At 43.3% G+C, this 576716-nt stretch overlaps 15 protein-coding genes across 25 annotated transcripts in view; 9 read left to right on the forward strand and 6 right to left on the reverse strand.

Moving 5' to 3' along the window:
• Positions 1-709: 709 nt before the first annotated feature.
• Positions 710-79783, forward strand: rimbp2b (RIMS binding protein 2b). Of its 4 annotated transcripts, XM_030103890.1 has the most exons (29): positions 710-793; positions 907-1038; positions 15303-15425; positions 44972-45055; positions 51095-51184; positions 53545-53667; positions 55043-55147; positions 57858-57908; positions 58414-58434; positions 60953-61157; positions 61893-62041; positions 62736-62815; positions 63483-63592; positions 63679-64551; positions 67300-67451; positions 67916-68599; positions 68688-68837; positions 69122-69283; positions 70728-71504; positions 72602-72710; positions 73175-73300; positions 74663-74844; positions 74948-75116; positions 75267-75329; positions 75517-75620; positions 76148-76174; positions 76622-76693; positions 76879-77013; positions 79572-79783. In XM_030103890.1, exons 1-29 carry the CDS (start codon positions 728-730, stop codon positions 79734-79736), a joined length of 5289 nt encoding a protein of 1762 aa, XP_029959750.1. In that variant the 5' UTR covers positions 710-727; the 3' UTR covers positions 79737-79783. The 4 variants fall into 4 exon arrangements, with proteins under 4 accessions (XP_029959750.1, XP_029959753.1, XP_029959751.1 ...); XM_030103893.1 differs by lacking the exons at positions 710-793; positions 907-1038 and adding an exon at positions 5682-5714; XM_030103891.1 differs by lacking the exons at positions 710-793; positions 907-1038; positions 15303-15425; ... (1 more) ...; positions 51095-51184; positions 53545-53667 and adding an exon at positions 53992-54010.
• Positions 79784-81927: 2144 nt separating this feature from the next.
• On the reverse strand, positions 81928-96346 carry piwil1 (piwi-like RNA-mediated gene silencing 1). Its single transcript, XM_030103894.1, has 20 exons — positions 96281-96346; positions 93785-93896; positions 93482-93607; positions 93159-93373; positions 92162-92283; positions 91994-92074; positions 91714-91911; positions 91461-91569; positions 89264-89390; positions 86807-86924; positions 86427-86541; positions 86158-86345; positions 85567-85639; positions 85151-85351; positions 84813-84916; positions 82990-83060; positions 82760-82913; positions 82408-82533; positions 82185-82332; positions 81928-82057 (listed from the first exon to the last, which is right to left on the reverse strand). The coding sequence occupies exons 1-20, from the start codon at positions 96341-96343 to the stop codon at positions 81941-81943; spliced, it is 2568 nt and encodes an 855-aa protein (XP_029959754.1). The 5' UTR covers positions 96344-96346; the 3' UTR covers positions 81928-81940.
• A 20511-nt stretch (positions 96347-116857) lies between these two features.
• fzd10 (frizzled class receptor 10) lies at positions 116858-120080 on the reverse strand. Its single transcript, XM_030105007.1, has one exon. The coding sequence runs from the start codon at positions 119323-119325 to the stop codon at positions 117574-117576; it is 1752 nt and encodes a 583-aa protein (XP_029960867.1). The 5' UTR covers positions 119326-120080; the 3' UTR covers positions 116858-117573.
• A 36001-nt stretch (positions 120081-156081) lies between these two features.
• Positions 156082-185890, forward strand: LOC115398001 (transmembrane protein 132D). 2 transcript variants are annotated; one of them, XM_030104605.1, is made up of 9 exons: positions 156082-156608; positions 161794-162709; positions 171879-172016; positions 177939-178131; positions 180114-180257; positions 183152-183357; positions 183619-183886; positions 183984-184175; positions 184263-185890. In XM_030104605.1, exons 1-9 carry the CDS (start codon positions 156536-156538, stop codon positions 185574-185576), a joined length of 3444 nt encoding a protein of 1147 aa, XP_029960465.1. In that variant the 5' UTR covers positions 156082-156535; the 3' UTR covers positions 185577-185890. The 2 variants fall into 2 exon arrangements, with proteins under 2 accessions (XP_029960465.1, XP_029960469.1); XM_030104609.1 differs by having other exon boundaries at positions 183622-183886.
• A 645-nt stretch (positions 185891-186535) lies between these two features.
• On the reverse strand, positions 186536-203095 carry glt1d1 (glycosyltransferase 1 domain containing 1). Its single transcript, XM_030104610.1, has 12 exons — positions 202858-203095; positions 202491-202642; positions 202269-202374; positions 200238-200289; positions 198735-198771; positions 198248-198304; positions 192692-192790; positions 191985-192034; positions 189776-189819; positions 189230-189350; positions 188620-188718; positions 186536-186966 (listed from the first exon to the last, which is right to left on the reverse strand). The coding sequence occupies exons 1-12, from the start codon at positions 202923-202925 to the stop codon at positions 186814-186816; spliced, it is 1038 nt and encodes a 345-aa protein (XP_029960470.1). The 5' UTR covers positions 202926-203095; the 3' UTR covers positions 186536-186813.
• A 339-nt stretch (positions 203096-203434) lies between these two features.
• slc15a4 (solute carrier family 15 member 4) lies at positions 203435-230787 on the forward strand. Of its 3 annotated transcripts, none has more exons than XM_030105132.1 (9): positions 203435-203617; positions 204054-204660; positions 207060-207352; positions 208105-208246; positions 208506-208583; positions 210349-210529; positions 215002-215166; positions 219654-219809; positions 229078-229229. In XM_030105132.1, the coding sequence occupies exons 2-9, from the start codon at positions 204091-204093 to the stop codon at positions 229227-229229; spliced, it is 1737 nt and encodes a 578-aa protein (XP_029960992.1). In that variant the 5' UTR covers positions 203435-203617; positions 204054-204090. The 3 variants fall into 3 exon arrangements, with proteins under 3 accessions (XP_029960992.1, XP_029960993.1, XP_029960994.1); XM_030105133.1 differs by having other exon boundaries at positions 204057-204660; XM_030105134.1 differs by lacking the exon at positions 203435-203617 and having other exon boundaries at positions 204091-204660; positions 229078-230787.
• A 6989-nt stretch (positions 230788-237776) lies between these two features.
• On the reverse strand, positions 237777-377206 carry si:dkeyp-14d3.1 (transmembrane protein 132C). 2 transcript variants are annotated; one of them, XM_030105065.1, is made up of 9 exons: positions 376930-377206; positions 349208-350096; positions 303803-303949; positions 277767-277953; positions 263201-263344; positions 250373-250581; positions 243490-243763; positions 240583-240774; positions 237777-239720 (listed from the first exon to the last, which is right to left on the reverse strand). In XM_030105065.1, exons 1-9 carry the CDS (start codon positions 377099-377101, stop codon positions 238545-238547), a joined length of 3390 nt encoding a protein of 1129 aa, XP_029960925.1. In that variant the 5' UTR covers positions 377102-377206; the 3' UTR covers positions 237777-238544. The 2 variants fall into 2 exon arrangements, with proteins under 2 accessions (XP_029960925.1, XP_029960924.1); XM_030105064.1 differs by lacking the exon at positions 376930-377206 and adding an exon at positions 376400-376721.
• Positions 377207-391360: 14154 nt separating this feature from the next.
• asb6 (ankyrin repeat and SOCS box containing 6) lies at positions 391361-398870 on the forward strand. 3 transcript variants are annotated; one of them, XM_030104837.1, is made up of 7 exons: positions 391361-391402; positions 392590-392703; positions 394086-394261; positions 396532-396638; positions 396718-396826; positions 396926-397012; positions 397927-398870. In XM_030104837.1, the coding sequence occupies exons 2-7, from the start codon at positions 392603-392605 to the stop codon at positions 398643-398645; spliced, it is 1299 nt and encodes a 432-aa protein (XP_029960697.1). In that variant the 5' UTR covers positions 391361-391402; positions 392590-392602; the 3' UTR covers positions 398646-398870. The 3 variants fall into 3 exon arrangements, with proteins under 3 accessions (XP_029960697.1, XP_029960698.1, XP_029960696.1); XM_030104838.1 differs by lacking the exon at positions 391361-391402 and adding an exon at positions 391414-391474; XM_030104836.1 differs by lacking the exon at positions 391361-391402 and adding an exon at positions 391496-391738.
• Positions 398871-415334: 16464 nt separating this feature from the next.
• LOC115398114 (immediate early response gene 5-like protein) lies at positions 415335-416459 on the forward strand. Its single transcript, XM_030104761.1, has one exon. The coding sequence runs from the start codon at positions 415382-415384 to the stop codon at positions 416258-416260; it is 879 nt and encodes a 292-aa protein (XP_029960621.1). The 5' UTR covers positions 415335-415381; the 3' UTR covers positions 416261-416459.
• Positions 416460-417126: 667 nt separating this feature from the next.
• LOC115398113 (carnitine O-acetyltransferase-like) lies at positions 417127-423303 on the forward strand. The gene is made up of 14 exons (XM_030104760.1): positions 417127-417271; positions 418388-418657; positions 418812-418930; positions 420167-420220; positions 420323-420488; positions 420567-420741; positions 420822-421000; positions 421091-421191; positions 421263-421382; positions 421470-421592; positions 422079-422214; positions 422299-422361; positions 422474-422611; positions 422701-423303. Exons 1-14 carry the CDS (start codon positions 417245-417247, stop codon positions 422914-422916), a joined length of 1887 nt encoding a protein of 628 aa, XP_029960620.1. The 5' UTR covers positions 417127-417244; the 3' UTR covers positions 422917-423303.
• A 59-nt stretch (positions 423304-423362) lies between these two features.
• On the reverse strand, positions 423363-433342 carry adamts13 (ADAM metallopeptidase with thrombospondin type 1 motif, 13). Its single transcript, XM_030104144.1, has 29 exons — positions 433262-433342; positions 432922-432988; positions 432622-432755; positions 432278-432361; positions 431931-432055; positions 431683-431829; positions 430532-430666; positions 430108-430258; positions 429891-429995; positions 429638-429789; positions 429496-429559; positions 428970-429096; positions 428743-428891; positions 428523-428643; positions 428226-428306; positions 427967-428148; positions 427710-427866; positions 427252-427381; positions 426972-427151; positions 426627-426825; positions 426449-426551; positions 426235-426364; positions 425915-426091; positions 425488-425692; positions 425051-425405; positions 424830-424973; positions 424579-424755; positions 423716-423891; positions 423363-423606 (listed from the first exon to the last, which is right to left on the reverse strand). Exons 1-29 carry the CDS (start codon positions 433340-433342, stop codon positions 423457-423459), a joined length of 4188 nt encoding a protein of 1395 aa, XP_029960004.1. The 3' UTR covers positions 423363-423456.
• A 10906-nt stretch (positions 433343-444248) lies between these two features.
• LOC115397706 (neuronal calcium sensor 1) lies at positions 444249-458494 on the forward strand. The gene is made up of 9 exons (XM_030104148.1): positions 444249-444379; positions 445405-445547; positions 448412-448436; positions 453236-453374; positions 455503-455581; positions 455903-455991; positions 456069-456146; positions 456694-456801; positions 457262-458494. Exons 2-8 carry the CDS (start codon positions 445484-445486, stop codon positions 456790-456792), a joined length of 573 nt encoding a protein of 190 aa, XP_029960008.1. The 5' UTR covers positions 444249-444379; positions 445405-445483; the 3' UTR covers positions 456793-456801; positions 457262-458494.
• Positions 458495-460051: 1557 nt separating this feature from the next.
• Positions 460052-503293, forward strand: hmcn2 (hemicentin 2). Its single transcript, XM_030104149.1, has 81 exons — positions 460052-460316; positions 461896-461966; positions 462685-462843; positions 463287-463409; positions 467352-467523; positions 467613-467719; positions 467808-467928; positions 468020-468283; positions 468417-468561; positions 469019-469140; positions 469371-469643; positions 470079-470220; positions 470523-470650; positions 471265-471378; positions 471453-471611; positions 471707-471901; positions 472822-472917; positions 473020-473147; positions 473237-473381; positions 473802-473914; positions 475624-475783; positions 475947-476106; positions 478216-478343; positions 478576-478827; positions 479565-479648; positions 481300-481491; positions 481576-481706; positions 481874-482018; positions 482145-482271; positions 482375-482532; positions 482718-482996; positions 483093-483235; positions 483456-483606; positions 483700-483912; positions 484012-484125; positions 484227-484414; positions 484487-484583; positions 485147-485308; positions 485432-485545; positions 485753-485949; positions 486588-486669; positions 486809-486940; positions 487031-487174; positions 487264-487423; positions 487970-488094; positions 488186-488369; positions 488448-488545; positions 488632-488910; positions 488994-489184; positions 489328-489409; positions 489706-489842; positions 489931-490072; positions 491776-491920; positions 492625-492752; positions 492879-493035; positions 493123-493244; positions 493334-493498; positions 493614-493721; positions 493810-493944; positions 494070-494204; positions 494467-494736; positions 494818-495008; positions 495094-495307; positions 495382-495516; positions 495600-495790; positions 496455-496536; positions 496693-496863; positions 497066-497218; positions 498648-498785; positions 499096-499217; positions 499322-499562; positions 499634-499693; positions 499771-499890; positions 500026-500160; positions 500308-500427; positions 500555-500680; positions 500943-501071; positions 501148-501441; positions 501746-501865; positions 502001-502127; positions 502241-503293. Exons 1-81 carry the CDS (start codon positions 460052-460054, stop codon positions 502617-502619), a joined length of 12606 nt encoding a protein of 4201 aa, XP_029960009.1. The 3' UTR covers positions 502620-503293.
• A 40225-nt stretch (positions 503294-543518) lies between these two features.
• angptl2b (angiopoietin-like 2b) lies at positions 543519-553756 on the forward strand. The gene is made up of 5 exons (XM_030105251.1): positions 543519-544060; positions 548324-549234; positions 551209-551402; positions 552308-552578; positions 552656-553756. The coding sequence occupies exons 2-5, from the start codon at positions 548349-548351 to the stop codon at positions 552853-552855; spliced, it is 1551 nt and encodes a 516-aa protein (XP_029961111.1). The 5' UTR covers positions 543519-544060; positions 548324-548348; the 3' UTR covers positions 552856-553756.
• Positions 553757-567433: 13677 nt separating this feature from the next.
• zbtb34 (zinc finger and BTB domain containing 34) overlaps positions 567434-576716 on the reverse strand; it is a 14074-nt gene continuing 4791 nt past the window's right edge. For both annotated transcript variants that reach the window (XM_030104709.1, XM_030104708.1), the window contains exon 2: positions 567434-573564. In XM_030104709.1, the coding sequence (XP_029960569.1) occupies positions 572014-573531 (1518 nt within the window). In that variant the 5' untranslated portion in view covers positions 573532-573564 and the 3' untranslated portion in view covers positions 567434-572013. The remainder of the gene's footprint in view (positions 573565-576716) is intronic.

A 576716-nucleotide genomic window follows, 5' to 3' on the forward strand; every position in this document is an offset into this window, starting at 1 on the left:
CAGCTGTATGGCTAAAAGTGATTAAATCTTACTACAGATATTCCCAGTGTGCTGTAAAATAGGAAATGACAGTTCCTTTCTGGAATCTGCTTTTCATTTAGATTTCAATCCTCAGAGACTTTTGTAGTCCACCAGTGATTGTACTTTGGGTTGATAATCCTGAGTAAGTTTTTTTTTTTAAAATTTCTTTTAACAGTGTGCATTAAATGTTTGTATGTTTTTTTCAAATTGTGGAGATGGATTGGTGATCAGAAAAGGTGCAAAAACTTTACTCTGGTTTTTTTGTGGTTGGGCTCAAAAAAAAAATTTATCAACAAATCTGAGAGTTGTTTAAAAAAGTCTTCACTTCACTTTATAGATTTACTCCAATTTGGCAAATAAATGCTCCATTTGTTCAAACCCTGCAGTTGTAAAATGTATGGCTTTAAAAATCCAAAATTAAACCTTGTTTTAAGCTTCACCTTTGCCTACTGTATTCCTGTGATGCCACTAACAGAATATAATTCAGGAAACACAAATTTAACCTGTGAAGATGAATCGGAAGCAGTGTTCTCCAGTTTTTAATTCACTTAAATGCAGTTATACAGGCTTTTGTATTTTAATGTTTTTTTTTCCTGTGGCAGCTGTGCTGTTTTTCTCTTTTCTGTGTGCACTGACAATAATCCAACATCCATTATTATGTAACTCTGCTGAATACAGATATTCATAATCTGAACATGCTGGAGTTATGACATCACCCGGCACTGCTGACCATGACTGGCATTTGGGGAAGCATGCAAACTGTTCTGTCATGGTAGGTTACTGCTTGTAGCTAACATCACATCTATCACTGAGATGGGATGTGACTGGTGCATGACTTAACTTGATATCTGTTTTTTTTTTTTTTTTTTTTTTTTTCTGTGCCAGGGGACAATGGGTTGTCAGAAGACTTGCAAAGTGGAGAAACTCCTGAGACAGTCTCAAAGGGAAGTAGTGTGGAACCAGAGACAAAGACTAGCCACAGCAAAGAAGAACAACCGGACAAGAAGCCAAGATAAGGTGAGCTTGTTATAATGTTTTTTTCACATTTTGATTAAAAAAAAAATTGTGGGATTTAACAGAGTGTGAGCACTGGCAGGCTCAGCACTCATGCATGCCTGCAGCCATAATCTGACCTCTGCCTGCAAACTTCAGCCAGGACCCTTCACTGCCACCCAGGCTCACTATTAATACATTCAACCATATGCACTGCTCGATGAGTGTGTTTTCCTTTGATATTTGTATATATACAAAACAAAAAATATGCTAAAATACTGTAGCTACTGTAAGTGGCATTTGCTCATTTATAAAAAAAAGATTACCCAACACACTATTATGTAATGTGCATTTCAGTAAATAAAGCTCAAAATAAACAACATTTTCAACAACACTTTCACCATCCTGCAAAGTAGAGCTCATCTGGCTATACATCTCCAGAAACTATTTATTTTTGTATCTTTGGACTTTCCATCTTATTTATTGAACAATTTTAAAAGTGGCAACGAACATTGTTCATGTAATATGAGCTCAGATTGAAACAGCGATGCTCAAATGAAATTGAAGCTGAAAGGTCAAGTAGCATTGATACTTTTTCCAAATCTAAAGATTGTGGTATTGAGCGACTGGAAGTATTTCTACTACTACTAGAGGTACTTTGATATGCAACACGCTTGCTAATTATCTTTTTCAAACTCAGATGGAGTTACACAAGTGAACGATGCAGAAGTGAGACGATGCAAAGTTGATTTCTGCATTGAACAGGTGAAGGATGCAAAATGAAATAATCCCAGAAGAGCAATGCGGTAAGACGTGAGTTACATCACTAAACTGACCTGCTTGGCTGATCAAATGTTCGCTGTGGGGGCAGTCACTTCCAGGTATTGATAATAAGAAACGAGAATGAAAAACTCTTTGTGCCACCTGCAGAGGAAATCTCATTGCCTGTCAAAAACCTCTTACGATACAGTCCACTGAGAGCTAAATGTGTAAAATTCCACAAGATTTGCCTTGATCACAAATAGCTGTTATTTGGATAATGATAAGTCGTAGGTGAAGGAGGTGCAGAAGTGCTCAGTGGAGGCTTGTAGACAGCAGAGTGTGCAGGCAAACAGCAGGAGGCAGAGCAAAACCTGCTGGCCAAGCAATTTCAGCACAATTGAAGTCAATGCTACTGGTCTTTAACAACCCGGACTGTAAATTACGGCGCCCTTTGAAACGTGGAGGGAAACACACCTGCCCTCTACTCTGTCCTCTAACTCACCAGTTATCCTAATTAAATGTTTTCCTCTGTAAATATCGTCTGACTGCATCAATAATCAAGGGTCTAGTCCCTTGTTGTTGTTGTTTTTTTTTTTTTAATTATTATTATTTCTTTGTACAGCACAGTTTTTTGTTGCTGTTAATATCCGAAAGCCTTCACTAAAGGGGATGTCAAAACAGTTGTTCACACCTCCAACCCCGTCTCAGTCAGCTTGGTTGAGGCAGGCCTGGAGCTCCTGTTCTGCCTTCTGACGTCCTTTGACAGCTGTCTGCACAGGTTTGGTTCCCGTTAACGTTCAGAGGTAGGCAGACGTCCCGCTGACTCATTATTTAGAGAATGAAATAAACTAACACAAGACGTGCAGCAGCGTTGGTGCTCTGTCCGCACGACTGAAGTCGACCCCTGATCCCAGATATTTTAATTTGCAGTTTGTCACCGATGGCTAATAATTTCATGGTGTTTCTTTTCTTTTCTTTTCTCATTTGAGATTGATTTTTACACCTGAAGTATTGGCTCTTTTCAAAGTGTGGGGTGGCTGGAAAATCTTCAGGGTAGACACAGGAACATGAAACATAAACCAGAAAGTCAGCATAATCAGGTGTTCTTGAGGCAGAATGCATTCGTCTTTAGAACAGGAGAGTCAAACATAAGGCCTGTGGGCCAAATCAAGATACTCCAATCTGGCACACCAAACCACCGAGCAGGAAAACAATGTTTTTTGTTTTTTTTTTCAAGCAAACTTTGTAAGAGTAATGGACATAACAAAACACTGAGATATGACCTGAGACGTTGGTGATGTTGCCATGAAAGTGAGCCGCCTCGTCAATAACAAACTAGATCAGCTACGTTGTCAGGGTGAGGTTAAAAAATATGCATAATGCAGCTATAGGGGAAGTCTTTTGGACATTTCACTGTTTTTTTTACCAGACGTTTTCATTAAAATTGACAACCCTGCTCTGAGAACACAGACGGCATTATTATGGCTTAAAATGAGGATTATAATCGACTAGTTCCAATCAAGATGAGTATAGTTGGTGAATGCTAATGAAAAAACTAAAAATAGAACTGAAAGAACATTTGTCAGCTAGAATAAAAATATCATTGAGAGTGGATTGTGTCACAAATGATTTTGTTCTCAGAGCTCTTTTCTCTGCATTGTTTCATTTGGTTTTTATTTGATTATTTATCTGTTATTTATCAGTATTCTTCTGGTGACTTCATGTCTTCCATACATTTTTCAGACAATTTGGAATGTTGAATCTGAATTTATGGAAAATACCAAGAAATTTTTTTTTTTGAAAAGTAACTTATTTTGAGCATTAAAAAAGAAACTAATAAAAATGAGCAGAGCTTACAGTAAAAATTAAATAAAGCTATGAAAATACAAATAGAAAGTTACAGTAAATGCTACATCTAATACACATTTCAAGATTAGTATAACTTTGATTTTGATGAAAAAATAATTGGCTGGTACTTCTTCACAAATGATTGTGTAGAAGTACCAGCTAATTGTCTTTTACTTTTATTTTAAAGAATATTAATCAAGCTTTTGCCACAGAAAATAACTTCTTTAAGCTGATTAGGATCAACGTTTCAAAGGGAGCTGAGGTATTGTTCAACTGATAATAGAAAACATACTAATAGATCACTGGATGTAGTTCTTGAGAACACTGTCAATGTATTAAAACTGTTCTCTCTGTTGGGGAGAGGTTCTTCTTAACCAAAAATAAGAAATGATCTTAAAAAAAAAACATGATTTCTTCTTTGGTGTATAGTTTGGCAATGATGGTAAAAACGGTTTTCCCTTGAACACTCCTAACCTGTGTTCATATGAAACACTTGTTACAGTTGCACAATCAATTGTTTACTGTTATTATCGAGGTGCATTTGTTATTATAATTTTTTTTTTAACAAAGAGCTATCAGGGAATAAACTGAAATCATAACACAGTGAAGTATATTGCAGCCAAAGTGCAATCCTAACCTGAACAAATCAGGCCCAGGAGATGAGAGGATGAATGCTTTAGCGATGCTGCCCGGAGCCAGTGATCGTGAAAACATCACCTTCTGCCCGCTGTCAGAGTTCAGCACCTCCGCAATTAGTGTTTACACAGCAGGTAGAGGACATGGACGGGAGCGTTTGACAGCAGTCATGTGTGAATTCCCTTTGCCTTGAGTCTTTAACAGCTGCTGTGCACTGTAAGCTCTCAGTTGGGATTGCAGAAAGGGTCCCGCTGGAGGGAAGGGGGGAGGGAAGGCTTGAAACAGAGGTAAAGAGCTGCTGTGGTTGCTAGGCATCCAGGCTGAGGAAAGCATATCTGTTTTGGGCCCTGCTCCTCCTCTTTTTCCTTTTCCCACAGCTGAGCGGCACCGCCGCTGTCGGCCACAGAGGGCAGCCACATTGCACACGCTGTGCAGCTCTCTTCCACATTTCCCTGTAGTGGGGAAAAAAAAAAAAAAAAAACCCAGGATGGCCCAAATAATCCCCTTTAATACCCTTCTGCACTTGATTTCCTGATCTGTGATTGGATAGTAACGGAGTTTCTGCTGTTTGTGATAGCTGATTGGTCTGCTCCACTGTTCAGTGAGTGAGGGCTTGTCAAGCTGAGCCTCTGTGGCATAATGACCCGTGACGAGGCACGGCAGAGTCCCTGTGTCAGCTTGCCGAAGAAAGTAAAAGCCAGTCAGAAAAAAACAAAAATAGCTGAGAGGTACTGCAACAAAACAAGGAGCATAATCTGAGGGGGATAACGTAGCACCTCGCATGACCTTGCCAGTCTCAATCATGGCTGCTCATCAGTGGTGGTGAGGTGAGCCGGCAGAAGGATGGAGTGCGTTGCTGGGAGTGCAGACTGACAGGATTGTGTGTGACTGCTGCGAATAGAACAGAGACTGACCAGTTCTGATTAAAGAGGACCAAAGACATCCTGGAGAGGGAGCGCTGCTCGGTGCTGCTGCGCACTGCACTGCCTCTGCACTCCTGCGTGCTTGTGTCTGTGTGACTAAGCGTGTGTGTGTGTTTGTGTGTGTGTGTGTGTGTGTGTGTGTGTGAGAAAGAGAGAGTGAGAGAGAGAGAGAGAGAGAGAGAGAGCGAGCGAGAGGGAAAGGGGGCGTGTTGATGTGTGTGCTCTGCTGCACAGCCACGATAGTGTGAGCTGAATGATGCTCGCTAGCCATCCCTCTCTCCCTCTCTCTCTTTCTGTCGCTCTCTCTCCTCCTCTCTCTCTCTGTCCCTCTCTCTCTCTCTCTCTCTCTCTCTCTCTCTCTCTCTTTGCGCTGCCTAGCTGTGCCTCTTTCTGCCGAGCACTGATGAACCATTTTATGCTACATAGCTGCCATAACCATCGTCCAGGTCCTGCCTGCCTGCTGCCGGTTGCTTTTCTCTTAAACTGAAACAACAGGAAACACCTGCCATTCCATCGCTCCTTTCTGCTAAGGTAGTGTACCGTCTGCCGTCTGCTGTCAAGGCGTGTGTGTTTTTCTGAGCTGGGGATTGTTGAACCGACTCTGCTGCAGGTCCTCTCCGGTGCTGCTGCTGCTGCTGCTGCTGCTGCTGCTGCTGCTAGAGGGATAAGGATGATCACAACATGTCTTAGTGTCTTCCCAGTCGTAGCGGCAAAGGAAATTGAAATGCACTCAGCTGCCTGCCTCACTCTCGCAGCCCTTTACCCTTGCAAGCATTTCTTCACAGATGCATCTTCATGTTTTGACACAGGAGTGCAGCTCTGACAGCGAGAGAAGAGCTAGAGGACATTAGACATCATTTGCATGCAGTAAGGATTCTGTGACATATTTTTATGTTGTTTCAGTCTCTTGTCATGATGTAAAAAAATAAAGAAGAAGGAAACATCCTATCGGGTGTTTGAAGAACACTTCAGCTAAAATGTAGTGGCAAGACCTTGTTCATAGTGTGTGCGTGATTTAACATGATTTTGGGGATTGACGTTGGTTCCGGCTGTCACTGTCATGACTGTCAGATCATATGTTCTGTACATTGTACATGCTGGGGAGGAGCATTAGTTTTAGGTTGAGGAAAGGCGTACGCTGCACCGTCAGTCAGCTGGAGACACAGAGGCTAATTGATGAGGACCGATGTTGTGAATCTGATGAATTTGCTCGAAGTGGATTTTAATCAAACAGATTATCCACTGGTGGTGTTTAACATGATAGACTGTGATCACAGTTGACATGCTAACAGCTGACATGCTATGATTGTTGTGTTTTTTTCCCCACTAACTGAAAGGTGACCTTTTGTGGGTGTGTGCATGACACCATGTGTTGGATTTAAGTGTTTTTTTTTTAGATATTGTGCCAAAGGCTTCAGAGCTCAGTTTCCATTGACACACAGTCCTATAGGTGGCAGTCGTGAGAGCAGGTAGCAGCAGGATTAATGGACAGCGATTTTTTTATTTATTTATTTTTTACTATGGGGAAAAAAATATGTTGTGTGTGCATCTATGCGTGTGTGTATACGCCCAGGTAAGGCTGTCTCTGCTGACTCCCAAGGTCAATCATTTGAAGAGCTTCCATAATTAGGACTGTCAGTCTGGGCTCACACATGAGAGAACACTCTGACGCCAAACTCCCATTCATACTTTAGCTCCTCCTGCCCACCTTGACAAGCAGGCACGGCCATTCATCATTTCGCTGGTTATCCCTGAGTTGCCAGCGGGCGACTTTTATCTTCACTATGCACAGGAGACACGCATTCATATTTCTAACCCAAATTTGTTTGCTCCACAGAGAGTTGATTGCAAAAGAGGAGGTGGCAGGGCGATGCTAGATAGCAGAGGAAGGATCCGGGGGGGGGGGGGGGGGGGGATGCAGGGGTGTCATTGAGAGAGTAGCAATACTGATAAACATTTTTAAAACCCAGCCCTGGATCAGTGCCAAAATAGATGGCAGTGTGAGTTTAGTCATTTAGATTCTTGGCTGCATTGAAATAGAAAATGAGAACTACTTGACATTCACTCCTGCAGCCTGAGGAGACGCGAGCAAACCAGAACTTTAAAAAATGGTGTGAAAAAAAAAGAAGCTTTTTTAGGGGGGGGGGCGGGGTTCCTTATGATTTTAAAACATGGGCTGTGTTGAAGTGGTTAGCACTATCAACTCACAGAGAAGAGTCAGGTTTGCTGCCAGATTCGAGCCTTTCTGTGGGGAGTGTGTGTCTGACGGTTTCTCATAATCCAAAAACAAGCCTCTGTTGTTAACTGAAGAGTTTGAATTGTATATATGTGTGTGTGAGACTGTTGGAGTGTCTCCCCATGCCAGCCCTGTGACAGACTTACACGCTGCTCAGGTAGCATCCAGTCGCTTTCCCCTTGTTGGCTGGAATTAGCTCCAGCTCCCCTTCACAGTAATCTGTTTAATGCTGATATAAAAGATGATGGATGGACGGAATAAATTTGCTATGACACAGTTCTGTCCAATATTTACCGAGCATGTCAGTCAAACTGGGCCACACTGTGTTGTGGTGGTTTGCGCTCTCATCCCATAACAAGAAGGCTATAGTCTGAGTCCGCATCGGGCTTCAGGGCCGAGGGTTGGGGTTAGGGTTAGGGTTTGCATGTTCTCGCTGGGGACTCCGGTTTCCTTCAGCTGTCCAAAAAGATGAGTTTTGGATTGATTGCGGTAGGTTTGAGTGTGTGTGAGTGAGAGAGCGAGAGACTGGCTGTCTCTCTGTGTTTGCCCTGTGATAGACAGGTGACATGTCTAAAGTGTCCCCTGCCTTTGCCCTCAGCCAGCTGGGATCGGCTCCCGCGACCCTGAGGTGGATGACGCAATATCAAGGAATGAATTAATGGATGGATAGATAACATTCAGACTGCTTCACTGATTTTTTTTTCAGTTAACAAATGTCATCCATCAGGATAAGTTGATTTGACTAAGTAATTATTGTCAAATGCCAAATACCAAAACCACTCCCACTGCTGCCTCTTTATAGAAATATGTTTCATTTCCTGCTGAATGCTGCTTGATTGTGCAAAAACTTTGACTTGGTATATAAATGTAAAGGTTGGTGAAGAACAGAAAGTTGCTGAAGCAGTGAGTAGAAGGTCTTGTTGTTTGTTTAATAGCAGTGTGGTATGTTGTGTAATTCACTTTTGAACGGTGTTATTTGTACAACCAAACCACGGAGCGAAAGCATGCTGAAATGGTCGATTGTGGGATTGTGGGTGATAATGCACTGTTGTCTGATCGCCACAAGATATTTAATTTGCTTGTAAGTGTGACTGAGTGCTTGCTGTCAAGTATATCTGCACAATCTTGAACCAAAATTCTTTCTGTGTTGATCTTTCTTGGACTTTGTGCCGCGATGCTGGTATCATGACCAGCACCTCGGATGTAGACAGAATAGGCAGCATTTTAAGGGCAAACAATGTATTTGTACTTTTCTTGAGAGTCCTGTTTGTTGTGTGAAAAGCTACCCAGTTAAAATCCTGCTAGATATATCTGTTGTGCCTACACTGTGGGTATTATTCACATGATGAAATATGTTTTACGATGCTGGATTTATTATTTTTTTTTAACCATAGCATTGCTATTTTTCATTTTCAGTGACTGAGGTTTGATTATTTATTTATTTTTTTTTAATAACAAAATAAAATGTTTTTGCAAACCTGGTTAAATAAGAAACTGTAAGAAGTGAATGACTTAGAAAGAGCTGTGGAGTAAAATTAAACAACTACTCCTACTGGTCATTGGTTGTGGTTTTTTTTTTTTTTGTTTGTTTGTTTTGCCACAATTGTCGATGCCAATCCCTCCCAAATCTTTTGGCAAATGCTGGTAATGATATCTGCACATATTTGTTTCCTCTAATTACTGAGTAAATCAACTCTCTTTGGTGGTGGAATCATTTATTATGCCGGGCTTTACGATGACGGCTCACCGACAGAACAAAATACAATTCCTTTTAATGCGAACACGGTGCAAATGAAAATTTGAAAAAAAAAATCTGCCAACCGCCAGGCAGTTAGACATAATAAAAGCTTTCTTTTTTGTTGTTCAGTAATACTGGCTGAAGTATCGAATTTGGCAGATAGCTGAAATCAATCCTGGTTGACGGCGCTGTTGTGCTCCCCGTGCTGACATGGGAGAAACGGTGGAGAGGAGCGGGGCGAGGTGCTGAGCGGTGGAGGACGGAGCCGTACGGGAGGAGCATGGCTCAGCGTGGTCCTGAGTGACTGAAGCTAGACTGTAGTAACAGCTGGAACACTGCTGCTGCTGGCGCCTGGATGTGGCCTGGATAAGGCACGTGACCCTGCCACAGTGTGAGGCATTAGTGATATGAACAGCAGGGTCCACGGCTGCTGTTACATAACACCATCTTCACTGGGAAATCTCTGTAAAGATGGCTCCCGGAGACTCTGTGACAGCAGAGTGAAAGTGCATTATCATTGTCGGTGACCACACCACTCGCTCTGATCGTTGGACGGCTGCTTGCATGACAAAGCAGGCATGTGTTTCTCGTGCGTCCTGAGGGTATTTCCTCATGATGCTGGATTTATGCAGCTGTTTTGTGCTTTATTATAATCTTCCTGAGCATATCTGCCCCAGACACATGTTCGTTTTATTTGTGTCGTGTCACTTGCATATGTTTTTACATCTGTGTAAAATGAGTTGTATCTGAGTGTTGTGTCCCTCTACATCTGTGTGTGTGTGTGTGTGTGTGTGTGTGTGTGTGTGTGTGTGTGTGTGTGTGTGTGTGTGTGTTTACATGCAGCACGTGATTGTGTTACTCCATCGCTCACGGAGCTTAAGTGCATTGTAAGTCGGTATGTTGTGCCAGCTGTCATCGTGTCGGCAGTTTCAGCGACTGCTGTCGTGGCGGCTGACATCGCCGGAGGTCACAGAGAGTCGCCTGTTATCGCCTCAGGAATCTGGATACATTCATAATTGATTATTCCCGGAGTTGATCAGGGCCGTCCACTCAGACAGGAACCACTTCTTGGGTGTAACGCCGTAAGATATCATCTCGTTGTATTTGTTTTTGTTTTGTTTTTTTTTTTTTGTAAGGGTGATGCTATATTTGTAATTCGACTTTATGTGACAGAATAGTTTTTAAAAAAAAAACATGCCAAAGGCCACACCATTGTATCACAAAGCTGATCTTGTTTGTCTTCATATTTTCATTAATCTGACCACGGTTTTTCTCCTTTGCTGCAGCAGGAGTCCCTGAAAGATTAATTTCTCTTTTGCAAGGGAGATCATTCTACACTATCGCAAATACAATACAAACAAATATGACTTATTTTTCGCTCTGCACAACTTTGATGTGCCTTTGAGGACAGAACATGAATTGTGTCCACAGGCTTTGTCTATTTCTTGGAGTGTTGCTACAGTTTTGAGTTGTTCTGCTGTAATTGCTGAGCTGCCTGAAGGCTTGAAAATGCAAAACATTTCACTGAAGTTTGTCCTTGTTCCTTTTTCAGTGAAACTTCTCCAGATTTTTTTTGAATAATTTGATTAGAAGTACTTCAGATAATTGTATATTCAAATTTTTTTGCAATTCGTCTGAAGTTGTTCCACAACTATTGGACATAGATTTTTGCAATTTGGTGAAACTATGCTGAATTTTACATCTCAGAGAATCTCGAGCTATGAAATGCAATCTTTATATGACTACAGGGAAATTTAGGAAAAATAATTATGATTTTTCTCACAGATCTGAAGTAGATCTCAAACACATTGCAGTAAGCCCTTCGCCAGGAAATTAAAAAAGAAATCCATAAAATACTAAGAGCATAAAAGTTGGTTTTAAATTCGCGAAACTGTGAATGCAAACAGATGAAAGACCTTCAAGTCTCCTGACTTTGAAATAAGTTGGATTTAACAAGTAAAAAGCACCCTTTTGAATGGTGCATTAAATATTCTACACATTAAATAACGCCGAGAGCAACAATAACCTTCGTGTGAAAACATTCCACAGCACGCTCTATCAAAACTCTTCATTCCTTTTTTTTCGGATGCTTTCACCCTGACTTTTCTCTCGAGACTGAACGCAGCCTCAACAGGGTGGATGGTCGTGTTTCCATGACTACAAGGAGCACTGCGGTCACACACTTACAGAGCAAACGTTTTGCCTTGTGCGGAACGATAAAAGTCAATCTCCGTGAGGCGTTTACTGAGAAAGCGATCTTTGTCACTCGCCTCCTGCGCTGTGGCATTCTGTGCATTTATAAAGGCATCTGCTTTTTATCAACAAACTACAAGAAAAACTTCCCAACTCAAAAATTGTCTTTTTTTTTTGTCTTTTTTAATCTTTAGTTAAGAGCCCAGTCCTACTTTGTGCCCGCTTTGGTTACGGACCCATTACCAGCTGCCTAAGTTGTTTGAAAATATTGGGCTGTTTTTACTAGAATCATCTGCTTTTCGAGCATTTTGTTGCCTCTAATCCAACTAGTTTAAATCATGTTGCTGTTAAAATTGTGATAATATTTAAACAAAATGGTAAAATGTCAAGCGTTCAACTTCTGACATGCATGATTATGTTGAAATTATGTTTTTGAAGGAAATGCAAATGACTTTATCCTGCTTTAACGAAAGCTTGAGGCAATGCCCCAAACTGGAATTAGGTTTGTGTATTAAACACGTTTATTCAAGTGCTTGTGGTGAGCTCAGCGAGGTGAAGGGCTGTTTGGATTTGTTGTGAAAGGTAGACTGTTTCGAGGGCAGGAGCTGGGGATGATTATGTGGATCTTTCCAAAATCCACGGGCAGTGATGATTATTTGTCGGGATTTGCTTTGTAATAAAAAAGCTTATCTCTCCAGGTTCAATCTCAGTCTCCATCTCTGCCTCTGTCGTGCTGCTTCCAGGTTTTGCTTACTTTGTCTTTTTTTTTGTCTATTCAGCTTTCAGATCATCTTTGAGAAGCACAATATTGAGTTTAATGTTATGGACTTATGTGAACGTGACCTTTCGATTTTATTTGTTTTATTTGAAGTCATGCAAACACTGATCTGATTTATAGTGCACGTGAACATTCTGTCCAATTTGCAGGTTTTTATGCAGTTTTTCTACTCCATGCATTGTTCGCCATGTTGAAAGTTAATTACGCATTCTTTCATTACATATTATTGGCAGGCAATGATACAGACGCATCGTGCCAATCAGTTCAAGGCCTGCTTGCTGTTTCCACCACTTTAAATGTTCAGAATGACTAATGGGATGCTAATGTACTCCAGTCTTAATGCTTTGTGTTTATGTGGGGATGTAATTGATTCTAATGTCCCGATCAAGTAGAATTTCACAGCAGATTACAAGAAAAGCTCAACTGCGTAGTAGGTTTGACATCACAGTATTTTTTTTTTTTTTTTTTTTTTTTTTTTTTTGAGGTTGTGGTGATTTATCTTGGCTAAATTTAAGGAAGAGTATTCCTCATGTTTGTCCGTTATGTCTCCCTGGGGGATTAGTAAACTTGCTGTCCAATCCGCTGCCTCCACGCTGGCCCATCATTGAACGGGGGCATGAAGATAATTGCATGAAGACGTCGTAATAAGGCGGATTGAATTAGCTTTGCCTCGACTAAAATGAATTAAAGAGGTCGTCATGACATGCAGACTCCTGAACTGGCTCATTATACCTGCGCAGCCAAATGTATCATCATATACTGTACGACACAGCGACGGTCCTCGGTCACGGTGCAGCATGACTTTGTGCACAGTGCTTGACGTTAGCTTAATAATCAGAGATGGATTATCCCTAATTAAAAATGTCTTAATGTAGAGATGAAAACATGAAGCGTCTAAAAATTATCACGTGTAAAGAAACGCTGATTGATGCTTCGCCTGTGGTGAAAGAGACTAATAATTTAGTCCATTTTTCAGCTGTACGGCTCAAAAGCTGTAGTCAAAAACATCTAAAAATGATGCTTTTAGCTGTCAAAAAGTGAATTTAAACTGTTTTATTAATTACTGGAGCCTTTCAAAAGAAGCACGAGCTTTGTACTTATAAAATTTCCATGGCATGGTAAGCGTTTTTTGCTCTTGGACTGAACAAGATGGGTAGGCTGCAAAAATTGTAGAGCGTTGAAAATAATTGCAGCTCTATAAATAGCCCCATTAGGTATTCTCGTAAACAATATCAAGTTGAATACAGCTAATGGCTGCTTTGATGAGCAAGCTTTTTGTCTGCACTTATCAGAGGGTCTGCAGCTCAGAGTTTACCAGCATATTATTTCTCCTTTGTTCAAGCCGGCATGTGAACGGCAGCAGATTAAAGAGAGGAGCTACCGAGCACCTACAGAAGTTGAAGTGGACGAAGGGACTGCACGGCCGGCACGAGCTGTGCCTCGAGGTGGGGGTGCGGGGCAGGACAGAGAGTGCCCATGTCCAGATGTCTGTTTGCGTTACGGAGGTTCCAGCAGTGCCTTCTGCCACGAGAAACAAACACTAATTGCCCATTGGCCCCGGGTTGGATGATGTGCAGCTGGGGACATGTGGCTAAAAATAGCCCCGCTCGTTCCCATGAGTGGCGGGCACACGACACCGAGGCATTAGTATTCAGCACTAAAGCATGGCGTGGACCAAAAAGGTCATCTCCTGGCCATGGCCACGAAATGTCAGGGTGGGGCACAAAGCCACACCAACACAGGGAGATGAGCTGCGAGCCCCGCCTCGGGCTTCATCCCCATGTGGACCGGCCGACTGAACCATTGTCCCCTTTCTGGACAGTTTGCAGGAAAAAGTCACGTGGACGGGGTCCGGGCGGGGGACATCCTGTGTTTTGTTTTACATTTCATTTGCGACCGTGCTCGTTCCATGAAGTCTTCACCTGCGTGCAGCGACGGCCCCTCCACGCCTGAGTCGAGTTACAGCTCTCCCTCTATGGCACAATGGCAGCATCTGGTTCCACCTGACTGGACCCATGAATAATTTAATAGGGGGAATTATTATTTCCAGCCAGCTCCACGAGCTTGGCAATAACAAGCAGTTTAGGTAGTGCTATCAGCGTCGCTGGCTAAGTGGTTGAACATGGAGGGAGGATGTTATTTTACCTTGTTGGCATCTTATACTTTTGTGGGTTTGTAAGTATTTGGTTGAATGAGAGCTCAAGTATTGCTTTTCCTTAATTAATTTGATTTAGAGGCTGCTTGACTGTTTGCGGAATTTATAAATTGAAATAAACAGATGTGTGAAACAACTGGTCAACTAGTAATCTATTCAGTTACCAGTACACCATACTTTGAGACGTGCACCGATCACCAAACACAACTCACGAGGAACTTGCCACTATATCATGGATTTATTTGTATTTTTTGGGGTATTTTTGATCAGAATACAGTTTGACCACTGCAGTCACCTTTCTGAAATGCGATGAAAGTTGAGGTAAAACAATCATTCAAAGTATGTTGCAGAGCAGAGGGTGCAGAAGTGACTTCATAACCGACGCACTATGGACAATCTTCAGCCTCATAAACATCACTGTAAATACGTTTGACGTTTGTAATCTGGAATTTTTGTAAATTATGTTAATTCTGTACATCCCCGCCATATTTATTGTTATAGTTGTTGTTGTTGTGTTGTTTGTCTCTTAATTCCTTCTATTAATATTTTATGCTTGTGCCTTTTTTTCTGTTTATATTTGCACCTCCACCAAAACAAATTCTTCATATAGGCTACTGTACTTGGCAATAAACCTGTTTCTGTTTCTGATTCCTTCTATTGTCGAGGAGCTGAGTCTGTGAAGATCAATGGAGGAGAACACTTTGTGTTTTGCACTGCGTGAGCGTAGCTGTTAGCTGTTTTCCCACTCAGACCTCCTGCAGGCTCTGAGTGGCCACTCACCTACACGTATGGATGGAGTGCTAGCAGATTTTTATCACCAGTGGGATGGAGCCGTGATGGAAGGTTATTTGCAAACAATTGGCAAACCAGAACTGTCAAACTTGAAAAAAAAATTGCTGTTTTGATCAGTAATTCTACTGTAACACTGTCCTTTAACATAAAACTGTGTATATATTCATGTTTTATTAAATAAAAAAAAGTGTCTCTAAAATGCTTTGTGTTCTTCTTCTGCCCCACAGCTGAGAAATGAAGTTTTGCCCCTCCACCGTTTGGACAGTTTTTGTCTTGTAGAGGACAACAGCAGAGCTCTCCGCCTCAGCGCAGACACCCTGAACCACCAAAGGCTGAAGCAGAAGTTACTGGTGAGTTCTCCGCGCGAAAGGGAGATAATGGCTTGTTGATGCTGGATTTGGCATGGGCCATTAAGGGCATTTGAAGAGCGCTGTCCAGGCATTTGCTGTCAGCATTTTCTGGCTTTCACGTTTGGATTATGAACTTGTGAACCATGAGTTATTTTTCCTCCAGTTGTTGGTTCAGTTCTGAAACGAGCCGCGCTCACTTCAGCCCGTGCTCATTTAGACTCATCACTGGGGCTAATTGAGGTCAACCGGGGCAGTTTTCTTGGTGTTTCATGACCGCTGATGCCAGGGAAGAGGCAGGCCCGCTCACTGTCACCATCCCTGTCCCACAAGTTGACCAGCGATACAGGAATTTAATGGACAACTTGGAATTTAACTTGAGGGGTTGAGTCTGTCTTCTCATTGTAAGATTCATCATTTGAACTGCCGAATGCCGTCTGCGCTAAAAATCAAGTAAATTCAGTAACAACAGAATATATACTTAAAATAACTTGAATTAGAATTGAAGGAGAGAGTTTAGTTTAAAGTGTTTGTATGAAAAGCAGAACAGCAGTGAGACTGAGAGGATGTTTGTACAGAACAGGGACTTCCCAGAGTCTAGACTCCGATTGTGGTGGAGCGGAGCACAGAGATGATGAAACAAAACAAAATGTGATTTTGACAGGAAGTAAAATTGGAAGTGCTGAAGAAAAAAACTGCGAAGCTGAAACGGACACATGCTCCTGTGGAGAAATATTGACAATTTAACAAGGAAGACTCATGCAATATGCTTCCTGATGTGGATCATGATCACAATCCACACTCATGTGAGGATGAAGAAAAAGATAGTCTATGTAAGTCTATACACAGTATATAGCTCATTGTTGCAGATTTGTGTATCACGTGTCTGCTGGAGGCCTTTCTTCTGTCACCACAGTGTATTGAGACTAATCTACTGAGGCCACCTTGTTATTTAATCACATTTAACATGTAAATGCTGTATTATTATTCAACAGTCTGTTGTACCTCGGTGTGATGTCTCATGGAGCGATGAGACCCGGTATCCATGTTGCTTAAAAAAGCTGTGGACGGTAAACAGCAGGCTTCGTCTTCCTCGGGCTTTCTTCAGGCTGAGATCTCACAGTGGAGGCTGTTTGTAATTCCCCCGGCTTCCCCTGACGTCTGTGGTTCAATATGAATGAGCCCCATCGATTAGACCTCAGTGTGGCGCTTGCGCAAAGAGAATAGGCCTGTGTGTGTGTGTGTGTGTGTGTGTGTGTGTGTGTGTGTGTGTGTGTGTGTGTGTGTGTGTGTGCGTGCGTGTACATGCACATGCACATGGGGCTGCTGGCTTCTCTCCTGTGTATCCTCAGCACTTACCAGACTGTTGTTTTCACAGAGGGCGATGTTATGGGTGACATCTTTTAGCTGAGCCATAAACTGCAGCTTTGTTATTAACAGCTTTTTGCCTGCGTGCTGGTGAACAATGTGACTGATATTTCCTTGTGATATGACTAGGTTTAAAAAAAAAAAACAAAAAACAAAAAAAATCATTGGCAGTAGCGGCATCATGAGAAACAAAACTGCTGTCAGAATTTTTTTGCGGTCGTGTTTCTTGGTTTTGGTTTGGACACACTGAGCAGAGACGGGATCTGAAACCCTCGCATGCCTTTCACAGCCCTCAAACCCTGTTGTGTTTGAGTCCGCCAGCTGTGGTCTATAGGGGCGCGAGGTTAGCGCTGCTGACTGCGATACTTTACATAATGAGTGTGGTGTGAACTTTATTTTTAAACTCCCCGCCTGCTTGTGACAGGGCTACTTGATAATTAGCTTGTCAACATTTCTTGAGGGCTCGCATGCCATTTGGGTCACGTGCGGCAGAATTATTGAGCAACCAGACGTGAACAATCCCATCTTTTTTTCTTTTTTTTTAATTGTACATTTGAATACATTTCTTGATATATTAAACTGAAAACGCACGGTTTACACTAGACATCCATGGTGGGCTGACTCATCATCCGATAATTATAACATCCTTGAGAGAGGTTCGGCCACATGAAAGCTCTTACCTCTCTCTACCTGTGGTGGTTGCTGGGAAACAAGTGCCTCTCAAGTTAACATGCATCCCGTCCTGTCATTAGTTGGCGCTTCGCACGGCTCTGTCAACTAAGAAATGGATTGGGAGGAACAGGGGGTATCGTTGGAGGTTGTGGGTGGATTGAAGGCGGTGTTGCGAGTTCCCTGGAGTGGAAAAGGAGCCGATTATGAATCCTGAAAGATTGCCATAGCATCGGTAATTACCATTGTTGCATGGTCCCATGTAAGACTAAGTGAAGTGATAATGAAAAACTGACAGAGCATGAGGCACTTCTTCAGCAGGCTCCATTAGCCGGCAGCTCTGTTATCTTATGATGGAGATGCAATCAACAAACCGCAGATGCACCCTGGTGAAGCTACCTTTCCGGGATACTCAGCCGTCTAAGGCCATTACTTTATCCCATCTTCCACTGTCAGTGAGTCTCTTTGTGAACAAGTCTCATAAAAAGGACTTTTTATTTAACTTTCCCCCAGAGAGTTGCCTAAAAAGGCAACCCTTTTCAGCTGTGTTGCTTGTCCTCTTTTAAGTTTGCAGATTTATGCTGAAGAGGGGATTTCACAGACGCTGCCTTACAGTTGCGATTCTGCAGAAGTTGACATTAACAAAATGTTTTCTTTTGTTTTAAGTCTTCATAGTCTTTGACTGGGGAGGATCTGAGGATGAATTTTGCTTCAGAAGCAAGAAACACTTCCTCAGTCACTCTCCCGCCTATAAATAATGCATCTACACTTTTGGCAGAGACATTCCTCGAAACGTTATGCAACAAAATGACTTTTGTTATTGGCTGAATACAGTTAGATATGACCTGCAGTACAATACTTTAAACTTTAATATATTTCGAACCAGGCACCTGGATCTGTTTGGAAAATGTGAGAGATTTTACATTTTTTCGCAGCTGTTTTCAAGAGATTAAAAGCATAACAAAAAACTGTTTTCTTGCTTTCATTTTTTTTCAGTGTAACTGTAGCCTCTGGTTATCTAATATTAATAATTTTTGTAATGGAAAACATGTGCCTGTTAACTCAGTTTTCGACTAAACTGTGAACTTGTCGCTGACACGTCCCACCAGACGATGGAAAGCTGCATCTGAAAACATCACAGAAAAGAGAATGTGTTCAACTAAACTAAAAACTCAGGGTTTTTTTTATCTTTTAACTCTTCTAAATCAAAGTAGTAAAAAAAAAAAAAAGTTCCAGGTTTGCTTCAAATTGCTTTGAAAAGGCTTCTGAAACGTCCCAAGAGGTGGGATGTCTGTCTGCTCTGTCGGCCTCGTCCCGGCCTCGCTCCTGCTCTGTTGCCGGGGTAAACTTTTGAGGTAATTGGCAGGCTTTCCTGGGTGTCAAAAAATAAAACCTGCGCATCCATCAAAGCCCGGTCTGGGCGAGCATTTCTCAGTCCTGAACATTTGATAGATGTGAGTTGCATGAACAGATGTGCTGTTTAAAATAGAGAAAATTTACTGACTTACTGCCTGATGCTGTAATGTGTCAGCGAGGAGTTCGAGCAATGCAATTCTTTCAGTACCTTGGCCAAAAAGAAAAAAAAAGTGTTTCTGCCTCTATATCAGTCCATTTTATTACTGTGCTTTAAATGCAGCTCTTGCATACCAAGCAGCGATCCGCCTCTGAGACTGTCTTCTAGTCACAGCTGAGATGAAAAGGGCCACGGCTTATTGGGATGTGAACAGTTTCCTCCTGGTTAACTCCTGCCCTCATAACTATTCATGACTGCGAGCCGGTCCGCCGTCAGGCATACGGGTTTACTCGAGCCATGCAAAGCTTGATGGTCAAGGAATTTATCAGGCTTACGCAAATTGGGATGGCGATCGGAAAAAGGCATCGCGTAGATGTGACCTTGCTGGAATAAATAGAACGGATGCTCATGGAATTCCAACTGTGGCTCAGGTGGTGCAGGTTGGTAATTCGATACCGATCTCTGTGTGTCTGTGCAGGCCGGCAGACGTCAATGATGTGTATGTATGTCTACATGAAAATCAATTTATCATTTAAACAAGCAAAATTAAAAGTATTTATTGAAGTCAGTTGATCTTGCACTTCTCCATCAACATCCTCACCTTCCATTCTGACATCTCAGAAATCCTCAAGGTATCAGCTAATTGTGCTTATCGCAGCAAGAACAAAAATGTTGTTCTGGAAGAGACCGGAATCAGCAAGAACGCCAACTGAAACCCCGACTCTATCGTAGAACAGGATGTTACATGTTAAGTACAACTGGGCTTTAATTATTTACCTGTGTTCATCAGCATTTTGTATGTTTGTGCATGTATTGATGTGGGAGGCCCCTGTGCTGGGGGCCAACCTTGTGTTTACATCACTTGTAATGAAATTAGATCCGTGTGGCGCCCACACTACAGGCCTCCACTGATCCTCTAATTCAATTACTCCCCTTATTAACGCTCAGATGCTGCTGGCTGACCCAGGACTGCATGCTGCTTTGGCTGCACACTCTCTTCACTCAGCAGCCTGCTTTTTTCTTCTCCAGTGGACTGGCTAGTTGTCACAGGTTTACTGATGCGCAAGGGTCATCCAGGTTTCTCCTTGATGCCGCTGTGTTCACTACTGAAATATCAGCCCACGTTTTAACAAAAGATAACCGGCTGGACATCACTAGCACCCGATATCAACTTTCACTTATGTGATAGATCAATAAATATGCGGCTGTCAGAATGAAATGGGTCAAAATTGCCCTGATTTTACCTGCCGTCAGTGTTTCTCACAAAGAGCCACCCATCCAAGTTTAACTGCAATAAATCTTGCCGTTTTGCTTGATAAAGAGCGGTTGTGGCATGAACATGGCATGCATGTGTTACATAAGTTGAAGTAGATTTCATATTTCACTAAGTGTGCCAACTCAAGTTATGTCAGCATCTGCCAGTGGGCCAACATGATAAGAGAAGGCACATTAGCATGTTAATTCCACTACAGGACACACTTAATGCGCAGTAAATATATGTGCATGCTCTGGCTCTGGCTGCAGCAACTGGCCCGGATATCTGGAGACATATTGAGCATTAATAAAAAAACACCAAGGAACATTTCAAGCCCAGTAAAGGAGAATATTTTGCACGTTCGGGGATTAGACCATTTAAACACGAGAACGACTTGCAATTGTCACGTCGCCATCACAGTCGTTTAAGATAAAAGCAACAGTTCAATATGCATTAATCATTCACAATGCAAACTCATTTTGAGATGTATTTTTGATGAAGAGAAATATAAAACACATTTTTTTTTCTTTTTTGCCTTTTTTGTTGAGCATTGTAGAATAAAGCCAGACAAGTGTACAAATGATTGCTTCTTGATTTAATACTGTGGCTAACAACAACTTCCTATTTTCAACTCAGCGATTGAAGATTAATCCACTTTCTGTCTTTGTAGGGTAACACATTTTTATTTTTGAAGTAGCTTTAAATTCAGTCATTAGAAATGATTGAAAGCTGATCAATTTTTTTTTATTTTGTCCATATATTATTGAGTACTGTTATACCACAACAATGCATGATTTGCAAAAAAATAACAACCTAAATGTGACTTCATCAGATGCATTATGTTAGAAAATTGTAGTAAATTCATGTTTTGTTACCCGTGAAGCAGCTGCAGTGACTGCAGGAAAAATATTCCTCCTAACAACAGTGGCACTGTTGTTAGGAGGAATATAAAACAGAATTGCAGTAGAAAATCCCAGAGACACACGCTGCACCAATTATATCTGAGCACAAATATTTAACCATGCATTTTGATGATCATCAATATCATTATTTGTTTGAAAGAAACACGGATGTTACCGCATATGGTCACTTGCCTGATAAAAGCTGGTTGCTTCCTTATGAAATGCCAACATATTAAACCGAATAGCCAAGAAGAAATCTGACTTCCCACGTTCAGTCTTGTGTTTCTATTTTTTTTTGCCTCCCAAACTGAGGCTGAGACTGTGTGTTGAGATATTTCAGTGTCAAATGTGGCTCGCAGGCATTTGGATTTTTTTTTTTTGTGCGCTCTGTCTCTCCAATTATACAAACATCTGCTTATTATCTCTTTTTCATTCTTGTTGATATGATATCTCCTGACACCATCAAAGAATTACCCATCGATTCTAATACGTGACCTTTTTCACTCAATAATCACTTCATCAGACTTTGCTCCTGATGGTTTTGTAAAAGTAGCAGTCATCATACCTTAAATGTGATTCAGCCAGTTGTGCTAATTATACAGCAAAAAGCATTTTTGAATTATAGTTTGTAGTCCGAATAATTGCTGCTATTTTTTTGATTTTGGAAAACTAATTAATACAATAGAAAATATTCTCGTCATTCATGATGATTAGATGTGTCTCTTTTCCTCTGAAAGAGGCCTTGAATATAAACTGCGTGATGGCATTGCTGTTGAAAAGCGCCGCTCTCTGCTGGAACAGGCTTGCGTGGAGCTGGCAGGACGTACGGCACCAGTGAACTCACGACGCTCTGAGACAGTCGCAAACCCGCTCTCACAAGCCTCCCTCTGCAGCAGTGTACGTAGTCAGTGGTTAGGTTTTTACCTGACTGGATAAAGAGTACACTTATGATGCTGAGATAGCGTGTATCGCAGTCTTATCGCGGACGGCAGAGGAAGAGAGTCCTTTCCAGTCTCCTCCAGGGTCGGGTGTTCGTGAGTCCGTTGACACCAGCCACCTTCATCCACTGCCTGGTTGTCATGAGAGCCACAGGTCTTAGCGCCACACTGCCCTCTGTTTTTCCCTCCGTAACCCGTGGGTTCAACGAAAGGAAGGAAACGTCACTATTGTTGCAAAGAATAGACAGATCTGATATAAACTGTATTGTAATATTGAATAAAGCCGACACAATGAAAATATACTGAGATCTGATAATGTGTTACGATGGTGAACTAATAGAGGCCACAATCAAAATAGCTGCAGAAACACTGCTTCATATTACAGATTAAAAGCCGGAGGAAGTGTGTGAAGTTAAGCTGGTTAATGGTTTTATCACAGGTTTGCAGAATCCCCTGTCTTTTGACCCGCTTGAGTGCATGCATGATACAATGAGGCTAAATCATCTCATGCCCATATTCAGGATTTCAAAGCTAAATCTCTGCCAAGTTTTCTCAATCTCCGGCCACTGCATTGAGCTTATTAAATTTTCAATCTGGTACAGGCTCTCTTTCTCGCCTCGCAGGATGAATGTGCCCTTTTAATAATGTAACCGGTTTTAACAAGATCGTAAAATGTTCATCTAACTTTCATAAGCTCTGTTAGCAAAGCGACAAATTCATATGATGACAGGAATAACTTTGGCAGCCCCTCAGTTTAAGTAATGAGAGCACAGTCATTTTTTTGTGTCACTCGGGGTGTTGCTCCTCTGTCTGAGTGTTGTGCCAGAGTTTACAGCCGCCTGCAGTCAAGCCTGAGGTTGTTACCGCGTCGGCCCCATGGCTCCGAGGTGGAGGTTCATTCTGATGAAGGAGATTCAGATTGGCCTTCTGGTAACTGATAGTGCTCTACGGAACACTCCCCTTCTCCTCTGCCTCATCTATAATGTACACCAGTTACACAAGGCTAAATCCTCAAAACGTGGCTTTTTTCTGATGCTGCGACTGTCGCACAGCGGCCTGCTGCATGTTTTTACACTCCTTGATACAATGTGTGTCTCGGTGAACTGTGAGCGGCTGGGAAACCAGAGCAGGAGCTGAGCGTTTTGCCCTCTCAGGCGTTGTCAAAGTAATGTGACCTTCATAGGGAGATTAAAATATGTAGCAGGCGTGCATTGATTTTTGGATTGGCCGCTGGTATTTATGGGCTCTGGCAGTGCATAAATATTGATACTGGCTCTCCTAAAGAAAGATCTGACTTTGTGTATCTGTGTGTTTGTATGCTCATGTGCCAGCTGAGATAAAGGAAAAAAATCCAAGATAAAGTAAAAAAGGAAGAGCGTTTGATTTATAGGAGTAATTGGTAGCACATGTGTTTTGGTAACCTAAATCTGCCTGTGACCCAGCAGCTGCTTAATAAGGTCATTTCTATTATGTGGTGGCTAATTACAATGCCTGTTATTGAAATCCCCAAGCTGCTCCGTCAAGTTACTGAGCAGTTTAAAAGGACAGTTCAGACCCAAACACAGAGACAGCTTGTCTCTTCGTTTAACCTACAGTCCTCTTTGTGTGTTTACTAAATCATTTACATTTTTTCCTTAGCCAGGATAATCATTTCCCTCCATTGGGTACGTCCAAACACATTTGAAGTCTTTCATCAGCTGCTGCTCTGACGATATTCATCGTTTGTGATGTTGACGCTGGTAAATGAACTTCACTTATATCGGGCATATTCCAGAAGACGAGATGAACTGAGCATGAATATATAAGACAAGGCTTTCAGTGCTGTTTTGGTGTTTTGGTGTTTTCCTTGTTTAAATGCTGTAACTCTTTATCCAACTCACGGTCTCAGGATGTGAACGTAATTTTGCCACGAGAGCTCCTTGACTTTGGAACAACCCTCACACAGTCTCTTATCAATCACTTGTAAAATGCTTTTTTCCTCATGCAAGTGTCCTTCCTTCACTTTCTCATTATTCATTTATTTCTTTATTTTTTTACATTTTTTTATGCGTGGTTTATGTGTCCATCCATCTCCTGCACAGCTTTTATGCGAGTCGGGGTCACTGGGTGCGGGAGCCGAGCCCAGCTGAAGACAGGTTACATCCTGGACAGGCTTCCACTCCATCACAAGACAAACACAGAGACAGTCACAAGCACTCACGATCACACTTACAGGCCCTCTATGTGCTGACAGGTCAATCTCAAATGCATGTTTTTGGACTGAGGGAAAGAGCCAGAGAAAGATCCTGCACCAGGACTCGAACAAGGGGTTTTCTTATCGTGACATGAGAGATATTTATTGAAATCACATTAAATATTTTACAATAATTGATGAATATTATAGTTATTATAATGTTGCTTTGTTTGCTGTGCTTTTCGATGGGGATAATGGTGGACGACTTGACATGTACATTATATATAATAGTAGTAGAAGAACTCTGTAGAGTGAATCAAACCATATAATATGTGCTGCTATCAGTCGACCAGCATTAATATCCAGTCATTTGGTTTTGGTAGAATACACTGACATTTAAATATGTCCAGCCTACAAATACTGTAAATGTTACTGGTCCTGTTTGGAAATATTTGTGTAATTGTAAATCATCAGGAAGTGTGTGACTGTGCTCAGTCGAGTGCCCTTTAATTAAATTGGTGCTGGGGTGATACTAAAGGCCAAGAATGGCCACCAGCGTTTCTGGTTATTGACGGAGGAGCTGACTGATAAGGCGGCCGCTCTCCATGTCAGACGAGTCTCAGTGAGCCGTGTCTGGAGTGTTGTTATTATATCCCACTATAACCCCCTCTTGCTCCTGTGAATTGCTCCTTTGTCTCTGTCTTGAATCCTCATTCATCAGAGCATTTTGTTTAGCGCGTCAACTCTTTTCTTCTCTTCTCTCTGATCTCGCTGTTGAGATTTTGGCCTCTTGCTGTCCTCTCGGAGGGTTTGCTCTCACTGTAGTAGGCTGTTTGGGAAAAGTGTGATGGCCAAGTGATCCTGACAAGCCGACTCAACTGAGTCACACTACTGACATAACTTTGTGGCCAATAAATTCACATAGAAAAGGTTGCTTTCTGGGTCATTTGCGCCGCTATCCTTGCTTGTTCATGTTCTCTTTTTCTTTTTTTTTTTTTTCTTATTTGTTTTTTCATCAGCTGGCATCATAGGTAACAAATAACTTGGCTGTGGAATGACAACCTTCTCGCAAACGTTCTGTGACTTTGGAGATTTCAGCAGAAATGAACGTGAATATAAACATCCACAAGATTTTACATTGTATCGCCAACCAAAAATAGGTTGCAGAAAGTCACTTTTATGCTCCCAGGGCTTCGTCTAACAGTATTTTGCAAACATCAAGGCATTTCAGAGCAAAATATGGCATTGAGCCCATTGCAAAGACTAAATATTTAACTAGTATTCTCAGAGAGAGGAGGAGGAGCAGAAAAGCCAAGTTTCCAGGAGATTAAAGGATCCTTTATTAGCAGGAGATTGTTATTTTTATCTCTGCTATATAAACATTGTTTTCTCCCCCATGTGTATTTGTTAGCTGGCCTTTAGTTGATATAATATTACTGTGTCAAACACTCTGCTTATCGGTCTGTGATGGTGCGTTATTGGGCAGCTGCAGCTCGGCCTGCGCGCAGTAATTTAATCAGCAGGGTTGGATAGCAGCATGGACTTGGGCTGAACTTCAGGATCGGGTTGCGGAGTTTTGCTGTTGTTTCAGAACGCTGTGAAGAGAAGTCCGTCTCACTCGCCATCATCTCGACAGCCCGAACCGATCTCAGAAAGACCGAAGTCACTGATTCCCTGTAAGCGGTTTGGATATGAGGGAGCTTGTTTTTAAGGCTTGTACCGTCTCTGTGTGGGAGAAGGTAAGACCGCCGGCATCAGACACTTCTGTGCACCTCTGCAGTTATTGAAGAGTTTCAGTCATAATTATGGAATTTCCTTAAATCATTTTAGCATTAGAGTAAGCTATGAATAGCAGGCTTTTTTTTGAAAATGAGAAATGTTTTTTATAATCTCAAGGCGGCCACACACTGTGTGATTTTGTCCATCTCAGATGAAAGATAAGTGATTGTCACAGTAACTTTAATTAAAGCTCACAGTCTTACGCGGTCTTACGTTGGAAAGTGACACAGGTTCTCAGAAGGCCATTGTCCAGACTGTGTATCCACAGACAGTCTGAGATAATCTTCTGACAGTCTCACAAACTCCCTGATTGCAACCTCACATTACCTCACAGTCTGACTGCTGCTGTGAGCTACAGCCGGTGACAAGTGACACAAGAGAAAATGACACGGCAGTCTAAACGACCTCAATATGTACAAAAATAAAAAATAAAAAATTAGTTTGCAGATTCTCATCAAGGTAAAATGGACCGTGAACATCAATTTCCACACCAAAGGTTTTCTTGCAAATGTGTAGTCAAATTTAGTTTCAGCATCTCAGGCCTAGTGAACTACACTGGTACTTTCTGGACCTTCTTGATTACAGTAACCTGATCACGATGGAAAGTCACTCTTTATTATTCAGACGTTTAGGCTTTGGCTCCACCCGGCAGTGTAAGATACTCTCATCATTCAATAGGTTTCACTGTTGATGCGTCCCAGGTTAGCCTGTCCTCCCTCGTGTGTCCACGAATAAACTGTCTCGGGAGCCTTTTACCTGTGGCTGTTTGGTATTTGTGGATTTTAACCCCAGCAGAGGGCAGGGCGTGTGGTGTTTCCTTGCTGCATTGCTGCCATAAGCACTGTCTTCGACTTAAAGAATGCCTCTCCCCTCTTTTTCTCTCTGCAATGATGATGACTCACACTCCAACACGCCCTGCAGAAATCTCCTCTCATGCACCCAACACAGAGAGAGAGAGAGAGGGGAGAGAGAGAGAGAGAGAGAGAGAGAGAGAGAGAGAGAGAGAGAGAGAGAGAGATGTGTTCTTTTAAGACGCTCTAACGCACAAAAAAACCCGCTCATCTGTTCATCTGCCGGGTCTGTCTGTTTACAAAAATACCTATACTGTACTCATCAGTATTCCCCAGTGTTTTCCAGCAGAGTGAAAATGCAGCTGGTTTTGTGCGCTGCTAAACCCTTGAGTGCATTTATTTTGCCAACTTATTTTTGTCTGCAACCACCCGGCTTGAGGAGTAGATCCGCATCAGTCAAATGCTTTCATTTTATGGCATTCAAAAAACAAAAAAAGAAAAGAAAAGAAAAAAGAAGAGTAATTTTTCGACAAATCAGATTAATTTTTCGAACCAAAAATCTGCAAACTTTGCATCAGGAGCTGGGCGAAGGGGTCCCATTTATAGGTTGTCCTCGTGCTCCTCTCACCGTAGGCTGGCCTCCAGTGTGCGCGCTAACATTGTGTGACATTTGCAGTGATGCTGAAGTCCAGCGTGCACGTGCCGCGGCGCCGTGGGTCAGCCGCCCTCGGGCTCCTTCTTCCCTGGAAATAGAAAGAGAGCAAAGAGACTGAGCGTGATTAATGGGCATATATGTGTAGCAGGAAAACACAACAGGCCTGTCTGCCGCCATTTCCGAACGCACGGCCCCCACGGGCTGAGAATTACGCAACGCAACTGCAAAAGTTGCTCATGCTGATTTTTAATTGATTCAGTTCGTTTGCTGGACGGGAACGTGGCCTTGTGCAACGCTCAAGTGTCAGGTGGGATCACAGATCCAGAGAAGATGCAAGCAGATTCGGAGCAGTTTATCCTGAAACAGGTCACTCTTGTCCTGTTTACCATGCCCTCTAGTTCAGCTCTCAGGACTGTCTCTGAAAGAAATGTTTTATCTCTCTCCCTCTTGTGCCAGTCTGGATTTGCATGCCGCTGTTTTTTCTTTTTCTTTTTTTTTTTTATTAAGAACGTGCTATTTTTAGCGTGCTGTGTCAAAACATGGCTGTCTCATCCTGTTGTATGTATGTGTTCACTGAAATAACTCCCCTTCCCCAGAAGGCTTGAGTGGTCTCTTTAGCTACATGTGCTGAAGTCCTGTTTACTGTGCTTCACATCGCATGCAGAACCATTACGCAACCGTGTGCATGAGCCTGCGGGGCCACCGGGCCAGAATGGCGGCCAGCTACCAATCACTCTCCCTCTCATCCTTCCTTTCTCTGTTTTTACCTCTCTGTTTCCATGAAGCTTTGTGATTTTTTTTTTTTTTTTTTCAAGGTAAAGGAGAGCGTGTGGTGCTCTGATTTGCTTGCGTAAAAATATCATGCACTGGGTGTCTAAGGGATTCAGTTGAAGTGGCGAATTGGGACTTTTATGCAGCATTTTTCCCTCTGTCGGTGCAGGGAAGTGTGAAGGCAGGTCAGCAGGGGTCAGCGGAAGAAGAGAGGATGATCTGTCCTTTGTTGTCAGTGGGCTTCCTCTGTGCTATGCCTCATCTTAATGCGAAATAAAGGGTTGTGGTTTTTTTTTTTTTTTCCCCTTCCAGAAAAATCAGACTTCTTCGTAGACACAGAGAGCGAGGCTGCATGAACTTTTTGCCTGCCACGTGCCGTCATTAGGGTTGCCAACTCCCAGAGATTGAAATAAGGAACACCTCTTGCGGGCAGCTGAAAGAAACTGGGTTTTTGGGGGGTCAATATATCTAACATATCTAACAGCATTTTGCCACAGTTATACCTATTACAGACTATAAAAACACATTAGGCTACTGCATCACACCTACAGTAGCAAGACTGCAATAACTCATGATCAGTTTGATCTGTTTGTATTTGAGGCCTACAGTGAGACAGTTATCATTCAAGTATCATCATCATGGACAGCAGCTCTCAGCCGCTGCACCGGACGGTAGAGCAGCTCAGCAGCTCCTTCAGCGGCGACTGAGACCCTCAGAGCAGGAAGGAGCTACCACAGGTCTCTCATCCCCACCGCTGTCAGACTGTACAGTTCTACTGTGTAGAATATGAGCAATAATCCTGGACATTATAATATCCTGCACCCCCCCTTTAAGAAATTCAGCGACACTTTATCATCCATTCACTCTGCTAAAGCATATTGTACATATTATATCATACTGTATAGGTATATACTGCATCATATATTGCATATTGTATTGTATATATTGTATATATATACATATATATATACATATATACGTATATATCCTGTTACATTTTTAAGATTCAGGTTGTACATACAGTTAAATCTTCATTGTCTTTAGCTTCTATTATCAATCCTAGTGTGATTTTCACTGTAACTTGTTAATTATTGCACCATTCATTACTTTTGCACCCTGCTGTGGGTTCTATGAGCCGATACACCTGCAAATGTCTCCACTGTGAGATTAATGAAGTCTTCTATTCCTATTCTATTCTATATTTATTGCTAAATGTGCAAAATAACATCAAACAGCTGCTGTCTCTTCTGGATTTTAACAAGTTATTTTTATTTTATTTTCAATTTAAAAAGTGCAAAATCAAAACTGAAAAACCTTCTGAACAGAAAAACCAACAAGGTTCCGTTTCTAAACTGAAAACACTCCACAGTCTGCAGCAGCAGACACACATCAATGAACTAAACATGATATATCCGATATGTAAACGGCACAAACTTACATGTCTCTGGAAGCCATGCTGCGCTGCTTTAATGTTTTGATTTACTTCTTCCCGTGCGCTCTGTGACCAAACTGACTATTGGCCAATGAGCTGCCGTAGCCTCCGAGGAACGGTCTTTTTTTGACCAATGAGATGTGTTGTCAAGCCATGTTTGTCAGCTTATTGGCCACAGAACGTCAGAGAGCCGGTGAACAATTTACCGTAAGTTTTCAAAGAAAAGCGCATGTTCCATTGCTCACGTTTTGACTCTCACAAAAATACGGAACAAAGTGCGTTCCTTTTCATCTCAATACGGAACGCCCACTTTTACACCCAAATACGGAACGATTCCGTTTTTCAAGGAACGGTTGGCAACTCTAGCCGTCATGCATAATTTATAACAATTCCTCTACCAAATTTTTTTCGTACAGGTTGAAACGGTAATAAGGTGATTTGCAGATGATCCAGAAGACGACTAAATATTTGATATTTTCTTTAGACCTGCTCAGTTAAAGCTTCCGATTTAATACGATATGTGATAAGTAGTGAGCTTTGGAGCTGCATAGAGGCAGTTTGTGACATTTTCACACCGTTCTAGGCTTACTGTCTTCTGGTTTTCACTTTCAAGCTGTGAATTCAACCAAGCAGGTTCTCACGGTTTTCATGTGACTTGTCTGCTGGTTGTAGCTCGGCTGCACGGCGGCGTAGTGGCAAGTTCTTGTCTCACACTGGTCATATCCCCTTTTCAAGTCCAGGTGGGGGCCTTTCTGTGGCGAAATTGCATGTTTTCCTTGTGTTTGCGTGTGAAGGTTTCCTCCCACCATTTAACAAAAAAGGTGTAGATGGACGGATGGATGGATGTTGTAGTGAATACAGTAATAAATAGCATGTAAAATGGAACAAAAGGCTGCCAGTTTAAAATATATGTATAAAAGAAATCTCTGCAAAAATGTTTCTTCAATAGTGAGAGTTGAACTAGAATAGAAAGTCCCTACTAAGTCACCTCTTCTGTAATTTATTGCAAATAAGAGAACCCACATCATAGGATTTGATGAGAGAAGACTACATTCGCAGCTTAAAATCAAGTTTGTTTCGTTGAAATCCATCCGGTGTATAGAAAGCATCTTATCTCTCATCTGAACTTCTTTTAAATGTGTAGAATGAGCCCAGTAAAGATAGGGAATGTGATGTAGACTATTAATTGAACCACTGAAGATAGCATAGGATTTATATTGACCTTCTTCTGCTCTCTATTACATATAAACTCTCACACACACACAGTCCGCTTTATTCCTTCTTTTGCTTCATTTTCAAGTGTTCATTGAACTCTACACATGTGTGTACCCTGAAGACCTTCAGCAGAGCTGCACCAAGTCAAAAGTTTTGCCTTGCCAGCACAAATGCCATGGTAACTACTGAAAGCAGTGCAGCATTTGCTTAAGTGTTCTCAGTGGAAAGACCATGATTGGGTAACCCAAAGCGTACTATATAGCTTTTTCTGTCTCTGCACACTGAATGCATCTAATGAGTTTTGAGGAGCCTATCAAACCAAAGGAGATGTAAACCTTAAAAACTGGTGGAAAATACCTTCCTGAAGCTCTCATTTTTCTGCGTGAGGGAACGTGGAAGGTGTTTAAAGTAAACTGATCCAGGCTAATGATTCCTTTAAACCAGCATCGCCCAGCACCTGCTGATAAGAGGCAGAAATTAATGGCTTTAACAGTCATGCAGTTTCCTAGAATCGTGTGCACACACACACACACACACACACACGCACACACACACACAAAGATGCAACATTTTGTTGGAGGAATCATGAAAATACGGTCTCCAGCCTGACCAGAGGTGAATCCAGTTGAGTTCTTTAGCTATTTGTTGAATACAGAAAGGAACAATAACGCCTGTAATTAACTTCACTCGCAATAAAAGCGCAGTGCAGCGGAGTGAATTAGGCTTGGGAAAACACGGTGGTTATTATGGCAGTAAAACATTTGACTACTCTCTGTCTGTTTTCTGCCCACTTGTCTGTTGTGGGCATTTCTGAGTCCAGTTTTGCCAACACACACACACACACACACACACACACGCACAAAAATAAATAAATAAATAAATAATTGGAGCTCCTTTTTAGTCCTGCCAAATACTGGAATTGGAGTTTATGGTGATAGAAATGGAGAGTCCAGTGATTGACAGAGTGAAGTGTTGTTTTTCTGCTGTTTATAGTCTCCCCTGTGTGAAGAAATCAAAGTCCTGACAGCCCCTCTCTGATCCCTGGATGAGGACCAGCCAACATATTGACAATTGAGCCTTGTACAGCAGCCGCCGCCATCTACTCCAGGTTCTTGTTTATATGCTAATGCCGGGCTCTGTCACTCCTGCTCCACTGACTGGCTTGTTTTCTGTGATGTTGTTGGTCCAGCCTTTATATTAGTCCTGAAGCCAATTCAGTCTGACAAAAAGAAAAAAAAAAAAAAACACCTGTCTTTCTTTCTTCTTGTTCTTTGTTGAGATCCCAGCTCCTACTAAAGTTAGTTGGCCTGCAAAGTTGTGTGATCACAGAATCTCCTTTTTGTGGAGCCACAGGGCAAAAAATAAAATTGATTCAGATTTGCAGGCCTCTTTTACCTCAAAGCTACATAGCTCTCTCTGATGAAAGAATAAGTAATTTGTCTTCAATTGAGCCTCAGCAGGGATGCCTTCTCATCAGTTCTCATCTAGTGTATGTGTGTGTGTGTGTGTGTGTGTGTGTGTGTGTGTGTGTGTGTGTGTGTGTGTGTGTGTGTGTGTGTGTGAACACGGTGTCAGTGAGTGTAGGTGGACATTTGCGTGTGCTTTCTCTCTTGCATTTCCATTCATATTTTCTTGGCTCTTCCCGGAGAGCTAAAACTCGACATATTTTGATTGGATACCTGCTGAAGCACAACTGATTTAATTCAATGGGTCATCAGGAAGCTCCGCCGAGTTCTGTTAACAGCCCATGAAATAGCTCAATAGGGCTAAATGACATTAAAAAAACACTGGTGTAAGCATTCGCGTCACCACAAGATGAACTGCAAAAAAAAAAAAAAAAAAAAACATGTTTATGTCTGGTGTGGGAATCCGCTTGTGCGAGGTGTAAATGACGTCCATGTGTTGAGCTCGCAACTAAATTAAAGCCCATTTCTTCCTCCGCGTGCATAACAGAAGCTATGTTGGCTGCAAAATCCATGAGAAATGCAAAATGGACCAAGTGTTTGGTTTGTGGGTACAGGATTATCTTGCTTTTGAGAGAAACTTATTTCCAGTCTTTCACAGCTCGAGGCGCTTTCACCCTGAGAAACCTTCAGTCTAGTCATGACAGAGCAGTGAGGAAGCTCCTCCTTATTTCAGAGAAATTCAGCTTCATTATGAAGTTGTCTCTCTCACTTTCTCTTTCAATATTTTGTAAGTATAAGCAGTGAAAACTGACATCTGAGAAGCAAATGGTCCACATCCTCTTAACACAATGGAACCGTCTGAATGGAAAAAACTATTATCTTTTCCTACAAAGTAGTTTTCATCAATCATTTCTCTCAGTGTGATTTGTTTGGATGTTCGATCAATAAATACTGCAGGATCCTTAATATTTCCACTTCTTTTTCCCCCTTTTGATGTGGTGTAATCAATACTGTAGAAAGTTTTTGGTATAAATAAAAACAACACACGCCTTGTCTGAGACTGCAGTTACAGTCCTAACATAACTGCACTTGGTTCATTATTTACACCATCATTACACAATCATTTTGAATGCTATTATCAAGAAATATTTTATATATGATATTCAAAGAAATAAAGTATTTATTTAAAAGCTATTTTAATAAGATTTTTCAGTTTATCTTTTTTTTTTGTCATATATTGCACCATTATTGCAGTTGATTGAAGCGTCCTCTATTTCTACTAAAGTGTTTGTATCCTGACAGACTTTTCAAAGTGCTGAGTCACAGAGTGCTAATGTGGGAAACACACGTGCACTAATCCGATTAGGCTAAAGTTTATAGTTACTGAAAAGTGGATCAACGTTAGCACGCTGCTGTTAGTTCTTGGTCCAGCTTCACACAGCGGCGTGACGACGGACTCTTTTAGAAAATATGAAGTGCATGATCGTGTGATGCTCAGTTAATCAGCTTGTTCTTCAGAATGTCCTTGATGGCCTTGTTACTCTGTGAGCCTGATCTCCAGTCTGTTTATTAACCTCTTTCTCCACCTCCATCTGCTTTGTGTCGCGACACTATAATTTACAAATTGTGCCACAAACACAATGACAATATTAAAGCTGGAGAGATCTGTTGTGGATTGAAGGCTGGCCTTTATTTTCTTTATCAGACCACTTGTTTGATCTGGCGTTTGAATGCTGCACGCAGCAGGACCTCTGTTCGTCGCTCAGGTTTGACCAGTAATTGCGTGTCCCCTGAATTGGCGGCAATGGTGAGAGATCGTCCCCCAGATGGGAGGCAAAAGCGTCTGTTTCCGATGCGATTGTGCCAGACTCCTGCGGGGTGAGAACCTCACTCTTTATCTCCTCCTGGGCACCACCTGTCTCCCATTACTGGACACGGCGTCGCCTCATTCAGAACCTAATGTGAAAACTCCTCACATCTCAGTCTGTCTGGTTTTGCTGAGGCCAAGACGGAAAGTCTGACACCTCGCTATAATCAATTCACAGACAGGCAGTCTCTCTAATTCGTGTGTCTACAAGCAAATGATCCTCTCCACCTTGCCACGTACTGCTTTATTCCTCTCCATTTTCCCCTTTCTTCAGCATTAAAGAGCCATTAATGGACACGGCCGTGGGTCCAGACTGACAGCAGCTATTGGCAAACACTGATGACTGGGCTGAGGGAGGGATGTTTAAAGCTCGGTGCTGTTAGAAAAAGCTTCGGATCTGCAGATCCCACTGATTTAAACGGAAACCAGTCACGGAGCGGGCGTGCCAGCTCTTCACTGCTTAATGGCAGCATTGTAAAAACTGTGTTTTGCCAACACTAAGTTTGTTTTCTTTTGACAAAGGATATAAAAGTTAAGCTGCACTCATTGTATTGGTTTTGTGATTTTGGAGAACAAACTAATTGGTCGCCAGCTGTTGAAACGTGGTTAATGAATGAAAAGGCATTGGAGAGCTGTTCTCGGCATCCAGCGTCGCTCCTCCCTGCAGGATGGAGCAGCATATGTCTGTGACTCTGGCACCGGATCAAAGTGGGAGATGAGTCTCCTCAGCTGGTGACAGCCCCTTTGCCCATGGCAGCCCGAGCCTTTGCCGTGTGGGGCGGGAAGATGGGTAAATTAGCGGAAGCATGCGTCGAATTAGCATTTAAGAATTTACGCTTAAATTCAGTTGATTCTAGCACTGAGACCAGTTGAAGACAGTGGACGTGCTGTCCACGCCTGTGCGGAGTGTAATTCACTGTCTGAAGCACTAAAGCTTTGAATCGCAATGCCTCAACACTGAACACCGAACTGTTATTGCATTCTAATACTTCAGAGCTCCCGGTGGTAATCCAGAGGGTTAAAGAGCTGCGATTCCTCCGTCATTTCAATATCATTCAGGTGGACTGCCGTGATAAGCTGGCCTATTGGTCTTTGTCTTGTTTGCCACACTGCTATACATATATATAAATATATAGAGACTTAGACTACCTTGACATTTCATAGGTCAGTGATTGTGTATTACCAGGGACATCAGGATAACACTGGATCAGAACAAATAGGACAGCATGTAATATTTTGTGTTATAATCAGCTTATCTGGTTGGGGCCCAAGTGTGCAGACAAACAGGCAGCCTGGTTCGATGTGAATTAATTTGATCATGGCAGGTTTGTGAGATTCTCTTTCTGTGTTGGCTCCTGACTGAGAGGGACGCAGATGTGAGGGCACATCTCCCCCTGGAAAAAGGACTGAGTGGTTCTGACAAAGTCATGGCAGCATGAAGGAAAAGATAATTGCCTCTTTTTTTTTTTTTTTCCTTTTTAATTATTTTGAGCTTGTCTTGTGCTCCACGCTAAACTGTTGGGTTAAATTACAGTTTTATGGATGAGAAATGGTACAAGTAATACGACATGTCCAAGGCAATTACATGCAGGGCAACATTACAGAACACATCAGGTCTGCTTTGTTTCTGATCAAATTTCTTTCTTCTGTCGTTTGAATTCATAAATACTTTTTAATAAGAATGCAGTCTAAATCAGTAATAATTCATAATATTACAGCTACACACTTTGAAAGCATTCAACATGGTCTGTTTGACTGAAAGATGGAGAATTTTTTTTTCCCTGTACACAGAGAATATAAAGTGGTTTGATGTGAAGTGAAGCAAAATACTATTTTGTGATTTAATCCTCAATCTAATTGTGCTCTCAGTTTTCCATCTGTGTTTGCCTCGCAGTCAAGAGAGTAAATCGAAGCCTCTGCTGTAGTTAATGTGAGAAGCTAAGTCCTGCAAATACCTTGATTTCCTGCGTTTGCAGTTGCATAGCATTAGTGTGGGTTGATTCATGGTTCATTTGTAGCGCTGTGTTTGCTCCCCTGCTCAGTTTCATGTTGACACTGCCTCCTGAGGGTTGAACACTCTGTCTGGACCACTCAGAGAACAGTCCATCATCTCAGCAGCTAATCTGCCTGCACGTCTACTGGCTACTCGAATGTGACGGAGCAAGTCGTGACACCGTTGTTCAGGTCTTAGAGTTAGTTACCTTTTTGCACACACGCTTATCAAGGAAATGGATGAAACTGCTCCAATGAAACTATGTCTTTCAGTGTTATTTGATAAAACATGGTTACTCGTTCTTGTTTTATTGCTGCTCTGTTTTCAAAGCAGCATCTGTACGAGGGAAAAATGGGAGTGAACACATGCGGAGCTGAGGCTTTTGCACAAGTTATAGTAATGTAGTGCATCTTCTGCTATTGCGAGTTGTAGGCTTGGAGTCACTCTGATGTGCCGTTTACAAGACAAGAGGAACAGTGAGGTTTAGATGTCTTTACAGTGGGTTTGAGATGCTGCTGGTCTCTAAGGCAGGATATCTAAAACTAAAAGAAAAACACAGAAATACCTCTGCACAGTTTGTTTCACAATCTCTGGAGCTGTAATTAACTCACAGGATGAAGCGGACCGCCGAACTCTGCACTCAGACACTTCCCGTCTTTGTGCAGCGAGCATTCACTCCTGTGTTTTCAGTTCTGAGCAGATCTGACACTCAGCAATACGCACTTCAAACACAATGAGGTTAATTCATCCATCCAATCATCCCACCATTCATTCATCCACTCATCCATCCCCCGGTCAGCTTTGTCCAGCAGTGGGAGGTGAGACATTGTTAATTCCAGTTGATTCTGGTTGAGGGCCATTACAGGGTAAAAACACAGAGACGGCTACACATATTTACACCTCAGAGCATTTTAGAGTCACCAGTTACCCTCAAGCGCATGATTTTTTTGTCTTGTTTTGTACAGTATTGTATTGTTTAACCCAGATAAAGTGATCAGTCTATGGAGTTTGATTGAAAATATAAAAACTGTTCCCAACATACTATAAAATGGAGACGTTTGGCTTCTGACAGGCTTGTTTACGTTTGTGGATTGAGTAGGCGTAATGAGTGCAAGCAAACTGTACTCTCTCAACAGTTTGCTACGAATCAACTCTTTTTTTTTTCTTTTTTGATGAAATTCTTGCTGTGCTGTTTTTACTTTGATGTACAAATCCCTACAGGAAGCCACAGCATGCGCTGTCCATCCTACTAAAATGAATCAGAAGAAATAGTCCGTTACCAGCAGGTTTTAGTTCGGGAAGAAACCAAGAAGGAAAAATATGTTTGGTTTAGTTGGAGATGTTTATATCCGCGAGTCTGCTTTGTCTGAAAAGAAAAATACTTAAAAAGAAAGACAAGTTTCTGAAGAATTACAATAACAATAAATCTTTCTGAAGACTACAGATTTGTCTTATTTGAGATCTTTAAATTCAATTTATGAGTCATTGTAGAGGATGAGTGAAACATAAAAACCTCAAGCAATGTTTGGATGTTTGCGTCCAATGGGATTAGGACATGAGTCCCTGCATCTCGTCCAGCCTTTGTAACTCTGTGCAATGTACAACATTTAAAAAATACCGAGTAAAACTGATTAAGATATCAGCGAGGTAATGAGGATAACTCCTTGCACGCACGTATTACTGAGTGGGTTGTGCTGTGCGGTGGATGTGTCAGCCCATTGTCTCTCTAGACAAGTCACAATAAAAGATGCCTGTTTACAAGAACTGTCTGTTGTTAAAAGGCGTTGACTGCAAGAGATGAAGGTTACCATGTGAACTAAATGGCACCCTGTAGAAATCCGGCCAGCAAATCCAGCTGGGGATGAGTAAGCTTTAGTGTCTGAGTGGGCAACAGCTCTGGGCTCCCTAGCAATTGCTCGTTTGCAGCAGTAATCATCAGATGTTCTCAGTGGCCTTTTAGTCAGCAAAATGTTTTCAGCTGCCAAAACGTGAAAATAAAACCTGTTTACTCTTTGGTAATACACTATTTTCTCTCCATATATCGGTGAATTGTTGAGTCCAGCATTGTCACGGAGAAATGAAAAGATATCACAGCGCCGCAGAGCACCTTCCTTTATCTACGTAGGAGTCTGTTGTGGCTGCATGAGTCATTGTTTAGTTTCCATTAAGGTAAAAGTCTCGTCTGACATCTTTGTGTTCATGCAGTGAGATTATCAGATTTACAGACCTCTCTCTGGGGCCTCTCATACACACTGAGCTTGCTAGTTCAAATTAGCCCTGCATTTTATTAGAGCTCTTGGTTTATCCTTTTTGTTCCACTCATATCACCAATCCTTTCATTGTATTGCTGTGTGATAGAAGTAGAATGCTCCCTTTTCTTCCGTTTTTCATTATTTAGTCATCTCTCCTCTGTTCAGAAATGTAATTTCTCTTTTGTTTTGCCTTTCTGATGTCAAACACCAGCAGGCGGGTCGCGTGGTGGTTGGTGGCCCAGCGAGGTCGGACACTTGTGACCGTCTTAGCCGGGTTTTGGATTGTGCTGCACATAGAAGCTTATGTCCCACGCTGGAAAACAGAGCATATGAGGAAACATACAAATGTGGAATACACACTGGGGTATTCTGTTCACCCCTGCTGCACGGTGTTAAATGCGCCTATGATAGTTGATGCCTTGCTGAGGTGTTATACCGGGGACAGAATGCCGCAGAGCTGAGGAGCTTAGACGATAAATCCTGTCTCCATCCCATTTTTCATCTTACCCACATTTCCTTTTTTTTTTTTCCATTTGCATTCCCATCCAGGTTCACTGCCTTTATGTATCTCTCCCATCATCATACGTTAAGTAATTGTCACTGTTTTTGTCACCTCACTCCCCCCCTTCCTCTCTTGTCTGCTTGTGATTTCTTTTGTCTCTTGTGTGTGTGTGTGTGTGTGTGTGTGTGTGTGTGTGTGTGTGTGTGTGTGTGTTTCAGCTGTACTTGTTGACCTTTGGGAGTTACACTTGTTTTTCTTGTAAATCTGTGATTCAGCAGTCAGTCTGCATTTTCCTGTGTACATGCACACATACACACACACACACACACACACACACACGCACACACGCATAAACACAAACATACACAATTGCAAGCGGCAGACGAGTACTGTATTAGTGGAGTCCAAGCATCTGTGCCTGCGCACACAGACTTAAGCTGTGGGGGTTATGTAACTTACTCTGCCATTTCAAATGATTTGAAATCACAAGGGCTCGCTGTGTGGCCGTGTGGGGCTGCATTGTTGTGTGTCTGGGCTAGCAGCATGTGCAGTGTCGTCATATAGCACATGATGTTTAGCGGAGCTGATGCTTGGGTGCAGGCTAACAGGGGGGAATCCTCTCTTAAAGACCCTGACGCTCTGCTCTGCTATTATTCACACTGTCTCTTTAATGTGTGTCTCCTTTGGCTGCAGCCCTGCTAGATAAGACAAACAAACCTCCAACCAGAACTGTGTCGCTGGACTATATATATAGTGTGTGTGTGTGTGGTGTTTTCCCTGCAGTTTTGTTTCCATTTTTTTCCTGAGTAGGAGCCTGATCGGTAGAGTTGTAGCTGGTTTAACGAGCTTCAGCTTCTTCCTTTTTCTTTTTTTTTTCCTGATACGGAGAGCTGGATGCATCTGTTGTTCCTTCTTTTTTCCCCCTCGCTAGCTGCGTTTTGCGTTGGTGTATCTTGACTTTGTCTTAATGTGATATTTGTTTTCACCACATTTCCTATGCACAAAATAAATATCCTGATCCTGTGTGGTCAAATTTGTCTTAAAGCTTTCAATCCAAAGTCAATCATCTTCTGTTTGCCGTGGCCATCATTTTTTTTTTTCATCCCGTGGTTTAGCCGAGTCGTAAACTGCTGTATGCTTGTGATCTTCAGAGGATTATAATTTCACCCTCAGTTATAATTAGAGAGGTGAAGCTAACCTAAAATAGTCTGTTTTAAATCCATCCCCAAGCAAGCCTGCATGGCTGAGTATTTCCAATATCTCCATAAGATATCTGCTGTTTGCATACTGTTGCCCTCTGGTAACGAAATTCAGCAGCTTTTTTGCACTGCCATCAGCTGGATTATTACAACATCCATCATTATCCATCATGCATATTTAACACAACAAAGAGAGGAAGAAGAAGAAGGGAGCAAGTAATGAGGTTACCCCTGCTCACTAGAGATTATTCACAGAGCTCTCCCTCCTAAAGATCAGAGGAACACTGAGAGTAGGATAGGGAAAGCCTCCTGTGCTAATTAGTCATTGCAGCAGTAATGCTGTAGCATGCGAGTCTGATTTCATCTGGATGTTTCTGTGCGGTGAGCTCAGAGCGAGCGCTAACAGAAATATCAGAGGTGGAAAGTGCTGTAAGTCTGAGGAGAACTCTCCATGGTGCTGAAACACTGTGCCCTGGGGCTTCCGGGCTCTTTGCAGCTCTCTCAGCTAAACGCTAGCAGCAGCATGCTAACATACTCGCGATACACCATGCAAATGGAACATCAAGGTGTTTCCCATCGTAATTTAACATTTGCTAGCCAAAACTCCAACTTCAACAGAGATTACCATCCCTTCAGAGGTTTAACGAAAAATGTTTAAAGCTCACAATTACTAGTATACTTCATAGAAATTGTTTTCAGCTGAACATAAATGCGATTGTAAAATTTTATTGCAATCATTAAAAATGGCATAGAGACGTTGATGGAGGCACAATACTGAAAAGTGAGAGGTTTGATCCAACCATTTATCTTCTATACTGCATTATCCATCTTAAGGCCTCAAAAGGCTTTAGCCAGTGCTGGCTTACTATGCTTGAAGGTAGTGTTCACCCTGGACAGGTCACCAATTTTGCCAGCTGTCATGTAGCCTCCTGCCACTATGGGGTCTGTCAGACAACAATCCCCCTCTCCACGGGAGTGCTCGAGGGGACTGCAGTCTTACAGTAGATGTTCCTTGCAAAACCACAGCAGCAGGTCAGCACAATCAAGCAAATTGAAACAAGGCATCGTGTTGTGTCAGAGAAAAAAAAAAGGCATACAATCACTCCATTAGAGCAATGTGTTACCACATTTAATTCAAGTGTTTGGATATTAACCTGCAGAAAATGAAGGCTGCTGCTGCTGGCGATGCAGCCGAGCTCAGGCGAGTTTATCCGGTCTGGGTGGGAAAGTAATTCAGCGACATTGACCTTCAAGATATGCTTTCATTTAACTGTGTTGAAGGTAAAGGCTTCAGAAAGTTAATGGAATACGTGGAGCCTGAAGAAGCCATGCAGCATTCTGAATGTTTTCTGGGTGTCTTCCTTTTCCCTTTGACTTGTCTGAATGAAAATTTGTCAGAAAAGTTAGTCACATGAAACATCTGTCATCAGTATTGTTTCACTGTAGCCATCCAGTTAGCGCTGCTATAAAAATGTACACAGGAAAGGTTTGGAAACGGTGGAAACCATATGTGTTAGATGTTAATTGAGCATTTTAATTTGTAGAATTGTATGCTATTGATTAGTTTTATCTGATGCAATGGTGAAAAGAACGGTCTTCAAGATAATGCCACAACAGAAAGTCCTTTAAGGATTTTTTTTTTCAAACATGTTGAGTGAAAAAAGCTTATAAAAGAAGGAAATATGTTTAAGAAATCAGAAATGAAGATGGATGATTAGTATCATGATTTCCTAATCGTCCGTCAACTGGCTTGTTTTTCCAGAAACCGTTAAAGAGTTCACTTCAAAGTTCAGAGTTCCATGCCAGCACATCATTTCTGCATCTTATCTTCATTTCAAACAAAGTTTAAACGGTTCCCGTGATCCCAATTTGTTGAAAATAATCTCTCCTGTTTGCAGCAGGGGGGAGACACTGGGACACAGGGGGATAGATAGCTGTGGAGGCCCCTCTCTACCTCTCTCATGCGTGTATTTGCATTAGTGCCACAGAGGCACAAATGCTAGACACAGCCTAAGGGTACGGTCCTTCTCATCTATCTTCATCTGCTGAGCAGTAAACGCCTCTTCACTTATACAGGAGCTCATTACTCACAATGGCAGCCATTTGAATCTTTTATCAGAGGGATTTTTAATTGAACATTGGCAAATGTGCTCCAAACAAATGGGCCTCAGCAAGCCCGAAAGCTGTGTGTGTGTCTGTGTGTGTTTGTGTGTGTGCGCATGGATGTGTCTGTAAGTGCGTGTGAAATATTCATCGTGCAAGTTAGCGCAGCGTCGTAGCCGTCTGGTTCTGAAAACTGTACACATTAGATACCAGCCCACATGGGAGATGGCAAGCTGTCTGCGGAGGCTCTGTGTGAATCACACCAGGAAATCGTTTAAGAGTCTACGTGGTCATACATATCATGAATGTGTGTCTACTTTTTTTTGAACATACAAAATCTATTCTCTGCTGTTTTATGTTTTAATCTCGCTACTTTTTTTTTTATGAAGGCCACTGAAGTGACTGTGGCGTTTAGATGTTTGAAATTCTAAGAAACTTCAGCAACAAACACCGGCGGTGGCTAATAAGTCCCAGCTGAACATGCAAATGAAGTGCTTTCTGTTCCTTTCAGCGGTAAATCACCAGTGTTTTCCCAATTTGAAGCAGAGAGTGAAAACAAAAAAAAATCTCTCTTCGAATGATTGAATGAAAGTACAAATATTTGCACAGCCCAGCTTTTTGTATTTTAGCAGTTCTATCTTTAGTAAAGATGTAATCTCAGCTTGAACTTTCTTTTCCTTTCCTTGCAATTTTAACTGCGTGTTCATCTTTAACTTGTAGAATTTTATAGAACAATCACCATAGAAGTCATTGATTGATTGATTGATTCATTCATTCATCAACCGAAGTTTATAAACTTGGGACATCAAACTGATTTCATACATCAGATTTAATTTCAAATCATAACCTCATTTTTATCTGAAATCTTTGTCCTCGTTTCTAATCTAATCATGACGTTTTCATATTCCTGCTTCACATCTTTCGGTTTGTGTGAGAGTCCTTATTAGATGTAGAGATGTTGGAGCAAATGCACACAGTCCACAGAGTCGCAGTGAATCACCAGCGATAGGGAGCTAAAGATTTAATCAAACCAACTGTCACTCGCCCAGAGTGAAATGCCACGAGGTTAAAGATCACAATCAGGGCAAAACTTGTTCCCTCTCCTTCCGCTTATCCCGCTCACTGACCTTATTGGTCACTGTCTTATTAAATACTTTCAACACTTGCTGCAGGTCAAGAGACAAGCCAGCACATGTAACAACAGTAGCGTCTTCTGTTTGAATGCACGGCGGCGTGTATACGTTCAAAGTCGAGCCCCGGCAGCGAGCGCGGCTGTGATGAAGTGCACATTCATGCTTTCTAACACGCGACGCGCGCACGGTGTACTGCGGGTTTCTAGTGGCTCCGCCGACGATGCTTATTTTAGTCCTGCTCTGGGACATGTGGTGCGATGCTGCCAACGATTGTGTGTGCACGTGCACGCACTGGGAGCACACACTGACACAGATAAAATCCTGTTTAATTCTATACGCTAATCTTAGAATATCCAGCTGCACTTTCACTCCGGTCCATTGCAAGGATGTTCCTTGCACACTGATAGTAAGGAAGATCCAGTTGGCAATCCAACACCGTTGTAATTTTCCTACTGCGATACAAATACAATATATAAATAAATGAATACCTCTGTTGTGTTCCCTGTTTATGTGCACTCCTTTCTCCGTGCAATGCGCCCAGGCTAATGTGACACCCACATTAGAGAGGAGTCACAGAAAAATGAGACGTCGCCACAGCAGGACTGGACACAGAGGCAGCTTTGATGGGTAGCTCCCATTTCTCTCTGTCTGGCCTCGCTGAGGAGACAGTTCTCTGAGCAGCAGTGATAGACCGAGCGAGTCACCCTCCATAACGACTGTGGTAGACTTTTAGTCATGCTTTGGCTCTTGCTGCTCAATAGGAAGGACAGTGAACTTGTTGTATCCGGCTCATTCTGCTTCATGTTCCGAATTGATATTTGTTTTTTTTTCTCCAAAATATGGTTTAAAATAAGATTAGAAAAAAGCTAAATAAACATGTAGACACCTGTAAATAACACAGAAGTAATCAAACATTTTTTAGACTGGTCAGTTTGTCAATAAGTAATATTTTTATCTCAAACTGCCTGTTTGAAATCAACAAATTCACTGGAAAAGTAGAAGGTTTGACTCTCTGTGATTAACAGATTCAAATAAATTTTAAAATGTGTTTTTTATAGATTAGCTTCTTAACATTATTGGAAGTTGCAAATTATGGTCAAATCACCTTGTGATCGTCCATTTAAACTCAAAAATGTTACTTGGTGTGTCCTTAAGACTTTACAAAATTGTTAAATGCATTTATTCCATCTTCAACCACACATAAAGCTCATGTTTTAAGTCAGATTTTTAAGCTGGTTTGGTTCCGTGTGTACTCGCTGGCCATTTTGAATTCCCTGGCGTTGCTGTGCCTTGGCATTGCATGTCTGCAGATGCGCCCTTGTTCGCTCACCAAATGTGGACACGCAAACAGATTTTTGTTTGATCTGTTTGGTCGTGTTATTTGTAAAAGACTCCACCATCCGCCCTTTGCATTTGCACCTTTCAATTTAAAGCACTCCTGGCTCCTGTGTGTTTCCCCAGAAAAAGAAAGACTCAGTAATATCTGGTAGAAAACCCAGAAATTGCTCTGTTGCACACATGCTTACACATACACATAAACGGCTACTCCTTGTTTCACTGGCTCCTCTCAGGAAGCTTCTGTTCCTGGCAAATCATAGCAGTCGTCCTTTTGCTTTTTTCCCCCTCTCCCCAGGAGACCGAGCTCAGCACCAGAAGGAAGGAGTGTGAAGCACTCGAGGCAGAGGTGAAGAAAAAGAATCAAACATGTCAGACTTTGGTAAGTGCTCCAAAAATACACCCCGGTCTCCGAATAAAAGGACGGAGGCTAAAATTGATTTGTACCCGAGAGCCTCGCCAGCGATCATCACACACACACACACACAAGCGTCCCCTGAGTAGAGGCAGTGATAGCTTTGGTTCTCAGGCTGCGAATGAAAATTAACTAAATTAGAGCAATTAATCGCAGGCTTCAATATCTTGGGGTTGAGTTTTATTTGCATTTAGGTTTTTTTCTTTTTTTTAGAATCAGGGAGAGTCCGTTGTACTAATGATTTTTTTAAAAAGTCGTCTTGCACTAATAGAGCTACTACTGTGTACAGTGCTGTTCGTAAACATATTGCATACTGTAAGTGCTTTCCTCAGGCTGTGCCAGTATTGGTTTCCTTTGTGCACACAACAGTCCATGAAGCTCCACACAACATTTCTGTGATTCTAAGTACTCAGCGCTGTGTGTGTCTGCTCACCATGGTTAAAGGTCAGAGATCTGTTACACAACTCTCCTGCATTTTCACTCAGTATTTGGTGTTTCTTGAAGGACAGTTTCTCACAATGGCCCAGAAATGTCATTCTGCCCGCTGGAGTAGCTCTCACTCAGGACAAAAGGTAAAGAAAAGGAAAAGAAGAAATTATCAGGGTCCTGCTGGGAAGAAAAACGCTTCACATGTCACGTTTTGGCATTTTCGCTGCAGGTTATTTGAATAAAGGCTTTATATTAGTCCCATGTTAGCTCTGCTTGCTTATGATGAGTGGTTATTATCCAGTTTGTGTTTGGGAAGGATCAGCGGTATGCAGTGTGTTTATGTTGATGCGGTGCTGATGATCGAAGCGGTGCAGACCAAATGTCTGAATGTGTATGGCTGACAGGCTGCTGCTGTGTTTACAGGTGTAGGAGAGTGGAGGGTTTAGTGATGAAGCCAGGTTTACTGCAAAATACATCACAACTCATACTCAGAAATGTAATTCCATCATTGTGTTTTTGGGTGCTCATTGACTTTTTGGCACAGGGTTGTTAGATCTGATTTATCAGACACAAATGTTTGTGTTTTGATTGAACCCACAACATTTTGAAATGGCTGCAGGCTCACTGACATCTCCCCATTCACTTGAGAGTTTAGTGTCTGTCTTAAAGAAAAGTTGACACATGGATGCGGAAAGGTCGAATTGATCTGCTGATCCTGTTGAAGTTAAGGATGCTGCAGGGCCACGACAAACACAAGGCTAACCAACGTAAAGCACGGTGGCGATGTTGTAATCCCCACCGTTTAAAAATAAAAGAAAAGGAACTCAGTTTAATTGAACTTGCACTGCAGACTTGGACAGTTTCAAGTTCAAGATAAGGCCCTTTTAAAAGTTCTGCAGAAACCCCTCGGTCCTGCCTTAGTGGACCGTGATGAACTACTTTCCCTCCGCTGTGTGGGAACTTGTGTATTGTTTGTACTTCAGTGGAATAAGCGCTGTCTGTAAGACAAGAGGAGCGATCCGGATCGACCTCTCTCGCAGAGAGGGGGCGCGTTCATGGCTGTGGTCTGAGAGCTTCACTCTGACAGTTGTACTCGTCCCATCAAGCACAGTGACTAATCACTTCATACCTCAGCGCCCCGGGATGGAGAGCTCCGTACGACTTCAGTTAAAGTTCACTCCGAGAGCAAAGGAGGAATCTGGCTGCTCCGTCGGTGAAGTGGCATCCTAACGATGGGATATGGAGCAGCGTGTTTTCATATTAGTTAAGCTCACTTGAATTTCAAAGAATGCATAAATGCATATTTTTATATGAGGCTTACAGTCTGTGGGCTTGGCAGCTGGAGAAACAATATGGGATTGACATAAAATCATCTTCATTAAAACTAAGCTTTAGCACTCCATAAAAATTATACATGTTTAACACAGACGTATGTGCAGAGCAGTGCAGATGGCCTGAAATGAGATTTTGCCTATGAAAGGTAGGAGCAGTAGGGATTCAGCAGTAATTTAAATGGAAATGTTTGGTCCCAGACTATTTGAATTCATTCCCTCGTGCCCCTGAGCCCTTCTCCTCAGATGAGCTGCTTTTTGTGTGTGGATACCTCCCCAAAATAAACACTCCATTAGGACTGTTTTCCTTCCCGCTCTGCTCTTTCGTCCCCTGCCCTAGCACCACTTCCCTCCTCGACCATTGTCGGCCCGCCGAGTCCGAGGGAAGCTCGCCCAGAGGACAAACTGTCCCCACATGGCGGGCAGAAATGGCAGGCTGGTCTCCACAGACCGCAGCACAGCTCTTATCTCCTCCTGCACCGAGCCTCAAGAACAGGGGCGCAAACACAGACAGGACCGACCAAGGCCGCCGTGAGGAGACGGCGAGTTGGCAGCAGTGTCACTCCCTGTTTGGTCTAAACTGACTTACCTCTCTCTCTGTCATTTGTTTTTCCCGTCTCAGTCCTGTCCTCCTCTGCTTAAAATACAGACTTCACATGCAGAATGAGGTGTAGCTGTTTATATCCCCGCACCTGTTTTTGTTTATTAGTGTTGATTTCCATCTAAACTGACAGCTCATGTACGTCGATTTTTCTCGTCCAGCATTAAGATTCCAGATTTTATCAATGCCTCATCGTGAGTTCAGCTCTCGTGTATGTGAACACGTCATCCCACTGAGTGCGTGACTGACAGTAAATACTGTCACCGCCATCTGGCACCTCCACCTTCCTGTGTGTCGGGTGTGCAACTACAGACCTCTGCTAGCATCCAAAAGCTGTTACCATGGCGATGAGCAGTGGCTGTGCCAGCGTTGCTCAAATATGTATCCGTGCTAATCGAGGATCAATACCGAGGCAGACAGAAGGCAAACGCAACAAGTCCAAAGCAACGGTCTGTGCGGCTGAGCGCTGAAATGTATCTGAGTATCCGGGGCGAGACGCTGTGGCCTCTGTGGTCAGCTTGCTTTTCATTGTGAGCTGTTTGTAAACACACAACACCCTCCGCTGAAGGTGTGATTGGCATCGCTCACTGCTTTGACACATGGCATGCATTGTAATTACTCCCAATATGGAATGCAGTGTGTGTGTCTGTGTGTGTTTTTTGAACAACAGTTTACACTTAGATACGCACCAATCCTTGGAATCGTTCTGTCATTGTGTTTCATCTTTATAGTGTGTTATTATACATCCAATGCGGAATTCAGGTGTGTGGTGCAGTCCAAACTCGGCTTGGATTGAGGCCACAATCTCAGCTTAAATATGGGTGATTGTTGTTTTTCACTGTGTGTTACATTATATTTTTATGGATTGTTGGCTAGCTACGTATAAACACAAATGTCTACTTATGCTTTTTACTGAAATGTCACAAAGTCCTGACTAAATGCAAAAGAGCAAACTGCCTGGCGGAGGAGGTCATCTTCCGGTCCCAAGGCTCGTGATTCGATCTTCCATCCCGCCCTGTTTATATTTTGAAATGTCCTTGGGCAAGAAAAGAAAATCTCATATTCCTGTCAATTGAGATGGAACACCTTGCATAGCAGCTGCCACCATTGGTGTGTGAGTAAACGGGTGAGCGTGATTAACGGTTTGAGGTGATTTGAGACCGCTGAAGCTGTAAAAGTGTAAAGTGTATAAAAGTTCTAATCACCATCCTCGGTTTTAGATGAAATGCTCTGTCACAGCTGTGCTTTTAAAGTGTCATACTTGATCTGACAATTATACAGATTCAGACCGGCGTTATATGCTGAACTGTTTTGCAGCAGACAAAACTGTTTAAGAGGTAACAGAATTCATCTATGGCTTGTTTCCATCCTCATCTCCGTTTGTCAATTTCTCATAGTGTCTTAGTGCAAAGACACTGAACGTCACGGTGTGTGAGCAGTGTGGATGATCGCGGCTGCTGTTCGTTCGGTTACAGTCGGGATTTCGACACCCGGGTCACAGTCTTTAGCATCTTTCTGATGACAGCAGTTTCCTAAATTAGGTGTCCAGTACATGACGCACGTTTTGATTTTAGCTATGAAAAAAAAAAAAATGGAAGTTGGCGGGCGGCCGGCTGTCATGTGCACTGACAGAAAATCAGTCAACAGACTCTCCTGAACAGAGACTAAGTGGGTGCAACGTTTGCGTTGCTTGTGAGTTAAATGGCAGAGTTGATTCATCTGTCAGGCCTGTCAGAATTAAACATGCCGCTGTGATACACAAGGCTGAGTCAGACTGTGTCTGGACAAAACGCAGCGTTTGAAGTAGGAGTCGCCAGTTACCCATGTCCTCTGCCCCGGGCCCAATTAGTTATATAGTGTACCATTCATAAAACCAACTCTCTCGGTTGCCACTGGCATGTGTAATAATAATTTTCTGTGTCATTTAGTCTGTTTGTTCATTTGAGCCTGGTCTCCAGCTGAATAACGCTGCCTGCAGCTCAGTGCAGGCCACACGGTTTTTCTGCACGGATTTCTTTTCCAACTCTGGCTCGCAGGCTTTCCATAAAAAATGTGTCTTGCCAGGGGATTATGACGTATACTGATCTGTTTAAAGCGTTAACACGTCAACGGCACAGAACAAAGACACAGCTGATTCTCTACGTTTCAGACCATTTGGATCGCACATTTGTGTGTGCGCAAATCACGTTGGTGTTGCAGAAAGGATTTCGGATGAGGATGGCAGTCGTGTTGAAATGCTTAAATCAACAACAAGCTTGTTTCTTCTAAATGACTTCATTGTGCTGTTCTTCCAGTATATGCTGAGCAAAATACGGGCCTTTTTGCTTTTTTAACTGGGTGTTTGTCCTTCATCGTGAACACCTGGAGGCTGAGTCAGTCCATGTTAGCACTGAATTGAAGGATCGATGGATATGAATAGGAATGCCGATGCACTCTATTGCTTGTACGGGAAGCATTAAAATTGACTAGGCACAATTGATGCAGTATGAAACGCCAATATTTTTGTGACACAAGTGAAATGAATGGAGAAACTTCAGATGTGGCTTCTTTCTCTTCAGGCCAGTGTTTTCTTAGCGCTGCTTGTCCTTGACAGCTCTGTATTCATTCAGTCGGCGTTCATTTTAGAGTGTTCTCCTGCCGTTAGTCTGCGTAGTTATAGTGACAACTAACGTTTAGGCAACAGTGACGAGTGTGAGACGTAATAGGTGCTGTCAGGACATATAGTCCAAGTGTGTAATATAATATTTATGCTGTTTTTTTGTGTATTTTTAAGATTGCAAATGTGAAAATCCGATATTTTTTGTAATCTTCCTTCATTCTCGATGAGCGTTTAGCAGGAAAATATCGTTGCTTTCATAACATGCCTATTTCACAAATTGCTCCTGTTTTCCCGTTAACATATGTATTCCATGTTGTTTTTGTGTTTCCTCCTTCATCCTCCAATTGTCCTCTGGAACATCCTTCATAAGTAAAACATAAGGGAGCAGAGGCAGGCGCACTATCACAGGCCATTAAGAAGCTCTGTATTTACTGTGTATGTATCATGCATGAGCCAGTAGCTTTCTGCTCTCCTGACATGAACAACCCTTGGCCTACATGCTGCTGGAGACGCAATAAATTGCACATCTCAGAGAACTCTCCAGTTGACACTGCAAATTGCATCTGCAGTACGCCTCACGACTGTTGATTGAATGTAATTACGTTTTCCTCCTCTGCAATGAGGGTTTTTTTTTTTCTTCTCTCTCTCGCTCCCAGCTTGACACACTTGGTTAGGAAAAAGCACTTTGTGTGTGTATGCGTCTACATGTGTGTATGATCGTGTGGTATATGTATAGATGTTACAGTCTCATCAATACACAGGAATGTGGAGCATTTTCACAGTTTCCTCGCATATCTGTGTTTAGCATAGTGACATAAAAGCCGCCGTCATGACATTATTATTGTTCCAGCGTGGTGGATGAAATGGCAGCTTCTTGTAGTTGTGCTTTCTAGAGCATACTGGAGACCCTTTAGCAGGCTTCACAGATGAATAATGCATCAGCTATTGCTAACAACACGCTGGTAGGAGTGCTGGGCTCTCGTCTAATAACGGCGACTCCTCTGGTTCTGAACACTGTTTTCTCTCTGCCTTCTTTCTGCCTATAGGAGAATGAGCTTCAAGATTTCCTGCAGGACAACAAGCACTTGAATCTGCAGTTGTTCAACAACAGCCACAAGGCATCCGAGTATGAGAAGGTAAGAGAGGAGAAAGAAACAGCCGGTGCGAAGCTCCGCTCGGCATCAGTACAGCTTAACACCTGCTAACTTTCCAGTTGACTCTCGGTATCTGGCCTCCCTGCACATGAACGCTGCTTGGAGATTGGCCCGTTAGACCAGATAGATTCACCTATTTTTCAGCAAAATCGATAACGGGAATGAAGCTCCTCTTCTGCTTAAAGCACCCCCACTCCACTTTTAGCCTTTTGACCTCAAAGCTGATAGCATAAATTCAAAGCAGATCAACAAAGATAGACGAACAGCAAGCCAATTTCCTGGAGCGGCTGACTGGCAGGTATTTGCTGCCGGAGTTGAAGTGGGTTGGGATGCTGGTTATTGATGTGTTATCAGGTCATTGGCGGGCTCTCGGCCTAATAACAGTTCAACATCGCCGCTCCGAGGGAAATGAGGGCGGTGTGGATATTAGCCTCCGGCTTGCGGCTCCTTGTGTTCGGACGTTTGCTGTTTGAATGAACTTAGGAGGGGCCGCAAAGGGCAACGCCTCCCCCCCCCCGCCGTAACAGACTATTGACCTGCTGATGCTGAATTCAATATAGTTTTGTTCGATCTGTCTGCATTAGCTTTGACAGTCGCTGGCAGCCATGCGGATAGTTTTTACCGTGCAGAGGCGGGCCGCTCGGAGACACACTCGCGGGTTTGTGTTTGTGTTTTGCTTTGCTGGTGTTTGTTGAAACACCCTCCTTGAGGAATCATTAGTCATTCATGGCTGCTCTGAGGAAGGGGTTTTTACCACATTACTGTGGCAGGATCCAGGCATCTCACTGCCGATTAGTGGCCTTTAAGAAGCTGTTTAGGAACAGTGGAAGTGGTTTGGGAGGAACACTGCTATTTCTAAGGGTTGCAGAAACCTTTCTGATGCAGAACATGGATATCATTCAATCAACTTCCGGTAGTTTGGTTTAAATTCAGTAATTTCTTCAAGTTTTGGTCAAAAACAACACGAGTGACTATTTAAAAAAATCCCCCTGTCATTATTTTGAAATGATTTTAATCACTGCTCCCATGCTGAGACTCTTACAGATTATACCGTTTTTTTAATGGTTGGAATATGTTTTCGATTAATGCTGAAAATTATCAGTTATGACAAGAAATATTATTGCAAATTGCAGTTCAATGCAGAGCTGCAGCTCTACCATCATGTTGTCAGTGAAGAGGCACCGTTTCATCTTAATAATCAACCAGACTTCAGTACGGCCCTCGGCCCTTTTCCCCCTCAATCAAGAGACGCAAAATTAGTTAAACACAGGAAGTATTTCACACTTTGGACAAATCAACAGTTCTTCGCTGAGCTAACACACACAAACAGACATCCACACTCATACCAGCTGCAACTCCAGTCACCTGAAGTTGGTTAGAGCAGTATGGGAGGACGGAGTGGATGAATAAAAATATTTTGATAGTTAAAGGAAGTTGGATTACCCAGAAAATGTTCACGCACAGAGTGAGAACATAAAAACCCCAATAGAAAAGTAGTGTTCAGGTTCACACCGGCGGAGGAACGCTGATTAGTACTGCTGACATTCTAATGCGCGTTGAAAGGAAAAAGTCACAGGTACGTCGTGAAAGACGTAGGTCACACCAATATAATAGATAAAACAGATCTACAGGAGCACTGACACCTTATAATATGAAGGTTTTTTTGACACACCTAGTGCTAAAAGTAGCAGAGGTGGAAAGTAGCACAGTATGATTTTTACATGTACAAATACATCTATTTTTATGAAGATAATTTATTATTATTATTCTTGTTGTTGTTTGGGTTTGGGTTAGGGTTAGGGGTAGTGCCATCCTCTCTGCCATCTTCACTTCTCCAGTGTGAATCAGTGTTTAATTTTGCTACATTGGCTTTTTCCACTAAACACCCGTCTGAGATTACTGCATTTACCGTTTAACAGCCGGCTCTGGAAATGGGTTTATTATCGCCAGTTAATGGATTTGAAACCACACGGCCGCTGAGGTATTTGTTCTGGGGCATTTGTTTGACGTCTGCAGCAGTGGCTTGATTCATGGGTCGAGTGTTTGTTTCTTTTGCAAGCATTAATGGACAAGTTACACATTCTGGCTGATAGTGTCTTTTTCATTAGATGGTTCACATCTACTGTGAATTTAACACCTTCTGTTTTTTTTTTTTTCAAAGAACACACTACGTTGTGTCAAAAAAAACAAAAAGAGTGAATTTGTAGAATGTCCAACTGAGGTTGTTTGAAAATGTAAAACATTTAAAATTCTAATTCCACTATGAAAAGGAGAGGAAACAAGTACGTTTACCCTTGTAACCCTTGAGTTGTTCTGCTCCCTGCTTCTCTGTGTCGACACAGGTGAAATCTGAGTATGCCCAGCTCAAAGAGACCCTTGGTGCTGTGACGCAGGAGAGAGATTTAGCCCTGTGGGAGAGGAACCAGCTCCAAGGCAAACTGGAGAACCTAGAGCAGGTGCTCAAGGTAAGAACGCTCGCTCCCTGTCTCTTCAGGCTGTTTGGTGGTAGTTCATCCTTCAGGTGTTTTAACGGAGCCCAGCCCTTTACCAGTACCCACCCCTCTACCTGTGTTTCTCTGCCTCCATCTGGACGTGTTCCGCTGCTCTGTCTAACGTCCTCGACGTGTCTGTTGCCTTCCAGTGTCGTGTTGGGAGGGCTCACCAGGATCTGTGAAACAGTAGAAGCTTGGAGCAGTCTGCCCTCTTTCCTTACCTGTTTCACGCTGCCTCCCCCCCCCCTTCCTGATCTGCCCCCCTTTCCTTCCTTATTCCCACCCCCACCCCCTCTTCCCCTGCTAGATTTATAAGGTATCACTGCCATGTCTATCCGTGGGGGAGCAGCCCTGTTCAGTGCCTTTCTGAATGCTTTGTGTCCACCTCAGCGGCTGTGCTTATCCCCCCCCCCCCCCCCCCCCCCCCTCGATCTGTGAGCTGCTTACCAGACGTACGAATGGTCACGTGGCCAAAAGGCCACCGCACTGTGGAATGTAATTTATGCATGAGGCAGGACAAAGAGTTTGGCTTGCTGGTGACGGGCGGGGGCAGAAGAAGACACAGAGACCAGGCCACCCTTCATGATGATAATGTCACACACAAGTTTGATGACATTACCGAGCCCAGACATTAACTGTAACTGGCATGGAAATGTCATTTGCTTTGATTCACCTGAGAGTGTCGCTTATTATTCACACGTTATGGTGGGAGCAGTGCTGTGACTGGATGACACAGGCGCACCGTGTTATGAAGAGCCTAACATTCAGTCCCTTGTACTGTACGGCTTCCTTCGTTGTTATGGATGACCACAGACACATGAGCACGCTGCGGAGTTTGCTCACCCTTTTCATGTAACGTAAAACCCATTATTGATCACGCAAAGTCAACATCGCTGAGGACAGCTCTTTAAACAATCCCCTTGAACCCAGATTTGCAACAGGTGTTGCGTTACCTAAAGGGGGCAGCAAACCCGACTGCTCTGAACATTGTTTTGGTTCACACAGCAAGGCATCTCTAGTCCTCATCCATAAGCAGCCCTGTGCACAATCAGATCTGATCTCCTCTGCGGATCACTCGACATAAACGTGTCCTCGCGCAGCAGAGTTTATGTCCTTCTTGTTTTTAAGGATTTGAAGGTCAGCGTGCCGCTAAGCCTCTGTATGTCTGCACATGAAGCACCTTTGATGTCTTTGTGGAGTCGAAGGCTGGAGATGTGTTTTGTGTCGGCTCAGCGCCGTTGATTTTTAGTTCCACTAACAGCAGCCCTCTCTGTGCTCCCCCCCCCGCTCCACCCGACTCCGCAATCTACCCCTCCGGCTCGCCGTCCCTACACCCCCTTGTGGACAGCATATGCGCGAGGCTGCGGAGAGGAGGCAGCAGCTAGAGTTGGAGCATGAGCAGGCCTTGGCTGTACTCAATGCAAAGCAGCAGGAGATTGACCTTCTTCAGAAGGTAAGAGACCTCTGGTCGCACAACACTCACAGCACCGGAGGGCTGGGCTTTCTTGTTCGGCCGGACTCTGGCAGGTGTCAAAGAGGCGTTTGTCGAACACAAGCGCAGTGCAGCAAAGGTCAAAGCCTCGTGAAAGGCGAGAAGATGCCATATTGCTCTCCGTTGTTGATCTGTTCTTTCCCTGAGTGCGTCCTCTGAAACCTTCCCCCTTCGGCTGTCTATCACTCTCCAAACCCCCGAGTGTTCAACATTTTTTGGAGCACTCCTCCTGTTTGTTACAAGTGAGCAAATCGCACACTTAACAGCCAGAGTAGACATGGCACTTTTTTGGTGCCCTACTTTGAAAAAATAAAAATAAATAAATAAAAATGCTGGTCGCAGCTATTTGATGCTGGGGCTTCCTCTTCTGTGCACTGGAGCTGACTTTAATGTCAAAGCAAACCCAGAAATGGCTGAGATTGCTGATAGCGTGAACGTGATAGGAATTGTCACCAGTGCCGTCTCCGAGCAGTGTGCGCTCGAGCCCCGGCATCGCTGCTGCCGCTGCTGCAGCCTTCCAGCTTCACAGTCAGCCATTCACAGGCAGGAGCTCTCAGCTTCCTTCTCTCATTAGCAGAAGCTCATTACTGTCTTATCGTCCTTCAGACAGTGGCTGCGCTCTTTATTCTCCTAAATTAATTGCTCGCAAAGTAGATTTATGTAATTGTAAAGTCCACATATGCTCTCGCATTCTTCTGGAGCTTGTTGTTTTTTTTTTTTTCTCAACAGATGTTTTTGGTTTTCTGTAAGGAAAATGATGTATATTGTACTACATGTCAGTGCAGTTTCATTCTTCTCTCCTCTTGAACATAGTGACTTCCACAAATTGCGATTTAAACATTAATTTAAAGGAATACTCCACCCAAAAAACGATTTGGCCTCATTTTCTACTCACCCTCATGCTGAGAAACACTCTGGAGCACTTTTTTGACGTTTCAAATGCAGTTGGAGATGTTTGGGGATTTTCGTTGTCAACAAACAGGGACCGACAGAGCCTGACAGAAAAAATGGTCCATAAAATCCACAAAACGTTCCCATTTTCCTTCATACTGCTCGTCCACTGTAATCCAAGTGTCCTGAGCGCGTAACGTCCATAATTAATTCTTAACGAGGTCATTTAGTACATTTTAAGAGCCCAAACAGGGCGCTCTCACACAGCTCCATTGCATGTCTGCGCGCGCACCCTGAACTACGGAAGCCGCGGCAGACCAAGCCAGACGCTTGCGCGCTTTCAGCGACTACTTTTCTAAATTGCAAGCGTAGAAGAAGAAGTTCCGCTGTATATATTCTGCTGTGAGTAACCGAGCTGTGGACAATCACAAAAGTGATTGGCTACTGTTTTAAAGCTTTGAATTCGGTGTCCTGCTGAAAGGGCACAAGCGTGTTGCTTGGTCTGCCGCGGCTTCCGTAGTTCAGGGTGCGCGTGCAGACATGCAATGGAGCTGTACAGAGCGCACTGTTTGGGCTCTTAAAATGTACTAAATGACCTCGTTAAGAATTAATTATGGACGTTACGCACTCAGGACACTTGGATTACAGCTGACGAGCAGTATGAAGGAAAATGGGAACGTTTTGTGGATTTTATGGACCATTTTTTCTGTCGGGCTCTGTCGGTCCCTGTTTGTTGACAACGAAAATCCCCAAACATCTCCAACTGCATTTGAAACGTCAAAAAAGTGCTCCAGAGTGTTTCTCAGCATGAGGGTGAGTAGAAAATGAGGCCAAATCGTTTTTTGGGTGGAGTATTCCTTTAAATTGCTTTAAAGTAGTGTTTTTAAGCATGGAGCCTTTGTCTGCCGCTTTTCTTGTTTTAAACAACCATTCCTGTGAAAAAAACAAAGAGAAAAAAGTTTAATTTAACCCTAAATGAATCTGGTTTCTGTGAAACAGTTTGAAACCAGGAGTGATTTTGACATCTCTGATTCAAACAGATGGGTGATGGGTTCTCATACCAACGTTAAGGCCAGTGGCCACGTTGTTCAAAACCCTCCTGATGTTGCAGAAAGCCATTGCATGAAACTCTGTCTGAAGCCCTCTTGAAACCCTCTGCACACCAGTTCAGCTCGCCTGTTAAGTGTGCAGAGACCTGTGTGGGTGTCGGCAGCGCGAAGAGGGTCGGCGCTCGTGAATCTTATACAGCAGACCATGTCAAATGTCACTACAGAGACAATTTCTGCTCTTCAGCTGGTGGTAGAGCGGTCAGAAGAGTTATCAGTGTGTAAACAGGATTTAAAAAAAAAAACAGTAAAAAGATATAAAATTTTCTTGAGCTCGATGCTTTTTTTTTTTCTTTTTTAAATGCTTTGCTGATTTTATGAAGTTTCGTGCATGTCTGTAACTGTTGCATGTTGCACAAGTCACGACTATGATAAATAAAAATCATCTAAACCGGTGAAAATGGTGTAAGAAAAGCCATATCTTCAGTAGATTTTGTTTCGGTGTAAATTGTTTCTGATGATCGAAGAAGTCAGATGAGAGTTTTAAAAAGTGTGCGTTGCAGCCCGTTCTGGGCAGAACATGGCGCTTTCTTTTTCAACCATTTTCACCCTCAGCACCAATGAATGATTCTTAAGGTGTCTCTTTATTTCTATACTTACACACTTGGTGTTTTAAACTGAAACTAAACTGCACTATAAACTGTAATGTGAGTGAACTGCACTGTGTTTCCCAGGCTCAGGTTGAGGCTAAAAAGGAACATGAAGGCGCTGTCCATCTGTTAGAGGTGAGCGTCTGGATCGCGGGGCGGGGGAACGGGACGGACTGAATGTGTGTTTTTGTGGTTGCTGCTTGATTGTCAGGGATAAGTTAACCTGTGTGTGCTCAGCGCCATGGAGTGGCCCTCATGACCTAATTCCTGAGAAGTCCTGGCGCTTGGTCCCTTTTGCTTCAAAATCATAAACCTTAGGAGAATCTCATGGATTTTTTTTTATTTTTTTTTTTAATTTTTAAATAACCACAACATTGAATTAACTTTTAAAATGCACAATGAGGCATTAGTGATAGAAACAACCCACATTAACCTGGATAAACCTTTAAACAAGTTGACCTTAATGTCGTAGTGAAAATATGTGTGCGTGTGTGCGCGCGTGTGTGTGTGTGTCTAAAAGATTGTGATCGATTTCATGAGTGTTTTCCAGCTGTGGATGAGTGATCACATGTGTAATTGTGCTTTATTTCTTTCCTACGTCTCTTTTCATCTGTATGGGTGTGTGTTTATGCTTATACAGAACCACTTGGACAGCATGCAGGTATTTCAGATCTGCTTTTATTTGTTTACTTGATATATTTTACACCTTTTGCCAGTATAGTTAGCAGAATATGCAGCACCGGCATGTTTACTTTGGCTTAGGAGGTGATATAACGTCACATTGCAGAAGCAGTTATTCATCGCGGTCTCAGTATTGAGTTAATGCTAAACATGATGATTATGTTGCCTGGCTAGTCTCAAGATAACATAAAGCATACGTCAATTATGAGCCCATTTAATATGTGGTCATTGCTTTTTGGTTTTCAGAACAGTTCTGAGCTGCGTCAGATCTTTCTCAGCTCTGTTTCACAATTCCCGTCAAAGCAGACTCACGAGTGGAGGACTTTTTGAAAGGCTGGAACATGACTGACAGCATAAACTGGAGGTCGTTCTGACTTGATCATAAAGAAAAATTCAGCTGCACTCACTTAAGAATTGATGAAAAGACTCTGCTCGTAAAATCAAGTTACAGAATATGGATCGACGTCAGTTAAATATGAATGCCCGGGGTCTCACTCGCCGACGTCAGGTTCCCACAATCAAAGCCCATCAACACATTGAGGTGTGCTAATTTACCTTCATCAGACCAAATATGTGTGAACATATGTTTAGATATAGACGTACATAGTTACCAGACGATTAAGATAAACACAGCAAATAATTCATCAGTAAACGTTTTTGAAGGTTTAAAGTATTCATGTGTTGCACATTTTTTTTATTTCTTTTACTTTTTCAGAACATTAAAAAAGAAATAGCCTTTACATTAGATGTTAACTTCTTGAATGTAAAGTACTGTGTTTTTGTGAAAGGATGCATTTCCAGACAGGGATGAATGTGATCCTTTTTTAGCATTGCATGTATGTTATCCAGCATGTTTTATTCTCTTGTATGGTTTTTTTTTTTTTTTACACTTGTCACTTGCCATACAGCTGACAACTGTATGATGCTATTGAATTGAATAACACTTAAATTTACGAATTCCACTTCACAAAAAGCAGGAGTTCCTTTGTCGTCCGTCCGCTAACAGCATGTTGTACCCAGGAGCGCCCTGCCTGCATGAAACGAGCTCAGTGTCGTTACAGAACGGCGTAGATAGCGGCGGAGCGGTGGCGGGCGTCGCCGAGCGTTGGACAATGCTCAGAAATTTTCAGGCTGGCCTCAGTGTATTTCACAGACTCTCTGCTCCGTGATTGCTGATGAATTGCATCAGTCAACTTGTGAAATTCAACTGTAACACCTGGAATTTCTGCTACATCTGCCCAAACTCCTCTGTTCTGTTTGTGAGTGCAAGTTTGTGCAACGGCGTGTCCTGTTCTCAGAGCATAGCGGTGGTGCTATTCCACATTTTTGTTATCTCCTGAAAAGACCAAATTCAACATTAACTACCAACTTATACAGCTTATGTGGGGAAATCGGTCCTAAGTTCAGTCTTTTCAATTGATTTGACATTTTTTTTAAGACTGATGTAAACTTGGATCCTCATGACAGACTGAACGGCTCGAATGACATGAAATCTGATGTTTTCAGAGGTAATAGTCAATACGACACAGAGGGTCATAATAAAGAATACTGCCTACTCCTCTTCTTCACATTTCTGTGTTCAGAACTTTGTTATTGTCGGTAAATTTCTCCGTTTTACTTTTTTATCTGAAGCTGCTTTATATTCTTGGTCAGTTCAGGGCCGTAGTCAGTTTGCATTTGAGCAAAAAAGGAAGAATTAAGTACTAAAACCCGCAGTCTGGATGTTGCCCACTACACAAAGATATCAACAGAAATAAACATTGCATTTGCCGGGGAAAATTCTCTGCTACAGATTAGTGCACATTTGGTGCTCCACTGACTATTTACATCAGCATGATGGTGTGCAATAAGAGGGATCGACTTACGATAAATAACGCCCATGTTTATCATAATTAGGAAACATGTTTCGCTCTACAGCAGTGTGCTTTTATTTGTTTGTGGCTTATAAGCTCGCTGGAACAGGCTGCATCAGGCTTTGACAGGGATTAAATTACTGTTGTTTTTGGTCTTTTCTTCTCTTGACAATAACAAAAATATAGAATACCATCAGCTTCATCCTCTAAGACACTTTTGGTATGCACAAAGCCTTGAAACTGGATTTTTCTTTTCAGTATGATTAGCTGTAGTCGTGCATGTGATTTGTCTGATGTACTTGTGAGTAGAATTTTAAAAAAGTCATTTCGTCTGCAATGACTGACCCATGTTATAAGTCTTAAAGTAAATGTCACTCCATTTTCTATCTGTGTGTTTAGACAGTATATGTATAACACTGTATACGTAAATACTGAATATATGTGTCGTTGCAATGTGTCTGTCAGGCTCATACTGTGGTGTCCTTATTTGTTTTTCTCTTCTGTTGCTTCTCTCTTTCTTTCCCCATCTCATCTCTGCCTTTCCCATTCTGCCCATCTGTGTTCCAACTGCTTTCCTCTTTTCTCTGTCTCTCACTCCTCTCCTGATGACCCCCCCCCCCCCCCCACCGCCCCCGCCATTATCAGGCCAAAGTCCGTGAGCTGGAGGAAAAATGTCGGAGTCAGAGTGAGCAATTCAACCTCCTCTCAAAAGAGCTGGAGAAGTTCCGGCTCCAGGCTGGGAAGTTTGATATCCTCAGCACTGAACCCTTAACTGTATGTGAATCTCCGGGCTCTCCCAACAAATCCCTCTCACAGCTCCTCAATGGACTGGCTGCCCCCATAGGGAAAGGTATGTGTGTGAGCCTGTTCTGAAATTAGATTTACTGAAACTTTATGAAGGTCAAACAGGTCTTATATAACCAGCAAAGCAAAGTACTTCTGAAGCGTTTGATTGCCAGAGCTCTAAACCATGGACAGATCACCAGTCCATCACAGAACAGATACTCGTGCACAGGTAGAACATGCAGATTTGCCACAAACACGCGGAAGTGCTGAGTGAAAGTGTTTACTGCTGCTCCACCGTTCCACCAATATATTAAAGAAAGAAAAAAAAGATTTGTATTGTTTTTATCAACCGAATAAAGTAGAAGTCATTCAGGCATAATGTGATTAATCACATCTGAAATATAAAGTCTGAGAGGCTCAGCGGTAAAACAAACAGCAAATGAGAAAATCAATCAGATTGAAAAATGGCCTGAAGCTTGTTAAACATGAGCTGTTTGTTTTTCTACCTGTTTTGATGTATGCACATCGGCTTTGCTAATCAGGGATTGTTCGACGTTTGCAATGTAACGTGGATTAAATTTATATTAATTAGAAGTGTTTTGAAAAAGACGAATGCAGCACAGATAGATATTTGCTTTCCACATCCTGACTGACAAAGAAGCATGAATTAGCTTTTTGGTAATTGTTCAGTTGTGATGAATATCGCCATATTTCCAAGAAAGCATGAGCGCAATTTGATATAAGTTCTTTAATACGGCGATGTGACAAACTGATGAGAGACATTTTATTTACTCCACAGGCAATGAGGCTCCGACAAGCAGGTCTTTGATATCCGAGTTCATTCGACCTCTGCAGATCAGTGGAGACAAGCCGGAGCTCCTCTCTGTGAAGCCGACATTCCTCACTCGCGGCCGAGCCAGCAGCCCAGCGCGGGCTTTCCTCCCAGAGGTATCTCAGTGTTTGTTTGTGTTCCTTCAAAAAAAAAAAAAAAAAAAAAAATGCAACCCCTTCCAATTATCTCAACAAGAGGAGTCTTACATTACATCTTGTAATTCGATTATCGACAGGCAACAAAGAGGAACACTTTGAATATTATATTTTTTTTCCACCATATTAATCCAATTTATGTTGTCAGATTTGCAGATTGTCACCTACAAGTAGCAGAGCCAAGTTTAAGAGCATTAAGCGAGGTGAAATCACCTCCATTTCAGCCACTGACTCACTCTTACAGCGGTTATCCTTCGGCACAGGCATCCATCTGGAACGATTTTGTGAAAATGCTGATTCATTTTAATCTGGGTAATGTGTTTGGGTTGAACAAGAGTAAATCCACACATCCAATAGGATTCCCAGTTTTCCTCATGCAGCAGGACCAGTTTGGGATTAAGTAGAATAAATATTGTACACCTCATTATGCATGCCTCTTGATAAATACGGCAGATGAGAAACTTTAAAGAGAGATAAACCGTTTAAAGAAAGAGGGCAGACAGACCCCTGAACGCAAAGATCAGCCTTCTTTTGCATTTAAATTTTTCCTCTAAAAAAATCCATGTATGTATGTCCTTTAGACATTTTTGATGATTATTTTCTAGGATTGAATTTCATTTTCATTTTGATGTTTGTGCACATTTTCCCTGCCTAGATGGACAAAGAGCTCAGATCAACTACCAGGTCCAAACCACGGTTCACAGGGAAGGTTCGTCTCTGTATCGCTCGATACAGGTACATTTGGATGGGTTTTTTATTATTATTATTATTATTATTATTATTATTATTATTATTATTATTATTATTATTATTATTCTGTGCCATGTTTCAGTGCAATTTGAATGTCACTGTTTTCAAACTGATTGCAGAACCTCAAGTTTAGAAATGTAGATGGTTGAATCACTATATTATTTTTGATTTAGAGAAATGCCAAACAACAAAGTCACACAGTGCAGGAAATTGTGTGACAATTCAAAGGAAAGGGGGTCAAAAATACCGGACAGTCTGCTCTATGTAGACGAGTCATGAACAAAATCTTGTGGGGATTATTTGCTTTCTCTCAGAGCTTTAGGCCGCGGTCCTAAAGATGATTCAGTGTTTCTGTCTCTATAGAAAATTACCTGTCAGCACAAAAAATAATTGGAATCCTCAGCACACAGATATATGAAATGGGGCCAGAGCTTTCAACCCACACTGCCCTAAGCTGGCTCGTATTTGTGAAAAGTTGAATTAAAGAAAACACCAGAGAAACAAAACCTTTGTGTTTTTAAAACTGCACTCAGCAGATCAGCTTTCTTTGATCGACGGATCAAACATGCAGGAATTGAGTCAACGCTAATCCACCTGCAGGCTGATTGTAAAACGATTGTTCCTTTGAACTCATTCATGTTTTTCACTGTAGTTACAACCCTTATGATGGACCTAATGAGCATCCAGAAGCAGAGCTCCCTCTGGTGGCAGGGAAGTACCTGTATGTTTACGGAACGATGGATGAGGATGGTTTTTACGAAGGTCTGTCCTTTTCTTTTCACCCTTTAATCCCGTTTTTTAACTTCACAGCATCTCCGTCGTACCAATGATCCTTCTGTCTTCCTCAGGGGAGCTGCTTGACGGACAGCGGGGTCTCGTCCCGTCCAACTTTGTGGATTTTGTCCAAGATGAGGAAACGTCTTCTGCCCACCACAGGGACACGGTGGCCAAAGACCCGAGCTACCTCAACCACAGCAGCTTGGGGTCTCAGAGGCTGGGCGTCAGCACAGGAACGGGCACGGGCATCAGCAGCCTGCTGTCTGACGGTAAACTAGACTGTCTACGCACCAGCAGCTTCGGCATGGACCTCCTGGGCTCCTCCAGCAACGGGACGGGAACCCTGGACGTCAACATCGATGAAGTTGGTGAAGACATTGTGCCTTATCCCCGCCGCATCAACCTGATCAAACAGCTGGCCAAGAGTGTGATTATCGGCTGGGATCCCCCCGTGGTCCCGCCTGGCTGGGGCTCCATCAGTGGCTACAATGTCTTGGTGGATAAGGAGGTCCGCATGAGCGTCCCCTACGGGGGCAGGACAAAGTCTCTCATTGAAAAGCTCAATTTGGCCACGAACACGTACCGCATCTCGGTGCAGAGCATCACGGACCGGGGCCCGTCGGACGAGCTGCGCTGCACCCTGCTGGTGGGGAAAGACGTGGTGGTGGCACCGTACTACCTGCGGGTGGACAGCATCACGCAGGCTTCCGCCGAGCTCTCCTGGATGCCCAGCAACAGCAACTACAGCCACACCATCTTCCTCAACGGGGCCGAGTACGACATGGTCAAGGCTGGAGGTTACAAGTACAAGTTCTTCAACTTGAAGTCCATGACAGTTTACAAGGTGAAGGTAATCGCGCAGCCCCATCAGGTGCCTTGGCAGCTTCCAATGGATCAGAGAGAGAAGAGGGAAATCTCCGTGGAGTTCTGCACACAGCCTGCAGGTCAGCCTTCAAAATTTTACACCGTTGGCTCAATCATTTTTATTTTTCTATTTTTTTTTAAAAACCACAAAAACACAGAGGCTTGTTTCACGGCTATAGCGAAACACGGTGGTACATTTCTTGACGATGGCTCCAGGGATAACAGCATCACTCCGGTTGGTTTATCCCAGCGTGTCTGACCGAAGTACAGCATCATGAAGTTCTCTGCTGTATTTAAGCCCCAAAATCCAGTAGCTTATAGTGGGGCCATCAGTAAATGTTATTTTTCAGCAGAGCTGTGTGATGTTTTGGATGACCTGAGAGCAGCAGAGTGGTTGAGTTGAATCTGAGGCAGAAACAGAACCACTGCTGTTCAGTCGCAATCTTATTTCACCACTGAGCAAGGTTAGGTGTGATATATACTTCTCTTTAGGTCTTTTTTTTTTAACTTTTTTTCTTGTTTTTTGTTTTGCATTGGGCATTTGTCAGAACTGCACCAGGGCTGCAGGGCAGCATGACGTGTTTCATTGTGCATGCGTGGGTTTTATCCATTTACTCACACGGTCCAAAAACATGAGTTTGAGTTTACCTGTTTGTTCACGCAATCTGTCCAGAGTGTCCTCTGCCTTTATCCAACATTAGTGGTGATCAGCTCCACCTCGTATCATGAATTAAATGGATGGATTGACGGACAGTTGCCTGTTGTGGCAGAAGCAGCCAAACTCAATCTTGGATTTGTTAATGTTTCTAAAATGGTTATCTCGTAAGCTTTAAGTAAAAAAGTGGAAACATTCGCTGTTTCCTCTGGTGTGATCTCTCTTCAAAACCATTTATTTCTCAATGAAAGCTTATAATTTGCATCCAACACACCACTCTATTTACTCAGCCGCACGCTTCTCGCCCTTCACATTTACAGACATGACGAACATCTTGGTCCTTTTCATTTCTCCACAGCCGGTCTTCGACTGCCCCTCAGGATCTGTGCACGAGCTGCTGCCGTAACAAACATACATGCTAAGAAAAGAAGATTGCTGTAAGAAAATATTCGAGAAGAATCTGCTGTAAAGCACAGAGAAAAGAGAAAGAATCTCTTGCAGCCAAATTAGTGTAAATAGTAAGCATAGATCTGTGGGATTTCTGTCTCCCTGAAGGCTCGTTGTTGCTCCACTGTTGCCAGAGCGAGCTGGGATCTCGGAGGGTGGGTGTCTTGCCACAAGAATTTTTTTAGTGAGAATGCGATTGGAGTGATTTTTCATCCAGATATTTCATGTTAGAGCAATAGTTTTAAATGTGTAAATGTATGTAACTGGGTCAGGCTGGGTCCAGATATGGCAACATGTGATTTTTGCATGATTTTTGTGATTAAGTCGTCTCTATTTCCACATCGTTAAGCTGTGGAATAGAAGAAAACTTTTATAATGAAGCTAGTATATTGGGGAAATTAGAAGCAAACACGACATGAAACAGCAGTGAAAGAGGAAAGAGATAAGATGGGAGGGGGGAAAAAAAAAAGCGCTGACGTTTGAACTGACATTTTCTGCTGGCAGCTGATGTGGCCACATGCTGAGAGTTCATTAAATGATCTATCTATTGAACATGTTAATTAGAGACATCTGAAATAGTCTCAGTATTGGCGGCAGACGACTGTTGTCAATAAGAATGACAGTGTCTGGAAGTGCTATATCGGGCCTTCGCACCCAGCATGTGCTCCTCAAACAAGTTACTTCATTAGTCCCCAGCGAATCGTTTTTATTACTTTTAGTCACGCAGCGCAGCCGTCACATCACCGAGGTATCAACAACCCCTGTTTGAGTGCAATATTAATGAAAGTAGCTCCTCCAAAATATTCATTTATACACTTGTTTTATTTCTCAGCAGGGCTCTTTGTAACGGAGGCAGTTTAGAAATGAAAAGAGGAAATTAAATCCCCCAAACAGCTATTGCTGCTTTTTTTTTTTTTTTTTTTTTTTTCCTGGCCAAACGTTGTTGTCTTCTGACAGTCCGTGAAGAAACGTGATTAAGATTTCACTGATTCTCGGACGCTCGGACGACTGCGCGGTTGTGGCGTGCAGATACTGCTGACTGCATCTGCTCTGCTCGGGCCTGCTCGCTGTGACTTGCAGGTGAGCAGCAGCCCTGCACAGATGGGTATGTTGTTTAGTATGCAGGAAGCGATGACAGATTGTGAAAATCGCATACGGCGAGGTTTTTTTTTTTTTTTTTTCCTTATTTTTTTCTGATGCTCCATAGAAAATTGTCAGCAGGGATCTGGCAACAGGATATTGCTGTACATACACTCGTAGCTGAATGTTAGCAAACTGAGCTTTTGCAGCCAATGGAACACCTGCGCCCGATTCGCATATGAATGAGCCTTCAGATGCAAAACATGAACCTGCACAGAGACGGGTGTAAATAAAACAAGAACACTGACAAGCAGAATGCAAATGAATGTATTTGAATTGCTGCGTAATACCAGATATAATTTACTTTTAGCAAATAAAAAGTACACTAAGAGCCACTTAGAATTTAGTACCATTAATGTATATTAGATTATTTAATGCTGATACGATGAAGTGATATTACAGTCTTAAATCTACAAAAAAGTAGTAAAATATCATACTCCCATCATGTTGTATGTTGTCAACTTCTCTGAATTGAGGTATTAAGGCCCAAAATACCAAGGTAGAACACCCAGTTTGATTAAATAATAGGAAATGTGGTGTGAAATCGTCTTCTCTCTCCTTACCCAGTGTGTGTTGTCTCCCCCAGGACCCCCGCTCCCTCCCCAGGAAGTGCAGGTCCAGTGTGGTCAGACGCCGGGTGTCCTCCAGGTCAGGTGGAAGCCGCCGCCCCTGACGCCTTCAGGGACCTCCAATGGGGCCAGCGTGATCGGCTACGCCGTCTGCACAAAGGGGCAAAAGGTGTCAAAGTCTGAACAGGTTTTGTGATTTGTTGAGGGTGCAGCTGTGTGGAGGGGCGGCAGCCTCCTCCGTCCTCCGTGGTTTCTACTGTGAACAGTGCTCTGTTGCCATCTTCTGGAGGAATGATTAAATACTGATATCCAGCCTGGGGATGAGCAGTGGAACACAGATTGGCAAGGATATGGTTAAATCAATGTATTTGTAGGTTCAGACAAAGGTTTGATCATTCTCTAACAGATTTCATTTAAGTATTCAGTGTTTTACAGCTGCAAGACTTCATATCTGTGTGTCACAAAAGCTTAGAGGTGATTTTCAGTGTTTAGAAAAACAGGTGTTTCTTTAAAATCTCAGATTATCACCTCAGAATGCTCCATATTATTGCTCTGTATGCATGCATACAGGCAGAGATGATGTTCTATGTTGCCCTCTTGGTGAGACCCTCTTGCTTTGTTTTGTGACTGCAGATAGCAGAGGTCTTGTACCCCACAGCGGACTATGTGACGGTGGAGCTGAACAGGATTCAGTGTCTGGAGGCCAGGGAAGTCATAGTAAGGACGTTGTCGACACAAGGAGAGTCCCAGGACTCGCCCGTGGCCGTCATCCCGCACAACCTTCTGGGCTCTCCACACCTCTCCCGCAGAACTACAGCGCCCCCGCTCGCAATGCAGCACCCCCCGCCCCACGCGGTGCACTCCCAAACCCACCCACCGTACCCGTCCACGTACCCGCCCAACCATCCGCAGCCCCACATGCAGCCTCTGCCCCGAGCCCAGCCCCACACGCTGCCCCACGCACAGCCGCACTCGCAGCCCGTCCGCCACCCGCCCCCTGCCCCCCCTCCCCCCGCCCACCCCCAGCCTCATTTCCAGCGCCACCCCATGCCCAAGTCCAAACCATTAGTAAGTGCCAGAGAGCCAGATACCAAAGAGCATGAGGTGGGTCTGCGGCCGGCCCAGCCCTGGGAGCGATCGCCCTCTCCGCTGCCCCCCATGCGCGGGTCCACCCTGGAGCCGCCGCACTTCCCGCCACGGCGATCGCCCTCTCCTCAGAGGATCCTGCCGCAGCCTCAGGGAGTCCCCATCCCCAACACCATCGCCAAGGCCATGGCCAGGGAAGCTGCCCAGAGAGTGTTTGCCGAGGGCAATCGGGTACGTGACGATGCTGGGTTCAATTCAATTTTGAGTTATTTTTATATTTGTCTTTTAAAAAAAAACCAACTTTTTATCTCTTTACCAGGTTGAGAAAAGGAACATCTTTAGTGAGCGAGGTAACGCCTTGCATCCACTCAACTCTGACGAAGAGGAGGACGGATACGATTCGCCTCACGCGAGGAGGAAAGGAGCCTCGGTGGATGAATTTCTCAGAGGCTCAGAACTGGGCAGACAGGTACTTGAGAGAAAGCAGGACCGGCTCTCAGCCTGCCAGCGCATGAACATGTCTCTTTGCTGGATGTGAAATCAGTCACCTGCTGTTGTACAAGACTCAGACTAAATGATTTAGATCACGTTGATGTGGACTTCTGTAGGTATGAATTTTACAAAATGAGAAAGTGTTAAACAATATCTTGACAACGCGCCTGGATCAACAACCGTCCAGTTGTATTTGCTTTAAAGCTACTGGTTACTGGTTGTTGAGCTTCCGTGCACCTCGCTGTCCGCTGTCTCTCCCAGCACCATCACCACCACTACAGCCACAGCGAGGAGTACCACACCGAGAGCAGCCGGGGCTCCGACCTGTCCGACATCATGGAGGAGGACGAGGAGGACCTTTACTCAGAGATGCAGCTGGAGGAGGGCCGCAGGCGCAGCATCAACTCTCACAACACTCTGAAGGTACACACCCGGCACCCCTCCGGTCGGTGGGAAGGGTGGATGGAGGGCGGGGAGAGCGAGGGGGGGGACATCAACCTGCTGAACACTCACAAACGCAACACCCAGACACTCCCAAGCAGCCTCTCCACCCCGGCCTGCTCCTCCACCACTGCTTGAACATCCCAGGCTGAGCTCACGACATGGCTGCGAACGCACAGCCTCACAAGTTTGCATGTGAGAAGTTAAAGGCGTAGACTGAGAGCAGAATGTTGGTTTGCATTGCATTTTGATGCCGTGTTACATTTCCCTCGAGTAGCGTTAAAATGCCACGGTCAAATGTTAGCCAGAAGATGACGTGCAAATAACAATGATGATAACATACTGTACTGTATCAAAGGGTCATGGCATATCAAGTGCATATGGGAATCTCATTTAAGTGAGTACTTAAATGGAAATATTCACGTTTTGGTTGTGTCTGTCATGTCCCGGCGTTTGATTTTATCTTTAATGTCGACATTGTTGCTACATGATTCTGTCCTCATTTGGTTTGTCACTGAGGATGTGTGAATGTAGAGACACTCTGACAAATCAAAGGAAACCAAGTCTGAAAAGAGAATCTTTGGTTGCTGATTGGGTCTCTGTGTTGTTGCAGTGTTGCTGTCAGGCATAAATACTGCAGTTTGGTTAGTCTGGTTAAACCCGCTCCTGTCCTGCTGAATGTGTACTTAATGTGATGTTTGTCAGGGGTATATATTGGTGTATTCTGGTTTTACATACACCAATACACTATCTCTTTTTTGTCATTGACATCTATTTGTAAGTCAGTGTTGCACATTTTACGTCCTTCATCAATGTTTGGGAAAAATAAAGTTCACTGAATTCATAAATTAATGCTGTGAAAGAAAGAATCTGGGGTAAATTGTTAGATTTGTTTTATTGTTTGCTGTGATTTGTGTGAACACAGGAAGAAGTTGGTGTGTGTGTGTCGTGTGTTTCAGTGTGTCCATCATGGCTGATTCTTTCACTCGCTCAGCTTCACTTTGTTCGTGTTTTGCTTTTTTTAAAAAAAATTCATCTACAGTTTTGAGTTCACCCCCACGCGTGGCACTAACTCAGCGTCTCTCGTGTGTCTTCGGAATATTTCCACGCTCCACCTCTGTGCCCACTTTTTTTTTTATCGCTCCATCCTAGAGCCTTGACAGATTCCTGTTCAGAGCATGCCATTTCCTCCTCACGGAATGAGACTGCATGTCTTACTACATTGCCACAAATAACTAATTCTGTCTTTATTTTGTCTTTCCCCCCCATTTGTTCTATTCACATACTGTGTTGTTTCCTGCCTGTGCTAAAACCTTCGAAAAAAACTATTCAAACCCCCTCCCGTCACAAAACTCTAAACTGAACATTTTGCCTTGAACTGACTTTCAATGAACTGTGAAATTGTGCCTCCTGCTCGTGACTGAAGGCGTATTACAAGCGTCAGGACTTAGCCGAGGAGAGGGACTGCTGGGATCTGCAGAGGGAGGTGGTGAAGCAGAAGTCGCTGCGCAGCAAGCGTCTCCACAGCATCCCCGAGGTGGCCGAGGAAGAGTCGGACGGCGTGGACGGCATGGGCCAGCGCCTGAGCTTCGGAGACGGCGGCCGACCGGGGACGCCTCACACCCAGCGCAGGATGTACGCCCAGGACGCTCACGCCCGCAACCATCTGGCCCCCGGGAAGAGCTCCCGCCTGCAGCGCCAGCGGTCCTCCCCCCGCTTCACCGACAGCCGCTACTGCTACGGCGCCGACGACCGCAGCCTGGGGCGCCCCAACCGCCAGAACACCAAGAGTCCCGACAGCGGCCTGGACTGCGGCAGCGAGGAAGAAGGCTCCCTGGGAAGAGGCCACCGAGGGTACTACGCACACGGGAGCCCCATGCGGGGGCCCGTGCGCATCATCCACTGCGAGGGCCCGGTGGAGAGGCGGGCGCTGGCCATGGGCCGCAAAAGAACTCTGACCCGGCAGTGCAGCGTGGAGGAGGAGTTCTCTGACGCCCCATTGACCTCTGCCAAGTCGGTTCATACGGGTGACTTTAGGAACAGGGAGCACTTCGGGCCCGGCCGGGACTCCGGCTCACGAAACTACTCCAGGGAAGGGGCCCTGAGCGAGGGCAGGCTGAACGAGCTGGACAGGGTCTATTACAGCCCCCACAGGGAGGCTAGGGCGCAGTCTTTGTCCAGGCTCAACCGGGACCAGCCGCTGGTGTGTGATTCAGACTTTCTGCTGTACTTTCCATCAGCAAGCTGAAGCCATTCCGTTTTCTTAATGTTGTCCTTTTTGTTTGTACGTTGATGAAGAACTCCCTTTCCTTTCATTTGGCATTTCCTTTCCTCATTATTTGCAATTTATCACCTGTTCATTCAGTCTGATTTGGTGTTTTATTTTGTGTGAATTACGTTGCTTGTATTCTGACTGTTAGGTGGATTTTTTAAATCTTTCAATTACCTAAAGGCCATTTTACTCAAGTTTTGACTTCTCATGTCTCGGAGGGGAAAGGCTGTGTCTGCAGGACAGTGTCTGCTCCCGTCTCCTCCTCCCTCGCCCGTGCCTTCTCTCGACCAGATGCCAGCTTCATATGTTGCTCCCCATGCCTCGCCATCCAGAAACTGCAGCTGTGACGCGCAGCCTCGTACTGGGACTCCGTTTCAGCATCTCTTACTTTTCACTGCTTCACAGATATTCGCTTTCAATCCATTCACATCATCTTCAGCTTCTCTCTTTGAAAGTTTGGCTTCTTCATTGAAAGTTTTTTTTTTTTTGCAGATCACCTTGATTGTTCTAATGGAGCTGAAGCTTTTAGGAGCTTCGCTCTTCATTATTACATCTTTCACCATTTTTGATCACACTCGCTCGCCGCCTCTGTTCTTCATCCAGTCATTCGCTCTTCCTTTGCATCTTTTCTCTGTCACTTCCATCACTTCCGCCTTCATGTGCTGCATTTTCTCATCACGGAGCTGACATGCACAGAACAAAACCGACCCAACAAATGGTCTTTAGCTAAACATCTGACCCGTCCTGAACCCCCGTCCATGTTGTTGTGTGAGGGATTGATTTGATTTGTTGGGGTTTATTGTTTCTTTTCTTTCTTTCTTTTTTTTTTTAACTATTATTTTTGCTTTCCTAAGGACAAATGGAAGCTACATCATTTGCTCTTATGGATTTTCAGTTGTTTTAACAAGATTGTTGGATTTTTTTTTTCTCTTTTCCTTTTTTAAACATGGTTTTAAATGTTTACATGTTTTCGCTCTTGGTGTGGTTTGTCGCTCTAACCTCTTCTCTGGTGTGTTTCTACTCTAAAGATCATTGGGAACTCACCGTCACACGGCAGCGCGGACCGCCTGGACCACTCGGGGAGGAGGCCGGTTCACATCGGCACCCCTCCTCAGCGACGACCCATCCCGTCCATTGGTTAGTGAGGTCTCCACACCAGGATCTCCACCCGCAGGGCCACTGATGTTTGTGCTGTTTATACCATGTCTCCTCCTTCCCCACATGAGCCGAGCTGTACATTTCTCCCCATAGAGCTTAGCAACCACGTAGATCCTTTTCTTCTAGCTGCCCATTCTCATGAGCTGGATTCACCAAATACTCACATGCAGGAACGTTAACTCAGACACTCTCCCTACGTCTGCGTTCACTGCGGGCTAACATGTTTATCCCCGGATCTGACCATACCGCAAACAGTTGCAACCATTGCTGTTTTACACCCAGCGGCTCCAGAGTGAAGCTGGTTGCCTTGTAACACCCCCTCCCACCTCAGGGCAACCTCACCATCCTACTGTCTCAGCATGAGGGAATGGGCCATGGGGTGGAGCAGACTGTGTGAATGCGGGGATCTCTGACCGTAACGTTGTGATTGGTGTCTTCTGTAGAGATCACCATGGACAGTAACAGTGAGGGGAGTGAGGGGAACCTCTCACCCGTCAAGGAGGATGTTTACTATGGCAGTGTAGCTCGGCGCAGGATATGGCGATCTATGTCGTCAGAGGATCAATATGGTATGTGGTGCAGCTTCTCTCCAAGATGACAATTCACCTTTAAAATGCAGGAATGAGGCTAAGAGTTGCTCCTGAACACATGCAGCTGGAAAGTTAGCTGCTTTTCTTTAGTTTAGCGCAGCTTAGCTGAAAAAAAAAAAAAGCTGACGGGGAACGTCAACGCTGGCCACTTCTTTTTTGTCCCTGAGAATGAAAACCCCTCCCTTCCCCTGTACTCCCACACCCTCAGTCCCAAGACTCCCCAACCCCACCCACTCTTCCCGCTCACCCTCCATCCCCGGGCCACTCTCCACCCCACTGCAGCATAGACCACCCTCCCCCCTAACTGCCTCCTCTTTTCCTTCTCCTCCCACCTTTATCCGACGGGGCCAGTTTCCTTTGAGTTTGCATGACCTGTTTACAGAGCAGTGAGAAGGAAAGACACATTACTGGATGAATTTGTGCATTCTTGCCTTGTTGGTGTCACTCGGTTGCATATCCATTGACCCTACCATCAAAATCAAACACGTTTCTACACTGTTGACGTACATTTTGCATCCTCAAAAGAAAAAAAAAAGGGCATATTAGAGATGCTCATTGAGTAGTTGTTGCAGTATCCTTGAGCCATTATTCAGACTTACAATCTGCCATTGAAACATTCAACATGGTGATCCATGAGAAGCATGGGGAGCTGATATCAGGTTCATCCCTTCCCCCCTCACTGTCCCTGATATCTGCCTTGCCAGGAACTCCTGGGGCGTTTGATGTGTTTTCTCCTCCTTTGCCCGTCTGTCCGCTGCACATTGTTCCCAGATGTGGCCTGAACGCATGACATGTAGGAATGCTCTTCTCGTCGTGTGTTCCCCCCCCCCCCCCCCCCCCCCCCGGGAAAAGCATGCATGTTGATCAGCCTCTGCGAGATCAGGCCGTGAAACAGCAATGAACAATAGTGCAGTGTTACGTGTGTCCTCCTGGTGTGCACAGTCATTCGATCCCCCCCCCCCCCCCCCTTGCACCTCAAAAGCTGCTTGACATGTGTTCCCTGTCTGTGCCGTGCTGTACTGTGCTCTGTGATATTTGGTAACACGCCAGCAAGCGGAGATGTGTGAACAAAGAGCCCCACTGTGTTACGACCAGCAGCGCTGTGAAAGCGCCGCTCGCTTTTTAGCCGGCGGACCCGGCGGAGGCGGCGCTTTTCCGAGCGACGCGAATTAAAAGAGCAATGACGGCAATCGATTCCCGGCTCTTTTTTCACACGTGCATCTCATCGCCCGATCCCCTGTCAGCTCTAACAAAGAGACGTCTTCTGCTCTCGTTGCCTCTTGCAGCCAGCGTGGCTGTATAAGGCTGGTAGTAGCAGCAGAGGCCTCCTCTCTGTTTCAGACGGCTACGGCGGGCGCAGGCACGGGCGCGGACGGCGGTCCCCGGATTACTACGAGGAGTCGGAGCCGGAGGAGCTGACCCGGGTGTTCGTGGCTCTGTTCGACTACGACCCGCTGTCCATGTCTCCAAACCCGGACGCCGCCGATGAGGAGCTGCCCTTCAAGGAGGGACAGATCATCAAGGTGTGGCGTCTCGCTTGACTCTAAATGGAAAATAACCACGTGAATAACTGTGTCTTCTTTTTGTCGTTGAGCATCTTCTTCTGATCTTTCCTCGTTGTTTCAGGTGTTTGGGAATAAAGACACGGATGGCTTCTACAGGGCGGAGATCCGGGACCGAGTGGGTCTCATCCCCTGCAACATGGTCTCTGAGATCCAGACGGAGGACGATGAGATGATGGACCAGCTGCTGAAGCAGGGCTTTCTCCCGCTCAACACTCCTGTGGAGAAGCTCGGTGAGGGAGGCCAGATTTTCTTCCTCGCTTCACTTTCCTCTCTTTTTTTATCTCCTTGTGTGTCCGGCCGGCTAGTTTAATGCTCTCCTCTCACTGACTCACGTCTCTCTTCTTCTGCTTTTCCCACTTAACTACGCTTCTTCTGTGTAGTGAACTGTGACCGTTTCAAAGATGGCCGCTCAATAAATCGCAGATCCAGAAAGTCTAAGAGAGGTCCGTGTCCAGTCCACTCTCTGCTTCAGCTTTACTACTTTCCTCTTTCCTTACCTGTTTTCTTTAAACTGCGAGCTTGTTGCTATTTCTGGTGACATTTTCTACCTCTAAAGTTCCCTCATTTTACTAAAGTACAGTTCATATTCTAATAATTTCTATAATCTATTATGTTTTTTTCTCTCTGCAGAGCGAAACAGGCGGAGTGGACGTCAGCATCCCATGTCGACGCGGAGGATGGTGGCGCTGTACGACTACGACCCGAGGGAGAGCTCTCCCAACGTTGATGTCGAGGTACTCTCCTCCCGTCCTCCACTCAGTCCTGTCATCCTCTCACAGGAGTCTAGCCTCTAAGCACATATTAGAAGGACAGGTTGGGCTGTGCGAACACTGATGCAAAAATATCCTGTTGGTTTATGTTTTTAGTCCATCTTGAGATTTGTTAGCGTTGTCGTCGGTACGTGTTTGTCTGTTGAAGCTGAAGTGACGGGAAGCAGAGGAAAACCACGTGACCCGGTATTTGAAATATTTTAAGGACGTTTCAGTGATGATGTTCACGGAGAGAGGTCACAGGTCGCGCTTTTCCTCTGCTCTCCGCCGCCCGGCCTCATGCTGCTGAACCATCTCCTGGCTTTAGCTCCATGTTGAACCGACACAGCGGCTTTATTATCGCTGAACAGAGGGGAGTTTAGACTAGAGAGAGGATTGAAGTACTTTCCCTGCTGTTTTTTTTCTTTTTTTTTTTCTTTTTTTTGGGCCCTTCCCCCCCCCCCCTGGTTTCACTTACTCTCACCTTTCTATTGGCACTGCCACCGACACAGTATGAAGGCCACAGGCTGAATGAGGAGGTGAGTGAGGGCGAGGAGGGTGTGCTACCGTCTGGTCTGTGTGTGTTTCCTCCCCCCCCGTCTGTTGGAGTGCAAGGGAGGAGGCGGGCTCCGGACGGCGGCCCATGAGAACGGCGCCCCCCCCCCGAGCCGGCGTCTCCCCTCCGCGGTCTGGTCTCTCTGTGTCACCCTCTCTCCTCCGTAATGTTTGCTTGGTGTGTCCTCCGGACTCCCACGGCAGAGACGCGTGTTGAAATCCTGTCTTCATCTTGATGCATCGACAGTTGCAACAGTCCGCCTGCCGAGACTGAGTTGACACTCACGTTCGAGATGCATCACGTTGATTTGGAGCAGGAGGAACAACATTTCAAAAGTCATTAAAACCGCTCTAGACTTGATGTTCTGGAAGCTTTAACCGCCTTTTAAGTGAGTGAAATCACGGCTGAAGGTTTTCTTCTCCTCTGGCAGGCCGAACTGACTTTCTGTGCCGGTGATGTGATCACGGTTTTTGGTGAAATCGACGAAGATGGATTTTACTATGTGAGTATTGGACTCTGAAACAGCAAGAGAGGCACTCTGTGAAAATCTTTAACTCCACACATCCTGCATCTTTACAGTACTACCGCAGAATATTCACCCCATGTCTTTAAAATCATCCCAGCTCCATATTGGAACGCTGAAGCTAAAGTTTCTGTGGAACGATCACTCTGTTTCGTCCTCCGCAGGGCGAGCTCAACGGACACAAGGGACTCGTTCCTTCCAACTTTCTAGAAGAAGTGCCTGACGACGTAGAGGTTTTTCTCACTGACTCACCATCTCGATACCCCCAGGACACTCCAGCACGGATAAAGACCAAAAGGGTACATGCTCCTTCGCAGTACTAGCCCTCTGTCATCCATTTACTCTTTTCAGTTCCCTCTATCTCCTTCAGTTCTTGTGTCTGTGCGTGTGTGTCTCATTGAACAATGGGATGTTTCTGATTCTAGAGGATTACCCTGTAAATAAATAGATGTCTAAGATTTATGAAAAGAAAAAAAAAAGAACTTTAAGACTAATACTTGACAGAGGTACTTTTATTTTTCATGTTTACTGCTGTGAAGGGGGGGGGGTTGCATTGTATAATAATACATGGATATATTGTATTCATAAAGCATTCTCAATGAGAGTAAAACGGAGAAGCTCCTGTGACTTTTTAACTTCTGTCATGTCCCGAAAAACAGCAGTTAACACTTTTTTGCACATGCATATTCAGCATTGGAACAGATGCTTTATGAATATATTCTGTGTTTGATCTGGATTCATTTCTAATAGAGTAAATAGTTTTGTTGTACTGAAAGAAGATGAACTCTGTAGTCTGTAGCTCAGCATGGTATAATAGTCCAGATGCATGAATTCTTGAACATTTTATATAAAGAATAAGTCTAGTGTAGTACAACTTTTGTATCCGCTCCCGAACGCCTTGTTTTGTAAATTTGCTTTCTTGTAAAGTAGCACGCAAAAAGGTCGACCTAGCCTATGTTGCAGAGAATAATTTCAGAAATAATTCTTTCCTAAATGTAAATATGTGATGTTATTTTTGTGTTTAAACAAATAATGCAACTGTTGAAATATTTCTAGGTGTCACCAGATGTTTCCTTTCCTCCTGTTTATAATTTGCCATTGTCAAACTGTTGAAATGCCATCACCATATATATATTTTTTTGTTTTTTTGTTTTTTATTTCTTTTCCTCACCCGCTTGGCAAAACAGAAGAAGAGTGTTCATTTCACACCTTAAAGGCTCTGTTTCCGTCACGTAAGTGAGCAACTGAGGATACCAAGATTACGCCCCCCTCGTCTAATGCAGATGACATGGGTCCCCTTAGTTTCTGGTATGCAACTCCGATGCTCTGTATGACGTTCCTCTCTGTTTTCACCCAAATCTCTCTCTGCTGTTGTCGGTAGGACGTAGTGGCCCCTAGCCAATGCATTAGACAAGAAGTATGGTATCTTCAGTTGTTTCTCTGAGTGTTGTACATGATACTGTGCGTCTCCTGCAATAAGTCTCCTGCTGTAACTCATGACAAGCTAAAAGGCCGTTGTTGCACAATTGCTTTTGATTACTGACCGAGAAAAGTGAAGAGGAAACACAACTTCTATGCAAAAAAAAAAAAAGAAAAAAAATTCAAATTACAGCTTTTGAAGATTTTATAAGTTCCAGTTTGAGTAGTTTTTTTTTTAGGAATCTATTCAGCACACATTTTGGAAAAATAATTTTGCAGATTTTGATTTTCTTTTTGCTGTTTGAGAATAAAAGCAACATTTTCTTCCTATCTTATTCTTGATGCCCCCTTTTAAGTCAACCACTCTAGTCATTTGAAATGTAATTAAAAATTGTTTAAACTGAAAGAAAATCCAAATTTTAGGTTTTAATCATTTCTCAATTAAAAGTTTAACTCATTTTTCTAATTTCAATCTCACTTTTTTAACCTATTCATGTTTTCATTGACTAAATTACCTTTTCATATAACCGATATTCACTATATTGTCGAGAAAAAAATTATTCTGACTTCAGTCTTCAAATTTGGTCTTCCTCATCCACATTCAGGTTTTACTCTCAAACGGTAAAATGAAAACATTCTCCCTGTTTTTTTTTTCAGGCCCCTAATTAGCTTTTTCTAATATGTAAAGGAGCTACAACACAACACAGCGAAGCAGTCAGAGCTCAATCAGAGAATCTGTTTGAATGAAAACTGTCCTGAATTATTAATAGTCACCGATTTGAAGCAGCTACGATTATCGTCTGTCACTCAGCAATATTTGGTTACCGACACCAGCCAGCGTGAGGCAACAAATCCCCACACAGAACATTTTTTTTTTTTTCCCTTTGATTTCAAAGAGGATAAAAAGTAAGTCTTGCTTTGCGCCTCTCCCGCGTGAATTATATTAAAACATCCTGTTTACATTAAAAAAAAAAAAAAAAAAAAAAAAAAAGGAATCACACCCAAATTCAATCTGTCTTCCCAAAGTGCAATTTACAGGAGCCTTTTAGCTCATGATTACAGAAAAGGAATTGTGACTAGTAGTTTCTCTGTAACCCAGTTGTATCAGTAAATATCTATTTCTATATTAAAAGAGGAAGCCGAGTGAATGTGACATGAATCCGTCCCGCAAACTGTATCTGTTTCTGTGAGAGGCTCTGCTTGGCCTTTGGTAGTGATTGTTGGGAAATGCCGTCACCTCACACCGATGTGGAAGTTTAGTCAGTGTCATGCTTAAACCTGTGTGTTGTGGTAGTTTATTGGTAGCAGTGAAGCAAACGCAGAGAGGGGGGAGGGGGGAGGGCAGCCATGGTGGCCCTGCAGAGACAGAGAGAGGGAGCGGTAGGGGACGGCAGGCTTTTTAACACCCTCAAACTGTCCCTTACGGGTCTCCCATTAGGTTCCCCTGGACAAATCGGGTCCGCCCAGAAGAGCCGCCTCTCCCACAGCGCGTCCACTCGTCCCCGTCCCCGGCTCCCCCACGGACATGTACTCCTCCAAACAGACAAAGGGACTGCTCTCCAAAGGGAAGAAACTATTTCAGAGACTTGGCGCTGTAAAATAATCTGTTGGCAAACTCGGAGAGTGTCGTCCACTTCAAGTGTTTGTTTTTTTTTTGTTTTTATTTTAATTTAAAGAAATTTAAAATGATCCAGTGGACAGGCGGCATTTGTGACACGAGCAAATGCTTTATTCTTGTACATCTGTTGTATACTAGAATATTTGTATTTTGTCAACTTGATCAACTCCTTATTTTCAAGAACACATTTCACACGGTTCCGAGGCCTCATGGCGCCCGGCGAGCTTCGACCTCACCTCGGAGCGTCCGGCCGGCCGGCCGGCGGGGTTAACTCGCAGATGGAGACGGGGCCCGGGGCTGCCTCCACTTGGCCGACCACACGAGTCTGACGAGTGTCTCTGTGTACCGAAACGCTGAGGGCCCCCCCCCCCCCCCACACACACACACACACACACACACACAAACAAGCACATACTGTATCTACTACAGGGTCTCTTGCAGTGAAATCAGCCTCCATGGAAACGCCTGCTAGACCCAACCTTCATGTATTTGCCTTATTATTGCACAATGGTCCGTACGTCGTCCGGTGGCGCGTGCCGCCCTCATGCCTGCTCTTCAGTTCTGTCAGATCGCGGAGCAAAACGGTGCGCGGAAGCTCATCCCGACTCCCGACACGTGCAGGGTATTATCGCCTGACTGTTGTTCTCCATTCAGCCGCAGCGCGACACGTCCGAGGGCCCCGTCGTCCCACCTCACGTCGCTAAACCCTCAAATCAAGTTAAAGATTAAAAAAAAAAAAAAGATTCCATTAAAACCAAATTGTGGGAAAACAGAGAAAGAGAAAGGCACTTTATTTTTTTTTTTTTAGTTTGATGCCACACAGTTGATTTTAACATGACTACTCTACAAAGGGAACCATAGTTATAGATTATATAGATATATTTAGATGTTCTGCGTCTGATTCATAACATGCACTACTTCTGAGCTTCACTAAGAGAGTACAGGTATAACATCTTCACAGTAGTTTAACAGTGAGACACAAGGCTACCTCTATGCTGCCCCCCCCCCCTACTCGATCTGAAATCTGTCTATTCAAGCCAATCTGTCGTCGATGCCTGTTCAGTGTCCCACGTTACGTTGGTGCAGGATTCAAGTACTGTATATCAATATATAAATATACATATATAGGAATATATATCTACACCTTAAATGTAGAGTAGTGAATGTACAATGAATTGAAAGCCAATGTATTTTCAAAGATGCCCAAAAGGATTGTGCAGATGTCCATGTTTTGTGCGTGAAATGGAACAGTCCACCACCACCACAACCACCTCGCTCCGTTCCGTTCTCCATCCCATCCTCTCATCTTTTCAGCTGTTCTTTTTGTTTGTTTTTTTTCTACATTCACACAGAGTTGAACTGAAACTGCCAAAAAGGAATGTATGCAAAACATTCTCTAATACTTTGTGTACAATTCTGGGCCCAGCAGCCATGGTGAACCTACAGTAACCAGAACAGACGTCCTCTTTTCCTAACTCTGGACTGTGTCCTCGAAACATCGCGTCTCTTTTATTTTGAGTGACTGTTGCTCTTTTTGTACTTTGTCCATTTGTAAAATTGTTTTTAAATGTTTATACTTGATTTTCAAACTGCCTTTTTTGTACATTTAAATTTATAATCAAACTGTGCAAGCTTTCCCCATGGTGTCTTGAAGACCATATTGTTTTCAAAGTCTGCAATTGTGTGCTAGCTTTATGATAAGAGTTATAAGCCTATATTGATGGTTACAAATTATTGTGTGGGTGTGCATGTGCAATCTTTTATAGAAAAAAAAATCTAAATAAATTTGATATTTTGTAAGGCTTGTGTGTCCAATTCAACTTCAAGACATCAACACAAATAATGTTTATTGGCAGAAATCTCCAACACTTGACAGATGTAAAAACCAAAAATATGCTTTTAAAGACCTGAACTAAAACATCCATTAGCACCAGGGCTACTCTCTATAAAACAAGAACTTTTTATAAAACATGAACTCACTTTTTCTTCTTCTTCTTTTTTTTTTTACCTGGGAATAACTCACTTTTGCCAGCAAAGCAGAAATCAATATGTGGGTCTGGAACTCCCACCACTTATGATTCAACTTAATTGTTTCTCACTGGTAACGCAGGGCACGTCTCTCTCCGTAGAAACAGAAATCTTTCCGACGGCAATCAATCTGTCGGCATAAGGGAAGTGAACACGCCTCTTTACAGGTAGAACAGGTAGTCGTCCAGCTTCACGTTGGGTTCCCTGTGGATGCTCTGGCCCACCAGGAAGGCCAGCTTGTGGGCGTACTGGCAGGGAGCGGGCACTCGGATGATCCCCTGAACAGACGGAGGCAGAGTCAGGCATCCATCACCAAGACCGGCGACTTCTGACACGGCAACATCGTCCCCTCATGAGTTTCAGCTCAGGGAGGGTTGATCTGCTCTTGCGGCCGGTCAAACCCACCTGCCAGTTGTAGTACATGTGGCACAGCTTGTAGGTGAGCCGCTGCATGTAGTCGGGCTTCAGCCCGTTGGTGTCGTACACCACGTTGTAGTGTGTGGGAGACACGCTGCCGAGGCGGGTGGCCTGGCTCACGATGTAGAAGTCGTACCTACAACCAGAGGGCAGCGGGGGGGGTCAGGACGGGTGAAGCCCCGAGACGAGGCTGAGGGGAACGCCGACGTACCACTCTCTGCGGGTGACCTCGGTGTCCACCACGGTGCCCGGAGGAGGGTTGGTCACTTTGCCGTCCAGGTAGGCGAAGAACCTGCAGTTGATGCGTTTCTTCACCACGATCACGCTCAGCCTCGGCCTGACGAAATTGAAATGTTTGTTCACTTTATGCCTTTGTGCTTCATATAAATGCTGCTCGTGCGTGGTTAATATTTTAGAGTTGCACCGATGCGTTTTCATCACTGATGACCGTTACCGTCTACCCCCATAAGGGTTTTCAATGAAGACGACAGGAGAAGAAGCCGCCTCCTCCTCATAACGTTCAATAGAAAAACAACCGACATCCTTTCCACATCTGAACTCACTCGTAGTCGGGGCCAATGGACTTGATGGAGTCGATGATCTGCGTGATCTCGTAGTTGACCACACTGTGCAGCTGCCCGTCTCCAACGCCGTCCCGGAACACGAAGATCCGTGCCGGCAGCTGTTTGTTGACCTTCAGGTAGTGCTTCAGCGCAGCTAAAAAACAAGAGTTGTTTAATGTGGATAATACAAAAAAAACAACAACAACCCACCTCTAATACGATGAACTTACCGCACAAAGCCATTTTCAGCCCGTCCATGAGTTCTTGACCTTTGCGCTGCAGCACAGTCCTCGAGAACCAGCTGAAAGCGCCATAATTTTATTAAATTAGTATCGTCACTTTTCTCACCCTCCAATTACGACAAGATTGAAATTCTGACCAGTGTCAGTTAATCTGACCACACGAGCAATTCACAGTAATGCAGAGACGGAAAGAAATAAAGGAAAGTGACTTTCCTCATGTTTTGGCCATTTGTTTAAAGATGTTATGAGTCACCGAATTCTGAAGGACACCATTTCCACTCCTACTTTGCAAATACCTACATAAATAAAATTCTGACTTCGCAAGTAAAATGTTAATTTTTTTTTTTTAAACACGACTTCTCTTAAATACAATCACATAAAAGATGGGAAATAAAGTTCAATTTCATAGATTTTTTTCTGAAAATGGGAGATATTTGAAAACAATTTAACCTTTTTTGCCCTCCATTTGTTCTCTTAAACCACAAATATTAAAATTAACCAACAAACTGCAACACAGGCTGCAAACAACAGACAATACATTTAGGGCTTTGTGTGTGAGGAGGAGGAGCCTGAGTGTTCTACGTTTGACAGGGAGACGGCAGACATGTCGAAGGACGGGGGTGATGCGGTCACATGAGAAGGTAAGGGTGAGGAGCTGGGCTGAGGCGCTTTTTTCCTTTTCTGGTATTTTATTATTTAAGCGTCACGGCACAAAGTTACAGAGTTCCGGCGTCTCTACAAGAGTTAACAGTATACAACTGCTCCGCACGCACACCCACATCAACATATGAAGAATGTCTTCAGTTGTTTCTTCGAGGGGGCAGTCAGCTTCCTTTTGTTTTTCCAGTAGTTTGTAAAGTAATTTGGCATGGATCCCCTGAATAATACCAGAAAAATGACCCGCCCCCATCCGAGAAAATCCTAGAGTCACGCCAGGCTCACACTGGCTGCGGTGCGGCATCGGTCCCCGCTACTAATCTGTAGTCATTAAGATCAATGTGGCGGCTCACACCAGCCACGGCGCAGTGTGGTCCGGCTCCGGAGGATCCTATTTTTCTGCGCGCCACAGCCCTGCCACGTCAATCTCTACAGAAGCAAGTCGGGTGCTGGAAGGAAAGTTGAAGCGTCTTCCAAAATAAAACTGATTTCAAAGTAAAATCTGCTTTGTGTTTTAGCCTTAACAGTTTATTTTCTTCCTTGTTCTAGAAGGATACATAGCAATAAACGGGATCTAATTGTACTTTGTCTCTGAAGGAAAGTGAAACGACACCAAAATCGCGCAGAAAATAGCTCTAATGACCCAGAGCGGCTCCGAGTTGCCAGATTGGGTGGTGTTTATAAGCCTACTGGACCCTACAAAAGGATCATAAGGAAGGAACACAAGAACTTTGAGAGACTGCTCATGTGGGTCATTTCAGTAAGAGATTCTGCTCCGAAAACAAAGCTGAAATTTTACCTAAGATTGTGCATGGCACGACAGAAAGTTAATGTTCCCCGGCCTTTTTTTTCTGTGAAGATCGCGGAGAGGGTTATTGTTTATTTCATAAAATAGCGTTATCTATTTAATTAGTGTTATTTATGTCCTGGCTTTTTTTCTGTTAAGATCCCGGAAAGGGTTATCAATATTTGGTTGTGTGTGGATTTCTGGAAGACAATAAATGCTCACGTTTAGGCAGCCCTGCAATCGTCACACTTTCTCTCTTACAAACTGACCCCGGCCCCCCCATCACAGAAGGGAAAAGTTATGTGGCCCTCACAGGAAAAAATGTTTGGGGACCCCTGCTCTATAGCATCTGTATGAACACACTGACCGAGTCATGCCCTGGTTGAGGCTTGCAACCAGAGCTCCAATGGATCTTCCCCCAGAAGTGTTGTCATGGTAGCAGTCGATGCCCACAATCATGATTTGTTTGATCTGCAGGATGACGAGACACAAGATGAGGGTTACATTCATGTTTCCAGAACTCCATGACTGCAGTATTTTCACCAGGTTTTCATGTCAACGAGACGACAGTAACAGATTTATTCAGGTCTGTTATAGGAGACCCTGCATCAATGTCAAAGTCTACTGAACTTCCGTTTCTCTACGTTCTTTCATTTGCACGTTGCGACAGTGGATATCACAGTAAGTAGTTCTCACAGGACTTACCGGGACTTCCACAGCCCAGAGCTCTCCTCCCATCTTGCAAATCATCTGCAGAGCAAGCTTGGTGGCCACAGTCATGAGAGCCTGAGGTCTGCTGATGGTACGGGACACCACACACTGGCTGGGAACGGGACAGTCCACGCACAGGTACTTCTTCACGCCGTCATATTTGTCCTTCCTGTTGCTGGACAGCACCACCACCACCTGATGAGGAAGAAGAAAAAAAAAGAAGTGCAGGAAGCAGGACATTCGAAGTTTGTCGGGCACCACCTGGATGAATTCTCACTGCATTATTACTTGGATGGACGTGGGTATATGATTGTTGCACCCTGTTTTTGTTGTAGCTTTGCGTGTGCCACATTCCAGTGGAGTAGGAATGTCACAGAACTGAATGCTTCGCAGTGTTTTCAGTCACGAACCATTTGGGTTTGTGGTCCAACGTTGACGTGCAGCGCTTTGAGTAGAGACTCCTGGTGATCGTCGTAAGGAACCCTGACGAACAAGGCCATGAAAATTAGGTGTAAAACTTTTGAGACTGGAAAAACAACCGATACGGATATCAATTCCCTTTTTTGAAATTATTCTTTTTACTCATGTATTTTTCACTATCTTAGGACACCAGAGAGCCAGTCTGTACCTGATTTCTGTTGTATTATATTCTAGGTTTACCTGCTGACTCATTCAGGTGTCACACTCATCAGGCTTACAGAATTAATCACATTATATGTGACGGTAGATATTGTTACTGAACCGCATGGGTAAATTATTGTAGTAATATTTTTTGGCCTTGTTGCCCAGAGCATGATGCACAGTGCTTGGTGGAAAAACATTGCCGTTCAGTTAGTGTTTAGGTCGCAATATATTGAGCAGCCCATATGATAAAAATAGATTGAAGACGAGCCACGATAATGCATCACTACCCTAATTCTATGACAAACCAATGTTTGAGGTCTTCGCAATTCAGTTTGGACAAAAACACCCTCTCCGTTTCAAATCCAGAGTTAACTTACACTTTAGGCGGCCTAATGTTGAGACCCAGCGGACCCGCCACTTTCTTCAGGGTCTGCATGAGGGACTGCGCTTCACTGCTGTTCCGAGGAGTGTGCAGCAGGAGCCAGTTTTCGAGTGGTGGAGCGCTGATCACAGGGAGCCCACGCATCTGTCTGCTCCAGTCAGCTTCCCGTGGGTTGTAGTCATACTTGGTAACACAAATATAACAGTTAAGGCCCATAAAGATAAATACATGACAGTATTTTGAATGAAGTGGGAAGTGTTTTACAGTTCTCGGTCCCTGCACGATGTTCTCGGTTGGGAGCACCCTGCCGGTCAGCTTCAGAAGCTGCTGATCAAAGCTGAGTCCCCACTTCTGCATCTCTGCCCGTGCATCAGAATTCCTACAAAATCATTTTCAGGTTTCAGACCCCCAGCAGACAACTCTCAAAACCACAGATATTTGACAGAATAATGTGCTTTGAAACTCGTGAGCATATGATCAAACACAAGAAGCGTTTTTAATTCGAAATGAATTTATAAATGTTGTCAGCATAGGCCTCAGTTTTAGAGAGTGTGTGAGATACTCCCCAACGTATTCACAGCTCTCTGAAAGGATCGTCAACTCAAGACCACGCAGACAAAACATGTTTAACGATTAAAACTCACCTCTGGATGTTGTCAACAAATCTCATGAGACGCTGCTCCCTCTGCTCTGGATTCAGCTTTGTTTGGTCGCTCAAGTCCTTCATGATCATTCTGTCATTTCGCATCTTATCAGTCAAGCCTGAAAAATAAGGAACATTTTATGTCAAAAAATTTAAAGTAATACAATAAGAAATGCAACAAATAACTACTTCTCCAGATTAATCAATGACTATAAAACAATTCCAAAGTCCTCTTCCCAACAAAGGATGATCTGCAGAATAGGTTCAGTTTTAATCCCAGACTTCGTACGAGGCGTCTGCAGACCACTTCACAGGAAGGATTAACACCATCAGATCCACTAATTTATTCTTTCGAAATAATGCAGTTTTTAGTGCATCTGCGGTTTTTTTTTTTTTAACCTGGTGAAACAAACAGTTGTGCCCTGGTTAATGGTGAGATGCTTGATTAAGTTTCCTCCTCCCCACATCGTTTTCATCCAATTCCCACCTTATCTTTATTTTCTATGGATCTTTTAAACACTATATGAACTGTTATGTTCAGACAGAGATCTTTCCTGCTGCCTTTCAAGGGACGATGCTGCAGCCCCTGCCTGCTGAAGGAGAGCAATTTAGATTCTAAGAATTTCAGACCAATATCCAACTTCCCAAAGTTTCAGAAAAGCTTGTTTTTATTCAGCTCTATGATCTTTATACACATAATGTCCTTGAGAAATTTCAATCTAGTTTCAGTACAAACCACAGTGAATTATGTATGACGCACACAAACTTGACAGTTTTGGATCTGCTGGATCTTAGTGCTGCATTTGTGGACCACACTGTTCTTTTGACTCGTTTAAAACACCTCTCCCTCTGGTGCAGTTCACTGATGACTTGCGTCCTACGTCACAGACAAGAAATTCACAGTAAGTTTGAGTACCTGCTCCAATAGGGTTAATAAAATCTCCTGACGAGTGTGTTCCAGGGTTTGGTCTTGGGCCCAGTTCTTCATAACCTTTCTATAGTCCCTCTTGATGGTGTCATCAGGAGACCACGGGTTAGCTTTCACAGCTATACCAATGATAAAGAGTTATGCATCCCCGTGTCTCCAAATGACACAAGGCCAAAGGATGCACCTTTTAACTGTATTTTAAGCATCAAATCCTGGATGCCAGAAAACTTTCTCCACCTTAGCCAAGACAAAACTTAAGTTTTAGTAATCGGTCCTGAGAGAAAAGATATTACCCAAACTACAGCAACTGTCCGGGAATCCTTCACTGTCCTTGCACTGTCAGTTTAAGTTGTAAATTTTAAGTTTTCATTTGGTTCTTTCATTTGTTTAATGACAAACATTTAACAGATGTTTTTTTCTGATACACATTACATTGCGGCTGACCTTGCACGTCGTCCCCAGAAAAGAGCTTCAAAATGCTGCTACATGTCCTTTAACTGAGCATTTTATGCTGTGTGTGCGCATGCGTGCGAGTGTTCCATTACTACAACCTTTATAAAGCCGTCAATACGGTGTTTCAAATTAACTGGTTTCCTTGCTAACTGGTGACTGACTTCCTTTAGCACTTCCTGCTGCTGCTGCTAGTAGCCGCAGATGTTGAAATCAGACTCATAAAAGGTCGGACACGGCTTTTTGTCTGGTTTTTAACATCTATCAGCAACAAGGGACGTGAAAGAAACCCAGTCGCCAGTTAATAGGGAATCAGTTCTTCCAAAACACCGGCTCCTCTCCGGTTTCGCGACACTCCACCTCCGCTAGTTAGCTGCTGCATTCAGGTGACTGGAGCAAGCGGCGGAAAACTGAAACTCCGTCATTCACATGAAGGCAGCGGAGACAGCTGGACTCAGGAGACACTCAGGAGACATGTGAAGGAAGCGTGGACAGTTTGCACAAAGGAACGGCTCTCAGCCAGCTGAGAACCGGCTCTCGTCGTTCACTTGAAAGAGTCGTTCAAACGAACGACTCGTTCATTGAACGTCGCAGCACTACGAGGGTAGCACATGTGTTTCCTCCCCGTTCCATAGCTGTGGCGCACCAGACTAATTACCGGTATTTTTTAACGTGACAAATACAATGTGTGCCGTGACTGCGTGACAACACACCGAAATGCGTGACACTTCAGAGCCCTGCTGCTGCATCGTGTTGTCAGACATGAGAACGTCCACGGTCCGCATTTATAACAGCGCTCACAGACGTCTGCAGCTTTTTGCGTACTTTAATGAGGCGGAGCGTACCAGCGTATTTTAATGTCAAATTGCGTACCTGCTACGCAAAATGCGTACAGGTTGGCAGGTCTGATAATTTCTTTAAAACTACCAAATATAATTTCAACACTTTACTAATGCCACTCAGCTGAGGTCAAATGGGGTTAGATTTTGCTGCTGCACCAACATTAGCTTCATACTCCTGCAATAGAACATGAAAATATAGACATGGCAAATTTGAATGACAATCAGTGTCAAGGTGAACCTGTCAGATAGCAAAACTCTGGGAGGAGCAGAGCCGGGCCGGGAGCTGGGGCTCCAGTTCGACTCCATTTCTTCACTTTTGAGACCAGCAGCGGCTGCCGCTCGTCTGTGATGGTCAGGTTATATTGCTAAAGACAGAAAGGACAAATTTTAATGTAGTCTCAAAACAATTTCATAAGAAGTTACATTTGAAATGCATTTCTCCAAATGCTCTGGCTTCCCCCTACAGTCCAAAACCATGCATATGAGGTTTACTGGGGACTCTACATTGCCTGCACCCTGGCCTTCACCTGTTAATGGGAGACTAAGGGCCAATCCCAATTCTACCCCTTACCCCTACCCCTATGATATGCGCGTTCACGAGGCTTAAGGGCTATCCCAATTCTACTTTTTGAATAGGGGTAGGGGAAAGAGGAAGGGCTATTTCACCCCTTTCAGCGAAGCCTGCATCAATGCTCCCTATTCTCAATAGGGGTAGGCGGAGTTTCACATTGGCCAGAAAAAAACAACATGGCGCCCACCACAGAGTCGCACAAATATAAGATTGCTTTCTGTATACTATTTAAAAAGCTATAAAAGGTGTATTTGCTTCACTGAATTTATAGATATACTAGTGTGACAGTGTCCCAGTCATGGATTAACGTTTAAGCGCTGCGTAGCACCGTTTCCAATCGTAAATTTGTAACTTCTGAAGAGCACTAATTACCGTATTAACGTCATCTTTTATCACGTTTTTAATGTAATATGTTTGACACAGGGTCCCCCGATGAAACCCGACTTCTGATTCAGTTTAGAGGTGAAAATGAAGAAAAGTTTTTGAAATCAAAATACAGCGCCAAAACACATTGGGAGTAAATTATATTATTTGTCTAAACTATGTTAGTAATAAAATGTGTTTATATAAACATATATGTATTACTTTATGAAATTCATAAAAGAAAATGGCTTGGAAGGCAAAGTTACAGCCCAGCAAGCTTCAAAAAAGTGGGAGAACCTCAAAAATAAATATAAGGTAAATAATAATACCATTATTAAAAAATAAAAGTAATTTCTAATGTAATTTCTATCATTTCTAATATCCATAATTTTTTGTTGTTATAGCAGCACGGCGGGGCTTAAAGCGATGCTTCAACATTCTGGCAAATTGGCCCATTTAGCGCAATTATTTAGTCATTTCGAACAGTATACTTACTTTTTTTGTGAGGGCGAGCTGTTGTTTATTCAGAGTTGAGTCGGGGAAGGTTTTCGGGACGGACACAATGGAAGTGGATGGTATTTTGGTTCCCCCTCGTCAAACTCATCAAATACACAATCCAACAACCCCAAAACACTTTGGTGGGCAAATTATAATCCGCACATTCACTACGCTGTGGAACACCAAGAAATAATATTGTAGCGTTACGACACTGAAGCAAATACTGGGAAGTACTTTTTCTTTTGAAATCACTACGCCCAGACAAGTAGTTCCGTCTTAGCAATCTTCGCATAAACAACTCAATCTCGTAATTTTGCATTAATATTTCACAGCGTAGTGAATGTGCGGATTATAATTTGCCCACCAAAGTGTTTTGGGGTTGTTGGATTGTGTATTTGATGAGTTTGACGAGGGGGAACCAAAATACCATCCACTTCCATTGTGTCCGTCCTGAAAACCTTCCCCGACTCAACTCTGAACTCTCGCCCTCACAAAAAAAGTAAGTATACTGTTCGAAATGACTAATGAATTGCGCTAAACGGGCCAATTTGCCAAAATGTTGAAGTATCGCTTTAAAGGGCCAAGGGGTATCCCAATTCATAGTGCTGCAAAGAGCCCTAGCCCTCAGCCCTACTGTAAAAGGGGTAGGAGAGTGATAGGGGCAGGGGAAAGGGGGAGAATTGGGATTGGCCCTAACTTTTAAACTGAAAGGTGCATACAGAAAGTGTGTGCGCGCGCGCGCGCGTGTGTGTGTGTGTGTGTGTGTGTGTGTGTGGGGGGGGGGGGGGGGGGGGGGGGGGGGGAAATACAGCTGATCCCCAATTATCTCCCTCATTAATACTAACCCAAACTGCTTCCAGGGTTTAAATATTTGCAAGTCTAGTTCTCTAGTTCAGTTCAACATCTTTGTAACTCCACAGTGCATGGCAAGGATTTAAATAATGAGTCCGACAGTTCCTAGTATCATCATCACTTGTGCCGAGACTGAATTTGCAACACCTACGCCGTGGTAGTAGTCCTTGAAGGAGATTGGAGTGTCTCCCCTTGTGAATGTGTTGCTGGGAGATTGATCCCATGCAATGTCGTCAACCCTGTAGGTTTTGTTGTTGTACCTTAAATGTGAAAGAGAGAAGTTAACCACAATTTCACACGGATTACGATCACACAGCAGCAGTCTCAAACCGATGAGTTCCTGTAATAGCGAAGCATCGTTTCCAAGCATTTAAGACACAGAGCTCGCTTGTGAATGTTCTTACTTGGTGAGGACGATGAGTCCAACAAGCTCCTTTGTGCAAATGTCATAGTAGCGCTCGTTTCCACAACGCTGCCTCAGGCTGACCATTAAGTCAAGGACCGTCTCACTGCGCAGCACCTTGTGGCTCACATCAGTACATAGCATGATGGACGTCTCGTACTCAAGGATGGCAGTGCAGTATCCTGGCCAGATGGTGAGCCTGAAATTGAGACACCATGCTAAAACCACAGCAGTGACAGAACCAGTCATCTTAAAAATAAGAGAGTATTTGTCTGTTCTACTTGTGCTGGGAGATGGTCAGAGCATCCTGTGAGTTGTAGTAGTTGCGTCCAACCTGCTGCAGGTTGAGAATTCTCAGGACCCTGCAAGAGTAAAAAAATCAAGACAATGAGAAGAACAAGGACTCCATTTATGGACATTCACTTCTTGATTTCTTCCTCAACACTGACCTCCTGAATATGATGTTGTAAAACTGCAGGCACATTGGCGATGAAGGCGGCAGTTCATTAGTCAGAGTGACTGTGATCTGGATCTTCTCTCCGTTCTTGGTCTCACTGCAAAGCACAGTTTCCTGTAGACCAAGTTGGACATTTTATTGGAAGGTTAGTGTGAAGGGGATGATACATTTACCTTCCAAAGTTAAATGCTAATTACCAAATAATACAAGTGAAATGTTTGCAAATGAGAAAGCCAGAACAGACATGGTAGAGTCTCAAAATGTTTTAACTTCACAACTGCAGCTCCATGAAACTAAATTGGAGTTTTGTGATTTCAAGCTTTTACTATAAAAATCCCTCTTAAATCCAGATAGCGTGATCCAGATGGATATTTTGAGTGGCCTTTTGAACTTTAGGATATGCTTAAAAGCATCCTATTAGATATAGATGTAATTAGGAGAAATTACACTGAACAGAATAATAACACTTCTAAGTGCAGAGTGAGTGATTTCACAAGAGGAACTGCATGCACAACAATAAAAATAGCTATCAGAGCTTTAAAGAATTAAAACGGAAAAGAGAATATCTGGTCTGAAAGCCTCACTCAACAGAAACTAGGTCTGCATAAAAGGCTTAGTGCGCCCTCTGCTGGACCACAAGGAGAACTACAAATTAAATTAACCACCTATTGAAACTTTCACACCAGCAATTACAGTCCAGTTATTAATTTTTACTCCTTTTACTGTGTTATGTTGGACCAATGATTCAAGCCGTAATCAAAAGCATCATTACACTTTCTATTGACAAGAACCAATGTGATGAAAACAATAATGGGCTATAAACAAAATAATCCCAAAACCGATCACTGCAATAAGTGCTGAGTGAAACTTTGCAGAATTGTTGAAGCTAAGAAGTAAAAACGCTGTTTGCAATATACTGGTTTACTTCAACGTTTTAACAATAACAGCTTTTTTCATTTATACAATGTTTCCTAAACACATGAATGTACCTTGTCATGTAATCGCTTAGGCAAAAACAGCAGGGAGCCATCAAAACTCCGCGTTGTGCCCAGTGTTTGCTCATGCTGAAACAGGAGGGCTGTCCTGAGACGCCGTGCTTCCACTGGTGGATTGAAGTCCACGTGGTACTGATACAGAACCCACTGAGGGCAGGACATGATGCGAAAGAAGTTTGCAGTCAACTGAATGGGTTTTCCAGTTGTTCCTGTTGAAGCAGACACACAAACAAGAAAGCCACATCTCAAATACACCCACTAGTTACAAATTACATTTCCTGGGAGAGGCGACGAGTAGATAAAAGTAAACAACAAACCAGTCTTTGACTCCTTAACATGCTCCATCGCCTGCCTGGTGTTGATTCCTTCATCGTGATAATCCTGTCGGCGTCCACCTCTCTCTCCCAACTTCACCAGATGAAATCCCGCCGAAATCTGAAGAACTAATAAACAAGCAACACTTTATATTGCAGCAATGAAAGACACCGGAACAAATATGCATGAAAACCGGGCATACTTAACAGCTTAACACCCAACATGCATACAACTCGTTTACAATGTCACAAGTGACACTGTGTAAAGATTACATGCATTGTCATGGACTAATCTTTGTGATCTACCTTCCGAAGGAGCAGGTCCAGGAACACCTTTCTGCCTCCCTCTGCCTCCAAGATCCGCCCCCTCTGAAATAGGAGGGGCCGCTGCTGCTGCTGGCTCTTGACTGGCTTGGCTCTTCAAAACAGAAAAAAGCAGAACCTGATGCAGACTGCACAATGTTGTTTCTGGCTAAGACAATATGTAATACAAATGTAGGTAATGTTCATCAATAAATCGGTTCTGATGAAGACGATGAAAAGGTAAAATAAGGGATTTCATTAAAACTGATTTTGCATTCACAAGTTGTTCTTCCTGTTCAATTGTGCGCCACTAATCAGATGTACTTCTCAAAGTAACATAACACCACCCTAGTATCAACAGTACCCAAACTAATCCTGAAAACGCAGCAGTGATTTCACTCAAACAGCATAAATAATCTTTAGTAAATAAAAACTGCAATGGGGTAGGGCTGGAATCCATTTGAAGCAAAGCCGGTTCAAGACACCTTACATGTGTTGTGAAACTCTCATATATAACAAAACAGAGAAAGTCAGCTTCTCTTCTGTGGTTTGTCCAAAAGATTTCTCTCCAGATAGAGGAGAAAAACAAACTTCACCCAAGCCAAGGCAAACGTGTTCCTAAAAAAAACCCCTTCCCAATAAATTAGAAATATTACACTAAAAAAAGTCAAACCAATCATTTTTGGCACAGGTTAGGACTGTCAATCTTCCTTTATGCCCTTAGTCAAATTTCCATTATTTTTGTCTGACTATCAAATATGAATTAAAATTAATGGAAAATAGACACATATAATGTAGTTAGTTATACAATCAAGTAGGTTTTGCATGTTGACTCCACTAGAGGGCAGAGACACACAGGACAACCAGTGCATTTTAAAACAGTGACAAGTGAGGAGCTGTTTTAGCCAGATAATGAGCTTTGGGCACACACAACAGGAGCTTATCAAATGTCAGTTTCAACGGATATCTGGTGCTGTTCGTTTCCTCCAGTATCCCTCTTAAATTGATTATTGTCATCACATAAACCACACCTAGTCAGGGTGTAATGCAAGTAGTTTTGCTTTCTGGTTACATTTGGCGATGATCATTTTGGAACTTTTATATTGTTTGTGAGAATATAAGGCCAAGAGGAGGAACGCCTTTAAACAAAGGTGTCTAACCTCATTAGGAGTGTGCCACAGTTTACAAGAATAGTGAACGTTCAACATTCCCAAAATGAGAAATCTTAGGATTTTTGCAAATCATCCTCAGGACCCTGCCACAAAACTATCACCAGGGGCAAGTGTATCAAAAGGTGATTTGCAGAATTATCTTTTAAATTTTGTCACTTAACAGTCTTTAAAATAACTGATCTTACACTAAAAGGTTAAAAAAATATTGTAAGATTTTACTGAATGAAAATGTGCACATTCAAGTTACCTGGAAAGCATCTTTAACAGTTTCTCAGAGTTAACCATCAAAAGTAAAAGAAAAATCTTCTAATTCTTTGGTCTTCATACAAGTTCTTTCTACCAGTCTTTACATTTTATGTAGCTTCAGTCCATGTGGCTTAACTATACGAAAAAGTTTAGTCTGTGCAGTTTACCTCTTGGCTCTCAGATATTTTGCCGCTTCAGATCAATCTATTTTACTTAAGCATTAAATTCTTGTCTATACAGCTTGCAGACACCTTTCCTGGGAAAGCAAGATAAAGCTCACACACAATAAACTCAGGCAATTCTAAATATATAAACTTGTGTTTTGGCAAAATTGCCAGAAGTTCACATCGAAGTTGAGTCCAGTTAAACAGAAACTTTTTTTTTTTTAGAACTGGCTTAAGACTGCTTAACATTTTACTGTGAAAACCCTACGTGTGAATACTGCATTTACTAATTTTGTCTGTCAACTTCCAATGTTTGTGGAGTAAGGCTGTCATGAATTCCCTCCAGGGATGAATAAATGATTTCTATTCTGTTCATATACAAATGTGAAAAGCTGTAATTATATTTTGGATATGATAAGATGAAAATCATTTCAATACTGTTCAATAGATTCTCCGGTGTGTTTATGCGATGAACAGAGTTTGTCATTTCTGGTTAGTTTCTTTCCAACTAACTCAATATAAATTGTAGTTTTTAAAGCCCCAGGGACGATACGACCATTGCCTTTTCCCCAAAAAAACTTTTTATTAACTTTTTGCATTTTGCCCAGTGAACCTTGTTACTTTTAAGGGCCAGTTTTTAATCAAATCTTTTTGCCTTCTCCCATCTGCAAGTGCAGTAGAAAATGAGTCTTTCACATGAATCAAAAGAAAAAAGACAATTGAAATGAGTTTTGAAAATACTAAAACACGAAATCTTAAAAATATGTATAATATGACTCCATCACATATGCCAATGTTATAAATGTATTACTGTACTCGTGTAATCCCAAATCACCAATGTTTGAAACACACGTCTTGACAGTATTATTTGAGATTACAATCAGGGTTTGAGTAAACTGGTCGTCAAAGACTCTTACCGCTCCAGGTGCACTGATCTCCTGACCACGTGCTCTGCCGCGTGCTCTTGCTCGGCCGGTCATTTTCACTTCGCCCTTAATAAAGTGTGACACTTAAGTTAAAACAGGAGTTATTTAACATTTTCAAATATTATCGAGCAAAAAATACAATTTTTTTAAAACTAGATTTATACTTGGCAACAAGAAAAGCAAAAGTAGCTAGCTAGATAATTAACATTAGCTGACGTCCCACCCGCCTTGAACGTCGAAAAAGTTGCTGATAAAAGCGACTGACGCAAAAGATTTGATAATCAAATATTCGTCTGCCAGATACATTAAAAAAAAAATACTCACGTTTATCCAGATTAATTTTTTTCCTTATGAGTAGCAAGGCATGTGATGCTTCCCCTCGACCAACTACCAATCTAAAGTGCTTCGGCTCAAGCGCGCAAACCTGCTCACATTCTAAATTAATGCGCGCTTACGCATATTTTTCTAAAACCTTCTTCAGATTTTTCTACTGTGTCATGTGTAAATTTTCACTTGAAAAGTGTATTTTTCCAAATTGGATCCAATGAAGACGCCATTTATTGGTTTTTAGATAAAATCCATATTTAAGGCGTTTAAGGACTATATTTTGGCGCAAGTATAATCTTAACCAAGTGCTGCTGTGCGGACATTTTCAAATAGTGTAGTATCAAGTATGGCCGCTAGATGGAAGCAAAGACGTGTAGTAAATATACAGGCTCTCGCTGTTCACTTTATTTATTTATTTATTTATTTATTCATTTATTTATTTATTTATTTATTTATTTATTTATTTATTTATTTATTGTTAAAAAATAGGCTTTCACTCTGATGTCCAAAGCTAGAAAAAAAAATTGTGATTCTAGCAACTCCCACTTTGTTGTGATAGGCATAAATTATTATTTACTTTAAAATTGATATCAGCCTGTGATGTTGAGTAGCAAGCTTTTCACATAAGAAGAAAAACGTTTTAGTTCATAATTGCTCAATATTTAGCATAAGTTGCTTTTCTTTCTTTTCTTGTTGAAAATTTACTTGATCAAATTTGAAAAACCAATTATGATAGTATAGTTTATGGATCTTGTTTCAAGACTCAGAAGACCACTCCTCCATCCTCAATTCTGTGATTCAAACTGTTATAATATTTCCTCTTATGGGCTCCTTTTAATATGTGATTGTGAGCTATTATTTCTTCCAAAACTTTTCCTTTCTTCTCTAAATCCCACCATTTAAAACAGAACTTTTCACCTTAGAGGGCATTTTCAGGAAGATGTATGCAACTCTTTCATGTGTGAGATCTGAGAGTGATTACATATTCAGACCTGGGGGACAAGTCTGGGAGGACCTGCTTTAGTCACTGTTTACCTGTTGGAAGAACACTGAGGGGAGTTGAAGGAAGAGGCAGGGACATCAGTGTCATCAAACCTGATTGAAAACAGAAAGAAAGATGGCCTAATAGGTAGAAGACTTGAAAATCACTATGAAGCATGCATCTGTGAGCTTGTAAACTATTTAAAATGCAATCCAATGCTACAAAGAAACTCAGATGTAGAATAATAATATGTTGTCAAAATGTTCAACGTCATGTGCAGAGAAAGGCTGGATTTTTGAATAAGAGAAGAAAAATAAAAAGTTGTGTTCAAAAACCTTGCTATCTCTTAAAAAACAACAAAGGCCAATGAAAAAAGAGCAAAAATGAAAGAAAAAGAAGAAAGTGGGGCCAGGCATTGGACTGCAAGCTGAGTGGTGTGTGAGGCTGAGAAAGGTGCACCCTGCCAGGGACGTTGATGAATGCGCTTCAGGCTTCAAGCTCACCCTGCAGCCCCCAACAGTGTGGATTCCACGCTTACGCTAATCATGCTCTGTGAGATACTACGGCCCAAAGCTGATGAAAGGAAACAGGGAACACAGCCCATATATCAAACTGGCTGCACTTTCACTAAACACACCGTCTTCCATCTTTAGACTAAACCAAGAATATCTTCATCGCCATCACTGTCCTCATCATGTTTTCACATCTTCACACAGTCTTGTAGGTTATTCATAGTTTTCAACCTCATTTCCTGGTTCAGTCATTAAAAACAAAACAAGATCAAAGCTTTTCCTCCACATAAATCACAGTGGCTCCATTAAGCTTGAACCCCTGATTGCAAAAACAGAACAAGAAGGGATTGTGAATAATAAGGATCGACCGTGCCATGATATCAGTAAGCCGGTTAGGAAAATTAGATTATTCTCTTGCCTGCTATGGAACCTAATCTGCTCTGCATCGGTGCATTTCCCTCTTAAAAAGGCGCAGCGGTTGCATCACAGAAACAAGCACACCCTCACACCAAGGGTTTGTGAAGCTCCTGCTGAATATGCAGTCAAAGCAAGCAAAATCTAAAACAAACCGTGACATGCTATTTTTAGAAAAGACAGAAAAAAAGGAGCAGTTTCTGGTGTTATTAGTGACAACGCACAGTTGAACTCACGAGGAGGAGTGAGGTTCACTTCCAGGACCAACCCTCCTCCAGCTCATTTGCAAACAAATTTGTGAATGAAGGATATCAGAGGAAAAAGTTTTCATTTCCAAAACATTTCACTATATTCACAAGTCAATACACATTGCTCTAAATGCTTAACAAGGCAAAAAGGTTTCTTGATCAACCCTAAATGGAAAAAGAACGGCAACAATCAGAATGTTCCAGATCTTAGTTCTCAGTGTCAAGTACAGAAGGATTGGGAAGCTCAATGGAAAATCAAGAAGCAACACCACAACAAAAAAAGAAAAAAAAAAAAGAAAAAAAAATGCAAGAGATTTTTCAAAATGAAATACATTGAAAAATATAAACCAGACTGATTTAGCTATCAGTCAAATTTAAACATCTCTTACATTAATACCAGATTTGACAGACTTACTTTACTTTGTGGAAACTTTGTAGAATGTTTTCATTTGGACTTTAAGAGAGGACAACAGTCCTCAGAGCTTGCATTAATTGTTTTATTATTCCATCCAGCAGAAAGAATATAATCTAGATATATGATGTTGTAATCAAATGGCATGCTGACTCCAAATATGTTGTTGATGTGTTTGTGGATTTCCTGCCTGCCAATAAGGAATTTCATGAGGATAGTTCCAGAAAGTGTCATCAGATCCCCAGCCCCCCCCGCCCCCCCCCCCCCCACTCCCACAGCCTCAAGCAGCAGCTTCTTCCTACCCGCACATCTTTAGATTTAGATGCTGATAGAATCATTTTCAGGATTAGTTTTTTGACTGTTTCTCAAACTGCATTTCTGTTCTGGTTGAAGTGTCAGACTTGAAGAAATCAGTTTGTTCAAGATGATACTTTCTTTTTTTCAGTGATACAAAGCTTTGGGATGTCCCCTTTGAGTGACAGAGTGAGGCCCTTTGAGATCCGTGTTTTAAATTTATTGGTTTGGCAGAAATTCTGTATCACAAAACATCATCTCAGTATTTAAAGTCAGTTATGTATATATTGCATATTTTCACCTGTTTCTGCCAATTTATCAATAATGATCAATGGATTATTTACATTGGACATCTTCTTGATCCACACTGGGAACAGGTCAGTTCACTTCCTGTTTAAGTCACTGCACGTCAACATGTTAATTCACTGCACAATTTTTATCATCACATAATCAAGATATAACAAAAGCAAATAAATAAATGCGTATTTTGAGTTGCTGTAAATTGACATGATTGTCTATAGGTATCTCTCCTAGCATTTCTTTCCGGTGTGGGGTTGTAAGATGGGGAATTTATGCAGATCAGTGGTCTCAGCTGTGCTGTGTAGCCTCCAATAACTCTATCTGAAAAAAATTAAACGTAAACGTGCATCCTCAAAACACAATCATCAGTTCATCTCTTCTTTCTGAAATCCAATCATTTTCTTTTGAGGCAACTTGCACAAAAATGTCAGTAATAGTTTGTCTTCTTCTTATTGATTGATAAGCTACAAACAGCCGAGTTACGCTCAATATAACAACAGCAGAGGAGGAACCGCAGCTTTGCCTTGGTTTTAGTGAGCCTGCTGAGAAAAAGACGTGTGATGGGCTTCAAACATGAGAGTACAGACATCCTGAATTGAGCTCAGATCTATATCTATGTGTCTGCTGTAAGCCATACTTTGTATGCTTCTTTATGTTTTTTTTTTCTTTTTTAATTGCAGGCTGAAGCTGGATTGCATGTTTGATAGTTACAGAAATGACAGTGGTGATTTAAATCCAGGTGTAGAAACTGGATTAGCTGATCGATGTGGATAGTTTTCCTTCAAGTTTTTGAAGTTTGTGGATAGGTTGCGATGGTTTGTGCTGGGTTGCTGGTTGGCAGAGGGATTATTGTTGTCTGTGGGCACAAAATCGATGTTTTCCTCAGAGCGATTAATGCTGCTTCACCATTAGATATTGCAAAAGACATTTACTCCAACCCAGCTGCCCAATCTGCTGCTCCCTGGCAGAAAGTAAAGGAGCATCCACCGCAGAACCAGTACAATGAAGAGCTCCTTCAGACCCTGAGCATCTTAAAAGGTCTGTTAATATACTCATACAATGGCATGAGAGTAACTACTGTGCGATTGCCTGAAGAGATGAAGTCTTTCACACACTCCACCAGTTTTGATTTGTTCCTTTGAATTTTTATCAACTTTACGTGTTGGTATATTGTTTCCATGATGAATGTAGGGAAACTGTTGGCTTGGGTTTTGGGTGGTGGTTAGAAAAAATAGTCATTTGCAAAAGAGAGATTGGACGAAATGTTTTGTACAAATAACAAAGAACAGTTTGTATTTTGAATGTGATGCTTTAAAACGTAATCTCTACTTTCTGTTTATGCGTAGGACTCTTCAAAACATCCTTACAAATGGCTGAAATGGTTTTCAGAGCACAAGCTTTCTTTTTTTTCTAAAGTCTTTCAGCCCCTTATCAACATTTCCTGCAAACATGAACACCAAGGACATCCCATTCAAGCTTCATTTTTTTTTCTTACTGTACTTGGCAAATATAACATTTCCTGTTTGTTTGATAACAAAAACCGGCTTGCAGTTGGCCTCTACTTGATAGAGATTTCTTTATTTAAACAGACACAGGATATCTGTGCAGAAACAGATTTGATTCATTAGGCATGGATTTATTTTGTTAAGTAACGCGCAGCTGAAAAGCAAGCGAAGTCGATCATTTACGCTTTTTCAAGTGGAGAGTAATGGACAAGTTTTGCTCGAGAAAGAAAGAAGTTTTTGTGAATATTCTTGGAGCGTTCAAAGATAAATTAGACTTTTTTAAGAGGGAGAAGCAGCGAAGAGACAGCGTGAGATGAAGGAGGAGGTCCGTGCTGACCACAGCAGAGTCCTGCGGCGGCGGGACCCCCTCGGAGCCGGCCTCAGTTAGGATGCCATGTGATCTCTAAAAAATCAACAAGGGTTGGTCCACAGCTGGGCCGCGGGAGAACAGAGAGTGGACACACAGCAGCACCCACCTACTGGGAGCAGCCGAGGAAGCGAAGGACGAACAGCCTGCGAGGGAATCTACTGTCTCCACCCCTGGTGAGACGTGGCCGGACGGCGGGGAGGACTCTGTTCCAGCCATCACAGAAGCAGTTGCTATTTTTGTCACCCTCCTTTAGACACTTGCGTTTTCATTCTGCGTCAGTAAATATAACACTCTTCCACAAAAAAAAAACAAAAAAAAAAACACCTTGATGCCAAAATGCCACGACACAATAGGAACGCTGCTGATTTAATTTCCTGAAGAGATTAAGTTGCCTCCTACACCACTGAAACTTTCTAGGGGTTTGAAGTTGGAATCGCAGTGGCTATGCCTTTCTTTGTCCAGAGCGTTGGTTTGAACAAAGGTGCAGTGAAGCATCAGCAGCAAAGAATCTAATAAGCACAATGTGGGAATAAAGCAGAGGGGAGTGAGCATCAAAGGCAGTCAGGCACAGCATGACTGGCATCAGTCTGAACTCCCAACCTAGGACACTCAGCATGCTCTTCAGCAATCACCCCCTTTAGACCAGTCCTGGGCAGTAATTAAAACCATCATTCCCACTGCTTCGGTGTCTCATTAGCCACGGGACCCGAGGCTTTCATCCCCACTTGTCCAAAAATATCACAACTCCTCACCTAGCGAAGACGAGTCCCACAAACCAAAACATGTGTTGAGATCTCCCAGCTGAACAGAGCATTATCCAACTCTCTTCCAACTCCAAAAGAACTGTGGGAGACCACACAAGCCTGTCTATTCATGTCCATTGTAATTGTTATTGCACCTACAGGAGATCATTTGGCGGGAAACTGTCTCCCCGCTGTTGCCTGATTGAATCTACCTGTGCAGCTAACAAAGATAAATCCAAATATGAAAGAATGCACAAATGTAACTGTGACATGTTTGCTCTGCAGGGAACATCCTCTTTCGCTCTTATACGGTTTTGTTTTGAGCCACAAACATCAACCAGTGTTTGCCACTGCTACGCTAAAAAAAAATGAGGACGAAGTGATACATTTGAAGCTCCTACGCTTTCACTATCAAAGGGAGGATTTGAAGTGGGCGAGTATCGGTTGCAGTGGTCAGATTTAGCACTTTGGCTGTAGATAAAAAGAAACTCTTCTTCCCATGTTTAATTCAGTATGAGCCATGACTAACTCATGTAATGTACTGGGCCTCTGAAGTCAAATGAAGGCTGCTTCACTTGCTTTGTGTACTGGAGACAGAAATGAATGTGTCACTGCGGCTTGACGCTGATGTACCTCCGCACGGCAGTGCAAGTCAGAAAAAAATATGTTGCAATAGGTTTATTTTATTTCCCGGTAAATCACTTCTTTGGTATACCAGCTTTGAAGAGCTATACTAAAACCTTAATCCATTGCATGCTATTAACCTACTTGGCATCACTGCCAGGCTGTTTTAGCGCTTTCAATTGACTACAAGAGAGCTAATGGGAAGAAACAGGATGTCAGCGAGAGCATTGTGTTCGTTTCAAGTAAACAGTGGCCTGGCCGTCTTTCTTTGGCCAATGCTAAGGACACGTACAGTAGATGTGGTGCTAAGTTTCTGTTTAAGGAATTTAAATATGTTGTACATAATTTTTCTAAACTTATTCCCTGATTCGTTATTGAAGAGGTAAAGTATTTGTACCGCAGCCTGGTCCAAAAACATAAAGCTCACATACATGGCTACTGTGTGTGAAATCGAGTCTTCCCCCATCCATTCTTTACCCGTGAGAAGCCTCTGATCTTTCTGTGGCACAAAGACTCGAGCAAGACGAGGATGAGCTCTCAACCTTTGTCAACATCCAGCCGGAATCTGCTGCTCTTTCAACAACAGCACTTTGTTTACGGGTGTGTTTGTGCAGGAAAAAAAAAAAAAGGCCCCGATATCACAAAAACCATTAAAGACTCGGTCCCTGTTTCCTCTCCAGTGCCATTATGAGTCAGTCGAAATTAAAACCTAACCAGAAGCTGGTTCTCAGCCAAATTCAGCTAACTGACTCTCTCCCGCTCCGTTTCTTTGAGAAGCCTTTGATGTTAGCAGGGGGCTTTTGCACTCGCAGTGATGGTAACGAATGATACTTTAAGCGATTCTTTTTTATCCGGCAAGCTTAATGAAAGATTAATGGGTTTGATATTTTCCCTTGTTTATATTTTATTTAAAAAGTAAGCCATGGTCCTTGGAACCTGTTAAAAGCTTCTCGGTAATGATTTTGTGGATCAGTGAAAGTCATATTCTGGTCTTTGGCTCCAAACACAATGACAAGTGTTGATTGTCTTCTCAGCAACGCTATCTTCAGATGAAACGCACTGACCTTGAGTGCTGTGTCTACATCTTCCTCTGATATGGATAGTGCAGTTGCTCCGAAGATATGTTCATTTCCATATGTCCTCATTCAGCTGGCTGCAGACTCCCCGCTTCACTCCATTTCACAGTTCAAAGGATGAAATCATTCAGACTTGGTGCATTTTGTACTGACTGTCTATAGATTTTCCCGCATAACACCCTTGTGGTTGAACGTGGAGTTGATGTATGATTTGATTATACAGAGGAAATGTGCCAATTAGAGGAGGTTCTCTTATTTCCGTTCGCACATTTGGAGTTGACTGCAAATATTCAGAAAGATTTAGCAGCAACTTTTGCGGAATGTGACAGACGGATACCTTTTTCTTGTCTTCAGTCATCGCTTTGATGTTTCAGTACTTGTTACCTCTGTTATCCTTCTGCAGCACAACCACGCTACCAGCTTAGAAGAAAATGTCTTGTTTGTCCGCTTATTTTCTTCAAGCCCGTCCCCTGTGGAGAGCTATAAAGAAATCAACATTATTCACAATTCACATTATTCGACATTACTCTTAATGCTCTGTATTTAACTGATGAAGCATTTTTCACGCTTTTGTGCGCTATATAATTAGAGAGATCCCCCTTTCCCTTGTGGATATGAAGATCAGAAGACAGTTATTTTTATTATATACACATTAATTATGATGTATCTTTATTTATTTGAAAGCATTTTAAACATTTTTTCTAGGTTTTTCTTGTTCCTTATGTAAATCATCAAAATAGACGTATTTTTTAAAAGTTAATTGGTGGCCCTCGAAGTTAGTCTCTTATTTTCTAAAACAAAATGCCAGTTGTTTCAGAAAAGCACCAAAACAACGTGTTAAAGCCTGTCTCCTGCATAAAAGTTGTGATTTCTGCCCTATAGGAAGACACATTCTAACACTACTTTCTCCAAACGACCGAATCATTTTTTAACCTCTGCTTCAGGATCGGACAGTGATATAGTGGTGAAACACTCTTTTGTGTCTGATAAGCCCAGTTTGATTAAGAGCTTGGGGTCTCTGTTCCTCCCATACATGTGGGTTTTAGAATGCTTATTTTTTTATAGAAACCGGTCCAGCACCCACCTGGTCTTTCTCCAGGATGTAGAAAATGAATGGATGCTCGCTCCACAATCTTCCAACTCATCCTTAGTTTGATGTAAAAGCCCTTTTTGTTTTTGACTGTGTTGTGTTGCTTTGTACTGTGCCGGAGAACTCGGACTGACGTATTTTTTACTGTCAATTTGGAGCGTTCGTTACATAACCACACGGCGTGGAAGAGGCGGCTCTGTGGTTCAGGAGAGAGCTCACAAAACCGTGACGATGTTCATGCACAATCAAAGATGCTGTCGAGTCGGGAAGCTCACAGTTCGGCATCATGTGTTTCAGCTCTGAATCAAACATCGTTTATCACATCAACAAAGAAACAACTGTGAAGAATAGGAAACTTTTTTAATTTCATAATTGTCTGTCGCTCCTTGCAGTGGCTTCGTTTTCGATGACTTGCACTCTTTCATTATTCATGGCTGTCACAGTCAGCTAATTTTGAGCATGGAGTCGTTGCATAACTGCACCGACTGCTTTATTTTATTAAAACTCTACATCAAGACCGAACAAATGTTACTTGGAAAGTGACAAGAACAGAGCTGACTTTCGAGGCTTCAAACTCATACATACCAAATGAAAAAAGTATTTGGATGTTATAACCACGAGGTTTATGTAGATTTTAGCCCCATTATAATGTGGAGCATTAGCATTTGTTCATCACATTTCAAAGTGCTTTGCAACAAAAACATGACAAGAAAACAAAAAAAATTAACATTAACTTGAAATTAGTACAAAAACAATCAAAGAAAAATTATTATCGGACACATAAGGAATTTTTAAACTTAAATGAATCAATAAAACTGTAAATGTGATACAAGAGTTAAAGGCAGCAGCAAACCATCCCATTTCTCAATGTTTGAAACTGTATTTCAACGCTGTCATTGAATTATTTGTTGCGGCTCACTCCATAGACCACAGGAGATTAGCTATTCAGCTCACACTATCAACTGAAATCTGTTATAATGCTGCTATCAAGGGACACGACAGATGTAAGATCCAGGCAGGATTTTGATTTGTGGGAGACAGCGAGGTTATGTTTATACTTGTCAGGTCGTTCCGTTTCTGTGGTGAAGTTTGAACGCTGCCATCTGAACCCTGGTACATATGAAACAAGCAGAATAAAGCCATCAGAAAAAAAAACTGTGCGTTGGTCTGTTTCCAAACACATTTCAGTGAAATTATGACTGCAGCTTGTGCCAAAGAGACCTCTAAACGGATCAAACTCGCGACGTGAGAGGCATCTGATCCTCTGTTTACGCCGAGCAGATCTTCTTGGTTGGCGTGTTGAACGGGGGAAACTCCTGCCGCTGTTTTAACATCTTCATGGATTTTATTAGGTGTTGTTGAATTCTCAGCTGGTTAAAATACAGGTTCATTATTCCCTTGGGCGCATTTATAGGAGGACACACTTGGGAAGTGTTCAGACTCCACAGATCACAACAGCTGTCCAGGATTTCCTCTTTAATATCTTGAGCAAAGCTCTAGATGCTGCTGGGCTCTGCTGCTTTGATTACAGCCATTCTTTTTAATCTGCCTGTCACAAATCTGCCAAATTTGGACCCTATTGCAAAACCACACTGTTATATGTGGAACTATGTATCATTGCGTTTTGTACTGTATCTAAAATTTCCTTTCAGGTGGAGATGGAAACAAGGAGAGCGACATTGTTCCACATCAGCAGTCCCAGCCATTATTTCCTGAGGTCGGGTGTTTACGGCTTTGAAGTGCACCCACGGGACCCGTAAAGCACCCAGTAGAGTCCAATTGCCTCGACCACAGGAAGGAGGGAAACCTTGAGAGACAGACTGTACAAGTGTGTTTGTGTTTGACTGTGTGGCAGCGCTCACACTGGAAGGGGGGGTGGGGGGGGGTTGGAATGAGAGAATGAAAAAGAAGGGACTGAGGGGAGCATTTAGGAGGGAACAGTATGTTTCTGACTGTCAGGGCCTCCACTGGCCCTGAGGCTAGTAGTCGCTCTCTCTACTTTCTCTGCCCCCCTCTACCGCCGCCGCCCGGCCTCTCTCTCCCGCCTCTTTCTCTGTGATTTATGTCTAACCTCTGTAATTACAGTGCCAACCGCAGCAGACGTCAGGTTCAGATAGGGTGAGGTACAGACATGCCCCGTCACCTGAGAGCGGCGGCTCGCCAGCTCCGCTGTTAAATACAGCTGCAATTTTCCCTTCAGCCTAATCTTCTTGACACTGGCTTTAGGAACATATTTGTGTGACAAGAAGACACTGCGAAGGCACGCTGCCAGAAACAGGTCGATTGTTTTCCCCTAGAAGGTACTGTAAAGTTATGGCGAGATCATATTCCAAATTAGTTTCTGTTGATTGATTTTTTTTGGTTTTTATCAATGAACCGAGATCTATTAAACAGAATCGGTGTTGCATTACAATAGTAACTCAAAGCACATGACACAGGCTCTCTTGTCATGCGGCTGGTGAAATGGTCCTCCCCTCCAGGCTGGGAGGAAATATGACTGACAGTTATTTGGACCTCCAGTGAGCGTTTACCACCTGACCTGACACATCCTTGGATATCAAACTCCCAGTCAGATCCCACAGCGGAAGGCGGAAATATATCTGTTGCCATGTGCTTTGGGAGGAGAAGCCTTTGGATTCTCGGTATCTGCTCTTGGTATATGTATGTGGATGTCCATGACACACCAGGCATTGTCAGGGTACAGAAAGCCCTCTTTGGCGGCCCGCTCAGCGAAACAGCATGAGAGAAAGTCACAGAAAGAAAAGACGGAGAGCAAGAAAGAGAGAGACTGTGCCCACATGAGTGTGACATTGTGCTGCTGGACTGATTTGCTCACCATGACAACCGTGCAGAGGGGGGGGTGGCGGAGGGCCGGGGGACCCCCTGGCTTTTCGTCCCGTACAATACAGAGAGGCACGGCTGTCTTAACCTCACTGACACCCCTGTTGTCGGCGGGTCAAATGCTTGAATATCAATGAACTGACTCGGTGCCCCTTGCAGTGGTCCTCACAACTGTCCCGGCTCACATGAGAGGCTCTCGCTGTCCTCTCCGACCTCTGCTGACCCGCTTCCAGCCTGTTGTTGCATTCAGTTCAGAAAAGGCCGATTCCTCGGGGTTAAACAACTCTCGAGCTGTGCGATGCATCCCCGCTTCCTGCTTCCAGCTCATTTTGGTTAAAGCTGCCTCCAATAACCAGTGCATCTTCCAGCAGTTCAGTGGGAAGACCTGATAGATGTTATGGTTTAGTAGAAATCAAACGTTTTTGTGTAAAGAAAAAATAACAATAACGTACTGTTCAGAGTTATGATGGACCGTCACTCCGTCTTCACCTGTAGTCAGGTGGGATTGGAAAATGACCATTCAAAATCAAGCAATGTGTTAATTCATATTCAACACAACTTTCAAGCTACTTTTCATCGCTTAGAAAATAAAATATCATCTGCGGCCCATTAACAGAGAGCCATTAGACCCACAGTCGGATGAAGCAGAACAGAAAACCTGCCGATGGACGCATGATTCTTAGAGCCAGTGTGGTGCTGATCTATTCATAGTCACAACAAAACTACAACAGGTTGATGATAAGCGGCATCTCCTTCTCTCCGGATGTTCTTTAAACACATTAAAGCCATGTTGAGTGTGTAAGCGAGCAGGTAAAGCTTAAGGAGTTGTGTGATTTATTTCATTTTCTGATTAAACTCATTGACAAAGAACGATATCAAATGAATTAAAAGTGTTAAAACAACTGTGAGATGATTATTGAATGATTAAGATGCCCTAAATATAGTGTAAATAGCCCAGTTTTTGTGCCTGTTAATCTTTTTTAGTACTTTTAAGACTATAGGTTTCGCTGTTTTATGGGAAATGCTTTTTTTTTGGAGGGGTCAGACACTAATAATTCTCTTAACTGGAGAAGAAGATAGACAAAAGAAGGATCAAATGCACATGAGGAAAAGGTGAGATGAAAAAGGTTTTATTTATCAATAACACTAAGATCAGTCGTAAGAAGGGAACGCTGCAACTTCTAATCAGTTTGTATATTTGTGCTCTATTTTCCATTGTCCATTTTCTTTTTTCTTCTCTTTTACAGTCTGGCTGTTCTGGTTAAGCTTGATCCAGATCAAGATGGCACACAGATGTTAATGTGACCTCGTGAAAATGTATACTGAGAAAATTAATACCCAGCTTATACTGTATGTTGGGATTTTCAATAAATCTCAGAAACCATCAGTTAAAGGGTCAGACGGTCCATCTGTGGGATTGCTCTCTATAGCATTAGGTAAATGATTTAAATTCCAGAGCAATAGAACAAATCACTGAAATGCAATAAAATAAACCATTACTATTTATTATTAAATCCTTCACCTAGCTAAATTTAATGTCACATTAGAGATAAGATTAAGAATGAATTAATAAAAATAATGCAAAGTAGAAGAGCTACTCGAAGTGGTACAAAACACAAAAACATGACATTAAATAGTTATTTTTCCTAACAAAAACTATTTTTAAAAATTAACCATCAAAAATCAGATCCTCCAAACCAATCATGGTTGATTTCACTCTAGAAAGAAAACAATGTGCAGTGTGCAAGTTTATCTCATGCCATTTTTTTTAAATTATTAATATGGCAATTAGGCCGTGATACTTGAAGCATAATGAAAGAATCCTTTGAACATCATCTAACAGTTAGGAATACGTGAGATGGACATTAATATATGCGCACTGTAGTATTGGAGGAAATCGTTTAAGCAGCAGACAGTAAAACCTGTTATTCAAAAAAAAAACCCCAAAAAAAGCAAAACACATTTTCTAAATCTGAAAGAAAACTGGTCGAGGCAGCATTTCTGCAGAAACACCATCCATCATTTCAGTGGCAATCTACATGAAGTCAGTGCTTTCCTGCCTAATAGAACATTTTGTTATCTGCAGCACTGCTCCTTTCCCTCCTTTGAAGAGCAGAAGAACAGAGGCTTGTCTCTCTCTCTCTCTCTCTCTTTTTTTTTTTTTTGTTTTGTGAATCTAGCCATGTTGGTTCAAAGTCATGTCCGTGACCCGAGGCGGTGATCAAACAGGGAGCTAAATTTAGTTCTCCAGTCCCATGTCTGGAATTGTTTCTTATGCTACACTGTAATGTGAATGTTCATGAACACGCCATACAGGTGCTGCGCAGTGAACGTTTAGGCCCACGTTGAACTCCTGTTCACTGCAGCATGGGATCGGATTTGACTTCAGCCTTATGGAAACTATTTTAAGGACCCCGATCTTTTTAATTTAAGTCACAATAAAAACAAAGACATCAGTTGAGGCAACAGTGTTGCAACTTAGTTGTCATACAGCATCTCACAGATTGGCTCTATAAGTAGGCCGTTATTTTCCACTCAGGCCAGACAAGTGGGTTCTGACCCCTTCTCTGTGTAGATTAGCTGCTGCTGCCATCACTCCCATTAACATTATCAGGACCAGACAATCTGGCTCGCCACCAGTGTCCAGGAAACCAAGAATCTTTCGCCATGCCCTCGGCTGATTACTCAAAGGAACACATGCATGGGCATCAGATACAGCCGCAATCCCCAACACTGCAGTCATTTATCATCTCCTCAGCTGGTCCTCCGCACTTATCCCAAATTGCTTCCAGTCCTGTCAGTGTGTAAAGAAAGCTGGGAGCTAAATGGGACATTGTTTTGGACTGCTGTAGACCAACACATGTTATGTGTTGTGTGTGACCATTTCTATTAACTTGATGCCCCCTGGAGCGGGAAAAAAAAAGTCTTGTAAAGATTATGACTGAAGGTTAGGAAAACATGCCCCAAACTTAAACAGGAAATACTAAAAATAACTCAAAAACATGAGACTCTGAATTGGGATCACTGGAATTACTGATAAACTAAACAGATAATATAAATAATACAATATAAAATGTTGTGCATGTGTTCAGATATCTTGTGAATGAAGAGATCATGTCAGTATAGGGCAGTGAAATGTTTAGTGAATCTGCAGCAGGATAAAAACTCGAGTCCTGAACGAGACGATTCAGTTTCTGCCGGTGTGCGGTCTGGTTTCTTGCTTTGTCACTGTCCACTGTGTAGACTGCATGTAGAAAGTCGTCAAAAGTGTTCCTACAGAATATTCCGCCAGCAGGGCCGGGATATTTTTCTCCCGGTTTATGTGACAGTTGATTGTGTAGTTTCCTTTCATGTTCTCCCCCTCTGTGCCATCTTTCTTTGTTAAGTTTGCTGAGAGTGTCTTTGAACCACAGGCATTTTCTCTCAGCGGTGCTCATGAGCCCTGCCAGATCCATCATCATCCCTCTCCCTCTATCCCTCTATAGCTCCTATACTGTCTGTAAACTCACACACGCACACACACACACAAATATATACACGTGTAGACAGCCTCCCGTTGCGCTTGCTCCCTCCGTTTCTCCATCAATCCTGTCGTTGCCTTCACGACGTCTCCCCTCCCCAAAAACAACAACACTTTAAATGTGACAAATGCACGCCTGGCTGTTCGCGCTCATGCACTCACGGCGCCACGGAGCGACAAAGAATTCTGAGACCGTCCTGGCACAAAGGAAAGGCCGTCTCCCCTTTGATGTTTTGCTGTATTTTAAAATTATCAGACCTCTTAGCGGCTTGGATTAGGATGGTGGCAGATTAGAGTCTGCTGCTAAGTCACCATGGCGAAAACCTCGCTTCTCGCTGACACCAGACTATTCACATCCCTCTAACCACACAATCTCCTGCCTTCTGTCACGTTGCAGCCCAGGGGTGTCAGCCCTGCTCCCAATACCGCTCCCTTACATCTGACAGCTTTCTATTGAATGTTGCACATCCTTCATTTCTATTGTAGAGACTATGTTTTATCCGATATCAGTGTTAGATTGTTGAAGCATTTACTTGTCAGTTTACTGGATTTCATTTCATTTTGTGGACGTACAATTGTCAAAAAATGTACAATGTGGACATTTTGCATTAAATCGTGTAAAAAGTTAGATTGATGAGGCTCGTCCTGTGATTCCACCATCGTCAGCTCCAGCTCCCTGCAACCCTGAGTTGCATGAAGCAGTGCAGAACTGCTGGGTGAGAAGCTCAGGTTGCAAATGTGTGGCATGCTCGCAGATCTTTTCAGTGATTAGATGGTCTTACTGCACAAAGTCCCGTTGGCCCCAGTTATGACTCCTGCATCAGCGCAAATCCCTTTTGGCTTTAGTGGCAATTTTTGAATTTTCAACCCATCAGTGATGATCGAGAAGCATTGAAGAGAAAAATGAGAATGAAATCCTGTCAACGGTGACAGACGTCCAAAGAATTGAATACATTTTTTTTGTTTGACTCATTACTGAATAAAATTGTTTTACAGACAAATGCAGAAGTTACTCCCCCGCTCCATGTTTCACAGCTTGAACTGCTTTTACCTTAATTTCAGATCAAAGTATTATTATTTTAAAACAAAGTGAATATAGTCATGCAAGTTGCTCAAAGGGATTAAAAAAAAAAAAATCAAAGTAACTTTTGATGAATTTCTGCAAGTTACTGCATTTCTCATCTGTTGTTTGCCAGGTTTCTGCATGCATGTGTTCACATGCAACAAGCAAACAAGCCAAAATCTGTCTGTAGAAAAGAGTCAGGCTTCAGGGAGGCGGCTGGCATACATCTGAAAAAGAAGAGTTGCCACATTATGGTCCTGGGAGGAAGTACGCAGCCGCTTGTATGCAGGGGGAGTGTCTGTTTGCACAGGTCTCTGTCAGTTAACACTAATCTGCCTGATCTCCACCTCAAAGTCACTCACTTCTCCACATGCAAATAAACATATTCAGTCCTTTCTCAAACCAAAGCCACTATCAAACACTTGTTTGATCAGCAGAGGGCCCGTGAGGCAGTTCATTATGCATTTGAAAAAAAGGCGCCCTGCCCCCGCCTTGCAAGGAGAGTAGTCATTGTTGCCAGGTTTTTTATGTAATTACTCTCACCTTCAGTGGTGGCTGGGAACAACTGCCTCCAGAGCCGACTGTGTGTGTGTTTGTGTGTGCGCGTGCTTGTGTGTGTGTGTGTGTGTGTGTGTGTGTGTGTGTTTTATTAGCTTGTTGCTGCAGACTGGGCATATGTACTGTACTCACACTTTGCCCTAGTTTCTCTGCTGTATAGATCAATTCCGAACATGAAGCCCACCCACTCTTTCTCAGCCATAATCCTCAGAAGTCTGGATTTATGTACCAGAAAAACTTGAGGGATGAGAGAGCGCTTTTATTGCATTCTATGATAACACTTTTTTCTATGGAACTTGCAGCTCTCTGTAAAGTTTCCTTTTCGTCTTCAGTAGCTCTCTTACTCTGAGTTACTTCTTCAAGAGGAAAACAAAGCTGTTTCTTCTGGTGTGATGTAGCAAGTATTTCTCCTTCTGTGGAGCCGCCACTGAAGTCTCTCCAAAAAGGTGACAGATTTACACTAAGAGCAGCTGTCTAATCGGAAAAAACAAGTGCAAAGAATCGTCTTGGGTCTAACACATTCGGAGCATACATGTTGGAGGAAACCCACCCGCCCCTGAGCACAAGCCGAATTCCTTTGTGTATATGTTGTGTGTGTGTGTGCGTCATGTATGCGTCTGACACCGAGAGGCTAAGCACTGCTTTCCCAACAGACAGGCCCGAACTAGTAAACAGGTGCTGCTCAAGCAGCCGAGGATGAGGACACGGGGCGTCTCCACAAAGGCTGATCAAAGAGGAGCTGCCTCAGCCGCCAGTCATCCCGGCAACTTGATTTATGCCACTGTGTCAAAGAACTTTATGACTGCTCGCAAACGCAGACAAAGTAAAGATACACAAGCACACCTTTGCATACAAGAAATACCGAATGCAGAGTTGGATTGAGCTGTTTATTTACTGTACAAATATAGTTTAAAGGTTTATATATATGTGCCTTTCAACGCTTCCCTTATAAACCTGAATCTGACTTTGACACGCAGAGGCGGCTTAATTGTTCTGACATTTAATCGTTACAGTGGTAATACCGCTATGTGCTGCGAAGACACGTAACATCAGCTCAATTTGCTACACAGCGCAAAACGCTGAAAATCCTGGCTTGCGAGCAAACCAGTCACATTAAATTATATCAAGTAATTATCAAAGGTTTGATGCTGTTTCAACGGCGCTGATCACAAGCAAGAGCTCTTTATTGTCAACACATCACAAGCAAACTGGGACTGATAAACCCTGCGCCGTGCAGCTGACAGAGCGAGCGGCAGGAAGTGGATGAGTGTGCGGGTGACGGCATCCATCCCGGCGGGGTTTGAAGACGTGCGGGTCTCGGACTCATCAGCGTTAGTCACATGGCTGCGGTGGGAATCCCCGCTCGGTCAAATAAAACGTGCCTTTGCAAAAAAAATTATATTTAATAGAAAGCAGCAGGACACATTGTTTCACTGTGCTGAGACACAATCCCGGCTTGATAACCGGAGATCAGATGGAATAAGATCTATACCTTTAGCAGGCTTAAATATAGTTCAGTGTGATTTCTAAAAATTCTTGCCAGCAACACTTTGCCCTTGCTCTGAGCAGGATTTTTTCCCTTTGAAGAGAGGAGAAGAAGAGAAGTGAAGTCTGCTTGGCTGGAGAAGCCCTGGAGGGGGGTGGTAACTGTCATTTATATTTACAGCCTTCCCAGACACCTCGGGGGCTGTTATCCAGGTGGCCTCTGTTGAAGCTCTCAGAAGCACTCGCACCTTTTTTGCAACTCGCAGTATCAATAGACAGTGGCTGACTTTGATTCAGCCACATAGAGGTTGTGAGTCATGTGCTTTTGACTGTTAAAACGGGTTCGGTTGACGCTGGAACTTGAATGCCCTCGGGGATAAAGCATTACTACACTTCTGAAACTTTATTAGACCGGAGAGGCCTCTCTACCACAGGTCTCAAACCCAATTTTCTCTCCTCTGCGACAGCCAGAAGAGGCAAAACCTTCAAATCTCTTAAAAAGATTTAAAATTTAAGCAGATAAAGGTGAAAGGGTCCTGTGTGGAAATTACCTCTTTTTCAAGCTCTCAAAAGAATAATGTCATGCTCACTTTCACATTTTCACTCAACTCTTGACAACTTGTCATATATTTATACACACACCTGTTTGAGTCTTGAAAAAGCTGACATCAGTGATTTAAACATCCGTGTTTTCAGGCCCGTTTGACAGCAAGATGAAAATAAAACTCAATTGCCGTAACTTGAATTCAAGAACGGACCTGTGGCCCTTTGGTGTGTACACCTTAACATTTTGACATTTAGACATCATTAAACATCAAACATCTCAAGATGCCAAGCCATGTATTTGGTTTGCTCATGCTTAAAAATAAAACCGCTTCAGTCAATATATGACTACTTCAAATCCAGACCAGATGTGTCTTTAGAAATGTCACTATGCCCCACCGATAGGAAAAGAAGAGATGACAGATATTCTGTATTTTGGTTTGCAGCGATCCTCTTTTCAAAGTCAAACCCTTCAAACAGTCTTAATCCTGTCCTGAATGGAAGCTGGATTATTGTATAACTCCTTCATTGATACGCACCGACACATGCAGAACAGCAAGAGAGAGAGAGACAGAAAGAGAGAGGCCGATATGGTCGAAGAAAAAGAAGAGAGAGAGAGAGAGAGAGAGAGAGAGAGAGAGAGAGAGAGAGAGAGGACGAAGACGAAGTTCTATATTCAATTGAGGCTTACATAAGCAATCAGCAAAAAGACCAGGAGGTATGTACAAAAAAAACCCTAAACAAATCATAAACGCACTATTATTTAGTTCACTCAGCAAGAATGTTTAAACCTAGATGATCATATCACTTTTAATTTTCATTTGAGCACAAACTAAATACACTGGCAGCAGATATTAACCTTAAAAAAATCCCAATCACTTAGTATGTATAATAACAACAGAGGGATATTATTAAATTAAAGAAAAAAGAAACTAATGGTGTGTCTGCTTCTCAGTATCCACACAATATTGATCATTTAGCTTGATTGAACCTTATTTGAAGAGCTAAATAATTAAAATCAGACAAAAAGATTCATGCTCAAGTATGCTGAATGCATGTAATTGTCAGTGGAATGAATGTGTGTGGGAGTTTTTTTCCCCCCTCTGTGACCAACTGGCTGCTTGTCCGGGGTGAATCTTGCTTTTCAGCGAGGACACGCTCCAGCTCCTCGAAAGTGTCCCAGAATAACGCATGTCTAGAATACAGATAAACTTAAATACCCACACATGCATGTAAGTGACCATGTTAACTTCATGTCCCAAACGCAAAATAGAGGACCTTAAAGTGTTTTCATGACTCTTAATTTCTAACAGTTTGTTTTCTGTAAAGCATAGGAAAGCTTTGTATTTCTTTTAGAGCTACACATTTTCTTTGGAGTTAATTAATTACCACAATTTTGAAGCAAAAGTGCTGAATAGTTCAGTTATTCCTGAACATTTTTGGAAGCTTATCACTTTGTAAACAGTCATCCCTTGACATTGCATTTTACAGTAACTGGCCGTGATTTAAGATGTATTAATATAACCGCTATACATGAGGTCGCATGAGAAACCCAAGTCCAAAAATCACAAAAAAATAACCTTTGTGAGTCTATTATGATGATGAAAATGATGATACAAAATTCCAGCATCACAAATATTTAAAACTAGAACGTTTTATTAATTTTTTTTTCTATAAAATCTCAACTTTTTTTCTTTTTTTTTTTTAAAGAAATATATACAAATGTTCCCTTGTGCTACAAAACAGCAAAGAAAGAGACACAAACTGTTTACAAATAACTTTTCAATATTGAGTGCTTGATTAATTTATGGCATGGATTTGCCTCACAAAGGGCAGTTTGTAAGGTCTTCAGTGCCTTTCAACAGCTGCTCTCAGTCCAGTTCAAACATATATGACACTGCCTCCATTTCCATGAAAAAAGCCTCCAAACACAGCACTCATCTCTCTGGCCATTTGCCTCCATTGTTTATGGGGTTCTGTCATTGTCTGTAATCTGTCACTAACAGTACAAGTGTCTTTTTGCCTGTGAAGAAAAACATCTATTGCACATAATTCAAGTAACCCCATGGCACATTCAAATGGTTTATTCCACTCTTTTTGTTTTGGGAACAATGCGATTTTTTTTTTCTTTCTTCTACCAAGTTCCTGAATAGAATAAGTGAATCCAGGAGTACCAGATTTTTCTCTCAGACAAAGGCAGCTCTTGTTGTGTGACATGGCTCAAGATACGAGAAAAAAAAAAAAAAAAACCTATGCTGTATTATTGGCAATGCATAAATAAAACATGAACCTTGTTTCTTTTGATGACGCTCTGAATATTATCAGTCTTGTTTAGGGCTTTTAAAGTATTTTTTGGGTTCACTCAAGGGGAGCCGGTCTACACACATGTTGGAGGAGGTCGTGTTGGCTCGTACTTGGTGCTGTGCCCTTTGAGAGATGGATGTGGTTTGATGTAAGGCCTGCTGCTGGTGAACACACTGGCAGCCTTCCTCCTCGTCCTCTTCTTCAGCTTCCTGCTGAAGACATTCTGCCACGACTGCAGCGTCTTTGAGGTCCAGATCCACATGCCGCTGGTGATGCCCACCACCAGCAGCATAAAGATCTTCACCATGAAGATCTCAACGGCGGGTATGGACGCTTTCATGACGCACTCGTCCGACCCCGGCCCGCTGCCGTCCACGCACTTCTGCTCCCCTGCCAGGATGCGCCAGTAGTCCATGTTGAGCCGCTCGTAGAAATAGCAGGCGATGACGCAGGTAGCCGGGACGGTGTAGAGGACGGAGAACACCCCGATGCGGACCATCAGCTTCTCCAGCTTGTCTGTGTTCTCCCCCTCCGTCTTCATAATCTTGCGGATGTGGAACAGCGCTACAAAGCCAGACAGCAGGAAAGAGGTGCCAATAATCAGATAGCAGGAGAGGGGGATGAGCACGAAGCCCGTGAGAGCCTTGACGTCCATGCTGCCCACGTAGCAGACCCCCGTCAGCTCGTCGCCCGCCACCTTCCTCATCACCAGGATCATGATGGTTTTCACGGCCGGGATGGCCCACGCTGCCAGGTGGAAGTAGCTGCTGTTAGCCTCAATGGCTTCGTGACCCCACTTCTTCCCAGCAGCCAGGAACCATGTGAGGGTCAGGATAACCCACCAGAGGGAGCTGGCCATGCCAAAATAATACAGGATGAGGAACACAATAGTGCAGCCGGTGCTCTCCAGACCCTCCTGGATGATATACTGGACCCCATTGTCTCTGTCACAGGCTATTTTGTCAGCTCCCACAAAAAGCCGAATGAGGTAGCCCACAGAGTAAACACAGTAGGACATGGAGAGGAAGATGATGGGTCTCTCTGGGTATTTGAATCGCTGCGGGTCGATGAGAAAAGTGAGCACGGTGAAGGCGCTGGAGACAAAGCAGAGGATGGACCAGATGGCCATCCACACCAGAGAGAACTGCTTGTCCCCCTGACTCCAGTATACATCCACTTTGGGGTAGCATTTGGGGGCACAGGACTCACTCTTCTCCACAAAGTGGAACTTGCCGGGGTTGCTGCACGTCTGCCTGCTGCCGCTGTCCTTGAGGTGCAGGTCCTGCCCGCCCAGAGGCCGCTGGGGTCTGAAGTCCGGAGGCTGAGTGTGGGAGACTTTGGGCGGCTCGTCGGAGCCGTTATTGGGCGCCTCCATGCAGAGGTTGTTGGGGTCGTTTTTGGTGGGCAGGCGGGAGCAGTCCAGAGAATCCGGCCAGGGGAAGTTGAACTGCTCCAGGATAGGGGAGCATTTCACCTTGACCTGCTCGCACATGACCCTGCACGCCGGGATGGGGTTCGACACCTGCTCCGTGCACATGGGCGCATACAGGGAGCAGAGGAAAAATTTGAGGTGACTGTGGCATCCAAACTGTATCAGCGTGGCGAACTCCTGCAGCTTGATCGCTGCCTCTTTTTGGTCGTCGTGGCCCATTAGATTGGGCATGCGGGTCATGTTGTAGCCAATGTCTTTACACAGGGGGATGCTGATGTGCTGACATCTCCCCTCTCCTGACCAGTCAGGGTCTATCGAGCTTATGGCTGAGCCCCTGCAGCTCCACAGCACCAGCAGCAAGTAGAAGAGGCTCAGTTTCACTGCTGGACACATTCTCCCCTCTTAATTTAAAGAAAAAAAAAATCCCACAAGTTCATTAAAAAGTCTGTGATCAACCCAGGCTTGAGTTGATGATCAGGATCAATGTAGGGGGGGAAAAAAAAGAACTTACTCAACTATCTTGTGGAGGACCATCGATTTCTCAAACGAGAGATACAGACTTTAATAATAAAGACATAAATCCCGCGGAGGTCCGACAGCGTTCAGTCTCTGGAGCAGTGAACTCAGGTCCATGCTTTCAGGAGCGACTTCAGTCTCCTTGCGCGTAAATATCTGTCCTCAGTAAGTGGATGAAAGCTGCTATATGTCCACATCTGTTAACATCCGACGCACAAAAACACTCTCCGGTCCGCTTTCACGTCTCATGTCACTTTTTGAGGGAGTATCTGTCCCTGCGATTTCAACTCCCGGCGCGACAACTTGAGAAGAACGGCAACAAAATAATAAGAACAATAACGAAAAAAATATATTCCCCTCCGGCGCTTTTTTGCGCGGCTCCGAAACAGTCAATCTCTCAAAAGAAATAAGCGGAATAAATATCCTCAGTAGTCGCAGTAAATGTGCCTGAGAGAGGCTGGATTACGCTCCTCCCGTCTGCAGGCAGCGGATGGTTTGGTGGCAGTGCTCGTCTGAGCTGGTCGGAGCCTCCGTCCCGGTCTAACCTGCCAAGAGATCCGCCTTCAAAGACAGCTACTTTGCATAAGAAAGATGACACTGACACGCGGATTATTTTCAAATCGTGCGGAACAGCTTGTTCATTACTGCACTTTCAAAGGGCTCACAGCAAACTTCCTCCTCTCTGTTTGTTTGTGCTCAGCCACAAACTTCGGAAACAGCAGGACAGAGACGCATTTTATGAGATTCCCAAAATGTTGCGCAATTTGGCTCACGGGCGCGCGAGTCCAGAGGCGCACCACAGACCAGGGCTTTGATCACAACTGATTCCTTTAACTGTCTGCGTGCATGTGAAAGAAAACCCCATCTCCGCCTTCCCCTCTCCTTGTTTTGTTTTCTCCATACAGAATAACTTTCACAAAACATTTCTTCATTGAAGAAAACACGGCAAGTATTTTCAGTCAGCAGACTTTTTCCTGCGCTTCCACTGCTTTGTTTGGTGCTCACATAAAGCTCCACCACATTTATGAATATCCCTTTTAAAGAACGAGGGTGTAGCCCACATAAAATTACTGCTTTTATTATTGTCCTTGGACAGTGACTCACGACTGAACACGCAAGTCTTTAAACACGAATGATGGTGTTTTCTAAAAAGGACCATTGATAAGTGAAGGAAGTGCTGGGATCCTTTTGTTAACCATCATAATACATCAGAGGAAAAACACGGCGTCACGAATGAAAACACTGCATGTGTACATGGTATGGCGACCATAAAATGTGTTGTAAGTATCAAAAACAACTTGGTCATTATTATTACAGCTTGAGATGTATTATATGCGTAAGCCTCCTTTTTAATGTTGCACCTGGCTGTAACAGCATCAGATTGGCTGTTTAGTGTTCACACAAAATCTATATACTATGGCTTGTAAATGTATGTTTGTTTGTTAAGTTTGAAGCTGCAGCTACTAGATAAAAGTAGTTTAGTAAAGTGTACAATATCTGTGAATATTGTGCACTATATGCATAAATGTTCCCGTCTGGATTTTTCCCTTCAGGACATTATATATAAATCTCAATGCATTATACACATATGGTACATTTACATGTGAATAAGAAAGTTATTACCATTTGTCACATGTTTTACTTCATTTTTTCTCTCGAGATTATAATTACAAAATCCCATTCATCTCAAAACAAACAAAAATACCTGTTCGTTATGAGAGATCACACACAGACGTACCAAAAGATTGTTAGTTTTCCTCCTTGACCTATAAAGGAAAGTCGTATCAATCCAGACTGCATTCTGTTATATTTGGATGAAAAACAGATGGAAGTAGATGTATTAATCTTTATACAATCTTAGAGTTGCTGGAGAAATTCTTGAACTTATCAGAAGAAACTGTTCAGGGAAATTATATATGAATGTTGATAAAAGTCTATCCGATGTCAGGCTGTGAGTTCCAGCTCTGACACTTTAATTCAAATTCCAAAAACACCTGGCAAACATTTCCTGCCTTTTTTTTCTCCAATGAAAGAAATAATCCTACAAACAAATCAAAAGGTCGTTTGGCATAACGTCAAAATGAAATGTTGACATTGTTCCATTGTCAAGCTTTTCTTACAGTGACATCTGTATTCCCAGCAGGCCTGGAGACACGTCTCCCTTTCGCTTGGATATCCACCTCTTCAGCGGATCCCTCAAACTGCTTTAACAGTTAGAACTGATAATGCCATGAAAAATGTTAATGCCAAAAAAAAATACCCATAATTCAAGTAGAATAATAAATAACTGTTAACTTTCATAAATCTTTCATTTCAATGATACTCCTCCCATCTACATCTACACTAACAAACGTCCACTGTTGGTGGAATAAGGCCGACTTTGTTCAGCTTCCTCAAAGGAAAATGCTTTTCTTCTGAAACAATTCACTACGGTTTGCTAATGTAATCAGTAACGTCTGATGAAGTGATTTTCTTGTGCAGTTTGCAAGCACTTCCTGTGTCTGTGTCGGCTTCCTGTAAGCGATCAGAATTTCTCTCTCTTTCCAGGAACATGTAAGTTTGCCTAGATGATCATAATCTTTTAAGTATGTGTTGCATGGTCTTGTGATGAACTGTCCATCATGGATTCTGGTTCTCACATGGTTTCAGGCTCCTTTGATTCTGAGCAGGATAAGTGAGCTGGAAGATGAATGAATCCTCCGGCTTTTATTAGCCTGTTTAAAGCAAAGCATATGCAGCCCAGACTAGACAAAATCGTACCAAAGCCACAAAATGAAATAGGAATGAAAAAGAAAACACGACATATTGATAAAGGGTAATGAATAACACAGGTGACTCCTGATGATATGTTTCATAGACACTCCAAAAACTCCTTCTTGGTTGTGATCCTGTTCCTGTTGGTGCAGGATGGCATGGACTCAAAAGAAACACAGTTTATGAGCCATTCAACCTTTTTATGTGTGTGTGTGTGTGTGTGTGTGTGTGTGTGTGAGATCCTCCAGACCCCACTCGTGTTACCTTGTAAAAGTTTTGCAGTGGTGTGATTTATACCCGGGCCTGGCTATGCTGGTCTTCATCATGAGTGAAATACTGATCACAAGTAAACAGTAGTGCTCTTAGTACATTTTTACAAGAGTCGCTAAAGTGCTTTCAGAAGTATTTCAGAAATGTGTCCGGACAAGATGAGAAACCTGGCACCAGCATGCCTAAATGGTTTAAGCACGGCATATCTTAGTGGTGGCACTTCAGCTGTTAGCGCTCAGTGTGTGCAGCAGGAGCATAAATATAGGGTATGAATACTCTTATGAACACAATACCCTCCTCCTATGCGGCACATGTGCTGCTCAGATTTCACACATCCAGCTGCTAACGTTTGAGGAGTTTTGGTGAGGACTCAAACACGAGGGGGGAAAAAAAGTAGTAGATGTCGGGCGTTTATTTGAGAAATATTGCTGTTCTCATGTTTATCTGCATCTGCGCTTGTACAGTGACTATCACGAATTTTCAACAGGGACTCCGTCCTTGAAATCATCAATAACAATACACAAAGCCTTTTCTTTTTTTTTCTGAAACACCCAGCATGTCTTCTTTTTTGTTTTTTAATATTCTGACCCCTCACTCGCAGATAAGGACAACAGCTGACATGCCTGCTCCGTCCCTCCCGCCCCACTAGACTTTTATTGTGTGGCTGAAGTACAACAAAAGGGAAAGATGACAGCTTTAATGTGAAGAATAATAATAATGAACTATCGTTCCACTCCCAGAGCTGAGGCCAGCTCTGCATCACATTTGCTGCTCATCTGGCTTTCAGGAAACCTTTGTCTGTCATATTCTCAAGCAAATATCTGGCCTTATTATCGCTGCTTTTATAGTAATGAAGGCGACAAGATAAAATTGTCACGCGGTCTAATAAGAAGACACAGTCTTGTGGTTTGCTGTAATTCATCGCCTTTGTTCTGTTCTCGTTCCTCCCTTTCCTCTTGCCTCCCTCTCTTTCATGATTGTTTTGCTGGTCATGATGATATCTCTTTGAAAGTGAGAAGAAACGGGGAAGAACCAGGCCCGTTCAGTCTTTAGCATCTGTAGCCGCCGCCGCCGCAGCTACCACTGTCTCTTTTATGATTTTCCCTTCTTTATAGCATCCCCTTTTTCATACCCCCCCCCCCACATAGCTCATTCCTATTCACACATGTGAAAAAAAAAACACACACACGCACACATACACACTTGCTCTCACACACACAGCAACTTTATCTCATCTTTGCAACCACAACAGCGCAGCAAAGAAAAGCAGCCCTGCTTCATCTCTGAGAAATCAGCAACTGTGAGATAATTCTGTAACTAATAAAGTGAAAGGGAGGGCCCTTTGATGGCTGAAGCTGAAAAGATATTTTATTTTTTTTTTGTGTGTGGGATTTGAGATGTGTGATTCTATGGAGCGAGCTGGCTCCCCTGCTGCTAGGCTCTGGCTGGAAGCTGGCCCCCCTCTGGCTAATGTTATGGAGAATCGGAGGAATTTTATGGCTGTCTTTTCCCTCAGCCCCCTTTTTTCTTTTGTTCCCCTTTGAAGAATGACTTTAGACATTTTATTTACATATTTAACCATGGATGAAAGAAATGAAGGGTGAGGAAGCAAAGCTCCTTGGATTCTTAAGGGAATTTTGATCAGTAAAATTGAGTTTAAGCTCACACATTTTGTTTGCGTAGGCTGAAATTAGATCAAACACGCCACTCTGATGGTGACATTTCTGAAATTGACTCGATCAGCTCTTTGATGGGAAACCTGATCTGCCTATACTCACTCGGTATCAGTAAGAGTAATCATGGTATTTCTGTTAATTGCTGTGGTTAGATGGCTTCCTCGCTGTTCCAACATGTGAGGTATGCTATGGGAGAGATGGGGGACGTTTTAGACATGTTCGGCATTGTTGTCGGCGTTGAAAGGGCATGTTGATTAAACGTACGGGTGGGGTAGGCCTATAATCTTCTTAACCAAGGCCCTCCTCTACTCTTTCAGGGGGCACAATGAGAAGAAACAACACACTCAGTTGGAGGTGAGACTATTTGTCCACATGCCCCGCACATTGTCCGAGGATCCTGTTCTCCCTCCCGATCGCACGCATTCAGCGTTTAGCTCAGGATGATCCTATTTATCGACATAATCTGTTATTTTCTCTCTTATTGCCACTCAACATCGTGTGAAGAGGTTGGTGCCAAAAACCAAAACAAATTACAAAAAAACAATTGTTAGTAGATATTATCAATGAAGAAGGAAAATTCCAGCAAGATTTCTAATGAAAGCATGTTTTTCTCCAATAAAAGGACTTTCCTATCTCAGTTTGCAAGATCTCCCTCTGCTTGCAAACACAGCCCCGTTTAATAGTATGCATGGCGTTTTTCTGTCCTGTTTGAAATCCTGGAGCTCCATTTGGCGCACCACTTTTTGTGAGGGGTCAGACTTTCTGTGGAAATGCATATGAATCAAACAGTTAATTATTGAAGAGCTCCGTCAACATCAAAGCCCGCAGTATTCTTTGCTCATATGGTTTAAATGCTTCAATAAAGTGAGTTATTAATGAGGACTAATTTGTTTTGCCAGTTTGCTGCTCTATTAAAATCTGCTTTGTTTCTCTGGTCTTATTACAAGTAGAGTCCCATCAGCTGAAGTTTAACCCTCTGACCTCCTTCATTGTATATGCCGCCTGATAAGGGGCCGTCAGTGCATTATCGTGACCTTTCAAGTGTTTACAGAGAAGATTAGTATAATAATTAGGTCGGTAGATATTCAGGACGGGGAGGTTTGTCGGCCAGTCTGTCACGAACAGTCTTGTAATGAATTGTGCTTGTTGTGATGCTCAGAAACATCTGCGTTGTGGCGGCTCGGAAACAGCAGTATTAGTTTAGCGGGGTGTTCTTTACATCGCGCTCTTTCATGTGGTGGTCGTTTAGCCGCTGTACGAGAAGAGGGAAGAGGGAAGCGGCGCTGGATGAGGAGGCGGGGGCTGCTGGAGTTCAGCAGCTCGAGACGAGGCAGCGGACCAAAGAGGTTTTCTGTCAACTGCTTGCAAAACACATTTTTCTTCGGGAAAGTCACATCAGACCCAGAGGAGACATCTGCAAGAGTCGGTTGACTTTCTGCAAAGTTCTTAGAAACATGAGAGTGATTAACAGACATTAAAGAAGAAGGGGGGGGGGGGGCAAAATGAGGGTAAACATTTTATTGCTTGTGCCGGTGAAGGACACTGATGGCAATATTATTACGCGGGGTCCTTGTGGGGGCACTTGAGTGTGAATTGCTAATCAGGAAGGCCTTCTCTGGTCTAATCCCTCTTTGAGTGGCCGGCCTGGAATCAGCGCGTCTGGGGAGACTCCCCACTGCTTCTGGCTCTGGAGGCTCCATTCAATAGCACAGCCCTCCTGTCCCATTCCCACAGTCCCCTCATACTGTGCGGCGCGGCCATGCATGTGCGCGTGCGCACATGTGCACGCCCCCACACAACACACGTCCTCCTCTAACCAAATTAGATTAGACCCTTCCCTTTCTCCCCAGCAAGGCGCTGGTCTTTTCTCTGCCTGGTCATTTATCCTACCCCTTTGTCTCTGCTTTAGAAAAGAGAAACAAATTCCCAAACAACTCCTCTCCTAAGAATGCACTGGTTTGGAAAAGTATGAGGGAAGGGCAGGCATCTTTAGTGGACTTTAGGTGATGCTATAATATCGCCGTCCCTTTGGTGTGTCAGCTCTAATGATGTGTGGGGGAGAAGAGAGGCCCGGCCGTGTGGTTGGCAGAGCAGTGAGAACAGCGCCAGCTGTGCGTCATGTCAACCTGTTACCCCACAACACCACCGAGCCGTTTTTGACAGCAACACTAAAGACCTCTTTATTGTGGCCCCTCGCTAACATTGTCCAGCTTTTTCGCTCTGCGTTGGTCGCAGAAAACCCCTCACTAACTAGAACAGATAAAGCTCAGTTTGCGAACTGTCCGCGTGAGACGTGCACCACTGTGTCCAAGTCCTCTAATTTTAGTTGTTTTGATTACTTGTGTCTTTTTTCTTCCCTGTAAACCAGCGACGGACGCTGACGCATATAGGCAAAATAAAGGCCTCAGTTGAAAGGGTCTTTTGTAAGAAAGCCCTGGTGGAAGCTTATTCCTCCTGGTTCAATGTGCAGCCAAGCTATCCCAAAAGCAGCAAATTGAGATCAAAGCAAAATTAAAGCTGACTCGTTCAAAGCAAGATAAAAATGTGTGAGCCTGCAGCGATATTTTCTCTATTGATTTCCTCCTTTGCTTGCACTCCGTGGGACTGTGCTGGCTGTGCTGTGCTCAGCGCCAACATTGGAGACTCTAAGGCTGCTGCAGGGAGAAAGGAAATGACTATCGATACAGACAGAAAAACACCGTCATAATGATCGGGGATAAATGGATTTCACAGAGTGGCTCGAGATCTAAGTGATTGGGTAACTTTTCATTGCTGTCCAAATCTGCTTTCACTCTGCATTAAGACGCAGGGAAGAATAACGAGAACATCTGATGGCAGGCATGAGAGTGGCATGAGGAGCGGGCTTGGGAGCGGCATTGTCTCGAGCTGTTATTAGCTGTGATTCTCTGACTCGATGAAGGCGTGGAGAGCAAAGTCGTGGCATTCCCTTTTCATCTGAATCCTTTTTGTTGTTGTTGAGGAACCATATGTGGAGTGGCTTTCTGTAAAGTTTATTTAGATCTGCATAAACACTGAAGAGCGTCCTTCACAGACATTTCCTTTTATCGTTCGTTCACATGTTCGCTGCTGGCAGAGAAAAGAAAATCATGCACAGATAAAGTTTTCTCCGTGTTGCCCAGCAGATAACTGCATGTTGGAAAGTTGTCAGCTTTAATTAGAGAGAGAGGCATCTTGAGTCTGATGTTCCAGTAATAACACAACAGCTAACAAAACGTCTTTGTCAGTTTGAGCTGGAATCAAAGCAATTATGGGTAATTTACCATCTCTGTGTACTCGTGCTGCAGGTTGTAGGCAGGGTGTGAAGGGATGAGTGAAGGTGCAGGTGAAGGATTCAGAGCCGTGTTTGAAGTCCTGGGAGGGACTGACAAGCCTCGCAGTGAAACCTGAACAGGTATGAAGACAAGCTGGAACAATCAGTGTCTGCAGACGCCACGAGACGCACTGTTTCTCTTCTTCTGCTCTGATTCTTCTCATGTACAATCTTCACACAGTCCAGCACGTCGCCCTGAACCTGTAGGAAAACATTAAAACACAGAAGTTGGAAAACTCTGAATTACTCACTGTATTTGTTGCACACCAGTGCATTGGTGGAAATGGAATAATGCTGAACTATTCAGGTTTTGCGAAAAGATAAGATCATCATTCATGAATGAATGTTATGAGGATGTAATTCAACATCTATTCACTGAACATTGGGAAACATTTAGAGTCGTCTAAAGATTTTAGTTGGACGTTTACAATTTAACTGTCCTGGCCCATTCAGAATCGAGCTGAGCTGTGTGTCGACTAAATGTTTTTAACACCCCTGCACTGGAAGATTCGATGTTTCACGGAAAAGCACGACTCCGTGTTTTTCCAAGCTACCATGCTGGAGAGTATGCACATATCTTCCCTGCTCTTTTCACCTTTCTGTTTTGATGTGTAACACCTGGATGAGCTGAAAGAAACATGAATCAAGCTGAGGAAAATGTCTTTTAATCTGTTTCATATTTTGTTTCATAGCTGTAAGCACTCTTACCTCATCTACGAAGCTTCCTTCTCAGACAGAGGGATCACTGTATCTGTAGGCATTCCTCGGGCTCAAATATCAAAACAGCACTAAATAACCTGTCATTCTTCTTTCCTAGAACATAGACGTTGCTGCGTGATCAAGCTTGTGGTTTATTTTTTAGGTGAAAGAAAGATTACCCTCACATGGTTTAAACACGACATTAAAGGTTATACTATTGCACGTGCAATTACAGACAAAGGAAAAGTGGAGCATGGAGTCTGTAACCCGAGCATCACCTGGAAATAAGAAATCACAAATGAAACGCTGTACTTGTACATGATTCAGAATTATAATGTCAGTGAAAAAAAGTCTTGTTTTCACAAATTTAAACTCTTGTCAAAGAGACAGCTGCTGGTAACCCAGTTATGGAATGTGCCTGTGGGCTTTTTTTTCCCCCCCCTCACACTCTGAACAAGTGCAATGGCTGTTTAACTTTTACGTGTGCGGCGTTCTGGAGGTGTCCCAGACACCAATATCAAGTGATTTCCGTCTCACATCACCGCCTCGGTGCCTCCCGAGTGATCGAACAGGGAACCTGTGACATTTTCAACACTGTCAAAAGAAGACGACGCTGCGGCAGTCAGTTAAAAGACGTCCTGTTCGAAGCTATTTGACATGCAAGTTTCATACACCCTGTTTGATATGCTTGAGTTTTATCTCTAAAGTATGCCAGATGATATCGAAGGGGAATGTTTTGTTTTGCACTGTGATTAAACAAGGTGCAAAAACAATATGCATTCATCTCTGTCTATCACACCCGCATAAAAACACATTCTTCCATTTGCTTTTTAGTTCCCACTGTTGTATTCTGCTTTGGAAGAGGATGTCAATGTCAAGGCTTGGAAAGAGGATTAGAAAGGACTTTCATAGGTGGTGCCTCTGATAAGAAAGCAAATAAAGCACTGTGCTCTTCAAAGACAGCTGCTGTGAACACACACTGTCTGAGTAGAAGTTGTGTGGCAGAACCAGGCAAAGTTTGACCAAAGAGAGTCTCTTTTTTCATTTAAAGTCAACATTATTTCATGCTTCTTGACAAACATTTTATACTTTTGGACTGATTGTAAAAAGTTTGCCTCATTTTTGTAAGAATTTGACTGGAATTCAAATTCTTTCAATTCCTTCATTGCCTCTGAAGGACAGAACCAACACACCATGGTTCTTCACTGATGCAATCCAAACCTTTTACACTGATCCATTACTAATGGCCTTATCAGTCACTGAAATATAGTTTGTATTTTTTTTCATAATTATTGATAAAGGCTTTTTTTGCATACCATATGATATACTGTAAATGTTATAACAGCATCTACTGTATTTATCCAGAGTCAAACATTTAAAATTAACTTCCTGTCCATGACAAATAACCCAGCTGGTGCCTTACCATGCTCTGTTTTTCATTTATTGAATGGTGTGGAAATAGGAAATATCCATGATCAGGGGTGTCAGAAAAAAATGCTGGCACAATAACTTGTTATATATTTTTTGGGGAGTTCTTCAAAAAAAATTCTTCATTTAATTGGAAAAAGAGACAAATACATTATGAAAAAGTTTTACATTCAATAAATTGAAAAAAGATTCAGTTTTTTTTAGATAGATAGATAGATAGATAGATAGATAGATAGATAGATAGATAGATAGATAGATAGATAGATAGATAGATAGATAGATAGATAGATTGATTGATTGATTGATTGATTGACAATTTTTTCATTCCACAAAATGTTAAGACGTTACAAGATTGTGGAGATCTTAGTTCTAGAGTCATTGTTTTTTTAAAATGTCACTGAGATCATGAACTATATTGTCTTTAAATGGAAACAGAATCAGTTACTTCATAGTCACCTTATAAGACAACGTACATCTTCAGAAAACACACGATTTGTTCTTAACTGATAAGAATAACACAGCATAGCACAAACAAGAGAAAGCAGATAGGCTGTCTCAGTCCAGAGGCAAATAATCCACCTAGAGCCAACAAAACTTATGTTTACTTGATAAGAGAAGTTACAGGCATCAGTGTTTTTCTTGTGTCGTTGTTTAGACATGGTGTCCCTGACCTAAAGTGAGGGGGCCGAAGCTGTAGGTGTTGAGGTTGTCCTCCCTGGGAGTGAGCAGAAAGGACAGGATGAAGACGGAGTACATCAGAGGGACGTCTCATGTGGGACAGTCTGGCTGGAAAGTGGGAAGGACGAGGTTGAGATTGTCCACTATGTAGGAGTGACGGCCGCTGTGCAGGGAAAAGGATGCTGAAGATGGAGCTGACAGGAAATAATGAAAATGAAGAGAATTGAGCAGGTTTGTGGTGCAGTGAGGGAGGGCATGCATGTGATTGAAGTGTGTTTATGGTCCTTCTGTGTGTATTTAAGGTTAACTATAGATTTAATTTGTCAAATACAGATCAGTAATGGAAAAAAAAAAGATATGCAGGTGAGTCCCAGTTCATAAATTCAAAGGAAGATAAGTCATAAGCAATAGAAGCAAAGGCATTAACTCAAAAGCACTAAACAAAACAATGTGCAAACAGTGTGAAAGAAAACCTTTTTTTTTTACAAAGATGGACCTGCTGATGTTACATTTGGAATTGAAAAAAAAAATACATCGGCCTATTTCATGGTTGTAAGTAATTATCATTTAGTTTCATCTTCACAGGTGTTGGTAAAGACAATGCATACCTTCACTCACTTCAAAGGCAACCAAAAGGAGGGCAAACAAGACTTTTGTGCCTTAGGTGTCCTCTTAAGTGTCGTCTTAAGTGTCAGGCGTTGTTGACAGTCTGGTTTCGGAGTAATCAGCCTGTTAGCTGTCTAAACAGGACGATGGTGGACTGCCCACTGTAGTTCAAACAGGTCAAGAGGAATGAAAGACAACACCGGCTCAGCTGGCCTCCTGCTCTGTGTGTGCTGACACAAACTTGACGGTGCTTCCCCTCCAGTCCTCCAGCTAACTTGTGATGACTGACGCCCCTGTCCCCTTTCCTCTGGCAGTTGCTGTAAAGCGTAGGACACGCTGTCACCAACCCGAGCCTCCCCGTCTGGACAAACAACTGCGGCCTCGCTGGATTTCAGTGTGTGTTTTGTCCCTCCTTCCTCTCTGCAGTTGTGACAGAGAGGCTGTGGTTTCAGGTTCAGGACGTTTCCATTAGCACCTTTTGGTGAAGCCCTTTCATCCGGCCGTTACGGCTCTTGTGATCTGGCCACGGCCGGGTTGTTAACCTGCCGCTGAGACGACGTCAAACAGGCAGACCAAACAACGCGAGGAGGAAGTCTTCAGTTCGGCAGAGACTCTCCGTGATAACTGTTTGCTCTGGCGTCTGGAGGTGTTAGTTTACGCCTGTTGACACTGGGCTCAGTGTCGATGTCTGATACGCGTTAATGATATTTGTTTGGTGCAAATGTCTCTTCCTGGAGTCCTCTATAGTGAGGTGTGATGTTTGAACCCGTTGTGTGCTTCAGAAATGTGATGATCACTTTTAACAGTCGGCATCCGTTTCATAGTCAATAAGTTGCTGACAGAACAAGACTTCTTATGACAATGAAAATCATAAATCCTTTTTATTTTTCAGTCATTTGTAACTGAATTAGCATACTTACTGATAACAGTAAAGTGCAATTTTGACAAAAATGAATGATGACAGAGAGCAACAATGCTACATATACCATTTGACAACAGTCTCAGAAAATCAGCAAATGTCCAAAAAAACTGGAAAAAGTAAAGCTTTTTGCTTGATGTATTGGGAAATACATCATCACAGCTTTTAAAAGTTCCACTCAGAGCATCCATAACTGGCTTTTAAATGATCGGCATCGTTACTGAAAAAAAGGACAATCGGCAGGAATCGTGACAAATAAAAGGTACTGTGTCGAGTTTTGGTCATTTTAACGGAGTCACAGCGGCGACCGAGGTTGTTTTGAATCATGGGTCTCTGCCGAATGTCTAGTTTTTCGGATACTGTAATCTCCCTTCACGAGATCTGTGCCATCTGGAAATTGCAGCACTGTCACGTTGATGGATTGTGTGGACGGCCAAAACGACACCGAAACGCACTGCGTGAAAGCAGCTATGATATCACTTTTGTCCACGCACGGCCGTGCACAAGGGCAGCAACAATGAGCAGAAAATAAGCCTTAGAACTAAAAATAGCTGCAGACAAAAACATCAGAGCTCAGTGGCCCTGTAAGGGGACCAACATTTTCTTGGATAAATACTTGCCACATTAAGATCCCATTTTCCACAATGTTTTGTACTTCTCTTCCATTTTCTGGAGATTTGCACTGTATTTGCATCATAATATTGCCCTCCACTTTCCTGCGGTGCCATCTTTGTCTCTCTAGCTGTGCTGAATGCTGCGAGGGTCATTTTAGGTTTTCCACATCTGTTTGTGCCAACCGATTCGGTCTTTGAACAAGGACAATGCATGCAGTTCTCACAACAATTGTACGAAATACACATGCGTGCAGCTGTTGCAGGTTGAAGCGAGGTTTTCATAACTGAGCGCACTGGTGCATATAAAAATGAAGCTGTTTGGAGTTCAGATGCATCTAAAGGTCCGTGCACTCTTTTATGGAGATGTGACTGTCATCGCAGTCTCCCCACATCATTATATTTGGAGTGTGTGCCGTTTACAGTGTATGTGGTCACAACCTTTGGGGTCGGACATACTCGGATATTCCTGTGGAGAAGATGACAGGATTTATGTCACACTGACACATGTGAACCCTGTAGAGACAGCGAAGTCCAGACTGGCCTCTGAGCGTGTCTGGACTCGTCTCAGTCCCTCCGACTGGCTCAGAGACTTTGTTTTAACAGGTTGGTGACATTTTGACTACAATAGTTCATGAAATCAAAGGTGTTGTAAATAAGATTGCCAATATCAACTGTTGAGCAGTTTTAAAGGTCTAAATTTGTTTGATTTTGAACTTTTTTTTTTAAAGGCAGACTTTTGTTACTTTAGCTAATTTTAGCTGACTACAGTTATGGTATAGCTGTGGTCTATATGGCTCTATCGTAATTATGAATAAGCTTGGCCTCTGTAGAGTAACGCGGGCTTTCACTGGTGATTTTTTCCCTGCCAGATAATTCATCTCCGCTCACTGGCATCCAATAAGTCGGAGCATCAAAACCATTAATCAGGTTCTCATTGAATACCAAGGGACGCACTTCAATTGATGGGACAAACAATTAATGGCATCCTGTTTATTTGAAGTGATTATACTGGGTTTGTTCCCATCTGCCTCGTGGGAGGAAGTGGCGTCCCTGGTGCAGATGCTGTTTGTCAGAAGTCAGAGCGGTGAAGCAGCGAGCCAGCATGCAACAGAGGAGATTCAAGCAAACTGAAACAGAACAATGGCTTTTCCAAGCCTGTATCCTATTTCATAGGAAACAATGCTTAGTTTGTGGCACTTTTCCATGTACATGAAAGACAAGCCGCGCTTCTATAGCTATACACTGTGCACATTTTTGTGATATTTTGGTTTCATTTGCTTTGAAGTGTGTTAAGGAAAGACAAGCCTCTGCATAGCATCAAATGTTTTGCACTTTCTAAAGGATTTGCGAAGCAGATAGGATCATTTAATTCCAGGCTCTGTTTTATCAGGTCTTACGTACAGTATGTTTATAATTAGCTGCTGCATCACAAGCCTGCAAAAAGGAAAAAAAAAAGAAAAAAAAAGAAAAAAGTTTGGCCAGCCGCTGCAGTAAATACTGTGAATGTGAACTCTTATTACCACATCGATTTTCAGCTTAAACTTTCAACATCTTCTTTTTCTGTAACAAATTGATTTCCAGATATAAAAAGAGATCCACCACTAGAGCAAAGCGTTTAGTGACTGCTCTCCTCTTTTTGTTAAGACCCCCCCAAAGCCAAACTGTGTCTGAGGACGACTCTGCCCCCACTCATTGTCCAATGGCACTGCTGTTTGTTGTCACTGCGGTATTGTTTTCACTGTCACTTTTTGATCTCAGTTTACGGCCCCAGATGTTGGCAGAGGGGTGCAAACCCACAGAAGAGACAGTTCGGGGCTTTGTCTGATGTTCTCTGTGGTGCGGTGCTGCTAAAACAGCAAACACAGACTCTTCCTCCGACGGCCACCTAAAACAGCAAGCAGCCATCGGAAAGAAACGCGACCTCAGACCGTGCAAACCAAATCTTTACCTAAATAAACACAATATGTCTGCTGCAGTGTTGAGGCTGCAGATACAGTAATACTGACAGCTGCATTGACAGAATCCCTTTTATTCCCCCCACTGGCAGCATGTCTGTCCCATTTCCTCTGCAGGTGACTCCCACCTACGTCTTTGGTCGATGTCCGATTGGGGTGACGAGGCCACCCTCTTTTTTTCTGTAAAGGTTAGGAGATGTGAATGAATCAGCTCTGTGTGTGCCCAGGGAGGAGGCTGCACAAAAGCCTGTTGTGGGGGGTGAGATGGCCCCAGTATAGCTTCTTACCACCAATCAACAGTGATAAAAAAAGGAAAAAAAAAAAAAAAAGTGGAAAGAGAGAGGGAAAAAAGAGAAGGAGAAAGAAAGAAAAAGAGAGACAGAGGAGGCAAGGGGAGCCGAGCTCCTCTGTAATTACAACATGGTCTTAAAAAGCAAATACCAAGCCCTAGCAACCTCAGCCGGGAGACAGAGAAAAAAAAGTGTCGGGGGGGGAATAGTGGAGGGGAGGGGTAAAAAAAAAAAAATAGGCGAGGGGAGTTAAGAAACGCCACAGAGAGCGACCCAGCAATGACCTCGGCTCTCCAACAATCGTCCCCTGCCAGCTGGAGCCAGGGTTAGGGGCGAGAGCGAGGGGCCGGGCAGGATCCCCTCCGATTTATGACTGACTATAAGGCCCCTGAAAGAAACCCAATCACCCAGGATTCCTGCGCAGCATGACTCTGGCTGGAGAGAATAGATAGCCCAGGAGAGTGTGGGACAGCGGCGGAGCCAACAGCTAATACACAGAGGGCCACTTTACCAAGGGGAGGGCCGGTGGGCACTGGCGCTATTATCTGCAGCTCTCCGCATTGAGCATGATATCATTACACTGGGCCGACACTAACCTCAGCTGCGTTCAGCGACTGCCCAAACTCATCCTCTGAACTCTCTTTGTCCAACATATTTCACAACCTGGATTTACATGCACCCGGCTAATTGCTCTATCTGTCTAATTAGTAGAAATTTAATGGTTATTAAATTTCAACCTGCTATCAATGTAGAGTGGGAAAGAGAGAGGCAGGCTGAGAGTAGGGCATGAAAAGAAAGGGAGAAGGCAGCTGTCTTTTAAAGCGGGGTAAGCCGTGCTTGGAGCTACCCCGCTGATCCATTAGCATATCTGAATGATCCTGTTCCTGCACAGCCACCACCACGCTGCAAGGTGGCACATCTGAAGAACGCGCCCTTTGAATGCGCTTGCAAGCTGGGGAAACTCTTATTTTTCAACCCGTTTGAAAATCCGGAGACAACTTGATGTTTGAGAAGCCGACAAAAATAAAAGAAAGCGAGAAAAAGGGAGAAGGGAAGAAAAAAAGTTTCAGATTTTGAGGAGGACAGAGTTTTACAAGCTTTTTGAAGCCGGATACTTAATAATTCACTTGATGCTACAAGAAGCAGCAAGGCAGTATAGAAACACACTCATGCATGACAACAGTTTTCGTTGCCTATCTGTTGTCAAAAGAAAGTGTGTCACAACCTCTGGTTCAGGAAACAAGAATGTAGTATTTTGTCGAGAAGTCGCATTTTAGCAACTCTAAAAACCCAAATGAAATTCCATTCACTGTCTGAGGAAAACTGGGACAACTCTTGAAAAATTACTTTTCACATTTAGCTTGGTTTTTTTTGTTTCAAAAAGCTGTTGAGTGGCACTCTTTCTTCCGTTTTTAATCCAGTGCACATTTTCAGCAAACTAAAACTACTACAGAACTGAACGCCGTGGACGCAGAGGGAAGCCTGCAGTAGTTTTTATTGAATCAAACAAATTGTGGAACAGGTGAACAGGTTTAACTGGATAAAATGCTTCTAACAAGGCTCGTCTATTAACTGTTGCACAAGTAATTACATTTTTTTTTTCCAAACCTACAACATATTGGTGAGTTCTCATCTTGATCTTATTCGGTAAATGTGTTGGAGCTTAGGGATTTTTTTCTCTAACCCCCTCCTCTTTTTTTTTTTTTTTTGATCAGCCTTGAAGTTGGTCTCCCCTTGGCCACAAAGCGGGTTTCTATTGACTGGTTCCAGGGAGCGTATTGATGGTTCCATAATTTGGGCACAGGAACACAAAAAGGCTGACCCCCGCTGGGCTCAGCACGACAGCCCAGTCAGCAGGGAGGCTTGCATTTATTAGCCTGGGAGAGGAGCTCCTGCAGAATTAAAGCACATTCACCCACCCATTGATCTCTGTCATGAAAACAATACTCGCCTCCCTCTCTGGCAGCGAGCTCGGCACTGCGCGCTCTGAGGTAATTCGGCAGCCATAGAAAACAGGATGGCTCACACCCTCGGGCTCTAAGTAAACTATTTGAAAAGTGAGAGGAATAGAGGGGGGGGAAAACTAAGACATATTAGATTATCAATCCACCTGTCCAGCTGTATTATGCAATGAATTGGGATGAATGATGGCTGAATATGAATGCAGCTGTTGTGTGTGTGTGTGTGTGTGTGTGTGTTTTTTTTCTTTCAGGGAGCAGAAACCACTCATTTTTCTGGCTGTGTTGTGACATGTTGAATGCAACTTGATGATGTCCCGCTGGAGAATTCAGAGCTGACATTTTCTCAGTTTTTAGGAGAAAGCGATGTGTTTTCTAGCTTAGTGTGCTTCTTCTTTTTTTTTTTTTTTTTTGGCTCTTTGTGGTCACATGAGAGATGCAGTGCATGCTTGCATACCCCCTGTCTCTCCAAGGTATCTTATCTGATGTCAAGTGGACATGGGTAAACATATAAAGAGGGGAATTAGAGCACTATGTTCCAACACAATGTGCACGCCCCGACTGTCCTAATTTCTGTAATCCACAGATAAAGGCTTTCGCCACCTCCAAAAATCCCAGAGTCGGTCACAAGACAGGAGCGTGCCTCCCTGTATTCCTTATCTTACTGGATGCATGTGTGCACGAAACACAGCCCTGAAACTGCTTTATAGTTCACAACTACCAGCTCATGCAAAGGTTTCATAAAAAGTGAGTTATCGCTCGGTGTTTTCATCTGCCCACCTTCCTCTGGACACACATAAAACAATCTTGTATCTTGAGGAAGCTTGTGGTGGGGAGGAACAAGCAGAAAAATCCTCTTCCTTTGTCAGTGTGTGTGTGTGTGTGTGTGTGTGTGTGTGTGTGTGTGTGTGTGTGTACATAGCCCCTGACTGTTGACCTAAGGAACTTGCAGAGCTTTGATGCTGCCCTCAGCGGCTAGTGTCCAAGGAGAAGAAGGCCGTCTGGACTGTCCGGTCAACTCCCCTCTCACAGGCTGCAGTGTCAACACATGACACCAGAAGACAGAGAATGTCACACTTCACACATAGTTGAAAGGAGCAGTGCGTCTCATTATGCCACCTAGAGCTGCTTTTGTCAGCTGGGGTTTGATGTGCGGAGGGGAAGGGCTCGGGGAGACGCCATGGCCTGGTATGGGGCCTGCTGCTGCCACGTTTGAAGTCACTGTCGGGACAAGGTCTTTCATATTTACAGAAAAGAGGAAAACTCAAGGGATAGCTGTGATTGGCAAACTGTTTTGTTAGCGCAATAAATGGCTTGAGCTAATCACCATTTGCACCCGCCCTGTTCATCAACCCTCTCGCAGTCCCATGAGTTTTAAAAACACTGCTTTGCCGGCACTTTTTTTTTTTTGGCTCCTCAAACAGGAAGCTTCCTTTAATCTATTCGCACTCAAAAAGCCATTCAAACATCTTACATAAATTATGCTCTTAGCATTAGAATCAAAGGCAGGCACCACCTCTCCTCACGCTGTCAGTGAACTTTTTGATGGACGGATATATTGAAGCTTGCGTTATGGGGAGCATATGTATTGTAATTCTAAAAGTGGCTTTGAAAACTCCACCATATCCCGCAGTCAGAGCGAGAATGAGCTCCCAAACCGTCATGGTCTTTGTTCATTCATTTCACATCTGAAAAATTAAATAAACGCAAAAAAATTGGAGTGATTTCTCTTTACATTGATGAAAATTTGTATTTATTTGATTCATATCTAATCATGTCTGTTGCAGGAACGCTAACTGTACAAGACATTTTCTGGTGTTATTATATGTAATAGTCGGGTTTGTGGATTGTGCTCTGTTCTTACAAGTTTGCGTGTTCTCCCTGTGTGTGTGTGTGTGTGTTCCCTGTTCAGGCAGTCTGGTTTCTTTCCACAGTCCAAAAAGATGCATTTGAGACTAACTGGTGATTTTAAATCGGTTTGAACATGTGTTTCTATGTGTTTAATAACCAGTGGTCACATGTCCAGGGTGTATCCTGTTCGTGTTTCCAATTTGTCCAGACCAAGGTGTTCATATCAGGATATTTCTTAACTACTCTACATTTCTAGTATCATGATATAGATCATCTCATTGAAAGAAATACATTAAATGATCCATCAAAGACATATGCTGACCCTGAGGTTGCCGCTTTTTTATTAGATTGTCGATACTGCTCTCATTTCTGCCCCTTTAAATTGGAGCTACAGGCAGGAGCCACGAGGCTCAGGCTGAAAACCAACAATCATATATTTTCCTAATCTGAATAGTTAAAAGAGTAAAAATAAAGACATTTGATTGTCCAAAAATATAAACTGTAGAAAAAGTTTTCCAGTTTGTTATGCTGAAAGTATAATATTAAACTATTACACAAATTTTACAGTGAAGCTTGCGTGACAACAAATCCAATCCATTCACGTCACTGGCATCCCTCAACATGATTTGAACTTCAAATGATAACAACTTTTATTCAGGCTTTTTCTTTCACATAATTGGTGAGATTAATGCCCTAAAGGTTCATCCTCTTCCTGTCTTTCTTTAAAAGCCAGGTTGGTTCTTTGTATGAAGTCCGTGCATAACATTTAGGAGGAAGTGCCTCCATATACAACACAAAATATGCTTTGTACTTCGGATAAAAAGTTTGATCCTGTGTCCTTCCTCTGCACTGCAAATGAGAGAGAAAAAAAGACTTAGTGGTGTTGATGAGTACACCTCAAACGGCCACAGAAGGTCATGGTCAGGGCCTCCTCTCTTTCTGAAAAACAGGGCTTTTTTTCATAAACAAAGAAGAGAGAAGAAGAGGAGAGTGTGTATGTGTGTGTGTTTGTATGGGGTGGTGACAGGGGCTGGGGTGAGGGGTGGAGGTGATGGTGGGAGGGTAGCAAATAGACTCTGCTCTTATCTTTGTTCAAATAGCGTAGAAAAGGAAAGTCAAGAAGCGCACAAAAAGGGAGAAAGCAGAGTGGAAACAAAGCGAGCTACAAGATAATGACAAGGTCAAGTGTTCGCTCAATGGCTGAGTTCAGTCAGGGAGAGATAAGGCCCAACCTGCTGACAAGGTGTGTGCAGCAGAGGGGAATGGGAGGTCAGCTGAAACTCTGGGGAAAGGTCTCCAACTCCATCTGCGAGCATCAGCTCTCCAGCCCCACCTGCTGGACATGATGTGAGTGACAACTGATGAGTTGGAGGGAGGCACAATCAAGGTTATGACTTCCTCGCATGCATCATGTGGTGATGTTTGGTGTCCAGCGCTGACAGCAGTGTGGGAAGCTTTCACAAACTTCCCAAATAAAAAACAATGCAGGCCGAAAAGGCACGCTGCCAACGCATCAATCAGGCGTTTCCTGGAGCAGCTCCAACAATAACCAACAGTTTGACTGGAAGAATTTGTGTCCCTGCTTTGATGTTTGAGTTCCTTCTGTTTCCGAGCAGTGCGTTCATGGACTGAGAGAAATTTAAAAAGGCGCAGAGCTCCCGTCTGACGCTGAGCATGACATTAAGAATGATTTCAAACGACAACAAATAAAGTGTGAAAGGGCTACAGGCTCGCGACTTACTTTCACAGAGCATAAAGGATGGGATTAGTTGAAGGCTATCTCTGATGTGTCACTCATCTCCAGGAGAGAGAAGAAGGAGAACACAAGATAAAACATCTTTTGGTTGCCCGGCAAAGCCAGAGAGGAGAAGGAAAGATGGAGAGATATGCCTCAATAGATGACTGATACAACTGATCCTGATACTGACCCTAATCCTGATCAGGAATTCTGATCTCACGCCTGGATAAAGGGGATAAAAAGCCTTTGGGGAGGTTCACACAAAAAAGGCAGGCCTTGGACACATACTCAGAGGTGGGCTCGGTCAGTGGGACATCAGGCAGCACTTTGACCAGTCTGAGCCTTGAAGTTGTGAGGAGCGGAGGGTCTGTTAAGTCTCATCCAACACATCCAGGCTCTGGGTGTGCTCAGAGAGAAGGCGCTGGGAGAGCAGGATTGAAGCAAACTACAGGGAGCAGGCTGGATACGCTGTTGTGACTGATAAAGGAGCGAGTCGGCGGCGGCCCCACGCTCTCCTTCATTTCCCTCCTTTTGAGACGAGCCTGGCGGAGGAGGACGGGGAATCAGTTTGTTTTATTGATTGCATGTATGAATACCACAGTGCAGCTGACATTTAGAGTACTGATTTCCATTCCAGACACGTGCAGACCGAGAGGTGTGGTTCACACAATCAGAACTAGATTGAGAATGAAATCCATTTTCGAAGTTTGCTGCTCCGTCCTTAAATTGAGCAGCTAACCCAAGAAACCAACAAAATGACTTGAAAAGGAGGCTGCAAAGCTTCATAATGAATTATGATGACGGTGTGCTTACCTTCTCCACAGGCTGAGTGTGACTTGGACCGTAGATTTTGGTAGTGCTGTGAAATGAACCCGACTCACCAAACTCAAGGTCAAGACTCCAGTCTGAATAACTGGTGGGATGCAAGCCTAAGCAGTGAATAAAACACAGGAGTTTTCCATGCTTAATGTGTCTAATTCAGTGACTGACAATGCAGAGCAACATTTTGTGTCTGAAACAGTTTGATTTGATGTAGATAAAACTTAAACGTTTTGGAGCCACTATGTTTAAAGATGCAAAACTCAAACTGTGCATATGTTACAGGATACAAAAACAAAACTGACATAATCATTTTGTCTGATATTGCCATCTGGTGGTGACTCTGGTATTTGAATAATTTTAATCACTGAAGGACCATAAAACTGTTGTCAGTCTGAACCAGAGAATCTTTGAAGGGCGGATGCCACTGAAAGTTATTAAAATATTGGCCCTACACTGACATGTCCCTGTCATTCAGTGGAAAATAACTAATAGTTGGTTGTAAATGTTTATTTTGTTGGAAAAATTATGTAGAAAATGTGTAAAATATGACGTTTGGCATGCTTCTTTATGACTGATGATTTCAATTTCTGGTTTTGAAGGCAACGAGTAAAAAGTTCAAAGCATCAAAGTACAGTGAAGGACATAACTGTGGAGAGGTGAGTCAGTGTGGGACGGAGGCAAACTTTCCCTGTTTGAAGCTTCACTCCTGATAGAAGAAACCAGTCATCAGCTCCACTGCAGGCACACCGAGAGCAGGGACACATTTAAATAACATCTGGATTTTTCACCAATAGCCTAAACCAAATAACTATTATTTCCATTTTGAGCACATTAAAGCATTTTGTAATGTCTGGTGATGGAATATTTGACGATTTGAGCTGTTTAAAAACACACACACACACGGTTGTTGGATGGATTCACGTTGCGTTACAAGACTGCTGTGCTAAGAAGTGTGAGGAAAGGGAGGATTAGTGTTAAAAACAGGAAAATGTGTGACCTCCGGAGATGTAAACAAGACGGAGGGCATGTCTTGAGCCAAGTCGTTTTCTTGATAGTCTTCAGGTCATCCTGTCCTCGTCTCCGGACATCAGCTCCCTGATAAGAGCATAATGAGTACACACTGAAATGATTGCAGTCCAAACTCTGGAGATGATGCACTCACGGGGAAAACGAAGCATAGAGCAGCTTTGACTTAAAGAGGGAGGCGGCGTTCGGTCAGAGAGGGAGGTTCACCCAGGACGTCCATTCTGTGTACGTTGGATTAATCGGCCATAGCAGGGGCCCTGATGGAGGGGGAGCTGAGCGTGGAGAACATAGCCGGCCCCCCTCTCTATCAATCAGGGAACTCTTCTTCCACCCAAACGAAATTGACCTGCCGATGCACCGGCCGCGTCCGAGCTCTCCGCAGAAATAAATCACAGTGAATCAGAAGCGCGTTCCTGTCAGCTCCAGTGAAAGCAGCATCCCTCCCTCTGTCCTCACTGGAGGGAGCGCTGTATCCGTCTGCATGGCTCGCCGGCTCACAAACAGCCGGCCGAGCTGCACGTGTGGACCGTTAAAGAACGTGCTTTGTTTACCGTGGCCTTCGGCCTGGTCCATTTATCCTGTTTTACTTTGTTGTGGATGCAAGACAACGTTATTTATCCACCTGTGATTGTCATCTATTGATTAAATTGCAGCAACAGAAGCAAAGAGGGTCAGAATTGGACTGATAGGAATGTTTTTGATCAATCTAAGCCTCTCTCCCCTAGAATAAATGTTCTGACATTAGCGAAGCTGGCACTGGTGCATAGCTGTCGATACGCCCTTGCATCAGTGCTGACGAGACAGATATGCTGATGCCCATTTAGCTTGAAGTACACAGAGAATATGGGTCCCACTTTCACTGGAAACACAGCCGTAGCCGTATTTACTTGATGGAGTTACAACCTCCCTTCATCCTTCAGCTGCCCCCTTTATCCCCTTGTTGTAAAGTCGGTGGCTTCAGGAAGTTTCACAACATGAGCAATGGTGTAAGGGAAGATAATGCAAGGAGGCCTGGCTCTAAATCTCAGTTCTGCTCATCTCCTCTCATCCCGCGGTTCACCTACGCAGCTGGCTGACAGATGACACAGCGTGCGGTCCGGGCTGCGTCTCTGTTCCTGGGTCATCCATTCCTCCTGGAGTGATAAGTGGCTATGTCCTGGTGTGGCTCATCCTGCTGCACACACAGTCAATCACAGGGCAGAGCCATGGTACAGCTCCTGCCTGTGGAGGACAGCAAAGCAATAACCAAACTCCAGGTGACATCTGTATCACCTGCAGTGACAACAGAATTTCCTGCTGTAGGTTCCACAAAGCACTTCCTCTACTTTGCTCCACTTTTACCTCTATCTAGGTAATCACCTACACTTTGTGCGTGAATCTCAGCATACACACCGATGATGGAAACCTGTGTTATTTTAGGCAAACTATTGAGCAAATGATGATTTCTGTCATTTACAGTCTCCTGCTGCCCTGTTGATGGTCAACAGCTGCAGACAATGCAGCATGTTGTGTCTTCAAAACAACTGTTAAACATCCTTCCTGCATTTGAATCAGTGCTTGTGGCTAAATGTGATACAGTGATGTGTAGAATATGGATTAACTGAGTAATTCAGTCTACAACTCAGTACTGAATTATTTCCTGATTAAGCGCCATAATGCATGATGCAAAATCTGTGAAATGACAGCGTTGCTCCGTTAAATGTAGTTTTCTTCTAGTGTCTGATGGGAATTCCTTGTAACAAAGAGAACAGTGGTTGATAAAGTGCAGCACAGTGAGAATATGGACCAGACTGAGTCCATGATTGACCTCCTGTGTGGAGTTTGCATGAACTTCCCAGATTGTCGGTTGGTTTCCTTTGTACAAAAAACACATTTGAAGCTCATTTTGTGTGAATGTGAGTGTGTGCGGTTGTCTCGTTGTTGGACTGGTGACCTGTACTGTGCCTTCACCCACAAGCAGCCCTGTGATCCTGAGTCTGATATTATCTAAATCTTTCAGTTACTTTGGTAAATCCAAAATCTAATTATTTTTGTTTGCCACACAGAGGAACAGCTTGTCTACCTTAGTCAGGATATTAGGATGTTGTTCGACTCCCATCAGGCTTCCAAACAGTTAAATTCAGATTTGTCTGGGAATAGACTGTATTCTAATTTGGATTATACAAACCTGTCTTGTTTCAAAACCAACAAGAACACTCCAATATATAATCCTTTCTAAAACTGCAGCTAGTTTTGCCCCTCTTTCTATGTGTCTGGATTGAATTTGACAAATAAAATCTGCAGGATTAATTATTGACTATTAAACATGTCAGAGAAAGCCTTTGGTACCTTTAGAAAAAGCCAGATTAGCCAGCCTCTCATGTTTTAAAACATGACAGTGGCATTTATTGACTTATTCAACAGCTTCTTCTGTTTTGTTTTGAGGAATTTCCTTTCCAGCAGAATTTCTCCTCTGACTGTTTCATTGTCAGTGTCCTTGTGGCTAACCACTCAGAGAATGCATGCAAGCAGTTTTTGCAGTTTTTCAGAGGAAAAAAAAAAACAACTTCTGAAGTGGATTTTCCCCTTTATTTGTTAAATTATCATGACTCCAGGAAATAAATAAATAAAATATTCAAAGAGTAACACAGATACACTGTGTGAAGCTAAACGGATGGAGCGTGGCAACAGCACTGCCAGGACTGCAGCTTTGATTCCCTCTGGGATTACCCTTACTGGAGACATGAGCACTCCCAGACACACACACACACACACACACACACACACACACACACACACACACACACACACACACACGCACGCTTCACAGAAGATAAATGAAAGGAAAATGAATGCAGCCCAGAAGATGAATTCATTTTACATCTCACTGCAAGATCAACAAGCAGTGAGGTGCAGTGAGGAGACACTAGATGGCAGCACAGCTACACACTGCTGCATCTCCCTCTGATTGAATATTTAGACACACTTTTCACCTCACAGTTTGTATGACATAACGAGATAACATACAATATCACACCTGTCAATTTACCTGCTGTTGGGCTGACATGTTGTCTGCCCTAAAACTCCTCGTGCTCGTGCCATCATACTCAGTGAGAGGGAAAAAAAAATCTAATAACATGGCTGACTAACTGCTCAGCCTGCATGTCATGCTGTTGTGAGCTTGCATGAAAAGAAATATACATAAATTAAAGTTGAGCTCTGACATCCACTTATTGGCCTTTTCCTAAATCACCCTCAGGAGATAAAAAAAAAAAGTTGTCTGACTTTTGGAAGGGAATATTCCTCTTAATCCTCTGGACCTGATCGGAGTCTGCCAGGTAATTCCTGGAACTTGGCACTCTATCATTGAAAGGAAATTGGGCTTAAAAGGTGCAGCCCCTCTGGTCGTGCAGAGTGTTTTTAAGAAAGCTGAGAGGGGATGACATCGAAGTTTGACGTTTGCAAACGGAACTGCTCATTAAATTTCTGATGCTGCTCTTGTTCCCGTGACTGAGTTAAACAGAAACACCTAGAAGTCTCAGATTTAATCAGTGACAAACTTATTGTGCCCATATAATCCACAGTCATGCATAAATAATCACAGCTGAAGGGTTTCCAGCAAAAACCTGGATTCCAAGTCTCTAATGAGAATGTCCAAATGGAAAGCGTGTGCTGTCCATACTGTGGCGGCGGATGCATCATGTGGTGTTGGAGTAAACATACTTTTCTGACTCTGAGATTCCTGCCTGTCATGATTCATCCCATCATGTCTGACTGTGTTCCCCAGAGCGTGAGGGAGAAGCTTATCATCTGTCTCCTCATTTCATGCCCTGTAGCAGCCAGTCTTCGGCGTTGGAGGAACCTCCGGATGGAGCCATCGCCGACACACCTTAATTACCACACAGGATACATGTAGGAGATGCAGCCAGCACGTATCTCATCGCCGTAATAAAAAGGAGTTTCACGTGGGATATTCTCGCAAAAACCGTAACCTTTCCGCCGCAGTATTTTTCAGGATAAGGTGAGCCGGCGACAACCTTAAAATGTGCTGTAAGCTGAGATAACCTATCCAATATCAGCAACTAATGAGGCAGAAAGAGGAGCTGGAGCAGACAGACGGTATCATTCCGGCTCCATACGTTTTCATGTGTAAGATAAGCTTTGTCAGAGGTCAGATTCTGTGTGATAGTCTGACCAATTTCCAGCACTATTTCTGGCAACGGCTGTCGATTTGATGGCAGCTTGGATCGCCAGCCGTGGTGAATGAGCAGCCGCGGTTCTTTTGGCTCACAGGGGAAATCTGTTTGGGCTGCCAGGAGTTGAACTGCTGAGCACTTTTACTCCTGGTGAGAAGATTGCTCTCATGTTTTATTGAACGTTGCCCCCGGCACCTCTCATCCTTGACAATCTGATTCTACCAAGGTCCACCTCGTGACCTTAATGTTCAGCCAATGGGGTGTTGCAATTCACTCACACTGACCCCTCCATCAACCTCATCATCCCCACAAGTCCTTTGGGCAACATTTATGGTCCACTCTCAAACCAGATTAATATCTTTGTTGCCTGCCTGCACTGTACTTAACTGTCCTTGCACTTAAATAACCTGTCAACTTTGCCCTTTAGTTCACTGGCCCGATAACTGACAAGGCCCGGCATCGCTTTATCATCCATTCATGCTTCTCTTTTGCTGTTCAGGTGCACGGCCAAAAGCCACTCCATACTGAGTATGTACATGTCCTCTTGGCAAACGTATTAAATTTGGGTCAAGCTTAGCGACAACAGGGAAAAAAGAGTCTGTCCAGTCTCCTTGTCTGACCTCTGCAGCTGTCACCCAAACTGGATTGCAGTGGAGATTTAATCCACTATCGCTGTCATGGAGCCAGTGATGCTGCCATAAAAAAACAAGCTCAGCCCCACATTCATATCTGCGACCTTCAGAGGGAGAATTTCACTTGTTTTGTATCACTGAAGTATTCACTTAGCCTCCACACATTTCTTTAATCGGGAAGGTTATTTACAGAGTGAAAGATGGACTGAACAACTGGCACAAGCAACTCTGGATGGATGTCTTTGTTTTTCTAAACTTTATTTTACATTATTTCAAGAAGGTTTTACAGAATATAGACGGGAACCTACTTTCCCAAGAGGAGTCATAAGCAACATAAGCTGGAGGTCAGAGAAACAGACCTGTGGGTCTTTGACCCCTGACCCTGCTTCTAATGTGTGTCATTGAGATTAATATGAATGATACTGAATGATACTGGTCAGAGAAGTGATTTCCCCAGGGGGCTTAATGGAAGTATGCTGAAAACAATAAGTATGTTAACAAAACAAGATGTAAAGATAAAGATTTATGTATGAAAATAAGATTGGCCTATTTCACCAGCGACATGCACAATCTTCCACCCATCACTGTTCTGTTTGGTCTTTTTGGGGTTGTGTAGTCACTTTCTCCAGAACAAGACCTTAATTTAATTATTTCATTTAGGTATGACTGTTTGATGGGTTACATTCTTTCAGCGCTCACAAAAAACCCCGCTAAAATGTTTTAAAAATCTAAAGAAATCAGGTTTTTCAAACATACACATAAGTAACTGATTATTTTTTTTTAACAATCATGCATCTGGATGTAATACCCCAGTCAGTCCATTTCCTATGTAGTTATTCTTGATATGAACAAGAGATCAAAAGCTAGAAGAACATTTTAACCTCATTTAGATGCTTAAAGCCTTCAGACATTTCTTCTCATGCACTCAGACAAAGATTTATCCATTGACTCATTGTCTGTGATGTTTTTTTCCCCCACACAGCCAAAGCAATGATTGTATTGACGTGTTGGTCAAGGATAACTCTTAGTCTTCCATTTATCTGGATATGACGGATTAGAGCAGTAAACTGGAAGTCTTACTTGTGCCGATACGTAATTCTTTGAGGAGGGTTGGACCATGCAACCCGTCCCATACAGCAGCAGGATTACGGTGAGCTTGACTCTTGGTCTCTTTTTTATCTCAAATTTGTGTAATGTGTTTGTTCTATTCTCTTAATTGTCTCAGTAGTGCTGAAAAAAAAAGAAAGGATATTAGAACAGGAAGGATATTACTTCAGCATTTCATCTTTTTCCGCTGCTCAACCAGAGGCAGAGTGTGGGTCTCAGTACAGAGGGGGCGGAGCATTCTCGACGGGCTCTTACGATAGTAATTTTATCATTCAAACAACACCTCATGCTACCATCAGACAACACACTAATGCTCACTTTTATTGAGCCAAGCAAACCTATATGCTTTAGAAAGCAGAATAAGTCACAAACCAGTTCACAAACTTCACACACACACAAATGCAGCCTCACAGCTGTCAATCTCCGAGCGTTCGCTGTCCATGGTGCTGAAAATTCAGATTAAAAACTCACAGGCTAAATCTGTACCATCTTTGATACTTCTTAAATATAAAATGAACACAGCTGGTCTAAAATTACACAATCTATTCAGAAAGATATAGACACAGCTATCTATATCTTTTGGAATTCACGTATATTAGAAAAAAATAGACTCAGCGGTCTGTTGTAGTTGAAAGCAACACAAGGCACATTCAAATAGGCAGGTGTTTAAGACCACAGCATTCTGATAAAGATAATATTTTTGAAGGTTTCACTGACTCACCAGTGGCTCCGATGTTAGGTTTTGGGTAGTACCGCTAGCGGCTAGCATAGTGTTTAGCATACTGTTTAACTTCCCTCCAAAGAGTTCAGATCAAGCGCAAAAGAAAAACCTCGTTAATGCCGCACAGCCAATCAGCGCTGGCTTACAGCTCTGATGCATTCATGGACAGTCGTAATGTAAGAATTCTCAAATTGGAGCCCACAATCATATGCATATACCTTCTCGCACACACTGCACAATTTATTATAATAATTTATTTACGAGTAAATGTGAACACATCACATGAAACGGGGCCCTATGACCTTGTGGGCCCTGGGGCGACCGCCCCCTTGCCCCCACTCTGGCTCCGCTACAGTGCTCAAGTCATTAGTGAGCAGCTCTGCCCGCTAAAACCACCATATGCTTAAATTATGGGTGTTGATTTAAAGCAACACTAAGGAACTTTCAGTTTTCGTTGATTTTGGCGGCGCCAGTGGACAAAAGCGGTAGTGTTTTGCCTGAAGGAATACTACAGTTCCCATGAGGCCTAGCGCGTGGCGTGGTAAAATGCTGCTCCCGGTGGCGTGCTGTCGGACTGAACTCACCTTCATTTGTTTCCAGTGGCTGTGTGAAGGATGGATAACGTCGAGGTCATGAATCTAATGGTGGCTAAACAATGTTATATCATGATGTGACGCATGCCGTAAAGCAGTCCGCACATGTGGAGTGTTTCAGTGAGCAGGGTTCCTACCACCCTCCTCACAGCTGCTCAGTCCAAGTGAAGCAATACTGACGCCCTCAGCCCGTGACAGAGGGGTCATTCAACTAGCTGTAAGTCGATGTATCATCACAAAAGATATTAAAATGTTTTATTAAGGTTGAAAAGTTCCTTAGTGTAGGTTTAAATGAATTTAGATGAGTTCCTCAGCTTCCCCCCAAAACCTGAAGACATGCCTGAAGGTTGAATGGTGAGCCTGATGCACTGAGGTCGGGCAATTTGGTGACTTCATAGTGATCAATGCTACTTTGCCCACATAGCAGACAAAATGCATAAAATAAATGTATTTCTAAATGTACTTAAAGAACGTCCCCAGGAACATTTATGCATTGATGATGGTGGAATGCCTGCCATCAACCCTGCACTCAAAGTCACATTGCACTTGATTTACGTCTGGCCGTCCATCCGTCCATTTATGTTCTGTGTTGCGGGGCGGTGGATGCTAAAGCCAATCCCAGCTGACGGTGGGTGAAGGCAGGGTGCATCCGGGACAGCTTCCTGAGTCTGCACAGGAATCTGCACAGAATAACATATTTTCTTATGAATTATGATGAAATGCTGGACTTCCTGCATATTCACATCAATTTGTGAACATCTTCCAGGTTTCAATATAATATATTTCATTGTCACTGCTTGGGTGTTTGGTGATCAAAGTAGACAGACAAAGCACAGTTGGAGTGAACCAAAGTATCTCTCTTTTGCTGCACCAATAAACTGAAGTCATTCAGATTTATACAGAACAGCAAAGGAAGGCCAGAGTTATTTTGAGGCAACTCAATTTTGAGATCCCCCAACAGTTGTTGATCATTATTTTCCCACAGACACAAATAAGCCACCTGATTGTAGTGATGGAGCAAACATCAGCGTGTCTCTAAACTCATCATAACTCATCTCCTCGAAAACACAAATGCCTGAAAAAATTTCCAGCCAATTCATCAGATAGTTGTTGAGTCACTTCAGGCCAGCCTCACTGCGCAGGCCAATCAGCTGACATATCCACAGAGCCATACTCCAAAAATTAAATACACGACAGATGAATGAGGCAGATAAGGGGATCATAATGAGTCTTTTATGAGATATCGCAGCTTAATTGTGGCCTGAATTCTTCATAACTGATTTCTTTCTCTTGACGACCTCCTTAAGATAACTGAACTGGGAATTAATGACGTGATTACTAAAACATGAGGATTCTGTTTGTAACAAATGATCTTTGTAGGAGGCACACTAACCGTCTGATAATTACTCAAAACAAATGGAGCCTATTCTTCATCTTCTTTAAAGAGCAACACATCTTCAGATGTCAAGACGTTGTTGCCATTTTATGGCGTTTTAGTTCGAACATTTCTTGGAGAATTGTCAAGATGGCCTCCAGTAAGAATTATTTTTCTCGGAGAGACATCAAAGCCGTCTTATCAGACAAAACATTCAAATACGAAAATAAAGAAATGTTTGCATCATGGGGTGAAAAATTATTTTAACAGAGATCCCTGCAAACATCCCAACATCTGGTTTTCACTCTGTAATTTTTTCCGTCTGATTTGAGTTTGTTCAGACATCTGTGAGACAGCAGAGGTGACATCTGACGTTTGTTTTTGTTGTTGTTGTTTTTCGCCTCGGTTCAGTAATCGTCACGATCCTCTGCTTCTGCATGAGAAGTGGCCAGCAAAACAAAAACGGATGCAGAAAGTTTAATAACTCCTCTTTGCAAGTGGCTCCGTATGATACACTGAACCAAATATAAAGTGTAATTTTCTTTCATGTGATTGGCATCAGACAAGACAAGATAAAAAAAAAAAGTGCAGCAGATTTCAAGCTGGATTTGTGATTGTTTTCTCCACCTTAGATGTGCTTCCATTTCATTCAAGGCACAAGCCACAGTTGCTTCCTACCTTTCTGCTATTTGTAGAGATGTGTAAACATCCATCATCAATCAAGCGTGAGAGTCAATTTTCATGTAAAGTGGCTGCTGTCACTCTGTTAACAGTGTTTGCACGTGCTTGTGTGTGTGTGTGTGTGTGTGTGTATACGCCGCAGTCAGGGCTGGCTGTGCGGAGCAGTGCTGAGCCCCGTCCTGCCTGCTTGGTGTGTCTGATTTCTCTGTTGTGGTGGTGGGATTACTCTGGGGGATTAGCAGGATACTGGCAGCACCCATCGATGGGACAGAGATGACAGTTCCCATCATGCCGTCTCCCGCTTCAACCCCTTGCTACTCCCCCGGACTTAAAGCAGCACAAGCAGCAGATTACACGAGCACGACAGCAGGGGAAGAAGTCACACATCACACAGTGGAGATTAGGCTGAACGAACTCGTCTTCGGCTGCTGGAGGGTATTCAACCCAAACATGGAGAGCTGTCTCTTATGGCCCAGTTTGGGCGAGATTAGGAAGCCACAGACAGAGTTTTCACTGTACAGGAGTTTGGAAAGCACAACTAATGGCGCAGCATTCCTATAAAGCAAACAGACGCTTGCAGATGTGTGCTCTGCTGTTTCACCTGAAGGGGAACAACACACACATCTATTGATCAGGATCAGATGCAGTCAGGTTGGATGGCTGAATGCTTCCCCTCTGAGCCACTGGTGCAGAGCTAATGTGTCGGCTTTTAGGACCCTGAGGAATGAGGAGCGCCGAGGGCTCTTGGGTATATTTGAGGCATCTGAGCTCATGTTTGCTCGGGTCTCTACTTTGTACGTTTTTAGTTTTACACATACGATTGCAAAGCCCGTACAGCTTCAAGTGCATGTGTGGGGGTGCGCTTGAAGCTGTACAGGCGTGTCATATGAGAAAACCTTCAGTAGCTTCTTTTCTGTCATGGACAAGGAAGCCTTTTCTCTGTCATCTAATGGGACAGAGCCTACAGCGTGTTAAAGATGTTTCTGTCATTCTTTTATCCGATGTGGAATTTAATTGGAAAGTGCGTTACAACCAGAAGGCTTGTTATTCATTGCAGGTTGTGAAATGTACAGTATTTGAAAGAAATAAAGTGTAGACAGATTCTCTCGGTGTGGGTGAATCACTAACGGTAATTGCATATAGTGGCTGCTGTAGTTTTAACAAGGGTCTGTTTGATCCGGAGCATAGGTGGGCGTAGTTTGACTCCTCACATTGTATTCTTCTTCCTATCTGTGCCGGGCTTTCATCTTGAAGAGGGTTTCATTCATGCGCACAGCCATGGCCACCATCACCTGCAAAACAGCCCAAAGCCTTTGCTAAATAGGCTTTACTTGGTTTCAGACTTTGTTTGTGTGCTGCAGCGTTGTTAATATCGGCTTTGTTACGGACAATTACCTGCTGGCATCAGATGGGTCGTCTGCATCAACAATATATGAGTGTTACAAATCGACATGGTGCCAGATTTGTCTTGGGTTAATTAAACACCTTCAGGTAGTTGGATTTTTTTAAAGCTATCAAAGGTGTTGATTTATCTGATGGGAAGTTTGATTTGGTGTCTAAAAATAACTGTCAATTTGTCAAAAATGATCAACACTAAAAATTCATAGCCAAGAACTGTCAGGAAAAAAAACAGGCTTATTCTTCGTCTGGTCAGAAATCGTCCTCATGATTTAGCAATAATTGGCATTTTGCAGCTCTGTCAAAATGTCTTAATTGCAGACGTATTTTGATCCGTGATTTTGAAATGATCATTGAGCATTTCTTGTGCACAACCAATTAGTGTGTTTTTACGTTAAGAAACTACCATCATTAGTAATACATCTTAGCTCAAAGACCAGCAACGAAAAAAACAATAAATGAAACTCAAGAATTATTGGATAAAGTGACAAGCTGGTCTTTTTAGACAACAGCTTTTGCAGAGACACAAGCTTCTCCTGCACTTGGAGTTTACCTGCTGGATCCACCTATTATGTGTTTCTCTTGAGATTAAATGGATCTTGCTCATAGACAGGTGTAGAAGTGGGATGAATCTTAACAGTTAGCAAGAAGCCAAACAAAAGTTTTCCCTACTGAGCAGCATCTTTAAGCAGAACGAAACCCGGGGCTTATTAAGAAGTCTGAAACATGTGAATGTTTGTTGCAGGTTCGTAGCCTTTATTATTAGTAAGAAATGGCAGCTCAAGCAACTCAACAAGAACAACAAGTGCATATCACTGTAAAGGCCGATTGAACATACAGCATACAGGAGAATCTGCACTCATCCACACATTCACAGATAAATACTTTGTCTAAGGCTCTGCATTTTCTACTCACAATAGGCAGTAACAGTGTTATTGTAAAGATATGCAAATTTTAGAGCACTCTCTTCCTGAGTTCCCTACAAAACCGAGAATGGGACCATTACAAGTGTGCTGTGCAGCTAAATGCACCTCCGATGGAGTTACCTCTATCTGTCAAACAGAAGGATGATGTACATTGAAAACACATTCCCTTCCCCGTGGCGCTCACATCTATCACCGGTTTATGGCCACTCTCCCTCTCCCGCACATTTCTGTTGTGACATCCATCTACGTCAGTGTCCTAACTTGCATATCCAGAGGCCTGTGTTGTTTCTCTGTCCTTTAAGTGTCCATAACATATATTTGACAGCTTCCGCCATATGTTTGTCTTCATCTGCAAATCACTGTGAATGCATCACATATACAGTCGCCGCACGGGTCATTTTTCTTCCTTTTCAGATGTTATTTTAAATGATGGGTGAATATAGGGCTGTGTGATAAGGGATGGCCTTTTTGTGCAACACTGGGTGATAAAAAAAAAGGTTGTTTTCGTACATGAGTATGGTTCTGCGATGCTAATGTCGATGTGGCTGGGGGATCACTCAGACAAGCCGGGAAAATGTTCAAACCAGGAAAATTGCAGTTCTGTTTACTTTCAGTGATTAAGGCCTGTTGCTTCTTCTAGAAAAAAAAATTCTATCTGTATTATGATGACAATTCATTTGATTTCCATTGAGTGTCTATTCCTGGCGACTGTGAGTGCGGATGCAATGAAGAGACATCTCCTGCATCCATTTTTGGTTGGTCTTCTCAGCCTTATAGTTGCTGTTTCTCTGTCTGTGTTTATGCGTGTGTGTGTGTGTGTGTGTGTGTGAGAAGCAGGTAAATAGGAAAAGGATCTAAATTATCCTACGGCAGCACCACAGCACACTGGAGCTGCCCCAACACGGAGATGCAGCTGCTGCTTATCAGGGCGCTGCAGAGCCGGGGAGGAGCTCAACGACGCTCAGAGCACTGTGGCTCGTGGCGACTTCTTCCTGTCTCCAGATACTGTGATGCCTGGGTCACACTCTGTGTAGATATGTTGGTTAATCCTCTTTATTAGTCAATAAAGCCCCATTACATTTGACAGGTCTGCAAGCTATCTCAACAAGACTAGGAACAAGTAACTTTTGTTGGAGTCAAATAAGTCGACATGCGCACCAAGCTGCATGACTGAGGTGCACTCATTAGTATTTATGGCTGGTTCCAGACAGATGAGGAAAAGGAATATTATATCACAGTGAGATATGCCTTATGTCACTACAATAAGCAGGTTGCATGCAAAATGCTAGGCGCCACATTTCTGCTGCTCATAAAACCACATGCATGAATTTAAATGCTGCTCTTTTACCCACCGGCTTCCCTGTTAACAAAATAAGCTCAAATAAGTAAGAAACATAATTTCTGATGTAACTGAGCTGCAAGCAACAGTCAGTAACTCACCTTTGCTTCACTTAGCAAGAAACCCCTCTCTGCCATCAGAGGGCACTAAAAACCCACCTGAAGCTTTTAAATTACATTCTAGACCAATAGAATTTAGACATCACTGAAACCGCAACTAACGAGGTTTGGATGAGCAATTTGCAAGAGGCAGTAAAAGTTTTCACTTTTGATCACATCTGAGAATGAGATGAGCAAATTCCTCCTTAAAATTTAAATAAATCATAATGAGTTGAATAATCATGACTTGATTAGTTCCCTCTTTCTTGGCTGAATTAAAATTGTGATAAGCACCTACAGGCAACCAGTCAAGGTCTGACAAGGTCACGGTGTCTTTATTCTGCTGCAGATAATCATCCATGAATTAAAGGGGGTGGGGGCGGTGGGGACACACGGATCAACTATGTGAGCGTTAATCAAGATTTAACAGCAGCAGAAAATTGAGGGAAATTGCGCAGCGGATTATAAAATCTCCGCGAAAACCAAAGTTACTTTACGTCATGATTCAGGGGCGCCGTGCTCTCACGTTTTATGATGAGAAATGATTTCTGTGATGATAAAACTGCCTGTGATTTTACTATAAATCCCGTTGAATACCTCCATTATATTAGACTCAATGTAATTAGAAAAAAAAAATGTTTTTTGTCAAACCAATTTTAGTTTTTAATTTTCTAGAATAAAGAAAACTCGTTAAAACGTTTTAAATTAGTGTATTGCTGTGTTAACCATACAGTTCTGGTCATCCATCCTTCATAAAAACATTTTCTCTGTTTACACTGCAATGAAGCAAATTAAGTGAACAAACATTACCAGATATTAAACACGCAATGTTTGATAATTTCTTGTGACATTACATCGAAACGCGGCACAGGGTTAATCCTACCAGCTGCGCACTGGACGTGGCTTTCTGAGCGGATGAACAGTGACAGATGATGAGTTTAGTGCCCTGAGGATTGCGCACAAGACAGTCAGTGATCTGCTAACAACCGTTTAACACCGCAGAGTCCCAGCCGCGGCGGCAGAGAGGGACACCGACTCATTCTCAGCGACTTGTTGAGATAATTCGCCACCGAAGGGGGAATACTGATCCAGAGGAAGCTCTCTCCGTCTCGCAGTTTCAGCTCAACATTCCCACGGCTTCAAAGCGGAGTCTTCTTCAAGAGGGACTTCGCCCGGGTCGTTACGCACAACTTTTACGCACAGCGCGGAGAACCGGTGGAGGCACGGATCTCGATGCGCCGTCCGTGCGACCTGCCACACATACGGACTACAGAACAACTTATACTCTCACAGGTGTGATTAATTATGTTAAGTGTGCGAACTGCAGGAATGGATGAAACGATCCGCTCAGTAGTCTGCTGAAACAAGATCCGAACGCGGGGACACTGGGAACTTGCCTGGAACAGCGAGCAGCGCCGGATGCCAAAATGAGCCTTTACTGGCAGAGCTGGAGGGTCTTACATGTGCTGTTTGCAACAATTACAACGATTCTCACACAAGGTAAGTGACCCCCCTCAGTATTTTATTTTAAATATATGATATATTCTGAAGAGTGTTTACAGGATCGGTGCATGCGATATTGGGATGAATTAACCTAAAGCCTGTTGGGACTTTAAGCGCTGAAGCATGTATTGTATCCACTGTTCTCATTGAAAATCGAAAACAACAACAAGCTGTTACACTGAACTCTCCATCCTGTGTGCATGGAGAGTGTGGGCCTTTTTCCCCAGCAGTGCCATGCCACCAGCAAAGCAGTCCTCACTAAAGTCTAAATAATGCATAAATGTCCTCATTTGTGCCACAAACTTGCATCTTACTCCACAATGATACAGTGTTTGAGCGAACCTAACAGGCGCATATGTCATTATTGCGACAAAGGAGTGTCACAGCAGTGAGTGGGGTATTAAACATTTAAGATGAAATCAGTGAGGAGTAAAACCACTTGATGGGTTTATATTACAACCATGTCTGAATGTTCAGTACTTTGCCTCTCACGGAGACATACTACTCTACCTTGAGGACGTCAGGAAATGAGGGAATCCCATTATCCCACTCAGTCAGGCAAACAAGAATTAAACATTCCTAATTTCCCTCCTAAAAAAATGAAAAATGGAGAGAAAAGTGCATCACAAGGGCTTTTTCATGTCTTCTAATGGACTCTTCAATAGCTATTTGTGGGAAATGCAAGCTGGCAGATTTGTGTGGATAATGAGGTGACAAAAAAAATGAGAATTTGTGACAAAACAGATTTTTAAAGCAGCTGTAAAAATCTCATTAAACACAGCAGTCTCTTCCCATTGCCACACAAGCTCCCACATCTCTGCATCTCTTCAGCTTTCTTTCCCCATATTCCCCACCGTGTCCCCCTGCATTTCAGAGAATTGCAAGCTGTACAATCAGGACTGCATCATCTTTGTATGTCTGTACATTATGAAACACTTTGTGAAGCATAGGAGAAAATAACACTGTGGAAACTGCTTTAACAAGACGAGTGTTGTGGGCAAACTTTCAGCCTGGTGAGAGTTTCTGACTGAGCTTGTTTTTGCAGCTTTACTGTGGCGAGCTCGTCCATCACTTTGATGCCTTACAGTATAGTGAAAAGCAAAGCAAATCTGCAACAGAGTTTTGGACGAGCAAGAAAATTTGATGCATTCTGCATATCATGATAGCGGGGACAGTCGAAAGAAGCAGGCGATGTTGCTCGGTGGCATTGGCGGTGTCATTGACTTGTGTTGCTGGCATGTGTTTCTCAGATCTTCTTGATGGAGCTTCGATAATTAACCAAAATGCAACAGCAACTTTTTTTTTTTTCCATGAGAAATTCATGAGGCTACTAACAGCTTTCCTTTTCTCTGATGCGTGCTACTGTTTATCTCCCGAGTGGACTCCTTAAGTGTCCTGCTAACAACACTGTCAGATCCTGGCGAGAACATTATGCTGAAATAAAGACCGACATGCTGGAAAGGTCAACAAAATAAAAACATACCCTGCTAGAATTAGATCAGCAAAATGCTTTTTGCCACAGGTGCATTATTAAAGTTGTTAGCGTCTGGCCCCTTGCCAATGCTTCTGCACTCAAATCGTTTCTGATTTGCTTTATGCGACCAACGTCTGATCACATCTATCGTGATCCGGAACGCAAAACTTTGAGACACAAATACATCTTTTCATCTCTAATGCTATAACACAGTGGCCTGTCTTCTGCAATGCTATTGGGAATCGGCTCACTTCTGCAAGCTGTTTTGCACATATGGTAAAAGCCATTAGTGCACATTAGAATTCACAATGGTCGCTCAGGCTTGCTGCATTTTAATGGAATAATACAAAGATTGATTACAATTGAAGAAATAATGCTCAAAGACAAGCACAGAAAAGCAGTTTGATGACATGCCAGTGAGAAGCATTTAATGTGCAGCCATAAGACAAACTACGGGGCAAACTGTAGTTCATTAAAAACAACAGTGTTTTTATTAAAACTGGTGAAGGAGAACGTTATTTTTGAAAAAACAAAAACACTCCTTTATTAATGAATGAAGTCTCACACCAGTAAATAAGTAAACTTTGTAGTTTACTTGGACCATGAAGCAAATCTCACTTATTTTTCAGAACTTTTAAAAGTTATTTATCATAAGTAAGAACTTTTTACATTCTTTTGAAAGCGGTTTAGTAAATCACTTATTGGTTTGGTCTCACTCTAAACGAATGTATGGACTAAGAAGTGCTATCATACACATAAAAAGCTGCATTTAAATAAGTAGCACATCCGTTTCCCTCCCTAAAGTTAATTTTCTGCTGCCAGTCAAAGCCAGTGTTGCTTTTAAATGAAATATGAAAAACAACATGTAAATATAAATTCGTACAAGTATTTTTTTTTTTTAAATTGGATCACCTGAGAGGAGAACAAAGATTCTGATTTAGAATAAAATGCTAGCATGAATGCAGCCCTCCCTCATAGGAAACATTAACCTACATACTGTGAAGAAAGAATCTAATCAAGCATTGGTGCAAGATGCTGAACATGTTTCTGTCTGCAGGAGAGCAGTCTCGGTGAGGTGGCTTTTAGAGGCAGTTGGAGCATCTGCATGGCAACATTGATGCTTTCTGACTCAGCCAAGGAGGAAGAGAAGCTCAGGGTCTGAGTGATTTGAGAGGATGGAACAGCTGGTGCAGCGGATTTGCTTTTATGTTCATCAGTTGAAGGGGAAGACTCTCATCATTACAAAAGTTTTGCTTACATGCTTGTTAAATTTCCAAAAATGTTACCTCGCCGTGATGGAAGAGAGCCTGCAAGGTTTGCCGTGTGCGCGGACGGACTGCGCGCTAGGTGTGCTTCACTTAATTGGCCTCCTTTGGGTTTTTATGAAATGAAAAGCATGTGAGATAACAAGGATGACCCATCAAAACCAACCGTCGAGCGCCAAGCCTGCATGTGAAGTACTTTGTTGCTGCACTAGCTTTGCACTCTCCCTCCTGGAGACAGTGAGCCCGTTTATATTCACTCCAACCAGGGCCGCTGCCAGCTCTGGTATTAAACAGCACATCTGTCACTGTGGCCACTGGTAGGCTAAGCCAGGACAGCCCAGATACCCAACTCCAGTCTCTGCCTCATGCGGCGTGTCGCCCACTCACTGAACATGAATGACACTCGTCTTCATGCAAAGAAATGGAGGGGGGAAAAAAAAATCGCGCCGTTGTCTTCTACCCAGGGCTGCCGGCCTGACATAATCGTGACACCTACAGTATACTGATTGCTGTGTGAACTGTCAGGCCACACTGACAGGTTCTTTTGCCTGAGTGGATGAGTTGGGATGAAAAGCAAAAGAGAATCTGATAGACAGACTCATCAAATGCCAGCAGCCATGAGGGACACGACGGATCCGTTTGAAAAGCTCAAACCTTCCTCGCTGGATAAATAACAGTTAATAATTCAATGACAAACAACACTGTGTAAGTCATCTTTTGTCAGCATTTCATCAATTTATCCTCCACAAGGGCACAATTCTGGGTAGTGGCAATTTTATGCTCCATTTTTAAGTTTTAATAAAGTCACTGGATGATCGTTTACTCTGGTTTTGATTTTGCTGCTAAGTCTAGTTTTACTGTGCAATGCCATGCTTAGTGCAGCTTCATCCATTTTGTCATAATCTCCAGCGTAAACATCAGTGTTTTTTGTCCTTAATTCAACAAGTAGGGCAATTAGCCACCAGATAAACAGTGCACTCTCAGGTCAGCTGCTATAATCTTTATAAGTCTATCAAAATGGATGTTTAATGAGGACACATGATGACCAGATGACCCCTGCCTTTCACTTGTTTCTCATTACACTGTAGTTGCTATCAAGCTTTTAAAGCAGATCAGAGAATATACATGTAGCTGGTTTATTCTTACTCACAGATATAAACCAATCTTTATCTGCATTTATGTCACTCAGTTACTAATCCCTGTAAGGATTCTAAAAATACATTGTTAATGCATCAATATGTATTGTACTGATTAACTCTACTTTCAGCAGCATTTATATGTCTTAATGGAATATTTTAATCAAAATCCAGTCTCTTGGGCTTTCATTTCATTTAATTATGCTCTGCTGTTCTTGCTGTTATTATATCCTATAGAGGATCTGGCTGCAGACAAGCTGAAAAGCCATATTAATCCAAGTTGTCAAAGGCTGATTTCAATCTGGTGCCAGATGTATCAGATCCCACCTTTCCGATCCATAAAGCGAAAGAAAATTGTCTGTGGGAGAAACTAGGACACATGGAGAGCAAATAGAACGATTACTGTAATGTTACACTAGAATAGGCAATACCTTCCAACGCTGCTTTATCGTTTGAATCATTTGTGTATTTTGTGAGGCAAACAGATTGTAAAAAGTTACTTGAGCACCACTTTGTCATAGATTAACGTGACATGCATATTATTTAAGGACTCTACAGAAAGTATTCGAGATGGAAAGCGCGTTCTTTTTTTTTAAGTAGGGTGACCTGAACTTTCCTTCTCATCCGTCATTTTCTGTGACATCCCCTTTTTTTTTTTTTTTTTTTTTGCAAATGTTGCTAAAAGGCAGTGAAACAGTTTTGAATTTGGGCCATGCATAAAAAACAGCACAGCACTTAGCCTCACGGAGGACAGCGGTTTTATTAATGTGCATGAGCACAGTTGGAGCAACGCGTGCACAGATTGGCGTTTACATTGTTTTTGTATATCCTGCTGTTTTTCCAGTGGAAAGCAACACAAATATTCGTAGGGACGACCTTTAAACGTGAGGGTCGACCTTCGTTTACCCCTCAGAGATTCCAAAATCAAGCAACAAAGTTGCAGCTGTGGCTTCATATAAGCAGAAACTGCCTAAAAAAAGCAACAAAAGAAACACTTCTAAGCCTCTCTTTTTGTAATTTACATTATTTTACCTATGTACTTTGATGCAGGAATTTCAACGTTAAGCTCATAGACCTTTTAGGGTAATACTTTGATGCCCCACTCAGCTGATAAGTTGGCCTTGACTGACTCTTGCCCTCAAGTCTGAATTCCACTGCCTTTGCTTGCCCACTGAATTTTGTTTTGAAATGAGGAGGATTAAATTCTTTATCTTTGTTTTTGTTTAAAGTTCTAAAGTTTTAAATTTGGATATCAGATATTTCCAAGGCAGCAAGTTGACAGTAATTTTCTGTTTCTCGCTTTCCAGATTTGAGCAGCAAAGAGCTGACGGACGGCAAGATTCCAGTGCCTTTCCCCGTCTTCCTGCCCGTCAACTACGAGGTGCGGGATGCCGACTACCTCTTCCTGAAAGAGGCAGGCCAGGACTTCATGAGGAACTTCAGCATGCAGAGCCACACGCAGCCCTTTGTTATTTTAAGAGCCAGCCGCCAGCCTGCTGTCAACGCCAGCTACGGCACCATGTCCACCGAGAAGCCGGTGCCTCTGGACCTGGTGCAGTCCGTGCAGCTCTTCAACGCTCCAGAGGTCTTTACCTTCAACTGGAAGATCCAGGCCTTCGTGCTGACGCCCCGGGTTTTCTCCTCCAAGCCCAAAGTGCGAGTTCTCTTCTATGTTGCGGGGAGGGACTGGAGCAGGCGGGCAACAGCTGTGGACGAGCTACCGTGTGTGACAGTGTATGGTTTCTGGCAAACCCAGGAAGTGCGAGGTTCCTGCTCCATGGGAGGCGAGAGGGGGACCTGCATGGCCGAACTGGCTCCGGCGCCGAGTTGGTTCGCTCCGGGGTCAGAGGGCACCAGCAGGGAGAGACAGGATCCGTCTGCAGGGAACCCCGTGGAGCTGTACTACCAGGCTCAGCCCAAAGTCAATGGGAAGTGTAATTCTGTGGATGGAAGTCGTTGGGGGGGCTCACAGCCGCAGCAGCAACAGCAGCAGCAGCAGCAGCAGCAGCAGCAGCAGGCCGAATACGTCCCTGTCACTCCCATGCAAAGGATTGGCAGCGTGCGTCTTCTGCAGGTGCCTAAAGGAATGGCAACGCTCTCTCGGCTCAAACTGGGCAATACAATCGTGATCAGGACGTCCTCCAAACCTCTGAAAAAGACCGACATCGCCACCTTCTACATACTCATGGCCAGCTCTGCTCAGCTGACTAACTTCACTCTCAGGTAAAATAATCGTTTCCCGTCGCTGCGCGATTTAAAATGCCATTAATGTGGGAGAAACACAAGCAGTCCTTCATAGATCCATACAGTTTTAGCGCAGCCTAAACCATCTGATCATTGAAATTTCAAAACAGTTTATTGTTCATTCACAGCATTAGTCATCTTTCCTGTTTCTTGCATAAATCCTGTGCTCTGGAAAAAAAAAAAAATAAGGGAATATTTGAGGAAATGAGATTTCACATGGATTAGGGCATTGCTCTGAAAATATCACCATGGTTAGCTGTCTTTCTGTGAAATGGAGTAGATTATTTGAGTGAGCACAGCCTGATGACATTAAGGGCTGTTTCAAGTGCGGCAGTCATCAAGGTTGACATGGATCAAATGAAATCACATATAGCTTGTGACTCATTATTTCTCTGCTTTAAAGGCTATGCTTGGGATACTGCTGAATGTATGAAGATCACAGGGATTACTACCATAGCTCAATTTATTATAAGGCTGTTCCCATTTTGCTGTGCAGAATGGCTGGGACGAGAACATTTGGAGTACAATCTTTAAAAAAATAGATATTTAACTGGAGGTCCCTGTGACATCCAAGATAATAGAGGCTTATTTTACACTGATTTTTATTTTCAAGAAATGCACCCATTTATGTCTCCAAAATTAAAGTCCTAACCACATGATCTCAGGACTTTCTGGAGGCGAAGAGAAAAAACCCAAGACGAGCTAGTTCTCGCTGTTCTCTTTCCAAATGTGAGTTTCTCCATTTTTCTAAGTGAAATGATGCAACTTGTTCGACTGACACCTGACGACTGGATTTAAATAAAGCCTGCAACTTCCTCGCACCATTTCATTGATGAGTTTCCTGGTCATCAGCAGCCTTTTGTTATCATCATCCAGACGGAGATCAAACAGAGCCACATGGCAGCAAAAGCCAGATTTGTTGAGGTTAGCTGTCAAAGCAGACAAGCAGAGATTTACACTCACCTGATTAGAGACTGGTTTATATTATTATTCAAGACACTATCTTTCTCATTCCGAGTCAGTGAATAATGGTCTGTCAGTCGGCGTGAAACGTGTTTTCTTTACAAGCCTCGGTTATTCATTCGATTTGTTTGAGCACGCCATAAATCTGTCTTTCATGCGCGCTTTGGATTCCCATCATCGAATAAATGAACGTCTGCGTTAATCTTCTCATTCAGTGCAGCTGAGTGACGTCCAGGAAGGCTTCCTGCTCTGAAACAAAGATGGCAGTTAAAAAGTGTGTCGGTTCCTGGACAGTGGTGGCGGTACGTCCCTGCAGATTAACAAACGCTGCAATTCACAATCGATACCTTCGGAAAAAAATAAATAGCTTCTGAGTCACTTTCCACCTTGACTTGCTCGTTCTCGCACGCTTCGGCGGAGATGAGCAGGTGAGGAAACGATTAATTATTAATCCGCTCTTTGTGAGTGCCGGAAAAGGTGGCCTGTGGACGGAGAGGACAGCTGTGTGTAGGTGTCACCTGTCGTCATAATCAGCTGTTCGGCTCCTTTCCGCTTCATCAAACGGGCAAAAGGAAACACGAAACTGAAGGTCTTCTATCCAGTATTTCATAAGTTGCCTCAAATTCCAAGAGAATCATTAAATCGTGTCATATACTTTAAAAGGTTAGCCCATGCATTTGAATTAATTACCTGGTTTCCTCACTTTTTATTCTCGCCAAGGCACTGCAGCCAAAAAAGAAACCCCCTCTTCAACTTGTCGCTTTTAATCATTGCGGCTTTAATTCATTTATAGTCACATTTAAGCACATGAACAAAAAGTTAGATAGCATTAATGCCTCACCTCTTTCATCTTTCCTTCCTCCTGAATGTTCTTTTCTTTAGCGTTTCCACCCTCTTCGTCTCTTTCATTGTTCTCTGCTCACAGCTGTTCCTTGGCTGGAAGATTGGCAATCTCATTAGGAAGCTTTGTAGTAATTCTACTTGCGATGAGCAATTATGTCCATACAGTATGTATTGGTTTACCTAAAGTGTGAGAATCCAGCATAAACATAACACACTTTCTGTCCCTTTAACTTAGATAGTCGTGGGTAATGCTGTGGTTTCCTCCGTCGTCTTATCAGCAAATTAACAAGCGCCGTGCATCCGGTCCTCAACAGCTGTCTGTGTGCTTTATCACTGTCTGAATGTCCCATTAAGCTCTGCTTAATACTCTCTCATCAGCATGATAAACCTGTTATTGATGTCTTTAGCTTGAGTCAAGGGACGTACAAATTTTGAGGTCGATTGAGAAAAAGACAAGCCACACCTGTCCGTTCCAGCGAAATGAACCTGTCATTCTCCGCGAGGCTCCGATAAAGGTCACAGATAAAGTATTGTAATGCTGTCATTACATTACCCACAGGAAGGGCGATTACATTATCCCTTTGCTCAGGGAGTTGGGTGCCATGAAGTATGAGCGGACATTTTTTTTCTTTTTGTTTTCTTCTGAACAGCTATTAAAAGTCAGTGATGAGGCAAAGTAGTTTGTCGTTTTGTCAGACTTCCATTTCATTGGGGCCATAAATTAACATTGAACGTCTGTATCTACAGGACACTGTGTCAGTGAGCTTTTCAACCAGGGAGTCTAATCATTCATCTGTGTGACAAATAGGGCTTTTACATCCATTTTTAGTGCTGTGGTGCCTGCCATCTGGCAGGAGCGTTGGCATGAGCGTTTCCCCAACTCCCTAAACTGCTCCATAAGTACGATAAGCACGTTGCCGATGGCTGGCCATCAGACTGGCTAAACGGTGGACATTTGCCTGCATAATTAACGATTGCATCTGTTTCCGATTGCACTGGGGTTCACGGGTGCCACCGTGGCCCCGCAGTGCCGCAGTCAGAAAGCTGGAGACAGGAACACAAATTATACCAGGGCAGTAATTACGAATCCTATGTAGAATTTTGATAGCAGCCCCGGTGATGGAATGCGCCTGGGCCGGGCTGTCTCGCTCACATGGAGGAAACAATCTGTCTTATAGGCTGTTTGATCATGCTCAGACTGTGTGTTGATGCATTATGTGTTCGCCATTTTGAGTTGCTTCATTTCTTTTACATTCATTGTTGGCTGTGTCTCTCCGATGAGTCGATATAAGAAGACGATCCACTTTTTTTTTTTTTTTGGGTGTACGTCGTTTGCCTGTATTTTTTACGAGTTTGCGCACACGTGTGAGTGAATGAAGAGTATGTAGAAAGTGCAGCGGCAGTGCCACTCACGGCTCGCCCGGTCAGAAGTGAGATGGATGGCAGGTGCAGCACCTGAGAGCTGCTTTTCTCACACACTGTCGGCTTCAGTCTCCACAGCCATCCATCTTCCCTGCCCCGGCGCCTCCCCCTGCTCGCCGCCTCCTCAGGGTCCGCTAACTAAAGCCATGGACACTGGTTCCTGCTCCCAAACACTCAAAAGAAAAACGCCTCATCCAGCCACAGGGGATTTTTTTTTTCTAACACAAGGGGAGCCGAGAGACAGAAAAAAGGGGCTTTAGATAAGTCTTCTTGTTACTGTCACTATTTATTAGTTAAACCCCGCTCCACTCAGCTCAATACACAGAGGTGTTTCATCACAGCATGGCACGTTATTCAGAAGCCATTACTAGATTAACAGTCCTCTTAGGTTTTCTCATTAATACACGGAACATGCAATCCTGCTTACTTCATTGATTATGGTGGATTAAAGCTGTTTCCCCATTGAAAGTAAACTGCACAGCAGCAAAGCACTTGGATATTTCGATATTCAAGAGTATTGTCGCTAAATGAAAATGGACATGTGATGCCAAGCAGAGAAGGACTATTTTGTAGTTCAGGTTTGACAAAAACTGCAAGTAGTCTATTAGTTTTTAATGCCTTAACAACACAGAGTATCTCAAACCTGACACATAACTGTAACACTATCACTTTTTATCACTTGGTAAATGATTACCATAATAAAATTAGTAGAGCAGTTACAAGTACTGGGTTTGCTCTTTGAAGTCTGCTGCAGACCTGCTGTCTGCTCGCTGGACCAACTGTTAGCTTTATTATCGGGATTATCCCAAGCTTTTGTCTTAAAGCTTACAAATTCACAATGCCCAGTGTTTACTGGAGGAGCAGCGCCTGCATCAGCGGCACCTGTGACTAAGGCAAAGATTTTCATTTACTGCTAAAAATGGCCAGCAACTGGTCAAGTAACGTCCAATTTTGTGAAGAAGTTCTTTTTTTTCATGCTGGTATTATGTGAATAACTTCAATGGGGCGTTACCGAAAACTGGAATCTGATTAAAAACTGAGGCAATGCTATTTTTGCATCTTTGCTTTTTATGTGAAAAATGGTTACATATCACATTTAATGACAATTTGGAAGTGAGCTATATGAAAAATGAAAAGAAAATGTCATTATTAAGGCAAATTTATGCACCTGGTTTCCTTGGGCACGATGCCACTAATGTGGCAAACAGAGCGTTGTTGCCTTTCTTTTCATTACCTCCATCCTAATCAGAAATCTGCTGCTCCTCACATCAAAACCTCTTGTATTCCTCTTTTCTCATTTGGACCACACTGCTTCCCCCTCAGTCGTCGGCTCTGCTGCCTCCTGGGAACCCACTGGCTGATAACAATGAACTGGTTATCCCTTTTTGTTCTCTTTCTGTCATACGCTCTAATGCACAGTGAAACTAGTTTCATTTACGAAACTAACAGGGAGGCCTTACACCACTCTTGGCTTTGTCATTCCTTCTTCTTCTATATTTGAAAAGTGCTGCTCACAGCTCAAGGTAGATTAATGAGTCCCGGTGCTCAATGTGAAACTTCAGTACACAACCCGAATCCTCCACAGAATAGGAAAATACTGTCTTGAATGTAAATGTAAACAGAAAAGTCGCATGAACTCCAATAGAACATGAACAAAAAGTGTGACAATAAACCTGAAATATTTGCTCATTTTGAATTTGATCTCAAAAATACGTCTCAACAAAGCTGAAACAGGCAACAAGAGGCAAGAAAAGTAACTGGCACAAATCCTAAATGAAGAATTTTCACAAATGTGTTTAGAAATGTGCTTATTTGACACATAATTTCAGAGACATGAGACCATACAGGTGTAAAGAAGGACAGGGGTTCATCAGTATCCAACAGACTGGGACTAAAATGGACAAAAAATCAGAAAGATGTTCAGTGTTTTAAGAATTCAGTGCATGAAAAAAAAAATAAAATCAAAGGGTTTAGTTAATCAGGACAAATCTCTGTGTGCACGAAACAAGGGCTGCTGATCTTCCTTTCCTCAGACGGACGGCTCTGGCTCCAAGCAGGATTCTCTGCTGGCCGTCACTGCGTGGGCACAGGGACACTTCCAGATTCCACTTTCTGTTCACCGCAATCCACAAATTCAGGTTAAAGCTTTATCATGCGAACACTGATCCACAAACTGGATAAAAGCTCAACTGAAATGGCCCGAACTTAAATCTATGTTCTTGTGAATCAACATTTTTTTTCAAACCCTGAAATGGTGTATTCGTCTCGACTGTTCAGAAGTCCCCATCTTTGATGGCTTGGTCTTACATTAGCTTCCACATGTGGAAACACGGCACACCATCGATTCTGAGTACATAGAGGTTTCCAGGCAGTATTTTCTTTCAAGGAAAACCTGCAAATTCTAGCTATACAATGCTAAAGCACTTATAGGCTCATTACCACGTGTGGCTTCACAGTAGAAGGGCCGAGCTGCTAAACTGGGCTGATGGAGGTCAGACCCTCCGCCAGGAGAGAACATTTAGTCCATCATGGTGCAGAAAATCTGGTAACAAAGGCTGCGAACTGTTGAGCAGATAGAATTGTGCGTCAGATAAGGTCAGAACAATATGCCTCTCCAAAAACTCCAGCAAATGGTTTCCTCATTTTCAGTTCAGTTTCACACCATGGCCCTGTTACAGCGTTTTCCTGATGTGTTGCTGTCATCAAATTCAACATGTATTAATATTGTCCATGCAGTCGTAAAATAACTTGGAATAGGATATTTGAGCCATACTATTTTGCCAACTGGATTGCATTTCTTTGAAACAAAAGCCTTTTCTTTTGCAGGTTTTCAGCACTTTGCTGATCAAAAATAAGTGTAGTGGATGGTGGAGGAGGTGTTATTCATTGAGAATACATATTACATACTCCCTTGCAATAATTGTTGTCAAAAAATCTCTGTAACACTTTATTTGAAGTCCCCTTGTATAACACATTATAAGTACATTTATAAAGCATTATAATACTAATAGCACGTGCAGCTATAGTTATAAACATTCATAGATGATCACAATGCCAGGACCTAACCCTAACCCTAATCCTATGCTGTATAGTGAGTTAAAAAGCATTGTGATCATTTTGAGTGTTTATAACTACTTATAATGTGTTATACTGGGTGCTTCAAGTAAAGTGTTACCAAAATCTCTTACTATTTTCATGCATTATTGGAAAATTACCTTTACTACATTGAAAATGGCCAAAATTATAATATTATTGACTGCTACTGCACATTTGCTGTAGCTAATATTTGTAAAACTGACACAGATCCATGTGTTCAACTGTTTAGTTTAGTTAGTTTAAGATAAATAAACAGTCGGTATTGTATCATCAAAGTGTCCACTGACTTTAAAACTGTGCCTGCAATCATCACCGAGGATGATTTCACCTTTTCGTCCCCTGCTCCCTGGGTGAACCTGCGTTAATTGAATAAATCAGCTTCTGCAGAGAACAGCTGGAATGGAAAAAGTCATTCTGGAGAGCTGTGATGGCACGAGAGCAAGCCCGCTATTGAACAAGATACAGTTCATCCCTCTGCGGCTGTGACCTTCAACCTGTGAGCTGTCTGCTTAAACTCTCAACAGCGTCACAAATGCCACAAGATGAGTGGCAGTCGTTCTTTCCTTTAAAGGAAAAAAGGAGCAGAGGCACAAAGGAAAAAAGGGAGACCTTTTTAGTTTTGCATTCCCGCTGTCGTACCAGACAATGTGGCTCCACAGCGAAAAACTTCTGCGCCTACAAACAGGAGCCACTCGAGACCTTCTTTCCAGATTACTTGTTGGACGGGCAGATGTTGGCACAAATAAGGGATTAAACATATTGTGTATACACACACATACACACTAACTCACCCCTCACACACACACATACAAATGTGCAACATGCACTGAACTGGGGAGCAATGTCTTGTCTGCAGCTTGGGTTCTGGATGTAAAACCAAAGCCAAAAGCAGGAAAACTGCTCAGATTGCTGTTGCATCCATCACAGATTACACCTCCTCGGAGACTCATAATGCGCTCAAACCTTGTGTTTATCTCAAAGATTCAGAGATAAACCAGGCAGCTTCGCATGCAGATGAAAGCCAAAAAAATTACACAAGGATGCTTATCACGTTATTTGAGACAACTAGTCCACACTGCTGACATGTATTCACAAAATCTGTTTAAGTCTTTCAATATATATTTGTATATATTAAAGAGCAATATAGAAACATTTCTAATATTGTTTCCGAAACTGCTGGCACGCTTCTCCTGGCTTCTGTAATTCTTTCAGGCGAGTATCTCATAAACATTCGACTTCCTGCAAGCTGCTCATGTTGGGAAGGTCCACTGTTAAAATCTGTGCAGCTGCATAATGCAGAGCATTTAACACAGTAGAAGTCAAGAAAACTAACACTCCAGTTGTATTTCTTAAATAAGAGCAGGCGGAATAGAAACACAATGTTTTCGCGGCCTCTTTAATTGCATGGGGCGAGGGACATTAAAATGGTGCAGTCTGTTCCTTATCGCTGACCTTTGACATTTATTGAGAATACATACTAAATATTTCCTTGCAATAATGTTTCTAAAAAAAACTCATTCTATTTTATTGTATTATTGGCAAAAATATCTTTCTTACATTCAAAATCACCACGCTTTTAACATTATTGAGTATTATTACTTTATCAGTTACTGCAGGGGCTGTAACGTCTGAAACACATTTGCTGTAGCTGACAGTTGTAAAACTGACCCAGATCCATGTGTTCAACTGTTTAGTTAGTTTATGATAAATAAACAGTCAGTATTTCATCATCAAAGTGTCCACTGACTTTAAAACTGTGCCTGCAATCATCACCGAGGATGATTTCACCTTTTCGTCCCCTGCTCCCTGGGTGAACCTGCGTTAATTGAATAAATCAGCTTCTGCAGAGAACAGCTGGAATGGAAAAAGTCATTCTGGAGAGCTGTGATGGCACGAGAGCAAGCCCGCTATTGAACAAGATACAGTTCATCCCTCTGCGACTGTGACCTTCAACCTGTGAGCTGTCTGCTTAAACTCTCAACAGCGTCACAAATGCCACAAGATGAGTGGCAGTCGTTCTTCCCTTTAAAGGAAAAAAGGAGCAGAGGCACAGGGGACCTTTATGGTTGTGCATTGTATATGTATTAAAAAGCAATATAGAAACATTTCTAATATTGTTTCCGAAACTGCTGGCACGCAGTTCTCCTGGCTTCTCTAATTCTTACAGGCGAGTATCTCATTAACATTTGACCTCCTGCAAGCTGCTTACGCTGAGGAAGTCCACCGGGAGAAGCCGTACAGCTGCATAATGCAGAGCATTTACAAATTAGAAGTCAAGAAAGCCAACACTCCATTTGTATGTTTTATATAATGAGAGCAGGCTGAATGGAAAGGACAATGTTTTCTCTGCCCCTTCAATTGCGTGGGGCTGAGAGTGTTAAAAAGGTGCAGGCTGCTGATTATCACTGACTGTTGACATTCTCACTTGATTAGGTGGTGCACCGAGTCTGATAAACATGCACTCTTCAAACTGTTATGTGCAATACCAGACAAGTGAGGTCGCCTTCCTGTGACTGAATCCCTGGATTTAATTTAATAGTTTTTGCTAAAAGCCATTGTTTGATTTGTAATTAGATTTTTTGTGTGTATGTTTCCGCGGGAACTCAGACCTATCCGTAATATAATGAGCATAAAGAAGGAAGCTCAGACAAATGGGGAAAATAGGTTTGATTAATTGTGCATATTATGAGGCAATTGAACTTGAATAAGCTACAATTGCGATAATAATAACGCCGAGACATTACTGTGGAATTCTCTGGTTGTTAAAATGGAAAATTTTCATATTTATCACAGTCTTGACCTTTTGGTTTCTGACTTTTCACAGAGCAACGGTAAAGAAAGGTGTGACCTTTCGAACAGCGACGCCCAGTAACTCTTTACTGTGGGACATCACTCTGGATATGGGAGCGGACGGAGCCATCGCCGTGATCTGTCAGAGGAAAGCTCCCATACCGGGGAAAAGGCGAGTTTGTTTTCTTCACACTGCTCCACATGCCACTGGAAGCCATGATTGTGTCTGCTTTATTTTTTTTTTAAAACATATTTCACGGTGATCAGATCTCTGGTTGAAGCTTCAAATGTTGCTTTTATATCTGTGTTTTTTGTAAAGCATGTCAGTATTTTCTAATGCACCTGAGGAAGACAAGATAAACCATTTGTACTGTACGAGTGTGGCAGCATTTAGTGCAAACATCGCTCTGTCCTGCAAGGACGTCTCTCATGTGTTCTCTGAGCACGCATTGGCTGCAGGGGCTCCTATAAAGCCGCCTCTTGTAAACAGGTAATGCTTTCCCCCCCCATTTATGACCCACTCCTCTGCACTTCAGTCATTTCCAGACATTTAACAGCTGTGCACATCCATGCATTCTCAGCATTTAAAACAAACATTGCAGCCTGTGACTTAAAGGGTGCACGACAGAATATTTCTGGGTATTTACAAGACATCTGCAGTTTGGTCCGATCAAACCCAGCTCTTGGGTCTCTAAGCAGTACTTCTTCCTTAATCTCATTAAACAGGACTACAACCTTTCCCTGACAACCAGCCTATCGTCGATGTCCTTTCAAGTTCAGCTCAGTGCAGCTTTATTTCATTGAAAGGGGATGAGATGGGTTCAATTAAGAGTTAAGTCCCATAAGCGTGGCCCTGCCTCTCCAGATTACAAGACACCTGTCTTAAAAAGGGCACAGACAACACGGGGTAAAAAAGTTGAGTCCGTGTTCTTTCAGCCTTTCCCTGGCTTCCAACGGCAGCTTTAGATTTACAGGCTTATTAACTACTTGTTGTTATGCGCGGTTGTCGGCCGCATGGCGTTGCCGAACAGATTTCTGAAACCTCTGGCTCTGCACTCGTGTGTCACGTGGAATTTCTCATGAATACCTGGAAAATATAATACAGGCAAAACCTAATGCAGCTACGCCAGTGGATTTGTGAGGCAGTACTTTGATAAAAAAAAAAAAAAAAAAAAAGGTGCTTAAAGATAAATACTGCCATCAACATGGCAACAAGGTCACAACGACTCTGCGGCCCGCTGACGTCCAGCAGGTTCGCCATGCTGACCGTTTTAAGTTGGCGTGTGGGTCCGCCAATGTTTACCAATAAACTGTAAACACAAAGTAGGTCAGGACAGGCTGATAAAGACATTAGCTGTGTGAGTACGTATACTGGACAAATTGGAATTTTGCCTTGATGAGTGCACTAGACTAAAGTCAGAGGATCACCGTTTTTTTTTTTTTAAATTAAATTTCATCCTGAGGGAAATATAAATGTCTGCCCCAAATTTCATCTGGTGACTGTGGAGGCATTTTACTCACGAGCAGCACAGATGCCAACCTCCCAGTGGCATCTGAGGACAAGTCAGGAGGTTTCGGTGAGATTTACGCTTTGAAAAACCGTCAAACATTTTTGCTTTAATTTATTTAAAATCCACACTGCAGATGTTGAGACACATAAAAAACTCACATACAGCGCTCGAGTAAATTGGTCCATCTGACTGCGATCCCGCTGCTTCGTGTGCCACACGACCGCGGATCAGGTGGTGGAGCGGGTTGCTCTGCAATCTCATTATCGGTAGTTCGATTCCCAGCTCTGCCTGTCCATGTGTCGGAGTATCGGTGGGAAAGCCACTGATGTGTGAGTCCGCTGCATGGCAGCTGTCGCTATTGGTCCCCATCGGTGTGTGTGTGGACGGGTGAAAGTGACCATGTAAAGCGCTTTGGGAATATTAAAGAGGAGTGAAAATGTGGTGTAAAAGTGAAATCCAACCATTCATCCATAATCTATACGGCTTTATCCAGTTCAGAGACGCGGCAGCTGATCCCAGCAGGCGGATGCTGTGGACAGTTTATAACACGGAGACGGAGAATCACCACACCGAGAGGCGGCTCAGAGTGATCAGTTCACCGCAAACCAAAGAGCGGCTTCAAGATGTGCTTATAAAACTAAGAGCATATGAGAACAAGAATAAAAGCATGCCAAAACCTTCCGTCACAGCAGTCACAAGCAGTTTGTTTAACCAAGGCTGGATCGCATGCTGACCTAATCTATGTTGTCCTTATTGTGTTGACCTCGTTTAGCTGTTTCCCCGTTCGACATGGATTATGACATTGTTTATTACAACATTTTTATGGGCTAACATATTTTTTTACACCATCATTTTTGGTTAATCCTCTCTAAAATGTCATGAAACTCACGGAACCCCTGCGGAGAGCGTCTACTGTCACACCACTGAGGGGATTTCTCTGACTTTTTGCCTCCCTGGCTTTAGTGAGCACTAAAAGTATTTGCTGGATCTGTACATTAAAGCTTTTTTTTTTTTCCTCCCCCTTTATCCCCAACCCCCCCTCACAGGGGCTCGCTTCGGATCTTAATATTAAACCACTGCAACTCACAGACACTGCCGGCCATAAACAAGTAGCGGTTCAAGTATCGTTGCCTGCAAGCACTGTGAGAAGAACGTGGGTGTAAAATGGCATGATAACAAAGCATTTCTTATAGATATCTGTGTTAATGCAGACTTAAGAGAACACAGACATATCTTGTTTTGATACTTGATCAGAGCACATTTATTATCTTTTAATCTCAGGTCTCTGAGCAATATGTCCATATTATTGAATTACACTAAGTCTCCGTCTTGCTTTTAACAAGCGTTGATACAATGGAGCATTACTGTGTGCATTGTTGTTGGGTTTTGAAATTTAATGGAGGATTAACAAAATATGATTTGCACTTTTCTCCCATTGTTGTTGCCTGGGTGCAGGAGGCTGCTGGCGTGCAGCCTCTCCGAGGTCATTTTCATGCAGTAAAAAGGACTTACTGTGTCTCTGCGGTACGCTGGCACCGATTTATAACGCGTGCACACAAGCGCAGGGAGTCCGATAATGTCCATGTGGTTATGCGCATGCTTATTGTATTTTCGTCCAACGATATATCTTCTCTTGTTGTTCAATACAGAAATAAAACCCAGCGCACAAACTTGGGCCATGGGAGAAAATTGAATCCATAGCTAGACACTTTGTTCTAGGTGGCATCACCGAAAAGCCATTATAAGTTACAAAGGCTTATATTTTGTTATTTGGAGGACGCCGCTGTCCTCGGATCACCTTTTATTCCGCTCACATTTAACACTACGGGCAACTCCAGGCGAAGGCCAGCAAGAAGAAATTCAGATCTGCGCTTTTTTTTTCAGTTTGGTTGGTGAGAATGCCTCGAGACGCAAAGTCCTGTTCAAAGCTAGAAAAGAAGGGGGCTGCGTCTTGTCACAACTACTGCAATCATATCGCTGTCCTAAAAATGTGTGTCCTTAATATCCATGGGGGCCAAATTCAGAACATGTCACGATGAATGCTGAGCTGAATATCTCCAAATCTCCACTCTTCATCTCAACAATTTTCTACTTTTCTTTCAAATGCAGATTTAATGTTTGATGATCGGATTCATAAAATAAATCCTTCCTGCTTAGTGTTCATTGTAGTTCAGCTCATTGTGCATTATGTAGTAATGTAAGTGTTCTTTATGCAATGTGATCCATCAATAATTTAACAGCACCACGCTATATTTGTGTTTAATCTGTTCATAACGCGCTACATTAGAGTAACCATGCTGAATTTGAATGGGTAAAATGGATATTCAGGCATTTTGTCAGTCTTAAAACCATAGAAACACGGTGGCTTTAGCGTTGAATCAGTCAGTTTGTCAAACTCTAAAGTTGGACATTGAAAACAACAACAATTACGACCAATTAAAATATGTGCGTAAAGTAAAAAGGAAGGCAGCTTTCCTACGGCAGGGAACGTTTGTCCTTAAATGTTAGGTTTTGTCTATGGCACAAACGAAATCAATAATTTCAACTTGCAGTCTCCATTTCACTCCTCCTGACAGTGTGACTGTGATGCTAGTTGCTACGTTTGCACTGTGTTTACCAAATGCATCCCTTACTGTCTAAGTATCATAACACATTCAGCCCAAACAGAACATAAAATTCACTTTTTTTTTTCCAGACTAAAAAATGTAATCAAACAATCAAAAAAAATGCTCAAAAGTACCAGTGTCTTGCTTACTCTTTGAATAAGATACATTAACAAATAAGGAAAAACAAAATGACATAAACAAATAAACACATTACGAAATGACAACAGCAGAGAACATACCACCCCCCCCCCCCCCCCCCCCGCCCCACCTCCCCAGTGAAACACACACACTTCATCAAGTCTTTTCAGAATGTGTTGCAGAGAAAGCAAAAATTAAAAGGTCCACACAAAAATAAAAGAATGTAAAAAATAAATAAATAAAGAGTTGAATAAATCCATCAAGTTTAATAAGTGAATAAAATGCATTTTCAACTGAGAGGATTAATTGAAGGGAGAGACACCCCCCTCCAAAAAAAAAAAAAAATACAAAAAAAAAAAGAGTCCCATATGCAGGTTTTCTCTTAATATTGTACAGAATTTTCTCTGGAGTGTAATATGATGAAAGTCCATTCAGCCTGTGCTTTTGTGATGTCTTTTTTGTCTTTATGACTTTCTGTTTTAAATAGCTTTTTTTTTTTCAAGCAGTGCTGGCTAATAACACAAAATACTCCTTGCAGTGAGTTATGGTAATCTAAATGATTAGATATCTCCCACAAGTCAAATCCCGGAGGGCAGATGCAATTTCAGCCGCTACAATATCTGAAACAGTGAACTCCAGATGTCTTCCTGGTGAGATTAATGTCCCTCTGGCATTTGGCAGAGACATCAACAAGTTTTGATAAAAAAGAAAGAAAGGCGTGATGAGGAAATTTAACATGAAATAAATCTGGCTCTCGTTGAACAAGGTGTGGACACTCCTACAATAGAGTGTCAAAAATAAAATAAAACAAAAACATTTGAGTGTTTATTTAAAAGGTTTGTATCTTGATTCTAAGTATTTGAAGGAAATAACAATGAATACTTCTTTGTGGGTGAATCTTTGTATTTTTGTTCACGTTTTGATGGTACACTATAATGAAGTTGAGTGGTTGGCACCTTTGTCTCATAAGAATGTCACCAGTTCGAGTCCAGGGTTTGACCTTTAAGGGACTCCGTTTTCCTCTTGGGTCTGAAAAAACATGAACTTGAGGTTTCATGGTGATTTACTGGCGTGAATGGGTGATAATGTGTGTGACTGTCTATCAGTGTTTAGAGTGTTGGTCTGTCCGCGATGCACCCTGCATTTTACCTGTCAGTTTTGACTCTGAGTGGGATAAAGTTCAGTGGAAGACGGATGAATAGATGAATAAATAAATAAAATCTCACAACAATCCAACCTGCCACCAAAGATCAGGATTCAGGATTGAAATGTCACTATACCAAACACCTCAGAAACTAACACTTACTGCTGGTGTTGCAGACTCTTTATATTTTCAACATGAAACGTCAAATACCACAATGCAATTGCACTGAAATTAATCACACTCTTAGTTTCCAGAAACCAGGATCTCGGATCTGTCTTGACTTGCAATGGGCTGAGATCACCGAGTGCGATGCAGAATATGCAGCCATCTGAACGCTGAACCTCAGATATACTTGCCTCTTTAGGAACATAAAATCATAGAATAGATGTAGAGCCTCCATATTGAAACATTAGAGGCTGTGGTGGAAAGATTTACCTCTTGCTTTTGCCTATGAATGTACTAAATAGGGAAGAAATATTAGATTCCCCAAAAGCAAAAATGTTTAAATACAAAAACTTGAAAGGTCAGAATATTAGAATTAACACTGTAGTTTCTATTTGCCGTGTGATTTTGCCATTTAACTCAATTTTTTTTTTCTTATTTAACTATAACCATTACAGGTTTGTTGCTTGCATGAAAATAGACCATATGTATTTCATCTGCCTCATTAACCCAGATCTTTGCTTCCAATGCAGGCTTGAAAGCAGCCTGCTGGAGGTACTTCAGATGGATTTTGAGGTGGAGGAGCTCAGCAGTCCTCTCGACAGTCAGGTGATCGTATGGAAACTGGAGCTGCCTGCCGCCCCCAAAGCCGTAGCCAAAACCGAGGGCGCCATGAGGATCTACACCACTCAGAGAGACTTTGTGGGCCTGGCTCCTCTCGTAATGGTGAGTTCGCTGTCGTCGGCTTCTCGGACCATACCTAATACTTATCAGAACCGTCAATAATGCTGCTGACAGCCCGGTTTCCGATAACCGCCAAAAAAACTTAAGACAGCATCCTTCTGAGCGTCGGTGCATGAAAATAACCATAAAATGCACTTTGGTGGGATCCATTCCTGTCTGGTTTGCATACACAGAACGCTGGATATGCCTTGGATTGCTCAGTAAATGGCTTCTATTTTGAGCGCAGAGTGACCTTGTGTTGTTGACTGTCAGCTCGCTGATGTTCCTCCTCTCTGTTGCTCTGCTCTGTTCTGGCGTGCAATTTGTGGTCATCCATTCTGCTTTACAGCTGCTTCATGCGCTGCTATTTCGGTGCTGTGAGACTCTTTATCATGCTACCTCTTTAACTGATCCATACTCTAATCTTCACATCTAAATATGGAACATTGCATCGCTTTGCACTGCGCCGAGTTATTTGACTCTCACTAATCAGTTTTTTGAAGGAATAACTTTATTACAGCATTTGATTGAATTTATTATTGGTAATTCCTCCATAAAAAGTGAATCATTGTTCATTTTTTATGTATTTAAAGTGGCATGTTACCGGTGCTTCACAGGCTATTTGCTGCACTCCCGTCATTACGGTCCTGCGGTGCCTGAAGTTATGAGGACATGCTCAGTATCCCGATTTTTGAATTTGACATCGTTCATCTCTCTTGTGGATTAGAAGCTGACCTCAGGCCGACGGCCAAACATGAAGAGATTTGATGGTTGGCTCCAGGGGACATTAGCGCTGACTGATCACTCTTATCCTTGCTCCATGAACTCCAGCTCGTACCGTTGCTCAATACTTCTGTACGATGGCAAAATCCTCGCTGACACAAACCTCTGATCGGTGGTTTTAGTCGGGGGGGGGGGGGGGGGGGGGGGGGGGAAGTCAAGTTATTTCAGCTTCATTTAAACCAGTTTTCCAGTCAAGGGACACATATCCATCTGCTTCATTTTCATACAGAGATTGGCCAAGTGTCTCTTTAAATTTGATTTAACTGATCGTTCACAGAACTCGACCAAGCTGCTCTCACACTAATTCACACATATGATATCCCATTATTTCAACTTCATTTAAAACATTTTTTTTTGAAGCAGAATAAGGCAGTGAATATCCATCTGCTTTATTTTTCTTGCTTTGATTATCCAAGCATGAACACATAGAGTATCCATGCCTGTCTCAGCACGCATACCCAGAGCCACCCCTGCTGTATCCTGAGGAATTCATTTCTCTCTTTGTGTTGGCACAAAAAAAGCCATTCGTGTAGCAATTTAATACAAAGTTCATTATAATTTCGCTACTCTCACCTGCCTCAGCATGTATGAACATGCAGATAACAGCTGCTGAACTTACAGTGGATAGATTGAGCCATCTAAACGGCAGGAAACAACGAGTATTCTTGGAGAAAGAGCCAGGGATTTAACCACCAACCCTGTCATTTAGAGACCATTGTCTGCTCTACCTGCTGCCGCTGCCCTATTTTTTTTAATAATACAGTGAGCGTTACACAACCAGTTGCACTGTGTACGTGTGGAGAATGTTTCTAGTCTGTCTCCAGTAATTCGGCCCCGTCTGAACCGATACTGCATCCCTCTGAGGGACGGGCCGACGCAGAGAAATCCAAGATTAGCTCTCCAGTCCGTGAGGTGACCTGGCCATCGCCCAGCTTTAACTTTGCTCCCGTCCTGACTTCCCAAAGGGCGAGCGGCCTTCTTGGCGACACTGCTGAGTCAGAGAGTCACACATCATCAATCAAGTCTCCGAGCGTCCTCCTTTACCTGCAGCCTTTTATTATCGCTAAGAACAGTTTGCTTTCTGGCTGTTGCATCTCACAAAATGCAACAAAGATGTTTTGCGACTGAGTTGGGTATCGAAATGAATTATTATTTAATGAGAGTCGTTTCTTTATTTCGTCTTTCCTTAAATGCATCTGCAGGACACAGAGATCCTGAACACAGCCGTGCTAACTGGGAAGAAAGTGGTGATGCCGGTGAGGACCGTGGCCGTGGAGGAGGACGGCGTCGTCACAGACGTGTCCGACTACACCGACTGTAGCTCCACCGATGAAGACGTTCTCAAGGTAGAATTTCTTCCTCTACATTCATCAGTACAAAGAACAATATGCTTCTGATTCATTATTCCGAGCTTTTTTTGGTTTCACATCTTTATAATAGAATGTGCCAACTTTCAGAAATGGGAGTGACAAGCAAGGTGATAATTGGTTTGAATATAGATCAGATTTTTTCTAACACCAATTTTTGACTTTAATTACTTTATACTGCAGTGCCCTTGTGGAAAAATGTTCAATCAGGTCATAAATGATAGCAGGGAACAATAAGAGCTGTTTGCGTCTTCCCCAGCCTCTCTGATGCTGAGGGAAGGAGGGCAATTTGGAGAGGTTGTTAAAAGAAATGCTCCACAGGGGAAAAGGTTGGTTTGTGTGCCACGGGAAGGACAGCCACGGACAAATAAGTTGCTCGAAAGTCACTCCTGCTCTCTGTCTCTCTCTTCCACATGGTAAAACAAACTATTAGCGGGACCCAGACAACATCGCCCATCAATCTTCCCGACAATGAGCAGCTACTGTGCTAAATTGCTCACCGCAAACGGCCTCGCAGCCGACCACTGTGCTCCGATCCCACGCCTTGTCCCTCTTATCCCGTGAACCTGTGCACGGCCGACTGCCAAAAGCCAGCTTTGTTTACTGATGAAAATTGAAAGTCGCGCCCCCAGCCCTTCAGGTCAGAGGCTGTGAATATATTTACTAGGGATAAATAAAGAATGAAGACGTGTAGTGGACTGCAGCCTCGCTTTCTGCATGGTCAAATATCACCCAGAATGGGCTTGACAAACAACTGATGTCCCAGCTGGTAAACAAATCTACTGTGAAATATGTGTTTGCGCAAGGCAAGAGAACATCCTTTTATTGTAGAATATACAGTAAATGTACATGCATTAGCAGCAGATGGGTGTCAGTTTTAAGAAAAGCAGGATTAGTGGAGGATGTCAAGGGGACGGATGTAGACTAAATAATTCTTTTTGACCCTGTAATGTAGCCGTCTTTGCTGTTTTTCTAAGCTTATTGTAGCTCATAGTGTATTTGCTGACCAAATACAAGCTTGAGTCGCAAATATTCCCTTTAATCTTCTTAGTCTAACAGCTCAATTCAGATATCTTTTCTCCTCTGGTGTGCCTGAAGAGTATCAAATCTGCTGGTGATAGACAGGGAAGGATTTATCTAGAATGGACAGCTCATGTGGCAAACAATAGAAAAAAAAAAAAAACTAAATATAATCTGCAGTAGTGAAAAGGTTTTGGAAATGTGCAGGAATAAACCAGAGACTTGACAAATCTGAAGACACTGCCTTCGCCACCACTGGGGTTGAAGGATTGACGTGTGAAGCAGAAACATGTCAGACTTAAACGTGTCCTTTTTTTTGATGAAATGGGACGTTTTCTGATGTGATATAACAAAACAAGTCAGCCTGAACTCGGTGTAATACTTGAACTGAGTTTACCCCCTTAACAACAGATGTATTCACTCTGCATAATTAATAAATTCCTCTCTGACTCGTTTTCATTTGTACAAGAAAAAACTACAGCCGCAGTCGTGTCAAGTGTGGATTTCAGCCTTTTTAATTCATGGCTGCCTTTTAATACTGTACCCAGTGATGAAAGTCAAATCCCATTTTAAATGAATATCTTTTTTGACACCCAAAACACGGAGTGCTAGATATTCTTGGACACAGAATAGGAGTGTGACCGGGATGAGTGGGCGGATGGCACATTGAAATGGCGTTCCGTTTTAGCTGATGCTTCAGAATATTCTTTGAAAGCGGCTCGTGTTGAGTTCAGCAGAGCTCTTGGAAGGTGATTCTCACAAACACAAAAAAAAAAGAGAGAAAAATAGCCTCAGATCAAGGACAGCTGGTTGACTGCATCCACACTGAATAAAAGCATGAGAGTCAGACACAACTTTACTTAAAATAAATAACCCCACGTCCACAAAATTTTCCTCGACAACTATTCAAGGGATTCTGCAAGACAGTTTCTGCCGAAATGTTTCTGTCCGTATGTAAAGTAGAGCATGGGGTTATTTGTAGAGAAACGTTTTTTTTTTTTTTGTACCTCGCTTGGCAGCGGGGATGACACATGGTGATGTGGTCATTTCGGAGCGCTGGTTATGGTTGAGTGACACTCAGATGCAAGGATGACACAAGACGGGCTCAAAAATAGCATGCTCCTCTGACAGCACATCCCCTCGCTGACTGTTAGATTCACGCAAATGAGAGTGGGACTCGATTGGCTATTTGTATTCCTCCTTAGGCGATCTGTCAAAGTCGCTGTTTGTTCCTGTCCATTCCCCTGCGCAGCTCCACCAGCGAGCGACTGAATCTCAATGCTGTGTTAATTATCCAATTTGTTTAAAGCAGCTGAGAGGCTGTTAAGAGGACCAAGGAAAACCTCCTGACACATGTCTGAAAACGTTCACCCCATCTTTTGAGCAGTTGCCCAAACTTACAAAGGTCACCTTTGAAATTATGCAGTAATGAATGCACTTGGCTGTGAAGGACTGATGTTCAGCACGGCTCTGCATGATATTTTGATTAACATAAAATTGCAATGCTGTCTTCTCCTCCCGCTTCGGACCGGTGATCATCGCTGTAGTTTATTGCAGCCAGCTGACATTACTGTGGTAACACATGCAATGCCAAACTCCTGCAAGGCCATTTGTTGTTGTAAGAATGGGCTATTTGTTAAAATAATGACTTTTATGCGAATATTTGATTATTTTTTTGTTGTGGGTTATATGACTAAAATCTCCTTCACCCACAGGAATGTCACTCTGGGTTTGATGTAGATTGTTTACACGAGCGCTCTTACACAACTGCTTTGATATTATCTTGGGAATTAAAATGAGATACGCATCTTGTGATGGATTGCTTACTTTTGGTGTCGCCTCCTTTCACCCAGGTGTCAGACAGGTGCGACTACGTTTTTGTAAGCGGCAAGGAGACGAAGGGCAAGGTGAAGATGATGGTGAACTTCACCTACAGCTACCTGAGCGCGCAGCTGGAACTCAACGTGTGGATGCCCCAACTCCCCCTCCAGATCGAAGCGTCGGACACAGAGCTGAGCCAGATTAAAAGCTGGAGGGTGCCTATCCTGACCTCAAAAAGGTGAAAGACCGAGGCTGCTTATCCGTAAAAACTCCCTTTATCTGTTTTCTAGCTGTGAATTCAAAAAGCACCCATCAGACCAACAAATCCAAATCATATCTCTCCACGGATTTAGGTGTTTGATTCCATTACATAATGTATTGCAGTACCTCAACGTGATCCAATCAAGCAAAGAGAGGGTGCTGAGTGATTGGAGTCTGGCAGGTGAAAGCATTTACTGTGTGACAGGTGTGACCATCGCGGCTGTTTCTGCACTGATTGCAGATCTGGCTGGAACAGCGAAGAAGACGACCGGAAGGGGAAGGGCTGCATGCTGCAGTTTCAGCACGCCCTGGTTCGCGTGCTGACCAGTTTTGTGGCGGAGCAGGGAGACCCTCGCGATCCAAAAGCCTACTTCCTGGGCTCAGACTGGCAGGTGGATGTTACAAGGTTGGTTCGTTACTTCATGAAGGTGGAGGACCCTCGTGTGGCGAGGCTGCAGGCCGGAAGAGTGCTATCGGGCAGAGACCTTGGGACTACAACCATTCAGGTACTAAAGTGAAATTAAACAACTAACCTCAATTGGTCTTGTTGAAGAGAGACAGTCTAATGCACCCATAAAAATGACTTTGCGTTTGGTGTTGCAGGTGTTTTCCCCACTGTCTGATGCCATATTGGGCAAAACGACAATCAAAGTTGTGGATGACAAAGTGACCATCACAGAGTTGGGGGTTCAGCTGGTCACCGGCCTCTCGATGACCTTACAGCTCAGTCCTGGAAGCAACAGAGCCATCTTGGCTACAACGACCACACAAGAGGTGCTGCAGAGCCCCAAACAGGTAATTATTATTATTTTTTAATCATTTCTTGAAGAGTCACAGTTTTCGAGAACAATAACAATTTCTGCATATTTTGGTTAATCTCAGGAGGCGTTGGTCAGTGCATGGATACAGTTCAGTGATGGCAACCAAACGCCTCTGGATATTTATGATCCAGCCTACCACCGTGTGACCGTGACGTCCCTCGACCAGGGGGTGGTGTCCGTTCAGGGCACGCCTCCAGCTGTGGTGGCAGAGGGGGAGGGCGAAGGCGTCCTGGTCAGAGTGGAGATGTCCATCTGTGAGGCCTGCCAGAAATCCAAGCGCAAAAGCACAGTGGCGGTGGGCAACGGCAGCCTCAAGGTCAAATTCCAGGTGAATCTTCGGCGCCCAGATGGTAACGCCGGCGGCTTGGACAGCAGCACCGTCAGCAACAAAGACGGCGGCAGCGACTACGGGAACGACGGGGAGGAGCTGGACGGCGAACGGAGGCCGAGGAAGCCGCAGCGGACCTCTAACTCGGACAGAGAGGAGAGTGCCATGCAGAAAATCACCACCACCATCAAATCCACGGAAAGAACACTGATAACCAGCGGCAGTCTCGGAGGAGTGGGCAAGACCGGCAATCCGGGAAACCCTGGAGGTCCTACCAGAGGAGTTAACGTCAGTCTGATGAACAGCCCCAGCGACAGCAGCAAAGGATACGGCGCAGACAACATGATTGTGGAGGACATGAGCAGCGTTAGCTTCACCAGCACTGTGAAAGCGCCTGGGAATCTTGTAAATTACAATAACTTTCCTTCCAAGGTGGAGACACCTGGGCAGGACGCGGAGGAGGTGGAGATCGGCGGCGAAGACATGTTGGCCGGCCGGCCTCTCACGGACTTGGAGATTGGCATGTACGCCCTGCTGGGCGTCTTCTGCCTCGCCATTCTGGTGTTCCTGGTGAACTGCATCTCGTATGTCGTGAAATTCAGACACAAGAAGCCCCCCTCTCACGGACAGGAGCCCACGGGGCACAGGCACGACTGGGTGTGGCTCGGCACCGACGCCGAGCTGGTGATGAGCGTCCCGGGCAGCCCGGTCCAGCAGGACTCCCAGACGACCACCACCGTGATAGACATCGGGCCCGACAAGACCGCCTCTCTCTCCAGGAGGCCCAGCTGCCTGACCTCCGTCACAGACTCTCCCCTGAGCTGCGTGGGTTCCCTCAGGAGCAAACCGCTGCACACCGAGTCCCTCCATTCGCCCACCAGCAAGAGAAAGAGGGTGCAGTTCACCACCTTCTCCTCTCTGGAGCGCCAACATTCGCCACACATCCCGCCCAGAGAGAACGGCCACGGCATCCACTGGGTGGGGAAAGAGGACAGCTGTGGGGAACAGCCTCAAGTGCCCATCACAGAGCCCGGGGACCACTTATAATACAGAACATGACCAGACCTTACATGTACAGTAGATGTGGCTTTGATCACCTCAATGCCTTTGTCGACTTTGACAACTGTAAAGAATACGTGGTTTGGGAATTTCTCTCCTCGACATTTCATGACCTATTAAGGCCTTTTACGTGTACATGTACTGTATATTATTGTTAATATTGGAAAGAGGATCAGTACGGAGATATTTTAGATGGCTGAGAGGATGGGACTCTTATTTACACGGTATTTAAAGCCACCAAATGTCGATGCTGCATGTGGATATCTACTTCCCTGAATTTGTGCACTCACATGCTAGTAGAAACCTTTCAAAGACACACACACACACACACACACACACACACACACACACACACACACACACACACACAAAGCCAGATATTTTGAAAAAAGATACAAGTTGTAAAACAAATCTCACAGTTGTGGATTTCACCAGAAATGTGGCTTTGATTAAAAAATACTATTAATATTAAAAATTGTTTTTTTTTAATCATTCAATATACAAGACGACTTTATTTGTATATTTAAAAAGAAATTAACTCTTTTTCATTAAAGTATGTGATCTTGATGGTTGTTTTTCACAGTTTATGTCTAAACCACTGATTTATTTAATGTTTTATTTGACCTTTATAATTGCTGAAAATAGAAAATGGGTGAAAAATGATATTCTCCTGAAGTTTGTGTTGGTTTAGCAGCATTGTAATGAGTTCAACTTAAATTGATTTTTAACAGGGTCCTTTAGAAAATGCAACCCAGTTTGAGGCCTTCATGAAACATTTATGTGACGGCGTGAAAAGATCCTGCAATGCACTCCACAGTAAACAAAAGGAATTTGTTGTTTGTCAGACTTGAAGAGATTTCCAGTTTTAGTGTCAAACACAGTGAATGATTATGAAAAACCAAACGCTATTTTATCAGACAAGCAGACAAAAAAATGGGAGTCGTTCGTTAAATTGAATGAATAAGCAGAGATCCCTTTATTTTGTTATATTTACAATAAACTATAAATAACAGTACATCGTTGAATTAATGTGCATTATATATGTAAACAGGAAAATAATTTTTACTCTTTCGTCTTTGGTGCAAAGTGCTGTATAGCAGAGTTCTGCAGACAAAGGCACAGGGATAAGAATCTCGTTGTGAAGTGAACACACCACTGCATCGCCATCTTCTCTGCCGCGTTGCTTCCTGAGAAAGTGTCAAGTGTGGCGTTGGCTGCGGTGACCTTATGCTGGGTGTAGCGTGCCCACCAGTCGCTGGTAGGTTTCCCGTTCCTGTTTTAGGCTGTGATGCTTCTCCACGTAGAGCTTTCCGTTCCTCACGACTCTCTCCCTCAGCACATGATCTGACAACAGCCTCTGAGATTGATGCACAAATTCCTGGCAAGGAGATGGAAAAATGAGTCTCATTTACTGCCAAATGCCACTTAAAGCTTGCCAGGGAAGGTGCCTAGAGATATGTTTTTTAGCATAAAAGATAATCCAAGGCACAAGAACAGAACTCAGAAGCCTGTGCACCGATTAGTAAATATTTTAAAAGTGTCTGTGCGTTGCCAAAGGAAGGAGATATTTGTGGCTCCAGATCCAAACATGGATGTCCAATACACCTTTTCAGGCTATCATAATAGCTGCCACCTCTCATTTGCTTATGAATCATAGGGGGGAAAAAAAAACCCAAAAACCAAAAGAGATTCTGCCGTTAAACAAAACCTGCCAAACCAGCTGTCCCAGGGACGCTGGGAGAAAAAGATGAGGATGAAATTTTGACAATTAAAAAGGGAAGTAAACTGCCACTGCGGAGCATTGACTGAGATGCGATGCATTCATGCGGCATCCGAAATCCTCGTGGCTCATCTGTTGGCCCAGCAGGCCGAGAAAAAGCCTCCAATAAAATGAAGTCAGAGTGCCTTGAAGTGTTCTTGCAATATGGCAGCCAAGGCGGACTGCGGAGAGCCAATAGGCACACAAAGTTTTAGCCACTGCCAGTCAGCAGGCCACTTCACTTTACTTCACTTCAAGTGATGTGATTATGTCTGGAGAGGCTCTTGGTGGGAAATGGCTCTTCTGTATAGCCATATAAGAACTATAAATCCTCCGCAACAGGATTAAAGCTCAACTTATGAGCAGAGTGCTTATAATCACTTGACTGTTGGTGCAAATTATAGGACCAGACAACAGAGGCAAATTTTCTATTCTAAGCTTACATGTATTTCTTTGAGTATTTCCGAACTCTACATAATTCCTTCGGCGACTTAAGAAAATCGAAACAATCTGCCCACCAGTATGACAGCATTAAAGAAAAAAATAATATTTATATATGTGTCAGTGTGATATGTTGCAAGGACGGCTGAAAGACTTGCACTTGCTGCTCATTAGTCCTGGCTGAGGTCGTAGTTGATCCGGCCCAAGTTGATACAACCATCTGTGAGGGCTTCCTACGAGCAGCTCATCTGAGCACACGTGCAGGGAGGACTTATCTGTGCGATCACAACAACATCACGCTACAGCATGGTGTCTTGACGGCCCCGCGCTTAAGCCCTCTGTCAACTGGCATTAGCCCGCGCTCCGCTCCCGCTGCATCAAACCTCATTAAATATCAGACTGGATGGCTCTCGTGGGGACTCCCCATTTGGCTCTCTCCAGTTTGCTGCTCTGTTGCATCAGTGCACGATAACGTTTTAACTTTGCTCTGTTTCTAAACGTTGTGCCTTTTGAACTTGACTTAAGCACCTGAGATGACACATTAAAGGTGCTTTTTCTTTTAAATGTTACATTTTTGCATTCCATTCCATGGATGTTTCATAAAAGTTTGATCATTTCAATGAAATTGTAAAAAAAAGAAAAGAAAAAAAATAGAGACATGAGAGACAGTTTCCCCGAGTCGGTGTCCTGGAATCACCTAATAATTGTACAGGTGGTCAGTCGAGGAGGGAGCTGCTCTGCAGTCCATCCCAACTCACGGTTTGTGTGCGGACTAAAGGGCTTAACAGGAATTAACCTGCGCGGTGACCGGGTCAGTATCTCGCTCCATACCTGCGGAGAGGAGAACAGCAGGCCGGTGACCTCGTGCTCTACCACAGCTGCATTTCCTGGAATATCCCTGGCCAGCACAGGAACCCCGAGATCCATGGCCTGACGGAGAGCAGAGAGCAACGAATGCAAGTTGCCTGTTCAGTTTATCATTATTAGGAAGAAAGCACCCGAAAACCTTGTAAACGGTACTGGCTGCCAGGCTATTGTGCTGCTCAATGCACTTACAGAATTAACAATCTGTGTCGACTAAGACCTTCAGCAGGTTGTTGAGTGAGACATGCTAACATACTTATAAGACTTTAAGCCTACTGTGGCTTGTCTTAATTGACAGTGTTTAAGAGAGATTAAGTGGATTTGGAGGTTTTGCTTTCTCGGTAAGGGGAAGATTTTCGTTGAGCAATTAATTTGGGTAATTGTCCCTGAAGTGGCCTGATAACATTGTGGTGAGGCAACAATCTGAGATAGTCAGAAATAGTCGGGGTTGTTCTAAAAAGGCTTTAGATAGCAGAATCTCTTTGTAATAAAACCAATCCCAGTGACCAAACTGTTATTCTCGCTCAAGTATGAACACGCTGTTGTCCAATTACCCATGAACCCCAAAGATATTTACCTCCAAGATGGCCGCTGACATGCCCTCTGAGACGGAGCTGTTGACCACAGCCGAGCACCTTCTCATGACAGCATGAAGCTCCTGTTGGCTCCTCTCCTGGGCCAAGAAGACCCCTGCTGTTCTGCAAAAAAAAAGCATTGGCAAGTGCACAGTTCTGCGTGACTCAGAGCTCACAGAGGCGTGAATGATGCTCAACGGCAGTGACAAGCTAAGGGTAGGAAACATGGCTGCACAATGTGTAACGCGCACGGAGTGTCCAGGTAAAATCCTAACCAGACAGGGCAGTTTCCTGCCCGCACAGATCTTTGTTGTGGTGAGGGCCTTCGGCAAAAAGCTGAAAGATCGACCAAGACTTGAGAGTGGGAGGACAGAGAGGGGAAGGGAGGAATGCAACTCAGGTTTACTGTCTGTTCGCAGCAGGTTAAGATAAAAGGAAGCTGCATGAGCAGTGGATGTATTTCTGTACCTCTTCAAAGACGCATCAGCTTAAGCAGTCTTCGAAAGGAACATGATAATGGCAATTAGGGCACAAAACAGACGGCTTACCTACTGACAACAGCTTCCACTTCATCAGTAAACACCGGATCAATCTGGAGAGAAAAAAAAAAAAGACAAGAGAAGAGGAGCCCTTTCGCTGGCTGTCAAAAGCTCTGTTTTCACCAAAGATGCCAGCAATGACTTAATATGAAGGGGGAAAAAAATAAGCAATGACGCAATTAATAATTTTTATCATGAGACTCATTCTCTGAAAATCCTGTATTTTCAGAGATTGGGGTCAGGGTGGGGTGGCTGGCCAATCTGATTAATTGCAATGTGGGATTTGCCTGAATCAGCCAGAATGCAGAAAAGTCAAAAGCATAACAGTTTGGGTCAAAGATGCCTCCAAGCAAGCTGCTACTTTTTTTTTTCTTCCATTTTATAGCTCCTGAAATTGTTGTTGTATCACAAATTATTTGGAACAAGACACCATGTGCTGTCTGGAACAATCTAGCAAACACTTTGGTGTAAACACCAATCGAGAAAAACATTTCACATCTATCAAGCAATAGATTATTAAAAGCGATACTGACAGTGATTTAAACTCACACGCTGCAGAGCCACGGAGAGATTCAACCTCGATTCAACCGATCGCAAAAGGAAGGAAGGTTAATACATTTGTCCAAGTAAATCAATTATTTACTGCCTGATTACAGTTTTTATAGAAGCTGAAAGCACACATTTTTACGTTCATGTGACGTTCATTTGGCTCAATGATTTAAAAAAATAAAAAAGAAATGGATATAACTGTGTTTGCTGAAACCCAGCTGCACGGGAGTGAGATGTGTTATCACTGACAAACTGACCTGAATCTTCTTCTTAATGACAGATGTTGTGCAGCCAGAGCGCTTATTACTTGGCTGAAGTAGCTGTGGATTTATCGTCTGTCATGGTGGTCTGAGCGAGGCACATCTCGTTCTACCTCCTGACTGCGTTTTTTTTTTTTTTACTTTCACTTCATTTATTTCATACCGTCCGTCTTTTAACAAAAAGTAAAACCCTATAATTAATACGGAAAAATCTGGCAGCCATATGCATGAGAAACAATAATACTTACAGTGCCTTTTCATGTTTCAGACAAATAGCCGTGCTTCCGCTTTAATTCTGGGGTGTTGAGATGAATCACATGTCTTCGATTCCACTGAACCATTTCATCAAACAACAACAAAGCACCACCGAGCAAGAAGTGGAAGTGAGACAGTGTCTAAGCCCCCGGCCATGCCTAATTGAGTTGTTTTTGAGCAAAACTAAAGCTGAGCGTACCTTTTGCCTGACACCGCTGTTTGGAAGAGAGAACAGACGCTAAAGTACTGTACATTGATGTCAAATCAAAGCAAGTCAGGTGGAAGAGAAGATGAAGACGTGCATGCAGAGAAATCAATGGGGGAGAGATTGGAAATTACATGAGGATTGTGGGGGGGGGGGACAGGAGTCTGTAGTGGCTGCTGCTGCTGCTGCTGCTGCTGGCCAGGATATGACTTCTATTTGCAGGACTAAAAAGACAAATTAAAAGATATAAGCGCAATCACAGTAAAAAGGGGGGGGGGGAAAAAAAAAAAAAAAAAAAAACCTCTGTGAATGTTTAAAAACTCATGTCTCTGATTTGATTGCGTGGCTGACTGGCTGATTTATGAATCTCATAAATCACGGCAGGCTAGAAACGCTCAGTCGCTTTTCCCTCCCTCTATCTCTCTCTCTCTTTTTTCTTTAACATGCTTTCAAATGAAACTTGCACAGCCTCTATATGTGCAATCAATGTCTTCCAGAGCGACACACAGGTCTCAAGTATGTGTGGCACCCACTGTATGCTTTGCCTTTAATTCAAAAGCGCATATCTTCATCTCCTGAATAGACCTGTTTGTGTGGATTAAAAAGAGTTGGCTCTATGCAGGTCATTAGTGAAAGGCAAGTGTTTATCTGCTTTACTATATGAAGTACACAGAAGGCGAGACACAAACACAAACAGCCCCGCTGGTGGTGCCGACCCTCCCTCAGCTCGCAGTAGACTTTTCACTCCGGCGCAGGCCGTTAATTCCGGCTAAACAGCTAAAGCCTGTATCTGTGCTGCATCCAATTAGAGGCTGCCTGAGTTCCCAGGGGGAGGTTTCAAGGTAATTTCGACAGAGCAGATCGAGAGTCACGGCGCAGAGGGAGACACATGACAGGTGGGGAGAAGAAAATAATAAAACTGATTTGTGTAGAGTCGGTGCGTACTTACTCTTGGCCCGATAATGACCAGCACATTGAGCAGATTCTCGCAGTGCCACGCTGAAAGACACAAAATGAAACTGGCAGTGACAATGAAAACACAACAGTATGGAGGGCTGCGAGAACAACAGCAGATCTCTCATTTCAGTCAGGCTGTCTGGCATATAGTATTCCAGCAGCTATGTTTGTTTAGAGGACCATATGGCGCGATTTTTAACTGAGGAGACAGCATTATTTAATCCCAAGGAGATTTATGTGAAAATTCAAACATTTAAACATGAGTACATAATTTGATGGCTTCTCGTGCTGCCTCGTTGCCGTAACTGCATGATATAAAAGTCACATAAAAACAACCATTTGTGTGTTTCCGAGGAAGTCCTCAGGAATATCACAAAACTTATAAGATCATCATCCAAAAAAAGAAGCTACAAAGGCAGGACACAACCGGAAAAGCTGCTCGAACAATCTCACAGCAGTTTCACATAAATTTTAAATTAGGTGCAACCTAGCCGTAGAGATCTGCCGTCATATTTAATTAATGAAGACACTGCCTCCACCACAGGCAAGAATATATTCAGAAAGCCGTCGTGAATTGAGAGTTTACCTGAAAATCCAGTTACACGGGCTGAAAAAGGGCCCTCGTTGTATTTTGTGAGTTTTTCAACTGCAGCTACACGTGTAAAATAAACGGTAAACATAATGGACTACACAATATACCTGAAAAGACCTCCGCCAAATAGAGGGGGTCTTTGACTCTTCTCAGGCCGCAGACCAATAGGAAGACGTGCAGCTCGTCCACACCCTCGCTGCTCACACCTGGAGAGAAGCCAGACACACAGAGAGACAGGGCCACAATATCAAAACACTGCATAATGAACATCCCGAGTACATCAGCAGATAATGAAAGCAATACATCACCCAAGGTCATGAGGAAAATAAGACAGCGGTGACTAATGTCCTCGCACAATTCTCTGATCAGCAGGGAAAAAGTCTGCTGAAAACATTGGAAGGTTGCAGCCTAATCACTGTGTAATGCAGCATCATAACCACAGAGGAAGGCTGCTCGGGTGTCGATCAGCACACTGAACAGCGCCGGATGGGAAGTAACTCGCTATTTAAGCGTCATGTTCACTAAATGAAACATGTAAACAATTATTGCTTCCCCCAGATTATTCGAGCCTCGCATGCGATCTGAAGAGGTCAGAAACCGATGTGTGCAACTGACAGTGACTTCTACACTGGACCTGGTTGAATAAATGCAGCCAATAGACCCATCATGAAGGGAATACACATCAAGCTGTCACATTCCTTATCAGGCCGAGGACCTTGAAATTTAATTGAGTGGTTACAATGCATTAACCGTTGTTTTCACTGAAATACCTGCGGCTGATCAGATCTGTGGAGTCGACCAGACTTGCCTCCACAACTATTTGATGCGCAACAGTCGGCATACCGAGCATGGAACGGGCTGGAACGGCGCTGAGCTGCAGGGCAACAGTTATCATGGTCACTTCCTGAGATTACTGAACAAAACACGCTAGAACTTAATGCAGGCTGTAAAATACAGTCAAAAACTTCAGCGGATATATTTTGTTTTCCAGGCATTTGGCCACAAAATAAAGTATTGGGCAAAAGGAAGGATCTGGGTTTTTAGATTAAAGGCTCACAAAAACTCCCACAATCAAAAATCCTGAAAGGAATGTGAACATCTGCACCAAAATTGACATATTTTCCTGGTTAAGTGCAAATTTTGCCTTGCATGACACAAAGAGAAATCAGAGATTAACAGTCAGTAGGTTTGATCCTTTGGGAACTCCAGTAGCTGTTCAAAAACAACATTTAAGGTAATCTCACATGAAAACAAGATTTAGAACGGAAATAAATTTTCAAGCCATTAAGTTCCCGACTGCTCCTGAGAAGCCAGTTCCGGTTTTATTATAAACTTCAAGCAAAGTTTATACAAAGGCAAATCTCTAAATCCAAGTCTTATTAATCAAAAAGAGAAATTACATTATGCCAAAACTCATAGATGTACAAGGATATTTTAAGATTAGAGGGTTGCCATAAGTGTCAGAAGATTAATTCTTAATCCCTGACCTTCTATGCAAGACAATGACCCAAAAGGAAAATTCATCATTGTTGAGATAGCTGCGTCTGCGATGGTGCAAGTAATTTAGATTAAACGCTAAAAAATTCAGTTTGTCAATGTCTAACAAAGGGATACAAACATTTGTTTTTTAATAATAGGGCAGACAGACATCAGCACGTGCGTTGAGCGCAGTGACATTCGAGTGAAATCCCCTGCTGCCGGATAAGTCCAGATCAGAAGGCTGAAGCATCTCTTTTAATGCTATTAAAGAGCATCTTAAAATGACAGCGTGGAGTCTGGGCATTGACCCTGATCCTTGGAGCCGATTGCCAAACGGGCTCCGGCATCTGTGGGATGTATGAAAGTTCTTTGCATTGACTTGCAATATGCAGAAAAAGAACACGGTTTTCACTAAATGGAATCCCAAAAATAAAGAAGAAAACTGGGCAGGAACATGATTTGGATCGTCTGAAATCATAGTAAAGAATAAACCTGTCGAAACAAGCAAGGAACTCACAAAAGGAGCAGTTCATCTTCCCTTAGGGAAGAAAAACAAATTGTACAAATGATCTGTTGTGCCAGCAGCAAATTTGCGCTTTTCTCTGCAGTTCAGCGAGTTCTATGCAAAACATATTTTTGTTCGGCTGCCTTTGATTTCAGGAGGGCACTTTCAACAACCCCCTAATGCTTTAATCAGCGCGTGTGCACATGTGTTTGTGCGTGGATGTGGGAGCACATATCTAAGTGAACAAGTTCCTATTAATCTGGTGAGTGGCACCGGGTGACTCGCGGAACAGAGCCGGCGGGGCGTCGACGGACGACCAGAACATCATCTAACGAGGACGTTGCATCGATGAACATGTGTCGCTGTGAGAGGGGTTTGAATGTCAACACTTGACAGCAGAGGAGGAATACGTTTGTGGCCCACCGGCGGTGAAAATGCGAGACCTTAAGAAGCCGTTTTGTCTAATCATTAAATGGTAAATGGACTGAACCTTTATGGCACATTTTACATGGGGTTTGGTGTCTTGCCCAAGGACACTTCCACACAAGCGCGGGGTAATATGGGGTGTCGAATCCCTGACCGTGGGACAGGATGAGGACCCACTCTTCCCTATCACACGGAAGTTTTCGGTGACTCAAAACAAATGCATTATGCATTACCTGCAGAATGCAACATGCTTGAGGCAGAACCCAACTGTACGTAGCTACCGCTGCAAATGATGCACGTCATGAATGCATGGACTCTGGCCGTGCGGCAGCACTTGCAATCAAGACAATAAGCAGTGACCCAAGCAAAGAGGAGTAGCAGCGTTTGTGCTGCAGCTGCTCCCAGTTCTACAAAACATTTTCACCGTGGGCTGCTGATTTGTTGAATTATGTATTGTGTTGAAAACAATAAGGCTATTTCAAGAAACGGCTTTCTTTAAATAGATAAAAAAACAACCTATAAATTACGAGCACCAAAATTTTTATAGTATGAATAATTACATCTCTATTTGAAGAAAGACTTGAAATTGGACATATGTTTAATAAAAAATGTATGAATGTCTTAATCTGCTCTGCTTTTTATCATTTTTTCTAACTTCTTTTCCCCCAATGGTAAAACACACAAGTTTTTACTCTTTTATTAAACTTTGCTTTTCCTTTTATGTTCAGACTGCTCACACGGACCTCACTGAAACCTTCCTGTACAATTATTTAAAAATCTGATTCATCTCTCGCTGTGCACGAAGTAGCTGGAGCAAATAATGACAAACTCCTGGCCTGTTTCACATCTCCCAGGACAAAATGGGACGATCGGCTGCTCAATTCATCTGTCCCCTCAACCCCCACCTCTCCAAGCACACCGCTGGGACCAAAGCACACAGATACACAGACACACACTGAAGTTTGTGCCTTTGGAGGCTACATGACATCTGAAGGATAACACTGAGATGAGTGTGGTGTAGTCGTATCTTCAGTCAGGTTGGAGCATTGCTGTGCCTCTTTTATGTTCACCAGTGGAGGGATTTTCGCAGACTGCCACTGCAGCACTGGGCCATGAGGCATACATTTATTCCTATACCTTTCCCAACTTAGCCTATATACAATAAAGTCAAGATTTTGTGCTTTAGGAATGATTAATTTATATCACACCAGATGGAGGGAAGAAAGAATAAATCAATATGCAGCAAGATCTGCGAGGAGAGAGTGCACACATGGGATAGTGCCCTCTGCTGTGCTGGGACTGTGAGTGAGAGCCGCTGGGAGGGAATACAGGATGCTGCAGGAGCGACTTCAGTCAGACTGCGCTGCTTTGTTTGAGGATAAGTAAAACATGAGCAAAGTCGTTGACATTGATTATTGAAGATGGTAAAACAGGTCCTTACGGTTCACAAAAAGGACGGGGAGCGTCTGATCTCTGAGACAGCAGAGAGCTAAACCCACCCAATGAGAAAAGACAAAACAGAAAAGAGCCTAAATGTTTTAGGAGAGTGTAACCGAAGTTAACCTCACAAAGACAGGATCATAAGTCTGAAGCAAAACATTTCAACAGTTCATTTAAATGAGAGGCATTGTGGCAATATAACCTAACTGGATGTAAAATTTCAACATTCACAATAAATAAAACTGAGCAATAAGGGTGGTGCTTAACTGCTAGTGGTTAGGTGACTGGTTTGAGTTTGCATGTTCTCCCTGTGTGTGGATTTTCTCCCTGCCTTGCAGTTTCCCCTCACAGTACAAAATCATGTGCTTGAGGTCGACTGCTGCTCCAAATCGCCGTGGATCCGAGTGCACGTGTGTGTTTGTCCGTCGCTCTGTGACACAGCGGCGCCCTGTCCTGGCTGCATTCTGCCTTCATTCATCGTCAGCTGCATGGAGTCGGCTCCACACCGAAGATGGATGGATGAGAAATCAGGACAGTCCCACAGCATGCAGGCAACAACAGGAACAAAGCTCCCAGTCAGGGCTTTAATCGTGTCTACGCTAACTCACAACAATGCTGGTTCCAATTTCAGGCCAAACAAAGGAGAGATGGGGACTGAGGAATATTGGTATTACTTGCACCGGTTGTGAAACACGGTGATAAATGGCCATGGGCTTGAGAGCTATTAATCAAATGTAGCTCTCGGTCGTCATCGGTGCTTTCTATGAGCACTAATGCACTCAGGATGGACATCATCTTACAAAGTCCCTTTTTAAAGTCCAGCCTGTTTGCAGAGAGGCTCAGAGTAGCAGTGCGTATTTACAGGAGTATTGAGATGGGAGTGAATAAAGAAAAAAAAAAAAAAAAGGAAAATGTTGATTAAGTGAAATTTTATTACTGCACAAACTCTGGAATCGACCACTGTGATGCTTATACTGTGGCACAGAGAAAATGTATGCTCTCTCAATAGCAATTTTCAGGTTGAATGTCGGAATGTTTTCCCATTTTGCTTGCAGAGGCGGCTTCGCTGCACTGCGCTACACAATCAGAGATGAGGTGGGGAGGTTGCTTTCTGTTATGTGACAGAAGTAAAAAGCTTGTGTGTAGTGCTGCAAATGGCTACAAAAAAAATGTGTGTGTAACGGCCATGAATGACACCGGTAAACCTGCTTTACAAGGGAGTAAAAATTCATTGTGCAGTTACTTCTCTATTATTGAAATGGACAATGTTTTGGAAGTACACACACAGCTGCCTCTGCTATAGTTTAAGATGCAATCTCATATTTCAATCAGATTTTACCGTCATGTTTTTGATGATGACAACAGACCAACTCATCCATTCATACGTCCATTTTTTTTTTTTTTTTGTACCACTTAATAGGATAGCAGGACAGTAGGGCCAATCCCAGCGGACTATGGGTGAAGGCCGGGTTCATACACTCTGGGAGGGTCAAAAGTTCATCCCATGACGAACACAGACAGACAGATAATCACATTCACATGCAGTACCTACTGGCAATTTCAAAATTAACCTCAAATACACGTCATCTGTTTTTCTTTTCCAGACGGTGGGAGGATTGCGAACGTATTACACAACTGTACAGCCCAAGTCAACCTCCCCCCACCCCACCCAAGAAAAAGCTTGAAAACTAAGTAAAGTACTAAACATACAGATGACTGATTTATAACATCTCTCTCTCTTTTTTTTTTTTTTTTTTTTTTTAAAAAAGAGTTATTTTGGAGTCTGAATAGGTTCAATAAATTAACCACATACCTGAACTCCTCAAGAATTCAGCCCAGCAGAGTTTCTCAGTCACTTCTGTCTGGATCCCTTTCAAACAAACAAAAATACAGACAATTAAACAGCGCATTTACATCGTGCACACTCACAAATTATTACGTATTCATCCCAAAATATCATTTCTGTGCGGCTCCAGTGTGATCGCTATCTGGTGACGGGCCTAAAAAAATAAGCCTCCCCTGGTCGGGGCTCAGCCACGCAGCTGGCCCGGGGGCTCTCGTCTAATCTATGAAGGGATACTATTTGCCAAACAAGGCTACTGGTGGGAAACAACATGGAAGAGTGATTTGGCCTGTCCTACATGGAACGGTGGCCAGTGGCAAGAGCAAATGCAACTCGGTACCGCACACGGTATGATAATGGAGGGAAAAATGTCAAAGCTGATTAATGTAACACTTCAATGGTGAGTCGGGGATGCACGGCGCAGGACAGCGCTGGGTATTCATCCTGCAGAGCTTACCTTGGGGCTGGACACAGATTTTGCAGTTCTGGGACACCTTCAGAAAGAGAGAGAAGCCTGTAATTTAAACAGGTACCAAAATACAAGAGCAGTTCCAATCAGTCATGAAGTAATTGTACTATTATCTTTCCAAATGATCTTTGATTGTAATGAATATAACATTTATGTTGTGGGTCTCACAATAGAAGCTGCCGGTGCTCAATACCAATTTTGACAAAAAGCAAAGTTTAAAAGAGAGCCAGGAAAAACGGCCTCAAAGATAATGGAAATGCAGCAAAAATAAATCAGAGGGAATGGAAAAGAAATTGACTGGATGTTATCACATCAGATCCATCCCCTATGTGTGTTTTCTGTCACAATAAAATGCGTGGCGATGCCTCTCGGTGCCTGTCCTGTCTGGCTGTTGTCACCACTAAATGGCAGAGATAAAGCATGCCACTTGCCTCAATTTGCAGCCTACGGCTGGAATCTAATCTGAGAATAAAACACGGTAATATTGTTTTAATGCCTGACTATTATGGGACAGGGCAGGATATTGTGTTTGTATAGTAAAAGCCCTTCTGCTGTATTTATTGATGCTGTCAGGCGCCTGCTGTCTGCTGATGTGCCATAAAATGCAAACAAAAAGTTTAATTTTTCTCAGCAGGACTGTGGAAAAGAAAATGAGCTGATTAGGCAAATGAGTCAAAAGCCTGTTAATGTTAAACTGTGTCCTACACAGAACTGTTTCTAAGTGGAGGTGGAGTAGAGCGCAATATTCATGATGATGAATCAGCGGATGAAAAAATACAAGGTTTCTTTTATCAGTTAGTTTCTGAAAGTAAAAGGTGACATTCAACCTTTAAGAGACCATGAAACATTGGATATTATTTGTGTTAAGTGTAGAATCATGTTTTAAAGATTCATCTTTTCATTGAGTAACAACCTGATATTGTTCACAATAAAGGCAGATTATGGTAACGTCACCTGGCTTTCAGTATCTCGAGCTTCATAACCTCAGCTTTCACGCCTTCGTGGTCGCTCAATGTTTTGTCCTTGCTGAGCTGCAGATATTTCAGTTTTGTCTTTCTCTTCAGTGTCAGGGTACAGGAACGACGGGGCATCCACAGTTTCATATTGGGACTTTTTAGGTTAATTAATGTGGTTTAGGGTATGGCAGAACATTTTATTTTGTTTTTCTGGAAGCAGTGTGAAATATTGTCAAGGCAGTATGAGTGCTTGCCCTCTGACTGCAACGTGAATGTACCTACAGGCGCCAATAAAGGCACAAGAACACGATGGACCAGCTGGGTAGAGAAAACAGAAAAGAAAATGTATCCTCTTCCTCTTTTCCTCCTCGCTTCCTCACTTTGTCACTTACCTCTTGGTGGCACTTTTCATGATTACAACCCTGAGCTTCATATCAATGTGTCCCTGGAGAGGCTGACTGAAAACATGCACTATTTAGATAGAGCATAAACTATAGCAGGTAGTGTATCAAAAATCAAAAGAGTGTAATCATACCAAAAATAACCCAGCTTCTTCTTTCAGTTTGTCAGTAAATGCGACAGCGAACCTAATTTGGAAGCAGAATACAGTTCATTATTTCCTCTATAACAGGCACTTTTCTATTTTTTTGTAAACGAAAAGTGTTAAATTTAATCTTTTTACAAGCAATGGCAATCATTTCTGATAACAATGGAGATTTAAAAAAAAAGCAGCAACAACACTAACACAGAAACGACTCCAGGCTCAGAGTGAATATATGAGATCAGAAAACTATGTGTAGCTTGAAGGCAAACGATCTCAGGATGAATGCTCCAAGAATGCAATGAAGGAAATATAGAGCAGAAAACAGTGGGAAGACATTGGTTTGCGTGTGAGTGTGCATTATTAAATGGGCCGATAGGCACTGGGTGCTGATTGAATTCCATGATCAAGGTTAGTATATTAGAAGGTTCTAGCAGCAGGAGGTATACGAAATGGGACGTTTGAAGTCACACGACTTGAATTTTTCATGAAGGCAATTATCTCCTTAGACATACTATATGGATATGTCATTGTTAATTATGATTAAAAAACGCTTGAGAGACACAACTGTTTGACATCAGGTCACAGGACTCAATATTGATAAGTTATCAAGGTTAAAAAGAAAACAAGGAGGGAAAAGAAAACTGCCAGAGTTACCCTGCATGCGCTCGGCTTCATTCTTTCAGGCCAGTACTCCAGGCATGGGAATACCATGAAAAAGATCCAGACTTTTATATCCCTGCAGATAACTGTTAACCTAGTTAATGTGATTCACATGCTTCTCCACAAAATGAAGTCATAAAATTCTTTTTTAGATTTGTATGTCAAGGTCACAATTGCTGAATTGCACTACGTTTTTATGGTATTTAACATTTCACTTTTGCTTTCTATTTGCACTTAACAACAATATTAAGGAGTTTTTAAAGTATATAATGACATATTGATCATTCAATTTCAATTCAATTCAATTTTATTTCTGTAACACCAAATAAAACAGTAATTACTAGGCACTTTTACAAAGATACACAACTCCACATGAGCAAGCATAGGCGATGGTGGAAAAGATAAACTTCCTTTTTAACAGGAAGAAACCTGCAGAACCAGACTCAGAGATTTTCTGCTGTTCTGGTTGGGGTGAGAGATTAGATGAGAGGACAGGATATTGGACAGCCCAACAGAAGGATCCAAACCCAAGTTTTGGTAACGATTCTCTATATTCAATTCAATATTTATATTCATTCAAATGAAAGCAAGTCTCCCATCCATCCATCTCTCTTTTACACAGCTTTGTCCAATTCAGGGTTATGAAATATTAGAGCCAATCTCAGGTGACTATGGGTGAAAGCCGGGTGCATTCATATCCACCCCTATGGGCAATTTAGAGTCACAAGTTACTGTAACCTAAAGCACATGATTTTGGACTGTTGGAGAAAACTGGAGTAAAAGGAAAAGGAAAATAAAAAACTCAAGGACATGCACAAGGACAATCTGTAAACATCACACAAACACTTCACAAACCAAACTCTTCTACACTTAGGTAAGAGCACTAACAACTATACCACTGCATTGTATTGTGCTATGTCACAATCACAGCACAAAAAGAGAGACAGCCTATAGGGGAGGTGTATTATTTCATCATGCACAGATATCACTGACAACAGATATTACTGTTTTCTTCCATTCAAAAATAACAATGTCAACTCTGTCAATGAAATAAAGATGGACATTCCACTCTTAACAGAGAAGGAATCTCTAAATCGGACCTATTTGTGCATTGCAGTGTTACTCTCACCATGTGCAGTACAAACAGTCTGCTTGATATTTTAAAGTCATACAGTATGTCTAATTAACTCATGTATATAAAAGAGCAGATGAGGAGGAAACATTCTCTTAATTACAACTATTTCTATGTATAATCTCATTTTTTAAAAACACTTTTTTCAAATGTACTGCTTAATGTGTTGAATAAGTTAAAAAAAATATTACCTGAAAGTGTTTTAAAATAGTAGTTTGTGGCAACATCACCTGGCTTTGAGTAACACCTGTTCCATAACCACACGCTTCTGCTCCACTTTCACATCTTCATTTATGTCTGTTCCGCCAAAGATTACGCCAAAGGGTATTTGGACATCTGTGGTGAAGAGCAGACATAAAACAGAACAGAACACTGTCACATGTAAGACAGGTAGTGGTTCACTACCCAGGCAAGTGAACAGAAAGAGTAATATGGCAGCAAGCATTGTTTACCAAGAAGGAGTCTGCCTGCTTTGAACAGATGAATGGCCAGGGCACCCCCAATCGAGGGATTGTGAGACAGTAGATCTGCCACATCAGCAGGAGACTGAAATTCTTTTGCATCTCTGAGCTCGCAAATGTGTCCTGCTGCTTCGATGTGGGATCTAAAATAGACACGTTTGCATACATGTTGGTGAGGAAAGAGTTACAATAGATTCAGCAAGGCAGGCAGTAGTAACATAGTGTTACAACTGGTTTGTTACACTTTGGTAGTGGGACAGGTCAACGCTCACCAGCGTCAATGCAAGAAAGATCTCTTTCAAAATTATTTCACTAAACGCCATAACGTCAAACCACACTCTGCATGGACGTTTGTTACCTTATTCTCTTAGCTGTGGTATGATTTCCAGTTTTGGGGCTGAGACAAGCAAGAAAGAGTAATTTCATATTTCCACTAACTCTGTCGAGAAATTTAACAGCAGAGACTGAATACGACGGAAAGCCAGGTGGAGTGTCATAGCGAGGAGGAGCTCTGTGACTTAACACCGCTCACATTTCCTGAACTCCTGTCATGAAGCTAGCCGCTAGCCGCCGCTCCCAGCGGCTTGATCCACGCTTCAAATGTTTACATGTCCGTCTCCTTTAGATGTCCCCGGAAACACGTGCTCATTACGGAACTTTGCCAATACTCCAATTTTATTTTATTTGTATCTAATAATGATCGTTGAACTGAGTCAACTCATTGAAACATTATATTTATTTAATACTTCAAGCTATATATGGAATAAGAAGATCAGTAACGACAAAATAATGACGAATAATGAAGCCGCAATTTCACTTCCTTATCCTGGTGGTACGTCCTCTGCGTATTTACAGCTGATTGTTAAACAGTATGGAACGCCTACTACAGGCTCTTTACACTGTTGGTTGCTTTTATAGATCTTGTCTCAGGCAACGCAAGAGTGACAGTTTCCAGACTGAGCTAAGTGTCACGCGATAGTACTGTGACACTGTTTTGTTGACTTCCAGTTCCCTTTCGGTAAAGTTTACAAGAAACTGACTTTACGTTTCAGTCGGCGATTTTATTCATGTTGATTGGGATATCTGGTGGCCACTGCTACGCCTGTCAGTTACTAAAGGTAATGTGAAACCAACATTTTACCAAGGTGTTGTTGTGCTAAACCTAGCTAACTTCGGACTCGAGTTACTTGATATCGAAAGCCTGGTGGAGATTCCCATCAGTGCTTTGAAAAGTGACAAAATCAAACCCGCATGCTCCATTTCAGGACAGGGGCTTTAGCATATCTTTCGCAGCGCTTGAAGGATACAAGGAAACACAGGAAGATCAAAAAGTCTGTTTTACAACTTTATAAACACATTCATTTGTATTTTTCTCATGCTATTTTTTTCACTGAAATTATTTATGCAAGTGATGTTCATTATAGTTGTTGTTCTTGTTTCTTGATGTTAAATGAAAATGCGCACATGCTCTCTCTTTCCCCCTCTCTCTTTAAATATATATACATATAGTTGTGGTGACCTCTATAGCTGATCAGATCTGTATTTTCTTTACAGCAGGTTTGGACTCCAGAGTAAACATTGATCCAGGAGTATGGCGTCTGATAGGGATGCCAGTGAGAGCACCCCTCTTTTGGACTCTGGAAGTGGACCCTCACCTCCCTCAGTCTTTAAAGGAAGAAGACTGGCCTGTGCGGCCATCCTGCTGGCTGAGTCTTTAGAACGGATCGCTTTCTATGGCATCACATCCAATCTGGTTCTTTTTCTCAATAGTAGTCCTTTTTTTTGGGAGGGCACACAGGCGAGTCAGGCATCCCTTGTGTTTATGGGGGTTACCTACCTGATTTCACCATTTGCAGGCTGGCTGGCAGATGCATACCTTGGAAAATTCTTGACCATTTTATTAAGTTTATTCCTGTATATTATTGGCATGGTTTTTTTCCCCTTCCTTTCAAATGAGAAAACAATGAATGGCTTATGCGGAGCTTTGCCATCCTTTAGTGTGCTGCCTGCAGAATGTCTGCAAAATGAAGCCCCTCCAAAAAACGTAACCTGCTTGCCTCGAGAGCCATTTTGTGGTCCAGTGGTCTACAGTGGACTTTTTTTAATTGCGTTAGGTGTTGGTACTGTGAAGTCCAACATCACCCCATTTGGAGCGGATCAGGTACAGTATGAACATTGTACATTTCACGTTTCAAAATCCATATTGCATAAAAAGAGTTTCATCATATTGCAGGACTTGTTAAAATTGAAAGATTTCCCTTTTAACTGGCCCATGTAAGATTAGGTATGCAGTGCGACATCATGGGAGTCAGACATGTGAGGATTTTCCTGCTTTACCATGACATTTCACTGAGACATGCATGCGCTTCATCACATACGGCATTTAAAGTGTAAAGTAGAAGTCTTGGTGCATGTAGTAGAACTAGCGTTACACTTGAGGAATTCTGCTATGTACACTAAAGACATAACAAGAAGTGAAACAAAACTCTGTAACTCTGGTATCAAAATGTGATCAGACTAACCAGGAGGCCTGCTACAGGAGCCAGAAGAAAAAGTGGAGAAGTTCATCAATGGGGTCATTGTTTCTCAAATTACACTAATCAGAAGCGGATAAAACCTTACAAACCGTTCTTGCAGGGAAAATATGATTAGTTCATGAGCTCAATGCTACTCACAAGAAGACTTTTGGGTTTCTGACAAAAACCTATCTCGATCATGTTCAAACTTAGGCATTGGCATAAAAGAGAATGAATACAGAAATATAGCAAATGCTTGATAGGATGCTCTTGTCAGTGTCAGATTCAGAGTTATACTTGACAGAGACACATCTTCTCATTTTTGTCATATGAAAGTTGACACTTATTCTATTAATAACACTCATTCTTGATACTGATGATACTTAAGTGAAACTAAAGATTGAAATATATTGACAGGAATTAAATTTTGTGTTTTGAAATTCTGTCTACATCACCACCTAGCAGCATCAAACACATGTTTTCAAACTGTGGGAGGTAATTTCAATACAGGAAGGTGCCCAGCCGGAGTGGAACCAGGGATCTTCATGCTGTAAGATTAGTACTTACCACTATCAGTCACATGAGAAATAATAATCACATTAATAATAATAACTACATTTTATAATGGTTCCTTTAAAGTGACTTCGAGATATTTTAAAACAAAAGCGTTAACATGGCGAGCAGAGGCCCCGTTGGCCTGGTTGAAGAGGTAGGCGTTCAGTAGTGTTTGTGTGTCCAGACTAAGAGCATTGCAGAGCTTTACTGAGATGTATGATTTGTGTAATATGTAGTTGTTGTATTCTGAATTTGATGGGGGATACACTCTAAAGTGTGATAGTATATCAGAAGCTTGTCTCATGCAGACATCACGAAGGGTCGCAGTGAGTGCAGCCACTTAACACTGATTTATCTCTTGTCAGAACTAAATGCTTAAGCAACATAAACAAATGTACGCTTAGTGTATTATTTTAAAACACGTTACAATGTAGTTGCTGGTTACTAGTGATTAATACAGTAGATGACATTGCACAACTGCAGAGCAGAACCCCAGAAAGATTTATGCGGCGTGCCGTGACATTATCTCTCCAGCAGTTAATTGTGGCTGTACCGGTGCATGTTTTGTGCTAATATATAAAGCGCATTCCCACTTCATCACACAGTGATAAAATCTCCCCCTCACCTAGGATAAGGACCAGAGCCATTATGAGAATATTATTTTATGCTTGCATTGATATTGATGTAAATTTATAGTTTTTGCTAAACTAATGTTATAAGCTGTCGTTGCAAATTCTGTATGAAACAAAACATATTGCTGTTCACTGTCATGAGTTCTCTCTTCAGTATAATGTAGTTGTTTACTTATTCCAAGTTAATATGGCTGTATATATTCAGAAGAGGAAAGGGGGTACAAATATTTCTATGCTAACCTTTTCTACTGCGCTCACTGAAATACATGGAAGCTGAAAGTTTCTGTCCTGTGGGTGCTGTTGGATATTTCAAGACCTAAAATGACACAATAACAACTTTTAGCTCGAAAAGTCTGTAAACAGGGTACATTTCTTCCTGGGTTTTGATAATAAGTTACACAATTAATTTGAAAATCTACACTACTGAGGACTACTATACTATAATATCTTGGATCTTTTCAAAGCATTCTCTCACAATATGACTCGCCGCTTGCTTCAGCTGTGTGTTTCAACATGGCCATATTATGGTTAGTGCCAGCTTTTGTTTCTTATCTTGCACTGTACTTTGTTTTACGTATTTCCACTTTCAGGCATCAGTCAGACGTGCTCACTGAAAGTAAGAAACTCTTTAAACAGAACGAAAGTAAAAATTGAAAGCAAACGTATTCTCTGAAAGTCATGAACTTCTTTGTGGACGCTATAAAATGTCGACACTTGACCTATAAAAGGTTCTAGGTTACCACTTTTATTATAGTGACTTTTACTATCTAAATGTCGTGTGATTAAGTTTTTGTTTGTGTGTTTTGTTAGTTTTCTGTCATTTTTTTGTCAATTATGTTGGGACTTTGTGATCACAGGTCAAAGACAGAGGACCGGAGGCCACACGCAGGTTCTTCAACTGGTTCTACTGGTGCATCAATTTGGGGGCCATCCTGTCTCTGGGAGTCGTGGCCTACATTCAGCAGAACGTCAAGTTTGAAGTCGGCTACATCATTCCCACCGTGTGCCTCGGGGTCTCCCTCATCATCTTCTTTCTGGGACGTACAGTCTTCATCAACAAGCCGGCTGACGGCAGCGCCTTCACAGACATGTTTAAGATCCTGGGCTTCGCCTGCTGTTCGCCGAAGCCGAAGGAGCCGAGCCTGCTCCGGTGAGCGCAGCACGTCACCTCCGTGCATGAGTCATTTCAGGCGTTTTTATGGCGCGATAAGAAATGAAATCACCTAAAGTGCTTTGTCAGCTGTTAAAAAAGTGAAGGAAGAAAAAAAAAAAAAAAAAACAACACCCCCTCAGTCACAAACAAGACATTCACATTACCTGCAGTGTAGTAAAGCAGACATCCGTCTTATTGGGACGCCTCTGTCTGGCTGTGTAGTGAGTATTTCGCTGGCGGTGGAGACGAGTGGGATGCCGACTCTGATCCGGTGAAATAACGGAGCCAGGTGTTGTTGATAGACCTTTATCGTAAAACCTCCTTTGATCCCCTTGGATAATTCTTTTTTCCTACTGGCCTGTGCATTCATCTCCATTCCCTGCGGGTGAAAAGTTATTCTGAAGTGCTGATACTTGACTTTGAACCAAAGTAGCACAATCGGCTCAAAAACTTGACATTGAATATTTTAAGTTGGACAATCCCGTAGCCTTTCAAGAATTCCCCATTAATGCATTTTCTCCAGAGATGGGGATTATAGGCTTTAGAATGAAGTTTCCTTCCTATCTCTAGAAGAGCTGTTATTTAAGTTTAAGATGTTCATAAAAAGACTGATTAAGTCTCCCTTCAATAGTTTCTGCTAATTCTAGTTTACTCCTTATATACTGATTTTTTTTTTTTTCATGTTGATAATCGCACTGTAGTTTTAACACATTTCAAGTGTGTTTGTTTTTTCCTTTTTGTCCTTAAAGCAACAAACCAACACTGCTTGACAGTGCCAAAGTGACCTATGGAGGTAAATTCCCAGAAGAAAAAGTAGAGGAAGTGAAATCACTGGTCAAAGTACTTCCAGTTTTCTTCGCCCTAATTCCTTACTGGACTGTGTACTTTCAGGTAAGGTGAAAATTTCTTCAATAACATTCTGAGTCATGTTGCACAAGATGAAAAAATATTAAGAAATTTCATGTGAATAAAAGCTGGCTGGATTACACACACGCACACACACACACACACAGAGACAGGTGTACTGAGTGAGGAGAGATTATTTCCCGTTCTAAACCTGGAGAATAATGGCTTTGCCCCCGACACCCTGGTGATCATAAAGGGGAGAATTACTCCATGCTGAGACTGTAATCTCCTTATTTTGTTGCAGATGCAGACTACGTACGTCCTGCAGAGCCTCCATCTGAGGATTCCTAACCTTCCAAACAACATTTCGGACTCCAATAAGGTGAGCCAAGGTGGAGACTCTCTCAGTCCAAATGCTTAAGTGGACAAATAGCATTAGTGCGGCGTGACATTGCAATTCGCTGCTGTAACTGTGTTATATAATTATATTGAATTAAACATCAGCGTGGAGATCCAATCTGCATCTCCGCCGGTAGTTTTGAAATAGATTTTTTTTTTTTTCACCACTGTTGAAACTGAAGCAGTCAGTAGGTCAGTGACACACAATGGGAGGCAACAGCTGGAGGCACAGGCAAAGGCGGGTAATGCCTTGGGGATTAAATGGGAACTTCACAGACTAATACCTCACAGATTAGCAACCTGGCTGCCCGCGTGTGTGTATCTCTCCGCAGCAGCGCCTCCACCTGATTCAGTGTGGCTGCTGTACCTGTGTCTCGCTCTGAAGGACTGTGTGTGGCTTCCTCAAGCCGAGCCACATGATGCACAACTCCTGAAAAATCAAAGTTGTAAAAGCAATTCACATTTTTTTAAAGCTGCGCATATACAGATTCTTCATTAAAGAACAGTTCTAATAGTGAAACACTCGTGTTTCTTTCGTTCTGACCCTCTCTGGGACCTGCATTTGCCATTCATTGTTTAGTTTTTTTCCACATACCATTCATCTGGTATCAGAAACGGAACTAAGTCTTTTTGTGAGACCAGCTTCTCAGTATCTAAAGAGAAGTGAGATTAGATGCCTTTGCGATTTTCTCCCTCTTCTCACCAGACAGATTTCAATGGTAAACTAAAAAAAAAAAAAAAAAAAGATACTGTCTTTTGAAGGAAACACAACTCATTCCAGTAATAATAACCTAAAATGGGGCGTAGGAGGAATTGCCAGAGCTTTCTGATTGCATATGTTTAAATTATCTGTTATAATTGATCCCTCTGAAGCACCTTAGTCATTTAAAGGAGACTTCCCACAGAAAAGAAGGAGTCCCACGCAGCTGACCCCATCATTTTGAATATGATCATGCACAAACAGGTCAGGAAAACGCTCTAAGGAGCTGCTTATAGATTGCCAGTGGTTACTCCAAGAAATGGAAATTCAATTTGAGAATAAATGATGCCATCAGAAGTGTTCAACCAGAGACACATCAGGAGCTCAGATGGCACTTAGGAATTGAATGGTGAAAAAAAAATGCTCCGGCGTTTTGCACCATTTCATTGCTCATTCAGTGGAATGCCGCCTGTTCGTGTGCACAGTTTGCATACTTAGAATGGAGATCTGTCTGTTTGATATGTAATCCATTCTGTTTGCAAAGAGTAATTATTTCTTTCAAAGGTTACACTTAATGGTAATGGGTTCAGTTACGGGCTGAAAATTTAACTTTGTTTGATTACCTTGCCTGTTATGGCAGTTTTAATGAATCTGAAATGAAACAGACAAAAAAAAAAAAAAAAAAAAAAAGACAAGAATGCTAACAATATCATCACGGCTGATACTGCATCTATGAATATTTATCCTCTCATTTATTTAATAGTAGAACAGTTATTTCACTGTGTACTTTGTTTTTATTGTGATTTGAATTAATATTTGTCATTACCCTGTGTTTGCTTTTGACCACCTGGGGGTGCCAAAGCAGTATCAAGACTGAAGCTCATGCACATCCTCACACATGCATAGCCACTTTTGCATGTGTGTGGATGAACACAAACAGTTGGTGAACTGTGCTGGAACGCACTGACATTCTCTGGAGTTCTCACGCTTTGTTGCTTTTTTTTTTTTGCACATTTTCCTTTCATCTTTCTCTTGTGGGTCCCCTCAGCTGACATTCCGCTTCCCGGCTGCCTGGCTCACCATGTTTGACGCAGTGCTCATCCTCATGCTGATTCCACTTAAAGACAAAGTGGTGGACCCCATCTTGAAGCGCCGCGGCCTGCTGCCCTCCTCTCTGAAGAGGATCGCAGTGGGGATGTTCTTTGTTATGTGGTCGGCCGTGGCAGCGGGTGAGTGTCGGGAACAGATGTGCACTCTTTGTATTGTGACGTAAGCAGGCCGGACTAAATCATGATGAAACATGTTGAAGTTAACACTTTTCTAATGGAGAGTGCTTCATGGAGCATCAGCTCCAACAGTCTTTCACTAACAGCGATACAAATCTAACATGTTACTGCTGAGATAACTCTTGATGTCTTCTGAGTGGAAATTAGAGTTTTATAAATATATTTGTATATGTATTTTTGTAAACCTAAAGGGACACATAAAACTAGGAAGACTCGCTATCATTCGTGTTAAATTCTGCTATTCCTTATAAACTCATCTCTCGGCTTTAGCTTTGACTTTTATAAGTAAGTATTTAGATGTCAGTGCCTTGCAAAAGTTTCGGCTTCTGCATCAATCTTGTTTCTTTCTTCTTCTTTTTTTTTTTTTGGTGGGCACTAAGAGCCAACATTTCTGCAGAGTAACAAATGCTCTGACAACCAACAAAGTCAGGACAAGTAAAGATACGCCCACAAGCACAAACTCCATCCATCCATCTTCTATACTGCTTTATCTAACTCAGGGTCCCACGGCTGCAAAGCCAGTCCCAGCTGACTGTGTGTGCAGGCAGGGACAGCTCAAGCACAGAGAGACTGTCGCATGTTTCCTAAATGGTGAGAGAAAACCAGAGCACTCTTTAAAAAAAACAAAAAAACAAACCAAACTCACCCAGACTTGAACTGGGGTCTTTCTCACTGTGAGGTCAGAGTGCTAACCACTACCACACAGTGTGGCTCGAGCACAATCAATGTACATTAAAAACAATAGAGCAGTCGTATTGCATTCGTCTCGTATATTAATTGTCATTTCGTCCCCTGGGCCATTCGGGGACAGTGGAGAAACACGGCCTGCAGTCTGCACAAAGCCCAGGTGTGCTTTTCTCTGTTGTTTACTGGAGTACTCAGCAGATGATCTGTCAGATGTTTCAGCCCCTGAATGAAAACATCACTTTTCTCTCTGCAAAGATAGAGCGGCAAAGCTGGGCTTTATTTTTTTTTCCCCCCCCCAACTCACCCGGTAGATCATGATGGGAGCTTTGGTTTCAAAGTTTGGTTTGAATGTGCCTGCATGCATCAGTACTCTTCAATCCCATTCACACCCAGTCTGTCGATTGTTTTGAAAATAAAGTCAAAGCCTCCACTGTCAGTGTGAGTCGCTGCACTGATACATCCAGGCTAAAATGTTTTGTGAGAGACACAAACCCGGAGGCGAGAAGAAAGCAAATCAGTAACACTCCTGAGAATCAATGTACATCATATTCTCCACGTCCTCTGCCTTTTTCTCCCTGACGCAGGTGCACATTACACCTGCCACATACTAATACGAACATATTTTGTCATTACTGACCTTTATGTATTGACTTATGCGCTTTTGTCGATTCCCAATTCATTTGTAAACACGCACTTCATCAAGTTTGACAGCAGTAGTTAGAGGTAATTAAGAAAGAATGTATTTCCTCACAAATGAGAACAGATAGAGCAAACAGCGCGGTGTAATATAATGACTACAGGAAGGGTTGGAAACTGATTTCTTTATTCATTATTAATTGTGACCCCAGAGTACCCATTAGAGATCTGAGCAATCCTTTTTATTCTCTCTTATGATGAATCTGGGTCAATTTTATTTTATGTTTCTCAATTTGATGCTATCATAAAATACAATAATGTTTCTATTAATTCTCTTGACTCCAACAATAAAGTACGACCTAATTCTTGCATCCTATCATCTATTAGTCTGTCCATCCTTATCCAACAGTCTGGATCCAGTCACAGCTGAATGTGGGTGAAGAATTCAAAAACAGAATATCAGTCCCAAAACATGTCTCTTTATTTTCTACAAGTTTTCAAAATGAAGATTTTTATTACTTCACCAAAATTTAAGCTCATGTATTAAAAACAGTTCCTAAATACAGTTTTATTTGGAGGAAGTACAACATTTGCGCTGTTTGTGTGCGTGGATGTATCTTCTTGGATAAGAGAAATAAAATATTGCCATTTTGTTCATCGCTTAATGCGTGCATGTTGGAGATGACAAAGTTTGTGGAAAGGACAGTCCTCCGATGTACTTTGCTGAGTTATTCAAGCCTGACTTAGTCGATCAAAAACATCATTTTCAATCATGGTGATGTGGTAAAAGGCCTATTAACCCAATCTAATGTGTCTACTTTTCGATTCAAAGTAACATTTTCTTTTCAGACGACATGAGCTTTCCCCCGGGAAAGGTGCTCTAACATGTTCATTACAGTGTTCAGAAAGCTTTTCAGGTATTTACATTTCCATTTGGTTCCTTGAAAGAAATTGCAATCCTTGCATTTGAATTGAAGCAAAATAAATTCGGAATATTGCAGAAAGCAATTTTGAGTTCTGGGAGTGGGGAGAAAGGGTTTATGATGTTGCAGTGGCCATTGGTCACATAACAGGAGGTGAATACACAACTAGTGTGCAAAGCAGCCCTGACCTGGATTTTTTGGAGCCACATCGGGAGACTAAATCAAATCTGTGCAATAATATGATTTGTGAGAATGGGTTTCTTAAAATATAGCACAAAGACATTGTGTCTACTTCTCATTTTAATAATTATTCAGCTTTTTTTTTCTTTCAGTGCGGAAACTGTCTGCTGTTTATTCCCAGCTTTGCCTTGCTTCATATTCATTCAGTTACGCACAGTTCCTCCTGGGAGCTGCCTTCCACTATTATTATATTTTTAACTGTACTCTCAGTTGGCTTCGTGTGTGTGTGTGTGTGTACTCAGCGCTTATCTGCATCTGCCCACAAGCTGGAATCGTGTTGTTTAGAGACCGACCGATGGACAATTGCGAGGAAAGCGGATGTCCGAGTGTGGCGTGTTTCACTGGCGAGCTGGCTCCATTGTGAGGCCGCCGCTCTGTCCGCAGCCTCGGTCACACCTCTGCCGCTCGGCAGTTGGAATCACTTTCATCACCTTGTGCATGAAATGTGCAGGAATTTGTCATGATTGCTGCAGCAATATTTCACAGGGTTTCATCGTGGCCGCCGACTCACGTGGCACGGGGACAGCTGGCCCTCACACGCCACGGCGCAGGGACCGCTCGCTGCGAAAGTGCACCGTTTATCACTCCTGTGCAGCGTTCACGCACGTCTTTTTTTCCAACGCGTATTTAGACTCCTTAATCACTGATTATGTTTGTTAGTGCTTTGTGACTTTTCCACGTGCAGAGGCCACTCTTTTCATTCTAACGCTGTTTCTGAGAGCTGCGGCCGGGCTGTCAGGGATCAGTCAGGGTTGTCCAATGTGTGATGTTAAGTTCGAGGGGGAAGTTAAAAATAGATCCGTGTTTATAGTGTGAGACTTGCTCTGGGCAGCCCAGTGGCCACGCTGCTCGAGATGGACGTCTGGTATTATTGGATATCCGGATTACAAGGCTACAACTCCACTCAAATATAGCATTAAGTGTAGTTATGATAGGGAGCTGTCTCTGGGAGTTATCTAGAAATACCCGCTGGTTACATGATAATAGCTATCGAATAAAGCTTTTAGGAGGCGGCGGCGGTTGTTGACAACCACTTCGTTTTTATTATTGAACTGCCCGCTATGTCCCATTACTAACAGCCAGAATACAGAAGCGTGCAGATGTGATCTTAATGAAATGGTGCGGCAGACTTAAAGCTAACTAAATCCTTAATGCCTTGTCACCGAATCCTCCGACTCTGGCAGTGTTTGCTGGTGTCATGCACTTTGGAGTACGGAGTGTGAGTTTCCTCCTCCCGAAATATATGCAAGCTTTAAGATTTATCCAGTGCTGTGTTTGAATTTGAGTCAAGGATGTGCGTCGTGAAGTCACAGCTGCGTGCGTGTGTGTGTGTGTGTGGCCTTGTTTCACCCTTTGTATAAAGCGTGAAATCTGAGAGCCCACTGTGCTTATGGCATCCAGCCTACCTTGTCGGGATCAAAATACATGCTTTACATTTTAATAAGAGTTCAGATGTGAAGTCAGGGCTGCACAGTGGTTTTGTAGTTAGTGTGTTTTTTTTTTTCTCCTTCCCTGCGTGGTTTGATTGAGGTTGAGAGCCTTACCGAGTGGAGTTTAAATGTCCTTCCTGTACTTGATTTTTCTCCAGGTGCTTCACTTTTCTCCCACATTGCAAAACACATCTTTATATTTTATTTTTACTTGAGGACTCTAAATTAAAGTGAGTGTGTGCGATGTACTGATGACCTGAATTGACTCAAGCCAATGTAGAAGATGGGAGGATGTACTTTTAGACCTCGGGTAACAAATGGATGAGGGTCGTGCTAAGGTTAAAGTAAGGGCCTAAGAAATGGATTTGGACCTCACAAGTACTGCCCTACACCGTGTGCATGTGTTTGTGTGTTTTTTTTTCACCGTATGTTTTTTTTGTAAGCCTCAGCGAACTGTGTTTATGTTTATGTGCTCTCTTTTCTCTGTTGATCCCGTCAGGTATTTTGGAGACCAAACGGCTGGAGATTGTCAATTCAGGCCCAAACGGTACTGTTGACCAGGCGCTTGGCAACGTCATCTACCACGCTGCAGATTTACCCATATGGTGGCAAGTGCCTCAGTACGTGCTGATAGGGATCAGCGAAATCTTTGCCAGCATTGCAGGTACAGTTGTTCATCATCCCCTGCGGTATTTTTCAGCCGCGCGAGTGCTGATTTGAGTCTGTGGTCAGGTAAACACTGTGATTGAGACCCACACTGAGATACAGTATGTTTCAGCGATGAGCCTTGTGCCGTGAGTCCGTCTTGTTTTCCTCCTCACTGAACCACTCTGAATGGATCGTGGGCTAAAACCCATAATGCCTGTCCTTGTAAGCAGAATGCAATGAAGACTAATGTGTGAACCCCTTTTGAACACTTTGTTTGATTCATTGCCAGACTGCGCCAGCTTAATGTGTTTGTGGGTTGTAGTCCAGAGTAAATAGCCCAAGACATCAATTGATAATTGATTATCCAAATTTTTCCCACACGACGGCAGGACATTGTTCAGTAATGGGACTCTTCCTTTTTTTTTTCCAAAGTCCAGATAAAATAATCTTTTTACAGTGGAAATGATGAAAGCATGGCCCTCTCTTCTTCACTTAAAAGCCTCACATTAATCCAGTTTTTTCTGCTTGTTTTCCCAAAAAATACAGTAGAGAGTAGTACTGAATAAACACGTAGACACGCTGCCCTGTGTATCCCAGAGGCTGCAGTCACAGTCAACACAATCAACACCGTCGCATAAACTTTTCACCTCAACATTCAGACAATTGCTTCTTCGGCATTTACTTCAATGGACTCAAATTTGTAACGGCATCTGAAACAGTTATCACAGTGCTGCTCCCTCCACTACACACACGGGGCTGCATACTCCACAGATAAAACCAGCAAAACGTACTGACACACTCTGCATCGCAAGTTCAACTCTTAATTATCCAATTAGGAAGCTTCCCAAGCTGACACAGTGTTAATAAGGACATATTACACTATGCACAGAAAATGATGGTATGTTTAATTATCAGTCCGACAGACTGAATGAGCTGACAGCTGCATTTGCATGAAAACCAAAGAGGCAGAGAATGAGTCTCAACCGCCGTTATGAGAATGTATCATATATCAACCCCGGCTTTTAGAAGCAGCTTTATACTGTAGACAGTCACGATTGCAGGACCAAAGACCTAATCCTTGATTTACTGTAAAGCTGACAGTATTTTATTCAACATTTCAATAGTTGCTTTGATGCTTTTATGGTCTCACAAATAAAAAGCTGAAGGCTTTAGGGAGACATTTCTGGTCATCTCCTCATACTTAGAAAAGTCTTCATGTTAACTTTGTTTAAAAAAAAAAACTTGCAGCAGAGTTTTGTTTGAGGCTGTTCACTTCTTTAAAAAAAAAAAAAAAAAAAAACGCGACCTTGTGTCTGATTCTGGTTTGAGCTCTCTGTGACCCCGAGGTGACGCAGAAGCTTAAAGGAGTGAAAACAAGACAACCGCTTCGTATCAGGAACTAAAGCACGACTGCTGGTTGTCGGTGGATTTTCAAATTGGTGTGCTGTGGCGGCCAACAGCGTCATGAACAGATTAGACTAATCAGGTGGATGAAGAGAAAGAAAGCAGCGTTTCCAACTGTGGCTTTTTGTCAAGTAAAAGCTGCTCCCTCTGTGCTTGTTTGGCTCATTGATTGAAACAACTCCCGCTCCTGCCAGCGCATAATTGTGATAATTGTTGTAAAAGTTGGATGATTTCAAACACGGCTGTTTAAACCGTGGTGGCACTACAACACGTCCGAGAGACACACGTCTGTGAAGAGTCTCGATCACAAAACTTTAATCTTTTAGGGTGTAACACAAGAAAACTGAAGAGAAAGATTTTCTCCTTTTTGTGAAATCACAGCACTTCAGCAAACTTTTCGGCGGGAGATTGTAAACATGCCCTCGGGTCTGATTTGATCTTGAAGCTGTATTTCTGTTGCCGCTCAGATTGTTCATTCCAGCACACATCATTATGAGACACATGCTTATCAATATGTGGCTTCCCATAATCCCTCACTGGAACATTAGCACAGCTCTCTTTCTTGCGAGGAAATGGATTTCCTCTTTCTTTTTTTTCTTTTTTTTTTTTTTTGTGTGTGGAGAAAATAAATCATTCCTTCGACACAGGTCAGAATAGTTCACACAGGAACTGTCAGCTGCAAACTTGTTTTTGATGCTTTGTAGATATCAAGTGAAAACAGATCCGTAAAAGCTGCCTCACATTTCTTCTGAGCTCTTTCTTAAAGAGAAAGGCCATTTCATTAACAGCTGTGATGAGTAAGGACATATTGCGCCAGGAATACAATCGTGTGACAAAGTGAGGAATTGCTGCCGTAACGCTGTATGAAATTGTGTCCGCGCAGCCTGAGACATGAAAGGAAACAACAGCGGCAACGCTCCTCTTTATTAAAACAGGGGGGTTGTGAGAAAATCATTAAATGTGAAAATCTGTAGAGCGATGTCATGTAGCAGCTGTGTGCCATCCTGTAGCATACACACACACATTACTGTTTTCTGTATATTAACGTGTTCAGACTATGTATTCAATGGTTTATATTTTTCCTGTCTTTAGTTCTCCCCTTCCATAGCCATGGCCTCAGGCCTCGATTATCTTTGTAATTGAAGTTTCTTAAGGCCTCCAGCCGTGATTGAGCCATTCTGCTGTTACTATGGGTCGTGTTGTTGTGAGGTCTTCCATAGGGCACTTGCTTTATCTCAAGAATGAAGATTGAACCATTAATATTTCAGACTTTCTCGCCAACACTTGAAGGAGTATCCAGTCACTTCAGGGTTTCTGTGGAAATGAACAGTTGTCATATTTGAGCAGAAAAACTAAGAATGCTGAAATTTGTTTAATAAGCTTGCGTATTATATAGCCCCTGAGCAGAAATCCATAAGGCTTCTATAAAACAGTGGAATTTACACAGATCTAACAGGGTCCCCATGAAAGTCAAATTTAGACTTAACAAAGCTATAGGGATCCTTAAAAATAAACTTGCTCTCTTCTCTCCCTCCGTAGCGTCCCACAGGGCTTACTTCAAGGAAAATTGGCTGACAGAATTGTGACATATGTCTGGTAAAGAGGAATATTTCCCCTTGGTCGTCTTCTGTTTGAATAAATCTGTTTAAAACCTCCAGTGCTTTCAAACTTCCTCGCTGCAGTCCTCCGTCTTGTAAGACGATAGGTAATTCTTTTCACTTTCATCGCTTAAGTTTGGCAGCTGTCGGGGCAAAAAAAAAAAAAAAGACTTTTTTTTACAAAATGGGTCCCAATAGTATATTTAAAAACAAAACAAAAAAAAAAATCATTTCTGTGTTATAAATGTTCTCATTACATAGGTACACATGTAGACGGTGGAAAGGTCGGCAAAGGGAATTAAATTTTTTCTATGTTTTGTTTTTTAATCAGTTTCACTGGGAAAGAAAGAGATAAAAGGTCAAACTGTAGCCATGGTTTCTGTATCTTCCAGTGTTTGCGCAGTTTGACAAGAGCAGGATTCAGCGCAGTGTTCCAGCTCCAGTCTGGACTCTTCCCTTTTACATGCAGAGCTGCGTCGAGTTATGTTTTTTTTCACACATGAACTGCAAGACTGAAACCACGACCTCAAACAAACTGTGTTCTGACGGCTTCATCTTTAGCTGGTTCAAAGTTCCATTGAGTCCATGCGTGAGTCGATCAGGATTGATTGTCTGGAGAATTAACGACGAGTGTTGATAATGTTGAAACCCTGTCCAACCTTTGCTCCGCTGTGATTCTCACAGCTATTGACCAACTTTTGTTGCGATGCAAAAGGTTAGCTTTGGATATAAACAAATGAAATTTTGTGGACTTGTGAAAAGGTCAGCTGTGTTTTCCCCTGAATAACAACCCTATTTTAGCCATGCTCTTATCTCCTTTCTCTTCTCATGGAGCTGTTCCCTTCCGCCAACTAGTTCAGGTATCTGTAAGGAGATTGTTCGTCACATTAATTTGTGTGATGTCTCCCTCCAAGCGAGGTGTTACAAGGCTTTAACTGCAGCTCCCTAATCTTTCCTGGCAGATGTAGCCATAGGGCCTCATTTGAAAAATCATATGTGTGAGGTGCCATGAAATTATCAATGTCAGCTTCCAGCAGGAAAAATATTTAGGCAAAACAGACATGTATTAATTTTTTTTTTTTTTTTATCTCTCTGAGATTAGACTCACATTCCATCAGTAAATAGATGTTTTTTTTTTCTCTGGAAAAACTCAACAATGGCACTCCTGACTTGTGCCACCACGGAAGATTAGCTGCCAGGTAGATGCTGAGAAGGTGTTTTGCTTTCTGACAGAACAGATTTGAAAGAGAGCTGTTGTTATCAAACTTATTATGTGACATAATTGGAAAAAGAAACTCTCATTATTTACCTCAGTGTGTGTTGTTGCTTCACGATCACATCGAATTTCCCATTGTGTGTTCGGGCATAGTGCAGACATTAATCGCGTGACTCTACAGTACACTGTCTAAAGCTGCTCTGTTCCTCACCACAGGTTATAACTTACAAGTTTTTACTCCTTTTATAGCTTGTACGTCCCCTGACAGATATATCTCGTTTGCAGGTCTGGAGTTTGCCTATTCTGCTGCCCCAAAATCCATGCAGAGCGCCATCATGGGGCTCTTCTTCTTCTTCTCTGGTATTGGCTCCTTTGTGGGCTACGGTTTGCTGGCGATCGTCTCCCTCAATGATGGATGGATGTCATGCCATAAGGACTTTGGTAAGTATGTCTGTGTGAGAGCCCGATAAACGTACGTAGCTATAGATTGTTTTTATATGAACAGGTTTTGTATAATGATGAATTCAGGGAATTATCGTCAGATGCTGCTGTTATCGGTATGACGGCTTAGCTTCTTTCATCTTTTCGGTTTTGTTTTGATGTTTGCATCTCTATGTGTTGGGGTGCTCACATCTCTCCCGTTGCATCATCCTTGGCCTCTGCGGGCATCTCTAAGATGTTAAAACCTTTGTACACTGAACACCAGCTCGGTACAGCCAAATCAGCCTCGGTGAGTTAGCGATGATCACAGTGATGTACTCCTGCAGCTTAAGCGTGAGAAGGCCCGAGAGAGCTGAAGTGGAATTTAATCATGATTTAATCATGAACTTGTAGTGACAAACACAACTCCAAATGACTAACAGTGTTGCTTAGTAGATCCTGTAAGATGAAAAAAAAAAAAAATCCTGCACTATCATAAAGATAATGAAAAAACGCAGTTGTTCATCAGTCGTTGAGCATTCTGAGTTCAATTGAACGAGCAATTGAACCGTTTGGAGTGACATTTTAACTAATTTCATTGATCTGCAGTGAATGTACACGAATGCAGGCTTAAGGGAGCAATTTATGAGTTCATGTTGTCTTTAAATGAACTTGAAAAGAAAAGATTATTCCCTCTACTGTTCATCCCAATTCGATCATTCTTATTGAAGTAACACGGAGGTGATTGATCTGTGAGTTTTCTGCAGGGCTGCAGTTCAGGTGGGTTAGAGTGATTTTTTTTTTTTAAATCAATTCGGGATACAGAAATCTGTTTTCCAGACACCCAACCTGCGAATGTCGATGGTTACTTTTACGTGTCGGGGGTCCAACGCCATGTGCTCGTCTCTTGTTTGACGAGTGTTTCACATCATATAGGCATGTCAGACTAACGACAAAAGGTTTGTGTAAATCTGTCCGAGCGGTGGGATGGATCTCGTGGTGGTGGCGGCAGATGGATGGGCTCCCCAGCAAGTGGAGGCTCCCAACCCAGATGCATTTTTTCCCCGAGCCTGCAGTAAATAAGCCAGCACTGTAAATTCTTTATCTGCAAACACCTAATAGCTCATTAATACAGCGGGCCGACAGGTAGGGAGGTACTTTTGATGATGTTAGCACTGGAAGATGCTCGGCCTGCCCCATAAATCCGTCCTTTGCTTAGTCTTGCATCACTTAGGGGGAAGTTAAACTAAAGCCGGATTGCCTGGAAGACCCCTTATGCTTTCCAAAACAAGTCATTTAAAAGGTGAGCTGCAAAAATGGAACAAAACATCCTCCTGGCCACTGATAAAGGCACATGGCACAAAGCTGAGGCATTAAATACAGTCAGGAATCATGCAGCTTGTTTTCTTGGCTGTTTTTCACAGTTTGTTGGATGTTAGCGTCTTCCATATTTCGAGGCTCTCGAGGTGGAATTGATTCAGCTTATTTCCATGGCTGCGGGCGCGATGGTGTGCAGTAAACAGCATCTTGGGTGAGCTGTGCCGAGCTGTACCGAGCTCGGCTGGCCTGAAGACAGACAGCAACATTAATCACAGGTTGGGGGTCCGATTACGTAGCCCCGCTCCTCTTAAGTAAAGCTGTCCCCCGAGCAATACATGGAGACGGCACTGCTAGTTTGGCATCACACTGGTGGATGCTCAGCTATCCCGCTGTGCTGCAGCTCCCTCATTCTCCTTTCCGGCACAGATAAATGTCACACGGCAACTTTATCAAGTTTGTCCTTCATTACTGAATTTCCCAAGTAGAAGGTCCAGTTCCGAGGTGATGCTGTCAGTTTGCTGAAGTCAGTAGGGGAGATAATGGGGTGCCAACACCCTATAGCACTGTGAAAATATGCAGAATAAATAACTTTTTCTGCAGACCATCTCTCTTCAAATGTGATGAACTGTGATGAATTGACTGTGTGAATACAATAAAAGTCGATTGTGCATGGTCAAATTGGAGGCAAAAAAAAAAAGTACTTTCTTTAAACGGTCCCTCTTTGAGTTAAATGTATTAGGAGACTGATAAATGGGTAGAAAAGAAGTGATATATGCCCGATTGCTGATATGTAGCGTGCTTTTTTTGTATGAATATGAAGATAACTTTTTCATTCAGTGTTTGTGTCAAAAATCTGCATCTTGGCATGCGTGTTAGTGTAATTATATGTTTTACAGTGTAATGATTTGCGTTTTGCAGTGTAATTACATGCATGTTACAGTATAACGACATGCGTGTTAGTGTAATTATATGTGTTTTACAGCGTAACAACATGCGTGTTAGTGTAATTATATGGGTTTTACAGGGTAATGACATGCGTGTTAGTGTAATTGCATGCATTTTGCAGTGGAATGACATGCGTGTTAGTGTAATTATATGCGTTTTACAGCGTAATGACATGCGTGTTAGTGTAATTATATGCGTTTTACAGCGTAATGACATGCGTGTTGGTGTAATTATATGCGTTTTACAGCGTAATGACATGCGTGTTAGTGTAATTATATGCGTTTTACAGCGTAATGACATACGTATTAGTCTAATTATATGCATTTTACAGTGTAATGGCATGCGTGTTACTGTTATTGTATGCATTTTACAGTGTAATTATTTGCTTTTTACAATGTAATGATGTGTGTTAGTGTAATGCCATGCGTTTTACAGCGTAATGACATACGTATTAGTGTAATTATATGCATTTTACGGTGTAATGGATGCGTGTTAGTGTAATCATATGCGTTTTACAGTGTAATTACATGCTCCTCACAGTGTAATTAAATGCGTGTTACAGTGTAATTACATGTGTTAGTGTAATTACATGCACTTTACAGCGTAATGACATGCATTTTAAAGCATAATAACATGCGTGTTACGGCATAATTGCATGCGTGTGACGGCATAATTGCATGCGTTCTAAAGTGTGTGTGCGCGTATCGGCCGATGCCGATACAAGTAAAAAAAACTTAAATATCGGCCCGATATATCAGCCGGCCGATGTATCGGTCTATCCTTAGTATTGATAACTAATCATGCATTAAAATCCCAATACTTAATATTTCCTTCAGGCCTCAGGTCAGCTTTCTACTCTGTTGCATCTACCAGTTTATTCATCCCAGCAGCGGCTGGCTGAGTGTAGCCAGCATCGACCATCACTCCAAATCATTCTCCACCTGCCGTAACCACGACGTGCGTGGGCGGTGCGGTTCGTGCCCCGAACCCTCGGGATCATCAGCATTCAGGATCTAGCAAGCCAGGTGGAAATGATTTGAGCAGAAGCAGAGCTGTTGATCTCAGATAAAGCAGATGGTCTCTCCCATCACTGCCTTGTTGAGCACCGCTTGGCATGCCACACCGTCCCGTCGTCAGTACCTGTAGATGCACCGGAGGGAGGAGGTCACACAAGAATTTACTTAGCATTCCGTCCGTCAGTCAAGATCCAATTTTCACAACAGTAAAGTAAGACTGGTTGCACCGGCCAAGGTTATAAACACCTGCTCAGATACCAAGAGCTCCACACAGTGTTTTCAATTGAATCCCGAGCACTCTCAGTAGATCAGGGAGCTGCACAGTGGAGGATAAGTGAAACTTCTTCCCACTTCGCACTCCATAATCCAAGTCAGATCGGCGGTGGAGGTGAGGCTTTACCCTGTGAAAAACGGAGGAAAAAAAAAAATCTGCGATGGTGCCACCACACTTCTCAGCACTGAACTGAGATACTGCCTCTCCTGTAACGTGTACGTTTACGACACTAGCCTTCTCTTTTCTCGCTTCTCTTTTCCTCATGAGGACATGGTGATATTTGGGAGCGAACATCCATGGCGTCAGTGTTGCTAAGAACATCTATGCTGTATTTAAACCACATCTGCTTTCAAATGAGCCTAATTTGATGAAATCATTGATCTTGCATCTCTCAAAGCACCATCTTTGTCACTATGGTTACATGTGGCTGAATAGGCACACAGACCTGGTATAACCCCACTACATCCTCTCCTGTCAAAAGACGCACGCAGCAGACGCGTCAGTCAAAAGCCCAGCCTTCATTTATCTTCAGGAAATTACTCTTTTATGCAGGTTATTTGAAAGTCTCTAGAAAATAGCAATTGCATTTAATTAGCTCTTTTTTTGTGCAGGTCTTTTTTCACTCACAATAAGTGTTTCTTCATGAGCCTCTGTGGTCAGATGACAGGAAGTGGCCTTTTCTTTGAAAAGTGTTGGAGTCCTGACTGATGTTATATCAGATGTCTGGGGCATGTTCGGCTACTCACACAGCCTGACATTCGCACATCCTGTTGGGTCACACTTACTGAAATGTCAGGGCTTTAATGGAAGCCTTTATTGTCAGGTATGGCAAACTTACCTTTCTCAGTGTCTGAGAGGACTGCGTTGTGATTTGAATGTCATACATGTCAGAAGAAACAGATATTGCATAAATATTGTTAGCACGTTGTGGCCTCTTAGAATTCTTAACATTCATTGTCGTCCCCCCCCCCCCCTTTCAGGAGAGAGCAGCAGAGATTAACTGTATTTATTATCACAACAAACCTTTGTTCGATCATTTCATTCCACGGCTGGGGACGCCGTTGAAATCACTGAAGCATTAAAATGTAGGGTCGTTGCGCTGAAGCTCTGGATCAATTGATCCATTTTCAGGCCTTATATTGGTATCGATTCTTTTCACCTGGACTTACTGACTCAAGCCCACTCGCAGGTAAATTGTCCTGCAAGTTTATGTCAGTAAGATATATAAGAAGGCTGACCTATTTCTGCCGGGGAGCCGAGTGTAATCATAGCCTCATAATTTAGTAAGTCACTGCTGTCAAACAGAATATTAAGGTACAAGTCTCACTTTCCACTTTACGTTTCAGTTTTGGTTTGCACTATTCATTTCTGTGCTTTGGGTTTGCCTTTAAAATAACTCAAACATTGATGGGCTTCATTAGCATTTTTTTTTTTCCAGCACGTCCTTGCTGAGTCTTTTGCTGCTGTAATTAGCTTTTCATATTTTTTCAAAGTGCTTGGCAGCCGAGAGGACCCTCAGGGGTGGAGACTGGAAGAAGTGGGTAGATCCTTATTTAATGTACACTAAAATTAGGGGAAAGATCCTCTAAAAATATTAAACCTCGCTGAGATTTTAGGCACGTTCCTATAATCCAACGTCTCTTTTTCTCTGTAAGTCTTTTCTTTCCTACGGTGCTAGTTTCAAAATAAGTTTCCAAAAACTGGAACAAAGGTTGTGATCCAGTCATCTGTCAGAATAATCCTAATGCAGCTGAGACATTTTTTTTTTTCCTTCAAAGGAGAAAAAAGTGACCTAAAATCAAGATTTGTTGCGGGCCCAGTGCTGACATTCAGTATCTGCCCAGCAGCAAGCTCAGCCAACATTTAATTTGTCGCTATAAATCCTGCTTTTATTTTTTCATTTTGTTTTTTTTTCCCATATTTGTGTGAAGATCACAGTGTGGCTGGTTAGTGCTCTCCATTGTCCAAGTCCTCACCCACCACATAATTTATGCACTTTTTATAAATGATTCCACTTTGTTCGTTAAGACTCCAGCAGCAGGACCCTGGTTTACTTTCTGTTAAAGTAAATTATCGATCGGAAATGCGAGCGCCCTCGCTATGAATCCTCCGCTTTCCCATTCCTGCAGTGCTCTGCTGTCAAACACATTGTTTTGTTCTTGATGAATTATTCAGACCTTGGTTTACTTTTCTTTTTTTGATCTATTTCTCACAATTGAAACCTTTGACCGGATTAAGATGACAACAAACCGAGTTGAAACTGCAGATGGGGTTATCAGGTTTTTCGCTCGCCGCTGGTTTCATTAATACCCTGGCAGAACTTCAGAGTCATCCGCCGGCTCTCTGTTCCTCACTCAAAGAATTCAAGCTTCAAACGGGCCCGGCGCGCAGACCATTGACAAAAATCACTTCTGAGTGATGCTTCCTATCATTTGCAGTGTTCCTCTGGTCTCCTTGATTTTTAATTATCTGCATGAACCTGCGCACAACAGAGAGACTCCGAGAGGAGTCGTCCTTATGCACGACGTGCGCGGGACATTATGGTGTGTGATCACATGAGATCATACAAGGCAGCTGGATCACTTAGCTGCAATGAGCAATTTCTGCTCCTTGATCTGCGCAGAGAGGACCGTCTGTTAAATCATGTAGAAGAACATGGAGCCGCCTCTGATGTGGCGTGGTCAGTGGGACGCTGCATGGCTCAGCTGCTCGCCACATATCAATACACGTGCACATTTTTAGAAAATTATTCCTCAAACTACCAGTATTTTCATTTCTGTCCGCGATAAACATGTTTGAATGTTTTAATGAGCGTGTTAAACCTCAACCAGACCTTTCTCCAATTAAAGACATTTGGTTTGTCATGAAACAAAAAAGATCAAAACTGGAATCCTGCATCAGACCAGAACAGGACTTCCTTCCCCTCCAGAAACTCTTCTCCTCACTTCCCAGAAGCCTACACTTTATTATTGTTATTACTTATTCTTTTTTAAAATAGGGATAATAGGGGATGCTACACATAGATGTCAAATTGTACAAACATTTTCCTTAAAGTATTAAAGTTTTCATTTCATTTCAGCCCGTTTTTATTTCCAGTCAACACTCTGTATTCAATTGGAGTTTTAATGACTTTCTGTTAAATTCAATATATGTTCAAGTCAAACTGTCAAAATTAAAGAAAAAAATTTCTGATAAGTGAACCCTAACATCGGAGAGGAATATGTATATTTAGACGGTAAATATACTGGATATCTAATGATGAGAACTTTATTTTCCTTCCCTCTATGGTAACGGATCTTTTGTCAAGAATCAACACGAAGCGCGCGTCAGGAACACACACATCAGTCATTTGTCGTGGCCGTCTACTTTCTGTGTGTGAAGGAGCGATCACACTGCAGCCCTCTGACTGGTCTGTTCCCGACCTTGAAATGTTTGCGCTCGTCCATGTTGTATTTCAGTTTTGAAAGAAACACACACAAGTAGAAGGTTCCTTGAAATGAGCTGTTGGTATTGCTGTGGAAAAACTGGCTTCGATAACAGAATAAAACATGGAGATGTATTTTTGTAAATAAAAAAAAAAAATAGAAAAGAAAAGAAATGCTGAATGATGTTAAATCATTTTGCACAAATCTATAAATTGATATGAGTGACTCTTGTATTATTGCTTGTCCACAGCTGCTTTATACTCTAATAAAAGTCTGTCCTTCAGTACATTAAATCCGCGCAGCCGCCTGAGGGGAGCCGAGCTGGCAGCTTGATAAATCTGTGGCCTCAACTTTGACAAGTCCTGCTGCACAACAGAGGGCCGCGGCAAACGTCTGCTGCATTTACCTTGATTAAATTACCTCCAAATTACCCACGGCTGCTACCAGACGACCCTGGACACCTCGGCACACGTCACACGGACCCCGCCGGATCTTAACATTCTGCTCCTCTGATTCACATTTGGCTGCCTTTGCCGTCGTCGTTGTTGCACAATTTCAAGGAGGTTACAACCTTTTATTCTGTTCAAAAAGGGAAAAATCCCTGTGAAAAAAATCTGCATGGAGTCAAAATGTTTTAAAAATATTTCTCCAAAATGGCCAGAAAATGAGCAACATGAGAGAAATTAGAAGGAAAACAAAACCAACTATCCGGCTGAAAGCGATTTTAAAGTGGCAGGTGTAATTAAACTGTACTTTAGTGCACAGAATCTCTAAATATCTAATTAAAATGGAGCCAGCTCTTCTCTCCCTGCCTCTTTATTCAGGGTGACAGCTCCACATGGAGGAGCTAATAGGAGCGTTGAGAGGAAGACAGCGGCTCGCTCCGGGCTTCACATGAGCTCGTTTACAGATAACATGGGATGTTTCCTGTGGCTCCGTCGGTGTTCACGGGCGCGCGACACATCAGCTCCGTTATCAGCCGCGGGGATGTCACTGAGGACGAATGCTAGCTTAGACTTGTTACTCTTCCAAAAGTTACTATGAGTAACCATAACTAATCAGTTGGGAAGGTAACCGGTGCGTCACTCTTTATTGTCTCTGTGCTCTCATTACTGTGAGGTTCAGTCCAAAAATGGATTCCCTCACTAAGTTAAGCTGAAGTTATGTCAGTTAAGTGGAAGAAGATGTTTTATAAATTCAGTGTTAACACCTACCCCACTGTGTGAGCTCTCCAGGTCGCGCTGGGTTAACGGATAACGAGTCTTATCTGACTGGCGGCCACAGAGTGAGTGTTTAACCCTCACGTGGTGGAGAGGACAGTGGTGTCGCTCGTATCTTGTCCACACTGGAACACTGGACGCCGTCGCATTGTTGTCAGCTTTGCCCTCCTCGTAAACCCGGAGAAAGGCAACAACAGGATTTGCTTTGAGCTCTTCTCTTGAGCTTTGCTGCTGAACGAGGACGGCCACTGCAGTCAACAGAGACACAAACACGATGGTTACAGCCTGTTGGCCGAGTTGCCTGAACTCGGCTGGAGAGCGGCGGGTGGAGGATGTCAACCAATACCACTCTTGTAGTTTCCAAACGCGGGAAACTTCCTGTATGTCCTCAGTTTTGTCATCCCGAGCCGCCGTCTGTTTGTCCTCTTTTCCCTCCTGTAAACAAGTCATATCTCAGTCCCACAAATCACAGTCAGCAGCATCAGTTTATTTTCTCCTCCTGTTTTATTGCCTCGCCGGTCCCACGGGGAAACAAGCCGTCCTTTAATACCGATGAAAGACTCCCCGGCTGGAATCACAGCTGAGGGCCCGCTTCGCCGTGTTGTTTCTGATGCTTCCAGTCCCACATCATCATCAGCGCCGCCCTCCCGTGTCAGCGCTGAAGTGCGGGGTCAATCGTCTTCGCTTTCACAGGCTTTCGCGGCGCCGAAACGAGGAGTAACAAGCCCTCCCGTCCCCCGCCGCATTTTAATTCCTGACAGAATTATGCTTCCCCGCCATGCTCACTTCAAGCCCGCCTTTCATGTCTACAAATACAGAGCAACTCGCCACAGTTACAAGCTCGTGGCCATTTACCTTTGCCTTTGGAATTCTTTCAACTTGGAAAAGTAGTTTGTGATGAAAGGACCCTCCTGCCGCCCCTCTCCGAATATCCTCTGACTGACACTTTTGTTCTCCAAAATTTCCATATTTGCCATTTTTACCGTGCAGTTTTTAAGTATCATTTCAGCGCAAGCGTTATTGTTTCAAGTGTCGGCCAAAGTGTGACCTATTCTATTAAAACCATGTCCTTGTTTCCCTTTCTTGTAGGTAATATCAATCACTGCCAGCTGAACTACTACTTCTTCCTCCTGGCGGGGATCCAGGGCGTCACCTTGCTGGTCTTCCTCATTGTTTCTGTCAAGTACGACAAGCAGAGGGGCCGAGCGGGGAGCCACCGGCAGAGAGGCGCCTCCTCTTGACCTCCGGCACGTCCCGGCAGCCCCTCCCCCGCCTCCTCCCCGCCGCGCCGCCCGTTTCCCAAAGACCCTGTGAAATTTGCCCTCTGACCCGTGATACTGTCGTGAAAGTATTCTTTATTTACGTCGTTTTTTTGCTTTTAAGCGGAGGCTTCCCGTCACTTCCTGTAACGAGGATGCTTTGACGTGACAGGGTGAATCTGCTGTGTGTGTGTGTGTGTGTGTGTTTACACCTGCTGCCTTTCCTCCATCGTTTGCACTCATCTTGAGAAATGGTGCCATATAATGTGACAGCTCTCTAATCACTATGAGATTTAATGCGATTTTTACTTCATGTTTTCTAACAAAGGCTTATTTTTTGGACCTGTTGCAGAAAATGGGATATTTTTTTTTTGCATTGCATGTACTTTAATGTCAGCAGTATTTCGTCGATCGATGCATTAGCACAGCGGCGGTCGGACTGAATGTGGTTTTTTTCCACGCCGCTGCCGCCGATTCCTGGAGAAAACTGGTGAACATTGATGGGCAGAGCGGCATTTCTGTTTGAGGAGAATTCAAATGAACACACTCGGCCGTGTGTTTGACTGATCTAATACTCAAAACTAATATTGAAAGAGGGAAGAAAAAAAAAAAGTTTTTTTTCCCACTCTGCCTGTGGTTACAGCACACACTGGAAAGCCACGTAAAATCCACCACAGAAAATCAGTGTGAATCCTCAGATCGCACCACATGACAGCCCCCCCGTGTTACAGATACTCCACGACTCCCGAGAAGCTTCACAGCAAATATTAATTTCTGGTCAAGTTGCTAAAAATTGTCATGAAAATGAGGCTGAGGGAGCAGCTGCTGAAGAAGCGCGGCATTATCGCTTGGATCCAGATGAAAAGGAGTTAATACATAGAAATTTAAATGTAGCACATTCACACTCACATTTTGTATGTATGTGAAAACTGGAAGAAAAAAACAAATCACAACTTTCTCAGTATTTGCTCTTGAAACTAACTCTTTGCCTCCCCGTGTTATCATGACTTTGCAGCCTTGCTAGAAAATCTTTTAAAGAAAAGAGGCTTGTGTTTTTGTTATTGTATTTATAAGGCTGTGATGCATTTGGTTTTAGTGTTTCTTCAGTCCTCAGAGTACAAGGTACTGACTTTTATTAAAAAAAAAAAAAAAAAAAGAAGAAGAAACCTCTCAGGGCTCGAAGGAAGAGGAGGAAGTGACATAAATTTCCAGGAAATTTAAAACTGCCTTGAGGAGCGCACGGCGGCGTTTATCGTCAGGTGTAAATAAAGTTACATTTGTAACAGCACATAAAGAGCCAGCATCTATCTCGATGATATGAAAAAAAAGCCTGATGGAGTGATTTACGTCCGTGTTTTATTTGATCGGATAACAATAAATGTGTGTTTTAATGTTTTTATTGCATATTTTATATCTGCTTGCTTTGTAATGGCAGTCATTTTTAAAAAGATTTATAATCTTTATTTTGAGATTATCTTCTGTTTCAAACATGTTATTGTTTTGTGGTTCTGTTGATGCCTATTAAAGTGTATTACAGTGAGAATTGGTGTAGTCATTTTGCAGCCGTTTTCGCAGCGTGCGGAGCAGCTCCAGATGCTCCAAAAAGCATCATCCTCTTTACGCCACGCTGGGTTTTTCTGCATTTCTGTTTTTGGTTTTCCTTCCGAACTCGCGCCGCTTTGTTGCAGATTTTTGCAGTCAAGAATATGAACAACTGGAAAATTTGTAGTCTACTTTTATACTCATCTTTTATTCATATCCTCTCAATATTTAATCCTTTGTTCGCGATGATTGCTGATGTAAAGGTTTTTTTTTGGTTGTTGTTTTTCTTTTTCTTTTTTTTTGCATCCAAAAACAAAAAGCAGAGTGAGAACATGTTGCACTCCTGTGTTTTAAATTCAGGCGGCGTGGCGACGCCGTTGTTTTCATGTGAATCACGGATTGTGCCTTTAAAGCCCGGCGCTCATAATTAGGGTTATGGTTTGTTGGTCCTGAGGCAAATTCAAAGCGGAGTGCCTAAATTATTTATATAACAAAAAAACACACCCTGTGGCAGGCTGTAAGGAAAAAGGTTGCTAACACAGAGGTGTAAAGGCTCATTTTGCATTCCCACTGGGGAAAGCAGCGTATTTCTTCTTAGTTTCATCAGACACAGATTGGAATCAACGTCATCGCGGATCATTTTTTAATGCCGAGGCCTCCCAGCCACGGCGCTGGAAGAGGGCCGTTTCCTGTTTAATTTGGTCAGAGCCCACACAGCCGTGACAGAGCAGACAGCTTGATGTTTGAAACCAACACAATGCCTCCGGGTCATAATTCTAGTGTGGCGGCTTGTTTCTCATGTTGAGGAGAGTTTCTGACACATGGAAGCGATTACGGAGGCAGAATTCCGCGGCAGTAGGCACTGAGATAGATAGTTTGGGTACTGATCGTGCTGTATTTCAGAGTGATTCATGGTTTAAGTGAGCAGCAGTTGTGTGTTCATACCTGTTACTGACTTTATAACATTTCTAAGAGCAAAGATGAAGCACAGTTAAGGAAGTTTAAGAATTTACTAATGATGCTGAATGTAATTTTAAACAATGTTACACTCCTTTTTTATACATGATTATATTCAAGGCCAGTCATTTCTCAGCTTCTGTTATAAACCATGAACATGTTTGGAATTTCTAATCCCTAGGTAGCCTCTGAGAACTTTTCAAGGGTTTTCCAAAAGCAGAAAAGCAAAAAATAAACTCAAACCTACTAAATCTAAATCTATCCTAGATCAAACTATTTTTGAAAAATCCTGAATTACAGTAATATTTAATAGTTAAACACCCTCCTTGTCCTGTTTAACACACAATTGTTGCATTGCTTTATTTAAAAAAGGACTAAATGAAAAAAGTTGTAATATTTGAAGTGATATATGATTGAATGCAGTGTAAGACTTCAAACTGTAAACTAGGAAAAAAAAACATTTTTTTTTTCATTAAACACAACATGATATCTGACTTTGCCAAAAGTGGAAAAGAGAAAAACACAACATACCATAAATAAGAATTTATCCTGGCAGTCTATATGTACTGTTATCAGATTGGGATCAATGGGAAATTAATAAGGCCGATACCAAAAACCCGACGAATGAATAAATGTGTCTCTGCTCCAGTAAAACTGAGTCGAATGATTGTTCTGTGGAGCTCAGTTGGCCACACCGAGAAACTAAATCTTCTGCCAGATTATGGAAAGCAGGGCTGATAAATCAACCTGCTGTTCCTCTACTCTCATTTATTCTGAAGTATTTCAACATCTGCAGATGTGTCCTCATTTTCTAAAACACCCTCATGACTTCTGACATTTCCTCTAATACTATTGAGCAGGTTTAGGTCAAAACTATTCTCCGTTCCTATATTCCCATCATGCCTGTTGAATGGATAATGATGATGGAGAATTGTATGTCTGTACGTGGCTTTGCCTCCCTCGGGTTGTATTTCCTATAACCTCAGAGATTAATGTGGCGTTTCTGTGTCATGTTGTATAGAGGTACTGGTGGTCAATCAGTCTGAGCGCCAAGCTTGTTCCTGATTCGAAGCCTAAAGAGGTTTTTCATCAGGAAAAAGATGCAACATAAAGGTCAAGCGGACCTCCTGATCTGCTGTGGTGACCCTGAAAAGGTGCTGCTGAAAAAAAAGGGTTGAAACACAAAATTGAAGAAAAATGTCTAGTTTGAGTCCCCATATCTTGGAAGTTAGAAGCAAAAATGCAAATACGCTAAATTCCAACAGGAAGAATTAGATACTTAAAATATGTTTTGTGGTCTATTAATTAAGCATGTTCAACATATTCCATTCCATAAGTGTTAAATATACATTTATACTGAGGACAATAAGAACAATTCATCAGGTAAGTATCTGAAGCTGAAATCTGGAAGGTTCAAGCTTCACAAATAAGCTTTAAAAGATTTAAACCACATTGAGACAAACATTGAATTTCTGATTGTATATTTTTTTCTCAGCCAAATATTAGCCTTTCATTTGTCTCACTGGTTCTGGTTTTGAAATCAAAACTCGAGCACTCAGTTCTGACTTTTTTTCTGCAGCAATCAAACATACTTCACGGTAAACCTGAATGACTACTCAAAGTAAAATGAAAACAAAAGTTAATCAAACAAGAAACATTTACTTTCTGTGATTAGCTTTTGTAACAGGTATCAACAAATCAACATTCTCTTATTCTGCTCAAAGTCTTTCAGTTTATTGAATCTGCAGCCGCATGAAGCTGAACATGAGTCCGTTCCACCTGTGGTAACTCCACGACTTCCAGGCGGTCTTACATCGTCACAACCTCCGTTAATTGTATTACTGAGCCTTACCTGTGTAATGAGCGGCTGGCAGATGCTCCTGAAGATGCTGCCGCACTAATTGGCGGATTAGGAGGTATCATGGCATGTTAATTAAGATAAGCTAATGCAGACACAATGTTTAAGAAAGCGGCCAGGCACACGTCCCTCGCCCATCTCCAAACCCTAATCATCCACATTTACTTAGACCTAATTATGTTATCGGCGCTGTCTTTTGTTGGCGGCGTCCTGGAGCCGTTTCTGGGGGAGATTCCAACTGGGGCATTTTTCTTTTTTTTTTTTTCCGTTAATCTCGGGGTTGAACTGTTTCCATCACGCTAAACTAATGGAGTCATGTCGGGGAGACGAGCTGTGAACAGGTAAACATATGTAGAGCCGCTCTCAATCCCGTTTTCCAGAAAATGTGCTCGTCTTGTCACTTGTCACAGGTTTTATTTTGTGTGTATGTTTGTGTTTGTGTGTGTTTGTGTGTCACTGAGCTCGACGACGGGTTGAGGATGTTCCTTCAGACAGACGAGCTGTGAAATAAGCAACCGTAAACTGCTTTAACGGCGCACATCCATCTGGATTTGCGGCATCAGTCGCGGTTATTACATGACGGCTCCGCGCTTTAGAGCATCTTATTTGTACAGAATGAGAGTTCACCCCCATAAAACACAGCCGGTATCAGGATGGATCTTCTGCAGCCTCGCTGGGAGCAGTGCCCTGCGTGCCAGAGGTGTATCTCGGCCGCCCTCTGACCTCCGCTTTGTTTTCCTGCCGGCGGACAGAGAAACGCCTCGGAGCGCCGCCTGATATGTCGCTCCCCGGAGCGCGGCGCCCGCTTCCTGTTCTGGGCCAATATATCTAAATGACATGGTTGGGCGCTCAAGCTCAGCAGGTGCTGAAAGGCTTCAGCAGCTACTGTATTAGTTTGTTGCCTTTGGGTTTTGACTCGTTGCTGATATTCAGTCTCCTGCATTCGTTTAACCAAAGTGTCTGAACTTCTGCCATTACTTGATTCAAATCCCAGCTTGTCCAAAACTGAAGAAATATATGACGTTTAACGGATCGCAGAGTCTGACAGCGCAATCATTTGTGTGGAGCGGTTTGTCATGTAACAACAAACCTGGTGACACAGTGACTGATTGATTGTGGGAAACACAGGTAGTTAATCGATGGAACTATTTTCCACTTTTCTATTCTTTCTGTTTTTGAGTGAATACATGTTTAAACCGGGGGAGGACAAGGGAAACGGGTCTTTCGATTCCGCTCTGTCTTGCCCGTGCAGGAGTAATTGACAACAAAGCTCAGCTTGACTTTGAAAAATTGACCGTATGTATGAATGAATGAGTGACTGTCCGTCTGCGATGGACCCCGCCTCCAGCGCCCTGCAACACTGCGCTGAATAAAGCTGTGTGGAAGATGATGGATGGATGGAAAGTTAGAAGAAAAAAAACAGGTGACACACTGGGTTACGTTAATGGAAAGGCATAACCTATTCCACCCTCTTAAAAATGAATGCAGCTCAAGACAAAGGAGTACTTTTTGATTAATGTCAAAATTCCGAATGTGTTTCGCATTAAAGCGCAGTATAAAAGCGGTGGGTGTTCACCGGCGGCGGAGAGGAGTCCCAGCTTGAAACTCCTGGCTTCACAGCACCTGCAGCCGCTGCACTTGGTTCCTGAACTCTGGCTAAAAATAAACGTACCGCCGATAGATTTAACATCTCAAAATGTGCTTGAATAAGATAAGATTCAATTTTAAGTTACTTCTTCTTCCATCACTGAAAGGAAAGTGGGACGACATGCAGTTCCTCCACAAATTGCTCCATGAACGCCGTCGTCCTTCAGAGGAACATGGAGTGCCGGTGGAGGAATAAACGAGGAGCGTCGAGTCCCCAGAAAGTCTTTTATTGTTTTCTTTTAGTCATCGCAGAGGTTCCAGGGTGGTCTGGGCTGGTCTGGATGTCCTCGCAGATCCTGTGTGCGTTCCTTCCTGTCTTTCCTCTGGTCAGGCAGCAGATTGTGTTTTCAGGCGTTTTAATTATGAACAGTATCGTCTTCAGGACTGTTGGTCAAAGCGACCTTGTCAGCCGCTCTTTTTCTCCTTTACATCGCTGTAGCTGCGTGTGCATGTGCGTGTGTGTGTTTAGTTGTAAAACTACTGTGAACTGGCTTTAAAAGAAATTCAAAGGAAGCAACATAAATCAAGCAGTGAATAATCATTTGGAAATTGCAAATACTGGCTCGGCGCATTAGGACCACAGGGAGCACAGCCAACCATTAGTGAGTTTGTTGGTCTCACATCATCAATTTAATTAAAAATCCATTTAAGATGGAAGCCTAGGGAAGATTTTTTTTTCTTTCCCTTTCAAAGAATTCAAGACTTCAAGGCTGGAAAAATGCATCGAGAGTTATGATGCTGCAAGAACCGAAGTGAACGCAGTCATTATATCGGCTTCGCCACATTCCTGCAGGTACGGACACGTGTGATACGGCGCCCCCGAGGGAGAGCATGCGGTGGGCCTTTTAATGGCCCGCAGTGCTCTGATACTGCCTAAAGGAGCTCACGCCGTCGACAGTGGTCACAGAAAAGAGCTGGAAAGGTGTTTTAATTACACAGCGCTCTCTATCAGTCATGCCCCATGTGGCTGACAGTGAAAACCCCCCCTGTATCTACACGGGCTCTCCTCGCCCTTCACAGTCCGCCGCCGTCCCGATGCGCAGGGCGAGCTGCACGGGGAAGCTGCCTCGGTCCCCTGCAGACACCGATAAAGCCACACAGACAGGAAAACCACACAGGAAGCTGCAGGTCACGACGCAGGAAGAAATTATTCAGGACAGAGCAGAAGCAGGGTTATTGTTTCAGTGCACGCCGTATTGCCAACAGCTGATTTAATAGTTAAACTGCTGCGGTGTGAAATTTGCCTTCATGGAAAGGTTGAATTCTTTAAGCTCCTCAAAACGCTGTTTTAAAACTGATTCATTCCTTACACAGACACTGAGAAACGGTTAACTCACAAGAGTAACTCTGTGTTCCACCATGCCCAGTCTCTGAATGCTTCTGCTAAATCTCTTCACTTTAAAGCAAACCAATCATCACCCATCACTGAATGTGACAAACAAAAACCCCACGGATATTTCTCAGTGTTTATCAGCCAAGTGAGCTCAATGACTCCTGTCCAGTCGGAGGCGGAGGAGTTCAGATCATCGTGATATTTATGAACGTGCAGCCAGTTTCCACCATGCAGCTTAAAATCCTGTAAATAAAAGAGGAGTTGAACTGTACAGATAATAAATCATTCAACACACCACCCTCTGTGAAGGGTTTTTACACTTTTGATGGTGTTTAAAGAAACACGGCAGAGCTCTTCCATCTGTCATCATCTGTTTAAGGTCTCCATGTTAACCTGAGCCAACTGTTTGCAGGCTTTGATTTCTCATCAGACAGACATATTAGAATCTTCTTTTTTTTGTTGAAGCCAACAATCCAGAAGACTGCACCTCTATTATTCTGCCTTCTCTTTCGTTTTGAATGCCATTTGTTGATATTTTGTCGAGTGAATTTATATCCTGTCTGGGCAATGAGGCGATCGATGGCAGCTTCGTGAGCAGAGAAAAGAGAATCAATGAGCTACAATGAAAAAAAAAAACTAATTATTAAAAGCTGAAAAGTGGCTAAACTGCCATGCCGGTGTCTGAGGGGACTCAGTTTAGAGTGACTCTTGACATAACTGAGCTAATCTAAAAGGCAGCCCACATTATCCTCCGAGCCGAGCCTGGGCTCCCCTCTCAGGTAAACCTGTGAGCGATTCCCTAATAACCATCTGATCCACACTGTGGCAACAGCCGACATAATGTGAACATTTCTCAGCTTGATGGAAAATAATAAGTTCAAAAAAAAGCAATCAGCCAACACCACTGTGATGATAATAATGTTCACTGAGCAAAATGCAATTTTTCAGCCCACTGCCTTTGTTTAGGAAGTTTTTAGAGATGATTATTATTTGCGCAATTATCTGAATAATAAACGACCCATTAAAAAAAAAAAAAAAAAAAAAACATTTCCCACCTTGCTTCCTTTTGTGTCTGTACGCTCAGTAAGAGATAGCGACGGTATGCTCCAGCTGGTCCGGCGGCACGCTTTTACTGCATCTAATGAAATCTTCCCTGACACAACAATAATTGCATAATTGTGGCTCCCTCCTCCCTCGCCATCTCCATCAGCTAATCGAAATGAACGGCCTCACGACGCGGTGGTCAATAAAAGCTGGTAGACACTCTTGACATTGTTGTGTATTCCTTAAATGTTATGAAAATACAATATACAGAGCAACAATACAATGCTTTGGAGACTGTTCAGTATATACATAACAGATCTTCTGCCTGGTTAAGGAGGATGAGAACGAACCAGAGAATTTGTGCCTTTTCTTTTTTTTTTTTTCTATATGACATGCAGAAATTTCTCTTAGCTCACTTCTTTAGTCTTTCCAGAGCTCCACTCTCCACTCAATAAGGTTCTGACATACGAAATTAATATTCAAAGTGGTACAAAAATTCCAAAGCCATTTAATGTGCACACACACACAATCAGAACATCTATCTAGTCTTTTAAACTGTTTGTTTTTAAAATCTATTTGTCATCTGGATGTCACAGGTCATCGTTGACGCAGATCAATCCCGGGATCATTACTTGATTCTAAACCCTGTGATAATAACATGATGATAAAAAGGTAATCATCTGATAAACAAATGAAAAAAAAAACCAAAACAGACTACATGACATCCTCTTATTTTTTTCATTACTGACTCTTCATCAGTCTCTTGTAAAATCGGGGCAGTTCCTCTTTAATTTAATGACCCTTTGGCAGTTTGGGGTGATCCTCCTCTTTGGCCTGCGGCGGGCCGGGGTTCTGTCGAGACACTCTTTCCTCTGGAAGGCATAAGGGTGAGTTTGTTACAAGTGCATAAAGTACATTATGCCACCTCTTTTAAAGCACTGTCGTTTAGCCTCTCCATGTAGTTGCGCAGCTCCTTGGAGTCGCCCAGCTGCACGTCCTGGCACACCCACTTAATGTCCTGGCTGTGGCTCCCAGTCAGGGTGTTCACCGTGGGGTAGCCGCTGTCCGACGGGATGGTGGTGAACGTGGTGAACTTGACCCGCTTCCTCTTGGTGGTGGGGGAGTCTCCTTTGCTGTCCTTGGCGATGCAGCTGGCGTCCGCCGCCCGGTGCACCTGGCCCTGCACGTTCTTCTGGGCGGAGCCGCCGTTCAGCAGGTGGCTGCCCTCCTCCAGGCCGCTGCCCGAGTCCATCATGGAGGTCTGCTCCTCCTGCTGGGGCGAGAGGCTGATCTGGCTCTCCAGCAGCTCCGCCTCGTTCCCGAGCCACACCCAGTCGTGGGCGTGGTTCATGTTCTCCTGGCCCTCGATGGAGAGCTCCTTGTGGCGGTATTTAAGAGTGTAGGAAATGCAGTTAATAAGAAAGACCAGGATGGCGAGGCAGAAGACCCCCAGCAGGGCGTACATGCCGATCTCCAGGTCCGTGAGACCGCGAGCCGTCTGAACGAGCTCGTCGTCCATATTGCGTCCGCGGGGGAGATCCACCTGAGCGGGGAAGTCGGCGAAGTCGACGGGTGCGTTTTGGCTGCCGTCGTCTGACAGTTTATCCCCGTTGGGTCTTCGCACGATGGCGCTCCTGGTGGTGGTGGCCCTCCTCAGCACGCCGTCCTCCATGTCGGAGATGGAGCTGCCGTAGTAGTGGGTCTCCAGGCCGGTCCTGTCCTGCGAGGACGAGGACAGCCTGCCTCTGTTCTCCACGTCGTCGCCGTCGGGGCCGTAGTCGCTGCCGCCGCCGCCCCTCGAGCCGTCGCTCTGGCCAAACTTCACCCTGACGTTACAGTTCCCCGTCGCCAGGATGCTGCGGCGCTTGAACTTCTGGCAGACCTCGCAGACAGTCATTTCCACCCTGACCAGCAGGCCTTGACCCTCCGCCTCCGCCACGATGACGGGCCACTTCCAGGTGGGGTCCTGCTGCACCGTCACCACCTCCTCATCCAGGGAGCTGGCCGTCAGCACAAAGAAGTCCGGGTTGAAGAGGTCCAGTGGCGCTACGGAGCCATCGCTGAACTGCAGCCAGGCGCTGATCAAGGCCTCCTGTGGAAATATAAACACACATGCAAAGAGACAGGAAGGAGTCAGTGATACACAGCAACAAAGTCTGCATCAGAAGAAAAGAAGCTTACTGAATACAGCTTCACTTCACAGAACTGGACTTGAACATCTATTGAGTTTGCTCTCCAATAGATTATACTATTACTAGTATAGTGAAATGGAATAGAGATCTACAAGATTATTATTTGCATTTACGAGCTCTTGTGTTAATGCACCTCAGAGACCCAGAGCATATATATATATATATATATATATAAAACTGCTATGCGGGATATTTTTAGTGGAATGAAATACTCAACATATTGTATGTTGAGTGACTATTCTCTCTAAGCCAAAGGGGATGGAGATTAAAAGATAAGTGGAGAAGATCAAACCGCAACATTAAACATTGTTCATGCCACTGAGGATTTGCCACACACGCATATCTTAGGACCACCTTCCACTGGAGTTTCGCAATTTGCCATTTAATGTCACCAAAGGACAAATCCCCGAAGGCGCACGAGCGCATCCCCACAGCAGTCTGTTAGTGCGCCCTAATTACTGACCAACACACTCAGACTGCTGCGCTGCCTGCTTATCTTCACACTGCGTAAGGAGATGTGGCAGATAAATGGCCTCTGCGTCTTTCCCCAGTGGGTAAGAGGAACGGCGAGGACCGGCGGCGTGGGGGCTGGACGTGCACGAGAAAGAGGCTTCGATGGGAGGCGTGGACGCAGCAAATGAATACAGGGAGGCAGAACATGATGGAAACGCCAAATTCGGACTGTGACTCAGCTTTCTGTCCGGGATGCATGCATGTTCTGAGAGCGATCAGCTTCGTCGGTAAACTGCAAGTGATCCGGACCTGTTTGGGACTCTGCAGCACTTCCTGTGTGGTGGTGGTGGCGAGGATGGCTCTGTTGCTTCCCGCGCTCAGCTGCAGATTCATGGAGAGACCCGTCACCAGCTGGACGCCCAACTCCGTGATGGTGACTTTGTCGTCCACCACCGTGATCGTTTTCTCTGCCAGGATGGAATCTGACAGAGGCGAAAGGACCTGGGAGTAAAAGACAGGCAGGAGACAACAAAACAGGTGATAAAGTTTGATATTCAGTTTCGCACCAACAAGTATAAATAGTAACATGAAACCTAATTATTTATAGTTCAATCATAGCTACAATGACTTTAGAGTCAGCATTTACTAAATATAGAAAGGTCCCACCAGACAGGAACTTTCCTCTGCTGCTCGACTGTCTTTCCCACCTAAAGTCTAAATATTTCATATTTTAATTAAATGGTGAATTCGAGTTCATCAGGGATCCACCACCAGCTTCCAAATGACTGTTAAGGAGCATTACTTTTACAACTTCTTAAGGGACGGTACAAAATAACCCACTCCCTTCAGCCATTTGTTCATATAACTTCATCATTTCAGCCTTTTTTTTCCAAAGAAAAACTACCAATCTCATAATAACGAGATAATTTACTGCAGGTTTGTGAGCATTTGGAGAGAAATACAGAACAATTAAAACAAGTAGTTATCTTTTTGTTTCTTCTCCTACAGCAACAAAAGACATTTGAGCATCTTTGTTTTGATTACACTATACTTTGGTTGGACTGACTGAAAACAGATTATCTGGGGAAGAAACAACTATTTAGTTTTAAATCCGGATTTCTCATTCTAAATCTAGTTTGAGCTAATCTTACATCAAATTAAGCCTTGTTGCTGCCAGTCAGTATGAAAGTATTTCACGCTTTCTTGTTTCAAGTGATAAGAAAAGGGAAAAGATGAAAAATTGGAATTTCTTTGCCCCCAAAATCCACATAAGACTCGATTGCCACGCAGTAGCTTGTGACATTCCGGTATGAACAATTACAGCTGTGCAGCTCCACAATGGTGACAACCCTTTGTGTAGCCTGTTCATGAAAGCTTTTTCATTTCCTGCTCCAAGCGAGCCGGGTTGGGGAGGTCCCTCCCAAGAGAAATCAGCAGCTACAGCAAACATTGCTGAAGTCGAGAAAAAGAGCAATACCGACAGAAACTTCATCAACAGAAATTCTGAGCGGGAATAAGTCACCACTGGGCACACGGGCTTGATTGACAAGTGATTCCTGGCGAGCGAAGCGCAGAAACATCACATCAATGAGCGTTTAGCTGTGAAGATGTCACTGACATGAAAAAAAAAAGAGGATTACCCACGAGTTAGAGGTGATTTAAGAAAATGCCTTTCCGGGTGTTTCATCTAACATAAAAGACTCACAGGCTCCTGCGCAATATGCAAAACGATACACAAAACCTACTTTTTTCTTCTTTTTTTTTTTAAATTTTATTTTATCTCTTTACTCAGGCTGGGTAGATCAAACAACAACTCAACTTGGCTGCCATCCAACCTCATACCTCCTGCAGGTAAGAATCCATTCCCTTTGATTAACAGCAGTCATCCAAAGGAGAGGCATACCTTAACCCAAAAACAGAGGCAGGAAGTCTCAGTGTGTGTGTTTGTGTGTGCGTGCGCGTGTGTATGTGATCAATGCCGTGTGAGCGATGTGTGACTTTCCCCGCATGCACATCCTCGCCGGCGTCTGCCGGCGCGTCAGTCAGCCTGATGCGCGGCGAACGCAGCCGCAGCTGTCAGACCTCCGCTCTCCTCGTGTTTTCTCCGGTTTGTGCTTGTTTTGTGCGAGCACCCGGAGCTCGCCGAGGTGAACAGACGTCTGCACACAGACTGACAGATGAGTCCCGCGCGCCCGGAAACAGATCCCACCATTTTTTTCTTTTTTTGCGGATGTCATTAAGAGGGTGATATTCATCCAGTTAGTGTGAAGAGGCTGACAAACCAAAAGGCCGAGGGGGTGGGGGGGAGAGGAGGACCCACTCAGCGCTGAAAGCCTGAAGTGCAGCCTGTGACACACCAGTGAGCACCTGTCTGCTCTGAATAATAGCCGCTACAAGCCAAACCGCGGCCGGAACATTGGCAACTGTTTTTGTCCTTGGACAAATTATATGTTCATCCTTTCAGAGTATATTATTCTAGCATATTTTTCGAAACGACTGTCTTCTATAGTGAACTCCACACAAATTAGTTTGAGTTAATAAAGTATACTTAAAAAGTACTGAAACCATTACCGTATTAGTTTTTGGGACATTAGAATAATTATCTCATTATCTTCTGTAATTACTGATACAGACATTTGCCAAGATCTTTGGCAGCCACAAGTGCATCCTGGACTGTATTTGACATTGTGCGTGTGTGTGTGTGTGTGTGTGTGTCTGATAGCAGGCACTCTATCACATCTATAAATGAAGCTTTAAGAGATACGGCCGACTCCAGATTGAATGCAAATGCAGCGTTCTAAAGAGCTGTTACTGATCCTAACTCTTCCCGGCGGAGGAAGGCAGAAGTGGTTCGACGCCCTGTGACAAAGCAGGCTACAAGGAGCGTGAAGAAGAAGAAGAAGAAGAAGAAGACGAAAAAAAAAGGTGAAAGTCGGGGCATTTCTCACACATTTTCTCACAACTCCACCGGCAGGATGTGACAAATAGAAGTCCTGTTTAGATAAAAGCTGTGTAGGTATTTAAACCATGGGGGATTCAGTGCAGATGGGCAGCAGAGTGTCGGAGTGGTTAGGAGCTCTCTCGGTTGACATCCTTTCTTTAGGACCTGACCTGCCTCTTCCAGAATTCGCTGGAAAACCTCCAGCCTCTGGAGACCCGATTGTGCGGATGGATGCATTTAGTGCACAGCTCTCGTGAAGTTTCCGCACGGCTCACCTGGATGGTGGTCATTCCCACGTCGAGTCCCATCAGTATCTTTCTGTCCAGCAGCTGTGCGATCTGGGGGTCCTCGACCTTCAGGAAGTCCCACACCAGCTCGGTGATGTCCACCTGCCAGTCGGTGCCCAGCATGAAGCCCGCCTGGCCCCGGGGGTCCGTCGACTCGGCTACGAAGTGCGTCAGGACTTTGACCATGGCGTGTTGGTACTGGAGAGTGCAGCTCCGTCCACGTCTGTCCTCGTCATCATCATCCTCACTGTCTCGAGTGGACCTGGAGGGAAAAAAACAGACGAGGAATTTCATGACTACATCTATGAAGATGGCGGAGTTGTTTGATCCACCGTGTCACCAATAAATACCAATAAATTTTAAACAACATGAGTGGATCAATGTGGACCGTTGGCAAAGATTTACCTCCACTTCAGGTGCTCTCATTCACACTTCATACATTACTGAGATGTTTTGAACCCAGCTGGTGGAGACATGATGATGACCAGATGTTGAAATGCGATTCCTTTGGGGAGACACAATTTTTTCTCACCAATGCAACATGCGGTTTGACAGAAATGTGAAAACTACCCACTTCTTTCTTTATGGATGGTCAATCATTGTTGTCAGTCAAGATAATTACTTTATTTTTTTTTCTCAATCTGGCCTCAACATAAGCCAAAGGTACAGTATTCCCATCTGTCAGTTTTAAAATAAGCTTCAGCTCAAGCTCGTTGTGATCACACCGTTACCTTCAGGTGTCAAAAAGTAAATGGGGTTTGGATCAATTAAAACCAAGAATAAAGATCAAGGTGCAGAGTTTTCTTGCTATTTCAAGGTTGCCTTCATCAGCAGATGGCTCATATCATGATCCCGGTGCTTCTCACAAGAAAGAAATGCATCAACACAGTAGGGGCTGAAGTTAAGTCTTGCTTATGAGTAAGAAAAATACCTACAGCAGGATCTGACTGCGTGACACTTTCACACACATTCACTGTTTGTTTCTAAATCATCTCCAGCAGGAGGAGAGGATGGGTCAGAATCTAGCGGCAGATGATATTGTGTATTTTTCTTCACTTCAGACAGGTGAGCTGTCACACAGTCAGGGTTTATTTGTTACAGAGCGGCTGCTCTCAGTCCTGAGCTCCATCCCAGCTGTTGCTTTTCTTTGACACTGTTTGGCAAATCTGCCCTCATAACAGCAAAGCACCGAGGTTGACAAACTAAAAGAGAAAAAGGGAGATGGCGTAATGAGTGATTCAGTTTATGGGTAGAAACCCTGAGAAATGTGCTAATAATGTACATTTAAGTTAGCAAAGAGTGAAAACAGACATTCCCAAATGCACTGATCCAGTCCTCGGCTGTGATCTATGCAGTTCCACACCATCTGTAGGAACTTCATGTGGCATGTTGGAACACAGGAAACAGGAAGTGTTTGCTTATTAGTTTTTTGTTGATGCCATGTGGCATCTGCGCCAAAAGAATCCTTCATTCGAACCTCCACATACTCGTAGTCTCATATCGCAGAGGACTGTGTGCAATAAAGACACTTAAAACAGCGCCTTCAGTGTTTTTCATTATGCATTCCGTTTTGCTTTAAAAACAAAAAAAAGAGCTACATATTACAACAATTTGCAATCTAAACGTGGCCGAATCTAAAGTACTTTGCATCGATGTGCGGTCTGTGGTATTTTCAGACGCATTGTAAATTTCACTGATCTCAGTCAACATGCACAGACTGGTGTAACTCATCCAGAGATGTTTACCCAACCAAGATCAAGCTATGATGCAATGTTGTTGATTAAACCCGTAAGAGAGGATCAATCCTGCGAATAGCTATCATTTTTCTCACAGAATATCTCTCCGACACCATTCTGGAGCGCTGGGCCTGGGCTGTGAACGTGCACACACCTCCTGACTGCTTTACTTAATAGCCTCCCTGATTGCTCTGTTGCCAGCAAATCTAATTTTATTACCTTAGGCCACAAATCAGCCAACAGAGGCACAACTCTTTCTCAGCGAGGATATTGCTTTGAGTATGACACATTGGGTTTAAATGGTTACAATAGAGCGGCGATATCATTAGATTTTACCCATAACTGCTTTCTCTATTTTTTTTTTTTTTTTGCTTTAGCAAACACCTTTATAAAAACAACAGATAAAGCATCCGGGGTGTTGAGAAAGCAATGTTTGAACAGTTGATCAGAGGTATAACTGCTGCCACAGCTCTTCAGTCTCACACTGGGCCGCAGTTGGGATACCGGCAAACAGAAAAGTGCTTCGTCAACACGGCGACTAATCATATATACTGCGCTGCAGACTTACATTCACCTTTCCGTCTAATTGCCATCATTTGCTCCTCCTTGTCTTTCACAGGAATACACACATGCCCTTGTGATTGTGATGAAGGGGAGTAGAAAAGAAATTAATCTCCTAAACTGCTTTTTTTTTTTTTTCCTTGCGATCATCTGCTCTGCTTGTCTCTTTCTGTCGGAATCCCCCGAGAAAATGTTACCGCATGGGAAGCCGTGGGAATAAAGACGTTAGCTGCACACTGCAGAGAAAAGCCAAGAGTACAGAGAGATTTGAAGTTAAGGGCTTAAAAGCTTTGCTGGCGGGACTGATTTCACATGCAACTGAATGACAGCCATTACCAGAGAAATTATTCCGACGCTAAAGGAAAACGTATAACATCAGGAGTCGAGGCAACGACGCAAGTGATCCAGGAAAGTGGAAATATCGCTGAGTTCAAATGACTACACGGCGGCCTGAGCACGTCTGTGATGAACATGCGGGGATTTGGACTGCAAACGGGGGAATCCAAACAAAAATCTAATTTCGCTGAAACTTTGTCAACAGTTTCTTCTGTGCCTTCACTGAACCTGAAAATGCCCAACAACCCGGCGGCCACCGTCATCAGACTGAGACAAAGGATTGACAATAACATGACAAGTAAAGAAAAGAAAAAAAACTCAGAGGACTAAAATATAGTCTAATCATGTAACAGCCCATCTGTCAAAGCAAGTAACTGATCAGGAAAAATGCTGTTAATAGTAACACCCAGATCTGTCCTGGAGGGAAGCCAGCCTCGGGGCGTGCTGGCTGGCGCGAGATTTGATGGATATCGCCTATCGGAAAAGTCCTGATTTGAACCGTAAGAGATTGAATATTGTGAGCAGGGACATTATCAAATTCATTGTTATGAGGACGGAATACAGAAAGACATAATGGATCCACATCAATCTTCTCTGATCAATCCAAGTTTGATCACTGCACAGGACATAGATGGATGTTGAAGGAACTCATCTTTGTTGTCTTTTGCATAACTTTGCTCAAACTTTCAGCGGCTACACTTCAGTATTTGTAATAGCAGTCGCTTGATAGATAGAATGTGAGACGGATGTAAAATGGCTGAAGGTTTTACAATGTTTGATTAGGGTGGGATTTATAAAAGGTTGCGTGCGAAAATGATATTGTGTGCACACATGTGGAAGCATCAGTTTGACAGATTCAGCCCTCAAAATAATACAATCGATTTAGTGCATTTGCTTTCACAAATATGAGCTATTTATTGCTGCAACTGCAAAAACACTGGGAGGAGGATATGCGAATTGATTAATGTGCAACAGCTAATGGGCGAGTCGGCGAAAGACGAAAGAATGGTTCCACAGAGCGATGAAGGAGGAAGTGTGATGGTCTGGGGCTGTTTTTTTTTTTTTTCTGGATCCAGGGTCAATGAGATGTACGGAGTGAGAGGAATCTTGAACCGAACCAGCTACCGTAGCATCCTGCAACACCCTCTGGTGCGAGTCCAGCTGGTCAGAAATCCATCCCACAGCAAGACATGAGTCAAAAGTTCAGAATGCATTTGGGTTTATAGATTGATTCCATTATTTCTTTGTTAATCTCAAATTGTTTATTTGTTCTGTGCTTTCATATCCAGGTGCAACGATACATTAAACTGACAAATCGTCAATAAAACACTGGAACTATTGGGGAGTTCTACAACTTTTGCTAATCAGTCCACATAAAACAGGTATGAATTCGTCACCTGCTCAGATACATTAACATCAGACTAGGTTTCTAATCCATGTACCTAATTATGACTCTTTTTAAATTCCTGTTCCTCGTTCCTGAGTTCCTGTTCTTTATTGTGCGTCTCTCTTAAGATTTGCATAATGTAAGTAGAAAAGAAAACCTTCTGACTGTGATCTCAGTCGCCAACTTTTTATTCCACTGACAGTAATTGAAAGCCTTTCACTAATGACGGCTTGGTTAAATCCTTTTGGCATTTCTACATTTTTTTTTTTTTTTATGTATTTCATACTTTGAAAGTGAACAGAATGGTCACTAGAATAACATAAGTCTCTGAATATGAGTCACACATCGGCCGAATCTGTGGCTAAAGACTGCATTTATAGAACATTTCTATGTGTGGATGTTCGTCAGGTGTAATGGATTCAGCAGCAAACAAGCTGATAGTGGAGTCGAGCCATTTTAGCTCCGGTATAAATCTGCAGTACTGATGCTTGTGCAGCCATCTCAAAATCTAATCGAAGGTTAATCTAATAAACAAATCACACTCGGTGCCGAGAACAACCTGCTTCACAAAGCAATTTTTCTTTCTGCTTCATTCACTTTGAAGTGCGGCGCCGACTTCAGAGGAGACGCTGCATATTAATGTGTGTGTCGTGCTTATTTTCGCTCTGCCCTGTGTGTCCCGAGCCGTATTTGTTGTGGCGTTTGTTGCGCTTTATTTTTTTGACACGACGACACGACAAAGGTCATTTGGACGGAAATAGGAAGTGCTGTTTCTATATATACAGACGCGGCGTCGCCTGGAAATGGCTGATTAGTTTTTGTTTGATTGTTCTGAAACTTGCAGGGGATTTTATCGCGGCTGTTTATTTTGCTTGTGGAATGAGAACAGTCGGCGCACACCGCTGGTGACAGCTCGGGAAAAAAAAAAAAAAGAAGAAGAAGCAATGTCAAAAACAGAATTATAAAAGGTAACTGTGAGAACATTTAGTCTATTAAAAAAAAAAAAAGGACAAATGGAATCTCAATACACGAAGTGGTGAAGGAGTGGTGCATGCCTGAGAGCTACGCCTACACTGAGGTTTGCTGTCTGCGGAGGCTTATCTTGTCCCTGCGCTGACAGGGCTTAGGAAGGGAAGAGGTGAGCCGCACAGGCAGTGTCAGTCAAAAACTGCGTGAGGAGTACTTTTTGGAGCTATCCCACCGACCGGCCCGATGTCTCTTTATTTTCCGTTCCTCGGCTTTAACCCCGGCATGTCCCGCAACTCGGTGAGCCCGGCCGGGAGAGGCAGGTCCCGCCACTCGCTATTGTTGCTTATTGGCTTCCGTTCCCTTCTGGGCTTATGGACAGTGGACCAGCGCCCATTTCAGGCTTCACGGTACTTTGCAAGGTCACGGCTGTTATCCCCTGATAAACAAAGACGGGCGGAAGACAGGGGAGGGATGGGGCTCTCCGCAGCCCATCGTCGGCGTCGCTGGCACCCGCGACGACGACGTGACTTGGCTGTCCCCGCTGATAAAAACATAGCAGCACACAGCTGGCGAAGCAGCATCCTCCACATTACTCCAATACTGTACTTCTGTCACTCAAAAATAAACAAAAAAAAAAAAAAGAAAGAAAGAAACAGAGGAGAGCAGGAATAATTAGAGTACAGCCACACTAGTGCGTGGGATGACTCCGGGTCCGACTTCAACGCTTTTCCACAAGTAATTACTGCAGGTAGGCTGATCGCTGCTCCATCAATTGATGGATTTCAACAGTTGCCGAGTAGCACTGCACAGCGGCGTTGGCAGAGGCGCTGCGAGTGATGAGGCCCCAGGGGAGCGGTCTGACCTCCAGACAGCTCTAATAATGTTCCGTCCAACTGACAACTAAGAGGCGTAATGGCAGGCCACCTAAAGCCGGCCGTAATGACGAGCTGCATTGCACAGGTCAGCCATTTTGTTATCAGCAAAGAACTGTCTGAGAGACGGCCGGAGTGGTGTCCAGCCACACTCCTCATCATTATCTCATCACTGCCATATCCAAAGTCAAATATGTCACCAAATACTGGAATTCTCGGTTTTTGAGGAGATAACATCGAGGGGAGGTAAAATCAATAAAGTGATGGTGAAGTGTGTCATCGTGAAATAGTTATTTTGTTAATGAAATTAGTTTCTTCTTTTTTTAATGATAATTTCCCGTTAGAGTTTGTCCCCAACCAGGGATCATCTTCTTACAACACCCTGCCTCCTTCATTCTCCCTCCTCACACTGATCGCCGGCATGTCTCCCGTCACACACTCCTCTGCTGCTGACGGAGAGCTGCGTCCTCAGCAGCCTCCGTCCTACAGAGCAGTAATCTCTCTTACAAATGAAACCAAACCACCTCTGTACATCCTATAGATTCTCCGTGGACAAAACCAGTATAATTCTGTCGAATGGCTCACCCAAAACCAGCCTATATGCCATTGTAGCTATATTTAATCGTTCTTTTTTTACCATTTTTCTTTCACAGTTTGTTAATTTTATTGGTTATGCCTGCTCTGCCAAAAGGTTTTACAATATATTGGTGCTCAAAAACCGCATTTAAAGGAGCAATAAAATGTGATATTTGCTTTGTATTAACTGTTCATTGTAAATGAACGATGCCTGATGAAAAAATATTTGAAAATTAAAGTCACAAATGCATTTAGGTAGTCCAAACTACACCTTGGTGCCATCGGGCACAACCATGCACTGACAGATGACAGAAAAAAAATGAAGTGAGAGGCAAAATATTCTTAATAGAAAAGGAATGTTTTTGAAAAATGTTTGCTCCTGCAAACGGCCATCTTAACAAATCCAGTAAATTTAGGGCGAGTGGGTACTGTACCTCTGGCTGGAGGCTACGATGGGCACCCTCCACCCTTTGATCTGGCTCAGCTCCGTATCTGAAACCTCGATCTGGAGGGGGAGTCGAGGGATCCACACGCTGAGCTCCAGCTGAGCGCTCAGGTATCCGTAGGTGAAGTTCACCATCATCTTCACCCTGCCCTTCATCTCCTTGCCATTCACAAAAACGTAGTCGCACCTGTCAGACACCTGCGTGGGAGAAGAGGGGAGGATTAGAGAAAGACAGCATTTAAGCCGGGCTCTTCTGACGGTTGCACGAGATGACTACACACTGAATTACACAGTGCAATACACTCCGGAGTGCCATGTAGGCCCGGCCCTGCCAGTTGATTATAAGGCTTTACACTTCTGAGCACTCCACTGATACAGTATTCCTGTAACTACTTTGAAAAAAGATGAAAGGTCCTCTATCTGCTCCACACTCAGGAAAAGAGGGAGGAGGGCAGCAAGGACATCTTTGAACCTGAGGGAAAACAGGTCGTGGACTGCTGTTTTATTATCTCTCAGCCTTCAAGCTAAAAGAGGAACCAACAGATGGAAACTAGCAAGAGGAGAGCAGTTGTCTCTTGATAAAATGACCAAACTCAAAGCCATCTGTTTCGTAAATTGCTTCACAAAAGAATATGAGTGGGCCAAATTTCTGCTATCTGAAGACACAACTCCTCGCTCCCTTTAAAACCCCGCTGTGTGCTTCTTTGCCTAAACTCGCATTTAATTAAAGTCCAGAATCCTCCCACACCGTCTGATATGGAATAATGCTTTGTTTTCAAAGTTCTCAGGAACACAGTGTGAAGGCCGCTCTGTTTTGTCTGAAGTCACTTGGAAACAGCGTCTGCTAGTCTCGTGAGATCTAGCTATATGACCTGGCATGGCCGGAAGTCATGCCAGAGTCGGGTTGGATTCTCCTCGGAGCAACAGCCTTGCTCTCAATCAGCTGATTTGTGTGTGCTTCCTCTGCAATCCTCAATAAATCCTCCTTGTGCAGCGTCAACACCTTGACTCGTCATCTTTGGCTCTGATTCACCAAAAATTCCACAACAGTTTGGGGGCTCGTCCGGGATCTAAATACAACATAAACGAGGTAAGTGCAAATGTTTCCTCTGTTAAATATTTAACTCAGGAAGTAATGCCTTACCTGTGGGGATGTTTGACTAGATAAAAGAACTATTTCATAGTTGATTGGAATTGTAAATGCAAATTTCTAAACATAAAGAGCCAAAGATGTCCCTAAATTTTTGATTGATTCTTCTCAATCAATTGCTAATGATTAGTAACAATTGGGTTGTAATAATAATTTAATTCTAACTTGGAACTGTGGCTGAGAGAGCTTAGGAAGAGTTTCCAGACTTGGAGTCTGGACGGCCCTGGGGGCCACTGGCGTGGAAGGGCTGAGTCCCTGAAGCGACTTTGTTTTCACTCGGATTGGATCCGATCCGAGATTGACGCACCGCAGAGCTTGGGGGGTATCTTAATATAGCCTCTTCACCAGGGCGGGCCTGGTGCATGTAACAGAAGGGTTGATGATTTCCCTAACGGGCTGACCTGCACTGTTGCAACTGTGGGTGGCGTCGCGTGTGGAAGTTTCTACTGGTGAAACTTTTTGAAAACTGGGTGAGTGTGATTCTGCAGGTCACACCTCACGACTCTGACTCTCTCTTTCACGTTAAAAGAAAAGGGGGTAAATAAAGAAGAAGGTCATGATGCTGGGAGGTTGTTTAGGTTTGTAGAGGACATGTGTTGTTGTTTGTGTTGCTGTTTTGTGTGCAGTTATTGTTTGTGCTAAACGTTTGGTAAACACCAAAGTGTTAAACATAGGAAAAGAAGAGACAGGAAGTAGAACAGCACGGCGTGGTCTGATCCCATTGAAAGTTTTCAGCAACTATTCGATAAGTTCACACCGGTCGGGGTGGTCGGCAGGACCAAGATATTGGAATGTTTAGAAGAGTCACAATCTCCGGCCCGAGCGATGATTTCTGGCTGGTTACGCAGACCACCAGGTGATCTGAGAACACCGAGAGAATTAAAGTTTACTTTAATGCATGGTGGTTTTGATTTGCTGGTTCTGTGTAAAACACGGATTGCGACTCCTCACTCGTGCCACAAAACCGGTTGTTGAAGAGAAGTGTGAGGATAGAAATGCTGAAGAGAGAGAGACAGGCAGGGTGAGAGAGACAGGCAGAGAGAGAGAGAAAGAGGTAGAGAGAGAGAGAGGCAGAGCAGGTAGAGAGAGACAGAACAGAGAGACAGGCAGGGTGAGAGAGAGAGAGATAGAGAGAGAGACAGGGCAGAGAGAAAGACAGGCAGAGAGAGACAGAACAGAGAGACAGAGAGAGAGAGAGAGAGAGGCAGAGCAGGTAGAGAGAGACAGAGAGAGAGACAGAGAGGGAGAGAGGCAGAGAGAGAGACAGGGCAGAGAGAAAGACAGGCAGAGAGAGAGAGAGAGGCAGAGAGAGAGCGGCAGAGTGAAGTGAAGAGATGAAGGGTTTGATGAACAGGGAGGAAGAACAGGAAGTTAAGAAAAATAAGCAGGGTTTTAACCAAAGGGAAAGGTTTTCAACCTGTTTGTTTTGTTTCCTGTTTTTCACATGTTTAAGATAAGGAATCCATCAACGAGTCAACAAAGTTGCTTGTTGAACATGTAATCTACTCCACTATTTTTAACCTGAAGTCTACTGAGGACACCCAAAATTTGAATTTATATTCAAATCATTGAATCTAATAGCCTGTCTGATCACGACGGGGTTGATTAATCTATGATGTGATTGATGATTGGTTCTCTGAGAGTGATTCACTCTGCAATCTTAAAAATTGATTTATCTAAAAATCGAATTCAACTGCAGATTAAACCAAAATAAAGGAAAAACAGTAACCTTTTCCTAAAGAGAGGGAATACAATAGAAATAGATTCCTGCTTATATCTACATTTGGTCACAAGACAAGCTGTCTTGGCATAGTTTTTCATTATTCCTCTGAGGAACAAACTTTGAATGCAGTATTTTATCAGAAGAATCAAATAAGATGTCTGCTACTGACAACACTAAACATCCACTGGTTAAAAGTAACAATACTTTGAGCAGTTTGTCTAGAGAGACATGCTTTGCACTCATAAGTATTTTCTGACACTGGTACTTTTACGGGTCATTGAGCATTAATCAGTGTAGCAGTATTTGTACTTCAGTACTAAATTTTCAGAAACCTCTGCCTCTGGAAGTTTGTCAAAATAAATTTCTTTTCTTTTCCATCTTCAGTAGGTGGGCAGAGGCCAGGAGAGCCACCTGTGAACCGTTTCCTGGATAATGCTGTAGAGCATGTGATTCAGGCCTGTTTGAGAGAAAACTGATTTCTCCAAGACTGCCAGCTGCGTGCAGGGTCAGAGGTCACTGCTTGGGTCATTGACAGGTTTGAGGATGGTTCCCTGAGGACAAACTCTCAGGATGATTATTCATGATTGTGTTAAAGAGAAAAGACAACCTGAATTTGCTGAATTTGAGAGGCAGTCTATTTTCTTTGACAAAATTTCCACACTATTTTAAACCCTCCAAAGTGAACTGACAAGAAGCAGTTCTTTCAGTGGTTCCTCCTTATCAGACTGCTGAGGAGCCGAGGACCCTGAACAGAAAACAATCCAGAGAAAATATCAGCACTAGTGAGAGAATGGAGACGAAGGTCCACCAGTCACACTGTTTGATAGACAAATATGATAATATACTAATATGTTTTTCTCTCTTGAGTGTTTGTTTTGTTATAAAATCCTGTACAGGCACTCGCCGCCCCGATCCACAGCCCCGATCCTCACGGCCAGCTGCACTGCACCAGCCAACCGGGAGGGAGAAGCTCGGTCAGCAGCGGGAAGTGCAGACATACACACGCACACACACAGGAGTGATGAAACTCAGATTTTAGCGAGAAAATTGGTTTTTCTATGATGATGACATGTGTGGTGATTCTCTGTTCTTCTGTTCTGCTGAGACTTTCCATACAGGAGGGGAGATGTTGTGACTGCGAAAGCAGTGGACACATTCTTGGAGACGGCTGCTCCTGGTGGCTGGGTGGCTGGCTGGGAGGAGGCTGTGGAGGCGGTGGGTTTGATTACGACGTGAAAACATCGGACGTGAAAACATCGGACGTGATAACGGCGTACCGCTACGTGATGAAAAATATGAGGCAGCATGACCGCGACAAGGTCAGGCCATGAACACACACACTGGGGGGAAGAGAGATTAGACTTTAAAGAGTTTTAAATTCCTTACTTTTTTAGCTTTTGAATGAATTATGTGTTTTGTTTGTTTTATAAGTCACTAGGAAGATATCAGTGGGTCGACGGGCTGAACCGTCCTGATCAGACTGAACCAGAGGCAGCAGGAAGCCTCCATGATGGTCACTTCTCCCCCACATCACTGTAACCTGAACACAGGGTGTGGGGCTTTAGTGAAATGGTTTTAATTATCGACCAATTGCTCAGATGGGTGAAGAATTAAAGTGAATTAATTAAATGAATTTGTTTCAATACAGTTTCAATGAAATGACTTGGAGGTCACATTCCGGGTTTTCAAACTGAGGGAAGGGGGAGACAGAAGCAACAGGTTTATCTCGACCTTCCCCTTCGACATAACCAAACTAGCATGACAATGTTTTTACATGACTGTGCTACAAGAATTTGTTACTGTCTATGAATCTACATTCCTAACTTTGAAATCTACTGAAATGAATTACATTTGCACCTTTATTTGATTTAGTTGGAGAATTTGTGGACTAACTATAAAGAGATTACTCAGATTTAGCATCGACTAAACCTCACAGAATCACACGGGAGCTAAATGTCTAACTGATACAGATAGACAATAGAATGTTTGTCCAGAAGTCATGGGAGGTATTGAATGTTTTATGAAGTCATTGAATGATTCAGTGATGTTTAGTACCGACTCTTTCTACACCAAGAAGAGGAGGACCTGATGGGTGGACATTTTTCCAAGATTTTATAGAAATCAACTGAACTGTACTATCTGCTACTTCAAAATCTACTGATTTTAAAATCATTTTGTCTTTTGGACCTCTGACTCATGCTACTATCCAGTCGTTGACCTGTCTGACCTGTCTGCTGCATTATTTTCACTCAGATTGGATCCTGAAAGGCAATATTTGCCTGCATTCACCTAAAAAGGTAAATAATGCTTCACATTTGGCCCAGGACTTTGTCTCTAGTCTGGGAGTTCGTGCATCGGCAGTGAGGGGATCTGGATCTGGACCTGTCAGGTGGAACTCTGATACAGTATGAGGTTGATGTTTTCGCACCAAAAGGTTGAAGGAAGCTTGAAGAGCCTGACACTGTTCTACTCCTGAACCGTCTTCCTGAGGGAGGCCACCGAGCATCCTGAGCCCAGCTGCAGCTAAAAGTGACGTTCCTTGGACACGTTCTGGAGGAGAAGATCTGGAGGAGAAGAACCGGTCCTGGTCCTCGGGAAGACCTGAACTGTGGTCTAATCTGCCGCTACAGACTAAAGGAAGAGACGTTGTCTTTTCTAGGTCTGGCAGAATGCTGTCGTCACTGGATTTTTGGTTTGCAGCTGGAGACTCTGTGTTCGAAACAACCACACAAGGATGTTTCTGCAGGACTGGAGTGAACAGAGACAATGTCACGTGAGGGTTAACATCTGGAAGAAGACTAAACATCAGCCTCTGGTCTGGGATTACCTGGCTACGGACCGCCCTGTCATCTCTATTCCAAGAGAAGGGACGGTTCTCTACAGGTATTCTGGTTTGGACACATGGATCACGGTTTCACCCTGATGCTTATTTCTCTTGCAGACTCCTGACTGTGATCCTGGGCTCCTAAATAGTCTGTGAGCAGCTGATGCTCCAGCAGAGATTATCATTGCAGCAGGTTTTGGTTCGGGGCGACGGATGCGTAGTACATGCGTCACATTCTGCTGCTGGTGAATAAAGCACAGAGTGCCTGTCAGCAGGGGGGTCGGGGTGTGAAGCCATGTTCTGTGGTTTTACTTTTACCTTTGAAATATCTGCTCAATTGAATATGTGTGAATGTGACTATGACTGTGTTACGGCTGACAAACTAACTTACTAACAAACTAACATTGACATTGATGACTGACTTTGAGAACGACCAGATGTTCAGTGTTTTATTGTTGTTCAATGTGTTTGCTAATTTTAAGGGTTTTTCTTTCTTTTCTTGGTTTAGCTTGATTGGACACACCGCGGCCACTGATTGTCTTTTGCCTTCCTGGTTGATCGGCCTGGACCAGGATTGATTGTTTGGCATGAAGGTATTTCCAGCTGTCACTGTCCCATGGTATGCTGGTTTGTTTAAATTGTGCATCCATGACTGAGTGCTGCTTGGTGTTTTTTTGTGACAGTGGATCAGCTGGAAATGGTCGTTGAAACATAGGTAACTTAGGACATATAAAATAAAAATGACAATGCACTTGGAGGAACTGATCTTATTGATGTTTATGGAGAACATTAATATTGACGTGTGACACAAATGAAAAGTGGTTTTACTTTGTCTGGCTTTACTGTTTCCAATAGTGAGTTAGATTATTGTTAAAATTCGAATTTATTTTGTGTCTGGTTTTGTTTAAATTGAAATTTAACAACAGGAGGGATTGATATGGAATAATGCTTTGTTTTCAAAGTTCTCAGGAACACAGTGTGAAGGCCGCTCTGTTTTGTCTGAAGTCACTTGGAAACAGCGTCTGCTAGTCTCGTGAGATCTAGCTATATGACCTGGCATGGCCGGAAGTCATGCCAGAGTCGGGTTGGATTCTCCTCGGAGCAACAGCCTTGCTCTCAATCAGCTGATTTGTGTGTGCTTCCTCTGCAATCCTCAATAAATCCTCCTTGTGCAGCGTCAACACCTTGACTCGTCATCTTTGGCTCTGATTCACCAAAAATTCCACAACACCGTCCATTAAAAATCGCAATGATATGGCTGTGCAAGCACAAAACATGTGTGAAGAAGCAACGACGGTCTGCAGCGCAATAGTTGCTCACACACCCATCACTCCGGCACATGGCAGCAATTAATCTAGATATCTTAAATGGAGACACCCGCTTTTCTTCTTTTTTTTTTTTCTTTCTTTCTGGGCACTTTGTCAATCTCATTGATCTCATCATATAGCGTACAAATACGGCTGGAAATGGATGGAATGAGATGGTCTGGGGAAATGTCTTTTTTTCCGCTTCCAAGTCATTTTTCCACACTGAGATAAAACCATAAACAGCCATTCATCACCGAGCTGTGGCAGGACATCCTCTGTGAGCAGGAAAATAAAAAATGAAATAAAAAAAAAAAATTTGGTGTGACGGATTCTGTTCTGAGCTTTGTGAGAGCTTCCTGCACTTTTGGCGAAAACACGATGCCAGCGGCAGACTTTCCGTGGCAACTAAATAAATGAAGCGGTATTCCTTGAGAACAGCGCACGGTTGGATGCAAGTGAGCATGGTGTTGGCTTGATTAAACAGTCATTAGAGACATTCCAGTCAATTTATTTTGCTTACATCTTCGGGGACGGGTGGATGTAAACAAACTGCAGCAAACTGTGGGAAAAAAAAAAAAAAAATGAAACGCTGAAGAGACGGGAGAGGAAAATACATATTTTTTGCTTTTAACCATGAATCAAGTTGTCAAATTGTTTACTGTTTTTCTGTCTGTTAAAGTTAAAATCCCCCATACTTTCTACAGCTCCTGTACTGCTTCATGGCGTTGAGGTTGTGGGTTCTGGGGTTGATTCCAGATATCAGCGGGAAGGTGGAGGGTGAACACCGGACCGGTCACCACTCCGCAAACAAATACAGGCAAAGAATTACTGATGGCTATATTCATTCCCATTTCTCTAATCCTCACTGTAATGAAGCGTATCACTAAATTTGTTGTTAAGACTGTCAAATTTTTGTTGTTTTATGGTTCTAATTTGCTCCTTCTCAATATAATTATTTTATTTTTTTTATGAAGCAACCGCTTGTAAAAATGTTGTGATACAAATGAAGTGTAATTAATTGATGGATTGAACGAGTAATTGTGCTTAGCTGACATCTGGATGCTAACGCTGCTGAGATATGACGTCTTACTCACAACTGTGACTTTCTTTTTACCTCAAAATTCTCAAAAAGGAAGAAAATAACATCCAGTTATACAGAGAGACAGAAAAAAAAAGTCCACCCAAGTGAAAGGGAAAAGTGCAGAAGCAAAACAGTGAAAACAACATGAACTAATTATTCTAGCATATCGGACAAATTACATGTAATTTCATTTAATTTAATTGTAACAGTAAAAACATGACTTTCCATTTTATCTAAGTGAGCAAATCTCAAACACAAAGAAGATGCGAGTCTGCTCACACCGTCAGAAGTGATATCAAGGCCGGTCAGGCCGTGTTTTCAAGCCTCGGTAAGTTTATTAGCCACGTTCCAGGCCGGTCTGATAAGCACAGCCGGTCAGGTCTAATGATCAATGAAAACCATCGAGTTGTAAATATTAAGTCTGGCTCATTTTAATCAGCAATATGTGCATCCTCTAAAAGAAAAAAAAAAAAAAAAAAGGGAAATGCTTTAAAATATCAGTAATCTACATTATTCAAGCACACTAAATGTTAAGTTGCTGAAAACATACTTCCATCCGGCAAGCTAACAAAAGCGTTGGCCTTTACGTCCAAACACTGAGCAGCTCTTTAACCCCCTGCGGGAAAACTGAAGGCGTGCTGCAGGGCATCCTTCAAGGCTGCTGCCAACCATCAGAAGCCTGCTGCTCCGCGCTTCATAAAGGCCTGCATTTTCAAGCGCACACGCGCACGCAGGATCAGTAGATACTTTATTTCACGATATCTGGGCGAATGAAGAGATCATAGCGAGGAGCACCTTGCCGCCACCCTCCCGCCACACGGCTCGGCGACGCAACAGAAACCGACCGAGTCGCTTAATGAAGCTTGTGAACGTTTTCACAAAGGCGATGTCCCTCCTCTGGATAGCAGATTGGGCTCCGTTAGCGTTCCCAGTGTGAGGGTGTGCTCGAACCGATAAAGATGTCAGACGAGTCCCTGCTCCTTATCAGCCTTCATTGTTCATGTCTTTCCCTCTCTCTGCGCTCAGTCTGCTGAGACGGAAGTGCCTCTGACATCCCCTTCATCTCTGACTTTTCGGCGCCCTATCTCCACGAGCATCGGCGCGCAGGCAATGCCACACCTGACTGGACTCCGTGTGAGGCTTATTGACCGTATCTAGTTGCGATATGCATGATGGAAGAAAAGCAAAACGCTGCCGGTGAATGTGTTTATCGGATCCGTTTTATTTTGGGCAAAATTCACAAAAAAAAAAAAAAAAAAAAAAAAAAAAAAAAAGCTGTGTGAAGTTGACCCCTTTTGTGTCATAAAAGAGTTTGCAAATGAGTGTTGGATTTATTAACATACAGCTCTGCTACAGCGCGCCGCCTGACAGGGAAATTAACTGCCTGCTGGCATTTCGATCTATTCCCAAACAGTCTAAGCAGAAACAATTATGGAAAACATGGCAGCTGACGTCCAGCCACCCCAACACATTACTCTGACCTGCTTAGAATTTCCTGCTGTGTTGTCTTATTGGCCGACAGAGTCTCAAATCAATATTTTAACATTAAAGGACATTGCCACCTCATCAGCAGCCCCTTTTAACCCCTCGAACGCCTCGCCTCCTGGATGTGTGCTGGGCCAGACATGGTGCAGTCTCTACCGTCTGTGTGAATTACACGCTCGCCGTCATTCTGCCTCACAAAGTATCATAAACGTCCAGGAGGATCCGCTGCCACATTAATCAGACACATTAGGCAGCTAACGGGAGAATACTTACAAAGGACGTTAAGGCTGTCTCTTGGATCGAGCCCAGGAAATTAACAACTCACCAGACAGATACAATCCACAGCAGATATGAGCGATGGGAGTAGGAAGCATGAAGGTGGGGAGAGTCTGTCTCTGGCTTGTACACAAAACTGCTTTGACAGAAGCAATTAAGCCGCTCAGACTATTCTGCATTAGATACACAACTCCATTCGGTGGAAAAGGAAGGCATCTGCATAAAATACTCTACGTGCCATGGCAACAGGGGTTATAAGATCCTGCTAATAGCACGAGCTCCAGTTAGTGTGAAAATCCGTAGATGAGGGTTGGGTCTGTTAATAAAAGTATGCATTGCAAGTGAGCAACAAAAAAAGAAAGAAGGGATAGGTTATTCACTCACAAACTCACACCTATCGACAATTTAAAATCACCAAATAACCAGCAAGGGTGAAGAGACTTCTCTTTGATTGGTTGAATGATTATGTTTTGGGCCAAACCCTAAATATAACAATGAGCCAGATTTGTATTATTTTTCTCATCACTGAAAATCTCTTGTCTCCTCTCAATATTTTACTGTCGGAGTCGCTCCACTGTGTTTAGTGAAGAAAGATGACTGTGTGGAAATTGAAGCGATGCGGTGGCAGTTGGAGTTCAGCGCAGAAATCAGCTGCTCTGTTTCAAATTAACTTTTTCCTTCTGCTCAAGTGTCTGAAATAAGGAGACGTGGATAAGATCTGTTGCCAGATTCTTTCCTCACCAGGTAACTACCACAGGTAACTTTCTACAGACGCGTGTATAAGAAATACGAATATAACATACTTCTACAAACACTGTAAGTAGCAAACACAGATTTGAGCTTCTAAGCTGCCACGTATGTACCGATAGTACAGAGCATCCTTCAAACAACAAGAAAAAACTGACTCCAACACCTGCTTTTAACCGGTCAATAAATGCAATTGCTTTTTCACTGGGAGATAGCCACCGGAGCACCTGTACTACGGTACTTCACGTTAAGATCAATACGCTCATGTCTGGACATGTATGAGTTCTGTTTAAGTACGGCTCCCCAAGAAACGATCGCTTCAAACTAAAATGTGCAAAGAAGCTTTCACTGTAACATGAATAAGATTGGGCAGTATGCATAGCTCCAACTGAAGCTGGAGCTCAAGATGCTAAAACAAAATGTAAAACTATTATTTATGTGAAAGAGTCTCTTCTGCACGTACACAAAGCCATTATTGCAAATCTATATACAGCCGTGTATATATGTACATATCCTGGTGCTGCACTGAGATGTCAGAAAGTTTTGAAAAAAAAACAAGACGTGCATGAAAAATAACGAGGGCACAGCCTCATTTCTGCCTACATATGCCAGACAAAATCTGCATTAATGAGACAAATCTCGGAAGAGGCTTGACATAAGTGCATGTGACCTGAGGTATTTGTAACAAGTTCACTGTAATTATGAGGCCACGAGTGGATAAGAGCATCGTTTAATGTGCGCAGTGATTCATAATTCAGGTTTAATGTCAAACGCTGTTTATTTATTACTACTTCCCCCGGACAAAATTTGATAAATTAGTCATGTTTACATACATGATTGCAGGCTATGAATAGAGAAGAACTTCCCTGAGTGGGGAAGCGAGATGAATCCTCTGACCAAACGAGCAGGAATCACTTCATCTGTTGACATTTCTGTGACTACAAATGTGGCCACCTCGAAGTTAAAGAATAAAACACACAACAAAGAGTATTTAAGCCTTAGGTTGAGATCAGGTCTATTCTATCATCAGTATAAGGTAAATTATAACAGACCTCTGAAGCCATTTGTCACTCCTTTTTTTTTATTTGTCTCATTAGCACACACTGCGTGACTTTAATCCTTTGCTTCTTTCTCTCTTCAAATCCCCACAATCGCCTAAAAACAGGAGCCGTCCATGTGATCCGGCTGGGCGCCGTTTCTCGACACGGAGCAATCTCGGCCATTAACATTAGGAAGCAGACCACAAACAGATGTGAGCCTTTTCTGCAGGTTTTCACTCAGTCTGCAGGAGAGCGAATCCCTTTGTTTGCAGAGTAAAGTCACTGATACCGGGGCTCAACTTTATAACACTATGAGGGACTTTTTCCTCGGCTGTGCTTTGTGCCCCAGGTTTGAAAGGGGGTATAAAAATGAGAAACTTGTCAGTAGTCGCTGCATATCAAACACACTCTTTCATGTTGTTTGCCAGTGTTTGTTTATCCTTTCTGGAGGATTTATATAGATGTGCTAAACATAGAAGATCTTCTCATCTATTTCTAACGCTTATAGTAATTTGCTGCAAAGCCTCACAGCACCCACACTGCCTCAAAGATGTCATTAAGAGCACATATAATGTAGAATACAATGCAAAATGTTACCAGTTTATGTTGTAAGTTAACTGCAAACATATTAATAATTAACAACCTTTACCTTAAATGATATCAAATCACATTTTGACTGATAACACAGAAATGTGCAGATAAATGCATATGTGCACAATGTAATTTACAACAATATTTATGTTACATTGCAATCAGGGATTAAAAAAATATTTTTGTCCTTGAGTTTGCCCTTTTGCAAAAACATGTGCTTCTGATTGTGACTTAAAGGTCCCCAAAAACCCTGAGGAACATGTGAGGTGACGTTTATAAAGTCATGCAAACTGTAACAGAGACATGAACGTACAGTAACAGATGGACATATATGATCAGGTTTAAATCAATAATTAGTTACAAGGGGAAATTAGAATTTTTTTTATTGAGATGTGACAGTCAGTGGCTCAGTTTTAACATGTCAGGACAACAGTCACAGTTTTCTGATTGTGAAAGAAGTTTGATTGATCAGAAGCAGAATTTAACATTCTAATGTGCATGCATGTAAAAACTGAGCTCATCTGAAGGCCCTGAGAGCTCCATGCTTTGATGAGAGCCGGAAAGTGGAGCTTTGACTGGTTTATCTCACTGACCTTCACCACGTCTTCGTCCGTCGAGCGGCACTTCACTGCGTCTGAGATATCGGTGACAGACGCGTCCACTCCGATGGTCACCACCTTCACCGGGACAGCCACCGTCTTTCCCGTGAGGACCGCCGTGTTCAAAATCTCTGAGTCCTGAGGGCGAGGAGAAGGAGGACAGAAAATGCAGAGCAGGGTTTTTAATATACCAATAACAGGTCTTTAATTACCAGCTCCCGAAGAGCCGAGGAGGAATTGACCTACACGCTGTATTTAAAATGACCCGAGGCAGCACTGTAAAATTAACACTTCATTAATGATTATTTTACATAAATGAATAAAAAGTGAGAAAAGCAGCTAACTGGACAACAAATAATTGATGGCAGCCAGTGTGATCATCACAGGCGGTGATTAGAACGGCTAAACATGCACTGTTTTTAATTTAATTAGATATTCTGATGGTTTTAGAGCGGTGTTATGATAAGGTCTCACTAATAGCAATGACAAGAGATTTTTTTTTTTTTTTTTTTGCTTCTGTTGCATAATGAATTGATGTATACGTTTTTTCCTGCTGTATCATATTAATATTTACTGGAATTATTTTCAGTTTTGAATTTGAAAATTCCTCCTAAATGTTTTCCACTCAACCCATCCCGTCAGCACGTGTTTCACCAGACTATCAACATGAAAACACAATGCTGACATTCAAAGAGGTGCAGATCACATATTGGTCTAACGCGTAACTTTTCTTCGTCACGTTGCTGAAGCTGAACCTGTCAGGAGTCGTCAGGCCCATCCTGTGTGAATTAGCTCTTCCGGTCCAATCAGTCCCTAACGATGCTCCATGTGAGAAGCACCAGTACGCTGGAATTTGCCTCGGCTGAGGCGCTCCTGGTAAATGACCTCAGTGTATAAGCCGGCCTTTAAGTTCAACGGCAGCGCTTCATTACCCCGTACAAAAAACTTAACCTTTCATCACAGATACACAGCCGCACAGCTGTTGTCACAGAGGATAATTGGCTCCAATTAGGAGAAGTCAGAGGTAACTTTTGCTCTCTAATGTCACCGATGCACATTGGGTTGTCTCTCCTACCAATTCAGCCATGAGAAATAGTGCTTCAGTCGCACTGACTGCACTGGAACAGTGGAGATCACGATAGAAAGCTGCTCCAGGGGTCAAAGATGTAGTATAAAGCACTCAGTACTGTATTGTTGTTACTGGTGAACTCAAATGACTTGGGCAAATTGTGAGGTGTGACAAAAGCATAACACTAGAAGCTGAATTACTTTTATGTTCTCACACAAAAGGCTGGTTCAGATTTCCCTAAATTTCATTGGCCAGGAACCCCAAAGCCTCCCTTCTTTTGTCCCCACCGCGCTGAAGATTTGCCAGCGCTGAAATCATCCAGCCTCTGTCGTCTTATTCATATTAGCGGAGAAATCACAACTCTGGAGCAACGCTTGTTGAATTAAATGTCACACTTGTTTAGAGTAATATTGCTAAACCTGCCAAGTACAGACAGGACAAATCAACAGTGCCTGACTTCCTGTCTATGTTCACGTGTATTTCACACTCACCGGGGAAGTACACAGGGTTTTTACACTGCTCTGTCAGCTCGGTTTCTAAAGACTTCTCATCATGTTTGTGAGCTTGCAAATCGGACCCATTCAAAAAAAAAAAAAAAAAAGAAAAAGAAAAAAAAGAGAAAGAAAAGGAGGATTAAGTTTGATTGAAAGAAGCCCGGTCGTTTGTAAGACCATTCAGCTTTGGAGTGAAATGATTATTAGCCGAGCCAAGAGATACCAATGAATCACAAAAAACACTTAATCTTCAAATGGCTTTTCATTACAATTTTATAGACTGTGACAGTGTTATATAGCAATATAAACCCCTCTCACTGTGCTGCTGACTTTGATTCAATTCCCCTTAAAATTGAGGATTGCAGTAAATTAATTCTGTGTCTGCTGGGATTCCTCCATTTCCAGAGGGTCATCTATAATACATGATGGGGTAAATGGTTGAGACCTGGTGAAAGCGGGGGCTAATGTTAGATTACAGTGGCTGGAGATGACCCAGCAGGTTGAGAGCGGCTGAGAGCCGGGCCTGGCAGTAATAAGCCACAGCGGGATCCCGCAGTGATGCATCAGTGGTCCACAGACTTCGACATAGACGGCACAATTAAACACAAAATGGAGGCCAGCGGAGCACATCAGCAGCTTAAAGTAGCCCGAATGAACACCCGGTGAAATACGGGTTTGTGAAACTGGACAAGAAAAATCCCCTGATGATTTCCTATTATGTCTGGTGTCTTATTCGGGACTCAATACTCTCAAGGGGAATTGCTAACAAGAAAAAATAATAAAGTTCTGTACAGTTTACTCTAGATTATAACGAGTGCTGCACGTTATGACATTCATATTTTACCATTGGCTGGAATTATGTAACAACTTTGCTAAATAGAGAATGAATCTTTGGTTACACTCAATATACTTTACTTTTATTGTATACAATACTTTCTTTAATGGGAGAGAAAAGGCACAAATGTCCCCCAAAAAAGGAAATCATCGTATCAAGGCCCTGTCATAAGTTGATATTTCTTTACATCAATCTTAATGCTAAATGTTACTAATCCATTACAGCACAACAAAGGTCTTCTGTTTCAATAATGTTTGGATTAAAAGAAAACAAAACAGCTTGGATTAATAAAAAGCGCCTTGTAGAAGAGAAACACAGACACAGCCACAAGGCTCTGAAGGAATATCTCCCTTATTTTGTACCACTTACCATGAAAATGTAGAGTTGCACATTGCGTATTTATTTTAAGGCAATACGACATCTGAATGTACGAGAAGGCATCGAATCAGTCCTGTGGGAAAACTAATCTAATCACTTCTCCAAAAGCCACAACCACAAGAAAGAAGCCACGACGAGTCTACATCCAATTGTGACTGTGTTCCTTGTGTTTTTCACTATTTCACCAAACAAATTAGCCAGTTACCACATACCACACACAATTGGCGCCTTTGGGATTACCTGAGGGATTCTGCCGAGAGCATTTTCCCACTGTAACCAGCTGGCAATTCAGCAAAATAGAAGAAACAGGCAACGGAGTATGTAACGCCTAATACCCCGCCCTCAGCGAGCATTGGTTCAGACAGACGGCGGGTTTCCGCCACAAAGGCCGTGTTGTTATCTGGAGATAATGAATACACCCAGGCACCAAAACTGGTTTCCACAGAAAGCAGGGGTAAATGTTAGAGTCGATCAGAAACAGAAAAGCCACAAGTTTTCTTAATCATATAAAGAATCTCAACACAACTCCCCGCTGCATCCGTGTGTTACTACCTTCAACAAGCCCATGTACACAAAAAATAATTGTATATCTGTCTATATTTTAAGACACTTCCAAGCATGCAGGCTGCATGTTTATGTAACCCTCACCTGTTGACGCTGGTGTTTGTGCTTCACTTCCTCCCCGATCTACCCCCTCGAGTCTTACAGATAGGAGTCTTTTTGTTCAATAATCTGTGGGAGAACTGCTTGTCTGCTTTATCAAGGATCTCTCTGTTAGCATTCAGCTCGCTGCTGAGGCTGGTAATGTGTTCTGGGCCGTAATTTCTGCCTGTGTCTCGGCTGGATCTGAAAATAAGTGAGATTTATGGTGTCAGCCTGAGTGACATGGCCAGCATGAGAAGTAGCAGAGCCGGCCATCCTGGCACTGCGATTAGCTTCTGGCTCAGCCCGGCGCTAACGCATCCACATTCTGACCCCGCCGTCCGGGCTACAGCTACAAATGAACAGGTCAAACACAGCGTCCACTCTCAAGTTTACCCCTGAATTATTCATAGTCTAGTAAAAAAAAAAAAAAGAAAAAAAGATGATGGTAAAGACAGCATATGTGCTGACCGAGTGTGTACACATGTTCACGTTAGTACGAACTGGTGGAGCCATCGGAAAGCAAACAGGCTGTCCACAGCATGAGCCCAAAACATGAGACGTCTTCCTTTCACTACCATGATTGACGAGTTCTCGTTTTGACATGAGAATCTTTACAGTTTTTCACGTCGTTTCAGGAGCAAAATCATTAAAAGGGCTATCAAGTACACCAATAGTCAACTAACCTATTGTAAATGAAATATTCACAGTTCTGATAAACATTTTCACCCCTCGGTGATAAAGTACGCAGACGTGTGAGGAAACTGAAATAGGAGTGCATGGATCGTGAATTATATGCTGTAGACATTAAACGCCACTCAGGCAGTGTCCTGGAGCTATTAAGCAGACTAAAAGAGACATGTCCTTTCATCAGTCCTTCTTTCCACATTGTGCAATGCTCAATATGGCACTTCCTACCCTCTATTCCAGTGGGCGTTTAATTGGCTAGAAGCGAGAAACATGGAGGAGAGTGGGAATAAAGGCCTTGGTAGCACCATGCAGAGCGATACATCACTGCATGACAGCGCATTGAAGTGGTGGGATGGTTGTGAAGCCAACACACTGCCTTTTAATGAGGGTCTCTCTCTTTCTTCTTTTTCTTCTCTTCCCACTCTTGCTCCTCCAAGAAAGAACCAGTTATTCTCCTGTCTTCATTTCCCTCTTTTTCTTGTCTCTTCCCGGCTGACGGGATAAAGGTGGCGGCGGTATCTGGCACACCGAGACCCATCTCCAGTTGGCGGTCATCCCTCGCTGCCTCCATAAGCACACCTGACCGCCTCTCGGTGGCGGTGCCCTGTGTAAGGTACATGCTGGTCAGAGATCTGATCCGCTCATTACTGTTGGCCGTGGCTGGCAGACTGAGGATTAACTCAATGGCCGCTTTCATAGTTGATCTTCTCACTTTAAAAGGAGACGTAATGAGAGATCATGTTGGGAACGAGGACAGGCTGGAGTGTTGCCACAGAATGGAGGTAATGTCGAGGACCGGTTTAGTAGTAGTCAGTAATTAAGAGACATTATGGAAAGGGCACTTCATTTCCTGTCAGAGTGGGTAGTAAAAATTACACACACACACAGACACACACACACACACACACACACACACACACACACACACACAGCGATAGGTCAAAGGGCTCAATTACTGAGCTGGCTGCAGTTAAACAGAAGCGTAGACTTCAATATCAGAGGAGGAGGCTGACATATAATCCAAGATAAAGACAGGTCAAGAATAGTTGACTGGCGTTAGCTTTTTCCAATCATACTTTATGTTCGATATTCATTATCACCTTTGAAATACCAGTTAGTTTAGTCCAGATAACATTCAAGCCGAACTCCATCATACTTTGAGATCAATTCGCCAGCTGATAATGGTTTCCTCCACTCTGGTAAATGTGTTCATCTGTTGTAATTATCACATTCAAATAGCTCCTTCAACAGCACAATAGTCAAAATGTCAATAAAAGGTAAACTGAAGAACTGTCAAATCCGACTCTCACACCCTGATATTAGTGTCAACAAATATATGCATGTCCAACCTGCAACCACTGCACCCATCGCATTTTGGTAAGACAGCCCCTATTCTTATTATGGTAGAAGGAAAAAGAGTGTGAAGTGTGTTTTTTTTTCCTTTTGTGCCAAGAGTGAGATGAAAAGCTGTAAAGTAAACATGATCCCATCACCAGTAGGCAATTAGCCCGGGTGAATACACAGCCCAGGAGCAGGGGAAAGCAGCTAAAATGACTCTGCTCAAAGGTTAATAAAATCTACCAATCGGCGCCTCAAAAGCTCACTAATTAAGATACAGGGCTTGTTTTTTTTTTTTTTTTTAAGAACTACAAGAAGAAAAAAAAAAAGCAGTCTCTCCTGGCTGCCTGATGGCCTCTCAGCAGCTGAAATACTTTAACTATCTGCACTAAAGCCCTTCAGCAGTTCCTTGTAAAGTCACCACTTTAACCATGTTACCTCGACTCTTTACGCTGAGCCGGGCACGTGTAGCCGTATTTCACTGAGGAGATGTCAGGCATGCTTTGGCCAATACAGCGAGCATACCTATTTAACTAATACATTCATTTGGCTTTGAGGCCTCTCAAAGAGCGCGCTTTCTCTGCGGGAAATATATTTGGTTTGACGTAAGCTCCTCCAACTGAAATCAAAGAAAGAAAAATCTTTGAAAATGTTAAGTTCAGATGTGACATTTGGTGACAAAGTCAGTGTGAATCTGACAACACAATGGCGCCAAATGAAAAGACACTTCTGGCTGTGAAAGAAAAGGGATCGGTATTCACTGCAGGAGTGCTTTGCTGTCGGGGCTCAAATCTGAACTCTTTCAGTTTTAAGTCTGTAAATCGTGTTGCTACCAGTATATCTTCACGTTTCCTGAATAGTCACAGGTGCCGTAGCTTTTGAGGAGGATGTGTGGGATGGTGTTTTGCTCAAGGTTGAAATTTTGAGATTCTCTAATGTTCCACTCACTCTCTGACCAAGTAACCAAGTCAAACCACCTTTCAGGAGCCACTTCTCGCCGCGCCTGAGGTAGAAAGTGGATCTTCTTGGGCTGAACGGGCTTGTTGGAAATGATTTACACCGTACTGTTGGCCCTGTAACTTTGTCAAGAAGGGCGACCGATGACGCAGCAGGAGTCCCCTTCATCGGAGCCATTCTCTCCGTCGTGCAGGAGGATTCACGTGATGTTTCACGGACGCTATTGATGCTTCAGCCACAGTGGATTGCCCTCCACTGTAAATTATTTATGGATGCACATGATTTATGGATAAACTTGACTGTGAGGAAGTGCCACAGTGACAAGCTGCCCACAGGATAAATCTCTCCACAAATATTAATTACATTATGAATTGTTCCTGATTCTTTTGTCTACATGAATTATTGACAATATACTATTGACAGCAAAATCTATATTTCTTCAATTGAAATGATTGAAGGGCTCTCTGATATTTTCAAAGCATGATGTTTCAAAAAACATGACTCATAAAGATGTTTCCGTACAAACGTATAGTTCTATAGTCATCTTCTGGAAAAACTCTGTGAAGTTACATTAAAAGAGATAGAATCAGTGCCTGTGCTTGCAAAAAAATGAAATTTATAGGATTTGTTGAGGGCTGGTGCCAGAGGGGTAAACCCATCCCCAGAAGCCCAGTGCACCCCCTGCTGTGAAATGGAGTTAGTGAATAAAACATGGCTGACGGTGGAGGTAGTTTAATTTTAGGTTTGTAAGACAAATCCTCCGCAGTTCTCATGAATACCATACCTGCAATACATCTGGATCAGTGGGTCATGGGGGAGAGGAGGGTGTCCCTGATGGGTTTCAACAACCGTCAGACTCGGCTCTGAAAGAATCAAGGGCGCGGGGGACGAAACCTGCTCTCTCTCCCCGCAGTGAGAGAGAGAGAGAGAGAGAGATCAGCGGGGGGCTCAGGGGAGGTGACTGGTGGGTGCTTTGATAGATGTTGGCACTGGTAAAGCATTGCCTTGCTCGTACCCCTGCTGCTCGCCCATTCAGTAAACGCCCAGAGGCCAGAAGGCAGGGAAACAACCCTGCCTGAGCCAGTCTGCTCAATTTCAGTTCAATATCTATCACACACAGCCGATCGATGAAGAGTTCTTCACCAACAGCCAGCTGCGCCTGTGGAGGGATGACCCCCTGATCTCTGTCTGATTTCTTCACCCGTCTCTGATCGAGATCCATACTGCCAGCTTAGCTTGGCTTAGCTTGGCTTAGCTGCCCTCCGGACACAGACCTCTCTCAGCAGGCACAAAGGTCAGCTCCATTGTAGAGTCCATTACTGCTTAAAAAAATACACACATTCCTCCCAACCCTCAGTGGGTGAGGATTAAAGGCGGGATGAATAGAACTTGGACGGAATGCGAAGTGTGATGTTAACAATTATGAGGAGATGTTTGGTACAGACATGTGTCACTGTGAGATTGATCCATCAGTCTGCACCGGGCTGTTCTTTTCATCTCTATATAATGTATAGATATATATGAAATATATTTTTGCTTTTCAAACTCAACCCGCTCTACCATAACTGACAGAGTAGGGAAAACTGAAAGAACTGCTGACGGGGATGAAGGTTCACAGTATTCTATTAGAGGAACCAGAATATGTGGTTCCACAGGGTTCAGGTCTTAACAGTTTCTGTAAGCATACCAGAATAAACCGCCGCATAAATGTTTGGTCCAAGAGTTATGTAATGCCGTGCAGGTCATCTTCAAAGGATTGCAATGGCCCAGTAAACAAGTTGTTTGACCTTACTTCCAGACACGCTTTCAAAGCCCTTAGAGAAAAGGTTGTTTTTGTTAAATGGTGGTTGAAAATTTTGCGATTTTACTGAAATAATCACATCTTAAAGCTAATAAAACCTTGCCACTCATATTCCTTAAGTCTCGCCATTACAAAAATCATTTCTTCTTTCTGGCCTTCTCATTTGACGAGTCACAGAGAGAATGACTGTCAGTCTTCTGAATACTTTTCACATCCTCAGACGACAAATGAGTCACTGGAAAACAGGAAATGTTAAGCTCATCTCAGAGGCTGGGCTCGTGTTCTGGATTCTGCATTTGTCACGATCCGCAGTCGTGAACAGCATTGCATGCAGCGTGGCACATGTGCAGAGGACTGCAGCCTCAATTAGTGCTTCCACTTCATCACCAGCCTCTAAGCTGTGGTGGATACTAATGGATCGCTCACTCGGGGTCCATCCATCAGCCCCTTATTGTAAACTGTATGACTCATGCTATGTGGAAAAAAAAATGCAGTGTTTTATCCCATTCCATTAAAACAGTAGGAGCAAGCGAGTGGAAGTGAAGCCGAGTTGATAAAGCTTATTAAATGACTCAAATTAGGTCGTTTATGCACAGTGTGTAATGCAAGGTCTTTTTGATAAACAGCTCGCATATTACCTGCACCCATAATGCATTTCTGCGGGATTAGCCGGCACGTAAGTGCTCGTGTCTGCACGTCTAACCGTGCGCTTGATAAATTGTTCCCCAGATTTCACTGGCCTGGCAGAAAAGATGTGCAATGCAACAGGAGGAATGGAATCGAAAGGAATAAAATGAAACATTCATTGGGAGATGTTGATAGATGGCTTTATCATGCCAGAGCAGAAGTGGCCAGAGAAGGCCGGGGTGATGATGTATTGTTTAACAATACATTGGAGCAGCACGTGAATACAAACGGGCGCTTTCATTTCTCCTCATCTCTATGCCTGTGAACGCCTGCGTGAGTGAACACAGTTTGGTGCCTTGGCTGCAACAGGAAGACTGATGAGTCCAGATATGATGTATGCCCTGTCCTCCTGCTCCCTCTCCATCACCAGGCATCCACAGCATGGGTAATGATGATGAGGGCAGCCTGGACAGGAGCATATTACTTCACGATAGTAAAAGATAATGGACCAGCCTCCTACTGTGCAGGGGGAAACTGCTCAGGCATCCAATTACCGCCTTCAAGATCCATCTCAAGATGACCCAAAAAAACACACAACTCTCAGAAAAGGCAGCAGTCTGAGGCGGAGGCTGACAAGGGAGCCAATTATTCTACATTGTTAATACATTAATGTATATTTGTCTGGCGCAAACAGAGAAATATACAGTGATGCAAAGGCGGGGGAAGGGGAGACAAGCCAGGACAGCCGAGGGGTGTTACAGTCGACAGAAGTTCTGAGCTCTGAGGCATTTCCTTGCTCTAAACTGACTCCAACTCTGAGTACTCTTTTCATTTTCTGCTTCTGAAATAATTGCTGCATTTGCAGAACTCCTGCTTCACAGTATGAAATTGGTGACAAAGTGGCGAGAGGCGCTCCGAGCCCTCCCAATGCAGGTGGGTCTGTGACAATACACAGGAGGAGTCCTCTTCAAAGGGAGCAGGAAGAAAGAGGGGCTCATCTCTCAAACCGGCGTCGGTGCTTTCCCAGAAGTGTCACCCGTGGCACAGCCTATCACTCGGCTGGGGTAATGCAATAAAAGGACCTTTTTATAATAATCAATTCCAGCAAGGGCGCAATAATTCAGAACATCCCATAAATGAGCAGGGAATGGGGTTTGAGGAGCCATCGCAGTAATAGCCCATAAATGTGATCAAATCCAAAATAAGCTTCCCATTACTAATAGTCATTAGCTTTATTACGTTACAACCTTTGGAGACGTGGTCAGTTCTGGATATTCATTCGGTTTATGAGGTTATTTCTGGTGGAAACACAATTAGCCCAGCTTTACATTAGAAAAAAAAATCCAGTCTGGCTTTTTAGACTAATTAGTGCTAATTACAGATGAAAAGACTTTCTAGAGAAGCTGTTGTGTCAACAGATGCCTTCAGCGTGCTCTGTGATGTTTCCCCTCTTAACTTGATTAAAAAAGATTTGAGAATTACCCTGTGTGTTTCTTCCTCTCTTCTATCTCTGATAACACTCCTTTTCTCTCTCTTTCATCTGTAACCTTGGATTACTGTTAAAAAAAAAAAAAAAAAGGAACGAAAAATGCATTAACAACACTAACGGCACCAAAGAGACAGCTTTAAAATGCTCGTAGTTCATCTTAATTTAGATTTACAGTAAAGCTGGAAACAAAGGCAGTTTAACAATTACACTTCATTCAAAGCTCCATTGAGAAATATCATTATGTTTCTGTTCAGTAGTATTTCTAACAGGCTGTTGTAGGTCCCATATTTGGTCTCTCAGAAACACGGGTTTCTAAAACACAGTGAAACAGGAGGCAAATGGACAGTTCGATATTACAATGGGATTCAGCCTGTGTTCAAGATATGAGCGTGAGAGCGCTCGCAGGATGTCAGGCCGGCCCGGTCCTGGGCGATGTATCAGCAGTGTTTCAGGCCTGCCGCAAGGGAAACATCAATACACCGATATGCCGTCACATCATAACCAATTTGAGGTGAAGTGAACGCCGCTGATAATCTCTCGATGGTGGGGGCGAGGGGGCTGTTCGACAGCAGCAAGTGTTCGCAACGTCGATGTGTTGGAAGGAGAAATATTGACAAACGCGAGGACTTTCAGCTCCTGTGAGGCGTTCCCGGTCTGAAGTGGCGAAAGGAAGGCCAGGCGGTGAACTAGTGATAAGGTCATGGGGGGGTCAAGGCTCATTGAAGGTAAACCTGGGGGGTCCAGTTAAACAGACATAACAGTTGTCTGATATTTTCATGAAAAGCTTGATGAAAAGATCAATTTAAAAATCTGGGTGAAATTGTAAATTGTTTGTTGCTCATAGGAAACATGAAGTCTGAGTTCGTGGTTCTGCAGTCAGTATATATTCACCATAGTTGGATGAATCTCCAAAAAGAGAAAGGAATCCCTCCCTTTTTTGTGGAGACTGCTTTTTATCTTCAACTTGTAACATGATACCCAAGGATAGGATTTCAATCACTCTCTTCTTTGTGTAAAGCTTTTTGTATCCGAACCCCCGAATCGCGGAGAAGAGGAAACGTATATTACGACTGGTCAGCTCTTTCTTCCTCCTACAAAGCTTCTCACAAAAAATGGTCAAGCCTGAAAGTCATTTATCCCTGAGGGCGACACGGGAACAGTCAGCATTCATGGAAATGTTCAAATACCAGTCACTGAAGAACCCGTATCTGAACTCTGATTATCAGTCATTCTGACCACTTCTACTTTGACCACAAGGAAAACTTGTTGTGTTTCGTGCTCCGCAGAATATTATCGCCTCTTTAAAGCAACTTCACCTTTATTGTATGAGGTTACAGTCCGCGCCCAGGTCTCACAATCATTATGCACCCGAACAAATGATATTACCATATATTCTGTTATACATACCATAAATAAGTCATTTCCGTTCGCACCTTCACTGCATTTATTAGGGTGATTCATCTCTGTGAGCAGAAACAAGCTTTCTGTGGGAATTAGACTTTGTTTTCTCTCGTGAAGGGAAGGTTGTGATGATGGGGCTGATGTGTGTGTGTGTTTGTGTGTGTGCGTGTGCAAAGAGAGGCTGACGGCACTGCTCTTACATTACCTTACTTCCTCTTTTCTATCAGCGGGGAGTGTAGCAGGGAGGCGGGAGAGGAACTTATCTGTGGGCCTTTTCATGCTACAGTGATCCCAAGTAATCTAATTCTGCTTTCCTCTTCCTCGCCTGTGTGCTTCTCTCATATTGGGGCATGCAGATTGCAAAAGCCTTATGTGCTTGCTTGCGTGCGTGCATGTGCATGTGTGTGTGTGTGTGTGTGACAGAGAGAGCGAAGGGCTACAGAGGAAGACAGACAGAGTTAATGAGTTCTGAATGTGTCTCCATGTATAAGTATTTGTGCCACGTGTTAAGCCGAGTACCGCGGGGTGGCTGGAGATGCTGTGCACCTCAGGAAGTTGTATGTGCTGCAGATGCAAAACGAAGCAGATAAGCAAAATGAGCGCTTAGGCGGCCTCATAGTTAAGCAAACTTAAGTGAGCAAACTGCTCCAGTCACCTTCTCCTGAATAACCCTACATTGATGGAGATGTTTGAAATGATGGTGTCAAAAGTTAATGTTGATCACTGAGGGAATCCTCTTCAGGAACCTGCTGCATTGGGTCACTGGCAAGCATCTGAGACAGAATAACTCAGCAAGGTAAATGAAATTAAAGCTTGTTCATGCAATGAAGAAAAGCAAACTGACACACACACACACACACTCATCTCGCTAGGATATAACATTACAAATGGAATTCACAAAGAACTTTCCAAAGTTTCCTGCAATTTCTCCACAACCTTGCTTGAAATTTGAGCTTATTTTTAGAAAAAAAATCACTTGTCCTTCTTGATAAATAGTTTTATAATCATTGTGTATGACTTAAAGCCTGTCTCGAAGTCTTCACCATAGAATTTCAAACTGATTCCTCGACCAGGGAGAGACCTCAAATCTCCATCGAGAAATCCCGAGAGAACTTCTTGAGAATGAAGAACAAATCCAAGCATTTTGTGACATGTGTGTAAACGCCAAGCTAATAATGAACCAAACTTTGAGGGGGTTTGTGTAATATTCTTGCAAGATTTGTCTGAAAAAAAATGTGATTTACCAATTCAGTGTTATTACAAGTGGAAAAAAAATGTACGTAATTTAGCAGATTTTACTCAAATTTACCAGTCATGTATGAGCCTAATTATCTGAACTGCCCAATAACAAGTCAGTTTAATTTAGCATGCTGGTCCTAATAAATACAAAAAACGTTTGTTTGTTAAAGTAAGCAATTTAAAAAAAAGTGTAAAACTAAGCAGATTAGGGATAAATCCTTTCTAAAGTGTTGTATGGTTGACTGTTAACAGCTCATTCACAAAATTCATTTTAGAAAACATAGACCCGATTCTCTTATTTCTGTAGCTGTTAAAATCAAATGAAATAAAATCAGCCAAGTAAAGATTTTATGTAAAGTTTGCTTTTCGTTGAAAAAGTAAAAGCATATTCTCGGTTGTGTGTTTTTTTTCTTCTCCCAAACGGGGCTTTTGCTATATAATCATGCAAATAATCTCGGCAGTTTTTGTCAGTGGAAGGTGTGGGAGCAAACTATATATTCCAAGAACCAGGGAAGCAGGCTGTTGATACATCAGTGACATGAAAGGGAAGCGAGAGGAGGAAGTTGAACAATACTGGAGCATTAAACACATAGCTTCAATTATCCTGAGAATGGATCTGTGGGTGAGGATGCCTCGCGTTTCTGTGAATCCAGGAACAGCCACCCACAGGCATCTATCATCTACACAGCTAAGGGCAATACTCAGAGAATAACAATGACACAACAGTAAGGTCTGTATCATGCAGATTAGAAGCACGGAAATAGAAATGAATGCAATCTTTGCGCTGGTAATCAGTGCTGATGCGACAGCGTGTCATTCTCTTTAGTCAACACAATTGATGTCAGTCATTTCTTCACCTGGATCTTCCTGATCTCGATCACAGGCAATGCTCTCCGGGTTGCCGAGCAGAGCTACAAAGACGCGGGAAAAGTTCTCTATGTGAACTTCTACAGGAATTAATCCAAACAACAGACTACCTTTGCCTGGCTGAGGTAGACACACAGCTTTGGGCTTACCCTGAGGCCAGATCCAGCTCCGAGACTCCATCTGAAGCCTGCAGGGAACCGCACATGGTCTCTTTCTGCCCGGCTCCTAAACACACTTTGTGGGTACCGACTTACATTCTTAGCTACGCCTAAGCGGCAGTGGTGAATAAAGAATCTCAAACCTTTACTTGAGTAGAACAGACTTACACTACAATGACACACGAGTTGCAACCTATAGTGGCAGTAAAAATCCTGATCAAGCAGAGTGGCTTTATGCACGGACAGCGTATGATTGGATTATTACTTGTGCATTAGCGTGATTGCATAGCTTGATTATATTTTATAGCAGGCCAAAATATTGCAATGTTGTGTGTTTTCTGTTTTCTATTTTAGTTGCACAGTTTACTAAATCACACAAATGACAGCGACCAGACCTTATGACCAGACCTTATAGACGTCTTCCTCTGCAGGATATGCAAATGCCGTGTCGAGCTTTAAATGGAGAATAAGGCGTTTGAGAGTACGAGGATGTACTGTTTCGCATTCACAGTGATGACTGTGCAGCCGTCTATGTGGGAGTCGAGCTGCGCTGCGCTGTAAGTGGCCTCACTCACCATTGCCAGCGGCACGATGCCCGCCAGGTCCTCCTGCGCCAGACGGATCTCCGTCTCGGCCTCTTGTGTGGCGGCGCGGCTGGCTGGATACTCCACCTGCCAGGCCATCCAGCGGCTGCCCATCAGCTCTGGGAAGCTTTCCATTTTCAGATCCACCTGGAGCACCCTCTGAACTCCCATCTCATACCTAGCAATGTGCAGAAAAATAAGAGAGTCAGTGAATGGTTAAGCAGATGGCTGGGCGAGAGTCTGAAAAAGAATAAGTGTGTGTACAAGTGGTTCGTGTGTGTGTGTGTGTGTGTGTCTGTGAGCTCATTCAACCTGCTGTCTGGTCTAATGAGGACAAACGGTAAAGGCTGATGAATGTTTCTGAGGTTGGAATCTTATGACATTTTACCAGTTGAAATTTTTCAAAATGTCAAGTCCCTTTGTGTTTGACTCCGGTCAAGGCTGAGCCTCGCGGAATGATATCTCACTTTCTGTTTTTTTCATTCATCTCGCACTGTACTGCTGGTTCTGTGCTGTAAATAGAGCCCACAGTAAATGTTTTCTATCCATCACAGCAGCTCAGAGGAACGCTCCGCCAGGCGTCACCCCCGCCAGGGTCCTGATAGCCAGGTTTGTCACCGGTGCCCTTGTTTGCCGTGGTGGAGTGTAAATATACGGCGTGCTTCGGCACAATCTACGGCCGCCCTGAATTAAGCCAGACAAATGGAGACCATTGATAATAAAATTTCCCATGGCACCATAAGTCTCTGGTGCTCGCGGTTTAAATATAGCCCTGAGGCAGGAAAGGTCAGCTTTACACGGGAGCCGGAGGAGATGGGAAATGGCACAAGATCTGTTAGCCACGTCTTGCGTGTCAAATGGCGGGACTCGGGGCCAATAAATTTCATGCATGGCCTCTGTGGCACACTGCCACAAAACAGAATCATGTAATTTGAGCATGGCGTGGGAGAGAGATACAGACGGGGGAGAGATGAATAAATCCACGTGGCGCTTTGTTTGGAGGGAAGAGGCCGCGCACGTGTGGCATCCAGGAAACACAAAGGAGGGGATTTCTCACCCTTTACAGGGGAAAATCTTGAGCATAGTAGGGGAATATTTAAAGGCTTATTTTTGTGACTCAGGCTGCACAGTAAGGCAGAAAATATCACTGATTTATTATTATTACAATGTCAATATCTGCAATGCACATATCAAAAAAGACTGATCTCTCTGATTGTGAGTATGGATGTATATTTAGATGTGTTTATATGTACTGTGCACATATTAAAGCATGATTTCACAACTTCCCTTCTCATCACATATATTTCAAATGCATCAATAATCTGTGCTGACAGTGAATGAGACGTTTGACCAAACCAACGGAAAAAAAGTCCAAAGTTGTGGGAAACGTACAACATACATTTAGTGTATTTTCATTATTTCTGGTCAAAACAATCCTTTAACAGCCTTCCAACCAACCGAGCCACAACCAAACTGTCTCAGCCTCGCGTTTCTGCATCTCCTCGCATCGTTCTCCACTTCCAAGCTTTCCTGAACTCTTTCATTTCTCCCCCCGTCCAGCTGCACGCCCTCATGCACATTTTCATTTCTGCCGCTTCCACTTGTCTCTGCTGCTTGGCTGGCAGAGGGACTGTCTCCACGCGGCACCACGAGGCTGTGGACCATGCCCTTCACTTTCGCCGTGCACTTGTCATTTTTTATCCAGTTCCTCCCGCCAGACTCGCATCCCACCTTCACCCCTCGCTCTGATGTTCCCACTTTTATCAGTATGCTGCCAAGGTTTTTGAATCCCTGCACTTTGCTCCTTGCAACTGCACCTTTTTCAACTCCGTGGCTGTGTAGGCAGAAGCATTTGGTCATCCCGCTGAAGGTTTTCCATCCTGATGGCTCCACGTCTCCGGGTTCGCCGGTGCTGCACATCAAACGCTTCTGGCACCCTCTCTCCCTGCCTTCTGGAGTCGAGCAGTCCACGAGGATGTCAAAGAGGAACGGGCTGAGAGGTTTGATACACTCCCCCGTTCACAGGGAAGAGTTTGGCTGCTCATGCTGTGGCATGTCTTACAACCCGTCTCAATAAGAACTACAACTATTTAAACATGCACGAGCTGAACAGCATCAGTGTGTCAGTGCAGACAGAGGAGAGATACTATATTTGGGACCTCATGGAAAACACAAGACACACACAAATGTATAACATCCTGAATTATAAACAAAGAACTAAATAAAGGAAAACACTAAATAATAGAAGATGTTTTATCCACTTCTGTTGTACTCACAAAGGACACTATTTCTCGTGTTATTCAGTTTTACTCTGAAAAAGAATGAAAGATTCGTTGCGCAGCTGAGCTCAACAACCCAATTTTCACATCCAACACAGGTGTATATAAATAATTAAGACGACTACCAGATAACTTGTGTCACATTTCATAACATCTCGCCGGCCCGACTAGTGAGCCGCTGAAGCTGAACTACAGCAGCGTTGCGTAACTCTTCCACGGCGCCGCGCAAAGACGCTCGGCGCTGTCTGAAGAGAGGTGAAGCCGCAAGGTTCAAACAAATACAAACGTGGACTAATAATGCACCAGCGTCCAGTGATAAACTTTTAAGTGCTTCATTATAATTTTGTGTGACATTAACAAATGTCACACACACCCCGCGTTGGCCAGTGGGCTCAACTTCTCGAATATTTTTTAATTTTATTTTTAAATGCGGACAGGTTGCAGGCAACAAGTAAAATGTTCAAAAGACAGTAGAGAAGAGAAAAATGGTTTGATATGTTTTATCTGGGACACCTTAAGATCTCACAGAAAATACAAGAGCTCTGGAAAACTCAGAGAATTTGTGTTGTTCGTTTTTTTTTTTTTGTCTCCATGAGAGATGTGAGTGATTTCCCTGCTTGCATGATCCAGTTTAATAACAGCTGTGAACACTGTGATTTTTATGAGGTTTTCACACGTCCTCCCACAACTAAAGTCTCCACACAATTTTGAGGTTGCAAGAATGCACATTGCACAAAGTCCTTCATATTGTAGAAGAGAGACATGCCGCTAATTTACCACTTTAGTGACAGAAATATCCGACTTCAAAAGGAGACCTGACAGCCGCATGAAAGCGAGGACAAGCGCAGGGAGGAAATAAGATCTCGGTATAGCACTGAGCTCAGATCAAGGACAAGCGTGAAGACAAATAAAGACATTCACACTATCACATTTCACGTTGGCCGTTTTTTTTTTTTTTTTTGACTGCGTTCTCACCGGTTCTGTTGCAGGATATGCAAAAAATTTGGATGATATCCAGCTTAGAAATCCTCCTGTCCGAAATGCCAACGCGAGGAAAGTTAGAGGAAACTTTAAAAGTCAAAAAATATCTGAAGGACAAAGAAAACTTTGGAGTACAACTTTTTATCTGTGAGAGAAAAGAGAAAAAAAGCAAAGAGAATATCTGAAATTGCAACGGGCCTGGAGGACAATTCATCTGAATACAAGGGCGGAGAAACATTTGACTTCGTACGAAGAAAACCCAACAGATGACATCAGGGTCTCCGTCTGAATTATGCAAAGCAACATCTGGACGAGCCGAAGTCTTCCTGGAAACACGTGGAATGGAGAGATAATGGCGGATCCATCTGTACCGCTTTATACTGTGAATTATGGCCTGGCGCTGGATCCAATCCCGGCTACGAACGGGCGAGGGCAGGACACACTCTGGACAGGTAACCGGTCCATCACAGGACAAACACACACACTCAATTACAGAATGCAGGGTGTAGATATTGTGGTTTAAGGGGTGTAACAGTCAGTAAATCACTAGACAGAAAGGCCCAGCCCAGATTCAAACCCACGATCTTCCCACGATGCTAATGCTACTGCACCAACAATAAGACATCACTACCTTCATGTCTGACACTCCTGACGGACGGCACGCCTCAGAGTACATTTCAAACTCCAAACTGAAGCCTGTGAAGTGGTCGTTACTGTCCTCCAAACATCCAGGAAAAAAAGTGAGCAGTTTAAACAGAGTATAATTAAATGATCTACAAGAAAGAATGGGTGACAGTCTACAGCTCGAGCAGAAAGGCTCCTGACGGGCTGCAAAAGGCATCTGTGCGCAGATGTCACAACTACTGTCTGGTTCTGAAATGGAAAGCAACAGTGAATTAACTACTGAAAAAACGGTGGATTTTCTTTGCATGCAAGTCTGTTTGGATTCACATATCATGAAATGTGCTCAATTCGTTTTTTAGGATAAAAAGAAATGTGGTTTTTACGTATTTTACAAATATGGTCTGATATTTGGAGGTTTGCTGAGAGAGAAATGACGAAAAGACAGATTTTTGTTATTGAGGTCGAGCTGTGGAACAACTCAGATGTTGATTTTATGCGATGACGCTCTTTATTCTTTAAAAGTGAAGCACAAATCAGTTTTGAAGGTTATAATAAGACTTATTTTCTACTTTTAGATGATGAAGGGCATTATGGACCCCAAACAATGACGTACATGCAGATATGTTTTTCGCTTGTTCATTGTGTTGAGATCATTCTCTCTGCTGTTGCTTTTTGTGAAGGAGACTTAAATAATTTAACACCCAAAACTCTACTCAATATATGAAGATTTTCACATATTTGCACGACTTTCTGTGAGATAAATGGCCCATTCTTAATGTCAATTATGTCTTTTTACTTGAAAAATGATCTCCGTATAAACCACTTTGCTTGTATGACCCCAAGCTTGTGCACAGTGACAATCAGTGACATTGTGATTTACGTTGGTATTCATGAAAGTGCTTCATGCATAAATAACTCCAATTTTCATGCTGAAAATGGATTATTTATTGCATTTTTTATTGAGGACTTCAGAGTCTGAAAGCTGCCACGGGGTGTATATCTAGCAAACCCAACAAGTTATAAAACAGATGGCAAAACAATAAAAAAAAAAAAGAGGGAAGGATAAACAGACATTTTGAGCTCTTACACTCACTTTGAAAGCCTGGAAGCTGTCCATTCCCGACTGTCCACCGCACTTGACCCCCATTGACACACGTCATGAAATGAAAGCTGACAGGAACATCAGTGTCAGGATGGATGTGACGCGGATGCTGAGTCAACGGCATCGGGCATCCACACCGGCGCGCCATCCGGGGCCGACCTCCCCTCTCCAAACCTGCTAATCACATGGCTCGCTGGGGGAAACTGCTCATTTCTCTGTCACTTCCAGCATGGGGTCTAATTCAATTAGCAACAAAGAGCCTGTGGATGCGTGCCACACAGCTGGGCCCGGCCCGATAATTATCTGTAAGCTCGCTGCGGTCGGACTAAATCTGAGGCCAGACATGGCCAGAGGGCAGCCAAAGGCAAGTAGATAACAGGCCCTAAAGTTGGAAGCAGCTGGCCCTTTGGCTTCAGAGACCGGCCCGGGCAGGAAATCGGACTTGACAAGGTGCTGCTGGAGACAGTTGACAACTGACTCACCGAGAATAGCACGGAGACGGCCGAGAGGATGCTGTTTAGGCATATTCAGGACGGCCATTAATCACCATGACACCGGCAGATCTGCGCGACACGCTCTGACACCAAATGAAACATAAGTGAATAGTTTTGCATCATAATGTATTTGTTTAGGATGCTGTACGTGGCTTTTTCACAGATCGAAATGACAGCGCAAAGCCAAACGTTGTCATAAATAACAGATGCGATTATGTGACGACTGGTGACAGCAGCCTCTCACGCCGCCGCTACTCCAAACTCTGCAGAATTTAGAAATGTGCTCGGTCGACTTTCGAAGCTTTAACTGAAGAGGGACTGCAAATGATGACACAATAACGTTTGTTTTATTCTAAACAGACAAACTCCTGTTTAGGTTTGAACTCCAAAACACATGTTGGGTATATAACGTATAGAAGGAAGTAAGTTCTTGTAACTCTGATATGGAATTTCTGCTGCAAAAATCACTATAATAAGCAAAATGCACAGGATGTAATTATTAGTTATTCATATCAATGCATCATTTAGTGCTTTCAGTTCTACAATGGAAACGCCAGTTCAAGAAGAATAATTTTCTCTGGAAAAAAGTGTCCTTTACATGCCCTTTAAAAAGACATTATCAACTAACTTTACCTTCTCTTGTGCAGTCTCTGGTTTCACTAATTACACAGTCTAAAACGCTCTCTGCAGAGGTGATTCAGCTCCATCTTATCTTGATGGGAGCGTGTTCGAGCGCTATTCAATCTGGACAGAATAAGGTTAAAGAAAGATAGATTTAAATGTCAAAATGAATAAACAGAGACAGGACCAAGTTATTGGAAGAATTTCCTCCTCAGCCGATTTCTCCAGAGAAAGAGCTGTAATTGAAAGAGCTTCTATTGTCCCATTATCAAACTCACTGTGTCATTGTGACACTTCTTGTTTAATCTCCCCGTGATGTGATAGGATCATTGTGTCCACTGTCTCATGGGGTGCAGAGAGAAAGAAGGAGTCAAACCCTTTCTGGGATGAAAAAAAGTGGCTTTTTCAGGTTCGATTTCGTTATTTTGCAACTTGTAGATCAAGCATTTGCCAACATTTTCAGGTCGTACAGAATCCTCAGAACAATTCTGTCATGCAGATCAATCAATTGAAAATCAGGAGAGTTTGACCTCTAACTTCGGCTGAATACAATGAATTAAATCAGTGATTAGTTTAATGATTTACGCACTATTTAGACAGACATCCTATACAGCAAAGGCAATAAAAACAGTATCGCATGAATGACTTTTCCAAATGATTAGTTATTAAACCATGTAATGAAAACACAAAGGTCTTATCTATTAAAGGTATCTCCAGGTGAAAAGATCTGCTAAAGAGACGCACTGAGGTTTTAAAGTTACAAACTCTCTCAAATTAACACGTTTGCATCCATGAATGAGGAAAATCAGGCGTGTTTTCCAGACTGGGCCTACTGGGACTTTACCCTCGATGAATATCCAATGCCCAATGTGATTTACAATGTCTCACAATGTTTGCTTTAATTAAGATTGTGTGGAATTGAAAGACAGATAAAAAGGAGGTGCAGAGATGTTATTGTTGTAAGAGGCATGTATTTAGCTGAACCACCACAAACTTTTTTTTGCACATATTATTGGAACAGAATTTTGTCTGTTGCACACCTTCTAACCCCCATATGATTTCATGTATGTATGTATGTATGCGTATGTGTGTGTGTGTGCGCGCGTGTGTGTGTCTGAGGAAGGGCAGTGAGGGGGATCCTCTTCTACTTGTGGATTTAAAAAAGAAATAATCAAATTTGTGGCTTCAGTGGTGCTTGAAAACAGCACCCTGAAACTCTGCTGTTCTCATGCTCCGTCACCTGGAACAGCAATAAACCAGTCAGCAGAATGAAGCCAGGACACACACACACACACACACACACACACACACACACACACACACACACACACACACACACACACTTGAATGTAGATGTATGTACATACACAGTACATAATGTACACTGGAGGAGCCATGAATAATTCTATGCCTGCACATACAGACAAACGAGGGAGATCTAATCACTCATGCAAGATGAAGTTTTCCAAATGTGGAACAAATACACACAAACATGACATGCATTACTGACTCCTGTCATCTACTGTGCTAAAAAAAACAAAACAAAACAATGGCTGCTACGTGTGTTTACATCTCCACAAAGCCTTCTGCAACATGCATAAGCAGCAGCGCACCCAGGAAAGACATCTCACAGATCAAGTGTCATGATTTCCCGTTGACACACACTAGAAAACACACACACACACACACGCATACACACACACACACACACACATATCCCGCTGCAGAAACACTCAGCGACTCTCCTGAATAAACTAGAGGTTCAGTCTGGGTGACTCTGATTTACGACTTTTCAATTTGACTACCTAATCTGAAGATTATCTTTAATTATTGGTGTCAAAAACAGCAGCAGATGTTTTCCCCAAGCAATACTTCAAAATCCTCAAATTCACAGGAGACAGAGATTTGGAATCTGTTGTTTAAAAATAATGTCAGTGACTGATGAACAGAAAGTGTTCCATGCAGTGTGACCAATCAATTCACTAATAGTTTCACCGATACTGGATTTTGTGATCAGGAGGTTTGTGCTACTTCTTTACCTTCTGACTGACTGTGTTTCTGCTCTCTGTCTCTTGTTATTAATGTATGGATTATGAGCCTGATTAATAACATTGCGCTGAGGTGTGGGGATGCATGTGAATGTATTTCTAAAACTATCAAATACGCTTCTGGGGCGATTTTTCACAGCAAGTGCTGATAGAATTACTGAAAACAAAGCTGCTTTAAAACAAGGAAGGAGCACAGGGAAAAAAAAAGTCACTAAAATCATAATTTTTCTAATCTTTGTTCACAAAGAAACTCGTTTGCTTTCATAATTACTCATGTGAAGTTTGGGCACAGAAACATCTGATTGGAGAAGAATAATACAACAATATGAGCATTGAGACAGACATGGGGCATTGAAATCAGTGGCAAATAGTAAAAGGTAAATGAATTTCACCTATATAGTAATTTCTGGTGAACTCTATTGTCAGACTTCTCAAAGCTGCGGTTGAATTTCATTTCTCAATCTGAGGGGTGCCCATTACAAGAAAATTACCCTGGGCCACTCTCCACCAGCATCCACCTCAGAGGTCACAGCCTTTCCTTTCCTTTTTCCTTTTTTTTTTTTTAAAGCCTGATTTCTGAGAAAAGGCTGCAATGGTCACAGCTTGAAGCACGATTTCTCATCTGAGAGAGCGTGAGTGCAGGCCGGCCTCGTTTTTTGTGGCCCTCTGATTAGCCTCTCGGCAATCAAAGCATCAAATTACTCCGAGCCTGAATGTCCTTAATCATGGATACATTCCAAGTCCAAAGTGTCAGTACAGACAACAATGAAAACTGGGACTCCACAGAAAGAATTTGAAGATTTGACAAAGTTTATTGTAAACTTTAGGGTGGGGGTCTTCCATATTCTCCTTTTATCCCCCCCTCTGGTACTGTGCTTTCCTTCCACAGTCTGAAAAAAACCTTGCTTTAAGGTTAATAGGTGTCTCTTAAAGTGCCTGTAGGAGTTGATATGAATGTGTCTGTCTCTCTGTGTTTGCCCTGTGATGGAGTGGCAATCTGCCAAGGATGGACCCCTGCTTTCACCCAGAGTCGGCTTTGATCAGCTCCAGCAAGGATGGATAATAGAAGACTTGGAGTGTGAAGGTAGAAAGCCGCGCTACAGGAATGTGAAACCTCGGCAATAGGCAAAAGAAACAAAGAATGTATGGTAAAAACATCAGTATTTCCACTCTCCAAAGATTTTTTTTTTTCCCCCCTAGTCAGAAAGGCAGAGGCAAAAAGGGTGGAAAGTAGAAGCAGGGAGCATTCGGGGAAAAGTGTGGGAGGAAAACACACCCTCAGACACCTATACCCAGCAGACCTTTTCAATTCAGTCCTGTCCAGAATAGAAGAGAAAGATAGTGACGGGAAGCGAGAAAGGTGTAAACTCCCCCTGAAACACTGTCAAATAAAGGGAAGACAGGGATGAAAATAATAGTGATAAATGTCAGAGAGGTGTGTCTGTCTGTAGCTCTGGAAGTTCATCGTTATGCAGAGATGTATTGTATTGGAGTGGCCACAAGAGAGGCAGAGAGAAACCCTACAGATGAGCAGGAATACAGACTATCTCCATCACGCAGCTGTAGAAGAGAGAGGACTCATGCAGAGATTTAAAAATCTTTGTAATCAATACCTCCATTTTTAAATTCACATGAGAGTTGGTGTGACAGATGAAGGTAGAGAGCACACGCCAAAAAAAAAACCCCGAGAAGATTACACTGAGTCACATTTCCAGGAATCATGAGTCATATTCACCGCATTGAGAGCTTTCTAACAGATTTCAAGCATGTCTTGTTTATCAAGGTGTCGACTGAAAAAAAAAAAATCCCAGTATATTAGACACGAAGCGGGGAAATGAACACAGAAATTCAAAGTGCCTTTTCTTCCCTTTCACACGACGGAAACATTACATTTCAGCAGCCGTGCTGCGAGTGCTCTTTCCAGCCTCTCCAGGATGCGAGCTATAAAAATCCATCCGAACAAAGTGCCGACTGACGGGAGCCACCGGCGCCCAACATTAACTTGTCAATATGACATTCAAAATAGCGACAATTTTATATTTGATGCAATTTTAATATGAAGCCGCACCTGAATGTGTGGGTTTTCGCCGCGGCCCGTGCGCACGTATGCACGCAGGCGCGTGTTTACAGAAACTCACGTGCATGCAAAGACCGCTGTATTTCAAACACGTCAAAGCGTTTCCTACATGAACGGCTGGCGATGCAATCAAGTCAGCCGCAGCATCCCTCATGTTGCTGGAATTTCCTCCTAGATGCTAAACCAATACCCGTGATTTATGGCGTGTCAAATGACATTCATTTATTCCCTCTCTAAACTGACAGTGTAAAAATGGAGGAAATACTGTGCCGGGCTGTCAAAAGAAGCGCTCTGTTTTAGAACTTCTGATGAGAATGTGTAGGAAACATAATGGTAACGGTGCTTTTAAAATTCACTGAAGGGAGCATAAATCCTCCAAGACGAGCTGCTGTGACGCACAAACTTGCACACAGGTCATGACATTAAGGTCATTTCCTCTGCGGAGTCGACACTGATGATATCAAAAGCTTCTCCGTGAGGTCAAGTGATCACTTCATTTGATATTAACTTTGAGGAAAATATCTTATCATCACATGTCTTATATAGTAAGCATTTAACCAAACACGCGTTTATCCGCTCTGATATGGCATTTTTGGATTTCTTTCAACCGGTTTCCTTCAGAACCTGATTTTTTTCTTCTTCTGTCCATACAGTCTCTCTCATGGCAAACGCCAACACCTACATTACCCAAAATGAATCATCAACGTGACCGCCGGCAGCCTGAGCGCCAGGCATTCAGGCGTGTGTTGTGCTGACAGTGAATAAAGTAGCCCTGAACTCTCTACCCTTGGGAATTTATTTATTTACTTATTTATTTTGTAATTTTGAATCTCCAGGCTGCAGGTTGAGTTGACCCAGGTGACATCTGCTCACATGCTCCATCAGATTTCAAAAAACAGACGAGACACAAAATAAAAAAAAAAAAAACACATCATTTGAATCAGCATACACAGTTATAAAAACCCTTCAGGCATTCTAAGACAGAAATTCATGAAGTTCCTACATGTTTCTGGAACTTCCATGTTTGTACTCATTAATTATCGATGTTTTGTTTGGTATTTTTGTAAGAAGCTAACATCTGGTCTGTCGCTCTGTGCAGCACGCCGTCCTTTCTCCCTTCACTCATTCTCATTTTTCTTTTTGAGGCTGTTTATTGAAGGCGAATAAAGCTTTACATATTCTAAAAGTATTTTTTATTTACAGCAATCCACATAAAAGTTGAAAAGGTGTTCTGCAGTATACTGTTTTTTTTTCCCCTCTCTAAAATTGAATGAAGCTCTTGAGAATTAATTTCATTGAGTTTATTCTCCAGGGCACACAGAGAAAGATTGAAGATGTTAAATTTCAAATAACCTACAGTTCCTAAATTAAACTCCACTTTTAATAAGCATCACATTCCCTTTAATTTAATCATTTATTCTTTACCCCTTTCAATTTAATCATTTATTCTTTACCCCTTTCAAACAGGCACACAGACAAAAGAGCTGAGTCTTATTAATTATACAATTATAATGAAGCGCAGATGTAAACTGAGGGCTTCTGGCTTCTGCACATCAAACCCAATAAGGGGGATCAAATTTCCGATTACCTTTACAGAGTTCTGCAGCATTCATCAGCTAAAATATTCAACTCCCGCCCACACTACACACTCAGTGCTTTCTTTTCATCCTCAGCTGGACGGGCTCGCTCACAAAGTCATGCAAAACATGATTAAATATACAAGGAAAAACTGAGATTTTCATATGAGAAGCTAACTGCCTTATGTTGAACTGATTAAGGACATAAAGTTTAATCATTACTTCAATAAAAACTAAAAAAAAGATGGCTCTTGGTCGGCATCTAGTCAGACACTAAAAGAGGGTATTTTAAACCAATGTTTTAACAATGCAGTATTATTCTACTTCCTGGCAGCCACACAGTCCAGAGAGCCAGTCTGTTTTGCGGGGATAAAGCGGGAATAATAAGGTAGAGGAGAATACAGGGGAGAATAATCCTTCATTGCATTTGTTTCTTATATTGCCTCAGATTGCCATGAACTACATACTGCACAGTCACTGTGTGCTCAAACAGCAGCGCATCAATTCCCAGACAACAAAATCCCATCCCGGAGTTAATGAAATGCACCATTCAACCAACGTCTAATCAAAACTAAATGCTTTTTTGCTGAGCAGCATCATTAGAGGCCATCAGCTGGAGTAGACTTCGCAGTGTAATGGATCCCTAATGATGGCAGTTATCGCCACTGACCTCAGACCTTTCAGCATCAGGCATCAGTTATCAGTTAGCTGCATTCTGTATCTGTCTCATTCATAGGAAAGCTATCTAAATAGCAAATTGCAAAATAATAAATTGCTGCTTGCCCTGATGGTTTCAATCAATTTTTCCCACACCGGGGCACTCGTCTCAAGGCCGGATAACAGACACGAGCATTAACCGTCAGGAAGGCCCAACAAAGCTGCCGATAGCTCAACTACCAGACACACACACGCTAGGGGGCAGCAGACGCTGAGCCCTGGGGCAGGGACGCAAATGTTTGTGCAGATACACTGATCCCAGCCCTCCTGTGGAAGCTGCCCTCGGTCGATCTGTGCAGACGTCACGTGACTGTCCGGCCAGCATTAGCACCTGCAGGTGCTGTGACACTGGAAGTGACTGTCCTCCTCAGAAAAGTCCTTAAAGTCCCACAAAACCCGGGCTCTATTCAGCTCCGCCGCTGTTGGCATGGCAACAGAACCTGGAGAACACACAAGAGGCATTGACCGGAGACGCCGAGGCAATCAGATCAATGGTACTCTATTGCAACCTAGGCTTTGCTCCCCAGGGCTGCGAGATGTGCAAGGCTGAGCCGTCGCTCTGCGAAACACAGAGGAAGGGTGTCGCTGAAAGAGTCACAGAAAGGCTCAGCTCAATATTACAGCATGTGCTTTGCAAACAGGTCACCGGTAAGTAAGGACAGCGGCGCCAGATGTCGAATTTGCGGTAACAGCAGAGTGAGCTCAGTGCCAGCTTCTTGTGAAAAAGAAAATTGATCTAAAGGGGATGGGGGGGGGGGGGGTATTTAACCTCAGTAAACCACATCAGACACCTTCAGAAAATCCAATGCAAAGAAAAAAACTGTATTGTAAACAGTCGAGTTAGATAATGCAGGAACATTAAATATGCACAGAGTCACTGGGATAATGAAGCGTCCACATGCACAGGCTTAAAAAAAAAGTTACTCTCCAGTTGTTTGAGGGCCACAAACAGAAGCAGTGTGTTTGTGATAATTACAGTGTTGTGGGGAAGTGATGTGGAGGCTGTGTGGATATGAGTGCTTTGTGCCTTCAATCTGATTTCAGCCTCTCATAGAAAACAAAGGTGAGATGAGTCAGCTGACGCACAAAGCCCACCGTCTTAAAAGTGGATCGTACCAATGAACTCACGTCATTCTGATTTCCACGTCAGCTCGACTTTCTACAATGAAAATACATGTTTATTTTGTAAATTCATATATATAGTGTGCATATTTTCATTACAATTTGATCTAATGATCAAAATAATGTCCATAGGCTTCACAAATGAATTTGGGTCCACTTTAAATGAGTTACCAATGATATTATGGTTCATTTCCTTCAAACTGAAACAAGGTAAATTGTGAGAATGGCTTTCTTCACTGCAGTCTCCTCATTTAAATGCATTTAGTCTATTGGGGTTCAGCTTTAGTGTTGTAATATTTCAGTATACACTGTCAAGCTGTGATATCCATGTGAATAATAGTGAAAAAGAAAAAAAAAATGCAATTGTTCCTGTTTCTTTTTCTCTAAATGGCTCAAATATCCCGCGGCACATGGACATTAGTATTTCATGCGGACGCATTGACCAATTAACAGTAAAATTATTTCACATTTTGGATTGATAAAACCCAAGGGCAGCTGTCATGGCTTGGAGAAATTGATGAATGCCTAAACATGGGGAGCAATTCCCCATCTCAGAGCAATATATCAGCAGCCTCACCCAGTGTACTCCGGGCTCCCAGTCAGAAGTGCATTTAGATATTAAGCAGAGTTTTGCTCCCTCTCATACACCACTTAATGTACCCAGTGCTAAATTACTACCAGAGCAATTACACACACACATACACACACACACACACACACACACACACACACACACACACACACACACACACACACACCCTCGATATATCCCACCCAACACACATTAACAGTGCAAAACTGAGACAGGCTGTTCCATAACTCAAACTGTGTATTTGTTCTCATGTTTGTGAAATATATATATATATATATTACTGGTGCACATAACACACAAATCAGAGGGCTTGCAGCAGCAGAATTTCTCATTGATCAGCAGTTATGGGATGTGATGTGAACGTCCATCTTGGCAGAGCAGAAATTATAAAGTATTTTGTAACGGGAAAAACTGCTTCCACACACCCAGGGGTCCGTGTGCAGAAATGAGACATTGATCCATAATTGGAAGCACTCAGTCATGAAATCTAAAGACTAATTAAAGAAAGAGAGCTTTAATGGCACCCATTTACATATTCAGCACAGTGATTCAATGCAGCTCACTGACTCGCAGCCTGTGAGAGATGGCAGTTTGATCTAGAGGCTGTAAAGAGCGGAGTTAGATCACAAAATGATGGACTAACGACAAGCTCTGAATGTCTGAAAGCGTCGGCATGAGCCGCTCTCACATCCCGACTGAGATGCCATTGTGGCTTCGCCCTCGCTGACAGATGTGCCAATGAAAAAGGATGCACATCAGGGTCTTCTTAATCAGTTCTAAATCAGAAATTCGGCCGTGGTGCTCATGGCAGTGAGAATGAAGTCGTGGTGAGTTATTCTGAGTGACCCTCACGAGCCAAGGACACCTTCAGACGCCCCGCTGTCAGAGTTAAAACTCAAATCGCCCTCCGATCTGAGAGCTTCCACAGCTGAGTGTCTGAGAGGGGAGAAGCTCGAGGTAAAAAAAAAGAAAAAAAAAAAGAGTGGCATCTCATCTGCAGGCATGAACATGTCCGCCGGTCTTGTTGTTTTGTGTTGTGGCATTTGGGGGTCCAGCTTTGGACAGCCCGGTGACCCACTGAGGCGAACACGCCGCCTGATTACATGTCAGCGCTGGTAAGTCCTGCTAAACAGGCGGCGGGGCTGCAGGGGACGAGTGCCTGCGGTGGCGTCCCACGTTTTCCCAACACATTTTCAGCTGGACAGACTCTTCCTCTCAACCTGTTAGGCGAGGAATGATAACAGGGGACAACAAAAGATTGCTTGTCAGTGTTAGCACGCACAAGTGCTGCTGCGCAGATGAGAGGATGTGACTTGTACCTTTTCTGTTTGTCTTCTGGCTGATTGAATCTGTTGCTGACTGAAAGCAGAGCTGTCCACTTCTCTTCTAGGCGCGAGGTTCTTCAACGCCCCTTCCTTTGTGCAGGTAGAACCTCTACTTTGTATTTTCCTTTCCCCAAATGGTGCCGTTACACCTTCCTCAACAGCCCAGGGCTTCTTTTAATAGGCTCATTTGAATATTTCTGCTGTGCGGGTTAGAGAATTGAAACAGCGTTAGTGCCAGGCCAGGCATTTCTTTAAGTGGAATAGGCTTCAGTATAAAAGCCAATCATCTAGAAGGCCAAGCCACACGGAGGTTAATTGGAGCCAACTGTGGGCCAAGATTTTTTTTTTTTTTTTTTTACCCATTCAGTTAGATGAATCTGCAGACATCTGAATGGCAATATTAAAGACTAGAGGAGCGTATTCAAACTGCTCAGCTGGTATCCGTCAGAGATGGAGTGCTCAATGAAGAAAACCTCATTGCAAGGCAGCCCAAACTGAGCACTCACTCAATTGATACTACACAAAGATGCAATTAGAAGAGAAACAACCAGCATGTTTGTCAGAAGGCCTGTAGACAATTGCATGTTTACATCTCAACCCACTTTGTCTCCCTGGCTGAGTGCTGCCTGCTGTGAGCGCAGCAACAGCAACAACAACAATCGTGATCTAACCACAGGTCTAATTTCACCAAAACTCTGTCAGCTCAGAAAATACCTGCAGAGGGTAGCAGTCTTACATTTATTTATCGAGGGAGGGGTGCAGAGAATAAATACCGGCTCAGTTTAATGGTGTCCCATTTCATGCTAAAACATCTCACAACAAAATTAAAGGTTCTGAACTTTTAGCAGAAAGTTTTAAATGTGGTCAAAGGGACAGAAATAGTTTCTTTATTAACCTAATCCAACCCAACGACTGCATCGTTCCTTCCATTCAGAGCTCGATGCAGCCTGATTTTTCCTTTTCCACTGTGGAACTAAGCAGGTTATGATGGATTTTTTTATCCTGCATTAAATGCATACATGTTGCTTCATCTCTTGATGTGCTAAAAACAAACATGACAGCTTGTTTTGAAATAAAGAGCTGTAGAAGTAAAACCATATTTGCATTTTTAAGGCAAAGAAGACAGTCAGTGTTCACTGCTTGAGTCCACATATAGTCTATTGAGTACATAGGGAGCTTTTCTGCTGCATGTAAACGGTTTTTATCGTGACTGCAGTGCATTATTGCCACTGCCCATGATGTTCTGTTTTATGTAGTGTCCTGTTTTGCATTTTTATGGTTTATGTTTTTCCAGTGTTTCCTTTATGTTTAACTCCTTCGTGGCTTCCTGAGTTCCAGGACTCCGTGTTTTATTACACATCTGTTAAGTCGTTTGTTTCTTGCTTCTTCTTTTTTTTTCAAACAGGGTTTTTATTGGTGTCATGTTTGCTTCAATGTCCAGTTTCATTACTGCTGACCTGCACGTCTTATCTGTCCAAACCTACAGTATTGTAAAACCTGCCTGATTCCAATTCACTTTTTCCACATTTCTGTAGATCGTGCATGTGTGGGATGAGCAGCAGAGCTCGGTATGCGGATAGTGACCATGGAAACTTGCCCAATCTACCGAACAGCTTTTGGGCGCTGACAATCTGGTGTTTGATCAGCTCCGCTAAATGCAGAGCGATATCAAGATGAGAGTCTGCAAACAATCCCTTATCTCTGGTACCAAGGTGACAACATTTGCCGACAAAAAGCAGGGTTTATCACAGACTACTCCAGAAATTGGGATTAGAGACAAAAGTTGACCTCAGCTTTAGGTGTTTTTCCATTAAACAGTTCCAACACTGCTCGGCTCGGCTCGAGAGGAAAAACTGCTTTTGTGCATCAAGTGTGAGTTACGTATTCAAACTAGCACGTTAGCCGAGATGTGACAAATGCTGGCAGAAGAACGGGATCCTGCTGTAGCTGTGTATGTTTCTTCAAAACACTACTGACATTTTTGTTTATTACCTGAACAAGTCGTGAGATTGCCATTATGACTCCTCTATTTAGATTTCAGTTCCCAAATATTTAAGACATACACACACACACACACACACACACACACACACACACACACACACACACTAAAAAAAGGGTTAACAGCAAAGAAAATCAGTTTGGCATTGGCAGAGCAGATCCAGAAAATTGGGTAAAAGTCACATACGGTACTGAGCTCTGCTGCCAATCACACAGTTCATGCTCATTATGACTGTCGCACCATTCAAAAAGGAAATAAAAAGGTTTTCTCGTGTTCACAAACGGAAGTCCTTATTTTTTGGGTTTTTTTTTTTTTTTTTTACTAAAAACTCAAACGGCAAAAGAAAACCAGCCTGATAAAGCTAACTATGCCATCTGACATCTGATTTTAAGACACTGAAAAAGTCGCTGCCCAGTCCATTTATATTTTGCCAAATGAATTGCAGTTTGTGTTCAGGCGACCGCTTTACGATACGATACCATGACAAGAAAAATCTCAGTGTTTTCTTTTACGGCATTATTTTGACTGTCAGAGGGATTCCAAAACTACATCACTGTCCCCATTATTCAATTGTCAACTTGAAAAATAGACAACAACGCTATAGCTGCAGCAGCTGACACAGTCTTCACCCTGGCTTATCCAAATCCTTTGTTTCCCAGTAACAATAGGCAGGGATCAAACTGATCCAAAGGTTACGGCAACTAATTAAATGAATATGGCAGGATGTTGTTGTGTCTATTGTGAGAATGTCATAAGACTAACTGAAGGAAGATTGAATGCTGTCTGGTTCTGTCAATTTTGAAGGCAAACATGAAGTAATTAAAGGCAACAACTGTGGTGAACGTAAGGCTACCTATCTCCGCATCTGTCTGTCTCTCTGTGTGTCTGTCCAGCTCTCTAGTTAGGAGTTTAATAGCCTCAGATTTTTATCCACAGACGTACGGAGGAAGAAAAAAAAAAAAACCCTCCGGCGATGCAAACCTCCAAACACTGGTGGCCACAATCTAATCCTTTGGGGGATTAACCTCTTAAGAGCGGGATATTCACTCATAAACCTTTATAATTCTGAAACACATGAACTCCCCGGGACACATGCGAACCACCAATCTGTCCCCCCGCACAGCACATGCTCCACTGCCCACAAAAAAAAAACCGAGGAATCGTGTCCATCGCAGCGTGACATGAGTGAATTCCAGATATGTGACTGAAAAGCTTTTCAGGATACTGTGCAAAGGCAACGCAAGAATTCATTAGCATAGCTCGAACAAAGGTTACCTTAGTAACTGCAAGGTCATTTGGTGCAGACATATACTATACAGATCAAATCCCTCCCACTGAGTGTTATTACTGTCTGATTGGCGAACTGGGGAAAAATTGCAGAATGGCTCACCGTGGCATAATTTACCCATACTGCCTCCACCGCCAATGAAACGGAGCAGCAGGCTCGACAGTCGGAAGTAATCTGGGCTGACTTCAGTGATCAACTGACTGTCCTCGATAAACCGCATCTCTGCACCAGGACTGATAAAGGAAAACAAGTCCTATATATCTCATTAAAAACTATTTGAATGTTCCTTTTTCATCAGCATTACTTTACTGAATCTAATGACACTAGAAGTGTTTGTCTTGGCGAAAAACAAAAGTCAAATTGATTAAAAGGAACCAGTGAAACATCTTGAGTCGTCACACACAACATGGAATTTCAATTTCGAGGAGGTGAACAAAAAAAAGAACAAAAGTAGAACTGAACTCAGAGCTTCCCCTCTGGTTCTTCATTAAAGGTGTTAGGTTTAAGAATGGGAAGTTACTTTTCCCGTCTCCCCCTAATGTAATCGGGCCATTTGTGTTTGGCCTTGATTTATGAGGAAGTGAAGTCTTTGCTGGTGGCTCACAGACAAGACTGCTCAACCCCAACAAAACCTTATTCATTTAAAAATTAAAACGGTTTATGACCCAATCACAACTCGAATCAAGTGAGAAATCACGGTGGCTGCGCTGCCCTTTCCCTGCGCCACACTGTGAAAATAACACTGTTGGTTGTTTGTTTGTTTTTCCTCCAAAGCTACCCCTGTTGTTCTAAATGGGACTGGACATTTTCATATTTCTGGACCAAGGTTCACACAAGCACATATTTCTCCCAGACCCAAAGGTATCATAAGAAAGAATGACAACCAATCGTGGGTAATCTTTTTTTTTTTTTTTTTTCCCAGAGCCTGGAGGACAATAAAAGCTATTCCAAGTACTTTGTTTTATTTCAGTTCGCTGTAAATGTCAGAAACGATAAATAATTTTCTCCTTAACGGTTTTTCAGACTTTGAAATTGAGATAAATGGTGAGGTCGCTGCCAAATACTGATCATTATTGCACAGCTGTATGATTTCTCTCCCTTTGGGATCAACACTCAACACTAACAAGATTTCACTTTTAGTGGAATACACATGTACTTTACTCCAAATTTAACATACATGAATTCTATTCTGTGTGCAGAATTGATTCAGACAAGGCGAATCCGTCTATGCGCTTTTTGAAGACATTAAAAAGGGGCATTTGAAAGCGCACGTCCTCCCCATCCTCTTGATCCCACTTGCACCGGCTCTCTTGTGGAGTGGCTGTAATGAGTGGACTGCCTGCTGTGCCTGGGTCGGGCGCGGCGTGGGGGATTAATGAAGTGGTGTCTCACAAGGGGTATCCATCTGCACCGAGACAGTCTTAATGAACTACCAATGCCCAGACACGGCACTTTCACTGAGGCCTCCACTTACGGCTCATGACATGCTGAGGAAGCAGGACTGCTTTTGTTTTGAATGGACTTGCCTTTAATGGTGACAAAGTGAACTTTTCAATCTACCAAAGTGCATTCTAGCCAGCCTTATGTGTACTCTACATAGCAATTTTGTCCCTTTCTATAGGGACTCATTTTGATTTCTCTGACACACTGTGGCACCATCACTGAAAATTCCAGCCTGTCAGAGAGTGGGCGCCATGTTCCCTTCAAAATATGATGTACGACTAAAAGATAATCTGCATTTATATGAGGCCATGAATACAGACTTTGGGTCCAAGCAGGTCCAAGTGTCTCATCGAGGAGGCCTTTACAGAACAGCAAAGAAATAAATAAAAAAAAAAACTATATATAAACACAACAGTTTTGTTTTTGTTCCAAGTTTGCATGAACTGAACTCAAAGATCTGAGACTTTTTTTCTATGAACACAAAAGTTCTGTTTCTCTCAAGTACTGTTCACAAATATCTGTTAATGGGAAATTCTCCTGTGTGATGCGTTGCACTGTGAGGCTGATGGTTTCCCCAACAACACACTGAAAGTGAGCATCGCAGAGTCCTTTTATTGTGGCCAGCCCGAGACGCACCTGAGCAACAATCCCGCCGTCTAATCAGCGTCTCGATGTGCCTCATCTGTGAGGAGCACGGACCATTTCAGCTAAGGAGAACTGCTCGTTAACAAAGATTCAATGTTTGAGAGAAACATTTTTATGTGCAAAGAAAAAGTCTTAAATCTTTAGGTTCAGCTCGTGAAAAATGTGAGCTGTGTTTGTACCTTTGTTCAGTGCATACTGTAGACAGAATCCAACAGAAAGCAGCGTAATGTACGAAGGATGGCCAAATACAACAAAATATAAAGTTGGAATGAAGCCCACAGGCCGTTAGTTATTACTGGAGCTTACTTTTGACATTTACAAAAACAGAAGTGGCACGTTTACGACAAACTGTCCACATATTTGATTGTACACAGATGGAAAAAAGGAAAGCTTCTTATTAGAGGCCACACAGCGTTGATTTTCCTGAACTATCGACAGTCACTTAGCTCCTAATCTTGTGTTGGCATTGATACAGCGTTTGAAAAAAAAAAAAAAAAAAATCACTAACCTCTACACTCTTGAGGTGCAGCCCAGCATGCATTACTGCTTAACCGGAGCACATCTGGCTTTCTATTAAAACATTTTTATGAGGAAGTCCTTGATGGGGATGAATTCATTATTGCAAACTCAGTCGATCTCTTTCATTGAATTTGAAAGCAGCGACTTCAGCTGTTCGGCGCCGTTTCCTTCAGGGCAAAATCAGCTCTGTTCCTTTCTGTCAAAAGGCCCAACCTGCCTCACATTCTAGCACCCCCTGATGAAAAGCTGCCACCTCAGTATTGCTTTTATTTGGGAAGGCGGTGCCGGTCAGGGAAAGTGCGAAGTTTTGCAATACCATCGGAAAATGTTAATGTCTGCGGGGCTGAGGATCAGATTAAAAGAACCTGTCACCTCCTGAAAATAACTTTTTGGTCGATGAATACTGTTTGATGAACACAAACAAATATCCGTGTTCAGCTGCAAAGCAGATGATGATAAACAAAGGTTCAGAGTGGACAGTCTCTTCTGTTTGTTTATTGTCCAAATGTGAGGCCACGGCGCATCGGGCGTGGTCTGTGCATCAGCTGTAAATGAGCAGAAAGGCCTGGCTCAGCTGGCTGCAGGGAGCAGCTTAAAGCGACTGGCTGAACCTGCACAGAGACGACACCTGACCCGTCGGTAATGCTGCGCTCTCATGCGCACAGCGGGGCTGCGGCTCCATCACGGCACACGGGCTTCAATTAGCGGATCCACAGACGTAATTCAAAGACACTTAAGGCCATTTCAAAGTACAAGGTCCAGTGAAAACACCGATGATCCATCTGTTTTGTCATGGTTCAGATCTGAGCGTGTGTGTGAGTGTGTGAGTGTGTGGTTGCTGGGGTGATCGGCTGCAACAAAGATGTATAGAAGATGGATGGAGCTGGGATTGAGATTAGTCAAGCGGTTGGCAGGGCTTAGTTTAGAGTATGTCTGAGGGAAATGAATGTTAAGTTGACGTAAAAACACCAGAGTGATTACAACAACAGCACGGACGCTGAGAACATGTTATATTTACCCCCTCCTTGGAGCCCCAGTGCCAGGTTAAAAGTAATTTTCTCTTTCTCCATTTTCATTTATTTCACAGTGCCATCAAATAACACACTCTGGCTATTGGCTTAAAATAAAGATGTGGTTTTAAGGCTAAAGGTACCATTAGGTTAAGGTTAGCAAAGCTAAATTAAACTGAAATGAGCACATCAGATGGAGGTACAGTATATGGAGGTTTCTTTTCAAAATGATACGTAGAACATTTAGGATGTCCTCTATTGAAATATAATGCTTAAAATTCTTCGCTTTTGGTAATAATTCAAAAACATGGGCCTGGCAGCTACAGGCTGACAAGGATAATTTTTCATTCGATTGATTTAACTTTAGTCCTGATGGCGTCCTCCCGAGGCATAAAATGATTAAAATGAGGACCGTATAGTTAAAGAATAAAAAGTATAAGAGCCTCCATAAAGTTTTCTTATATTCCTTCACCGCAGTAAATCTCTTCAGTCGGTCGGTGACGCCTGATGTGGAAGGAGTTCATCCCACTGAGGTGCAGCCATACTGAAGTGTTTCCTGGGTGTCGCACCAACTTGGAAATGACTGACGGCTGAGGCGTTAACAAAAGTCTAATGCAGGAAAGGAAACCATTTAGAAACCAACTGGCTGATACGAACACTTCTACCGTTTTGAAATACAATGATACTTTTGTTGCTGTAAACAGCTTGTTTATCAAAAGTACGTCTGGCCTTCAATTGAAGTAGCCCAGGATAATAAAATACAATACAATACAATACAATATGATACAAATACAGTACAGTATATCTTCACTTTATCCTGTTCAGGGTCGTGAGGTGTGGGAGTGATGCGTCACGAGGCACACAAACGAGCAAGTGTCGTGTCACAAACTAACTGAATGCATGTTTGAAACCCATGATCTTCTCACTATGTGTGACAAGAGAGCTAACCACTGCTCCACCATGTAATGCACTACAACACAATACACTCAACATTTAGTTTAGCCACTTGAAAGTGCAAAAAATGATCAAAAATAGTGTATTTTAAACCATTTCATCAAACTCTGTACTGCATAGTGCACTGAAATTGCAAAGTGCATTTGTAGCCTAACATCAATTAATGTTATAACTATTTTGTTTTTACAAACAACCCAAAAATATAGATGATAACTAGACAAGTGAAATTAAATTCATCATCCTAGGGTGTCGTCAGTATGAAAACTGTGTTGAAAAATATGTAAATATGGCCGACTTGATAACCACGGAGCTTCCTTCTGTTAGAAAAACACGAATCCTCATTTGTTTGACCTATAGCATTAACACACCTCATCATCCTCTTGTCCTCAAGAGGGAGTGGAGAGAAGAAAGCGGGCTAAATGACGGCTCAGCTGATGAGATAGCCACGTTTAATCCCCCTTTTTAAAGAGCCTTATTGAAATGACTCGGAGCGGGGAGGACAAGACCAAAGAAAAATTGGAGCATTGTGTATTGTATCGCCGTCGTGGGGCGTCTTCGCTCTCCGCTATGAAGTGACTTTGACAGCTGTGAGGATTAAGAAGCAGTCCGACGTACATGCCCAAACAGCAGGGATTAGACTAGATATGCTCACTCTTGTCTCTGGCTCTTTCACTTAGTAAATCAATAAAACATGATTTAACAGCGGTAATAGAGCAAGTGTGTGTGTGTGTGTGTGTGTGTGTGTGCGTGTGTGTGGGAGAGAGAAGGTGAGATCATGAGAGAATAAGACCTGCATCAAAAGAGAGGGAAGGAGGAGTCAGCGGCCAAGTGTTGCTGCAGCTTCCAGAAGCTCCTGTTTGTGTTCATTAAGATGCTGCAGCTCCACTCAAAGCCACAAACTAACTAACAAAGTGGGGACAGTGTGAAGCCAAAGGGTTATTCTAAAAGGCCAAGAATGTAACTGGGACAAGACTGAGAAGCCCTGCTCTGGGACGTCACAACCATACATTTATTCCTCTTCTACCTATTCAGACCAGAATACTCTGATAATGCATGTCATGCAACAACTCCACACCAAATCAGACTGGACGAAATTCAGAAGAGTCTGATTTCTTCATGTATTTTGAATATAAATCTGAATTATAGCTGCACATCTTCTGGACATTTATTCCTTTCTGGTGGAATAAAATGAAGAACCTTTATGAGCCTGCAGGGCCTGTAAAGCCTCATGCATTTTTGAAGACAACCAAAACACTTGTATTTATACGAGTGCGCTGTCAAAACTTATATCAGTGAAGGCAAAGTCTCAAAAGTCTTCTCTCTCTATCCTCTACGGAGAAGTGAAAATTGATAAATTAACATGTAAACATGGGGAATGAGTGTATTGTCTGGAAAGGGTTCAGATCGACTGGTGTAAATGTAGCGCTGCAGTTTCACACAACAAATTAGGAAAATGCCAGATCTATTAAAGAAAACCTTTATTAGCGGCTTCTGATTTTACAGCCACGGCCCTTCAAAGACACACACAGCTGTCTTTATTTGATGCGCTGCAACACGGTGGTTAGACTGTAATTATTCCCTGTAACGATCTGTAAACAGCAGCATGTTGGAAAACAGGAAAGTACTGTACCAACAAATTCAAATTACATATGCTTCGTCGGCTGCTCCACATTTAAATGACTCCTGCACAACTTTGATTATAACGCTGCGATGTCAAATGTCTTGTTTTCTTAAGGGAGTGGTTTAGAATTTGCTAAGTAGAGCCGAAGCTAAGGAGCAAATAAGTAAGCTTTCCCAAGCCCCAAATCTGCCTCTAATCCATAAAATTACACCTGTCACTAGAAAGTTAGATTTATTAAAACTACTCCCTGATCCAAGGAGGAAAAACCATTAAAACGCACAAAGACCTTCAATCAGCACTTAATTAACGCAGCAACCTTCTTCCGTTTTCTGACAATCACTTCCCTATCTGCCAGATTAGTTTAGGGACGTGAATGCTGATAAGAAATGACCAAAACAACTCTGAGGACTTGGCAGTGGAGAAAATAAGTAGGCAAATAAAAAGATGGAGTGAAAGACGGAAGGAGGGAGAGAGCGAGAGGAGTGCAGGAGTGGATTAACTTTTCCGTCCTGCCAGTGGTCTCAGCAGACGTGGCCTCTATGTCAAGTCAAGTGTGTCATTTCAGCAGAGGGAAAATCACTTAGATAACCATTCATACTGTATATTTCAGGTATTGTGTGCCTCTTGCACAAAAAGTGAGCCATCAACGACGGCACTCTCCAAAATGACAGCAAAAACCTCTTTGAGAGATTGGCACACTAAGCCACCTAAAGTAAAGCCATCTAAAGCGTGCGCGTCACAAAAGTGAGACAATCACGTTAAAGTCCATCCATCCAGCTTCTCCAGCGCTTTACTCAACTCAGCCCTGCAGGGGGGGGCTGGAGGCCGTCCCCCATGACCCAGGCATGTCCCCCCACTTCATGCCAAAGGAATAAATGTAGATTGATACAAATGTGTTGTTTCAATCTTCGCAACAGCGGGTTTGGTTCATTTACAGCTCGAGATACTTCTAGCCAGGAAAGCTCAGGATGTTCTCAGACGCGAACCTTTGCTGATCGTAGGAGGATTCCTTCCTGCGGCAGTGCAGCGTCACCACCCGGTGGCCCTCGCTCCTCACGTCCTGGCTCACCATCCACTGCGCCGGGTTGCTGGGACGAGCCCCGAGAAACGTCAGGCCTTCTTTCAACTTCACTCTGCGGGAGGAAAATAGAGAGCATGTTTATGATCGTGTGCGTGTGTGTCTGTGTGTGTGTCTGTGTGTGCCGTTGCCAGGAAGATCCTCACTTGAATGAGTCACTGGTTGAATGCATGCGTTGCATTTGCATCTGAAAGGATGAAGATCTTTTTTTTTTTACACGATTCTGTCCAACAGGGCTTCATCCGAACACTTCACTGGACACTTCTTTGGAAATCCCAGTTGTTTTCTCAGTTTTTGATCAAACTAGCTATGTTTCCCAGAAGAACCATTTCTTGAGGTGTGTGTGTGTGTGTGTGTGTGTGTGTGTGTGTGTGTGTGTGTGTGTGTGTGTGTGTGCAGATGATGAAATTAAAACAGTATTGGTGTGCATATCCCTTAAATTCTAATTAGTTTTGCTGCAAAAATCTATTAAAAGCAGCAAAGTGCGCCGTCTGAGGTCTGCCATCCGCAGTGAATGTGATGTTTGTCATAAAATTAGGACGTAAGTGAGATGTGACCGCCCCATTATTGCCACTCCTCTTCCTCCTTTACCTCCATCGGTAATAAATTCACTCTCACGCAGTCTGAAAACCACATTATGAAAAGCTTTCTTTGACTGCGGCAAAATTACAGCGTCGACGTCCTTGGCTCTGTGAGACTACAAAGGAGCAAAATATCCACGGGAGGAAAATGAAGCTGAAAAATCTGTTAAATGTAATTCATATTATGAAGTATCTGACTTTAAGGTAAAAGTGCTGACATAAATTAGATTTAGAATAATGTTCTGTAACATAACATGGTCAAAGATTTTATCGGAGAGTGACAGCAAAGCTGCAGGATTGAAGACGGGGCTAAATTATAAGAGAAGGTCCAATCACTATCCCTGTCCAATCAATAGCTGGTTGGCAGATGAGACCAAAGATATGGCTCCGCTTTCATCTTGAATTTGTTGCCGCACCTTAACATGCAATTGCCTGTCTGTTTGCCAATGAATATATCTGCCCTTCCCAGTCAAGCCCGTTTCTTTGATGTGATATCTTATCATGTTGTTGCTGAGGTTATATGTGCGAAGTGAAAATGAGTAATATAACAGATGGTATACTTTAACTCAGTGGAGGGATGGAGATAAACAAAACACCTCAGGGTCACGCCGCGTGCGCGTGTGTGTGTGTGCATCGTCTGGGTGTTTGTGCGCGTGGATGGTGATACTTTTTTTTTTTTTGTGTTGCGGTCTCCCGAAGATGATTTGATGCCTTTTTGGCAGCTGCTTCCCTCTGTGCTACGTGTGCATAAATGAAGTCGTGGAGAACATTTACAGGCTATGCCACTGCTTCAGCATGCTCGCTCCCGTAGCGAGATGAGGATGTACAATATCCCTGGCAAAAATGATGAAAAAAAATCCCAGGTTTTCATCCAGCCAAACAACGTGTGGTTAACAGATTTTAAGTTTAAAGAAGAAGAGTTAACCTAAATAAGAGCATTTTCTCTGGTTTATGTTGTTCTTGCCAGTCAACAGAAGCATAAACGAGCACCTTTTGGGGAAGGACTGAAAATGATGGGAACACAGAGATAGTCATGTGGTTTGATGGTTTTAGGACAGTCCTGGAAAAACGGAAAGCCAGGACTGAACACAGTGGGCTCAACTTTAATTTAATATTGAAGGCTCGCCTGTTGGCTGTCATTCTCCAGCCCACAGAAAGACATATGCAGCATATTGTTTTAAGACAAATTCTTCTCCAAATTACTGTAATTTGAAGAAGTTAATTAATCTACAACTTTGAAAGAAGCGACAGAACTAAAGTGCCACAGGTAAGACGACTGCAGAACAGAAAAAGCTTCTAATTATAGCACAAGGATACAGTCTTTTTCTTGCCTGTAGATCTCATATGACATTAACAACAATATCTCTTACTTATGAATTTACCAGACTTCATTAAGATGTCATTCATTCAGCTCAGGGTTACTACTGCTTCTCATGTCACAGATGCATGCTGTATGTGGAATATAACTGCAGAGGCTCATTCAGGCTGATTGACTTCCCTATATAGACTTCATATAGCCTTCACTGTCCTCCCTGTGAAATAAAATGTTAATCCACTCGGTCATATTTGATGTCTAAGCATGCTGTATTTGCCTTAATTAGGCTAATGCTACCTGGATAATAAAAGCTGAATGATCAACCTGTCAATCAATCCACGATCAGTCAATCGCTGGTGCTTTCAACCTATAAGATTTCTTTTCGGTTCAAATCATAGCTTTTAATAAGACTGTATTCTTTCTCAGTCCCAAACATGACTGTGTTTGAGGTCAGACTTTTTCTAAACACATTTAAGCCTCTGACATGAAATGTAAAGAGATTTAATCCAAAATCAGTCATGATATTTGAATTGCTGATATTTGGGTATCGGTCGGTTCATCTCTAACAGTTTGGCTTCAGGGCTACTTCAGGGATATAAACTATATTTCATGACTTTACATCCTCAAGTTCAACCCTCATTAGGACATTCCCTGACAGCTTTAGATATTGTAAATTTCAGTATTCTTGTGACTCTAAAAAATATTTTAAGACTTGCTTTTTTCATGTTTGTGACATTTTAGACTCAGTCAAAAAATATAAAATCAGTGTTAGTAAAATGTAAGGAAGGCATATTGAAGAGTGTGAACGTGGACAATTTTTTTTTTCAAAACCTACCATTGAAAATATCTCTAAATATGCTAAAACTGTGTCAGGCTCCAGTAAGTCCCGCCCCCTGGCTGAGTCTCCCATCCTGCCTTGCTGTGTGCGTCGTCAATCCCACTTGTGTCTGTGTCAGCCTCACCTCATGTTTCAATCGTTCAATTATCTCATCTACCTATCGCGTCTTGCCTCTGTCCCCCGCCTGAGCCGATTGTCTGCTGTCTCTGAACTGCTTCGTCTTCGTTTCCTCGTGTGAGGCTGGGTAGTGTGTGTTTTATGAAAACATTTAATTCTCCCATAAGCATTTTCCACTAAACTAATGGGTTTAAAGCATTGTGTACGGAATGTTGGCAGTCATGTTTACACACGTTAAAAGGTGAATACAAAATACAGATTATAGTTCAGGGAAGATGGGAGATATTATATGTGGAGTAGAAACTGAGTGGGAGCTTAAATATCAGGAAATCTGATCTCTTGTATGTTCTGACAATAAACTTTCAAGTATTCAGCAACTCAAATGCCAAATCAGTAAATAGCTTCTTTCCAGATAAAAATTATTTGTTTTCTCTTTGGGTTTTTAACACTGAATATAACAAACAGACTGAACAAAACTTTTTTTACCCTGTAGCTGGATCAATATCTCATAATACAAAGCAGCCACAATATAATATATCTGGAATCTGAAAAATACGCTGCATCCGCAGCGCTATCCAAAAGGCTATTATATTTCAGTTTATTTACTATGAGCATTCAAAAATCCTACAGACTTGATCATGCTGATCTTCAAGTTATCACCTTCACTAATGGACGTACTGAGAAAAAGGAAGTACTGAAAACATTTCCTGTTTCCCAAATATCTAGTACATCACAAATGAAAAGTTTACAGCTTCAATAAGCTTTTTTTTTTTTTTCCCTTCCAGAGACTGTCAGGGTGAAAGAAAGTGCCGAGGAGAAACTCACTGGCAGCGAGCATGCAACTGTAACAAAAAGAGCTGATGTACAGTCCTCCAGAGGTCCCGTGGGGAGCAGCAGGGTCTTGTATCTGGTTTCTTTACACTTCAGTGATCAGGATGTCTATCAGTGGCTCCGAGCGAGGTTTCAGGATGTTTTAACCGAGCCGAGTCTCGGAGGGGAACCAGTCATTACGCCGCAGACCATATCCTAGCTTACAGAGCGCTTGTTGCAGTATGGCTGGAGCGTCTTTTATTGACTTAATGGTCAATTTGGCCTTGTAACCAGTCTGCACAGAAGTCTCCTGCAGGTCAAAAAGCAGTCATCCAATCCTCGCGACCGCTACAGTCGTGCCGTAGTCAGTTCCAGATAATGAGCGCTTAATCATCTTAGCCTGCCAAACAAGCTCTATATTTCATAAGTAATGCTTATGTTTATTAGTAATGGTTCATCATGCTGCTTCAGTAATTAGCAGTTAAAAGAAAGTGGAGGAAAAGGCTGATGCACAGCATGTGAGCTGATGATGGCGCCAGATGAAAAATAAAAAGATCATCAGAATTATTGCAGTTCATGCTGAGGGGAGCATGAATGAAGTTGAACTCTCTGGGTCTCTTGGAGACTGAAGTCAGTCGGATCCATGAGCTAAGCGACATTTATTGTCTTGAACATGCAAGTTAACGGTGAGGCAATGAAGATATTCAACAGAATATGTGAAAAACATGGCTGAGGGGCAGCGGCGTTAGAGCAGCGTTTGACTGGCAGGCCGACTCAGTCTGGGAAATCCCATTATTCCCCCAAATTCAACCGAATGTGAATTGTTCCAAGAGAAAACAGCAAAGGCAATCGCTATCATCATTATCATGTCAGAAACATGATGATGATTTTCTCCTGCAGCACAATCACCATAATGACTACAATTCACCGGGTTGGGGACCAGGAAAATCAATCCCACCTGCTGGTGATGCTTGAAGGGAAGTGGGGGAATCTCCATGTGTGTCAGGCTCAATATGGCTTAAGAATCCACTCAGGAAAAAGACATTACCACCCCCGAAGGCAAGCCAGTAGCACGGCAGACATCAAGCATCAACATTCTGTGCAGATGTATGATTCATGCTTCAGCTTGCAGCACGTTTACATGTTTTCCTCGAGCTTGTGATCTTGGCTGCACACCTAATGTCAAGTGAGCCTCATCGCAATCTTGCAACGGCATTCCAGGACACTGATAAAGCTGAAGGGGGAAGTCAGAAAATTCTTCTCAAAGTTTGACGAGCTGGCACTCCCCTGGAAGATGAAGCCGTGAACACTTTATATCAATGCACCTGGGCTCTTCTCAGTCTCTAAATATGTCTCCCGTGAAGCCAGAGAGCTACAATCGCAGCAGAATGTTCTGAATACTAAGCATTACACAACTACAGGCAAAGTAAAGAGACAACAGCCCGCAGAGGGAAGAAGGAGAGCGGCGTAAGGAGGCAACGGCATTTAGATGACAGTTTAAAGTGACGCGAGGAGCGACTCCTCAAAACTGTCGGCAATCATGAGAGACCCTGGCGGGTCTTCAGCGGCTCCGTAGGAGGTTTGAGTCTCGGTGAGCTGCAGGAGGAGGAGAGGGTGCAGGTAACACGGAGGCAATCAGAGAGCCCCGACTGCTGCGGTTCAAATCCCACTGCCAATCTATGTCATCATGACCCTTCCCTGGGTTAAAAAAATCCCACTGTCGCTGTTGTCTATCGTAACCTCGTGCTCATTTCTTTTGTCCTCTCTTCAGATCTGATTCTATGCTTGAACTCCTCGGGGACTCCCTTATTAAATAGTGTTGGGATAAATAGAAGAGCTCCTTCTCTGCAGGACAGTAAGAGAAAGAAACGTTTGTGAAGGAAATCCAATAAGGTCGAGGCTGGGTGATAATGGGAGTCCCCTGCCGGTGGTCCATGCGCCACGGCAGGAGCTGCACTCCGGTTACCGCCGTGGCCTCCTTCCATTTGGCTCACATACATCGCGGAACTTGGTGACCCGCTCTGACCATCTCTCAGCAGCGACTCCTCCGAGAACCGTACGCATCCACAATCAGCACATCTCCCCCGAGGAGGCTTTTTCCTGTTTTATACTGTGCCATCCCGCCTACATAAACAGTGTGCAGGGAATGCGGCGGCTCGGTGGGGATTGGGGGAAAAGACAGACGCCGCGGCGCGGAGGAATGGGAGTGACAGCGGGAGGACGGAGCTTTGTGATGGTTTGTGGTTGACGGCTAATGGAACAGAATAAAGCTCTGTGCTCCTCGATGAGTCTGCTGCTTTCTGGACCATGACTGCATCAGGAGCAGATGACAGAACGACCACGAATACAGGACATATACTGGAGAAACGCAAAAATGCAAATAAATAAACGAGGCCAAACGCCTACGCTCCCATACCCTAAATGACATCTGCAATGAGAGTTATTGAATTTCAAGACTCTACAATGAGATGTGAAAAGTTTTGTAAACTCTTGAAACCTTCAGAAAAAAAGACCAGAAGTGTCTCATCGTGATTTGGTGTTTCAGTGTGTGTGTGTGTCTGAGAATCAACCTCGATACTGTTATTTCTTTGCGCTGTATGGTCTCCTTGCAGAATTTACACCCCCTCAAAAAATGTCTGCGCAGCTCAAATTGAAGCTCACGGTTCGGTTGGTAAAAGTTGTATTCCAATCAAGTTTGGTGACTCCATCCTCCTTTTCGCTCAGAACCCCATGTTGCTGACAATGGCTTGTGAGCAGCTTGGCGTGGAAACTCTCGCCCGGGTTGTGTGGGTGTGAGAACGATTGTGTAATCGGTGGGATGTGACTGATCATGTTGAGACTGCCGAAGTGATAAAATATGCTTTATAAGTACAGTAATAATCTGCTTTCTGACTTCCTGTAAACAACTTCAAAATCTAGTTTGCAGTTTGTGATTTTTCAGATCCGGCTGAAGGGGAAGAAAGTGTCCAAACTGCTCCTTCGACCTGCTCCAGTGGAAACATGTCAAGTCACTGAAGTTGTGCAACGTTTTGAAATGAGGCGAGCGGAGCCTAATTTTGAATCTAATCTAATTAATATGCAGCCATATTGGAGTGTTTTTCTACACCCATGCAGACTCAGAGCAATTTACAGTGTCAGTCGCCTTCTGCCGTTAGATAGAATTACAACAACATCCATACACACATCAAAGTGCAGCTGCTGGTGTTAGACTTCCTAATATTTCTTTGCATCGCTTTTGCACAAGAAAAGAAATGAAAGCAGCGCGGTCAAGGCCAAAGGTAGGCGGAAGTTTGGTGCGACTACGAAAACAGAGTAAAAGAGAGGGAATTGGCTCAGCGGAGCAGTGGATGTGTTTGCAGGCACAGGGCGTGACCGCTCTCTGCAGTTACTTAAAGCGGTCGGCGGTGCTGCTCGTCCTGCTCACTCAGCAGACAAGAAAAACAGATGTTGTGAGAGGCTGGGTTACAAATAATCTGAATAGGCATCGTCTCTAGATGTACATGTGCTCAGACGTGTGGAACAAAGGAGAAACTTATTGATAAATGATTAGTGGAAGATAAATGCAATGGCCTTACAGGTGACTTCAGGTGATGAAGGACTGAGTCAGTCGTACAGGATCTGCCTTGACTGTCTGATTTATTTGCTCTATTTTGAATCTCAATGAAATAAATATTGAAAAATAAATAACTCAACTATAATCATCCAAAAATTGTGGTTAATTAGGAAAAAAAAAAACAACAGAGATAATATTTTTTATTTGATCTGTTCTGGAGTGTTACAGCCTCTTAAAAGCCATCACCTCATAGTGCTATAATAGGCATAATGTGTCCAATACAATGGATCAGCTGTGGGCATTTGCTCATATGTCAATGGGGGAGCGGCTGAGTGCTGGGAACATCCTCTTACCTTCAGCAGTATTTCCCCCTCATGCCGAGAGACACATTTTATTGCTTTTTTTTTTTTCATTTCTGAATCACACAGCAGAGATTACAGAAGTGCCCATTGTTATGCTGAGAGACCATAAAAGCGGGGAGGGGGGCATTTTACATGGAGATCTGTTTGCCAATTACTCTATCTTTTGTGTCGACGCGGCGTGAGCAAAGAGAGGGAAGCATCCAAAATCCCATATGAAGAGTTCATATGATCGCTATCATGGAGTGGAGTTTTTGTGAGGCTCTCGCAGAATGTGCCCACCTAATTGGATTTTCACGACATCCAAGTTTTCAGCCAGAGAGAGAGAAAAAATACATGCAGCAAAAAAAAAAAAAGAAAAAGGAAAAAGACAGAGCCAAGAATACTGAGATACATTTTGTAATATATTCTGAAACTTATAAAACATCGGTACAGATTTGGTCTCCTGTTTCATCAGATAAATGGTTTTCAATTAAACCCGGCTCAATTTTAATTAATCAAATTCAGTAATGTCTCTCTTTAGTAATAGCACATGATTTACCGCAGCTAGTCCGGGAGCTTTGTGAAATAGTTCTTCTAGTCCGTGAACTGCAGTATCATCCCTTGTTGAGGAATGTTAAAGTGCATTTGAGAGCGAGCTGATTTATAGTGAGCAGGCACTGGGGCTCAATAAAGGCTGCTGAAAAGTGCGTATTTCCCTTCTCGCCTACATGGGGGCAAGGAGGCAGCTGCAGGCTAATCTGCAGATGAATGTGTGTGTAGGTAAACATGCCGCCTTTCATTCTGCACCAAAGCTGGAGCTTTCAACATTCACACAAGCACAGGCAGAGGAAAGTATGCCGCCACACACACACACACATACATACACAGACACAAATAAATACAAACGCACAGGGATTACATGCATGTGCTGCTTGCGTGTGTATGTACACATTCAAATGAACACCGAGACAGATACTTGCAGATGCAGCCCTCTGTTAAGCTCTGACAAAGAGATAATGCTGTTGCCATTGGCAAAAATTCAACAATTCAGCTTTTTTTTTTTTGTTTTCCCCCTCATTTTCATTTCATTTCCAGTTGTGAGTAAAAGGGGAATAAATAGTCGCATGCCCAGAGGAAATGGTTAGTAAATGAAAAGCTGTATTGAACGCTCCAGCTCTGCTGCTGATGTCTCGTCTCTGGTTTCCCGCTGTGCGTTGGGCAGAGGATGCGTTACGTAAAGGTAAGAAGGCCAAGTCATACGTTTACATGCTGTCAAGTTAATGACCCGTGAGACGAAGAGCCTCCAGTCTCCCAGTCAGTCTCGATCGCACACGTTGGTACGAATCTGACTCGACTTGTTGGTGAAGTTTTCAGCAGGTTGCCAGTGGCAACCCTGGGATTAAAAAGTATGGTGAATACAGAAATGCACACAACAAAAGCGCATGCAATCTATGAGCACAGAGGGATGTAGAGTGTGAAAAGTTAAGTGGTATTAAACATCAGGTGAACTGATGTTATGTAGAGTTAAATACGACGACTGCATCAAGTTCTACTAAGTCAAAAGAAAAATGGCAGAATCAGAACTGTTTTTTTCAAACAAGCTGTTTGGACTCCTGTAATCTTGTAATGTCACTTGGCTTGTGCCATATGTCCACCCTCACTTCTGCTCACCGCCTGTCCTCTCAAGCAGAAGAAAACACAGTGTGGTGTCAAGTGGTCTTTCTGTCAAAGAGCTTAAAAGCTGCAAGACCAGAGGAACTTGGGACCGGCCTTGGCACGCGCCATTCAAGAGAAGAAACTTTATGGAGTGGAACCGATTCACAGTAAGACATGGACTAATGAAGTAGTTGAAATAAACATGAATGAGTGACAGATGGTGTTTCAGCCCTTTACAATAAAGTTAGTTTGAAAAAATAAAGGACAATCACTGAGACAACAGCATTGTTCAAAAGGGCTAATGTTTATTTCCATCTTCTGTCAGACCAACAACAAACAGAGCCTTCTGCTTGTAGTTTCGATATTTTGTGCTTTGAACCTGTTGTTGTGAGACCAGTCAGCATTTCGAGGAATTTCTCAAATAGCATGGAAGTGCAAATAGTCAGCATTGTCGCCACATCCACATTATACATATTAATGGGAGATAGAGGCTGATATAAATGAGAATTCTCCCTGAAGCGTAAAGATCACGGGAATCTTTTTTGTCCCCGCAACTGGACAGAAGAGAAATATTGGCAAACAGGTGGCACTTTCCCGAATTGAAAAATAGTCCCTGACTGAGACCAAAAACATTCATTCTGCCCCCTGCTGGAATACCAATGCAATACTCCAGCAGGTGTCCATCAGAGCGGTGCGCTCTGACATACTGATGTGATGATTGGCATGGTGGCACACAGATCTGTCAGGGCAGGAAGGACAGGATGGGCGCAGCGGCGCTCGGTCCTTCAGGGATAGCGCTTTGTATTCATCATCGCGTCGGTGTCTTAACCTTCCCCAGGGTTATTTACACCAGCTCGTGGCTTTCTGCCTGTTTTCACATATCCCTTTATTCCCCACCCTGTGCCCATGTCTCCCCTTCCCAAGGGGGTGCGGGAGTTGGTAAAAGATAAGCTTTGTGTCATCGCAGAGGCAACTGACGCCGCTTCAACAACACGAGGATTTAGCCTGCGAGCGGAGAACTAATGCCCTGCACGTGCAGCGAATCTCTGATACACATCCGCATCCATCTGCTCGTGGATACCCAAACACGAATGGAGATGCACATGTTTGCACACACACACTCACACACACGCTCACAGATGCATGCGCGCACGCACTCAGGTTCATGCTTGCACAGACAGATTCAGCGAGTGAATTAAGCATAACGGAGTCACCCAAGAGTTCACTCAGAAGCACGCAGACGCACACACAATGAGGTAACGAACAGCCTGCCGCAGCGAAAGGCCCGCGGCAGGGCTTCGGCTAATGCTCACAAAATTGCTTTTAATTGGTGGAAGAGAATAAATCAATGCAAACCATGTTTAGGAAACCAGTCATGAGGAAGAAGGGAGGTGGGGGAGGAGGGTGGGGGGGGGGCACTGACAGGAGACAAACAAAGGCTACTGTCTGCAGATCATCTAGCAAGTTTGTTTTAAAGACGATAAATACAGTTTTTTGCCGTGAGCCGTCTCTCTGTGGCACTTTGAAGAGATGTCAGGAGAGCAATGCAGCCTTTCATAGGGCAAGCAGGCCGTAGATCTGAGCCGGCGACAGGCTCATCTTCACACGGCGAGAAAGAAAGCCCGATAAGTAGTGGAGAATCCTCAGAAAGGCGAGAGGCTCCTGGACACCCTGAACCTCGACACCTCCCACACCCAGATCTGCTTTGATGAAAATTAGCTGTCAGTCTGCGGCGCTCATCTGATCGACACAACTTCATCCGCGGCTCACTGACCTTTACAGTGAGCGCGGGGGAAGGACGGCCGCCCACCTCGCCGAGAAATCAACACGGTGAGAGATGAAACAATAACAACCTCAGAGGCTCAATGAGACGACACGGCGGAGAGTTCGACTTCTCACCCATAGACATGACTGGAGAGACGTGTGTGCGTGAGTGCGTGTGTGAGTGTGTGTGTCTGCGCCGGGAAGAAAAAAGCCGTGGTTAAAAACATCAAATGACTTGAGGGAGATAAAAGCCCAAACCTGTGGCAAGCGAGACACTGCTGCTTCACAGAGGGAAAATCAAACAAATCAAATCAAACTTGAGGAGTGAATTATAATCTCTGCTCTGTCACTGCCTCGTTACCAAATGCTCACGAAATGAAAATTGCACCTCCTCTCTTCACTTACTCCAAAGCCAGTTGATATGCCTTAAAATATTCAATTTGCGAGCTCACCAGGTAAAATCCATTTAGGACAGCCAGCGATGTCAATTGAATTAGGGCTGCTTGGGATAAAGCATGGACTCCCTGTTCTCTCCGCCGAGTGGCTCTGCTGGCACCTTGTTTGTAACCACAAGGCAAATGGGATTAGGAGGAGACACGGGCCGCTAATGTAACGACATAACTTTTCAAATCATGCAAAACCGCAGAGAGCCACTAACTGCTTAATACGACACACAGGGAGAGAGCATCGCGGTCTATTAAAGGCTCACTTTGTGTCTCCACAACTGGTAGCTAAGTAGCTGAAGTCTGTTATCCAAGCAGGACTTGTTTATGGTCACATTTAATGGGTTTGGGACATTTTCTTCACCTAGTTATGAACTCTGAGGCAAAATAAGAGATCTGAAGGTGCATGTGAGTGATAGTAAAAAAAAACAGTATGTTGAAATATTACATGATCATTAATACTGAATAATAAAAGAAAATTTGGTAACACTTTACTTGAAGCCCCTCTTTATAACACATTATAAGTAGTTATAAACACTAATACATGATCACAATGCTTTATAACTCACTATACAGCAGTATACAGCATAGGATTAAGGTTAGGGTTAGGGTTAGGGTTAGGGTTAGGGTTAGGGTTAGGGTTTGGTCCTGGCATTGTGATCATCTATGAATGTTTATAACTACAGCTACACATGTTATAATGGCATTATAATGCTTTATGAATGTACTTATAATGTGTTATGCAGGGGGGCTTCAAGTAAAGTGTTACCGAAAATTTTTATAATTAGATTTATGTAAAAGGTTTTTTTTTGGCCTTGATATAATTAATGGTTTTTTGGCTAATCCTGTGTGTCTGCTGTTCAGTGCTTGGTGTGTGAAGCATCCAGGGTTTCTGATGAAAACAGATACCTGCTGATACAAGAACGACTGACAACAAAATCAGAGCATTTTCTCTTTTCTTTGGCTTTTTTTTTTTTCTTGTGTTCTTTCATTAATTTCATATTCATCTTTTAAACCATGTTAATTAATTAGGAAAGCATTATGTGTTTGTATTTAAATATAAAATCCTCCCAGCACCTTCTTCAGATGTTGGCTGGAGCTGGTGGGGGGTGTTTACACATAGTGGGGTATCTTCAAAATTAGATATTTTCCCCTCTCCATTAAAAAAAAAATAACCTGTTCATATCAGAACTTTATTTTTTAAATTAATTGACACAAACCTGCATTAAAGCCTCACAAGAGCTCCTATACTACAAGCATAAAGCTGTGATAGCCAATCAGAATCCTTGAAACAGTCAGGTACTGTAGTCACTGTAGTCATGCATCCACTGGGTTACAGATCATTATCTTTTTCGCTCACTTGTAGCCTCGATTGCGTGTAAACGAAAAACCCAAAGTAATTTAGAAATCACCGTTTTTGTTACATTCAAATGAGCTCTCAGCATAATTGACTCCTGATGAAGGAAAAAAAAAAACAATTATCTAGAAAAGTACACTATATTCTATAAACTCACAGAGCTCCTGAAGCAGCAAGTCAAAGTTATTTTTATTCTTGGAGTACATACAGCCTCACTGGACCAGCTACAAATATAAAATTTGACCTTTGGTGTTTTAAAAAAAGACAAATTTAAAAAAAAAGAAAGAAAAGAAGAAGAAAATGCCTTTTCTACAAGAAGTACAATGAGCAACCCAAAGTGTCGTGATGTGAAGTACAGCCTGAACAGTTTTCACAGTTTTAATATGTTGCTAATGTCATTTGGTTTGCAGAGAGGTAGCTAATTTTCCCAGCAGCACGTGGCTGTAAATGAGAAGAGTTCAGCTCAGGATCTCAGTGTTGTCGGTTCTGCTAATTTCACTACAACTGTGGGATAAAAGGAGAAAGCGAGTAGGTTTTTAGAGAAAATTACAGTCATTGTCCATTTCCAACACTTCCCAGGGACCCCCGTCGGGCCTGAACAGACCCCCTGCAGGGTGGATTTACAGCCACAGGCCGTATGTTACACGCTCCTGTTTTAAAATTGAATCTGGCCCGTGAAACAAAAACAATGACCTACAAGACACTAAAATACTTTGCAGAGCTAAAAATACTTCTATGTATTTCTGCAGATCTTCATTTTTTCATTTGTTTCTGAAACGTTCTATTCACACACTGAGCTTTTCATGTTTGTTATCGTGGTGATATGAGCGCTCCACATGGGAAAAACCAGATCAGCGGTCATTTGGTCTTTTTGATTCGATAAAAGTAATGCCAACTACTTTTAGCCACAAGAACGTTTAAATAAATATGATAAGCTTCATTCATTCTGGCAATGTCAAGACGCTCACTATCAAATTGTTTCTGTCTTTTTAACTTGATCCACTGATCGAAATGATAGCAGCATTATTGGAGCTGACTTTGTCCTCACAGAATACGATGCACGGATGTGGTTTAGTGTGAGTGCTGTCTGTCATGACTAGTATCGAGCAGGAAAGAATGTCATTTTCAAATTTACACACACATCTTACAGCCAGTTGAAATGTGCCTCCATCCAAGGACACAGTGATAACCATCAGAGAAAGGAAAGTAAAATATTGATAGCATGTATAATTCTGCGTCGGCGGGGATATTGAGTCGCCACCAGGAGAACAGAGCGATTCAAATCTGACGCCCGGATTCCATTCTCAGCGAGCAGTCCGGGATGTTTTCTGCCTCAGACACAACCGCACGACCTTACTTAATAAGAAGTGATGGAGAGTTACACACGTGCACATGCACGTGCATGTGAACACACGTGGAGGATGTCAGTTTCATGCACGCTCTTCCTCATGGAGGGCTTTTCTTACCTATAATGGCGAAATTACAGCTGACCCCTATTATATTGGCGAAAGGTCTTCTGCAGAGTTAATTACCCCCGCAGCTGGCGGCGCCCTCGGCCTGTACTTGACACCGCATTACCCGGCGATGACTGACAGGTGTCGTACCCTGCGACAGGCCGGGGTGACACGGCATTGAAGTGGGCAGCAGGAGTCGCGTCCTTGTCCTCCTCAGGCGTCCGGGGAGCCGAGGGACAGCCGAGAGACTCACCTGACAGAGCGGCGGCTCTCAGGGCGCAGAGCTGCCTCTGGCTCCGCCGGGGACGAGCGTCCTTCAGGACTCTCGCTCTCGCACGCATGGATGCACACAGACACATGCGCCCGTTCTGCAGAGGAGGACAGGAAAGCTCCACACGGACTCTCAGGTGTTTACCCGCACGCCATCTGATTTTCACATCAAAATATGCACGGCAGAAGTACAGCCACGCTCGCTTGAAGCGAGGCGTGACAGTGTGAGTCCTAACAGATACAGATGAGACAAAAGTAATCACCGTCGACAGGTTTTTGAATATAACATCTTCCCTCAAGCATTTAAAATCTTACATATTTTACATAAAAGTCTTCCGGAATCAAAGAACAAGAGCTTCTTTCTAGGCCCAAAGACAGAGAAAGCCACCACGAAGGAAGAAAAGACAGACTGAGGCCCTTTTCTTCTCCAGCAGCGGCAGCATCAAGCACCATGGCTTTTCAGGTAATTTACACAAGCTTTTCTTATTTTTTTACGAGATTAGATTGGTCCTGAAATACATTTTTCAAAGATGTGTACAGCTCAGAAATCACCTTGTCAGATAAAAGATAGTCGGTGTCTATTATTAAAGATTTTTTGCAATCAATGGCTTCATATTAGGATGAAATGAAAGACACTTGTACTTATACAGACACTATAGCTCGTCTCTGCTCTGTAACGTCTCCCGGCATCTTGCAGCTCACTAGTTTAGCTGTGTGGTCAGCAGCTGAACTGGTTTGGTTCTCTTTCACGCTCTCATTAGTGCCATGTTCACATATAGCAGAAGTTATTAGAGAGAGAAAAAAAAAATAACAGCTGCTATCTGGCTGAAATAACAGCAAATTGCACGCAGTCAAAGTTTGATAAAAGTTTCTCCTCTCAGGAGTGAAGAGCCAAAGGTGAGGGAATAATAGTTTACCATTAGGCCAAAACATGACCTCTAATAAAGGAGTGTGTTGGTGTGAATCTGTAAATAAGCAGCTGCTTGTGACCGTCTTTACCTCAGCTTTCTGAGGTGACAGTACACGAGGGCTGTGTTTGCTATTTGTTTCCACAGAGGCTGAAATAGACCCAGTCATTGCAGGTTCAACTAAATTACCTGTCACATGTCACACAGTGTCTCACAAATGAAATCCCCGAGCACGGCGCAGAGAGTGACACAGTGATTGTTCATTGGTGCGTCAGCAGCAGACAGAAAGGAGGTGTTAACAACGCTCGGGATCCGGGACCGTGCTCACGCCCATCGCAAAAATCTTCAGTCTTCGGGTTCCTTATCTAACTTATTCTCATCAAAGTCTTATCAAAGAGTGAAAGGCGCGGGCAGAGTTTAAAAGCTATGATAGTCACCTTCTTTTCGATAAATGATTCAATAAACGATAGGTCCAAAAAGAGACATAACTCTGCACTTGAAGAGGTCTAACATTTTCTTAGAAAAGGAACTACTTTGGAAGTATTGGGAAGTATTTCTCCTTGTGTACTCCCACATATGAAGCACATTTGAAGACAGGCTACAATATGAGTCATGAATTATTTAGCGCCTTCACCGAGCAAATATTAAGGACATAAGGTGTTGTCTGATGTGGCAGAGGACAGAGAAAGGTGCAGCCGAAAACAACGCAAGGTCACCTGAAACAGACCAAATCTGCATGTAAAATACAGGCTTAAGCACACTTTCGTTTTTAAAAACCCTCCCTGAAGACAATGGATAATATACACGCGGGGCGACGCTGCTCACCTGCTAATCAGTGGACGTGTTTGGTTTCAGAATGCTCACACACAGAGAAAGTGCAGCAAGTGAACATTTTAAACTCTCAGTTGAAGCAGGAAAAATGAGTGTGAGGATTTGAACGAGTGTGACCAAACGGCGACGCCTGGCCTGGATGAGCGGGTCGGAGCATTTCCAGACCTGCAGCTCCAGCAGGAAGCCCAAGGAAGGAAAGCAAGAACTGGGTCATGGATGCACATCGGAGTGCCGGGCTGTTCCTAACCAGTAGACCAGTAGATCTGTGATCCCCGGGGTTTATATAGTTACGGTATTTATGCTTCATGTTGTGCTGGGCTGTGATTCTAACTATTCTTGTTTCAGGTGATTGCCTGACCCGCCCTCATGTCCTCCTCCGTGCTACAAGCCGCTCTGCTGCATGCAACTGCCTTAATTGATGTCAAGTGTGAGTCGATAGTCATTAGTTGTTTACGCCTCGGGAGAAAATCAGTGGATCAACAGAATATCAGTCGTGTGGCCATTGTGTTATGGCTGATTGATGGCCGTTTACTTCTGAGGATTCAGGGACGGGATGCAGTTAAGATGCTTTTACAAGTGGAAATGGTAGAACCAGGGAAAAGAAACTATCAGGTACAAGAGTTCTTTAGTATTACAAATACTGGTGTATGCTGTGCAATTCCTTTTTTTTCACACATAGTGTTTAATAATAATAATAAAAAAAAAAAATTGAACCTTCCTCCGTATCAATCTTCCCATTTTTTCCAATTGAGCCTAAGGTTGAAGACAAGCTACATCCTGAAGGAGATACTATTGCAGGGTGAACACAGAAAATAAGATTATAAAAAATTACAAAAACAAACAAAAACGCTTCTCATTCAAAATGCTACTGGCAGAAAGTGCAGGATGGAATAAAAATGCAAAAAGAAACAATCAAAACACAACACGCTCAGAGAATTAGTGACAAGAGAAAGAGCACTGTTATGTGGAAGAAAAAAATCTCAAAGCATGAAGATGTTTGTATGTATCACAAATCGTGTATCACATGGAATCACACCACATTCAGTACAAGATTTAGGAGTCATTGTCTATTTTTGTGCCTTTATACTTTATTGCACCTTAACAGCCACCTACAAAGGGGCTTAAGCTCCCACAGGCTCTAATTAACCTCTTCCATTCAGAGTCAGCCTAAAATGGAAAAAGTGCCAGTTGAGGCTGAGACAATCATTGCGGACCACACCTCCTGCTGCCCTGACCACCGTGTGCTCGGGCTGATAAACTCTTATTTAAGGAGCAGCGTGTGTCAGGAGAGATTCAGTGAATTGGCTGTACTTTCTCTTCAGACTCTCGAGCCGTGTTGGTAATGACTTTGCGGAGCCCAAAGCTTGTGGGATGAACATTTAATTGCAGATTGCCGGCTCGCTTTGTAATAAAGCGGAATGAGAGCTTTAAATCTATAGCAATTACTGATTGTTACCTCAAAAAATGTGCAACCATTGTAATCCATCAGTGATTATATGTGGCTCGAGTGTCACTGATGATGAATGACGAGTTTCATACAGCAATTGATTATAGGATCAGTGCCCCCCCATCCATTCATTCACAATATGTATTCCTATAATGAGTTGCTATGTTTGCTATGCAATGCTGTATTGACACACCGAGTAAACCACCCTCCTGTGGATCTGTTCCAGCAGGGTGGCTGAAACTATTTCAACCGCCTGACAGTTGGAGGAGTCATACTCTGGTAGTTTAAATCCCGGGCAGCCTGTTAGATTAGTGCTGATAAATTTGGTTCTTCGGCCAGCCTTTGATCAGCACCTCCTCCGGCAGTCGGTGGCGCTGATCAAAGGCTGGTTTGCAGGATGGGAGTTGCACGGTGAGTCTCTCCATGGTGACATCGCAATTGTCTGCTTTGCAATTGTCTGGAGTGGTTGTGTGTGTGCGCGTGTGCACACGGCTGTGCATCGGAGGCAGGAGGAGCAAGAGAAAATATTTGCACAGGGGCCAGCCGCAATTATTCTACACTGCTGAGTTGAGGAGACAAAGGTAAGAAGGTAGAAAGGAAAAGAAATGGAAGAGAAATGCCGTCTAATGCGTTTTTAATTCCCTTCTGTCTTTTTCTGCTTTTTGTTATTCATCCATTCCCTCTCAATTGTTCATCCTCACCTCTTTCTCGCTGACATTCAATTGTCATTTCCACTTGTTATCTGTAAGCAACCTTGAGCCAATCCATTATACGTATGCACACAAGAACACACTCTCTCTCTCACACACACACACCCACACAGTGTTTCCACTCACTACAAAGTGCACATTATTTGCAGTATGCTTCATTTAACCTTAGCTAAGGCTGTTTACTCTGCATACACTGTGAGTTAATGAGACTGTGACAATTAGTACCACTTGTTTACAAAGTGCCAACGCTGTCGCGCATGAAGTATCTATGGTGCATCGTACACAATGGCAATAAAGGCAAGCACAGAGACAGACACGTGTTCTTCGAGCTTCTGCGTAGATCTCAGTACTCCAAATAACAAAGTACAGTTTCAGGAAGGGCTTAAAAAAGCACTCATCTCCTGGGAACGCTCAATCCTCTCGAAACATTAGCAACAAGCAAACACGCCGCTGATTACCACATTTAATACATGCAGCATGATCTGCAATACAAATTTCATAACTGCCACAAAGCAACCTCCAGTTCTTATGCAGATGTAAAGGTGACAGGGTGCCCTACATAGTGCTCGTGATAGCAATGCACAAGCAAGTATCATTAGTTTTCTATGCATTGTGGTTTACCCGGCATATCTTCAATAATCACTGCAATCTGTCTGCAAAAGAAAAAGAGCCCAGCTTAAGGTATTCCCCGAGCTGCCATCAGCTTACAACCTGCACAGACATGCAAACAATATCAGGGCCTTAAACATTAGAGACTCACACTGCGAGTACCATCGCTGGTTTTCGTGTTTTGCAGGGTGAAACAAGAGTGCTGCAGTTTGTGCAAAAAGACATTGAGGCATTTCACCAGGGCTCAGGCGGGCGGATATAGCTGACACTCCTGTTCTCCGCTCAGCAGCAAGGAGATGGGGACGTCACACAGTAAATTGCCAACAGAACAGCAAAGCTGAATCCTGTGAAATTTGCATTTTAACAGCCATAGTACACAAAAGTGTCAAGAGCCACTGCCATACAAGATGATACACTGAGAACTAGGAAGAGATGAAGGAGAGAATATGGGAGTGAAGACTGACTTGGGTACAAACAGGTGGGAGGCAGAAATCATATGAGAAAACATTCCCCATACATTGAGAATGTATAAGCAATTTTGTATCTACTCCACGCAGGAAATCTACACCGAGCTTCCTTTAAAGGACTAACTCAGGAAAAAACAAAGAAAAAAACCCTGTATGGGAATGAATGATGGAAAATGTAATGTTGAAATACAAGGAGGACGTGCATGAGAAAAGCTTTTTTCATTGTTGAATCACAAAACAAGCCAAAAGCATGTAGAATACAATCCAGCAATATCTTCAAGAAAGATAACAAAAGGCAGGACATGTGCAGATTAATATATCACAAATTGTTCATCTTAAGTTTAACACACTTTGCATTAAGTGTGGTAGATGTTACTAGTTGTAAGCAGTTAAAACGAGCTGTCTTTATGGAGTTTTATTGCTGTGGTTTCCTTAGTTAAGTCAGCTGGTGACTCCAAATCGCTGTATGTAAAGAAATGTGGTTGTTTGTGTTTGATTTAGCTCGTCGATAGACTGGCGATGTCCTGATGTGCCTCTCTTTTCCCCCTGTGTGAGCTCAGATCACTTTGACCCCTCCACAACTTCTAAAAGCAGGATTAGAAGACAAAGGGACGTTTGTATTTACGAGCTCTCTACTCCTGAGCTGCTGTGTGGCTGTTTCCTGTAGATGTTGTGCCCGCATGAAAGCGGTGCCGCCTGTTCATTCAGTTCATTCAGACTGGAGTCCGGGCCAAAAGGGTTGATTAGTCTGCAATTTGTCTTTCAGGAAATAAAAAATATTTGATGAAATAAAGTGAAGGTCACCATGAACTCGCCAAGCCGGTGTACAAATGGATCCCATTTGGAAGTATTCATAAGTATTTTTTGCGGGAAACTGACTGCAGTTCAATAAAGGTACTGTGTTCCTCATTAAAATCAAAAGCAAAACTACATGTAGGTCATCTTTTGGTAAAATGAGCCGTGAAACACCCTGTAAGCTTTGATTTACACTGTAAAAAGCTGTGAATGTGCAGAGGAGAGTGTTCAGAGGAGAGTGTATCATTAAAACCACGCTTAGCAAACATGTCTAATAAATACACACACTTTGCAGAGGTGTGTATGTGCGGTGGAGAGATTTATGACAGGGCTGTTGACCTGAATTACATTATAAACATACAGGGTTTTTTAATCTGCTGATCACTCACCGAAGCATGGTTTGCAGATACTATAAAAGTAAACAGTAGTAGAGGGAAAAACATTGTCAGTAGAGGCGGAACAAAAGAGAAACGTGCTTCATAGCATGAAACATTTATTCTATATCCATTTGTTTGCTTGTTAGCTTGAACACGTCAATGCTTTAACACAAAGGCTGATGTTTTTCTGCAGAGCTTCATGAATTTAGTCAGCTAGGATTTGCTTGAATCTTTGCTCTAAATGTTTCTGCCTGATGGTCTCCATCCATTCCAAATACTCTTTGCTCGGCGGTGTCGTCTGTGGTTTGTCTTTAAATGCTTTTGACTGATATAAAGCTTTCTTAAAAAGACTTTACCTTGATAGAAGTAATCTGTACAGACCAAAGAACTGACACGACTTTCCACAATTGAATGATTCTAACAGTTTTTTTTTTCTTTTTTGCTAAATGTCATCGGTTTTCATGTCTCTTGTAGGACACTGGACTCTTTCTTCAAGCCCATATTGCATGAGAATGACAAGTTTTATGGGAATAACCTTTTAAATGTGTCATCAGAAAGATTAATTCCAACCAAAAGACTGATAGCAGCCACCAAAAGTTGCAAGAGAAAGATTACAATCACAGAATGTCTTTTCACAAGCTAAAAATAAATTAGTTTATGGACATCCTACCGAAAATGAAATTGCGACTAAAACATAAACGTGCAATAAAATTAAATAATTCTGAAGAGCCATGCTGAGCACCAAATGAATATGTATTGCTTTATGAGTAAATAAAAGCAGGATCTGCCTCTTCATATATATGTTACATATTCCATTCACTCTGACACAGAAAGCACAAGTCTTGTGGGGTTACTGTTCCTGATTAGCGGTATTCAATCGACAGTCCATTTCATATTGAAAGACCCCTGGTAGCGAGGTGATCAAAAAATCCATAATCTCTTTTCTCTGCCCTCAAGGTGACATCTGTTTTAAAAGAGCTCTAATCTGAGCTGATATAAAGAGGACTTTCAAAAGCCATCTCACAAGCTTTTGTTGTGTGTGTGTGCGTGCGCGGGTGTGTGTGTGTACATAAGAAGTTCTCCTCGTGTCCTCTGTCCCACAAAGAAAAGAGCCGAGGCAGTGATTATTTGAAAAGGTTCCTCACCAGAAGAAAAACAGCTGAACCTTCAGCCTGTTTTATGAATATCATTATGTCTGTGATACTGACAACGACACAAAAAACGCTCCAATTTGCTTACATAAGCTTCGGCGCTCACTGCGAGAGTGATCAAGTCATTTGTTGGGTTTTCTGTCGCTCATTATGGCTCCTTTCAACCCTTTCGGTGCAGCTTGATCATATCACCACTTCATTAATATCTTGAAAAATGAAATTCATTCATTAAATGTACCTCCTGTGCCCTGACCGTCCAGTCGATCTGGCTGCAGCGCTGGAGTCTGGAGCCTCTGGGATCATCCTGACCCGAGGAGACAGGAAGTTCCCTGCTTCAATCTGAGGATCGGCGTAGCTGCTAAACACAGCCTGCTGCTCCTATAATGGCATGTAGTAGTCACATCCGTGTCCCTGTCCTCAGCCAGCTGGTGCGACCCCTCCCTCCCTCGCATACTCCCTTGCCCCCCCCCCCCCCCCCCCCCCCCCCCCCCCCCCGGCTAATGCAGGGCGGCTATCTCCCAGTATCAGCTGGAAATGTGATGGATGACAGGTGGAGGGAGAGAGAACAGGGCTCCTCAGAGCCCGTCAGGCTCACTCCCTCTGCCCATTAGTCTTCCATTTAGCCCAGCGCTGGGCCAGCCACCCTGATCACACACACACACACACACACACACACACACACACACACACACACACACACACACACACACACACACACACACACACACACTCTTGAATTTTCTGGTCAATGATGAATCCTTAACCTTCCTGCTGCAGGATGGGTTCAGCCTCCTTTCACGAGAGAAAAAGAGGCCACCATGGTTCATCTCTCTCAGTCTTTAGCCACTCAGACCAGCCACTCTGCCCCACTTCTCCTCCCCCACTGTCAGGTAATGCCTAATTCTACAGGAGGAACTGTCATATTCTCAATGTCTGCAGTGGAGGAGCACTGTAGAGGACATGGCTGCTCTTGGTAGGGAACACACACACTGAGGAACGCATGAGTGTGACAGGAGTCTGGCTTGAACTGTGGGAAACAGGACTGTTTCAGCGACTTGTTTATCTTTGTTTTGGTGTCCGTAGGCCGTTCAAAGAGCTCTCACCACACACCCAAACATCTCACCACAGATCTGCTGGACCTGTAATTCTGCAACCTGCTGGTTAAACCATAGCCACATTGATTCACTCCGAAGGATCATGGAGGGAGTGACGGGCAGAAAAGATCACATAGTGCTTGCTGGGAATTGATCGATGGCACCGATCAGCCCTTCTGCAGCCCTAACAAGGCCCAGACCTCTGACATGTGTCCCGAGAAAACTCATGTTGAACACAGAAACATTGACATCGGAAGCACCAAATGAACAAGAAAAGGTTGCGACCTTTGGAAATGCCAGACAGTCGAACCAAATTTGGGAGTGTATGTAAAATGCCAGACTTCAGCATGGAGGTGGTCAAATCCCAGGATGTGAGAGAAGCTGTAAATACTGAACTGAATGTACTGCAGCTCCGGAGAAATGAAGCACAGGAGGAATAACACTTGATTTACAGTCAGGGAGGGGCGTTAGTGTTGTCGAGACATGTTACGTAGTCAAGACAAAAGCTCAAAATCTCCATCAAACTGGTCATTGAAACAAGAAGCACAAGCAGGGCCGGGTCTATGCAGGGGCAAGAGGGGGCAGGGGCAACAATAAATGTTGTGCCCCCTCAAACTAAATCCCCCAAAATATATTAGCACGAGCACGCACCTCACCATCCTCGCTCCGACGCTACATGCGGACTACTCCCCCCCCCCACTGAACGCACATTTGTGCCCCATACACTTGATATGCCCCCCATGAGACTGATGTCTGGCGACGGGTCTGCAGTGACAAACTGCTACTCTGCACGTCAATGGTGGATTGGCTATTTCAGCACCATGGACAGCGCCTTGGATTTATCTGTAAACAGAGATATTATCTTAATATTAATTTTCACAACACTCAATTGGCTATATCAGGACCATGGACAGCGAATTGGATTTCCTCAATGAATAGAGACCCACTTTTGATCTTAACCAAAACGGTGGATTGGCTATTTCAGCAACATGGTCAGTGCCTTGGAGTCATCATGAAAGAGTGACCCACTTACATTCTGCACCACAACAGTGGATTAGCTATTTCAGCACCATGGACAGTGCCTTGGATTTATCTGTACACAGTGACTTAATATTAATCTCTACCACAACAGTCAATTGGCTATATCAGCACCATGGACAGCAAATTGGAATTCATCAATGAATCGAGACTGACAATTAATCTTTACCAAATCTATGTTTTGGCTATTTCAGCACCATGGACAGCGCCTTGAAATCATTTTGAAAGAGTGAACTACTGATATTCTGCACCACAATGTTGGATTAGCTATTTCAACAGCATGGACAGCGCCTTCGATTTTTAATGATACAGTGACCCAGGGCCGGGTCTAAGCAGGGGCAAGAGGGGGCTAACCTGGCAAAAGCCATATTGGCATGTGCAGCAACGAATTGCCTCACATGTCAATCTGGGATTTCACTCGACAAATCCGTTCGGGGAAGGAGGGACTTGCTGTAGAACTCTTTGCGTTCATTGGACGGAAGGACACAGTGCACCCGGCTAACCATGTTTGGTTTCAGCCAATCACTGCAAAGAAAAAACCTCTTGCTGATCGTTTTTCAACGCAATAGAGGATTTGTCCAAAACGGATTTAATCGCTGTCGGGATATCCATTGTTTTCACTATTATTAGCAGTCCGTCGCTTCCTGCTTCCGTCAAAGCTTCATGTCCCGCCCTAAACGACGCCTGATTGGTCCAACCGAAAAAAATCCGAGCGTGATCGGTCCGACCGAAAAAAGTCCGATTCCGAGCACATAGGCGCGAGCGGTACGAGATGGATTCTCATGGTGTGTGAGAACAAATACCACGAGAATTCAGCTTGCCGGCAAGGTTAAGAGGGGGCCTGGTCCTCTCAAATAAATGTTGTGCCCCTTTGAAACTAGGGATGTCCCGATCCGATATTGATATCGGACATCGGTCCGATATCAGCCAAAAAACAAGTATCGGATTTTATCGGATTGAATCTAAAATCTCCGATAAAAGCGCCCCGTTAAGCTGTCCATTTCCCGCTCCAGCACTTCTATCCACAGGTGACTGCGGTTCACATTCTCAAACAGTAGGTGGCAGTAATGCACCTTAATGTTGGTGCCGTCTGCCACAAACGCCAAAGAAGAAGAGCACCTGGATCCAGCCAATAGAACGTCTCTGATCCAGCATGCAGAGCCCAACAACACTGCCTCTGTGTGTGCAGTACTGTAGGAGCAGGATGTCACCGTGTGGCAGTATTTTACCGTAAACTCGGACAGAGACGCTGCAGCTGAGTGCAACACTTGTCCTGCAGAAGTTTCCTGTGGTGGCAGAGAACCCGGAACGTTTAATACGACCAACCTCATCGCATGTTTGAAGCATGTTTTTTTTTTTCTTGTGAAGACTACGAGCCAGTCAGTGAACCTGGAGCTGTGAACTATGAAGTTTGAGCAGTTGGACAGTGGACAGTATTGTGTTGTTTTTTTTTGTTTTCATCCTCGCCTTCAGTTGTTCCCACCATATATTGACAGTAAACATAACTGAAGAGGACTGGAATTGTTTGCACTTTAAAGTATAATTTGGTTTTATTGGAGTTATTTAGGTTATTCTTCAGCATATTCTAATTTATTTATTTTCTTATTTTATTCAACTGTAGAGCACTGCAGATATTATGTTGAAGGTTAAAATTTTTGTAACCAATCGGTTAATAATAAATGGGTCAGTTTTTCTCTTACCTACTGTTGCTGACTATTGTTCTCTGTGTAACATCACTTGATCAAGCCTTTTCCAACATTCCACACCACAAAATATGTAATGAAAGTATGTATGATTTGCGCTGAAATCGTATCGGATCAATATCAGTATCGGCCAAAACGTAAGGTTGCAATATCGGTATCGTATCAGAAGTGAAAATGTTGTATCGGGACATCCCTATTTGAAACTAAATCCCCCAAAATATATTAGCACGAGCACGCACCGCACCATCCTTGCCCCCTCCCCCCCCCCGAACGCACATTTGTGCCCCTCCATACACTTGATATGTCCCCCCTGAGACGAATGTCTGGTGACGGGTCTGCAAGCCTCGTCCTGGAAGTTCAAGCCAAATATTACATTATCCCACCACAACTTCCTGGCATGAGATCTAATCTCTAAGTCATTTCACGTTTTTTTTTTTCTTCTCCATATTCCTTTTACGAGAAAAGGGTCTGCTCAGGTTAATAACAGTTTCTTCCAAAGGTTATTACAGGGAGAAGAGAATGAAATGTAAAGAAGGAAGCTTGCATTTTGATTATGTAGAGCTGAGCTCCATTTCCATCTCCGGGCCGGATGATGGTGGAAATGACTTATTAAAATGGAATACTTGTCAAAAGAAAAGGATATAATTGTGAGACATGTGCACACACAGTGTTATGCAGCCTCCATGAGTAAGTTTCATATAAACTTCTAGAAATGTAGCTACTTAGCGGTTAAAAAAATCTATTTATATCTATAGATTAGTTGTGCTACACTTAAAAATCAGCAATATGGAAGCAAAATAAAAAGTCAAGAAGCTCAGAGTTTAACCTCGTGACCTGTTTCTGAAACTAAGCCACCGATTTAATGAACGGCGTCCTTGGTGAGAGAATTTAGCGCTGGGTTCACGGAGCGCTCACTATTTCTCCGGCTCCTATAGCCTTGGCAAGCACAGCCTCCCCGAAGGTATGGATGGTCCGTAATCAGGACGTGAGTATAAACAGTTTGTCATTTTAATCACTGAGGCAGCCAGCGTGAAGAGGACCTCCTCCATGATGGCATTACTTCTCAAGTGATTTGAGGAAAAATAGCAGCAATTGTAGCGTCTTGGTCACGGTGAAAAGATTCCACATATACGGCACTTTCCCAACACTTCATCAGCCCCCAAAATACTTTACATTGTTGAACACATTCACCCATTCACACAAATTCACACATCATTAATGAAGTAGTCGCCATAGCAGGCACTCAGTCCATCCACCGGGAGCAGGTTTGGGATTCAGCGTCTTGCTCAAGGACACTCTGACGTGTGGGTAGATTGTGAATTGAAGCGTTCTGATTGAGAGATGACCCAATCTGTTTGAACACACTCAGCATGGAGCTTTCCGTAATAAAGATCTTTTCCTTAGCAATTGCAAAATACAAAAAAAAAAAAAAAGTGTTTGTGTTTATTAATTTTTTTCCACAGCTGACTTGACTGCAGTGAACAAAACAGTGGGTACAAACAAAGGGACACATAAACACAGAATAACTGAGAGAACAGTTTATGTGTTTTGCCACATCGATACGTAAGTAGAGAGGATTGTATTGAAGCTCGGTGTTATGAACAAAAGTAAATCTATACTGTGCAAACACACACTGCGCATAAAGACTGGAACAAAACACGGACTAAAACCGCCCCAATAAAAGAAAGATGTTGAAACATAGAGGATGTTTGTCTGATTAATTATCATGAGTTTTGCAGAGCGCTTATGTCGGCTTGTTCTCTAATGAATGTTTACATTACGTACAAACTGATGTCCTTCATTTCCAGTGCAGCAGGTTGAAGCACAGTGCCGTCACAGCACGGCACTCATACTCTGTCCTGAGGGAAGAAACTTGATGACCCATGATTATCACTTCATAGGCAACTTGAACCCAATGGCTTCATTTTTAAAGCTTTATAAAATCACTTTTCAGTTATTGAATACATTATCAGGAGAATTGGCTCTTAGATTCCAGCCCAGCTAAATATAGTGTGCAATCACTCCCTCTTGTCAACTTGCTTCAATTGTAATTTGTAAGGCACGGACCTAAAGCTATAGATTTCCTCCATCAGAGTTGTTTAGTCCTGTAATCGGTGGCCACTGGTGAGACAGTGTGCAGCGACTGTGAGATTTGGTGAAAACGACTGATCATATATGGCACTTTAAGACTGCTTAAGTTGTGATTTGCACTAATGAAGCAAATGTCCATTTACTATGTTGTAACTGTTACTGTAAACACATTAGTATGTTAATTTAGCTTAAATTAGCACTGGGTCTGATTTAATAGGATTTTGCATAAAGCGAGATTGCACATTCATGTATGTAAATTGCACTTTTACTGTGCATACACTTAACTCGCAAAATTAAATTAGCGAGCATAACTGGAGAGTTAGAGCAAACAAATCTCAATTTGGAAAAAGCAAAAATAAGCGATCATATCGGCTCAGCCTTTTATAAGTACGCACCCTCTTCTCAAACTGTTTTTTTTTTAAAGAGGCAATAATAATCAATGCAGGCAGAGGCAGTAAATTAGATGATTCATACAGGCTCCCAGTATTTTCCACACATCTGGAACAATCATGTTCATGAATAAAAATGTTCCATCTATTAAAATCATTCTATCCATTCGTCTAATCCCAACAGACATCTGGTGAAAGTTACATGGAAATAAAAGTAACTGATACACAAAGAATACACACATTTTGACAAAATAAAATTGAAGAGTCTGACAAGCTAAAATTCTAACTCTAACTATCCCCTTAAAAAGTCATGAAATGCACAGGAAGAACATGAAAACGCCATATATACAGGGAGGACCTGCTGATTTGAACATGCTCCTGTTGCATAAAACACTCTATCACACATCTGTCCGTCTCTGTCTGTCTGTCTAGTTGAGATTCACGAATTTCCCTCTGGGATTAATAAAGTCTTATATTCTGTTCTCTTCGACTGTGGGTGAAGGGAGGTTACACACTGGATAACCTGGCAGCTTGATGGAAGCTTTGGGACCCAGCGAAAAACCCACACACACTCGCAACAGGGCACTCACCAAACCGAAAGGTGAGAGGAGAGAACAATGAGCGTTACATCGACTGCGCAGCCCCACGCTCGCAAACCAGAATCAATTTTTATGTTAAAAATGTCAGCCTGTTTTACAGCACTAATATTTCAAACTGATAAAATGAGGAACGTTTCGGAATGTGCAAAAAGGAAAGATTGAGAAAAATGGCATTTAATAATAAGGCATTTCATCAATTAAAAACACAGAACATGCTTTTCATAAAATCTTAAGTCGACCAGATTTAGATTTAAAAATAGTCACTGAGGGTAAATCTAATGATGATGAAGGAAAATGTGGAACAACAACACAGGTGGCATGACGCTTAAGAGAGATCTAAAGAGTTTTGAGTTTTGAATGGAAAAAAAAAAAAAGAGGAGTATTGTCTGTTCCTGAGTGCAACAACACCATATGCTATAGAAATTCTACTTTTCACTAATGTCCAATGTTCAGTTGAAAGAACAGGTCTAAGTTCAAAGATGTAGACACTTGCGGTAGGCGGACAAGTTGGTAGCTATAGAAACGTGCAAAAGTCAGTGAGCATATTGAATTTCAAGTGTTTGGGATTTCATTTTAATTCAAAAGTTTGGCACGGCAGCACGCCCAACATCCTAATTAATGTGTGGAAGTGGAAGCAGTGTACCGGAGCAGCCACACAGGGTTTTACAGTACATATATCCAGAAACTAATGGTTATTTCCATGCTGTGGGAGTACAGTATCATGGATTCACAGTCACTGCTGCTGCCTGTGCACAGCAGCTCCAGGCAGAGAGGAGAGGGGGGAATAATAGCGCTTTGCCTGGAACCATTGATCTGATGCGGATCTGTGAAGGCGGGGCTGCGCTGGGGGGCTGTGATGACAGGGGGCTGTGATCACAGGGGGCTGTATTTCTGTGGAGAAACAGAGCCGTTGCTAGGTAAACGTCGGACGCTCCCGATCCCCCAATGCAGCCAGATACACACTAATTGACACATGTGGCGGGGATGAGCTGAGCAAATCCTACATTTGAAGTGGTTTCCAACGGGGTTTTTGCACCGAGGTCATCACAATCAGCGCAGAGATTATGTGTGTAAGTGTCGGCTTGGCGGGACAACCTGTCAGCCAGAGAAATCCAACCTGAAGATCATAAAGCGAAAGGGAGGAACACGCACTCTAAATACTGCACTGCTCCTGCCAGACACAGATAAACCGGGGGAGAGTCGAGGAAACTGCACAGCACATTGTGAAGTGAGCAAAAAAAAATGTGCAGTGTGCAGGTTTCACAGCCACAAAAATGAGTAATCATCTCACTGAGGTTAAAGAGGGCAAAACAAATGTAAAGTGTCCCACTTTGCCTTTTGGCTGGACTTGCAGTGCTTTTTAGAATTTAAAATCAATAGGAAAATACAGCAGACACTGATTACATTGGTCCCAGTGGAGCTCGTGTCCTTGGGCTCCTCATGCAATACGCAGCATTATGCCTCTGAAAAAGCAGAACTGCTAAACTCAAGTTTACCCACAATAACAGGACAGACACAGCAAGTCAATTTAGAAAAATTAACTACACACATTTCAGTTCAGCTGATCATGAGGATGCAGTTTCAAATATGATCACATTGATATAGGTATATATATATTTTTTTATATGAATGTGTTTGTATTTTATGTATGTTGAAGAAAACTTGAATTAAAATTCAGTGAGTTTTTTTGTGTTGATAAAATAAACATGTTTATGATCATTTTGTGTAATTTTTGTAAAAAAATTCAGCTGAAGCATCAATACTTTAAATATAGAAAAATGCATTGCCCTGTACTCAATCAGTCTGTATTAATAAAACAATTTAAAGTGGAAACAGCCAAACTCAGTCCTGAAGCAACAAAATCCACCTAAAAATCTCACTACTTGACCACTTAGAGCTGCCGAGTTGAAAATGAATGAGTATTTTCCTCCTTTTGAGGATTCACCTGACAGTATTCAGTTGTTTGACATTATTTCCAGTGTTTTTACTTGATTCAATGAGATCATATTAACCCCTATCTTCCTATGGTGTTACTGTTGGCATGATGCGACATGCATTCTTATGAAAGCCACACTCAATTTTTGAGTATGAGATCTAAAGGACAAACTGAACACTTCATCATTATAGCCATATAATCACTGACAACATTCATAAAAAACCCATTCACGCTGAATAACAGAGATTTTGAAAAGTCATCTTGAAAAAATGTGAAGCAGTGAGCGCACTTATTCCAGTTATTATTTGACAATTCTCCCATAAAACCATCATCAATCCAGGCTGCCTGGCTGTAATTTCAGTCATAAGAGGATACAGACAGTTTTTTTTTTTTTTTTTTTTTTGAGCGGTACAGGTGTGAACGTAGCCAGAACACACTGCAGATTGATTGTGATTAAATTGCTTAAAAGGCCTCCACAGGTGGTCTGGTACACATGTGGACACTCTGGTAACTACTAGAAATGCAAATGCGGCAGCAGGATTGGACAATATTCTCCCCTAATAGAGGAGTTTCAATCTACTGCTAAAAAAGAAAGACTTTAAAATGTTCTGTGAATGTCTCCACATACTGACTACAGACAAAACAAGAGCCGGTCTCTGCATCTAAAGATAATGCATTCAGCATCACATAAGGTTAGGAAGTGTTAAGAACATAGAGGACATTAAAAAAAATAGTCTAGATTCCCTGCATGTGGCTGTTTTTGTGGTTTTATTCATGCAAAAACTGAGGAGCAAATGCCAAGAGGAACCAGATCTCAATCGGATCGTTCTCTGGACACTGGCAACACATGTTAATCAGTTTAAATTTAATCAGATTTTCTGCACGTAATCTGATTATAACATTCATGCTTCAACTCAAACTCAGACTATTTTAATAATCCCAAACAGGGTAATTAAATTCAGCTGTCTGCCAAGTTTTGCCAAAAACAAAACCAAGAAAAACATAAACAACAACATGCTCCTCTAACTTTCAGTGTGACCTCTTGCAACAACCAGAGCTGATCAGATCTATTGATCAAAATAAATGAGCCTCAGTTTGCATGCAGAATAACCCCACTGTTTCCGGCCGGGGCCTCATTTCATCTGCATGTCTGAAGAGCTGAGAAGTCACGGAGCCCTGAGAGAGTCCGTGTGTTTCTCACTGCTGACTACTTTTTATTTACATCCCATAGCATCCTGAATGCAGCTATCTGAGTTAATTAGCTACTGTCAATGAACAAGTGGCTCCGAGTGTCAGGGAAGATATAATACAAGGAGTTACAGTGGCAATTACGCAGCTTTAAGGCCACATTAAAGTCAGTGGAAATGAGTAGAGGAAACCACTCAATTTGGTCTTATTGTATTCCCTCCAGGAAACGGCGGTAAATCATATCACTGCTAATAAGCTGAGCATCCGTCATGACGTAAATGGAGAACACAATCAAACTGAGTCGAGAAAGTTGAGCTTTAGGTGTCGTCGAAGCATTCCAAAGAATGTGTTTCCATAAAATCCACAGCTTTTCCAGTCGTTATGTAACGGGTTTGACTTTGCCTTTATTAAAGGACTAAAACGGCCATTTATTTGCACATCTCTCATGATAAATGTCGACTCATTTGCTCAGTGATAATGTTGCTATATAAAACTATTATCATAAGCTGAGAGAATCCATAAAACACTGACCCTAAATTAAACATGAAGTCACGCACGAGCGGGGTCTCGTTTCGAGACTGTAATTAATTATGAGAAAAACGCTTTGATCATGTTTATGCTTAAGAGGGAATAAAAGTGTGTGGGGGGAAAAAGAAAGTGTAAGTAAAAGACTTGAGATTGAATAAACTGACCCACTAATTAGCAGCGAATAACAGATAGGAGTTATTGTAATTTAATTTAGTCATTCTACAAAGAAATAATTAGCGCTACATGTATAATGTGGCGAACAGCGAACGTATTGTGATCTGGGAAGCTCTGTTCTTGTCAGTGTATTCATCAGAGGTGGGAGCTTGGCCTCTATTAGCCTCCCAGCGCCATGTGTTATTGTGCGGCTCAGTGTATTTAATATTCATCAACATTCAATTAGCATGTTAATCTTATCAGCGGCAGTAAAGCAGAGGAGAAACACATGTTATCAGCGGATCAAACAGAAAGATGCATAATCTTTTTAAGAAAACTCCGGATGAGCGGCAGAGAAAGAGAAACTTCTGCAGAAATAAATAATTCGCTGGTGCTTCCATGTTTTCTCCAGCCACATCACACACGTTTGCATGCTTTGTTTATTCAGCTGTTTGCTTCGATTAAGGAGAAACTGTCCACTCAACTTAAAACAACAGGTTGAATCAACTTTGGATCAATGGAGAACAAAGAAACTGTTTTTTCTTTTTTTTCCCCTGTGTGTTCGTGTATGTTTGATTTTTATTCGCAGCGGTGGCGTGAACATCTTACGGTTTGCCATTAAATTCAAATCCATTCATGTTTGCTTAAGATCTCCCATGCCCAGTGGTCTGACATCTTAAAGCCGATTACATGCTCCTGGCATGGGCTCCCAACACCCACGGGCTCCTGCGGCCCCTCCAATTATGCAATCTGGGAGCTGTGTGTCCAGCTGAACATGACGGATGCTCTCTGAATGGCAAGTGGCTCGTTCCACTGCCGATGCAATCACTTCCACCTTGTTAGCAATTATCCAGCCTTTGTTTTTTTTTTGTTTTTTTTTTTAAAGATATTTCTGTCCTATGACTGCACCACTGCGAGGAGCAGATTCTCCTGCGGGGGGCGCTGTAGTGGTCGAGGGCAACAGCAGCAATGTAGCACAAACTGGATGCTATGTGCTTCTGTACTCAGCTCAAGTTTAAATATACAGAGGATAAAACTTAATTGTTTGAATGATAATGGTAATGGTAAGAGATCGATCACGACTATAGAATAAGCTACATATACTGTGTATAAGCTACAACATATTTTTTGCGCCACCAATGAAAATACTTGGCAAAAACTAAACCATAAGAAAGCAGCTCATATTAAACTGTTCCGACAGGCTTTGGTTGAATAGCGACACTTTTCAATGATCCTCAAGCAGAATACAGAAAATATCCAAGAAATAATACGATAACCTTAATTCAGCCTGTTGGAGATAATGCGGTGAAATGAAGGTAAATCATTTATAAATATACTCTGGGGATGCCCTACAGTGAACCAATACTGAAATAACATCCACAGAAAAAGAAAAAAAAAACCACAGGCTGGTTAAATTAGACTTCACATAAGGTAAAAGACTGGTTGGACATTATTTTAAAATTTCTTTTAAGAAAGAAAACATTAACTTTCTCTTTAACAATTCAAATATTTTGAATTTATTTGGAAAAAGTTATACAATTATTTCCCCATACATAACAGACTTTGCGTAATCCCTTCTCAGCTTGTTATTTCAGCTTTGTATGTTTTTGTATTTTTCTTTTCTTTTACTTTATTCTCTCCTTCCTCTAAAACGTAAATATAAATCTAATTATTAAAAAATTAAAAAAATCACATTAAGACATAATTTGCAGAGCTAACTTTGTTGTAAGTGACTAATTAAAACTGGAGAATAAGTTTCAGTGGAAAACCAGTGGAAAAGTTACTTATAATAAATGATTCATACATTTCATTTGAGGGTCCAAATTTAGCTAGTTGTCATCTTAAGAGGGCTAGACCGTAAAATATTGCCGTTATAACCTTCACTTTTTTTTCCCCAAGTTTCTCTTTGTTGTGTTGCAAAACATGTACGACTGAAATGACGATAATCTCAACATAAAGTCAACAAGGCAGCCGTCGTTCAGCAGCACTGGTACTTCAGCTCTGGTCTCAGTGTTGCGTTGCGTCACATAATATATTTTATATGAAAAGCACACAAAAGTCCAATGTCCAACCAGACCCTCTTTGTGAAACATACAGTGGAAATGCAGTGTGCTTCAGGCGCTGTATACACACACTGTACTGTTTGCAGCATGCGTGTAAATATATACGAATACTTCTTCCAGGATGTGTAATATTGAATTTTCCTCAGAGACAGCAAGCAGGAGGAACCTTACCGGATGATAGGACCCCCCACAGAGTTATGTGTGAACAATGGGTGTGTGTACAGGAGTGAAGCACCACTCCGCTCGGCTCCATTACGGCGGCGGCACCGCCGCCGCCTCCCGGTATCTCCTCTCTCTCTGACAGCTGTGTTTGTTAACAGGACTTCTCTCCGCTGCTGGCAAGGCCGCGCTCCATACAAGCTAATAAAGATGTAGCAAACATAATGGGACAACTTTAAATTGGAAAGCTCAGCATATGACACAATGAGGCTTTAAAGCATGAGGACACTCCTCACTGTGCAAAGCCAAAAAAAGCTTTTCCCACTTTCGAAAATGTATGTTGGGGTTATTTGGATCTCAATTTATCTTTCTATTTTTATTAAAGTGTGCTTCATCGAGTCCAAGACGGCTCAGCAAACACTCTGCTGTTGACACAGCTAGCCACTTTAGCGGGATAGCAGACAGTTTGTTTTGGAAATGCTCAAGTAATCTGCGGCGGGTTGCCAAATCACACTGAAACCCCGCACAGCCCCGACGTAAACAAGCTACAAAGCAATTATTCACAACGCCAGGAAGACATCTGACACGATTTATCTGAAGCGCGTTTGTAGCCGCTCTTTCAGATGCGTTTAGTCTTAATCATCTGTATCTGGTCTCCGGAGCGCTCCTTTCTCCCACTTTTAAATGGAAAAGCTGTTTGAAAACGGAGCTTCAATGAGAGCCAATAAATGACAAGGCGTTTTCGTATTCTTTCATCGCATGCTCTGCCTCGCAGAGGCGTCCCGGCGGCGGCGGAATCAGTGCCTGCTTACCGCCTGTGATGATGAGCTTTCAAATGGGACGGGAGCCACAATCAATGGGACACGAGTGTGTGACCACTGACTGTATCTGTGTGAGAGAGAAGGAGCTCCCTCGTGGTTTTTGGTTTTGACGGGGTTTTGTGTCCTTGACTATTTTTCAACCTGAGCAGTTGTTCCTCTTGTGAAGAAGTGTTTTGCTGGAATTTGTAGCTAATAAAGGTCTGCGGTCAGAAGACCTTTCACAAGCTGAACAATTTGGAGAATAAGCAACACAGTATCAGCTGCGGACTGATGTTGATTGTAGCTTGTCAAGAAAAACTGAACACTTTGGTTACATCTGTTCATCCTTCTCCATCATAACAAGCCAACACATAAAATCAGATCAATCAGAATGTTTTCATGGCTTTGATAACAGAGTAAAGGTCTTGAGTGTTTTGTATTTCTTTTGTGAATTCGGTGAAGAAGGCTGTCATTTACTGCTTACAAGGACGACTGTACATAATACTGTATTTTCTATCTTTTCAATTATATATTCATCATCGCACAAAAGAAGGAAAATGTGGCTTCACGCCACCTCACTTTGTGATTATTCTCAGGAAGACGACTGTCTAGAAGAGGTGGCGACAGAACATGAAGACTCCTTTTCACAAAGCAAACACAGACACTTAACTTCAAATCTGTGTTTTCGTGAAAGAAACTGGAGTTAAGGAAACCCAATGCAAACTGCACACAGAAAGGCTTTACCTGGACTCAAACCAGAAAAAAATTCATTATTTTGCAAGATTGCAAACCACCAGGCAACTGAGTAATAATTGGTTAAATATGTTAAGAAACTAGACCACTTTTAAGAGTAAGGCTGAGGCTTTTTATATCTTTCACAATGGCGACCTTCAGTCTTTCTACACTATGTAACACTGTAAGTGCAGGCATTCTTGGTCTGTAGTAAGCTGCTGCTTTGTGAAAGTTGAATTCTTACGAATAAAGATTAATCCATAATTTCTTTGCATTTGCACTCTGTTATTTCCAGGCGATGGCTGAATCATGCCTGGAGACTATTATCTGTTAAACTCAACACGCTTTACTTCATGGTGGCAGAGTTCCATAGCTCCTATTAAAGCTAATATTTAAACAACTCAACGAGTTACCTATCTATCAATCAGCCAGTATCTTTTAAATATAATGCACAGCTTTCATAGTTGGCTTCCTGAAAATTGCTTTCAAGACTTTTCTTCATTATTGTACCTACCAAAACTTTAATTATATTTCTGCCCTTGGCCATTCAGATTCACCCTTTTATGATTTGGCTCTGTGTCTACCTGCACGGTGGCTTATTGGCATCACATCTTTGCCAACCCATTCTGCCTCCGCGCCTTTTATCCACAATAATGAGGCGGAATAACGACGCTGAGCAGAAGGACATTCAGAGTGAGACTGGCTGTGTTCAAGGCGCCGTGAGACCTACCTGTCTTAGAAGTTTTTAACCCTTTTTTTTTAATGAGGATTAGCCTAGAACTTCCCTGCTCATCTTCCAGCCCGTTCTTTTTTTGCACCAACACGGCCACCGATGTGCATCTGAACACATCACCGAACATAATCGTGGACGATTTGTTCACTGGTGCGTTTCCTTTTAAAGACGGGGAAATCGATTCCATCACAGTCGCTCACACAATACCGTCGCTCCTGACTGAGCGCCGCACCAACACATGTCAGCATGCATGTGCAAACACCGCTGCACAGGCACGAAGCCGTTCACAAACACTCCGCGGCTCGCACACACAACGCCTTCACAAGCGCTCCACGCTCACCAAGGCACCCGTGTATAGATACAGTTATTGAAAAAGAAAACAAAACATTTTATTAAAATCTGTTTGCAAACAAATGTTTGGGAGCACGTGCTCCACGGGAGGCACACTATTAAAACAAGCTGCGCTCAAAAGATCAGCGGTGTTTATCTGGCTGGCACACACACACACACACACACACACACACACGTCAGTAGAGACATATGTACTCAGTCAAGTGTACACACCTGCATCTGCCACACATCTGGATGACACACACAGATGCACAGACGCACAGAAGAGCCTAGCAGCTCAGCCGCCACGTTATTTCACCCTGAAAACACACACAACACACACACGAAACGCAGACATGAAAGCACAAACTGTTACAACATTTAGTCTCTTCAAGCAGATGAGAAGAAGAATTTTATGTCTTTTCATATCAAAGCGTTTTTGTTTTAACGCGGCATATTTCAGGATCAGGCAGTCCTGAACCTGGAGGGTCACAAAGGAATGATTAGCCCATTATCAGGCTTTATGCAGATTTCTCCTGATCCCTTCATTAAATCAGGTGTGTTGGAGCAGAGGACCAGTGAAAACATGAAGGACTGTGGTCCTCCAGAACCAGGGCTGTCTAACCCTGTACAGGCGCAACGTTTAGGCCTGAAAGAGAAACCAATGACAGAAATGTATGAAATGAGATGAGATGTAGAAACTGACATTTTAGTCTCTGTTTCTCTGAACACCTGCTTTCATCACACCAAAGAAACTACAACTAATCTGCACAAAATGTATATTTTAAATGGATGGCTTATAAATATAACAGTTATAAACTGACTTATAACCAAAACAGTCACAAGCAGCAGAGAATCATTGACGTGACTCCTGCTAAAACAAGCTTAATGTCCACTCCCATGGACACAGTGTTCACAGAAAATGTATTCACATTGGAAATAAAACCTTTATATTCTCACATACACACATACACACCACATACAAATCACAAAAAGACTGAATGAACTTTGTTAAAGTATGGATTCATGCTCTGCATGGAAGCATTTTGAGTCCAGCGCATGAAGCCCTAAATCCCTAGATAGTCGCCGAGCCCAAAAATCGAGGAAAAATGACCAAAAACCAGATTTTGAACAACCGCTCTGCTTCAGAAACACGACTGGTGGGAACTGTTAGGGAAGAAACATGAAGTGCAAACAAAAAACAAACAGGGTCCAGTCACAGGTGGGGTAGGTGCATGAGAAACAAAACTCAAAGCACAGAGATTCTAACACCGTCTACTTGTGTTTGTATTCATCACAAGTCGTGCTGTTATCACAATATCAACAATGATATCAAGCAGTCCTGCATCTTTTAACTGCTGGAGACTGTTGAACTCAAATATTTCAAGGTTTGCTTTATTACTTTAAACCAAATCACAAGAAAAAGATCTGTTTCTTGACATTCATGTGTCAGAGAGTTTGTGAAAAGCAAATAAAAACATTTTATTTATGAGCTTTTCAGGGAAACAAAAAGTCTTGGTTTTAACTTTGGAAAGCACCTTGTAAAGTCTTCATGGTGAAACATGCAAACCAGAGCTGCTTTAGTTTGAGATATTCATGGAAAATGTGTTTTGTGTCGTTTTCTCTTTGTATGAACGCGGAAGTCCTCTGATTTTTCATTTCAAAGTCTTCCAGGTATTGGGGAATACTACAACATATGTTTGAAGGGGAAAAAAAAAGTGTGGTACAGCCTTGAGGGAGCTGTGCTAAAAATCTGATAAATTGCCTCCAGTGAGAGCCTGGAGTCAGTCGAGTCAATGTTAGCTGAGTCTGAGGACGACAAGCTGGAAAATAAAAAAAATAGGCCGGGGTTCTAGTGTTATACAGAAATATAAAGGGTTACAATTAACTGTTAGTGGTCATGCTGCAATCATACAGCGTCCAATTATTCTGCAATGAAGATTGCAGGGTATGAAAAGACAAGCCCCACTCTCCAGCCGAGTAATTCATCCACTCCCTAAGAGGCATAAAACCAATCAACAGTGGTGTGTCTGTGTGTGTGTGCGCGTAGGCGTGCACGTGGGCATGCATGTGGGCACACATGTGTTTGCTTCATTCATTCCAGTAGAATGAAGAGAAGTTTTACTTTTTATCTAATAAGAAACTTAAGAAATAAGAGATAGTGTGTGTGAGTGTGTATGTGTGTGTGTGTGCGTGTGAGAGAGTTCATCTCATGCAACGTGTTACTTAAATCGACTAATTTCTGGTTAAACTGATGGCAGAGTGGAGCTGGGGTGGACAGTGCACGTGTAATGGCCCTCGCCACACAGCGACTCAAGCTGTATGGGAGCAGAGCAGCAAGACGGAAAATAGAGCCATTTCCTTTTTTCGCTTTTTTATTCTTCATCCCCCTGGAGACCGCGGGAGGAAAATATCCCTAAAAATCATTTCCTCCATTGCATTTGATTTGCATATGAGCCCTATAATACAGAAGGATGGTAATGAATTATCAATGACACATAACAATCCAAAGTGCTGGCACAGTGATAACAGAAAACATATTATGATAATGACTTCAGCTTATACATTACTTGAATGTTAAATTTAAAGACCTTAAAGTCTTAAGCGCCTCTTTCAGTGTCTTTTTCCATTCATTTGAATCCAACTCTGCCAATGTAAAGAAATGTTTTTGAAACATTAAAAAGAATAAATAACATTTTCCTCACAGTGGTACAATAAACTGATCATGTCCATCACACAACAAAGCAGAGGAAAATTAAGGTGGAAACACACACACACACACACACACACACACACACACACACACACACACACACACACACACACACACACACACACACACAGAGCAATCAAAGAGTTCATCTCCTGAACCTCACCATGTTTGCTGTAATTTATTCTTTGATGATACACTTTGACATCCACAAGACAGTAAACCCAATTAAGGTGTTGCTCTATAAGATGTAATTTCAATCGCGTTTAATAAATCTCCACCAGATTATCTTCTGAAACGACTGCACGGAAGACTGTGTACTCACAATAACTGATTTATTGTGTAAACTGACTGTGATATTATTTAGCTCTGTTTTTTTTCTGCTTTGATTTAAATTTACAGGCTTCAGGTTCCACCTGGGAAAATATTCAGGTGAATCTTAGCAATTATATTTCTGGAAGTACGAGTTTAAAGAAGGGAATAGCATTTAGATATCTATTATTATAGTAGCTTTGAATGTTTTTCCAATTAAAAAAGCTTTAGCCACATAACAGATGTTTTTTTTTTCCATAGAGAATTGAAGAAAGGTGTATTTTGTGTTTGTGTGTCCTAGCTTTAGTTATCACCCAATGATTATCTATTGATAATTTAATAGTTAACACTCTTGCCTAACAGATTACCAGTAAGGTTCAACCCAGCAGAGCAGGAAAGCCACACACAAGTTTTGACGCTACACAATGCGGGTTCATGCTGAAGGATTCTGACAGTTAATACTAAACTGCGACCGGGTAAACATTCGCACTCTGACAAATTTGCAAATTATCCCTCGCTGAACCTTTTTAAAAAAGCTGGCATATACATCCGTGCTCTGGCTGACAACGAAGTAAGTCACACCCAACACAAATGAAAAAATAAATATAATAAAATCGGGACAAAATGATAGAGTAACAAAAGAAAAGGCAGGATATTTCATTGTTATCAAGTACATTGATTCAGAAACTCTGAATGGATTTTCAGAAAAAGTTTGTTTTGACTTTGTTGGAAAGAAAATGACCACAAACAGCTCAGGAGGCAGTTTGCACTGATCACAGACGACAAAAAAAATTCAGAAATTGAGCAATCAGAGTGAAACAGAAGTCTTTGTCATCAAACTCATCAAAATCTGTGAGGAGTGTTTTTTTTTTTTTTTTTGGTCAAAGTAAACGGTAAAATCAAGGACAGATGACGTTACTCTCCACTTTGCTCTTGAAGCAGCTGGAGACGATGCACTGTGGTGTTTTTTTAATCTCATAATCTGGTTTTTGCATCACATTTAAACCTTGTCGCTTCTGCTGGACACTTATCAAAGCGAGAGAAGACAGGTAATACAACGATAGAGGCTGAACGTGGCGAATCTCTCCTGGACGACGAGGTGAGCCTGCTATGAAATAAATAAATAAATAAATAAATAAATAAGCTGCAAAACTTTTCAGCTCCTGAGTGACAGAGCCCATTAACGCAGAGGAGGTCAAATCAAATCAGAGTCCTTGGAAATCAGAAGTAGCACGTCAACAGAGGCACGCCATAACCTGCTGGGCACCAACAATGCAATAAATTGGCCAGACGATTGGCTATTAAAAATATGTGAAATTAGCTTTCATTGCATAACATCTATCACAGCACGAGTCCCTCAGCTTAATGATTCAGACGAAGGTGAAAACCGAACCGGAGAGGAGGGAATAATGGCCCAAGGGCTCGATGGCCATTTTAACCATCTTTCAAATTTACCGTTTTTTTATCCGAGTGCATAAAGAAAGCGCTGATTTCAATACATATGGGTTTTTTACTCACCCTGAACCTGCTTAAAACTAAGAAACTGAATACGAAAGAGCAGCCTTTTGGATTTTGTTATTAGAAAACCGGGGATGCAATAAACATTTGGAAAACGAAGTGGCGCGAGGTCTGTTTGACAGATTTCGCCGGATCATAAGCTCATCCTGCATTCACCGATACGGCCAACAATGGCCGACGCAGGAGTGTGTCGCACACAGATGATAATGATGTTGTGAATATAGAGATCAAAGTCTTCCCGCGCCGGTGATTAAGCGTCCTAACAAATTCATGTATGAGGACAGCCTTATCACCTAGGACCACACAGAGGCCTTTCCATATCTGTCGCTCTCAGATGGCCAACCTGCGCCCGCCACGCGCCGCGCTGCCAAATAAAAACACCACAGGCGTCGCCTCTGTGGCCGGCCTGCTCTGCTCATTTGACTGATGAAAGAAATCATTCAGAGTTTCTCAGTTTGAAAATAGGAAAAAAAAAAAAGTTTGCAGAGCCTTATCACTTCAGGACAACTAGTCGGTAATTAAATGATCTACAGAGAGGACAATTCTGGAGAATATGTGGAACTTGTTAAAACTTCACAGCTATTGTTGACTTGTTTACCTTTGGCTGCAGTTTCCAGCCAAAAGCTCCTTCTGTGCATCTCGTCGGTGAGCTGGGAAAACAGTAAATCTCTTTAAAAAATAAAAAATAAAAAAAAAATCCCGGTGCAGCCTCACGCAAAGATTAAAATGTTTGATTCCCAAATTACTTCCGTGCTTTTCAACTTACTTAAGCAGAGAGAAAAAAAACCCAGCCTTGTATTCAGCATCCAGCTTGTTTTGCTTTGTACAGCAGCTGATGAATTAGCTTGACCTCTCGTTTGAACAACCCCGAAGGTTTACAAATGTTCCAAAGGAGTGTGATTAAGATCGGCTTCAGTCATTACACTAATGGACATGCATTTTAATTAATGACGTCCTCATTTGCATTGCATGTTAATTATCTAAATCATTTCGTCTCGTCTGTTCACTGTAATTAGTGCCCATCAGCGGCTTCAGCGAATCGAGCTGCTGCCGGGAGACGGGCCCGCTCCTCCTGTAGGTTTACTACGCTCGCTCACCTGACTGGATTTATGATGTGTGTAGGAGCCAGACAAAAGTCATAAAACAGCTTTATCATCTATTTACTGCAAGTCTAAACTTTATAACGACAAGCGGAAAATCAAAACTTGTGATGTGTACAGTGCCCTCTAAAATCCAACAACAGAGAGAAACTTCTTTTGTATTAGATTAATTAAGATTTGCATATTAATAGCTTTTATTAGTTTTTTTTTTAAAGCTTAAATTACTCATTAAATTTTCCAGATCATGTTGTTTGATCTCAAAGTTGAATTCTTTGAAGTTGCCAAAAATACAAACTATAATCCACGAACAACAGAAAGCAACACTTGGCTGTACGTACAAAGCATGATTACTGTAATCTGAGTATTCCAGATGGGAAAGCAGAGTCCTGGCGTGTGTTAAAGGATAATCACGCATAAGACAAATATAGTTATTCTTTTGAAAACTTGTTTCAGATGGAGCTGCGGCTATAATAAATGTCACATTCAGTCTGATTTTTGATCTGGTTTTCTGTCTTCATCCTTGATAATTTCTTACCTCGTTGTTTTTTTGTCTTCTGTCTTTTGTCTTGGTTTGTCCAACCCTTTTGTCTCAATAAACACCTGGAGTCACTTTCGAGTCTCGACTCCCGCCTTGGTTGCCGAACTGTTTGTCAACATTACTGCAATACTATACAGAGCAACTAGTCTGTGCTCTGTATGTGTCTGAATTTCATTAACAAAACGCAGAGTATCGCAAAACACTTTTCTCAACACTTGGGGCCTGATTTACTGAGATCGTACATAAAGAAAGCTGAATTACACATTCCCAAAATAGATTGCGCTTTCAGTTTGAATGTGTTTCAGGAGTGAGTTATTAAGAGAAACACCATGAGTGGCAGCACGTTTACGAAGGAGCTTTCAAACGAAGGTTTTGCATGCATTAAGCATGTTCACATTAAAAAAACCCGCTCGAAACTGTATCATTTTCATTTGCTTGTGTGCACCGTGGAGTGATTGAATGGAGCCACTCGCACTAAAGTGTGGGTTTGAATGTGTTTGTGGAGGAAACTGAAGCAATGCAGCAAATAAATGGGATGAAAGGAATGCAAACCTCGACATGAACTGTCACAAAGTCGACATTTCTTATGATAAAGTCTGTAAACAAAAGCCGTGATGAGCCAGCTGAGGAAACGCTTTTCCAAACAGCTGCAGCTTTTCAAAAGTTGTGACAACACTCGTGCCTGACACTCAATATTCTGACAAAGTGTGTATGCACACACACACGTATGAGTGTATGAAAAAATGTGACAAACAACATATAGCACTTTGAGACTATTCAAAGGGTGAAAAATCCTTCTATAAGTCCACCTTATTCACCATATAGGTGTGTGTTCTACCTCCAACTTCTGGTTTTCTGTCGTTTGTTCTCAGAGCTTGTTTTGCTTATCTTCATTCTGTTTCCTCAGCTTTGTAAAGCCAGCCTTGTTAAAGTTTGTTTGTCTGGCTTGAATGCCAGCCACGTCTGTTTGACCTGCTTCCTGTTTTGTTTGTATTTTGTTCCTATTCCATTTGCATTTTGTTAGTGCTTTTTTTTTTTTTTTGGACTTGTTTTTGTGTTCGTCTGTATTTGGTGATGGGAGATTGTTTGATTCAACTTCAGAAACCAACCCAGGCTTTGCCCAACGAAACAAAATCCATCTAGTCTCAGTAATATGCACGTTTCATCTCCATTGTATAAGTCTCTTTTGGTTTCTTGGTAATTGGTTCTATCTAAAATTAGAAGTTCAGCACATAATCCTACATAAAATGTCAAGTCCCTTCGAATCACATTTTAGATAAGGTCAAATGACACGAAAATAATGTATTCACTGTGTCAACTGTGTGATTTGTGTTACTTTCCTTCTTTTCTTGCAGACAGTGTCCTCACAGAGGCTATAAAGTTAACAAACCAATACTCGTTTTACTCTTTTGTTGTTGTCATTAGCCTGCATTTTACAATTATGTTGTCAAACAACTTCACAACAGATAGTGATTTGATCAATCCTGTGCAGCGGCAGCAGCAGAGCGATTACTGCTCACCTTCGTTAACAGGTGGTGTTTATGAGGAGCAAAAAAGTCATTAATGCAACGCCATGTAATTGTCTGACTTTGGAAAATTAAAATATGTTAATGAGCCCAACTAGTCTGCAATAAAATATGGGGGGAAAAACACTTAAAGCAAGGAAGGGAGAGAGAAAAGATAGCTTTTAAATCCTTTGTGTCTAAACCTTAATGAAAATTCAGAATCACAAGAATATGCTGGAATCGGGGGGTTCTGGTCGCAGAACTCCCCAAGTCTGCAGTCAGACTGAAAAGTATTCTTACCTCAGAGTGAACATCTCCACGGGGGAGTAGGCCGACACAGAGATGTACGCGGAGATGGTTTCCCTCTGTCTCACGGGTGTGGCCGGCACCATGACCAAGAAGTTATTATCCAGCCTGTGTTCGGCGAGCGGCGGCTCGGTGGGGTTCTGGTACAGCCTCACCCCCCCGATCCTCCTCAGCGGCGTGGACGTGTACGAGCCGAACAGCCCCTCCTGGCTGGAGCGGATGAAGTTGTCCTTCCTGGAGTCCTCCGAGTGGCACTCCCCGGCGTCCGCCGACTGCAGCATGTAGTAGAGCTCTACCGGCGTGCCCTCGGCCACGTCCAGGTTCCTCTGCCGGCCCGGCACCACGCTGGGCGGGCTGAACCAGCCGGCCAGCGGGTCCAGCTCGGCCACGCACAGACCCAGCTCCCCCCGCAGCTGGCAGGCCCCACGCACCTCCTGGGTCTCGTGGAAGGCGAACATGTGCACGCAGGGCAGCTTGTCGATGGCGCTGTAGTCGTCCCAGTCTCTGCCCGCCACGTAAAACAGGACCTGGACTTTGGGCTTGGCCAGGTGGATGCGGGTGTTCATGATAAACGTCTGCACCTTCCAGTTGAAGGTGAAAACAGAGGAGGAGGGGAAGGTGCCCGGGCTCTGCAGGAGCTCCAGAGGGACGGGCTGCTCCACGGAGAGCGGCCCGTAGCTGGCGTTCACCGAGGGCAGACTCCTCGCCTGGTATATGAAGAAGGCCTCGGTCCGGGACATGAGGCTGGAGTTCCTCATGAAGTCCTGGTTGGCCTCCTTCAGGAAAAACGCCAAGTCAGCGTTGAGGAGATGATAGTTGACGGGCAGGTAGGTAGGGATGGAGGAATATCTCTGCAGTCCCTCGAGCACTCGACAGTCGGCCACTGAAAGGCAGATCAGAAAAGCTGAGTCAGAATCGTTTTTATTACAGACTCTGCCAGAAAAGCACTCGGCTGTATAAAGATAGTCTTTAAGCAGAAGTGGACGCTTGTGACAAGTGACAGCAATTTGAAGCAGCAATAAAAGACGAGATATGCATTCTGTTTTAAACTCAAGCAGGCTAACCAGCTCTCGCACAAATCATTGCATGTGCTGTTAAATAGACTGAACATTTATTCGCTTATTATTCTGGTGTTGTTTGCTATATTTTGGAAATGTGAAGCCAGCTAAGTGAGGGTGACTGAACTGGATAAAGACATGAAACGGAGTCAACGGCAGATCAGTCACACTGGCGGATGTTTCAGACAGTTTTGATTCAATTTGAGGAGCTGAATCTAAATTTGACTCCCAGATCTTACAGACCGGGATTACTCTCGTCTGAGGCACTTTACACCCGAGTCAGTCCAGAATATAAATTCAGTTACCTCCCCAACAACATCAAAATATCAATTTGGCATTTTCCTTCTGTTTTTTTTTTTTCTTTTAAGAAGACAACATCACTGACATAATGTGATATTTATTAAAACATACAGCAAGTCAGCATCATTAATATTGTCTTCATAAAACAAAACAAAACTGAGGAGTCTCTGGAGAGTTTCCACCCTTAAAATAAATGCATGCTGGGACATCTGCTCATCTGGTGACATGAAAGAGCTCTCAGCAGTATATTCTTGTAAGTCATTATTTTTGAGTTGTTAAGTTTGAAGAATTCATATTTATGAGGTGGTGTAGAGAGAATATGGCCAAGTTTTTTTTTTTTTTTTTTTTTTTTTGGGGGGGGGGGGGCATCAAAACCTACATATAATAGAAAATCGGCTAAAAATTACAGATTTTAAAATGGATTGATATGAAGAAAATGTTGATCATGTTGAAATCCTGCACATGGAGAGGGATACGCTTTTACAATTATACATTACATTGGACTTCCTGCTATTTTTAATCTATTGTTTGCATTGTTGAGGAGTGACAATGGAAAAACAGGGTTATGCAGGGTTGCATGAGCAGAATTGTGGTATAACTTTTAAGACAAATACAAAAAATGAGATCCGAACATCTGGAAAAGATTCATTAAGACTGCAAATTGCCATTGTTCAGCTCTGGAAGTTGTTAGAACTAGTGCTGGAACAATGAAGCAATTAAAAAAGTCAGAAAAACTAATCTGTAGCAGATATAACAATGAGTTAATTAGCTGTACCTACATTTTTAATTGGTGTATATTCATATATTTACAGTCGTTTTCAGTGATACTTAATGCAACTGAACTCTGAGGTGTTTCTGTGCAGCGTTTAGAAGAATCTGTCCATCCTTCATACAAGATAAGACCTTTGATTTTAGCACATTCAGTGCTAAAAATGTACAAAACTATGAAACAAGACACTGAAAGTTATCATTATTAACCTTACATGGATGCTTTTGGCCTGTGGGAAGAAGCCAGATTGCCAGAGAAAAGTCATGCAAGCTCAGGAAGGCTGTGGAAACTCCACTCGAGAAAGATGTAATGGAGACGGGCTCTTCCTGCTCCCACTTCACCACAGTGGTGATTTTGTTATGAATCCGCAGCATCAAATCCTTCATTTCAAGTGCAAAGGTCCTGACATATAAATGAGGCTTTATCAGTGATTGCTTATCAAACAAACTAAAGACATAATAAAAACCATTAAAACAATGTTTGCCCTCTAAAGCGCAAGAGCAAGTTCAGAGTACAGTCTGACAATTCCTCTGTTATCACATTAAGGCCAAACTGGTGGAGGAACGGCGCAGCACGCATAAAGAGGATTTTAATCACAATAAGAGTGGGCTTTGACCTTCTCAAGAGCAGTCTCTTACATGATTACACTCTCAGCACACTCCCATTTCCACGCCACGGCTGCCTTCGGATTCTTTTTTCTTCTCTCCCTCTGATCACCCTTGTAAATCAATGTCCGAACACGTTACCAATCTGACGAGGATTTGTGATTCACGGCGCTCCTCTTGACCTCGTTGCAGCTGCCCCACTGAGGGAGGCAGGGGAGCGGGTCGAGCGCAAACCTCCAGCCATGTGCAGAACTTAAAAAGCACTCAGCCGCTTTCAAGTGCAGAACCAGACCGGGTCCGTTCAACAGGGAACTCTCATTTCTGGCCGGCACGACCACGCAGTTTTTTCCCCACCAAACAAATATGTTATGTCGACGGTTGGCACGCGGCATTCCTGTACATGTGTCGTCACGCTGCGGGTAAATGAAAAGCTTTGTAGCCCGTGAAGACAGAACAATCAGGAACAAATTCATCGTTTGGGTCCTGGGATGTAGCGTTAGCTTCAGCTGAGCCGCCGCGGCTCCGGTAAGGTGAAAGCAAAGACCGCTCCCCACTGAGCACTTTGTTCCCTGTTAAAATTTCATTTCTGTGTTTTCACAGTCGAGACAGGATACAAATACTGTTACACAGTCTGGAAAACACAACATGGCATTTATAAATCACTGCGGATTTCTTATTTCTCAGTCATGAAATATGCATGCAGGAACTGCCACAAAATGCACCATGCGAAGGTTCAAACGTCTGCTCCCCACAAAATACACCAAACTCTACAGCAAGCCGAAAAGTTTAAGTGATTTTGTTAAATCTCTGCAAGGCTGTTATCATATTGTTACACAAGAAAACAGGAGAGAACAAGAGCCAGACGAAAAAATGTATTTAACTATTTACAAGCACAACAGAAGAGCACGTAGGAGCGCTTATAAATGAAACTGCCAGACAAGACTTTGCTCAGGAAAGATCTTTGTCAAACTACTTAGCATACCAACAAAGTGTGTGAATTAAAAGCAATGAGCTGTGTCTTGTGTACAAACGAAATCCAAAAACACAGCCATCCCTTAATAAAAATGAGCAGCGAGTCTGCTGGAAAGGAGGAAATGGGACAGAAAATGGAAAATCCAATACAAATTAGGATGTTGGTATGTTTGTTCCAGACTCCCACTGTGTCAGGAGCGCGCAGTGTGTGTGCTAAATACTAAATTAGGCACTTCAAATGAAAGATGCACAAGATTTAAACTGCACCGGCTCACAAACAGTATAATTTTCTTGACCCATGTTTGTTTTTATTTAACACAAATCAAGGAGACTAATTCATGCGCATATGAAGACAGAGTGTTTCCAGCGGCCTAATGCAAGCATAAGCATACACGCCATGTATGGGATCGCTGCCTGGAAACTGAATGTATAAAGTGGAAAATAATCCAGCCTCAATCCAAATAAAGTCTGAAGATTTTCAAACCCAAATCCCAAATAATCAAAATCAGCAAGTTTGCATTACGTATTGGAATTAATAAACTACATAAAGTTATTTCGAGAAGAAGAAATCGCTCTTTTATTCTGTGGAGAATTTGAAAAGCACTTCGCAAACCTGCCTTTCAAACTCCAGCAGTTCTTTGTGTTTCTGTGCAGCAGGGGTGAAAATCAAACATCAAGATTTTCCAGCAAACTTTCTACCAAAATACCATTTCACTTTTGTTCATCTGAATCGAACTGGATGAAAAAAAACCTCTGATTTTCTAAGATCCTTCAAGTTGAAAGGGTTTGCAGAGAAACATATTTGTGCATTCCAGTATAGCAATGCAACGTAATAGAATCATAATATGTGAGATGATCGAAAGGTACGTCACAAAAAATATGTTATAACAAAGTACGCAAGCAGAAGCCGTGGCGAGCCAGCTGACGAAATGCTCCTCATCACAATGACAGCAGTTTATCTGCTAAAGGTTGAGACAGTCTACATGTGGTAAAAACAAATACTAGTAGGCTATTAAATTATTTTAATGCTGTAAATCAATCAATTTGCCTAAACTCCCAGTATTTATCACGATCTGGATCCAACCTGCTCAGCTATACCAGCATTAGTGTCAAAGCTGTTATTACACTAAAGCAAGCTGAAAGACGTCCTACTGTTAGTCCAGACGTCGTTTGAGCACCATAATGACAAGAAAAGCAACCAGTTCATGTTCTTCTTGAGGAATCAGAGAAATTTTAATACCGATCGAACTTTTATGAGGATCTTTCATTCCCTTTTAACCTCGTCTTGCTTCTTCCTTTGTCTGTTTGTTCGGGCCGCTCACACTCAAAAACAAAACCGGACTGGAGAATGCAGTGAACTGCTGCTGCATAGCTGCACATTTCTCACTCAACAACATCTACAGCTGAAACAAGAACATTGAAAAAAGGCTCTGGCGATCGAAACGAACCGCAGACTTCCTCGGTTTTCAGTGTTCAGGTTCAGTTTATTTACATGCAGATCCAGCAGGCACAAGCAGTTTTTTACGCCAACTGGTTTAGTCAACAACTGTCCATCAGCGTGTCTATTGTATGAATAATGTTTTCTTTTATGTATGTTTCACTGCAGGCTGTACCACAAATTGCCCCTTGCGGATAATAAAGTTTGCATTGACAGCAACATTAGCTGGTATCAACAGAAAGTGTGGCACACCAGCGGCTGACCTTTCAGAGAGCTGTCGAGTTGAAATGTCTTCTATAAATCTGCCTATTTCAAGAACCTGAACTTCTTCCAATTATAAAGCATCTTCCCGAAAATGACTGAAATGACTTCGGCCGAGTGACTAAATCATCGTTTAAACTGGATCAAGCTGTGCTGACAGCCCGACCGGCTACATATTGCTGAAACGTTGTGCTGACTTGGTGCAAAATATTTAAACGGCCGTAATAAAAGTAACAGCAAGAGTTGCTTTCCAAAGTTACAGGTTAGCCGGCGAAGGAGGCAAAACCTTTTCTTTTAGATGTTGCATTTACAAATGTTTATTCATTTATGATTTAATTTTTCAGTGGCTCAAACTGATTTAAAAACACACACAAATTTCCGGGTGCCATTTTGGTTAAAGAGAGAGAGAGAGAGAGAGAGAGAGAGAGAGAGAGAGAGAGAGAGAGAGAGATGTGTGTTTTTGGCAGTGTGCAGAAATGAGGGTGGAAGGATATAAAGCTGTATAACTTAAATTACAACAACAGGTTTCAGCGAAAAATTAATACATTCCCGTATGGGATGCAGACAAAATGAAATACGTGAGCATAATTAAGGTTTCAGGTTTACAGACATTTTAGTAAAACTTTTAAAGAATAAAGTATAACTTACACAAATTGCCATATAAGTTTATGAAGCTGTGTTTCCATTTTTTTTTAGCTTGTGAGGGATACACATACATAGCGTCCAAATGGCAGAGTAATGCAAAGACACAAGAAAAGAAAAAATATTAAACTGGAAAAAAAATGGTCTCTTTCAGCATACACGTTATGATCCACATTATGTATAATTAAAAGTCTCGATCGTGTGGCATTAAATTGCAAAAGGATGGCCAGCAGAATGCTGAGCCAGACATATTCAAATGTTTAAATCTCTTTCTTCATTTCCAGTTTTTATGAAAAATGCACTTCCTCTGCTTTATATGGAAACTCAGCTGTGAAACACTCGGCTGTGTTTTGCTCAGTGCTGAAGAGACTCGGCTGTCGGTAGAATTTGCCAAGAACAAAATCTGGTAGCGCCGCTCGGTTGCCATGTTTTACCATGTAAGCATGAAGCTTTGAGGAAGACAATATTGGTGCATCCATCAGTTGGATATCTGCGTACATCCTGGCTGAAACATTACAGCGTTTAATAAATGGTTTCATACAAATTTTTCCAAAGATTTCCATCCAAACGAGTTTGGTGAGCTTTTCAGCAAGCAGTGAAACTGTCGTGGTTGTATTACTGAAATACTGGTGTGAATTTTACAGCCTGCTTGTAATTTTTAGAGGAAAATACATCATGTTCAAAAATTATGGATCCACTGACTCAGTCAAAGGACATTATTGATAATGCTCATGTATCCACTGGGCGGATAACCGAGTCATCTCAGACTTCAAACTGGTGCAACAGTGTTGACAGAAGCTGTACTGCAATAAGAACGTGTGTGTATGACGCACTCAGCATCATTTGAATGTTCGTGGTCTAGGTGAGTTGTTTTTCCTGTTTTTGTCATGTGCTCTTTATCTCCATTTGTCATTCGTCTTATGATTCCACCTTTGTCTGCTCTTCAGTGCTCCCTCTCTAATTATCTCATCGCTTATTATGTTTCCACCTTTCCACCTGCGTTTTATCGAGCCCTTCCTCCTAGTGTGTGTGTGTGTGTGTGTGTGTGTGTCTGCTGTGTTCTTTTGATCCCTGTTTTTTTTTTATTTTTTTTTATTTTACTTCATCGTTGCCTTTTTTGATCCATGAATCCCTGCATCATTTCTATGAGTTTTGATCCATCCAGGTGTGTTTTACCTGATTAAATTACACTCCTGGTTTGACTGAGTTACTCTTTACTGTTCACAAATTATACATCTTACTTAAAATACAGCAGCCAAACTCACCCAGGTCCCTATGTGCCGTCTTGTTTCTGTGCAATGTTCTCCTCTCGGCTGCAGATCTGAAAGAATTCTCTGACTGCTGAAACAAGATGTTTGAATGCCTTGAATAATGTGCTTCTTAACCAGCTCGGACTTCAGATTGGGCGACTGCACAGTTCAGTGAAGGACAATCTTAAAGTTCTTCTCAACAAATGGATTTAGTCTCACTGTCAGCACGACTCTGTGGTCTGCGTAATCTACTTCTTAAAGCCGTCATACAAGCCAAAACGGGTATTGTTCCAATTACCTCGGCTGTCACCTCAAAATGTCTGATGCCAATCTTGCACATCCAGTCAATTTCCAGTTTCTCAGGTGGCCAGGCAGGTTTTTGTGGTCGGACTCGGCTGTACAGAGGTTTGCTGAAGAGGAAGGAGGGTCCCAGATGACCGCTACCTAGCCAAGCAGCGCCTTCCTGCAGCCGGCCTCACAGAGACTCACTCATCCCGCCACCGGAGCGCCGCGCTGCGACGCCGGGATATGTAGAGCCGGAATGGGACTGACGGAGCGAGGAGCAGGCTTCACACTCACACAGGCTGAGTAAATGAACAGCCACAATGGAGGACGCCAGGGAAGGAGAGGCCGCGTTCCCGCTGCCCACTCCCGGCTGTAATAATATGGGTGGACGACAGCGGCGAGCGGCTGCCTGGGTGGCTGTGTCTGCTCCGCTGGCTGTCTTTCTGCTTCATCACACACGTCAGGACAGACAAGACACACGGAGTGAAGACGGAAAGCTTAAAAAGGAGATGGCGAACAACGGTGAACAAAGTGGCAGAGAAAAGGTTGGCGAAACTGTGAAACCGAGATTTGTTTAGAAATTCGATGTTGTTCCCAGAAGAGTTTGTGTTTCATTTAAAGAGAAAACAAAGCATCGTTGAAAACGGAGAAACACTTTTTGACAAGGTTTACAATTACGTTCTCTTCGACCCTCAGTGCGACCCCGAATCCTTCCTGGACTTCGCCATGAATGCCAAACAGGACAGTCTTAAATATGAGGGATGAGAGAAAGCTCCTCAGTCCTACTGAATTACCCGGATCATATTTCTCACCATGTTCAGTTAATAAGGGCTATTGAATTTGTGACCATGCGTCAAGAATAATAAATACAATATTTCCTTCAAGGATCATTTGCAGATGATTTATGCTTTTGAGCCACAAAGAAATTCAAGAAAGAAGGACTGGAAGAGGAATCAATACGTGACACAGTATGGTATTACTTCATGTCAGCCTCCATAGAAAAGAAATCATTCAGGCAGATAGAGGTCTGTGGAGGCTGCCGGGCTGGTAAGTGAGAGTCATCTGTGATGGGGCCACAATACAAAGTTTAGAAATGTTCAAAAGGAGCTCGCCGTGGAGGGGAGTCTCCTATATCTCTGAGATGAGTTGAATTCGATGCACAGTAATTGTTTGTGATTAAGGGTCAGTTTTAGACTTGCTTCATGTGTGTGTGTGTGTGTGTGCGTGAGTGTGTGTGAGGCCTGCTGAGGAACAGTTGGGGATGTTTGTTGCCACGCTCCTAATGGATGGCCACATTTAAGACGCTAAGAGCTAATAAAGAGTAATGGGCCCGTGGCTTCACGGGGGAGGAGGAAGAGCTATTTTGAGTTCATGAGAGAAAGCATCATCTCGGGGATTAAAGAGTATCGACCGGCGAAGAGTAAACACTGCAATGCCGGGGCTGCTGGCCTATTTGGTAAAGTTGTGGATGAGGAATGTATAGTCGAATAGTCGCTGCCGCAGGAAGGTCAGCGGGGATGTCATTAAAAGAGGGCGAGACGGGCCTGAAGGTGCAGCCAGGAGGTCCGATATGGCCGCGACAATATCAGCACAGCAGGAGGTCACAGACTGAGCGAACTGTGGACATCGAAAGCATCCGACGAGCGGGGCACAACGCCGCCTTTGTGCCTTCCGACACACACGGCTCGAGGGGAAAGGGGGCCGAGAGCCGTTGGCTCTGGCTGGGAGGACGAGACAAGCACGTGTCTGTGTGCCAATCAGTAGTCCCGCTGCCCCTCCGGACTCTTCCAAAGCATAAACCGGGCTCCTTAATGAATCTTCTCCTCTCACACTGGCCTTTATTGCAAAACGACGTCGTAAATCAGGCTAAATACAGAGGCATTCGCTGGGCACAGTCAGCCGGCCCGCTTTGTGAGTAGAGAGAGACATTTAATGGCGAGTTAGCTCTGAAAGGACAGAAGAATGAGTGGATACAAATCCAACAAAGGCCTTTCGCCAGTTAGGTTAGAAATATACAGCGATTACGTCGTAAATATGATAGGGTTTGATTACATGTTCAGTCATAACGGTGAGATTTATTGCTGTAATTATTTACTCTCAACTGCGCAAACCAAAAACTCTTGACTACGTTGGACAAAATCAGGGGACACAAAAGGAATCCAAATTAAGAGCAGAGATTGATTATGAGCAGTGATGCCTGTCTGTGATACTGCAGCCTAGAGATGAAGCACTGCACCTCTCTGATGACTACAGACAATCCGAGCCTGTCTCTCATAATGAAAATAGCTCCGTCTCTTGCCAAAACAGTTTTTCCCCCCCTCCTCCTCGGGTCAACAGGCATCAATAAAAAGTTTGACAAACCTAGCAAATAACTTTGAACCATGATCCGTGCTCTGACAGAAGAGTAATGAACTCTTGATACTTGAAATGAAGAAGCTTAACAGGGTTTGCTCGGAAAACCGGTAGACGACAGCAATAAAAGCTGTGAGTTAATTAAATCGGTTTATATAGTAAGTATGAAGGGAGGACTTTGTTCTAAATCCCTTTATTTATAGCAAGGTGTGAAAAACAGAGTCAGTAAATGAAAGAGTTGTGTAGCAGTGTCTCTGCATGCTTAAGTGCCTCTTTATCCCGCCGCGCTTCCTCCCCAAATCTACTGGTAAACCTCTCCCCAAGGTCACCCACACATAAGGTGATAAATTCTGCCAGTCGCTCTCCTGACAGGGCTCACGTTCTATAAATACAGCCGCACAGCCCTCAGTGTGTTCACGGGGAAAAAGTACAAGCTTTTTCTTTCCCAAGCAGACTTTTTGTCTTGTTAGACATGCTCCAACATGAATCATTAACCTTAACGGAAAACTATGAACTTTTTTCTTATACGTGCTTGATATAAATAAATGGCACATTCAGACAAATTGCCGAGCAGACTTTGGAGGCGGCGCAAGTTCGTTCGCTGTCAGACTGAAAGGAGAACAGGTGCAGAGTCGATCGCAGAGTGGGGCAGAGATTTGTCGGGATGATTTTAAAATGTTTCAAGCGAGGTAAGAAATTCACAGCTCCATATATCGCATACCACACAGGAAATGCACAAAGCAAAGCAGGCAGACGGAAAGAAGTGCCTGCAAAGTAATTGAAACTATTGAAGACTTCTCAATAAGATGAAGTTCCCCCTGAGCTGCCAGTCAAACAAATTTACAGATATATTTAGACTTGCAGCCAAGGTCGAACTGTCTGCAAACCGAAGAAGAAACGACTGTTGGCTGTTTGTGGCTAACAAACGATGAAATCATTTAAGTGTAAACATCAAAACAGACAACAACGAAAAAAACAGAAATTCACGTTTGAATGTAGGAATTCACACAAGAGCATTGATTTCTTGAGCCCACCTGTCTTCGGGGGGCGTCCATCATCTCACATTTTGACAGTTGGTAGCCAAACAACATGAGCAGAGTCGAACTTTTCACCTCTCTGGAGTGCATGCCGAGTTAGAGCTGTGCTGCTGTAATATGATTCACAGGAATCAGCCATAACATTAAAACCATAGGTTGTCTGGGTTTGTAGAGGCGGGCAGCCCAGCAGACCTCTGAGGGCGTGTTGTGGCATCGGGCGCCAATATATTACCCACGATTCCTACAAGTTCTGGTAGTTTAGACTTGTTTGTCCAGCATGTCACGCAGATTCTCGATTGAGTGATGTTTAAAGGCCAAATCAAAACTAAAAGGTCATTGATGGGCTCCTCAAACCTTTCCTGAACTATTTCTGCAGTACGGCAGTGTGCATTATCTCACTAAAAGACACCGCTGCCATCAGGGAACGCGGTCTATGAAAGGTCATCGTCTGCGGCAATGCTTGGTATGTATCAAAGTAAAGCTGACACGGTGAAGCAGGGCTCAAGGGATGCAGGCTTGCCTTTTTACCCACAGTGCATCCTGGTGTCGTGCGTCCCCGAGGTACGAAGTACACTTGCACCCAGTCACATACGGGATTCATTAGATCAGGTCACCTTCTTCAAGTGCTCCATGATTCAATTCTGCAGTCCACATGACTACTGGTGAGTGCTCTGCGGCTCTGCGGCCTGATGCTCGACGTATTCTGTCATCTTTCTGTCAGATTCGATGTTTGAATGTTATGAAGCAGTTTTGCAATCACAGCTCAGCTCAGCTTGTTCAAATTCCTATACTTTCAAATTTTCCTGCTTCTCGAACCTCAAGTTTGGGGACAAACTGTCCACTTGCTGCCTAATAAATCTGAGCTGTTAACAGGTGTCATAACGGTATGGATCACCAGCGATGTGTTCACCCTCATTATTTCAGGATGGCAGTGGCTCCGACCGCAGCAGCGCGAGTGGATGTTGCGCTCAGCACACATTACATGTGACCCTCTGTTCTTGTCTTTCCAGCTCTGAAAACAGGTCAAGGTGTCTCCCCTCTGCTCGTTCACGCTGCTGCACATTCTGCACTAAATCGAATCCAGGGACTGAGACAAAAACCACTTAGGTAACAATTTAATTTGACAATGATATATTGAGGTGTGTATCTTTAGCCTGTGTGAGTTTACACGTTGAGCTACATGCAGAAACACAACAAGCATCTGCCACCATTTCCTCAGTAGCTTGATGGGTGTTTGTTCTCCTGTGGATTCTGCACATATTCTTGTACAACAAAAACACCAAGGTCAGCACTACTGAGTAGTTGCACACGTTGTGTTAATACTTTGAACCTGTGCAAAAAAAAAAAAAAAAAAAGACGTCCTCTTTCAGTCTGCAGCAGTGTCCATTCCCCGCTGCTGCTGCCGTCCTCTGAGTAAAAAGCATTTTTCTGTGACTCCAGATGGACTGACTTTAAATCTGCAGTTTAACCTAAAACCTGTCAGAGTGGAAGCTAACTCCATGAACAAATTGCTCCATTTTGAGCCAGGAAAAGAAAGCTATTAAAGCAAGAGGAGAGAAATGTTTCTATTTCAGACTTGATCAGAAGGAGAGGAAGGGTGCTTTCAGGCCGCTGACAAAATCTGTTCTGGAAAAGAAAAAAAAAAAAAAAAAAAAAATCAAGCCAACTTGCATTGTGGGATACATTTTGTTTTCAAAGCCGTGCTGTCCAGCTGCCACGCTGAACCGTATCCCACTGATTGACAGCAACTCGCTTCGCACTACCACTGCCGCTATCGCGTTCGAATCCTCGAAGGCAAAGCAATTCCTCCGGAGCCAAACGTACAGACGCAGAGCAGACCCTAACAGGTAACGAAACAGAAGCTAATTATAATCTCACTCCTATAAACATTTCTTGGATGTGGAGCAGCTCTGCAGGAGTAAAATAAAAAGTACTCTTTGAATGAATTCTCAGTCGGCCAAAGTAAAGCCCCACAGTTTTTCTTGACTAACTAATGTTTGAACTCCCATGAAAAGCAGAGGGAGAAGGAGGCAGTCAACATTTTAAAACCTTACACTTTAGAAAGAAAGGAACCGAAGCCTTTATGTGTTGCTGCTAAGCATCTCAGTCATTACTGCAACTTCAATTATCAATTTCATCTATTTTTATAAGATAATGACTGCCAGCGTCATGCACGAGGAACAGAAATCAATTATCTATATTATATTTCTCCTCGATTCTCGAAAGAGACATTTCAGGGCTGTTAAAGGAAAGAAGCACAGTTTGTCTTCACGCTCTGTACTGTACATCTGACTCTAACCTTCGGAGTTAGACTGAGTCAAAAAATGTTTTAAGCTATTGACCTGCAGGAAACAAGGAGTTTTTCAACTCTGATCAGGAAGTCAAGACGTTCTTCTTTCTCCACTTTTTCCCATTAGGGGCTACCACAGCGGATCAGCCTCCTCCAATACCTTCGGTTTCCTGTATCCTTTATCCTCGCACACATCACCTGATGTTCCTCCTCACTAAATCTATGAACTCCTCACTGGTCTTTCACTTCTCCTTTTGCCTGGCAGCTCCATCCACAGCATCTTTTTCCTGTCCTCCATCACTTTGTACTCAATCGTAATCCTCCAGTCTTTTGTTCCACCAGTTGTAAAACAAGAAGGTAATAAATCAAGAGAAAAAAAATGAATAAATAAAAATTTCCTAACAAAAGTTTGTTCACTTCTATTTTTTTTTTTTGATAAAGAAATCCCCAGAAACCATAAAAACAATTATGAGAAAAAGAAACTTACTGAATCAGTTTTCCCTGAAAATATACATACTGCATTATGCATTTATGCACACTAAACTTTATTTAAATAGTTTTTATATTACAGTCGTATCACACTTTACTAACTTCAAAATTTCAATTACAGAAAAGCTGTCGGGCTGAAATAAGGGAAGAGAGAAATGGTGAGGCAGTGTTGGCAACATGGCTGCAGGTTCAAATCCACGTTCACCCTGTGCCTTTGCTGGTGGATCTGAGTGTGTATGACTGTTTGCCTTCTGGCCACACCCTGTATGAGCTGTATAAAGCGGTTTAAAAGATGGAAGGAAGCAACTTTGGTCCATCAAGCAACTGGCAATTACATGTGAGCACATGAGCATGAAGACGCAGCGTCTCTTCCTCCTTTAAGGGTTTTCACTGGACAAACCAAAGTGTTCTGAATAAGTTAGCACAAAGAAAGCTGCTTCATCTGCATTTTAATGAAGAGCAAAGGGCACACTACAACCTGACAGTCTTCTTTGCACAAAATCTACAATCTCTGCACCTATACAAAATGTAGACACGATTGTAACATAACCGCAATGTCTAAGAATAATTAAATGCGACTGGGTTGCTTAAAAAAAGGCGCATGGAAACCATTCAAGCTCAAACACAGATAGAACACGGTCCAGAACACACCGGGGCTCTTTTCAGAGTGAGACATGACTACTAACCACTACACCATTGAAATAACTGGAAATAATTACTGAGAATAAAATGCATATGGCTTCTCAGTAAAAGATTTCTTTTAAAAAGCTCAGACTCGGTGAGAAAGCAGGAGAGAATGGAGTGGCGGATTATGCTGTCATGCACTCATATTTAAGGTTGAAGGCTGCATCTCCATTCTGGCTCCATAATGGCATACATCTGATCAATCTGCATTTCCTTTCATAGGCGACACATAAAAACTGTAATGAAACAATATGATTACTGAGCTTGAGTGAAGGAAGTGGTTGCTTATTAGTGGTAACGCGAAAGCAGATACGTTTTGAGAAGTCAGACAACGGTTGAAGCTGTAATAAAGCCTTTCTCCAGACTGCAGCATATGGCTCGGCAAATTTGCATTTGAACTTATAGGCGCAACATTCCCACCGACCGACTCAGTGGACCTCATTTGTCTGCAGCACAACATCCCGCTATCGCTGCCAGGAGAACGGAACTAAACGTAAGTCTTCCCACATCTTTTCCTGTGACGGCCTCGCTCTGCTTTTATTTGGCCCGAGCTGCAGTGAGCCCGTGAAGGAGCTGCAGAGTACAGCTGGACGTCACGCACAACTCCAATTTGTCAGAATTTCAAAGAAATGTCTCCCATCTATTTCCTCTTTCATTAAATCTGTTGATGATCCATGCTCTGTTCGCAGCATCACTTCACTGCAAAGTTTGAATGAAAATGAATCAAGCTCTCCTTTCTGGATGGTTTCAGCTCCATTGTTTTCTCTTTTAAATTAATCTATTCAAAATAACCCAATTAACTGCGCAGTAGCCTGAGAGCAGGTGAGGAGAGTGCTGCCTTTGATTTGTGTTTTCATCCTCAGGTAGGTGCATCAGTTAAATCAGGAGCAGAACAGATTAAAAGCGGCCCGCCGAGCGCGTCTGACTGTGCACACCTGGTCTGGTCAGCCCGCCGCCATTAATATGATTTACCGCGACTTCCGCGCCGGCTTCTTGCTTCAGATATCACCGCTGCCCACTTGTTACAGTGTAGCTCTATTTCTTAGAACATGAAGAGATATACCAAAAATAAATCACCGGTTCACTCCCCGGTTCCCTCGGTGAAATTGTGTGCAACTCCAGATCTGTTATCAAATAATTGATGGAATTCTCCTACTTCCTGGAACTTCAGGTTTTATGTACTGTCGACGCTTTTGTGCGAGCGAGGAACTATACTTAGGTTTTTGGTTTCTCGGCGCTGAGTTCATTGTGTCATTTTGCAGCAGCGCAGAGCGACTCTTCACTCCTCATCTGTCTTCATTCACAGCGGGCCGCTGTCCCGAACATCAAACCAACTCTTTCTGCTGGTCGGCTCGCTCCAAATTTTCAGGCAGACTTCTCATTCGAACGAGAAGCTGCCGTGTCGACATGCAGGACCGATGCTGCATATTTCTTTGCATGAACAACACAGACTTCCATCTATGAAAGGAGCAGATAAGAAGTAGCTCTGGCATGCTCTGCTCTTTTTTTATATGTTTATTCATACCATTTTGTACTTATGCTCTTTTTTTTGTTCCTATCTCATCTGGCATGTGGATGGTTGAAGCGGTCATGCTTTCTTCCAGGGCGCAGAGCCGCGCTGTTCACGGGTTAAAATGCACATATTCTGTCATAGCGTATTCACTGCGTTAGTTCCAGACGCTCTGCAAAAAAAAAAAAAAAAAAAAAAAAAAAATACGAGTCAACACAGAAATACCATATTTGGAGTCGTTCTGGAAAGCCTCGGCTGGCAGAAACGCTCGTGGTCTCCTCACTCTTGCGGGCCAAATTAAGCGTCCTACACATGGCATGTGCAATTAAGGATGGAGCGCAGATTACATCACTCTGCATTTCAGCGGTTGCCACAGTCCCAGAACATCTAATTACACTGCCTTCACATAACAATCTTCAAGGTTCTGCGAGAATGCACAAAAACAGCGTGAAGCAAGACAGCAATAGTCATCAAATGCAGCCCAGCAGGGCAAAGAAAAAAAAAAAAACTCGCCAACTGCTTGTTTGTACTTTTCTAAGGTTTGTACGGTGGAATATTTAGCGAGTCCTCAGAGCAAATCATATCAAGGCCTCCGTCTGTGTCAGCGGAGCGGACGGGGTTAAACCGTGAGGGCAGCTCTTTTACACAGTTTCAGTACAAAAAGCTGAAGAGATTATTGTAAATCGAAAACATACGAGGGACGGAAAAGAGTGCTGTTAAAAATTTAAATCTATATTAGCCTGCTATTGTACTGACTGTCTGCTGCCGGAGAGACTAATGCTGCTCGGCCTTCAGAGGAAGCAGAGACAAACGCCATATTAGCCTCTCTCACCTGCTGCCAATAGTGTTTAGAGTGAGTCGACACTGTCAATGATCTGCCTGCAGCTCACACTTTCTAGCATCTAACTTGGTATACTACGTAACATTTAGCCTGGGCCTGTTGGAATTTCAACTTTCAGGCTCAAAACGTCAGAAGAGCTTCGATTCAACGTGGCGCCAAATCCTGACTCCACCATCTGAATGTGGCGGCAGAAATCGAGACTCATCAAACAAGGCAACATTTCACCAATCTTCTATTGTCAAGGTTTGCTGAGACTGTGTGAACTGTGGCCTCAGTGTCCTGTTCTGAGCTGACAGGAGTGACACTAGGTGTGATTTTCTGTTATTTTAGTTCATCAGCTTCAGGGTTTAATGTGCAGTACGGCCAGAGTTCTCTACTGTTACTGGAACTTTAATGATCCTTTTTCACAATAACTTATTACACATACATATTATCTTCCTCCTCTCTCAGACACACTCATACACACCACAGAGCTACTGTGATTTGAACCGTCTTAGCAGTAGCAGTATGGAGGAGATACCAGTCGGCAGCAAGCGGCAGACGCACACAAATCTGAAAATGTTGGAGATGGTCGTGTGTAAAAATGATTTTAGGATGAAGAGCAGTTGAGGGTTTACCCTGCTGTTATCCACAGTCAGACTGGTCCAAATATAGGTACAAAGGTATGAAGTTGTCATTCGAGAAAGCGACTTTTTCACTCCCAAGAACTTTAAAGCAGAAAAAAATGTTTAACTTTCCAAATGTTGCTGACATCTCGAATGCCAAAATCTAACATATTCATATCAAACTGGTGTCTGTGCTTTGCACTGAAGTTTAGCAGTGATATATGAGCTTTTAACACTGAGCAGAAAGAGGCTTTGGAAGCAAGTCAGCTTTTAACCCAATGATGACACTGGTTTGAATACAACAGAGTTTACAAAGTTATTCCCGTTCACTGCTGAGGGAACATTAATTCATAGACTATTACTTTGGCATATAAGCAGATTCAAAATATTGTCAAATACTTCAGTCTGAAGCAGCCGATGCCGCCCTTCATTCGGCCATACAGGGTTAATAAAACGAGGATACAGTTAATCAACATTCAAGGCAGGTGGGGGAAAAACTGCAGTGTTCCATTAACATCTTTACACAGTTTTATTCCCAATTTGAATTAAACTGTAACATTTTTTTAGGCTAATCCTTGGTTATCATTGGGGTCATTCTGTCTCAGCTTGGTGTGGCTTTTTTCCAATTTGTGTGAAATTGGGGGCCTCGGGGTTAAGAGGAGAATCTGCAGGCACAGATAGTGACTCACAGCGAGCCGTACCAGCGCCGGCACTCCTGGCAGTAGACTCCGCCGAGCGCCACGGGGCCAGTGACTCACCGCCGCCACGCCGACTGGACGGCTCTGATCCCCCTCGGCACCGGCTGGCCATCCCACGGAGAAAAAGGAGAACAAATGATCCACTCGGCCTTCTTGTTTTAAGTTCTTCTGTTTGATTTTGACAGAACGATCAACTGAGAATTTGCCATTGTGTGTTTCTGAATGAAGCCACTCAGCGCTGCTCGCTCACAACGCCCAGACCCTGACTCAGTCCGGAGCTCCACGAGCTTCTTTGTGAGCGATCATTGATAAATTCTCCGCCGAATGTTGGAAACTTTCTACCCAAACAAGTCGACACGGAGGAGAAGTGGTTAGTACTCACAGCGAGACGGAGCCGTTTAATTGTGGAGCAGGGCTCTCTGTGTGAAATCTAAATGATTCTTTCTGGTACTCCAGCTCGTTCCCACCTTGAAAAAACACGCAGGCTTGGCTAATTGGAGTCTAAAAATAACTGGTAGGTGATTGTCTGTGTTTTTTTTCCCCGTCTTTCACAGTCAGCTGGGATAAAGCGGCTGCGGAGGATGGATGACAGACGGACGCTGGGCTTCGACCCGGCGAGCCAATGTGTGACGAGGAATTTCTGTGCTCTTTGTGTACGAGCGCGGCGGCGGCGACGCTGACTCAGTGGGTTCACTCCGGGGACTTCATTAAGCTGCAGCCACTCCAGCCAGACTAACTTGTACACTGATTGTACTCTGAGGTGGCCATTACTTTGGCGCTGATTAGGACCCAGCGATTGTGTCAAGACTGATTGGAGACGCACACATACACTGGCATTCCAATTACACCCAGCGCCATCACGCCCACGGCCGCGGCGCTCTTCAGGACATTTACATTTAAGCGAGTTGTAGTCGATGTACAAATGCGTACTGTATTCCCGTCCAGTATTTTCTTTGAAATTTCAAGAAAAATCCCACCCTACAATCAGAGAATGAATGCACACTTTGTTTACTGAGCTTCATCGGCGTCTGTGTAAAGTTTCTGCCGCCTGAGTGAAGCCCTGTCTGCGTCAGTGTGAGTGAAACGAGGAAAAAAAAAAAAAGAAAAAAAAAAAAGGAAACGCGCCTGACTTGACATTTGTCACGATCGTGAGCAGAGAACAAACCTCCAGCAGTCAAACTAGCAACCACAGTGTTGAAATGTTAATCTGTGATGTGCCAGCCCAGATCAGCCTCACTGACAATAAATATGCAGATTCTCCGGCCCCCCCCCCCCCAGGGGCACCATGAGCTTATATTAAGCTAATGCTCTTTGTTTTGAGTTCTAAAATGTGCTGCGTCAGAAGCACCTTTCCATCCACTGTAATTCATTCGTCATGCAGATGTACATCGGTTTTGTGTCACAGATGAGAGGGCGCAGCGTCCCAGCTACAGCAGACAGTAGTGATTATTCACAAACAGAGCAGACCGCTCAAGGGATAAAACTAATATATTTTAGAAATTAAAATTCAATGGTGGTTTTAAAGCTCCTGTTCAGCATTCTGCTGCATGAGCGCACCACTCTGAATCACAAAGAGGCGCACGACTGCCATTTCAACATAATCTCAACAATCAATCAGCCATACCACAAAGAAGTCAATGGGCCTTGACAATATGTACCTGTCAGATCATTGCCTCTAATGCATTAAGGTCTGATGCCTGTGATCGGCAGCGACAGCTCTGCACACAGCCCGGCGCTCCCCTCGCTCAGATGTAGTGACAGCCTTTTGTCCAGCCACCTGCCTGCCATTATTCAAATCAAAAATGCATCGCCAATTGGAGTTAAGGGAGTATTCCCCCTGACAGGAAGGAAAACACACTCCAGTCTAAATGACAGGAAAATTAAACACAGCGTTTGCTTTGACTTTGCAAATATTTTTTCTTTCTTTTTGTGCTCGACAGGAAATTTTCTGTCTGTTTCAAAACTAAATTCAAGAATTACTACACAAATATGTAACAGGATGAATGTCTTTGCCGTTTTTATAACGACAGCTTATATTCCAGGGGGTCTAATCTCCTCCACAGCATGTCCTTGCAGAGTATAAAAAAAAATTTACAAAACATCAACTGTATTTTTTTGCGATAAAAGTTTCTTTGCTTCCTCGATTATAATTTATTCACTGGGGATCACACAGTGGCATTAGTATCAAAGTCATACTGCGAGGGTGAATTTCTGATGCTTGGACCAACATGAACCTAAAAAGAAACACAGACGGGATGTGACCAAATTTCTTCTTTTGCCCCAAAGATGAACATTTCTGGATTTCTTGTTAAAGCTGCTATCATGCATGTATTTAAATTGGCTACAGTGCTGCGCTGGATGTGATATTATCCCCGTGAGGCTGCCTTGAGGGCAGCTCCACTTCACTCACAAACACAGGGAGCATCATTGCTTTTAATCTGCCCACAAAATGCTAAAAATGCAAGTGCTGCTTTTCAGAGGAACTGAAAAATTGCCCGTTTACTGGCCCAGCTGGGACGAGCAGGAGGCAGAGTGCACCGTGTGTAATGCTGGCGTCTAATGAAGGAGCCACAGACCCGCAGGACCTCATCGTACAGATATTTTTGGCTTGTTAACTACTGTATTGTGTTTATATGAGGATGTTGGGTCGTTTTTTTACATTATCGCATTGGAAAAGTGCAAAGACATCTTTTATTGAAGTTGATTTTCTTTCTTTCTTTCTTTTCACTGATTTAACTTTGTCGTTATTTTGCTGTTGGTTTTCGAGACAGAAGAGGCATTATTTTTCTCACAATTTCATTCCAGAGCTTGATTTTTTTGTAAAGCTGACTATCATTTACAGGTTATTTTAAGGGTAATGAAAGCATGTTGAGAATCTTACCTGATTCCATGTACTTGGTTATAGAAATATATTTTTTGTTATAGAAGATTAATTTTCCGTCCAAACACATTTTTAAAGTAAATTATAAATCACAGGACATCATTTGAAGTAAATTTTAGAGTCATTCTTTTTAGAAAAGAAAATATGGTCGTCATATTGTCACTGGGAGATCGTCGTTTCAATCAGAAAACAGAAATTCAAGCAGAGAAAGAAAAAAACCGCTGTTTTTTCCCCTAGACTAAAACCAGCACCACTGCAGACCCATGAGCAATGCTCCTAAACCCTGAACACTTCTTAGGCGCCAGTGGTGGACTTTGAACCAATCTGCTCCTAGGTGTTGACTAATTCTAGAATTCCCACTGTGTACTTTGACAGAAGACATTTTTCTTCTTGGAAAAAAATTTGAGTTAAAAGTCAAACCATTTGTTTCACATCTGGATGCAACAGAATTCAAAGAAAAAACACGAGATGTTTGTGGAAGAAGTTTCTTTCGACATGCCACTGCAGTGGCATGTCGTAAATTTTGAATAAAGTCTACTTTTTCATAAAGCATTCATACATGTTTGCACTGAAACAAAAGGAAATATTTTACATTATTTTAAAATTTGTAGGTTATTCAGTGATCAGAGTGGCTCGGGATCAAATGTAGCCGTTCATGACCATAAACCATTATTAGTTTGACAGCCTGGGTAAGCAAATGACATTTTGCCTCTATTGAAAAAAAAAAAAAACAAACAAACGTCAATCCAGTGCTATGCTCGCTCAGGGTTTAGAAATCAGTGAGTCAGTCGCAGTCACACTGAGTTAGAGTCCAGAGGGTCTGGTCGTCTCCTCCCATTGCATGTCAGAACGTCAGAAAAAATATACGGCTTTGACAAAAAGTGTCAAAACCCTTAGAAAAGAGGAAACAGGTTAAGCTATGGAAACAGAAAGTACATTGTGTTTTTGAAGGGATGTTATCTCGCAGGGAATAATTTATCATGTCTCAACATTGTGAAGACGTCTGAGCTGTGAGCACAGGAGAACTTGTGTGGGAGATTCTTAGCACCCTGAAAGTCGTAAATTGACTGAAATTGCTCGCTACAGTTATGCTGCTGCATTTGCATTAAAGCAACCAGACAATCACTGCGATTTACCGAAGGTCAAAAAGATGTTAGAATTTGAGGGGTGCTCAAACTTTTAACACTTTCCTGATTTTTTTTTTTTTTTTTTTTCAGCGTCACACTCAACCAAGGCAGAAATCTGGTTGTTTTTCACTTACATTACTTCTTAAAAGAAAATTCAGTACACCTGATGGCGCATGAGGCTTCAGTCCTGCTCAGACAGAAATATGAATCCCTTCTGGATGATTCATCTGGAGATTTTCAGCTCATACACACACTTCGCACCAACAACTACCAATCACTGCAGTAAAATCCTCAAGGAACCTATTCAAGCGTAGAAGATTAAATAAAGTCCTAAATACAAAGATACAAAACAACAAAATAGGTCAATAGTGTATTACACAGCTGCCCAAAGTAGGGGAGCTCTGTTCAGGCAGACATTTTTCCACAGACATTTGATGGTTTTAGAATGTGTGACAGTTTTACAATGTTTGAAACAGATCCATGTGTAATGTCAACATTTGCAAACTAACATTTTCATAAAATTATATATTGAAAAATACAATATCATTTTCATCAATATTACTTTTTGTGCTGAAATATTAGTTTTAACACTTGCTACGTTTCCTTATTTCTCGCGTGCCGAACGCCATCCTCACTCTGCAGTGAGCTGCACTGACGGCCCTGCCCCTTTGACGTTGATCAGAAAAACAAAATCTGCAGAAAACAGAGAATGAAAATTCCAGCCGCTCCAGAACTGTGCACCTCTGGCAGGAGGGAGTGTTTCCTTCCGCTCAGTCAAACCTATGGTCCATGGGCCAAACCCGGGACACCGGAGGGTCCAGTCCGGCCTGTCAGATGACTGTGCATGTAGCTGAGTCATTGCTGAATTTCTAGACACAGCAAGGTTGAATGACTCATTTCACTGTATTTTGCACCAGGATACAAAGCTTAAATTTGACATGATGTTGAAATTGTGCTTATTTTGAAGAGAGCACATTTTCATGCACGTGTTCTATTTATTTCCATTGTAATATTTGGATTTGTGGATGCTTGTGCATTGCTGTGCTTTCATTTTAACTGGTCTGACCCTCTGTAGTTTCTCCCTGAACTAAAATGACTTTGGCTTAGCGGGCTTAAACCCAACAAATGCACTGCATTCCCATTAAGCCTTTTTTTCACCATTTTTCTGGAGAATTCATATGTTTATTTTGGTAGTTTGACCCATAAGTGCATTTGTGCTAAATGTAATTGAAAAAAAAAAAATGACTTTGTATCATATATACAGTATCACCATGATGAACTGCAATATGCAATATTTCTGCCATCAGCTGGTCAGGTCTGTTTCCATTGTCTGAATCAATGTGACCCACAGTGGACAAAGAAGGACCAGAAGTGACTTAAATTGGGAAAACAGACGTGTTATTGTCCATCTTGACATATTTTTAACGCTCTATCCAGGTGCTGATTCCTTACCCACCTGACTGTGGGTGAAAGTACGGCCGCACATCTGGAAACACAAACATTTTCAACACAACGGACCCATTTTTGGTCCTTGGGCCACATGTTTATCATCCCTTAAATAAACCTTTTTGTTTTCAGAATGAGGTTCATTTTAAGTCGAATATGGAGGAAGTTCACAAACCAACCATGTTCCAATTTGCACATGATGTAGCGGGAATTATTTTGGACTCCTGTGCAGTGTGTCAGAGAAAAGTTATTGCCATTTTTTTTTTTTTTTTTTAATCTCTTCTGAGACACGTAGTACCTAGGAAACAGTCTGGCTGTGAAACTCCCCCTGCAGATTTATGAGGAGGCGGCCCTGTATTCAGATGCGACGATCCCCCTCCGACGAGAGCGAGCAAACACTGCATCAGCATGTTTGTCTGTTATTACAATGGAGCCAGTGCTCAGGCTCACACACACACACACACACACACTCACATCCGCTCTCTTTAAAGCTTTTATGCAGATTTCATCTATTCACCTCCCTAATTATGAAATGTGATTAAATTGAATGTGAGATCACAGTGGTTACAAAGAGGCAATTAACAGATGTGGCAGATGTGCGCCCAGGAAATAATATAAGGTATTATGCTGATGATATTTGAATTTACAGGGCAAAAGCCCCTTTTGACTCAGTGATTGGAAAGCTACAATGTATGCCTCCCACACACACTTTAAGTATAATGAGCAAAAAAGTGCAGTACCAGGGATTCAGATGACAGTCCACCTACACAGTGTGTTTCATAAAATGGTCATTAAAAAAAACAAAAGGGACACAGTCTGATGTGCAAACATTCGGCATAAAAGATTTGCGATGGTTAGAAATTAAACACGCAAATAAAAGTTCAAAGCAACACTTATGACGGACTGCCACTGTGCTCCTCTTTTCTTTTTCTCCTCCCATGAAGGGAAACTCTAGAAACAACCCAAGCCACGCCAAATTGGATTTGAGAGAAAGGAAAAATATGCCTCTTTTTATCAGTGTCCTCTGTTGCAAAATCTCAAACGTGCACCACAGCGAGCTCAAAGCACAGCTGCAAGATAGCCTTGATAAAAATACCACCGATCCAGGGATTTCCACTGTTCTTTTCATGTTCTCCGATTTGTAAATAAGCATTATAATCAAGTTAACGCCAACAAACTGCAAAACGACTTCACAGGTCTTTATGGAGTGAAAACTCATTTAAGACAGGGGCTCATTTAAACCATAATGACCATATGCTCCTGATACAAGTGGAATTGATGGTCTGTCGACGCCCCAAAATAGACTCTGGAATTGGAAGTTTTCAATGAGGACATGCAGGCTCTAGAATTTAAGATGCAGAGTCAAGTGGGACTGAAACATCGCTGATGAAATGAGGTTTCCTGCACCAACGGTTTGTGTTTATTCTCCTCCTGCAACATGCTGTCTAGATAAGTAAACCACCACACGTTTGGCACCAGTCCGTCAACCACACAAAATGCTTCCCAAAGATTTTCTGCGCCTTTTTTTCCCCACACATGTTTTGGAAAACACATTTTATTTGCACGCAGTGTGTAACCTCCCTTTCTCATTTTGTGGTTCATGCTTGCTCAAGGACGTGGAGTGCTAAGCTTAAAGGGCTGCTGGGGACAAAGGAAGTGGAGCTGGAGGCTTGCCACAGCTCTGGGGTGAGGGACCACAGCGGTGGATCTTTCTGAGGACCATTAGAGATAAAAACTCTCCACTGAGACGGAGCCCGAGAATCTCTGCAGGGTTAATAATTAAAAAAAAAAAAAAAAAAAGAGGTTGGTGCTCCAAAGAGAAAAGAAAAAAAAGAAAGAGGAATCCAACGGGATAAATTGTGTCCCCATTGATAGAGAAACAGACGTGCAAGGACAGGAGCACGGCAGACGAGAGACAGCATGGGCTGTGTGCTGAGCTCTTCAACATGTAGACTGAAGACTATCCTTGCCTGATCCCCAATTGGATCTTGTTAAGCTCAAGGATAAAACGAAGGGACGTAAAATTGGATATTTTCTAAAGGGGGTCCCACTGAGGTGTCTCAATGGAAAACACCTTGTGGCTTCAATTAATAAGATAGGATACAGACTTTCCAAAATATGATGAATAAGAGAGAACTGGACAGGAAGCGTTCTAAGTGGTTTGGTTTACAGCTTTGCTGTATCACAACTCAAATAACTCAATGGATTTTTGAGGAATATGTGGAGGTCTGTGCGCCTCTCATAACGAAAACCAAGCTCACGCTCAAACCAGAACGCTAAACTTTCCTCCATGATTATGGCTTCATTATGCTGCGCGGACATTTTTCCTCATACGGCGGCGATATTCTCATTTCCTGGAGTGTGTTATCAATTTTCATCCCGATGCTCGGCGAGAAGCTGTGTCCTGCAGGTTGATGACACACAATGCTCAATTAGGATCACACTGCGCATGGTTTCTGAGGAAGGCCTCTGCATATGGCAAACATCATTACTGTACACTTGAAGCAGCAGCACCACTCTTGAGGTGCAAAAGAGAAGCGGCGAGGTTTACAGTCACAGTGGATACGCGACATGCAGACTGTGGATGCACGGTGTAGCATTTTAGAGATGCGTGACCTTTAGGTTCACAAGAAACCCATGTGAGTGTTTCTTCTATCCAGCCCAACTGCAGCAAGGCTGCCTGGAGCCATCTGAGCGGATACCATCAGGGAGGTTATTTTTAGTGCACAAAGGAAAGTTCTACCTGCCTGTTGACAAAGAAGAGCGACAAAATTAAAGTACTGTCTGGAGAAAACATGATCATCAGTGGGATTGCACTTATAAACAGCGTGTTTATGGCAAAACTCTTCTCCCACAAGACAGACGGGATTCATTAGTCAGACGACCAGCTGCCCTGAAATCTGTATTTCCTGACTGCAAGGCAGCAGAAAAGATGCTGCTCTCTTTTGTTGTGACTGATGCAATGACATGGCATCGTTTACATCGCCACTGTTTTAAGCCAGAACTCAGATGGTGAGAGAAAAGCTCTGCTCCTGTGGCTGCTATCCGTGTTGTGATTGCAGCTGTATGAAAATCTCACTTCATTTCAACTCACTTAACTTTTTCCAATGAAAAAATGATAGGGTGCGGGATGAATCTTTGAATAATAACTTGACAAGCCACGAGGTAACAGAGCCCCGATGCTTCTGTTGCACAAGAGAATCCCCATTACACTGAAATATTCATGAGATAAATGTTATTTAAGGTCAGAGCCGCTCCACCGGCAGCTCTGGGGATGTTGTACAGGTGCAAAGCCACTGCAGAGGATTCCTCATTATACATAATATATGACTGAACAAATATAAAGTGTAATTCTGGTTAGGCAGCGGAAGTAAATTGGCTGCCATGCAGAATAGGACAGTATGAAACATGATTCAGACACAGCAGACTGACACCTCCACACAGCAGTGACTCACAGGATGTCAACTGTCCTGCATCCCTGCGTGTCTCAGGGAGGATTGCTACTCCTCTCCTCCACTCTTGAGGGTTAAGTACTTTTATCCAACTTATTTATAGTCATTGGAGAGAGAGAGAGGGGGAAAAAAAAGCTGATTGAAACAGTGGATTTACGCGGACACGCATGCAAATAGGTTGAAATTGCGCTTACCTCCCAAAAGTAAGACCGCCGACAGAAGCACGAGAATATGCAACATGTTTCTTTCAGCCGTCGGGAAAAAAACAAGAATTCCTCCGAAATGTCTCAGTTTTGAGTCAGAAATCCTGCACACGGCGTCGTTGATAACAAATAGGAAGGCATATTTTCCGGGGGAAATGACATACCTCATCCAGAAATCTGAGAATTCTGAACAGTCATAGTTCGGGCTGGATTCTGAATGCCTCTTTTAGTCGGATTTTGTCTGCTTGTTATCGGGAAAAATGAAAAACTGAAGAAAGGAAAGTTGCGTGCAGTTTTGCACCACTATTTCCAACATTTTTTTTTTTTTGGGAAGCGCGTGGAAGACCGGTGAAATCCTTTACAGTGAAATAAATCTTGTATGGTGACACATGCGGTGATTCTCAGTGAGTCTCAAATCGTCTCTCGTTCATGATTAAAGTAAAAAGGCTGATAAAATATTTAACGCAAGAAGCGGCGACGGAATCCTCCTTCCTCAGCTGGTCACTTTGATTGCTCCGTACCGTCCGCATCGCCGGGTTCCTGAAGTTGGCTGCTGTGCTGCGCGTAAAGTCCGACTCTTGAGGACGAGTGCACGCTCCTCTCATCCGGCATTATCAACAGCGACATGGAAAAAAGGAAGAAAAAAAAAAGAAAAGGAGAAAACTTCAAGTTGCAACCGAGATGATCATACATCCACGCCCTGGCGATGCTCTTTTTATTTTTTTTGTTTTTGCACCGTGAAGTCCTGAGTGCAACTCCGGCAGCGCGCAGCAGCCACACCGGAGCGCGCGAACTGTGGGTCTGTCCTCTGAGCGAACTGTTTGGCTGCCACCTCTAATTAGTGTTGGACACCGGGTGGCTCATATATGCGGGGAGAAGAAGAGGAAGAAGAAGAAAAAAAAAAGTTGGGGCTTCAAGTCTTCATCTTTCCGTGTTTATGCAGACAGACAACAGGCTGCAGCTTCAGAGGGCTTACGCACGGTGTTCCCGTCCAATGCGCGTCGAGGAGGGCTGCAGCCGGGAGGAAAGCTCGGGGCAGGAGCAGTGACAGGAGCTGCCAGTGGCACACAGAGGAGGGCGTTTTGGGGGGCTCCGGGAACATACAACACCGCGATGGTAATGCTGAAAGGATTGTAACAGTCTAACAAACGATTAAACCAAAACGCGCGCGTCCGAATAAAAAAACTGTTCCGTCGTCGCGCGGCTGCAACTCACAGCTATGTGCTCGCACTGAGTGCAGTTTTACAATCACACATCTGCCCCCTGCACCCCCAACGCCCCCCCCCCACTAAAAAAAAAAAAAAAAAGAAAAAAGAAAGAAAGAAAAAGAAGACTTGAGAAGTTCTTATCGGACATCATGAATTGATTGCATGATTGCGCCACTTTGCATGCAGTAGCGACCCCTCCTGGCGCAGGAACGGAACTCCGACCACTGAGTGCTGCTGGTTCGATACAGCTGAGGGACCGAGAAAACACCGGACAGTAATGAAAATAGAAGCATTTCAATAAATGGCATCTGATTTAAATGACACTGACAAAATCCTCCCGGATGATCCGAACCGCAGCGAGTGCTGGGTCAGGCCGCTGGAGTCGCTTCATTTATGTGGGACTGTGTGAGTTTCTTTGTTATATTTTCAGACAATCTCCACTGAGTCATCTTCATTCATTTATTCATTCCATTTCCTCAACTTATTCGTTTTCAGGGCCACAAGGGACATGTGGTCTATTCCACCACAAATAGTCTTTTCCTGAATATGTGTCCAGCAGCCTTCTAATATAATGAGTGGACGACCTTAGAAGATATAAATGCTTTCATAGAGGAATGCGGTTCATCAAACAAATAAACAAACATGACAAACAACAAGACAAATGCACTCAACCTGTAGTGTTAACCATGTGGTCCTCCTTGACATTGACAGTGGCCTTGTTTAAATTACTCCGCCGGGACTGTCAGAAATAATCGCTGCTCCATGTGGATTCATAAAAACATCAGAAAAGTAAAGAAAACTTGGTTTATTACTGTAAAGTGGTGATTTATGAAACTATGAGCATCACAGCAGATCTTTTTTTTTTTTCCTGAGCAGACCAGATGGTGTTGACAAAGAACAATAAAGAAAGATGCATGAACACTAAATACAGAAATACCAGATGACTCACCCACAGTCTGATCACTTTCCAGATGATGTGTTTCACTGTTTTACCTGCTAATGTTAATGTTAATTACATATTGTTCATTTAAAAATAATGTTTTAGGTCACCTGTAATATATTTCTTAATATAAGAATAATTCATGGCCTGACTGCAAGGATACGGCACACACGGCTCCCGCTAAAAGCTCAATTTTACAATTTGAATACATGAATAATCATTTTTGTAACTCCCCGGCTTTACATAAGACTCAAGCCACATGCTGTCAGTCAGTTTGTCACACACGTCACAAGGCGTCACAACTGAGGAAGCTGTCAGGCTAAATTCAAGTGCGTCATTAAAGTTAGTTGTGGTGTAAAAGCAGTATCATGGCCCGGAGTGCACGCAAAGAAAAAAAGAGCCTGGAAACGAAGCAGGAAAGCATGCACATTCACCTACAGTGAGTACGCGCGATTGTAGTGAATTGCTGTAAACGTTGGAGTAACTTTGAAATCTCTTCGACCACTAAATCAAAATCACAGCCACCATGTCGGTCCAAGTTTAGAGCAGCTTTTCTGGTTCACTTCAAGTTCCATTCCTCTCCTAAAGGAGCAGAGCTTTTACTTCTTCCTAAATGTGGGCAATTTGATCTTGGAAACAAGTCCTTTTCTCGTGCAGCTGCAAAAAGCATTAGAGGTGTGGGGGACGAAAGTGCTGATGTAGAGCAGTCACTTCCTCGGCTGTAATGGCGGGCTGGAACATCGCTCACACAAAGGCTGGGAGCCGTCCAAAAGTAGCCCCTTCTCCAGCCTGACACTCAGTCAAATCCCTTGAAGCCCACGCCGCACTGAGGCCCATTCAACTGCCAGGAATCGGAGACGGCAGCAGACGGAGCACGAGAGGCTTTAGTTACATCGTCTGGAGCTGCAAGTCATTAAAAACAAGTTGAACTCCTTTCAGCCCCACACATGGAAAGTCCATTTCCCAGGCTGGATTACCCAGACACGCTGCTCGGAAGCCAATACTCTATCCATCCCCGTCCTTTAAATGAAAATGCACATTTGGTTTTAAAACATGGGAATTGTTAAAACAGTCCAAAGTGTGTCTTTGGCGTTTCGATCTTCCAGGACGGGTCGCAGGACTTTGATCTCTGGAAATAGGTCTCAAGTCTTTGATATCTGGAGCGAGATCTGGACCCTTTCATGCTTTGAAAACAGACTACAGGCTGAAATGCCAGACACATTCACATCCAGCATAGCTGGATTCCCATTTTCAGACACCCATCAACACATTTTACCTTGCGATGTTCGGCAGTTTCTGTTCCCTGCAAGGGGCTCACATTTTCTGCAGACGGTACTGAGGATGAACCAACAGACATATGCAATACGCTGCCGTGCAAACAATCAACGTGTTGGGATAAGTATCTGCTACACAGCGCCGTGGCAGAGGAGTGTGACTACTCCCTCATTCATTCCACAGCCTGACAGTGACCCCAGAAATAAAGCCAGAGTCATAAAGAATATTTTTCAGAGAAGGAATGGTGAAAAAACTCCTGTGACAGATGGCATGGCCCCTACAGAGCCCTGATCGTCGAGTCGCTCTGGGATTATATAAAGAGAGAGGAGCGACTCAGACTGCCTAAATCCACTGCAGGACGGTGGAACAGCCTACCTGCCATGTGCTTTGAAAAGTGTGCCTTTAAGAATTAATGCTGCTTTACAGGCGAAGGGTGCGGACACCTTCCTTTGTTGTCGTCGTTGCTGCACTTTGAAGTTTGCTGGTAAATAAAGACATCTGGGTTATTACTTTCGAAAGCATCTTCATGTTTTCTCTCTTAATGTTGAGAACTTTTTTCCTCTAAACCAGCAGTTCTCGAGGTGTTTAAATCATATTGTCCACCATCCAACTTTCACCCCGCATGTCTTTTGTCTCGGTCTCAGAAGTCATTTTTGGCTGAACGTTGGACTTTCTGACATTTTTGACAGTAAATATAAAAGATGACTGTTTACAGCTGTTGAAATACAGAAGCAACAAAAAGCAGAAGTCAAGCAGGTCGGTTGCTTTTAATTCAGAACATCTGATAAGTTTGCAAATGTTAATCTTTTGTATGCATTTAAGATTATTTTATCAAGTAAATCTTTCTCCGAGCCGACCCGCCGGCCCGCGACTGAGACCATCCTCGTATTTTGCTGACTGAAGTCAAGGTCACCAGGAGCCTTGCTACTCCCTAAATACCAATTTCCATGATTTGGACTCATTTTGGATTATAAAAGGACTTTTATTTTGAAGAAATTTTGGGCTTTTATTTTGGAAAGGTAGTACATGCTGTCATTAATACTGATCAACCTATAATTATCCATTTGTCTTGTTTTAAATGTCATTTTTTTTACAAAAAAATTGCCTTTTATTTTGAAAGTTATGAATTGCTAATTGATATAATAATAATAATAATAATAATGCAGGTTGAAAAAACTTTTGCTTTAGTAAGTTTTGAGAGTAAAAAATGGAAAGTTGGCTGCAGACTGGAGGCAGTGTTTCTTCCGTTTCACGCCGTCACCTCATGACCTTCAGCAGGCGCCCTGGGAAATGTCCCAACCTCTCCTGTGTTTTATCCATAATGAATGGTCCCCTGTGCCTTCTTCTGGACGGTATCCTTCATCCATGACCTTAACCAGCCCCAGTAGCAGCTTGTCCTCCACTCACTTGGTAGACATGAGGCCCGAATTCATCACCACCTTTCATTCCCCTCCTCTGGCCTATCTGATGTATGATAGCATTAATAATAAGTGCTGCAGAATGCCCCGTCGCCCTCTGCGCCTCGCCCACTGCCGGCCTCTGCAGATTACCACCAGCCATTCACAGCCCATTAAAACTGTATTTACTTATCAGCCTCTCTGCGACTGTCACTCTGTTTTCAAGACTGATGCCCAAAGGGAAGGCAGAGAGTGACCTTCCCTCGGCCCCTGGTGCTGTAAGTCACCGCTCTCCGATGACTCGTCGTTAATTCTGCTGCCCGGGTTTTACTGAAAGGCCTCTTTTCAAAGATGGCTGAACACTTTAACTTTATGGGACTAGAACAACACAACAAACAAACTATCACTGTCGTTATGTGTGAACGTTTTGATCAAGCATTAGAAAAGAAGAAGGAGTCTATTCAAGTTACTACAAAGATTTGAATGGTTTCGGTCCAATACACATCTCAGATATTGTATTACGTCGGAAGTCAGTCATCTCTTTTAGGTCATCTGAAAACATTATAAACTCTTGAAAGCTGCAGCAGGGAAACACTCTGAGTTCTTCTCAAACCAGGCTGAAGATCTTTGTATTTGTTATTGCTTTTCAGCAAAACGAGTGTTCGGTGCTGCTTTGCATTTGTAAATTAGCAGTTATTTTTAATGCTTTTAATAAAGCTTGATGTTTTTCTTTGTTATCTTTGACTATTTTCTGTTTTATTTTAATGGCTTTGGGATTTTATCATTCCCTGGTTTTATTCACCTTTCTCATTGCTTTTGCTGCATTTGTTAACGTAAAGCAAATTGAATAGCCGTGTTGCAGAAATGTGTGCGACACAATTAATTTTGCCTCTCTCACTGATTAAAACTATCTAGAGAGCAGAAATCAGAAGTGTCATGAAGCAGTGTGTTCAGCGCTGAAATCTCAGTCAATTCTATTAAACGCTTTCACAATTTATGAAGCTTCGGTTCATGTGAATGTTCATTTTCTTCATCCATCAGAGGGCAAATACACACACACGCACACACACACACACACACACACACACACACACACACACACACACACACACACACACACACACACACACACACACACACACACACAAATTCAATCGAGAGTCACCAGTTATTCTTATATGTATATTTTTGCATCCAGGACTCGAAATTATGTTAATTTTAATTTAAATCTGTATCTTCCTCCTGTACTCTATATCATACAATATTATAAGCTCCTGGTTTGCTGAGATTACAAGCATGGCATAAAAAAATGGAACATTTGCTTTTCAAACCTGTTGATTAAAACTTCATAATTCATAAGTGAGGCTTGAAAGTGTACAATGGCGAAAAGTCACTTCTAGCAGAATCACCATGAAGTGCTTCTTTGTTCTCATTGTTCTCATTGTTCTCCACACTCTATAAATGTAGGAATAAAGCTAGGTTTCATGTAAAAGTTCATCTTTACAAGTAAACTGACACATTTGCAGATCTGCATTTACCTTGACATGATGCTGTTTCTGCAGAAAATTCCCTTGTGTCAGGTTAAGTGGCATAAATCATTATTCTGTTAGCTGTTATTATGGATTGCTCCACCTCTGCAATTTATGGAGATGGTTTCTGACTATTGCTTTTCTGTGACACTCAGAAGCCAAACGGTATAAAGCTTTTGAGCCGAAGTGACCACAATATAAGTCGTTCCGTGCATTTCGCCTCAAAGCACGTTGGCCTGAGCAAAGCGTTCCCTACAGCAGCAGCCGGGTTAACTGCATATGTGCCATTATATTTGACTGACAGCTGAGCAATCATGATAGCATAAATGGGACAAGGTGAACTCTCCTCATTCTTCTTTACACAGACAGTTTTTCTTATCAGCTATAATGTGTCACAGTCTGCTTTGGGTGTGCTCAACTTCCTCTGACCTTTAAAAAGGGTTGATTATTTCCATCCGCAATCTTCACTCAGCAATATGCTGCCAGCACAAAAGGATATTAGGCCCGGAGCTGCTGCTGTTGATAATTCCAGCTCTTGGTTTGGCTCTGAGGGAGCCAAAACCACAATGCGGCCGCTGGCTCCATTATCGTTCCTCTGCCTCCGTCCTCACCTTCACCACTGGTACTCCTCCACCTCTCACCTCACTGAGTCCGCTCAGTTTTATTACATCTTTAAAAGTACTTTGCATCCATAGTAATTAACTTTTCCTTTATGCATCTCTCTCCTGGGACACATTACACAGCTTTTGCGTAGCCCAGAATACTGTAGCTATGTAAATCTCTGCGGTGTGAGAAGAGTCCCATTCCTCCAGCTCCTCCGACAGCTTTAATTAGAAAAAGGGGAAATCCGAAGGCGACCAACAGGTCTAAATGTTTAATAGATTCTTACTTTGCTTATGGTAATCTTACAATCAGAGGTTCAGAGGGGTCACATCGATCACCCAGGGAAGAAATAAAAGTCTTATTGCGTGCCGCTTCCGTTCAGCTCCGGAGGAAATGTGGACCAGATAAATAATGGTCTTGTTTCGACAGAGACTCAATCTGTTGCCAACGGTTTGTGGCCAACAAAGTCATTTCTATACGGTTCTTTGTATTGATAGATGAGGCCAAAATTTAATATCCAGCCAATTTACTTGTGTGGGGTAAAGAAATAGAACTGCAGTTATCTTTCCTTTTTCTGTCTCTTTACCTTCATCCTCCCGTCCAGCTCAGAATGAGACGTCAGCAGGACAAACAGCGGAAAGCGTGATATTCTTGACAAAGCTTTGTTCTAAAGCACCACCCTGTAGCGAAGCCAGAGTGGGGGCAAGGGGACGGTCGCCCCAGGGCCTACAAGGTCATAGGGCCCCGTTTCATGTGATGTGTTCACATTTACTCGTAAATAAATTACTATAATAAAATGTGCAGTGTGCGCGAGAAGGTATACGCTTATGATTGTGGACTCCAATTTGCCAATTCTTACATTACGGCTGTCCATGAATGCATCAGAGCTGTAAGCCAGCGCTGATTGGCTGTGCGGCATGAACCAGTTTTTTCTTTTGCACTTGATCTGAACTCTTTGGAGGGAAGTTAAACAGTATGCTAAACACTAAGCTAGCCGCTAGCGGTACTACCCAAAACCTAACATCGGAGCCACTGGTGAGTCAGTGAAACTTTCAAAATATTATCTTTATCAGAATGCTGTGGTCTTAAAGACCTGCCTATTTGAATGTGCCTTGTGTTGCTTTCAACTATAAGAGACCGCCGAGTCTATTTTTTTCTAATATACGTGAATTCCAAAAGATATAGATAGCTGTGTCTATATCTATCTGAATAGACTGTGTAATTTTAGACCAGCTGTGTTATTTTATATTTAGGCTGTACCAAAGATGGTACAAATTTAGCCCGTTATCTGAGATTTCAGCACCATGGACAGCGGACGCTCTGAGATTATTGACACCTGTGACGGCCAGCGCCCACATACCGCGGAACGGCCGCGCTGCGCTGCGCCGCGCAGGTCGCAGCCCTCACGCAGCACTGGCTGCTTTCTGAGGCATATAGGTTTGCTTGGCTCAATTAAAATGAGCATTAGTGTGTTGTTTGACGGTAGGATGAGGTATTGTTTGAATGGTAAAATTACTGTCTTAAGGGCCCTTCAAGAATGCTCCGCCCCCTCTGTACTGAGACCCACGCTCCGCCTCTGGCACCACCATTACTCTTTCTGCACCTGTGATTCGAGTGGGGTTTTCTCCCATATCAGACAGAAATAAAATGTGTTTTCTTTTAAATTTTGTGATTCTTTTCATTTTGAAAATCACGTTTTTTGGCTGAAATTTAACTACAACTGGTCCTGATGAGCCTTTTCCTTTTTGTATGTGAAATTTGCATGTTCTCCCTCCTCTCACACACTCCATAGACTTACATATTAGCACTGACTCTGTGTCCAGATGTGACAATGTGACTCTGTCCTCTTTCTTTCAGCCTTTATAATGTCAGGAAATATTTTAACATTTTTGAAAACTGGATGCAAATCAGCTCATCTTTCAACGAAGAGGCTGCTGTTATTGTGGAGCTCAGGTGGCCTCTCGCAATTTCAATTCACTGACTTTATTATAGATTATTTGGGGAGTTGTACCTCCTCTTAGATCATGCAATCTTTTCTGAATCTCTTCTGTTGCTCAACTTTTGATTTTGTCACACAACATCAACTATATTGCATTTTTATTTGTGGTAATCTTCCTCTTTTGGTCACTTCCTCCAGAAATGTCCAACTCCATGATTAGGCCCTATGGATGGATGGATGGTTTTAGTCCAGTCAAGCCTCTCTGTGTGGAGTTTTCATGTTCTCCCTGTGCTTAGTCTGGGTTTTTCAAGGTGCCTGCCATCTCCCTCCTCTATTTAGAAATATGCTCAATCAAAGAATTTGTAGCTTCTCATGGCAGTGGCCCAGAGAGTTTCCGCTGAAGCAGTTTGAAGTCTCGCATTTCAATGCCTGCAGGGTCTCGACACTGATGCTTTGAGAAAAAAGCTTTCCAACAACTGAATTCACAAACACAAACACCGGCACTCGCTGTGCCACAGTGAGTTTTGTATACGCCCTAAAGAAGCCGCCTTTATGCTGAGTCGGACACCTGGGAGAGAGCCTGAGTGGTAAAACACTCTTTTTTCATGGTCTAATGGTGGATGTGTTGTGCCGCCTGCTGTTACTATCTCCTCAGCACAGCTCCTGCGACCGCACGGCACCAGTGGGGGGAAAATTGTCTGCTTCACCGGGGAAACCTGTCAGGTGTGCACACAAAGACTAAAGATTTTATCAGCAGCAGTTTTGTAAAAGGAAGAGTAAAACAGGGTATTCATGAACACATGGCTTTGAAATCAAGGGTAAATTAAGTGTGCTTGGAAAAGAGCAAAAGAGACCTCAGCTGCATTAGAGAGATTATGAGTACGCTGCCATCCGTTGAAGGAACAATGGGTTATTGATCAGGTTACTTGGATGTGAAAATGGTAATTGTCTTCAAAGTGACAAAATCAGAATTAATCAAACTTTGATTAAAGTACTGCATTCTGTTTTCCGCTCCAGAGGAGAAGCTCTCAATACGCCAAATAGATTCTTCCAGCGATGCTTGTTTGTAATTCTGCCCACGTTCACATTTACATGATGGCTTATGTTTGCTTTCATGCACATAGAAAATCATTCACTCATGCATGCTGTGTGTTGCACCAGCTGTGCCTCTCATTCCAGGATGTGTGCTGGTGCTGCAATGCTGCCACCTAAAGACAGAGTCCGAATCAATCAATCTTTAATATGAAACCAGACCAAAACAAGCATGTTTATCTTTTCAGCAACAATTTCAGTTCTCATTATTTATTCATTTGTTTCTGTGCTGTAGCTTTACATTGTTTTATTTCCTTCAGCCTACTTTTGGGATGAGTGGTCATTTGTTTTATCTATTCCTTATTTTAACTTTTAGCACTACTTCCTATGAATCAGCCTCACATGAACCGAACACCATGAAATCTGTCTCACTTAGAAATAGGGACTGGTCATTAATCTGAAACCATTACGATCTGTGCTGGTCTCTTCATTCTTGAAGTTATAAAGTTTTCTTCCAAACAGAAAATGCTTGTGTCAGCACCAAAATGAAAATAATCTCAAAACATTAGAAATCTCACAAAGATAATTGATATGGAAGACAAAGATTTTCTCCCAAGACTGAGCCCTGATGGACATCACAAGCACATACGTTTCCCTCATCAGAACAATAAAACTCCAGCGGTAGATGTTTCGATTTAAATCCACAGAGTCTGCAGTAGTATCAGTTATTGTCAGTGATGTTTGCTCTTAAACCATTGTGACCATTTCCTGTTTTTTCCAAACAGACTCTCACTGAAAGCCTTTTCAAGAAACTTAGAGAATTTTGGGAGTAAAGATGCAGGCCAGTGGTTTATCAAGCAGTTTCTGTGTCAGTAAATATTTTTCAGATCTTTTCAATGACTCATTTCATTTAAATTCATCTTGCTTTTACATTCATTCACAATATGAATCACTTCCTTCTCACTTACTGCTCTAAGAAACATTGAAATTTGATTTTTATCAATCGAAATTTCATTTTCTGTAAATGGCATGAGGGAATTCACAAACCAATTCAGGTTCTGTGTTTATTATAAAGAAAAAAGTGAATTTTCAAACCCCATCATTCATGCTACTAACTTTCCTCATTAATAAAGTACGCAATGTTACGAAGTCTTTTAGATCCATTTTTCATGAAGGATAAGTGTTTTTTTCTCTCTTTTTTTGTGGATATTTTACTAGATTTTCCACCACCATTAAAACTGGCTTCATGTTTAGAATGTAAGGTTAGTTGAGGTTAATGTGTTTGGCATCCCTGGTCTATAGCTTTTTTTTTTCAGCATGCTACATTTTTCCAAGCTTTGCACTATGGGACAATACTTTCCATTAAAAATTAAAAGAAACTTTTAAATCTGCTGAATGAGCACTTTTCAGTTTAGAAACAAAGTTCTTGGAAACTTTCACAGTTTTCTCCTTTCTTAAAATGCACCACACATTTCAAAGTTTGCACATCCGGAAAGATATTTTGTAAAAATGCTTGAAATATGGCAACTTTTCAGGATAATTGCTGGAATAAATGCAAATAAAATGTCAGTAACAGGCAGTGAAATCTGGCACTACAAAGGGTGAAAATGATGAAACGTGCATGCAAAATTGAAAAAGCAAAAACACATGTAAAAATCTCCTTTAGAAAATGAAAAACATAAAGCTTCATCTCGCAGGATGCTGCTCTGCTGAACACTTCTTCAGTTCCTTGCAGGTGAATGAAACAGCAGTTTTGACTGATACGCTGTCCACAGCAGGACACTGACTCCACTTGATACATGACACAGAGTTACAGCAACGGCATATGTTGTGTTAAGATGAAGTATCATTTACATAAGATTGCATTTGAATGCGAACTCACACATGTTAAAAATGACATCTTGTGAGAGATCCCCCTTCAGTGGTTCTCAAAGGGAGCCATCTGTCAGCAGTGTCAGCCGCGGCAGGGGTTTGTTTGCTAAACGGGACAAAGGCGACTGTTGGCACCCAGATGCTGCAGACTAAATGGAGTTTTTGTCAGATAAAATATCTGAAAGCTGCTGTCTTAGATTAATGTGCCATATGGACAAAACAAAGAACAAAGTTTGCTTGTTTTTTTTTAATGAAATGTATTGGTGGTAAATAGTTTTGTACAATATCAAGCTAAACATGTCAAATGCTAATCAGTTGACATGATCTGTGGATTAACTTCATTGGAAAGAAACCCCAGTATAAGTACAAGCCAGGAAATAACTTATTGGGCAAATTTGACATTTGAGGTTCAAAATTCAGTGAAGAAACTGATTTTAATTAAAAACTTGCATAGTGATGTGCTTGATTACCAACAGAGTTAACCCATTTTGTCTGCCATATGTGCACTGTTTACTTTTGGGATGTTTACTGTCAGAAAAAAAAAGCATTTTACACATTTTGGTGCTGCTCTGCAGAGTAAACCTTTATAATTATCACAGCTTTCCACAGTAGATTTAATTTTGAAGCTGACAATCTACCTTAGGTCCAATATTTTTGCACCATCTGTAAGTTCCTTTAGAGAAATCCCTACACATCAACACAGAAATTTGAAAAGAAACTTCTGCTTCTTTTCTTCAAAACAAAACAATTTATGACATTTTTGTTCCTGTCTACGTTTGCTGGTGTAGGCTACTTACCAGAATTTACACCGTGATGTGTCTGTGGTTAGCACAGCTTTCTGGAGTTGACTTGTCCATGATTACTTCCTCCATCTTCCTCCCCACAGGCCAAACAAATGCATGATAGGTCTGGAAGTGACTCTGAGTTGATGGCCTTGTTCTCTACTGGCAAGCAGTCCCGAATGTAATCTTCCTCTCAGTCAGTGTTTGCTGAGATAAACTCCGACACCTGGAACTCACAGACAGAAAAGACATGTACACTATAGAGATGGATGTTCTCTTTATTATATGGGAAGTTCAGGGAAATTAAAAAATACACAGAAGATCTTGTGTATTACGTTATCTTACTAAACTATACTGTCAGTTAAGGTGTGTGTGTGTGTGTGTGTGTGTGTGTGTGTGTGTGTGTGTGTGTGTGTGTGTGTGTGTGTGTGTGTGTGTGTGTGTGTGTGTGTGTGTGTGGATCTGTCTTCTGTGGGATTAATAAAGTATCATAAGTATCTCCTCCATTCCATTCAGCACAATGTTAGTTTACATATCTTTTTACTTTCTGCACAGGTGGATGGATGGATGGTTGGATGGATGGATGTATGGATGGATGGATGGATAATGTGTTACTCTCTGACAAAAAAAACTGTTGTATTTCCACATAGTTAACATCAAGAACAACCAAGCCAAGATCCTGTGGGACTTCAAGATGCAGAACAAGAAAACTGGTGATGGCCAGTCAGCCTGACATAGTGGTGGCGGATAAACATCAGAAGGAACCAGTAGTGATGGATGTAGCAATCCCCAGTGACGGCAACATCAGAAAGAAGGAACACAAGACAGAGAAATACCAAGGGCTGAAAGAACAGCTAGAGAGGGTGTGGGGTGTGAAAGGAACAGTGGTGCCAACAGTGATCGGGGCAGTAGGGGCCGTAACCCCAAGCTGGATGCATGGCTCCAGGAAATACTGGGAACAACATCTGAGATCTCTGTCCAGAAGAGCACAGTGCTCGGAACAGCTAAGATCCCGCAGAACCCTTTGGTAGAGGACTGGAGTTTTAAGGAGATACTGCCCAGGAAGAGCAAGAACACACTGTATATTTGTACTCATACTCATATGCATGTGTACAAATATAGAATATGTGACAGGAAATTACTATCCTTTATCTGACATTCTTATAAGATTTTATCATTGATGTGAAAATCCATATAAATATTCGAGCAAATTGTGTGTCTATTGCTGCGCAATGGAGCTTTGTTGCATATAACATTAGAGAACATGTAATTTGATTTTTAAAAAATACTGAAATGTGGGTAGATTACTTTTTCTTTAATACTATTTCACTGTTCATACGTGTCCCTCCACTCAGAGGCGTCGCTACGGGGTAGGCAACACAGGTATTTGCCTAGGGCCCCGACCTGAAGGGGGCTCCGAGGGACTGCTGACACCAGTCAATTTCAATGACAAATTAAAGGCGCTACACTTGACGCTGAATGACAGCGTGTCGAAAATCCCCCGCATGTGGCCCTTTTCCAAGTACTCACTGGTTAGTTGCTAGTAGGGGGCTCAACAGACGGCGGATATAAGCAACACAACTTGAAACCCCCCGGATACATTACAATGACACGTTGGGAACCGACCTAATGGGGCCCCACCACTACCCGGCTTGCGTCGGGATACAGTCAAGTCGGCCCTAACCATTTCGGCTCAAAGCTAAGTTGGCCCATAGCCAAGTCAGCCCCATGCCTCAAGTCTCACGCATTGAGCGTGACAGTCACGCATTTCGGTCTTTTGCTATGCACTCACGCCACACATTCTCAAGCTGAAAAAAAAAATATGGTAAATGTGTCTGGTGCGCTGCTGCTGCTGTCACTCACTACTTTCAGCCTGGTTTTTCCTCCTGTGAAGTCCACCTGCTGAAATGAAGTTTGTGCAAAGAAAGAAGAAACCTTGGTGCTGAATTGAACTGAATGGTGAGTTGTTTTATACATATTATAGTGTCAAAATGATTTAAATGAACGTGCATATTGTGAAATGATGTTAATATTTACATTAAATGCTTAATGATTAAATCAAATATTATGCACTTTATAATAATATTTGATTTAAAAAAACAAAAGACCTTTAAAACTGACACATTGTTGCCAACTCCTCACTTAGGAACGTTCTAAATGACGTCATCTTCTAATTTGTATAGAGGCTCATTTGCATATCTAGGTCAAATTAGATGATGGCGTCATTTAAAACAATACATTGTTGCAAACTCCTCAGTCAGGAAAGTTCTAAATAACATCTTCATACAGAAGATGTTATTTTTCCATTAGCTCAGGAACTGTGCGTAAAGAGGAACCTTGTCATCCTGGGGAATGAAAACAGCGACGCACCAAGGCGGCGGAACTGTCCTGTATGGACACAGAAAATAAAAACGGGCGTGAGTTTGCTTTTCCCTTTTATTATTTTTTTTTACTTAGTCAGTTTTCTTGGCTACTTTGTCATTCAGGAGGTAAATAAGAGAATGAACCTTTAATGCATGCTTAAAGTTAGACCTCCTCGAAAGAGAGTTTATATGACGCTGCTGCAAACATTCACGTTGTGTGAAAAGAGAAAACGTCACGTTTTTTTTTTCTTTAACATTTTTTTCGAGGAGCACGTCTGTGCAGAAGAGATAGCACGCTGCATTGACGTGCGCCTCTTTTACTGAGTCGTTTCGAGCCTTTCAGATCTGATCTGGTCTGAATTTCCACTCCGGTCGAGTAACAGGATTCGGGTGAGAAGCTGAGTTTGGTTAAAATTGTTATTGCTTTACAACAACTTCAGTTCCAGGAGCAAAACACTGTTGGATAACGGGCAATGCTCCAGAAACTGCAGGGCGAAGGTCAGGGTGGAGGCAACACCATCTAATCTATTTGATCGGGTTTCGGGTTCTTGACAAAAAACTGCATGATGATTGGAATTGGGATAATCGGGTTGCATTTAGGGTTGGAGCAATACCGGTCTGTCATTACTTGGGTCAGAAGTCCATCCATGACCATGTCCATTATTTTACCAGCAGCGTTTCAGGAAACACGTGTTTTTATGACGCCGAGGTGTTCATTGAAGGCAGTGAGAACAGTACTCATCCAGTGGGATTTCTCTGTGGACTGATCCAAAACACACATGTAGAGACAGTTCCTCAAAACAAGACAGCTTGTTAAGTAATGAAAAAAAAATCCTTACAGGGTTTAAATAACTAATAGTTGAATGTAAAATATATATGTATGTATATATATATATATATATATATATATATATATATATATATATATATATATATATATATATCCCCATGGGAAGACTTATGAGTAAGCAGTATTATATTTTATGAATTATATAAATATATGAAAGTTAGCATTTCAAGGTACTAAACAGATTTTTTTTTGTGATGTGTGGCTTTGTTTAGTACTTTATGTTTATTGGGTGGTAGATAAATACAATTCAAACTCCTCTTCATCAGTGTGTTTCCATCATGTTACAGGATGAAAGTCATCAGCTGCATGTTCTTGAGTCATTCAAATGAAAAAGACAGCTTTTTTATTTATTTCACAACTTTAACAAAATAATGATTTTTTTTCTTCATAGAATCTGAGGAACAATGCCTTTCCTCCACGGGTTTCGAAGGATTATTTATGAGTACCAGCCGCTGGTAGATGCCATCATGTGTGTGTTTGGACTGGATGAAGGAGATGAGAGAAGGTAAAGCACAAAAACACGTTTACATATTTTCCTAACCGCATGTAGATACACCTTTACAGTGTAAAGAAACCAGGTGCAATGCACAGTGACTATAAAGGTGTGATTTCATAAAAATAGCTTAAGCAATTTCATTTTTGCCACTGTTACCGTCACCATTTTGATTTCCCATTTGTATTTTGACCATTTTACTCATTTTTCTGGGAACTCTTTGAATTACTGCAAACATTTGAAAATAGTTATTTCTTTTAATTCCTTACAGTTGTAAAGCAATCCCACGATTCTAGTTGTCATTTGTACTTGAGACAAATTTTCTCATTTTAAGCTGAATCGATAGGACTCTTTTATAAGTCACTTATTTCTAACTTGAATTTTTATCCACAGAGTTGCATGTCATGTGATTAAATACAACATAAGCCAAGATCTCGTCCAAACTTACCCCGACTGGGTGCATTGCACACTTGGTCTTGAATTCTTCTTTAAAGGTTAAAGCTCAGCAGATTGAATTGGGTTCGGTGAGCCATTCCACCACAGAGAGGTTACAAAAGACATATTTAGGCTGTTTAAACCAGATGCCTTTCAGTGGCAGAGTGAAGTCAGTAAGAACATGAATGAATGAGATCAGATAGGTGGGTGCTGGGTTTTGTTTTAATTCTTTATAAGCAAATGTCGCCGTTATGAATGCACTGAAACCAGCTACTGGAAGTCACGAGGTGTCGACGAGGTGTGAGCCACGTTGGTTGAAGCTTTACTATCGCGCTGTACTCAGTGCACGAGTCTAGAAACAGGTCAGAACACAGAAAAAACTTCATGAGGTTTTGTTTTATTGCATTGTTTGTAAAGACAAAAGCCACGCTGCAGAGCCTCTCAGATGTTGAGTTAGAACCGGCCTCGGGCCCAAGAGTCTTATGAGATCGGCTGCAGCGTCAGTGTGGAAGCGTGAACGGTGCTGCAGGCGCCGTCTTTTTACACCACAGCCCTCATCGATCCTCGTGAATATTTGTCAGGACTGGAGAAATTAGATCAGAATTCGAACATCAAGAAAGAGTTTTCTCCAGAGGGTGGAGGCCTTCGTTGTTGGAACAACCGTCCTAGACATGCTCAGCCCAGAGCTGCTGCCTCTCCAGCCTCCACATTGAGAGGAACCAGCTGAGGTGGTCTGAACATCTGAGTAGATAATGATTCCCTGATAAAGTCTGAGTTTCTCAGCTTTCCAAACAGCTGCTGTGACCCCCAAATGGACAAAGTGGGGAAGCCGACAGAGCTCGTTTCTTTCTTTCTCATGTTATTGGAGGAGTCAATTTTTCATATTAATGCTGTTGGTTTGTCGCGCTCGTCCCGCACCGGAGAGATTTCAGCTGCCTCTTCCTCCCTCCTCCTGTCAGAGAAGCTGAGGATGAGTCCAGCATGTGCAGCGCTCTGGTCCGGCTGCTGGAGCGAGAATCTCAGTCCGAGGTGTTCAAGGAAGGCATCAACTACGCCCTGTTCAAGATGGCCGAGCGCGGAAAGCTGGACGCCGTGAGGATCCTGCTGCGCTACGGAGCTGATCTGAACTTTGAAGGTAAGAAAGGTCGTAGCCTTTAGCTTAAAACCAGGTTCTTGACAAACTCTGCACAACATTGCGGCTCTGGCAGCATCTTCATCAGTAAATTTGTTGCCAAGTGCTTCCACTTAGTGTAGAAACAAACCTGCTTCAGAAGAGCTGTGTAACATTCAGAGTGAAACCTGCGACTCTGCTAAGTCAGTAATGAGTAGATCTTCCGGCTGTGGCAAGTTATTTTCAGATGGGAATGTAGGTTTTTTTTTTTTTTTTTAATATGCAAAATGTGGATGGTAATTAGTTTTTCTGGCGTTCATCTCATTCCATCTTGTTGTTTGATGATGAATCCAAGCTTTCTGCATTTCCACGTCCTTCCTCAATTTATAATGAACATTTCACAACAGATAGCTCTTCCAGACCAGAGTGAACGGCTGTTTTCCTACTTTACTCAAATAACTGATTATCTATAATGAGCATGTTGTCATCCAGACACACTCCAGAGATTCAGCAGCTCTTGTGTTGAGTTGCTTCAGTGATAAAACCTGCCAGGACTCAGCCAAACGCCGCTGTGGTGACCTCTGCTGGTTCTACACTTCCTTTTCCTCGGGGGACGTAATTAGAGGATTCTGGGCCGTTTCATTTATCTTTCTCACATTTCTCCAGTGCCTCTTCTCACCAAGTTAACATTGACAAATGATTCCGTTAAAACAACATGCAGAAACATCTGAATTCCTGCGTCTTTATGTTTGGGCATCCACTAACATGTTATCTGCTCTGTAGCAGGTAATTTTTTTTTTTTTTTTTTTTTTTTTAAGTTTATTATTACAAAATTACAAATTTACAAATTGCAAAATGACAATGTCACATAGAGACATACAGTAATTTGAGAAACAATCATTTTGTAACTAGGGACACCCTTGGAAGCAGACTAGTGCTTATTGGCGGGGCCCTATAACATTAAGATCGGAGAATTTTGCATTAAACACAGAAAATCACATACAACCTACAGTTACCTAAGCTATTACCTACCCTACACTAATCCTACCTGCACATGGCAACAATACAACACACATCAATATATTATTGCATACAGAATACTCATGGGTTTCAGAGGACATAAATAAGCCGTCAGCTCATCGGGGTTCCATTATATTTTTGAAGGAGATTAAGTTTAAGTTTCTTTTTGAAAATGGGCAAAGACCTAGACATTTTAAGGTCTTCACTCAGCTCATTCCAAATCTGTGGACCCTTACATGTTACACTAAAACTAGTGCATTTCAACTTACATGTTACACTAAAACTAGTGCATTTCAACTTCCTATTTTTACCCTTTAACAGTGATTTACCCCTTGTGTTATAGTCATGAGAGGCGGTAGAAATAGGAATTAACTGACAGAGTTTAACATTGAGTCTACACACGACATTATACATGGTACAGGCATTGTGAAATAAGTTGCACTCAGTGAGTTTCAGAAGCTGATGTTTATAGAAGAGAGGGTCCGATGGATAGTTATACTTAGCCCAAGAAATGGCTCTTATAGCCTTCTTTTGTAGAACTTGCAATTTTAGGAGGTGACTTGGGTAAGTATTACACCATGTGATGTTACAGTAATTTAGATGGGGTTCAAATATAGACCTATATAAAGTCAGAAGGGCCTCAAGGGGAAGGAAATGTTTCACCTTGAAAAGAAGGCCAACATACTTAGATAGTTTCATTGTTAGGTAATCAAGGTGTTTGCTGAAGTTTAAATGTTCATCAATTTGGATGCCAAGAAAATTAATAAATTTTACTCGTTCAAGTACACAATTGCTTATTTTAATTTGTACATTTTCAAGGCTTGTCCGACATTTACTTGAGCGAAATATGATAAATTTGGTTTTCGCTATGTTCAATGATAATTTATTACATTTAAACCAGGTGTCAACTTTTTCCAATTCCCGATTTACAGTAATCTGGAGTTGTTCCAGGTTTTTGTGAGATAGAAATAAATTTGTGTCATCTGCAAAGACAACTTTATGAAGAACTGGAGAAGAATTTGAGAAATCATTTACATAAATTAGAAAAAGAAGTGGGCCTAAGATTGACCCCTGAGGTACCCCACAATTAATAGCTTTACAGTTAGATATATTATCATTTACGTACACATATTGCTCTCTGTCATTTATGTAGCTTCTGAACCAACTGAGCGCTAAGCCCCTGACACCATAGTGCTCCAACTGTGATGGTTGTTCTGTCTCCAGCCTCACCTCCATTAATCTGTGTCTTTGTGTCTTTGTTTTCCATTTTCAAGACCCGGTTTCGTACTACAATCCGCTTCACATAGCAATTTTGAGGAACAGGCCGAACGTCGTGACGCTGCTGGTTGAACACGGAGCCGACATCGAAAAGAGAGACCGGGTGAGTATTTCCTCCACCGAGCTCATTCTTTGTTCATTCTTTTCCGTCTCAGATGTGTGGACTCCGCTTCCCGTTGCAGATCCATGAAAGCAGCCCCCTGGACCTCGCCAGCGAGGAGTCCGAGAGGCTGCCCTGCCTGCTGACCCTGCTCGACCTGGGCGCTAACGTCAACTCCAGGGACAGACATGGTATGATTCACACCCATCAGTCCCGAGGGGAGACCGTGTTTGGATCTGGACGCCAGTTTGAGATATTGAGATGGGGTTGCTTTGTTCTCGTCTCTGCAGGAAAAACACCTCTGCTCCACGCCTTGGCGAGCAGCGACGGAGTCACAGTGCACAACACGGACAATATCCGACTGCTGCTGGAGAGAGGTACGCTTTAGAGACGTCCTTCATCTTCACTTTGCCTTCTGCTCGTTCTCCTGCTGACTAAGGATCTCAATCACCAGCTGGGTCTGGCTTAAGAAAACGTGCTGCAGAACGAGCTGCAGTGATCCACACCTGAAGCAGCTGTGTGACAAAACAAATTTTGCAGATTTACGTTCAGTTGCAGGAGGTTTATATCTTGATGGATGCAGCAGTGAACATGCAAACTCCACACAGAATCAACTGGAGTCTTCTTGATGTGATGTGACTGTGCTGAGCAGCTCACTTCCTGACAGAATGTCTTCTGTCAGAATCCACTTCCAATCTAATACAGTCCATATTCATGTGTAGTGTCACATAAAAGGACTAACAGTTCGTTGAACTTTGATGGTGAAAAGAAATTCTGTTGTAGCATTTGAAAACTTGCCAACTCTTCTTTGGTCTTTTTAAATTTCTTTAAAGGCTGAAACACAAACTTTTTCAAGTGGAATTGAACAAACAGGTGTTGTGGCTTTAAAGGATTTGAAAAATTAAATTCATAATTTAAATTTTATTATGAGTCAAATCTCTTTAACTCATTAAAAGCTCCAATAAATAAAGTCTGATTAGCAGTGTTTATTGTAGGTTAGTCCTTTGCCTGGAATGTGGGAGGACACCGGTTCGAATCCCAGTCTACGGTGTAAGTTTCGTTGTCTTTAGGGCCCTTTCACATTTTATAAAATAGGTGCTGGTGCTTTGTTTATGAGGCTATGGCTGATCCTGAGCGCCCTCTAGTGGCGCATGGCAGAAAATCACATCAACAGCTTTACATAAAAAAATCTTTAAAACATGATTTCATATTTGATTTCACAGGAAGCAGCTGTTTATGTTTTCACTTCCTGTAATAAGGTAAACAGGATGATCCTGCTCTTCCTCTGAAGGTGCTGATGTTAAGGCTGCGACTGAAGACGGAGAGACGGTGGAGTCCTCCTTGGTGTTCCTGGTGAAAGAGGCTCTGCAGGCCAGTGAGGACGACGCCGCTCAGATCGGCAACTTCTGTCTGAAAACCACCCGGCTGCTCCTGGCTCACGGAGTGGACCCCAGCTGCTGCCTGAACGACTGCGAGCCCTCTCTGACTCTCACCAGCCTGGAGCACTTCGACCTGCTCTTCCCTCTGGCCGTCCTTCTCATCCAGAGCGGAGCCTCTTTGGTCTGCTCCAGCAACGGCGATCCCTGTTGGTCGGCTTACAGAACGATCATGCAGCGGCTCCAGACGGCCCTGCGGAGCTGCCCGGATCAAAGCCGCGCCGCCGAGCTCGTGGAGCAGGCGGAGGAGCTGCTGGACCTGGTGAGGGTGAACGTCCCCGCGCTGCACCTCTCTCTCCAGCTGGAGCTCCCGCTGCCCGCTCGGGACTCGCACCCGTACGCTCAGGCCGTCCTGGACCTGCACGGCCGCGTGCTGCAGCGTGAGGCCAGCCCGCCGGCCCTGGCCTGCCTCTGCAGGGCTTTCATTAGGAGACGGCTCCACCCGCGGCCTCTGGAAGACGGGGTGAAGGCTTTGCCTTTACCGGACAGACTGAAGGAGTATCTGCTCTCCGATCACATGTACACCCCGAGGCCTGGCTGGGACCGCTTCAAGCCCCACCAGAACGCGTACTGATAACACTGAATCCCGGATCATTGTTGTGTTGATTATTATTCAAAGTGAATGAATGAAATTGTTCAAACTGACCATTGAGGCCTTCATTAAATTATCATTTTTTTTCTCTGTGCCAGATTTCCAGGCAAATGTGTGTAAGTTTACTCTAAGATACAACGTTGTGTACTGTGTATAAAACTTGCTGTTTGGATTGTAATTTTTTTTTATGTGAATAAATTATTGTGCAGCTGACTGAACCGTGTTGTTTGAACCTTGCTGCAGTTTGCAATGGGCGCCACCAGATGGCAGTGTTGCTCCTGCGCAGCAGCCCAGGCTCTGATGTGAGGGTCAAAGATTTAGTTATTCACAGTGCAGCCTATTAAAGTTGTTCCAGCTCTGTAGGCTCCATCTATATTTTATCCTCTCAGCATCGTGGTGTTTTAGTGTAGAATTTGTGTATCTTCACAGCTTAACGTGACGGAGGATGCAGAAAACGGCGTTTTCCACCCGCAGGGTTCAGCTGAACTGCTCTTCATCCACGGCGGGTTTGCATTATTTCCTCTCTGTCAACATGTTTAGGCTCATACCTGTCCAGACAGCGGCAGTGCAGCGCCTCCTGCGACTCTCGCTCACAGGACACCTGAAATTAGGCAGGAATCGGCCCCGTCTGTTTACCTTTCAGCTGTTCATACAGCACCACGAACTGAGTCAACGCTGAAATACAACAGCGGGGATAAAATGCTCCAGCACAGCAGGGAGTGTGCGCCTCTAGATGTTTTGACATGTGGCTGCAGTGGCTGCTGGAGTAGAAAGTTTTTCCAAGCATCCCTAATGCTTATGTTTAAACTGTGATGGATTTCAGCATCTCTCCCCAACCCTCTCTGCTCTTCCCAGCTTTGGAAACAGATTAACAGACCCTAAAAGGAGTGTATTATGATGGTACGGGAACACCATAGGGTCCATATGTGTTTGCATCCGCGTGTGTGTGTGTGTGTGTGTGTGTGTGTGACGAGCAAACTAAATAGGACATTGTGTTACACAACTAACCCCTTCCTGACATTGCTGGAGCTGGAGTGGCTCCAAGGCTTGCAGGCGCTCCATCTCCTCTTGGTTATCTAGGTCACAGCCTCTGAGGAGAAGAGGCTCGGCAGCAGCAGCAGCAGCCCTGCATGACACACGCTTCACTCTCCTGTCTGTCTCAATCTCCCTGCATACTCTTGACAAAACCTCAACACTGGCCCTGGTCGAACGAGGGAGAGAGATAGAGGAGGAGGAGGGAGGGCTGCAGGAGGCAGAGCGGGGAGGGGGGGGGGAAATAACATTAAAGATACAGAGACTGCATATGTGGGATGGTTGAGAGAGCGCTTGTGGAGGACACATGGAAACGGCAACGTTGGATTACATTTATACTATACACGAGCAGCAGGGACATAATCCACCCAACCAACAATCACTGCGCTGAAAAAAAACAGGCTTCTTCCAAAGAGTCCAATCCCTGCTTGTGGAAGGTGATAGAATAGAGTGGAGATAGTGGGGGAGGGCTAAGCCAGTACTCTCCATCCAGCATTTATTGGAAAACAGTGCGAGTGAAGCTCTGTACTGAAATTAGTTATTGATCTATTCTCTCCCTGAAGCCCATGGGTCTTTCCCACCACACCTGCTCATTCTCTCATAGCCTTTTCTTTCACCACAGCCCATTATATCTTTCAACCTTTGCTTCGAGCTCCTGCGCATTTGTGCTTGTTTTGTACTTCTTTTATTTACTTCAGATCATTTTATCATGCGGTGAAGTTACTCCAGAACGAAATCTTGATAACAAATGTGATTGCCACTGGAAAGTGTGATATCTGCACAACTGGATCCTCCATAGGTTTTGTTTTGTGGGCAGAAAAAAAGCTTTAAAGTTGCACCACAAAATAAACCTGCATCCAAACTGTCCTGTGACTGATCTCACAGTAAAATATGCAAATAATGAAAACTTCTATTTTCAAAATGATTTTCTTCTGCTTGACATTTTTGCCTTTTTTTTTTATATATCTTTTTTATTTTATCCACAAAAGGAATATGAAAACTGAATCCATGTGATGTTTAAGGAAAATAACACTTGAGTCTATTTTTTTCAGGGCAGAACCTTCAAGACATTGATTTAGTTCATTGAGCTTCAGTTCGAACACACTTTATTGATGTTCATTTATAAAAAGTAAGCAAAGTTAAAAACACTGAAATACAACACAGCATGGTCGCTGCCATCAGCATATAAAAGAATAACTTGGAATCCATTAAAATTACACACGAATGCTGTTTGTTTTCTTTTTGCTGTTTACGTCTGTGCTAGTTGGCTGGGCTCCTGGTCTGGTCTTAACCTTTTCATCAACCACTGCGTCACCCAGTGAAAGACGCCGTGGTCTATTCCAGGGCCTTTTCTTCTATAGAGCGCAGCCTGTGCATCTCCTTGTCTTCCCCTAGACATCGTCTAGACACGGGATAATTGCAGACATCACTGAACGCTCAGCTGCTGCCTCAAACCTCATGGGAGTTGAGGTGGACTTTGGAGGGAAATGGCCAGCAGTCAGCGAGGGGGTCACACTGTGCACGCACGCACGCACACACACACACACACACCGCAATGCATGTGTGTGTTTGTGTGTTTGCAGCATGCGTCCCGCGCTCCGTTCGTGTGAATGCGAGCGTGAGTTTGGACGTGTGGGAGAGAGAGAGGGGGGGGGGGGGGGGGGGGGGGGGGGGTGAGAAGGAGCGAGAGGGAGCACAGACATTGAAACACACAGTGCTCATAACCGCAGATGTGGTGACTTCACCAGAAAGAAATGCACCCCGTCCTTTAGCCGTGCTGGTGTTGATGGAGCGTACCGAAATTAATGGCTGCTAACACTTAGAGGAATTCAGATCGCAGCGTTACCTGCACTCACAACGCTTCGTCTCATATAAGATTATTGTTGTTTGGATCGGGCTCCTGTGAGTGTGGAGCTTTGGCCGCATGTGGGGATGTGTGTGTGTGTGTGTGTGTGTGTGTGATGCTGTGGTGATGGTTGGACTGTGAGAGATGGTCGCAGGTCGGAGGGTTCATCCGGGCCAGGGACTAATCTCAGTGGGGGTGGATGGGATGCAGGATAGCTGAATCCTGTTGGGGCAGGCCACCTCCTCATTGTGCTCCAGGTGTCGACTCCTGCTTCAGATTGACGCGTGATGGCTGCGCGCTTCCATTTCATGAAATTACAATTAGTTTCAACGAGTTCTTGCAGAAGTTTTCGTCTGTTTTGCCGCGTTCTGATATTTCTTCCCTTCCAGAATTAGATGCATCTCCGTAATCTGTTCCCCTGCACCGTTTGGAAAGAGAATAGTTCAGACATTTAAAGTAACCGTGAAGCTCTAACTTCACTTTTAATACAATTCTGTTTCTGTTCTTTGAGGGAGACTCACCCAAAGTGTAACACACCGAAAGAAAAAAGAAAAAAAAAGTTACTCTTCCCCACTCCAGACTCCCAACTATTTTAGTAGCACTCAAATCCACCACCCTCTACATTTCTACAACTGACGCCATTTCACAGAAATTCCAGACAACTGGCGCCTCAGCTCTGCCTCCAAGAAGGACATGATGAATAGGACACACCCTTGGTATGCTAGTGAATGGTAGAATATATGGCACACTGCAGCGTTACAGCCGAGATTCATTACAGCCTCTCATCCCGGCTCTTTTCAGTCTCGTTCTCTCTGCTTTTCTCCCCCTCGCGTTTCATGCTGCTCGCCTATTTTTAAAAGCCTGAATTTGAGTGAAATGCACTGAGGCACCAGTAAGGCGAGCTACAGCTCTTTCCAGCACTGGTTCCTGATCCTCCTCTTTGTTGTGGTCTATGCATGCCTGCTCTAGTCACATGACTGCGTTTCTATGGCAACTCGGGTTTGAGTAATCATTTGCGTTACGACCTTTATTCCCTTGAGGAAAGGGGAGGGGGAGGTTAGACTGAGCCTGTAGAAAGAGGGAGCGAGAGGAAAGAGAAAAGACAGGCAGAAGGGGAGCGGCAGAGAGGCACAGGGAAGGAAAATCGGCAAAAACAACGACCGTAGAGGGACGAATCTCAATCTTTCTTGCCTGTGCGGTTCACAATTTTTATCCTTTTCTCTTCTTGCAGGCCTCATTCTGCATCGCTTGGCTTCAGTTGTTGGTGGGAAGAAAAAAAAAAAAAAAAAAGACAAAGAAGCCTGCCACGAAGCTCTGCGCTTCGGTTTTTAACCAGAATACCGTTTTGTGTTGTGACTCACTCTCGGTGACTCGAGCAGGCAAGTGAGTTTGGTTGGAGAGACAGCAGGCATGTATGTTTCATAAGGACACACACACACACACACACAGACACACACACACACACACACAAAGCACTATCTTTGTGGGGGCCTTCCAGTTGACGTAATGCATTCCCAGCCCTCCTACCCATCCTGGGCCGTCAGAAGTGAGCGCCTAAGCTTGGCCTCAACCTTTCTGTACTTTTACCGCTAAAAACACACATTGTAACCCAGAGAGGACTTCACATTTCCAGTCACACAACGTACAGAGGGTCCCACTAGTGTAGTTTGTTCAAAGTTTCGGGGACAAACAGACGTGTTGTTTCAAACCTAAACTGCGATTTCAGACTGACTTTGAGCAAACTTACTCCAAACTCGGCAGAAGTTACTACCTAAACTAGTCCTAACTTAACTAAAACCTCAGTCTGGCCTGACCTAAATATAACTAATTGCTCATGCAGACCTCGGTCTTTGCCCCCGCGGTGACACGGGACCCTTTGGTGTCAGGCCGATGTCCCCACAAGTATAGGAGAGGGAGTGTGAGCACACACTCGCACACCTCCCCTTCATTTCTTCTCGGAGGAAAAGCAGCACTGTGCCACATGTGCAAGTCTCAGCAGAAACAGATTCTGTATGTTCCTGTTTCTTGCTCTCCTGGCTGCGTTGTCATGGTTACCGAGCTAGTCTACCAAGGCACGCAGCTCCTCTCTCTCTCTCTCTCTCTCCCTCTCCCTCCTTTTCTCTCTCTCTCTCTCCACCGTTGGGTGATTCAACCCATCAGTTGGGTTGTGTCATCTCCTAGATGGAGTTTCTTGCTCCCACATCTCCTAAATGGAGTTTCTCAGTTTGGTTTTGTATTCCATTTGGGCTCCAGCTTGAGAAAATGGAATGCCAGTGTGTGTACGTGTGTGTCGGTGGGGCTTAAACGGGTGGGTTTTTGCGGGCGTCTCTTACCAGCAGAGGGGTGATCCAGTATTGACAGGAGGTGGGCTCGACCGGGGGGGCTGGTGATAGACACTACTGGGGGTTGTGCGGTGGAGGAGGTGGTGCTGCTGGTGGAGGTGGTGCCGGCTGCTTCCAGGTGCCTGTGACTGGGGCTGAATATGAATGAGGGGCCCCGGTTCTCCAGAGATGGCGGCTGGGGAGAGAGCTGCTCAAACCGGAGACCAGTGGAGCCTGGCTGGTTGAGAGGCCCCCACGAGCTGCTGACAGGAGCTGCAGCTAGCCATCACGTTAATTAGCGTTTTTACTCTTGCAGAAGCGAATAGGGGGAGTGGGTTAGAGAGGGATGTGGGGGTGGTATATGACTCATAGACACAGTATGGTTTATTCATGATGGAGGAAGGGGATGTGTGTGCGTGTGTGTGTGTGTGTGTGTGTGTGTGTGTGTGTTGGAGAGAGAGAGAGAGGAAACAGACATTTGATTTGCACACAATTTTGAGTGTTCGTGCACGTGCGCGTGCGTGCGTGTGCGTGTGTGTAGCCTCAGCAGATCACTGATTGGCACTAAGCCAAGATATTATTATGTCTTGAAGATAATACCAGGCGTTCATTGTTATTTTCATTCATTTTTCTTTTTGGTTGCAATTATTTCGCACTCCTCTGAAATTAACTCTTTTTTATTTGATACTAGATCCTTCCTCTGATTTTGAGATGCATACACGTAACCCGGAAATTTTACACATCACTTGCAGAGATATTAAAAAAACAAACAAAAAAAAACCCAGTTATATTCTTCACGGATTTCCGTTTCTGCCGTTACTTAGACATTATCGATCACCTTCTTTCGCAGCCTGTCTGGGAAGCATCAGACTGATGAAATGGGTTAGGGGGTGCTTCTCTCATAGGTGACCTGACCTTGTCTTCTCTGCCTCAGCACCCGACAGTGATCCTCGCCCCCTGGAGGCTGGCGCTGGATCGATGGATCAGGCTTTTTACCCGCACCAATCACCCAGGACTCCCCATCCCCGTCTGAAGCTGGAGAGCCGCTGCCGCCCAAATGTGCAGAACATTCCAGAAGAGTCTCTCGGCTGTCTTCATGCCGGAGCGAGGATTTCGATAGCTCCGCCGTTTGTGTGTGTATAAGAGGGTGTAAAGGGGGGGTTACGTTACAGCTCTGCTATTGTCTAATTGTCTCTTCTTATCATTAGTGACAACCATGACCTCTGTTATTGGCATATCTGCATTCTGCCTGCACTGCAGAGCCTCCACCACACTACTCGTAGCGTTTTCTCTCCCAAGAGCGGCAGGGCCCATGCCTCATAAATACAAACACAATCTCTCCTACACCTCCTGACTGCAGGACAGGGCTCCACACATATCTGCCCGTGGAGCGCAGCCCATTTGCATACATATTAAAGTGACGCCTCAGAAAAAAGGAAGAGAGAGAAAGAGGGGGGAAGAGGGAAGGAGAGGAGCAGGGGGAGAGAGAGAGAGAGAGAGAGAGAGAGAGAGAGCGGGTATATGCAAACAAGGCTTTCATCTAATATGCAAGAACCGGCATTGCTCTGGCATAAATCTGCATCTGAGCTCAGGCAAAGAGAGCAGAGCCCATTTGACAGTAAATGGGCTAGGGATGGCTGTCAGATGCACAGGGGAACAGTGTGTTACCCCACGGAGAACAGGGCCGATTGATCAGTATGGCATGTCACATATAGCTAGGAGTACAAGGTTACAATAGTGCATGCTAAAGAAAAAGTGTGTGGATGGGATCAGAGGAGGAAAAACCAGAGATCATGCATTGTGTGGTAATATGGAAAGACAATGAATGGAATGAAATAATTGCACATTAGTTGTTCACTTTTAACACGTTTCATCCAAATATGCTGTAATTAGTGAGGTTTTTCAATGGTGGTAGGTGCACGCAGTTGTTTTCCACTGAATGGCTGTTTCCTATTAATTTTCAGTTTTTATGCTCGGAAAATGCTGAAAAACGAAGAAGGTGCGAAGACAAGCTAACCAGAGGCTTCTAGCTTCAGAGTCATGTATGAAACACATTTAATCATTGTCTCAGGTCACATGGAAAGAAGAAAAATCAGTGAATACTCACAAATTAATGTCATTTTGCAGGATCATACTTGACTCTTGGCACAAACGAGCTTCACGTTTCCATCTAGAAAACGTAGAGCGTTGCATTGTTGGATTGTTACAGCAGAGCAGGGAGGAGCGCCTCTTTTATTTCAGTGTGAATTGAGACAATAAGAGGTGTAATATAATAGATAATATAATAGTGTGGTATCCAGGGAGAGCTGGTGATGGTCACATAGTAAAACACACCAATGATGGCCACTTGTTGAAATAAACGATCGTTGACACGAAAAACTGAAAAAAAAAGAAAAAACTTTTAAGAAAAGGAAGTTGTCATAAAAACAATGCTGTCAATGCATGGTAAAGTCATCTTGATGCCGTTAGCATTTAGCAAACATACACAGCTGATGGCCAACTGATGGCCCGTGGACCATTAAACGGCCTACCAATGTATGTTGGTTAAAATCAGAGTCACATTAAATTGATCACATTAAAAAACTGTTTGACTGTTGTTGATGTTTTCAGTCATTATTTGACTTTTCTGAAGGAATAAAGAATGAATGCCATTCCTGATGTCCAGGCACCAAACGTCCTCTTGCACCTGGACATTTTCACATGGAGGTACGGAGTAGTACGGTACTTTATTGTAATCTGGTGTAATCCTCATTCCCTTCCTGGTCTGTGGCCTGATTATGCCTGCAAAACGTGAAAGAACAAGTGATACTTTTTATAGAAAATGAAAGAAAAAAGTCCTTAATTAGAGGAGTTGGAGTATTTCTTTACTGTTAAAGTAGTGTATCTGTGAAGCAGGTTTTTGTTTTAAAATCTATTTATAATGAAATAACTAGATATTTAGTTAAAGCTAGATGTTGTGATACGAAGAGTTGTTCAGATCATTATTTCACTTTATATATATATATATATATATATATATATATATATATATATATATATATATATATATATATATATCAATTTGTAGATATCTATTTTTTTGTTGGAATTTTGCATATTTTATTATTTTATGTCATTTAGTGATTTTATTCTTTTACCTTAGTTTCTACTACTGATTATGATAGAGAGATTAATTCGGGCATCCCCAACCTCTGAGAAGCTTGTCTGAATGTGTGTCTTTGGTTATGGAAATATCATTTTGTTACACAGTTGATATTTTTTTTAACCCATACAGATCAGGAATAGTTTGAATATATACAAATTATGTGGCAACTTTGAGTAAACGTCAAGCACCATTTAAGTAAAGACTGAGGTAGCTGTCCTCGAAAAGAATGTTCCTCTGAAGTTAAGGGAGTGTTTCTGTTCTGTTCTGTTCTGTTCTCTTCTCTTCTCTTCTCTTCTGTTCTGTTCCGTTCGGTTCCATTTTTGGGGGAAATCGAACTGAGTTCAACATTAGCTGGTTTTCAGTGTTTCTCTGCCTTCAGTTTCCCCCTCCAGCACCGCCATGCCAGGCTGGCTGTTTTCAGTTGCTTTCACAGCTTGATATGAAGCTGAGATAGAAATCAACTTTGGAGTGGTTTAGAATCCGAGGCCTAATTTGAACAGGGGAGCACACGGAGAAAAATACTCAAGTGTCAAAGTATTCCTTTTAAGATAAAGCGGCGCTGCTGCAGGGTCCCATTAATTTGTACTGGAAACATAGTGCATGTGCCGTCCCCGAAGAGGCAGATGATTACACTTCAAGAACATTTTTTTGCACAAGCAAAAGTAGAGCACACGATGGCAGTGCTAAAGCAAAGGAGAGGGAAAAGTGCACTGGTGAAACTTTACTTACTGTCTTCAGAAAGCTGGAGCGCTGCCAAAAAGCTCTGGGTTTCCCCTAACTCTGAGAGTATTTCATGTTGGACACCCTTGAACTCCCTTTCCTGTTTTCCTGCCTGAGCATGTCGCATCGAAGCACGCCATTCTGTCTGTACAGGTGATCTTACGCACGGGATATGGAAACTCTGAGTGTGCGTGCGTGTGTGCGTGTGTGCGTGTGTGCGTGTGTGTGTGTGTGTAGAGGGGGGTGAAACAGGATATGTTGGGAATAACACAAAGCACAAAAAGTGTCACATGATCTGAAACACAGGGTTGATTTATTTGGCTTCAGAAAGAATCTGTTGCATGTGGTTTGGAGCGGAGAATGTTTTCCTTCTCCGCTCTCGGTGTGCTCAGACACAACACATGGAAACATTTTCTGAGAGGCCATGGGTCTGTGAAAGAAAAGGAAGAAGGAAAAAAAAAAAGGCTCCAGACATTTTATTTCTTCTCCCTCTTTTTAGAGCTTTTTTTGGGCCTTTTTCCCCTCAAACTGATTGAATTACATACATCTGCTGGCCACATGTAGAAATATCTCCCTAATGAATATTTGCCGGGCCGCGCTATTAGTGGAGAGTTTTTTAGGTGAAGAATCAACTCTTTGAGCCGAGCGCCGGGGCGGACGCAGGGGCTCCTCGCCGGCTCCACGCCGTTCTCAACATCCTATTTACAGCCGATATTTCAGTCTGTAATAAATACTCTCCCACTCGTATGAGACAGTTGCATGTCTGCTCTATTGTCTGCCATAAATATGCTGGAAGGGTTGGTTAAATATTGATAACACCAATTTTCTGCACCCCCATCCCCTCCCTCCCTCCCTCTTATACCCCAACACACCATCACCACCACACACACAAGCACGTACACACATCTCTCTCTCTCTCACACACACACACACACACACACACTAAACCCCTCCTTCTTTCACTCCTTCTATCTGGCGGTTATTTCACCCTCACAGTAACCTTGCTTATGCATATTGCATATGTAAATAAAGCATCCCGCCTCTGAAGTAATTGTGTGCATCTTCCACGGAGCTGCATATCTCAGCTGTGTGTTTAAGAGGAAGCTCTCTAGAAAGACTCTTTGTTAAGCTGTGATTCTTTTTCTGTTTGGGATCATCTACAAAGTCCAAACTATAAATGATTTGACGGGAATAATACTGATTATAAAATTAAGATCATTAACACAAAGAATCAGTGGCTTGCATTTTGCTGGATTGACCAAAAAGTGCAGCCAGTTTCATTAAGAGATATTAGTGTAATTTGTAAAATGTTCATTTTTGTCTTTTTCATCTCAAAACTTAAATCTCTGATATTCGACTGAAAAATAACATCAATTCACTGCATTTGAAACTTTAAAAGTGGGAATGACTGTTGGAAAAACTGGCTAAAGCGAAATGTAGGAAGAAAACGCTGCTGTGCACATGTGGAAAAAGTGAAAATATTCATGAACTATATCAATATATCTTTCCAAACTTTCTCTTTCTTGCGTGTGCAGTTCGTGTGCGGTTTTAACAAAGCGAAGACTGTTCCTAACAGGGTTTATTTTGTTTCTGCTGAATGGATTCCAGTTCTAATTTTAGGCTCAGCCTAAAGCAAGACGTTGTTTTCAGTATGTTCACAACATATTTATCATTTAAAATGCTGAACTGTGCCACAGCACATCAGTGTAGACAGCTTGTTTGTTTCTGCTGTACATTAACATCCTCGTTACCTTTTACAACATTTGAAGTGGTTTGATAATACACTCAAGAAAAAAAATCAAGTGTGTTCAATATATCTGCAGTTTTTACATTAACTATGGTTGTAAATCAGCAGATTCACCAGTCGAGCTTTTGAAAATTCACATTATTCAGAGGGATTCGTTGGAGAAGTGCCACTGCGTTGCAATTTCAGATACAAGGTGATTTTATGCGGATTTCTCGTGCAACAATTGCAGTTTACGGTGGAAATTGCAGATGTTTCAGTTTTTCCTGTTGTCAGAGGGAAGCAGATCGGTATCTCGACGCACTAATGGACAATAAATTATTAAAACGCCAATAGACTAGTAAATAAAAGACAATCACATGGCTGGTTTCCTTCTGTTTACAGGATATTTTCACCTGATACTTTGATGATCACAGTGTATTTGACATGTTACGCTCCACTGCAGTATGGATTGTTTTTATTTCTATTAATCACAGCCCAAACATACAAAGAGAACATTTGTTGATTAATATGTAAAGGTATCAATTATTTATTATGGATCAAGTGCAGCGTGCTTTTCTGTTGATCTCACTTTGATACAGCAGAGCTATATGAATGAAGGAATAGACTTTATTTTCTTCAAACATAAAATACAAGAGGTTGAAATATTGTGATTTTCAAAAAGAAATTAGAACTCATTAAATCCAATCCTTAAAAATTTAGCATTCAGAACAAAAATCTCTTTTGATACAATCGAAAGTATACTGGAGCAGACGTTTTGACATGTATGAGGTCGAGGGGAAATAGATTAATTCATCATCCTCTAATAATACCTGCAAACATCAAATTAACGACAACCTGCTGCTTCATCAACAAAGCATCATTACACCTTTTTTTAAGTGTAATTGTTTCACATGGTGGGATTGAAATGGCTGCAGCACTTTGATGTTTTATTCATGGCAGGAAGTTGAAGCGATCAGCATCAATAGGAGCAAAACCGGAGGACTTCATGTATGTATGACTTTTTACACCCGAGCGTGTGCAGGAACAGCGACGCCTTCCCACCTGAAAGCAGGTCCATTTGACATTTGGTCTGACCTTTAGGGTTTTGTCTTCCTTGCTGATTGTAGATTTGTGTTTTCTCTCCAGTGAGGCTCAATAAAATCATCTCCACAGTTATTGTTTTTTTTCCTCCCAATGTGACATTTTGGCTCCTTCACCTTCACCTTTTTTTTGTTTTTTTTTTTAACTTCATGGCCTTTCCCTCATATTACCATTTAGATCAGACCTCTGATGCATCATTTAATGCAAACCCTTATTTACAAACCCATTTTAAGGGCTTGTGTTGCATTTTTGTCCCGTTTTTTAATCCTGTGAATTTCAAGTATATTTTGGATTTGTTACAAATAGCATTTGCTGACTTCTCCAAAAGAGTCACAGTGGTTTTTAGAGCATAAATATAAGACTTTATGGCAATTTCAGTGCGCTAAAGCTGCAAAAAAACTCATACTATCTTCATGCAACGTCAGTTTACTTAAATACTGTACTGAAGTTTTAATTGTTTCTTGTGATTAAAGAAAGGCTTCGATTATCATTCTGGAGTTAGTTACTTTCTAATAAATAAATAATGAAGATATAATCACATTCTGGGAACTCTGCAGTCTAACAGCACGGAGCAGATAATTTTCAAGAAATCTTCAAAAATATAAAAAACAGGAGAAATCCCAGAAAAAATAAATAAAACAAGAAGAAGCAGCCAGAAGATTTCAGCTGTGAATCTCAATCAATGGATTGTTTTAACAAATTGCTGGAAACATGAATGAATATGTGAAGCAACGGGATACAAGCAGGGGAATTTTAAAGATGCAAAAGTTCATTATCGTTATTTTATACCATTTTATACCATTTATTATTATTACTTTTATAGATAAAGATGATCAACTCCTTCTTGTATCGGAAATAGTGTCATCTGATGAATGCATCTAAATATCTTCTCCTGCAACTGGTAAAATGTATGCACAAAATGAGGAAATTCAGTAAATGTTAACCATAATGTCAATATGATCGCTGAGCGGGAGGAATGTTCACCTGTAGGAATTTGAACAGAACTTCTCCATTGTGGTATGTTTGTTTAATTTACTGATTTACTACCACTTTCAAGCTATTTTGACAAGAATTTCACTTCGTTTCAGTTTTGAGTATTAAGATAATGTACTGTATTTTAAAAAAAAAAGGAGTATTTAGCCTCAAGTCGCTGAGATGCTCGCCTATATGACAATACAAGCCGCAGTCTCTCATCACTTCACATCATAAAACACAATATCAGTGGGTTCGCTGCTATTTAAACTAAATTCCTGAGAGAACACGTGTGTCACACTCTAATGTCCCGTATTATCAGAGCATGATAACCATAATAGTGGCCGTCCTCCTCATTCACCTATTTGGCAGGAAATCAAAGTCACGTCCAGGTGTTGGGTGTGATGTCAGCCATCTGTGTGTGCGTGTGTGTGTGTGTATGTGTACATATACAAACAGATGTGGGGCGCAGATGACAGCTAATCTTTCTACAAAGAGCTTTAACACACATCTGAGTGCAGTGACAATACTTCTTATCACAGACAGGCCTAATGACGCCACAGTCAATTTCCGACAGGACATTTATAATTGACTCTACGTGTGAACACGCGTGTTAAGGCCACGTTTGTGTGTGCAGACGTACTTTGATCATCTTTAAGAGGGACCAGTGCTGCGTAATGTAAAGAAAGAGGAAAAACACTCCAGTGGTTTGATGTATGATGAGTTATAGGGCGGTACTTTCTGTATGACGTGTTGTGTTTTGGCATGTTACGGTACGGTACAGGAGATGTTTCACGGTATTTCACAGGATGTATTATGTGTGATTATACAGCACCATCCGATATAAGTTACAGTAGAGTATGGTATAAATAGTTACAGCCTGGGTAAATGCAGTGCAGCATAAACTAAAATGTGTAAAAATGAATATATACGGCTCTTCTGAACAACAGACACTGAATCGTGGTCAAACTAAAGCAGAGCTCTCATAAAGCGTCGTCCTGCTTTAGTATGATTAGACAGAAAGTGCGAAATGTTAACATCCTCTTGCACATACTACAAATTTGCCCTTTCTAACCTCGGTCCCATTGTTTTTTCCGTCTTTTTGTCAGACTAATTTAATAAGCCCTTTTAATTGAATTCCAGCCTATTTCATTTGCATAAAAGTTTGAACAGCAACAGTGTTTCCAAAGCACCAAAATGCAGATTGTTTAAATCTGCTGGTGCACAGTATTTAATAAAGTGAGGATGGAAAAGACAAAGTCACTTGTGTGTTTGAGACCGTTTGCATTTGTCTCTGCAGGCCGTCTACAGCTTCTCATGTTGTTACAAACTGAAACAAAAGAGTTCCTCAATTTTCTTCTCATTGGGGTTTTGTTATTGTAATATTTATACTTTTTGCAGAGGTGAATGAAAAAGTTTTCTATGTGATTCAGTGTTATGTTGCAAACAGGATGACACATACAGTATGTAGTGAAATAATCATTGATTTTTGTTTCTATTCCATTCCATCTATAAAATACTGACTTAAAAAAAGCAGGTTAAAATAAAAAGATAGAAAGAATTGAACCATTCTGTTCTTAAGTCCTGCTGTTGTTTATTATGTCTCTCTTACTTTTTTATCCCTCTTATGCTTCTCTTCTTGAGAAAAGGAATTTTCTTTTCTCTTTTCTCAGCTCCTCCTGTCTTTTATTCTATTTCTCGCCATGACATATTTCACTCTACTGTATTGTACCTTACTCTACTCAACTACATATTATATTCTATCAATTTTTATTATATTACTTGACCTATCATTCTATTCTATTCTATTCTATTCTGTCTGTAATATGCTGCATTTAAGCATTTGTTCTGTTACACTTTTCTCTCATTATTTTCTTGGTTTTTACATATTATTGGCATTTACACCTTCTGTTATTCCCTTTCCCTCTGTTCTATCTCTGTTACCTTTAATTGAGCTTCTTTCTGCTCTTTAGGTTATGATTTTATTTATTATCACTCTGCTGTATTGTTTCTTGAAAAGCCACACTTGAAGCTGTCAGTTTCCATTCTGTTCTGCACCATTGTGTTTTCCATGTCCTGATTGATTGACTCCCATTCTTATTGCTCAGTATCTCCATATAGCAATAACACTGTCCGACCACGACTGCATAGATCCGTTCATATCCCCTATTCTTTTACTTGTATTTCATTTTCATTTAGTTCAGTTACAATAGCCTATTCTATTGTATTGTATTGTATTGTATTGTATTCTATTCTATTCTATTCTATTCTATTCTATTCTATTCTACTTTACTCTCGAATCAGTTACTTTCACATCCTCCCTCCTTTAGGATATTAAATTTTTTGTTGTTGCTGGTTTCCAATCTATTCTACTGTTTTTCATTGCCTTTTCTATATACTTTTTGGCATTTTTGTATTTTTTCTTATTGCAACAGAAAAATGCAAGTACTTCTATCATCCTTTTTTCTATTCTACTTTTTTTTCTTGACCTTACAGTTGAGTTCTCCTGCACCCCACCCTGTCACTTCAACATTATTTTCTTCTTTTTTTTTCTGTTCTATTGTGAACTAATCATATTTTGTTAAAACCCTGAGGGTGATTCTGCATTGGCCCATTCTGCTTCTAGGATGTGGAGGTGCAGCCATGTTGGGGTGCTCCGGGGAGCTGATGGGGGTCAAGGGTCACGTTCAGGGACCCACAGTGGTGACCCATCAAACCTACAGACGCCAAAATCCAAGTTCATTTCTCTAACCTTTAGACCGCGACTGCCACGATTCTAATGGAGAATTGTATTCTGTTTCATGTTTCAGTGTTTCTAGAATGTGTTTTTTTTTATTCTTCCAGGTACTCTGTGGATTTTTTATTTATTTTTTGTTGCAGTGTCATACTTAGGTTTTATTTTACACCCAATGTACATTACTTCTTTTTTATATTAACCGTCTTTACAATATACTCTTCTGTGCAGAGTCAGTATACTAATGTCCTTTAAAAAAAAGTAACCAGTGTTTCACCAGATTTTTTTCTGTTCTAAATTTTCATACTGTTTTTCTTTGTGTTACTTCTCATTGCCTCTGTTGGTTTTATTTTCTTGTCCTCCAGCTTTTCAGAGAGGCTTTGTTTCCCTCAGTGCTCTGTTCTATTCTATTCTATTCTATTCTATTCTATTCTATTCTAGGACAAAGCTGTTGCTGTTTTTTCTTGGAAAATCCTGCTCCTTTTCACTTTGACCTTTCCTCTGTGTGTTAACGTGTTTTCTGTCCTTTTCTTACTTTCTCTTATTTACTTTACATCCTCGTGCTGCTGTTTTCCCTGTGACTCCTGTCTACTTCTGGAGGTCCTGTTTCTTCCTCTCTGGTACTTTAACTTGCATCATTGTCATGTTGTTTGAAGTGTTACCAGCAGAATGAATCTCCTGTTCTGTTCTGCCCCACTGCAGTTCCCCCGCCCCCCTCCTCTTCAGTTCTGCCCCCCTTTGCTCTGGTTCTACCCCGTCCGGTTCCACATGGACAGGAAAGTCCGGCGATTTCAGCCTGCGCTGAGATTGAAAAGGATCAGAACACAGTTGGTGAAATGCAGCATGCCCGCTCCTACGTGCATTTTGAATGAGGCTGGTAGTGATATTTGCGTATAACAGAAGCACCGCCTCCCTCCCATTGGACGGCGCCGACGTGAGGGCGTGGCGAGGAAAGATGAGAGTTGCAAATCCATGCCCTTACTGGGAAGACATGGAGCGCTATGGACACAGTCCGCACGAATCTAGTAGGATTCTCAGCTGAGAGACTTTAAACATTTCTCCAGTTCTGAAACAGACGTTTTGAGAGACTGAGGAGGGAGGAAAGGGTGGCCCGGTTGAGGATGGAGTGTGCATTTGACGCACAGAATCTGATCTCCATTTCTTTGAGGAAAATCCAGAGCTCCAGGACGCAGAGAGGAGGCATCAAGCTCCACAAGAACTTGCTGGTAACGTACGTACTGAGAAACGCCAGGCAGTTTTACATGAGCAAAAACTTATCGCAGGCGCAGAGGACGCATCCGTACGAGGATGTGGTTGCGGTCCGCGAGAGGCAAGAATACCTCGAATTGACGGGGAGCTTTACGGAGTTGGCTGATGACTTCTACTGCAACTTTGCCGGGGTTGAGTCGGACACTTGGCACTGCGGAGCGCACCAGCCGAGCGGCCAGCCCGCAGAGGTGGCGCACCAAGACGCATCTGCCTGCGCAATGGTCTCACCGAGTGACTCTGACCTCATGGTTTCGGAAGCCTGTTGGAGCTGTGCAGAGAAATCCTCCTGGGACTTACCTATCCCGAACACGCAAGCGAACCAAAAGACTGTCCTGGACTTGGACACTCATGTGGTGACTACTGTCACAAACGGATACTTCCATTCAGACTGTTGCGCGCAGCCCAAACAGCCGCAGGGCGCGCAGTGCTACGCTAAAAAGCGAAAGATGGACACAAGTTATTATATTGTTGACCCAGAGTTTTATCTGCCAGACTTTGGGCCGGTGCCGTGTAAGAGGATGAGGACTGATGATGACTCGCTCACGGACTCGGAGCAGCTGGACAGCACGAACATTTCCAACCTGATCTCAGTGCTGGGCTCAGGTGGACTATCTGAGTTTGTGAGTTGGCAGCAGACGGACCTTGAGCAAATATTCGCCACTCAAACAATTTCTTTAAAACACACACTGTTAACAGGCAGCGGCTGGACGAGAGCGATCGAAGCATTTTGATGTGTATGGCTGTTTTACCTTTGTATCTTTGTTTTATTTTATTGCTTTCAAATAAACCATGACACGAATGCAATCCTCTCTTTCTCTCTGCTCTGTTATTGAAATGAACTGTGACTCTATGGAGCAATGCTGCCCGTTCTTTATATTAGGACACTTACACGCGTTGTGCCAGGTCTCATCTTTTCCTCACGGAGAATGAATTAACTGCTCTCAATTCAACCTAATATTTTCATGAGATTCTTGTGAGGGGGAACTGGAGTCTGTCTCTGGGTTGTATTTCCTGAAGAAATGAGTTAACGCCGCTCCTCTGGAAGTGTGTTGGATGAGCACCACCATGTGGCCACAGAGCACTTGTGCAGCCTCATGCGCCACTTTAATGCAGAATAACATTCTGGAAATGTATAATTTATACCAGGGCGTGCTTTGATTAATCAATAAAAGTTATATTATTTTAAGGAGTGATGTATTGGATTGAAATTGCAATTTTTTCTGCAGTTGGCTGAGTCAATATCTCCAATACTGGAGGGTGCACAAATATTTTTTAACTCCAAAAACATATATGATGCTTGATTTACTGTCACATGCATTTGTTTCCTAATTGTGATCATCTTGACAATATTTTTGAGTAATATCTATAATTTGTGAATTTCGTATCACAGGAATTGGATCACAAATAGCTCTAGAATCACTTTATTCCGCTATTTTTGCAATGAAATTACGCAGATTTTGCTTTGATGGAGCTTTCAAGTGGATATGCGTTTTGTTAATTGTTATTAGAAGCACGATTATCATCTGGCACGTTAATCCGCAGCTGTGACAGAGGAGTTTTGGAGAGACGCGCTCACTTGTGTTTACCCGGTGGGTCCGAGGGGGGGCGAGCGGCTGAGAATAGACGGTGCGCTTGTCCTTGAGACATGACTGCCCCAGGGCTTCCCATCTATGTTCCCGGGACAGTCGGAGACCTGAGCGCGTCTGTCTGACGAGATGCTGGGTGTTTTTGTCAGAGCCGTGGTGAGTCTGCTGTTTTCTAAACCTGCGTGTTTTCCGTGCGTAAAGGCAGCCGCAGCGGGCTTTAACGCGGGGTGTCAAGGGGGTGGGGCGCGCTGCCGGACCGCGGCAATGTGCTGATATTAGGATCAAATCTAGCCCGCATGTTTTCAGTCCGCCTTTCCCTGTGCGCACTGATAAAATGTATCTTATATACCGTGACATTATTATTTCGGAGTGTCATTGTGGCACAGTGTGTCATCTTGCGTAATGTTAGCATGGCTAGCATAACGCAGCAGTGAGCGTGGTGCCAAAGTGACAGGAAGCAGCCGTGCATGTGCAGTTGGAGCGTGCACGTGCACGGAGGCTCCCTCTTGATATAAGAAGTTTGCTCGTGTAAGATCTGCTCTAATATCGAGAGATAATTATGTAAAAACTCCACAAAAACACCGACGTCCATGTTGGTTTTATTTTGATAGGACCAACCGGAAGCGCTTAATGTGTTCTTTATTGACTTGACGGACCGGGAACTTTTTGTTCATTTTTAGGGAATTATATATACTTAATTCATTCATGTGCATCATCTTTTTTCTTTTCTTTTCTTTTCTTTTCTTTTTTTTTTTTTTACCAGCAGATTGTAATCTGATTATCATTAAATCGGATTGCAGAGTCAAACTGAGGGCACCGACTTATTTTTTTTTTTCCTCCCTTTATTTAAGCTGCCTTCCTAAATGTTCAACTGTGTCACCTTTCTATTTATAAGCCCCCACAGCCCACACCGCTGGGACCAAAACAAACACTATACCTGCCTTGTTTTGGTGTCAGTTTACAGGAACTAAATCATTTTAGACCATGAAATAATTAGAAATGTTGTTCACAAAGTTTCAACCTGTCAACACCTTTACCGTTTCATATCGCATTAGCTCATTCAGGATTTGGTTAACAGCTTATATTTAACGACTTGTTGAAACCTGAGCCTTGTTGCTGCTGAGAAATCAGTGTGAGGCTGTTTGGAAAAATAGATATTAGTGTTTCCAGTACATACATTACTAAAAAAAAAAAAATGTAAATCTAAAATTGCATTTTGCTTCAAACAACCTAAAAACACAATAGAATATCTGTGCTCTTCATGTCTTGCAGCTGCGGCCGGGCTCGGTGAAGCCGTGCCGCCTGATCCGACCGGCAACGCAGATCCAGGAGAGGTCCCTGGTGCACCAGGAGGGTTTACCCAAGCTGCCCGTGCCCCCCTTGAAGCAGACATGCGAGCGCTACCTGGCTACCCTGGAGCCCATCGTCAGCGAGGAGGAGCTGGAGCACACCCGGGAGCTGGTGCAGGAGTTCCTGAAGGGCGGCGTGGGAGAGCGGCTCCAGAAGGGACTGGAGCGACGGGCGCGCAAGACAGAGAACTGGGTATTGATTCCAGTCTTGTATTTTACTGGATTCAGAAATACTCTATGTTTTGATCTGAGGTCTTTTAAAGAGAGTATAGGGTTTGGATTGTTAAGGAAAAATTCAATTAAAATCTGATAAATCCTGCTTTTAACCACTCCTGTCTCCACCACAGCTGTCAGAATGGTGGATGCAGTCGGCCTACCTGGACTGTCGTATGCCTGTGGCGGTGTACACCAGCCCGGGGGTTGTCCTGCCCCGAATGCACTTTCAAGACCGTCAAGGACAAATGAGGTGAGAAACTGCAAGAAACCCCACCTTTGCTTTCACCTCAAACAAGAGTGCGTGCTGCTGAGGTGTTGGGGGGGGAGGTGGGGGGGGGGGGGGGGGGGGGGGGGGGGGGGGGGCAGCCTGGCCTCCGGCACTGCTACTCAGCTATGAACTATCGTAGTCTTATTACGAGCGCAGTCATTAAACTGTTTCCAACGGTGATTTACTTTGTGTTGAAGTACAGTATAAACAAGCTCGTATGAAGCTGGAGCTTCGAGCTGACCTTTGCAGAGTCGTCGCTCCTCATGCCGGCTATTTAAAGCCCCTCTGGCTGCTCATACCATTGCTCAGCTGTTTTGGACCACTGTGACCAAGAGGACATGCACTAAATATGGCGCCCCCGTTCAGACATAATGAGTTAATTACAATATATCACAGTGATTATTTGGATAATAACATAAACTGCATCAGTTCAGATCAGCTTCGCTGCGGCTTTGCATAAAACCTACAAAGCGGTCACCATGAGAGACAGACACAATGTTCTCTTTCCCCCAGTCTGTGTTTTGATATTAGTGATGGAGTGCTGTTGAAACAACGTAGCCGAATCGCAGTGACCTTTTTTTTTTTCAATGAGGAGACGAGCAGAAACAAATCATGCAAACAAAAGCTGCAGGAGATGTGGAACAGAGCGTCTGGATTCCCTCTCCGCTGGAGTCCAACATCAGGACCGCGTTGTTCTCTCGGTGTGCCGGACGTGCTCTCATCCACTTGTCCAGGATGCCTCGGATGATGATTCATCTCGCCGTGTTGTGAAGAGAGTGCTAACCACTGCACCACTGTGTCAGTTCATCAGCCATACATCTTTTCTTCATTACAGCCACTTTTCCTTTTGTGCTGTTTTGATATAAAGTCAGAATCTGCTGCGTGACGTCGGCAGGTTTTCAGGTTAGAGAGCTGATGTGAAAACATGGCTACTTGTTCTGCTGGACTCGTGTGTCTGTTTATCATCTAATACACACAGAACTCTGAAGAAGCCAGAGTTACTGTTCCAGAGGTGCAGGGTTACTGTTTCGTAATAAAAAGAAAATCCTGTTGATGTTTGTGTGATTCCATTCAGCGTTTATGACTTGTAATAAATTTTAGTCAAAACTGGGCGCCGACGTTAATAACAAGTAATTTGAAGCTTTCATGAAAAACGAAGAACAGATTTATTATGGTTGCAACAGGAACAAGATGTTATGGGTATTTTTTTTTCCCCAGGTTTGCTGCCAAACTGATTGCTGGCGTCTTGGACTTCAAAAAAATGATCGACACGTGAGTTTCACATGTTGAATTGCTGAAATCCAGAGCTTGATGCAGTAATTTGCTGCAAGCTTGCAGAAGATCAGCTGAGTAACGGAGAGCGTTGTGTCGCAGTGAGACTCTGCCTGTGGAGTATTTGAGCGGGAAGCCGCTGTGCATGGACCAGTATTACCAGGTCCTGTCCTCCTGTCGGATCCCCGGGCCGAAGAGGGACACCGTTGTCAACCACGCCATCGGGATGACGCCTCCCACCCACATCACCGTGGTCCACAACTTCCAGGTACTCTAGATGGCACTGCTGTTCTTCCATTTGCTCTGCAGCAGAGCGTGTGAAACCGTCCTGGACTTTCTCTCCCAGTTCTTCGTCTTAGACGTGTACAACAGTGACGGCACTCCGCTGACCGTGGACCAGATCTACATGCAGCTGGAGAAGATCTGGAACTCGTCTTTGCAGACAAACAAGGAGCCGATCGGCATCCTCACATCCCAGCACCGCAACACCTGGGGAAAAGCCTATAACAACCTAATAAAGGGTGAGGAGACGCAAAATCCCGAATCACGCTGTCAGGAGATGTATGTGAGAGTTTATGTTTGCCTCCATGTGTCTCTTCAGACAAGACGAATAAGGAGTCGGTGCGCGCGATCCAGAAAAGCATCTTCACAGTGTGTCTGGACGCCCCGATGCCGCGGGTGTCGGACGAGCTGTACCCGAGCCGAGTGGCTGCGCAGGTGCTGCACGGCGGAGGAGCTCGCTGGAACAGCGGCAACCGCTGGTTCGATAAGACGTTACAGGTTAGCGACAGAAATGACTTCACATTCACGGTAATGACCACAGCTGTGCCTACATTTGAGGATTTTAATGCACTTTTGAATCGTCTCCAGTTCATCATCGGCGAGGACGGTACCTGTGGGCTGGTGTACGAACACGCGCCTGCTGAGGGTCCCCCCATCGTCTTCCTCATTGATCATGTTGTTAAATACATGTGAGTATTTTTGAACCATTGAAGCCTGTTTGTGTTTTGAAATGTGTCATGAATTTCCGTTTCGTGGACAGGCAGAGGACGGAAATCGTCCGTTCTCCGATGGTTCCTCTGTCCATGCCTCTGAAGCTGCGCTTTAACATCACGCCCGAGGTCAAGAGGGACATCGAGAAAGCCAAGCAAAACATGAACATGTGAGTAAAGTACAGGGATGATTGAAATGACTGCTACAAATTTAATATCTGACATTTGGTTTCCTCTTCTCCTCCTCGATTCGCCAGAATGGTTCATGACTTGGATGTCAAGGTTCTTATGTTCGATCACTTCGGTAAAAATGTGCCAAAGCAACATAAGCTGAGCCCCGACGCCTTTGTGCAAATGGCTCTTCAGCTGGCATACTTCAGGTACGGAACGCTTCCTGCAAATACAAATAATCCCTGAACAGAGGTGTTAACCCTTTGTTGTGAATGTAACCGTGTTTGTGTTTCTTCATGTCTTCCAATGTCTTCCAATGTCTTCCATGTGAAGGTATTGAAATTAAAAGAACAAGAAGAAGTGTGCCACATGATTTCAGATTTTTCAGTAGATTTCTGGATGCAATGAAATTAATAGAGGACATAGTTTTGGGACATTTGGGTCTATTTTGCACCAAGATACATCAATTAAAATGCGATCAAGATTAATTTTATTGATCCTTACAATGTGAACTTAAAAATATTTTCTTAACATGATTTTTCAGAATGTATTTCTATGGTTTTGCACTGAAGGACAAAAAACAAGAGTTATTTGCAGGTTATTGTACTTTCTGTTTACTGGCTTCAAACTTGCAAAGTTTCTGTCCTATAATTGCTAAGTGTGCCAACCTCAGTACTGATTTCTTGTAATTCCAGGATGTACAACACGTGCTGTTCTACTTACGAGAGTGCGTCGTTAAGAATGTTTCTCTACGGGCGAACAGATGCCATTCGCTCCACTACTGCAGACTCATTTCGGTTTGTCCAGGCAATGCAGGACCCGGCTAAACAGGTACTGTTAGCCTGCTTCGGTTTCACGTCTGAAGTAGCAGCGTGCTCTACGTGAGATATCTGAGTGCTAAATGTTTCTGTGCAGAACACGGAGAGGCTGACGCTCCTGCAGAAAGCTGTAGAGACCCATAAAGAAAACACTTACAATGTGAGAGATGCGAGTTCCTCTTTAAAAAAACAAAACAAAAAAAAAACACATCCCTTGTCTTTTATTCAACTTATTAATCTAATTTATACACATTTATCTTTTATTTATTCAGGCAATTCACGGTCAGGCTATAGATCGACACCTGCTGGGGCTAAAGAGGCAGAGCATTGAAGATCTGACCTCTATACCCGAGATCTTCATGGACACCTCCTTTGCAGTCGCTCATCATTATAACCTCTCCACCAGCCAGGTGTGTTTCCACCTCAGAAAACCTACAGAACACCGTTTCCGATCAAATGATCCTGTGTTTGCCCTCATCGCTCGCATTTCCCTGCCCAGGTCGGCTCCAAAACAGACTGCGTGATGTGCTTTGGTCCAATGGAGCCAGATGGCTACGGAGTGTGTTACAATCCCATGGACGAGCACATCAACATCGCCATCACGGCCTTCAACAGCTGCGAGGAGACCAACGCCGCCAGGTTTGCCAGGTCCGTGGAAGAAGCGCTGCTGGACATGAGAGCTCTCCTGGAAGACACAGCCACGGCCAAGCAGTGATCCCACGCATGAGCCCGGCACGGCGCCGGAGCCCCGCGGGGCGCCGCGGGGGGCCGAGCACGAACAGAGTCGTAGCCAGAGCGGCTGGCGGAGCGCCACGCTGGTGTCGGCGCACCATGGCGAGATGTGTTACCAAAGGGGCTGCAGGACGTGTAATGGGTGACTGCTGTTGCACTGCCTTTGAAATAAGAAGCTATTCCTTATTGAGGGAAATTCTCTATTTTAATATGTCCAGTTATCTCTATACATGTGGGGCTTTAAAAGAATATTATTTGCCAAGAATTCAAACTTTTTTCTTTTTTTTTTTTGTCCGTTTATACTTGAGCAGTTCCTGGTGCAATATTCAGAATGGCTTTGTTCTTGTTTGAGTTAAAGATTTTGAGTGCTTTGGTTTGTTAAGTTTTTATTCGGGGTTAAAATAACTAGTACACTTGTATAACACATCAAAATGAATGCTGCTTATGTCGCCTTCCTCAGCAAAAACAGGCGTGTGTTTCTGTCACAAAACCTTCTCCAGGTAGGTAAAAACCACTGTCAAAGTCACATGTAGGAATATTGGGCTCTGAAGCTGCCTTCTGAATGCAGGTAGTCTCCATGAAATTCAATCTCGGCCATATTTCCAGAGGAGTGCCATAGAAACAGCTGCTGGCCTTTAAACACGTTGGTCTTTAAGACGTCCATGTCCCGGATCTGAGCGAGAAACACAAGAACACCGCAGCAGTTACTCCCCTTGTATTCTTCTCCTATCAAGTATGCAGCACATGGAAACGACAGAACGTGTTTAAAAGCCTGTTTGCACCATAATGTATGTAGACTGGGAGTTGGTGGCGTTGAATACTAATCCTATGTGTAGCGCTTGGATCCTGATCTTCACTGAAGGAGGGGCATTGATGAGCACTCGACAGGTGTGGTTAGTGTTGGGCGTTATTGGATTCTCAAAGACACCGCTGGGGGAAAACAGCTGCATGTCGCAATCTGCGGGGCGGACACGGGGTAAATTTCATCAATGTATGAAATATCAGACACATACAGTCAAATGCAGTCCAGGTATTGAGCGCAGCAGAGGATGTTAGAGCTGAAGATGGTTAAAAGCAGCTTCTACTTTCATGTCATGTAAATGTTTTTATGTATCTGCAGCTATAATTTTGTCTGTTACCCACAAGCACGGGGAAGACAGGATAAGTAAAAAAAATATCCAACACATGTACTGATGAAAATCTTACTGAATTGAATCAACGCCCCGCCCCCCTTTTTTCCATTCCACTCTTGTATTGAATTGCATTGGACTATGCAAATCTTTATTTTTACACCAATTGCTCCAAACCGTGTTTTGTCCCCCTTTGGGGCCCTCAGTTACCTCTAGTCAGGGTTGAAGCTAATCCGATTTCAGATTTGGTATAAAATTACAGTGAAGCCAAACACTCGGAGACGCACCCATTCTCAACCACATACAAAAGCAGATACAAAAGCACATTCAAAAATTAATTGATAAATCAAATTGGGATCCCAGAGTGAGAAATATTGCTCCACACCATTTCATCCTAATCTCGATTCAGTTTTGAACCCTTGTGGTGCAATAGGGTACATCACTTGAAGCCACTCATCATCATGGTTTTTGCATGTCTGACCGAACAGTATCCATGAAGACACGCGCCGCCTCACCTCGATGACTCCTCTTGGTGTTTTTCTCTGAAGTGTAGGTGAAAACTATCCCACTCCCAGGCGTCGGCAGACTCTGACGCACTAGCAGAACGTTGGTCCTGCTGGTCAGTTCACTATTTTCTAGCTGCACACACTTTCTCACCAAGGCCAGTCGGTCAAAAAATGCCACATACTCCTCTGTAAGAACACACACATCCAGTTAGACATTAACCAAAAGCAATAGCATTATTTACACATTTGAAGAAACATACTTTTTCTGCAGTTCAAGGAGCTGGAAATCACTTTGATGTGAATGACCTCGTCGAGTGGCCGGCCGATCGACACCATGCAGCCGCTGCGGACCCCCCTCAGGTCAACTGTTCCCGACTCCTCCAAGAGGAGCTTTCCACATGTAGCTAAGAGACAAGAACACACACTGCTAAGATAGCCACGCTCTGCCTTTGGTATTTAAGTAGTGTTTTTGTCTACTAACTGGACGTATTGGTTGGGGCGGTAGTTGTGGCGATCTGCTGTATGGTTGTGGCTTCTGTCAGACTTGGAGGAAGGCGGCCCGTGCGGTTTTGTCGGAAGTCAGCGTAGCTCGGGGTTGGAGACAGAGGAGGCATCTCTGTGAAGTCGACCTCTGTGCTGGCATGAGTTGCGGTAGCCATGTCAAAGGTTGGATCAGAATTGGAAGGAACGCGGCTGCAGCTGCCCATGTAGCAGCCTTGGATGGTGATAGGTTTGGGCATGTGCATGCACATCAGGGGACTGAGGGGCTCCGGCTTAGAGGGTCCCTTGCAGGACACGGCTCTGGACTGGATCCCGTATCCGCAGGGTACCGAACACTTCGGGAGGTAGAGATGGATCACAGAGTGAGCCACAACATGATCCAACAGGTTAAGGCGTGTTTTCACTTCTGAAATCTACCTGGCTCCACGGCTTCACCTCCCATTTAAAGGTGCAGACCCGCACCAGGCAGGGCGCCGTGGTGGCTGGTTTCACGGCCGAATGGCAGTTCTCTTCTGGCACCACTCGCTCCTTGCCATTCACGAACTGGACACACGACACAACCCTCTGAGCTACGCCCAGGTCACAGGACACAGAGCAGGGCAGCGTCTGAAATACCCTCCACCTGGACAAGCGACAGCAGAATGATTTATCCTTTAAACAGATCTCAGTACGTGGAAGTCTTGTCATCGCTGTTGTTGGGGCTAAACTCTGCGGACATGTGCACATGGCTGGTTTTAAGACTGCACAGTTAGGGCTGTTTATGGTAATGCAGCAAAAATGACAATGACTGCGAGTATGTGTGTATTCATACATTTATGTATTTGTGTGTGTGAGTGTGATTTACCTTGCAGGGCAGTTGAATGTGTTACATGAAACCACTGCTGTGGGTTTGGGAAAGTCACTACACTGTGAATCCTCCACAACCACCTCCTCCCCTTCTGCTCCTCTAGCACAGTACAGCACCCTTTTAGCCACCCCTCCTCCACATGTTACACTGCAGACTCCTTGCTTGGAGCGCCACCTGGTGGATATAAAAACACACTGCTCTAATTTCCAAACCCTCAATTAAAACAGTATTTTGCAAAGTACCTTACATACTATAAGTCAAAACATGGAAAATACAATGTCATATCAGTCACATGCATGATGAGTGCTGTATCTCACACAGGAGGGCAGGGAGAGGTGTTGCAAGTGTCCGACGTAGGAAGGGGTTTAGTTGAAGCATCACAGTGAAAATCAGGCACTCCCAGCCTGGACTGGTGGTCCACACAAGAGAACCACACCTCTAAAGTTCCTACAACACATGGGACGATTATTCAACATCCTCAGAGAGGACGTGTTGCTGCTGAGTTAAAGATGAGAGCACATTTCGACAGACCATTGCCGCATGTCTTTGAGCACTGGCTGATAACAGGGCTCCACACATACACCGGAGCCTGCTTGGAGCGTGGCAACAGACCAGTCTTTAGAACGGGATTTTCCTGCTCGAGGAGGGAAAAGTTTAGTCATGGTTTACACTGCGACGACTGCAACGCTGCAGTTATTTTCCACTTCACCTCTGCTTTGGACTCCCACCCAATGGGACAAACATCCACAACGCAGGGCACAGAATCAAGTGGTTTGATCTGCCCCGAGCAGAAGCTTTGATCCACTTCAACATCCTCGCCATTTTCTGGCCGAACACACGTCACTGAGCGTTTTGCTTCTCCTGGCCCACACACTGCTGAGCAGTCCCCTGGCTCTGACACACGCCATCTGTGAACGCACCAAAGTGGGTCTTCACACAAAAGCACAGATTTGGGGCAGCACAATGTGAATCCATCACAATCTGTGCAACCTACTTAAGTAAAACATAAATACCTTGACACTCTTATGATTGATTGTACACTGTGGTTAATTACCTGGCAGGGCAGTGTTGCAGGTTGCATTTTTCAACAGTGTGTGGCGCTGTATCGACTGGACACTCAGAATCTGGGACCAGCACCACATCAGCCGCATGTTGCTGGATACATCTTGCAGGACGCAGCCTCTCTCCACCACCACAGGAGGCGCTACAAGGCCCGAACGCCCCTACCTCCCACCTGTGAAATGGTAAATTATTCATGTGCGTTCATTTGTGCAGAGCTGTGTGTGCATGTCAGTGTAAAAGGAGACGGAAAGAGAGCCGGCGATGAGCCTGACCTCGGGGGACACGGTGCGAGCTGACAGGGAGTGTGGGATGGTTCAGCTGGACGAGGCATTTCACAGCCGTGCTCATCCAAATGGTTGTTAGTGTCTTTGTCAACACATACATATAAATGCTTCTGCACACCTGGGAGAAGAGGAGAAGATGCAAAAATTAAAAGCTGTGGCTAAAGGCAACATATAGCCACTGAGAAATGACTCAACTCTACTTTTATGTTTAGCAGATGTTAAGTATGCGATAAACATTTCATCTGAATGGTCAGCGTTGCTGTACACTAATATGCAAATGTCTGTAACTTGGCTTCACACTGGCAATAGCCACTGGCTCCTAAAACAAGAAAGCCAAGTGCAACGAATGTGTGAGTTTCTAATTACACCGGCCATGAAACACAAAATGTTATGCTGGGTGTTCTTTTTGTGGCTTCCTTTATGAGTGAATAGATGGAGTTTTTTACCTGATCCACAAGACACAGAGCAGGGCGTTGTAAAAACAGCCCATTTGCCTTTAAGGTTTATGTCTGTCAAATCACTGTTAATGCTGGGGACATAAAACTGGTAGCTAACGTCTGGATTTGTTTTCTCTCCATATTCTTTCCCATATTTGCGATAGATCTGCAAACAGAAACATATGTTCTTTAAATGACTGTATGTATTTTAATTTAGGATTTTAATCTCCTGTTGTGTGTTTTGCTATTCAACACCTTCTTCTGACCTGTATGTTCATCTCATGTTGCAGCGGCCCTGGAAGCAGCAGCTCCTCCGTCTCAGGCAGGAGGTCGGGCGTGAGGTGGAGGCGGTACTCCAGACGGTTATCATCCAGTGGGGAGGGATGGGTCGTATTCAGTGCAATGCTGCCCATTCCTGACACAATGTACCGACCCCCTACCTTCACGGCTGTGGGAGGAAAGGCCAATGAGAACTCAAGATTTAAACACACTGTTGAAATGCACATCTCAGTTAGCAAAACTCACCCATGTGAGTGAAGAGAGGAGCTCTGTTGACAATCTGAACCTGTGTGGCATTCACTGGCAGCGAGGCAAATGTGGTGTACTCTGAAAATAGACGGAAACTATTATAACTCATGGAGGACATAATTCAAGCCTATTAATGTCACATTAGGTTATTCTGCAGCTTCATGTTGTCCTTCAGTGTATTAAACTTTCTACCCAATGTCTCTAACTTGGTGCGAATTGGTCCAGAAGATTCACTGCAGCAGAGGAGAGAAGGTTATTTTTTAACCATAGATACAGTTCGCTTTTATTTATTACCTTTAGCCTGACCACCGCTATAGGAGCCAGATGTCAAACTGCAGGATGATCCATTTCCACCACACACACCACACACATCTCTCACTTTCCCAGAGTGCAGCACACCATCGCAGCCAAACAGCTGAAGAGAAACAAAAGACAGAGTGTTAAAATTAGACGTGGACGGCACATTATTCTGCTATTTTAGTTTGTTTTGGGTTTTTTTTCATTCATCTCTTACCTGGCATTTCCCTCGCAGACATGCAGCGGTAATACCGAAGGAGGGTCGGCTGGGTGACTCACAGCGAGTGCCGTCCACAAACTGAGAGCCACGGCTCACAATGAAGTTTTCTCCCTCTGACTGGCACATGTACCTGCACTGCTCATCCCCTGGTGATGGAAAACACAGATACAGGTTTGTGTCTTTCTTAACATGTGATCAAAGGATAGGGGTTTCTTCAGGCCTACCTTGTGCGAAGCCGAGGGCAGGAATCCAAGTGTAGAAGGAGGCAGTGTGTGGCAGCAGGTGGAGCGGTTGGGGATTTGTCTGGGAACACTGTTCTGCCATAAAGTCCATCTGATTGCGCTCACAGGGCTACAATAACACCAGGAGGTAAAAAAGGATAGAATAATCTGTTGGGTTTTCTCTGTAAAAGTGTCTAGAAACGACATGTTGTAATTGGCACTTCATACATAAAGCTGAATTGAATTGAAGCTGAATTTGAATAACTTTGATTAAGTTTGAGTTTTAATGATGCATTACTGCTAAGTCATTGCCTTAAATTACATTCAAGACTTTGAAGGTTGTTTTTGAAAGACTTCTTTACTTATAATCCCATATAACAGGTGATCTATGTTTCTATGGTTTGTTATGTGAACAATAAATACAAGATGCCTCGAGGACGGAATGATGCTTGGTGAAATCGTCTACTGAGTAAATAATACTGACTTACTGTATGGAGCCCCACTGTAAACACAGCTGATAAGGACTTACGTGCTGGTGACAAAGTTCAGCCTCAATATCTGGACCATCACAGCCTTTCCCTCCAAAAGCAGGTCTGGAAATCAAGCAGGAGATGCATGTTTTGTCCAAAACAGATTTATTGTTGAGGTGTATTCGCACTGATGTTTGTTACCTGGGGTTGTTGCATTGCCTCGTGCGGAATGTGACCCCTCCACCACACGACCGTGAACAGGGGGAACCTTCAGACCAGCTGGACCAGGAGCCGTGCACCACCACAGATGAGCCGAGATCATCCGGGGAGACGCAGCGTCCCTTCAGACACCACTGCAGGAGAAGAGAGCATCTGATAAGAGGTTTTTTTTTTTTTTGTAAATAATAGCTCTGTGGGGAGATGATTGCATCAAAACGACCCAGAGCAGCAGTACTTGATTAGGAGCACATTCTGTGCCGTCCAGTAATGGGACCAGGAGGCGTTTGCACGAGCTGTCATCATCGGGATTAATGTGGCAGGACAGGACTCGGCATGCTGGCTGGTGGAGAAAGAGAGGCACCAGTGATGCAGACATGGCTTTTAGGATGTGCCAGTTTCATATGGGATTGATGTGAAACGCCATCTGGTGGCATCAGGGTGATACGACATACCAGATCAGGATTGGTGAAGGAGCAGGCTCTTGCAGTGCTCCCAAAAGCAATTCGACACTGATCATCAACTCCATAGTAAAGCCCGGGTTTCCAGTCCTGTAGGGAGCCTCCCAGTGCAGGCAGGTCTTTCACACATTCCGCTTTCCTTTCACTGGAAACAGCAAAGAAGTGACGACTTACTCCTGAACTACTCCTGTCATAGCACACTGAAAAACCTGACCTGAAATTAGTCTTCAAAAACCTTTTGAATGAAGAAACCATTGAGCTTCTTTGAAATGCGAAAAGACAATCAGATCCTGGAACCTCAGGCAAATGCATTAGGACATAATTAATAGATGAAATGTTCTTTCAACAGTGCCAGACCTGCATGATGAATGAGAGACGTTTCATTTCAAGCACAGCTGCTCAGGACATTCTGGCTCACCTGAAGAATGTGGAAATCTGCTGTCTGCTGCAGGGGGACCAGGTCAAATCCACACTGTTGTAGCCTCCATCAGAAGCCATCATGAACCCGCTCCTCCTGCACGTGTTTCCCACTCCGTCGTGGTTGATTCCAAAACTAAGAAAGTGAAATCAATTACATTTAGCTCCATTTCCAACATAAGCTTGTTCAAATATCAGTAACTGATAACTTTTTTCTCTATAGTTATAGTTTTATTCAAGTTGACTAATCTTAGTGAATGATTTGTTACTTCTTTAGAAATAGGCTAAATATCTTAAAATTTTTCTTGCTACTACAAAAAGTGACTGTTTACTTGAGCAAGAAACTTTTTTGATAACTTGAATTATATCATTTTATCAGGCCTTTTTTTTTTTTTACTGAAGTGCACACAGTGTGAGTGACTGTCGGTTAAGGTTGCATCACTGAATTCGATTGATCAACTAATTCCAAAAATGAAACAGCAACAAAACACTTGAGATCAAGTCCAGATGTGCAGACAGCTGGAAAACTAACATTTATGCTAATGAGCCACAGGTGATGTGACTCCCTGTTGGACATCTCCCATGTTGCCGTGTTATTTCAGGATTGACGAGGCACTCCTCATCCAATTAACTGGAGTTCCGTGAAATAGTTACAGAGCTGAGTGTAACACTAATGCTAGAACTCCTAACTGGCTAAGTTAGCAGCAAAAAGAGTATTCAGATCACTGTTTTTTTTAAATGGGGACTGTGATTTATATCAAAACCACTGTGTCATTTAGACATTTGAAAAGTCTTTCTGGTCAAATTTCTCAATAATTTCTTGGAAACCTGAAACATATTTCCAGTGATCTTGGTTTAAACGTGCAGAGAAAGTTCATATTTAGGTAACAATACAATGCAGGCACAGCGTGTCAGCATACACTCAACTGCAGGTGGAGTCAGACCTGAACCCATTAAAAGATCTGTCCAGGTTACAGAAGCAGATCATTTGCATTAATTAAATCAAAGAGCGCCAGTTAATCACCACCTCTAATGAAGTAATTATAAAATTTAATCACCATTAAAATCATCTAGAAAAAAATGACACCCATATAAGAGGAGACCTGACAGTACACAGCGACTGTGTTCATAGTGTGCCTGATTCAGTTTTACCTGTGGCCAATTTCATGAGCGATGGTGATCCCGAGGTCAAAGCCCGTATCCTCTGTGATCACGCAGCTCCAGTCAGGGGAGCAGGCGCCGCCCAGCTGTGCCACTCCTCTGACCTGCTTGTTCCCGTCAGGCAGCACCAGGTCGTATCTGTTTGTGATGTGAGACACACAGCGGCACATGCTCTTTTCATTCATAAAATATGAGGCGCCTCCTTGTAAGGCAGCCACCTAACATGCGGGACGGCTCACCGAGTGATGTACAGCAGGAGATCAGCATGCAGCGGGTCTGTGTCATTAGAGGGGTTGATCCTTCTGCCCCAGTCGCACACACTTCTGAGAGAAGACGTGATGTTGTCAGACAATTGGATCTCTGGCTGGAGGAAGGAGCAAATTACCAGGAGAGGTGAAGCGCGAGCTCAATACAAGCTTGTTGCACTACTGCACACAAAAAACACAGAACAAAAGCAGCTTAAAACAATAAAAATGAATTATTCACAGAAAACTTTCTTTTTGAATTAGCAGAAACTGGATAAAACCTGACTCTTGAGTGAGTTATAATGATAACATTAGTGCTAACATGGAGCTTTTTTTTTTACCTCTGGCTCTGACAGAATGATCATGCGGACCAGGTGCACCCTCATGTTGGCACCCAGGGTCATGTCTCTCAACAGCTCTGAGGCCTGGGTGGAAATTAGAATAAGGGAGAAAATGACATTTCATCATGTTCAGAGTGTAATGGGACTATAGTGTTACAGTGCTCTCCTGAGCTGCTTCTGGAAACATGTCTGGAAAGTTTGCACATCTCAACTACTTCCTTTATCTGACCTGTATTGTTTTTTTTGGTTATTTTTTGCCTCTTATCATTTAATATTTTCTCATTGCTCCCTATTCAAACCAGCTTTACTTTACCAATATGTATTGAAGACAATATCTGACTTACGATGTTGAGGTTAGTGAGGACATATCTTTCTGTGTCCTGTTTGTGGACCTGCTGGACGTCTTGTCCAACCACCACCAGCAGCTCCAAATGGGTGATATCAGGCATTAGAGGTGAGCGACGAAGTCGGCCACTGGCTGCAAACAAATAAAAAAATACACTGTAGACACACACTCAATAACCTGCCTACATACAGCAAATAGCTAACAATCGTAGATGGTATTTAACTTTATGTGTCTCACTTTATTAAAACATGACAGAAACAGGATTGATTATGTTCAAAATGTTTTTTTTAGAACAAACCTGAGGCATCAGGAGAGGCACTGATGTCTGAAGTTCTGTCTGTTCCACTGGTAAAGTGATGAAAAGGCTTTGAAAGGGACATAATGGACACAAAAAGACAAAACTTACATTTGTATTTGAAATAAACAGCTATATATAAAACAAATACTGACTAAAAATAACAGTTTTAAGCCTTTGAGTAGTGATCATGTACAATCAGTAACACAAAATGTTGTGGGTCTTTGCAGTCTGTGGATTTCAACAGGATGATAAACAGCTTATAGTTGAAGGGTTCAATGTACTTTGCAGAAGTGGAATCACTAACCGCAGTGCTCCTGTTCACCCGCAGCTTTCCACCTACCTCGTCCAATGGAGAAGTCATTAGAGCGGTGAGGCCAGGCCACAGTAGCAGCAGAGAAAAGAACAGAGCCATAAAATTCATGTTTTCCTCCTCTTCCTGTGTGTGTGTGTGTCTACCTGCTCTGGTTTATCACTGGGACATTGTGTGACCTCCTCCTCAGGCCTCACAGCCTGGCTGGCCGTATGAGTAACGTGTGTTTATGCAAACAGTAGGGACAAAGTTGATGAGTGTCGTTTGTTGGCTTGTTCTTGCGTGTGAGGCCAGGAGGACAGCTCCGATTGGTTGGCTTCTGTAGTGTCTGCTGTGACTAGTTTTTGTGCTTTTCGTCACAAAGAACACACGCATGATTCATGAAGAGAGGGTTTGAAATGTTTTGATGGGGTGACGAAATCAGTGGCGGAAGCTGCAGAGCTTTATTTAGAAATAAAGGTCGAATTTCACATCCGTACTCATTTATATTCAGACTCCAACACCAGCAATCAGCTAAATTAGTCCCTCTGTTTATATCTTTAATTATCTTGCTTGCAGTTGCCACTTGCAGCCAGTAGAGGGCAGTAACCATCTTGAAGATAAAAGAAACAGAGTGAGAGCAAGCATGCTTTCACAAAACCCCCCCCAAAAGATTAGGTGTCCAAGTTAATATGCTGTATGACCTATTTAGAGGGGAAAATATTCACAGTGGGAGGAATTTTAAAAAAAATGAAAGGAATTATGGACAGATTTAAATGGTTCATGGGCCAAATTTATAAGAGTACATCATCAGGACTTTGTGTAGGGGCTTCCACTCTTTCTTCATAGCAATAAATAAATAAAAAACCCTGGGTTTGAGCCATCTGTGAGCTTTGAGGTGCCTTTTTGTGGTGGCTGTGGTTCCGACCAGGTTGTCTTTCAGTTGAAACGTTCCAGGTTTGATTAATCTGTCCTTAAGTCAAAGAGCAACTCATTGATCTCCAAACTGCTTCCACTGGATGGACTGAGTGTCTTCCATGGCAGCAGCCTCCACTGGTCTGTGCACGTGACTGTGTGTGTGCGTGTTTATGTGTATGTGTGTGTGTACAATGCTATGTTAGTGAAATCCATCCTCCAGTTTCTTCAGAGTCCTGCACATGAATGTGAGGATTACGGGTGAATCCACGTAAGTGTGTGTAACTGTGTGTCTTTCTGTGTCTGTCCTTTATTGGATTGGAGACCTGTCTGAACCTTTGCCTCAGTCATCTGGGATCGCCTCCAGCCTCCCTCCATCCTGGGCTGGACAGAAGATGGATGGATCCCAGCTTTACTCAGACATATCCAGATTTGTAGATGTTCTGAGTGATTTAGTGTCAGCAGGGGTGTTTCTATACCCCCTGGGGGCCCTAGGCAAGAGGGACTATGGGGCCTCTCTGGCCCAGAATTATGATGAATGAAGTCCAGGACGAAGGATCAGAAAAGAAATACTTTAATTAATAAAGGTGAAAATTTGGTCATAATCTGTGCCATAGTTTGGAAGTTATGTTGTTAACAGACAGACAGACAAACAAACCATGATGATTACATTACCTCTGCTGGCAGAGGTAAATATATGTTCTAAGATCATCATACCACAGAAGTGTGTTGTTAACTACGCTGTCAAATAATGTGAATGATTATATACACACTTTTTTTAATGTGTTTTGAAGAAAATGTTTGAAATCACTTTGCACGGACTTAGCTAACTTTTCTGGTGCTTGGTGGTGGATGACTGGGAGTTTGGGACAAAGTCCCTTGGAATAACTGGGACTAACTTTTTTATAATGTAACACACATAGCTCACACATTCTCACTTGCCACTATCATGCTTTTTTTCTTTTCATCCTCTTCTTGATTTTTCTTCTCTTAGCGTGCCCTGAGGGATATGTCCGCTTCATTTTGTGTGTTTGACAACACTGACTGCATGTTGATGCAAGGACTTACAGTCAAGTCGGCCCCAAGCCAAGTCGGCCTCATGCAAACTCACAGGGCTCTCATGTCTCACGCACTGAGCGTGACAGTCACGCATTTCGGTCTTTTGTCACGCACTCATGCCACACATTGTATATCTCATGATAAAAAAAAAAAAAAAAATACCAGTAAATTTGTCTGGTGCACCGCTGCAATGGAACCGGGAGGAATCAAACACGTCTGCAACCTCTCAATCAAAAAGGAAAGGGGCGGGCTAAAATAGTGCAACAACCAATGAAAAAAGCATTGTTACAGTCTGCTAAAGAGTGATGGGATGGAGGGGTGCAATCATCCATCATCATCCATCATCCATTCAGCTCTGTGAAACTCCTGTGTATATTTTTTTTGTTTCTCACATTTTTCTATTATATTGTACATATGTGTCTGTCTTAACTGTATATTTAAACTATATTCAATTTATATCTGTTATTTAATTATATCTGTGTTAAATCTATATATAAATTATATTTAATTATGTCAGTTAGCTTACATACTTTCAATCAATTCAAATCAATCTAAATTATTCAAATGCTGCTGTGTGATGACATGAGACAAGCCACCAATCAAATTTCATTTGTAACTGTGGATAGCATTTCTACATTGACAAAAGAATAATGAAACAATAGATGTTCTTCCATTTGAAAGCTGCTTTTGAATGATCAGGACTCTATGGCTGTAGCTCTGCCACTTCACGTGACTCACTTTGCACCAATATGGTTCCTTCTTTCTGTATGAAGATGTCATTTAGAACCTTCCTGACTGAGGAGTTTGCAACAATGTATCATTTTGAATGACGTCATCATCTAATTTGACCTAGATATGCAAATGAGCTTCTACACAAATTAGAAGATGACGTCTGTAGAACGTTCCTAAGTGAGGAGTTGGCAACAATGTATCGATTTTAAAGGTCTTTTTGTTTTGCAAAACGCAATAAAGTGCATCGTATTTAATTTAATCATTAAGCATTTAATGTAAATACTAACATTATTTCACAATATGCACTTTCATTTAAAATCATTTTAACACTGTAATATATATATAACACAACTCACCATTCAGTTCAATTCAGCACCAATAAGGTTCCTTCTTTCTTTGCACAAACTTCATGTCAGCTCAGGTGGACTTCGCAGGAGGAAAAACCAGGCTGAAAGCAGTGAGTGACAGTTCCATAGCAGCAGCGCACCCGACAAATTTATCGGTATTTTTTTCAGCGTGCGAAATACAATGAGTGGCGTGAGTGCGTGGCAAAAGACCGAAATGCATGACTGTCACACTCAATGCGTAAGACTTGAGGCATGGGGCCGACTTAGCTTAGGGCCGACTTGACTGTATCCTGACGCAAGCCGGGTAGTAGTGGAGCCCCATTAGGTAAGATCCCAAATGTATCCGGGGGGTTTCAAGTTGTGTCGCTGATATCCGCCATCTGCCGGGCCCCCCTACGACGCCTCTGAGTGTCAGGAGAGTATTTTTGATGTGTCATGATGCTTTCATACTTTCATTCATTTTAGTGATACTGTTAAAATAGATTGGGGCCCTTAATGTTTTATTGTACAACAATGTTCACATGATCAATTTTAAGAATCAAAAATGTTCCTTCTGTTATGAAAATGATGTAAATGTCCACACTGTGATCTATAACTTTAAAAAAAAAACAAAAAACAACCAAAACAACGGAAAAAAAACTGGAATGTTGTTTCACTATATCCTGCGGATAGAGTTGGGCCCCTCCTTCCTCTCTTGGCTGACGGGGTGTAGTTTATCTCCATAAAGCTAGGATTCAAGCCCCATCTGCCGTTAGTCTGCCAGATATCTGCCTGTTGTCGGTCTGAATTAACAGCTGGGAGTCGCAGGCATTACACCAGCATCGCTGCCTGGCTAAAACCTCGGTGCCACGCTGGGTCTGCTGAGCACAACAGCCTCCGATCGGCGTCCCCGGATCCTCAAACCCTGCTCACTTGGAAGAGGGCAGGGATTGTAAATTTATGATCATCTAAATTATATATATCCAGCCATATGGGATACTCAAGTGGGCACAACAGACGACGCCTGGGGAAACTGCACTTCCTTGTAGCCACTGAAGAAGGGGGAAGTTGTTTGGCAAGTTAAACACAGAAACCCGGTGATCTCTGAGAAATACAGTCACATATTTGTTGCCCCGTTTCTTCTAATTATATCATCAAAACTACAATTAAATCCCTCTAAATGGATGTCACTCGCTACAACCTTTTGTTTGGGCGAGACATGAGTGCAGCCCGACCCCTCTGTGTTTCATTTTGAGATGCATTTATGTAGAGTGGCTCTGGCTTGTACATAAAAGGATTCTGCTTCATCTGCTGCTCTTTGTCATTCTGTCCATCTGTCACACTGTTGCAGAGATTCATGTTGCCAACAACTATAAACATTCACCTGCCTCTTTGTGGCAAAACTCGCTTTGGATTTGTTTAGTGGAGGACGAAGCATCTACAGTAAAACTTTACTGTATTGTTTGGAGGGGAAGAAAAAAAAAGATATGACTACACAAAAGGAGCAACTGATCAGTAAAACTGATGTGTCTCTTGGCTACAGAGGGCTTTTTTTAATCTCACAAATTATCAATTGTTGCTATAACCAGAGGGGATAAATCTAGCACACCTTTCATGTCTCGCTGATTGAAGTTGCACTTCTGTTCGAAGTTGTGCTTACGGCTATTTATAAAACTGCCAGAGTGATGGAGCGGATGTTGAATCAAAGCTCCAGCCAATACATAAAAATACCGCCGAAATGGCCTCGCTTTTCAACATATGAATGTTCCCCTCAGTAGCTGTGTTCTTTGTTTATGCCTGGCAACATTGGAAAGTCTGTAAAGACAAGAGTATTTTTGTCCAGGATGATGTAGTTTTTACTCCCGCCGTCTCTTCTCCTGGCTAATTAAGAGAAATGCTGTGTTCATGATATGTTTCCATCCCTGAAATGTTGCATGTAACGCTCCACGGCGAGTGGCACAAGAAAATACCCAGAAAACAACCAGCTCAGTTTCCTCCAGCTGCTTCGACATATGTCAGCACATCGCCGCGATGTGAAGATGCAGCATCGGCATTTCCTGACGCCCCTGTGTGCATGGTGATGATGATTTAATGATTGTGGTGCGTAGCTTCTGATAAATGGACAATTATCTGCAAGTAATCACACAGGATTGTCTTCAGAGGACGTGCTTTTGTGATGCTTGATGATGGCGGCACGAACAACAAAGTAGCAGCGTTTGATGCTCTGCAGCAGAAAAGTTGCTTCTTTGAATATAAATGAGTTAAAATCAGGACCGGAATAAGGGAGAATTAGATTTAGCACTAACATATTTGAGCGTGGATAGGATTCGAGCGGCGCCGTTTTGTGATAAATAAGGTTGGGATTTACTGAAAGCAGGCTGCATTCCCCCTTGTGACTTTTGCCAGCTGTAAACAAAAAAGAATATAAATTATGCCCCGAAGCCATGACAATTTGGAGGGAGTAATATGAAAATAAAATAAATGAGGAGAAAGCTTTAATGCGTGCTGTACTTACTCAAATCATGAGTATCCTTTGCTACATGCAGTTTATCTGAGAGAAATTTGATGGTGTCTCCTTTCCCTGAAACTAAACCGAGTCAGAAAATCAAGCTTTTACTGAATTACTGACTGCATAAAAAGATCAGACATCTTCCATTAATTTGCCCACTTTTTGCCATGGCCGCTTTCTCCAGCTTTTTATTCTCTCAATTCCTCTGAGAATGCTGTAACTGCAGTTGACTGCAATAAGGTACTGCAGGGAAGGGCACTGAATACTAAACTGGCCGAACGGCCCACGTTTTGATCCAGCCCTCCCGCCAACAGATAGCCAACTGATACTGGGCGAGAGAGCCAACGTGTCGCACTTGTTCATGGAAAAATCCTATAAGTGAACATCTGTTTACTGCTGATGCGGGTTGAATTTTAATAGGCTGCGCATGGAAAAGTCTGACAACAAAGTTTGGGCCCAAGCATGAGTAACAAGCACAAGTGACAAATGTGCAAATGAGCCTCTTGGGGAAATGTCTTGTCTTTACATCATTCATGGAGCCTAATAAGCAATCCATACACATGGAGACGGCACAAACATTAGTCTTTTCCTTTGAACCAATTTAAATGCTTTTTCTTCTGCTTTTGCAAGTATCTGAAATATAATTATCTTTTCATTTAACTTTGATTTTGCTGAAATTCTTTCAATCTGACATGCCACATCTGAATTTTTTTCTTCCAATTTCCTTAGTTAAAGACTCAAACATTGATCACAAATGGATTTTGGTTGTAGAATGAAGGCTACAGAAAGTAACACTGCACATTTGCAATCTACAATTTTATCCACTTACACCTGGCAGCCGACTCAGAGGGAGCCTCCTGAAAATAAGTGTTTTCTGTGGCATAACTTGAGCTACATAACAGTAGGTATCTAAAATTGAGCTTGAAAATACAAAAGTTTGATTAAAAATCTGTCATGTAAACTGGGTTTTAAAAGACTTCAAGATTTAAAAAACAGGGTTTTACAAAAAACTATTGAGTGTCTTCATAACAACATCTGCCTTTTAACCTTGGGTGACTTTTATTTGTATCAGTTTGGTTATTATCTGTCATTATCTGAGTTCTTCAATTAGAGTCACTAGAATGAGCAAACTGAAGTGTACTAGTTACTGCCAAAACTGAGTTATGTTCTGAAACATGCTTAAAAACCTGTTCATCAGTCTATTAGCAAAAACAATCTCTCAGCAGCCCAGTTTACCGACACCACCGTGCTCACTCTCTTCCTCGTGTGTCGTTTGTATTTCTGTTGTAGCTTTTGTATTCGAGTTACGGCCTGTGCGCTGTGGCGGGCGGCTGTGTGCATAGATACTCTACAGAGCAACCAGATTCACCACAAAGGCCTGGCCTCAGCTCTGTGGTCATATGAGCTCCGGTGCAGACTGAAGGAAAATATTTTCTGACTCGACTCTCGACGGCTCTCTCGTTACAACAGCTCAATCTGCAATTCACAATAACTTTTATGTGTTTCCTATGGCGTGTAGATGATGTACTATTAATGTGAGGAGGTACAACCACTGGTAATAAAAAGAGAATTTAGCAGAGGGAGGTATATTGGGACAAAGATTGACAATTCTCACTGTTCCACTATAACTATTTATACCCAGAATACCACAGCGCCATCAACTATTATGCATCTTTAACTGCCCTGCTATATGTTGCAAGGGGAAACTGTGATTTTCAAGTATTTGAAGTAAGAGTGAACTCGACTCCGGGGACTGGCTCTATCTCCCCAAGACCCAGGGTAGAAGATGAATGGATGTAAGTTTTGAAAAGAATATTGATTAAAAAGGGAAAAGGGGGACTTATAAGACTTTATAGAAAGACATTCCTCACTTATCACAGTAAAAGCCTCTTACAGGTTTATTGCTGTCTTTCTTATCCTTCGTGGACCATAGCTGTCGATAAAAACATCAGCATTCAGCCAAAAATTACTAGTTAATATGAGCTCAGCAAGCATGAGCCATGTGTGAGATTGGAGTTATTCAGGCCAATTGCACTATGGGTGTGTGAGGCCTGAGCCCTGCTCGACTTCAGATTTTGAAAAGCAGTAATTTGATTTTTCTTCTTTCTTTTTTGGTCAAATTGGTTTGAATTGCAAGGATGCTCGGTACATTTTGTTTTCTAACATGTAAAATGGTTGCCATTGTGTCTTTTTTTTTTTTTTTTATTGCAGAATCGTGTCAACTCCAGCCTCCAGGATCAATCATGGGCTAAAGTCCAATTTCATCTGGCTTCTGGCCCACTGCTCTAGAAGGTTAATTCAATTCTGTGGTGTTTATGTAATTCTGATAACAACATAGACATTTCTTGGCATTTTTACCAGCAAAAAAACAATTATTGGACAAAAGCAAGAATAGGTGATGGTGGAAAGGAAACACGGCGGAAAAAAAAGCTCACATCCAAATTTGTACAAACCTAACAGCACTTTAAGTTATGATGAAGCCTGGTTGTTAAACGCTTCATATGTTTGAAGAAGAATTTGGAATTCTGTTTTAGATTTCACAGGAAGCTACTGAAACTGTACCTGTATAAGAGAGTCTGTGACCTCTTCTGCTGGTTTCTATCAGCACTCTGGATTATTTTGAATCATCTGGAGACTTCTAAAGCAGTTATTCAGACGCCCTGATGATCGGGAGCAATAGTCTACTCTGGAAGTTACAAATGTATGGATTCATTTCCCAGAGTCACTCCGAGTCAACATGTTCCTGGTTTTAGAGACATTACTGGTTAAAAAAAAAAAAAAAAATCAGTCACACCTACAGTGTGCTAGTCATACAGTATCATAGGCCCTGGTTATACATATTCCAAGTTCCTCACTTTGGTATCAAAAGTCAAAATAATACTATCTGGTGAAATTTCAGTTAACTTGTGTCAAATATTTCTGAGACCAAAAATAATAGGTTAATAGCTCGTCCAAGCTTTTATATGCTGAAGACAAGCTTACAGTTTGACCAGCTGATCAGTATCATCTGGTTTTCTTAGATAAATAGATCTCTGTATCGTCTGCATATGGACGGAAGTTAACGGAGGGTTTGCTAGTAATATGTCCACAGGCAGCATTGTATGATGTGAAAACTATGACTTTGAACAGCACTTTTTGGAACTCCAGGTTTATGGTTTAAGGCTGTTAGAAATATGAGTGGGACACCCAACATGAATCAGGGTTTGAATCCCTCCCCACAATCTGTCTGACTATTATATCCGTTTCTCTCTTTCTATCCTGTCACCCTTGTCACTTTCTTTGCAAAAGTGCCTTGAGATGACCGTGTTGTATCTGGCACTTGAAAATAAAATAAAAGTTAATTGAATTGTGTATGTGTATCATACAGTACACCGTCTGTCTGATGTGTTAACCAGTCAGAACTCTGTGGTCTGATTTACCTTAAATTCTACGTTAGCAGATCCCACAACACATCTACAACAACAAACAAGCAACAACAAGCAACAATTTTGGTGTTAGCGCAAAGTCATTGTTTTTTTTCCAGAGATTTTCAAGTTGTCTTGTACCATTGGCAGCAAAACAGGAATTGTTTGAGGCATATAAAACAATCTACTGTAACCTTTGCAAATTTTGTCCTGAAAGCAGGCATTTGGTTATCAGGACATTTTATTTTGTTATACTTTAACTGGATTTCCTATCCATTCAGAAGATACATACTTTAATATAATAAAATTATGAGGCGTTGGAGTAAACTTTGAGTAATGTTTAAGAATCTTTAAGGACTTGATTCTATCTAGTTTATGGCAGCTTACCGTCTAAGACAGGGGTGTCAAACATGTTTTAGTTCATGGACCTTCAGATGGAGAGATGACAAAGTTGGATTGCTATTATGGGTGACTCAACTATAAAACTATTAAGGGAGATATGGGCTGAGACTCATGCCACTCTAGAGGCCGTCATTGTTGTTATTGTCCTTCTACTTATGCACGTGCAGGAGAACTATTTACTACTGCCGTGGTGAGCATGCGCAATAGCAGCGTTTCCACTGTCTACATGGAGCGTTTTTAGAAAATTGTGTTTAACCCCCATTACCCAACAATGGAAGCTCAGGATTGCCAAAAAGTTCCACCTTAAGAGCCGTCCTCAAAATGTTGCTTTCAACTCCAAATTCAGTGAAAAAAAAAATCCACTTTTTTCACTTGAAAACATCATGGAAACAGCATCTCATTGTATTTTGTGTTTGCCACTCTTAAAGAATATTTTTTTAAAAAATCCATTTGTTCTTTAAAAATCTGACAATTTCCTTGGTAGTTTCGCTGTCCGGATTGGAGCCTCCTGGGGGCCTGGTTTGGTCCACAGGCCTTATGTTTGACTATCACACGACTCAAATTGTTCTGCAAAAATTTGAAAACGAGTCCTTGAATAGTAATCGCAATGAAATACTAATTTCCACGTCCTGAACCTTTTGCTGTGTTCAAAATAATAATTATATATCTCCCAAACAAATTACACATCGCGCCATTCAAAGGGCTAAATTGGGAGTATGTGGGCATGAGGAATGTGATTTTTTTTTTTTTTTAAGTCAACATTTCAGCGTAAAAGGAACGTTTAAGGACCGTGGAGGCGAACAAAGAGTCAGTGTGTGTCCGGCGGTACCGCGACGTCAGCGTCTCTGGCACGGAGGGAGCGGAGCGTGGCGGTGCGGAGCGGGTCGGAGCGGGTCGGGGCCGGCAGCGACGTCACAGTGACGGCGGCTCCACAGCAGCAGCGGCGGCGGCGGCGGAGACCGGAGACTCGCTCCGGAACTCGGCGGAGGGAGACAGAGGGAGACGGAGGCGAGACAGCGGCTCTGCGTCCGAGCGCGGAACGGAACTGCGTGGACGGCGACTTCTCCGCTCCGGTGGCATCAGGTATTAAAAAAAGAAAGACAGAAAGAATTAAAAGAAAACCCCGCTAACAACAACAGAAAACGTAGAAGTGTTCTCACGCCGGGAATCGTTTATTCATTATTTTTAGTGAGTGAACTCGCTTCGGGGAGCAGCGTGGCTTCTCGGGCAGCGTTTCGGGAGGAATGACTAGCAAGACGCGGCTGAACTGAAGCCATAAACTGAGTGTTGCTACGACACTTGAGCCAACATCCCACCTGCTGCTGCCGCCTCTGTCTGCCTTTCTCTCTCCTCTCAGCCACAACATGGACACATGAATGCCTTCATTAAAGCGCTCTTAACTATTATTAGTTGTTTTTTTTCTCCCCCCCACCTGTCAGGCTTGACTTGAATCGATTATTTCCGATGACTTGTCCGTTGAAAGTAAGTTGAAGCATACTAATGCGAGCCCGGAATGAGCAGCAGTCTGCTCTGCCTGTTGGCTGCACTCAGCAGACAGGATAAAGGTCGTCTGTTTTGAGTGTTTTTCCACTCAAGTGCCCATGTGTCTGTGGCTTTAGGTGACAACACAGCACCATTTTTTTTCCCTCTCCCCCTCTCAGTGTCTAACAGCTGTCTGTTTATTTCCACAGCATCTACAGTGAATCCCTGGACCACAGAGGGTTTGGGCAGATCTCAGGATGACGGTTACCGGAGTGGCATCCCTCAGAAGGACATCGTCATCGCCAGCAGTGGACACACACCACAGATGTTTGCAGTGAAGGTGCCGATTGCGCAGCAGTTGTCTGTCCTGCGTCTCCAGCATCAGTGCATGCCAACGCCGGGCCTTGTGATACAGTGAAATTCCTTCATCCATATCTCTTGGCTGCTGTGACAGAGAGGAGGAAATCACCATGCCATGCTGCCGTGAGGCCAGAAACGAGGGAGAATTATGAGTCAGAATAGAGAAAAATAAGAAAACTGTCACTCTTCAAATCCATCTATAAACTTGGTTGTTGGCTCATATCCTTATTTTTAGGAGCAGTAAGACATCCCCCCCCCCCCCCCCAGTGTTAGCTGGCTTTTAGAAACTACGAAAAGACCTGGCATGTTTTTGCTCTCCATGAATTATTGCTGAAACCTTTTAAAACCTTTCACATGAACTCTGATGTCTGTATAAATTTCAAGGATTCTAGCTACGGCTCTAAGTGAGCGCAAAGTGCAGCAGGGTGCTTCCAAGTCAAGCTCTGTTCATTGTATTTTAGTTTGTGCACCTCCTTATCGCGGCTGTCAAGAGGGAGGATTCTCTTCTGCAGTAACTAACCCAGAGTAACAGAGATAGTGGTGGGAAAAGAAGAGGTGGGAGGAGTGAGAAGAACAGAGGATGACTGTAAGGGAGAGAGAGAGAGAGAGGGAGAGTGTGCTTAACCCAGCCACTGAGTGACTCTTGTATCGAAGGATGAAGGTAGCAACGCATCCAAACGCCGCTCTTCGCCCACGGATTGCTGTGAAGAAATGAGGCAGACACATAGGCACTCAGCAGCATTCATATAGACTCGACGGCCTGCTGGTTCTTCTGTACAGGGCCCTTGGGGATTGACTCGTTCGTCTGGGGTGCCAGGGCTGCTGACTGAACAGATCATGACTACGCAGACAATCTAGATTCATGTAGCTTGAATGGGAGATTCTTTTTCTTTTTCTTTTATTTTTTTGTCGGGCCAAGGAAAACCAAAACAAAAGTGTGTCTTTCTAATCTCAGTGGCGTCCTCACACCTAAGCTGGCCCACGTTTGTTGTATGTTTTCGGCAGAGGAGCAGACTGGAGAGGACGTAGTAACAGGTGCTGCGTGCCGGAGTGGAATTGGAGGTGTGGAAGAGAGCTGAAGATCATGGGTAAATCGAACAGCAAGCTCAAGCCAGAGGTGGTGGAGGAGCTGACGAGGAAGACCTACTGTGAGTCACTTCAGTGTCTTTCTTTTCTTAAACTCCTTTCATCAAGCCTTTTTGAGAAACTCAAGAAAGCAAAGGGAATGCCAAAGATTGATTTTATTGCTGCAGTTTTCTAATCATGTTTTCCACCCACTGTGCGCCACACGGGCTTTATACTGAAGGGCTTTGCCTCCGAGGATGTATTGGGATTCAACATCTTTCTCATTATTGGCAGAACAGAGCCACATCTAAATGTCAGCTGAGAATAAGCTCCCCATTTGATTTAAATTTACATTTAAATGTTCTGTGGAAAATTGTGATCGGCTAAGGTCAGGACGAAAAGTTGTAATCAGCATCTTTAAATCAGGCTGCGAAGCGATTAATGAATATGGAGAAGCTTGGCTGGTGTCCGCAATCAAGAGTATGTGTTTTTATAGATGAGGATGTGGTTTTCTGTCTTATCCATGGTCTTTCTGTCTAAACAATTCCACTTTTGATATGTGAGAATATTAAATTTGGATTTTTAATAAGTTCATCTTTGAAATGCTTCAATTTTTAATGAAAGAAATTTGGTTTGCTTTTGTGAATAAGAATGAAGAGAAATGGTTGTCTGTCAGAGGATACAGCTTCTGCTCGCAAACTTCTCCACAAAGAAGTCTCCATGTCGTTCAGTCTAATGTGAGCGCGGATCACATGTGTAACTACGACCTGCGAGGTCTCCGCTCGTGACACTATGTAATTCATTTGTGTGGTATTTCTGGAACTCTGCATTATTATTGTTATTATTATTTGAGCAGTATAGTGCAGGTGTGGGTGGGAGTTGACATCCACTGGCTGCCTAATGACAGTGTTATTTGTGTGGTGGGTCTCTCCACAGCAGAACCAAGGAAGGCTGTGTTAGCAGGAAATTGCTGTGGAGGAAGATGAGGCTTCACGCTGGGCTGGCCTGCTTGCTGCTGTCCTTTACTCTCCCTCTCTTGTTCTCGTTCTGTCCTACCCTTTCACCCCGCCTCTTTCTCTTCGCCCCTAATTGCCCTCTGTGAGCAAAGGATGGAATAGTATAATTAGGATCTTATCTGGCTAGCGTCTCTGAGAGGTGCACCAAGCCTTCTTTCCAGCGTGATCTTTCTTCCTTCTTCTCTTGTCGCCTGACGTGAGAATCTATCATCCCCCCTTTCCGTCATGGTACTGCTTCCTTTGCTTGGTCTCCCATGAGAAACTCGTCTGCTTTTGTCTGCCATTTTATTTGCTATTCAAAGCTTTCTTTTGCTTCTTGACAGATTGGGGACTTAGTAAATTTCTCTGTGTCTATGTGTCTTATTGTTTCAGTGGAATAAGTGCCAGGGTGGGTTTCTCAGCAAATAATGTGAAATGTGAAAAGGCAACTGACAGGGCAAGACATGGATGTTTTATCAGGAGATGATTTCTGTAGATTTCTAATTGAAAATGTTTCGTAGGTTGTTTAATTTGATGCCATTCATAACGAAGACAATTCCTGCCATCCTAAATGGGCTGCCGAAAAGGCTCGTGATTTTTCTGTCTCTGAAAATGTGTAAAATGTTGAAAACATTTCCTCATCTCTGCTTTCCGAGACCTTTTACTACCAGGCAGGCTTTTCTGAATGACTGCTCAGGAATCCCGCGGAGAGACGAGGGATCCTATTAAGATGTCCACAGGATGTAGGCGAAGCCCTTGTAATATCATGGTGGGGAGGTTGTCAAAAGTGTGATGACACTAAAAGTGACAGAGTCACAAGCAGGATGTGTTCTCGCTGACCCTGCGGGGCTCTCAACTCCCCCGCGATTGGCTGATTGCATTATTGCCTTTTGCTTTGGACCAAGTTATGTAATTTCTGTGTTAATCACGTTGTATCTGTGGTAAATTGCTTCGGTTTTTAGCTGCATTGAGTTTTGAGGCCAGTTTGACGGTGGCTTGGCTTTGCTGACTGATGTGAGATTGACCCTGACATTTGTTGCCTGGAACCTCGTCACATGGTGGGTTTCTCTGCGAAACGCAGACACTGAAGTCATCTGACCCGTTCAACTCATCAATAGCTTCTGTGTGATCGTGTTAAGTGTGTATTTCATCTCCAAAAATCCTCTTTTTCAGAGCAATGTAGCTTTTAAGGTCTTATTTACTTACACACTCTTGTTTCCCCAGAAACATCCATGTAGGCGTTGCTCAAGGTTAAACATTATAGCAGATTAAATTAGTGATTAACTGACTAGCTGTTTGCTGTGTTTCTAAGCTTTGCCTCAGGCCCAGGAGAAGTTGCAGAAGACATCGTCTGTTCTCAGACGTCGGCAGCGGCAGTGTGAATTCAGAAGGTCTCTCTCGAAGGACCACCTGGTTAAACTAATGCTATTGATCTCCAAGCTTTTGTTTTCATTAGTAACCGCTGAGGCCAGGAGGCCGAAAATTGCTTTGGTTACTTGAGAGAATGTAAAGGCACAAGGGAAAGCCACGTGGGGTTTGTTGATGAGATGCTGGCAGATAATGGTGCTTGTGTGGGCACGATAACACATCCTGCCACATGAACTGCTCTCTTTCTTAAATCTGCGGCTGACCTTCATTCTCTCCGCCTGGTTTGTCTTTTTGCGGCTCCCTGGGGTTTCCTCCCACGTGTCTGCTACAATACTGGCCAGAAGAATTTACTCTTCCACTCTGCTGATAATATGCTCAAATCAATTAACTCGACAACAAAATGCACTTTCCTGCCATTCCATGATGACAATGTGTGAATATTTTTTTGAAAAAATGTGATCGGAAGGATTGAATCAAAACGATTAAGCTCTCGCTAAGCTTCAATGTTACATCTTGTTTTCTAGGACAATCAACATTTTCCTCTCAGCTCATGCTTTTTTTTTTCTCTCTCTCTCTCTCTACAGTTACAGAAAAAGAAGTGCAGCAGTGGTAAGTGCGTGCATTATTTTTTAATGATGCGTTGTCATATATTACCAATTCTGCCAAAGCTCAGTGGGATTAGAAGGTCTTACCTCGACGCACTTGCGAAGTCCCACTTGATATATTCCTCCCAGAATTCGGTTCCTTTAGTTTCTTTAGTCCATGGAGAACATTTACAGTTGGTTTGATGCCTGATTTGAAGCCATCTCCCTCACACATCCCTCAAGTCAGACACGTTCTGAAAATAGAAACGACTTTGAAGCCTTACCGAGACCGAATGACTTTGAAGGCTGATAATACTGATACAAACATATCCATCACGCACTGCTCCACCACCTCTTTGCTCCGTTTGCAAGGGGGGATGTCTGATAACAGAAGAATGGTGAGGCCATAAGGTTGTTTCACATCCAGACCCTCACGGCTACACGGCCGCACAGCCTCCACAAGGTGGCCGATTAGTAATCCTTCCTGTCAGACTCTGTACCTTTTAGCCAGTCTGACTTCAGCCGTCATCATCCTGTTGTTGAGTGCACTGTCTGCATTCACCGTGTTAAGACTCATCTGTCTATATGAATTCTTGCAATGTGGCTGCTTTTGTCCAGGAAGGTATGTTTTAAAAAGGCTTAACTGAAATGAGAGTGAGTAATATTACTCCAAAGTGTGAATATCTGGAGGCTTTTCAGCAGGAACAATTTGACAGCCCCTGGCACGTGGATAAGGGCCAATTCATTCTTCATTACAGAGATGATTCAAGCATGAGCGTACTCGGTGCTTTTGTTTGCTCCATGCTGCTGTCAGGCTATTGTGTGTATGAGAATCAAAAAAAAAAACAAAAAAAAAAAAAAAAACAAAGAGCAGCGTATATCAGAGGAGGGAGCGCTGCAATAAAGTGATCACTCTACCGTATTCGCACTTCAGTTCTCCTGCTTTGGGTTTGCGTTTCACGACCTAATTCCACATGCATGAAAAGAGCTCTGTCTCGAGAGCTAGCTAGCCACTCCTCGCCTCCCCTGTTCGGGGTTTTCGAGGTGGGGGGAAGGAGTCAGGGCGCATTGACAGCCACTTAGCCACAGCAGCAGCAGCAGCAGCATTAGATATCACTGGACATTGGCAGGTCCTGATTCTTGGAGCTGGCCTGTCTCTGGGGATGCCTGAGTGCACCGGGGTGGAATTGCCACCCACCCACTGTAACCTCCTCCCCGCCGGCTGTGCAGCCAGCGAGCTCGCCATCGCTCTCGCTGTCTTTTCACGGGAAAGTTTGCACGAGCCCTCACTTGAAGATCAGTGGCAATCAACACGGCTGAGTGTGAGGGATGAGAGGGAATTTCACCAGGGGAAATGCCAGATGGCGTGTAATTAGAGCACAGGCACAGACACAGAAGAATTAGCAGGGTTAGATAAACGCCTGCATTGTGCATTAAATTTGCTCCCCTTTCTGATTTCCCTCTCAGGGAGCATCATTAGTATGCCTGTGGCTTACCTGAAATCAATGAGAAAAATGCTATAGCTCAGTGATGTTCTGGCCGGCCAGTCAGGAGCACAGGAAGGATCCCACCACGCAGCTCTTTAGCAAACCACCGTGAAGGATGCCAAAAAGACGGAGACGGTGCCAGTAATAAATACTTTATCTTCATGCAGGCTCCCCAGTGTGGTCTGATGCACAATGTCACGTCTGCTGTGTTCCTACAAGGAAGGGACATAGTCGCATTGTAACACTCTTTTCCAGTACAGGCTGACTGTGTGTGTTTCAGCACCAGTGTCATCAAGTCAGATCTCTCGTACATGAAATGTTCTTGGCAAGTGAAAGTGATTCTGAGTCTGACAAATGCCATGGTGAGATCGTGTTTACACAGTGACGCAGTGCTACTGTATTTACTGTACAGCCTTGTAAGTGTTCATGCGACTGTAGTATGATAATAAATGTTATTGATGCTACTTTTATCTGCCTGTCTCATTGATACACAATATGATACTAAACTTCAGCAATATTAAACTATTAAAAAAAACCCATCACATTAGAAGAAATGTTATGAGGACAAGCCTCCAAAAATAACATTAAATGTCTTTTCATCTGTATTGTTGTGGGTTTGTATTTATGGATGACAGGTTTTATCAAGAGTGCATGAAATGGCCCCTGGATCTGCTGCGTCATGTTAGATCCTTACTGATTTATTTATTTATTTTCAGAAATAAACTATTGCAAAATCCGACTGTCTTACAAGCGGAGCTGAATCAGTGGAGCGCTCTTCTTATTCACCGCTCACTCATTTCAGATACAATAAGTCCTTAAGGAGCGCTTAAGTTTTTTAAAGAAAAGAGACCTTCAGGCGGTCTTAAGTAAGTAACAAAGAGATACTCGAGGGATTTAGCGTTGCCCATCTTAAAGCAGCATGACTCATCAGAAGCAGAACTTTGGAAAAAAAAAGAGTCAACATTAGAGCAACAGGGATCTTTTCAGAGCCTACGTATCCCATAACACCTCACCAGTCGAGCTTTCATTCAGCTGCCCTTGGCTCGCACGTGTATTCTGCTTTTAAACGCCGCACCTCTCACAGGCTTTATGAAAGCACTTGAGACAACATCGCATTTATTTCATTTTTTTTCTCTCCGTTGAACTTTGTGAAGTTCCTTCAAAGCCTCTAAAGTCGTGTGTGGAGAAACTGAAAAGCACTCTGCATGATGAGTAAGCTGAATTTCAAGTGTACAGTCAGTGGAGTGCCCTTTTAAAAGCCTTTATTTTGTCAGGCAAGTCGACTTAAAATGCACGAGTTTCAACCCCAGACGCCATTTTTTTCATGTACCTGGATCATGTTATTTCTCTGACTCATCTTGGTGAATTAATGCGTCCTGTTGTTGTAATGACAAGAAAAGAAACAGAGTCTGGTGGGGAAAAAAACCTGTGTTTCCCTTCAAACCCAAAGACCCGATTCTGGCTTTGTGTCTTGTTTGGTGGGTTGGATAATCAAAATCTGGAGGAAAAAAAAGACCTGTTGGTAATTTATCTATGGATGATTGGACTCGTAGAAGCATCAGTAGCTTGTGGAAGAACCAAACTGAGAGCCGCAGCAGCCTGGCTCCTCCTCCTCGCGGTGTTCACACAGTCGCCAGTCAGCCAGTGTGGTTGTGTCGGTGCGAACAGCATGTCCAAACTGATCCTACACGTCTCCTGAGGTTGAAGTGATGGTGCCTACCAGAGGCTCAAATCACAAAACAACAGCAGCAGCAGCAGCAGCAGGATTAGCTGTTTGCTATTGGCAGATATGATTTAACTGTTTTTTTTTTTTTTCGGGGGGGGGTTTGTTTTTTTCATGGTTGAGCTCTGACGCGCATCCCAAAAAATGCAAATGAGGAATAATTTAAACTGGAATGAAGCAGGCTTTCAAACAGTATGATATTTATTGGCACAAAAATGAAATGTCCCTACTTTATGTACCATATCGCTGAACACATTACTGGACTGACAGAAAACAGATGTGATAGTCGTATATCTGTCACAAACACATGTATTGGACTGTGTTTGGAAAACAAAATAAGTGCTTAGATTTTAGAGCAACTTTAAACTAGTGAAAAAAATCCAAAAATAAAATGTAAATGTTATATTTAGTCAAAGGAGATGAATGTTCTTTTTTGTTGTACTGACCAAAGCGTTTTCGCTCCAGTGCAGGTCTTTCTCTCTGTTGTGACACAGTTGGATCTTGAATATTTGGTTTCCCACAGCCGGGCTCTAAAAATGACTAAAGAATTCAGGTGGAATGGGTCGGCTTTGGATTACGATAAGCATTGTGTTTCCCCTACTTTGAATAGCAATCAGGTTATATTCTGCATTGTAGTGAGCTCGCCTTTCATTTCCCCGAATATCTCCAGATAATTCGAATGTGAGAATTACATGGTTCTGTTCTCGTTTGGCTTCTCTTCTTCGCTCAACTTTTTCCCAGCTGTTCCTCAGAGCGTCTCCTCATCTCTTTAACTATACGGCGCTCCGGCTTCATTATCTCCAAGGCAGATTAAAAGTAAAGAGTTTAGGAGGAATGAGGGAGCCGGAGTGAGTGGAAAGAAGTCGGTCCTGGCCTTTATTCTTCATCAGAACACTCGCTGTCTGGCCTTAATTATAGCCCATCTTTATTACGAGGAGCCTTAACGGAATCAGAGACGAACGCTCGGCGCTCCCTCGTGTGAACTTGCGTCATTTTTTCGGTGTTGATCAAGAGAAAAAGCTTTTTCAGTTCTTAAAAAAGAAAAAAAGACGGTATTGCTCTGCTATTTTAGTCTTCTCCCTCTATTCACCCAGCATTGATTTTAGTGAAGGCTAACCGTCTTCCCCTTGGTCCCTGACCGGTGAGCGTCTGGTTAGACTGTGTTCCTTTGCGAAGGCGAACCAGGAAACTGCCTACCTTTGAGTGACTGCGCTTGAAATTGCTTATGAAATGCTTCTATATTTAGGTTAATAGAGATGTTAAGGCGCTCTCCAGATATGTCATTTCCAGGGGGCAAGCGGAAGCTCTGAGACTTATCTATCAGCTTCGCGTATTATCAAAAGAGGAGCAGAGGATAATTTGATTAGAGTTAACCACCACGGGCCCGCTATTGGATTAGGGGGATCGTCTTATCTGTGAATGAGACAAATAGCTTTGCACTTTACCTTTTGGATCCAGCGCTCTCTTTAAAAAGGAATGGGTAATGGCTGCTTGTAGGAGTGAGGGGGTGACTTCAGCCTGTCATCATTGCTGCCCAAGCTCATTTTGATCATGATATTATTAATGATTCAGGACCTTTCAGATGATTTCTAACCGAGATTTATTTCCTTTCAGGTACAAAGGGTTCATTAAAGATTGTCCGAGTGGGCAGCTGGATGCGGTGGGCTTTCAGAAGATATACAAGCAGTTCTTCCCCTTTGGGGACCCCACAAAGTTTGCCTCCTTTGTCTTCAACGTTTTCGATGAAAATAAGGTTTGTCATCAACTTCATCGCTAATTCTGTACCTTTTATTTGCCAAACGGACAGAAATGTTCTGTTGAAGGGTGCAGTGTGTGAGGACTGAGCTCATCTAAATGTCTTTATTCAGTTGGAGCCACTTTGTGAGAGCAGCAGCTCTTTGGCTCTGGCCTGCCAGCAGCCAACAGTACAAAAGGGCAGCATCGTATGGAAATCACTGTCATTATTATTCCACTGACTTTTCTTTTTCTCTGAGGTAGGCTCTCAGGTTTTGATTCATATTTATTCAGACTCCATTTGAATCAAGGCAATTTTAGTTTTGTCCATTGAATTATTAATTTCAGAACCATAATGTAATCATAACATGTTATAAAAGCAGCACATCATATAGAGATGGACATTCAGAGTTCAGTGACAGTGTTATGTGTAATAATAAAAGCTGAATGTAGTTTCCATTCACTTGACGATACTGAGAATGAAGCATATAGTCGGTCCAGGTCTCCACAGTGTGGAACTGTCACAGCTCATTATTTCTCAGTTTATTGTAAAAATTGTTTCCAATTAACAAGGAATTCATTTTTTATTTTTTCTATATTTTTTAAAGGTGTGTTGTAGTGAACTAATGATTTCGCCTGATTGGTTTTCAATTATAATTTCTTCTGAGGAATTCATCAAATTATGCAGTGAAAATGTAAATCCCCTCCTGATACTCAGATCTTCCTTGCCGTTTCTCCCCTGGGAGCTCTCTGGCACCCTCCCCCACCCTCCTCCACCCCCCACCGAGGAGTCCTGCTCCACTCTTTCAAACTTTCTCGCTCGCTGCTATGATGCTGCCTCAGGATTTAAACATCACAGATACTGAGAGATGTGTTCAAAAACAAGCACCTTGCATTGAGGTAAAGGCGAATCTTGGCTTCACTGCTAGCGCATCATTATACACCTTAGATGTTTTCTATGCTCCAGAAATTCAGAATGAAAGTTGTAAACTTGGGTGTATCTGCTCAGGATTTAAAGCTCGTTTAGACACTTAAGACTACATTTGTCTCAACAAATTCACATCATTGAAACTGGCAAGATGATTGAAATTGTGTTTAGGAAGACAAACTGCGGATGAACTGCTCTCGGGATATTGGTGAGCCCCATGAGGTTTATTGACTGAGTTAAGAGGCTTTGTGTCAGGAAGATCTGAAAATCCGCCCGTCTGATGTTTATCTGTGGCCTTCATTAGCGTCAGGCACCCTGCAGTTGGAGAATGCATTGATCTTTACAGTTTTTATGACTTATGTAATCACCGGTGCGTGACTTCAGCGTCTTCTGCCTCGTCAGATGTCTGCTCGGGATAAAGTTAGCCGACCTCAGGGGTCAAGGAGCGCACCTGGCTTTTTATTTTTTAAAGACGAGCCAGTATCTGAACTCACGCGGCGAGGTCAACTCTCGCAGCGTAAACATCTCGTGAATCAGCAAAGTCTTTTCATATCTGATGAGGCTGTGAATAAACCGAATCTTTTAACGCTGCACCAACAGGCAGCTGATTTGTGTGCTCTGCTTGTGTTGTGTAAGCTGTTTTCACACAGCGTGTCAGTGAAATTTCTTTTTGCTGCACTCCAGCTTGATTTGACTCATCACATCTCTTAAGATTGCATTTGAGTAACTCTGAGCTTAAATTTTTAATTTGATGATCATTCATGTCTGCAGACATCTCTCTCTGCCTTAAAGGAATGCTGAAGGTCACAATTTCTGCTGGGTAATTTGACATTTTTGGCTTTATTGGGGAGGATTTGATGTATGCGGTTCTACTGAAGCTAAGAGGATGAGAGTGAAGAGGAGAAGATTCATCTGTCACATCGTTCATGATGTATAATGATGAAGGGAAATGCGTAGATGCTGCTCGTATGTTTGTTGTACTCTTAACTTTTAGACTGTAGGCCAGCAGCATCCATCGTTCCTAATGACCAGAGGTGACACATTTCTGCCTCCGGAGAGAACCAGGTGCTGTGCGAAAAATAGCAGCTGACTGGGAGCAAACGTCTGGCCCCATTTTCAGCAGAACACAGCGAGGAGAGCGATGAGAGCACCTCTCAAACAAATGTGAAGTATTGCCTCTCCGCCTCACTGTTCTCCCCTCCCCTTTGTCACTCCGCAGGACGGACGCATCGAGTTCTCGGAGTTCATCCAGGCCCTGTCAGTGACTTCCCGAGGGACTCTGGACGAGAAGCTGAGATGTATGAAGACGCTCTCTCTCTCTCCTCCCCTTTGTTTTGACACATTTACATGACAGAATTTACATGAGTGCCATGCGCTGCATATGAAAGAGGCCCGCCGGGTTGAAAGGGAATACTGAATGTTAAGATTAATGGAAACATACTGCAGACGTCTGAGAGCTGGTTCTGTTCCCACGCCTCGTGGTACCTGAACTCTGAAATCTCTAACAAAGTGAGATTGTTGTGAATAACTCCAGTTTAAAGCCCCTTTTTGTCAGAAACAGTTATATTTTCGCTTTTTTGACAAATTCTTTTGTTTTTTTGTTTTTTTCTTACATTCAGGGGCTTTTAAATTATACGACCTCGACAACGACGGCTACATAACCCGAGACGAGATGTTGAACATCGTGGACGCCATATATCAGATGGTGGTAAGTGTTGCCGAATATCAAACACCGAACTCCTGAGTTGTCTGAAGGGTGCAGAGGGTAACGGTGGCTTGTCTCAGGGGAACACTGTGGAGCTGCCCGAGGAAGAAAACACACCAGAGAAACGGGTGGATCGTATTTTTGCGATGATGGACAAGGTCAGTGTTGAAATACTGTAAACTAAGTGAATAAAGTTAGACCGTTAAAGTCGATGTGTCATTTACTTTCTCCGGTTCGCCGTTCGGGGGGGCTGACTCTGCCGTAGTTGCCGCCCTCGGGGCTTTGATATGGACACTGTTAAGTTTAGAGCTGTTAGCTGTAGTCATCGCAGCGTCACTAACGCTGCCCGCAGTCTATAAACATCCTATATATTCTCCTCCACCTCCAGCCCCCGGTGCTAATGCCCCCCTCTGCCCGCTTCCAAGAGTCTACTCAGCTTTAGTGAAAGATGAGATGCAGCCCTGCATGGGCGTGTTTGTCGGCCCGCTCCGGACAGAATCGGTTCACAGGACCAGCCGTGCAGCGCAGCGGCGCTCAGTGATTTTTATTGGCAGAAAGTGGCTCCTGTCCAAGTGCACTGAACCAAACATCAGTCCAACCGCATAGACCGGGAGGGACACGACTTAGCTTGAGAAGCTCTTTTGCCCCCTGCTGGTGTCTCCGTGCTAAAGCACGGCTTCAGTTTCACTCTGTTTCACGTTGCAGAATGCAGATGGGAAGCTGACTCTGCAGGAGTTCCAGGAAGGCTCAAAGGCAGACCCCTCCATTGTTCAGGCGCTGTCTCTCTATGATGGACTCGTGTAGGAATGCAAGGTGAGTGGAGCATTAATGAGCTCATACCTGCAATACATCTCCGCTTGAATGATTTTCAATCCCAGGTCATGCCTCGGTTCTCCAGTAATACTGTGCAGGGAAGAAAATTCCCTCCGTGGGCTGAATCCAAAGTGAAGACGCCACTTTCTGCTCTCAGTTTGTTCTTATGAATTATTCAAATGGCCCACTTGTTTACTGGCAATCAAATGGTCTCGCAGTGCTGAATGAAGAGCGAGACAACCCTCTCCTCTCGCTGCCTAATGTAATGCGCTGATGGCTGCCAATTGTTGCTGACATCCCGCTCTGCGTTTTGTCAACTGTGAAGTGAGCTTGTGAACACATATTTCAGCGATGCAGCAGCTTTGTCTAGCGATCATCCGGCATGCTCCAAACACACACCTAGCCATCATGACTCACTGCTCACCCTCTTCACGTGTTAATCCCTCTCACAACTCCTCAGATGGATCCGATTCAGCCTCCTCCAGCCCGCCTCACGCCAACAACAGCACCATCACACCTGTAACGAGAGGAAGCCTCATTTAGCACCATCACCCAGAAGCGGACTACCAACTTTTGTTGCACGGCCACATGGCATCTGTATCCAGTAGCTGTCTGTCTACACTTTCAATAAGGATCGTGTCAAATATATCCTCAGAAGTAAACGGACGAATCCAGCGCGTCTGCAGCATTTCCAGCGCTTCCTGCAGCTACGCGGCGCCGCGTCGACCCCCCTTCCCCGAGTGTTGTGGACCGTGCATGGACATATCTCCAAGCCTCATACCGTGGTTTCCCCGTGGATAGTCCCGACGAACTGAATCCGCCTTGTTCACATGCTGTAAAGTGCTGGAGGCGCATGAACTGCTCCCAGAGAACTGTCTCGCTGCTTCACCGCCACATGGAGAGACTCTAAAGCTGGGAGAATCTGGAAAACAAAAAAACAAAACAAATGTGTTACTTGGTGATAACTTGAGCAGTAACTTCAAACAAACAGCATAGTGTATATGATGACATGTAAATATAATGGTAATTTATTTTCTGCTTTGCTGCATTTATGGGAATTTCCTCATAAATCTGGAATGAAGTTTAATTTTTTATCAAAGCTGTTGAAATGTGCACTGTATTTTTCATTATTATTGTTGGATGGTTACTTTTCTCTGGCATCCTGTGGGGGGTTCCTCACCTTAGGAGAGTAGAATTTTTATTTAAACTGGAATGTTGGAGTAGCACACCAGAGTTTTCTAAGGATTATTTTACTATGTTTGCAGTCTGTGCATCCCTTTGTGTTTCCATTTCCCCGTCAGCACGAGTGTCTAGTGTCCGCACTGCTGCAAAGCCACATCCTGAACGACGCCACCGAGCAACGCGGCCACTTCTCACAGCTCACGTCTGAATTGAGGCGCAGTGTTCCCTTTGAGAGCCCGCTTCTCCACCCTCAGAAACACAAAGCCCCGGTCATTGCCAGGCACAAACAGACATCAATTCTGGTTGTAAAGCTTTTGTGAGCTCTGTGGTTGCAGTTGTCCACTCGGTATTTGTCCTGCGTGAGACCAGAGCATGATGGTGCCTTTTCCATCCTGAAGGCAATAAGATGTTTTATCAGCTTCATTATGCAAATTATTAGTTACTGAATTATAAATGTCATTTACCTGTTGATTGACTGTATAAGAGCACAGAATAAAAATGCATTTATGTGGCAAAGTTTGATTTGCACAGATCCCCATTCATTGTATTGCTAATGGAATCAGTATTGCACTGTGCGACACCCCTGCTGATTAAGAAATCTTCAGTGCCTGTTTTAATTAGTTTAAACTGACTCCAACCTGCTTTGTGTGGTTGTCTAATCAACAATGAGTTGCATAAAGCTAATATTTGGGCATTGATTGGTGAGTTAATGAGGTTCCTGGTCCTACTCGGACCCCCTTTTTTTTTCTGTTTTCCTCTCATCTGGGACAGATGCAATTGTTGTAAACCGAAGTGAGACTTCAGGGCTTTGACCGGTCACTGTCCTGTAATTTGGGTGCGTCTTTGTTTCATTTTTGTTTTCCACACACGTTTCAAATGTAGCATGTGTAACTAAAGTGCAGTAAAACACAAGTGGATTTTGAAGTGAACAGCCAGCTTCTTGTCTCGAGATATTCTGAGTTTCTGCCACTTTGGAGGGGGACACTGAATTATTTATATTGATGGGATCAGAGGAGGCTCACTCTGGGAGGCCTGATCTCCTCAGATAAGATGTGTCATATAGAGCAGGGGTGTCAAACATATGGCCTGGAGGGCAAAATGACCCACAATTCCACAAACTATTCCTAATCTGTCTGAAATCTATGTTTTGTAAAGAAGGAAAGTGCACCAAATGTAAACATTTTGTAGTTTTTGGCACTGAGTTGATGTAAAATCGCTGTTATTTCTGAGTTGTCATCATTTTACTAGTTTAGTTCAATTAAAATCGAAGGAGTCCACGTGGCCCCCCGCATTAACGTGAATGACAGCTTCGAAAAACACATGCACAAAGTGCATTAAGAAAAAAAACATTAAATGATCAACATCATTTCAGCTCATATCCGCACAAAGCACAGTGTCGAGCTATTCCGCCTATTCGTGCGCTGAAGGGTGGGCTATGTGCAAATTTAGATTGGTGTCAGCTGAATATAAACCGTGGCTATTTATAAAAACGAGGCTGTTACTGAGACAATGTTCTTCGGCCAGACTAAAATAAAGACCCCGGTTGATAAGGTTGAAAACCGCGTCTCCAGGGGCCCAAACCGGGATTAAAGACGGGGCGCGCGCACTGGATGAGGTTGAGACCCGAAGTCACGGCGGGGTCGAGTTACACATACACACACGTTCGAGGGAAGAAGAAGAAGAAGGAAAAAAAAAAAAAGGAGGCAGGTTGGGTCTCGGGAACCTTTTAATACCCATCTCCGCCCCCGTTTGAAGCGTCAGAGCGCCATCTCTCCAGGGGCGCTCCAGCGCGCAGCCAGTCCTCCACACGCGCCTCCAAACTTTACGCACGGATGTTCTCTCCTCTGGAACTATTTAACACCGGACTCTGAAGCCGCGTTGCTCCAAATACTTTCCCCATCTACTGGAGGCTGTCTTGCACGTGTTTGAGTTGCTTTTGAAAAAAATATCAAACCTTTTTAAAAACTTTGTTTTTTTTTGTAACTTTAAATTTTCTTTATATGATTCGTCTCATTCCAGCAGACAGATGCAGTTAATCTGAGGTGGGGGGAAAAAAAAGCTGATTAAAATGAGGGCTTGTTTGGTGAAGTGCCTGCTCCTGGTGCTCTGTGCGAGCGCGCGCAGGCTGCTGGTGCTGGCAGACCCCCGGCTGGAGGCAGCTGATGAGTCCGCTGACAGCGCCTCGACCCTGGCCTTTGTGTTCGACGTTACCGGCTCCATGTACGACGATCTGAAACAGGTGATCGATGGCGCCTCGCGGATCCTGGAGAAGACCCTCAGCCGGAGGATCAGACCGATCAAAAACTTTGCCCTGGTGCCTTTCCACGACCCAGGTACTGTCTGTCCCAACACCGTTTCATTCTCTACTCAAGCATGAAATTTTAAAGATATAATAAATTAACATAACTTTTCTATAGATTATGACTTTTCTTGCAAACCCTTCAGTAGAATTGAATATGTCATAATTTCATTATTGACAAACTGTAACACACCAGAGAGCTTGTAACATGGTACCATATCACTGCACTTTCATAAAACCAGTTAAAGCTCAGATGCAAGACATCATGCAGGGTTCTGTGGTCTTACAGATTGAGCAGTGTGTATGATAGGTAAGGAGCATCTGTTCTTGTATATGGGAAAACTACAGCTTGAAAATAAGAGTGCCCTAATGGGGGGGGGGGAGGGTGTTTGTGCTCTGATGAGAAGCATATGCTGTCTGCTTGTGTGTAATTACCCCAATCACCCCCCTCCACCCCACCAACACACGCACACAGTGAACCCACCCCACTCCTCCCTCTCCTCCATCCAAGTCTCCGGAAAAGCCCCCAGTTAAGCCCGCCCGGTGGGGGGGGGGGGGGCAGAGGAAGGTGGGCTCCACCGACACACATTTTGTCTGTGTTTAATGTGCCCTGCCCTTGGGGACCTTGTAAACTTCCAGGATTGCGAAGAAGCCGCCATGGCTGACAAAGAGGCGTGACAGCACTGTCAGTATTTTACAGGGCTCTCATGAGGAGGATACAGGCACTTGAAAGCCTCCACTGTTGGGGGAAAAAAAAAGAAAAAAAAACTAGATTGATAGTGAGTAAGAAATGTCATCAGCCCTACTCATGTCTCGGGGCCTGTATCATTAGTCCCTCAACTTGACAACGGTCTGTGACGGTGGGAATAACAAGCACAGACATGGTGAAATTACGAGGCTCCTCCCTACCTGATGAGGGTCTTCGTTGTGATGATTGCAATGAGCAGCCCGTGTTTATGTGCAGTGGCGTTCCTCAGCGAAAACAATGCATTCTCAGAGTATTGGTTAATGTTTACTGTTCCATCGATTGGCTCCAGAAGGCGTGCGAGTGTCTGACCCTGACAGCAGCGCCTTATCCATCACTCAGCGGTCCGCTGCTGTGGACTCCCGGGAATCACCCGGCTGAAAATGCTGACTGCGACTGCACAAAATGATACTCCTGTCATCTTCTAAACTTTGGCCAGATCTCAGCGATTTGTGTAAAACTTTGCAAATTTGTCAGAACACCTCTCTTGCGCTGTGTTTTGATATGTAGAACTGATATCCACAAATACTACAAGGCGTCATTCTGGTCTGTCTGAGCTGGGTTGTGATTCAGAAGGGATGTTGATGTTGTAGATACATTTTCTTTGTTTGGGGAGACAAGGCTGCTGAGTGGGAACAACCAAATCCTTTGTTCTGATTTGTATTTGTTTTTTCTTTTTTTTTTTTTTTTGGATTTGAGGAAAATCCAGACCTGTGTCCTCACTTGGCTGGGATGAAAACTGACTTTCAAGACGCACGCTGTTGTATAGCAGGAGAACTGGAACTTATTAAGCTGCCCTGATTTCATTTTCTTTCCCTCAAACGCTTTCATTGGTGACCCCTTGCGATGTGCATGTTTAACCTCACAGATATTGGCCCGGTGTCCATTACCACTGACCCGCAGAAGTTCCAGCAGGATCTGCAGGAGCTGTTTGTCCAGGTGGGAAGCAGAACACTACTGTTACACACTGATGTGCGCTCTAACAGCCTGCCATACGGCCTGCCATTGTTTGGCGTGTTTTACTCAGAGCAACAACCACCGTGGCCACGTGAAACAATAAAATCACAGTATGGCGCATTTTCTATCATGTTGTAATGGCCTTACAGTATTGGAGTGGTTAGGACTCTATCCAAGTTGAGGCTTTCTGTGTGGAGTTTGCAAGTTCTCCCTGTGCATTTGTGTTTTTTTTTTCTCTGAATACTCTAAAGCATGCATCTGATGGACTAGTGCCAGTTAGATAAAGGATGTAGAAGAGGGATGGATGGATGGTTTTAATAGCAACAACAATCACAGTTAACAGACTGATTTAAGAATGCCTGCAAACATGAGTCACTGCAACGGATCGCGCCAGAACAAACAATGCTGCAGTAGTAAAGTCCCTCGGTGTTTTGAAATGGGTTTGTGTGTGTGAGTGTGTGTGCGTGCGTGCATGTTTTAAGCAGAAGCCCTTCCTTCTTTCTAAATGTTGCCAATCATACAAAATAATTATTTTTGTGGTGAGTTTCTGTGGAGAATAATTGATGATGTGTATGTTTTCTTTTGCTACACAATGGCAAAGTTGTTCAGGTATGAACTGAGTCTGAATGGAAATGCAAATGTTTAGTTCTGTTTCTATTTCCCTCAGCCAGATTTCATCATAAGAGCTTTTATCTGACAGGGTGGGGGCGACTGCCCTGAAATGAGCATCGGAGCCATAAAGAAAGCCCTGGAGGTTTCCCTGCCTGGATCCTTCATCTATGTCTTCACTGACGCCAGAGCCAAAGACTACCGCCTGAAGAGAGACGTTCTGCAACTGGTGCAACTCCGCCAGTCACAGGTGAAGTTTTAGCAAGGCTGTAAAGACACATATACTGTATCTACAGTAGATGCTTCAGCAGCCTTCTTCTTTGAAGACTTGTCAAATATCTTTGTAATTCATCGGATCTGATGGTGGTCCGAATGTAGAGTTTAAACAGCACAAGAACATTAGGATTAAAAAGCTAATTTTACCTGTTAACTGATCAGATCTAAAGATCTAAATCTGAGTTGAAGCTTAAATTATTTGGAGTATCTTGCTGTCACCGGGGGCTGTAGGAAAACAGTTCAGCAGCAGCCTGTAATAGGATGCAGGTACATCCAGGAGTCCCTGATGCTCAGCTGAGTGGGGGAAAGGAATTCGACAGTCTTCATTAGTGTCACTTTGGAGGCTATTGAAAACGAGCCAGTCGAAAGCAAACACCCAAACGTAAAACGTAGTAATCCTTTTAAACTCTGCTGCAGGTGGTCTTTGTCTTGACCGGGGACTGCGGGGACCGCTCCCAGCCTGGCTACAGGGCCTACGAGGAGATCGCTGCCACCTCGTCTGGACAGATTTTTCACCTGGACAAACAGCAAGTCAATGAGGTGAGAACATGACGGTCGAAACCTCAGTGACTGGTCTGAACTCAAACTGAACACATTCCTGCTGCATGTGTGAATATAAAAAAATCATTACATCTCACAATAACAAGTTGGAGGTCTGAAAAAACTACAAATCCTGTGTTTTTCCCTGATCTAACAACAGTATTTTCATTAAAGACAAAAAGTCACACTGATGCTGATAATAAACTTCCTGGTCATGCGATATGGGCGAGTTAATTCTTTAATATCGGAAACAGCGTGTAACAGAATCTTAAGCTCAAAGGCCAAAGACAGCAGGGCTCACTTCCCAGGCAGACGTAAAAGAAGCCAGAGCTTCCTCTAGAAGAGACACTGGTATCCGGCATGTCAACACAGGAGATGGCTGGGCAGCGCTGAGCGGGGGCCAAGTGCTCTGTGCATTGGTGGCCCACTGAACCCCTGAACTCAACGTTTCTGTGTGTGTGTGTGTGTGTGTGTGTGTGGGTCTGTTTCCTGTCAACTCATGCTTATATGTAGCTAAACATGAATTGCCTGTGTGTGTGTGTGTGTGTGTGTGTGTGTGTGTGTGTGTGTGTGTGTGTGTGTGTGTGTGTGTGTGTGTGTGTGTGTGTGTGTGTGTGGTAGCTCGGTTCATTATCACTCCATAATCCTGCCAGCTGTTTAAGGAGTGTTTGAATGTTTTTCTAGTGTTGCAGCATTATAGAAATAGGAGACCAAACCAGTCTAGCCCTCACTCTTCAACCCCAGATGGCTTTCTGCTAAGATGGCCAAATGCGTTTTGACATACTTGTAGTGTATAGTAACATATAAACACGTGCATACTCATGATTTTTTTCTTCTTCCTGGATTTACATTGAATTACTGTCAGTGGGCCTTTTGGACCTGTGCGATTATAGCACTTGGGTGGCATGCTTTTACCAAATTAATGCAAATCCTCTAATCCTTAAAAACCTCCGAAGTAGTACAAATGTAACCAAAATATTCTGCCTTAATAGCAGTTTAATAAAGTGCAGCCAAATAAAATATACAAAGTCTTTTTGTGGTCTCCAGGGAGAGAGGGGAGAAAAAAAACAAAAAACAGACTGCTTGTTTTAGTCTGTAATCCCAGGATATGATCTGTCATGGCTGCCCTGCTTCCAGCGCAGCTGCCCAGTGAACTTGGCTCCAGGTCCTCACACAACAGCTCATTGTCAGCTCCACGTAACACACGCTTTACAATCCTTAGTTTTGACCGGTTCTGATTTGCGAGTTAAACTGCGAACAGAGAGCATGCAGAGGGAAAACCGCTCTAATGTGCTGTCACACTTGGACCGTGATCTGTACTTAATTCCACCTTTGGAGCTCAAAGCGATGATTGAGATTTTGACTGGTGGGATGTCTGACGGCTACGGGTGGCAGCGGCGGTGAATAATTAGATAGCCCAGTATGAGCTAATCCCACAACTAACAATGGCCCCTTAAATTTAATGATCAGAGGATGTGAGTGAAGTAATGTCACTGTCATTTATTATGTCCTCCGGCTGGCTCTTACTTTAACAGACAACAATGCTAATTAATACTACATTGTGTAACAGAGTGGGTTTTCAGACTGAATGGAATGAAAGTAGTTGGACATATTAAATACGTAATTTAAGTGTTTCTTGTAAGCTGCACTACATAAACAACTCTAAAGTGTTTCAGGACTTTTGTTTCCTCTCTTTTGACCATTTAAGGTTATTTTTAATATTTATTTTGTTGAAAAATGGCATATTTTACATTTGACTGAACAGTAAATCAGCTAATCTGTACAGATTTCGAAAAGGTCTGGCCAGTTGTTTGTGTATTTCTGTCTCGCAAGGTGCAAATTCACTCAACTCGAGTGCCTTGAGGAGTCATTTCCAGCATTGCTGGTATGGTTTTCTCATTATGTGGATACAGTAGTGAGCTAAGGGGGATCGTAATGACTGCCAGACATAAAATGAAACCCAGGTAACATTTATCCTCAGCCGTCCTCATGAGTGGGCTCAACAAAGGCATTGCCTATGGCGAAGCCGCCTCCCCCAAAATACAAGCGACTGACGGGTAGACAAAACAGCTCTGTGTCAAAACCCCCGCCCAGAGGAAGCAGGGGGCCAGCTCTAACTGCTTCATTGTAATAATGGTGATTTGTAATGGGACATCTTAATTCAAATGTCAGCGGTTGCAGCGTTTAAACCTGGTTAAAGAGTTAACTGACCCTTCCCGCCCGGGAGCTGTGGAGTCAAGCTGTTCGACTTAACCACAGCGTGATTATGCATTTGGTGTTCAGGTACTGTCTGTGAATGAGCGATGGGAATACGGCATCACCGCGGCCGGAGCTAGCATTTCCTCTCTGGCCCATCTGTCATGCTTCTATGAATAGCAGAGGGGGGTCCTTCCAGTAACAGCTCTTTAAGCTTGTTCAACTGAGACACGCTGGATGAAATTTCACAGGACTTTAGATCCTCCGCATTCCCAGTGGTTTAGCGAGGGAGTGGCGGCAGAACTCAGCGTGCTCCTCCAGACCCACAGTGCCCCGGACAGCAAGCCGTCCCATCTCTACTCTCTATCTGCTTTCATCTGGGGTCTGAGGGCAGGGTAGTGCCTACTCTGCTCGCTCGCATAAGAAATAGATCCTATACTGGGGCAGATGTAGGTCACTCCTTTGCAGTTTCCTGCTCTGCTGGTGATGGCTGCACATGTGGCAGACATTACAGCTGTTTCCAGTTGTAAAACGGCGAGAGGAACCAGCTGCTGTCAGCACCCAGCGGACCTGATCGACCAAAAAAAAAAAAAAAAAGAAAAAGAAAAAACTGAGGCCTGATAATTAAATTATCAAAGACCTTCCTTGTTTCGTTCTTGGTAAACGTCTTGAAGTATGTTGCCGTTGGCTGCGTCTCCAAAGGACCTGCTGGGGAAATGTTTTCAGTTTGTTTCACTGCAGACAAAGCTTCGCTATAATGCCTCTTACATCTGTGGTCGAAACAAAGACGAGACAGCAGTTGCTGGTTATGAATGTTGAAGATGGAAGATATTTACTCTTTTTGTGGCGACTGATACTCTGAAATGCCTTTGGCTTTTCCTGCTTCTGATTTCAATTTGGAGAAAACTAAAAAAAAAAAAAAAAACAAAACCTTCTAATCAATACCATCACAGTAATCACACCCAAGTGGTCTAGCACCTGTCAAAACTGAAACTCTATATTGAAGGTCATGTCCCTGAAGCATTATTTTCTAGGATATGACTGTTTTAACCATTAAATACGTTGAACCTGCTCTTACTGTTATTTTAGACTCTTTGGTCAAAGTGAGGCTTCTGCACGTTCGTCATGCTGCCCTTTGACCTCCACTGGCTTCTCAATCTTATCCAATTCGGAAGCGGAGTGGGGAACAGCCAGACATTTCTGTCCACAAATTACCTTTGCTTTTCATGAGGTTGACTCTGCCGATGATGCATTTTAGGTTAAATATGTCTCCTTTTTAAATCCTCCCACCTCCACATCCTCCACTGGTTTCTGTTCTGAGGAACAAGCTTTATGATTCATGAGAGCCGTGCTGGGAGAGGGGGGCTACCGCCTGACACACTTCCACAGTAGAGGCTCTCTTCTGGGAATATGTGCTCGGGAGTGCAGAAAACTGTATGTTATCAGTTTGACAGCTGAGTTGTTTCACTTTTCCTTTGTTTAAGCAAAATCCCTCAGAAGCATACTTTTGTGATGAAAGAATGCTCCATAGACAAAGAGCGAGCGAGGTTTTTTTTGGGGGGGGGGGGGGGGGGGGGGGGTGTTTCGGAGAAAGGCCACAGTTGCGTGCTTCCTGTCCCTTTCCTGTCTTTCTGAGTGAAGAAGAAAGTCTTGACAGTTGGCCTCGTACGCTGATGAATGCGTCTCCACTGGCGTGACATGGTGCTTGGTTGTGATTATGTAATGCCAGTTTGTTCCTCCTGCCAGGTTCTGAAGTGGGTAGAGGAGACAGTTCAGGCCATGAAAGTCCACCTGCTTTCCTCCAACCATGACAGCGCACAGGAAAACAAATGGGAAGTCCCCTTTGACCCGAGCCTCCGAGAGGTCACCGTGTCCCTCAGCGGGCCGGCACCGCAGATCGAGCTCAGCGACCCCTTTGGTAGACGACCTTCATACCATTTTCCTGTTTCTTATCAACAAGTGAAAGAATTTTTTACATAGAAGTAATGTCTTTTCCTCTCTTTCAAGGTCGGGTGGTTGGTGTCGAGCAGGGTCTCCAGGAGCTGTTAAATATTCCCAATTCTGCTCGTGTCATAAACCTTAAGTTTCCCCGACCCGGAGCTTGGAAACTGAAGGTACTTTTCTGATGCCAAGCCATACCTACGTCCATCAGATTTTCTTATTAAAGTGAACTGATTCCATACTGTTGCCTCTGTTTTAAAGGTTAGCTGCAGTGGGCGTCACACTCTGAGGGTTACAGGCGTCAGCAGTCTGGACTTCCGGGCTGGTTTTTCCCATGTACCCGTTTCAGAGTTTAACCAAACCAGAGAGAGACCAGTAAAAGGTGTCGGGGATGTTTCTTTCAGTTTCTTGAGTCTATTTTAAATGGGAATATCAGCAGAAGGCTTCATGATGAATCTTTCTTTGTGTCTCAGGACTTCCATCCCACATGCTGTTAAAATGCACTGGCCTGAAGCCTCCAGGTCATCTGAGCCATGTGGAGCTCATGTCGGGGTCGGGCCGTTCTTTGCGCACTATTCCCATCCCTTTGCCCTCTGACCTCGGCCAACAAGGGCTGTGGAGTCTCCCGGAAATCCGCACCCCTCCCCAGAGCTTCTTCATCAAGGTGACAGGCAAAGACGAGGAGGGCTACCGTTTCCAAAGGCTCTCTAGTGTCTCCTTCACCAACATCATTCCAGGCAAGATACCCCCCCCCCCCCCCCCCCCCCCCCCCACCACCCTTCTGTGCCGCATGAAAACCACTCTGCGGTGTCTTTAACACCTCATCAGTCTCTCCAGTAACCTTTGACTTGTGCTTCCTCCCTTGCGCAGATCCCCCAGCCGTGAAGATGGCCGACGTGGTGAACGGCTACTACATGCAGCCGGCTGCCATAAGCTGTGCGGTGCAGAGTGACGTTCCCTACAGGTTGCGATTCGTTAGAAGTGGGGTTACTCTCGGAGACGAGAAGTTATTCCAGTGAGTCTATTCCCCTATTTCCTCTATTAGCTCATCACTCTGTAAGATTTGGCTCAGCTGCCTTTGGATTCCTTTGGATGCCTGAGCGTCATGATGTGCTCATTACCTTCTCTAAACACACTAATTAAGCAACTAACTGCTCTAACTAATGAGCAGGTCTGTAAAGAATTAGTGCTGCCTGACTCCTTCGCTTTATTGGGTCATCTGTTAAAGAAAGAAGTATGCCGTCAATTTTGGGAGCATTACTTATTCAATTGTGTCATCTTGAAAAATTACAAATGCCTATTTTTTACTGGTGTTGATGTTCTGCTTTGGATTACTTTCATAAAGTGAATGTGACTTTTGGTGAAAACTATTCCCAGTGTGTGCGCCTGGGATAATTGAGTTTGACTTGAAGTAGGATCTTGTTGCTTTTCTTACATTCTGGCCAACAAACCCAAATGCGTCTTTGTTAAAGAAACTCAGCCATCACGTCTTGGGAGATCGCTGCTGCATCAGCGCAGGATGAAGGCTTGTATGAATGCGTAGCACAGAGCAGCGCGGGACAAGGACGGGCCTCGACAAAGTTCACTGTCAGAGGTGTGTGAAACACATCAGTGCATTCATTTCCTCGGTCTTGTGGGATCTGTGGATCACACTTTGAATTAAGTACCATTCATTCTCTAAGCTCTGTGTTTTGTCTCAAAAGTCGCTGTGATACAGAAAGTTCCAGCACAAACATTTGCTTTAAAAAGTAAACTGTGTATGTCCCGTTTGTTCAGCGCTGATAACCCTGGTTTGATGTTTTGGTTGTGTTTCCACCGACACAGAGCCTCCTCCGGTCCTGAAGCCTGCAGTGAACGTGACGTCCTCCGTGGGCGGCGTGGCGGTGCTGTCCTGCCAGGTGGTGGGCTCCATGCGCCACAACCTGACCTGGCATCGGGCGGGCCGTGCCGTCCGGGCCCGGGCGGGGAGGGTGAAGCTACTGCCCGACTCGTCGCTGCAGATCAGTGGGGTGCGGACTCAAGATGCGGGGGAGTACCACTGCGTGGCCGCCAACTCCCACGGAGACACCAGCATCACCGTGTGGCTAATTGTCCCAGGTAGGGTCGGCCTGCGGCCCGCGGGGGTCATCTGCTCCAACACTTAGCGCGCCGGGGCCTCACTGCTCCTCTCGGGCTCCTGTCATCTGTTTCCCATTACTGCCCCACCTCCTTGTCGTCAGATGAAGCCACTTCCTCAACAGAAAACAGTTTGCATCAGTGGAAATGGATGCGTGTTCACCAGTGTGGCTTCCACGGTGGGCAGGCCCTCACATGTTTGTCATGAATTTCAAAAGCGGCGCGGTAAATGCCGAACGCCGTCTCTGCGATCCCCGGTCATGATGTCAGGCGCGGAGGACTTGCTAATTACATCGCAGCCCACAGCTCTGGCTTTGCTGTTGTTGAACTTATGATTAGGGAGTTGTAAATGACATCATGCAGCCGTGACAGAACCCTGAGTCACCGTTCGTCTTCTTCCTGCGTTTGCATTTGCAGAGGCTCCTTCTGTGGTCGTTCACCCTCAGACCCAGGCCTTCTCCCGAGGGGATGAGATCCGCCTGGTCTGCTCGGCGTCCGGCTCCCCCCCTCCCCAGCTCTTCTGGAGCCATGGAAACATGTTTCTAACTAATCGGCCGAGGTAAGAGCCTCTCAGCCCACTCAGCGCCTCCGGCGCGGTGGGCTCTCAGTCTCATTACATTCCACTTTAACTGCAAACGCAATCGTCAAACCTTGTTTGTGAATTTTCATCCACTGATGTGAAATCTTTTTTTCCAAACCACAAATATTTTATATGTCACCATAAAGTACATATTTTATGAAATACGTCTCCCATGACACCCAGCAGTAGCAGACAGATTTAGAGATGAAGTTCCGCTTTTCTTCTGCACTTGTAATCACAAAGTGTCAACAACCATGAATTCTGCCGCTGCTATAATACAGGTTGAGTCTAAATCAGCACGGAGTCCTGACCATCAGAGGCGCCCTCCCAGAGGATGCTGGGAACTACACATGTCTGGCAACCAATGAAGCCGGGACGGCTTCTCAGTCTGCATCACTCACTTATTCTGGTGAGGGAAAACTTCTCTGCAGGATCTCACGCTGATGCTGGGAAAGTCCTTTTAATTCTGAATCATCACTTCAGTTGGAGTTATCCTTTCACTTCAAATGATAGGAACACAATTTGTTGGAGATAGCTGAGTGCTTTTGTTTTGATTTATCCTCTGAATTACGTAAGCCTATTTAATTGAAGCGTAGCTACGAACCTCTCCCTCTCTCACAATACAATATTTCTTTAGTTGTTTTCTGGGTGCTGACAGCTGTCGGCCTGGAGTTTCAGTCGTGTCTGTCAGTTAGTGCTTGACAGACACCTTAGCACTAATGGACTGTGGCAGCCTCTTCCTGGGGCGCGATGGTATTATACACACTTTTGTCTCTGAATGTCATTTTTAACAACACTGATCTGTCAAAGCACTGAGAGCCGCGTATGAAAGATCATGTCATCCTCTCAGCTCTGCTGTCTGTGTGAGAAATGTAAGCAGCGTTCTCTCTGCCGTCTGCTGCTTCAAGCCAACTTTAGATTGCCACTTTTTTTTATATAGTGGTAAATAGTAGCGCTGCATTAAAATATTGTAAATCACTATGAAATATAAATCCTCACCAAGCCTTTTCCCTTTTCCTGCAGAGGTGCCAAGAATAACGGTGGTACAGCAGGTTGTACTTGTATCTGTTGGTGGGGATGCAACTTTAGAGTGCCAAGCCACGGGCATCCCTCCTCCCCTCGTCCACTGGTTCAAAGGTAAGCTGAGGATGCCTCAGAGCGAGTGTGGGAATGTTCCAGACCTGACAGGCTGATTTGCTTTGTGTTTCCAGGTGAGCTGGAGGTGGGCTCGGCTCCTTTCGTCCAGCAGGATGTGCACCGCGGCTCCCTACACATACGAGGCGTGCAGGAGGTGGACGCCGGTCAGTACCGCTGCGTGGCCAGCAGCTCGGCCGGAACCTCCGCTGGCTCCGTCCGTCTGGAGGTTGGAGGTGAGACCACACTTCAGAGTTCCTCTTCAAGCTTATTTTCTCTCTCAAATTTACACAAAGACAAAAACATCTTGCGCCACTTTGGCTTTCCACAGCGGGCCCATTGTTCTCCGAGGCACCGGTCGACACGACGGCTAACGTGGGCGAGAACATCACCCTCCCTTGTAGCGTGAGAGGTTTTCCGCAGCCGACGGTCACCTGGCGCCGGCAAGATGGCCGACAGATTCTCAGGAGCCCGGACGGCCACAGTCGAACGATGCAGCTGGAGAATGGACATCTTTTAATCCAGAGTGAGTTATCCATGGAACGGGATGAGCGCAAAGTGTGTGTGTAAATAGATGAGGCACACCCTTTCACATCAAATTTAGCTAACATTTTCTGAAGAGGAGAGAGCAAGATGATGTAATTCTCATTGGTCGAGCGCCAACACATAGATACCTCCCAGTTCAGCACGACTCCTGCTCTGGGAAAGACCTTGTTATTAACATGCTGCACTTTAATGCGGTTCATTGTTCTGCGAGTGTGGGTGTCCATGTTTAGGAAACTTCTCCTTCAGGCAGAGGAAATTTTAGTTATGGATCCCGAAGACCTTGCAGCTTGAAATATGCCCAGTCCTAGCTCCTAAGTTGATCTTTTGTGCTCCTGAGACTAAATATTTATAGTAGGTAATATAATATTTCAGCGCAGTATATTTGCACTGGTGGCTTCTGTCATTTTTTCCATTTCTCGCTGCCATCTGACCTAATTAGCTTAGTCTGTTACAGATGACTTTATATTTCTTTTACCTGCCATTGTTTCAGATCATTTCTCCGCCCCGCTGTCCCTTACCTTTCCCACACTGCCTCTAACTATTTTTTTCATGACTTCAACCTTCCATTGTCCATTTGAGTCCGAACTCCACCGTGTGAAGTCAGAAATGTACTCTTATGTTCATTTATCAGCGTGTGCTCTTCAGGGAGTTCACTGAGTGGGTCATGTGTTTTCAGCGGCCTGGCAGCTGAGCCAAACCCATTTATCCTGTTATTTTCTATTTTTAACTCTTAATAATAGCGCAGTCAAACCACTTGGTATTGAGTGGAGGTCTTAACTGCTATTATCATGGGCTTGTCTTAGTAGATAAACTGTTTTCTTTGTCAGTGACTGTGGAGACGCTGTTGCTTTCAGATGAAGAGAGTGTGGCGTGTTTCTGATGATGACTCCTTGACTCTAGGTGTCTGGCTGGATGATGAAGGTCTTTACATCTGTGAGGCCAAGAACCAATTTGGAACCATTACGACCGAGGCCAGAGTTAGTGTCACTGGACTGGGTAGGCTTGTGCTTTCATTGTGTATATTTTTAGAAACAACAGCAAAACCTCCACATCCAACTAATCATGTCATTATTTTCTGGTCTTTCTCTTGTCCTGCAGAGCCTCCCCTCCTGGCCCAGGCCGCTCCCGTCATCACGACTGGCATTGGTCAGTCCCTCAGTATTCCCTGCATGCTTCTGGAGGGGATACCTCTTCCAGAAAGACACTGGTCTCGAGATGGAAAACCTGTAAGCCTGACCAGCTTTAAACTCAACCATGACTCTCATATATTAAGCCTGTTTTCCATGTGATGCAAATTTGCTTTTCATTTCTAAAGGTCCGGCTGAATGGGAGGATGTTCTTGAGGAGTGATGGAAGTTTGTACATTGAAAGAGCCATCCCAGAAGACACTGGGAGGTATGTCTGCACTGCGGTGAATGTGGCGGGCTCCATGGACATCACAGTCGACCTGGAGGTCCAAGGTAAGACAACAGAGGATAAGGATCTTATGATTCATTTCATCTATTTATCATGTCGGATGAAAGTTGTTGAATAGTTTCTGAGTGCAGGAGACACCAGGAGGTCAGGAGTACGCTCTATGATTTGAACCGTCAGGCCAACAATGTGCTGACTCAGCATGGAGAACGACAATAAGTCAATGGCTTGACCATCTGCTGTCATCGTAGTGAGAGGGTTCATTTACTGCAAGCTTTGATGAATGGGCTCGTTTTGTTTATGGGCTTGTAATGACAGACGGCCAGATTACGGTTCATCATCAGTTTGTAATGAAGAAATGCCTCAAACGCCGATGCTGTTGGCTGGCTAAGGCCGGCGATAATTCTGTGGCCCGTTTCTTCACGGTCAGTCGGACAGCTGTGTTTTATGACCCACTTCTTCCACAGTGCCCCCGGAGATCAGCGCCGGTCCGTACCACTACATAGCCAACGAGGGCGTAGCGATCGCACTGTCATGTGAGGCCAGCGGAGTTCCCAAGCCAGATGTTGTCTGGTCCAAGGTAGGATGTCAAACTGACCGCCTGGATCGACTTTTCTAAATGATTGCTTTGGCCTCGTCCCACAAACCCATGCATGACTAATTGGCTAGTCCAGATTCCCACAGCAATATATCCAGAGAGGGTCACACTTGGCATTCACTGAGCTTGAAATTAATCATCATTAATACACTGGAAGTTGTTGCAGTATTCACGATATCAAGCTGGTTACAATCAAACAAAAGGAAGCATCAATATCCAATAGTGATTAGATCTCAATTGTTCTCAGGAAAGCTAAGTGATTATTGTTAGGAGCCAGCCGTTCCTTCAGAGGGATTCTCATCTAATTCCCATAATGAAATTAAAGACAACAGCAAACCATTTGTCTTCTGTCCCACTTTTTCCAAATTAACGTAACGGGACAAATAGATCCCAACTGCAATTACTGCGGAAATTTCATTTTTTGTATTATTGAATATTTTATTAAAAAAAAGCTTTTTAAATGACATATATTTGCTTCCTTCTTGTGTGGAGTTTGCATGTTCTGACTGTTGGAATCTGTTTGTACTTAAGCCGTGATGAACATTTGACCCGACATGGCGTATCCTGTCTTCTCTTATACTCAGTGGGCATCAGCTGCAGAACTCCATGACTCTAACTTGCATAAAGCGGTGTAGGATATAGACATCTGGATAATGAAAGTGTATGAGTCCTTTTGTAAGGCATAATCAGTTTTTCAGGGAACCACTTGATTTTACATAAATCTTAAATTGTCCTTTACTTATTGTGATTACATTTACATAAACACAATTATTATTAGTCTCCCACTGGGATATTCATATTGCCTTCATCTGGCCTTTTCTTTGATTTCTTGCAATACTCTAAAAACACCATCAAAAACAAACCGTTTGCGCTGCAATTAAGGCTGATTGAATATGTCTAGAGCGGCTGTAACCATGGCAACCTCACCACATTACTGTGTGACTGTGAGGAATTGCTCAGTATTTTTATGTACCTCAGAAATCTATTTAAAACCTTTCCTCCCTCTAATTCCAGTACAATCCTCTATTATACCGTGAGAAGGCAAGCCGAAAGGCTACATGGCTTCAGGGGGGAGCCGGTGTTATTCCGACATACCGTCCCCCCCTGAATGCAAAGCGTAAACTTAATTATCTGATGTTATCACTGCGTGTGCCATTCAGCGCTACAGTTCCACCGTCCTGGCTTTGAAACAGCCTCCAGCCAATTAAACGTTTTGTCTGCAATGGAATTGTTATCCCAAACGGTCATTCAGAGAGACAGGGGAAATGCATTTAGCAACATAATTCATTAATACAGTGATTGGATCATTTACATAAAGGGAATAAGAGGGAGAAGCATGCAGAGGGAAGTGCTTCACGCCGTTGCATAATGAGCATTTCTGCGGACGGTCGGCATGCTGTTTGAGACATTCTTCTAAACCGAGCCTGGGTTGTATTTCTTTCTTTTTCTGTTTAATGATACTCCAGACTCAAATAATTTTATTTTCAGATGAAAGTACTCCTGTAAAAGCAATTTTATTTCAAAGCAAGAGGTTGTACCCGGGTTCGTATTTGTGCTTGTAGATTGCAGACTGAAACCCATTCAAGACATGGTCTGTAAATTACAACAGACATCAGAAGTTGGGATGCAAATCTTGAACAGAGCATCTTGACTGTATGATCTGACCGGTCTTACACCTGTGTTCTTTCCAGGGGAGGCACCCTGTGCCCAGGGAGCATTCGTCCCTTCATCCCGACCCTGACGGATCCCTCCACATCCCCCAGCCCACCGCTGACGATGCGGGGATCTACGTCTGCACCGCCACCAGTCCTGTGGGCTACGCCAGCCGAGAGATCCAGCTCAGTGTCAACAGTGAGGCAAACAAACGTTTGACAGCAGCCATCCAAACATGTGTTTGAAGTCACACCGTCTGATCTCAGGCTGCAGATGATTTTCCGAGTCACAGCGTTTCCTTAAACAGGTTGAAGACACAGCCCAAATGGGTTTCTCACAACTTCTCTGTTTTTCGCTCCAGCGATGCCAAAAATCATGGGTGTGAGTGGCCATGACAACGCGGTCAAGATGGCGGCAGAGGTGGGGACAGAGGTCGTGCTCCCGTGTGAGGCCGAGGGAAGTCCGTCTCCGCTGGTCACATGGAGCAGGAACGGGCATCCCATCCCCCCCGTCACAGCTGGGTAAGAGGCGGTCTCACCTCGCGCTGGCAGCCGTGCAGTAAAATTAGTCAAACATCTCGTTACCGAAGACAAAAGTTCTCACCCCACCTTCCTCCCGACTCAGCTAACATCTGACTCGGCTTTCACAAGCAGCTCGGCCTCAACCTGGCTGCCAGTCTGGGCTGCCGCTGCTTTCTAAAGTACAGTGAGGCAGAGGAGAGCTGTGTGCAGGCTTCACTCGCCAGCGAAGCTGAAGAGGAACATCTGGTGCCGCGTGCTTCCCTGACTCCCGGCTTTCATGTGTGGTCAGTCTGGGCGCAGACAGGCCGGCTGACTTTAGACCCAGACTGAATGGATGATAGGCAGACTCGCTGCTCCAGACACCACAGAGACTGGCTCAGGGCTGATGGAGGACTGACAGAGGGGGCTGAAACCTGCGGTGACTCAGATACAGTATGGCTTGTGTGGGGCCGAGAAGAAGGAAGCGGTGGGGGTGGAGTGGGGAGTGCCAGGAAGAGGGGAGGAAAACGAAGTGACAGAGGAAGAGATACAAGCGCTGTCTGCCTGATGTTCGGATTCCCTGGGGTGCTCCGGCAGTAAAACAACTTGCTGACTCTTTACTGGTGCTGTCTGATGAGAATAACACAGCTCTGTGAACAACCCCCACATCAGCCAGTCCCATGCAGAACCGGGACCTGTGGAAACGGGCGTAAAGGGATTAGTTTTCCCCAGCGAGGGTCTGCGGGTCAGAGGAAATGGCGAGGTGGTGCTGATCGTTGAAATAACTGAAATCGGTGGGCGGCTGAGATTCCTTCAGTATCCTTGTATTCAGCCTCGTTTTCACAGAGATATTCAACGCTGGCTCGGTGGGTTTGTTCTCTTAGACCTAATCCTGATGAGGCCAATTTGTCCCAGTTAGCCTTTGTGCCAGACTGTGTACACAGATGACTTGACACCAACGTGGGGAGTGATGAATGAGTGAGAGGGGTGGTCGGTGTGTGTGTGTGTGTGTGTGTGTGTGTGTGTGTGTGTGTGTGTGTGTGTGTGTGTGTGTGTGTGTGTGTGTGTGTTTGGAGCTTGCGTCTCTCTCGGCTGTCGCAGCGCCGAACGGTAGCGCTGCAGTCTGAGCGCAGATCGACCACTGCAGGGGCAGTCATTCTCTGCTCCTGCTGGATGCTGCTGCCTCTCCTGCGGCTGTTTGAGGAGGTGGAGGAGTGACATTACACCATATGTGCGGCAGAAAGAGAGAGCTCTTTGTGCCTCCAGCTCGTTTCAGCTTTCATGAACATGTTATTGTTGTAATTCAGTTGCTTAGCATTCACACTTGTCAAAGAGAGACCACAGGGTTGTGTTTGTATTGCTTTATATTATGCATTTGAAGACTTGAATAGCTTCTGGTACAATTCAAGTTACTTTACAGTCATTTTAAGACGCTGGTCCATGTTTATCTGCTTTAACCTACAATTACCTGCTTTCTGTTTCCAACAAAACATATTTTGTAGAGATCGGAGGTTTTTTTATGATGTGATCACAGCAATCTGTAAAAGTATTTGTCTGCGACAAACATCTATGATGTGCTGGTTGTAAACTTTGCTCTCTTCACAGTTGTTATGTAGATGAAACATTGATTATGGAGTCCAGCTTGACCTTGCTTAATAGCCCAGGCACTTACAAATCATCAGCGCCTGGTGACCTCCTCATGACAAACACACAGTAGCTGCTGCACATTATTGTTCCTGGCAGGAAGAAATGCATCGATCTTTTCATTCTGTGACCTTTCCCACAGTGATATCGTCAGGCCGAACTCTTCGACACTACAATGAGCAGAAGTTCATGTCACATTCTCTTGTGCTTGTTTTCTTTAGCTCTCAGCAAACACTGAAAAACACTCTTTATATCTACAATTAAAAACTATATCAAGGTTAATGTTTACGCTAAGTGTAAGATAGGAGCGACAAACAAGGCGATTGTTCAAAGAAATCAAAGTTTCTATTATAAATATGCACACTGGAGAAAGCTTCAGAACAGGAAGCCCTCATGTCTCACACACAGCGGCCGTAGACCTTCAGTGGCTCATAAAGTGTTATGTTTTCTCCATCTCTTTGCCCTTCACCCCGAACCTCTTCACAGGTTCACTGTTTTGCCCTCAGGCTCTCTGAAGATCACTGATGTGCGTCTGATTGACAGTAAACTGTACACCTGCACCGCCGAAAACCCGGCAGGCAACGTGTCTCTGAGCTACAGTTTACACATTCAAGGTAACTCCGTGAGGCTTCTTGAGAAAGTGGAACTTCTTAGAAATCCTGATGTCGGAGTAAAGCTTCAACGGATCCGCTCCCTGAATTTGGAAAATCTAGAACTGCATTGTATATTCATCAGTCTTACATACACATTGAAGATTGAGTTTTTTATAAGTGTGTTGCTCTTATTTTGTTTGGAAAAATGGAGAAAAACAAATATTACTCCAAGTTTTTGTTTATTCCCATCCAGCCAAGCCCAGGATTCAGCCAGCGCCTCCGCTCCTCAAAGCCCTGATCGGCCAAACCGTGACTCTGCCCTGTGTGGTCCAGGGCGAGCCCAGCCCTCAGATCAGCTGGTTTCACAACGGACGACCTGTTGGGGTGAAGAATACCTCCCCCCTGAGGATCCAGCAGGCCGGACTGACGGACCAGGGCACCTACCGATGTGTGGCCAAGAACGACGCCGGAGAAGAGACTCTGGACATCAAGCTGGAAATTCTAGGTGAATATGAAATAGTTCATTTTTAAGATCCCATTGGTTTACATTTATAAGTATGAACTGAAATTATGGTTGTTTTAATACATTCACAAGATCACAAAATGTAACGCTTCAGTTTCAAACTCTCCCAAAGTTTGGAATCAGACGAGGACAAGAGACCAGTTAAACTGGAACAAAGGGATTCAAACACTGTCAGATTGTGAGTGTTTATAGGTCTTTTTTTTACAGCCACAAAAGAAAACAGTGTCTAAAACTGTCTGCTGTAAAGTGTTCCCCAAAAATTACTGATCCCCAAGGAGCGGCATTCAAACCTTACTGACTTCTCCACCTCTGGACAGCTGGATAATCACAACGTCAAGTCAATGTGCTTTTCAGACTGTTTGGGAAAGTTAGAGAAAAAGTCACAAGCAGCGAGTCACGCCCAGCTTTGGACATTTGAAGTGAAGACGTAACCACAGTTATTTAGGTGACAACGCTTTGACTGAGATAAACGTTCCTCTAGGTACTTCTGCCTGTAACAGCTTGTGTATGTTGAAAGATGTTTGCAAACAGTTCTGCTGAATTTAGCCTTCGTTACCAACAGTGACCACAGAAACACTTGAAATTATGTCTTGATCTCTGACCCGAGGAGGGGTGGGAGGGTTAAAGGAGCTTAAAGCCTTGAATCCCTAGAGATCTTGAATTTATACCACGCCTTTACGCACTAAATTACCTGCTAACTTATTGCTCTGTCCTCACAGAGGCCCCGTCGTTTGCAGAACCTGGAGATGCCATCATGGAGAAAGTAGCGAGCAGCAAGGTCACCATCCCCTGCCCTGCTGGAGGTACGGAACGATTTACATGAGTCTGTCCTGGACACACTCAAAGAGGATGGGTTTACATTCTTTTTCATAAATAAAAAGATAGGCATTCTAAATTTAGAACAAAACTATGTCTCCGTTCACCATCAAAGGAATATCGCTCATAGTTTTCAAAAATGAGGGGAAAGAAGTCCTTGCTACTCTAAACAGTAGCTTTATTTTATTACAGCACCTGCTGTTTTTATAATCCAACATTTCAGCGAGAACATGATGGGATGTGAAGACTCCCATGTGTTTGTCAAAACACCAAAAGTGTACGTCTGAGGCCGGACCGGTGGATACTTACTCTGTGACCTCCCATGCAAACAAGCATTGTTTGTGTGGAGCTGTGCCATGGTAACCAGCTCGGCGAGAGAAGGTGAGAACTGTTTCTAATGTGGAGCAACAGCTGGAACATCAGTCTGCCTGCTGCCTCGGTGAGCCACATCTGCTTTCCTCTGCGCCGGGGCCTGCTGGGAGAGGAATCCTAATTACAGGCTGCTGCTGGCAGATAAAGGACAGAGATGTCTGAGGTGCACGGCGGAGCGCAGGAAGAGGATGATGAAGCCACACTGGCCCTCCTTCCATCCAAGTGGCAGGCTGTACCAGTCCTCAGATTGCTCGTGCAGACGTGCTCGATGCTCTCGACACCCTGCAGAAGCAGCCGTCGGCAAAAAATAAAGGATCTACTCATTGTTCTCCTGAGATCAATTTGTATGAGCGAGATAAAGCCGAGCCTCTGCCAGAAGGATATTATTAATTCACCAACGAGCGCATTGCATTTGATAGAGGTAATCATTTGGGAAACACATGGAAGAGATAATCTCTGACTTCGTCGGGCCCGGCAAATAAATTCAAAGTCTGCTAATGAGATCTGTTAGCATCTAAAACCCAAACAGCTGTATGCATTTCCTCCCAGCAATGAGATAATGAATTTGCCTCAGATCTCCTTAACTGTAAACATGTGTTGAGAGAGGAGACTGACAATAACACTAACTTCGGTTGTGTTGTGTCTCCTGGAGTTAATATATTTGGGGTTGAGAAATGGGGCCACACTCGAATTTCCTACACCGTCTGCGGTGTTTATGTACATGACACCTCTGTGAATGCATGAAAGTGTGGCGTTTGAGGTGTGCCACCCTCACTTTGTGAGTCACGGGTCTGTCTTCGCCCAGGAAATCCATCTTTTGCCTGCAGTCCTCTTTTCCAGCCGGTAATCCACAGCCGACATCTGTTTCAGGCTCCTGAGTGAACACACCATTACCTTTGAACTGCTCCCTCAACCACTCCTATTTTTGCTGTTCAAGACTCTCATTTCAGTGTTCGGCAATAAATCTTGATGTCTGTGTTATATCTTTCCTTGTTTTTGAATACAGTGTTTGAGTTTTTATGCGAGTCTGACCTTGAATTCTTAAACCTGCAGGCTACATGGACTCTTAACTATTTTGGCATAGTCTCCCCTGCTGCTGTCCTGCAGATAAATGTAGAGCTTGCTTTTCTCTCTGCTTTGGGCTTCTTGCCCGTCATGTCCTCCTGCAAGCAAAGAGATGGAAGTAACTTTTCTTCTTGTCAGACAAAATCAATAAAGCTCATTTTATAGTCACTCAGAATTCCTGTCTCGTTCCTGCACCTGCAGGTTCACCGCGTCCAAAGGTGCGCTGGTTTAAGAACGGCCTGGAGATATACCCCGAACAGTCAGAGTTTTCTGTGGCGAGGGATGGAGCTCTTGTAATTAGCACGGCATCTGCCAGCCACAGTGGGGACTTCAAGTGTGTTGCAACCAACGAGGCGGGCTCTGTTGAGAGAAAGACGAGGCTAAAAGTGAACGGTGAGAACTTTTAGTTTATCTCCTCTGCTGCCTTCAATCACCATGAATACTGATGCAAATCTCATTTGTCCTGCTCTCGCTCAGTTCCCCCGGAGATCCAGGATGACGGCCAGCCCCTGAACCTCACCGTCACTCTGAAGCAGCCTCTCACGCTGGGCTGCGATGCCTTCGGGATCCCCTCTCCAGTCATCACCTGGACGAAAGACGGTCATCATGTGAGTGTGTCGTCTGGTTTTCTAATCACTGAACAAGTAAAAGCCCAAGTGGATGTGGTCTACAGTATGCTGTGGCCCTGCAGCATTACTGTGCCACCATGTGGTTATAGTACCAATGGCAGCCGAGTGCCAGCAATGCACTGAGAGAGTTTTTTTTGTGTGAGCAGGTGGACAGCCCTGGGGTGTATCTGCAGAACGGAAACCGGCTGCTCAGAATCTACAGAGTTCAGCCTGAACATGCAGGACGATTTGCATGTACGGCTCAAAACTCAGCTGGAGAAGCCAGAAGAGAATACACCATAGTGGTGCAAGGTGAGATCATAAACCCACTTTTACACTTTTAAAACCTTCAGTCCATAAAGATAAGTTTTTGATTCATAGAACGTCACAGTAATGGCATTGCATTATTTTCCGTGTGTTTACTGATGTGCTTTCCAGCTCCGCCAGTGATCTCTGGAGCATCTCGACTGCAGGAGTTAACGGTAGTCCTGGGACAGGAGGTGGAGTTCCAGTGTCGGGTGAGCGGGCGACCGGCCCCCCGAGTGGAGTGGAGCCGCGACGGAGAGTAAGAACCCCTCCGACTCTTTATTGATGTGGCATTCAGTGATAAAACGCAGGATGCACTGCCCCCTGGTCTGATCTGATCGCCTGTTCCGTCATCTCTGCAGGGTTCTGTCCCGTGACGGGGACCCTCATGTGGAGTTCTTGGAAGACGGCCAGGTGCTGAAGGTGAAGTCAGTGAGACTGAGGGACCAGGGCCTCTACCAGTGTCTGGCCAGCAACAACGCAGGAACTCAGATGCGCCAGTTCAGGCTCACCGTGCAAGGTTTCTGCTTTTCATAGATAAGACAGAATATTTTGTACGTGTCTCATTTTTCTGAGCACTCATCTGAAAGACATACGCAGCAAATTTCCAAAGTGCTGCAGTGTGCGTTTTTCTTATATAATGAAAACGACTGAAGATGTATGCAAAACCATTCCCCTGTCTTGTGCATCTTTATTTCCTTTCAGCTCCGCCGAACATTAAAGGGCCGAGCGACACGTCCGAGGTGTCGGTGGTGCTCGGCTTCCCCACAGTGCTCTCCTGTGATGTTGAGGGCTCGCCCACTCCCACCATCACCTGGCTGAAGGACAATCAGCCCATCGTGTCCACTCCCCAGCTGACGTACAGCCGTGGCGGGCGGGCGCTGCAGCTGGGCTCGGCGCGGGGAGACAGCAGTGGCCTCTACACCTGCAGAGCCACCAACCCCGCCGGCACGGCTGTCAAGCACTACTCCCTGACAGTTCTGGGTAAAAGACCTCAATAACACTCACATGCTGAAATGTCCCAGAGAGATCTTTAAAATAAACTGAGTTCTAGTTTTTCTTTTTTTTTCTTTTCATAAGTCCCACCACAGATAGAAGGGGAATCTACGTCTCTAACGTTCGGTGGTCAGGGAGAGAAAGTACGGATCAATGAGAGTTTGACTCTGTCCTGTCTGGCCAAAGGTTTCCCTGAGCCCAAAGTCCAGTGGTTCAAAGATGGACAGGTTGGTGCCGTCCTCTACAGCTCTACATCTCCTAAAACACAAAGCTCTATTCTGACCTTTATCAGCCTCTACTGGCAACCAGTATGAATTACAACCACTTTGACAGCAGCTTTTTTTCACTTCATCAATGCAGTATAATCCTAGAAAAGACTCAGACTTAATGCATCCGAATAATCAGACATGTCCTCTCATCTAAAGACTCTAATCTCTTCAATTGTAGTTGCTGAGTGGAGACCTCCATGCCGGCATTAAGAAGAACGGCCACCTCCTGCAGATACAAAATGCTACAATGTCCCACGAGGGACAATACACCTGCGTTGTGACCAACTCTGCAGGAGAAGACAAGAGAGACTTCCACGTCACCATCCAAGGTGTGCTCAGTCGGTCAAGCCTTTCTTGAGCAGAGCATATAGGAAGTAAATCATATTTTTAAGTCACTAAAGAGTGACCTGCTGTCTTTCTAGTCCCTCCAGTCTTCCATCGGGTGACAAACAGGGAAGCGGCCTGGGGTTTGGGCCATGACGGTGACGATGAGGACATGGTGGATAAACGGGAGGTTGTGCTAGGCCATTCGGTCAGCCTGTCCTGTGAGAGTAACGCTATCCCGCCACCCAAGCTCAGCTGGTACAGGGACGGACGTAAACTCAGCTCTGCTGACGGAGTGGTGCTGCTTCCAGGTCAGGAGGAGTCGCCTGTAGCCATCAGTGAGAGTTTGATGAACGACTGATGAAACGCGTTTATGAGTGAACTCTGCGTGTCTGGGTTGGTCTGTTCAGGTGGGCAGGTGCTCCAAATCAGTCGTGTGCAGAAGGAGGATGCGGGAAAGTACACATGTGAGGCTGTTAATGAGGCAGGCGAGGACCACATGCACTTTGAGCTGGAAATTCTCAGTAAGCAGACACATGCTCGCAATTTATCTCGATATCAGACATGAAACGTCTTTATGTAGAACTACTGCATTGCAATTTTTGGTTTTGTCTTAATTCATTAGTCCCTCCAGTTATTATGGGAGCGTCGGAGGAGTTTATGGAGGAAATGGGAGCTGTGGTGAACAGTACTGTGGTCCTGCATTGTGACGTGAGCGGACATCCGGCTCCGGTCGTCTCCTGGATGAGAGACGGGCTGCCGGTTCTCTCCGACTCACAGCACCACATCAGCGAGGATGGGAGTCAACTCAAGGTTAGTGCTGCGTTCCTTCCAAACCGTCGCAGGCCAGAAACAGTTGTGTAACTCCTCCGTCCTCCGTTTCAGCTGCTCAGCGTCCAGGTCTCGGACATGGCGGGGTACTTGTGTGTCGCCGAGAACAAGGTTGGAACCGTTGAGAAGCTCTTCAGTCTGACGGTGCAAGGTACGTCCACAGCCTAGAAACTGTTAGGTTCCATATGTTTTTTTTACCAAATATAATTTAAGTCTATTCATTTATTATCAGTTCACTCATTTTTTCATTATATATTAAGTTCGAATTATCCTACTCGACCTTTTAAACCGTCAGAGAAATTTAATTTAAACAAAAAACAAACATACAAATAACAACAATTAAGACAGCCTGAAACAAACAGTGCAGTCTTAAATGTGACTGTTTAGTTGTCTGAAAAAGGGGGATACAATCTGTCCTTGAGGGGGTTGCTGCATGCCCTGATGCTTTGGACCTTTGGCTGAAGGAAGATAAGAGAACCAGCAGAGTGCTGGATGGTTGGAGTTCTGCTCCATGCCGGCGCATGGCTGTCGTTATGGTGATACGATAATCTCTGAACCAGTTTTTACTTTTCATTTTAACGGTTTGTGATCCTGTGTTGAGATGTTGCCAATTCCAAAAAAAAACAAAAACAAAAAAAAAGAATGAAAGATGCTAAAAAATAAAAGTTTGGTTATCATTTCACCGGAGTCGTCATTTTCTTTGTTCTCTTTCAGTTCCACCTAAAGTAACTGGTCTTAAGGAGGAGACCGTCAGTGTGATCGAGGGTCACATGGTGTCACTACTGTGTGACGTTCAAGCGTACCCTCCTCCAGAGATCACCTGGACCAGAGATGGACAGATCCTCCACTTCAGCACAGGCGTTCACATTCTGCCAGGTCCGACAACCTGCAAAGCCCCAAAAAGTGGCGAACGGGGATATTTCCTGTCATGGAATGTAAATGTAGCCGTGATATTAGATTATTTATCTCTCTTTCTCATGTTTTTTTGTTCCCCATCAGGTGGCCAGATGCTGCAGTTACCCCGAGCTCGACTGGAAGACGCTGGACAGTATGTGTGCACAGCCACCAACTCAGCAGGCCAGGATCAGAAGAGTATTATCCTCAAAGTTTATGGTGAGCTAATGCACGGTGAATCATTTGCACGGATCAGCTACATACACAGATGATCAAATCTCAAAACACTGTCCAGACATCAGAAATGTTTACTCCAAACCAGCTGTGACCAGATCAGCTCATAAATCGCGTCAATTCTGAGCGAATCAAACTGAGATCACGTCCTCTGTGTGTGTGTGTGTGTGTGTTTGTGTACAAATCCAACAGTCCTGCCCACCCTGAAGCCCCGGCACGATGCTGAGTCCGACTCCGTGACCCCTCACGTCGGCTCCTCGGTCACGTTGAGCTGCGAAGCCCGCGGCGTCCCCGAGCCCGAGGTCACATGGTACAAAAACGGGCTGCAACTGGCTGCTGGAAACGGGGTGAAGATAGATCGCCACCAGCTGGAAATCCTGGGAGTTCAGGTCAGGAAAAAATGTTTGGACGTCACACATGTCCGAGGCTGCAAACAAAGCGGGGGGTAAAAGTTAAGCATTTTAAGTGGCTTTCAGTAGTACTAACACTGATTCTGCAGTTTAAACTTTAACATGTTTATGGCTGTAAATATTTAGCTTTCAGCACGTGCATGATACCTCAAAACTCTCACTGTATCTGTGACGGTTTTCACTCTTACATAATGAAGAGTACAGTCATAAGTCAGCAGGAGGAGCGGCTCCTGTCCGACAGGCTGCGTCACTGGGGTCACATGTCACACAGATTTATTAATGTGAAATCAACATCTGCAGTATATATGGAAAAAGATGGACTGAAGCGTGATCTGTTATCATTCCATGCTTCATGGAATGCAGTGCTCTAAAAATTCACTTTGAACAGGGCAGAAAAGCCCAAATAGTAATAATAATAATCCACAAAAATAGTGTGATTAACTAATAGAAGGAGTGCACAACTAGCTGTGCACAGTGATATTAACATAATCAATTTAGGAGTTTGGGTTTTCTGCAAATTATATCTTTATTGAAAAACTCAACATTATTTTGCATGTTCGCCTTGTATCGTGCAACCCTTTCTGTCTAACCTCAGACTTTTCTCCTTGATTCATAAGATGGCAGATGGAGGCGTCTACACCTGCAAAGTGTCCAACGTGGCTGGTCAGGTGGACAGGACGTTCAGGATGGCAGTTCATGGTGAGAACTCCTCTACATTGTTTTTTAAATACTGTAAACTACAGATTAACACCCACTTCAACCAAGCTGCTGGTAGAAATGGGAGACGTGGAAACCACCGCACCACCATTCCACCCAACTCTTCACAATGTTCCCTCAGTTCCACCTGTACTGGAAGGGCCTCTTCAAGAGTCATTGAATTACACCCTGGGCTCTCACGTGGCCCTGCTGTGTGAAGCCACCGGGGTCCCGGTCCCCAGCATCACTTGGCTCAAAGACGGAACTCCTATCGGTGAGTCGGACACAGAGACAGGTGAAGCTAGAAAGGTCAGCACCATGACTCGCGTGACAGCTTGACTGCGTGGATGTCTTGTCCGTCCAGAGAGCAGCCTGCAGTGGCAGTGGTCCATTCGGGGGAACCGGCTGGAGCTGGGCCCTCTCAGCCTGTCTCACGCCGGAACCTACAGCTGCGTGGCAAAGAACAGCGAGGGGCAAACCCAGAGGGACTACCGGCTCACCGTGCAGGGTAACGGCTTTTCTGTTCCCGCTGTGGGGTTTTCACATCGCTTGGGAAAACTGTGAGCAGCATTCCTGATTGATCTTCATCATATTCAGTGTCGCCCACTATCCTGGACTCGGACCGGCCGTCGGATGTGAGTGCAGCCATGGGAGAGACGCTGACCCTGGAGTGCAGAGCGAGTGGAGTACCGACGCCTCAACTCAGCTGGCTGAAAGACGGAGTACCTTTAAAGGGATCAGACGTCCGTCACATTGAGTAAGTCAGTCACAGTTCACTCTGTGAAAGAGTCTCCAAATGACTGTGTTGTATTTGGCACACTATGAAGAAAGTTGAATTGAACTGAATAAATCATACCAAAAATAGTACATTTCCTTCAGTATATATTTTCCTAATGAAAGTAGCACAGTTTGTTTTTCACGCAGCAAAAGAATCAATCAGCAATCAGCTCCCTAAAGGTTTGAGGAAGAGCAATATGAATCATCATCACAGGAGATATTAAGTATGAATGGAGGCTGCCGGGACAGAAAAATGGTTTTAGAGCTTCTTGCCCAATTGCATCATGAAGAGGAGCAAGAGCAGATGTTTTACAGCTGTCCACCAGCTTATGGACATGACATCATCTGGAGACAGCGAGTGTGTGAGTGTGTGTGTGTGTGTGTGTGGTTGACTGTGAGAAACTGGTGGGAAGACGATCACGATGATGATGATGATGATGATAAAATGTGGCTACAGGAAGTCTGTGCACCAATAATAGACGTCTGTTTAGAACAGAGTAAATGAAGTACATTTGTGTTCCGGCAGCATCACCCCTGATGGCAGCTCGCTGACCTTACTGAGGCTGAGCTCCGAGGATTCTGGGACGTACACCTGCTTGGCTGTGAGTCCAGCTGGCCAGGAGAGCAAACTTTACACCCTCTTTGTTCTGGGTAAGCGTTAACAGTCTATTCATGCTCGACAGAGCTCATGCTTCTGAGTGATTCATTTCCAGTCAATTACACACGACTTGGTCATCCACAGTCCCTCCGTCTATTTCTGGTGAGACCGCCGTCCCCAGAGAGGTGCAGGTCACTCAGGACAGCGCGGTGACGCTGGAGTGCCAGGCGGCGGGAAACCCTCCGCCGCAGATCAGCTGGCTGAAGAACGGCCGTCCGCTGCTGCTGTCCCCCCGAGCACGCCTCCTCTCCGGAGACACCAAGCTGAGGTCTCTTTAGAGAATTACAGCATCTTCCCTAAATACTGGTGAGGGTTTTCTGAATGTCCTCCTCTTCCTTCTGAAAAGGATTTCTCCAGTGCAGCTGTCTGACTCTGGAGTGTACACGTGCGCGGCTCGCAGTCGAGCCGGCCTCGCTGAGCTGAGCTATGACGTTCAAGTCCAAGGTAAAGACCACAGCATCCCTCCAAAGACGATTCATAACATGCAGATGAGTGGATTTGTCCTGGATGTGTGTTTTCCTGGTCCACAGTGCCCCCTGGAGTGGATCACGTTGAACCGGTGGAGCCGGTGACAGTAGTCCAGGGATCCTTGGTGACGCTGACCTGCGAAGCGCGTGGCGTTCCCCCGCCCACGCTCACCTGGCTGAAGGACGGGCAGCCGCTGTCGCTTCACCGCAACCTGCTGCTGGACGGCCAGGAGACACGGCTGCAGCTGCCGGACGTGGCGCCCTCTGACGCAGGCCTCTACAGCTGCGTGGCGAGTAACCAGGCTGGCAGCAGCACCAAGAGCTTCAACCTCACTGTGCTCGGTAAGGCCAAAAATAATCCCTGCTTTTGATTTAAAACAAAGAAGTGATGATACATTAAAAAATATTGTATTTTTCAAACCCAGAGCCTCCAAAGATATCCACCTCCGGCTCTCCGGACGAGCTGACGATCGCTGTGAACAGTCCTCTGGAGCTGGAGTGCTCCGCCGTGGGGGTCCCGCCCCCCTCCCTCAGCTGGCTCAAAGACGGCCGCCCTCTGGAAGGACCCGGCATCGTCCATCAGGACGGTCATTTTGTCCGGATCAGTAAAGTTCAGGTAAATTACACATTACCTGTGATGATAAAACTAATTTCCAAACAAATTGGAAGTCAAATTTTTGGCCACCTTCGATCGAAGCGAATACATCATTGTTATGCAAGCAGGACTTCTACTGATTAATGCCGGTAATGTCTTTGAAGGTGGAGGATGCAGGTCTGTACACCTGCTTGGCCAGCAGCCTCGCCGGAGAGGATGGAAAGAATTACTGGGTCCGAGTCCAAGGTGACAGCAGCTGCTCGGTCCCGTCAGCCTGCTTCCATCCCTTCCCGTCCCGTCGACCGCTCACACCTGGAGCTTGAATAATGATTGACCAAAGCGCTGCGTGCATTCCGGAGGGAAAATCTGTTTCTACTAACAGATGCTCCCGAAAATATTACAGACAATGCTTTATAAAGCTCTGATACTTCTCAAATTATTGTCTTATCTCTTTCTTTTCATCATCTTGGCATAAACTGATCCTCCAGATCTCAGCACTGGCGGTTTGTTTGATTGCTTATTATTCTCTGGATGTTTCCCAGCCCCGCCGACGCTGCTCGGCTCTGGTGACGTGAGGACACTGACGGTTCCGGTTAATGGACACCTGACCTTGGAGTGCCTGGCCGGCAGCGACCCTCCTCCTGACATTGAGTGGTACAGGGATGACATTAAACTGCAGGTACAGGATCCGCGGGGATAACAGCAGCACCGAGCCACTGCCTTGTGCCGGACTCAGGACTCACTCCGTTTCTCCCCTGCTTTGTTAGCCGGGTGGTCGCATCCAGCGGCTGGCAGGGGGTCAGTACCTGGAGATACAGGAAGTCCAGCCTGAGGACAGCGGCCAGTACAGCTGTGTGGTGACCAACATCGCTGGAAGCACCAGCCTGTTCTTCACTGTGGAGATTATCTGTAAGTTTAAATGGCTTTTTCTTTTCACCAGTACTGGCTCATTCTTTTCAGATTATTTTTTTAATACTCTTCCAACAAGAACCGTCAGCCAGACAGGGTACACTGAGAAGGATCAGCAGTCTACCACGGGGCATTCACACTTATGGGCCGAAATTAAATGAACATGCTGAATCAGAGGAAGGCCGCTCGCGGGAGCAGATCACCTGGGTGCTGATTGTTTCTGGCGAGTGTTGTGCTGTTTTACGCTTTGTAAGCTTGCAGTGAGTCTTGCCGTCAAAAAATCTGTTGCCTGCAGGTATTTTCAGACTCTCACAGCATCAAAACACATGTGGAGCCCATCCATGCAGAAAAAAACAAGTGAGGACAAGCCTCAAGTTATGAGTTAGATGAATTTATTTCCATGTTATAAAATACTTGAAGTTTGAGGAAAACAGGGCCTCACATGAACACAGACATTAAAGTGGCAGCAGCAGCGCCCCCTACTGATCATTCCTTCAACAGAGCTTTTTTACAGTCAAGTGAAGCATCCTCAAAGCAAAGCGCCATCTAAATTGATGCAACTAGTTTAAAATAATGTTTTGCATTCTCTTAAAGGCTTTTTTCCCCTTCTTTTCACAAATCCAGAGCGTACCAAATCTTTTTCTTTTTTTTATTTCTTACTTGTCAGAATATTGTTATTCTTATTATTTATTTTTATTTTATTTATTTAGTTTAGCTTCATCATTGTTTCCATATTATTACTCTTGAAAAAGGGCTGCTTTAAATCAGTGAGGTTGAAGACAAAATCTGATACTTACAATCTGTTTGAAAATTAAGTTCAACTCAGCAAATCAACATGATGGAGACGTCTCGAGCTGTAGACTCATATGGAAATGTATTTTAGGGATATTATATTTTAACACTGAGAGTTCAGAAATATTAAAGGATGTCAGTGCAGTTCAGTGATGTGACACATTCAAACCATATGCTAAAAGTTTCATCTTACAATGATGGAATAAACACACGGCGCCTTTAAAAGGATCATCGAATGTGCTGGAGATGTGGGTTTTATGTTTAGCTGGATGTGGGGGGTGCAAATTAACACGATCGGGGAAAAATGATTCAAGGGAAACTTTGCGTGTTAGATGGTGATGTCATGTTCCAGCCAATAAAATTCAGAGCCTTGCAGATTTGTGAAACGTTTAGCAGCGTCTTGGCTCAGTTTAATCACATGTTTGTACTTCCCCCAAAGAAACAAGCAACATAACCCGAAAATGCCACGTTGCACAATAATTCAGAAAGTAGACAGACAGCCTGAACAGTCCAACCTTTAGCTTTCTGGTCAACATCTCAAAATGAGAGCTGAAACAGGAGCAGCCCCCCGTCCCATTTCCAACCGAAATCACTTTTGCAGAAGGCTCTGTAGATCAGATATGAAAGACATCTCCGAGAGAGAGGAGAAAAAAGTAAATCCCATTTCATCTCAAGTTCCCAGTCCCAAGGGAGACAAGGCTGGAGTAGAAATAACGGGCAAAAATTCTGAAATAAAGAAAGTGTTAAGAAGTGATTTTCAAAAAGAAACAAAACATTTAAGAACTTTTTTTAACTTCTGTATGAAATAATAACTTCATTTACACTTGTCTGTTATGAGGATATCTGACATATTGTTGATTATTAATAATTTTCATGCAGGATTTAAATCAATGTGTCTTCTTTCCTTTAAGTGCCCCCGGTAATAAAGGAGAGCGGCGCCGTGGTGACTGTGCATATCGGTAAGGATGCAGTTTTACCGTGTGAGGTGGAAGGCGGCTCCTCACCTGCAGTCATGTGGCGGAAGGATGGATTCCCCATACCGAAAGACAGCAAGAAGTACGTCCTAATGTGACCACAAGCTGTGGTTTTAAAGAATAAAGTAATGCATTACTGTAAAAGCTTCTTTTAGCCAATTTAATGACTGATTACTGTTATGGACTGAATGGTGGAATAGCTGCTCTTTCTGTTCTGCTCACATTATTTAAAGCTTTTTGTCCGTGTGCCTTGGGATATTCAGAGTTCCTGTAACATTCTGTGTGAATTAAAAAATGATCCCCCATTTCATCTACAGAACAGTGTAGTCAAGCAAAACTGCCTTAAACTGCATTTATGAGTCACTAGAAAGGTTGAAAACCTTGAGATGTTTTGAGAGCAACATATCGGGGGTGTTTTAAGAGTTCTGCTCTGCAACACATAAACAGGTCTATTCCCAAAATTCACAAAGCAGCACGCCTCGCTCCTCCTGACATAAAGCAACTTAAAGCTGCTAATTTTATTGTCATGAGTCCGTAAAGCGATATCTTTTAGTAATCACCAGCAGTTAGACGATAAAACATCAACCCCCAAATGGCGGAGCTGATTTGAGTGGACCAGTCATTAGGCTGAACCCACACAGTGCGATCGATCCACAAATGAGCCACTATGAGATATTCTCTGAGAAAATTAACTTTTTCATTTGAGGGAGGAAATTAAAAGTAAAGAGTTTTTTAATTTATTGAAACTTGTAACGAGTGTCCCCTGTCCACCGTTCCGTGCTTCAGGTACACGTTGCTGTCGGAGGGCTCTCTCACTGTATCCGGGGCTCAGCTGAGCGATGCCGGTCGTTACTACTGCACCGTGTCCAACCAGGCGGGTTCAGATCACAGGGGGATGGATCTCCGGGTTTATGGCAAGTATATGATCTCGTTTGTGCAAAATCTGCTTTATGTCCTTATTTTGATTGTAGTGAAATATTTAATGCTCTTTCTGTGCGGAACATGTCCGTTAAGCTCCAGCTGTCTGTGTCTCTTGTCAGTGGGTCCTTCCATCAGTCCGGGCCCATTCAATGTGACCGTGACCACGGGGATCAGAGCTGTGCTGAGCTGCGAGACCACAGGCATACCCCCACCTACAGTCTCCTGGAAGAGGAACGGCGCTCCGCTCGATGTCAGCCTGCAGCCCGGCGCATACAGGTAAGCTGTGGCTGGACTGGCTCTGAATACAGAACACGTCTGCAGCGCAGCAATGCAAACTGATGCAATTTTTGCTTATCTGTCCAGGTTACTGTCCTCTGGGTCCCTGGTTCTTCTGTCCCCAGCCAATGAGGACGAAGGTTATTTCGAGTGCACTGCAGTCAATGATGTGGGAGAGGAGCGTAGGGTCATCGAGGTCAACCTGCAAGGTATCGACTTGGAGTTTTGTCCAATAATGAGACCGGATGAATGTAATTTCATGTGAATGAACTCATGATCCTGGCAATTTGCCCTGCAGTGGCGCCGTCTATCGAAGATGACGTTACAGCAGTGAAAGCGGTCAAAATGTCTCCGGTGGTGTTGCCTTGTCACGTACAAGGACGCCCTCAGCCTGCCGTCACCTGGACGAAGGGAGGGGCCAAGCTGAGCACCAGAGGGGGAAGTTACCGCATCCTTCCAACGGGTGGGACTACACAAATTCTGCTCGTTTATAAGAACAATGCCCCGGGGAAAGAAATATGGATTGTCTTAATGAAATTTGACATTGTTTATGTATCTTGGCTCTCATTTTCATGCAGGAGAGTTGGAGATAACCGCTGCCGTGCCAAGTCATGCTGGCAGCTACACATGCTCGGCCCGCAACCCAGCCGGAGTGGCGCACAAACACATCAGCCTCACAGTGCAAGGTGGGTTCTGACTGACACTGCAGCAGGACACCGAGCCAAACGCCACACCGCGCATCGCCCTGACTGACACTGTCTTCATCCTGTTCAGAGCTGCCAGAGATCAAGCCGTCCGCAGACGAAGTGCAGGTGGTGTTGTATCACGCCGCCGTTCTCCCTTGTGAGGTCCGAGGCTTCCCCAGGCCATCAGTCACCTGGCAGAGAGAGGGGGTCCCTATAGCTGCAGGTGAGAAACACCAGCACGGCATCACACTTTTAAATTCATGAAGATCAATGAGTTTATAAACACGCTCCATGCCCATCGCTGGATTAAATTTCAGCTTCTATCCCATTCCGGTGTGTCTGTAACAGGCCACCGGCTGGCTGTGCTCTCAAACGGAGCCCTGAAGTTCTCTCGTGTGACGCTCGGCGATGCCGGGACCTACCAGTGTCTGGCCAAGAACGAAGCTGGTGTCGCTGTGGCCAGAACCAAGCTAGTCCTCCAAGGTAGGCTCTGCTCGCACAAATGGAAAAAAGTGCTAAATCCTTGCGAACCTTTTACAATTTTTAATTCTCTCCCCGCATGCTCTGTATTTAGTGGTTTATGAATAAATGAAATTGCGAAAAGTCCATGCAGTACCCTGTCATTAGTCCATTGTCAGCTGGGCACCGGCTCCAGCTCTTGAGGCTTTAGTTTGGACGGAGGAGGCATAAAAGTTGGATAAATGAGTCATTAAATCAATATTTTACTCTCTCCTCGCTTCTCCAGTTCCCCCAGTGCTGAGTGTCCCTCGTGTGGAGTACACCGCCGTCCTGGGCCAGCCCGTCAGTCTGGAGTGTGTCGCTGATGGACAGCCTCAACCTGAAGTGACCTGGCACAAAGACAGGAGGCCTGTGGTTGATAGCGCTCACACACACGTCTTTGCCAATGGAACCCTGGCAATCATGTCGTCTCAGCGCAGTGACGCAGGACTCTACACGTGCACTGCCAAGAACCTGGCTGGCCGAGTCAGCCACGATATGAGGCTGTTCATTCAAGGTGTGAAGGTTTATTGAATCTCCATCACGGATTGTGCGGAGGCTATGCTGTAAAGATGCTCATGCTGCTGTTGCCTTTCAGTGCCGCCCATGATTCCTCCTGCTCAGACTGAGCTGTCAGTGGTTCAGGGATTCCAGGCCCTGCTGCCCTGTGCCGCTCAGGGCTCGCCAGAGCCCCGGGTGTCCTGGGAGAAAGACAGGGCCCCCGTGCCCAAGCTTCCCGGTAAATTCACCGTCCTGCGATCAGGAGAGCTGATCATCGAGCGGGCCGAGGTGAGCGTCGTCTGCTTTTGCGCTTACTGCCGCAGCGCTTGTTGTGATCGTAACAATCAGTCGTGACCGCTGCTTCTCCTTGCAGCTCGGGGATGCGGGCGTGTTCACCTGCGTCGCCACCAACGCCGCAGGCTCCGCGAGGCAGGACATCCACCTGTCGATCAACATGAGGCCGGCCTTCAAGGAGCTGCCAGGCGACGTCACCCTGAACAAAGGGCAGAGCCTGGCCTTATCCTGCCACGCTCAGGGAACGCCGCCTCCCGTCATCTCCTGGGCGAGCAACAACCGACCCTACGCAGGTACTGAACTCTTCTGTCCTCTCTAGATCTGACGTAGATCAGCGTTGCTATACTCACATAGAAACATGTTCCAGGTGCAACTGTGGACGAGGCAGGCAGGAGCTCCATCGTCATTGAGAATGTGACCATGACTGATGCGGGGACCTACGTGTGCATTGCGGAGAACAGCGTGGGCTCGATCCGAGCGCTCTCGTTCGTCCGAATCAGGGGTGAGCTTCTTCTCTGGCATTTGCACTCGAGACATTCCCCACAGATGACATGACTTTTTATGACGTTAACCGTGTGTCTGCAGAGCCTCCCGTGTTGAAGGGTGAAGCCCGCATGTCTCAGACGGTCGTCCAGGGTGCCTCCGCAGTGCTGGACTGTCCGGTCCACGGAGACCCCAGCCCCATCCTGCACTGGCTCCGGAACGGAAAACTTTTAATGCGCTCCATCCGGATGCAGGCGCTTCACAACGGCTCCCTGGTCATTTACGGCATCACGGTAAATATAACTTTCCAGTCCACGTCTTACAGCAGAGGCTACTCGGGGAGAAGTGGCCTGACAGTCCTTGTCCCTTCGGGTTGTGTAATTAGGTCTCCTTTCGCAAACTACATCAACAAATGTTTGTTGTTGGAGCAAACAGTGGGGCAGTATTCAACCGCTCCATGCTTCATCTGCAGTCCCCTTGGGTTAAGGAACAGTGTGTGACTGTCCTGCAGTGTCCTGTTTTCTCTAAAATCAGATTCAGTTCAGTCAGAGAGGCTAACAGCATTAGCAACAGAGGGAAGAGGCGGACAGAAAGCTGGATGTTCCCAGACTCCACTTCTCTTTCCACAGCCTGTAACCTTGTTACGGTCTCTAACTGCTGCTATAATTGCACAGCCTGCAGCTGAGACTTTCTCACAGACGGATGACTGTCCTTTTCAGAGATCGCTCTAATGTGAAATCTCCTCTCTCTGGCACAATAATATCCATTATGGCCAAAAATGTAATGGTGCAAAGTCAAGTGTCCCATTGAAAATGTCACCTTTTTTCCTGTAATGCTAGTTTCTCCTCAGTGCGAAAACTGTTTGTAATTTAATGACACAGGTTTGTGATTCCATCAAAGGATAATTGTTCCTTGGAGTATGAATCAAGTCCAAATCTCCTTCTTTTGGATTCGCAGGCAGCAGACGAAGGGGAGTATCAGTGTGTGGCTGAGAGTGAGGCCGGAACAGCGGAGAGGACAATCGCTCTCAAAGTTCAGGGTACGTTCAGCCAATGTCCTTCGACACACCCCTGCAGCTTAAGAACAAAGCAAATTGATTAAACTCTTTTCAAACTTCCAAAGAAGAAGTGCTCGAGTGTTCCTCTCCAGCAGGCCTGAGGTCCTTTTTTTTCTTCCATCACTCTCTCTGTATCAGTCAACGGAGGCTACTCTAACTGGGAGGAGTGGGGTCCCTGCAGCAGCTCCTGTGGGCAAGGCTTCCAGGAACGAATCAGATTATGCAACAACCCAGAGCCGGCCAATGGCGGACGGTCATGCAGCGGCCCCAGTATTGACTCCAGGAAATGTCAGACTGGTCTGTGTCCAGGTAAAATGTTTTTTTTTTTAAGCCTGAGGCTGATTGTTGATTGTTATATTTGTCTAAAGCTGGTCTGTTTTTGAAAATGAGATATCCATGATGACAGCTGTAAGATTATAGGTTGTGTTATCATTATTTTAATGGCAACGTGTGAGCTGTAGTTATGTTTTATGCACATGGACTTAAAGATATTGCTGTTTGATCCTGAAAGGTGACGTTCCTCGTAAGACCAGAGGCAGTCTGATCGGGATGGTGAATGAGAGGGAGTTTGGTGTGTCCTTCCTGGAGGCAAACATCACAGACAACACGGAGGAGGGGAGCAGCACCCTGCAGGCACGCCTGGACAACGTCCCCCCCTCTGTGGGTGAGTGATCGCACATCACGGTCCTCTCACTCTCAGCAACTTTTGTCTTGTTTAATCTCTGCTTTGAAGTAGGAAGAGTATGAAATGTACTTTTCGCAGCACGTTCTTCAAATGTTAGAGTAGGACCTGTAGCGGAGCCAGAGTGGGGGCAAGGGGCCTTCGCCCCAGGGCCCACAAGGTCATAGGGCCCCGTTTCATGTGATGTGTTCACATTTCCTCGTAAATAAATTATTGTAATAAAATGTGCAGTGTGTGCGAGAAGGTATGATTGTGGGCTCCAATTTGCCAATTCTTACATTACGGCTGTCCATGAATGCATCAGAGCTGTAAGCCAGCGCTGATTGGCTGTGCGGCATGAACCAGTTTTTTTCTTTTGCACCTGATCTGAACTCTTTGGAGGGAAGTTAAACAGTATGCTAAACACTATGCCAGCCGCTAGCGGTACTACCCAAAACCTAACACTGGTGATTCCGTGAAACCTTCAAAAATATTATCTTTATCAGAATGCTGTGGTCTTAAACACCTGCCTATTTGAATGTGCCTTGTGTTGCTCTCAACTATAAGAGACTGCTGAGTCTATTTTCTAATATACGTGAATTCCAAAAGATATAGATAGCTGTGTCTATATCTATCTGAATAGATTGTGTAATTTTAGACCAGCTGTGTTCATTGTATATTTAAGCTGTATCAAAGATGGTACAGATTTAGCCCGTGAGTTTCTATTTGAGTTTTCAGCACCATGGACAGCGGACGCTCTGAGATTGACAGCTGTCACTCAGGCTGCATTTGTGTGTGTGCGTCCATATGTGTATTTGTTCTTCAGAACAAGTTTGTGGATTGGTTTGTGACTTTATTCTGCTTTCTGAGGCATATAGTTTTGCTTGGCTCAATAAAAGTGAGCATTAGTGTGTTGTTTGATGGCAGCATGAGGTATTGTTTGAATGGTAAAATTACTATCATAAGGGCCCGTCGAGAATGCTCCGCCCCCTCTGTACTGAGACCCACGCTCCGCCTCTGAGTAGGACATCAACATGTTGGTGGCAAATAAAGGATCTGAGTGCTTGAAGTTTTATTTTTCATTTCTTTAGTCTTTCAGTATTGGTGTGAGGGAGTGCATCATAGTGCTGTATATGTTGCAGCATGTTGCATGCAGCCGGAAAGTTTTTAAAGACTTCTGGGATGAAACGGACGGTTGGAATATGCCTGCTTGCCTTGAATGCCTTGCAACACAAGTCTGCATTATTTATTTATGTTTATTTGAGTCTGTTTATCTCACTGAAATGGTGTAAATTCAAATTTCAGCATGTAGCTTCAATAAAAACTCCATAGTGTTGACATTAACTTTCCACATGTAACCATATAGTCCACTGCAGTGATTGCTTTGCAGTGTTTTTTTTTTTTTTTAAGTGCTGCTGCCGTTTGGTTGCAGGTCCCTTGCTGCGCGTGCTGGTGTCAGTGTTCACTCCGGTGTATTGGACCACTGTGCTGCAGAGCGGAGCAGCCAGAAACGGCTACTCCTTCACTCAGGGCCAGTTCAGACAGGAGTCTCAGCTGGAGTTTGAGACTGGTGAGTTTTATCCTTCATCACTTTCTCACCTGCACGAATGTCAGTTGTTTTCACTAATAAGTATTCTAAATTTCTTTATACTGATTTATTTATTTAAATAAGTGACTGAAAAGAATGAACTGAAGTTAAGTTTTTTTGGGTTTTTTTAAATCTAAACTGTGGGTTATGAATTTTGGGCGCTCTGCTGTGAAACAGCCAGCAGGTGGCGCCACTGAGACGCACACAGACTTCCACACTGGGGTCATTACCTCTGAATAGTTTCAGCATGCTCCCCTGTGGCTGGGAATGATTCTACTGTTTGTTTCATCAGGAGAGGTCCTGCGTTTGACCCACGTCGCCAGAGGCGTGGATCCTGAAGGAGTCTTGCTCATCGACATCGTGATCAACGGCTTTGTTCCCCCCTCGCTGTCGTCATCACATCTCAGCTTACAGGTGGGTTCGCCGCCGGAGCTTCTGCACGTCTGTAAAACATCTCAAACTGTCATCTCCGGGATGCCGTCCACTTTCTCTGATCCGGCGCTGTTTCCGTCCTGCAGGAGTTCGATGAGTCATACGTGCAGACGGGCCAAGGGCAGCTGTACTCGTGGTCATCTCAAGCCCACCAGAGAGGAGGAAGCCCCATGGTGCTGCGCTGCAATCACACAATTATTTACGAGGACCAGGAGGAGCGCCAGGGCCCTCTGCTCCAGCTGCTCAAGGTCTCCGGTGTGAACAGCGTCTACAACATGTTGACCCTCACTCTGGAGTTCCACATCACTGCCAGCCTCATCATCCCAGGTCGGAGAGACACGGCTTCACATTCACAGCTCAAAGACGCTCTGGGATTAAATGCGCCTCTCTGTTTGCAGATGGTTATGAAGACACGTGCCCTAAAGGGTTCGTTCTTGACACAGCCTCCTACTGTGCTGGTATGCTGTCCCACTTCTGTTTGAACATTTGCCACTGTACCAGTTTCCTTATTTTAATTAAATAATGTTCCTATCAGATGAAGATGAGTGTGCCCTGCAGTCTCCCTGCTCTCATTCATGTAACAACATCATGGGAGGCTTTTCCTGTTCCTGCCCCTCTGGCTTCACCATTTCTGCAGAGAGCAACACATGCCAGGGTGAGACAGAAAATAACCTCCAGCAGGTTTCGAGAGCAATTAAAAAAACAAAAGTATCAACCCTCAGTCTTTAAAAAATGTTGTTGAGTCTTCTGCTTCGGCATCCGTCCTTATGTTTCTCTCATCAACGCACAGATATCGACGAATGCGCCCAAGGCTCACACATGTGCCACTACAACCAGCAGTGTGTCAACACACTGGGGACCTACCGCTGCCAGGCCAAGTGTGGACCGGGATTCCAGCCCAGCATCACGGGGACCGGCTGCGAAGGCAAGCCATCACCACTCTCCGGCTTTTTCTTAAATTCATGTCTTGTATACGTGTCCTCAACTGACCTCGACCTTTAAGAATCCTCTGCTTACTTCACAATATCTCAGAGATAAATCAGAGTGAATCCGCGTGTGTGTGTTGTTGCAGATGTGGATGAGTGTCAGGAGTCTGTTGTCTCCCCGTGCCAGCACCAGTGCCTCAACACTCTGGGTTCCTATCGCTGCATCTGCCACCCTGGTTACCAGATGTCAGGCCAACGCTGCGTCGGTCAGTCGGACATTTCTTGGAATATCATTTTCATAGTCGGTTGGCGTCAGCTTCAGGGTTTTACGACTTGGACAGATGAACGGAGGGAGTTTACAGTCAGGTTGTTGTTGCTGCTGCTCTTTTACAGACATCAACGAGTGCATGAGGAACGTGTGCCCAGCTCACCAGCAGTGCCGCAACACAGAAGGAGGGTACCAGTGCTTTGACAGCTGTCCAGCTGGGATGACCCAGGCGGAGAACGGAGCCTGCATGGGTTTGTGTCTGCCGTCCAGTTAACTCCCTCTGAATGAGAGTGGTGAATTGAAGTGAAATGAAGTCAAGTATGGCTTAAAGAAAAAAAACTAGTTTAATGTATTGTCATTTAGACAAAAGAGAATGAGCTGCAAGAAACTTCTTGTCACACCAGTGAGCTGTTTTTTTTTTTTTTGTTTGTTTTTTTTTTCCGTGTGTGGGTGGAATAAATTTAGCGGCCTCTGTAAAATGCTGTTGAATACCATCTTCTGAATATTTTCCAGACATTGACGAGTGCCTGGACGGGAGCCACATGTGTCGCTACACTCAGATCTGCCAGAACACCGTCGGGGGTTACGCCTGTGTGTGTCCCAGAGGCTACAGGTCTCAGGGAGTGGGCCTTCCATGTTTAGGTGGGACGGCTCTTCAATAAAAGCATCCGCTCCTCTAAAATGTTAGAGCTCACTTAAGTCTCCTTTAACCTCTCAGATGTGGATGAATGCCAGCAGACGCCCAGCCCGTGTGCCTACCAGTGCAGGAACGTGCCCGGCAGCTTCAGGTGCACGTGTCCCCCGGGCACCGTGCTGCTCGGGGACGGACGCTCCTGCGCCGGGCTGGAGAGGGGCCAGACCTTCGCCAACGGCACCAGGGTCCGGGCCAGACTCCGCCCCCAGCTGGTCTCGTCCCTCGGCCGGCCGATCCTGTCCAGGTCTCAGGGAGTGTCCCGGATCACCCGGCAAAGCTGCCCGGCCGGATACACCAACAGAGACGGGACGTGTGTCGGTGAGCGAGGAGCCGAACGCAGCTTTTTACACCACTGAATGAACAGTTTGATTATCAGCAGCAAGAAGATGCTTAATATTATTGTAAATAGGTAAAAAGCAATGAATATATTTCTGTGGATATCGTGATATTGCTGTGCAGGTTTATGGTTTTATAAACTCTTTTAAATGCTACAAACACCTCAAATGACGGGGAACAAAATGACCTTCCGTCTGATCAAAACCACACATTTCAGTTCACATGATCTGGTATCTCCAAACTTTCCGGATCCCTCTCTCACTGGGTTGGATTGTTTCCTGCACAGATGTGGACGAGTGTCTGTTCAGGAAGCCGTGCCAACACGAGTGCCGAAACACCATTGGCAGCTTCCAGTGTTTATGTCCTCCAGGATACCAGCTGCTGCCCAACGGCAGAAGCTGTAAAGGTACGAATCTCCTCTGAATGTTTCACCCAAAAAAGCTACTCTTCCTCTTCGGTTTAGAAAGTCACATTCCTCACATCTTACGTTTTGTAACTCTGAATGTGTTCTTATTATTACCCTTCTTCTCCACCATCATAGACATCAATGAGTGCACAGAGCAGGGTGTCCAGTGTGGACACAACCAGATGTGTTTCAACACTCGAGGAGGATACCAGTGTCTGGATACACCCTGTCCTGCGTCCTACCAGAGCGGAGGAAGCCCTGGGTAATTTGCACATCTAATGAATACTTCAGTGTGTGTAAAGACAGTGATTAGGCTGTAGGTACATGTGTGAGCAATTTGTTGTGGAGTCACTGAAACTGTTGCTTCTTCTAAAGGACGTGCTTCCGGCCCTGCTCTCTGGACTGTGCCACGGGAGGCTCTCCTCTGATCCTGCAGTACAAGCTGCTCACGCTGCCCTCCGGCATACCGGCCAATCACAACGTGGTGCGCCTCTCCGCCTTCTCCGAGTCCGGCGTGCTGCAGGAGCGCACCTCCTTCGTGATACTGGAGCAGGAGTCGGCGGCGGGCGCGACGGGCCGGGTGTTCGGCATCCGGGACGAGGCCGGCAGGGGGATCATCTTCACCCTGCGGCCGCTGGACAGACCGGGCCTGGTGCGGCTCAAGGTGCAGGCCACCACCATCTCACCGCAGGGACGCATCACCTACCAGAGCATCTTCATCATCTACGTCTCCATCTCGGCGTACCCCTACTGATCCCGCACAGGAGACCGTCCGGCGGTGGCGTTCGGACGCCTCCCGCCCGCGCCGTGCCTTTGGACACCATGATAATCTCCCGTACCAGATGAGGCGGGCTGGGTTCCCGGGGGAGTTTCAAACCCTCCTTTCAACGTCGCCTTCAGTGGGATCTGATCAACAATTGCTGGGCAAAACCTTTTACACTGAAGACATACGAACACAATCAGCTGTTCATGTTTTTATTATGTATCCCAGAAAGACTGAAACCATCGTTTTAATTCATAAAATACATAAAAGTGTCAAACAAGCACTGAAAGTCGTTTCAGCACCTGTCAGGAAATGCCACATCTTTTATTGTTCTGCTTTGTATCGTTTTCTAAGTTAGTTTCAAATGTTGAGTTTCTATTTTTTTGGGACTGGTTTATCCTCTTATAAAAATACTTTTGTCGCCGACTGTTGGAAATACAGGCCTGCCACAAATATTTCCTCAGCTATGAAATTGTGCCACGTTTCCCCCCATTTTTATCACTTTAATTTATTTAAGTCATTTGAACACATCAACTGGTGCGTTGAGCCACCGTCACACACGCTTTGTGCCTCGCAGTGACAGAGGCTCGTGCTTCGTCTGTTCTGTGTGTTTTTCTGCTGGTTTACAGGAATTCTTCTGTCTCCTCACATGTGAAGGTGCTGCTCTGAAATAACTTGTGTTTTTTTTTGTTTTTTTTTTTTGCTCGAATTCCATTTCAGTGATGCTGGTATTAGAAAAAAAAAAAAAAACAGGCAGTCAGTCAGTCGTCAGGGAGTATGAAGCGCAGCCGGCATTACCAGATTCTTCAGTGTGGATTTAGCAACGAAACAGCTCGTCTTCCCTGAATTCATCAACGCTCCAGCTTCCTCGTGTCAACATTCACAGTTGGCGCTCAAACACGTGCCGTCGACGTTGAAATGGGAGAGCCGGTGTTTACCTCTCTTATCCTCCGCAGATGAAACTATCATGTCCCCGTTGTTGTAAATGAGTGTTGAATGTTTGTGGAAATAAAATGGACGACACGTTTTCTTATTGCCGTATGTTCTGTTTGACTTCCAATCAACAAGTACTGTTTTATACCTTCTTAATTCATCCCAGGGTGATTGTTCAAAGACAGGACGAACAAGCAACAGTCACATCCGGATCATTCAGAGCCAAAAAAAAAACCCAATATCTAACAAGCACGACTTTTGAATTTCAGTTAAGACTTTGAAACTGAAAAACATCTTTCCACTACAGCATGTAAAGTATATTCCAAGACAATCAGTCACATTTATTCTTGTTCCAGTGGTCACTTGACTCACCGGTTCCCAGCCGTCTGGGACGATGAGACGTTACTGTTTGATAACCGACTGCTGCTCCTGGATTTGACTGGGAGTGAAAGCTAAATGTCGCTCAAAGAAAAACCACACATCAAAACGTAGAAAGCACAAAGAGAGCCCAGAGTGTCTGACTCGTAAAGGATTGGAGAAAAGCAGAAAACTGTTACCGTTCAGAAAACAGGGAAGGATAATTGTGGGTTTAAAGCATGACGGCCAGAGCAGATGGTTTTGTCTGAAGCAGTTTTCGGTGGAGTTACATCTGGGAATGGAAAAATAAAGGTCACACTTGTGCCAGCGTGACTTGTTTTTCCCCTTTTTCCATTAAAGCGACTTCTAATCAGGTGCAACTTCTAGTCCAAAAACTCTGGTACACCCAAGCCTTGTAGGCAGGAGTGTCACAACTACAGCATTTCACCTCGTTTTCATGTTTGTATTTCCTCATGTGTCCTGGTGTCTGGTGTTTGGTCAGCATCTCTTTGCTCCTCCCCTGATGCTGTTGATCCTGGCCAGCTGTGTCTGGTTGCTATGTGTGTGTGTGTACATGTGTCTCCCTCAGGTTTGTTCTTTGTGAGTCCAGTCTGCTTGTTCTCCTCGTCCGTGTCCCTGGTGGGTCTCTGCAACTTTTGCTCTCCATCACAATTTTTTTTTTGTTCTGTTTTTTTGTTTCTTTCGTGAAAAAAATTTCCGTTTTGCATTTTCTCTTCCAGTAAAGAGTCTCTAAGTCCCCTCTGAAGTCTGCATGTGGGTCTGATCTGTCATCAAAACCTGAAACGAAAACATTTCCTCATCAAGTTACATTAATCTTTTTCAGTACATCTGTCAAAAGCTTCTGTGACTTAAAGCTTCAAGTTTGTTCTATCTTTTCATGTTGTACTTTGTTGGACCATGTCTTGATCTAACTGGAAAATGATTGATCATATAGGTGTGCCCAAAGCTTTTCGTCCACCTTCTTCATCCAGTGGTTGCAGGGAGCTGAACACTACGAGAAACTCACTCTACAAGTCATTTAAAGTCATTAAAAAAAAATCAAACATGCAAGTTTCAGCGTCATTCCGACAAACTCTGCATTGAAGTGATCCAAGTGTGATAAAAGCCATAAGAGAAGGTAAAGAGATTCCATCCAACCAGTTCAGTCACTAACAAAGCATCGAAGACATTCAATAGTTCCTAATGACTGGAATATTGCTAATCTGGGGTTTTCTGTTTATGTAATTAGTGGATTTTACAAGTTTTTATCACGAGAACTTTTTTATGATTCTCCTGTTCGGAGAACTGTTCATCGAGCAGTTTGGAGGAACCAGAAGGGCGTCACTTCACATGAATATCTTTTTTCCAAACAGTAACAAAGACCTAAAAGACACACAATACTACACACCAAGGCCAACTCAAAGCATGAAGTAACAATGCAAACCACTGAAGCGCCATGCCGTTCGGAGGTTGGCGTGAGATGACATGATGGCAGTGATTACAAGCAAAACCAAACCATGCAGTCCTTTAGAGTTAGGAATCCTCTTCCCCTGTGTATTTACTCTACATATACAGATATTCCAGCCTAAATCCTCGCTGTATATAGAGCGTACACAGTAAAGGAGCCTCGTAAAATCCCACGGTATTATATCCCAGTACTGAACAGTACTAACAGGTAGCATCGGCACATGAAAACAAATGTGCTTTAGGTTAAAATATGCTTCATATTAAGTGTTTTCAGATAAATAATTGAAGGCAGGAAGTCGTGTGAGTCAGTGACCTTTGTTCGCTTCGGAAACAGGAAATCTCTACTAAGTAGTCACTGCCTGAGGTAATACCTGTGATGCTCAATAGATGGAGTAAAGCTTAGGCTGGGCTTAAAGCTGCTCTGGGATCATCTGCTCTGCCCTCTCGGCTGGGTAGTGTGCCTCTCTCAGCTGTCATCACTGCCACATGTGGAGCCGCTGCTTCAAGAGAAACACTTCAGCCTCTATTTATATCTGAACGTACACTTGTGACTGTTTGAAGGAGAGTGGAGTTGGAGTGTGGCATCTGTAAAGCTGAACTCCTGCTTTGTTTTGCTGTTTATGTCCCTGAAATGAGTAATAGAGGTCAAATAAAGTTGACCTCAGCCGCACTGGAGAGTTTGTTGATGCTCCACTGCGTGTATGTCTGTGTGGGAGTTTGCCATGTTGTTTTGATTTCTGCTGTTTCTGTGATGCGGTCATTTGTATTAGCGTGTCTGGAAGGAAAGACTAATGTTTGCAGGAAAGCAGTTTGAATCCTGTGAGCGATTTTAATACTCATGAAAAAGCTGTTCTCAGTAATTCCTTGATACAATTTGTGATGAAAATAAGCGAAAAGTATGAAAAAATCCATCGCAACACTTATTTTCCAAAGGCTGAGGCTGATAAAAGCCTCTAACCAACACAAGAAGATTTCAATTTTTATTAATTTTAGATTCCAACAGCTGTTAATGATGAGAAGTGTGAGGGGCTATAATCTCCAGCACTTTGGCAACCGCTTTGAGAATGTGGCCATATTTAGATTTCCGAGAAGAGGACACTTTGACTCAATATACTTCAATGACACTCAAAGTGTTCACTCAAAGATGCCTCAGAATTCTAACATATTCTAATTATGTTTCTCCGGTACGGACAGAAGATTCAGTTTCATAACTAAATAAGGACTGCACTGGGGCGGTTTGCAGCCTTGTATCTTGGAGGATTGTGCAGGAGTGGTTGAAGGATGGAGCGTGAGATTGACAGGCGGATCGGTGCAGCGTCTGCAGCAATGCAGCTGTTGTTTCGGTCCGTTGTGGTGAAGAGGGAGCTGAACCGAAAGGCAAAGCAATGGAATTACCGGTCAATCTTCACTCCGACCCTCACCTATGGTCATCAGCTTTGGGTCAGGCATCTGTTCCTCCTGCACGCCTTCCTGGGGAGGTGTTCCGCATCCCTGCTTAGACCGCTGCTCCCGCGACACGGTCCTGGATACAGTTGAAGATGGACGGATGGATGGATAACTAAATAAGGAGGTGAGGAGCTGATCAGAGAACAGAAAACATGATAGAAAAAGATGGAGGAACATCTGAAGAATGTTTGGATACTGTGTGGTGTACCACAGAGGTCAGATGGATATTCATATGATGACCTTCATATCAGTCAAGATGAATTTGGGCTGAACTCCACTCCTGATCCAAGAAAATGAAGTTTAAATTGTTCGCTGGTCACACAAATGTTCTTTTCCTCTGAAAATTGCATCGACTTCTGTCAAAATTCACACCTGAAATTAGGTCAAATAAAAACGGTTTAAGAGAAACAAACCAAAGATCAATAAAGCTTTAAAAAAAAAGAAGAAGAAAAAAGATCTTAAGGAACTGTTGAGTAAATGGAAGTGTTCACTGAGAGACAGTTGGGATAAACCTGGAATGGTTACATGAAAATAAACTTCAGGGGTTAATAACTGATGACAGAATTTGTACTTCAAATATGTACAAATCCAATAATCTAGAACATTTTTTTTACATGAAAACCACAATTTACAGGTGACTGGAGGTCACCAAAGACTTTTTTTTTTTACGGTAGAAATCATTTTTAAAGTTGTTCAACAGACTTTATTTGATAATAAAAGATAAACTTATTTATTTAAACTGACTCTAAAATCTTGAAATTTAAAAGTATCCTTGAATCAAAAAGTGACCTACGAACCATTAACAGTCCCTTGAAAAACAACGAAAGCCATATATTTTCATAAGTTTGGAAAAACATTACATGAGAATCGAACATGTCGGTCGGTCAACAAAAGGATGTTTCATCATGTTAACTTCTGCCACAACTGCACCAGAATCACTTCATCCAATACAGAAGCATTCACCATCTCCCATTATGTTTTCCATACGGTTTTCTGATCCTCTTTTTCCAAACAAACGGCCATTACCCTTAATCCTTTCTGACTATGGTACACATAAAGCTAATGGGAACAATCTGTGCCGCGTCTTTAATATCTCTGAAGCATGGGCTGTAAGCATAGCCGTCCTCCCACTGGAACGTTTACTGATACATGTAAACACAATAAGTAGTGGCAGCCAATCATTAAAAATAGCATTAAAAGACGAAAAAAGGAAAAAGAAACGTGAACAAATCAGCAGGACTGCACACAAACCTGGAAACTAGTCATTCATTAAGGTTTCATAAAACTCCACAAATCCCCCCGTAGCACATGTGATGCACTGAGAGGCTGACCGAAGGCTGTTTCCCCTCTTCTATAAAACTCTAAGTATTAGTACAAACGAATGCTTTAGGCTGAGCGACGGCTGCAGGAACCGACTCCCCCACAGGTTTACGCAATCAGGATGTCGGGAGGAAGGCTCCGTACGCTAATGAGCAGCACCGCCGCTTCGTCATGTGAAGCAGCTCAACAACACAAAAACACCAACAAATCAAACCTGGGAATGAAATGTCTCCTCGAGTTGAAGTTTCCTCCGACTTTCTCACTTTCTGATGAACTTTAAACTGTCTTCATCGACAAAATAAATCATATTTAACACTGAGGTCGCATTTTCTTGCAGTGACAGGAACAATGGCAAATTATTCTTAATAAAGACTGAAATTCCCTCCGTATCCATGCAACAGCTCAGAATCTTTTATTGTTTTATTTTATTGAGTGCAACATTGCTATTTTGGTTCATCGGTTACCAAATGCAGGCGCCTGCTTTCACTGGGGAAAAAAAGCATGTGACAAGTATCAAACAGCAAACAGAGGATCAGAACCAAGCTGCTGAACACAGAGGAGATAAATATTTCCCTCAGGGTCCGCCTGGCCCCAAAGAAATGCAATATGTGCACAGCATCCACTGGATGTGTGAAAATGGCATCAAATGACCACAGAGTAAAAGGAAAGTTCGGAAAAAACAAAACTTTACAAGCTGATACTGAATCACTGAGGCACTTTAAAGGTCAAAAAGTTGGTTCGAAGGGCTATAAAATGTTCTTAGAAATGTACTTTCTAATATAACTAATGCTACATGAGGTGACCCTTTCCAAAGAGCGGCTCCGACAAGTTCCAAGACAAACTGCACATTTCCAGGGGGTCAGAAGCTTTTACCCGCTCAGGAAGTCGGCTCACAGTTTCCCCAGACGCTTTTCTTTGACGCTGCACAAAGGGAAGGGGTGTCATGCAAGAGGCAGACACGAGCCGGAGAAGCCAGACCAGTAATGAACATGAGTAATGCTCCGGTCGAACGCCACTGTCTGCAGCCGCGTGTGGGGAGGTTGAGTAATACTGGGAACCGAGAGGAAATGTTGCTGCTGAGGGTTGCAGCGGGCTTCATGTCAGGAACACAGTCCTTCACAAAATACTGTGTACCTACAACAACCGCCACAGGTATCTGCCAACTGATCGATTTACACCTTTCTCTCTGCAGTTTGCATGTTTTCCCTGAGTGCAAGTGGGATTTCACAATCAAAGGTTTGCTTGCTGGGTTAACTGGTGACTGTATAAAGATACGAATGTGTATGTTTTCTTTTATCCACTGGATGTGGACTCGTTCACTGTCATGTTTGCAAACATTTTCAAGTGAAAACTACAAACTTCGGTTGCATTTTTTACTGATTAGTTTACACGACAATGGCGCTCAGACAGAGTGGAAACAATCCATCCTGAAAAAGGCAATGTTTTTGAAACGCACCACTCTCCATCACGTCCACCGTCACTGAGTGTTCCTGACATTCAAACTACGGTCATTTTCCACTGTAGCATTGTGCTCCATGTCCAGCTGGTTGTTGTCATGTTGACAGGAAATGTCATTTGGTTTGGGAGTGTGTGATCGGCCTCATCCTGCAGGATTAGTTTTAAATAGTTTCTGGTTTATTACAGCTGAAGAAATGCATGTGGTTTTGTCTTCTGGTGTTCCAAGACTAAATACAGTAAATTTCCAGAGATGATGTCTGCATCATCTCCACCGTGAGTCGTCTGTGGGAACATTGTTCTACACCGCGCGCTCGTTGTAACGGATCTTTTGTTCCATCTGAGGGTTTTACAGCATGTTTGGTTAAACTGTTGAGAAGAGTTCTGGAGGTCTGGGTCGATTGCTCTGGCCTGCTCCTGCCTTGTGTGCAGTCCTGACCTGAGTTTCCTCATTAATTCACACAGGATGAGCTCATGCTCAGAACGCAGACCTGATCCGGCTCTCTCCACAGCATCCACTGTTGAGATATAACGAGACGCTGGCCGCGTGTTTGAAACCCATTAACGGCTTTTCGCTCGCACACACTTTGTCAACATCACGCCGCAGAGTGGAGGCAAATTTATGGAAGCGAAGTATGTTTTCCAGATGACATAGCCGCTCTCTCGCTCGGCGTGTTTCCGCTGCCAATAAATGTGGATAATCAACATACGTAGGCCGTATATTCTGACAGGGAACATTACAATATGCCCGTCTGGAAATTACTTGCACACAGATGAAAATGATGAGACGGCAATATTTACCTGTTGCCATGGCAGCCGTGAAATATACGTACATTAAAACCTTCCAGAAAGTAGGTCAAGGAAAAAAAAAAGGTGAGAGAGGATGAATGCCAAAATGGCAAACGGACAATAATGTGGGACAATTTTGTTCATGGAAAAAAAAAAAGAAAGAGGTAATTTATAATGCATTTGCTGACACGTTGTGCCTCTGCGTTCTGGGCTGGAACATTTGTGCTATTAAAAGTTGTGATGACTTTGCTTTGCAAGAAAAAGTAGCCGGACACACGGGCAGATTTCCAGCTCGTGCAGATCTGCATTAATGCGTCCGTCCCGACATGAGATACGGCTCAAATGAAGCCGTGTCCCGACCGGGCTATCTCTCCCTCCCGTCTGCCTCAGCGGGCCAGTGAAGCAGCGGCGTGCTGTGTGGCATATTCCTGAACATCAGTCTTTTCGGCCAGCTTGACAATATTTCCTGCACACGCAGGGAAAGCGCCTGCCAAGAACATCACTGAGTTTCGGACCACTGTTTGCCTTTTAAAGGCCTCATATAAGACTTGATGTGACTGTCAGTACACTGCCAGTGATCCCATCAGTGGGACAATCTCAGCGTCAGCCACCCACAGGGCTCCAGTTCTTTTAAAAAAATATCTGTCTCAAGGAAAAAACGAGCAAGAAAAAGACATCAGGTTGTTTAAAAGCTCTTCATGTGTTCTAAACATGTTGGCCTGAAATGTAGCCGTCGCATGAACGCATGTGGCTGGCTGAGTTTTAATGTGAGCCAGACACTGACTTCACCACCGCAACACACACCGCAGCAGTTCCATCCATCCCGCTTCCTAATCTGCCAGCCAAGCCCTGCTTCCTCCCATTACTCCGCGGGACTGCAGATGGGAAGAAGGGAGGACGAGGGAGGGGGTGATGGAGGAGGGGGGGCTTGTACCAAATCAAACGCTCTGGAGCCGCAGATGGAAAGAGCTAGAAAGACGGCCACTTGCTCGGTGCTTTGGTTGTCTTCCACACAAAGTCCCAAAGCTACTGTTTTGGGTTTGGTTCTGCTTTTTTTTTTTTTTTTTTTTTTTTTTTTTAAAAAAAAAGAAAAATCCTCCACATAAAGCCAGGCACTGCAGGCACAGCTGATGGTGCCAGGATTTCTTCTTCCTCATATTTTTTCCAGGCAAAACTACTTTCCAGGCAAATAAAAAAAAAAGAAGAAAAAAAATTATATAAGCATTTACAGAAAAGCACTGGGCAAAATAAAATCATAGAGTAGACTGCTGAGAGCAGCTGAGAGTAAATTAACCACGTATGAGTCAGTAACCATCGAATCAAACTGAAAATTACGGGAAGATACTGAGAACTGGAGCTTAATGCAACTATAAACACAATTAAAGCTAATTTAATGAATAGCATCTTTATTCAGAGCAGGATGCTAGGATGTGGTTTGAGTCCCAGTCCTGTGTCCAGTTTTCCTTTGGTCAGTCTTTCCTAAACCTTTTCTAGCTTTTTAAGTGAAAATGATCTGACTGAATCTTTTTTGCTTCAGAGTTGTCTCCATGGAGCGACTGGATGAAACCCCCGAGCCCCAACAACAAAAAATGAATATCAATATCATGGAGTTGGATGTGTTGCTGGAGGTGTTAAAGATATAAGAGCGATTTAGCAAATCTGAAAATAGAACATCTATGAGGGAGGATTTTCTACAATACCTAGATAAAAATGTACATCCATTTCAGTTGCCTTTGGTATTTTGCAGTCTCATAATTTAGCATTAGCTAATGAACAACCTTACAACTCACAGAGAGCGATCTTAACACCCGCTCCCACTTTCTGCTCCTGAAGCATTTGGCAGCAAGAAAGCCAGATGTTCCCTTAATAGTTGGTGGAGAGAAAGAGAGAGGAAAATAAAAGGAAAACCAAGCCAGAGGGGGAGTTGGTAAAGGACTTTTCCAAAAACACAACATCAAACAAATGCAAATGATGCTCTTTTTTTGGATGGCTGAGTAAATTATTAAGCTCCAGATAGCGAAACCATCATATCAGCAGTTGTGCATCTTGCCTCTTCACCAGCGTTTTAAACTTTTGGCAGACGAAGCAGATCTGCTGCCCCCTCAGGATACGAAGCGCTCGCACCATTAGAGACGCCACAGTCTCTCTTTACCAACCTGCAGTTGTTCACTAATTACTCTGCGGAGATTTACAGCCCTGACAGGACAGGTAATTGTCAATCTTGTTCCAGTGATTGCTGCAGACACAACCCACGCTGCTGCATCGGGCTGATACTCTACTAGATTTTTGTGGGGTTTTTTTTTTTTCTCACGCCGAAGGTCGAGGCAGCAACAGCAAGACGAGCACCTGAGGCCACATACAAAAATACCACTGCAGCAATAAGACAGCAAGCTGGAAGTGCAGACAATTTCATTCACCAAACGGCACAGCTGGAGTTCCAGCCGTTTCAGGAAATACTTGAGTTTCACGTGTGATTCTAAGTCCATCAAAAGGTTAGCGTTATTTTTTATGTTTATGTGGGAAAACCTTGGACAGAATTTTGGAAATCTGGTTTTTTATACTCTGTCCCATCTCCAAATTCATGTTAGCAACAAATGTATCCCTCAATAAATTCAAGGATGCTGGGGAAATAATTTGTTGCTTTTGACTTCTTGCACACATGTTCTGTAATTTTGTCATGGCCGCTGTTGCAGAGTTGATAATTATTTCACCATTTAAGTCCTTTTTAAAGATGTGCAATATATCTGAAATAAAGAGTATATATGAACTGAACTATTATGTTGGATGTGCAACTGGACGTTTCTAAAAGATAGATCTTATTCTTCAGACCTCAAACAGACACCAAGCTGCGCTGGTGCTGCCTGGCGTTGAACCAGATGCCCCGCCACGCCACGTCTGTAATCATCCAGTTGTAAAATGACTTTTAAAAGTTCAAGTTGTTCTTTTAAAGTGTTTTCAACAGCTGTTCCCCAATCTACAGACATTTGGAAGACTGGCCCTCCTCAACCTCAAGATAAGCGTTAATACCTTCAGTATAATCAACACCAGTCAAGTCACAACTGGCTGACACTCTGAACATTTCATTCACGGGCCTGGAGCGGGATGAGATGGAAATATCGCCTGTGTAAATAGCGTTGCAACACAGAGGTAAAGGAAAAGCCAAAAACAGCAAACCATCTGTCTGGATCCTCTCTGCGGCGGATCGGGAGTACATGTAGTCATGACTTTGAATTACGACCAAACAGAGAATAGAGGAATAGTCGTATTTCTGAAATTACCGATGTTGTTAAATCATTGATAGCAGGTTACTTTACTTCCAAAGTTAATAACTTATAAAATGTAGAAAAACTGAGCCAAGGTCTTAGAAAAGTCTCTGTGAAGATCAATAATCGAAGCCGTGGGCGTTTTGTACATTTTCAGACTGACTTCTTATCGGATGCAGATCACCAGAAAACTGCAGGGTGGCATCATGGGAAACGCCCCCTATATAACTACAAACAGAGAAATACCTCACAGGACAAGTAAAGGGCTTAAACGAGTCCAATAAAGACACGTTACACCACTTCTAAGCTTCGGCTAAGACAATATATTTTTTAGAGGGAGACGTGGAGGAAATCAGATGACAGCATCCCACGCTGCGCCACCGGTCCTGTTAGTCTTGGAACCAGTGATCGGTTATCGTCAGTGTTGGATCGGGGGTTTTTCTTTTCAGATCTGGGAGCTCTCGACTCCCAGACGGAACCGCGACCGCCAACGGTGCGACCCCAGGAAGAGGGGTGGTGCTGTGGGGGCTGGCGGTCATCTGTCACTGGGACATGGTGTGTGTGTGTGTGTGTGTGTGTGTGTGTGTGTGTGTGTGTGTGTGTCGTCACTTGTATTACTATCTGGATGATTTTTGGGAAAGTAGTTGATCATTTCTGTGACTACTAAGTGACTGTTTTCTGTGCCTTTTTATGGTTAGAATGCATGGTTAACTATTTACTACGATTTGGAGTCACTGAGATGTGTATTTTTGTATTATGAATAAATAAATGGTTCAGCTTTTGTTGTACATTTTGGAGGTGCCTTAAAAAAAGGCTACCGATTCATATTTCTCTTCTTCAATAAAACCAAATACAAGCCGAGTGTTTCAGACTCCTTCTGTCCATCTTCAAGGCGTTTAGCTGGAACAGCAGTCGGATGTTTGAGTAAGTTTCATAATCCTTCAGTGAGATGTTAAACACAGGAAGTCACACCATTGTCTGGAATGAAAGACGACTTGCCACACAGAGTCCAGCTGAGCAGCAGTGGACACGAACTGGCCTGATGAGAGGAGTTTTGTTGGCATGAAGTAAATTCCATTCCCTCCTCCACTCAGCCTCATTATTAAAATCACTATGAGGCTCCTCCATCCTGTTCTTCCTCCACCACGGTCTCACCCTGATCCAGCTCCACCCATCCCTCCACCTCACCGTCAGACGTTGGACAAGACGACCAGGACAGCCGGCTGGACCGGGACGAACCTGTCCCCGACTCCACCACAGCGTTGGCCTGCTCCACCTGGTCCAGGAAGATCACCGCGGCGCTGTTCATCCCCGAACAGAAAACGCTCGCAAAAAGCAACGCCACACACGCCACGCTCTCACACACTCCTACTACCAATCACTCCCAGCATGCACTGCGAGAGAGAGAGACAGAGAGAGAGAGAGAGAGAGAGAGAGAGAGAGAGAGAGAGAGAGAGAGAGAGAGAGAGAGAGAGAGAGAGAGAGAGAGAGAAGAGTTTGATGATATGGAGGAAGAACAGGGAGTTCAGGAAAAATAAGCAGGTTTTTAACCAAAGAGAAAAGTTTTGATGTGATTGATTCCCTGAGGGGGATTCCCTCTGCAATCTAAAAATTTAAATAATCTAGAAATTATATTGATTTAAAAAATTAAAACCAAAATAAAGCAAAACAATGAATGTTTTTAAAAGGGGAATTCATTTCATCAAAATAAATTCCTGATTATCTTAACATTTGGTGACAAGAAAGACAAACTGTCTTGGCAGAGTTTTTCCATTGTTCATCTGAGAAAAGGCTTTAAACGTAGCATTGTATCAGACGAATCAAATAAGATGGCTGCTACTGACAACACAGTAAAACATCCATTGGTTAAAAGAAATAATACTCTGAGCAGTTTATCTAGAAACATACTTTGTACTCCAAAGTATTTTTCTGACACCAGCATTTTTACGTGCAAATGAGCATTAATCAGTGTAGCAGTATTTGTACTTCAGACTAAATTTTCAGAACTCTTTCCACATCTGGAAATTTGTCAAAATAAATTTCTATTTTTCCATCTTCAGTAGTTGAGCAGCGGCCAGAAGAGTCACCTGTCAACCGTTTCCTGGATAATGCTGCAATGCATGTGGTTCAGGCCTGTGTGAGAAAACTGATTTGCCCAAGACTGCCAGCTGCGTGCAGGGTCAGAGGTCACTGCTTGAGCCATTGACAGGTTTGAGGAAAACCCTTAGGATGATTATTCAGGGTTAAAGAAATCAGACAACCTGTATTTGCAAGGCAGTCAAATTTTTTGAAAAATGTTAACCTGCATGGTGTCTGTTTTAAAATGACATGAAAGAGCGATTTTTATTCTTTATTTATTAATTTTTTTTTAATAAGTGGGGCTCAGACTGTAGCGTCATTTCCAAACTGAGAGCTGATTGGCTGCTGCCGATGTAGGCGGGTCCTGATCGCCTACAGAATGCATATTTATCTCTCTGTTTTCCCTCTGCAGAAACGGGTGGATGAGGACATCCAGCTCCGCCCACAGGGCCTGGGGTTATGGGCACAGGGATGCCGTAGATGGAGTCCAGCCGGCAACTCTGGTAAGGTCTCCTCCTTGATTTCTCTCTTTCGTTGAATCAGAACACATGCTTTAGTTAGGGCTGTCAGTTTTAATCGCATTAATTGAAGTTAATTAATGTCTGTTTTTTTGTGATGTGCTGCTGCATCTGAATGGTGATAATGAGGCTTTTCCTTGATTGATCTCTTGCAGAATCAAGAGTTTCCCAGGCTGCCGGCCCCAAACCCGACCCTGTGGATGAAACCATCCAGCTGCGCCCACAGGGTCTGGGGTTATGGGCTCAAGGGTGTTGAGGATGGAGTCTAGCTGACAACTCTGGTAAGGTCTCCTCCTGAGCTAAGGAAACTCATCATGGAAGAAAAACCTTTTTTTTTTTTTCTCTCAAATTGTATGTAAAATCTACTTTTTCCTTGATTTCTGTCTTTTGTTGAATCAGAGCACGTGCAGAGAGCAAGAGAGGCCGGAGTGAAAGCAGCGATGGAGCGACACCGAGTGGAGCCAGGTGAGCTGACGGTGTTCGATACCAAACCTGCATGATGCAAACACACATTTGAATTTGATAGTTTCCTCAAAATCAGAGCAGATCAGAGCAGCTTGACTTGCTGATTGTTATTTTAAACAGTGTGTAAAAACCCCTCAACCTCACTACTGTGACTCTACATTTTCTGTTGACAGGGAAAGTGGTTCAGCTGGTGGAGCCAGAGGAGCCAGAGGAGCCAGAGGAGCCTGTCAAACCAGTGGAACCAGTGCAGCCATTGGTATCGGCGGCACGAGTGGTGCCAGTGGAGCCGGTACAGCCCATTGAACCGGTGGAGTCCGTTGAAGGATTTCGTGGATGTTCTCTAGCTGGCAACTCTGGTAAGGTCTCCTTGATTTCTCTCTTTTGTTGAATCAGAACACATACATTCAAGGTTGTATAGAGGATTTTCCATGGAGAGAGAAATCCAGTGACAGTTACGCCAAGCGCCCACATACTGCGGAACGGCTCCGCTGCGCTGCGCTGCGCCGCGCAGGTCGCAGCACTCACGCAGCCGTACTAGAGCGCCCACCTGATGCGGTGCGGCTGCGCCACAGCACTCCGCCTTTTGACCAGACATGCGCTCAGCGTATGTCTGGTCAAAAGGTTGTATAGAGGATTTTCCATGGAGAGATCGTCATGTTTCCATGACGATCTCCATGAAAACATGTTTGATCAGGCACTTTATATCGTTACAATTTACTCACCACTCACGGCAATAACTTCAGCTATTGTTGCCCGAGTGTTCTCCTTTCTGCTGGTGTCTTTATAAAAAATTATTACTGGTGTCAGAGAGGATTTTATGCTCTTGTTCCTCCAGGATCAGTTTCTCTTCGTCAACCATGCTGCTCGAGTTTAAAAACTTCCACTACTCCTTTGTTTTGCGACGCCAGAGCGTGTTCAGGTTTCAAAATAAAACCCTCATCCATAAAAGTGTATATTTACGCTTTTATTTACATGTAAAAACATGTGTGACAGCTTCTATATATATATATATATATATATATATATATATATATATATATATATATATATATATATATATATATATATAAAATAAAACGGATGTTGCACTGTTTTGGTTTCCTGTCGTGCTTTGACATTATGGGAAATTGACTCCGGCTCCACTGCGCCTCCGGCAAAAATAGAACTGGACCGAATTTGTGCGGAGAGCTGTCCGCAGTACGACGGCGGGCGGACGCTCGACGCAGCCCTCGCGCAGGCAGTGGGCGCGCTCTGCCTGCGACTTCATTGACTTCAATGGGTGCGTAATTGCTGCGTGAGTGCTGCGAACTGCGCGGCGCAGCGCAGCGGAGCCGTTTCGCAGTATGTGGGCGCTGGCCCTTAGTCCTTTTTGAAATGCTGCGCATGCGTGACCCACACCCCCTCCTCCCCTGCTCTCTACGGAGGAACGCCTCCTCCTTACGCAGAAAGTAGGGTGTAGCAACTTAGCATCATATCGCTAACACATAGCTACCAACGTATCCTTTTGAACAACACAAACACAGCAAATATGAGTAAAATCCTGCACTTGCGCCAAATCCTGTACCTGACCTGTCCCTGCTCTCGGGTGCATCAGAGGAGGACGGGGAGGTCTGTGTGGAGCTGCATGACTGGAGCACACGCTCGGAGCTCACAGCTGATCTGTGTGTGACTGCAGCATGCAGGCGTAAACAAACCCACCCCCTCCTCCTCTCACTCTCCGGACTTTTTCATACAAGTCTGTTTTAGGATTAATACATTCATTTTCGCCAAATGGCAAGCACGTTGCAGCTATGATTAAGAAAAACTGTCTCAAGTCTACAGGTGAAAAGCTGGACAGAAATTTGGAAATGGAAAGGAAACTGGAGAAGGAGAAAAAGAAGACAGAGGGAAAGATGAAGAAATTCACAACAAATTTAGGATAAAAAAGAAGAAAAGAGAGCTACATTCCAGGCACAATTAGGTTAAACCAAATGTAACCCCAGTCCCATGTAGCTAAAGAATTTGAACTTCAAAATAATAGGGGTGTTATAGTACAATGGGACGGGGCCTAGGTTCGCCTGGCGCAACCTGTAATAACTTAAATTAACTTGACGGTGCCTCCAATAAATCTTAAGAAGTAACCAAATTTGATACTTCCCCTTTAAAATAAAACTCACTGTAATCTGATTAATACTTATCCCAAAGTATACTTTTGTAATTACTACACAGAATTTAATCAAACAATAATCATTTATTACAAAACTAAAAATTGCAAAAAATTAAGTTCACTGTTGACCTTCAGTTTCACAAATAATGCTCACGAAAAAAAAAAACATCCTCAAATAGTACTCTGGTTAATTAGACTCACAAGTGATCTCTGGTGATCTGAATACAATGTCCGGCAATTCAAAATGATCAGAAAACTCGAATGTCCACAGCCCACATTCACACACACATTCACACTGGGCTAAAATAAAAAACGTTGTAGGCCCAGTCGATGCTTGTGAGCGGGGAGGCCAGAAACAAATGGCCGCTTCACTGAAAACAAAAAAGCAGGTGCAAAGCGTTTAGAGTACTCACGAATCCGCAGTCAGAGAAGTAGAAGGGGGAAGAAGGGGCAATTGGCAAGTTGCAGTTACAGTGGCAAGGGGGTGCAGCGTGCAGCAGCACGTGGCAAGGGGATGCAGCGTGTAGCAGCAAACCAGATCCAAGTACAACAGCTACAATCTCTCCCACGGTCCAGGGCCCTCTCGGTCCTCGCTCTCTCCAATGTATGGCAACAGTCCAGTCCTGAATCACACAATTCTTCTTAATAAACAAGCTAATTCATGGCGAATAACCTCCTACAGGTTTACACAAAGTAGCATCTGCTAACAGCAATGCAGAATAAGCAGGATGAGGGCCTACCACGAGGCTAAGCTAACGGCTAGCGGCAGTTAGCATTTCAGCTCATTTCCTACATGTTACAGTTAAACAGCAGCTCCAAACTCATCAAAACGCCTGTATTGACCTCTGGCAGCTTCACAAGAGTTCACCAACATCCACCACAGGATGACTCTTCGTCAGCCATGGACGTTAGGAGGGCTTTTACAACGCGTTTAATCCTTACAGCAGTCCTCCTCGGACGCTGACAAACAGCCTCTGCTATTCCTAACGTGTTGCGCACGTAGGCCATGCTAAGCCCCACCTACCCGGAAAATGTGCGAACAGGATTGGCTAAGGAGAGACGCATACAAAGATCAGCGGATAGCAAGATGCTTCACTCCCCCACAATAAACGTGGTCTCGCATCTTCTGTGCCAAAAAAAAAACATATTTTGGCATTCGAGAGGCGTCTAGCGGGCAAGAAGACGAGGCGAGGTCTGCTCTATTGCTCAACCAAAGCTTTATTGTGAAAACAACCAAACAAGGGAACATGACACACCAACACCGAGACAACATCATGGTGGCCAGTAGGCCCCAGGTCACCCCCCAAGTAACCCCCTAGACCCACGGTCCGACACATGTGTAAAATAAAGGACACAAACAGCACACAACAATAATGCAAAACACAACCATAACAAAAGGAAACGCAAATAAACACAGAACCCCCACATATGGACCCAAAAGTCCCGAACGGGGAGCTCCCATCATGCCCCGGGGCCTCCCCAGAACAGTCAGTTCTGGGGCAGTGGCTCTCTAGCGCCCCTAGCGGCCCCCGCGGTCGCTACAATATGAATGGATTTTAAAACAAGCTCTGACATCTTAACTGTAAATGAAATGACTGATTTTAACCTTTTTAAATTTTATGAGCCAACATTTTAACACTTCATGAACTATTATTTACAAACATTTTATTATTTACACAAATGAAAGAAAATAATAGCCACAGGGCTACACAAATAAAAAAAAAAAGAGCCAATTTCTAGGCACAATTCAATTAAACAAAAAAAAAGGCACAAATAGATTAAAAAAGTGTCTTTTATTAAGGAACAGCGACGCTGGAAAAGAAGAAGAATAGACTTCATGTCACAGTGTGTGTGTGTGTGTGTGTGTGTGAGTGAGTGTGCATTGAGGAAATTTGCAAGTAAAGAATAATAATAAGAATAATGCAGGATATTTTGTCCAGAGTTGTTGCTCATATTCTACGTATACAGTAGAGTTGTACAGTCTGACAGACAAAACCAAAGGCTTCCTGCACCCGTTCATTAATTACAGTGAGAATGTGTGTGTAGCTACAGTCCATCAGAGCAAATATGAGATGTGGAGCTCCTGATAGAAAAGCAACAAAGAAAAGTTGTTTCATATCAAAAATAACAACAGAATTATTACTAAATGTAATTTATTGTATATTGTTATGAGTTATGCATTTTTTAACTTTGTTTAACCGGGTAAGTTAATTGAGAACTGCTTCTCATTTCCAATAATGACCTGGGATGAATATTAAACCTGTAGGAAAACAGATGCAGCAGTGAGCAACACAAACATATTCAGACATTGTAAATCTCAGTCCACCCAGTAATCGATGGTGGATTTTTCTGAACATAGCTTCCTATCAGTAGATCAGCTGCCACATCTGTGCCTCAAATATTAGGTTTGGACCTATTTTTTTTTTTTTTTAACATGTGCAAATCTTTAGACCAGATTGTCTCCAGTGAAGAGTAACTGAAAATAACATTAGCATTGAAAGCCACAGTAAGTAATTTATCAGCAACCTTTTTAAAAAACCTCCAAGCTTTCCCTTTTAAGAAATGTCTGCTGCAGTTTGTACTTTTTTTCAGTTTATTTTGCTTCTTATTGTCATTAACACTATTGTCTTTCAAGAGCTGCTATCAAATTGAAGACAATCTTTCTCCCTGTAACTGATGTAACTTTAGTTAATCTTAAGGATTAAATTAGTCATTAAAGTAAATCACAGAGAGTGTGTCATGTGTCACAACAAGACTGCAGTATTGTAGTTATGTGCACACCATTAAGACATATCTAATTCAGAGATAAAGTTGATATTCAAACATGAGTTACTTTCACAAAACACACGTACTGGCACAATCAGCTTGTTACCTAATGTCATTTTTTTTGTACCTTGCATAGTATAACTATTTGAAACATCGGCAATGGTTCTAAATCATGGTTTTCATTCAGTGAAAGAAAGTGGCAGTAAGTCCTCTCTGTGAATGTATAATTAAAAAACACTTCCATCCATCTTCTGTACTACACTTAACGCTGTGCAGGGTCGTGGGGCGCTGGAATTAATCCCAGCTCACTTATGAGCAAGTCGCCAGTCCATCACAGGACAAACGACGCCTCCACACTGAGTTTATGCATGCTGTGCTGCAGGAAGACCCAGGACATTGCTAACACTGTCTTACTGTTATGAGTGGGATCCACACTGCTCAGTTTTTTTCATTATTGTGCATCGAATTCCTCACCTCAAGTGTTTTTGGTCCTTTACACTCTGTGCAGTTCCATCTTCTGCATCACTTCTGCTGCATTACATGCTGTGCTTTCAGGATGTTTTCACATCTGGCTTAAAAGTAAAAAAAAAAAAAAAATGAGAAGGAAAAACTTCAATTCACTGATAAGAAACAAAGCTATATGTGCTTTGGTAGAGTAAACGTATGAAGCTAATATAACTTCACAGTTAGAAAGTTGCCACAAAACGTGACCTGATGTTGTTGAGCATATTTCTCATCAAATACATCAACGTTTGAAATAGAAGATTCAGACGGTTTCTATGAATTAGTTTGACTTCTACGGGTCAGTCGGAGTGAATATTCCAGGCTTAAATGAGACATGATGAGAAACTGGTGAGTAGAGGGATTTTCAGAGACACATTCTTCTCCTTCAGCACCGCAAGGCCGTAAACACGATGAAGATTTACTCCTGATGCTACTGATGGATGTATTTAAAACCTTCACTCTGCTGCTGCGTCACTGACGTCTCCTCCTCGGGGTGCGGGCTGCTCCGATTCATCAGGATCCAGCAAAAAAAGGAGCTGAGCAGAGAGCAGACACACTGGCTTGCTCTTTTATAAAGTTTTTGTGCAGGATAGCAGTGTTCATGCAAACTCACAGTCTCCTCTAGATTTCTATGCCAAACATCCAGGCAGTCCTGCTCCTGTCCTACATCCTATCCTCAATGGCAGGCTGCATCTCCTGCTGCAGTAACTTGGATAAAGTGAATATAACATTGTTTCTGAGTCTTCCAAGACTTCTTTGATGGCTGCTGATTCACTGTGTTGAAAATTACAGTTGAGGTTGTGTTTGCTTTATCTATGACTTCCCCTTACACTGTTGGCATTGAAGAATGTAACATACTTAAATAAATCTGAATTATGATAGATCACGACCACTGGTAAGCAATATTTCATCTGTTGAATCATAAAACATCAGTATTTACTAGGGATGTGTGAGTACCGATACCAGGTATCGGTATCGGGCCGATACTGGCCTTATTTCAAAGTATCGGGTACTCGTTAAGGCTACCGATGCCAGCCGCCGATACTCACGGCAAGAAAACCCCACGCGTAGTAAGCCCTCCTCACCAGCAGTTGGCGGTAGTGCAACCGAATGGGATGCAAGCTGCCGACAAACATGAAAGAGGAAGAAGCTCCTCTCTGGAGCGCTGACAGGCGCTGAGCTACACTGCAGCGGGCTGACTTCTCTATGAGTCTCATCCAGAGCAGAGACAACAGGAATGAATCCAGAACGGCTGCTCGTCTCACCAAAACTTCGCCGGTGTGGAAATTCTTTTATATAAGCGAAAACGAGCCGAGCTTTGCAGAATGCAAACTCTGCAATGCTAAAATTGCTAAAGGAGGTGCGCGATGTTGTTCATTTACCACTAGTAATTTGTTGAAACACCTCAGGGCGAAGCTTGTGGACGAGAGTCTGACGCTGTTGTGCTGGAAAAAAAGAAAACTCCGGCAGCAACTCATCGCAAACTCTGCAGAAGACCGAGAAACTGAAGAGCAGAGATCCGAGAGCAGCACAAATAACAGGAGCAGCTCTTTAAACTCAGCTGTTGTTCTATCTTTGACTTTAGTTCATAAAAAAATCATTAAAATTAGTACATTTAAAAACCTTAGTTTATGTAAAGTGTAAAACTCAGAGAAAACTGTTATCTTGCACTTAATTTCATTTAAATAAGTGTAAACTCGGTGTTTGTTTTTATTTTTCACACTATTATTTTGGACTTAAACATGTGGCTGGGCTGCCTTTTTATTAGAAATAAAATTCATTTTCAAAAATAATCTGTCATTGCATTATTTTAAATTTTATGTATATAAAGTATCGGTATGCAAGTATCGGTATCGGTGAGTACTGAAGATGAAGTACTTGTACTCGGTATCGGTCTGAAAAAAAGTGGTATCACACATCTCTAGTATTTACAGTAATTCAATCACACTTTTTTGTTTCTTCAAGAACAATCAGACATTTATTTCCTACTTTATCCAACATTTCAAACATTTGACCCAGTGCATGTTTATCTATCCAAAAGATGTCCAAAACCAAAAAAATCCTAAAAATCATTGTTAGTCTGACATTATTAACTTGATTACTAACTATTCTCTCAATATTTAGTGCAATTGTGTTCTTTACCTCTCACAGGTAGTGGTTCAATTAGGATAATTCACTTGTTCTTTTCTGAAAAATACATATTCAAACATTTTTTTAATTGTTTCACCACTTCACTGCTTTTGAAAGACCAACAAATACAACAATAGTTTTAGATGACATAGAAACATAACATTTGAATTTTTCCCTGATTCTTCTCTGGGGCTCCTTCAGCTGGATTTCCAGTGTAAACCTGCATGTTCAATGGTGTTTGCATTACATGCTGCCCAGTTTTTTATCCCATATTTAGCTGTTTTGGAAGGCATGTATTGCCTGAATGGGCAGTGACCTCTGAATGCCTCCAGCCTTTCCTCCACTGTGATATGAGGGTCTGGGTTATAGAGCAGTGGAGGTGGTTCTACCCACTTGTCCCACACTGTCCTCAGAGCTCCCAGGTTGTCCCTCCTGTCTACCAGCCCTTGTCTTTAGATTATCAAATGGGATTACTCTGGAGAAAATGTGAAAAGTCTCCAGAGACATTGTGGCTTAAAATCTGGCCGTGCCTGTCTCTGCATCCCACAGACTGACTGTCGATTCATCCTTCGACCAACAGACCCCCACCAGGATGAGGAGCCCCAAATACACTCCTGAATGTGTTTAGTCCAGCTCCTTCCACTTCTCCTCAAAAGCACATCAGCCTTTAAAACGGCGATTCCGTCGACCTGCTGGTGGATTCGTGGACTTCTGGGAGCAGCTCTAGTTTCTGTCAGGCTCGATCTGTTTCTGTTTTTCCTTTAAGGAATATCTAAACGGCACTTTCCTATCGATACATCATAGCATCCAGTCGAAAGCCTCGCCTCAACTTTTTTACCTTTTGGTGCAGCATTGAACACTACGGAGGACGGCAGTCAGACGTTGGGGTGATGTTAGGTCAGTCGCTCCAGTGCAGCTTCGATTCTCCTCTTCAGAAAACGGACGGCGCGCCGAGTCGTTCACACTACTTCTAGTTTCTTTTCAAACTGGTGGCCTTACAGGCATTACTTCAGTATATGATGCTCTGTGTACATATGTCTAAACCTATCAGATGTACTGTATATACAGTATGCCAGTGTAGACAATGTTAGTCAGTGTTGCAGTCTGAGTTCTGGCTGGTTGCGGACACGGCGTGCATTGTCAACAAGCTCACACCTTTGATTGTGTATATTACACCTTAACTCCTGTGTGTTTGGTTCGGATCTCTTGTACATGATATTGCTGTCGTAATCTTATGATGGTGCACTATTTCCTCTCCTGTTTTGATACTGTCTTCAGAGCTTTCTCCCATGACGTTTCTCACTCGAGGTGTTGGGGAGGGGAAGCAGGAGAAAATGAGATTTTTTTCGACATACGCTCCTTGAGAGACTCCACCTTAATTATCAAGCCTGCAGATTTTCTTCCAGTGGCACACTGGTTTGTAGTTTCACTCCTCTGTGCTTCCAAGGTGATCCACTGACTGGGTGGGTGGGGGGTGGAGTGGACGGGCCTGACTGTTGTGAGATATGGTGGTGTGTTCAGGTGTGTGACTGCGCGTTTCACCAGCAGCTGTTAACATTTCACAGGAGTTTGGAGACTCAGGCTCAGTTTCACCAGAGCCTCTCTGCCCTCTGGCTTCATCTTCCAAAATGTTCATGTTGCTCTGCAACATTTCAGCGTCTCATTTCCGCTTCCTGCTGCCGGATGCAGCCAAAACAATCAGCGCAGAGTGTTTCAAATGTGACGAGGAGCGAGAGAAAGCATGGTGATAGATAGAGTCCTGCAGCTGCTTCATGCAGAGTTAAATCCTTGGAGGATCATGTTCAGTGGTTCCCAAACTGAGGTCTGGGACCCCCTTTGGGGGTCGCCATGTCTCCCTCAGCCTCTGGCTCTCACAAGTAAATTCGCACATAGTACGAAAGTCCACAATGAGAGGATTTTTACTAATTGGAGAAGAGCTGGGGAACTTGGAGTGGATTAAAAACAGATTCAGTCTACAGCTGTGACAGTTCTTGCTGATCCAGTGGAGTCCCGGTTCTGACCCCAGACCTGAAGGAACCACCGATCAGCTGATCAAGATCCACATTCTCCACGATGAAGACACACGACTGTTTTATTGAAAATAAAAAGAATAAAATCAAAGAAATCCATCGGCTGGTCAGTCAGTAAATACCTGCTGGAAGAGTCTAGAATCCAGTCACCCCTGACTGGAACTCCGGCCTCACGTCGGTTTCAGACCCCGTTTACACCAAAAACATTTTTAAGTGAAAACGCAAGACTTTCCACAACGGTGCAACGCACCTTTTTGACAGCTGCTCCCAAAGTGGAACTTCTCGAAAACGGTCTGTCTCCATGGGAACGAGGAAAAACAACACTTTGTGGCAACGTTTGGGCGGAGATGCTAACGGCTAACTACGTCGTTTTCAGCGTTTCTGTGTAAACATCAAACTTTCCTGAAACAAATAAGCTAAAACTTTGTGTTTTCACCTGAATCATCGTCGTGCAAACGGGATCTTCCTCTCTTGGTTCTCAGAAATGGACAGTCTGTCAATCAAAAGACGTTTCCTGATTCGTTGCTCCTGACTGAAGGTGTTTTAGTCTCGTCAGATCAGACTGAACATTTCGGACTGTTTCCGTCTCTTCGTGCTGGTTTGTGCTTGAACAGTGACCGAGCTGCCGCTCCTCAGTGTGTGTGTGTGTGTGTGTGTGCGTGCGTGTGTGTGTGTGTGCGGACGCCGAGGCTGAGCTCTCTGGGCTCCTTCCTCTCAGCGCTGACCATCTCATGCTTGTTGAAATCCAATACTTGCTTATATTTAGCTCGTCCTCTCCACATTTTACAACACGGACAGGGCCAACAAATACGCACAACTTTAATATGAGGCATTACGTTTGATGGCCGTGAAATATTACCGTCCATGGAAACGCAGTGTATCGGCCTTGTTGCTCCTTTGTTGTTACAAATAACACAAAGCAGCAACGGCCGGAGAGACAAACGGCTGAAGAGGAATGATGAATGGAAGTCAGCTGCGGATAATAAATCAGCACTCTTGGGATTTTCATACACTAAAGAACCAGTTAATTTTACTGTTTCCTAAAACCTTTCATCAACTCTATCTTGTATTAATGTTAGTAAGCACAACACTCGATAACTCCTGGAAATAGAGAGGCTCTTCTGTCCTGTGCATGTGTGATTTTTTTCAGATTGACACTGGGGATCAAGCACCAAAGCGATTCGCGCTCCTAATATAAAGGAACATGTGTCCCAAGCAGACTATTCACAGCTACTGGTGAAATCTATACCTCAACATCAGCCTCGCTCTAAAAACAGGCGAGTGGCACGATCCAGAGTGAGCTCAGGACAAGGAGTCAATCACCGAGGGGAACACGGTGGCAAGGTTGGGAAAACATTAAAACCGGCACAGTTGAAGCAACATATGAGGAGGAGGATGCACTGCAGACGGAGGCTGTAAGGAAAATGTTTACCCAGAAACCGGAATCCTTCGACACATGACTTCATGCGCACAAGCGGCACTGGACTCTGTTTAACTCAGATTTTCTTCGCTTCGCTCCGTCAGTGAGGTCATTTCTGGAGAACTGGCCTGCTGCCCCTCGACTGATCCTGTGGCACGGAGCGCTCCTCTGGAATATGAATTACACATGTAGCAGAGTCGAACATGCAGTGACGCCGAGATTCCACACCGAGATGTTTCAGTAAATGAAATTCAAAGTCGAAACAGGCCGAAGCTTTCGGTGAAATCATCCAGCTGATGGTTGTCAACACCGCGTCTGAACTCAGCAACCATTCTGCATAAACATGTGACTCATCCCACAAACCTCTGCCCAGAATGTGTATAAATACTTTGATAAGAGTCCTCTTTTACTCCCTCAGGCCTCTGGGAGTACCTTGGACACCCAAAGAATATATTTTTCCAACAACACGCACACAGTTTTAATCATGGGTTGTTAAACCTGATAGCGGTAAAAACTTCAGAGGAGAAGTGTTACTTTATAAACGAGGCCTGAGTGAGTCACTGATGGCTGCTGTGAAATTTATGACACAGTAACAATCACACAAGTTTCTCTGGACTTGTGTTTACTTTCACATGAATACAGCTGTGTACCTGCAGAGCTGGAAGGTTGCTGGTTCGAGTCCAAGGGAGATTTCAATGATGTGGGTGTGTTCATCCAAAGTGCAGTGCTGTATTTTGAGGGCAAATATCAAGCTTTTCTGTGAAAACAAGGAGCAGCTGCTCTGCTTTTAGCCTGATGAATATTAAGATCACTTACAGCATGCTGACGTGTTGTATAGTTGTCAAACTCATATCATCTTCAAATGTCCATATTTTTACCCGATGTTCGTCTCTGCTTTCATTCGTGTCCAAATAACACTCTGGGATCGCATGAGGATGACAGCAAAAATGTTGATTTATGACAAATTTCCCGTTGTCTTTCTCATCTCGGGAAGCAAATGTTCTCCGTTTGTTTTTTTCTAGGATTAAAACAAATGACTCAATGGTCAGACTTAACCATACCTAACAAATGTGACTGAAAAGACTGTCCAGAACAGCTGAAAACATCCCAAACCACATTACAGCAGAGCTAACCTTCACAGAAACATGCTGTTTTCACTTCGTCTGAGAACATTTTTAGGGCTCCAGAGAAACACTGTTCTGCCTTTTTATTTATGACTTGGAAATAAACAAAAGTGAAACTGAAAAGAAAAGGAAAAAAAAAACCCTGCTGCCAAGAAGATTTTCACTAAACTGTTATGTTTTTGCACAGCATGATAAACTCTCAGGATTATATAAGTCGAAAAACATGTGATACATAACTGTTTCAGCAAGTTTCATCCCCTCTAGCTGAGTGACTCAGACTTAATTGTTCTCCACGTTTGCAGTGAAGGCTTCCCCTGAAGATCGGACTTCCACGTGCTGAAACCAGATCTGCGTGCTGGTTCGTCTCTCTCTGACGGAGGGACTCAAGCTGCCTTCCTTTACGTTTTAAAGAAATGGAAAGTTTTAGGTGTGAGGCTCAAAACAAACAGGTCAAGTACTCTGACCTGACGTTTACTCTGCTCGCTGGGACATTCCTCCAAAATGACCTCATCGGGGACAGCAGCCCTGGAAAGCAGTAAAATCTGTCTCAGTTGAGATGACTTTTCCATCGGCTCTGCAGCTTCATTGTTCGAGGCCAGGGTTCAGGCCTGGAGTCTGGGACCCCCCGTGGCCGCTTCACAGGCTGTAACAGCTCCTGCTATTCAGGAGTAAACTCTTACATCTTCCACTGTTCTGACTTTATAGTGACTACAAGCAAACTGGGAGGGTAAAATGTTGCTCCTTTGGTCCTAAATCTATCAAGTCTGAGCTTTTAGCACAACAGTTTACACAAGTGTGAATGTCATACAGAAAGCAGAGCTTCTCTGTGCCTGTTTGCTCATTCCCAATTTACAAAATAAGTTGTCAGCACCGCTGGTTCTGACGTGTTTATGCAGGCGTAGGTCAGGTTTCAGATGTTCGGAGGACACGTGAAAACCAGGGACACAACCACAGGAACAGAACTGGGGAAACTACATGAGCGGAACTTCATGCATTCATTTAAATATCAACATATTGTGGGTATAAAGTGCTTTGAGGTGATTCAGATGGTTAGATTCTAATTCATCACGCAGCACATTCAAAGAAGCACGCATTGCCCCCAAATTCATCCTGCAGCTTGACTGTGATCCTACAACACAGCCAAACTCATAAAGAGCTCCCTTCAGCCACAAGAAGAACAAGGATTCCAGATTTCGGCTTTCACTTAATACCCTTTGAGGGCCAGCCTGTAGTTTCCTTCACTGTGAGAAGACTTTCCTCGACAAGGATTGCCTTGCTTTACGCTGGCGTTCGGTTAGTGGAAGAGGAAATAAGAGAACTGAGGGAGAAACTGCAATAAAAGGCTAAAATGGCTGAACAAGCAGCTCACTGACCTCTTCTAACCTCCAACTTCTGCGTGTTGACTTGGAGCCCAAATGCCACTGAACAGCAAAATGGGATTTAACCAGCAGCGTTATGTGTATGATCAATCAAAAAATATATCAATACACTGGAAATTTAGTTTGACAAAGTAGATTGTTGCTAAGCCGTAAGTCCAAAGCTGCATGGAAAGGAAAATGAAATGCGCTCACAGAAGGTTTTGAGAAGGCTCAAGTTATGCAACAGGGAGAAGAAGATGCAGACTTTGAATCAGCCACATCACATCGACGGGGAAACCATCATAAGCATTCAGAGCTACATGCTGACGTAAGTTTCTATAACAAACACTTTACATCATCTGAACACACTGAGCGGACAAACAGACCGCTGGAATAACGTCTGTCTGGGGCTCGGGACTCTGAACGATGGAAAGAAGTGACTAAATATTGGCAAAAATGGATAAATTGAATTTTGGCTCTCGGTTCCATGGAAGCGGTGACTAACAAACATTAGGTAAGAGGGAATCTACCTTTCCAATTTGAGCTATTTAGACAGAGAGGTAATACAATATGAGTATAATGTTCTGTATTTAAATTAATGAATGGCCCAGGCTGCAGGTCACCAGATAATTGGTCTTCTTTTAAACAAATAAGCCTGAAATCAAATATAAAGCTGCACAAACTGAAGCTTGAGTTTGATTAAGTGCCTGATTAGAGCAAACGAAAAATGAAAGGACAGAGGCTCGAATTTCTGCTTTTCAAAGGGAAAGTCGAACAAGAGCAGAACTCTTGGAAAAAATAAAACTTCTGCATTGCTCTGAAGAACAACTAATGTTATAAAGTTTTACTCGTGATACGATTCGGCCGACAGTCTCTCTATTGTTCCAGAGTGAAACTTTCCCTGCCAGATCTGTGAAGGGAAAGTAATAAAATGTTTCATTTTGATTGCCGTTGCAGGACGACTGTAACTTTAGAGCAATTTCAGCAGGCATTTTATGTCCCGGCGTCGGGTCCTCGGCAGTGGCATGTGACTCTAACGGCGATCCGTCAAACAGAAAGCGATTCTGACTGCGTGTCCTGCCCCGAGGAGGAAATTAAACACCTGACACTTTCAAGTAAGCAACGTACGCGTCGGCGTGCGGGAAAGCCGGTGAACAGTGAGCTTTACAGAATACAGCCCGGCTTCACGTCGCTCCTCGCACTCATGACTGCGCTTGTGTTTCTGCAGGAGGAAGTCTGCTGGGCAACCGGGAGAACTTTCCAAGGACTGGATTCAAGTGCGGTGAATCACAGCGGCGGCACGACGTGACTGCGCCTGTCCACCTCGAGTGCTCTCACCAAAACAAAATCCAAGGGTCATCTCTTTCATAATCAAGCTTCGAGAAGTGGAAGGAATAATAAACGTTGCACTTTCATGTGCGGAAAAGTTTCCAAGGTGCTTGTCCAAACTAAACATGCGAACATCGCTGATGTCCAAAGCAGGAGTGCAGGTCTTACGTGGTAGCTGGATCGTACCGCACAAAGAGTCTGCAGACGCTCAGCCAAGTCATGAGCTCAACGCCGGGCCCTGGAAGCAGCCTGCGCTCACAGGACGCTAAGTGTACACATGTGTTTGTTCAGAAGTGTGGGGTTATTAAGCGCGTCTCGTTTTCTGATGTGGTCCAGGAAATGCCTCACTGCTCCACTTAAACCATGTTTAGGTTACAGCAGTAAACATTTTGTAGCCAGATTTCCCCACACTGCGAGACTCATGGTATAAAACCCACATAAAACCTTTTCCAAAGGCCTGGATTCGCATTACATCACCGAAGGCTGTGGAATCCAATAAATTACAGGATATTACAATTTCTCAATCAAATACTTCTTTCAATGAGCTTGATGACACAAAACTATTATTTGTGTCTCAAGCAGACTGGTTCTCCTAATAACTAACCTGTGAAAAATTGAAAAAAACGCTCAACTTTGGCCGCGGAACAGAGGCTCGACACGACTCGCAACACATTATCTCATGCAGTGGAAAAGCAATTCCCGCTTTGTGGCTCCTCCGGTTTCCCCCCATGAAATGGGGGTCCGTCTGCGGAGCGAGGGCAAGGAGCAAACTTCAATCTGGAAAATAATAGAGGGGGGTGGAAGAACATGGGAAACAATAACAGAAGGAGGATTCCGCTTCCATCCTCTGGGCTCTGCGCGGTGAAGATATGCTGTGGTCTGCAGTTTTAGCTCACCGCAGCTACCCGCTAGGCCCCCACGACGCCGCTACTCTTTTTCCATTTTCCCTCTAAAGCCAGAGGAGCAGAAATCCCTCAGGTGATGGTTTGGGTCGTCATTCTGCAGTTTGGACAGGCCGTGCACGTCCCAGCTCATTTAAGAGACGAATGGATGAGTCACGTGACTCCGCCATCCCCCAGCCGGCGGAGCTGGAACAGATGACAGCCTTGCGTCCCGGGGTCCTGCGACCCGGCGTGGAAAGCTTCCTGTGTTCGGCGAGGAGCTCGCTCTTCACACATGGAGAAGTAATCAAAACAAGTGGAGCCCGTAGGTCTTCCTTCAAAGCAGAATGATCCCCTCCTGTTTTTGACATCGAGGCGGCCGAACCTTTCCGGCTTCTGATTAACTACTGTTTTCACAGAGGAAACCATAACAAAATGATTTGTAAGCTGTTGTCTCGCGAAAAATCACCGAAGGGACGTTGAACCGAAAATCTCATCTAAGCTCGCTTCCTGCTGAGTCGTGCCATGAAAAATACCTCATGAAAATGTAAAACTGCGGGGAGAGGAAAAAACTGCCGTCCAAAGCAAGTCCTGATGACCCCTCCGCCCGATGCCGCGGCATAAATTATCCCGCAAATAGTTTGAACATTTGTGAATGTGTTTCAATCATCAGAACTTAAAGGCGATGATTTGTGAATGGAATGAGGGATGTCTTCCAGCTTCAAGAGAGTCACCAGCTACTGTGATCTCTGCGATCGCCCCACGGTCCCCAAGCACAGGTTCCCCTGATCATTTTACAAAGGACGATCAGAGCGGAGCTCTGGGCAGCCTCTCAGCAGCGAGCAGGCAGGCCGTGTGGTCCGCGTCCAACCCACGTGCACGCCTGAATGTGCAAGAGCGCAACGCGTAACGAGCCAATCCACACCCTTCTATTGACTCGACAACATAGTTTATGAATGACAATCAATAAAAGAAATATCACCTTAAACACGACTAATGCTGAGACGCCACCATCTTTCTTCATCAGATGTTTATTTAGCTTCAACTGTTGCCAAGACTTGATTGTTTTGAGAAAAATACTCATTTATTCTTTGACAGATAGATAAACTAAGTTCCCCCCTCCTGGTCGAGGCACATGATCGCTCACCCTGAGCCTGATTTGGCTTTTGGCCAACATTTCAGTACTTTAAAAAAAAAAAAAAAAATACTACTGTGGTCAATTGAACACTTAAGGCAATTGTTGGGTTTTTCCTCTTAGACACTTACCTTTTTATGAGCAGCACATGAGAAAGCAAAATTATTATCTTATTTGAAGCAACTTTTGTTCTGCGAAATGGCAACAAAACACACCAGCCTTCACTCAGTAACACATTTATCTCTTATCGTCGATTTGAAAACCAAGGGCGTTTTCCGAGACGTTGCCTTCTGCTGCTCAGACATTCAGTGAACCCTGCGTAACATTTTCAGACACTTCTTTTAACAGTGTGTTTATGCGCTCTCCATTCAGACTGTTAAATCTCCCAAACCCGTGAGGCCGTCCGACACTCGCCAGGTGTTTGTATTCAGGTGGTCAAGCAATCACCAGTAATTAGATGAGATAATGTTCACCAATAAAAAAAAAAAAAAGCCACAACAATGTGTAAATGATGATGGCCAGCCATAAAATCCGCGGTTTGTTTTTCATTTGCAGCCTAGCGATGGTGCAAATAGCCACACAGGCTGCTGTAAATTTCAGCTAAATGACTAAACTACTTTAAGCTAATTAGGATTTAGAAATTTAACTTTTGATGTAGCTCCGTCGGCGTGCGCTTGGAGCCGATCCCAGCCGCCTCGGGCAGGACGGGTCACCAGTCACCACGCAAACACACACACACACACACACACACACACACACGCTCATTTACACATTAGGTCAGGTTCAGGCTCAACAATTAACCTGAAATATGCAAGTTATTCTCTGTGTTCTATCACTTTTTTAGATGATCACCAATGAGATGAAAGCACGTGTTTAACAGGACGTTAGTACCACATGATGATTTGAATTAGAAGACGTCCATTGAAAACTTTGCTTAGTTAGAAACTTGTTTTGTGTGAATGTGAAATGCTGTGTCCCTTTGCTCAGCAGAAGTTAGTTTTTCTGACACTAAAAAGTCAAAAATACACAATGGTAGGCCTTTAGACATTCCTCAAATATTGTATCAAAGACTATTCCTAAATACTTCTTTTTTAAAATAATTTAATAAGCGTCCTATAATGGGATTAATGCACGAATGAGTTTTAAAAAGTGACAGAAAAAAACAGCTTTTCAGTAAGAATTAGATTTTTAGAATAAATCTTTGTTAGTTTGCAGCAGTGCTGAGTTAAACTACATTTTATTCGGATTTTATTTTAGAGCAGTGCTGCAAACAACAGCGTACAAAATGAACATAAGGTTAAGATTAAATGCTAAACTGACTCTACGGTAGATTTGTTGATCTGGATCTTGTTTATTTGCACAAATGTACTCACATCATGACATAACTACACCGAGCTGGATGTTTACTGCTGGGTTTCGGGGTTTTGCAAGCCGTCCGACAGCAGCTATCGCTTCAGTCACGGCCGCCGTGGCTGCAGGCGTTCGCGGTGATGAAGGATTTCCTGTAAATGTCCAAATGTAAATGCAGGCTAATGAATCGGCCCACTGACTCCCAGCGCTGAGAAAGCTTCAAAAACAGTTTGTGAAAAGCCGCAGCTGGTCCGGATGCTCGCGGTGGCCTTGTGACGCCGCCACATGTGTCCCTGAATAAATGAAGTTGTGAGATCTCTGGAAACCGGGTCAATTGTTGTATTTATCATGAACTGATTTAAATATTGTGCGCACGCATCAGATTCATGTGGCCAAGTTGATCATGTTTTTTAAACTTTGTCTGTTTATCAGTGATAGATTGACTGTTTGGAGGATCTTTCCCAGGCCTCAGTCGGGTAAATACAGGCTATGTGTGGACGACAGCACTCAGGATTCAGGTTCTTCAGCCGTGAGGTTTCAGGGTTTGTCGGGGTCACACTGTCTAGCATATAGATCTGTTCTGAAATAACTTCAAGAATATCTCATGAACAAAGCATATTTAAAAACATGCTCAATTCCTGAAACATTTGCTAAAAAAAAAAAAACAAAAAAAAAAAAAACAAAAAAACACCTATGAAAGTGTTCGGCTGCTAAAAGCTCCTGTGTATTTTATACATGGTCTTCTCCTCAAAACCGCTCAGAGATCTCACTGTTGAATGAATTATGAAAGAAAATAGAATAATAAAATGATAATAGCTGAGTAAATCCCAATGTTCAAACATACAATTAAAATCTACACAAAAAGATCAAATTCCCAGTGTGTACTTGCAGGAGGTTCGGTTTTCGCTGGACTCCTGCAGGTGTTCTATTGCAAAACAACGATGGAAAAAGCCACAGTTTACTGCATTCAGTCAAATAAACTTCAACATGTTTTCAGGTCATTAGCTCTCACTTGGAAACCTTCTCAATGACGAAAAGCAAAGATAGATCAAATCTGGAAGACATGCACTCAATTCGTGGCTCCATTTTACTCTGCTGATTAGTTCAGCTTTTTGGTTTTTTTATGAAGCAGCGATCAGACTTTTTCAGAAGGAAGGTTTAAAATGAATCACATGGTGCTAATGCTGAGGTGAGGAGAGCTCGTTCTCTGTATTCTGTCCAGTGTTCAGTGGTACAAAGAGCGACTCAGTTCATTGCCTGATAGAAAAGAGTCAATACTGGATGGACTCTGTCCATTTCCATCTTTTTTTCAGATGTTTAATAAATGTTGGATTTCGTGGTGCTGGCTCCTCGTCAACTGATCACAGAGAGAAAGGAGGTTTCCACTTGAGACTGGCAGGATAACAAGACACAGATAGATAAATAATCAGACACACACTCGCGCCTGCGTTTAATTATCGGAGTCCGAATTTCCCAGATCAGATTGTGGGAGGAAGCTGTGTCGCCAGGAGGAAACCGGGACGGACGCTGGGAAGGCACACAGAGAAATGACAACGCAAACCAAACACTATGGAACTGTAATGAAGTGTCAGAACATGAGTGCGTGCAGCTCTGGAACTTGATCGGACTCCTCATGCGCAAATTTCATCAGTGTTCAAACTAAATAAGACAAACCAGCTCAAGATGAGGGTGAAAACAGTGTTTACTCTCGACTGGCTGAACCAAGCGTATCATGCAACATCAGGGCCTGACAGCAGGATCGCCGGCCGTCACCCGAGATGGATTTTCAACGGAGAAATGAAGTGCTGGTCTCATGAACTGATTCATATTCAACATCGACAGTCACTCAGATTCAACAATACCGTCCACATGAGAGTCTGATTTCTTTTCTTTTACGAAGCCGTCCAGCAGAGATACTCATCTCAAAGCAAACGGAATCAGGTCAGCTGGACTCGGTCTTTTGTTATGACGTTTTGTCCTCTATCCAGGAGGCTTCATCAGTTCATGATGTTCGCTGAATTAGGCCGAATAGTCTAAATAAATGCTGGTATTTGAACTCTTTGGGAGTGTCGCCCAAGGTTTCGGATGCAAATGACCACGAGTTTCTGGGTTGACGAGCCTCACAATACAGACAAACGCACTGCAGAACTTCCACAGTTTATTCGTCCATATTATATTTGATACTTGTCCTACATTGTTGCACTATACTCTATTCGTTCACTGTTGAGTTGAAGGTATTGGAGTGTTCATGTTTGCTCAGACGACAGTCATCAAGCAGTACTTTGCAGAAGCGTAGACATGTTTCACAAGATTTCCTGGACAGAAAAAATTAATGACATTTTCCACGTTTTGCCTCCTTAAGTGTGTAAGCTGGTGCATTACAGCTTGTCAGTGTTCAGAGTCCTGCTCAGCAGGGGGTTTTGGAGCGCCATTCCATAAACACCTGAGTAACGAGCCACGGTCCAGCCGTAGCCAGACCGCCTCTCCAGTCCTCCCCTTGGCTGTTGGTTTTGCCAGAACGTTGCCCATTAAAGCTAGCAGACCTGAACCTGCAAACACGGCTACACATCAGACTCTGTTCTCCCGAGCTCAACGGGTGGAAAGCGGAAGGGAGGAAGCTGGACTCGCTCCACGCCGCGCACCTGGCTCCCCCGCCGATGACGTTCGCCTCCAATAAATGTCTAATAAGATTTGAGGGATCTCAAATGATGACATTTAAAGAGTGATCACTGCCGCCGTAAAATAAACCTGTCACACAAACACGTGGGACGATCACAGTGAGGCCAAGAGGAGCCGAGATGTGTGATCTTCCCGGCGATTCCGGACTCCACGTGCCTCGTACTGTACTCACGTGCCTGTCTCAAAACAGCGAGGAAACTCCGCCGTATAGAAATATCCCAATGGAACTTTCTACACTCCAATTGTTCCATATGGAAATCTTTGCATCAGCACCAGCAGCGGACCCCGGGCCGAGAAAGTAGGTCAGACTGGGCGCTGACATCCCGAACAGACACACGCAGAAGTTCAGGCTGAGCTGGGATTTCTCAAGTTTTAACTCCGGCACTGACAGCCTCCCGCTGATGACAGAGCCGTGTGTGTTTACCGTGAGGACTTTAAGACTGCGCTACATTACACCTCGGTCCTCACGACGATCCATCACGAAGCCCGCGTCTCTCTCAGCAGCACATTAGGCAACGCGTTGCGTTCTCAAGCCGATCTCTTTGGCACAGGCCCGTGTTTGTTGTCGGGCTCTGCCTCCATGGATCCCACCTGCACGGGCCTTTATCTTCTCCCTGCTTTCCTTTTGGATTCTTTCCAAATGATGTAAAGAGGAGCAGACTCGTAAAACATGTCTGGAAGCCATACGGCAAAACTTTAGTGCTCATGAAGGAACGGGCAACGCAACCTTGATCCTTGAATTCCACGCTACAAGGCATGATGTCGAAGGAAAGTGAGCTGATTTATGATTCAATGCTTGTCAAGAAACAAGCAGCAAAAAAAAAAAAAAAAAAAAAAAAGAAAGAAAAAACCTGATGGACAACAGGAAAGATTTAACAACCTCTCAACTGTTAAACGCTGGTCACATGCTGCATGTGTGTCCGTGCCCAGACCTGCTAATGCTATTTGCAGCTCCGCCATTGTCCGCGATCTGCCGTTCAGTCACCGCTTGAATTACCTTGAGTGAATTTCAGACGAGGCCACACAGGCTGCTCCCGCTTTCAGCGCGGGCCTAATGAAGTCCGAATGAGATCTCGCTCCTCTGAATCCTCACACGTTCCGTATTTACGGGCCTCACTTGGCGGTTTCTGCAACAGTCGGGGTGAGCTTGACAAAAACCCGGAGCCGGTCCCATTCTTTCCACTCAGATCATAAAACTCAGAGTTTTTCCTCCCAACAGAACGATCCTTGTAGGTCTCTCTTGCCACCAGGCACAGAGTCACTCGCAGCAAGCCCATGGAATAATTAAGGAAACGTTTTCCATCCCACATCAGACACTTTTATGAAGATTTCAGTTTCGATATGTTTTTAAAGGAGCATTTGATTTATAAACCATGCAGACAGACTGAAAAAAAAAAAAAAAGTCAAATACAGCGGTTTACAAAAGAGAATTCACTGTCGTAAAGAGCTTGTCAGTCAAACAAAAAAATTGCAAACAACAAGCAACAGTAGGCCAGAGGTGAGGAGGTCGAAGCAGGTCACCACAGAATCATCAATCACGGCTGGCAGACGGGGAGAAACGCTACTAGTGTTTAAAGGAAGGTCAGTGTGGAGCCGCTCGCGCTCGGCCCAGACACTGACAGCCAAAACAGCCGGCCTTTAACTCTCACACCGTCAGCACAAAGCACAGAGTGAAGAGAAGTGCACGTTCAGAAATATGAAAACCAACAGCTGATAACAGTTAAGACTGAACTGAGTGACTGAATTTCTACATGTTAAATTTAGCAGCTAGTAAATTTGTGAATTCTAAGGATCTGATTTGTTCAATTTTTTTTCATTCTTGTCATATTTTTTCTAGTTTCTTCTCTTATGACTCTGTAGTTTGTCTGCTGAGCACACTAAAGTGCATTAACCAGGCAAGTCAAGTTTAGTTGAGGCTAAAATCCTCTCATATCAAGATCATACCCTTTATTGTCCTCAGATTGAAATCAAAAACTGCAGAATACTGTATTTTACATTTACTGCAACATAGTTTGTATATGAGTTTAAATATTAATTTTCAATATTGCATTTCTGTAATAACTAATTTGAACTTGATGCATTTTGTTAATATATAAATTCATACACATACTGACAGTCCAATAAAAAGTCATGCTGTATATTCACGATATCCTGGGAGCATTTATTCTTACTACGGTCTGCACTGTTCGAGAACACAGCAGAACAATGCGTATCCTGTTTTTCCCTGAATTATAATCCAGCACGGAGGTGGTGAAAGAGCAGCTCTCGCTCACGTTTTGAATCTGTTTCACAGCATGCTGAGCTGTATGTGTGCGACGGAGATCAGGAGATTTCATAGATCCAGCTGCTCCGAAAGTGATAAAGCGCCATGATGTCATGGTTTTCCTCTCAGCTCTCGAGGGGGCACGTCGCTGCCAAGACGTCAGCTCATGGAAAGAACAAGAAAAAAAAGAGCGAGGCCGTATATCTGCCACTCTGAAGCGCTCCTCCTTTTACTGAAAACTATAACTTGTTTTCCAGCCAACTGTATTCCTGCATCTGCAGGACACTGCGACCCTCTGTCAGCCACAGCTGGTATAATGGACACCGCTCAGCATCATGGACCATCCCCACTTCACACAGGCCGCTGTCCGAACTTTAATGTTGGAAACGTTTGAATAATAAAGTGCTGAGCGGACCTGTAAAAGCCGCGGGCCGACCTGTCCCTTCTTTTCTGTCTCTTTTTACATGTTTCTGTAGGAAAATACTTCTGAAACTCCACGGAAGTGGATTTTATTCACATATGAAGCAAATGCTTGATTGGATTTTCCATTTTTTCTTTGTTAACAAGTTAATTTTACATGAAAATGAGTTATGGGGACTGTCTTTTCTGGATTAACAGAACAATTTTAGTGATACTTTTTGATAAATTACTTGAAGGACTTAGTAAATGAGAAAATTAGAAATAAAAAAAGCTTCTTTTTTTTATGCCTGCTGCCAGATTTTGATTTTCTCATGTCAAAGAAAACCTAGAGAAGACCTGATGTTTGCATTTATGAGAGTGTGTGTGTGTGTGTCCACTAGTGTTTGACTTCAATGCAAACTATTAGCTGATAACTTGGGGAGAGAGTCCGCTGCCTTTCTCAGAAACCATCCGAGGAGATCCTGGAAAAAGACTCGGAGCCGCTGATTTATTGGATACTCGCAAGGAGCGCCACAATAAATACCATTATTATGGATTTATCATTTATTAAAGTTCAGCTTTAATTCATCTGGACACAAACTGCAGCAGAAGCTTTCCTGCTACTTAACTCAAAGTGCCGGTAAGCGAGCGGACAGCTCGCTCAACATGTTCATTCATTCACCGGCCCGACACAGGAGCCCATCTGTGAAACATTCCCCGCACAAAACCACTTTCCACCATCTTTCCCTTGTGGTGCCGGCAGCTTTAAAATGCATTGATTGGTTACCATTTCAGGTTGGGAGTAACATTTTCCATCTGACACTTTTATGAATCCCCCCCCCCCCACCCCCCCAAACCTGCTGAAGATTAGAGGTGGAAAGGAAACTAATCACGGCTCCGACGCCGCAGTTTGAGATGAGATTGAGTCACTCAAAACGCAGGAAAAAAAGCAGTATCACTCACTCGCTCACTCACCGCAAAGTCAGCTGCAGCTGTCACTTTGCAGAGGAAAGAGAAGGAGGAGGGTATAAACAACCGAATGCCAGTTCAGCACGGCATGTGACACACCGGGCCTGAAGATTAATCACATTGTTTTGGATAAAAAAAAAAATCTCTTTATGGGATTAGTTTGTTAAATGAGTGACCAGTCCTTCACGTCTCGCCAACCCTCAGATGTTATGAAATGGATTAGTCCACGTCTCTTTAGTCCAAGATCTTCTGCCAGGAACTCCACTGAGTAAAGCCAGTTGCACATTCTCGCTGTGTCATCAGGGGAAACATTGAGACAGTTCCACTCACTTGAGGAGGAAACTGAATAAGTAGAGGAAGCAATCAGCAGCTGTGTGACCTTAAATACCGACGACACCCGATCTGGACAAAGAAATCCAAACATAAATGTGAAAGTAACATTATCCCTTATGTAATATTTTTTTTATTATAAATATAATTTTCCTTTTTCTTGAGAGCCAGAGTGAGCTGGAGTGTGTTGCTGGTGCCAGTTGTCAGCTGTGACTGCAATATTTTATTTAACTTGCTGTGAAACGACGCTCTGAAGATGTTACAGCATAACAAAAGTTGAGATCAGCCGGTTGTGAGTCGTTTTCCGCTCTCGCTCGATGTTCTAAATGGTGCGTGGGAACATTTTCCCAAAAGTGAAGTATGACTGTTTTATGAGAACAAAGTTCCTCGATAAAAAAAACACATGAATTCAAACCGTCATTACAACCGGGATTACAGTAAGAGTGATGCAGTCCAGTGTTTACCACTTGAAGCCTGCAGAAAACTTTAAATACAAACTTGAGAAAACACAATGGAAAACGCTGACGGTGCGAGTGTATGAGCAGCAGGGGATCCTAAACAACTGCATGCAGAGTAAAGAACAAAAACGTCTCTTTTGAGGAGTAAATCCAGGCTGTGGCTGCAAAACTTTCACTCATTGACTCGCAAAATGCTTGCACATCTCCACTTAAACTGACTGAAGTGTTTTTGGAGACGTACCAGCAGAAGGAATGCCTGTTATATAACTGATAAATAAAAAGTGATGGAACTTCATGAGTTTCCCTGTTTTTTTACATGCATCCAAACAGTTTTTAGAGTTCGGAGTTAGGGCATATAAAAGTTTTGCCGCCATCTGCAACATATTTAATGTTTATACTCCAGTAGGGAGAATCACACATCCTGTGCATTGTAAAACAAACGCCATGGCACAACTTGAATTTTATTGGACACGAAACCAAAATGAGACACTGACGCATAACTTTACACAGCTCTCTTGGATATATTGTTCAATAAACAGGAGGATGCTGAGGTGACTACTTTTAGATGAGTCTAATTTTTATTTGCCAGGGCAAATAAAGTCTAAAAGCCAGTTAACAACAACTAATTTACATAGTTTCTCATTTGGTGCTACTACGAGTTAGGGTTTAATGAAGTCGTTATGTTACCAGATTAAGACATTTATTTCAAATGCTGCCTGAAAAAGTTTTTCTGTAATTATTTAAGGTTAATACCAGCCGTGATTTGAATTTTAAGAGTGAAAAATAGTAAATCACCTTGGTGAAAAAAAGAACTGACTGCCAACACTACTGGCAGGAGAGAAACTGTTAATAAAAGCAAGAAGAAAATGCAAAAAAACAGCAGGCAGCAGGCCCAAAAGCCACATCTTCCCAAGAGGAATTTGTGGATCACTGGCAGCACCGTCCACAATCTGACATCTCTGATGTGTTTTATATCCTCTCCTCCACCAGAACACATTGATTCAAACACGCACAGCCCCGCTTCTGGTGAGCAAGGGTCCAGTATTCAACTTGCTTCAGACAAGTCACCTATGGACTACAAACCAGGGTCAGCAAACCTGGTCTCAGTTAAAACACCTGGATCCGCTTCCTATCTGACGGTCTGAGGCCAAGTGTTCATTCACGCTCAATTAGGATGTGATCAGTGCAACATCGTTGCCGCGCACCACCGGAAGACCTACGCTCAGCCCCAGCCAGAAATAGAGGTGGTGGTGGTGGTGGTGAACCGGTGGCCGGGGGGGCAGGGGGCTGGAAATTTGAGCAGTGTGTGTGTAGCTTGTTGTGCACGCTTGTGGATCTCTTTTGTGCCACGGGGAGGAGGGGTGGAGAGAGAAGGCTGTTGCTTTAAACAAGAGTGTGTTCATTTCATTTTCAGGGAGAGGGGGGGAGGCTCTGCCTACTGCAACACCGCTACAGGATTTCTTTTTTTTTTTTCTTCATAATTTAAAAGCACCAAGGAGAGGCAGAGGGGCGAGAGAGAGAGAGGGAGGGCGAGAGAGAGAGAGGTGCAGTTGAGAGAGACAGCCTCTTAGAGCTGTGAGGCAGAAGTGATGGATTCGGCCCACAGAAAAGTGACAGTCTTCTCCTGACGGGCCACAGGCAGAACACAACCTGCCCCGGACTCAACTTATTCATCAGGAAACTACCTCCACCAACCAGCTCCACTCACCGCTCATTTCCTGAGACTGTTCCAACTTTTTCAACTGGACTTTGGAACAAATCTGCTCAATGCATGCTGAAGACTTTGTTTTTGTTGTTTTTTTTTCCTTCCAAAGTTGAGGCTCTGTTGCGGTAATGATAGTCCTTTAATAACAGGCTTTGAGACCCACTTCACCCCTCCACTGCTGGAATGGACTAAGGTGACAAAGAGCAAGTAACCAGACGAGCAGAGCGCAGAAAAAGGGGGAGAGGAGGACACAGACGTGCAGCTTTCACACTTGGGATGACTTTCTTCCAGGAGAAACTTCAAACAGTCCTGGCAGGAGGGCAAGGCAACTGAGGGAGCGTCACCCGTACCGTGCACTTATCTCGTAAGCATTATGTAACCTTGTCTCATTAAGAAGTTTAAACCTGTTCTTATTCACTGGGCAGGATTAGTGCATGTCTGTTTCACAGGAACATGTTGAATTCTTCACATGTAGCCAGAGAGTAAATGACGGCCACAGTTGGCGTGGGGTGAGAATCAATCAGCCATGTGACACTTCTGATACAAAGGTTAAGCACTTTGTCATTTTCTTTTAAGTGAGCGGAGTCAGAGCTGTTGCTCGCTGCTCAACGCAGTGACGTTTAAATTCAGCACTGACCCTACAGCATCTCTTATCTGACACTCAGTCTGATGCTGGAGGGAAATTCTACTTTTTGCTGCCTCGCTCTGACTCTGAGGGGAGTTAATTCAGCACAGAGGGATGCTGGAGAGAGTTTTCAAGAATTGCAAAGTGCTTTTCTGCTACTGATAAAATCCAGCTTCTCAAAACACATGAGCCCAGAAGTGCCAAACGAAGGCTGAGAGACTTTATTCAGCGCGAGCTGTAAGCAATACATTATTGAAACCAATTGTAGCATTAATTTATTATTAAAAACAAAACAGAGCAGCTTCACTGTGTCAAGCAGACGTCAGATTCAGGATGTTCCCCAGGACCCGAGAGGACAGGGAGGCAGGCGCTTGAATCCTGTCTTTGTTTCTGTTGCCAGGGCAGTGTTTGGATAAGGGGGCTTTGAGGTACTGGAACTTATCGAAACAATTCCCAAGACCCCGTGCCTCCCCATCTGAACTCACAAGCACGGACAGACACTGGACGAAACCCCAGTTTGAGCAGAAACTCCAGCTCCCCTGCTCCACAGACAGTCAAAACAAACACTGCCTTCTTCTGTCAGATTGAACGAGTACTTGAGCCTAATCACGTCCCAAATGTCATGTTACATGGAAACAGGGATTACATGCTTGAGAAAAGAATGAGGTCACCCTCAAGGTAAAGCAATAGTGCATATTACCGCCGGCAAATTGAATTTGACTCGGATCCAACGCATATTGGGTGTCATGGAGGAGACTCTGCCAGTTCTCTGTGGAGTCGGCACTAATTTGAACTTGCAGAACAAAGCCGTTCTGCAGCGTGCCCGCTTCTCTCCTGGCTACTGACAAATGAGGCGCTGTGTAGTCTTGTTGTGATCTCCTGCTGAGAATGATGATGATGTGATTATGAAGCGTTCAGACAGAAAGTAGGACACAGAGAATGAAGTGGGTCAGTCCAAACTGTGTCTTATAGGTGCGACAGGGATGGAGGGGGGTGCCGGTCCCTCCGTCTGGAGGGGTCCGGCCCCGGCTCTCTCCGTCTGCCACTGCCATTGACTTTACATGCAAGTATGGCAGCTCGCTCTAATGAGGTGACGAGGAATGCGAGGAATGCCATGCTCATGTTGAAATGAGAGGGGCTGGGGTGAGAGACATCAACCGGTCCGAGCACGGCTGCCCACCTACTAATTAATATGTGCTGAGCATGACCGAAGAGGCTGGAGCACAGAGAGGCAGTGACTGACCAGCCGCACACGCCCATCACACCTCATTTAACACCAGGCAAAGCCCACAAGGCGGAGTGTTATGAATACAGATTTACCACCTGAAGACAGAAAAACCAAAACATTTTGGTGTGAAGCAGACTTGAAGAAATTACCTGAGAGGAGCCGCCAATCATGCTGCCATGAGAAGGCTCCTCCGCCGAGCCTCAGACTCCGACGAAACTCCTCAGCAACAGTTAATCACCGCAGGTCAATGGCAGCCTGTTCAGGTCAACTGATTTCAGAAGAATAATGATCCACGAGGGCTGTTGACCGCGGAGACGGTGGTCGGGGCTCAGCGCCGAGGATGGGTTAATAACAGGCTGTCTCTGCCGGGGCAGATGGGACCCTCTGCGGTCCCTGCGAGTCTGAGCCCCGCAAGTGTTGTTATTTGAAAACACACATTGCCGGAAAAGCACTCAGACACGCACATGGAGCATACTCTGACAAACACACATTTCATCGCAAGCTGCAAACATTTTCCCCGCAAGCTTTGAAGTGTAGTGAACCCTGGAGCAGGAGATTCCAGGCTAACAATGTCCAAAGTGGGACTCCTCCGCAGCAGGGGCAAATCACACGGCATTTCTCAGCGAGACAGCTCAAGTTCCAGGGGGAGAAACCGCAGGAGCCACTGGCCAAATACAGTCATCAGCACATTACAAGGGACAGGCTGCGAGCCGCTCTATTATCTCAGTTTGGGCTCGCTGGTAAGCGGTTATTAGTGATGTCCCGGGGGGGCTCGATCTGTAAACATTAATTCTGTTGAAACTGATAATGAGAATCGGTGTGCGTAGGGTGAAAAATATTTTTGACACTGCAACCTCTGCATCAATCAGCATTGGCACGGCTGATGTCATGGAGTCCAGGCTTTGTAGGCAGGATTAGTACAGCGAACGAGACGATGCTGTGCTGACAGAGGACGGCTTTGTGGTAAATTTGAAACAGACACTGCACTCGTCTTTAAACTTTTTTTTTTTATTATTCACGGCAGTCGTCTTTCAGCGTTGGGTACTGTTTGAACAAAGTATCCTGGACAGCAGGACCTTGAGGTTTTCAGTACTGCAACGATTTATATAAAGAAAGACAGTTTGCACAGAGGACTCTTCCTCTGCAAGTTCTTGTTTTTTTTCAGTAGGAAAAAGTGTTTACACGTTTGAATCTAGACAGATAAAAGCAGAGGGGTCATCGGTGCCAGGGGTCACGTTCTTGGGGAATGCTGCATTTCTCTTCTCCATGTCTCCAACCTAATGTGCTGGCTGCACGCCCAGATTACCCAGATGAAAATATCTCAGCTCGCTTCCCTAATTTGAGCTCAACAACGCGTCTCTCGCACAGAGTGAGGGAAACACTCAGAAGATTGACAACACACCCGCAGCTCTCGCACAGTCAATATAAGGCCTCTCTATGATGCTTTATGATTGGAAAGGCCCCTTCTGACTGTGGGGAAGTGTTACACAGGACCCTTCTGTAATCCAATATACAGCAGCTTTCAATTAAGCTGCCCCAAGAGTTCAAGGCCTTGTTATCCTTACACAGGAGTTACATTCTCCTGAGCCAAAAGTGGCATCGCTCCTTCTAATAACACCACAACATCTTCAAAAAACCCCACCCCACTTATTTTTCTAAATCAAAGTAAAGAGATGATCATTGCCCGGCAATCAAGCCTCTCATTTTCCTGAACTCCTGGGGGAAAGGGCTGTGCCGCTTTGTGAAGTCATTGAGGAAAAATCTTTTTGAAAAGATTAAGCTCTGAACAGGGCTGTATCTCAGATATAATCAGGGATTTCTGTGGAAACAAATAAGATATCATTATGTAAAACATCCCTCTTCTTGGTCAGAGTAAACCTTTTGCGTAACAGTCAAAACAGAAACAGACTTGCTCGAGAGTTACAGTTAAAGTGTGATTGCAGCTCGTTTTGCTTGACTCCTCGGGTAAGGGCAACACACCAGGCTGATGCAACACGATCAATATTTAAAACAGTTCCTTGAATAGCATCATCTGGTGGTGTCTCAGTTTTTCCATAAGCAAAGATGTCCAGGCCTGCAGAGGGGAGCAGATAGGAGTGTTTCTCCGTGTAGAGGACTAGCTATGGCAGTCACCCAACCAGAGCTGGAGCCAAAAAAGCAAACTAAACTAAACACGCACCCCTACAAGTAATGAAATGGACATCATTAGACAAAAAGAATGCTTTCTGAGGGGCAATGGGGAGAGTTACTGAGTAACAGCTTTTGTAAATAAAATCAAAAACAAACTAGTATACATTCAGTGAACTACATCTTCAAACCAACAGGGGAAACAGGTATGTCAGTGGTAATATTAGCAGTGCAGAAACCAGGAGATTACTCATATTGTATGTGACGGTTGTGTGTTTAATGTCATGGAAAGTTGCAGCGGTCGCTGTGGTGCTCAGCGGGACACATGAGCGATTTCCTTTCAGATCTAATCTATTTCAGGAGCCGAAATTCTGGGAGGTGTAATGACCTCCAGCCCTGCAGCGGCTGCGATGTGTCTGCAGGGCTTCTGTACCTGCCTGTTCCTCTGTGCGGTGTGTGAATGTATCCTGATGGACGCTCTACTTCCTGGTCTCAAACTGAGCAGTAAAAAAAAACAATTTCACCTGTAATAGCCGGGGATAAATCAGTGCACGGCTCTGTCCACACGGCCTTCTGCTAAACCTGCGTGTAAGTTAGTTATGAGTACAATAAAATCATGCTTTGCTCTATTTTTTTCTTCTCCTCAGGCTTTGGTGGGTTAGACACTAACTCATGGAGCCCCCTTCAGCGGTCCTGCTGGGGCTCCTTCTAGTTTATGGACTGGCCTGGGGCGTGCAGCAGACGCAGGGGAGCCTTTCAGACGGCGGCCATGGCGGAGACAGGACCCAGGAATTCGAGAGCAGCGAGGACGGTCTGGGGAGGGAGTTTCTCTACGCTGGCAGGAGCAAGCGCGCTCCGGCCGACCAGCAGCAGGACAAATGCTCCTACACTTTCATTGTGCCCCAGCAGAAAGTGACCGGAGCCATCTGCGTGAACTCCAAGGAGCCGGAGGCCATGCTGGAGAATCGGGTCAATAAACAAGAGCTGGAGCTGCTAAACGTGGAGCTGCAGAAGCAGAAAAGGCAGATCGAGACCTTGCAGCAGCTGGTGGAGGTTGACGGGGGTATCGTCAACGAGGTCAAGCTTCTGAGGAAGGAAAGTCGAAATATGAACTCCAGAGTCACTCAGCTTTACATGCAGCTGCTCCACGAAATCATAAGGAAGAGAGACAATGCCCTTGAGCTGGCACAGATGGAGAACAAGATACTGAACCAAACGTCCGAGATGCAGCAGCTGACCAGCCGGTACAAAGATCTCGAGCACAAATACCAGCACCTGGCTTCTCTAGCCACCAACCAGTCGACTCTCATCTCCATCTTGGAGGAGCAGTGCCAGAGTCGACCTCCTCCCCGCCACGTCCCCGTCCCCGTCCCTCAGCCGCGGCCGCAGCCGCCTCCGCCGGCACCACCGCTCAACAAGCCTTATCAGCCGCCCGCTCTTCCGCGGATCAATAACCCGATCAGCAACGAGATCCAGAGCGACCAGAAATCTCTACCGCCTCTTCTTCCCACCATGCCGGCCGGCACACACAGCCCGTCCACCACCGACAAGCCCTCCGGTGAGTTCAACAAAAGAGCGATACAATCTCTGGTTTCTATGTATTCCTACCAAACACACCAGTTGCCACCACAAATAGGAGTCTAAACAAAAGGCTGCGTGTCTGAGCTGCTCAGCCATTAATCACGTGACCGGCGCGCCTTTCATCCATTCATTTTGGTTTTGTCCCACACTTTTCCAGAGCAAAGGGCGAGTGGGAACAGAAACGCTGTTGTCTCCTGCCTTTTGTGATGCATATCATCTGATTGCCACGATTTAACCCGTCACCACAACACAAAGCATATTAGCAGGGTAAATATGTGTGTGTGCCGAGACGGGTAGCTGGCCGGAAGCCCAGTGGCCTTTCAAACACATGTTAACAGATTCAAAAACTGATGTGAGGAGTGTTTTGCTGGATCAGTGGCAGTCAATGGCCTATTGCCCGTTCCCGTTCATTTAAAGACTTTAGCTTGACGGAAAACAGTCAAAGAAAGAGAACCGATCATCAGCGCTTTGACTCGCGGGAGCGTTTTCCACTGACTTTTCGTGCCACTTTCACTAGACTGTATGTGAACAGGAGTCTTTGTATGATTTGTTTGAAAGGAGGCGTGTAATTTCCTGCCCATAGAAAAGCAGCTAACACCCCCAAAAACAGTTACATAAAAGCAGAACACAGACAGAAAGCTCCACGGCATGCAGTAGTAGAGAGGGAGGATGTGTGTAATGCAGGAACAGAGGAGAAAACAGCGAGCTGGGGGTGAATGAAACGAGGGGAGGGGGTGAAGAGATGCACGCAGCCATGATGTCATTTGTTCCAGTTGCACCAGTCGAGAATCAGTCATATGTTCCACCGAGGCAGCAAACTTTATCAGGCAGAACAGAGCGGGGCAGGGCAGGGCAACTTTCTGGCTTGTATCTGCTCAACAGAGACATTCCTGAGAGTAAATGGATGGCTGACTGTGGGCCACGAAACAGATATCATCCACAGGGATTTCAAGAACCAAAAACAATCTTCAGAAAGATAGCTATCAAATTCATTTCTTTTTCTTTTTTTGCTTCTGATGCACCTAAACCCAGTCCTGTTCCCATCCCCCTTCAGCGTACTGTAGCACTTTGTAAAGCAGGCCAGTTGGCAAAATGCACAAGTGTGAAATCTTAAGAACTTAAACACGTTCACGGCTATTTGTACCAGGGGAGCCATTCCCCCCCATTACTGTTGTTTCCAGATCTGCCAGCTTTGGAATGAAGGCTAAAATCACTCTTGGCACGTATGCAAATCAGGTTTCGCTGATCTCCAACATAAAATCCGATAAAAGTTTGACCTTGCACAGAATTTTCAAAGCGTTTGTACCAAGAACACAACTGCTGCCGATTAGCTCACAGTTGACCCTGCTGTTCCCTGGCAGGCGCGTCTGTGCTTCCTTGGTTGCGAGTAAGCAAAACATCTTAGATACTGCGGAGGTTTTCCTGTTTTTTGAAAATGGTTTACAGCAAAATTGACACATACACACACACAAAAAAAACTACAGCAGACTTTGCCAGACTTGGCAAAGGAGTGGAATGTAAAACACAGATTTGTAAGCCTAATCAGCCCAGTCTCGGAAATCCACTCCTCAAAACCTGACTTGACTTCTCTGATAATTACATAAAATACTAGAGAATAAGTGAAGATTAGTAAAATAACAATCCTGAAAGTTGAAGCATTGTGAGTGATTGAAGCTTTCTGCTACTGTTTCATCATTCGGCAGTTAGGATTCCCTTTGCCCTCATGCCAGTGTTTCTCTTGGCTTCACTGCCGGCAGCCATTTCCCCAGTGAGCGGCGCAGCCAAAGTCAATTCTACAGTTAAAATGAGAGCCTCTGCTGAAAAATGGGATTCCCTATGGCAGAGTATAATAACTCTTTGTGTCACCGAGGTTTTATTCTTCGTCTGCTTCCTATTCTTAACTTTCAAGCCACCGCTGTAGCCGTCTGAGTGTTGTGATCTTCCACTTCAGGTCCGTTTAAGGACTGCCTGCAGGCCCTGGAGGACGGCCACACCGCCAGCGGCATGTACTTGGTGAAGCCAGAGAACGCAAACCGGCTTATGCAAGTGTGGTGCGACCAGAGACATGACCCGGGGGGCTGGACCGTGATCCAGAGGAGGGTGGACGGCTCTGTCAACTTCTTCAGAAACTGGGAGACCTACAAGGTGCGACAGCCTCACACCGAATCAAGGAGCTCATAGTTTAGAGGGGAGCTGGCGACACGAGCAAGGCGTTCTGACTTTAACCAGATGTGAAGGACTAATGAAAGGGTGATTGTTGAGCTTTTCGAGTGTCTGATGGAGCCTGGTGTGGTACCTGCCTCCGTCGCAGCCTTGTGACTCATTAATTCCAGTCACATTTGTTGGTCTTGCGAAATTACTTCATACCGAAATCCAAAAATGAGGAGATTGTGGATTTAAGTGTTGCTTTACCAGACAAGTTGTTTGCATTTCCGTCAGAAAATGATCCTGCTTTATAAACGAATACTGTATCTGATGGGGAATGTGATTTTTTTCGGTAAACCCTCTCTCACAGGAGAAAGACGTTCACTGGTAAACATTTGGGTGCAAGCCAAAGCAATACGAAGGTCCTGATTAAATCTGGCCTCAAGACAAGAATAGAAGTGTTTCCACAATGACTACAAAAACCTTAAAACCATGATAAATCTCAAATTGCTTTTGTGTTCTCCACAGAAGTAGTCTTTCCATGATTCAGACACCGCAGACTGACTTACAGTACAGTACAGAGCCAGAGCAAAGTAGTAGGATATCCTCCAGAATGATGTGTTTTCAGATAAATGCAGTGTCCTGCTGTGTTTCTAATAGAAAAATAACAGGGAGAAATCTGGACACCTGATGTAAGCCATAAACCTGACTCAGAGGGTCCATTTCTAACAATGTTCCTTGAGGATAATCAATCCCGTAGACGAACTAAAGCTCATAATTACCTCCAGAGCACGAGCAACGACCCTGAATCATCACCCAGACATTCAAAGAAACTGTTCAAAGAACATCCAGAGGGGATTTCCTAATCGTACTGATAGTGTTTTACTTATCACTGAACTTCACAGCAAGGCTTTGGCAATATCGACGGCGAGTACTGGCTGGGTCTGGAGAACATCTACTGGCTGACTAACCAGGGGAACTACAAGCTGCTGGTCACGCTGGAGGACTGGTCGGGGAGGAAGGTGTTTGCGGAGTACGCCAGTTTCAGGCTGGAGCCCGAGGCTGACTTCTACAAGCTGAGGGTGGGCAGATATCACGGCAACGCCGGGGACTCCCTCACCTGGCACAACGGCAAGCAGTTCACCACACTGGACAGAGACCATGACGCCTATACAGGTAAAAACCGCTGCAGTTCAGTCCTGTTTCATGAACACGGACGTCTGAGTGTTAATTCCTGTTCCGTGTTCGTGTAGGAAACTGCGCCCACTACCAGAAGGGGGGCTGGTGGTACAACTCCTGCGCCCACTCCAACCTGAACGGCGTTTGGTACAGAGGAGGACACTACCGCAGCCGCTACCAGGACGGCGTCTACTGGGCAGAGTTCAGAGGAGGAGCGTATTCCCTAAAGAAAGTCGTCATGATGATCCGTCCAAACCCGAACACTTTCCACTGAACACCCCAGGAACACACACTGTGCTGCGTCGCCCAATAAACTCCTTCACAGGCCTCATATCTTTTTTTGTTTTGGTTAATCGTGGCATCAGACCAAGTCGGATGACCAAGAGAAAGATGATGTTAAAAGTGCAATAATCCAAATATCAGGGCGAGAAAAGGTCCCTCTAATCATGTAATAAATTTACATGCTGTTACTCAGTTGTCTGTGCTTTTTTGTTTTTTTTTTTTTATTTTATTTTATTTTATGAGACATATAAAGACATGCTCATTGCTCAGGAGTTATTTTAAATGTGTTTTCGAACAAGAACCTTAGTTGGCAGTGCTTCATTTGATTTGATTGAATGAGTAGCTTTGAAATAGGAACCCTAAAATATCTATTTAGTGCGTACCGAGCAAACGAGGCTGACACAGGAAATGTATCCAGTGACTTACTTTTCATTTCATCATTCAGACATATTTCAGACTAATTTTACAGGGAAGGTAGCAGTAAACAGGTAACAGCTTCACTCTTCAGGGCTTTTTTTCCCATTCCAGCATAGTCTACAACGCAGCATAATCCCATTTTTTTCTCTTATACAGTGTTATTCCAAACACCTGCAACTTTTATTAAAAAAAACAATATTTAAAAACTGAATCATTATGAAAATCTGATGAGGTGCCTTCTCTTTATGTCCAACCTTTTTAGAGAAATACGTGTTTTTTTAAACCTTGAATTGCTTGAACAGGCATACATCAATCTGCTTGAATGGATCAAGCATCTGTATTTACTGTATAAAAATAGTGGTTTGTTGATGTCAATAGATCCGACATATTGCGTTTGTACATAAGATCTTTGTAATATAATGTATTAAAGCCTGTTATGTCACTATTAAATTGCAATAAAATATGTACAGCTTGGGTGTTGATGTGTTTTTTTAATATATTTAGTGAAGGTCATGAGAATCTGTATTCAAATGTCTATTGATGCACAAAACTGTTGGCAATACATTTGAAACAAAAAAAATTTGGGAACTTAATCGGCATTAAATTAATGTTTAATCCTTCATGAATGAATGAATGAATGAATGAATGAATAAATGAAAGAACGCACCTGGCCATGATAGTCATAGTCAGCTGGACTCAGCAGGATCCAGCACCTCACAACTACTGCTGCAACCAAGTTTGTTAAAGTTGTACAGGAGATGGCTGAATGAATGAATGACTGAACAAAACAATATTTGCAAAACTGGAAAACAAATGCAGTTTTAGGTTTGTCACGCCTCATGAAATTATGTCACAAACCACCCAGGAATAATTGAAAAATTAGCTGGATTTACAAAATTGGACCAAATTGGAGTTTGTGAGATCATAACTTCATCGCCAGGCCTCTCCCGCCAGAAAAACAAGCGTGCTCACAAATTATGTCCGAATCGAATCCCTCCTGACTGAATTATCTAATAGGGCCGGGGGCGGAGGGGGGGGGTGCAGAAACACGTGGCTTTGCACATGTTGGAATACTTTGGCTTTAACTCTAATTCGAAGGAGAATCCCAAATTTTCACACAGGCGATTTGCAAGACAGTCACATGATATCCATGAAAGAATAATAGACGACAAACCTCTTGTGAGTCCACCGGCCTGCACAAGCTGCTGACTGAGAGCCTCAAAACGCCGCTGTGGGCAAAGATCCTGTCAGCCAACCACTGGGAGGGTCTGCAAAACACACGAAACACAAACACAACGGTGAGACATGAGCGCAGCACAATGGCAGTTTCCAAGTAAATGACCTCGTAGAAATGACGCTTTGTGATTTTTCCTTTGATGTTCTAATGACGTTTTTGGTACTTTTAAAGTCTTGATATTCGGTAGACGCTGATCTCATACTTTGTCTCAGAAGTTTGAATCCAGAGGTCCTGAGGATTTGAGCTTTCACTTGGTGTTTGGTCTGAGATCTAGATGTCACAGCAAACGCGTCACCGGACCTCAGCTTGATGTGATTTGTGCCTCTTTTCGACAGCGTAGCACCGCATTTTGCTCTCTCGTGAAATATTTCAAAGCATGCTCAGTTATTTCCAACCAAAACTGTTGGGAGATGATGTGTTAAGCGTCTTGAGTTACTCGCTCAATTGTAGTACGGCTCAGAAGAGTCTCAATTGATGATTTCTCTCAGTCTGTGATGGAATCACCAATCCGCACAAACCTCTATCAGCCACAACATTATAACCACCTGACTAATACTGTATGGGTCTCACTTTCCTGCCAGCGCAGGATCTCTGAAGGTGGGTTTGTTATATCTGGCGTCAAGATGTTCAAAGCAGATCGTCTAAGTTTGTGTAAGCCGAGAAGCGGAGCCATGTGAACATGTGCGTCAGTGAGGCTTGGCCGCCCACGATTCTGACGCCGGTTCACCACTTTTCTTTTCTTGGACCACTGATGATAGATACTGCCTTTGTAGAGTGAGATCACCCCACATGAACTCTGATCCGGCCAACTCACTATCACTTGAATTTATTTCGTCTATTTCTTAAACTTTAAAGACCAAATTATTACTTTCCCACCAAACAATTAGCACCATGCAAGAGGGAATTCTTGTCCATTTCTGCCCTCAGTGGTCATAATGTTCTGGCTGATCAATGCATATTGAAGAACACCGTGTTTTATTTCTGCAGCCAACGGCAGCATCTGTAGCAGAGAGGGTGAAATATTTGTTTATCTGGAGGACACAAGAGGAGACTCATTTCTTTGTCTATAATGGAGCTATAATCTAACATTTTCCCGTTTCCATATTCTCGTATTCGCTTGTCCTGGTCACATCAGGACACGGAGATGGAAAATACTGGACATACCTTGGAGGACTCTGTTCCTAATGCTCTGCTCATAGCAGGTTAATTATTGTGTCTTTGTGCCAGTAATGGTTTTACAGTTAAAACCATCGACTCAACATCTATTATAATTCAGCCAACAGAATTACTTCAATAAAAATTTGAAAGAAATATTTCTTGTAATGAAACATTCATTCAGTATTTCTGACAAGAAACCTTTCGATTTAACCATCGAGCAAAGTAGTTTTCCAGATCATAACAACAGTAATAATGATTTGTAAAATGGAAGCTAACGTATTTTATGCTCCCCACATGAGAACAGATTGTACACTGAGTCAGTGCTGGAGGAAAACCACTCTTGACTGTCTTTATTGAGCTTTCTTCCCTTATACCATCTGTTCAATATCTGTACAGTCTAAAAAGGCGCAAAGGTCATTTTCTCAAATCCGTTTTCACATAACTGCTTTTGTGTGTAACGTGTTTTAATGTTCTGCTCTAAAGCACATTCTCCCAAACCTTCACCAGCTCACGATCCAAAACAAGAATCTGACGACTCTGCAGCCACAAACATAACATCTCTACATGATTTATGAAGAATTGGTGAAAAGTGGTCTGAGTCCCTCACTGGAACCTGAGCCATAGTTTAGGAAACCCTGTTTATGACATTATCAGCATTAAATGTAACATCACATACTTAGGTTAAGTAACACATCTTCTCATTCTGGGTGATATTCAAAGTGAGTGAAAAGTGTTTACAGTGTGAGAAACACCGGAGTCTGAGTTAACTGCTGAGCAGGTCCAGACGGCCGCCAGGTGACTTTAATGTTTCTGACAGAGCACGTTTAACCTTCTGCTGATCGGCAAACAAAAGCTCCAGTGAGACGAACTGAACCTTCTCTTTAGCTCAGACATGTTTACAGTTCACTCTGGAAATGGAAAAATTAAAAGAAAGAAAGAAACACAAAAAAAAAGGGTAGAATACATTGCTATAACTGGATTTAATTAAACACAACAGTTATAATTTCATAAGTCACGCTGGTTTTCTACCAGAGCCACGTAGTAACACAGTGGTTCAGCCTCACAGCGTATAGTGGCGAGGGTTTGTGAGGTCAAATGCGGACCGGGGCTTGTGTGTTGAGTAAAATTTGACAATTTCTCGTTGATTATAGAGATTTGTAATATAAATTCATCTTCTATTCATTCAGAGGCGGCTGCTTCGGTTCAAATATATCAAGATTATGAGGTATCTCTGAGTATTATTTCAGCATCTCATGGAAGGCCCACGTGTCCCCTGGGTTAGTTTAGCCAAAAGTCAAATGAAAATAATTTCTAAACAGGATAAATATGTAAAGATTTGTGAGACTTGATTGCATAAAAACGTGTTAGCTCAAATCCCATCGACCACAGTGTTTGTGTAGAGTTACTGTTCCAGAGAGAGACGGATGAGATGTGACAGGCTTGTAAAAGTAATGCATCCAGCAGCCCCCGTCCTCCGACGGCAGAAACCACCTTCGCTTCACGACGTGTCAGTGAGATCTCCACAGACAGCTGGAGAACGAGGCAAGAATGACTTAACACTGCAGTGAACCCGTCTCCATTAATGCCACAGTTTGTGACCAAATTAGAGCTGGAGAAAAGAAAAAGTGAGCATTTTCAAGAGCATTTGAACTCAATTTAGCATGAATTCCTGTGAGACGTACGTATACTTATCGGAGGGAAGCCAAAACACTTGTCCTATATGAAATTCCACAAACTCTGGCTGCTAAACTAGACTCGTAATTCAGAAGCTAAAGCATTTCGTTCCCCTGACAAAGAGGCTTTGGAAGGGACAAAGGAAGACATTCTTCACCGTGTTTTTACAAACGATGAATGGGACACTGAACTGCACTTTGACCCCGATCACACCATCCATCCTAGAGCCAGCTCCGGCCTGCTTTGTCAATTAACCTGCCGGCGGTGAAACGCGGGACGGTGTTCCAGCGTCTCCATAAACAGAGACGACAGACTCGCTGGATGCCGCGAACGTTCTGAGGACTCGCCGCCGCGGAAAAGCTTCAGCAAGGGTGGCTCCGTTCAGCCCCCGCTCCTCAACCGACATGGAAAACCCTGAGCTGACACGCCGCTGCACACTCAGCACAAAAACCAACCGCATTTCCTCAAGCCTTCAAACCTGAGCCTTCAAACTGGCCCGTATCGTTGTCTCACATCTGCGAAAGTCTGCGTCCGTCCACTTGAACTACAAGCGAATCTGACTCTCCTGAGAGCCGTCAAACGCGGATCAATAACAGCACGTTTCCATCCTCCGTCCAGGGAGCAGCTCCACCACCGTCCCTCTTATTGTGACTGTTGCGTCAGAAGAATCAACACCGGATTACACTGAACAAAAAGGATTTCAGCACATTTCAAAACAACAGGGGATACCTACTGTAAGTTATTCCAAAGCCTAAAAACATCCTCTAAATGCAGAGGGCAGCGAGAATTTTAAATATTTTGACATCTAGTAGTATGAAAGGACTGCATAGAGGAGGTGTCTTTTCCACTGCAGCCCTATTTCCATTTTTCCAGTGGTTGTAAACCAACGTCAAGCTAAGAAATCTTTGTTGTAGGAGCCAGAAGAACCACAGAACGGAGCTGAATCGTCTAATTCCAACAACACTGCAAAATCACATCACAGACAAACGCTTTAACCTTTTCTTTCTTTTTTTTTTCTCTCTCTGAGATTGATCATTCTTCCCGGACCACACAGCGGTGGAGCGGTCAGCTCTCTCACATCACGGCGAGACAGTCTCCAGTGTTGCAGTCTGGAGCCTTTCTGTGTGGAGTTTGCATGTTCTCCCACGGTGCAGAAGCGGGCATTTCAGGATAATTAGTTACTTTAAAGTGACGCGAATCTGTTTGTGTAAGTTATCAGGTTTTTTTTTTTTTGTGTCTGTCGTGTGAAGAAGTGCAGCGGCAGTGAAAACGTGATGTATGAGAGGAGTCCGTTCACCGTTTCCTGTAAGAAACAGTCATCCAACCACACTGTGTTGGGAAATCTCATCCCAAACTTTGTAATTACTTTGCTTTCAATGATCCCTCTTTTTGTTATTTACACAGTCCCAACATCTCTCAGTTAAAACCCACCGCAGGCTGATGTATGAGAACAGTGTGATCATTTTAGGGTTTCTGAAATCATTACATGGCAGACGACTGCGTAATGGAGCATTCCACTGAGGTGACCCGACGGTGCCTGGATTCCTGCTTTTTACTGTCATCTTTATCACTGCAAGCCAGCAGAAAAACAACGAGGGTGATTAAACAGCACCAAACAGACTTTGTACTGCCAGCCAACGAACGTGTGCACGGTAAAGGGACACTAACTTGTTTTTCCTTTTTTCCAAATCATTTATTTGCAACAATCCCTGTCGCTGCTGTAAAATGATTGCAATGCATGTGGGACTTATTAGAGATGCACATAAACAGGAAAACACTATAATGTGGTGAGGCTTCTCTTCGGGAGAATAGTCACTTCTTTGTTTATAGTTTATATAGTGGAACTGTTGAATCCATTTTATCCTCCCGTTTTTTTTTTTTTTTTTTTTTTTTCCAGCAGCTTAACATTTGAACCCATTTCCAAGTGTTGGAGACAGTTTCAGATTTCCTTGTAGCTTCACAGCCGCATGCCGTGACCGCTGCTTCATGTTCCTCCAGAGCGTCGTCACGGGAAACCTCCCAGCAAGCCACAAGAGGAATTTTCCTAAGAAAATGATGGCGATATCTTAATTTACTGCACTTTCTTTCATGTCACTGTTCACTTTGTACTTTCAGTGCACAGGTCTCTTTATCAGTGATTGCAGACAGATGCAGAACATAGACTGACCCTGTTATCTGGTATTAATTTGATAAATTCCTTAAAAAAACAAAAAAACAAAAAAGGGAGAAAAATGCTTTCAGTTTCATCCCGTTTTCCTTCCACATACCAGAGCAGAAATCTCTGAATCCCACACAGAGCTGATCAATCAATGCATTTGTACCTGAAGAAGTAAAAAACATGTTTAACACAACGGAGACAGAGAGAAACATTACTGTCAGACTTGATGAGAAACACTTCTGGTTCCTCCCTTCACATGTTGCTCATCTGCCTCCATCTTTCCTTCTCCTCCGTCACACGCTTCCTTTTTTAAACCTGAAGTCACTGTTCAAACGGTCTGAGAGTCTCAGAGTGAAGCGGACTGCCACGAAGTTAACATCATGTCAAAATCCAACCCTGCTGCGTTTACGGTCAGAACTCAACGGAGAGCTGAAACCAAAATAATCAATCATTTTCACTAAACATCGCTAAACCGACGGCAACGACGCGCCTGTACACTTCTGAGGAAACATGTTATCTGCATGTGAAACCACAATTTCATGCTCTGATTGGCAGCTGGTGGCTGAAATGCTGCTGATTCATTAAATCAAACACGATGTGTTGAAGACATAGGAAGAAGAATCAAACTGGAACCGCCAGTGTGTCGAATCAAAACTCTGCTTTCAACTTCCTCTTCAGACTCACGTGTCGTTTCACATCCTCGTGATTTCTCCCATCCCTCACTGGTAGTAAAATATTTCGCTTCAGCACTTTGGAGCATCGCGGAAACAAACACCCATAAGCAAACAACACCTTGTTTACTGCGGCGGCCTGTCGCCGCTTATGTAACGCCTGCTGTGCGAGGAAGAGGCTGTGTGGCGTAACCGGCCGCGACCGATCCAACAATGCATCTCTGGAGGAGCCTCTCGGCGATTACTCGCTGTGAGTCAACAGCACCGGGGCACGGACGGCCTCGGCACAACACTCTGAGTCAGCCGGGATGGGGGAAAATGTGAACAACATGAGAGGGCTTACATGGGGGAGAGGAGTGGCTTCTCAGAGCCGGACAGATGTTGCTCTCTCCGTCTCTCTGGGTTTTGGTAAATGCGTCATGCCAACTCAGCAAAGCGACACGTACTCACCGGTTAGAGAAGAATTAATACCGCCGTGCTCATTAGAGAAGCTGTGGAGAGATTGATCTCTTCATTTCGGCTTTGGCGTGGCCGTTCAAGCTTGTGTCAGCCTGTAAAAAAAAAAAAAAAAAAAAAAAAAAAAAAGGAAAAAAAGTGCAAATCCAAGCAAATTATGTAACTGGCTGTCAATCAAAAGTTGTGTCAAACTTAATGTGCTATCAGAATAGAAGCACTGTGAGAGAAATGCTGAGAGCACACAGGGAAAAACATCTGCTCTGGGTACGTTTCAGTTATTTCCTGATGAATTTGTTGTGGTAGTGCCTGTTTTTGAAGCAGGTGTCTGAAGCTCTCTCCTTCTCCTTCCTTTTCTCTTACTATTTCCTAAAGCTTCTTACAGTCTGAGTAGAAAAACACCACGTTTTTTTTCCCTGTTAAATTGAGTTTTTCCTTTCCTCAGCTGCCCATGCTTACTCATGTGGAATTGAAGGTTTTTTTTACTCTCTCTCTCCATACTTCATTTAAAGGAAAAAATCCAGGAGAAAACATTTGTTATGATTGGTGTTACATAATAAAACCTGCATTGGATTTATTTGAACTCATCTTGTATATCCATTCAGGAGGAACGCATTTGAAACTAATATGAAGGAACTACTGTTATCTAATATCATTTTACAAGAATGTTCACGTTGAATGCACATTTTTCCAACATTAAGTTTGCACTTTTTCCTATGGTTATAGGCTCTTTTTTTTCCCATTTGCCTCTGTTCATTTCATTAACTATGGCTCAGTTCCCTTAAGTGTCGCGTTAATGTCCCTTTATACAATGATAGTGCATAAAAGTAGGATTCCACCTAAATGCGATGCAGCCTTCATTAATGTGCCGATGCCTTCAGGGCTCAGGATGCGTTTTATGGTCGATCCACAAACACAACAGTGTATAAAAAGTGAGTTAATATTTCCTGGCTGTCAGTCGGAAGTGATGAAGACGAGGAAGGATGCCGAGGGAGTTCAGAGTCCCGATGACTTGGGAAGCACCAAGCAGGTGGGTGAGAGGTCACGGAGGTCAGCCGTTATATTGCAGGTCTGTCCGTCCAACACACCGGCCTTTGTACACGTCCAATATAGTGGGGAGAGGGGCGTTCAGGACGAGGCTCTGCAGGGACCCGTGGCTCCGGCCGGGCTGGGGTGCAGGATGACAGTGAAGACCGGAGGAGCGCTGGTTGTTTCCTGCCTGAAGTGAAGGAAGTAAAGGTGTTTCTGGCTTTTTCTCGCAAATTAACGGACCCACGTCGGCATTTTGCATCACTGAAGTCACAAAAAAATCAAAAAGGGAAGCATCCTTCATTGTAATTGGCAGCAGAATGTGGAATGTTCGACCTTTTAAACAAAGCTTTTAACTAAATTCTTCTCATTTACTGCTCTTTTCTCATGTATTTAACCATGTGTCTGACTCACTCTTCCCACTTTTTTTGCCAAAATTTTATTATTACCATTAATTTCTTTTCCATTTCTATGTTTCGTGCCTGATTTCAGCATTTTACAATCTCATTGTACTATATTACAGCCCGGCTATTTTATCCTATCTTTGATTTTAACCTTTGTTTTTTGTCTTTTAAATGCCTCGATCTGGTTTCAGTGTTTCCTCACTGCAGATGTGAAATAGCTCTCCACACTCTTTGCTGCCTTGATTTTTTAATTGAGTCCGTGTGTATGAGCATGTGTGTGTGTGTGTGTGTGTGTGTGTGTGTGTGTGTGTGTGTGCGCTGTGTGTGTGGGCACTTTGCCCTACATTACTTTGGTATGAAAAGTCCCATAGGAATAAAGACTGATGATTACAAAGGAACTTGATTCTTTTGACAAGATTCCCATTAAAGATTCATGTAAGACGCACAATTGTCTTAAGCTAACGTCTCCCCACTTAATTTAGTCCACATTTAAGCAGATCCACTTTAAGAGGGATGGAAATTTTGATCCAAAGAACAATCTGTTTGGACAGTCTGTTTGAAACGAAATCTAAACCAGTGGTCCAGCGATCCGGGTAAACTAAGAGACTAGATGTGCTTCTGCTAATGACGTGACTCAAATAGAAAACACTTGTCTAAACATGGGAAGCCTGACATGGTCAGGATGACAACACGACTGTTTGGGCAACAGAAACTAAAGCCCGCTGCAAAGCAAACTTGTCATTCTTAACATAAAACAAATCTCAATCAAGTGTTGTGAAATGACCACCTGCGGATCGTGTCTCGATTAACAGTTTCCAGACAGTTCAGTCCAGTTAACGTGCAGCCAAACGAACAAAATGCCAGTAAAGTAAAGGGTGTGCGCAGCAGAGGCAGGGGGTGAACGCTCCTCACCTGCTGTCGCCTCCCCTCCTCTGGCTTCAGTCTCCTGGAGGTTTGAGCCACATGTGGAGCAGCTGCACCTGCAGCCTGCAGCCTTCCCTCTCCGGAGGATTCGGGAGGCTGCAGGGTCAGGCCCCGAGGCCAGAGGTCAACCTTCCTCAGTTCCTCTCCTTACTTCTCACATTGTGCATTTCCTCCAGCGATTCAACACTCCTCAGTCTGAGTCAGACGCTTCCCAGCAGCTTCTGGGAATCCCTCCAGGACGAGGCTAACGCACAGACCAGACTAACGTATGTGTTTCCATCTTTCGTAGCTGGAAAGGAAATCTACTGTTCTTCTGCTTTCTTACAGAATTTTTCCAATCTGGCAGATTAGTCTTTTTCCCCGACAAAGAGACCATATGCTGGGGGTCACCCTGGCTAAAGGTCAGTTTTTACATCCGGAGTGAAGCATTGAGAAGGAGTGGCGTTCTCATCCCAGCAGCAGCTCTAAGACAATGCTACAAACAACCAAAATCTCATATCATTTCATTCTTACTTGTCAAAATGCTGCATTTAGAGAACTGTTACACTTATTATTTACTCCACTTTGTACCTCTTCTGTGCCTGGCTGTCCACTTTGCTGCTGTATATCCATCATTTATACTGATTTATCCACCTCAGGGTCACAGGGAGCAGGAAGGCTGGATTCTTCCTGGACCGGCCACACGTCTATCTCAAACAGAGAAACACACATAAGGTCAATTTTAATCCAAGGCAAGGCAAATCTATTTATATAGCAACATTCAGAGACAAGACAATTCACAGTGATTCACAGAGACATGAAGGAAATACATCCAAACAGAGTGATTAAGCTTCATTAAGATAAAGATAATGAAACAAGTAAAACGTATTGTTTATTATTAAAAAGCCTGAGAGAATAAAAATGTTTTAGGCCTGATTTAAAAGGAGAGAATGTGTCAGCAGGAAGGATCAGGTGAGGAGTGTAGGAACTCCAGGCCGCTTCGCCTTGTTTCTCATGAGTAAACCTCTTTGTAAGGACCGCAAAAGTCCCCTCTTCACCTCAAATGCATGATTTTGGACCCACGTATGTAGAGGGAAGAATGCAGTCTGTGCACAGAAGAGGCCTATACCCCAAGGAAGATGCAGATCCTGACATTGCAGCCAGGCCTATTATCTGTTCTCATCTTATTTTAATGTTTTCATCACTGATTCCTTGAGAGCAGCATTCTCATCTGTCCTAAACTGCACTTTTCCTGTTTGATTTAAATAACTCAAAGTGCAAAATGTTATAAGATGTTTTGCTGTAATTCATACCAGACCACAACATTCATCATAAAATTCTACAGAAAACGCATAAAAACTACAAAGTGAACCAGTTCAATGTATTCTTTGAAATATTCGGCCACGTCATATCTGATGCCAGCAACACATTTCAAAAAATATAGCAACAGCTGCGACAGAAGGCTGGAAAAGTTGTGTATTAGTAAAGACGTCTGATGAATCATCTCACACATTTGGGATAATTGGTAGCAGATCATAAAGCAGACAGGTGCAGAGACGAGGCAGAGTCGATCGTTCTGCGAAACACCGCACAGCTCTGCAGCTCCTGAGTGGCGTTTCCTGTCAACGGCCTCCACCGTCTCAATTATATGACTAACGGAGCTGGGGAAGCCACAGAAATGTCTGTACACCGGGGACAAAGCTGGAAAAAGCCTTTGATGATCCTCGAGTGTCAGCGTCGGGGTCTGACGTGAATTTGCCGAGGAAACCTCTGCATTGCTCGGGACGACATCTGAAATCCATCGTCTGTGGGCGCAGTCCATCACTGCATCCATAAATGTGGTTAAAACTCAGCCATGCAAAGGAGAAACCATATGACAAGATCTACAAATACCGCCGGAGTTAATGGAGCCTCCCTCTTACTTCAGACGGATGAAGGTTAAGTGGAAAAACGTCCTGTGGACAATAATACATGAGCGTTTAGGAGTGCGATAGCGTGCGCCGCGTCACGGACGGCCTGCACATCTGGGGAGGAAACATTTAGAGCGGTATATACAGGGTTCGGTAGAACACATGCTGCCACTCAGACGGCCTTGTTTATTTCAGTCGTAAAGCGCGCAGCCACATGCAAAAGAGTCTGGAGGCCGAACGGGCCCGAGAGCAGAGCCGCTGTGACACAGGACGAAACCCAGAACGGCTGAAACGCTGCATCGGGTGAGAAAAGGAAAACATTTTGTGTTTAGAATCACAACGACAGCACCTTAAATCTTAAAGACACGCCGGCTTTGAACTCAAATACCATCTGCTGTGTTATGGAGCTTTGCCTGATAGAAGTACATCTAAAGTCTGGCTCATGCACAGATCCATCTGAATGATGCTTTTATTATGAAAATCTGTTAAAATATGATGAATTGTGGCAGTGTATTTAATCATAGTACTCCCAAAATAACAAAAATAGACACAGAGGGGGAGAGTTTAGCAGCCTTTGCTGGAAATAACATCACATTTATAAACACATTGATATAATAAAGGTTTTCATGATGCTATTGTAACAGAATGACTCTGCCCCAACCTTTTTCAAACAGGTTTTGAGCAGCAAGAGAACAATAAAAATCCAATGGACAATCAAGTTTGGATGATTTGTGCATGTCTTTTGAACGGGTCTTACACAACACATCATCATTCTTATTGAGTCCGAATGACCTTGCCTGACCTATGAGATCGTGCAGAGGCTTGCACTTTTTGCATGACAGAAACAATAAAATGCTCAAAGTGTGAGAGACGTTTGAAGATCAAGCCGTCATGCTGTAGCTGCGAGGCTGCCGCGATCGGCCTGGGTCTCTCTAACAGACGTGTGAACCGGCCGTCCTCTCTCTCCTCTCTAGTCTCTCCGTTACGAAGCCACAATACATCATCCTCCCAGAATGCAGTTTAAGACGCCTTGTGGAAACAGGAATACCTCGGGGTTCCTGGCCTCGTTCACTGCGGTTCTTTTTATTCTCTTATTCCACTGAACAGAGCAAGTCGCTCTGTTGTTTTAGGATCACATGTCTTTGCAGTCCCGTAACCCCGTCATTCAGACGGTTCACCCGATCCATTACAACCTCCAGCAGTGACCGACGCCCCCTGCACATCATTTTCCGTCCGGCATATTCACAGTCACACTCTCTTTAGGTTACCTGAAACAAAAAGCACCAAAAATCAAGCTACCGGAGATCGCCATTGTATCACAGAGCTGCCTAATTTAGTGGGTTGTTAGAAATTGGGCTCTTCTGTGGGCTCCCATTTAAAAAGAATCCCACCATGGGAGGCCGTTGCACATGAGCTGTGCCTCTCATTGAATATATCTCTCCCTCTGGATGCATTTTTTAACACGGCGAGGGCAGGAGGAATAACACTGCCGAGCTTTAGGTAGAAAATCTGACTAGAGATCCTGCAGGATTGGCGATAAATTCTTTTTATTGCCCGTCGCCTGAGACTAATAGAGTTTATTGTTTTATATGTAGCTACTTGGCCTCTGTGACTTGACTGAATTGCCTATTTTCCACAAATACTTTCTGTAGCAAATCCCCTTCTTAAAATCCAAAGGTTTAACTCAACTTTCACACCAGTGGCCCATTATTCTCCCCAATGTTTACTTCAGTAACGTTTTAACGGCGGTGTTAAACGGCCTCGTGCTTTGAGCCACAGAGGACCATTCCTGTTCAGATATATTCAGACTCTCATTTAGATTAAGTTGCTGAATTTCCAGCACCAACTTTGAGAAATCCTTCAAAGTTGCATGTGTTATTCTCTGGCTCCCTCTGGAGGGTCAGAGTTGCACACTCGTCCCTCCGGACGGCGCTCACATCCACAAACACTCCAGTGTCACTTCGGACACGCAGCCCCTCCCTCCTTCATTATTTAGCTTTTCATGCGCGTGTACATCTGAGAGACAAAGAAAAGACAAATCGGAGCCAAATCAGCGTCTTTATTTTACAAACGCATTATTCTATTGACATTTTTTTTATATCATAAAAAAGCAATTTACAAGCTTAAGAACCAAAATGAAGCAGCACAGAATGATTATGAGTAAAATATATAATTTGAATAAATATATTTCATTTCATGCTATAAAATAAATTCATAAATGGCAATAGATACAACGTCAGCTCTAGCTAGCTTCATTTACTTCATAGTTGTACAAAACAGTAGAGTTCTGAGGTTCACAGTTGGGTTGTGAGGTTGTGTGTAGAGTGGACAAAACGGGAGGCGGGACGCCTCTGCCGCCATGCCGGGGTTCACCGTCTCCAGCGCACCTCGAGCGTCGGCTCCGTGGAAAATATGGGCTCATTGAGACCTTGAGGCAGAATGTTTGGGAACCACTGACTGAGGACTTGTTTCCCCACCTGAAGAGAAGTGCACAATTATACTACGGACATAGAACGCATGTCCAATGAGACCACTTTTAACACTAAATACCCTGAGTTCTAACTTTTTCTTCTTCTTTTTTTTTTTTTTTTTTTTTTGCCTTATCATCAAATACATGAGCCGGAGACAATGCAGTGCAGAGCCACAGGAGTTAAAGAAAGTTTCCCCCTCTAATCCAGAACGACTGCGACTACTGTCTCGGTGCCGGAGGAGAGGATGGAGATCAGTGAACCTGGACATGCCCGCAGATCACCTGCTCCCAAACAGTGGCTTTACAGCCCAAAGATCCCTTTCATTATATGACTCAGCTGGAGGCGCAACTCTGAACAGTGCCACTGAGTATCCATGACTGAACCACGCGCTCAGTTCCTTTGTTGCAGTTTACTGACTACCACTGGATTTTTTTTTTTTTTTTTTTTTGACGAGCATTTCGAACAATCAGCAAGCAACACCACTTTGTGTTTTCTTTTTCTTTTTTCCCAAAAGAGGGAGTCGACCTGTCCAAAGTTTCAGAAAATATATAAAAAATAAATCGATATCAAATTGTCCTGGTCCTTATTCGATTCATCAGCTCCCTGACATTCATTTTGTTGGATATATGACAGGCCAATATTTCAATAGGCTTGATGATCCCAATACACCACTTTCGCTTTTTTTAAAAAGGTTATTGCTTCTTTCTTTTTTTTTTTTTTGTTGTTTCAATAATACACAGTGGACAGAAACTGACAGAAAAGCTATGGAAGACTTACGATTTTTTTCTAAGCCTGTATCAGTGTTCGTAAACTACCTGAAGTGAGTTTCTTATAAAAGGAATAGGACGAGCTGCAATTTCAAAAAAGTAGTCTGACAGCCTTCCTTGTAAACACTTCCTTTTGATTACTTGTGGCCCAAAAACGCGTCTGCTGTTGCTCTCAGAGGGCTGGACCTAAGAGTCGACAGAGAGCCGGGTTGAGTGTGTGTCAAGTTCAGTTGGTTCTGTACGGATGCGAGTAATCGTAGTTCATTAATAGAGTTTGAACAACCAGCAACCCCCCCTTTCATCCACCAATAACAAATACATGGACTTCTTCGCTCATTTGATGAGGAGAAAATTAAAAAAAAAAAGAAAAAAAAAAGCACCATTTAAAGGGGAAAGGTCCCAAATAAAGTGATTGAGGCCATTGTAGCTGAGTTCCTTACAGGTAACTACGGAGATAACTAGACTTCCTGGATGGAACTAGTATGGACTTAACAAAAAAATAAAATAAGAACTGTTAAGTGCGCAATCAATGACACAAATTACAATTAAGCAAAAACAAATTCATTGGCATTTTTATACAATTTTGTGATTGAGCAACGTGCATTTCAGCTACAGTATATGAGGGTAAGCTTTCATCTGCACAGATGTTCAGTTAACGCTCTGCTGGAAGCTCGGGGCGGTTCTTCACCTGCCTGATAATCCGAGAGAACCGAGAGGAGGCGGAGCCGCGATCTCCTCCCTTCGCTAAAACGCCTTGTTAACTACAGTACGTTGCTTCGATTGTCCTCAAGACTGTAGAGAGGAAGGATACAGTATCGTCTCTGGATGTGAGGTTTCACTGCTTGCAGACAACAAGTCCGCCTCGTCTGATTGTAGTTAGTTGCTACGAAATCGAGTTAAATCAGTGGACTGTTACACAGAACAAAAAAAAAAAAAAAAAAAAAAAAAAAAAAAACGACTTGAATCAAAGGCTTGAGCTGAGAATACAACAGAACAGACGAGGATGGCATGGATTCATTTCTATTCATTCTTGGTTCTACTTCACAATAACAGAAGGCGGCCATATTTTATTGTAATCTCTTTTTGATTCATCTCAAAGTGAAAGAGGCACAGCAATCTAAGTGCCAGGATCTAAAGTATAAAGCTTGTGGCAAGGCACTAAGTGTAAAATGCCACTTTTTGTGAAGTATTTTCTCTTTTTTGTTGTTGTTGTTGTTGTTTTTTACATTGGCTTTCAGGAATTACAATACCTATTGCACAACTTTTATCATGTCAGCTTCTGTATGGCTTTATCGAGGATGCTGCTTCTGACTTTGCTACTTGACGCATGAGCAAATTGTTCAAATTTTACACAAATGATTGTTTTAAGCTGGGGAACATACATTCCTTCGTAAATAGCACTGAACCAGGCCTACATTAAAATCAGGAACCTGTTCTTCGTAAAGAGCATTCAATTCTGCAATACAGTCGAAATTTACCATTGAAAATCACTCGCTAGTCTTTGGTGTGGTCTCTTGGCACAAAAACTCTTTCGTTTGTACCTTTCTTTTTTTTTTCACAAAATACCAAAGGGCAACAAAAAAAAAAAAAGAAAGGGCTGAGGAGTCAAAGACTGATTTCGCTGAGGTCAGATTAGTTGATAATCCTGTACATCACATCAGTGGCTGAAACAAATAAACCTGGTAAACATTCACCTAGAAAGTACTGTTCAGGCTGACAGAGTGTGGATGCTGATGGACAAAAAAAGTGTTTAAGGATCAATTCGTACACAAAAAAAAAATCCCTCCCCCCCTTAGAAAAGCTAGCTAAACCGAGTTATGCGAAACTCCCCACATTTTGGTTCGCTATCTGAACTGTCAACTGACGGCGACGGCAACATTCAGAGGAAGAAAGCGACCGCGCTCCGCGTGAGAGGAGGCACGAGCAACGAAACACCAGGTTCCCCCACCGAGCGCACGCAAAACAGAAAAGTATGAGAAAGAAAAAATAAAATAAAACAATCAGCTAATGTTCAATTCATTGACACAAGTTCCAGATGGGCAGAGTAAAAAGCGTGAAGCGAGAGCTCTGTGGTAAAGGCATTTAACAATCTGGATGGCAAACAGGAGAGCGGGATATCGCGGAAGGAAGCACCCAGCTGAGCTTTAAAATAATCCATCAGGCCTCTCACCTCTGAATTTAGACTTTATACCACAAAGAACAATAAAAACAAGTTAATGTTTAAACATCACTCTCATCTCTGACCCAGATCGTTTGAAATTTATGCAGAATGAGGCAGGCTGTCATCTGCACCACTTGTAGCCGGTGTTATTTCCGTGACTGCAGAGTTTCGCTAAAGTTCACAACATTTTCCCCGCCGCCGTGAAACGACAGAAATTAGCACGTTTAATCACCGGGATGGCGCCCGGCCCACCCATTAACTCTGCAAAGTGCATCGATACTTTGGATTGCCGGCTGCCTCTCAGCCGGAATCTGGCTCTGCCACATCTGACGGCCTCGACGGGGAGGATCCACAGAGAAGAAAAACACGTCCCCAATCTGCATTCGACGCCAAACAACTGAGAAGACGAGGATCACAGATCATTTTGTCTCATCGCGCGAGTTTGGACACGAAGAAAACCAGAGCTCTTTCGAAAAACGGAAGAAAAAAACCATGTCACAATGGCTGCAGTTCCTTTGTTCTTTCTGTTTGCATATTGTTCAGACTAGTACACTATAGTGATTTATGTGAACAGTTTCAGAGCTGTTCCTGCTGTGCTGAGTTGACAATGACCGCTCTCGCCTCTGCGAGACGAAGAGCATTAAATTGGAAGCCTACCTCAGGACAAAACAAGTACAATTACAATAGTCGTGTATAAAATCGCCAAAGGTATAGAGGAATACAAATACCTTTCACTGTGTGGACATTATTCACCCATTAAATGGGTGGCAGTATCTAAAAGCACGCCTTGGCCGAAAGAGCGAGACCACCAGTAGTGATGAGAGAGAAAATCCTGACGTGTTCGGGAGAACAAATGTTACAAGACAGCAAGCTTGTATCTTGAGAAATAACAGGGCCATTCTCTTACTCTATTCTCCACATTTTGCCGAAAGCACACAAGTAAGCTAGCAAATTTTTAATGCACTCCTAACATAGCACCTTCTTAAGCATCATTTTAACCTGGCTGACCGTGAAACATTTTACAAGGACTTTGTCTCGGATCCATACAATCAGCAAGGAATATTTCCCCGAAGTATCAAGGCTTTGTGTCGAAAGACCAGGAGATTCTTTACAGGGTTTGGCAATAAAGGTTCTATACATATACAACCTAAAACGGATTCAAACGGTGAAAACAGGTGTGCCTGGTAGGTTCTTGGCTATGAGGTAGAACCCGGTGAGTTTTGTTAACGCTGAAATACTGTCTGTTATGAGTATGTAGTTGTGTTATGAGGTATTGAACGGATATGTCACACGAAGCTTTGCACTGGCAGAAAAATCATTCCTTGTGAGTAAGTGACCTCCTGTGGCCACATGTGCAAAAACAGGTCAGGTAAAAAGGTGATATGACAAGCATCTTACCAGAGCTTTCACATTATCAATTATTGCAACATGCCTATATAACTCTGTAAATATGTTTAAAAAACATGGAAAGATAAAAAGAGAAATCAACCAAGGGGGTCTTGATTATTGGGACCTCCTTAAAAATAGTAAGTTGTTACTCCCTTTGCTTGAAAGATTAAAATTTCTAAAAAGCACCCATTTTCTCTCCGCATTAGCTTCTAACTTCCACAAACAGACAGAAACCCTTGACACAAGAAACGTCCATAGTAGAGGGAGCAAATTAAAAAAAAAGAAGAGAGTCCTTTAACTTGAGTTGAAAGAAACATTTCTTAAAGCTTCCTTAACCTGAAGCAGGACCTAAAAATCACACCGCGACGCTTGAGCCTCCTCCGGACTGCATTTCGAACTCTCCTCTATATCGTTGGCTGGTGCCTCTTCTGCATATTGCGCCTCAAAGGCCATGCCCTCCGACGCCTCCTCTTGGTCCTTCTGACCTGAGCTTCCCTCCGTCCTCTCTGGAGAGTCCGTGTGATTGTTGCCTTCCGAGGCTCCCATGTGCTTCTTCCTCAGGTGCTGGTTAAGGGTGCCCTGAAACGGGAAGCATTTGCCGCAGATCTGACAGTGGAAGGGCTTGTTGTCCGTGTGGCCACGGATGTGGTACTCCAGCTGGTCTTTCCTCGTGTACTTTTTGCCACAGAACTTACAAACGAACGGGGTGATTCCCATGTGCAGGCGCATGTGGCGATCCAGGCTCCCTTTCTGGTTGAAGGTCTTCCCACAGTAGATGCAAATGAGTCTCTCGTTGTACGGGTACCACTGGCTCCGCAGGCTGCGCTCTCGTACGTCGTTCTCTAATCCCACGGGCCCCACGGCGGGCTCGCCGTCTTCCGAGCCCGGCTTGATGTGGCTCAGCACCCCGGCCGGGATGGCCAGCGGGCGCTTGGCCCTGGCCCGCCCGCCCCTGAAGCCGCTGAGCATGGAACGCGAGGGACTGGAACTGCTGAGGTTGACGAAGCACGGGGAGGACAGCCCTGAGTAAGAATAGGCAGCAGGCTGGATGACCGGACCGTAGGACCCCACGCTGACCGCCAGTACCTGCTCCCCGTCCACCAGCTCGGTGTGGTAGCCGTCGTCGCCGGCGGAGGAGCTGTCGGAGTAGGTGGGCCTGTCGGTCTTCTCTATCTTCACGTGCACGTCCGTCACCTGGCCGTCTTTCCCGATCAGCTCCACTTGCTCCGTCTCTCCTTCCATGGGCGCGTCGTGCTCGGACACGCTGTCGCTGCTGCCCCGGTCCGACTGGCCCTCCTCCGGCTGCTGCCGCGCCCGGCCGAGGCCTTTCCCCGCCAGCTCGTGCCCTGCCTGACCGTGTCGGGAGTAGTACGGGGGGGAGATCTGGGTAGGGTTTATAAAGAGGCTGCTGTCGTTGACCCCGTTGCGGCTGCTTTGCAAGTTGTCCTTGTCTGGGCTGCAGACGCTCACTGGGAGGCTGATCTTGGAATGGATGCTCTCCAGGATCTGGGTGCACTTGTCGATGATGGCCTGCATCTGCAGGAAGCTGGCAGCGGTCAGGAAACTGATGATGTCCTTGAGCTGCAGGGACATGTGACCCGTGTAGCAGAACGCGAGGAGCTGCTCGAACACCTCGGGGCTTTTGATGACCGAAATGGAAAGGCCACTCATGGTGCTGAGGGATGAGTGGTCGCGGAAGTAGGGTGAACTAGCTGCCAGGACAGCCTTGTGAGCGCGAAACGGCTGCCCCTGAATGTGAACGATGATGTCGCACAACTTCCCTTGCAGCCGCAACTCGTTGAGTTGGGTCAGAACAGTGTTACTGAACTCCGGCACATCAAACTCGATGTAGCTGCCGTCGTCCATTTCTTGGATATGTTTCTCCAGTTTGCCGACAGCCTGAAGAGAGAAAGAGAGAGAAAAAAAATACATAAGTTTCAAATCAATACTTTTTTTGTTTTTTTTTTTTTTTACTTTACAATACCTCTTATACAACATAGGATCACACAAGTTTTGATGTTCTGGTTCCACGTTATGGTCATTTTGCAGGATGTAGTTCATAATGCCGTTCAACTGCGACTACAATCAGGTACATCTCCAAAAAAATATATAAATATCTATGCAGGTTAATAGTTATCTGTATAAACCCAAGAGGTCATGGTTTTCTATTATAAATGTGACAATTACAATAACTTGTTATCAAAAATAAATCAGTATTTACTTCAGAAGGAAATTACCGTTTTTCAATAAATGTAGTAACAATGTATAAATCCAATCAACTTCTATAATTTAAGAGATAAAAAAGCAGATCACTGGATAATCCACTGTTCATTTCATGAATTCTGTTTATTTCTCACCTTGTTATTCATTATTACTTAAAGGAAAAAAAAGGGAAGCTAATGACTGAAGTACGTGAACAGACTGCACGGGGCTGAACAGAATGTTCCGTGCTGTACGCACACTGACTGTGGTGAGGCGTAGCAGTCACGTGAGCGAAACCATAAAGGTATATACACTTCATCTGGCACAGAAAGAAGAAAATCTGGTTCTTCTTGGAAGGCGAGTGAGCACCAACTGTTACTTAAACTGCCTGACAAAGCCTTTCTCATAACTGTAGAAAAAGCGAGTGCCAAGGGCAACGTGGGCTTTTTTAATTGCCTAATTGTAACCAACGTAATTGTTCATCCTCTCATTCCTATGGAGCGTATGTGCCAAATGCCTCTCCCTGAATGAATGTTTCATGGTACTGATGTTCAGGCTTTAAAATGCCTTTTGTAAGTGGCTCGATGCAGCACACTCTGATGCACCTGCATGTGGCATGCTGGCCGTACAAGTTCAGATACCAGCATGAGATATGGATGAAAGAAAATGTATTAATAATCTCAACTAAAGAACGGAAATACCTGTCTGGTAGATTTTTTTTTACATTTTCACATCCCATTGGAAAGCTCCTTTATTGCAATTAAAAATGGTGCAATCTGTGGAAGTATTTGTGGGATAAACAGCAGAAATTAGTAATACAAATCTGCTAAAAATCCAAGAATTAAGTCAAAAAGAGAGGGATGCTGAAGAGAAAAGAGATTTCAAGAGGAAACTGCAACCAGTGGCAATCGAAAATCTCCGCTCTGTGACCAAATAATCAACACTTGCCCCACACAGAGGGGGGTTTATCAGACACCAGTTGCACAACTTGGGAGTGGAGAGGATGGGACGCCCTGCTGGCAGTCCCGACCTCAACCCTGGGAACACTGGGATGAGTTTGGGCATGCTGTTCAACGTATAAGAACCAGCACCGATACAACGATTTGTGTGCTGTTTAATTAAACCACTTAGGAACACTGCAAAACAAGTATTACATTCCATTACGCCGACTGCAATAACTTCGTGTTTGCGTATGTAAATACTCTCCATTTCAAGGGTATCAAACATAAGGCCCATGGGCCAAAACTGACTTACAAACAGCTCCAATCTGACCCGACAAACAACCAAGCAAATGGCCAAAATTTCAAAGAAACCATTGATTTTCTTCTTTTTTAACATATTTCTTAAGAGCAGCGGACACGACACAAGAATGGGACCAGAGCTGGGATATCGGTGATGCTGCTATGAATGGGAACTGCCTCGTTGTTAGCAAACTAGCCTCAAAGCCATGCTGTGTGAGTAAGCATGCAAAAACCTCCATAATGCAACAGCGAGAGGATGTTTCTGACATTTCACTGTATTTTTCCACCAGAAGGTATCCTTAAAATTAGAGATGTTCCGATACCATTTTTTGCCTCCCGATACCGATACTTATACAGTTGGTATTGGCCGATACCGAGTACTGATCAGATACCAGTATACTATAAAATAATACCGTGCCACGCCTGCATGACTGTCACATGATTATCACTGTGGTAAGGCCTGGCTCAGGTTAAACTCTCTAAAACATGAATCAATACAGCAAATTCAAGGCATTTGTTTTTAAATAGAACAGTATAAAAACTTTATAGTGCAAATGCAATTGAACTAAATCAATCTTGGAATAATTATTTTCAATAACTTAAAGCGCAGCCCCAATATTTTTAAATTAAAAGGGAATTTAAACAGAACAATATTAAACAGTAGTGCAACGACAACTTAAAGCTTGTGTCCGGAGTTTCCGTTCGTTTCCAATGTATGTATCATTTTTCAACAGAGCTTCAATGTGTCAGTCTGGTTCGATACTATAATGTAATATTAGCATAAAGCAAAATAAAAATTTATTTATGAGCCCCGCCTTCGTCTCATAGACCCCCATGTTATCCGAAAAAGCGCCGGTCAGCTTCAGCCAATAGATTTCGAGCGTCCGCCTTGTCATGCTGTCAATCAAAGTGTGCACGCAGCCAGAGAGCACGGCCGCTCGCCCAGGCAGAGGTGAGTTAGCTCCGCAGCAGCCGCCCCGCTTACCTCGGATATATCCACTGTCTGCTGAACATCCACAGTAAACAGCTAAACATGTAGGATGCTGTAGGACTCAGAGGCTCTCATTTTCACCCAAGGGATAATAGCGTGCACAACTAAAGGGGAGTGGCTTGGTCGCTCATGAAAGCAGAGGGAGGGCGGAACCGAGACGTTGGATTAAAAAAAAAAAACCTCTCTCCTTCAAAACTCCGGACACGAGCTTTAAATAAATCTAGGAATATATGTTGTTGCATTTTTAAATGAAAGTGCAGACACAATATTGTAAAATGAAGGCTTTAGATAAAACAGTATAAATAACAGTAGAGCAACAGTAACTTAATAAACAAATCTAGAAATATTTTTTTTAATTAGGGTGCAAACATAACATAGTAAAATGAACAAGGCATTTAAATAGAACAGCAAAAAAATAGTTTAACAGCAACTTAAAAGATTACTTTCCAAAATGTTATAGTCCAAAACCAACCTATGAAGTCACATTCAAAATATAAAAATCCAAACAGCAGAAGCTGCACTCTAAACAAAAAAATAGGCTTCTTTAAAGCCTCAAGAACAAGCCGCAAGAACTTCTCAAGAACAGCAAGTTGCAGCACAGTGGCGCGGCAAAGAAC

Source organism: Salarias fasciatus, chromosome 12, assembly GCF_902148845.1.
Source record: "Salarias fasciatus chromosome 12, fSalaFa1.1, whole genome shotgun sequence".
NCBI classification, from domain to species: Eukaryota; Metazoa; Chordata; class Actinopteri; order Blenniiformes; family Blenniidae; genus Salarias; species Salarias fasciatus.

Bases quoted from the DNA above. Each gene is read 5' to 3' on its own strand.
- rimbp2b (XM_030103890.1), top strand. From the start codon at position 728: ATGACATCACCCGGCACTGCTGACCATGACTGGCATTTGGGGAAGCAT. The intron at 62,042-62,735 runs GTATCTCAGTGT...TTCCCTGCCTAG, and splicing joins CGCGGGCTTTCCTCCCAGAG to ATGGACAAAGAGCTCAGATC. The intron at 75,621-76,147 runs GTACTCTCCTCC...CCACCGACACAG, and splicing joins CTCCCAACGTTGATGTCGAG to TATGAAGGCCACAGGCTGAA.
- piwil1 (XM_030103894.1), bottom strand. From the start codon at position 96,343: ATGACCGGCCGAGCAAGAGCACGCGGCAGAGCACGTGGTCAGGAGATC. The intron at 89,391-91,460 runs GTAGGTGTTGCA...TTCTGTCTTTAG, and splicing joins TCAAGGACTACTACCACGGC to CAATATAACCTGACCATCAC. The intron at 84,917-85,150 runs GTAAGTCCTGTG...GTCATCCTGCAG, and splicing joins TCTGGGCTGTGGAAGTCCCG to ATCAAACAAATCATGATTGT.
- fzd10 (XM_030105007.1), bottom strand. From the start codon at position 119,325: ATGTGTCCAGCAGTGAAACTGAGCCTCTTCTACTTGCTGCTGGTGCTG.
- LOC115398001 (XM_030104605.1), top strand. From the start codon at position 156,536: ATGAGCCTTTACTGGCAGAGCTGGAGGGTCTTACATGTGCTGTTTGCA. The intron at 178,132-180,113 runs GTGAGTTCGCTG...ATGCATCTGCAG, and splicing joins GCCTGGCTCCTCTCGTAATG to GACACAGAGATCCTGAACAC. The intron at 183,887-183,983 runs GTACTAAAGTGA...TTGGTGTTGCAG, and splicing joins TTGGGACTACAACCATTCAG to GTGTTTTCCCCACTGTCTGA.
- glt1d1 (XM_030104610.1), bottom strand. From the start codon at position 202,925: ATGAAATTACTCTTTCTTGCTTGTCTCAGCCCCAAAACTGGAAATCAT. The intron at 192,035-192,691 runs GTATATTGTGTA...TGTGTCTTTCAG, and splicing joins TTTGGCGGAGGTCTTTTCAG to CGTGGCACTGCGAGAATCTG. The intron at 189,820-191,984 runs GTAAGTACGCAC...TTTTCTCTCCAG, and splicing joins TGGTCATTATCGGGCCAAGA to ATTGATCCGGTGTTTACTGA.
- slc15a4 (XM_030105132.1), top strand. From the start codon at position 204,091: ATGGCGTCTGATAGGGATGCCAGTGAGAGCACCCCTCTTTTGGACTCT. The intron at 208,584-210,348 runs GTGAGCCAAGGT...GGGTCCCCTCAG, and splicing joins ACATTTCGGACTCCAATAAG to CTGACATTCCGCTTCCCGGC. The intron at 210,530-215,001 runs GTGAGTGTCGGG...TGATCCCGTCAG, and splicing joins GTGGTCGGCCGTGGCAGCGG to GTATTTTGGAGACCAAACGG.
- si:dkeyp-14d3.1 (XM_030105064.1), bottom strand. From the start codon at position 376,577: ATGAGGTATGTCATTTCCCCCGGAAAATATGCCTTCCTATTTGTTATC. The intron at 303,950-349,207 runs GTAAGAATACTT...TTCCTCCCGCAG, and splicing joins GTGGAGATGTTCACTCTGAG to AGTGAAGTTGAAAGAAGGCC. The intron at 277,954-303,802 runs GTTCGCGTCTGA...GCACATTGCTAG, and splicing joins TCCTCCTACGATCAGCAAAG to GTATGAGATGGGAGTTCAGA.
- asb6 (XM_030104837.1), top strand. From the start codon at position 392,603: ATGCCTTTCCTCCACGGGTTTCGAAGGATTATTTATGAGTACCAGCCG. The intron at 392,704-394,085 runs GTAAAGCACAAA...TCCTCCTGTCAG, and splicing joins GATGAAGGAGATGAGAGAAG to AGAAGCTGAGGATGAGTCCA. The intron at 394,262-396,531 runs GTAAGAAAGGTC...TCCATTTTCAAG, and splicing joins AGCTGATCTGAACTTTGAAG to ACCCGGTTTCGTACTACAAT.
- LOC115398114 (XM_030104761.1), top strand. From the start codon at position 415,382: ATGGAGTGTGCATTTGACGCACAGAATCTGATCTCCATTTCTTTGAGG.
- LOC115398113 (XM_030104760.1), top strand. From the start codon at position 417,245: ATGCTGGGTGTTTTTGTCAGAGCCGTG. The intron at 421,001-421,090 runs GTTAGCGACAGA...AATCGTCTCCAG, and splicing joins GGTTCGATAAGACGTTACAG to TTCATCATCGGCGAGGACGG. The intron at 421,383-421,469 runs GTGAGTAAAGTA...TCGATTCGCCAG, and splicing joins GCCAAGCAAAACATGAACAT to AATGGTTCATGACTTGGATG.
- adamts13 (XM_030104144.1), bottom strand. From the start codon at position 433,342: ATGAATTTTATGGCTCTGTTCTTTTCTCTGCTGCTACTGTGGCCTGGC. The intron at 428,644-428,742 runs GTAAGAGATGAA...GTTTCTCTTCAG, and splicing joins GTCTGCGAGGGAAATGCCAG to CTGTTTGGCTGCGATGGTGT. The intron at 425,693-425,914 runs GTAAATCACACT...TCGCTTGTCCAG, and splicing joins ACATTCAACTGCCCTGCAAG to GTGGAGGGTATTTCAGACGC.
- LOC115397706 (XM_030104148.1), top strand. From the start codon at position 445,484: ATGGGTAAATCGAACAGCAAGCTCAAGCCAGAGGTGGTGGAGGAGCTG. The intron at 445,548-448,411 runs GTGAGTCACTTC...CTCTCTCTACAG, and splicing joins GCTGACGAGGAAGACCTACT to TTACAGAAAAAGAAGTGCAG. The intron at 455,992-456,068 runs GTAAGTGTTGCC...GGCTTGTCTCAG, and splicing joins ACGCCATATATCAGATGGTG to GGGAACACTGTGGAGCTGCC.
- hmcn2 (XM_030104149.1), top strand. From the start codon at position 460,052: ATGAGGGCTTGTTTGGTGAAGTGCCTGCTCCTGGTGCTCTGTGCGAGC. The intron at 487,424-487,969 runs GTAAGTCAGTCA...GTGTTCCGGCAG, and splicing joins TCAGACGTCCGTCACATTGA to CATCACCCCTGATGGCAGCT. The intron at 498,786-499,095 runs GTGAGTTTTATC...TTGTTTCATCAG, and splicing joins TCAGCTGGAGTTTGAGACTG to GAGAGGTCCTGCGTTTGACC.
- angptl2b (XM_030105251.1), top strand. From the start codon at position 548,349: ATGGAGCCCCCTTCAGCGGTCCTGCTGGGGCTCCTTCTAGTTTATGGA. The intron at 549,235-551,208 runs GTGAGTTCAACA...CTTCCACTTCAG, and splicing joins CACCACCGACAAGCCCTCCG to GTCCGTTTAAGGACTGCCTG. The intron at 551,403-552,307 runs GTGCGACAGCCT...TGAACTTCACAG, and splicing joins GAAACTGGGAGACCTACAAG to CAAGGCTTTGGCAATATCGA.